Raw genomic sequence first — 441,347 nt, forward strand, 5'->3', positions numbered from 1 at the left:
ATGAGAATTAAAAAGTCCACTAGTCCCAGCCAGGGAGTTCACCCACACGTCTTCTGTTCTTCTTTGTGTGTAGCATGGTTTGATGCTGTGCTTTATAGAAAGGTGATTGTGATGGTTTACAAAGTAAATACATTAATAAGTTGTTTACAGGTGAATGGAAAATTAGTTTCAGTTTCTATTACATTGTGCTTTTGGAGTCTGCTCTTGCCACCGAATTGAAAACTGAGCTCAGATTGCTATTGTTTTGTTTATGGACTTCTACTTGTATATGAAAATTAGCTTTTTAAGTTCATGGAGATAGAGTTCTACTAATTAGTTCCAGCTAAAACAGAAATTTGTTCAGACTTGATGGAATTTGAATGAAAGAATTCTTTACTTAGAATATGCTCAAGTGTGGCTGCTAGTTAGGCTTACAGCTGCTGATAAGCAGAGTAGGGATAGGAATGTTTGTGCTGGTGTTACTTACTGGGTGATATTGTTACCACAGAACTGGACTGGTTGAGATTGGAGGGGACCTTTGGAGGTCACCTGGTCCAAGCCACCTGCTCAAGCAGGGCCACGTAGAACTGATTGCCCAAGACACTGTCCAGGCAGCTTTTGAGTATCTCCAAGGATGGAGAGTCCACAGCCTCTCTGGGTAACCTCTGCCAGTAAACAAGTGTTTCCTGATCTTGGTAGGGAACCTCCTGTGCTCTAATTTGTGCCCATCTGCACTCTGCCCCATTATCCAGATCACTGCCAAAGTTGTTAAACAGGACTGGGCCCAGTCTTGATGCCTGGGGCACACCACTAGTTGCTGCCCTCCAATTAGGCTTCATACCAGTTTTCAGTCCACCTCAAGGTTTCCTCATCCAGCCTGTACATCAACACCTCCTCTCTGAGGACCTTATGGAAGACAGTGTCAAATACCTTACCCAAGACTAGGTGGACAATATCCACTGCTCTCCCCTCATCTACTAAAGCAGTAACTTCATCATAGAAGGTTGTCAGGTTGGTCAAGCATGACTTCCTCTTGGTGAATCTGAGGGGATGCTTACACATTGTAGCTCTTTGAACAAGTGTTGGTAAGATAAATTGTGATGTTACTGTTGGGAGGAGAGCAGGAACAGCGATTGCTTTCAGCCTGAGTCTGGAGTCTGATCCTGACTGACATTCCCATGTGGGAAACAGGCATTTTTGTAGGCTGGGTTTTCTGAAAGAGGATAGTTCAGGTGTCTGTGTGAGGCATGAACTATATACATTGGTAAAATAGATTAAACTTTCCGTTTATGTCATGCCTTTGTCACCATTTTCTGTCCAAAATAACAAGCCAGTCTCTGAAACTTCTACAGCTTCTCATGCTGGTATCACTGGTGCCAAAAAGGGGTTGTGGTCTCTAAAGAAAAAGGGGATTTTTATGGCTGTTGCATCAAAATGAGGAAACAGACTCAAATTACTTAGAAACCTGTGGGAATCATAGGGTCCTTGCCTGGCTTTCCACCGGAGGCAGCGTTTTTCTCCTCCCAGGGCAGCAACAGGAGAAATGTTTTGTGTCTTTAGCTTTTGTTTGTGAGCAATCACCGCTGCCCCTCAGTGCCACCTGCACAGCCACCGCACACTCCTTCACCCTGCTCTCTTCATCTTCCACTTCCCCTTTCCTCACTACTCGCTCATAACATCAGAGAGCTCTGCTGCGGTCAAATATTAATAAGAAGACCACATTTCTATTAAAACCATTGTTGGTTTTTAAGAAGTGCTTGAAGGAACCATAGAAAATTCTGATTGCTTCTCGGAAATGAGGCTGAATTGCAGAAATGCCTTCAATGGAACTGTAAACTGGTGTGCTGCAGCGTCAGTGCAGCCACCGTGGCCGTGCAGGGGATGTAAGGACAGAGCGCTGCGTAGCTGTGGGAACACCACATGGTGTTGAGTTGCACCACACAAAACAAGCCCTTGCATTTTACGAGGCTTCTTGCTGTGGTTTACTTTATAGCAGCTCAAATGTGTAACCTGAAACATTTATTTTATGAATTACACTTTCTGAGGGAAAGGATGAGAATTCACTGCAGAATATTTTTGTCATCCTACTCCCAAAAGCCAGTAAGTTCTCTGCATCTAAACTTAGGTTATACAGCAATGTGTACAGAGAAACATGAGGCATGGTGAAACAATACTCTCTGAAACTAAATAATTTAGCTGGAAAGCAACCTCAGAAGGTTTTTCAGCACAGCAGTGGATTATACACTGGAAAGTGTTCTACAATACCATGCTTCTGTGCAAGGGCTTCACCTGAAAAGAACTTGCCTTGCAGCTGCAAATTAAAGCAGCATGGCTTCAAAGAGACAGGGGAAGGTAACCGGAGGGAGGTCAGCTGCAGAGAAGGCTGCAGATGCTAAAGATAACAGAAGGGTGGTGTTAAAGACAACTGAACATACAGGCCCTTCGGTTTCTGTTACAGCCCTAACCACTGACACTGGCTTTTGGAAGGTTCACTTTGTTTCTTAGTGTCTTGCCTACCTGGCCAGAAGTGTTGAGCTTCACAGGGGCCTCTTCAGGCACAAACCAGCAGTTACCTGAAGCAATGCACTGGTGGGTCAGCAAAATTATGCCTTGCGTGAGCATGAGTGTGTCTGTTTGTGCAAGAGAGGTGGGGACCTTCCCTGCCTTCTAAAGGGAGAAGCAATGGTGGCCGTGAGCAGACCTGGCTGCGAGGAGGATGGTGAGAGTCAGACCAAGGATTTTTGCCTCACTTTCTCTCAAGCTGTGGGATGGTGCTGCACCAAGCATGTGGTTGGTACTGGGAAGGGGAAGGACAGACACAGGCGAGGCTGAGCACGCAGGCCGGGGGGACTGCTCCAGGGGTGGGAAACTGGCTCTGTGCCCGTGCCCTCAGTTTCCAGGGAAGGCTGAGCCTCTGAAGTGCTGCCAGATCCCTGCCTGTGATCAGATGTGGTACTTCATGGGATTATTAGAGGATTTAATTAGCAGGTAGTAAGGAGTTTAGTTCCAATGCTGAAGAGAGATACATTAGTTCAAAACATAAAATACTTATTTGGATTTTATTTGTATTTACATGGCACTTTTCCAAGACATTTAGTGACTAGACATCTGCAGACTGACATCTGCAGTGACTAGTGGTTTATTGTGGTATGTGTAGGATGAGCCATGATGTCTGTGTGTCAGTATCAGAACTTACTGATGGCCTATGACTGAGCCTTCCACCCCCAAAAACAAGGGATATATGACAGTTTAATTAAGAAATTAAACATTCTGGTAGAGATGAAATTGTGGGAACATGTGAGCAGAGGCTCTGAATCAAAAGGCTGAACCAAGGACAAACGTGGGGCTTTAACTGTGAGTTCCCTCTGTGATTGGTAGAGTGAAGAGACTTGAGGAACTAAAGTCTGATGGTTCATGAAATTACTGACTGGCCTGGAGTGTCTTTGGCTTGCAACGTAACAGTAACTTGGGATGTATTAAGAACCAGTGCATTAATCCCATCCCTACTGACCTCCCTCCTGCAGAAAACAAAAGCCTACAATGTCAGTTGCCTTATGAGAAGGTGCAGAGCACAAGTGACAGTTTAAACAAAGATTACATGGTGGCTCCTTTGATTTTTGTGCTGCTTCTCTCAAAATGTAACTGCAGATGGAGGTCAGAGCAAAAGATGACTTGGTGCTGAAGAGCCCAGCTGCCCGAGGGCTGCAGCCCCGTGGTGTGACAGGGGCAGCCCTGACTCTGTCCTTCCTGGGAGCTGAGGTTGTTTGTGAGGAGAACTGTGTCAAGCAGCGCCTGGCCTGGCTGTTCCAATCTGAAAACCTCATCCAAGCACAAATGCTGGAGCTATATTGGTCTTCCAGGCCACTGAGTGAGATTTATGCTGCTCTGGTCTGCCTGAATTTGCTGGAGTTATTCAAGGACTAGCGTGACAGCGGTGTACCCAGCAGAGCTGAACATCAGGTTTGAGGATGAGATAGTAGGCAGGTGTGGAAGGAAGAATGGAAGGTTGGGAAGGAGCCTCTCTCCTCTGTATCATCAGGCAGATAGTGATCCCTTCCCCATACACAGGGAATCAAGACTGTTTGGATTAACAAGGCTTCTCTTCCTCTACACAAGTTAAAGCTTTCATTTTGAGAGGTGTACACATAACACTATGAGTCATTTTCCCTCATCCTACTAACTGTTAGGAACTTATGACTCTAACATACCACCAGTGCACTCTGTATTCTTCTCACTGGTTCAAAGCTTTGATCCTTCCTGGCACCTCTTCTGAGCAAGGGCCACGCTGGCCCCGGCTGCCCGGCACACGATTCCTGCCGAGCCCGGTGCCTGGAGCTGGGCACAGGGATGGCCCTGGTTTCACTGTGTTGGCTGCAGTCAGCGTGGAATGGGTTCATTTGTGCCAGAAACAGAAAAGGGCAAAAACTCCCTCCTCCTGTTTCAGATTAAAAATCCAGCTCCATTTTTTTTTCTGCATTCAAGCCCAGCAAATGAAGCGCTCTGGCCAAGATGCTGATTTTACCCACTGACCACGCATAAGAGTAGGAACAATGCACAAGTGCTTGTCTGTGATTCTGAGTCCCAAAAGACTGTGGCCTCTTCCTTATTTTTAACAAGCGTATTTTTGTGCTCCAGACCTCATCCACAGGAATGAAAACAGCATCAGCTTAAATTCAAGTGGTGTAAGCATGAATGACTTGTGTGAAAAACCGAAATTTACTTAGATTTCTAAGCATGCCTTTCCAGTCAGCTAAATAAACCTTTCTTGCAGGGGAGAGGGGGGGCTTTGACACTCCCTGCCCCTCAACACAAGCACAGATCTGTCACGGGCATGAAATAGGCTTGATGCCCTAGTGACAGAGATCCCAGCTGTGTCAAGATTGGGTGGGAAGGGACTTGCAAAGCAGTCATGTTTGTGCGGGGATGTGCTATGTCAGGAGCAGGGAGAAGAACTCTGTCCTGGCATAACAATGACTTGGCATGGGCTCTGTTCTGGTCAGCAGCTTCGTTCCTGGGGCCAGCCTCTAAGCTCAGGAGGAAAATATCCAATCAGCTGGTCCAACTGCTGTAGGGCAGTTTCTTTTTAAAAACTGCCAGCAAGTTATAACATGTGATTTATCTTCTGAGGAAATAACATCCCCACCCTTAAATCATAAATTAAAGACACAGAGACTCTGATGAGCCTTCATAAATAACATTCATCGAATCATTTCCATGTGTCACACAACTGTGCTGGAGGTTTAGAAGGGATTACCCTTCTCTTGGGAGGACGAGGCTGAGGCAGGGTCTGAGCAGGTGAGGTGTGATGCATAAGGGCGTTGATCTGCAGGACGTTTCTTGCCTTCCAGTCACCTGAGCTGGAACAGTTACAAATCTCCATAGAGTTCACGCACACCAGTTTCAAGGGCTGTCCATGCAGCACTCTTTTTCACTTATTTCCTTTTCCAATTAAACTAAAAAAGTAGATGTTAAGAGAGGCAAACACTATTATTATTATTATTGTTGTTATTATTATTATTGTTATTATTATCAATAATGGTGTTTGCAGGAGTGCCAGGGCTGCAGAGTTAGAGAGCAGGATACAACAGAGCAAACAAGTTTGAAAAGGAGTCAAGGAACAGGTTTGCAACATCCTCTCCCAGTCTTGCTCAAGCCTGCACGTGGGCAGTGAAGGTAACGTGTGACTGAGCAGCCACCCACAGCAGTGTGCTAGAGGGCAATCACAAAATTGCTTTCAGCTAATTAGCAAAATGGTGTCCTTTCCTGACAGCGTGCCAGCAGCGGGAGGCCCCTGCATCACTCGTGCCATGTTTTGCTGCCTGTGTTCCAGCAGTGCTGAGGGAAGGTTTCCCTGCAGAGCACTGACAGCTGTGCTGCTGTATCTGTTGTGCTGCTCCCCGCTCATTCGCGGCTTATTTGTAGGCCTCCTCTTGGGGCCCAACGTCATCAAAACTGATTCACAACTAAGACCCCGGGGTTTAAGAAAAAGGGATCTCAATTTCTCGTTCCACACTTCAGTTTTAATCCCTGTAGAAACAAAATATTCTTCTGTCCTCCCCAAAATACGAAACCTCGCCGCTGAGGATCTGTCAGGTAATCCGTCAAGCCGGGAGCTGATCAAATCACCTGAAGGGATGTTTGTGTGTACCAGCTGCAGCAGAGAGCAGGTGGCTCTGTGTATACCTGTTAGTGGCTTTCCAGTGAAAAAAAGGGATCATCAATATCTGGAGGGGCCCACCTAAGGAGCAGAATTCTGGCACATCTTTGCCAATAGCTTGGAAAACTTCTCAGAAGACAGGGAGTGTTAGGAATAGCAGTTTGCCTTGAAAGGATATTCAAATTCCTATAAATCACATGTTCTAACACAAAACCTGAAGTAAACCATATACCTCTCCTATCTCTTCCTCCTGGTCCGTTTTTTTTCAGAGGCCGAGTTTTCCTCAGGCTACTTTTTCTTTGCCTTTTCCTTCAGTTTAATTGATTCTTTGTTTTCTTCTTGGAAACTGACTCCCTCTTCCAACCCCCATATTTTTTTTACCCCTTTTCTCCTTTCCTTCTGGAAAGTACAGCTGCAAAAGCTGGCACCACCACACAGTGCTTGCTGCTGGGGCTGGAGAGACCGCTGGACACTGAGGTACAGGAGAGCAGAGGTGGGATTCTCCTTATAGCTCCCTTGGTAGGCAGTGGAGACAAATAAGCGTTCTGAGGGAACAAATACCCCAAAGTGTGTTAGATTATGCTTTAGGTTGAGCTTAAACACACCTAGACTTCTTAGTGTCCAGAGCAGTAAGGGTTGTGACTATATTTAATCAATACCTCACTCTTTGATTTTATTACTGGCCTAGTGGATGACGTGGGCAAGTCACCAATCTGTAAAGTGGAATGATGATGTGATTTTACTGAAGACTAGAGTTTGGTTAAGTTTCACTTTAACTACCGCAGGATTTGGCTTTGTGCAGTGCTGTTATCCTGTGTTACTTTTGCCTTCTTTTTTAACCTTTGGACTCTTTTGCAATAGGAAGTTGTGTCATTTCTTTAATTGGCAAGGGTTGGTCCAACATCTGCAGCCACAGGGATCAGAGCTGGAGTTTGGGACCTCTCTCTTTACAGGTCACAGCTTCTTTTGTCCAGAGAGCAGCTCACCCCTTTCTTCCCAGAGGGCTGCTGTTCTTTTGGGAAAGAGTGACAGAGCATGTCGAGTGCTCTTCTCTTTGCTTAGCAGGAGTTCCCTGTCCTCACTAGTGGAGGACACCAGTAGGGTTCACTGCATCCAATCAACCCTCTGAGCCACAGCAGGTAGGAGAGGTGGTGGGCACTAAACTGATCAGGAATTACGGTTTGGTTCTTGTCTCCTTGAGGGAAGGTGAGGGTAGATCAGCTGGAGCATCGACATGTCACATAGTGCCCAGAGCACAAGTACCTGCCCTGGGCACAGCAGAAGGTGTGTGTGAAGGGCTGAGCAGAAAACCTGCCCGATGCAGCGGCTTTGGTGGTGCTACCAGATATCTCAGCTTCATTACGGATTCAGAATATTTAGTGATATAAAATTCTCAGTCTGTTCTCAAAAACAAACAACAAATCCCCTAAACAAAACCAAGTTTTTGTCAAGGAGAAAAAGCTGGTAAATACAAACCATAAACTCTGAGACTCTAGACCAAAAAAACTGTTTGCCAGCTGGATCCAAAGTTAACTGTAAAGCTTCACAGTTTTATTCAACCCTATCAATTTCTAGGGTCCAGTTCAGAGATTTTGAGCATTCCTGAGCCTCCTCTGTTTTGTTGAGTGTCAAGACACATCAAGATCACTCCATGATAGTTTCTCTCTCCTTGCTTTATCCCATTTTTCAATTGCATCTCAAATCTGAGGTCACCCGATGCAGCTGTGCTTGCATTTGCACAGTTAATGAACTGCAGATTAGCACAATTGAAAACATTCTGCTATTTTCATCCATGCTGAATTTTACCCAGCAATATTTACATTCTTCATTTTTTCATTCCACAGCTTTACTAAATTCCTCTTTTGCCATGCAGTTCTCTCCTAGGTTGGATTCTACTATGCATGATTTGCCCACAGGAACATCCTGCCTTGCAAAGGGACGACTCTTTCTTCATCTTCCGCTTCAGCGATTGATTGAGTTTACAGCCTCTGTCAGTTGAGGTGCCAGTAATGTCCTTGAAAAAAACCTCACATGTTTAGTACCATGCACGCCAGAAGAAATAACAGGATATCTGGTTATTAGTTTTCTCATACACTTCTGGCTATTGCTGCAGGATGTACCCAAGGGAAAGATCCTGCTTAGTAATCATTATGGTGACAGCTTCACACATCTGCTCAATGGGGAGGCTCTTTCTGCTCTTCCTGGAAGGCAAGAGAGCTGCACAGTCCCAAGTGCCTGCAGCTGGCTGGCACTGCGCTGTTCTAGCAGGGTGCAATCTAGCTCGTGTATGTTAGACCACAGGCATGAAAACAGCCTGTACATGTCAGAGCATCAGCATTTAAAGAAGACATGATGGCTCTGATGTTGTATAGTGTACCCTGGGATATTGTTTCTAAGATTTACAGCTTTCAAAATGCACTACATCCGCTGCTGTGACGGTGTGAAAAACAAAAAAAGGCATGGGAAAGAGCAGCTTCTCAATGCAAACACCTTGGTTACATCTTCTCTCCTTTCACTTCTTTCCCACCACCTGAGCAAAAAGCAAACTCAGAGCAGCCAGGACCACAAAAGCAATTGTAGTGCAGAGAAGCTGCTTATAGTTCTAGCTCAGCTGACAGTTTTTCCTACTGGTGCATCCAAGCTAAATGAGAAGCTGGTGCAGAAGATGTTTTCCATATCATCATAATTTTGGCAGCTGCACACACTAAAAATATGTATGAGAGAAGAGGACATAGTCTGAAACCAGTAAGGACTGCCTAAAGTTGAGATTGCAAAGTGACTGAGTTTCCCTTGTATCATTTGGGAGTGGGCACCAGGACAGGCTGTCTGTTGGAGAGCCTTCTCCAGTTACATTTGAGCTTGTGGGTTCAGTTTTTAGTCCTAATAGGCCTGCTTGCAGAATTTACTCTGCTCCTACTTACAGATGCCTTTCCTCTATAGAGTTCTTTAATTATGTGGAAACACACTCTAAATATGAATATAAGTCAACTCCTACTCTCTTGGCTACTAGCAAAGCTGCAGCTGGCATAGGGAGGCAGCCTTCAAGCGTTCTGTTGTGAATTGCCGGCTGTTTTTCCTGGGAAACATTCCTGGAAGAGAATACATCAACAATTTCTTGCAAGACATTTGACTAAATCATTTAGCACACAGCACATGTGATGTGATATCTTTAACCTTATCTCTTAAGAGTGCTGTAACATCTAGGAAGCTGCTGCTGCCTGCACGGAGTGTACTGAGGTTCTTGTTAGTACCAGCCGAGCTCTACGTAAGTTGGGAACAGTCTGTGTCTCCTGTAGGTCAGATGCTGCTGTGTGTGTACAAAGACACTTATGTCCTGGAAGATCCATCCCACTAGGACAGCTGGTAGATACCCAGTGCTTTTTTAGTTTCTGGAATTTTCTGGATCACCTTGAAAGACGACATATGGAACGCTGTTGTAAAAAGGATAGGCAAACACCTTTGAATTGGTACCGTAAGGCTCCAAGAGAAAGATCAGTTCCACGCTGATGCAGATACGCAGCCCTGCAGGCAGTGAAGAAAATGTTCTCTGAATGAGAGTCTCTGCCACACTTAGGAGTGGGACACAAGAGTGAGAAACATTGAGAAACATTTCGGGTTGATGCTATTAAAACAAGGTATTGTCCCAGAATGATGGAGTCTGAAAGTGAAGTATATAAAAAGGTCATTAATAACATGGAAAAGATCTTGCCGCTGCCCAGGATGTAGGAAAATAAATGGGGGTTGTTGTTTTTTTTTCTTTCCAAAGATCATGTCTCATCTTTAATTCTGCATTTATAATTGCTTTGTAATTTAAATAAATTGCCACCAAAACTTAAAAGGAAAAAGCTGTTCTCTCACAGAAGCATACTTGCATAAAAGGAGGTATTTATAACAAGTATGAAGCTGTTACCCCTTTTAGTTTCTACATCTTGTTCTAGAATAGAGACCAGTGTTTGTCTAAAGGCAAAAGTCCTTGTTGATGTTTGTGGGGTTATAATGAAGGGGGTCCAGCAGCATCAGATGATCAGAGATGCACCGAGCTGGCGATGCCTTAGGCTGGAACAGTTCATTCCAGCCGGAGTGGAGACTGGACTCCATATTGGGGCATATACTGGTGTAGCTGTTTTGGCCAAATAATTATAGAAGTGTAAAACCAGGCTCGATTAGGCCAAAAGGAAATTCATTAGTAGTGGCTGACTGTGTCGAACAGTTCGTGCTTCAACTCCCGGTTCCTGCAGCCTTATCTTTCTGAGTTGTTACCTCGTGAGGTTCACAAGGCCGAAAGGCAGAGACTTAGCGGACAGGAAGAACTCAATATATTTTTGATGTGGAGAGACTTTTGATATCCTCTTATCTTTGAGACAACTAAAATGGTTTAGATATTCACTTGCTATTTTTCCCCCTAAGGCACATGGTGAATTTTGCTTTGTTGCTGTGTTAGGCCCAGGTTAAAGCCATTGGGAAAGGAACCACATATGGAGCTGTTAGGAGACAAGGCTGAGAGCAGTAAGCTGAAGAAAAAGGAGTGTCCCAGCTGGAAGTCAAGTTTGTGCTGAAGTCTTTTTCTTTTCACCCACAACCAAATCTCTGACTTGCCCTTGGCTAGTTGGCAGTCTTGTGATTAAAAGAGCAGTTTGGCTTGAGGAGAACACTTCAGCTCCTAGGGCAGATGAAGCCTTTCCTAACACGTTTGATCTCACTCTGGGAGGGCTGATGCCTGCTCTCCACACCTAATAACAACAAAATATTATAAGCTTTCTAAACAGCGGATTGTTTGCTAGTGTAGTTTTAGCCTAAAAACGATAGCCCTTAGCACGTCAGTTCTGAAGATCTGTGGCTGCTGTCAGTTAAAAGCTTCTCTTCATCGGCACACAAAGCTCTGTGTCCCTGGAACAAAGGGCTGCTGCTGGGAGCTCCTCGCTGCCATTTCTCGCCTCAGCTGATGGGGCTGCAGTCAGTCTGTGCCAGTCAAACTCAGGTGGAGCAGGTGACTCCCAGGAGGGGTGGACACTGTGGTGAAGCCAAGGACTGTGCAAACCTGCAGCCGCTCTGGAAACCTCGTGGGTTTTGCACTTGCACACAAGCTCCGCAGGGTTCTGCTCTCCCCAGCAGCCATCTAGGAACTGGATTGGGAGCATATGGTCAAAAAAGGAGAAGAAAATGTTTTGCTGCCTGTATGACTCTTGGCAACCTCTTTCTTGTTTAATTGCAGAGCGTGTTCAACAGATGTCACTGAGTTAACCTCAGCAGGCTATTGTGAAATTGTGTTTTAAACCCTGCTAGGTGTGTACATGTTGTCTTCTGATATAGTTTAGAGCAACTGAACATAGCATTCCAGATATCCATTTAATTTCACTCTGATATTCAGTAACAGTTTCTCCACCAGAATCTTTTAAATGTCACCCAATACTCAGCCCAAGTTTAGGGCTGTTCAAGTGCCTGTGCCCTTTTCAGTTTGGGCCCCAGTGACAGAAACATTCTATTATGTTAACTGTCTTCCAGGAGCCTGCAGCATACATTCTTCTTTTATACTAAAACAAATAAAGAACATTTTTAGAATAATAAAATGAGAAAATGTTTATCTTCAAATAAATGCAGGAGAATGGGAGTCCTTGAAGGGTTCATGGATAGGACATCTTACTGAATATTTTCAAATTAATATCAGATTGCTTCTCATCTCAGTCCAAACTGTATCTGTTAAAATGCCAAAGTAAACTAGGGATAAGAGCTTTACAAGAGCTATGTTCCTGCAAGCCACTTCTTCCTTACCACTGTACTTTAAATTGTTCTGCACCTTCTTTTTTATTTCCTTCTCATCCCTATTTTGACCATATCTGGATGATGTTCTCTTTTAGCTCCCTGTAGCTTTTTGCTCTGGGGTTGACTACAGATGCTCCAAACTCAGATCTTCCATTTTTCGTATTATTAGTCTCTTCAGACATTTATTTTTTGCTTTTCTGGACCTATGTGCATTTCCCCTGCTCTTAAAATATTAAAGCAGTGTCATTTTAGATATAAATTAGCTAAAAGTACTGTATATTAGTTTCATTGACTACATTCTATAAAAAACCATTATAAATACAGTTTTTTCCAAATAAAGTATAAGCAAGCTAAGAAATTCAGATCTGTCAGATATAAGTATAAATACCCACCTCTATTAAACATACTCGGGAAGCTGTGAATAGGTGTATTCACCATGTGAGTCATTTCAGTTTGTGATTCAGGCTTTGTGCAGGTTTTCTGCTGAATGTGATACTAACTGAAAGTGTGTGTGTTTTTGTCAGTAGGAGTGAGTGGCACAGAGTGCAACCTGGAGTGAAAACAGAATTGATGTTCAGCCTGCCCGTGGCATAGCAGCAGGGTTTCCCCTTCTTTCCAGTATGCTTCCTGCTGCTTTTTCCAATAGTTTTACTTACCAGATAAGGGTTATTCTTCTGGGACATTTTCGCAAGCTAGTTAAGCTCAATGTTATTGTATTGTTTTTTCTTTTGGTGATGATGAATTCTTCTTTGCTTACTCTTGTATTACTCTTTAATCTCTCCTCCAGACCATTCGTCCTGATTATTGGTTAGTATTTACTGCATGAGGAGGATTTGTTCAGGAGAGGAAGGGCCTCTGAAGTCAAGAGGAGTTTCAACCCACAACTGGTAGACACACGTCTGAACGAGCAGCCAGCTAGAAGCGGCACCACTCAGTGCTCCCTGGGGACCGTGCCAACAAGCTGGTTTGGCTGAGTGGTTGCTGGCTGGTTTAAGTGTCCATCTGGCTGAAGAACCTGTGTGGCAGACAGGACGTGTGCATTAGGTATAATCTGAGGTAAATAAATTCCTCTTGCAGAAGAGGTGAGTGGCATGAGTCTGATGGGCGCAGTACTGAGGCATTGCAGCAACACATTTCTGAATAATCCTGGTGACAGGGATTGAATGAAATACTCTTTCCTGTAACAAGGAATAAATTATTTCCTTCTTCCCATTCTGAATCAAAGTATGAGTGTGTAAACCACCCTTGAACCCTTTTATCTGTTACTGAGATGTGGGTCATGTCTCCAGCTGTTGCCATTTCCTGTTATTTGTGTTGCAGCATTGAAGTAGCCTGGCAGGGAACAAGGTGAGAAGAACAATACTATCTTGTGCCACTTTTCCTCACACTGAGTCAGTACCACACAAGATGTATTTTTCCCGGTGTAGCTTTTTTTGGTGATAAAACAAAACCTGGTTCCATTACTGACTAGTTCTGGTGCTTAAATTCAGAGTTTTCTCTCTCCAACTAGTGAACATGCAGATTTCCAGAAATGGGTAAGGGTTAACTCGAAATGGCAATTAGAACAGGGAATTTGAATATAGGAAGAAAGTGAAATATAAGTCAAATGTAAACTGCTTTTGAACATTAGTGGAGGTGGCACTTAGTCAAAATGCTTGGACTTTGGAGCACACTGGATAAAATCAATCCAATGAGGTATGAATTTTGGATGTGGGCTGAAAATACCTGAGCCTGAAGAAAGCTGGACTCATGTCCTGGTTAAAGACTTCAGCTTAGAATCTATATCTTAAAAGTTTCCATCAAAAAGCATTTCAGCTCTTGTCCCAGTCAGACTAGGCTACAGAATACTGGGTTACATTTTGTTACTTTCTGTGTTCCACTTATCTCCTGAATGGGGGGCAACTCTTGGCATGTCAGAAGTTTGCAATGAGATTATTGCTTAAAGAAAAGTTTCCTATGTTTGGATACACTTCAAAATGCCCCTGGGTTTTAAGGAAAAACAGTATTTGTATAAATCAGTGCTCTCAATGTTCATCACAGTTCTAGAAAGCTGCTGGCTGAGGTGGCTTGAGAGTCCTGTGTTTTGCAGAAATCGACACTGAGGGATATGCTCACTCAGTTTACTGAGGTTTAATGGAGCTATTTTGGGACCTGGAACTCCTGTTCATCAACCACATATTTCTGGGTTAAATCATTCCCTCACCAGCTTGTTTTCAATTAAGCTGTTCTGTCCCTGATTGATTGTGGGCATTGTGGAGTAATTCTGGTTTGAATGAACAGGCACCCAACTAAGTGACTGATTGCTACATACATCTCTGGCTTTATGTGTATTTCTGTTATTGGATCATGCAATCATCCTACACATACGGTAAAGAAAACTTTATTTTTTCTCTTGTCTCAAGCCTTTTGCCTGAAATCTCTCCCATCTGCTTGGCAAAGATGAGCTGAAGTGGCTACACTGTCCATGGACACCGTATCTGGAATACAGTCTTGCTTCTCTAGACTTACAGAAATATCACTACCATAGTAAAGGCACTGGTAAGTCACATTTAGCCTGCAACACCCTTTCTTCTGGTCTGTCGTTTCTTCCCATAGAAGACATTAAAAGCCCAATAAAATAGCAGGTATTACCAAGGCAGCCAAGCAGCACCATAACAGGAGAAAAACAAAGACACAGAGTGCTTGTGGCTGCCAAAGGAAGGATGGAGAGAAGGAAGGAAATGTAGTCCAGGTGGTGTAGTGACAGCTGGTGCTGTTTGAGAGCTGGGATCTCCCCGTGGCAGTGCCAACGGGATGAGGGCGTCTGTGTGCGCAGGAAGGAGCTGGAACCAAGCCAGTTGTAGTTCTTTGGAATGGGGGGAGACCAGGCTGGAGGTGTGTGGAGAAGGAAATCTTAAAATCCAAGCTGACTGACACAGCTGCCGACTGATCCTTCATGTAGGCAATAAAGAGGGTTATAAGGAGGACACTATGGAGCTGCAGCAAAGCTTTCATGCGCCCTCGGTTGGACCATTCCTATAGAACATGACTGGGACCTGAAGGGAAAAGAAAGCCCATGTGCCACATCCCTGACCAAGATCAATATGTGTTTTCCCTTGCTTATCAACCCTGTGGACCTGACAGAGAGACAGCTGTATCTAAAACCTGCCACCAAGCTCTCACCAGGCCTTGGCTTTGTTGGCGTGACGTGAATCTGTTTGTGCAGTCCCGAAATGTCCCAATAAGGGCAAATTTCACTGTGGTTTGGGAACCTATTTGTATGCAAAGTTGTCTTCAGGACTCTTTCCAGTACAGGCTCTTGAACGAGAGCATTCTTTAGCCTGGAAATGATGGTGAGGATTTTGGGGTGTCTTGTCAGTGTGGAAGGTGGCCTCTTGCCCAGCTGCACACTTGTAAATTTTGACTGGTTTTGCTCTTTATTTTTTTAGCTCTCTGCTTATAAACCTGGGGTTTCTCTGCACTGAGGCTCTGAGGGAAAAGGAAAGTTACAACAATTTCCTATTAGAAATGTTTTAAGATTAACAAAAATAGCTTAATCACAAACTGTGTTGTGGCAGCGTTGAAATTTGATTATTTTTCTAAAAGATATGAGTCTTTTGAAAGCAAGCTTTGGATCTTTTACATTTCTAATCTGATTAAAACTCCCATTTTCAACTGCTATTTCTACTCTTGATAGTTAACTCTGTAATTACAAGAGATGAGGCAAGTAAAACTTAAGGAAACAGTCCACGTTTGTTGATGGTGAGGAAAAGGAAATATTTAGCAGGGTGACTTTTGTTGTATTGACAGGGCAGGGGGGCAGTTATGCCCATGTGTCTTATGTGGACAGAGCAGGGACGCAACTAGTTGCATTTGTGTTATGGTGCCACAATATACCACAAAGCTGTCCGCTAATTTGTAGCATAAATATAAATATACATGTAACATTTTGAAAAGCAGATGAGGTAAATTTACTTTTTTTTTTAAAAAAAAAGACCCAATACAAAGCAAAGGCAGCATTTTGCCCCAACCCTCCCCCCAGCCCTGTCACTGTATTTCTAAGAACATGGCACTTTCAGCTTTTCCATTTGTCAATTATACTGTGAACTTCTTAGAAGTTTTATACATAAACTTCTCTGCAGTACTGGCAGAAACCCGGCTGGTCTCTGAGGTCATCTGATATTTCAGATAATCTGGATTATGAGAACTGTCAGCTGTAGATATTCGCTTTCAGTGCTGAGCTCTTCGAGTCCGCGCTGTGTGTTCTTAGGGAAGGATCTGCCGCCCGTCTGTGCGGCTCCAGTTGCATCAGGGAGACTGTGCTGGATCTTCAGTGGGTGAGGCTGCCCCATCTACTGAGAAAATGTGCTAAATTATGTCCAGACTTTTGCAATGCCAGCTCTTCCTCGCAAACCTGACACTTCTGGGGGAAGAGGGAGGGGGTTTCCTGAGGCCTTTCATGTATCCGTCATGATGACAACTTTCTTAAAAAAGAAGTAGGATTACTCTAACCAATTTACAAGCCTGTTAATAGCAAAACAGAAACTGAAACTACGCATGAAGTTCTGCTGAGGAGAGGTTTGAGGTTATTTTGTTCTAATTCAATGGCCATTTGACAGGAATGAAATCCACTGACTCATAAGATCTTTATTTATTTAGAATGTCTAATGTGAAGTATTTAAAAAAAATAACAAAAACTTTCTGAGTTGTTTCAGCCATGCCACTAACATATCACTTGAATCACTTGATAAAAACCCAATGTTGATCTAAACCAGGGTTACAACTAAACAGTGAAATGCTAGAAAAAGGCAGCTGCTTTACTGGAAACTCTTTATTCAAGGGCTGTTTCTGCTGCCTGGGCTCCAAGCAGCTCTTGCACAATATGATGTGATTATCTGAAAGGCTGTACCTGGGACTAAAAGGAAAACTATTGATTTTCATTTTGAACAGCTACTGAAACCTAGGAGGAAAGAGAGTGAGGGATTGCTAAGTTCCAGGTAAAGTAAAGCAGAGATAACGACAACTGCAAGGAAGGCAGGTGGACGGGCAGCCCAAACGGCTGGCTGCCTTCAAAGCGGCATAATTCTGTACCAGCAAACTTCGGGGAAACAGTCAGGTTTGTTTTCCAGGAAGAGATAATAATGTAGAAACCTCTTTCTTGTGGCTTTCTTTAATCACATGGAGGGGTGGTGTTAAAAGCCAGGCGCGCACAGAGAGACGCTCGCTTTGAACTACAAAAGCACAACACGTCCCGGGCTCGCTTCACTAAACGGCTGCTTTACTGAAAGTTACAGTCATCTCTCGTGTTGAGCTGACCTCCTGTACCTCTTTTAAAAACAACAATTTGAGCAGCCTTTGCTGTAACAGTATTGTCAGGACAATTCAGGCATGCAGAGACTGTGTCACTGGAACTGACATCAAGGTGCATGTGCCATGTTGCATGTTTCTCTTCAAACATTTTTGAGCATATTTGACAACAGCTGTGCAAATCCAGTTCAAATATTTTCACTAGCTGAGTAGTCATTTCTCCAGAACTGTGCCTGGGAACATTTTGCTGATGTTCCATAGTATTCTATTTCATTTCAGATTCATAGGTCACCACTTGCTTGTAGTACAGACTGATTTGTCATTTTTTGCAAATGTGTGGGCACAAATAAATCCTTGTCTTGTATCCTTTTGGCGTTTCCTAGGAGGGCTGTTGGTCCTACATTTGGAGCACCTATAGAACGCCCAGGTATATCAAGTTCTGCTACAAACAGAGAGGCAGAGGCACATCTGTGATCTTAGCAGGGATTTCTGTGTCACAGAAGTGACAAAGTTAATTTGCCCTTCCCTGGCCCTACAAGGCCTGATTCAGCTGCATTGAGATGAGGTACAGCTCTATTGTGCCAGAGCCGTTGCTTTGCTCAGAGCTAACAGGGGAGCGGGTTACAGCCCCTTTTGTTCCCCTTTGGCCCTCATTAAATCTATTAAATCTACTATCTTCTTCAACCAGGAGGTGTAGCAAAGCACAGCAGAGTCAGGCACCCAGCCTCAGCCCACACCTCCCCACTGCTTCCCTACCTGGGGAAGAACGTCCTCCAGTGAGATAGTAACTACTGCCTGGAGGGATTCCTCTCACCGATGCTACTCTCTTACCTCTGGTATGTTCCAAACACGGAGAAAGCTAAAGTTTAAAAAAAAGTATCCTGCAGCAAGATGAAAGGAATTGACGACTCCTGTGCAAGAAAAATAAGAGCATACTGGCCTAAAGCCTGTTCTTTCTTTTCAGGGAATTGCCAACAGGCAGATTACGACGATCTTTTTTCCAAATTATAGTAACAAACTGCATTTTCTGTGAAGATGATCTTGGATTCCAGTAAGTAAAAAAAAAATATACTGTTGTTTTTTCCTCCTGCTTTTTTCTTCCTTCCCATTTTTCCAGGAACCTAGTATTGTCTGGCATGCCTGCTTTGACCCAGCAGTGGTCTGTATGTACGAGTCACCCAAACAAAGTCTTGTGCTTGTCCCTGCGTGTGCCTGCTGCTGGCCAAAAGGCTTCAGTTCTTTGCACACTCAGAGAAGGTTCTGCTGTTTCCTTCTGTTCTGAGGTCTAAATCTCCACAGATGATTGGAAAATTTCTCTCCATTGCCAGTGGCTTTGGATCAGATGCTCAGGCTTTTGTTCAGCGATAGCCCTTCCCCTGAGGAGAACTTCGTTTCTGGACAGCTAACATTTGATAGCCCTATCTGTGAAATCACAAGTTAAATCTTACCAGATGCAGAAGAGGTAACTAGGCAAATAAAATAGGGTGTTTTCCTTCAACCCCTCGATTACGTTTTGTGCAAAAGGGATTTCTCATGTTTTAGCAAAAACTCAAATCCTTTTGAGATCTCTTTTTAATTCAGTTTTGCAATCACTGTCAACTTTCTGCAGCAACTTCAACTGGAATCTTGCCTAAAAAGTCTGAGGAAAACTGAGACACTAATTCTGAATTGCTTGCTAATGCAGTTCACTGTAAATCTGAAATGTTCTTGTTAGTCAGCAGCATGTTTTTTTCTCTTGGTCAGTCTTTTATTTTACTCCTTAATTACAGCTATTTTGGTTTGGGTTTTGGTTGTTTTTTTTTTTCCCAAAGAAATCTAAATTTAGCATTTAAATTTTTAACTTATTCTTCCTGTAGAATTAATGGAGAGAAAGTTTGGCATCAGCTCGCTCTTCAGCAGGCTTTTCGTAATCAGTCAGGCCATTCCCCTTTTGTGACAGGCTTAGCCAAGTCAGTCACTTTACATGCTTGTTTGCATCCTACCTGCCACATTATTAATAGACTCTGAATTATTTGTCTCAGCTATTTGGTACATGTTTTCAGTTCAGCATTTCATTTCCAGTATGATCCTGCCAAACTCAACAGCAGGCTTCTGCAGTAGCTCTTCAGTGACTCTGGCCTACATTGAGAAGTTTTTCTTATATTGACGTTCCGCACGACTGATTTGCCAGATCTGGTAAGCAAACAGGTGCACCCTAGGAGCCCTCCTTGTTCTGTAATCCACAGGGGTGTTTCTTACTTACAACAGTGTAGAGGTCAACACAAATAACAGACAACTGGCAATCCTAAACTCCAAATAATTCTAATCTCTCCTATTTTGCACAGGTTCTGCCATTTCTAGGATGCTTTTTTTAGCCATTTTGGCTAGTTAATGTGACATGACTGGATTATTTATTTTTTTTCCTAAGAGAGCAAGTTGTCTTGGCTCTGGAAGGGTTTGAGAGCCAAAATAAAGGATGAGGTGGGATTCCAGAGCACAGGAGCAGGGCTGGAGAAAGAGAAAGGCCAAGTTGTGGGGGAAGTTGCTGGCTTGTCCCAGATGTCTGTGACACCACACTTTGAGCTGATTAAAGAACACCCTCCCTACAGTGGTTCTATCACATGAAATATACAGTTGGCAGCCTTCTAGTTACTGGCTCACAAGAAAAAACTAAAATTATTGAGAAGAACCTCAATTTCAGGAATGCAAAATGTCGATTGGGACTGGTTTTACTTACCAGGCTTGGCCAATGTGCTAAGAGAAGACACGCTTTGGTTTAGAGAAACCCAGAGAAAGGTTATGCTGGCCATGCTGCTGAGGGTCAAGGTAGTTGGACTAAGTCCTTCAGGTTCCCTTTAACACTTCAATGTGGGGGTCAGGTGAACAGGATGGCTGAGCCTGCTTTTTCAGAGCATCTTTTACCTGCTTATCAGTTTCAGTTTGGAGGATCAACCACTCGGCACACTGTATGTGTTACAGGAATGTACTGAAGGCACCGCAGTGTTTACGTAACTCCAGGAAGGAAGTGGGAAGAATTGTCTAGTACAGGTAGAAAGAGGAGCAGGATCTGCTGTGTATGAATGGTTAAAGGAATTACCTTATAGCTCCTTGAATGAAATGACCCTTCTCCACTTCCTGTGAGTACATTTGCCCTACCAGGTAAGGACTTCAAAGTGTGTCAAATCACTATTTTAAGGAAAATTGCGGAAATTTCACGTAGCAGCATCATCATGGATGAATGGGCACCACTTTCTCAAGGCTAAATGTTTCCATTGTTACTTTCAAACAGCTCCAGCAGTCTCTGCTTTGGCTCTCACTTACCTGACTATATTCCCATTGTCTCAGCAGCCCATGACGTGTCCGTGTGTTCCTACCCACACCCCACCCTCGTCCTCTCTTCTGCTGCCTCCCAGTCGCTGGCAGCGTACGCTCCGTCTGATCTGGGTGCCTGGGACTCCTGCTCTCAGCAGCCGCATCCATGGCAGGTGGATTCAAGCTTGCCAGCCAGTAGCTGGGTGGCTGGATTTAGACCATTATCAAGCCAAAATGAGTCATGCCTGCTGAGAGCCAGAGCAGGCTGGCTCAGAGCCCACACCTCCTGTACTACACTTCTTACAGGTGCCAGTATAGACACAGGGAAGAAGTTGAAGCTACCTCTGTTCTTTGCTGTCCTCCAGCTCCAGCAAGTCTGTACTTGCCCCCTCCGAAAGGACAGGACAGATTTCACAACTTGTGTAACAACACTTTCAGAAATCCCACAGGAGGAGACACACAGATAAGGAAACTATTGGGGCATTTCCCTATAGATTTCTCCTCAGGAAGAGCAGGAAATCCCCCACTCCTTACTTACAGGTGAGAGCATGGCCCCCTTCACCTCCGGATTGTCCAGGTTTTTGAGGGTGAGGGATCCAGGGTGGTCACCCGTGTCACTCTGTCCTTCCTCTGCCTTGCTTACTTGCAGCCTGGCTGCAATGCAGCAGTTTTACAAGACTTCTGAAGCCAGCAGAGGTTTTTTTAAAGGGGGTTCTCATCCAGGATTACAATGATGTAAGAGCCTTCTGTGAAATGGAGGAACAGAAGAAGGGAAGGAAGAACCCCCAATAACAGTAACAAAGCACATTCAAACAATACTATTCCCAGGCAAATCATCTTTCCGGGAGAATTAATAATCAGATGTGAAAATCCTGACCAGATATGACTATGTCCTTCAGCATTTTCAAAATAAAACAAAGGAAAAAGCAAAATCCTGGAATGAAATCTCAGTGATGCTCATATCCCATGCTAAAAAGCACTACAGAGCCTCTGAACATCTGAGCGCTGGCAAGCTGCTGTGTGAGCCATCAAATTCAGGTTTATCATTGATGAGGTGGCAAATAGAAGACTAATATCCTGATCTGCAGTCTGATTCTCATAAATTAGTTCATACACCTTCTATCTGTGCAAACCCAAGAGTTGCCAGGGAAGCACTTCTGACTGCCTCCTACTCCCAACACCTGAATTTCTTGTCACTGTCCTGTTCCTGCTGCTGTTACTGTCACAGCTCCACATGCACTTCACAGGCAGATCTGATTAGTACAGGCCAGGTGGTGTTATTTGTTGGGTCATTACACAGTGAGTAAGCTTTTCTACTGAAATCAAGTCATTGACTAGCCCTAGGAGGGACAATTTCTGTTGTATCAGCCTGATACATGCACAGCCTAGTCCTGCTTTTACTGCCTCTACGATCAGTAATGAAACTCCTCCAACTTCAGCAGAGATTCATGGAAATCTTCAGTTCTTGAAAAGTTCTGCTTCTCATACTTTTGTTCTTGGGAGATCGTTGTCTTGGGTATACGGATGGTCTTGCCCTTTCACAGCATTCCACCATCAAATGTGAGAGCCCTGAGGTGTTGTTTTTGCCAAGAAACTTTTTTTTCTCTCCCCCAACAGTCTAGCAGCCAGAGCACTGGCTTCCAAACAGATGCAGTGTTGGGAGAGGATTTGTTTCAAGTCCTTGTTGCTTCTCTCTGAGGCAAAGGTCCTGCACTCCAGAGGCTTGTGTGGAGCAGGGGAAGGCAGTGTGGTCAGTGGAGGCTGGACGAACAGTGGAGCGTCTCTCTGGGCAGCGCAGGGGAGAGCAGGGCAGGTCTGCAACCTGCTGCTTTCGTCGCTCCCTGCACCTCAGGAATCCCATCATTCAGTCATCGCTCCAGAATGATTTCTGGATTTTAGTTATTCATGATTAAATCCTTGTTCCTTCTCCTATGTGCACTTACATCTCCAGATGCTTAATTCCTTTTCCTGGACTTTCTCCTGGGTTATCAGCTCCATTTCCTAAAGTGGCTGAAGCGGAGGTCGCAGGCTGGAGTATTTCCAAAGCAGGACTAGTGTTTGCAAGTCTGAGCTCCAACTTGATTGTATCAAGATATTTCTTTTATTTAAGCTTACAGTAAAATTAATAAGCTGGACCAGATTTGGAATATTGACTAGCTCTTCCTCCTCAAACCTCTTAGTATTGAATTATACAGAACAGAAAACTGGAACTGATTTGTAACGTAGAAACTGAGTTCAGTAAAAAGCTGGTTGTTCCCCTCCTCCATCATCAATAGTAAGTATCATTTGATGAGGCTCTTTTCTTCCTCTCAGCCTTTAATTTCCTGGAGGATCGTATTTGACCAGCAAATTTAGAGAACCGTGACTGTGAGATATGTTTTTTAACTGCAGTGGTTCTGGTGTCATTGTTTTACAGTAAAATGTGGCGTTTGTTGTATACTCTGCATGGAATGGGCCACTGGCTGTTCTGTTTAGATTTGTAAGCATTATGCCTCTTTAAAATGATGTCAATAGCATAAAATGACATTGATAACAAACAGCATTGCCACTTGCAGTTTAGCTGTTCAGTAGTTACCACGAGAAGATAATATTTATGCCAGCTTTTTCATGGTAGGTCAATTACTTTGTTAGCACAGGCAACAGTATATTTGTATTGTGCAACTTTTCCTAGGAACTGAACTGCACTGGAGGACAGGAAATAATGGGAAGCAGGATGGACTTGAATTAAAAGGAAAGGATCTGTTTTTCTTGTGTTCGTCTGCCAGTGCCTGTTGAGCTGGATTGACATACTGTACAATCTGTGCTTCTCATTATACAACCAAGCAAAAGGACGACCCGCAAAAGATTAAAGTAAAAGTGAGTGGGCTGTAGTTATTTTTCCTTAATCCGTTTTGACGTGATGACACGTGGTCTGCACAGGTCAAACCTCTAGATTCCAGAACAATTTTGTAAGGTGCTATTTTACAGAGCTTCCTGGGCTGCACCTTGGCCGAAGCTATCCCAGTCTAACGGTAGAAATGACCCCCTAACTCAATAGAGAGTAATTAAAATTCAGCCACTTCTGTATGTTTTGTAACTGATGAGGCCAAGCCACTTTCATAACCTGCCTGCTACATAAAGACTTTATGACTCAGACTGGGGGAGTTTCATAAATACTTCGCTCATGGTTATTTAAAAAGACACTGTCTCATGAAGGTGTTTAATAGGTGTCCTTTTCCTCTAGTCTTTTTTTTCTTTGCTATCACCACATTATTTTAATTGCAAGATTGTGCACTTAGTATGGATTAAGCTTGAATAAAAGAGAATGTGTTCATTTCAGCTCAAGCACTAGAGGCTGTTACGACTGATCTGCAGTAAGTTCAAGCTTTAAAAATTGGGACCAACAGTAGCATCATTTGTATGGGAATTAATTAAGTGGCTTCTTCAAGTCCTCGAGAGCTCAGGCGTTCACTGTCACCAGTGGAAACTGAGCAACTCCAGGACTATGCTGGATTCTGTAACATGTCTGAATGTTGGAGCAAAAGGCTCTAAACCAGTTGTATAATGGTTCTGCACTTGGGACTCCTTTTTTATAACAGAGGTTACAGCTGGCAAGAGACCTTGTGAGAGCCACCTGGATCCCCTTGCAGCTGTTACTCCCTCTCTGCACTTATTTCAAATCCAAGCTAATATTTGGTTCTATCGAATGCATTAACTGCTTCCAAAATTTCACAGCCTTCCAGGATGCTTTCCAGTCTCCTCTGACACGCTGCAGCCTTCCCAGGTTTCACATAGAATTTTCCTTTAGAGAGAAAACATTTTCTCTCAGGGTTAGTTTTGAGCTCGGTTTCTGTTGACTTCACTAGAAATTGAATTAGGCCCTGTAAGAAACACTGAAGACCACGGGCCTGAAGCTGGCTCTGCAGTGATTTTTTTTGTTCCACCAATGGCCAGCATTCAAGCTAGTGGAATTACACTTGCACTCATAAATTCACTCAAAGCCTATTTATACCATGTTGGAGTATGCCTGTGGGTTGTGTCTGGCATTTATATGCAGTTGCCTTTGGGCTTCAGCTGGGTTTGTGTACAATATTAGCTTATAATGGTTTGTATACAATTTAACTCCAGCAGCCAGCTTTTCCTTCCACTTGGATCAAAAGTTCAGATTTGGCAGATGAACTGTGGAATTTTAAACTTTAAGGAGTCAGAAGAGATAATTCTTGCCCGGTAGAAATGTCACTGCTGAAACTATCCATCTGGGCTTCCAGTCCCAAAACTTCACATACCAATGTGAAATGTGCTGGCATTTTAAAATCACCATCTTCTTAAAACAGTATTGAAATTACAAAGGAAATGAGATATGTAGGAGAGCAAAGAGAAAATAATAGGGATTGCTGAGAACGGCATACCTGGACTGTGCAGTCCTTAGTTTATACTTAGTACACAGACACAGCCTTCCCTGTGCTCTTCACTTGTGGCTTTTAAAGCAAATTTGGAAGTCCTAAGCTATTTCAATATCTGTGATTGAAATTGTTACCTTGCCAATGAGCTTGTGTATGGTTTTGCATACAGTGCATAAATTACACTTATAAGGAAGAAAGGTTACCTAGGTTTTATTAGTTCCAAAGCATAATAAAATGATACACATTACAAGTTATGCAATTCACATGGACAACTTCTTCCTGATTAGGCATATTTGTTTTTAAAGTAGATATATAAAATATTACTTAGACTTCTGAGAAAATAATCAGCAAATACTTCTTGATACCTAGGGCTTTGTACTTTTATTCCTGAGAACTGTAGGCTCTTCCCAAATACATACGTGTATTACAGTAAATCTTCCAGGACTAGAATATGATACCCATTGCCCAGGTAAGGGAATGAAGGCATAGGTACTCAGAGTTTGAATCAAGAGACTTTTATCCTACTGTCGGAAAGATGTGGAATTTGTTGTGGTTTCAGCAGGGCAGCTGTGAAAGTACTAGAAAGAGAATAGGCCATAATGAACTAAAAAAAGCAACCCTTGCAGTGTTGCCTAATGGTCAAAAAAACATTATACACAGTCTCTTATGTGCTGTGAAAAATCAGTCTAAATTACCCATACAGTTAAAAGCTGGAAGGAGATTACAAGGTAAAGTAGTTTGATATATAGAATAATTCGTTGGCAGAGTCTCGAATGAAACTAAGAGTTCCTGATGCCTCGGAAAGGGCTCTGTCCATGAGTCTGAGCTATAATGCTTCACTCAAGCTATATGCAAGTAGATATTTTTTACAAACTATATAATGCAAGATTCCAGAATCACAGGGTGGGAGATAAGTTTCCTTGTTTGGAGTTGAGAGTCCTAAGCCTCATTTCAGCAGCAATTCATCCAAAGGCTGCATTTTGGTTCTTTCCTGTTTTCTTTTTCTATCCCGAGTACTTCTGTGGCTAACTGGAGCATCATTTGTGCCCTACAGCTTCGGTTGGTGCTACTGTTTCACAGTCCTTCTCGCTCTCTGCTCCTAAAACAAAAGCTGTCCTGCTTTATTTACATTTAAACGCCAGAGAAAATCCCTCTGACCAGCATGTGAGTGGGTTGTATTCATAAAAGTCAAGGTGGAAGTGGAATGTGGGCCACTCATTTGACTTTGTGTATTAGAAGATGCCAAGTGTTCCCGGTGTGTTCTGTACTAAGCTTAAAACTGTATGTCCCCGGCAGAAAATTGCAGACATTTAAAGTCTCAGCAGTGCTTGAGACCTTCACAACCGCAACACACAAATTAGGTGAGATATTTTTATTTAGTTCCCAAGAATAAATGACACTGCAGCCTGTTGAAAAAGCCATCCCTTAACAATGTCCCTTAGTTGCCAATCTGACCTGGCCACCCATCCTGACAGTCTGGCTGTACAGACAGACGGGCTGGCTGTCTCTGGCTTCCAGCCTTTAGAGAAACCCCGGAATCACCATCCCTGTGTGCAAACACTCCTGTCGTCTCTGAGCCACCTTCTAGGCTCCTGCTGCTTCAGCTGTCCACTCCAGGAAGCAGCTGACTGCTTTTTACAGTGTGCTGATGAAGATCAGCAGCAGATAACAAACGTATGGGTTGTTGGAAGTATGTACAACAGCATATGGAATGCAGTAAAACAGTTTGTGCATAAGGCGTGAGATGGTTTAGGCAGCTCTGCCTTCTTGGCCAGTAATGAATGCCCTGCAAGGTCTAAGATTTCTCTCATTGCAGCCACCTTCTTTTTCTTTTTTTTCCACTTAGACAGAGGAATCATTTGCCATAACTGTTAAATTGTATCAGCAGTATTTGTCGTAAGTGCCATTATACACCTGGACCTTTGTAACTGATGTCCATAGAGAAAAAAACAACCACTATAGCAAATTTACACTGAACAGCAGGTTGATCATATGCTCTATTAACAGCGCTCAGCCAGTCATTAGCTTTTGCTGTGCAGCAACAGTAATGAGGAAATTTACAGCCGCCAGAAACTCTTGTATGAAAATGGAAATTACAATACCAAATATGCTGGGCTGAGAATAATGGAACTGAAATTATTATGTTTAAGAAAGGCACCATCTACTTTGCATACAAATGCGATACATGCCAAATACATATAAGTGATAGCTGTGTGATATGCTGCAGAGCTGTGGCCTACAAGAGCGTAGCTTGTGGCCTGCTGTGCTGTGTTGTCTTGTCTGGGAACAGCTTCTGTTGGCTTCCAGTTTTACAGACACTCTGACTCCTCTTCCTACAAAACCGTAATTCTTTCTGCTTTTCTTCCTGGTTTTCCAAAACAAAAAGACATGCATTTGCATAAGGTTGTAATTTACACATGGTTTAGTCCCAGGACAGTGATGGATTTACCATTAATCACATAATTATTGAGTAACTGTGCAAGATTAGATAAAGAAGATCCCTCTGCTTGGAAAGGGAAGTTCCTACCTCATGGCTGAAAAGGGATTGAGGTACTGAACTCTAGTTTCAGCTTGTTTTAAACAGAAACAAATTGCTATGTAGTACTTGTAAAGCCTTCACAGCTCTCTTCTTTTTTACTTTGTATAGCTGGCCCTGCTGGGAACCAGGGAGAAGCGTGGGGAAGCGTTCAGGCACTGGACTAACAGATCCAGCGGCCCCTGGCAGTTCAGCACCTGCCTCTGGGAGCTTTTGGTTTGCACCTCAGTCAGCTGGTTAAAGGAGCTGGTGTGAACAGCTTACCTGGTGAGAGCAAATGGGAGTGCAAAGGGGACAGAAAACCTAAAACAATCTCGCAAGCCTTTGTCAAAACTATTTCCGAACAGGTTGTGTTTGCAGAATACATGCCAGAAGAGTCTGGCAAGAAGGTTTACTGGTTTTTATCTGGGGAGAGCTAAGAGAGTAGCTAGTAGCCTTACCCCTTGTGTAGCATATATCTCCCAAATTCATCCTAGTGATAATGTTAGAGATCATACCTGTCCTGCTTTGGTGTCAAGAGTCTGTAGCATACACCAGCTCCACCTCCAGATCTCTCTAGGTTTCCTGAGCAGCAGTGGCATACAGGCAGGCCAAGGAATAACCAAAGGAGGCTGTTTCACACAGTGTTACAAAATCTCTAAGCCTTGCTCAAGTCTGTTGTAACATTTTTGGGAGAATATTTTATGTTCACTTTTGTTTTCAGTGCTGTATCTGGGAACCAGAAGTGTTCAAATCCCAGAGAGGATACCTAAAATCTCAGCCTGAAAGTTCAATCTGACTCAAATTCCAGTAATAATCAGTTTCTGCTGTAGGGAAAGTTTGGTTAGGGTGAAAATGTAACACAGTTATCAGTTTCAGTTTGAAGGGCACAGGGGAGACTTGCAAACACTCAGCAGAGCTGCAAGGGCGAGGGCCAGGAAATTGCACACCATCGGATACACACACTTTCAGTATCTAAACTGAAGAGCAGAGATAGGGTTTCACATCACCCTCAACCTGTGAGTTAGCTGGGGCTCTATCAAGTAAGAAATCTTTGTGATGCAACCATAGCTCTCAGATTTAATTGTAAAAAGATGCTTACTGTTATTTAATAATATTATCTACAGAAAAGTTGATCTTCCCTGGAAATTTATTTCACTGAAGCCAAGATTTCACTCCAGACGTTTGTATGTTCTGATATAATAAACCTCCAATTGATTATGGCTATAATTTTTATTTTTCCCACAGTATGTGTAAATGTTGTGACTAGCGTAGATTTACCAAGGGAAATAATGGGTCCCCGGTATCCTCCCAATCTCTTCACCTTCACACCATGTCTTGCAAAGTGTCCTTCTGTGGGAACAGGACAGTGCTGGGGACTCCTCCGCACTCCCTGACTCCATGAGCTGCTGGGTGTCCTGTGCTGATGCTGTCTTTAGGGTGCCTGTTGAGTAAAGCACCTCACTTTCAATTAAACTTTGTGAAAGATGGAAAGAATTGGTGAAATTACCCAAGATCTTCAGTCTACAACAAAGGTAGCTGAATTCAGAGGCTTAGTTTACAGTGACAACGTGTTCATCTGCCAGTGCATTGATCACTTTTCTGTCTGTCCTGACTTAACCTGGGAGCTATGTAACCAAATTAAAGGGTGGCTTTATAGCTACATGGAAAGTATAGACATTGAGATTTGATCCCACTTGTGTCTTTCTTCTTAAGTTATCTCCCTATTCCCTGGTCTGTGCTGATACCAGCACTAAATATCCCAGTATTCTTCTGAAAATTTGCTAATTATTTTTCCTATTTGCTACTAAGTTCATTCTTCTCCTTCTGCATAATCAACATGTTCAGCTGTGGATGTGTTATGTGTCTTGACTAGTGAAACCACTGATCTCTTTTCTGCTGCTCAAAGTCCGCAGTAGAGTATCAGGAGGCCGGTTAGTGGTAGAATAAGGAAGGGCCAAATAGTTGTCTGCTTTTTCAACAGAGCTGGGATGTCCATTTGCACTATGAAAAGCAACTAAAACAGAGCACAGAAATTCCAAGAGATTTGACAGCATCTAAGTAAAGGCCTAAACTACTTATCATACTTACCTGTCCAACTGGGTGCATCTCTCCAGGTCTTTTGCCTGGGTGCCTGCACATCTCATTTTAGTACAGTAGTTGTAGTTTCCTCACCGTCTGCATTTCAGTTGCCTGAGAGAGGGAAGAATTTGGTGTATAACAACTTCAGATTCCTTTCCCAATGTGCTGCACTATGACTGATGATCAAGACTTTCCTCTTTCCTCTCTTGTTACCAAGCTCAGTTAGTCCTGGGTGGCAACCACCTCAACTTACACAGAAGATGCCAGCCTTGTGCCCAGTCCTGTTCTGTCAGGTAAAGAGAAAAAATGTCCTGCCATCTCCTTTAGGGCTTCATTCCTTCTCCACCTGCAGTCATGCCATGCTGCTGTTGTAATGCCAGATGGAAACAGAACTGTGACTGGCTGGACATGTTGATGAGCAGAAAAGATAAGTTGCATTGCAATGCAGCCAGTGTGTTAACTGATGGAAGTGCACATGGAAGTACATAGTAAATTCTTTAGTGCTTGACATCATTCAGCTGAGATTGGATGTCTGCCTAAAAACTCTAAGTTTAGTTACACATAGCTGGCCTTGACAGTGTTCACTTACACAGCAGGCATAACTGCACTGCAGAAAATTGCTGGTGAAACTTCTGAGGCCTTTTTTCATATAAAGAAAGTCAAGCTAGATTAATCCATTGGTATCTTCTAGCCTTCAAATCTTTATGGCATATAAAGGTGCTGTAAAATAAAAGTAAAGGGGCTTTGTGGAACTAGTGTCCTACCAATGGTCACTGATCTGATCCACAAATTGCATTAAGCTGACACCACTCTACAAACAACCTGAGCCCACGTAATACTGAGAGTGCACGGGCACTGGGGTCAGTGTCCTCTTGGGCATCCTGGCACTGCCCATGGAATATCTCACCATAACCCTGAGCATGTTTTGGCCCACTGTCTTCACTATAGACAACCACAGGCCTTCACTACTATCGTGTAAAAAAAGGGTCATTTAATGAGTATTTCTATGAAAGAAGTGATTAAGTGTTTGGCAATAGATAAGTGTGTAGGAAGGCTCTGATTAAAACCATACTAATCATGTAAAGAAAGTTCCCCATCTTAACCACTCAGTCAGAACTTTCCTTCCACAGCCATGGCTGGAGGGGTGTGCACACCTACAAGCACAGCACGGTGGCCAGTGGATCTTACTCAGCAAAAAATGACCAAATCTTCACAGTTGCTTTTTTTCAGTTAGTAGCAGAGAACAGAAAAACCCCAAATTCTCTGTTAGTGAAGATGAACCTTCATGCTCACAAGCAGAAGCAGGCCAGGCAGTAGTGACTCACAGGAGACAACTCTTTAAGGTGACTGGATTTGTCATTCTTCTACATAGCCGGGAGCTACAAAAAATATACCTATAACAGAGATTCAAATGGCAATGAAAGGTGATCCCACTTTGCCTTGCTAGTTAAACTAAAAGGAACAGAATTAAGGAAGCTGAGCAAACGTGGCTTGTGGCACAGTTAGCTATTTGCTTTACTCTGCTTGACTGCTATTCCATCTTCACAGTATCTGCTGTTCTCGTAGCTTAAGAATATAGGGTAATTGCTTTGCTATGCACAAGCATTATTTCTATCGTTGTCTTCAGTAACCACATCCAAAGCATGTCACTGAGGTCCAGACGAAGGGAAATACTTTTGGCATGTGGCTAACTGTCAGTCAGGAGTTTATATTCTGGCTCTTTGGGCTTTGCTGCTTTACCATACTTGAGCAGTGGTTGCATGTTGGGACGAGTGGGAGAAGTTGGGCTTTTCTTTAGGCTCCCTGCTTGCCTGTGTTTCTGTTATTCCGTGGTGGCACAAAGAGCAAATTGGACCCAGGTGTAGCAAATTTGGCTGCTGTGTTGGGGAATGGCTGTGGAGGAAAAAGTCCTACAGTGACAGGATCTGAGTACTGTGCAGAAATATGACAACAGGCAAGTCAGTGGCAATGGAAAGTCTTAAATGGCACTTCTGTGCAATTGGGAGAAACATCCTGGAAACCTACTGCACATGTAGTTGTTACCGTACACTTCGCACAGAAAGCAATGTAGAATCCAAATTAAGTCGCCTTTATCTTGAAGCTGGAATTAATGAATAAATGCATTGCTCACACAGCTGTCAGCACCATGAATGGAGGGGTGGAAGGAGAGCCAGGGACTGAATGAGAGCCCAGCATAACAGAAGAGGCTGACACAGGATCCGAAGGAGAGCTGGGTGAAGAGTATTGATGACTAGATACGGTCAGCGTGTTGCCCTAGGGGACGGTTTTTTTTCTTGGCTGTTGAAAATAGCATCAGTGCTGACTGCAGCTGAAGCCTCACTTCTTGTAAATGACTTCAATCATAATAGAATTAGCGTGACCACAGCTTCACAGTGGGTACGGTTATGCTTGTCATTCAAGAGGCTCATATTGAGCATTCCGTAGCTCTTCACAGCTAAATTAACCCGGTTCTCTGAATGCCTACAGTTCTATTAATTAGCTCTGTTCATTAGCAAGTGTTTTACAGCTGCAGCATGGTATGTAAATTAACCTACTCTGAAAGCAAATGTGTGTTTCAGTCTTTAAAAAGCAAGGGAGTCTCATTCCTGCTGCCTGTGCAGTCTTGGGGTATTGTGGGGAGCAGGGCTGGGGGGGTCCCACTGGGGCCTGCTGCAGGGACAGAGACCCCCAGGGTCCTCATGGTGGCACAGCCGTGATGCACGCGGTGTCCTTCTGAAGCTGACCCTTCCCGCTAACTGTAAATAGTGCAGTCTCTTCAGGAAATGTGGCTTTGCTCTGCTTCTGAATGTGGCTCGAATTCTTCCCCAGTCCTTTACCAGATTGACTGTTTACTTGACTTTCCAGCCACAGCCAGGAGTGAAAAGGTCAGAGGAAAGAGCTGGGCCAGAGGGGGAGGGACTGGAAATACTGCTGTTCACCTACTCTTAAAATCATTGCACTGTTATGTGTTTCCATTGTTTTAGGTGCAGAATACAGCAAATTCCCTATTTGACTTTGCCGGTACTTTATTAAACAGAGGATGAGAGATTTGACAGCTGGAATTATTACAGGAATCTTCAGGAGACTCCTAAAATGCCCCTTAGATGTCACAGAGTCCTTAAATCTGTGCACACAGGTAAGCAGACATGTTAGAGAGCCCTTCATTAGCTCTTAGAGAGGGCAAGTCAGAGTGACATTGTGAACACACAAACTGTTCTTAGGTGCTTTGGAGCAACCTATGTATACCTGTTAGAAGGAGGATCTCACTGTATTGTGTGCTGGGGAGAAGGAGGAAGACAACAGGAAAGGAAGGAAGGGGAATAACAGTAAGGAAGATGCAAAGATATATAGTTTAAAAATACAAGCCTGCTCCGTCTCTTCTTTCTTTAAGAGACCTTTTATACAATTCTGACCTCGTCCTTATTTGCAGTTTTGATTATAATTTTTCCTGAGCTATCCCACATTTGCATTTCATATTAAAGGTAAAATGAAGGTACTTCATGTAGGAGGATATGGATAATTTCTGCTAAACTTACTCTAAAGCAATAAAAGGTAGAGAGAAAGAAAGTAGCTTTGTTTCTACCAGGAAGAAAACAAAATGGGCTCAATCCTTTTGCTTTTCACTCCATGCCTCTCAGTGGGAAGCCCCTTACCATATGTCTAGGTCTAGCTTTGTTTGGTTTCATCTGGGGTAGCAGAGAACCTTCTAAGCTATATTGTGCTTGTTGTAGCACTAACCCTGTCATGTTGGCACTCATTTGTATGGCAGGGCAAGTCTAATGTGTGGGGCCTGAAGGGTTAAGAGATACTACAGCATGGGGCTGGGAGGACAGGGAAAGAGATAACGATATCTGCTGACAGCAAACCAGTTTGGCAGCCTTCACCCTACAAAGGCTTTTTTTTTTCCCCAATTTAAATTCTTAAAGCTATTCACATTCAGGCATTTGCTCTGCTCTCCTATCTGTTGCATAGCACAGTATTCACTGCTTCCCCAATGTCTATCCTTGCAGCTGCTGGGGAAAAATGCATCATTCGGCAACTAATTCCAGCGTTAGAATTAAACAGAAATGCGTCTGCTAATCTCAGCCGGGGATGGCTGACAAGGGAATGAGAGACTGCCAGGCAGGACTGATCCAAAGAACATTTTTAGGGAAGCAGCACAGTAAAGGGTCACATGCTACTGCCTGTATGTTCTTCCTTTTTCCCTTTTTCATAATGTCCAATGCATTGTGATTCTTAGTCATGTTTGAGGAGGAAACCTATTTATTCCAAAGAAACATCAACGACCTAAGAGCTGATTTTGTAAATGATATTAAACTATTCAGTAAAGAACACTATATAACTCATACTCAAGTGTTTCCTAGAAGTGGCTTTAGCTTTAAAAGGAATGTGAATGACAATAGACTTTTTATCTTCCAAACTCTAAAGTACTTCATTTACTGCTTCCAGTTACTGTAAGCACCACAAATCTGTGCTGATAAAGAACATTTCTGTGAAAGACTCTGCCTTGTTTGAAGTGATTTGGTCCAGCTGCTTTTACTAAGTCAGCTTTTCATGGATTTCAGGAAACGGTTGGGGGAAGGGAAGAATCCTTTTGTCATCATGCAGGTGACATTTTGCCAGATTAGGCATCTCAAGTCATTCACAGCTACATCTCTACGGGGCACTGATTTTGCATTTTAGGAGCAGATGGAAACCCCAGTGGTGCTTTCACCAATTTCCTACAAATGGAAAGCAGTCTAATGTATTTTAACTTCATCCGAATGCAGTTTAGCCACTAAGAGTTACAGCTGCAAATCTTACAGGTTTATAGTCTCTGGATCCTGTCATGGAGCTAAGTCATAAATTCTTTTAAAATATCAAGTTTGTACTCTGTACATCACTAGGAATTTAAGACCAAAAAAAAACCTTTTAGAAGTCTAAAGATGTCTGCACCTTTGCTGGTTTGCTTATGCCAATTTAAAGAGAGAACTAAGATATTCTCCCCCCAACGCATCATAATGATACAGTTTTCACAGCCTTTTAGTGTATGAATGGCATTTCTGGGCAGTTTGATTTTTCCCCACCAATGTTCACGTGGTGTGGTTATGTCAGACAGCAACCTCTTCTTGCTTAGAGCCTTGTAGCTTTTAATAGAAGTGAAGCCAGAGCTGGTGCAATAAGCACAGCTAAGGGTTCAATTCACTCTTTCAAAAACTATGCACCACTGTAGTCTTTAACACACTGTTCCTGCTCTCATGGATTTAGCGGAGAGCTAGATTCCTGGGCAGATTCATCCCACATACATTTTCTGCTTGCTTGTTTCTTTCTATTTTAGGTTTTTTGTGGCAGGAATCTTCTGTCAGCTGAACTAGCACTAAAACAGGCTAGTCCAGTAGGGTAGAGAGCAGGACCATGTGGAGGCCTGTCGTCTGCACTTACACACTCAGTTGTAATAGCAGTTAAAACTGGTCAGCAGGATATGTACCAGAGCCTTTAAAACTAAAACCAGAGATACTATTTTTTTAAAAACTTCCACAATAAAGTTTATTATGTTAATATCATTAAAAATATTATAAAATAATAAAATATTCTGCTTGGCAGAAAAATTATGCCAGGGTTTTAAAACCCCAGGTTTGTGCAAACAGTTTCTGTAAACATAAGAAGTCAAGTGTTCAAGCTCTATCCCAAAATACAGTAAATTGCTACAAAAATAAGTTTGCTCACTGTCAAACATGTTTAAAAACCCAGAAAGCTGGATTTCTTTACACATCTCTTACATGTCCCTCTACAGTTAATGCTGTACTTATATCTGAAACGGGAAGGATTTCAGATAGTCCTTTAAAACAGGATTGAGTGGGATCTGGTTTAAGTTCTCCCTTCCAAAAGTCTTCACGATGCTCTTCCTGCAGAGCTCCTGCAGGGGCTGCACGCGGACCTTGCGCAGGGGGGTAACCAGGACCTTCCTCGGGGACCTCAGGTAATGTTCCAGGAGCTTGAAAAGACAGTCGAAAGTCTCTTTGCTGCCATCCAGGCTGAAACGCCCTGTCTGAAAGTTTATCCGGATGCTGGTGGGCCCAGTCGCAGTCTTAACACTGATGGCAAAGAAGCAATTCTTTTGTGTGCTGTCCCTGATGAGGAAGGTGCCCTCGGGCTCAGACTTCAGCTTCTCATGGGCAGCACTGACAGTCAGAGGTCCCCAGTAGAAGCCACAGGCATCCAGCAGGCTGCTTGCTCGAGTGATGCTACTGAAATCCGCTTGCGAGCGAAAGGTTCGGAAGTGCGTGTTGCTCTGTGCCTGCACAGTGCTGGGCCGGCCGGAGCCGTGGTAGCCTCGAGCCTGCGAACGATCCCGTGCTGGAGGGTCAAGTAGACATCTCGGGTCTGCTGCAACTGCATTATCTGCTGACACCTTGCTGTGCGCTACCATCCTACAGCCTAGACCAGCGGATGCGGTCTTCCATAGCGTCAGTGGCTACGGCAGGGCAGCTTTCCAGCAGCTATTCTGAAATGCCAAAGAGAGACACAATGTGAGATCCCCAGAGAAAAGCAGCTGCGGTCTCTGAATGACCAAGTTTTCTACTCACATGCCTCCCACCCATTATAAAATAATAAAATATTCATTTGCCAGTTTACACTGGGCAAATGACTGCTTGCTTTCTGACAAGATTACCAGTCTATCACTATAGCAAAGTCCAAAAGCTCCAAAAATATTTAGCTAGGATCATGGAAAAGGTTGTGAAGCAGTGGAACAGACTTCCCAGGGAAGTGGTTGAGTCACTGTCCCTGGAGGTGTTCAAAAGACATAGATGAGGTTCTCAGGGACGTGGGTTAGTGCCAGAGTTAGGTTATGGTTGGACTCTATGATCTTGAGGGTCTCTTCCAACCAAAGTGATTCTATGATTAACAGCTAAGGAGGATAACGTGGTTTCCCTGCTATGAGCCCACAGACAGGTATCAGGACACAGAGTGAAGTGCCAGGACCCGCTCAGTGAGAAGTTGTCTTGTGCACACTCCATCAGATTCTCAAGTTCCAGAGAACAAAGCAACAAGGTTTTACAACTGAGTGACCAATTTCTCTGCATCTCCCTCTTTCCCCTCCCCGATGGCAACATCATTATTTGATGCATCGTGTGAAAAAGGGAAAGCAGGGGAAGGAAATGTAAACTCGGCAGCTGGGTATGTCTCCAGATAATTGAGGAAGAGGGTGAGGCGAATAGGTGCCACTGTATGACTGAAGTGTAACCTGGAAGGGCTGCCTGTAGCACTGCCAGTTTACACAGTAATCCTAAAACTACTTCATCTCTCCTGTTAACCCGAGGCTCAGCCATAAATCCCATTCCCCCAACTTTCCCTTGGGGCAGCAATGCTACAGCCTCAGTAGCTTACACAAATCAACCTCTGTGAACCCTTCAAGCATTACTCCTCAGTCTGTCTCTCTCTCTCTTTTTTGTATTACATGCACTTTAAGTAGCCCAATCTAAATTGCTTCCTATTGATATATCTTTCAGCGTGAGGGACTAAATTCATCCCTCGTGTTACTTCAAAGGAATTAGTAGCGCTGCACCAGGAATGAGTTTGGCCTGAAATGTCTCCCTCTGACAGTGTGGTTCGATACATCTCCGCTGGCTGCCTTGACCTTACTGGCAACCATAGATTTTAGGGTTTATCCCTATAGTCATAGATAGATTTGCAGCAGCAGCTTGTTGAGAAACCTTGAAGTATTCTCAGAAATGAATCCCTCAGCTATCTTAAAGTTCAGGGTAACATGCTAATGAGGAATTCAAAGAAAGGATGCAGCTGTATTCCTGTCTGTGCTCATTTAAAAACTTGATGTTTGGTTTTAGGGAAACAATTTTTTTTTATTTTATTTTATTTTTTTTTTTTACAATGAGGGTGGTGAGAGCCTGGCCCAGGTTACCCAGAGAGGTGGTGGATGCCCCATCCCTGGAGACATCCCAGGCCAGGCTGGACGGGGCTCTGAGCAACCTGAGCTGGTGAAGATGTCCCTGTCATGGCAGGAGGGGCACTGGGGGAGCTTGGAAGGTCCCTTCAACACAAACTGTTCTATGATTCTGTGATTCATTTTGGTGGTCATGCTACCTCCTCAAACAGCAAAGAGGGTTATAAAATCCTTATGCTGCCAACAAACTGAAAGTAGCATTGGGCTTTCTTTGTACAGAAAAAGGAAACTGATGTCAGTTTTTCCAATTAGCGGGCCAGGATTTTCGCTCAGTATTTAACAAAAATTAAATTCCACGGCACGCTGGTGAGAAATAACCACTAAGCCCGACTTTAAAAACGGCAGCGCTCCCTTGTAGAAGCCACGCACCGCCAAGAGAGAGTTTGCGACGCCTTTCCAGAGGGCACGGAGCAAACACGGGGCACGCCAGCCTTCAGAGCCCGAAAGCCAGAGCTGGCGCCGGTACAAGAGTTGCCTGGGCTCGGCCGGAGCAAACCCTTCGGCGGGGCCCGGCCCGCCTGGGCCGCCGCGCTCCAGCCCGGGGGCTGCTCCCGTCCCCACCGCGTGGCGAGGGCGCGGGGTCCCTGCAGACGAGCGGTGCCGGGCAAAAAACACGGCATATTCACTTTATTATTATTTTTTTTTTCCCCCTGTCCTGCTACAGCTGGCACCAGAGCTCCGCCTTGAGCACAGACACGGAGCCAAAACGGGAGGAAAAAAACCAAACAAACCACCAAAATACCAAAAAATCAACAACAAAAAAGGCAACCTCGCCCCCCACCCCCCAGCCAGCACGCTCTTGCCCAGCAGGCAAGGCTCTCTTGATGCCTCCGAAATCTGACCTCTCCGAACCGCGGCTCAGGAGCGTTTCGGTGCACGTCGCGATTCGCGAGGCCGCCGCGGTCGCGGTAACGAGCCCCCTCTTACCTCGGCCCGGGGCTCCGCGGGTGGGCGCCGTCCCCGGAGCGCGCAGCGGGCTGCGGGCAGAGGCGCGCCGGGCCCGGCGCAGCGGCGGCGGTTAGTGCTGGCCGGGGCGGGCGGCCGAGCATCCTCCGCGCGGGGGCCCTGCCTGGCGGCGCAGCGAGCCGGGGCTCCCGCGGGGCGCGCGGGCGGGCGGCAGCTCCAGCGCTCTGGGCCCGCTCATCGCCTCTGCTTTCTATTTAACGCGGCGGCGCTTCCCTGCGGCTCTTCCCCGCCTTCTCGGAAAACACGTGGCCTTCGCTTCACTTTCGCTTTCCAAATGAGTCAACGCCGAGCAGTGCCCGGGCTGCCTGGGCTGCGAGCCGAGCGCCCGGAGCTGCCGGAGCGCCACGGGCAGCGCCGGTCCCGGGCAGGAGCTGCCCCCGCTGCGGAGCCGCGGCGGTGGGGCCGCGGCTGCGCCCCGCGGGCTCTCCGCCGCGCTGCCGCTGGTGGTCTCCGGCCTCGGGTGACCCCGTTCCTTCTGTCCAACTACATCTGGTTTTACTTTTCCTCTTTGTGTTTTTATGGACAGCCCGGGCGAGGCGGCGGTGCCGACGGCTGGTGCCCGTGGGTGGCGGCGGGCGCGGGGCCAGGCTGGCCTGCAGGAGGCGCTGCTGCGGCGCCGAGCACACGAGGGCTCGGGGAACACCGGAGGTAGGTGATGGATGAGGCTCCTACCTGGCGGCTGCTCGAAACGTGCGGAAAACATGGCGAGAAAAGCAAGCACACAATGTGGGGAGTTGTAAGGTGAAGATAGCGGCTCTCCTCAAAGCTAGCAGGTCAGCATGGACAGAACGGGGGAGAGGGCCTAATATGTACCGTTAGTGTCCAAGGCAGGAAGCAGATTTAGACCAATAATAATTTTTTAAGTGAGAAAAACATTCAGGGAAGTCTGTGATCATTCCACTGAGAGGATTGTGCAGATGCTACACTGGGTTTTGAGTTCTCAAAACAGAATTTCCCTGGGGTTTTCTACAGAGTAATCAGATTTAAAAGTAACTGTTCAAATCCCCAGCTGTATTTATAACCTTGCCAAGAGCCAGTGCAGGAGGCTTGGGATGCTATTCTGCTCACCCAGAGGGAGATTTGAAACCTCAAGTACCAAACCAGTGTCTTATGTGCTCTCTTAAGCAAGCCCCAGTAAAGCATGTTTTCTTCCAAAGAGGATGTTTCTTAAAGTGGTAACCAGCATCTCTCTAAAAAGCCAGTAAGTCTTTCTTTTGATTATTCCTTGTCTTTTTGGAAACCAAGTGTCCTAATATGCACCTTGCACAGTAATTAATTTGGTAGATGTGCAAAAATACAGAAACTTTGTGAAGAATTCCACTGCCTCTTGAATCTGGAATCAGTACATGAAGGTACTGTACTACTTCCAGAGCACATGTGATTTGAGACATGCAGTACGACATATGGGCTTTGCAGTCAGAATGCTTCTTTACATCAGGAGCAGAAGGAGGACGTTTATCCTCTTGCAGTTGTTGTGGTTTAATCTTAGCCAGCAACTTAGCACCACACAGCCACTCACTCATCCCCCCCATTGTTTGGAGAGAATTGGAAGGGTAAAAGTGAGAAAACTTGTGAGCTAAAGACAGTTTAATAGGTAAAGCAGAAGCCCTGTGCATAAACAGAGCAAAACAAGGAATTCATTCCCCACTTCCCAGCGCAGGCAGGTGTTCAGCATCTCCAGGAGAGCCGGGCTCCATCACGCCTGACAGTAACTTGGGAAGACAAAATGCCTTAACTGAGAACATCCCCCTGCTTTCTCCGTCTTCCCCAGCTGTTGGTGCTGAGCATGATGCCATGTGGTCTGGAATATCCCTTTGGTCATTGGGATCAGATGTCCCAGATGTGCCCCTTCACAGCTTCTTGTGCACCTGGCACAGCATGAGAAGCTGAAAAGTCCTTGTGTGCTTGACAACAACTAACACATCAGTGTATTATTAATGTTATTCTAATTCTAAAGCCAAAACACAGCACTGTACCAGCTACTAGGAAGAAAATTAACTCTATCCCAGCTGAAACCAGGACAGTAGTCAACATGATATTTTGTAAGGATGAAAAGGAAATGTTTCTGTCAGGTGATTGAGGGGACAGGGGCTGGCCAGGACTTGGGATGAAGCTGAGGGAGTGCATTTCCTGCTTTGGGACTGAATATTCTTTTTAAAGATCAGTGTGATCACAGACTGAATTTACCTTATGGCAGTACAGCACCTCACGGTGGGTGAACCTGGAAATCTCTAACTGCTTTGGCCACAAAAGTTTACTGCTTATGCTCTGTCATGTGAGAGTAGTTGTCATGAATTTGGAGAAACAGAGCTCATCATTACCTTAAAGACCTGCTACAGAGCTTCACTTTGTGTTCAGAATCCTCTTTCAAACTATTTTTGAGCAACTGAGCTCAAGCTAAGGTTTGGTGTGAGCAGCTGGGGGAGGGAAGCTCAGCTGCTTTTCTGTGTAAAACAAAAGCATGAAGGAATGGTGGAACTGAAACTTACTTTAGAAGTTGAACATGCAATATTGAGAAATGTTTTGCCACTATTTGCTTTGGTGTAGTGTGCTCCATGTGGTGAGTAGATTCAAGGGCTCTTTTATATAAGTTCGTGTCCAGACAGGTAGTGCAACCATCCCTTGCCCTTAAAAGCTTAAAATCTACTTAGGCAACACAAAGTTCCCTTCATCCCTGCCACCCCTCCAAAGAAAAGAGATTTGAAGTGCTTAACGGTGTCACAACAAGGTACATAGAGCCAAAAGTACAGCGGTGCGATTGTTCCTCAGATGAGATGGGGGTTGGCTGCAGGTTGCTGTAGGTGTGCCAGGAAAACTCATTCACTTTTAATTTTGTAAGATCACAGGGAAAAGAAGGATCCTCCAGGTGCACGTGCAGCCTGTCTGCTGTGTACTGAGTGGCGTAGCTGACAAAGCGTCTGTTGAAAAAGTCTTCCTCATTGAGCAGGAATGTGGTAATAATATGGAGTTGCAAAGCTTCGGAGCTTGGCATGGCTCGAATGGGCAATGCAGTGAGCCTGCCAGCTCGGACACCAAAAGCCAAGTGTGCCGGGCTGCTGCTCACAGCCTGATACCACCTCTACGTGAATCACGATGACAGTGGTCCAAGGTGCTCCATAAGGTGCCGTAAAATGTGGGCGTCAGCGTGAAGGAGACTTGTACAGTGAATGAAGAGTTTGTGATAGGAAGAGCTGGGGTTTTAGACTTGAGGGTTCCACAAGTTGCGATTTCTTGGGATATCTTCAGTTTTACCCACTCATTTTTCCTTTTGCAACCCGCATTCCCATCCTTCTGTTTCCTTGCTTATCTTCGCTCCCTCTACTTAAAGCTCCCGTAATCTGGGCCTTGGGAAGAGCTCCTTGCCAGCAGGACAGGCTCAGGGGAGGTGACCCTACCCAGGAGAGGGCAGGGTGTAAAGCTGGAGCTGGCGCAGAGCTGCTGGGCAGAGCACGGAGAGAAAGAAGGTCTCTAGAAATGACTGAAGTTGAAAGCATTGCTGCCAGTTCAGGTGATTCTGATCTGTGCTCTGTCAGCTTAATGAGTGCTTATTGCAAGGTGAATTAGATTCTGCTTGGTAAGTAAGCCATCCTTGTGAAATGCCTTATTTTTTCGCCTTCACAAAGTACCATTTCATGTGGAAGAAAAAATTATGTTCCCTTTCTTTCCTGCTGATTGTCTCAGAAAAGAAAGGCAAAGCCTGGGGAGAAATAATATGATTGGGAGACATTATCCCACACCCCTTCCCCCCTTGTTTCTTGGGGCAGGAAAGTAAACAATTTTGATCTGAAGGGTCATATCAGTAAAGGTCCAAAGGCTAGGATAAAGAACAAACTCTGCTTGTGTCAAAAGTGAAAGTCCTTACCCCTATTTCGTAAGCATTGCCTTGGAAAATGACAGAAAATTCAGAGGAGCCGCTAGGCATTTGTGCAGGAGGAGCACAGCTCACTGTCTAGAAACAGCAAACGCTAAAGGCACTCTGGATGCCAGGAGGCAGCAAGGAAAAAACATGGTTCTCAAGAAGGTTTTCAAGGTAGGAGAGTAATGTATATGTTGAGGATACATGAGACATTTGCCTGGTATGTTAGTTTGTTTTTCAGAACCCACACTCTTAGCCCTACTAGCAGCAGTGTAATGCAGGCAGAGCTGCTTTTATTTATGCTCCAAACCTTTCCTCACCCTCTGAAACCACTAAGAGGGAGGAGGTTGTGATACCATGTATGGTATTCCCCAGTATAAATTCCCTCAGGGGGCACTCCACCCGCTGAATCCATCCCCCTGCAGGGACAGTCCTCTGCAGAAAAAGAAATAAGAATAAAAAACCTGAAAGGCTTGGAAAATCAGCAGGCACTCCCCTTTGCAGCTTTGTTCCTAATTTTTGAGAATAGAAGCAGGCACTTATTCTGTTACAAAGCTGGATTAATTAACAGGCCAATGTGTCTGTGGAAGAGCATATTGTTTAGAATTTGGTATGGTAAGAGCATGATCAGTGTGGGAATTAATATAGGAACGTTAAATCAGCTCAGTTATTGTTATAAAGACACTTGCCAATGAGTAATCAAAGTATTTTTCCAAGTCTAATAAATTGCTGCTTTCTTGTAAGAACAGCTCAGTTAAATAGGGTTACACGTTTTACTGTTAGTGTTTTGAGGTTAGAGCCTCTCTTGTGCTGATTTTGTAAATGGTAGCTCTTACATGAAAGCACTTGTTATCTACACTGACCAAATCAGCAACATCATCTTTAGAAAAGGGAACTAAAGCACCAAGAGATTGATTGATTTGCTTCAAGTCACAGAGCGAGACAGTCTGCAGAAGGGCCAGGAATGGAACATAATTCAGGTCTTCAGAGCCCCATATTAGAAACTTAACCACAATACCATCCTTCCTGTTTTAGTGGGTTTTGTTTTCTTCTCCAGAATCTGAATTTTCATTGAAATGAAACCCCTGAAATTGTAATTCTTTGATTTTGCAAGTAAATTAGACACCGCACTGTTTTTGAGTCTGCTTTCAGATGCGCTGAAACCAGCAGCACTGCGAGAAGTGTGAACCTCTGTCACCCACTTCAACGGGGTATTAAGGTCAGAGTTTGATGTAATTAAATGGGACATGCCCAAAAGATGTAAAAATTGTGACTAGACATTTCCTTACACATCGCCATTTCCATACTGTCCATACTATCATTTTCTAAGTTAAAAGACAGTAAAGTGGGCCTGATGAATATGGCTCATCCTCTTGTCCTTTTAAGTCATTTACTTCCAGGTAAAAAGGTTATAAAAATGACTTGCTTTACACTGATATTAATGATCATGCTCAATATCACCGAAGGCAATGTGTGTGTGACACAGTTGTCACAGCATACACAAGTCTTTATGCCAAGAACAAAATACATTTTGAGACCTCGCCAGTGCATTTTTAAGCCTTGATAAGCAGCATGGCCGTACCTAGACAAGGGGTACAGTTGGTCCAGAATTAGTGATTTCTGTTTGAACTGGAACTGGTGCTGTTCTGCAGACAATCTGTAACTCAGATCCCATTCAGCCAGGATGGGTGATAGAAACATGTGGCTTTGTCTTCTGAAAAGGATCCTTGTGAGTATTGGTTGTGAGAAAGTCCACATGTCTACTGGCTGGGATGAAAAGCTGTGGTTTTTGGAAGTTAAGCAAGTTTAAGTGTGCTCTAAAACTGAGTAAGAGTTGAGCCTCTCCCTCCCAGAAATTCCTTTCCATAGTCCAAATTGTCTGAAATATATCTTTCTAAGAGATACAAACCGTTATACTTCAAGTAATAAATTAACTGTCTGAGGCTATGATGAAAGTTTCTAAGATGCCTATTCTGGAATTGTTTCTTTTAAATTATGTTAGTTCCTCCTTCTGGGGCACTTAATGCTGGTTTCCTTGAGCCCAGACTAAATGGACCCTGTCTGATGTTCTTTTGTTGATATTAACAAAGTCAAATCAAGATTTGCATTAGTCTCATTAATTCAAAGGCTGAACAATTAACCAAACAAAACCACCCTTTTTGGTAATTAGTTGAGTGAAGAAAAAAGCAAAAAACTCCAAAAAAAGGGAAAGCCTCGGCTTGTTGGTGAAAGCGTTGTGAAAGGGCAGCCTGTGCTCTGGTGTTTTTTTCATATGAATGAGAGATTTGTGTTGCTTGGTTCTGTGTGTATGTGCATACCTCACAACTGATGGAGGAATTTTGCATCCCTAGAAATGATGCTGGTGCTAATTGCAGAGGCAGCAGGCTGCCATTCTTACAGGGCAACTGCTGCTATGAATACCGAACTGGGTATTTTAAAGCAGAACCATGTGAAGGTGGTTTGGCTTCCAGATGCACTTACTGGATTACAGAGGGTTCAGTGCTGGTGGAGGAACACAGACCTGGAATTTCTGAGCCAGCTGCTAATTTTGCTTCAGTTCGACTGCCCATTCTTACAGGCGTTTTCTACCACTTCTCTTTGTATTCAATGCCTGTTTAGGTCGTGTCTTGCGTGATTTACATGATTATGAATTTGCATTTGCTGCCAAAGGTGAACAGTGTCGATGCCCTTTCTGGTGCTCCCATGATTCTGTCTGTTCAAACCACATGCAAATGTTGAGCTTCTGCTGAAGTAATTCAAAGGCTGTGGAGTCACTTTCTGTGCATTTCATTCATGAGCATAATACACATATGAGGAGATTTTTATGGTTGGGGTGAGGTGGAGCAAATGACTCAAACGTTCCCTCACCTTTGGTTTTCAGTCCACAGAAACTGATTAAAATTTATTCTTAATACGATCAAGTGGACCCAAATCTCAGTTCAGTTTTCTTGAATGTACAGAGATTCAACAGTCCAAATTAAAAGGAAAAATGGTCTTGTTCTTAAAGTGAATGAAGACCGATAGAGTTATTGGAGACAGAAGCTGCCCACAGAGAAATCGAAGGTGATGGCAAAGCAGCATCTTGCAGATCCGGGTGGACAATCCTGTTCCTTTCATAGTGCACTGAGACACTTGCAGATGACTTGGTTGGATTTTTGAAGTCATCAAGCCTGGATCTGAATAAATCACTATTAATACTCAGCCTCAAGAAAACACCTTTTCTGGGCTTTTGTACTGCATAATATGTTTACCTCCATATTCCCACTGTCATTACTGTAATCTGCCTTAATTGACAGATCTTTTTTACAGTTGCAGTCTAATCTCAAAGTCATAAACCACCCAAATTCTTATGATGATGGAATATTAGGGTCCTGCAGTATCTAATAACTCCTATACCAAGCAAAGAGAAACTAGTGAATATACATTTTTCTTTTACTGTATGGATAGATCCTATATAGATTTTATGATTGTCTTATGGCCTTAGCTAGTTATGTAACATACATCTGCAAAGCTCTAGGCAAGAAATAGCTAATATGAATTTTACTTTCTCACTTTTCAAGGTACTGAGAAATTAGCCAGATTTCTGTTCCTCACCTGTCCCTGGTCCTGATAGGTGGCTCAACAGTCTGCTTCACAATCCAAATGTTAATTCCTCACTTGCCAAAGAAAGGAAACCAAACCAAACCAAAAAAACCACCATAATTGCTCTTGTGGAAAAAGAATTGGACTTTTTTCTTCAGACGTTCTCCCTCTCCAGATTCATTGCAAACCTGGGCCAGCTGCACATGTGAATGCAACAAGCTGTGTTCAGAATAGGTTAGTTTCACCATATTCCAACTCCAGCAGAATTTCTAGGAATCGGCAGAATAAGCTGGCAATTTCTGACGCAAGACAGAAGTCTTTTAAATGTAGCATTTTTGGCATCTGGTGTTAAAGTGGTAAATTAGAAACATCATCTAAAGATATTAATTGAGCATTCTCTAATTTTAGAAAGATCTATATTGGTCAGATACAGACCTCACCACATGTGTTTCTGGATTAATTAAGAAGAACTATTATATTATGTAAAATTAGTGTAGCTTAGCATGCTTGTTGTCTCTGATCAGTGAATTAGATAACGGAGGATGCGAAAGCAGGAAGAGAGCCCAGCCTGGAGGATTTCCTGCTGGAGTCTGGAGACATCTCACTGAATTGCTCGTTGGGAGGTTTGACTGTGATGACTCATTTTTTAAGGGTAGCTTTGTCCTCTGACACTGTGAGAAGTCCTGTTATCAGTTATCTTAAAGTGGAAAGAGATGCTTTGTTGTATTTCAATTGCAGATCTATTTCAGTTCATAATAACGTCAAAATACTGGCAAAGTGTCTGATAATGAGTCTGGGGGGAAGTGTTAGGCTTACTCAAATACACAAATTGAGCTTGCCAAGGTGACCTTCAAAAACTTACTGAACGTATGAGTAGCGACAAATGATCTCAAACCACAAGTCATTCTAATACAACTTTATTCAGAGAAAACCCGTTTGGTAAGGTGGCTGGAACTATTCTTATGGGCAAACAGTTCAAATTTGTACTTCTCTGTAGCTGTTTGCTCCAGCCGTCCTGTTCTGGCTCTGTCTCATATCAGGACATGCAGTATGGCCTGAGTAACCTCTCAGTTTCTGCAGCAGCACCAAACTATGTCCATGACGTTCTGAGTGTACTTCTATTAATAAACAGAATGATCTGTATATTCCCAATATTACAGCCCCATTCAACACAAATTAATGCAGCCTTCAGGTGATGTGAAACCTGGGGCTCCATAATTAGATTTCTCTAATCACCACTTCAAAAATTCAGATTAGCTATGTGTTAACTTCTCAAGAAAAAGCAGATACAGTTCTTTAAATGTCAAGTGTTGGGGCTTTTTCCCTCAAGAACTTTTATAGGGAAAACATGCAATTAAGCACCTACTGCAAGAATGCCAAGAAATACCAATAAACTGATGAAAGTGAATTTAAATCCTTTGGTTTCTCTAATGACTTCCCAGGTAAATAGGTTTACATCGTCTCTCCCTGAGTCTATAAGGTAAGGTTAAAATACTGACCAGAGGTAGGGATTTTGCAGCAGGTCAGTGAGATCTGTGTCCCTGTCTAACGCTCCCACAGCGCTGTGACACGTGGGGAGGTGCAGCTCTTGCTTCCAGACAAGGTCCTGCACACCCCGAGAGGTTTGCCCGCCCTTGGAGGCTGCCAGAGACCCAAATTTCATTAAAAATGCCCCAGTATCTTCTGGATACACTAAAAATGCTCCACTATCTTCCCAAGTCCATGCTCACAGTATATGCTTGGGTCTGGAGATCTTTTGTGAGTTTAGATTTCTTTGCTGAAGGCTTGGCAGGAGCTTTGCTAGAGCCCTTCAGAGGATTTCCAGTTATATGTCTGTGATCTTAGGATGTTTCTCAGGAATATTTTTCTTTGTGGAGCAAGGTGAACATTTTGTTCTGCAGTATGTGTTCTTTAATAGGAATGTGATGGATAAGCTGCAGCTATGGGAGGATGGAAACTGGACTTCACGTTAGACTTGACGTCTGCATCCAAAATGCTGCTAGCGGCAGTTGGGCAAAGATCTCCAAGTAGATGTATTTAGCAAAATGAAAAAGCAGACTTGCACCCAGAGTAGAGCAGTGGGATCCAGCCCTCTGCTGTACTGCTACAAATAGCTTATTTTTGAAGAGGTGAAAAACAAAGACATTCAAAGCTCACTTCTAGGTACATTTGTGTTACAAATTTTGGATTAGCTCAAAGGATACCACCTAACTGCCTCCATTTTCCTTCTCCATTCTGGTGTTTTATTCCTTGCCTACTTTACCGTTACGTTCTCTGTGTCCCGTTGTCCCCGCACAGTCACTGGTGGTTGGGGCGCAGGGCCAGGCTGAGCCCCCTCCCGGGGGTCCCTGTGCTGGGGGCTGGAAAAAGCAGCTTCCCCTATTCAAGCACTGGGGAAAAACCACGTCCTCACTCCTTGCTTGCTTGTGGGCTATACTGAAAATAGCTCTCCACTGGTAAGTCTGCAATACATAGCAATGTGGTGTTCCAGCAGTGAGTTGCGTAGCATTCTACACTTTTCCTCCTCTGTTTCTGTATGAAACTCAATAAAAAACTTAGTCCAATAGACATACACACACATAAGAATACATTTACTCTTAGTGGCTGCGTTTACTATCAAAGTTCATAGTGTTTCCTGAAATTGGTTTCTGATCCCCCTGAAAGACTGTGGGTTTTTCTCTCTCTTTTTTTTTTTTTTTCTTTAAAAGGTTAATTTCAGGGAAACTGAACAACATACATGAAACTTCAAAATATCAACTGTGCAGATAAATTGCGGTATCAAGGGTGTAATGCATGTGACCTGCCTCCAGTTCCCTGAATTCCAGTGAATTCCTGGTTTCCATTAGCGGGTGGCAGGCAGAGCAGAGTGTGGTTATTTTCTGTTCATTTTGTGCCAACGTGTGGTTGTGGCGGGGGTAGGAGGGGTGTGATTTTTGGGGGGGAGAGGGAAACACTCAGCTTGAGACTGGGGAGGTGAACCCATGGGTTCTTACGGTGTTGCGCCCATTGAGTTGTTTCAGATCATGTATGAATCCTCTTCATGTGACAGACCCGCTGCATAAAATACCGAGAATGGTACAGCCTGCAAACGTTTGGCAAATAATAGATCATCTCTTGTGATTCATTCAGCATCCTTTCTCTGCTCAGCGTACGATGATCTCTCAAATGTGTACTTGAAAGACAGAGCTAAAGCTGATTCTGGTTTTAAAAAATGAGCTACAAGGAGAGTTTTGTGCAGCATAAAAAAAGAAAAAAATGATCGCAAGTGTCCAGAGCTGCTGACACAGGTTGCAAAAGCTGCTTGACAGAACTGGATGTTTTTACTGCCCATTTAGAAACAGCTTTAGGAGACTTCCCTCTCTGTGTTTCACTCATACCTTAACTTTGAGACAGTGTCACTGGCAGCTTCCCAGAAGTCCTGTGGTTGATTCTGATTTGCATAAACTTTTCTGTATACTGGTATAAGCAGAGAGAAATGGGTCCAACTGAAGTATTTTCTTGTCTTTGTATCACTTCTCTTATCTCCTCCTGGCCCCCTTTCTCAGGGCTGGGAAATGTGACGGCATGCTTGCGCAGGAGGAAGCCGATCTGGGAGGGTCTGTGTCGCGGCGTTGTTATCTGCTGGGTTTGCTACGCCAAGGATGGAGACAAGTCCTCATCACCGGGGATTCAGCAGCCATTCCCCTCTGAAAACGGGATTTTGGTGCTGTCATGAGGCTGTGCAGTGACCCCATCGCTGTTCCAGAGAATCGTTACCCCATTTCCTCTTCTCCTAATTAGCAGTTTGCACTTCAGTACAGCACATACCACAGTCTTCCTCCTGTCTTGCACACTGATGTGCACACTGCGCTGGTGCCATCTGGTTCGCAAAACCAAGAACTGAAAAACTGGGCAACATCAGATGTACATTTGCACATGCAACCTGAAATCTGCCCACCCATGCGTCTGTGCACTGAGTGATGCAGGGGTGCCGGTGAATTGCATGATCTCTTTCACAAAACCAGGACAATTTGCAGGAAAAGACAAGGAAGGCCCTGCCTTAAAGAGCTGGAATTTGCAAACATTTACATTTTTTTAACATAGTTTTCTATAGATAATTCTGCATTTTGCAAAGAAGAAAGGTATACAAAGAAACTTTGCTAGCATTCCGGAATGGCATTTTGATGCAAACTTATTGTTGTTTTAATTATGTTAATTGCCAGAAAGATGCTGTGCTGTTCGTGGGAGAACAGGATTCTGTCTCCAGGTGCTGCATGTAGAGACACTGTTGAGGTGGGGTAGGCTGGCAGAACTGTGGTTCCCCTCAGCTTTGCTGGATCTTTGAGCTGCTGCCTTGCTTAAGACTAATGGTGAGACACCAGAATTGTCCAGATTTTGAAGATAAGTGCTTTTGTGCTACTGTAGCTGCCTGCGCTTGTAAGGTGTACAATGCCAGCGTGCGAATTTCTAAACCGACACTGTTCAGCATGGCAAAGCATGCAGGTCAGGTATGACTCAAATCAGAGTGGATGGAGAAAAGGTGCCTTTGTACTGGAGGTAGAAGGCTGGAAGAGGCAGCATTTTTTTCCATCTGAAGTGAACACAAAAAGCAACGCTAAACATATGTGGCCTTTTGGAAAGCATCTCTGTGCAAATGCATCCACAACATCTAGAGCGATAAAAATCACCTACTGAGCTGAGTCGAATGGCATAGTTGAAGTGGAGCTGTAAATAAAGTGGTAGGCGGTTTCCTGCTAAAACTCCCCTGCATGTCCAAGAACCCGCTGTGACTCAGTGGTGCAGTCACTGGGAACTCGGCACAGACACCCTCTTCAAGTTGGGTATTTTTACTTCTCTTTTTGTACCATTATCAAGAGGGGCTCCATTCATCCGTGGAAGAATCAAATTGACAATATGACCCATTATTTTTTGTTGTCTTAAGGTAATGAAAGGCCAACAAGACTGTTTGGACTTCTTGTTGAGTTGTCTGATTATCAGTGACCCGTGCCTGCTAAGTGGTCTTTCTGCTTGGATCTTTCTTAGACCTTCATGTGAAAGTTCTTGGGACTTACAATCTTTAATTGGGCTCTTACCTGCTTCTCTTGATGGCCTAAAAACTGAATTTCCGGTGCTTTCATTTAGTGTGCAAGAAGACTCAGGAATGACTGGGGTTTGTTTAGTTTAAGGAGTATGTGTAAATATGCTGAATGAAAGGGAAGCAATTACATATTTACTTATAATACATTTTCCAATGGACCTACTGTTCCTTGAAAAATCAGCACCTTTGGAAAGGTGAACTGAGATGGAAGAAGCTGTGTTAAAATAACAGCAGTAGCAATGTCTAGTGATTATTAGAGTCTCACTTGCTGTAGAATATTTTATGTTTGGAGCTGTCAGATGTCATCTTACTCCTCTGCGCTCTAGATTTGGTACATCTTCTGTCATTAAGATAGTTTTTTCCCTGGACCATTTTGAACCTGAACAGATAGCTGCCTCTCCATGTGAAAAGTTCTGTATCCACAAGGCTTTAAACTGGGCACTGGCAATTAATAAAGCAGATTTGGGAGATCTGCAGGTTCCCATGAGCTGAGCTAGAATGGGCTCTTCTGTTCTTCTCCCCTCTTTATGCAATGTTTATTCTGTTGCTTCTTTCTTTCCTCTTTCATTAATAGCCTGTCTCCTCTCCTCCAGTTCACAGTCCTTTTCCTTTTTTTTTTTTATTAATTATATGATAAATACTGCTGGAAGTTTGTCCTCATCAGACCTTTCTCTATGTGAACAAATCCCAGTGTTCCAGGTTTAAAATGTACTCCACTCTTGGCTTTTTTTTTTCTTTCTTTCCAGCCTGATGTTTTCTAATTGCTTCCTGTAATTCCTGTTTAATAGCTCTTTTAGTTTCAAGATGCTCTCTGTCTTTTGCTTTCTTTCTGATATCAAGGATACTTCATACAGCTGTTGTGGGTTTTTTTTCTGAGAATTAAGTCTACCTTCTCCTCCAGAGTTTCAGTTTAGCATCTGAAGGTTACATGTGGTTCCTTGTTAGTGAACTTCCTTTCTCGGAAGTTCAGTCTCCTTGTATTTTGACTCAGGTCGTTAACATCAAAGTAGATTATTTTTTTCTTGCAAATTCCCATAACTGCCCACTTTTCTTCTCTTTTCTCTTCCTCAGGCCTCTCCAGTGCCGCAAACAGTAGTGCTGTGTTATATGGAAGCTGACATGGGGTTGCTTCCCCTCCGACAAGTCCTCTTCTGCTGCTCTCACAGCTGTGAATGGTGGAGGATTTGGTAGGTTTTGAAATCATAGAATCATTCTGGTTGTAAGAGACCCTCAAGATTGAGTCCAACCATAACCCAACTCCAGCACTAACCCATGTCCCTGAGAACCTTGTCTAAATGCCTTTTAAACCCCTCTAGGGATGGTGACTCCACCACCACTGCCCTGGGCAGCCTGTTCCAATGCCGAGCAGCCCTTTTGGGCTGAAAGGCAGGAGTCAGGGTTTTCACAAAGTGCACCCCAGGAGGGGGATACCCAGGGAGCTGGTGCCAGGAAGGAGCTCAGATGATTCAGAGGCACAGGGAGCAGGGGGTGGGTAGGCTGGGGACCTGGCCAGGGGCAGCACTGGAGGCCAAGGAGGCATCTTGGAGACCCTTCCAGGTGGACAGAAAGGGAAGGTCCAGGCAGGACGGGGAGCCCAGGGTTGATGGGTCAGGGAGGGGATGCTCTGGTGTGGAAGGCTGTATACTTTTTTTTCTCAGAAGAAATGCAGCTCTATAGGGAAGGGAAAGGTTTTGAGATGGTTTTGGAGAAAAGGGATAAAGGATGTGGGATAAAGGACACTGGGTCCAAGGAACGGGGGAACTGAGAGCAATGAGTGAAAGCATTGCAGATGCGGTATGGGTGAGGGATGGCCCCTGTGCCATTACCTGGAATCCTGCTGGTTTGGGGACTGAGGACACACAGGGACCTGCCGCATCCCCCTTCCTTCCAGTGGCCTGCTGGAACCCCCACAGCCCTTCTTCTTCTTCTGTCAGAAATATGGTGGTGTATATATGTCAGTACTTAGTACATCCATTTCCAAAGAGAAAGTTTAACAGACAATTTGATATCCACGCTAAATGATAGTTTTATTTCACCAGGTGACCAGAATTCTCCTCCTCCTCCCCCTTTTTGATGTACATTAGTACTTAAGGAAAACGAGTGGGCTACGTGGGTGGTGATCGTTGTATCCCACAAACACAGGGCAGCTGCTGAGATCCTGCCTTCTGAGAAGAGCTCACCAGAGTGACTGGCGAGGCCGGTGTGGAGGCAGAGCCCAGGCTGCTACAGAGCACGGCACCTACAGCATCCCCGCCAGGCGACCGCGGCTGCGCGGCTGACCAGACCGCTCACGTCGGCGAGGGAAAGTGTTGCACCCATTGGTCGTGGTGAGTCATTTGCACCTTCTGCTACATCTGGCGTGAATTTCATTTTAAGTTACTCTAGTGCATCATTATTTTCAATATTTCCTTCACCAGAAGCTGGAGCCACAGAGGTGAAAATAATTACATTTACCAGAAACTGTCTTTAAAATTGGCAGCTAGTTCTCACTAGAAATAAAAGAGCCAGATTTTGAACAGCACTGAACAGTGCCATTCTAGTGCTCACATGTGCAGTAAAGCTCTATTCATCAGAAGTAATAAAGTGAATATAATTCCCAGTTATTCAAATGCACCTGCCTGTACTTTTCTGTGAGTGGAAACAGAGCAAGGAAACAGTATTTGGGGAATGAATCTAATTAACTATGAAAAAGAGGAATTTTACCAGAAGACTAGCCAGCTTGTTTTGATTTCGAGAGAAATTTATGTCATTCTTTTGTCTTGACATAACACTGCATGCAAGTTAACACTAAGCATTAGCTTTAAATGCGCTTCTGTACGCCACCACCTTGGATTACATCCCTGGTTTTGGTCTCACCCATATTGTGAGGTTGTCAGTGACTGTTGTGGCCACCCAAAGTGATGTCTATTGTTTAAAACGTCAAAGTGGCCTCAAATAATTAGATAACTGTGCTGTAAACTCCTGGACCACCAGGATGACATGTCCTGCCTTCAGATACACAGCTCTGTGGTAGCTTGGAAAACTTTCCACCAGGACTTTACCTCAATGTCTTCCCTGGGTTTTTTTGTACATGTATTGAAGTAGTTTGCAGGGACAGGTTTAACAGGAAATTTGACTCAGCTTTTCAAAGGAATTGGGAGCAAAAGCTTTTTCACTTGCTCACTGTGCCTGCCAGGTATAACTGCAAGGGCTTTCTGCTGAAATAGAAAAGCCACACTGAGAACTAAGGGAAACAAAGCTAACCTGAACAACACTCAGTTTGAATTGTGTCTCTTTATAGTTGAATCTTTTGTTTATGGGAAGTTCTTTTTTTATCTGTAATACTATGCAAGTTCCTATAAAAGTCAGTTTAATTTTAGTATTACTCAATTTCCAAAGAAATAGTTTGGTTTTGTGTTTAGAAAACTTACTGCCAAGCCCCCTCTGCTGGAGGGAAAATTCATGTTTTTATCCCTGCGTGCTGAAGACATCTAGTTAAAGCACTCCAGCTTATTACTGTTCAAGTAATTACAGGCTTAGCATTCACAAGATCATTACTATCTATTCTTATCTCTCATTGTCTGTCATGAGTTGAGCTTTAGAGAAGAGTCAGGATGATGGCTGCAAATGTGTTCAAATCCCTCCATATGAATGAGTACTCTGTCTGTTGAAAATCCATCCTGTCATTTGGTTATTTTATCATCTAAGTTACTTTCAGTAGTGTCCACTCATTTCACCACCCCCTATATCTCATATGCATTATTTACATCTTTTGTCAGTGATCTCATTGCACACATTTAGAGTGTATTTGCATCATATGTCTGTACAGGAAACAATAAAAATCTGAATCCAAGAAGCACACGTGCTTTCCAAGGGCAATTCAAACTGCAGAGACCTGCTTTGCTTGTCCTTGAAGTGTGACAAGGGAAGTTCACCAGGTGAAAGACAATGCTCCGTGCTGTTTAAACCATGCTTGTCATTTCTGTATGATAAAACCTTTTGCAAGGACAGGCTTTATATTTACAGATCAGGAAGCAGGCCCATCAAGGGCAGACAGTCCATTAGCTTGGGCACTGAATCAGGACATGGATTTAAGGCTGCCTGGTGACCTTGCACTAATTAATGAGGCTAAAAGCCAAAAAGGAAGTGTGCCACATTGAGCATTGCCCAACAAAATTTTGAAGTTTCTGCGACGAAGTGTTGGACCCGTGTTGTGATCCTCTGTGCTGCACACTGAGAGCTGAGCTGCTTTCCAAGGAGATCCAGAGCAGCCAGAAAGGGACCGTTGCCCACAGAGGTGTGGCTGAAGCTTTTCCTGCTCTTGAACTTGTTCAAAAATGGGTCTTTGAAGCATGGCAGTCCTTTAAAGAAAGAGCAAGCCCAGGGAGTGTTGCTGAGGCAGCTAATTAGTACTTGGAATACCTCTTCAGTATGCGGAAAAGTGAGGTTTGTGTCCCAAAAAAAACCCAAAACTTGCTTGCCAAGAGGGCAGTCAAGCTTTAGTTCCTCCCTCTGCTGGAATGTGTCCTAAAGTAGAGGTCTCTTCTCACTGAAGGGAGGAGGAGTATTTGTCAGCTGAGACACTTGGAGCGAAACAGCTGGAGCTCTCACCTGTAAGTGGGAAACGCTGGATTCTTGTGCCGCCTCTGAGTGCTGGTCCATGTTGCACATTAAGTAGTTATTAGATAAGCTACATGTGAGTGGTGTTTGATCTGGACCAGAATTCAGTGGCTCACCTCTCAAATCAGTGCCCCAAGCTGCAGGTTTAAAGGCCAGTCCCATTCTTTCTGTAGGTCAATGGATCTTAAATGCCTTTCCGTGAACTAAAGCCAGTTCATGGGAAGAGCAGGGAATGTTTCCTTCTACAGGGTTGTGGTGAGGTCATCATTTCAAAATGAGCTTGACAAGCATGTCCTTGAGTCCCTCTATGCTGGGAAGAGATTTCAGCCTGAATTTCCCATGTTTAAGCCTGAAACACCCACATTCCCACAAATGATCTTACTGGTTAACTGTTGGATTCAACCGGAGGTGGAAAAGATGATGGTACCCCTTTAAAGAAAATGTCGCTAGTGAAGTCTCTGAAATGAGAACTATTTCAACACTCTATTATTTCATTCAGTTTGAAAACACAGTGACAATGGTCTCATCAAAATCAAAAAACTGAGGGAAGAAAAAAACATACTGAATTGGTGGTTTATGTTAAAAAAAAAACAACAAAACTTTCTATGTAAGTGTATTTCAGATGAAAATGTGAACTAATTAAAGTTTCCTAGAATATATTGTAAGTACAGCATGGATCCGCAGGAGGTTAGATGAGTATTCAGTCTGAGCTGTAGCAGGCAATTAACGCTAAAATTGACAACAGGTTTGGACCAGAAAGACGTCTAAATAGCCCTGAGCTCTAGGGAAGTTAGAAAACTCAGCCTGTGTTTGGAATTTATGCCCAACCTCTTCACTCACAAGGCAGAGGGTTAAATACATGTAGTCTCAGTTTTTATCTCTGCAACATTTCCTGTCTGCTGAAATGCAGCTGCATTGCTTCCCAGGTTTAAGTCATCTATTGCTTTATAATTGCAGCGTAATTAGGAGTCCCCTTTCCTTCTGAATGAGGTGATTTTATTGCAGGGTCTGTGCACACTGAAGGAAGAAGAGAGGAATAAAATAAAATTAAAACAAGGAAGCAGGAAGCACTTCAGGCCCAAGCAGTGGGTAATCAGAGGCAGCTCTGCAACCTGGGGAGCACTTCTTCCTCCTGGGGCATTTGACCAAGCTTTAGATAAACCTCAGGGTTTTCTGGGTCTGCTATCTAGACGTCACATCGCACCTTCACAGGAGTCTTGTGCTTTTGTCATCAGAGCTAACCTGCTTCCACAGAAGCCAAACTGTGGCCAGCCACACTGTAGCACTTGGTAATATCTGGGAACAGGAGGCAGAAGCTCCTTCGTACCTGCGTGGGACAGGGGACCAGGACTGACCGAGGATATGACTTGCCACTTTGCAGAGGCCTTTTCATGCAGAGCCTGTTCATTTCTCACCTGCTGAAATGCACAGTTTGCCCTTTTATACAGTGCTGCAACATGAAAATACAGCTTCAGAGCTTTAAAGTTTGAGGTGTTATATATTCAGACATTTACAGATAATATAAAAGTGTGAATGAAAACCAGGGAAATGAAAGCCATGATGGAAACTTGTTCTTCAGGAAGTGCCTGCATGGGAAATGGCTACCAGGAAAGACAAAAGCTTTGCTTCTAAAGCATCTGTCTGTAACTTTACTGATGAAACAACAAAGCAAAACCCTTTCCTGCTCATGTGCTGGGAATTCAGTGGCGCTTAATGCAAGATTACAGATCATAAACTAATTTGAGATCATTGCCAAAGTGCTTTGAACTCAGTAACAGAAACTTTCCCCACAGTCTAAGAACTTCATGGCATTGCTTTTTTATGACTTTATGAGTACTCTTTACAAACATTACCAGCTTGCAACACTCCACAGCTGTATGAGGAAGATTGCGGAAGTTCTGGTAGACAGAGCTCTGTTGTTTTACAGCTGGGAAATGCAGCCTTTAGAAGGAAACACATCTATCTGGTTTACAGATCAGAGGGCGAGAGAAAAAAATTCTCGAATTACTTTCAGTTCTGTTTCCTTTGGCTGGATTATCTGTCTTCCCCAGCCGATCGTGCGTCCAGCCAGAATCAAGGGTGGTGCAATGACATTTATAGGAAATAAAAGGGAAAGTAGCCATAAGCAAAAGGGACATTCACTGAATACTGCCAGCTGTGAGTAAAATGTGGTACTATTTAAATGAACAGTTCTGTGACTGTGAACTTTAGGGATTTTTTTAATAAGGACTGTTCGTCTCAGCCTTGATTTCACAAGTCACAACCATTATTTGGGCTGATACCAAAGAGGGTGTAAAATATGTAGAAGTACATGGTATGTGTCTCAGAAGGAACCACGTACCTTTCGGAACAGGGCCCAAGTCAGAAGAATCAGTAGATTGATACCAAGCACTGCTGGTTTTAGACGTAGCACATACTATGATTTAACTGGGCCAGCTAAAGCATTTTATTAACTCTATCCGCATTATATATGCTGAATCTCACCTATATACCTGAATGCTTAATTTTCCCAGGCAGGGTGGAGCAGTGGAACTGGGGAGTGATTTGGGCCAGCCCAGTGGCACTTGACAAATGTCTGCCCTAAGTGCGGAATTCCTTCATCAATATGGTTATGCATTGTTAACAGTCTAGATGGAGGAAAAATGGGGCCTGGAGAATATTTACCATTGCCCAGATGTTCACCCGAGTGTTTGATTTGGCAGAACTGAGTGTAAAAGGGTTTGCATCAGATGACAGCATGAATGCGAACTGCCCGTGCTGCAGGCTCCTGAGCTCCACTGGTGAGTGCCGGGGGCTCCTGGGGACCCAAACACCGCTGACTTCCCAGCAGAGCACCAGCTGGAGCTACCGGGATGCAAATAAATCAGTGGTCTCTGTCAAACAGGAGGTCCAGTTATTTGATTCTCCTTCTGCCTTAAAATCTACTAAAACAATGAAAGCGAAAACATATAACCCACATCTGTTAGTTAGCAATCATTGTATTATCTTTTAGGGGTCTAGATAAGGTATAGTCAGAGTAGCAAGATCTGTAGATAATAAAAAGAAACTCCTTGTGCCTTTCACTTTCACCTTGCACGGTTTCTCGTAAATGCAGCTGTAACCGGCAACGGAGCCCGAGTACTCTGATAAGCTTTGCTTTGCAAATCTGAGACTGTGTGTCGTCCTTTTGGCTCAAATTGTAGCAGAGCTACAGATCTTCAAATGCTCCTGCACAACATTTGAAATTATCTGAATATAAGTGCTTGATGTTTGGAATGTCAAAACTCCAAAGTGCAAGTAAAAACGTGCACACATTGTCACGCCTGCTCTGCACAGCCACCTTCTGCCTCGTGGCATTTGCATGAGTCTTAGACACCAGCCACACAGAACTGGTGTCTTCTAGTTGGTTCTTGCATTGACCGTTTCTATTTTGAATAAACAAGCACCGTTGGTTTTTGCAGTACAGTGCACTACTGCAAGGCTTTGAAAATAAGGTGTACTGGTATTGCATTTACCATTTATCATTGCTTTTCATGACAAGGTGAAAGCTTGCTAAGTTTTTGAATCCCAGTATTTTGGAATCCCTGAAGAGTTGCTTTTCGATTGTATTTGAATTTCAAGTCCAAGTTTTATTCTATATTTTGGAGGGCTGCACTATATAGAACTACATTTAGAAACAAGCATTATGTTGCACAACTCTGTACATATTAGCCACTGACAAAAATTCAAAAATATATTTTGAATATAATTCATGAATAATTATTTAAATTCATGAAGATAATTAAATGTTTGTATAGTTGCCTCACTGCAGTCTTCATCACAACCATTAGTTTAATAGAAAGGTCAGGTTACCTGTACATAAGAAATTATTTTAATATTTTCCCTTGAAGAGGGTCCTTTTCACAATTTCTTTGTATGTTCCTCTGGTTCATTTTGTTTTCCTGTTTAGTTCATAACACAAAGTTTAGAGTCTTACTGGAACGAGCTGATGAAAATTATTTCCCTTAACAGAAACGGAATATGGATCACTTGTCAGTGAGGATCGTTCAAGACTTCAGATGCCAGCAAGAAAAGTCAGACCTTCATTCCATTAAATTCATATTTGACCCTGCATTTTCTGGGCTTAGTGGAAAGAGATGTTTCAATATCGTGTTGAATATAAGGTGCTGTGTGGACTACAAACTAGAACCTGTGATTAAAATCACTTAAATCAAGAGGTGGAGACAGTTTGTGGCATTTTAATGTCAAATTATATTTTAAAATGCGACCATTCCATATGAATCTTAGAGGTCTTTTAAAGCTGAACTGATGAGGTGCCTCCCAGTTGGCTCATGCAATCTTGTGCCTTTTGATTTTGTAATAATTAAAGAAGCCTAAGACTATGAAAACATATTTCAGCAATTAAACATCGGATCTCCTAATTCTGTGATTTTACTTACCATTTATATCTTGTTTTGAACCTTCTAAGAGATAAACAGACCTTGTATAGCTCATACACTGACTTCCATCCAAAATTGACGCTATTGTACACACCAACGTTCATTCATTCATGCCGGTACTTGGGGAGTGAGCTGCTAATTGGAGGTGGTATGGTAATAAATACATTCTAAGCCTGGGCTCGTAACTACTTCAATTTTTGAAACTTTCTTTACAAAACACACAACATAATGTAAGAAATCAAAAAATCAAGCTTATTTAGGCCCCAGTTCATCTAAGTATATAAAAACATATAAGTTCTATTATTGAGCAGCTTTAAACAAAAGTTTCACTGCTGTTAATTTCCTCTTTGTATTATTTTTGCTTTTGCAGTCATTCAGCTGTTTGTTCTGAATTCACGCTCTGCTTCCCCGCTGCAGAGGAGCACAAGGCCAGCTCTTCCTTCAGCTATGATTTTAGCTTTTGCTTTCAGATGTACCAAAACCAGAGCCTTCCCGCTCAGCACTCAGCAGCATTCTGCCCGTTCAAGGCCATTTGTGCAGTTTCTGAAGAGGATGCTGATACTGCTCGTGCCCAGGGTCCGGTCCAGGATCCTTTTCATCCAGCATCCCCAGGTAATCACGCGGGTAAAGCCTTAGTCACAGCTTCACAGAAAATAAATGCAGCCATTTTACATGGAGATTTTCTGATCCCAGAGTATAATTTGGTTAGTTAAGGACAGTCACGACATCTGTGTCCTAGGTGATACGCCATGGGAAAACAAGTAAAAAACATTAGCTAAAGCATAGGGAATAGTGAGGAGTGTTCACTTTTCAGACAAATTTTCAGTGACTGGAAAAGAGCTGGCTGGTCAGCCTGGCTGTGTGACTATTAGTAAAAGCCTCTCCCTACTAAGTACCAGAAATTTATTTTTGAATCTTTGAACAGGCCTTGAATATTGCAGAACCCTGCCAATGTATGCTCTGAATGGCTGTAACTTCTCAGCCTTACTGGCCTCTCTGTATATTTCTAATATTTGAAATGTCAGATTTTAATTTTTAAAAACAAAATGCCACTCTTCTGGTTACTTTTCTTCAGGAAAATTATTCTGCTCTCACTCCACTGGATGAACTGGATGCTGAGGATGCTAATCAGAGTATATTTATGCAAAGCCAGCAGCTGTCAAGGGAAAACATTATGGTCTTTGTTCCCCCACATTGGTTACATAGGCTCTCCAGTCCTGTTAAGCTTCCCCTAAACATCCAGCTCTTTTATGAAGTGAAACGGTGTCAGAAAGGCTGAATGACTCAAGTCTCCTAGCTACTGGCTTCACTTCAGTCAGGATGAAGATGTAACGCTTTGGATGCCATTTGTATTTCCTGTTTAAAGAGTGCATCTTTTCTTGGTGCAGGAGTTTGAATAAGCTCACCTGGAAACCAGCTTCACACACTGTTTGCAGAGCAGCAAGCAATACTGGTAAGTAAAGACTATGACTAGTAGGAAAGTCTATGATTAGTAGTAAAGGATGGGCTGGATGAGGCTTCGAGCAGCCTGGGCTGGTGGACGGTGTCCCTGCCCATGGCAGGGGTGGGACTAGATGACCTTTAAGATTCCTTCTGGCCCAAACCATTCTATGATTCTGTGATTTTTTTTTTCATCATGACATAGCCCTATTCCATAGAATGCTGCTTTATTTCAGTTATATACCAGCATATTTATAGCATGGAAAGGAATAAACAGGTGACACCCACTTCTGCAGAACGCGACTGGAGCTCTCTAAGCATTTCCTCTAAGTATTCTCTGTAAATGAGATGAGTCATCTAAGCTCAAGAGCATCTCACTGTTTTCATAGCCTGTAGGCTGCCATCAGTAGGGATGTGTGTGGTGAGTGACAGGAACTGGTTAAGTTTGCGTGACAGTGACAGCAATTAATGATTTCTCATGTTAAGGCTGGCGGTGCAAGCTGAGGTTTCCACTCTCTCTGGGGGGATGCCTGAGCCAGATGTTGGTTTTCCTGTGCCACACACTGGGTGCAGCTCTCAGCTCCTGGCAGCTGCAGGGAGACTCTTGCCATAATCCTCTGATGATTCCACTCAGCATATGCAACGTACAGCACCTGAGTGAGGCCCTCAAGAGAAAAGAGGGTGCCTTGCTAATGCTTTATTTGATAGCATTTGCCACAAAAGATAATTCACCTTATCTTAGTGACTCCTATGCAATTTTGGCAGGACAGCCCTACAGGAGAGGTCAGACTCTTCTTGTTAGTATGATGGTGATGATGATGATGATGAAGATGTCTGTTACTCACATTTACCTGTCTTGTCCATATCACTTCTAAAATGTCACTGATTCAGAGCTACCTGCTAACTAAAACTTTGGCAGGTGGCACCTGGAGTTTTCCTGTTTCAGCAGATGACTTGCCTTGCTCCAGGTCTTTTAAAATTGCTGGTCCAACATAATTTAGCGTCCATATACCAGACTGATCAGTCCCAAAGCATAAAGTACAGGCAGGTGAAGTTCAAGTGAGGGATGCAAATATGACTGACTTCCAACCCATTAATTCCAACACATTGACTCATTAATTTCAAATCATTAATTAAATTCAGTGATGATGAGATAGCCTAATAAAACCCTGAGGGATGAGGATGGTTTTGCAGACTTCATCCAGCATGTCAGCATGTCCACATTGCATCTTATACGCAGTACAAAACAAACAGCAGGAAACAACTGAATTTTGTATTCATGTGATTCTTGCATGTAGTTCTGTGTGCAGTACAAGAAAATAAGCACAAACTAGTGTGGATCTCTTTAAGGAGAAACCTGAGAGTTTGTCAAGTTGTCCTTCAGTGAAGTTTCATACGAATACCAGGGAAAGGAAGACAGTTTGTTTCAGATCCCTCTTCTCACTTAAGGAGTGATGCATTTTTACAAAGTATTGTTTTCTTATCTCTTTTCTGTCATGTTTAGCTCCTGTATGCTGCTTCCTTTTACTGATGGAGGATATCAGAGACACAATCGTATCACTTTGCAGTTTACCCTCTGGTTGTGCGCGGTGGCTGCAAGAGCTGCCCCCATCACACTGGAATCCCCTGAGCTTCTGGGCTGCCATGGACAAGTTGCTCAATGGTATCTGTTTTATGGACACTTGTGGGCCATGCAGACATTACCAATTATGATCCATATATTTATAAGCTCCACACTTCATGACTTTTCTTCCATTCATCTGTGGAGCTTCCAGGTAGCCCTGTTTCTAAAGCAAGTATTTACAAACTACTAGAAATGATTTTTTTTTTTTAATGGTGATTGCTTGGATTCCAAATCTTAAAACAATGAAACCAAAACAAAACTTCTTTTGAAATCAAGGTAGTGATTTCTCAGTACTAGGAAAGAGAAACTGAGAAGTAAATCTGAACCCTTTCTGTACACATGAACCAATGGACTAGGGGTGGAAATATTTTTTAAAACTCTTTTGAGTATGATGGAAGGCTGTAAAATATCAGAATTTCTGGCCAAGGAAAATAATTATTTTTTCTGGTTGTGTAATGTCAGCCTTTTACCAAAATTTGAGAGGGGAGCAGAGAATTGCTTCCATTTTAAGTAGTACTGTCAGCAACAGTGTGAAAAGGTCTGAGCTGGACAGAAAGTTGCAAGTTGCTGCTGCTTTGGAAATACCTTCTCATGGAGATTTAAGGTCAAATTCTTTTCAAAGTTCTCTCGACACCATAGCAACAAAACAGTGCCAGAGTAATTGAGGGAGATGTGGCTCCTGAACTATCTTACCTATGTGTAGCCTGGATTTTTTTTACCCATCCTGTGACAGCATCTCACATGTGTGTCAGCGTGAGGAGTCATGTTCTTTAAGAGTGCTTTGCAGAAAGGCGCGTATTGTACTAACAGCCAGAAGAAGGCAGGTTCTTTCTTTTTAATCCACACAAACCAAACCTCTGTCCCATTCAGCGTGCTCTCAGAAAAATGTCCTCAGGTTTAGTCCAGTGTAATTTGCAGCCCCTCAGCCTTTTCCAGCTGAGTGCTGAGCTTCCTCTGCTACCCCAAATCTGAGGCTGATCGCTGTGGGATCATCTCCAGAGAACAGGCTGTTGAGGAGTCAGAGGTTTTTCCTGAAGCTGCAGAACGTGTCTCTGTGCTGAGCTGAGCCTGTTCTTTGACAAGACCTTTGCAGGTAGCTCAGTGTAACTTTGCGTTTTACTGAAAGAGAAGGATTTTCTGGAATAGGAAAACAAATCCATTTATTGGTGCAGGTTGCCACTGTTTCTGCCCTTCTCATAACATAGTTTCTTCAAGGAAAATCTTTTAAGAGAGACCTTTTAGTCTCTCCGGGAGATTTCACTCTTGTAGGGGTCTTGCCTTCATCTGTAGATTTAAGGGCTTAATAAGCATTAGACCTTCCTATTATACAGTAACAAATAGGAATACAATACTTTTATCAATATTTGGCACATTTATTCTTTTTTATGTGAAACTAAATATTGATGCTGTCAAGAGACTGCAGTTTAGGGGCATAAATTACGAATATTCTTCTCCTGTGAGCCTCACTCAAATTTTGCATTCATATACAGTAACGATCTAATGTCTTTCTATTCCTGTAAACCATATTATTTGATTGCCAGATTACATGATTCCGTATTGTGCTTAGATGTCAGTGTTTTTCTTGTCATTACCAATATTATATTTTATTCTTACTGTAAATGGTAACAAAAAGTTAACTGCTTCCTTACACTATAAAAGGAACAAAGTCCCATTTACAGAATGTCTCTAAACAGAAAATATATCTGGGAAAAAATATGCTGAATAAATAATTCATAACATGATGGGCGAGTAGGAAAAAAAAAGGTCTTTTAATGTATTTTTCTACTCAGAACAAAACCAGACTTTAAAAAAAAATAAAGTAACTGGCTATTTTCACGGAGAACAAAATCAGCTTTAAAGAAGAATGATTGCAGGAAGGTCACTTCTCTGTGCATTTTTACCCAGATATCAACAGAACTTATGAAATTGAAGAATCCATCCCCTTGTTTTTCCCGATTCTTTTCTTTTTCTTTGTTCCACCCTCCTGTTTTTCCATTAGCTTACTTCTTGACTTATTTTCTAAATGAAATGCCAACCCACCCTGCCAAAGGAAACCACAACATTTCAAGGATTTCAGATTGTGGCAAAGCGAGTTAGCCCATCTGTAATATAAACAGACAGCAAATAAATTCTTAAAGCCCTTGGAACCAAAGTCCCCCAGCTTGGGAGATATGATAATGCCTTTCAGTGCATTATGCTCCAGATTTCCACACAAGTATATACAATAAAAAGATATCCTGAAAGCATCCCTGAGATGATTCTATGTGCATTTTCTCATGAAACCGGAGGATCTTAATCAACTAAACTGTTAACATTAAGTGATAATTTCTTGCTAAGTAGTGAAGAAATGCTGTGGAAAAATATCTGGGATGGCTCCAGCAGCCTGGGAGATGGGGGTGGCTGTGACCCTGGGCGGGGGGCGAAGAGCAGGAACCTGTCTGCAGGGTTGAAGTTGGGACACAGCAAGAAGCATTTGCTGCTCCAACCAAACCATCGAATCAGATTTTACACTAGTTTTTCCATGTAAAGGCATCAATCCTGAATTGAATTCAGGTGAAATGAGACCCAGCAGGTCTGAAACTCTGGTGAGGCTCTTCCTGAGTTACCAGGGGCAGAGGGGAGGGCCGGCCCTGGGCTGGCCCAATTGCCCTTTCCTGTCATTCACTCATTACAGCCGCCGGAGCAGCTGCGCACCGGGGGCGTTGGGATCAGATGAACCACCTGGGAGAAACGTGTTTGCATCAAAGCCAGCACACCTGTGCCAAGTACTTTATTTTTCCATGTGAGCCACTTTTGTCTTTAACTCAGGAGACTCGGCAGTAGATGTGCTGGTTGTATGCGGCGGTGTGTCCGGTTCTGGAGATCGGGGTGTTTGCGCCCTTCAGCCCCCGGAGGTGAGCGGTTCGTCGGAGGCGGGAACAGCGCGGGTGCTGCTCCGCGGGTGGGTCCCACACAACGGCGCTGGGCTCCGGCTCTACGGTACCGCAGCCGCCTGTGGCCGGGCTGGCCCCGGCCCAGCCCCCCGCTCCTCTCAGCGGCGGCGCCGGGGCCGCCGCACGCGCGGCTGCCGCTGAGGCGCCGTCAACCTGTGGGGCGGAGCGGCCCGCGCGCCGCTTCCCGCCCTTCCCCTCGGCGGCTGCGCCGGCCGCCCCTCAGCCGGCTCCGGGTTGGACATGGCCGGCAACGCGCCGGGGCCGCCGGTGAAGGTGCTGGCCGCCCAGCTGCGGAGGGCGGTGCGGGACGCCGGCGGGACGTGGCAGTTGAGCCGGGCGGAGGCGGGCCGGGCGCCGCTGGGGCTGCGGGCCGTGTGGATGCAGGGCACCGTGCTGGAGGTGGAGCGCGGCGGCGCCCGCGGCGGCTCGGCCCGGCTGCAGGACGGCAGCGGCGCCTTCACCGTGCTGGGGGTGGAGGCCGTGCCCAAGGGGCGGCCCTGCCTCAGCGCAGGTACCGGCCGGGGGCGGGCGCTGGGGGGTGGGGGCTCCCCCGCGTGTTTATTCTGAAGTAGCTGAGCAGGTTCCCGCCCAGGGCCCGCGTCACCCTGGCTGGGGCGGGGGGGCAGCGGCCCCTCCCGGGGCACGATCGCTTGTGCCGCGGCCGTGGCGGCCAGCCCGCGGGCACTTCATGTCCGCTAATGGACGTGCTGCTGCACATCTGGAGGCTCTCACCGGCCTGTGCCGGAGCGTTGGGGATGGTTCTTGCCTGTGTCAACAGCCTGTGCAGCGGGCACTTTGTCACGTACCCCATCGCTCACAGGAGAAACATCCTGCAGAGCTGTGCTGCTGTAGCAGGCACAGAGGGAGCAGCGTGTGCTGCCGCAGGGCAGCGTGTCTGTGGCTGACAGTGTGAAGACTTATGCTGCCTTCCCATATGAGTTCCAGTAAGGATAGGGCCTGTTTTCAGTTCTTTATGGCTACAGGAAACATTCTATCAAACTAGGGTGCTGCAGAGAAGAGCTGTGAGTCTAAGAACTCATCAGTACTGTTAATTCGACTGGAGAAGTGCTGGACTGCAGGGTTGCAGTGATGGTGGTACAAAATAGTCGCATCACTTCATTTTCAGTCTTCTGAATTATTCTTCCTCCACCTGCATGGCAGGATGAATTGTGTGCTGGTTTCGAATCTTGCTGTTTGAAAATCTAGTAAAGTCTACTGTAAAAATGGCTGTATGGATAATCAAGCCTTTTTCTGAAGCGCAGTTCTAGGCAATCTTAGTTTATTGAGTTTTCTTGCAAGTATTGGCAGCTTTAATTCCAACTGTTTGATGACCTGGTTTTAAATATTTTGCTTTCTGAATTGAAGATGAAAATATAAAGGTTAATTAAATGTCCTGCTTGCTTGTTTTTTATAGGGAAGTATGTAATGGTGATGGGTGTGGTGCGGTCCTGCAGTCCTGAACCTGTTCTTCGAGCAATAAAGATGACAGATCTTTCTGAAAACCCCGTGCATAAGAATATGTGGAGCCTTGAAGTGGAGGATTTGCACAGAGTCATCCCCTAGATGCATTTTCTTCTGCCTAAAATAACTGGAAATGTACTTCTTTTTTTTTTTTTTTTTTTTTCTTCTATTGGTGTAGAGCATTGGACCATTCTGTGTATTTGTGGTTTCAAAAACCACTGCTCTTGGAGTAGAGCAAAGAGAGAAGTCAGGGTCAGAGTTAAGTGGAGGGATCGTTGCATATTTGATAATTAGCACAACGTTAATCTATGTCACAGTCTCTTTTTATACCAGCAGATTTGAGAAACACTTATTTGATTATTTCTGAGTAACGTGTCTGTGCTCTTGAGAATGCTACATGTTTGTACATATGTTAGTTGCTGTTTCTAGGAACACGTGTTTAGATGGTCATTCCTATAGCCGTGTGTTCTTGACAGCAGGGGCTGCACAGAATTCGTGTTCCCAGGGTGAGCTGGATATGTGGAATGAAGGCAAAATGTGCTTCAGTCCAGTTAGATTGTGGTTGGAAATAACATCTCTGCCTGTGTTTTTCAGTAATAACCACGTAAGTAAACTTGTAAGACAGATGTGTCTTTCTAACTGTAAGCAGAGTCTTGTACTTAAGTACTTCTCTGGTTTCTGTGTTTCTGAAATACTGGAAGTGTGGTGCAGCAATAACCCCTCTGTTCCAGTGAAGTGAAATTAACTTTCTCAGTGTGATGCGGGATTCCTTGGAAAAGGTTCTCCAGCTTCACAATGCAAATACCACCTCATGCAACAAGCTTACTGTGCCTAAGTGCATTTTTCTTTTGGAAGCTTTCGTTTCTTGTTCCAATGTATGCTATTTTTAGTTGTTTAAAAAATTCTTAAATACATTTTTATCTTTCTTCTGTCATCCTTTGAAAAAAAACCCCATGAAATCAAATCAAAAAGCCTTTAGAAAGCAGAACTATTACTACTCTTTATTTCCCCTCTTGTCTAAAGAGAATTTGAGTCATAAAGAAAGCATTGTGCTATCCATGTGTCATGGCTTTGTAGTTTGGGATTATATTGTCCAGCAATACAGTTATGTTAATCAGGAAGGCATATGGGAAGGGAAGATACTCTCTAGTCAGATTTTAATTAAAGACATGAATTACGTGGTGGTAACTAAATTTTTAAAATTGTGAGATTATGTTTCCAAAGCATGTGGAAATAAATACTGTATTTTAAGTAGATCTTTAAATGAGATCTTTACAGATTAAGGACTGGATTTCAGAGCGCAATTTCAGCCTTGAGTTTAGTATTCCAAACCAGACCACATAAGAGGCCTTTGTACAGTGGAAGTCATGTGCTCCGAGACCTTCCTGATGAAATGCCAAAACAAACATACATACAGATTTTTGGCAGTCTGGGTTTATTTATTGTTTTTAATGCTGGGAAAAAATTCACTTGTGGAATGCTGTAGCCTGTCAGAAATGATCCACAGGGTCAGCAAGTGTTTTCATCTGGTGATAGATACTCTTCCATCTGAATGCTTTTTATGCTAAGGTGGCAGTAAAACCCTGGAAATAGAGAGCTAGAAGGTTTGCTGCATCATTGCTTGTGTCAGTAAATTTACGGAAAAAATAAATATGGCTTGTAGCCCCTGTCATACGGAGTTGGTGGGTGCAGAGTGTAGTGGCTGTTGGGAGTGAGAGTACCGTTAATCTACCTGGCAGTGATGCATATTTACTGAATGCATCTGAAAAGCTGTATTTATATAGAACTGGATTTATGGATTCATGTAGGGTTTTAAAGCCAAGACTGGATGCTTTTAGGACAGTTCACAATAAAAAGTACTTTCCTGGGAATTCAAAACTTGCTCTCAGTAAAGTTGAATGTCAGGCTACTAAACAAATATTTCTAGTGTTTGCTTTGACTTGGAGCTGAGCCGTGCTTTACCTGGTGAGTGGCTGATGCTGCTCATGGCTGGTGGTGGCTTCTCTCCCACTGAGGTTTAAAGGCCAGACTGAAGTGCCTCATCTCTGCATTTCCAGTTCAACACTGTAGGGCTCTGCTGGGTGGTGGGAATTCTCCCTTTTCCATGTCTTAACTCGTGTCTCAAGTTCTGCAGTAGGATGTGGGTTTGTCTGATTTTGGATTTTGTTGTTGTTGTTGCTGTTGCACAGCAGAGCAAGTAACTGAGAATTACAGGGTCGGGGCTTCTGTAGCCCTGTCTTGGGGAGGGGGAGCTCAAAGCTGGGATGTTGTTCTTGCTGTTTGCATCTTAGGGAGTAGGAGAGTGGCTGCAGATTGCGGGAAGGCTTCTGTGCAGTGTTGGCTCTGCCATCACTGGAACAAATCTGGATTTATAGCAGAGCACATAGCAGTAGCTGAGGAGCTTTGTAGATGTGCAGTTTCTATATATGACGTATAGAAAGGACATGTTGAAGGTGAGTTGTAGGCACTAAAAATACACTTGGAACAATGACTTAACCTCTTTGTGCAGGGACAGCTGGGTGTGTTCAGAGTGCTCTGATCAGCAGGAGTTAGATGCAGAAGTTCCTCGTCTCCTGCAAGGCAGGCAGTAACATCAGAGCCATTTGTATTGTGTGATGTGTAGATCCATGAGGTATTCAATGGATTTTATGCGTTTTCCATAAAACAGCATAGTTTGTGTACTGCATTACCTTCTTCTGAAGTGTGAACATTTCAGATGACCAGTCAAGGTGTTCTAAAATGTGCAGTATTATCAGTAGTTCTATACTAAAAGTTTAGTCCTGATGAAGCCAGGGAGTGCAGAGAAGACACCAGTTTTGAAATACCGAAGTTCTGATGTGCAAAATTATTCAGCAAAATCCTGCCAAGGGGAAATCCTTCCTGCAGGATCACGTTTGTGAGGAATCCCAAAGCTATTTTAGTTTGTTTGAGGGATGCTGATTCATCACCTCACCTTGACACGCTCCCCTGCGAGAGCGGCAGCTCACAGCAGGCGGGGAGGCTGCTGCCAGCCAGGGGGGACGGCTGGAGTGAGCTGTCCCCACCACATCCTCTGCCACCTTCCTACTGAACAGCCCTACCGTGTACCTGATGTCTCACTTCTGTTAGGCAGGGCGGGTGTTGTATTATTTCCATCTTTTAATTCCCAAGACGAGACGTTACCGTGCAGTGGTTAAGACATACTTAAAAATCATTTTGATGGGTGATTCCCTTGTTTCATTAAAGGTTTTATAGAATTCATTTCAAGACTATCTTTACCTGTAACAAACTACTCCATATTTGTGGCTAATTTATGAACAGGCATGGAGAAGAGATTGCCTTTCCACTAATACCAGTAGTCCATCCTGGTGCATGGGAAAGGCATAGCTGCCACTACAACAAAATGGCGATGTGACTGTATTCATGAAAGCTATAAATAGTTGCTAAACTCAAATTATGAAAATGAAGTGCGATTTGGGGTGAGTGGGTGGGGTTTCCTCATCTACCCCTTCTCCAGATAGTGGTTCTTTTGGTCCTGTTCTGTATGAATGGACTTGGTCAGATGCAGTATTTGTGTTTGGGGACAGCCCTGGGGACACGGGGCACTGGAGGTCTCTGGGACCTGGGTGCTGGCTCCATCCGAGGGTGACTGACCCTGCGCGTGCAGCAACCCCTGCTCCTGCTGAGCTTCGTGGCTTCAGGTGTGGCTGGAGGGACTCCTGGGGGTCGTGCCTCTCTTGAGTATCTAGACAAACCCAGCCTCTGTGGAACCTGGGAACAGCTTTATCAACATGCTGAGCACAATGGCTGCAGTTTGAAGTGTTTATTGGTGTTAAAATGGTATCGTTATCACCTGTGATATATTATATGCAGCTTCTAGGAGACACAGGATCTGCATTCATCTCAGTGTTGCTGTCTACAGTGAGCACATAGTTAAATTATTCTCTGTATTTCTGGAGCCCTAATTGCATTGCAATTAGCTGAGAACTAAAGCAGCTGTAGTGAATGTTTTGCTCGATGTGCTGACATTTTACTTTGTTCTTGTAACTGTCACCTCAGTATTTTTTTCCAAGTTTGGTGTGTTTGGCATGCATTAAGTGACCAAGGAGAAGGTTTTGTGTTTTGTTTTTGTTTTTTAATCAATAACGTGTAAATACTCTTTAGATTTCAGAAATATTTCATACCATTTTGGCTTTGTTATGAAATACTTCTGTGTAAGTAAGCAGTTATAAAATTGTTACACAGGAAGACTTTATTTCTGCCATGTTTTATATACCAGCATCTCCTGTGTGGGAATCCGAACAATTGTAGGAATTTTTCCTGACCAGTGTGAGAACCGTGTTTTACTTAGAATTTGTACAAAGCTAGAGTGTATGTGTTCAGAAAGCAAACGTGGGCTGAGGCAGCACACACAAGATAACCGAGACCAGCTGCTGTTTCTGTCTCCATAACTAAGGAGCCATTTAAACCCAGCCAGTTCCAACTCTGGAGATCAGTGCAACTTTAGTCTTGTGAATAATAGTACAAATGTACTCCAGCATAAAAAAGGAAGTAAAATGTTTATTAAGATTATTCCATAGTTCAGAACACCATTATTTCCATATTATGCAAAGACACATAAAACATTTTGCAGTGTTGTTACCTTTTACTGAGGAATAATTCCATTCCTGGTAACTGTGTGGAGAAACATATTGCATTGTTTTAATCAACAGACCTACAATATAGAAAGTAATTTAAGAGATGAGGCACTTCCACACAACCTTAAGACGACTTCGTGGATAGGATGGGTATCAGTCACCTTTTCCCAACATGTAAACTGATTTCTGCGAAGAGGGTTCTAGAGCCACAAAGGGAGAATCTGAAACCAGTAAACAGAGAAGGCTGTTTCTCATTTAACAATGTAAACAGTAAGGGAATAATGAACCAGCATAAAAAGATAAAATTATTAAACGCTTCCAGTTATTTAACCATCTTATTTCTACTGTCTTAGGCTTCTTGCGTGTTGGGGCCCTTCCCTGGAAAAAGGTCACTTTCTCCAGAATTTACTGAGCAGCTGAGTTTCAGTTCTGGAGAAAAAAGAAGTTGGTATCTGCGCAGGTTCCAAGCTGATAACGCTGCTTTGACAAAGTAGCCCACTTGTACTGACCTTGGCTGGAACAGAGCTTTGTCATCTCTTAAATGTATGTGTGCTACAGTTCAGGGCTTGTGAAGAGGCAACTTTGCCACTGAATGGGAGATGATATATGTTTTTTTTGAAGTAACTGATACTCTTATGTCCAGTTTCTTCTGGTTGATTATAGTTTCTTGTCACTGTACTGAAATAATTCCTCTTACTCTTAGGTGAAAAGCTTTTTTTTACTAAATATGCTTCATTATATTCGTAGTCCTAATGCTAATTAGTTCACATTTTTACTGTTCTCTCTACTATTGCTTCTAGCTTGTCCATCTAACACAGCTGTTTGTTTTGAGTGCTGAAAGGGTTCTTCCATCTTCACGGCCAGTACCTGCCATTCAGAACTGGCTCAAGCTGAAATGAAGAAGAGATTAAATCCAGTTAAGTGGTTAGAAAGTAATGAAACAATAGAAGGTAACAAGTGACATGTAATACAAGCTGTTAGATGCTTAATTACAATGAAGGGGAAAAAGCATCACATATATTTATGACATTATCAAAAAGCTGTGGGAAAAAGTATTTTAGCATTTTCGATACAGTTTTATCTTAGATACGCTGAACTGAAATAAAGATGTAAGGTTCTTTATGTTTGACAAATTCACACTTAGGAGGAAATGAGCAGCATTATTATTAAAGTTTATGGGCTCTGGCTAGTTCAACTATCTGGTAGAAGATCCTTCATGAGAATGAATTTTGAGAAGATAGTGCAGAGGTTGCTCTTACTGACTGTTTTCTCTCTTGTTCTCATGACCTCAGCAGCCTGTCGGCTCCGATGCCTGACTGGCCTGGCTGTTACATGCTCTTTCACAACATCAGACGTAATTCTCCTTACTGCAGTTTGGTCTGGCACACTTCCTTCGTTTTAGTGGCTTTACTTATTTAAACACTTGACTCATGTCTTTCCTCAGCCCTTCAATTTTTTTTCCCCACGTAGAAACCTTTGGACTTTTCTCAGCTGGTTCGCAACTTAAATGAAACATGGTGTCCAAAGCTGGATGCATAAAATAAGCTGAGGTTATAAGAATTATTTCTTGTCTTCAATATGTTTGTTCCTGTGTACATCCGCAGTATACTTTGCTTGTCTTATAGTGTGCTTTAATAATGTTATTGTTGTTAGCTAAGCCTGTGAGCCACTGTAATTCCAGTCCCTTTCCTCAGAAGTGGGATAACATAAGTTAGCAGCACTAGTGACTTCAATCTTCTGGCCACAGAGCCATTCTAAAACTCCTGTTTCGAACTGATTATTCAGGCTCAGATTTAACAAAATTTGTCTCTATAGTTCATATTCATTATGTTGAAGAGTTTAGATAAGTTATTGGAGCTAAAACCACTTGCTGCCTACACCCTGGAGGTGTTTAAAAGGCGTTTAGATGAGGTTCTTAGGGAGATGGTTTAGTGCTAGTTCGATTAGGTTATGGTTGGACTCAATGATCCTGAGGGTCTCTTCCAGATGAAATGATTCTATGATTCTAAGATACTATCCAGCAATTTCATGGCATTATGCTGCCTACACACACGGTAAACTGAATACATAAGGCAGAAAAATAACACGAGGCATTAGTACCACACATGGGAATGTATACTTGTGATGCACCTAAAGATATATTGAGTGTTCTTTTTTCTAGGTTTTTATTTTATGGCTAACACAATCATCTACAAATGCTTGATATTTATTCCATTCCTTATCGGGTGAGAATTCAGCAAATACTTGTAAATATATTTCTTAAGCATACCACAAATGTTTGTAGTCACAAAATCAACCTCTTGAGGGGGTAGTGAGTTTAGAAATGAGAATGAATAATATTTAATTGCATATATTAAATCACCCTGCTTTCTTGTTACTAAGCTGTAGCAAAGGATGGAGCATAAACGGTAGGAGTGTAAACCGAAGTGCTTCATTTCAAGTAAAAGCGTAATTGGCTGTTCTTAGAGTAAATGTTGCTATTGCAGTCTTGTAAAAATATAGTTACATCCTAAGTTATTACCTGGGTGAGTGTATCAGTAATTAGTTCTCATTCAATGGAAAGATACAAGCATAGAGAAAATTTCAGAGGAGCTTTTGTCCCCTTATTGTTTTATTCATCTGTATTATGTTATTTCTTAGTTTAGACCAAAAAAAGTAGTTTTGGGGATGTTCTTGGTCATCTTCATCTCTCTTAAGACAGCAATATGTGAACAGCCACTATTAAGTGGTAAACTTACTGTTTATATATCACTTATGTAGCAGTTTGTAGTCAATAAATATAGTTCAAAGAAGACACTGTATGCAGCATATCGTGTAGAAAAGATGTGAGTATACCTATACAGAAAATGCCAAAATATACAGCTGCTATAATCCTTAGATGGTCATGCGTTCAGATCACTGCAGTGCTTTTGGGTTTTAGGTACTTCTGCTGCCCAACAGCTAAGTGGGACTGGAGTGAGGTAACGCACACAGGGAATGGCAGCTGTACAGCCGAAATGTGCAGGAACTGCAGTAATAATGCCCTTACTCTGAAGATAATAAATGAGGGGACTAAATTTTATCACTAGTTAGTGTTCTTTGGCTGTGGACTTACACAGGTTTTTTCTTTATATGAGAAGAATTATTTCCTAAAAATTCTGCACTTCCCAAGCAATGCAGATGGAGTTAGCAGAACACAACTCCAGTCCCTTTTAGAGCAGGAACTGTCCTGATCTAGTTTCTGCAGCAATGTGCAATGCAGCACTGTGTGCACCTCCAGCAAAAAAGGTGAGAATTCATAACCAATTTACACAATAACAACAGCAATGGGCAAGGATTGTAATGTCAGCACTACTGCTCTTCTCAGGCTTTTCAGCTTGCTTTCCGTTTTTAAGCAGATTCCCGGCATAGAGCTATCTGGATGACAGCTGCATTGAAGTACAGGTATTGATAATCTTGAAATTCTAGGTTGTTTAAAGAAGATCGATAGATTTCATTAAAAGAGACTGAAAAGTATAAAAATAGGTCACTGAGTCGGTTTACTGTCCATATAATAGGACTTACTGTTAATATGTATCCAAATGCATTAGTCAGACCAAAAAAAAAGATTGAAACAAAAATAATATCTGAGAATTGGAACTCTTAGGGACGATCACACCAAACTCTGCAAGTATCCTTCTGTGTTAATCTGCATAGCAAATGAGGAGGAAACGAGAAAGCCATTAGAGTGAATGGGATGGGTTACTGTGTGCTGCCAAGGGAACAGCTGAGAGTATAAGATAGACAAGGAGCAAGAAGAATAATTCCAGCAACAGAATCATTTTTTGCTCATCCCCATGATCATATTTATTAGTTTTATTTTCTCCTGTGCTCTTGAATAAGACACGCAAGTACTGCAGCGATGCAGTCAGAGTGTTCAGGATGAAACGAAAGGCAACTCACCACTGAGGAGGCATCTCCACAGGGACAAAGTTGCGGTGGCACAGATGCACAAAGGCGGCAGCCGCGCGGCAGGCGGCCCGCAGCTCCGGCGCCCCGCAGCTGTCCGAGCTGCACATGGCCTGGAAGGGCTGGGGGTCCACCTGTAACACAGGGGTGTGGGGGGGCAGGGGCAGCACACAGCTCCTGGCAATAACCCGCAGGGAACTTGAGCAGTTCCGTCATCTGTGTCTCCCTCCCCCCCCGTCTTGTTAGCACCATTCACAAACCTTTATTCTCTTCCCTATACTGAGGGGTTTACTTGTAGTTCCAAATTCTAGACCTGCATGTTAAACAGCAGTGCAAAGGCATGCCACTAGTTTGTGGATGTCAGGGATCTTAACTTATATTTATGGTGATATAACACCTATTTTTTTCTGTCTGGATTGTTGCTCTGATTACTTCTGAAGTGATCCGCAACTAAACTTCTCTATCCTTGCAACAGGTACATGTAGTCCTTTGAAATCTGACATCTGGGTATCCCAACAGTCCTTTTGTCACTGAGGTTATACTTACAACTCTGAAGCAGTTTCTAAGAAGTGAATGTGGCTCTTCAAAAAACACTTTGCAGATGTTTTGCTTGGCTGTAATTGGACATGGCTTCACTTTCTTCTGTACAGGACTGCACTTGTTCACCTGGGTAAACAGAATTACTCAAGCTGGTGGGGTTTTTGTTTTAGTTTTTGTGGGTTTTTCTGCTGTTTGTTTTGGGGTTTTGTAATGGTGGGGTTTTTTTGTTTTGGTGTTTTTTTGTTTGGTTGTTTTTTTTTAATCAGTGTAGCGTGAATTCTCCGCACTTCAGTGTGGGATGGTTTGAAGGAAGATACAGGCAGCTTGTACACTGCTCTAACATTTATTTTCCATTAATATTGAGAAGTACCTTGCACTCTTCATAAGCAAAAATGTATGCCTCGTAAATATTACAGATTACAGGCATTATTTCCTTTTCCCATTGATTTTGTTATTCACTGCTAACGCAGTCAGTAGTTGGCGAGTTGTCTTAACTTTTATTCTGTATGGCGCCTCCTGGTAGGGAGTTGCCGGGCTGAGTTTATAGTTTGATCCAGAGCAACTGACTGCTTTTAGTTCAGGTTTCAATACCTGGCCAGATTTAACCTGATTGTGTTTTTGCTTTCTGTATTACGTATAGTTGTGTTAAGTCTGTTGCTATGTACACCTGCATGTTTTCGTGTTTAGATTATTTTCAGCTGATGGTAAATTAATTAAGGTTCTCTTTGAAGCAAAGAGATATGATGTTACCGGTATAGAAGAGTTAAAACACTTATTTATGACAGCTATAGGAAGACCTTTTATGCAAGTTAATAACTGAATCAGTAGCAGCTAATCCTCAAAAGTCTGAGCAGTTGGTGGTATGGGGATGGAGAGCAACTTTACTGCTTACCAGGTACCACCTGGCTCTGCATTCCAAAAGGATGGGCTCTAAGCAGGAAAACATCCAATGCACTTGGTTCCAACTGAAGTTCCTGTTGCAGAAGCAGCCTCTCTGTTTTACCTTACTACTTAGGCTCAACGCCCATTTACAGGGAATTTTGTATGTTTTTTAGCAAATTTACCAACACCTATTCCCTGGTTAAACACTGGAAAACAAATGATATACAGTATGCTGCTGTTTTCACTGTCTGACTTTAGTTCAGCTAAGCCAGACCACTATGTCAGGTGCTCCCTGTTGTGCTCCAGCAGCACTGGTGATTGCACAGAAAGCGGCAACAGCTCGTTACCTGCCAGCTCTGCGTGAACTCCTGCACGTCGTCCGTGAGGGAGCCATTAGGAAGGGTCCACTCGTTTCCAGCTTCATTGTCATTGGTACCAAAAAGCCCAGCTGAAATACCTGGAATGAGATTAGAGTAAAATAGTAGTTGTCATGAGTAGAGAGAGGAAAATTTGAGAAGCTGTCTGTGTGCTCTGATTGTTCATACAGCAGAGCTCGGCTGGCCTGCGGCAGAGGAAAGGAACACCCAGGCACCCATGTAGATTTTTCTTGGGGTGCATTGCCACCTTGTTTGTTGGCTGCTCATTTGCTTCTCCTGACCAGATCAGGACACCGTATCCATTCTCTGCTAATCACTAGAACAGTGTGGGGCACAGGGAGAGGAACATATTCCAAGCACACCAAAGACCCTGGAAGCTTTTCTGTCTCCTCTTTTGTGCTCTGGCAGGTCTGACAAGCTCAGCCTGCTGTTGAGCAGTTATTCTCAGACAGGATTTGGGGCTGGGCAGACGGCATCACACCTACCCGCTATTTCTGTCTGCTTCATTGCATTAAACCAACAGAAACTGAGGTAAACACTTGCTGTTCTTTCTGGAATGATACCTACTGTGCTTTATTTGGCAGTAACTGGGAATGCCTGGGGCTGTTTCCAGGGTGTGGGTAAATGAAGTGGGAAAAAGCAAGTGCAAGACAAGCCCCAGGTGAGCACTGCAGGTGATGATAACTTAGAGATACAGAAAAAAGGACAAACAGCTGACAACAGCTGTGTGAGTGATACTGACCATGGTGCCAGCCAGCCAGAGTGACCGTACAGAGATCAAACCGAAAGTCACAGGAGACAGAAACTCCTTCCTGATTAGACACTTCTATTGTGTTGGCGTCGCTCCTTGAATTAGTGCTGTTCTTTTCAAGGGACTGATCCAGTACTTGGCAGTTCTTGTCCATGAAGGAGAAGTTATACATCTTGGCTATCTGTTTTAAAATGAAAATGCGATTTCAAATATGTCACAGTGAAGGTACATGACAGGCAAGCTCAGTCTGTGTCTGCAGGTGGGATTGGGTCAATTTTGCTCAGTCCAGACTTAGGGAATAGGAACACGGCTGTGTTAAACTTCTGGAAGAGCAGAAAAGCACAAAGCCTCCCAAGTACACTGAGGCTATGGGGCCAATTTGTTCTCCAGACCTCTCTTAGACTGTGTGAAAGGAAACCTGAAAAGTTCATTGAGCCTCTCTTATTTTATCTACCCAGAGAGCAGAGAAGCAGCCCTTGGGTTAAAAATGTTGTTTTTTGTTTTGGAGAGTTATTCCCTGATTAAAAAGTGGTTACTTCCTAACACATCTGAGAGCTGTTCCAGTCTGGTTTGAGCATTTATATATATATTTATATATTTATATATATAGGTTTGGTTTTGTTTTGATTGGTAAGTTCTGGTCTGGAAAGGAAGAATGTTTGACTTCCTGTCCTACCTTCAGTCGTGGGTAGATATCGATCACAGTCTGGTTCATCTCCACATACAGTGATCTTGAGTTATTAGCTTCCTCATTTAGTATTACAGTGAAAGTATTGTGAACAAAATCCTTGGCAAGAAGTACGCTGCACTTTGATGCCAAATCATAAATTCTTCCATCAAAAGTCATAAGATGCTTGGTCCCCATTAACATAGCATGATCTAGAGAACAATATTTCAGAAGAAACATCCATGAGTTTTCCACATAGCAGTAAGTGCTGTGCCATTACTTGCATACTGAACATAAACAGCTTCTGGCTGGCATAATCTTAAAATAATTTCTCTTGCTATTATTTCCAGAAAGGAAACAATCAAGTAAGTTGTTTTTCATTATAGATCCACTTGAGTCTCCTGAAACTTTGAGAAACATGAATTAGGATTCAAAGCTCATCTTGATGTATAGCCATGCTACCTGGTAGGCATACTTGTAAGTGTATGTACCCCCCGATATACACATTATACATTTTATGCACAAAATAGCAATAATATTAACTGTCTAAAAAAAAGAAAATACCCTGCCAAAGCAGATCATCAAACAGTCGCAGTCCAGGAACCTGCTGATGTGTCACTCAGACTGCTTGGGCACCAGGACTGACCTCCAGCACCCTCCTTTGTGCTGCCTACTGGGAGGAAACCATGAAAATGGCTCTTTCTAGAAAAGCTGTTATCCATAAGGGACAGCTGGGCCCACTAACAGTCTTCTAGCATTTGCATTTAGCAATGCTTTTGCAGGTAATGCTGTGCCTGAAGATTTGGTGGGGCTGAGCTTTTTCATCCTAGAGTCAACAGAGGCGGTGTCACTGGTTTCAAAGGACGGACAAGACCCAGGGCCAACAGGTACAACTGGCACTGAACCACAGTGTTGCCTCCCAGGAGCACACAGATGAGATGGATAAATGCCTCCTGCTGATTTCTACTCTCAACACAAAAAAGTGTCAAGAGTTGGAAAATGCGCATGAATATTAAGTAGAGGAGTGTTTATTGCATGTCAGCTTCACACAAAATGTTGCCACTGTACAGGGAATTATTGTTTTACAAGAAAGACTATAAAGTTTGTAGGAAAATTATTAATTAGCGATCATCTCTATTTAAACTACTATTCCAAATCTGTTTTGTAAAATTCAGAAGTAAGTGGAAACAGACCCAGTTACAAACCAAAGCAGCACTCCGAAAGGGCTTACATTCAAAGGGACTCTCCATCATCCGCCGTTTGAATCTGTAATACTCTGCAACTACATTGATGTTGTAGAGGTCTTGGAAAGGCCTCATTAGCTTTTCTTCAATGAGATAATTGGTGACATTTGCCAGATCCAGGGAGCGGTCAGCTTTAGGAAGCACTGGCAGTTTGATGGCCACTGAACAGTTCCTGTAGAATACAAACAAAAGAGCATGTGCCATCTGCTCAGCTGATAAAAGGCGGTTGCTTTATTATGAGAAATGGGGAATTGAAATATTCATAAGAACTGCAGTGTGGTTAGAGTGGCAAAACAAAGATACACAGCAGCTAAGGCCTGCAGTAACCCGTGAGGGCCATATATGGCCTGTTATTGTCACTGCTGGTCTCTGTGCTGCCAAGTAGCTTTTTGATGTGCAGGCTGTCCTGGTCGCCATCAAAAATGAACATTATGGCATTATGTGATGTGCCCCAAGCAAAGACTGGTCAGGTGGTTGTTCAAACCCCTCAGCACACAAGCTGAAATGAAGACTAACAATGCACTACCTGGTAGCAGGGATCCTGCAAAACCCCACCACTTACCTGGCTGAAAAACTGTAAAGATTGAGTAAGGGCTTCCGGATCTTGCTCACGGCTCTAGAAACCATGGCCTCTGCCCACCTGAGCATCTGCTGTGTCACCTGTTGGAGAGCCAGAGAAGGAGATTACAGACTGCGTTCAGCACAGGACTTCAGGGCAGGGTCAGTATTTGGTTATGAGATCTAAATCAACAGTCAGTGAAATACCACTTCAGGCCCTCTTGCATTTGTCACTTGCCTGACAGCGTCTTGTCATTTAGAGGTTAAAAGATGAGTCACTATAGCAACAAATAATGGACAGAAATGCATCCTTCCTAAAATAAGATTACTGAAATTATAGCAATACTTCACTGAGTTAGCATGCGGCAGTAGCTTGCAAAGGATTGATCTCTTTGTTAATATATATTGGTGTAATGATATATCCTTTATGCTTTGCTTTTCTACTAGAAGAGCCCAAACCTATTTGTACGTTATTTATTGGCATCACAATCCTGTCTCTATGGAAGAAAAGCAAAAGCTACATGAATGACAAATTACTGCTGCTGTGATTTCAACCCAAACTGGTAAAAACAACCTTTCCTCCAGCTGGAAAAGTCCTGCTTTCAAAGCAGGACAAATAATTCAAGAACAGTAAATTAGCTGTGCACAAACTTGTTACATGGAAAAATAATCAAACTAATTCCCTAAACAAAAATATTTAACAGTTTTTGTGTATCCATAGTTCAAAGCTGAGACTTAAATTTGTAAGCCTTATTTTCAAACCATTAAAAATGGAAAATCGAGTTATACCGACCATATCCAAGCCTGCTTTGACACCCTTTAATGCCATCCGCATTGGCTCCATCAGCCACACATCTTTCACAACCGTGGGTAAAAACGCCTGGATTTTCCTCATGTACTCTTCTGTCTTCTCTTGCCAAACTTCATCCAGTGGCTTTGAGGTTACATCGTAGTAGGCGTCCTTCAAGGTTGTTAATGGCTCTGAAGCAAACACATCCCATGAAACAAACCTCAGCCAGCGTGTTAGGAAGTGGCTGGCTGGCTGTTTATTTGGTTGTTTCCCCACAGCTCCCAGCAGGAGGGAAGGACAGACACACAGAACAGAACCACAGCTTAGTTTTCATGGCATCAGGTGCATTTCACAGCTGTGTGCATGGGCACCGTCTTACAGAAACCTGAAAGAGGCATTTAGCTACAGCCCTGATCCACTCGTGTGCCTTATTATAAATACATTGCTGCTTTCCAAAATAGACACAAGGAATGCTCTGCGGTGTGCCACCAACAGAGCTCCTCAGCTCAACCTGCTCAAGGAATAACAGGACAGCTTGGTCACAACTGATTTCAAACACAGTATATCAAATCTCATTTTTGAATGGGAAGAATCTAGAGGTAAGTGGCCTAAAGTGAGGTTTTAATCTTGGGAGAGCTGAAGGTTCTCTCAGCTAATTGCAGCTGACCACATTTCTCAGTGGTTTCAATACAGGCCATAGGCCACTGAATTAGTGACTACTGGACAGACTTGGGAGAAACAGATGAAGTGAAATCCGATTAGTATAAGCCTTCAAAACTCAAGGATGGCTTTGAACAGCCCTTGGGGAGGAAATGCTTGCCAGGGAACTGTGAGCAGAAACACTTCAGCTCAGCAATTTGGGCTGTTCTCATGCGCTGGACCCCAGGCTCCCGTGTCCAAGGGAATGCCTCTCCAGTAATCCCATGAGAAAGGTGGTTACACCGAGGTTACTTAGAGCTTATTGCATCATGGCTCTCACTCTGTAAACTAAAAGCCAAAGTCAGCAACTTTTGTTAGATCAAAATAGAAACATTTGTGCTATTCAGCATCTATTATACTCCATTTTCTTTTGCCCTGCACTGACATTGTCCTTATTCTCCTTGCATTGCGTGATTTTGCTTACTTTGCAATTCATTCTGCATTTGCTGGACAGTGTCTTGAACTTTATGGAGGTAAAGCGGGAGCTTGCTTCTCAGGATCTGCCTGGTTCCGCTTTGCTTCCACACCTGGGCGACAGCTCTGGCCGCGCTGCGGAGGGATCCTGCAGCCTTGTGCAAGGCTGTCGAAGGCCAGGCAGCTGCTTCAGCCAGAAAATCAACTTGCTGCACCTACAGTGGTTCCCAAAAAAACAAATACCAAAATACATAGTGATCACAGCCAAAGCTTTGACTCCATTCCAAGGCAATTCCGAACTCCTCAGTGTTGGTGCAGATATAGGAGCTTTACCAGGAAATGTGCTTTTTGCCAGTGTATGAATTGCAGGTTAGCACAGGATTAAGCATTTAAAGGTCTGAGCAAAACAAAATGACTGCATGCAATATAATGAGTTTTAATTAATGATGTACAGATACTTACTGATCTCTTCAGTCTCCACATATATCCGTCAAACTTCTTCATCTTCTCCAGCAGTTTGGTTTTCAGAAGGCTCCCAATTTCATTAAGTTTGTGCTGTGAGAAGATGAATAAAACCCTTGAATTTATGAGTTAGAATTGCTTGTGCTGGGTCCAAATCGCTCAAAGTTTGTACTAGTTTAAATGCCAGCAAAGATCCGCAGTGGCCTCCCATTGCTACAGGGAAATGACGTCAGTGTTATTCAGTGGTTCGAAATGGGAACAGAAGAGTCTAAGGATGAAACACCAAAAGGCCTCCAAGTATGTGAAACCCTTTTAGAAGCAAAAGCACATTCAGGGATTCTAATTACAGTTTTGTAACCGATGTGCTGAGCTGCCCTGGCCCACCACTGCTGCTCTTGCTTTACCCACCCTCTTCAGAAGATCTACCCTTTAGGAGAGGGTCCCGTAATTTCTATGATTTCTAGGTATGGATGAACCTTTTAATTCTCACCATGGCATCTTTTCACACCAAAGTGAAAAACAACATTTAAAAACTGCATAATTCCCCCTTTTGCCTGGTTACTCACCAAAAGTCACACATGAAGTCTACCTGAGAGGTGCTCCAGCAAACTGAAAAGATTAAACAATATGCTGGAAAAATCACACTGCAATTAACTATAGCTGAAGGGTCTCACCTCAGTCTTAAGAACTGGATCTCCACATCCATGGGCCAGAAAACTCAGGCTTCCATTAACAGCTGCGAGGGTCATTTGTCCCATGTTTTCTTGCCTTTCACCATTGATGCTGAGGTAGGTATTGATGGTTGCCATCTGTTGCCCATCCGTACAAGCACTGAATTCCATTCCTTCTTCCAAATCCCCTTAGAGAATGAAAAGAGAGAGCTTGGCTTACAGGAACAACACTGAGAGACATCGTTTCAAAGCCAGCTCTTCAATTAGGTGATGAGTCAGTGGCTGAGTGTGTTAGGTGTTTGTGAAAAAAAAAACGAAAAACAAACACAAAAAACCTAGAGGAGATAAACAGGAGAAAATGAGATCAATGTCAGTGTGTGATTCTTCTCTTGTGTGGCTTGAGAATGATTGACAAATACTGATATGCCACTCGAAGCACTAGATTAATCTAAATAATTCACTCAGTCATAGTGATTTACAGGCTTTTTTGTGCTTTAGTCTTTCACTGTCCCTTGTTGCTGATGTTTCAGAACTGCTTAGACCATAAATGAAGGTGTCAGTCACACGTTCACCCATCGCACATAAGCTGTTTCTGCCCAAGTACTGATCAGCATAAGCAGAAATGGTTGGCAAAGTGCACACAGAATCTGGGTTGAGAGAGTTGAGCTGAATCATTTCTACAGACTTCTGACTTCAGTAATTCAGAAGCTAATGGTCTTAATCTCAAATGCATCACAGCACGTACAAGTGAGGCCATGGACCTGAGAGAACCTCCCCTGCAGAAGTGTAGGGCTGTAACTGCGAGTAGGGCTGGGGTTGCCACAACACGAGTTTCAGACAACCGTCACGCCACCAAATCTACCTGGTTTGCACAGAAATGTAGCCAAAAGGTGGATGAGTCACAACAGAAAGTGCTTGCAGCGGGTCTCATTCCATCAAACTTCAGCCATCTAAAAGTTTGGCACAGTCCTGTTCCCTCTGTTGTCAGTCAGAACTGAGAGAATCCCCTGCAGAGAGTGATTCCCCACATCCTATATTTCATATACAGGTTTCAGCATGGGGCTGTCAGCCTCCTTCCCTTCATTGGAATTGGAATGTAACAATTCTCTTAAATGAGGCACAAAACTTTAGGATGGCTAAATCAAAATGAATCCTACGTTTGATCACTATCTATTATAATCATCCCCTGGCTAGTAATCATTCAAATGTCTCCCAAGCTGACGTTTGTATAACAAGCTTTGACCTTCAGCTTTTCATTATTTGAAAGATCACGGCTGGAATTGCCATGAAACTGAGCTAGCTTGGCACCAGAGACACAAACCCTTTCTGCCCACCTCTTCACACCAGTGACAGCTGTGACTCATGGAATCTGTCCAACGTACCTCAAGTTGGACAGGACCCACAGGATCACCAAGTCCAACTCCCTGCTCCTTACAGGACCAGCTAAAACCAAATCATACGACTGTCAGAGTTGTCTGGGAAGGTACATACCTTTCAAATACCCCATGTAGCACTGAAAACACTCCTTTCCTTTCGAAGCAGCTACTTTTACTTTCTCTTTCTGATCCATAATCCCCTCCACCAGGATCTGGCTCTGAACGGATGAGGAAGCAGCAGTTCCTGTCAGGCCCAGCCAAATATCTTCAAAGGCTCTGAACTGCAGCCATAAAGGAAAAACATTTATTCAAAGCGACCGCACAGAATTAATAAATGTTCAGAGATGATGCTCAAATGTCAGTGCTCCCCAGGGAAAGGTAAGTGGGGAGGAAAATGTTTCCCAACACTTGTGCACGACACAGGAGTTACGCTCTCCAGAGAGGCACAAGCATCGGGAGGATTGGTCATGAGCCGAAGGACCGGAGAGCACGAGGCTGTGGACAAAATGTCAATGGTAGCAGGGAGAGAAACAGACTCTGCGTTCCCTGTGGGGCTGCTTGTTTGTGCCATGTATTCCAAAACAAAGAACAGAGACAGCCGATACTTCTTTCATCTCCTTTCTAAAAAGGGATGGAAAAATAATTTAGTATTTGTCTTAGCCTGTTACTAATTAAATCATCACTTTGGTAAGGGGTGGCCTGCTGTCTCATTTAACTATGACTGACCACCCACATTGCTCCTAATTAAGAGTTTGGATGGTGCTGACCATACTAGTTTTCTGTCTCACTCTGTTTGCCACTATCAGCTTCTCCACCTTATTCATTTCACAGAAATTTAAGAGCAAATGGCAAATAGAGGGGGAGAGAAAAAGGAGGAGATTTGCATCAGGATGAGCATCGTATTAGCTGTTCTGTGCCTTTCTTAAGGCCATTTTTTTTCCTGGAAAATGATGCTTTGTGTGAGTCCCACATTCTGTTTCCTTTTTTTGTCCTTTGTTATGGTGTAAAAACACATGCCTCACCAAACAGAGCAGTCGTGCTGAAGATGGTGAGCTATAATAACACACAGCCTCCTAAAACTTATATACTCCAGCTGATACACAGTTACGGTATTTGTCCCTGAGCTCTGCAGATAACTAATGTTGGTGTCTTCCTTTCTCTCCTATCACACTGCGTGTGCATTGCATAACCGCTCCTTTAAAAACACAACTACACAAACCAGGAGTATTTTGTGTTGCCTGGCTGCACCTGATCAGTTTGCAGGACAGATGGCATCAGGCCTTAGAAACAAAACCCCAAAACCCAGTGCCACGAAAATAAAATAAAAACTCACTTCAATTTCCAAAGAATAGTTCTTCACAGCAGCTGTACTCTGATTTTTTAAGGATACTCCAATCAACCCCTCATCTCTCCCATGGCCAGCAAGGTGGAATCTGCTCTCCGATTGCAAAATGATGTCATCTTTGTTGAGCTGGTGTTTTCCAGAAAAAACAATTACCTAAGTATGAACAAAAAAGGTATTAAAGCTTAATTCTTCCAAAGAAATAGGCTCTGCATAAAGCAGTGAGAGGTTGTACAATGTTAGCATTCTCATGAAATTACACAATGAAGCGATGAACAAAACTTGTACTTTCAGAAACCAGCACATCCTCCTTCTCACAGCATGGTCTTCATTACACCTTCATGTTCTGGGGTATAACAAAGTGTCTTCAGTGACAACAGCTGCAATATATTTTATTCAAACACGTGCATTTTTCTTTGTTCTTACACTCCCCACCTACTCCAGCCAGGCATTTGGAAGGATGCCTTTGAAGAAAAGGATCCAAAAGGATAAAGAGGCACCTGAGTTTGAAGTGACCTCATGTATATTTTAGCATTATAAACAGCCTCTAACACATCTTGGTCCTGCAAAAAGTTTTCACTGGCATCGAACTCTGGCTGCTGTTGCCCATCGCTAACGAGGTGTGTGGAAGCAAACGAGGAATCCAGCTGAGATGCGTAATAGCCACAGAGGACTGGGAAGAGACCACATTTATTGCAAGTTCCATGCTTTATGTTTGTTGTGAATATTAATGGGCAACTCGGGGGTCCAATATGCACCTAAGGAAGATCATGGATGGGTCTTTGGTTTCTGTGTGTAATATAAAAATAAATGACAACTAGAAGGTTATGCTAAGGTCCAAAAATTTATCACTAACAGCAGAGCAGCCATAAAAACCAGTAAACTTTTACCTACAGGGGAAAGAAAGCACTCCTATTCTTCTCTAGTTTCCTTTTTGATCCCTCATGAGCCTGTTTTCATGTTCTTCAGGAAGAGGAAATTAAAAGACCTTTGAGAGAAGAGTAGGAAAGCAAGAACACGGAGGAAGGGGGAATGTTTATGGTTGTAACAGGACCTATAGAATATCCTACAGTGGCAAACACAACCTTTCTGCCTCAGCCAAGTAAATGACACTGTTTTTTTACAGTACATTAAGTTACAGAGTATGGCAATTCTTGTGAAAAGTTGCAGCTGAGGAAAACTGCATCTCCAAATCAGTAACTACATTTAAAGTGAAGTAGGTTCAATGTGTTTATGTGAGACTTACATTTGGAAGGTCACAGAACTCCAAGCTCACGTAGTAGTCCAGGAAAGATGAGTAGTTTGTTTCTGTTTTACCCAGAATCTTCTGTTTGGTGCATGAGGTCAGGAAAATATTTTCCAGAACAGCTTCTAACTGAAATTTATCAGGATACAAGAAGTGATTTCTCTGCAATGAACCAAGAAAACAAAGTTAAAACATGACAACAGAATCTCAGACACTCCTCTGTGTCCCATCCCAGCTCTCAGCCCCATCCTGTCCCCATTCTGTCTTTTTTTTATTCTGGTAGCTTTAGGGTTTTAATGTAACATTTCCAAAATGTAGCACTTCCACTCACAATGTTTTGGCTTATCAGCAGAGTTTCTGGTCCCTGTCCTACAGAATTAAGTCAACAGTTTTCCAAATTAAAGGGCATAAGTGAGGCCTCTAGCTTGTAAAAATTAATTTTTTCTTAATTATGCTACATTTAGCTTTCTTCCTGTGCAGAGAGATATGTAAAAGGCAAAATGAAATAATGGTATTTCACAGAAAGTGGCACTCTACAGGAGCTTTCTTAAAATCCACTCAAACTTCCATATAAAACTAAATAAAATCCCATCTATTGAGAACATCTCCCATAAAAATGGTGAGTTACCAGATACAACCACCTTCTCTTACCTCATATGTTAGATTGTGTTTGAATTTTTTGTCATCCCAGTTCAGATCTAGATATTCGTTAAACGATGCTGATCTTTGCTCTAGAGACCCACATGCGTGCATGTGTTCTACACTCAACACTCTCTGAAGCTGGAAGAGAGAAAAATTAAGGCATTAAGTAATTTTCTAAAAACTGTGTTTGGCATATGCCAGAGAAGTATGTTTTCTGGGTGAAACTACATGTCTGTGAGAAGCCCTGAAAGGTCTATATATCCATAAGAGACTGCTTCAGTCTCTACTGAGAAACCCGAGGGGTTGCCGATTCTGTCCTGAGGAAAAGCTGCATCCCAAATACAACCAGATCTGGCAACATGAAACAGAATTCTTCACAGCTTGTATTTTTCTTCCTCTGAGACATGAGAAGGTTGACTTGAAGTAAAAGGTTTTTATATCACAACAAGTGCAGAAAAAAAATCATTCTGTGAGACTCAAACCCAGAAATCTCTCTACACCCATCCCTTCTTAGACTCCAAGACTCATACCTGACCCGAAGCGAGCGTCACACAGCCAGCCCAGGCGGTGACGTCCCTCTTGGACTTGTCCTGCAGGGTCAGTTGGATGTCTGCAGGCTGCCCGCCATTCCCTGCCAGCTGCAGCTGCAACCACAAGAGAAGGATTTGGCCAGGGAAGCAAGACTAGAACCAGCAGAAGAGCCCGCAGGGTGATGGAGCAGAATGATCCCCACCCAGTGGAGAAAAAAAGAATTAAACCTGGGACAGAACCATGTTATAACGCCATGGAACTCCAGGCGGCCTGGAAGCTCAAGGCCTCAGGCAAACATGCAGGGAAACCGCACTTTCACAACCAAGGCAACAGAAGTCCTGATATCTCCTCTGGAAGCTGCACTGGGTCTATCATGCACAGCAATTAACGACACCAGTGGAATAATGACGCTACAAGAGAACTCCTCTGAATACAACACTTGAGACACATTGACTACGTAGTGAAACACCCTGAGAGCACTCTGTGGCACCACTAAGTACCAAAAAGGCTCCGGATGAACAAACAGAACACGGCGGAGTTTGCACAGCTTATTACTGAGCAGAACCTCTCCAGCCCCAGCAGCTGGAGTGCCTGGGGCAGGCAGTGCACTTTCAGACAGAAAATATTCTGTAGTCTTTGATCTTGAAGGATGATTTGTGGAATTCTTCCTCTTTTTCTCATACGTGCTTTGCAAGTGCACCTCACAATGGTATTTTAAAGCCTTTCTAGTCTCATGTATTTTCACAATTGTGTTGCAATTTCCTATATACTCCAAAAATTGAGAATTTTTGCGGAATGGGAGTTTGTTCATCACTTTGTGGAATACATTTGCCACATTTTTAACATTCTCATTGCTAGGCTGGCTCATGCACTTATGGCTTCTTACCATGCAAAACAGGTCAGTGCTAAAATGTGCAGACAGATACTGCCAGCTAGCGACAGTTATGCTTAGAAAGGGAAACAACACTGGTGGTTTGGACACAAGGAGCCCTTGGTGCTCTTTATGTTCTTCAGGACAGTACCTAGTTCTGCAGTCCTTTGAGATGAAAGGTACGCTAACAGTAAATACAGTACTACAGCTTTGGATTTTGCAGCCTCTTCACGATCTCACCTGCTGGTTGTACTTCCTGCCTCTCTGTTCTGACAGGGCACGGACCTCCAGTTGCTTCAGGGTGTAGTTAAAGGGGTGGGCAACAGTGGCTCTGAACCTTGTGACCTCTCTTCCAAACTTCAGAGAAGATGACGCTGATATCTGATACATATCAACAGATGCAAAAGGAAGTTCTAAAGTAAATGTTGGAATTTTAGCACTTTTCAAAGAAATTAAGAAATTCTAATTATTTTTGCAGGTACATTGCTGTTTCTGCATGGTAACATATTTTATACATTGTCTTTTGTCTTTATTCAGAGAAAAATGTAATACTCAGCCAAGGTGCTGCATTTCAGACACACAAAGATGGCAGAGTTAGTTCAAGTCGGATAGCTTCGGTATTTAACCACATTTGGAAGTCAATTTAACCAAAGTTCTCCTAGTTCTTTTTTGCTATTTTTAAAAAATAATGCTGACTTAAAGAAAAACAAAAACTGGTTTAAACTGTGCCAAAGCTGTCATTCTCACTCATAAAGAGGATAATGAAAGAATGAAATACAAAAGATCTTCAATGGAATCAGTAATGCTGAAAATGTGAAGCACAGGTATGTGTCACTTCTGCGCGGGTAAACACAGCACATCCGTGCAACAGAGAGGCTCTTCATCCTGCTCAAAATCTAAGAGAGATAAATAAGTGTGAGGTTATTTCTTCCTTTGCTTTATTCTTCCCATCTGCTCTCAAAAGCTGCCTTAAGAGTCTGAGAGTGTTGGGAATGGCCTTTATCCGGTGCTTTGAGCCACAGGCCATTGCCTCTGGTTATGCAGCAACATGTGGGGTCACTGCAAACAAAACAAATCATATGGCCTGAAAATACTTCAAACAAGAATACTGGCTGCTCATCTTTCATAATCATAACATTTTGTATATCCAAAGAGAACAGTTTACCTCCTACTTGAATTCCCCTGCTTGCTTAATGCCTTTTTTTTAAAGAAAACAAGCAAAAATCCCCACTTGATATTCTTGTGATTCTCCTGACATGCTCCGGGCTGCTGTACCTACCTGCTCCTTCTCATTCCAGATGACAGTAAGATCATCCCGGTGACTGCGTGCTGAATGTTTCACATGTAAGTTGACCCTGGAATGCCACGGGAAAGGGATGGAGAGAGGGTGGAATAGTTCCACTGTAAGAAAAAAAAAAGCAAGTGAGTCTTCCCCACCACAAATCGTGACTGTTCATTTTCTGATGCAGGCACAGGACATGTTCTTCCACAGGCAGCAGGGCAACCGCTGCTTCCCGGAGGAAACATGGTCTTTGCTCACACACACCACCCCCCACAACAACCACAATGACTTCAGTGGGATGATTTCTGCCAAACATGACGAAATGTAAGGGAAAACAGGAGTCCTTTATTTCCCAGCAAAACAGTAATTACCTGCAAAGATCAAAAGACTGATATCTACACCCAAAGAAACTTCCAGCAAGACATCCAGGAAAAAAAAAAAATCTTTCTGAAGCTGAGATAACCCTGCACTAGAAGAGGAACAGCTTACAACTCTCCTATAAGTGTGGGCAGTTATTTTCAGATAATGCAGCCTTAAAATAAGGGTTTAGCACCTCAAGGTGGCAGCTGGCATGACCAGAGCTCCCTGCAGTACCCAGTGCAGCAGAGTAACAGAATTTACTACGATTTTTTAAAAAACCTCAGAAATGGGTAACAAAAAAAAAAAAAAATTAAATCCATGAGGGACAAAAACACACAAAGGAAGAAGAAAACAGAAAAATAAACAAAAATGAACTTCAACTGAAATGTTTTTATACTCCAAATTGAAAGGGACACTTGGGCAACATTCAGAAAAAATGTTATTTGTGGGATGTGTCTGTTTATATGTCTAGTGCAGTGACTGAAGGACAAATCTGTGCGTGGGTCACCTCAAAACCCGTTCCTTCTATCAACTGGGAGAGGTTTGCATTTATTATGAGCCACCCTGACCACTGGGTTACTGGGTGTTTGAGGCTGAATCCCTCCCAGCCAGGATCCCAGCGCTGTGCCTAGAAAGTAGCTGCAATACTTGAGCTCTCTGTTTACCAGTGGTGTCTAGTCCAAAACTAGGTTTGGACTTTGCTCTTCATTAAATACTCAAAAGCAAATATAAAAATAAACCCAAATGTTTCATATAATCCAGAACACTTCTGAAATTTGTTGTAAAATAACACTGGACATTTTAAATTGTTGATGACTTCACTCTGGCCAAACTTTTCCCTGGCACTACTGAAGTTTATTTAAGCTTTACATTCCATGTCCAGAAAGCAGAAACAGTGTTCTGAAATGGATGTTTCTAACAGCCAGAGTCATCATGATTTTAAAGCAAATAAGATCTTAGAAGTTTTATGTGGTTTAGTTTATTTTCTAGTCTGCTATCAACACTGGGAAAAGAGTTGAGAAACCCACCCTGAACATCGTGAGCTCCGAGCAGCCTTGGGAAGAGCCCCGTGTAAGTGCCTGTGACCTTCAGCTCTCTGCCGTCCCACAGAGCGATGTGCCTCAGCAAACGGGTTCTGTTGCCTCTCTGGTAAACAGTCAGGAACACAAGCTGCCTTGGAAGAATTTTTAACTAAAAACAAAAGAGGGCGAACATATTAAATTCCAAGTTGTCTGAAAAGTTTAAAACCTAAGTGTGTAATTTTGATAACGTAAAGTCCTATGGGATCTAGCTTTAGAAATGCATTTATAAAAGGTAGAGTACAATGACACCCTAAAGCCCACTGCTTTTGTACAAGCAGCAATTTGTTTCTACTTGACTTCATTTCTACAGTAAGTCATTACACATAATGGAACATAGATACAAAAATTAGTATCCCCTTTACACTAGTCTTTCCTTATTATATATTTTGATTTTCTGTTTTTCTATGTCATTGAATAATTCTTACAACATCAAGAGCCCCACTATAACAGAATAAATCCAGCAGGTAGCACAAACGATAGTATCTATTTGTGACATCTTTTCTTCCTGATTTAGAAAAACCATTATGTGTGGTACCTGCATAATAAAAATTGGCAATTGGTCAGTTTGTAACATATTATTTATTTCCTATATATCCTATATATGTGTTTTGTCTATAGGAGCAAACCAAGCAGTTTATACCACTGGACACCCAACTAATGTACAGTCAAATGTTTGCTCACGCTACTGGAGAAATCGAGGGCAAAGCACCTCACAGTGACTGAGGCTGCATTTGACCTTCACTGTCCGGCAGCCACCACCCTCAACGCCGCGCTCTAGAAACGTCACAGCCATGCTCTAGAAATGTCACAGCTTTTGCCGTCTGAGCTGGTGATACCAACCTGGGACATGGTCTGGATTATTTCAATGACGTTAGTGTAGCTGGTTCCAGTGAGAGTTAGCTTGGCTGTCACATTGAAATCCCTCTTTTCCATCCTGAGGAAGAGTTTGCCTTTTGCTTCACTCATATCATAATTTACCTTTTCAAGTTCCCATAAAATAAAATTATTTTTTTAAAAAAGAAGAAGAAATAAGAGAGAAAGATAAAATAATTATTGTGGTCACATTCTTCGTACAGTATGTTAAATTATGGTCCTGAGGACCTAAGAGAGATCTGATTTTCCCTTACATTCACATTATAGAAGGCATGGCTACAAAACAGCATAAACTGAATAACATGCATAAGAAATTAGTTTTTACATGAGCAGGAGTAACTGTGCTGCATTTAACTGACAAATAACCCCCTTCATCTTCCTTGCATATCCTTGCTGTTGGGTATTTCTGCACTGCAAACGGCCAATATCCAGAACCTATTTCTGCCCGGTCTCTCTTTTCTTAGTAGCCAGAATAATAAAAACCATTCCTGAGAGGCATCTACTACAAGTCACAATTAATGCAGAGTCAAACGGAATAAATCCTTTCCAGTAGGTTGAGACTGTTAGCATCTTTGAAAACCTGAACATCCTCAATAACAACAAGGTCAGAGATACTAGTACTAGAAATAATGCAGCTTGATTCCTAAAATACTAAACAAGTCCAATTTGCAATGATGTATGTGATGATAACTTGCAGACAGTTACCTTAGAAGAGAGTTCTGCTGCACTGGGGAAGTGCTGTAGGAAGGGATGAGTCTGGAGTGCTTTTATATTCAGCTCTTCACTAGAGGGAAGAAATACACTTTTGTTCAACAGTATTTCAAGTCCACTCTCGGTGAGGGCACAAGTTATCCGAGAAACCCCGGAGTCTGCCACAGCTTTTAGAGCTACAAACTGCAGTAACTCCCACTGCACACGCACCCAGCCCACATTATTTGATGCATTCACACAAAGGTAAAGGAGGACAAACGGAAAAGCCACCTCTGACCTCCATGGAAAGCCTGTGCATGCACCCTGGGATGAATGTGGCCCAGTGGATCAGAGATTACTTCGGCTAGTCATTTAGTAGCCACACGAAGTGCGTTAGCTTTTAAAAAAATGTAATAGGTATTTTGGAATCTGACTTTGCAAGCAGTGTCATGGCTTCCAGACTTAGAATTTACAATTCATAGTGAGTTCAACCTACAAGACTTTTCAGTGCAAAGGTCTTTTGCTGGAAACTTAAGAAATATCTGAATACCCCAAGACTGAAAATATTACGCCTCTTAAACACCCTCAAAAGGCTACAGTTTTGTTTGTAAGGTATACCAAATATTTCTGTTCAGACACTTTTGAAGTAAAGAATTACTCTATTCATTCTTTGTTTCTTCGAAGAACTTTGAAAATTTTTAGAAGGCAGAAGAAAAATAGAGAAAACAGCACAGAAGATACAGCCATACTGATATCAGCTTAGAAAACAGAGTGAGTCTGCATCATTTTACAAGGTTCAGCTGTGCCAAAACGCTGTACTAAGATTTAAACAGTTATGTCATGTTAAGGTATATTTTTAAGTACTTGTCTTGCTAGAGTTTTATGGATTATTTCACTGTCTGCTGCTTCGGTGCTGTGGGGTCAGGCAAAAAGCCAAGCATGCCCAAGCTGGGAGGAGGGGAATCTCTCCGCAGCCCTTCGCGAACTTCCCAAGGTGTATGGACTGTTTGGTGTGACTATTCACTTCATCAAAAATTTGTTATCCATTTCACCAGTGCTTTGGTGACTAAACCCGTAATGTTTTCCACAGAATCAGAGTGGCCTCGTGACAATTTTGAAGTGCTCAGAATGACCCTTTTACCCCTGATGATCTTTTTTCCTGCTGATGACAAAGGAGAAGTTCGTGTTCCGTTCCCAGGTCAGCCTCAGAGCTCCTTCAAGTTCACTTTCAGTCAGCACTTCTTGAACTGTCATCTGGGGGGGAGGAAATAAACAAATCACGTGCCATAGCTGCTACTCAGCATTTCACTTAAACTAAGCAGTCTCTTGACTGACTTAAAACCAGCGTCTTGACTGAAGTTTATCGTCCATACAGCCTTCTAGATACTTTCTAGACCTAAATCAAAAGCATCAAGAGATGGCTTTGTTTTTTTTTTTTCCTGTGAGTTTCCATAGTCACTTGCATTATTGACAAACATTAGCCTTACTTTCAATGTATCCTTATCTGGTTTAAGCCTAGAGCCACAGGTTCTTGTTTGTCTCCTTCACTCTTCTTTTTCATATACTGTAAAGATACTGCCTTTCCTTCCTTGTTTTGATGAAACGGAGCTCCACAAATCTTTTACTCCAGGGTATTTTCTTCCTCCCACAGCTGGGAGCTCATCTACAGGTTTATCCTGAAACTGCTAAAGAATCCCTCTGGGGAAGATAAGCACCACACTTAAATATCAACACGTGGTGTGTTTGGCAAAGTCTGTGGGAACAGTGATTTCTGATGTCCCATGACTACACACATACCTTACACATGAGACAAGGCACCAAAAGAATGACTAGCTCTGTTTTTCTTTGTTTTTCACTCAAACATTTAGAGGATGAAAGACATTTCACAAAAGATTGAGGGGGAAGAAGCAGGGGATATATCTAATATATTTCAATAAAATGTTGGCATTGAATATTCCCTTGAAACACACTTAATATGCAGGTTGAATATTAATCTAATGTTTGTTTTCAGAAAAGTCTTTAATCTTGTATCCTAGCTACTTAGCCTCTTATCTGAAGAGAAGGCCATGGATGAGTCGGATGTGCTGTACTACCCTCCAAAAGGGAGGGAGACATTTCAACTGATACTTTTTTCTCCCAAGGGATGAGCAGGTACAGCTTTTGCTGATCCTATCAAGCAGTTTGGAATACAAATCTATTTCTGCTTATTCAACACCAAAACTTTTTAGGTATCTATGATACAAATGGGTTAACGAAGCCAAGGAATTCCCTAGGTATAAAGGATAGCTGTTTTCTACCAAAAGTCTTAGTAAGGCATATCAGCCAGGAAGTGACAGTAAATCTATTGTTCTGAAGTGATTAATCCTGAAATACCCGCTCAGTTTCCTTGGAAACAGAGCATTAGCTGCATATTTAAGTTAAACAAGGATTCAGTTAAACTGCACCAAATCACCTCTCATCTGCACCTGTATGAACCTGGAGTAATTTCAGTGAGGCTGCTGGAAGCACTCTGGATATACACTAGTGTAATTCAGATAAAAGCTCTAATCAAAGCACAACGAAAGATCTGTGGTTTATTACCTACCTTAAGAAAGAAGGGAAGTCCCAGATGATGGAGCAGTGATACTGAGTGCTTCACCTCCGCCACAAATTCAAATATACCGTTGAGTTGAAAGTCTGTGTCAACATCCATAGTCACAGTTATATCTTTGTCATCATATTGGATTTCACAGGTAGTCTTGGATTTGTTTTCTAAATAACAAAAACAAAATAATGCCATTTTGAGGGGCCCATTTTCAAGGTATTTCAGTACTGCCTACATCAAATCAATCCAGCCAGATTTGGTTTGAAACATTCATTGTGACAAAGTCATCTATTCAGAATGACAAGCGCTTCGGCCTGTGGATGGTGGAATCCTTGAACATATGAAGTCTTAAGTTAACAGAGCTTGTGTACCCACGTACAAGTGACAAGTGAGCTCCCAACAGTAATGTGGTTTTGCAGCTAGAGCGGATGAGCTTGTACAGCCAACTGCAGCACTTGGCAAGAGTAGCCACGTCTTCTAGAGAAGAGCTCTAAGCTGTTCTGACCTCTCGTGACTCCTTCTGTTCCAGCTCCAGCAGACCAACACCGCTCAAACATGACGTGGAAGCCTTTCCCCCACTTTCCTACCAGCTTTTCATATTAAAAAAAAAAAATAAATACAGACTGCTAAGAGATAAAAATGAGATGAGAGATGTGAAACCCCAAAATTCTCTACAGAGAAGACAAAATTCCAGACATGTCTGCAACCACACTGTGACCACTGTCATTGAAAGCCTGAAAAGGGCAACAAAGATGATTAAGGGAGTGGAGCACCTCCCTTATGAAGAAAGGCTGAGGGAGCTGGGTCTCTTTAGTTTGGAGAAGAGGAGACTGAGGGGTGACCTTATTAATGTTTATAAATATATAAAGGGTGAGTGCCACGAGGATGGAGCCAGGCTCTTCTCGGTGGCAAACAATGATAGGACAAGGGGTAATGGGATGAAGCTGGAACACAAGAGGTTCCACTTAAATTTGAGAAGAACCTTCTTCTCAGTAAGGGTGACAGACACTGGAACAGGCTGCCCAGGGGGGTTGTGGAGTCTCCTTCTCTGGAGACATTCAAACCCACCTGGACATGTTCCTGTGCGACCTCACCTGGGCGATCCTGCTCCAGCAGGGGGATTGGACTAGATGATCTTTTGAGGTCCCTTCCAATCCCAAACATACTGTGATACTGTGAAAAGCCACCTGTTGTCCTGTTGCTTTTTTCAGAATGGGTGAAAAGAGATGGTGCCACTAACATTATTATTGATTCAGTGCCTGCCCACCTCAGTAATTCCTACTCTTTGGTGCTCTCACAATTGATGGGCTTTTTTCAACAAGAATATACTCCTGTGTGGGCACAATGTAAATCTGCAGTTGAGGGACGTGCAGGTAGGACTTACGTCAGGGCAAGCTTGGAGGACAGACTGGCTTATGCAGGATGGGTCTGTCTCCTCTCCACACTTTAAACAACAAAAGCCATTTAGAATTAATTTCAAAGCCCACTTTAAACTAAACAGGAATTCACATTTTTTGTGCTCTGTAACAAGGTCTTTTGTGTGATATTGGAATCTTATTTTCTTATGATCTTTTCTTATGATCTTGGGGATCATTTGTTTTACCAGGTGTTACCACATGAGATCTTTCCTGGAATTAAAAAAAGAAATGTAACATAACTAATAACAGATGCAGTTTAAGAATGACAATTTTACTTACATAAAAGAAAAAGCCCCTTTTTAGTTACTGTCAGCAAATCTTAGTCAGTTTGAAGCTGTTGAAAGAAGAGCTGAAACATCCTCAAAGAGTTATTATATAGCAAGAACCTGGCAAGGAACGGCAGGTACACACCTGATTTCTGTAAACGGAGAAGCAAGGTGATCGCCTTGGGGTAGCCAGACGCCTGCAGTGCCTCGCTGCTGTGGACACTTTGGCAAAAGATATCCACTTGGTGACCAACATCATAGGAGTTGATTACGTACGTGATTGATGTTTCTCCAGCTGCAATGTGCATGTATCTTTCTTGAGTAGTAGTGTTTCTCCCTTGAAAAACCACATTAATCTAAAAAATGACATGTAAATAGAGGTTCTTGAAACGACATTTGAATACTACTTAACTTTAAAACAGAAGAAAAATGGAAGTGGAAGTTCTCTCTAGTCTATACTTACAGCAAAAATCTATCCATTAACAAAAAAATCTTAGCCTTTCATTAATCATCTATGACTTTTCCAGTACGAAGTCCATTCAATTGAATGAATTTCAAACCACAGCAGCCTCATTGATTTCTGTCAAATTCTCATTAGGTTCTCTTTTATCCCACAAAAACATGACTCCCTTTATATAAAGGATCCTTGACCCATGCATACTGCCCAATATTTACCACATAGTAGGTACTCCAACGCTTCCCTGAAAAAGCACTTAAAGAAGTACTTCTTTAAGCATAGAATTCTCACTGAAGAACATAGGAGCAATATTCCAGTTCCTGATACAACATGCTGAAACTATTCTCCTGTAGAGTTACAATATCAATGCACACTGTACTAACACTGATCAGCATGCAATAATCTGGTCCAGAAAGCAGTCAAAAAGAAATTTCCTATTTCACTAGTTCAGGTTTTAGCCATCCATAGTTTTGATATATCAAAAAAATCTCAGCTTCCATTCTGTACCTCAGAAAACAGTAGTTTTCATTCAAGCCATGGGCTATTACATTGTAATAAAGGACAATAATTTTAATTAAAAAAAAAAAAAAAAAAAAAAAAAGAAAGAAACTACCTGTAAAGATGATGGGACTCTGGCTTGTAGCAGCCATGGCCAAGTGTGATGGAAATTCCCAGTTATGTTGGTGCTTGTTTCAAACTCCTGGATTTGTCCTTCAAGAACTGTTAGGTGAGCACCATAATGCACTTTCATACTAAAGCTCTTGATCACTTTCAGGTTCAAGATGGCCTGCGTGCAACAAAGGTAAATTGTGAAAATGCAGCTTTGTAAAAGGTAAAGCTCCTGTTAGGGTTCTTTCATTGCTTCAGGCAGTACCATCTCAAAGATGTGTCAAAAAAATTAATCTTGTATAATTTTATAACACAACATAGTTACAGATGTCTTATTTTTAAATGCAACATTTAACACGTATTCTCCAGTACAACCATACCTTAATCCTATTCCAGCAGCTATATGATTAATAAAGAGTAGGTGGTGTGCTGTAGGCTTGTGTATCTCAGATTAAAAAAATAGGACAGTTAGTCAGAGTCTGGGATGAAAATACCATTTGGAATGTAAACAGTGAAATGGTATCAGTACTCAGCTGTGTCTGGTCTGCACAGGGTAAACTGCAGATCTATCAGACTGTGCACGTGGGCTAAAAGGCCCTGCCCTCCTCCTGCAGCGCACGCTGGAAGCTCGGCTCTTGCTCCTATGGAAAGCTGTGATCCAGCAAGCTTCTCTCCCCACCCCTCACGAACAAACTGAGCTTCTGCACTGCCATCAGGAACAAAGCGAGCATCCGCACTGCCCTCCACCCTGAGCTTTAGGGGACAAAATAAAAAGACAGAGAGAAAGAGAGCAGGAAGGAGAGGGTGGAGGGAGAAAAAGAACACATAAACGGCTTTAAAACAGCAGCAGGCAGCACAAGCCATGTATGTTGGGACAACAACCAAATTCAGGAAAATCTTATTGCACCAGGAGCATAAGCAGCAATGTGCTTTTCCAACTCCACATTCCACCTAGACAGACAGCACCTTCCCCAACTTCCTTTCACTTCTGATGGGTTACAGAACTCAGGAGTACAATCTGTACAGCAAGGAAGTGACCTGTTCATTGTTACCTCTTCATTATAGAGTGACACTTCATTTTACCACCATCACACTTCTCTGCCCATCTTATCCCAGCTCTTTCCAAGATAGTCCTTGTATGCACGGGTACAAAATTCAAATGTCCCAGGCCATTGATTTTGCACAAAAAATTACAGCTTGCATATCCTGCAATGCACTTTCATGATGAACACTCCACCATTCTTCCAATTATATATTGAAGGACAGAAGACACTGCTGCTCTCTCTGGCAACTGAATCAAATGCAAGGAAGGGCCAACTTCAGTAGAGTTTAGGTAAAGAAGAGCACTTCATTATAAGAAATAATTATAAATGAGAATGAAAGCTGAGGTGGTGTGACAACACAGACACCTTAATTCAGAAGGGTACTTCACTGAAGGTTAGATTGTATTTTAAAACATTGAAAACAATCTTTCCTGTTTGCACCTGCTACATTGGGCTATATTTTGTAGCAACAAGCTTTTTCTCCTGTATAATTCTTGGCTTTTAAGCAAAGCAGTATTATGAAGCAACTCTGAAAGCTATGCTATGATCTTATGCATGATGGCATCACAGAAAGAATGATAAAGATGCCAAAGTTAACAACTGAATGAATAAAATTCTACCCTCCTTGACAGTGAGGCAAAAATTCCACCTAAATAGCAAACGCATGAAGTCACATCTACACTTTATTTTCTTTGCCATCTGACTTCTACAGCTTCTGCTTCCATCATGGTGTGATTCCAGGCAGGATTCATGTCTCCCTGTTTGTCTGATAACTTACCTGCAAGTCAATCCTGTCTTTTATTTGCAAAGTCTTCAGTGCCTCTATGTTATGAGTAAGTTTGTAGTTAAGAGACACAACATCCAACTTGTGGACAAAGCTCAGTTCTTCTGTAATCTGTTCAGTCCAAATAAAATAAGACAAAAGTTAACTGTGGCACATCTCTGATACTGAGACTTCTCTGATTAACTGTAATTATTGTACTAACAACACATTAGAGTAAGACTATGAAAACTATGAAAAATTTATGGTGAAGAATTGTCTAACTTTTATAAGTCACAACTTTGTATTGTAATAGGGAATATGCTGCTCCAAATGAAGATACGTGCTAAGAAAGGTTTAATACAGTTTGCAAACAGGAGTCATGGATCATTGCTGACGTCACATTTATTTCTAGAAGCAACTGCACAGGAGAGGCTGAAAGATACCGCCTTCATTTAGTCAAGACTTTTAAAACCAAACGAGCTGCTGCAGAGTATTCCTGTAAGGCCTCATGCACGGCTGTTTCAACTGAAGAAACAGTATTTACCAAATCATTCAGCTCACATCTCCCTAACATGGAGGAGACACTTACTTGCTTGCTGTTCACACAGAAGTGAATAAGCCTCTTATAGAAGTCGCTGTTTTTTTCTGATACAACATCAACTAACAACCTCATGGGAATGCCAATGTCAGCAGCTCCTTGAATATTATGGGTTAGCACCACATCCAGCTCTTGTCTTTCCTGTTAATATTTCACAGCATATTTAGCAAAGTGTGTGTAGAACCCAAAGCTTGCCACAATACACAGCTCAAACCAGACATTTAGCAAACCTGCCTATCCTACATTTAATACTAATAAAAAACAATCACAATGAACTTAAGGAAGTTACACCAGGAAAGAGATAAAAAAATCAAGCGTAACAGATCAGATTAAAAATATATATATTTCAGCTAAGAGGGAAAAGAGTGTAAATGTTTCTCTCTGGTGGAAAAAAAAAAAAAAAAAACACTAGTTTTCTGTTCCTTGACAAAACAGAAATACACAGAAATTACTGGTTATGGCAAGAAAGTCAATGATCACAAGGAAGAAGATACTTGTGTGTGTACTCTACTCTCCCCCACTGACAACCAGAGAAGCCAAACTTGCAATTGTCAACAGGCAAGCAAGAGATTCACAGCCCTTCCTGTGCTGTTGTTTTACTGCAGGAACAAACAGCAGCGTCCCAATTAATCGCTGCCTATTATTTTGGAATGTAAATCACAGTGATGACTCTACAAATCACATCTTCTTTCTTCTTGTGCGTTGCTGTATGCTTTCACGATGAATGAAGAGTGTTATATTGGAGTACCTGGAGTGAGATCAGCATTTCTGGGTTTGCTTGTCTTGTCACGTTTGCCACATAGGGACCATCAAATAGTACAATATAAATAAAAATAAATATGTACACAGAAAGAGCACAACAAGGAAATGATTCAGGAAGCATCTGTATTCTATTAACCTATATATCTGCTTTACTGCACATTACAGGTGCCAGATTTTCCAAGACTTTATTCTGGCATTTACTACTAAAGCTTGTCTATTTGTTTCCAATAAGACAGTTCAGAGTATGTCACTCAGTACTTTTACGTGCAGTCTAACAGTCTGCAGGATACTTACCTCAGTAACTTTTAGTAGAAGGAGTCCTTGTAATTTACTTTCATCAACAGTGATCAATGTCTGGGAATCCAGGTTCATTTTCTCCATCAAAACATAGCCTGAACCAGCAACTTTCACTGGTGCTCCAAGATCCTGTCCAAGAAAAAAAAATAATTCACCACTTATACACTTACCCACAGATCAAATAAACTATACATCTGGAACTTCATTATTCCTAATAAGTAGCTCTAACAGCACCTAGGTGTACATCTAGTACATCAGGCAGTGTATCCTATAGGATGCTTCAGAAATCTTGACAGCTTTTTATTACATTTTATACATCTTGTCTTTTTTATTTTGATTATGCCTGGCATATTTTTGATAAGTGAGCCAGCATAAACAGAACATAGGACAACATGGCAGCTCTTTCTGCCTAAGTGAAAACTCAATTATTAATAATTTTTGATGCTTGGCATTGCTCCAGTGGCCCAAAGCATCCATAAATCCAGTGAAAGCAGACAGCATACATAGGTTCATAATGGCAGCTCTGTTTCTGGAAGAAGGCAGGTGAATCTTGTCTTTGTGTATTCAGATTTACCCTGACTTGCACACTGAACACACAGATCATTCTGTGATAACATCTCTCTCAAGCTTTCCGTACACTTCTGCTGTCCCTTCCATTCCTGTCTATACAGGAAATGCAGAAATGAGACCAGACTGCAAACGATGACACGTTCACTTGAATACTAATTATTTCTGAATATTAAAACCCTGCAGATTTCTCAGCCCTGCTTTTAAAAAAATACATTACAGCTAGTGCAAGCAAGTCCACTAACTGTAGGTACTGATTCATAGAAAATTTGGGTTATACCGTACAAAAATACACTGAATGACTGACTGCAAAAATACAACGTAACATTAAAAGGAGAATGTTTTTCTTCATTAAAGTCATTAGACTATTTTCTTTTGACTTTAGCAGGTGTAAAGATCCTGGCTTAGATGTATAAATTCAAGAGTAAAGCAAAAAAATACTCCTTCCAGTACCTGAATGGTTTGGCATTTGTTTTCAATTAACATTTTCCACTGAAGCTTCTTTTCAGGGTCAAAGTCCCCGTTCATTTGAAGCTCACAAGCACCTGATTTCATTCCTATTCCGAGATGATATTTTAACTGGTTTTGTGCAGTGATGGACAGCTCGTTTTCCCTTGGGATGTCCTTCAGCTGAGGGAGCTCATGCCTGAATTGCATTTCCAGTGTGATCTTTGGCTTGCACTCCGCTCTCCATTCAAGACGGGCAGTCTTGCCTTCTGTTTCAAGGACACAGACAATTTCTGCTCGGCAACTGTCTTTCTGAAAAGATCCTGTGAGCCGTGACTGAGTTGGAATACTGAGATCCTACCAAGATTTAAAAGAAAACAAACCCTTTGGATTATGCATACACTTTAAGATAAGTCAGTATTGAGTCTTTTTTCTTCTTCCTTTAGCATACAAGAAAGAGGATTCTACATTACAATATCAGAGACAAAACCTATGATATCTGCACTGCCATTTTTCTCCTTCCCAATGGTAAGATGGCAATTCTGCTTGAAGGAGGTCTGAGGGAAGATCTTAGGATTGCCCCGCAAAATTTACAACTTCTGTACCTATGTGAAGTTTTACGTTTACAAAAATACAACATGCCTATTTCTTTAGAGTGGCAAAGTTTACTGAATATCCTCTGCTTCATTCAGACCAGACCAATCTCAATTTTCAAACAAACTAACCCACAAAAAAGAATAGGCCTAACAGATATTCTTCCACCTGGTGTTGTTAGGATTATTTTTTTTAATATTAAAATTTCAAGCTTGTCTTGTGCAACATCCCAAATGAAATGTACCATCTCATTCTTTTAAAGTATTTGTAAAAATACTGAAAAATCTACTATTTTAAATACTTTAAGTGGCTTTCATTCCCTCTTCACTATGGATAACACACTTTCCTGTCATTTTTGTTTTTCTGTTGCTGCTTTTTTAGCTGAAGAAGTTAAAGCTGAGGAGTTGAAAGCAAAACATAAATGCCTATGAACATCTGGAAATAATCCCTAAATCCACAACAATCATTCTTTTAAATGTAGTCGGTGAGGCTGGATGGAAAAAAAAAAAAAAAAAGAGACATTTCAAAAGTTCTACTTGATAAAAAAGACAGACCAGAGAATATATATTTTGACAAATAGTTCAGACTAAAACCACTGTTCAGCTTTAGAGGGCAGTCTTGGTCTGTGAAGGCAACAAGCAGCAATGACTGAACTAATCCCAGCCTACACATATATGAGACACTTTCTTTGCCAATGCTGTACAGCAGGTGTGTCTTTAGAGCGGCTTTCCAACACTCAAACATTGTTACTTTAGTTAAAACCCTCTATGGCCTGCATTTGATGCCAAATATCTCTTTAAAAGCCCGCAAGAGCTACCTGCAGAAGCTGACATTCTGTTTCTGTTTCCAGTGTCCACTCAGCTTTATTCTGAATATACAGATCTCCTCTTGCCTTGAGTTTGCATTTGCCAGCCTGCAGCAACAAGACACTCTGAGTGGTGGAGTCTGTGGCTGCAGAGAACAGGACAGAGTTTTCCAAAGGCAGCCCAAGCTGACTCAGCCAGGGAACCGAGTGCCTGAGCGTCCCTTGGAGTGTATACTTGTGTTCGCAGGCAGCCTCTATCTGCGCATCAACTGTGCTGCCATCACACTGGAGGTTCATCAACAAGCCAACATTGCAGATGTTCTGCTGAAATGAGCCGCCAAAGGCTGCATATTGAGGCAATCCCATCCTCTGCAACAGAAAAGATGATACTATTTAAAGTATGCAAGGTAAAGCAGCTCTCTAATTTTTTTCTAATTAATGAGAAAGCATTTCTTCTTTCCGAACTAAAATGCTTTTGGAAAGGACCATACAAAACAGCTTGTTTCACAGAGGAATCATAAATAGAAACTGATCATAAAAAGAAACCAAAAATGGGGGGGAAAAAAAAAAAAATCTTACAAGAGCCTTTTTTTCAGTACTGTAGAAGAAAAAAATTGTAACCCCAAAGAAAACATCCACAATTTCTAATAGAAATAACATTCTTTTCACTAGGTTCTAGGACTAAAGTTTATTTTCATTAAAAAGCTATAGTTAAGCAACTATTTAATGGAAATGGCGGTAACATCTACCATCACATTATTCCAAATTTTCATCTTCAAACACACTCCCTCTGCCAGTGGTCTCGCTCATTCCTCCATCAGAACAACTTCAATGGCCAAACCTGTCCTTTACTAATGATCTGAAACACACAGACTATGATGCTGTACAGAAAACAAGCCAGGCTTACCTCTAGACTGACACACTTGTTCCTAACAGTAAGTACCCATTCTGCAGCTGTTTCATTCCATGCCAGGCTCACTTCTCCATCAGCTTTCAAACTGCAAGGCCCAAGGACAATACCCAGCACGCCCTTATACTTGTCACTTGTCACGGCTGACACCTTCACCTGGTTCTCTCTGGCAATTCCCAGAGTCTGAAGCCAAGGCCAGGAATGCTGGAAATCAAGTTCTAAATGAGGCTGGATGTTAGCGGTGGCATGGAGCTGCAGGCAGGCAAACATGTCGTGAAAAGAAACGTGTCCAAAGAAGGTGGCAGTAAAGTTGCCAGTAAATATTGAACCATTCAGTGAAACTCTTGCTGGAGTCTGAAAAAATTAAGGAAAAACTGTTGTCAAGGTGTGGTTTTTTTTTTCCTATCGGGCCATATACTGTCTTTAAATGCTCATGTTACTAAAAGAGAACTAGTTCCCTGCTACCCTGACACCTTTTGTATTTGTTCTACATACTTGTCAATGTCTAAACAAAAGGAGAGATGGCCTAAAATATTTTTTTCGGAGTTCCATAATAAAAATGGCAGGAGAAAGCCTCAACTTCACAACTCCATTAGAACAATTACTAATACCACAAAAATCAACTGCTATTGCTTCTGCTATCATCACTTCTGGTTTTAGTATATCAAGCTCTAGCACTGTGAGAATGTGTTCAGTTCCCCTCAGACCTCATATTGTAGCCATATTACATGAGGGAAAAACCGGAATGCATTTTGTCTGGTGTCGTTATTGGAACATACGTGGGAATCAGAGTCACCGTGATTACTGTCTTTCTAGAGACAAATGACATCTTCTGTAATGTCACTCACAGAAGATGTTTATAACGCGTTCTTAAGAATACATCAGACTATAAGGTTTACCTTCTCAAACAGTTCAATAGCCACAGGGACTTTCACAAATTGTTAGCTAGAAAGAGTAGAAAACAGAGTAGGAAGTAAACCATTAAATTCTCAGCTTGTGCCTCCCATGCTCCCTTGTCCAGTTCATATCAGGCTGGCTGTATAATAACAGAACCAGACCATTTATACAGAGTTCTCACTGGCAGAAAATAACAGTTTGGAGACTTCAGCTAGAAAAATGAATGTGACTCTTGCCTTCTGCCTGGTGCACACCTCTTTCCTCCTGATGTTGCACCTGTTGGCTCAGAAACATCCCCTACCTCTGCTTTGTATTCTGCACTTGGTGCACAGCTGTGCACTGAAGATGTAAATCTGTAGCACTTGAATGCAAGTTTGTTGATAATTCTGATTCAGAATAAGCAATCCCTGCATGATGGTGAACCTGAGTGCAACCTTCCCCATGGACTTGTACAGTTTTTGGTGGAGAACTAAACCGACCTGTTTGAATCTGTGACTATTAAGGGGGTGAAAATATCTGAAAGTGTGTGCAAAACATCCAGCTACCTCAAATCCATTTCTACATCTCTGACAATGCTCAGTACTCAGATTCCCTTAGTAGTAGTTGAGACAGTGTGTTGACAGCAGAGTTTACAAATTAAGTCAGTACCTCAAAATGATGAAATGTAATTGCTCCATTGCAAAGGCCAGAAAGTTGTTCGTTAGCAGATTCTCCACTGCAAGCAACCTGTTGGCATTATCAACAAAGCACATTCAGAGCATGAAGAAAATCACAGAGGACTAAAATACAAAGGAGTGAGCTAAAAGGCTGCTTTCAGGAAAAAAGCATGATGATACCAAAATGTAGCTTTAAGATTCAAGGTTAGAGAACAGTATAAAAAGCTGAACAGTTTAGTGGATCTGAGGCTAAATCATGTCTCTATTATTGAATTTTCACACCAAAATATTATCAGACAGAAAACTACCTTCAAATAGTAGGAAACTGTTACTTGCTAGACAGAACTATTTTTCATACTCTGGCTTTTGATTTTGACAGGACACAGTGGCATTTCTTACGTTTAGCACAAAAAATACCACTGTCACAAGTAGACATTTAGTCTTTCAGCTGCCACCAGCTGTGTCCCCCGCTGCAGAAAGTGAAGTCCTTGGGGAGTGCTGTTGGTGGTATGAAAACTGCTGCCATTATTATTCACGTTGCCGTCAACACCCACAAACAGCCACATGATGGACCTGCAAACGCGGCTTTAGCAAGATGGGAAAGCTGGGACCGCGTGTTATTGTGCCTGAGCAAGCACCCACTCCAGCTTCATGACAAAAATGTTTTGTTACCCACCACACCTTGAAAATCTGCTCTTTGTTGTTAAGCAAATGATTTCTAGGCTTCCTGTAGTGGCCTTGTTTGACAAATATCTCTCTCCCTTCTGGCCTGCCAGCTAGCTCTCAAGCAGTAAATCTGAACAGTTGAGAATGCACAGCAGAAAGCGACATCAAACACACTATATAGCAGTATTTCTGCTCACCTCTAGCACACGTGGAACAATGTCCATCAGTCCTCCCACATCATGGTGAAGTGAAAGAGAAATTTCCATAGCACTGCCAGTGGTTTTCTTCTCTATTGCAATTCTGAGCTGTTCCATCTCCACTGTGGTTGTTATCCCTGCAGCAATCTTTTTGGTGAAATTCTATGCACAAAAGAAACCAAATCATTGAAAGTAACAAAAAACAACATCCCAGCAAAAGCAGAGTCTGTTTCAACACACTTAAACAACACAGCCTGGATCATGGGAGCAGCACTGGTAAAATAAAAGTGCAAATTAATCCAAGGGGCATCATTTCAAATAGAGATTTTTCTGTTATGCTAGACCTTTTGAATGCTGTGTACCAAGAATTCCTTCTGGCTCCAAAACACGTTGAGGGCGTTCAGTACCCTGGAGGATTTGAATCCTAAGGCACACATGATTAAAGCAGTGAAACTACTCGTAAGCAGGGCAGGGGAACTGTACAGAGTTCTCCTCTGCACACCCTTGTGTCTCACTGTGCCACAGGGGCTGAACCCAGTACAGATGGGAGCGTGTTAGTGACTTGAGCCTTCCAGCATGTGTTTAAACAAGCAAAATATATGAAACCTTCTTTTATGGAAAAATAATTTGAGATGCAGAAGAGCACTGTTCACAGATCTAGAGCAGAAATGCAGAAAACAACAGAAAGCAACATTTTACCAGGAAACACGATCCATGATGGGTCTGTGGGTGGAGGTTTCCAAGTGAAAGCCATGCTAAACACTCTTCTACTCTTTAGTGGACATCGAAAGGATGACATCAGAACTAGTTAACTCCAGTTCCAGACACAATGCAGTACTCAGGCTCACTGACACCTCATGACCTGATGGCTACCTACATGAGGCCTGCCTGTCCAGTCATCATTTATAGAGGAAAAATAAAATTGGACAAGACTCCTGTTTCTATGCAGCAACACACTTCACTCGAATGCAAACTGAATGTAGCACGTCAGTCTAGATTCAGGTCCAAGACTTCAGATGACAGGTACACAGTGCGACAAGAAACGAGAAAACATCTGTCTTTTGCACAGTATTCAGCACATCTCAAAAATGCAGATGCTTTTGGAATTAGGTGCACAGGAATAACCTACAGTTATTAGAAATGGTTCTGATAAAAATTAAATAATCATAAGCAGAACTCTTCTTACCTCATAATATCCAGCAGCTTCTAAAATAAAAGGGATCCCATGTTTCTTTATCTTTGAGATGTTGTGCTTTAAACTCACAGACAGCTGGGATTTAGGAGGTTCTGCGGACAGTCTGTGAGCTTCCAACACAGCGGCAATCCTTTCACTGCCACTCCGGAGGGCTACAGTAACTGTGCCATTTCTTGGGCCCTGGTCACACATGGCAGTAAGAATGCCGTCCGAGGGCAAACCTATCGACAGGGAAGGAAGCCAAATCAACACAATACTTCTGGGTTCTCATTAAGAGAAGCCTTCTGTAGTTCTTCATAAAAAAAGACAGACCTTTTTTAAAAAGTGATCATTCAGCTAGCTGCACTGACTGATATTTATAGTAAGAAATTACATTACCTACCATATATGAAAACCACATTAAAAAAGGATTGTCAAATTAAAATGTGGCATGCACTTTGGAAGTCAATGACTTTTCTTAATAAAGGATATCTATCAGTGAGTATTGCGTCCAACTCCAGTAGTCAGCTGCTAGAAAGTTTCAAAACAGATTTCTTCATTCCAAAGAGACAAAGGCAATTTAACCATTCAAAATTATTGATAACTTCAGTTCATGAAAACCCTTGGGTTTGCTTAGGATACAACACTTGGTCTATTTTAGTTTTCAGTGTAATTTATTCAATGACTTTCAAAGTTTCAATTCTGGCCCAAATCAAAACAAGCATTAAAATATGCTTAGAGGAATGGATCAGCATGCAGGAATACAGATGTACAAGAGAGAAATAATTCACTCTGAACTAATTCAAAGAGCTTTTAAGTAGTTTTGTATCCATTTTATTGTATTTTCTCAACAATATTAAAAGGAATGTTGCTAAGACTGGACATTTTGTTCCAGTGTGAGCAAATGCAACTCATGTACTTCTACTGGTCTGCACTTATTTAGATAAATTCACCTTGACACCTTGTTACACCACACCATCAAGTCAGAATTTTCTTCATACCTGCATTTGTTAAAAAGCTGATATTATGTGTTAAAGTCCCACTGATTCTGCTGTGTCCATGACTCATGATATTGGAAAAATCTATAGAAAGGGCTTTGTCATCCATCTGGAAGCTAGCTAGCCCCCTTTTCATCTCTTTACTCAGCTCCAGGTGTCCTTTCAGTTTTGCCTCCATTGGGATTGCCTGACTGCCATTCTGAAACACAGCAAAAGTGACATTGTGTACGGTGGTGTTCCCAAACACGTTTCTGTTCCTCAGATGAAGTCCATATAGTGTTTTGTTGACCATCACATTGATGTTACCTGTAACAGGCAGAAATTATTACTGTGGAGAGAGTCCTTTGGGACAGAAGTAACCAGAATTTTATAAGTAACATACAAATTAACCATTAAGTTAATACCAGGAGGAAGTAAAAAATATTCCATTTATTATAATAGATAATTTAACCTAATCTAGAGAGCAAATCAGTTTATGGTTGAGAGAGCTTTTCTACTAGTAGAAGTGTCTGTGTTTAAAACAAATTACATAATAGCATTTCTGGCAGCTGTTTCTTTTTATTCACCAAGCTGCTTGTGCCTTTAGGCCACAAACCACAGTGTGTTCCTTCTGAAGGAACATTTATGGAGAGACTATGACCTATTACTTGTGTAACTTCAGGCTAAACAATCCCTGTGGAGTTCCGCAGTGACCTGCTCCACCTATGGAGCCACTCAGAAGAGCAAGGGCCTCAAGTCACATGTCCCCCCCATTTCAGAAGAGCTGCATAGGAAAGACGTCACCCACTAATTCCTTCAATCAAGGAAAAGACGAAAATTACTAAACTACGTTAGTTCACTAAAAGTAGTTTCAGCCCAATGACCAATGGTCCATTTTGCATGATAAATACTCTTCTGCATTCTGCGCATTTCAGCAAGGAACACATTTAAATTAAGAAGCTTTCTTAGATAGCTGCAGACTTAGCAGCAAAACACAAAGTAAAAAGGTACCATCATGAATGTTGGTTTTGCACTTCAGTAATCCATCCAGAGAAAGGAGACGAGGTATGGCCTTTAATCCAGCAAATGTGTGTTGGACTCTTCCATTTAGGGACAAAACAAGACCAACTTTCTGCTCTCTGGTTCCCATGAAATCTATGTGAAGCCTATTTTCATTAAGCTTCATCTCGGAAGACATCAAAAGTCTAAAAAGAGAAATATACAAATTGCTATTAAGTTCTTATTATTATGCTTCATTCATGATTGTCAGGACAGCATGGGGTCAAGATTTTGAGTATCTCTAAGTGTGGAGAGTCCACAGACTCCCTGGGCACATGTTCCAGTGCTGTGAAGCAGTCAATCAGACGCCTTGCAATAAGTATGTGCTATTCACCAGATGTTTATAAAACTACTCAGTAAAGTCTCACAGATGGGCAGACTGATTTTTCTTCAAATCTTGGATGCTTTTGATACTATCCCTAATAAAAGAAAGAGATAGATTTGGACAGAGTTAGAGTTGGAAACGAACTCCTCTCTGTCACAATATAAAATCTCTATTCAGCGCTGATTTAAAAGCTTAAACAATAATTTTAAATGCCACCACCATTTGAGTTCGGTAAACAAGCTAATAACTATTTCTTCGTATCTTGGGCCTGAGTTGAATGGTGCTGGAGAAACACAGCACAGCTTCTTAAGGAACCTGCTGGAGAAAACAAGAAGCTCAACTTCCAGTCTTTCAAATATAAGACTGAGACACAATTTTCACGTTGCCTTCAATAAACTGCCCATTGAAATCTCTGGCTTTCTAGACTCAGGTATACTACACAAAATAGCTAAAAGTAAAGCAATAATATTTTCATAATGTTAGACATCCCTCCTAGAAATTGGAACCCTCTTGAAACACTGATGACAGGTAAAACTTCAGTGAAAATCCACTTGATGGGAACAGTTGAACTACATAATTCAGGGAAGAAAGATTCATTTGATCAGTGAGCGACTGAAGTCTGTACAGACTGCATCTTTTCTGCAGTTCCCCAGAAACAGTCCATTTTTTATTCTTCTCTCTTTTCTCCCTGTAAAATAAATCCCAAATAAATCATCATTCCAGAAATTTTGAGCATTCTGTTTTACTTCCTGTGAAGTGAGCTGCAATAAATTGCTCTGTTACAGCCTACCCTGGTATTTAAGCAACTGAATGTACTATTGGAAGGCCAGAACTGCAAGTAAGCTGCAGAAACACATTGAATATCTTTCTTGAATCTTTTATCTTATTTTTTCTTTTATTACTAAATCTAATGAGCTCCAGCTAACTTGTAATAATTTCCAATTTCTTTAACTCTGCCAAATACTTACGTATTTGTGAAATTTGAAAAATCAGCTGGAGGAGCCAGCTGAAACTTGAGAGGGTCAAATTTCTATTTCTGACCCTGCCACCTCAGAGCTTTCCACAATGCTTAATAAAACTTTATCATAAACACTGGGAAGTGCCCTCTTCCACTGGCATAGCTTGTAAATATTAGTTCCCTACTTCTGAGAGGATAAACAATGGGGGGAAAAGGCTGATCCAAAACCAGTCTAACAGCACCACCTGTTCAATCAAGTTATCCCTATAAAAAGTCCTAGGAAAGCTACTAGAACACATTAACATAACTTACTATACCAACTTATGAAAGGTAAAGAGCAAAAGTATTTCAGTAACAGGGATAACACATGAAATGGCATTTGCTCAGTGGCTTCTGTGCCAGCTATATGAAAGTAGTTACATTTAACTATGTATCACAGAACACTCTTCAGCTCCTCTAGTAACCAACATTCTGATTTCTCTACCTTGATGGAAATATTTTGCCCATGAGCTGGAACTGTATCAATTCTGGATCTGACAGGATTGTCTGATGGAGGAAAGCCCTCAACTCGACAGCTCTGGCATTCTTCCTGTTTTCATTGTTCATTTCTACCTCCAGCATCAGCATGTCCCTTCCATTGGAATGAAGGTACAGAGAACCATTGAGGTTGCTCTCACCGTAACTCTTCAGCACTGCCTGGGCCTACACATAGAAAAAAGAACAAGACATTAAGGATACTGAAACACCAGTTTGAAAAATAAGACTGCAGACAAGTTGGGTCTGGGAAAAAGAAGAGAGGGGAGCAGAGGGGTGAAAGGTGCTTTTAGTTTTCATCTTCTTTCTCACCATCTAACTCTATTTTTCTTTGGCAAGAAATTAATTCTGCCCAAGTTGAGTCTGTTTTGTCCATGAAGGTAATGGGTAAGTGATCTCCCCATCTTTTACCTCAACCTACCATATAGGATAAAGCTAATCCTAGAGAAACAGCCTTTTGAATTGGTAATAAAGCTACAGATGACACCTGATTTTGCATATAAGCCTGTCACCATGCTAGAGCTTTCACCAAAAAAATATGAACTATCTTGAATTTTAAATACAATTTATCTTGACTTTCAGAGTTTTCTGAATTTCAACCAAAACACAAGCCACCTATTCCAACTGCATGTAGCCATCTAGCCAGAACAAATTCTACTCATAAAAAGTTAACTGCTTTCCCAACAAGTTACACCTCTCCACTACACTCATTGAATTCCACACAAGTTGTCCAAATTTGTAGTATACACATATATTTGTGTTCCCATGCTTGAAAGCAGTTGCAAAGCAAGTTATAGCACAGCTCCCAGGCTGACGTGCGTTCCTAATGCATGTGACAAGCAAGCGACTCAACACAAGTCTGAGTGTATGAACTGCAAAAGCCACAAGTCCGAGCAACAAAACTGCAATGGTCAGGCAACTGACCTGTGAAGACGTGTTCTTGTTGATGATGGCTTTTATGCTCACACCGTAGTCAAAGTGCTCCACTTTAGTATGCCTGGAAAACAGCTCCCCACTTAGGTCCATTGCTTGTGGAAACTCCAGCTATTTGACAAAGTAAAATGTAAACATCACTGCATTCCCATCAGTTGCCTCATGTATTATTAATAATAATAATATCATTTGATGTCTGAAATTTTAGAAGGATGCATATATCCAAGTGTGTGTACAAAATTTTAGCAATTTGACTCAAAGACAACAGAAAATAAATTAAATGCAGTAAAAATGTATGAAAATGAAAGGTCAGTGCATTTCTTAGAAGACATTGATACAGATTATGATTTCATCTGCTGGGATACCTAGAGTCTCTGTCAGGGCCAAGACTTTATTGAACTAGGAAGTTTTTAAGCATAAAACAGTTACAATTCTAAAGACTATACAGTAAAACAGCCACCAAGACATAAAAAATAAAATGTCACAAATGAAAACCATCAATACCTGGAATGAATGTGTCACATTGATGTATAAAAGGTATCTTAAATATGCCTCACTGGATTTGTCCTGATGTCTCCCTAGACATCTGAGAACATCTTCCTTATCAACCTTCATGGTAATCTCAAGCTCATGCGTCACCTGTGTGTTAAGAATGTGAATAAGCGAATTGCATTGAATATTAACCCTGTATATTACGAAAGATGAGAGAAGTCATCCCTACATATTATGAAAAATGAAAGAGTTGTGAGCTATTACACTGTGGCTCAGAATGAAAAATGAGCAAAGCAGGAAAAAAATAACTGCATTTGGTAAGAAAGATGAATAGATACATCTAGGTGAGAACCCGGAATACATTCCTTCCTGGTACTTATTATTATTATTAATAATATTCATGCATGGTAGTATTTTGAAAATACTATACTAAGTGTTACTATAATATTTTACTATACAACAAATTATTATATATTATTATACAAAACATTGTATTAGGGAGGCCCCAACCATATAATTGCTTTCTGAACTTTTTAGTTGCAGCATTTACATGGTAAGGAACTAAAGACCTATAGCAAGTTAGGTCTGAAAAGCCAACAAACTGTAAAAAATGAATCTTTCCTTCTAACTGAATTTAATGGGAAATTTACTCACATTTTGGTGACTTGGAGTTAAAAAGCATATTTCAAGATCTTTAGGGAACAACCTGTAGTTATAAGGATGAGTTAAGCCAGCACAAATCTAAAAAAAAGTGGGAGAGGAAATGCAAGGAACATAAGATATATGCAGTAAATCATTCATATGCTGTCTTTTTTAGTATGCCAGACTAAAGGAAATTCTTGTATAACTCACATAGGGGTTTTCAGGTTGGTAACCAAGGGTAAGAGTTTGAACTGTTTCCTCCACTCCGTTTATCAAAACTTTAGTTTCCAATAAATACAGCTTTAGCTTTTTATCAATGGTAAAGGTCTCCTGCAGAAGGAAGCTCTGCAGAATGGGCACTTTAAAAGGATGCCTGGAACAAAACAAGGAATAAGCAAAGTGTAAAAGATCCTAATACACAACTACAAAAAGAAATCTTGCAGAGTTCAACTTGAACTCCAAAATCTTCAGTTGCAGATGTCATCAGGGCGTCAGGTACAGAAGCAAAACACATAGGGCCAGGAACTCCAAGAAATGACTAGAGTGTGATTATAAGTTCATACAAACTATACACATTTACTGGAATTTCTAATAAGGAATTTCCATCCTGGATTCAGGAAAGGCTTGGAAGAGCATGAGAGAGCGTGACACTCTAAAATTCTGACATGCACAACCAGTACATACACTTCATATACCTGCATAGCCAAGATTTCATTTCAAATAGGGACAGCGTCCGAAAGCTTAGGGCAGCTTTGAAAAATCTCACCTATGCCATATTCTATGCTTTCTGTAGAAACAATATCTGCATGCCAAGAATCCTATGCAACAGATGTTCAGCTATGTTCTTGGAGTAGTTTGCTACTTTCAGTGTAATGTTTTATGAAGTTTATTAAATATTTCTGCACATTCACGTAGCTGGATGTCTTCGAAAAATGAATTAACTTTTATAAGCAGACTCTGGACTGCCTTTATACACATTAGGATATCTGGTACAGCTCTTTGTTCTTCATTTATGTATTTTTTCCATTACCGAAAAGGCACCTCATATTTTTTTAGCTCCTAAGGGAGCCTGTGCACTCCTGCTGACCCTCGTATGCCTTGAGAAAGCTGAGATGTCCCCAGAGATGATCCAGATGTCTTCAGTCTGAGCATATATTTTTACCAAGGCCTCCAAGCTGTGTTTTCATAATGCGTAATGAAGAGCGAAATGTCAGAGATAGCCAGTATCTAGAAGGAATGCAACTCGTTCTCATCAGGAAGTGGAAACATGTTCCAAAATGTAAACAAGACCATTTGTTCTGTGTTTTAAGAGGGAATACCTCTGGCTTTAGAATGGCTACATTATTCCTTAGGACTAGGAAAAAAGGCATCTGGATGGCACAGAGGATCAGATGTGGCTTTTGGAACTTCTCACCACTTCCAAGATTGGACAGACCATAAATTCTGGTGTTTTCATGAAAGGTGCAACACCCCAATAGAGTTGCCAACAAATGTGTTGCTGCAGCATACGTGGCCTGTTGCCTTTGACAGCTTTGTTCACAGTAAAGACAGAAAAAGCTAACGGATGCAAATAAGCAGCCTATAAAGTCGGAGCGCTTGAGCAAGTTCAGGGAGGCAGAGGGGAGGAGGCACAGGCTTTGTGCATGTGGCACTTCCACTTTGTATAAAGCCCAGAATGTTTCACAAGAGCAGCAAGATGCACGTTGAATTTAGGCCTAAACATTCTTCAGAGACAAAAATGATAAGACTACTGAACCTGAAATGGAGGGTTCCACGTTTTTGATAGAGCATCTGCTCCTTCTTCAGCTCTTCTATCTGACCTTCAAACTGCAGCACGATAGGCAGGCTTTTATAATCTCTCCATATAGTCTTCACAGAAAAGTTTGTCTTCTTAGGCTGCACTCAAATAATGAGAGCAGAGGAGGAAAGGACAGTTGTATCAGATTGCTGCGTTAATATTCAGAAACATCAATACAGAAACCATGTTGTTCACCAGGCTCCAGGGAGGCTATTGTTTCACAGATGCTTCAGTTTAAATCCTGATCTCTGTTTACATAGGATTAGTAGAAAACTGAGTTCAGCAGAAAACAAATGCCCTATAATGTTATCACTTGAATGTAACTTACTTGCAACAGGAGCAAGTCCTCTTTGGAGGACAAACTGCTGATTACCTCTTCCTGTGGTACAAACACCAAGTGAAGCAAAAATTATTTTAAGACTGGAAGGGATGTAGAAGCTAAAAAAGCATAGAAACCTAGACTGCTACTGTGCTCACTAGCAGGCAAGATATTTTGATTCTCCAAGACAGCAGAATCTTCCACACCTGCCATACATTTGCATCAAAATATAAGTAATTATACCTACAGCTCTTTCTAGCCATGCAGTCTGTTTTTGTCCGCCCTGACTTTGTCTATAGTCTCCCAAACAGGTGAGAAGTACTCAAAACTACACTGCACAAGTTTCTGTTTGTTTTCTTTGTGAACCTAGTTTTACACTGCAAGTTGTCAAAACAGACAGAAATGGAAGCAGCACTAGAAGTGTTTAAATTTCAACACTAGCAGTAACATCTCTTGGGAAGGTGGCAGACCTGAGAAACAGTGCTGAGTCAAAGAAATTGCATCTGTATTTCTTTCTTACCATTGCCAGATTCTGATAGCTGGCTGTGACATTAAATTCCTGTTTTGTACTCTTTATCTTAAAGCACAGTAATTTGGATCCTTCATTATTCTCAAAATGAATCTCACTCTTCACAAGCTGATTCCACAGAGATTTCAGTTCACTATAGCTATGCAGAACATTCCTCCCAAGATGATTAAACGTGGATGCCTGAAAAAAACCCAAATATGAACACATTAGCCTGGCTGAGTTAGGACAGACAAAATCCTATAGTGCCAGCAGCACAGCACAGAGGTGAAAAGATTGCATTTTCTTGGAGAGTATAATTACAAGAACTCTTAGAAATAGTGTGCCAGCTTTTCCATTATCAAAATATTCTGAATTGCCATAAAGATGTAAAAATTTATTTTATCCTCTCCAAGCAACTGAGAGAAAAATATTGAAAAGACAATAGTCAATGAACATTTTTTTCTCATGCAAGAATGTTTCTCACAATCCCCCACACTGTGCCTGAGACAGCAGTGATCTAATGAGGGAAAGCTGCAGTTCAGAATAAAGGCACATCCTAAACATAAACCTGAGTTAAAGATGTAGACCATTGCAGTGGATTCTAAAAGAAAGGCAAGCATTCCAGGCTCTCTTTTATACAGAGGCAGATAAGAAGTTAAGCTTCTCTAAGACAAATCTACACTTTGCATAATGACAGAGGCTTATCATGTCACAACAACTGTGATGAAATCAATTTTAAATCTCTATTGCATAGCACATTCTAAAATAAATTAGGAGGAAGCTTAGAACCCATAGACCAGGGGCACACTGATTCTACCCAGTGGATATTTAATCATTTTACAGAAAGTGAAAGATTTCCAACAGAAAAGACAGAAGACTGCACATTGAGAACCTGCTACTGAAGGTTCTCTCAGGTTTGTGGGAGACAAGTAACGCTCCAAGTCGTAACAAAAGAAATAACCTTTCACTTCTCAGGATTGATCTGAACCACTGAACTATCCAGTACACCACTTCTCCTACTGAATCTGCTGATATTGCAGAGCTACCTGTAGATTTAGTTGTTTATTTTGTAGAGATATAGTGGGATAAAGAGTTTCAGCAAAAACACCTCAGTGGCAAAAGGTCTTCTGCAAGATCAGCACTCTAATATTAACGAAGCTCAAAATACTCAAGCAGAATTTTTACAAACCATATCAAGAGGCAGCAAGTGCCACGAACTACATGACAGCCTGTTGAGCAGGACACTCTCCAGGAAGAGGAGAGTTACATTCTTCTCAGGCAGAGGATGCCTTGAAATCTAATATGTCAAACTTCAGTGAATGCTGTAATCACTGGGCTCTTAACTTACAAGTTCGGCTATTGTTCTTCCTACTTTTAAAATGAAAAACACTCTCAGCTGTTTCATATCACTAAGGAACAAGTTTTAAACATTTCTTACATGATTATCCAATTTTCCCACTTCCTGAAACTGTCAGGTCATTGGGGTGGTGACAAGAATAGAAAGCTTTAAAGTAGTAATGATTATTCGTACACTCCCAGGCAGAACCCTGCCATCGTGTATTCGGGCTTTGCGCAGGGAGCGATGGACTCCCCTTCCAAACAGACGCAGAGGTGGTGGCCCTAACACCTTTTCAAAGCTAATAAAGAGAACCTGGCTGTGCTGATTTGGCTGCCCCACAAAAAGAACAGCTTGTCAATCAAGCACAGAAAACAGACAGTTCTGTTGGGTATCTATCACAGAGCTCTATCAAAGCCATGCGCTAGAGGAAGCATCACCTTACTGACCTGCAGGTATGTTGTAGCTGGTGTGTAAATGTGAACTTTTCCTTCCTTTTCATTGTCTTGATCTCTATAGAATAGTTCCACTATGAGATTCTTAATGGAAAGAGCTTTTCCAGTTGTCAGCTCCACAGTTGATAAATAAGCAGAATGCTGAGGCTGATGCAGTTTGTGAGCTGCATACACATATAGCCATGGGGTGTCTATATTCAATCCACCTGGAAGGAACATACATTAAAGCTGGCAGAAAAGTGAGATTTCAAGCTACCTAGATTCTGACCCTGCAAGAAAGCTGATAACATGCTGGGGTTTTGGAATGAGGCTAAAATGCTACTATCAATCTATTACCTTCCATTGCCAAAATCTCTGGATGGTATATAGTGAAATGAATGTCTTCCACTAGCATAACATATTACAGAGTCTAACACATAGGGAGTTTTGCTAATAAATGGAAATTTATGAAGCCCAGTATCTAAATGGCACCAGGAAAGGGTTCTACTGCAGGGTCTGCAACAAAATGTGAAACCTTTACCTGAACTGTAAATCTGTAACCACTATTCACATAATTACAATAATGGCCTTAATCAAAGCTGTTCTGACATATGCCAACACAGAAATTCAACTCTGCAATACTTACGCTTTGAAAAAGACTTGTAGGTTATTTTGGAAATCAGTTTATAGACAGCTCAGAATATTTGTTTCTGACAAGCTGCTGACATGTTACTAGCAGACTCTTGAAATTTTGCTAGTTATTTATCAAATGGCACCATTCACTCATTGCGATACAGTTCAGTAATTCATGATTATTTTATGACAGGCACAAAGTAATCTCCAAATTTTTAAAACTTCAGAATTAATCTAACCTTAGTTTGGTTCACCTTAACAAGCAGAAAAGCATCCATTAATTCAGTTCACTGTATCAAGCCAGTTGTTTTGCATTAATAAAGATCCAAGTTTTTGCACATATGGTGTATACTAGATTTGAAAAAAATACATCTCAACAGCAAATCTACACACTGAGCCAATCATTGCAATGATTTATATTGCTTCATCCACCGAAGCAAAAATGGTAGTGGCATTCAATCCATCTCAAGGTCTAAATGTCAGAAAACTGATTTTTGGCATACCACTGGTAACTTAACTCCTATTTTAGAAAAAAAACTCTAACAATGTAAAATACAGCTTCTTCTTATAAAGGCCTGCTCCCTGTAGGCATATTAAAAAAAAAATCCATACTTATACACAGTTGTTTAATGTATAGCTTAAAATACACCATTAAAGTTCTGCTCAGTGTCCCATTTTCTAATGTTCCTCTAACAAACTTGATCACTTTCTACAGTAAAGAATTTTTTAAAAACATGGTTCACTTCTTGGTCAGTTCTCTCGGTTAAAAGCTAACTGGACATTACTGCTCTACATGAGGATCATGGCCATCAGACAAAGTTATCCCCCTCTGCAGCACAGGAGAGGTTATGTCTGCGACACTGGATCTGGTTTTGGACCCCCCAGATCAAGGTGGATGGTGAGAAACCAGAAAGGCCACAGCAGAAGGGCCAGGACAACAAGATCTGTGGCGAGGTGGGAGGGAGTCGGGCTTGTTTAGTCTGGCAAAGGAACAGGGGAACCTAACAGCTGCCTACAGCTACCCTGAAAGTAAATAGCAAAAATGAGGAACACAAACCCTCCAAAAAAGGCAGAGAATACAAGGGACAATGGCCACCAACTGCACTTTGAGAGGCCAAGGAACTGCTGGAAGAAGCTAGCTGGCTAAGCTGTGGAATGTTGGAGATTTTGAAAACTCAGCTAAGCCAAGCCACAGCAGATGTGATCTAGTGTTAGGAACAGTCCTGATTCAAGCAGGAGGCTGAGCTAGAAAACCTCCAGGGTCTGCCTCTTCCAAACAATATTTCTATGATTCTGCTACACACACACAAAACTACCTCACAGAATTCCAGCAGCAACTTTCAGTGCCTGCTTTTCTAATCAAAGACTGGAAATGGTTTGTGGTACTTCACCTTCCCACTTCTTCAGGCCGCTTCTGGATGCGTCTCTCCACTGCAGTCCAGCCACAAATGGCACATGGTCATTATACTGCACCTCAAAGCTGGTGCTGCTCTGCAAATAAACCTGAGAGCTGTGCAAGTGCTGCAGCTGGGTTCTATAATTCACCTCTTTTTCCAGGACTTGCATGGTAAACTGGAAGACAAGCAAATTTAAATAACACCAGGATCTAACACACACACAAAGAGCAGCAGGAAGGTCACAGCTTGTGCTGCTGCTCTGTGCGTTTGCTGCTCACTTTACAGCTTTTCATGCATGCCGAGCAGTTACAGACTGGGATTTCTTTAATATGCATTTCTTACATCTATCGGAAATTCAAAAAGGAAAATTTCCAATAATTTTAAATGAATTTACTTTGTTGGAAAAAGAAATCATAATTCTAGGTCAGTCTACGCTGGGATCACAGATCAATTCTATGCTTACAGGTAGTCCCTATGGAAATACAACAATGACAACCAACCTCAGAAAACTGTTACGTGTTCTACGATAATAACAAAGACGACCTGCAACTTCTAAGAAATAACACAAATATTGACAGGAATAGTTTCTGTAGCTTCTGTAAGAACTTCCTACGAATAAAACAAAAGATCACAGGGTATACCAATATAAATAATTATTTTCTTTCTTTTTGTAGCCCACAGAATGTGCTTCAAAAGAAGGATAAACCCACTCTGAGGCTTTTGATTATACTTTGCTACATGAGAAAACTTTTTACTGATCCAGGATAGAAATCAATTAGTAATTAAAAACATACGAAAAATAAGAACAGGTCTGACCTTAGTTCAGCTACTGCATTCCATACCAACTTCCATCTAAGTGCTGTAATATTCTGAGTAACCCCCACCCTTTTTCCACGTTGTTCAAGCAAAGCAACCTTTTTATATCTCTGTGATCATTTTATGTGCACAAACTCCGCAAAAAACTCAGACCACATTACACCCAAATTTTTTTAGTATTTTAAAAACCCATTTACTGTCTTCCTCTCATTCATTTTAAATGTCAGTGATCTACACATGCCTGGGCTAAGACCTTACCTAACGCAAATTTACTAGGTCTGGATATCTGACTTGTATTATGAATACATAACACAGAAAAAAAACTCTTAATAAATAAATTCATCCAAACTTTTTTCTGTTTTTTTCTGTTAAATATTTGAAGTGAGGTTCTTACTCTTCAACAATCATGATTACCTCCATGAAATAGCTGACTAGAGATGAACTGGAACTGTTCTTGAATGCTTGGCTGATGACCAATTTCTTCTTGTTGTTGACTTCATCCCAGTGTTTCCCATAGCTCACTTCCACCTGGGAGGAAAGCCAAGACGCACTCGCTTCATGTTTCAGGTGAACCTAAAGAACAGAAACCACCTTGTTCCTGTAAAGCATGCTTTCTCATTTATTCACTGCTGTTAACTGCCTCTAGAAATACTCCCAAGTAGCAAGCAAGACTAAAGCAGAAAGGGCTGCAAATTTTCCAAAGAGAATTGTTCCTTCAGAAGATAGAAATTCAGTGTACAAAGCCCAAAACTTGTAGTCTGCGTGCTGCCAGTCAAATTGCTTTTCTCAACAGCTACGGTAACTGGACTCATGTACTCTGATGGGCTGGCCCACATGGATTCACCGTGCAGCTGCAAAGCCAGGTGAGATCTTGCTTCATGGGCAATCCTAACGTTTCCTGGCTTCTGTCCAACTTGAACCAAATGCCAATCTGAAGGGACGCAACGTTTCCCTTTAATTCAGAAGCTTATTTTTCAACCAGCTCTCTGTTCTGCAGCAAATACCCAGTAGTGGTGATTTGCCTTTAAATTAACCTTTGTGCTGTCTGTAAATGAAGACATTTTAAAGAGATCTGCCTTTGTGCATGAGAGGGTCATCCAATTTCTAAAAAAGTATACCAATCTGAACCAGAAAATTAATACAAAACATTGTAAAATGCCGCCTTCTACAGAAATACATCTTCTGATGAATAAGCAAAGAGTTCCTGACTTTAAGTTACAAGAAGGATAAAACAAGATAGGTCATAAACTTATTAATACTATTTATATATAACAAAAAATCTCATTCTGCAGAAGTTTTGTGAATTAATAGATTGAAAATTACACCACTGGAGAGTTCCATCACTTACAGCTATAATGGACCACACCAATTAGCAATTAACTAGATATCTTTGTCTATACAGAAAGCAAAGAGAAACAAGAAGAAAAAGACTGTTTAAGCCCCTCAGCACACGAGTGACACAAAGGGACTCAGTGCACGAGTCCATAAGTGCTTTGCTCAGTATCTCTACCTTGTGATTATAGGTGGGAGTCTGCATACAGTGGAATTCGTGCCCAATATCAAGTTTGTACATGCCGTGTGCCCCTGTCTCCACTTTAATCTTCTGCTGGGTACTGCACTCATGATGAAGATTTTTTGCCTCTCCTGTTCAAGTTAAATCACAAAGTTACCTATTCAAATAAATTAGAAGTAAGCTTTCAAAATTTGATAGTATAAATCTAGTGCTGGCTTCAAGGTTGCTATTTTTCAAAAATATTAAAGTGAGATTTGTCTATTTCTATAGGTATATACTTGTTGATTTATCCTAGAAATACAAAGGAAAGCCACATTTAATGATCCTGAATTTAATAACTGTGAGTTTGTATTTGCTGTGTAAGTGATTTACAACTATTAACACGAAAACACTACCACAGTAAAAAGAAAAGGTAAGTAGATATTTAATTAAAGTACAAGGTCTGGCAGTATGTTCTGTAGTCTAAAGGTACTGACCAAAGGTTGTGAAGATTGCTACCAATACTGGTATAACTGCATGCCCATCAAGTTCAGCTCAAGGATTATCTTTACTATCTGCTTGACATCTAGACACATTTTAGAGACTACAATGTTGTTGTCAAAACACAGTTTCTGACACTTCTTTTCCTGCTACACATATGCCCAAGCTATCAGCAATCAATAGCTTTGCACTTCTGACTACAGACATGCTGTATATGCAAAACTATTTGTAAAACTTTGGATAAAGTGCATTAGGCATTGCAACTTTTTTTTCACAAGCTATACTACAAATGAAAATCCTAGGAACAGCCATGTTACAGGCTTTACACGTAAGAGTTTGGGCCTTCGTTTACTTCATACTTTATTAATATTTAAGATGTTTCTAAGTTCAGACAATTGGACACAGCTGGTTTGTATTAACAATGGAATAGAAATGATGCAATGATTCAGGCCAATTTTGTTTAAGAAAAGCAAAGGCTCTCCTTAGTTGTTTACCATATTTCCATGTTGTTTCATTCCTTTCTTCAGAAGCAATAAATAAATAAATAAAAGCAGTCATGAAATTTATTACTTAAATGGAGTTTTACTTGGGTGAAGTAAAAGCACTACAAACTAAGCATGATCAACCTTTGCAGCTTTCTTGGGTCTCACAATATTTGATGATTTTCTGTTATCACTCAGCTCTCAACACCTTGACATTACATCTTCATTTTTTAATCCCAGTACTTCTGCAAGGAATCACTAGCTGACCACGTCAGGAGGAACATTTGCCAAACTTAAGTTCTAGGTACATAACTTCATAATTACAGAGCTATAGCTAGACATCTTCTAACACTGTTTAAGTGTTTGGGTATGTTTCTGTTTGTGTATATAAAACATCATCAGCAAGCCATTTTTAGCAAAATCATGGGGTCATACCTGTGTAGGTTTAAGGAAACTTTACTACTCATATTGCTACATACTCTGAATATGCAACATCCTTCACATGTACATCACCCTATAATGCTTATCATGAATAGCTACTCCAAGTATTCAGTATCTCAATACAATTGTGCTGATGTTCACCTGCTTTGTTCGGTAAAATTAATGCACAGTTCATACACTGCAGCCAGGAGAACACAGCCAACTGCTTCCTGTAAATAGTCCCTCATGCTTTGAGGTGTACGTATGCAAGCATTCATTTTGTATAAACATCTGAGAACACAAATTAATTAAGAGCAATTTCCATTGAAAAAGTGATTTTTAATCAAATGTTAGACATCCTTGTGAAAAGCACATTAAAAAAAAATTAATTGTTGTTTATATGTAGACTCACAGTAAAGTTTATCCAACCGAAAAGAGAAACTCATCACACGACTCAGACCACAGTTTAAAAATCAACTGAAATCTTTCTTATTAAGTGTCCTAACCATACAGGTAAATAATTTGCAGAAAAATGAGACAAAGAGAATGCTTTTACTTGCCCGCTTTTTCACTGTACCTAGGAGTCCATATTTTATCCTCAAACCATGAGACCACAAGCCCTCACGCTGCTGGAGAAGGCCAAGGACATGAACTCCAAGCACACCTGGCAGGTAAGTCTCCCCCTCCAATGAGTATTGCCTCAGTTTATTATCAACCTTTTTCTCCAGAAGTGCTACAAAAAGAGTAGAAGTGATCATGCAGTAGTAGAACATGAAATGACTTCAGCTAGTAAATGGAATACAACAGCGGGAAAAACACAAATGTATTGTCTGATCCTGCCTAACTGAGGAATCCCAGGATGTACGGCACATACTGCGGCTGGTCAACACAAAGACAGAACTGGATGTTCATTCTCTTTCCCCAATTACATATACAGGCTGTAGATACTGCTTGAAGTTTAGTGAAATGCATCCAGCCAAAGGTGCTTCTAAAAGGATTAAATTCTAACAGACAAATCTTTTAATTAACTAACGCCTAACACGAGGATATTTACTTGGATATTAAGTCAAAGCAAAGCTGTGGGTTTGCAACAGAAGAACTGGTGCAGCCTAATTCTCAGGGGATAAGAGTTTGAAATCAGACCAGAACCGTTTTGACATGCAGGCAGTGACAAGCCATGTGAAAGCTAAGGATGGTGATTCCACCAAAAGATGATCTCCCAAAACCCAAACTGACATTCTGCATTCCTTAAAAGTTAGTTTTATTTGAAAATGTTGCGTAATCGTATGGCATTTCCATGTCTTTGCCCCATGGAGACTACAGTGAGAAACGCTACAAAAAAAATAAGAGCCTTAGCCTTAATTACTGGTTTATTCCACTGTATTAATTTACCTTGTAATGAATTGATGTTATACAAATAGTAGAACCCTCTTTCTGATACTTTCACTTACATCTTCCTCTTAGTGTATTTCAAGATTTTTAGGACAACAGGTCTTAAGAGACAGTTAGATACATATGTATTTCTGCACTATTTTGTACTAACAAAGTGAAAAACAGAAAATCTTCTAAGAGCTGTTATTGTTTTGGTGTTGTTTTTGTTAAGTGATTCCTTACATCTTATTTCTTTCACCCTCTTCAACAGGAATTAAAAACAGACTTAAAACCCAATTTATTTTATAATTCCTTTTATTCTGGAACACATATTACTGCTAATTTATCAAGGCTAATCATTTTGAAAAGCAGTCTTACTGATTTGAAAGGAACTTTAGAACTACGTGTCCAAAACCAGGCAACCCTAATATATATGGGCTCCAGAACTTACATTTATATGGCAAATATTTATTGTCCTCTAACCTGAAAGAAATGCAGCATCCTTCAATAAATTACTCAGGGATACTGAAAAAGCTATCTTCTTGCCAAGCTGTTTAGTGATGTTTCCTGACAGAATGACAGGACTGCTTTGCTTTATCAGCTTTACCTCCAGTTGGGTCACGTATCTCTGCTCTCCACTCAGCATCTGCAAATCTGTCATTCCCTACAATAAACAAACAAATAAAAAACCAAAACGCAAGCCACTTAACCCTGCAAACTGATAAAGTTTTGAGAAAGCAATAGTATAGACTTGAGCATTTCAGAAATGAGAAGAGATGAGGGAGAGATATTTTTTTTTCCATACACCAAACAACCTCCCAAGCGCCCCCGCAAACCATAAAACTTGCTGTTAGTAAATAATGGGGAGGAAGGATGGATTTGTTTTGCCAGCTATACAAAAATCACAGTGGTCTGAGATGCTATTTCCTTCACCTCCTGCTGGCTTCAGCAGTGACTGAAATCACTAAGAATGTTTGAATATTGGGCCAAAAAATAATATGGTGTTACTAAAAATATTGGCAGTCTCACAGAGGTAACTAGGTTTAGGTTGGACTGGATGCAAATACAACAATCTGCAATGCCAGTTAATGTTTGGGTTCGTGAGAAATCTCCAAAATGTCCTTGTTGAAATATTACTCTAGAAAAAAAAAAACACAACCCTGTTAAATAACATGCGCTCTGTAGGAAAATGCAAAGTGTTTGAAGCCGACTGACTCTGGAAGCCAACATACGACATCCTGCTATGGGTATCAATTGCATATTGAAAAAATTGTTCAGGTCCTGGAATATAAACAAAAATGTCAGTAGAGTTTCAGTGACAAAGCAAACAAAATTGCAAGTGGGAGTTTTTTATTTCAGAGTTCAAATATTGGCATTTCTTGCTTTCTCCCCAGTGCTTTTTAAAAAGAAACAATTTTTGTGATACAAAGACCAGTATCTTAAGAGATTCTTACATATATAAAGTCCACAGAAGTGATGAAATCAGTCTGGGCTTAACTCAAGAGTCTTTAGGCATGGTCAGAACACAGACCTGAAAAACTGTGTGACTACATACGCACATAATGAGTCAAAGCCTACAGGAGTCAATTTGATCTTCTCTACCGACTTAACACTGGCAGCAACCCAAAGGTTTGAGTACATCCGGATGGGAAAAAAATTGCTTTAGATTATTGGCAGAAGCCATGCCTTAAAAGCTTTTGAAACGCAGCAATTTAGCACTGAGTCTATCTCAAAAATATGTAATAAAGAGAACTGGTAATTTCTCTGATGGATTGCTCACAAAACTATTTTTCAATATATGTGTTTTTCATTGTCTTTCTTTTCTGTGCTTTTAAGTATTCATTCTAGTATAAGAGCTCATGACCTGAAAACATACCTTAATGTAATACACATCTCGGTCATCTACTATCAGCTCCAGGTGTCCAATTTGTGAATTTTTGGAAAACTCAATTCTCCCTTGGAGAAAAAGAAAACTGTTTACTTTTTCTAGACATACAGTGTTCAGCAATGCTTCATAAAACCGTACCCAAAATGATCACTGCCATTGTTGTAAACAATATATTTACAGAGTAAAAACATAATAAATACCAGAGCAAAGGAAAAAAGTTAGGAACAGAGTTTGCAAAGGCATTGAAGTATCCTCAGAATAGACATCTAATTTTGAAGGGACATTCTGAGAATACTAATTGAGAAGAGGTAATGAAACTGTCTTCAACAAAGCAGCTTAGTTCTGGAAGAGATTTCTGCACTTTAGGCCTCTGCTAAAGCTTGTAAGCGGTGCTGTGCTGTAAAGGTGTTTCAGATCACCATGCATGCAAAGCTTTGCACAGTGTTAAGTAAATTTGCTTTTTGAAAATAACCAGGATCAAAAAAAAATCTGGAGGGACAAATTCTAAGTATGTGATATAGCAGAATACATTAAAACAAAGCATCCCTTAACCAGCATGTCAAAGAAACTGAAATATGTTGCCTATATTATTACCATATATTTATCAGTCTATTTCATCTATGCGTTTGTTAATTTTGTTTTCTATGTTACACTGTGACTGAAATGTTACTTTTTAATATAATGCACAGCAATACCATAGTCATACTTAAACCAATTTGCCAACAAGTAATATTGTATCATAAGTAACAGAATACAGAAAGCTAAAATTCAGGAATAGTAAGGTGAGTTCAGTGTATGTAAAAGATTACAGAACAATCCACTGTGTTCCCTAGCCTTAACTATATACTGGTAAGCGTTTTCCTCTTTAATGTGGGTTTGGAAACCAGGTACTGAGCCCTCTCTGACTGTGCAAAAATAGCCTTAGCCAGGATGCAAAACCCACTGGGAATGGATGTTACCTAAAGACGCAAACGGAATGGCTACCATACAGTAATGTAGTGTTAGCATTAGATTACCGACTGAAACATATTGATGTTTCTCTGTTAATTCTAATGAAGTTCTCCTAACTGGCATTATATGATGATCTGGCTCTTGGTTGAAAAACCCACCATCAATCTCGACTTTTTTCTTAGGTTGTATAAATTGGATTCTGAATTTCTTCTGCGGGACACTAAAATTTAGGTCAACACCAAGATCCCTTTTCAAGTCTGACTTCGGAGTCCCAATGAAGAAGTGAAAGACAGCTTCATTTGGGATCCATGAATCCTCCTGAAAGAAAGGTAGAAAGGATAACCCCATTTGCAATTGGCACAGCATTTACAAATCCATCTATCACACTGAGTTACAGCCCATGACCACAGCCACCTTCCCTGCTACAATAATTTTTGACCTATCTGTTTTTCAAGATTTTTAGGACAAAATCTCTGTTTTTCCCACGCTGTATTTTTCCATTCCCTACTCAGTGCTCATCTTGGGAAACAGTGTCTGAACACCTTGAATTTCACAGCATACTGACCTCCTGAAATGATGTGGAATCCTGCCAAAATGTATGGAAAATCAGACCACACTTACAGTTATAAATTTAAGCTCTACAGCTCAAGCCTAAGTGACTCAGATTTGGCTGAAGGATATGGCACACAGCACCATGACCCTGCAGTGGGTGCCTTGGTTGAGAGTTTTGGCCTTGCCCTGCATAGAGACGTCAGATTCTCTGGCAGAGGAAAATGCCTGTTCCTTTTCCTGCTTTTGTTAAAGTCAGAAAAATAAAATCATGATGGGGAAGCTACTCTGCTTATTGCTCTTATCTCACTTAGAGATACAGAGCACTGTGTGAGTACAGCCAAAGCCCAAATTGTCTCCTGGTAAAAAGAATTAGCCCAAGCCCAGCAGCGCACTTGGGCTGTGATGGCAGATAAGACCCCAGCCACTGCCCGCATTGAACACCTATATTATCATTTTAGAAAAAGCCATAAATTCTTACTGTCCCCTGAAGAAGCTGAAAATCATTCCTTCCCCAGGTTTGCCCAAATGAACGTATTAAAACAACTGACAGCCTTCTGCAGTGGATTCGCTGGAGCCTAACTTCTACTTTTAAACCAGGTGTTTAACGTAAATGAATGATTTGGAGGTTGAAGTTGTTTGTCACAAAGAGAAACAAGTCATCAAAGTGAGGCCAGGTTGTTTAGCACTGGGTACCAATTAAAAAACCCTGGTCTTTACTTCCAGCTCTATCAGTCTTATGTAACCAAACGACTTAATGTTCGTGTGTGCTGTTTTGTATACAGAAGTAGTATGTACCTACTATCAGTATCAGGTATCTGTTTTCACCATATTTTCCAACTATAATGCAAATAGAAATAATAATAAATAAATAAATAAATAAATAAATAATAATAATAATAATAATAATAATAATAATAATAATAATAATAATTTAGATCTTGAAAGTCAGTTAGGTTGAATATACAGTACTGAGATATACCATTCTTTCATCAGCACAATAAATGAAAACTAAAGCCAAAGTAAAGAGTGCCATAAGGGTACCTGAGGAATATAGTGATATGCAGCTTCCAGAACATACTGCTGCAGGCCTCTGTCTTGCTTAGTTAATGTGACAGCCACTCTCAAAGGTCCAGTAAGTGGGAAAACCAAACCGCTGGCTGGGTCAGGATATGACATTTCAGAACACAGCTGCCAGCCAACAACCTGAGACACTGGTGGAAGACAACAATTGAACATTCGGTTAGAGTGACAAACAGAGAAAACATGCAAGTGAACACTGCACTGAAGGCTTTTTAGAACTAATAAGTAAAAAAAGGTATTTTACTGAATAAAATGATCTGTTGTGGACACTTCAGAATAATCAACCTTTCTAAAACAAACATAATAGCTAGACTCACCTTCCTCCCTAGTACAAGATCTGGTTTCTGTGTGGTTTTGGAAAACATCTTCTGTCTCATCCACTGTTGTGAAGTAGAGTTTAGAGCTACAACCAAAAATTTCAAACAGTCATTTAAAAACCATTATGCTAAAGTTACAGCAATATTTAAACAAAATTCTCAGTTATATGCCATCTTCTCCCACATGGAAAAAACAAGAAAGATTAAGTTCTGCTAAGGTCAGTCTACATTTCCACTAATTCACATGGATTTTTCTCCACAGTTTCCATGTTTAATCTGTCACTATCTTGACATTCTTCTGCAGTTCTTCACAGTTAGTATTAGATTCCTCTGTTCTGAGTAACTTGGTATGGTCAGCTTATTGCAACCCCACTCACTTCCTGGCTTCCACATATTTTTTTTCCCCCTTCAGCTATGTATGGCTATCAGTTTCATTCTTGTCTTGCAGTTCTTCCAGAACTTCACTAAAGTAAGTATGTTCTCTGAACTTGATGAGAGCAAGAGAGTTAATGCAACACCTAATCAACTCTACAGTTAGGCTTTTGTTCAAATACAGCACAATACAGGTTTGTATACAGGGGAGTATGAAAAATTCATTTACACCTTTTATCATAAGGCTTTGATTTGAATGTATGTTTTCATGGTAAAACAAAGTAAAATGCACAGAATAATCTCCCCTTCCTTTTCTTGTGAATGGCAGATTTGGACTGTAAGTCAGACTGAAACAAGTTGTTTTCTGACAAAATATATTTCTGCCCTTAGTGAGTCAGCTAGTTAAGTTCTGGTTCAAGAAAGTTACCATGGTTACTATTTTAGGAAGATGTTCTTGCTTATCTTACCTGAAATTTATTATCTCCATAGATTCTTCTGGAGTGTTCAAGAAGACTTTGAGCTCTTTCCCTTTTTTTACCTGGATTCCTCCATCAAGACTAGTAGATGTCCTCATTCCCGTTAACCACCTTAGGCCAGCATGTCCCAGAGTCCCCACAGTTCCCATTTGGACAGAAAGCTGGACAAATGCACTGTTGAAAGATTCAGATACATAGTCTCCTATGAAAAGCACTTTCTTTTTAAAACACTTAATTTAAACCACAGATTGCTTATCCTCTTCAATAAATACAGAGTGTTTGATGATGTAACACGTATTCTAACACTAGAATCACGACAACTAATTTGTTTCAGGAAATAAGTGAACATGTATATGTACGCAGACATACACTTTCTAGTTCAAGTATAGTTTTGCTATATCTCCTAAGTAAGGGATTTGAACCCAGACTTCAGCATGAAACATCTGGAAAGGGAAAGCGATCAGGACTGAGTATCATGGTGTAAGTTTATCTGTCTATACAGTACTTATGAAGTTCAGTAAATGTATTCAGTATGTATAGAAAGCTACAATAGCCAGGTAAGGAAATACAAAGTTAAATCATCCATTGGTTTGTAGATCCAAAACCTGTAACTGCATGTCTGATGCTGAGAAAAACCTAAGATGCCATCCTTGTAACCTGTAAAGCATTCAAAAGATCATCTGCATGCAAGCATTTGGGAAGTTTACTTGGAGATAAGAAGGAGCGGCCAGCTTAAATCAGTACTGGAGAAGCACAGCAATAGAGCTGAAAATCAGACAGAAGGGATAGGAAACCACTGCTGGCCATATAGCATAGTGACTGTTGAGCAATATAGTGCTGATGACTGCTTGAATTCTTCAGGAATCTCCTAATTGATTACAAAGGACACTCACACAAACCTTTCACACCAGGAATTGCTACTTGAACACGAGGAATACGTGAAAGTGATACATTTGAAGCAGTTATTACCTTGGCTTGATATATCCATTTAGAAAAAAATCTGACTGTTGTTTGAAATCCGCATTCCCTTTGATTTTTATGTTGATAGCTGCTGAGGCATTGACTGCCAGTTGAACAGGAAAGCCTGAAATTGCTGGAAACTGCAGTTCTTCAGTGGCCAAACTCAGCCTTTTATTAAACTGGACCTCTTGCCCCTATGGCGAAAAAACCCAAACAAGCAAAAATGGATTTTTTTTCCATAATAAAAGTCAGCATTCAATTATTTTTCCAGATATAGCTACCCATTTCATTTGTCTGCTGTGAAAGTGTTTTTAACAAAGCTGATTTGAGAAACAAGGTAGAAAGCAGTCCAAAGCCCGCATGTGGCCTGGGCATAAGTTAGACACTAGTCTTACCCCAGTTAAAGAATTAGTTTTCATTTAAGCATGGCTGGATTTGAATGAGAAAAGAAAGAGATAAGAATCATCAGACAACAGAACAAGTCCTTGTCTAATGCTGTTTAAACCCGATATATACCAGTGTCTTTTAGAGTTCAATTTAGAGAAACACTAAGTAACATTTTTTACCTTTTATGTATCTGTCAGAAAGTAGTTTCTCAAGGCATTTACTTTCAAGGAGAAAAAACAGTTGCTTTTACCTTCAGAAGTCTGACAGCCAACTCAGCCAGATTTAAAGAATAATGTTTCATTTGTTTTCTTAAATCTTCACAATCCAAGAAGCTAAGTTCATTTCCAAAGATTTTCACGCTTAGCTCACATTTCAGCACCTCCTTTCTCACCGTCCTCTCAGTGAACTGACATGTGATAAAGAAATAAATCAGAAAGAGAATTACGTTTATATTAATTTCCTTTCTAACTCATAATAAACAATTCCTCAGTGTAGGCACTGTTACTAGTAAACAGACATGAGGCTCCCTTTTATAAATATTTCAAGATCACTTAAGACCCTGGATTAGCACTTGCTCTTTCCAGCTCAACTTCAGCTCCATACCACACAGACTGTCACTATGAACACAGATCATGTCTAGTCCTTAGATGACTGGGCAAAAAGAGAAGTATTGCAATACATACCCACCAAGAGATGAAGCTTTGAAAAATACAATCTCAATTAATACAACATTATGGGTGCCATGATTGCTAAATAAACTGCTAAGAAGAAAAAAGTTTATGTTTTCCCTCTTTATGAATCAATACAACAGCAACACAACATGAACATGAGCTTACACTATAAAAAGTAACTCTGAGACAATAAGTCCCAAGAAGAGAGATGGTCTAAGACAAACTAAATAAATCATGGTCCTCAAGTTTTCCAGATAATACATCGACACCTGAAGTCAATTCCCAAAGCTTTCCTGTTATATACATAGAACACAGCTCTCTCCAAACATAGGTAAACACACAAAAGGTCAATGTAAAATCTGACAAGGAACTGGGAAGTCAGATTGCAAACAGCATGACTCAGGAACTTAACATCGAGCAGCTGTTTACAGTGCTGCAGAAGTTAATAGACAAAACTACATCAGTATAAAGAGGATCAGAGCTCAAAATAATGAGAAGCCCAAAACACTGGCAACATACTCCCCTGGCTAAGAGCCACTGTCCTGAGACAACAAAACTATCTGAAAAGCTGAAGATCAGGCTCTTCGTTGCTTAGCACTTTATGCAGCTGTTAAGTTCTCTGCAAGTGAGTGGAAGGAGTTACATATGCTTTATGCACCGGAGTCACAGTACTGCAGAGTGAAGTAGTAGGCCCATCTAGTGAAGACGGGCCCTAAGTTTAAGGGGAATGTCATTAACTCTTCCAAGATCTACAGAGCCAATTACCTTTTTGACTAGATCACTCATCTTACTGTACTTTCTACCAGGACAGCTCTGGTTAGCTTTTCTCAACTTCGATTTGCCAGACGTGGTCACAAGCTGATCAGCGGGGCTGTATCGCTTCCAAGTCAGCTTCTTCTGCTTGACTTTTCCTGTTGTTTCCACGGGGTTTTCTGACTTGTGGTTTCTTTCATTAGTGTTTGAAAAAAAACTCTCACTGAAAGTAGCAGACTTCTGCCCAAAAATCTTCTGCACAAGGGCTTCAGCGTTCTCAAATCGTATACCAACCTAGGGGAAAGCATACGGCATTGGAAAGCCTGACACTGAGATGCATAAGCCATGTCCGGTTCTATAAGCAGAAATAAAAAAAATACATCCAGACACAAGCTTTAGGCTTTTCTACAAGGAAAGATTTGCCATGCAAAATCACAGTGGTCTACAAAGTTTAGTGTCCTGCTTCATGCAGTATCCAATATTGGATATTTCAGTATTAGATCTTTCCAGCAAAAACTCTTAAGTTTATTGATAATGTGAAGCTCAGCACAAGATAAAAAAATCCTTTTTTATTCAGGTACTGGTTCATTTACAACATGATGGGACAGTTTGAGCTACTGCTACTTTAGCATGTTAAAAACAGTATTTTGGTTGGAAAACAATAATACTCCTGAAATAAGATTCTGTTTGGAAGTCTGACTAAAACAGTATTACTAACACATATAAACCCAGGGTATTTGGCACAAAAAAAAATTTGTTCCCTTGCAAGCTTAAACTTGAGATCTGAAGCCTACATTAAACTCCTTCTTTCACACACACATTTTACCTCCAATAGAGTCCATATGCCAAACATTGCTTTCTCTTGGAGGCACAGTAGAGGCACAATTAAAGACAATGAGGTTGCAGGCAGGCCATTCAAATATCCGAGGCACTGGATGCTCAATGGGACTATAACAGTGACTTTAGTTAGGTATATATGACTATCTCCTGTGTTAAAGGAATGGTGTGCCTAAGCCAATTTTCTATGGTAAGTCAACTGAAGGAATCTCACTATCCTAAAGAGGAGCTAGACCAGCCTCTCAGAAAGCAGTGACTTTTATCTTTCATTTGAATCAACAAAAAGAGCTGAATGTAAGTCACTGGGCTAGTGCATGGTACTATCAGCGTGACAGTGGCTTTATGATGATTAAGTCCATTACACAAAGGAGTCACCAGTCTGAAACAACTTTGCCATAGCAGTGAAAAGCCAACCTTGCTAAAGGAACTGTAATGGGAAAACAGAAAATACTCCTTTTTACTGCAATGCCTCAAGTATTGAGGAGGGGGATTAAAAAAAAAAATCCATAAACTTGCCTCTAGAAGGTTTATAGCCTGCCCCATAAGGTGGACAGTCAAATTTGTCATGACTGATCGTGGCAGAAAAGACGCAGGAGAAAAGACCACTGAGGCTTCCATATTTGCACCTGCACCAGCTGCAACAGAAAATATCAGAAGTCTGTCATTCTCATACACTTTGTCTCACCATTCTTTGGGAAACTGCAACTCTGCTTGTTAAGAAGATGGTGAATAAAACATTAAGTCAACAGGTAAAATTATTTACTTTTTAGTACAGCAAAGACTTAAATAGACATTACTGAAAGCCTATTATCTGACTAACACTGAAAGAAGAGCATTCACAATATATATCACACACAATTGCACTGGAAAAGATGGACAGAAAATCAAAATGTTACTCTGAAGAATATTAGCTAGCATTTTTGGTAAAAACAAATCATGAGCAGATAGTAAAACAGGAAGGAATTAGTCTGAATCTTTTCTTATACCAAAGAAAGCACATGTATCAAAAGGAAAAATATACATTCTAATCCCTTGTTGCTGCAAAGGACGCTCACTAAGGAAGGAATCAAAAGTTAAAGTTCACAAAAATAATCTAAAAGTTAATTGGTTCTTATTCTCCTGTCTTACAAAAGGCAAGGTTGCATGGTATCTGGCTTGCTGGAATTACATTTGATATAGTCCAATTAAGGTTATAGCAGAATTAAGCCTATATTTGCATATCTGGGTACTATTAAGTCATAAAAATTCTCTGGAGCAAGATGTAAAGGACCAGAAAATCCATTTGAGATTTTAATAATCCATATGCTACAAAGCATTAAGTTCTAAAACTCCACATACCAGAGCGGAATGTGACATCAGAATATGAAGAGTATTTCCACGTTTCCCGGTCAAAATCTCTGCTAAGGATTTCATCAGGAATAGAATCCCGAAGGTGCTCCTTCAGTGGATCATCCGTCTCCAGGAGCTGAGAGAGATGACTCCAGACAAAGGAGCCCACTTAAATTAAACAAAGAAAAGCATTTGGAAATTAGAGAAAAATTAAAACAGTTTTTTAAATTGATACATGGAACCTTTTTATTTATTTCTACCAGAATTAATACTAAATCATTCCCCTTACCACAACAGAATTCATTCATTTTCAGCATCATTAAAATCAGTCTGATGCACCTATCTTTACCACAGTAAACTTGTTTAAATACTGTCTTATTCTTTCCAATATGGTATGTGAGGCGTCATTCATTTCTTAGTTTCATTTAATGCCTCTCAGCTAACCTAGGCAGGCAAGGAGTTAAGGTTAAGCTACATATTTACTGTTTGCAAAGGATCTTCTATACTATAGTAAATTCAAAGGAATGCTGAAAAAAAAAAAAGATACAACTCTAATACAGATGTTGGAGGCAGGCTGTGCAGCCCAAATAATATTGGTTTCTGTTCCTTCTTCAAAGAACAGATGCAACAGAATTATTTCAAGGATGGTTTTAAACTTTAACTTAGGCAGCATCACTCACTTTGTTCTTGTAAAATCACTGACCCAGTGTACTGAAACATTAAAAAAAAGTCTGGGATAGACAGCAAGCACATGAAAATCTTAAAATAACAATTCAAAACTATAAGCAGGAGCAAAGCCTTTTAAAGGCAAGCATTAAACAAATGTAAATTTAGGAACACCTATTAATCAGATATCCTGCATGAACACTGGAAACAACATTGGTAGACTTATAAGACAAAATGGACAATAAAGTTTCTTTATAGACAAGGAAACAAATAATGCCAATCCAAAGAATCTTTCTATGCTGTGCAATGTACAACATTTCCAAAAGCATTTAAAACAAACCAAACCAACAAAAAACCACCATTCATGACACTGTGCTGATCCATGGTTTGGCCATGTATGAGCTGTGGTGTGGGGGGCAAACATATGCCATGTATTCCATGGTTCTTAAATAGAGGCTTTTTTTCTCCTGAAGATAAAAGATACTAGACTCAGTGCTAGGTCAATGCACAGACACTGAATACTGATACAACTGCATTTTTCACAATACAACATTTTTTCAAATTGCTTTTTCTGAATGTGGCAACTAAAAACTAACATGTGCTCTATGCCTTCAAAAGCACTTGTTACTCTAAAGCCTATTAATTAATTATTATACTTAGGTGTTACATGAACCAAATGAAGGAAATAAACAAAATTAATGAGTATGGCATTAAATTGTTTAAAACATAAAACATTTTGGATGTTGTAGGGCTCCTTCATAAATCAGACAATTTATTTTTTCCTCACGGAGCCACGGGGAAGATACACCTTGACAGTATTTTGCAGGCTGACACAACTTCTCTCTGTCTGAATCCTAAAGAGGGAACGAGTCCCGTCCAAACCACAAGCCACATCAGCAAGTGAACACAACGCTGAGCCCAAACTCAGAATCGCTGCAGGGTTTGCTAGTCCGGACATAACATCCTGATCAAATGGATACACGGCTTCGAGTTGGGAGCTGGCCAGGATCCAGACACCCCAGCGTGCAGACAGAGCCGCTTTCATCTGCCTCCAGCAGCCCCACCGACACCCCTTTCATGTTGGCCCCTTCATGACAGATTTAAAAGCAAAGGATTAGTCTAGAGCTATTCTGTGTTGAATGTGGTGAAACCATTTAGACAAATGCCTCCTTCACCCAAAATATGGGATCAGCTTAAACATCTGTGTGCTTTGGTAATAAAGAGCTGATAGGATTCTGTACTTTTATAGAACCTACAGTTTCATTTCATACGAGGCCAAAAAGCTTCTCCTTCAGATAAGTTACTTAAACAAAATGACTATTTTTAAACATCGTATAAAAGATTCTCTATGTGGCATCAGTTCTCAATTCAGTCTCATGTCAGTAATCTGGGTCAGATCAGACAATAGTTGATCACGGGACCACAGAAGTAGGAAGCATAAATCAGAACAAACTACCAGTAATTAAAACACTACACTTATGCTAACCATTTTCCCAAATGACTGCTACACTGTTGGCCAGCCATTACACATTTGGATATATGATAAACACCCTTCACAAAGTCCTTTTCACGGCATTCCTAATACCACATGTCCCAGTTCCCAAATTTTCCTTTTTCTGTGTGTTATAAATGGTTTCTTGATGTCATTTTATCCACATCTCTCAAACTGTGATCCTTAGAGGACTTTCAGTTGACCCAAAGAATCGGCTCTGGCAGAGATGAAGCACCTCCCGCTATGCCTTGATGCTAACTGCAGGCAGTCTTAACGTTCCCAGGCATTTTAAATCATCTAAATGAAAATCATCAGGCTGTTCTTTGCAGTCTTCTGATCTGCTTAGTTTCCATCTGCCACTATCTTTACAACACTCTGATCAATATTAAAACCATATCAAAACCCATGTAACATAACTGCAAAAGAGGACAATACCAAAGAAAGACCACGGTAGCAAGTCCTTATAATAAATATTTGTATCACATCAAGTAAATGAATAGTAAACATGGAATTTAGGAGCATTAAAAAGGTAATCAAGAAATAGTTTATACCTACAGCTTGCAATTTTCTTTCACTTGCTTCTTTCTCAACTTAACAAAATGTAATTCGCAGTTATCCATCTGTATTTCTAAGGCACTAAATAAAGGTGTTCCAAGCACCTCTTTCTCAAGAGCATTCAAATAATGAAATGTTGCCAATAGAGGGAACTAATTCTGGGAAGAGTCACCGTTTCCTGACCATTGCTAAAATAACAGTATCACAAATCCAATACAAAATGTCACAATGACACAAACAATCTTTTAAAAATAAACTACAAACTATTAAGGTTAAATACAAATTTAGATAGATTGTTACCATTACACCTGTAACGAAAATGCTATATTGAAGTATCATTTAGGAAGGTGTAGGACTTCAGTAGCTGCTTGGCTGACCTTGACTGGAAGTTTCTTTCAGCAAAGTCTTTTGTACTTGTTTAAATAATTCTTCATGTGGACATTTCATTGCTATGTAATAAGCAGCAATCCTTATTTCCACATCTTCACTGGTTGTTTGATACAGCTGAACTAATATAGCATTCTAAGAGATAAAAAGAGAATCAAAAAGAAAAGGACAATTGTGATTTACTCCCCTAAAACACCTCATGTATGCACTTTCAGGTACAGTTGGGTTTTTCTTTCTGAAAGAGATAGCTCTTGCTTTATACCTACAAAGTCACAGACTCACAGAAGCATTTTGGTTGGAAGAGACCCTGAAGATCATCTAGTCCAACCATTAACCTAACATTGACATTAAATCATGTCCCTAAGAACCTCATCTACACTATAATAAAATGCATGTACATATTCACTATACTACCTTATTCACAAGTTTCCAGAAAAAATGGTCATTATGACCTGAATCCTGTACCAACTAATTTATACAGGACTGTCTGCAACACAGAGCCTTACTTGCTAGCAATACTGTTAATGGTTTTTTTCTACCACAGGGGAGAGTTGTTCTACTATATTTCACAAATGTGGCACAGCTAATACAGATGACAATGGCTGCGTCTTTGTTAACAGGCTAGGATCACTACCTCTGCTCTCAGTTTAAGGGTAGGACTTTAACAAATTTATTCTGTTCAATATTTCCCAGGTATCAACAAATGACAACCTATAGACTGTATAAATTCACGGGTCTAAGGAGCACCATCAAGCTTCGTAACTACAAAACAAGCAGATTACGCCAATCCATGCTGTGATTTTTAAAAACCCATGGAAAATGTTTCTCTGAGTGCAAGTCCATGTGGAACCTCTTGTTCCCTGGAGCAGGACTGCCAGCTTTGCCCGTGCCAGGACTCCTGGGTTTGCCATTTTTTTTAGGATCAAGTTATTTGAGATAAACAAGTTTTGTGTCTTCTTCTACTAAGTCATTAACAAAATATTCTAACTATGACACTGTATTGCCCATCACAAAAAGCTTCTCATACAACACTTAGCAATTCAGATAATGGAACAGTGGAACAGACTATAGGAAAAATCCAGTATTGTGGGTTTGTAGCCATAACCCACACAGACATAAGCTACCCAGCTGAAGTAACTTTTAAAGAAATAATAAACATTACCTCAGTCGCTGGATGTGTTACCTCAGCTATAGCAAAGCATATGACAGATCTGTTCATCAGCGTGGTCCTACCAACCTCTCCAACAGCAGAGCAGCTCTGCTGGACAACACATTTACAATTGTTCCTTATGCTTGCGTGTTCTGTAACTATTCCAGAAAGCCAAGACTCTGGGACAGCGCCAGGAAGCCATCAGTCACTTGCTGGCAATAAATCACTTACCCTGACAGAACAGGGAATGCGCCTGAAGGCCTGGATAGCAGCTAGACGGATTTCAATCGGATTATTTTGCAGGGAAGCACACAAGCTCAGAACAGGAGTTAGCGAAGCTGCTGCCAGTCCCGCATTTCCAATGGCTTTTAACACCAGTTGCATCTGTAAATACAAAGCAAGGCAGAATAAAAAGTTCTTCTCATGTTGTCAGCTGTACATGACATTTTAATGCATTAACATTTTCTGTGCAAAATTCTTTGTTTAAAATGATCACTGATTAAAAAAACTGCATTGCAATAGAAAAGAAGAAGTCATGGATTTGAAGTACAGTACAAGTTTTTCAAGTACTTTGATATTTTGTCCATTTTGATCACAGACACTTCAACGTCCGATTCAACACAGAGTTCTGGACACAATAAATAACTCAAAATAATAATTTGTCAACAGCTGCCATAATGTTACCTCTTTTCTTCACTAAACATACAGGAAACCTGTGCAGCTTCAGAACCCAGAAAGAAGTTACTGCTGGCAATCACTGAACTCTTAACAACAAGCTCTGTATTGAAGTTCAGAGCCCAGGCTCTTCAGTGCAATATGGTGCCTGACTTTCCTTTTACTGAACAGTCCCCTAGGAACTACTACATTGAAGCCAGCACACTTTAAATGTTCAAAAACCTTCCACGACTGTTTGGGTCAAAGCCTCCCCTTCACTGTTAGTTTGAGACATCAGGTGGGAGGTGTCTCTTATTCTGCTTTGCATATTCACTAAATTTGTCATGGTCAAAGATACCTCTCCCACACCTCTGTTCATGGCTTCATGCTGCTGAGTTTCAAGAGGCTGCTCTGCATTCATCAGAGAACTGTGTTTCAGTGATAATTTACAGAACTGTTTTCAAGAAACTAATGAGACTTAGGCAGTCTTTCTCATGGTGCTCCTCTTCATCAGTTCCCTGTTCTGATTTACTAATCTCTTGCCTAATTTTAATCACATTTGTTGGAAGACAAAAAGAGTTAAAAAAAGCAAAGTCTTCACGAAAGCCAGGTTGGTGTACTGATTTTGGCTGGGATGGAGTTAATTTTACTCATAGTAGCCTGTATGGTGCTGTGTTTTAGATCTGGGAGAAAAACACTGTTGATAATACATCAAAGTTTCAGCTATGGCTGAGCAGTGCTTGCACAGCGTCAAGGCTTTCTCTGTTTCGTGCTCTGTCTGCCCTGCAAGGACCCTGGGTGTGGGTAAGAGGCTGAGGGGACACAGCCACAACTGCTGACCTGAATTTACCAAAGAAATATTCCAAACCATATGGCATCATTCTCAGCAATACAGGTGTGTGTGGAGGGAGTAGGGGTTGTTCTAAGGTATCCACTGCTCAGGAACTAGCTGGGCATCATTCTACTGGTGGTGAGTGATGGCTTTTGCATCACTTTTGGGGTTTCTTTTGGTGGGTTTGGGGGTTTGTGGTTGATTGTTTTTTTTTTCCTTCACTTACTAAACTGTCTTTATCTCAAACAATGAGTTTTCTTGGTTTTGACCTTTCAATTCTCTCACCCATCCCAGTGCAGGGGGAGTAAGCACTGTATCGTATGTTTCTATATAACTGATACCTCGCGGAGTTGTTCTGAATCTTGCACACTACAGTTTCCTCCCAGAAATTTCCCAAGAGTCCTCATCACACTCTGCACAGCCGGGAAACCATCACAGGAGTCGTGAGCTGAACAAAACCTATGTAAGAGAGCGGTTACACCTAAGAAGCAGCTCTGGCTTGTTCCTGGTGACTTCAGCAAAGTCTGTAAACAAGCACAAAAAGAACAGGGTGTTTCAGAAAAGTCATTCTTACGGTTACTGTAACATGCCGTAGAAAATAAATGTATCCAAATATTTACATGCTAAAAGTCAATCTCAACAATGCATATTTTCAAACAGTCCTTAAAGGATTTAAACAAACAAAAAAGGACAAGCCTGTAGAGATACAGTGGAGAATTCTTTCACCTTCACATGTAAACACATGGGCTACATTAGTGTCAAGGAGTTATAGACCTCAGTTCTTTCCACCAGAAATCATGCCCTGCATGCTTACGAAGGAGTGTGAAAACAAATCTAAACTATTTTCCAGGACACTCAAAATAGTAAAGCCCTCACCAGTACGAAGTTTCTTTAAGTCCTACCTCACTGTTTATCACTAAGAACTGACAGCTCAGTCAATCAGGGGCAGTTTACCCATATTTAGATTGAAAATCAGTTTTTCTGTCCCATAAACCTGCAAATCCCAAGTTTCTGTATTCTCTGAAGCAAGCCTGTTACTGTTGAAAGTCCCACCACTTCAACTGATGTTTGCGAAGCCCAAATGAACTCAAGATGAATAATTTCATGCAGATGGTGTGGAAAGCCTGCTGAAACTGAGAGCTGGTTTTGTAATCCTGGTTGGAACCTGTATGTATCACAGCAGGCTGGATATACTCTGCAAGATTCTCCATGGATGGCCAGTGGTACACCAGCACACAAGCCAAGCATGCATAACATTTTACTTAATTTAATAAAATATTCTTATTGGCTTATTTACAATACAAGACTATCTATGTTTCTACTGCCTGGAACACTGCAGATTCACAAAACAACACAACAGGTCTAACTTCAGACTCTATGAGCATGACAGATGACACTGAACAAACCCAGCAGAGAAACAGATCTTTAAAGGAAAAATAGACTACAAAATGAAGCCAATATTATGCCGCATACAATTAACTTAGTTAAGGAAAAATGTGAAAAGCTGCACACACAAAGGACTGAAATGTCTCCAGGTACTAAATACAAAGCTTGTAACAGACCAAACTGGACAAAAAGCTCTCTATCCAAAGTAGGGAGAAGCTGCAACAGCATCATTCTCCTCACACTGACCTTACCTTGAACCTCAAAGCTAATTAGCCCAAGACAGTCTCTGGCATCCACAGGGTAGTTCACACTTTGTTTTTTTAAAAGTCTCTAGGCTATAAATGCAAATCAAGCTCCACAGACCAAACATGACTGCATCCTCTTTTTGGATCAAGAGTAAAATAGCCAGTAGTTCACCACCAGAATTACCTGGACAGACATAGTTTTGTATAAATCTGTGAAAAAGACTCTTACTGTAAAATACAAAAACGATGAGCCAGCTAGACTGATGATAAACTAAAAAAAAAGAAAAAACAACATCCACTCACGGCAAGAGATTCAATCATGCCCAAGGTGGGTTTAGGAATGAATGAAAATGACCAGAAGAAATATTCCACTTTGTCTTCCTCGACTTGTCCAGAAGCTATAATTTCTTTCATTAGGACAACACATGCCTCTGTAGCACAAGATGGGAGAGCATCTATTAGTGGCTCCCTGTAACACAAGAAAAAAGTACAGCAAATCTAAAATTACCAGAATATTCAAGAATCAAATAACAAACGCATTAAGGTTGGGCTTCTTTCAAAGTAAATAAAAGTCCACTGGCTTAGCAAATGCCAGATTTCATAGAAATCAATATTATCCTTTGGTTTAGTGACCTTAGGGAAATACGCCTCAGCCACGATGTGATAAAGGGTATTGGTGTTAAAAAGAACTGTATGTGACCAGGCTTTTAAGAAAATATTCAGTTGGTTTCTCTGAAAATGAGGCCAAAATAGATCCCAAGTTTGACTTCTAAGGACTGAGGTACCTTAAAACACTGACTTTTTTATTAAGGTGGGTTTTCTCTTTCATTTCACCAACAACATATGAAAATATTAAAACTTAATTGACTAGCTTTTATAATACTTCCTGCGCTTTTTCAGACTTCATCTAAGTGGAAAGGTAACACTAGCTTGATAGAAAATACACATTTCAGCTCTTAAGAGTCCCTCTGTAAATATTTTGTACCTACATCCTATACTGGTGGACAGACACTTTAGCATTGACTAGGCAGCAGTTAAATTAAACTGGGTTAAAGCACTTGCACCAGAGTAAGAGAGTAGCCTGCATGGGATGTTTTTTGGTTCCTAAAGTTAATAACCTTGTCCTGAGTAAAATTACTCTAAAATTAATATAGAAAGACGCAGTGTAGTTTAGATTACTTTCTAATATTTAAGAATATTACGATGAATATTTGTCAAAAGATGAGAACAAACATAAGCCAAAACAAAATTTGCCCCTTTTGCATGAAGTAAAGTTTAAGATATTGTTACAAACATTAAAGAATGGCCTTAAATTATATTGAATATTGATTTTGGAGGGAGAAAAAAAATCTCATTCATTTTAGTAATAGTGGATTAGTATTTCTGAAAGTCTCAAACCATTGGATCAGAACTATTCCTGACTCCAGAGGAGTGGGGGCCTTGGTCTTTAAAGCTGCAGTTCAGTGATCGGTATAAACCCTCCTGAGATCAGGCTGCTGCTGAAAGATGTGGCTCCACCACGTCTGTACTCCCAGCCCAACATTTATCTCCTCTCCCCCATCCTACCAGGGGCATGAAGGTACAGATGCCAGTAAGGTTTTCCATAACAAATGGCAGCAGATGCTTAAAACCAGCAGCATTGCTTTCCATCTAAGCCATGACCTGAGTTTCCTGTTCACATTGTTCCTGAAGCAGGAAGTCAGTCTGTGGGAACAGGCACGGGACAGGAAAGTCTGTTTTGTACACAATGTTCAGTAAGGAGAGAACGTCAGCCTTCTGTCACATAAACAAGATCCACAATACACATTCTTCCTTTAAAGTGCTTCAAATTTAAATCCAACATTTGGGCATGGATTTAAAACATGAATCTATTTTAAATATTTACACAACATTTATTTCCTCTCTCTATATATATTTTTAATGCTATTACTCAAGGGGCCTTACCAGTTGTCTCTGCATTTAAATGAAGATCTTTGCCATAATGCTTTTAAGGCTTCAAGAGAAAGATGTCGAAGCTCAAACACAAGAGTCATGAAAAGGTCTGCAGTCTGTAAGAGAGCACAACACAAACGTAATATTACAGCTGTACAGAAACCAGCCTTAGAGAACAGAGCACAAGAGACTTTGGCTTACACCAGCATTGCCATTGAATTACAATGTAACCTGAGAGTAAAACCTCCTTCCCTTCTTCCTTCCCTCCCTTGCTTTTCTCTTCAGGCTGACAAACACAAAAGGAGAAGGGCCTTCACTTAGGATGTCAGCCAGTCCCCTCAAGCCACAGTGCTCAGCGACCACTATGCACACCACTAGCATGCAAATGAATAATCAACCAAAAGGCAGCACTGCGGTTACAATCCAGAAGAGAAGGCCATAATCTTCTCTGAGTATGCACAGCAAGGTCCTGATTTATGACCAGAACTGCTGACATAGCCTTAACACAAAATGAAACATAGTCGAGCTAACTTTACATTAGTCTCAGGTTTATGAGAAAGATCATTTAACTGATGTTTGGACAACACTTAAAATTGTTGCTCGAGTACCTCTGGTGCTCTTACTGGGGTAACTGCTCTTGCCTCTGCAGGCAGCGCGGATCAGTTAGAAGCGTGGTGGCAGAGGAGCTGTTCTCCCTGGCTAAGCCAATTTGCTACAGCATACGGCAGCTATTTTACCTACAGCACATTATCAAATGCACTTTTTAGTATAAATAAATTCTAGCCCTTGATTCACAAGCTGCTCCTTGCTTTTGTAGGCAAAACTGAAAAACCTGCTTCAGGGTCACTTCATTTAAAAAAAAGTATTTCAACCTAGCTGTACAGTTGAAGAAGAATAGTTCTGTTCAATCATTTATTTGCATGTGCATGGCTAAAAGCAATTAAGAGCAACTCAGAGCTGACCCACACTTTTCTCTTAAGCAGCTACCACTCCCACTCCTCACTTAACTTACATGGCAGTATGAGTTTCCTATTAGCTGAAACAAATACTTTTCAGAAACTGCTCTCTTGAGGTGTTTTGGATGTGTATTACCATCACCAGCAATAATTTTTATTTTCTAAAATGTGATGCTGGAAATGAAATTAGTCAAATGTTGAACTGAATACATTATGAAGACAACAGAAGCCTTTCTATTTTTAATGGAGTACAAACCTTGCAGTGTCATCCTGACCCAAACCAGGCTTTGTATTAGCTACCCAGTCTAGCACTGTCTGAGGAAGGATGACCTTTTCTCCTTATTTCAGATTATTTTTATTTGCACAGACACTATTTGTGTTATTTTGGCCTCAGTAGAAGCTTTTTGGAAAACAGCATTTTAAATACTAAATAGCACGTGACTGTGTTCCTCTGAGACTGACCCAAAGTTCAAGAAGGGAGACAGGTCTTATTACTTGAAAAAATTACCAGAATGTTAAATACAGTATCTTGCATGTTCATTTCAACCTAACTTTATAACGTACAAGCTCTAATCACAGTCCATGTTACACAGATTCACTTCAGTTCTTCATTCACTTGAGATGTGAAAGGCTTAGACATAGGACTCCTGCTCTGGTTCCAAAGAAAACATTTTTCTTCATGTAAAAATGATACAAACAGAGTCAATTCCACTAAGCCACATTTCCAAAGGTCTGGGGAGAGACCTACCTTGACATCCCGACCTTTCTTCCAGGAGCTGCTTCCAAAAGCAATGAAAAACCCTGTGCCAGTGTTCTATTTTAATTTAAGACTGCCTAAGCATTTTCAGGAAAAAGAAGCTGCCTTTCAGTAAGACAGAATAATTTCTTATTGTGTTGTTTGATAAGCTGAGGGAATAATTTGTCAGATCCAATACAAACATTATTTGCATTTTTGTTCTTTTGGGACTTCTTTTTAGCAACAGTGTATTAATTTCATCACATTGAAATTTATTCTCCTACATGAAGGTGTGCCTTGATATTAATTCCAATAGCTTTTAATTCCATAGCTAAAACTGAGTTAGATACATACATATTCCATCCCATCCAATCTCATCCCATCATTACCTTTAAAGTCTATTTTTAAAAGATATTACCAAACCCCAAATGCTATGGAGCTAGTGAAACACATTACATTTCATGGTCTATAAAATATTCAGAGAACTGTATTTAATAAAGTTCTCCAAAAGCATTTGTAAAACACAGGCTTTATGTGCATTTTACACATGCAAATCCACTACGGGCAGCACGAGCAGGGAGCGGAGGAGCCCCACAGGTGTGTGTGCAGCTGCTGCGGAGCTCAGGTGCCTCCTCAGCTGGGGCCACAGCACAGCTCAAGAGAAAACTTCCAGACAGATAGATTTTCAGGTGAAATAATTTTAAACTGTACGTCTGACTTCATTCTACTTCACACCTGCTGACTAGACAAGCTCCCACCTAATAACTCGGTGCAAAATTTTGCAGAGAAACAGCTATTTTTACTTCCTAAAAATAAAGCTGCAGAATGAAGTGTCTGGTCAGGTGGGCTGTTGTTATTTTTTAAGGTAGGTTGTCTTGAAATGGAGATGTCAGATAAACAAGAACCTCCTTGTAGATTCCTCTGTTTGTAGTATTGTAATAACAAACTACATGCAAGTTTGGCTCTCATTCCCATTAGGAAACCTGGCCTTTATGCTGTTCTTCTAATACACAGGAGCTGGCTTTTCCTTCCATGTGCAAACTTAGTGTAGCTCTAATTAAAAAAAAAAAATCCTCTGAAATGATAAACATGGTAAAGTTTAGATTGGAAGGTAAAGTAGTAAAATGCTTCCCAATGAAAGTGTTTCCATTTATGATATACACGAACACCCTTTGAACGCCTGACACTCTATCTGCTGCCAAGTATAAGCCCATATAATCACAAGGGAGGTTCCTTTGAAAATGTGTTCAATGAACATCTTTGGTTTTGCCTACTAATTTATGTTCTCAATGGAAGTGTGAGGCCTTCTCTCCAGTCAATTTAGTACATCCCTTTGGAATTACACAGCTGTCTCTTCTGTATGGAACTTCTGGTTTTCAGCTGTCTGACTTCTTTTTTCAGCTATACATATGTTAAAGAACAAGTGACCTCCTTGAATTGATGACCAAGTGTGAAATCAGATGGAGGTGACATACTCTTCTCCCTGAAGTCTACTGGTGGAACAGCTATGGTTATTCTCTCCCTGTCATGGCATTACTTACCTTCCTTCCTTCTGATCCTCATCAGTTCTTTTTTATCTGGTTTCTTACCTTGCCAGTTAACCTAATTTCACCCTCAATTTCGGGAAGGATGTAATTGTGCCTGGTCATAGACCAGGTTTAAGAGACCTAACAGACTGTTCCAAACACTGTCTTCTAAGGCTTTCCAATTCAAAGCAAAGACTTCTGTTCCTGGTGAAGTTGCATGGAAAAAGAACAGTCAAATTTCAAAAAGTACCTTAACTCATCTTGATCACCAGATCATCTTTCTTACCTGGGAAATATTCTGTCATACTCCCTACACCCACAAGTTAAAAACATGCAAATTCTAACAACCCAACTAGGTAATAACTAGCAATTAGAATGCTTTATGAGAAAAACAAATGGTGAGACTGTGCCTTAAAGGTAAACTCTTTTGGGTGAGGCTGGGATACAGAGCTTGGGCAGCCTGAATCTGACATACTCTTGCCCACGCTGCACAGCCACATTGAGCAGAGCTACCGATCCAGCATCAATCCCCAGCCACCAAACGTGAGCGCAGTCCCAGCAGCAGCTGTGTGACAGGTTCCTTCAAGCCTCTCTCAAGCGAGGGTCCCCTCTCCCCATCCCTCTGACCATTCTTCGTCAGTGTGCAGCTTGTTCACTTGATGGTCCATTAGCTACTTTACATCCACATTGAAATTCAATCTTGTCTCATAATAGCATTAAAAAATTCAACAACAACTTTGCTTCCTTGGAAATAACACAGTCTCCACCCCCATTTTCTCATCCCTTCACTATTTTCCCTGGAGTTGGGGATTTTCCCTTCCATTTATTCTTGGTTTTGTGTCCTGAAAGAAATGCATAATCTCGCCTTATTCAGAGTCACACAATAAGGGGACAAACAAGCTATACATGCATAACAGTGGAGCTGTCTCCCAAGCAACGCTGTGGGCATTCCTGTAACTTCTTCCCTGGCCCAAAAGGGCATTTTATCAGTCAGAACGAGGGATAATAAAGATCCCCTTTGAAATGTCTTGCTACACAGAAGGAACACCCTGAAACAGTGAAAATGGCTGACAAGCAGACCAACCCTGTGCTGGGACAGGCATATGATGAATAATTCACCTCTTTTTTTAGGCAGTGGCACAGACAGCAGCCACTTGTGCTAATCTTACTAATTTACAAAACAAATTTCCCACACATGAAGGCAGTGGGCCTCTTTGGAGACAGAAGTGACATCCCACTGTTACTGGGAAAAATCATCTACCATTCTTTCAAAGACACTGAATTATGGGTGTTCAAAAGAAGGCAGGATTTAGAGAAAGTTTCTGAGGTCTACAGCAGCAATTTATTTTTTCAACGTTTTCCAAGCAATATATAGCCCTCTAGTCTGTTCCTAAACTGCAATACACACTGCTGTTACAATGAAAGCCACATAGAATTAAGCATTATCGTACCCAAAGAGGCTGCTTTCATTCTACCTTAGCAAGAATTATTAAGTTCATGACTGTTAGCATTCTATAGCCCAGATTTCCCTAGCATGCAGCTAAAAAAGCTGCCAGACTTGCTTACAACTCAGAGAGAGAAACCTGTCCCATATATAACCACCCAGAAAGGCCACCTGCTGCCTCCTCTGAGGTCTTTGTCAGGCTGCGATACCAGGTCAGACTGTGATCACCATTTAATAGGCCAAGAGTAACTGCTGGGGTTGTAATTTATCACAGCTGACTGCGGTTGCCTGCTTCAGCTGTTGTGACCAGGATCCCTCTTCACCCTGTGCTTTTGCCTAAAGTCTCATATCACACTACACAAACATCTACCTGTGCTCATTAATCACAGCTAAAGCTAAGAAAAAGGTGAATATACACAGTATATTAATTTCTAAGCCGGCACCACTGGCCTGCAGAGCACAGCAGTGCACTCTTCTCCATCCCCACAAAGCCTGTATCTGTGTATCCCAGCCTGTATCCCAGTATCTGTGTGTGTCCCCAGGGAGGAGACAGGCAGAGCTTTTGTTCTTTGACATGGGACTTAACCTACACAAAGGAAGGTGAAGTGCCTTCTCCTAGGCTAGGTCTGAAGCTTTTTGTTAGCATTACCTGTGCCTCTGTGCATTTATAGGAGAGATCCCAGCCCCACCGCACAAAAAATAACTTTGCTCCAAAGTATGAGCAATCTAACACGACAACAACATCAGAGGACAGGGAACAGATCAGGAATGAGCTGACTAAACTCATCAGTGTCAAATTCACAGAGGCACCAAGGTCCAGTACAGTGCTTTATCCATTAGACCACACTTGTTTTTTAGTAAAATCCTGACCATGAATGACTTAAGACAAGAAGTGCGTCCTTCAATTTTCAATTTGTATTTTTTTCACATTTTTCTATACAGGAACTTCATCATTACCAAGAACCACTACATCTGAAGGATAATGGGATACAAAGTGCCTCCTCTTTCAAGGTCATTGCCCTCAGCTTATTTCAGGTCAGCAATGATTAAGCACTATCATCTGTTCATCCTTCTGCAGGTGTTCTTGATCATCTCTGAATTTCACAAAGATAGCAATCTTCATTTCAAAGGCAGTGACAAACACTAACTGACCCAGCTGCTGCCAGGATCAACAAAAATTACAAGACCTGATCAAGCTAAGGAATCAGGCAGACCTCATTTAGAATGATGGTCATCGTTGAAAAAAATTAAGCCACTGCATGTTCCACATCACCACATTTTAGCAGCATTCACCAATGAAAATGGTTTAGGTGAGAAGAGATTCCTTCTGGACCCAAGCAGCATCCCCAGAAAATACGGTGGTTATTACTAGAATTCATCAGAAGCACAAGGAACCAAATAGCCAAGATCCAGAGGAACGGATTTCATGTGCAAACAGTTTTGAGGGGATGAGGTAACAGGAGAAGAACCAAAGAACTCAAACATGGAAACAACAGCACTAACATGGGTAGCATACCATACTAAACCTGTAGAAGAGGGTTTTTACAATTAAGCATCAAAACTGCCAGTGATAACCCAAACCAGGCCCCTTTTTCTATGCTTTTCCACAGCAAAACAAAAATTCAGACCATTTTCTTTCACATTAATTTAGAATACAGTTCTTAATTAGTTTTGCCCAATATTCAGGAGCCACATGACTTTCCAACTCTTCAGTTTGATTTATTGTTTATATAGGAAAATGGCACTTCAAAGCATTTAATCTTTCTATAATACCACATTAAAAAAATCCCAAAACAATGAAAGGCCAATTTCAAAATTGCTGGTCTCATAGTCACCTCTCATTTGCGTAGGAGAACTGTCAGACCACAAGGGGCCTTACAAGGCAATGGAGGTTATGTGTAAAAGCTTACCTCAAAACTCGCACTGTGTGCCAGGCAGAGCTTCCACACCAGGTCAGACACCTCCCCTCCAGTGACCTCCCTCTCAGCTTCTTCCCTTTCGTAGAGCATGCTGGTCACATACAGATCCTCAGAGTCCACTGAGAAGACAAAGAAAAATCAGATCTGGTGGTTGCTGGTCATTTGCTATGGTTAACCCTAAATGCTAGGGAAAAGTGTCTCTCTGAGCCTTTACTTCTACAGGGAAGAAACTCTCTAGTCTCCTAACACCAAGGGAAGAATATGAATGCCTGCAGTCAGGCTAAATCTAAGAACACAACAGAATAAAGGCCTAAACACAGGTGGGACCTGAAAAAAATAGAGAAACTAGACAAAGAAGATATAAACGGAAAAAAGTCCACTTTCCATCAGTTTGCCTCTTACAATGGCCGTGTTACTTCACATTCATCATTTTTTCCAATTTTATCTAATCACTCCTCCTGTCGCTTCAACTTCCCAAACACTCAACAGGAGATCTAGGTGCCAAGAAAAATAGATAGCTTGCCTCTTAACATCTTCCTGAGGAAGAATCTTGGCATCTTATGTTGGCATAATGAGAAATAAAATTGTCCCGGAAATTTTGATTTTTCTTTTAGAAAAAAAAAAAAGACAATAAAAAAATACAAAATGTTTCTCAACATTTAGAGCTCAACTTTGAAGTCCTTCCTCAGGCAAGCTTCCCCTTAACTTCAGTAAAATCATCCTTCTAAAGAGAAGCACACAGAGCAAAGAAGGAGCGAAAACTGAAATGGCTCTCAGACGTGGCATGTCCTTAGTTTCATTAGGACTTGCAATTATTTAAGCTTCATTTGTATTCAAACTGCCCACAGGAACTGCCCACAGACACAGGAAGGCTGATGTTCTGCGTAGAATGGGGCTACGTATGTAAAGCAGGTAAAAAGGAGTTGGCCATTACGGAAATCTCTCACTTTTGGAGATCCATCCTGCATTGCTATCGCACACCCCAACTCCCAAAGGGACAGCTCGCAGCAGCCCAGCCTGTAAAAACATCCACCTGCACACAGCTGAACACATTAAAGGAAATACCAGGTGCAAAGAGCTCTCACAGGCAAGATTCAGACCCAAGATTTTTCTAGGAAATAAATGTACTTTATTTTAGCGGAAACATTACATTACCTTTTTCGTACAGCATCTCTGTTTCCACTTGAAGAAGTTTCAACGAAGACTGTGTCTGCGTCTTTGGCCCGCTGCCCTTCTGAGAGAGCAGAGTAACGAGGCTGGACTCCATGCATTTGGCCTCTGCCAGGACTCCATCTGAAACGCTCTGAACACATTCCAGTTTGGAGGACAGGATCTGCTGCTCAGACTGAGAAGAAGAGATACCTCAGGTAAAGTCTTGACAGCTTATGTCAGTCTGCCAAGTCCTTTCTCTCCCAGCTTCACAGAAGATCCCAGGTCTACGATACAGCATGAAGTCTCTTACCTAGACCTTTGACAGAGCCCAGCTTGCGGAGGTTAATATGCTCTTTATTTTCAGTCTCATTTTTCCATCACTGAAATGAAACTGCTACTAACTTTCTGTGTCAAAAGGTCTCAATTCATTTCAGTTGACAAAGCATCAGTGTTAAGCAGATCTTTTTAGTCAGCAGAGTTGAGAAAAGCAAAAGGCTGGTAAATTATGACTAGCTAGTACGATACAAGAAACAAGTAATATTAACCTGATAAAAACAACACAAGATACAAACACTGACTGTATTTGCCGTGAACAGTGGAAAGCTGTGAGTATGGCTTTTAGAAAAGTTTCTATCTTTCCAAAGTTTTCTGCAAATAACAACTTGCTTTGTTACATAGTGTATTTTTCTTATCCATATCTCTCTATTCCTCTCTTTCACGCTCTTTCAGTTTACCACTGTAAGTATAACATATTTTAGTGACAGAATTCAATCCAGGCACCTAACAACCTCTTGCATTTATACTACAATGTTCATCAACCACAATGCAAATTTCCATTAGAAACAATTTCTGTGAACAACAGGCATTACAGGGACAATAATATTCATCATTTCTTTGCTAAGGATTCAAGTTTGGACAGACACACACAAATTTTATGGACCATAAATGACTATTGAAACATGTTTTCATTCATACTATGACTCTTCAAAGAAATTAAAAGGCCCTGTGGAAGGATCAGTGTCATTCCCCAACACTTACCGACACATGAGGAAGAACAACAGACTGCACAGAGGTAAAACCAGAATACCGATGAGAGCAGAGGTTTAAGTCCCTTGTCTTGACAAGAACAGGACCTTTTCGCTGATACCTGGTTGGGCATATTCCCAGAACATCCACCTAGTAACAAATGTACAGTGTTGAATCGCACATGCACACATACAAGTAGGTATTATGGGCTACTACAATTAATTTTAATAACTGCTTTGTTTTAATAACAATGCAAGAGAGACCTAAATTCTGCCTTGCAGGACACTGGCTTTACCACAAAAGCTATGGAAAGACAAATAATTTTAAAGACCTTGATCAGACTTCAAAATGGTCAGGGTTTGTCTATTCGTTTAACTTCACTGTGTTACTCGGAATCAGATAATTGATAAATGTATGCTTTTTCATTTAAGGTTTTGTGGGTTTGCAGGGAAGCATTAATTCAGAAGAGCATTCCTACTAAGAAAAAGTGTAATTATATATGGGTATCCCAAGCTTTATTGTAGAACATCTGTTTTAAGTACTGATACGTAGCAATAGCATGAGAATGAGGTAGCACACATCATGCTGAAGGTCAGTTCAGAGACTGCTCTTCACAACAGAAGTGCAGCTTTTCCTCAGGTAACCAAGTAGTAGTTTCAAACCCTCAACAGGAACGCAAATTGTAGATAATTTCATAACATTCACTACAAAAAACAACCAGACAACCACAGCTGGCTGCTGACCAGTCGCCAAGTGGGCAAAACCTTTAGTTATTTACAAAGGGAATATAGATTCAACATGTACAAAGGCTAACAGCCACTCTAGAGCACAACTCTACCAGCCTCACCTCTTCAACAGCCGCACTAGGAGGGGATGCTTGTGACGTCTGCAGGACACTGAGAATGCCTCGCTTTATGTTCAGTGCCCAGGTCTGTTCACTCCTCACAGGACAGAGCTTCAGAACTTTCCCATCATGGAAAGAAAAATGAAGAGGATGCTGTTCTAGTATTTCCCTGAAATAAAAGAGTTTATAGTTTCTTGCTTCAAACAGTGGCTGCAAGTCAGTTTATTAAATTGGACTCAGATTTTCTGAACAGAGCTGTTCCTTCACAATGGATCTGTCTTATTCTGCATATCCATTCTTTATAGGAAGTCCCTGTTCTTCATGAATTCACCCTGACCCCAAGAGCCCTTAAAAAAAAACCCATACAACAATAATAAAAACCAAACACCTCAAGATAATCACGGCATCTTCGACATAACTGTAACACCTAATAAAGCAAATTTCTGGTAAATTCATTACAAGTAATTATACTTGATGGCAATGATTCTTGTTTAAAGAAAGAAAGAAATTCCATTTTATGATTCAGGGCACCGTTAGCATTGGTAAGCATGTCAATTGCAAAGTAACTGCAGGTACTCTTTATCATTCCTCTTCAGCTGTGACACACACACACAAGATCAACTGCTTTCCAATCAAACCAAATCTTTCCTGCTCTGGAAGGTGTACATACTTGGGCTCTGTCCCGAAGTCATCCCCCTGATTGTTTTTGCTATCCCAGATTGAGAGTACAGTGTTTTCTATTTTTGCAAGAGATAATTTTTTAACATTGATTTTCACTCCTAATATAATGAACTTTAATCACATATTTCCCCTCAAAATGGAGAAAAACAAGCCATCCAAAGGAAGAATTCTACAGCAGCCCTCTGGTCCGCTCCCACACAGTGAGCAACACAGCTCACCTGCACATTAACTGCAGAACTCACTGTTCATCTCATTAACTTGGTCACAAAGACAACATCAGAGAAAACCTTCAAACCGACACCTGGATAAAGTCTTCCCAGGAACAGACACTGTGCACACGGGATTAGGGTTTCTGAACTCCTAGGCAACTGTGGTTGCTTTTGCTACTATCTGGAAATTACATGCACATTCAGAGGACAAGCTAGAGCACTGTATATTCACAACAGGCGGAGGCAAATGCTAATAAGGTTCACTCATCTGAATAATTACTTTCAATAGCCAACCTTCACTCAATATTTTCTTTGCTACCTCTAATTTTTTTGGCTTCTCTGCAAAGAACAAGACACAACTGCTCTTACCTCTATGAAAACCCTACAAATAACTTCACAGAAGATGTGCCTGTACTCTGATTTGAACTCTGAAACCACTACTCGTTCTGTGGAACACAAAGCTCTTCCTGATGAATACAAGAAGCACAAACTTGCTCTTTTTGACCCTTTGAATTGAGTCAGTTACCTCAGTTCTCAGTGTTGTTTAAAGGCTGAGAATCCAAGTGGCAGGACAAAGAGGAAGATTACAAGGCTGAGCTTAATCAGACAACAGAACTGCTTTTTTTTTGATGACACAAGAAGCACCGGTTCTCTGGGAAAATACCAGGCCTCCACAGTGTGAAGAGGCCTTTTTGTATAGGCATCGTCAATAGAGTCTATACCTTTGCAAGTCAGAGAGAAACACACTGGCATATGTTATGAATGAGCTACTAAAAACAGAAACATAAAAGGAAGAAAATTACATTCCACAAATAAATGCAGTTTAAATATATCGGAAGAAAAAAATCCAACGTTTTGCATCATAAGAATCCCCCAAATCAAGAACTTCTGAAATGTATTTCAAAATTCAAGAGTCTCTACAAGTAACAACTGCAACTCAGAGAACGAGCAAGCAATCCAAACATGCCACTAGACAGCTAGAGGCCTGATAATTTGTACCCAGAATAATTTTAACTGTCCACTCTCCAAATGCTTTTACATACAAAGGGATGATAATTAGGTTCAGAAAAATCTTTTTGGACCAAATACCTGTGATTTTGCTGATCATGCTCAGATCTCGATCCTTGCTTTAAAAACAAACCAACCAAGCAAAACAAACAACAACCAAAAAAAACCCTAAAACTAAATGGTGTAGGAAAGAGAATGAACAATGTGTAGTCAAGTTGCTGCTAAGCCATATAGCTTAAAAAAATAAAATAAAAAAGACTAGAATTGAAGTTTTTCTACCTTAGACTCTCCATTTCCTTCAGAGGCTCCTCATGGGATGCAAGACTTTTCTTAATCTGTACATCATGCACCTAGGAGCAAAGATTATAAAGCAATAAATATAATTGTCAATAGAAACTTGAGGACTTTGCCACATAAGGGCATCTACACAGAATGTCCCAGACTATGAAAAAAGGCTCAGTGTTACAGGAAACACAACCACGATGGCCATATCTTCAGGTTGCATAACTGAGATGGTTTCCAGAAATTTCTTCTACAAAGAAGTTTCACTCACTATTAAACACATTTTATATGGCACTACTACATCCCTTTCATTTTCAAGGCAGAAGCAATCACCTCCTGTGGCATAAAGCAGGAGTCTGGATAAAGTCTTTCTACTCAAGTTGAAAAGCAAAATTACTGCCCATCTCAGTTGACTCTTGAGACTATACCTGGTAAAGTTCTCAGTATTCAGCAGCCTTTTCATAGCTTACTTTTACTGAATTCAGAAGAGAAAATGCAGACTTAAGTTCATTATAGAATTTCCTAAAGTACTTGCAATTTGGCTGGTTGTGGTAAGGAAGAACCGTTCTCAAATGGTAGATCAAAAATAGTGGCTACTTGCCCCATTGGAAGTACAGCATAGACTGCAACTATTAGTAATTTTCTTTCTTAATATCTTCTACTTTTTTTATTCTTTATAAAGACAAGCATCCTACTCTATATTGTTTTGCTTATCTTAGGAAGCCTCAAATTAAGATAAAGAGCTAGAAGCTGGAGAATCCAGCCATTGATATTGCAAGGCAGAAGAGAGTGATTCAATCTGAAGACAGTAACCAAATTGTCATTTTTCATGTAAAAATCACAGGACCACTGACCAGTTAATTTTAACCATATGGCCATGTTAGGACAGGGATAACTACCCTATTCTTCATTGGCCTCATATATTTGAGTATATAGTACACATATGACAACTCCCTGCAGAACCCATTAATTATTCACTCCGTTAACCTGAAGGAAAGTCAAGGCAGACGAGAGAAGTTTATTTTCCGTTCTCCCCCTGCTAAGGCCCTGTAATTCTCAAACTGGCCTACCGCAGGGCTCACCCCAGGAAAAGGTCAGAAATCTGAAACTGGTCTGTTGCTCTTGTCACAGAGAGAGAGATCTCCTGTTGAGATCAATGGAGTGTTACAAGGCTGAATTTTACAGTGGGGTAGGAATGGCATCAATCCAGAAGATCATACAAGTTTTTCAAGTTTTCTTTAAAACACTTGTTATTTTTAAATTACTGCTACAGATATGAAAGTGCTTAAAAATAAACCAAGTTCCTTTCAAAGGGACTAGCTTCATCTCTAGTTCTGCACTTCATGTGCAACTGTGAAACTGTCACACCACTTAGGAAAAAAAAAACAACAACAACAATTATTTGTTTAATCTGTCCTTTAAAACTGGCAAATACTTAATTTGAAGCCATGTCACATCAAAGCAATTCTGCAACTCTAATTATGACATCTAGAAATGAGTTGGTTTTTAATCACAAGAAAAAATTAATGTTTTAAATGTACGAGTAATCCCAAAGAAAGATACAGTTCCACATCAGCTCAACCCAATCACTCAGTTGGTTATGACAATACTCACTTTCAAAACCATGTGGCAATTCCCCAACACCTCAATGATCACCATGCTCTCCAGAGAGATGCCACTGCTTTTGTAAATACCTCCCTGCAGGAAAGTGTTGGTGACTGCTGAATACCTGTAGCTGTATCTAGCTCTTTTGGGAAAGTACGATGCACTGTGTCCTAGGAAACAAACAAAAAAAATGTTTTTTTTAAATCTTTTGGCCACTGAAATCAGCTAAACAAGAGGCTGGATATTCAGAATGTTCCATTCCCACTTGGATTCACAGTTGAAAGAACTGGGTTTCTAAAAGCACCCTGCATGCTAGCAATGGCTCCTGTATGGAAGGTGAAAAGAATTCTCCTCTCTCCTATGCACATAAACTTACAATTTCCATCAAGGCAGGAATCTAATTTCCAAAAGCAGGAAAGGAATGCAATACATTTAGGGTATGATGTTCTTTTGACACCTTTCAGAGAGCAGCAAAACAGGACCTTTGCAACAGCAAGATGAAAAAGATCTGCTGATGCATTCAAGGCTTTTCATGCCACTCTGTGAGCTACACATATGCAGACAAACTAAATGAGGTGTTTTTTAAGTACAGAACTTTGGGTCTGAAAGCCTGCCCCAAAAGATCCAGGCTGAGGAAAAGAAAGAATGGGAAGACAAGGATTATTTGTATTTTTATGAAGACACTGTAATGACCTGGCAAGTGTCCATGGGTAGCACTGTCTTCTAGTGAATACCATGTCAGACATCGTCCTGTGTGTTAAATGGTCTTTGCATTCCTCTAATCAAAGGAGATTCTCTTCTAGATTGGGTGATAAGAATTAACCCTGAAAGGATGAGATTAGAGTCATAACACCTTCAATGCCGTATTTTTTGGTGGCTGTGGTGTGTGAAACTGTAACAAATACAGTGTCCCTAAAAGGTAAGACATCATGGTACGACCTTAACTGGGACCACTGACATGCAGAAGATGGAAAATTCAAGTGATAGACTCTCTCTTTCCTCAGATGAGGATGACAACATCTAGGAAAAATGACCACTGTGACTCCCATAACACAGAGCTGCTGCTTCTCTGCTTCACAGCAGCACTGCAACAGTGGAGCACTTGCAATGACAAAGCCCCAGAGAAGAAGTAATGTTGAAAAAATGAGGGGTCTCTGAGCCACATGGTCTGAGTAGGGTGCTAAGAGGCCAGGTCAAGATCTCCTTGGGAGCAAAACATCCACACGCTCCCCTTGCTGTTACAACGAAAAGCACTTCTGCACATTCAAGTACCTGCTGGGAATGCAAATGAGAAGCGCAAGTTACCAACTGCACCTCAAGCCATTCAACCAAACCTTCCCAGGTCAGTTCAATATCCTGTCTTCCAGCCCGCTCCTCCTTTACAGAATGTAAGTTTTGTGTCTGCTTACTGAAGGTGAAGTCTTTCCTCACGCCTGTTTCAGTATGAAAGTAGCTAACAGTGGGCACTGGAAAAAAACACACACATGGCCGGGTTTTGTCCTGCCCTGGTTTAGTAGTTTGCTTAGCTCTAGTGTCTATAAATACAAACTTCAGGCAGGTCTGGGCTTGGTAAAGCTTAGTGGAACTTCTCCACTACTTCTGTGAATGTCAGTCAGACAAAAGTATCACTCTGCTAAGAACACAACAACCCTGCTGAAGGGAAGGAATTTTTCAAATCCCTCCTTCCTTATCACATACAAGGCTTCAATACAGTCTTGTTTTACTCACCTGCACACTCTGCAGAACAGGAAGCTCCATAACTCAAACTCTCAGAGGATCCTGCAATGACAGGTAAGATAATAGAAAAGCACCAAAAATTTGTGTGCAGCTCAGGAGAGACCTTCCACTTTTCAATTACAATGAAAGAACTGAAACCCAAGCATGACCCTCAAAAACACACAAACAAAAAACCAAAACCCAACCAACAAACAAAAAAACCCAAACAAACAAAACCAAAACACGCTAAACAGAAATCCAAGAGAGTTTTGCTACCAAGTATACAGGGAAAGACTCTGCTCTTGCCCCTTTCTACACATCTATACCACACAAACACACACACAAAGGAATTACATGCCTTAGTGTATTTATTGAGGGAAGTATGGAAATGCAACAATATCGTGGATTACCAAGAAAATTTTAAAAAGGGGTTCTTAATTCAAGAAAGAAATACACATTTTATACACCAGTAAGCACCACACTTCTTCACATCCATAGGCCTCTAACTTTATTGCAGTTAGGGAAAATTTCTACTTAGCTAAGATTTTTATTGCACATAGCCATTCAAAAAATCAAAAGTATCATTTAGAGCAGAACAAGAGCAAGCTTTACTGCCCAAGAAAAACCTCTCTATCGCCAACACATTGAGGAACATATAAACATCACAACTCAAGGGTGCAGTTGGTTAAGAATTCCTTTAACACTGGAGAGCCTGTTCTCCAGCCTGACTTTCATTCAGACTTTGACTGGGAGGGCAGAACACACACCATACCACCAGAATTGCTTCAGACTTGCATTGGCGTCAACAGGGGAAGCGGATGGGGCTGCTGCGAACAGAGACTTCGTGCCTCCTCGTCACTCTGTGCACACACATTGTACGCTAAACTAGCAAGACTTCAGTTATTGCAAGCACTGCTAGACAACATAAATGTCTATAATGAACTGGAAGAAAAATTATGTTTTCATAGGGAAGTTAAGCAACAGTGAAATTTTTAGGGTGTCCATTTCCTGTGCATCACTGTGTCTGCCTCTACAAATACGTTTATATATTTATACAGTCCTAAAATTACATTCGGCCTTTTGAAGGCAACTGCAAGGTTGATGTGGCACCCGCTGAAAAGGAGGTTGACAGCCCTGCTCTACAAGCATGACCGGGCACACAAAGGGCTCAACTGATATAAAACAAAATCACTGCAGATTGCTTTCACCTCTGGCAAACACACAGGTACTATGCTGAAGACTGGCCTGCTGGTCCCAATCTTGTGAGAACTTCTGTGATAAACTTCAGCTGAATTACAGGAATTTTGAGAGAGGAGCCCCATGATGGACACCTGTGAGATACAGGTTCCAGGACCTGATCCTGCACTGCTGACACTCCCAGGTGATCAGCTCAGCAAGTCACCCCAAGTCCTAGATATTGAAAGGAATGTGTATGTGGAAAGATCAGTCAGATCCCAGCTGCTCACATGCAGTGCCATGTGAGGAACAGCCAAAATCAAGTATGTGGATCCTGCTGTACTTCAACACATGGCACTTGTACGTACCATAGTAAAAGAAAATGCTACTTGATTATTAAATAATGTATTATATGGTTTAATTAGGATTAAAAGCATGCAGCCCTAACTTGCCATTATTGATAAATCTTTCTTAAAATAATTCCCACAAGAAGTTCAACAGTAAGTATAATCACCCCAAACCTCTATGATACACTATGTGCTGATGAACCTCCCTGTGAAGTGGTAACGAACATCCCTGTATTGCTCAGCTCTGTCTCCCACTGGAGACAGAGGTTAAGAGAGTCTCTTTATTCTAGTTCTGTGCTTTTGTATGTTTTACATATGCTACATATCTTAAAGAAATGTCCTTGTCCAACTACAACATCTAAAAATCAACACTTATTTATTGGAACCGTATTTTCCCTCCTCTTAATCCCTTTTTCTGAAATGTCAAAATCATTGGCAGGAGGAAAGAAGGGAATTCACTGGTTTTGGAACAAAAATAAGAAAGTGTTTGTTTCTTCAGCACCCACTCAAGATTATATACATTTTTATTCCCAAGATAAAATTTGAATGCCTGGAGAGTAAAATTACATTTTTCTTCAAAAGGTCTTAACCCCACACTTTTATTTTTCTCCCAACAAATACTCCTTTTTATTTTGCAGAATTAATTTTCTGTATGGAACTGCAGATTTTACCTTTAAAAAGTAGGAACAACATGTTCTTTTCAAGCAAACTTGGTCAAGTGCTACAGATGTCTGCAAAACTAGAAAACATTCTACCACAGAGAGATCAGGTCACGTAATATATGAGAATTACCACTCAACTATTAATTTTTATAAATATACCTATCTATACATAAAACATATGGATTAACTTCTAACATTCCAAACACACTACATTTGGAGATAAAGTAGTACACTTCTCAGTTTTCTTGAGGGAAAGAAGTAATCCCTAAGTACCTAGTGGGTCAGGTAAGAAAAGGGCTCTCTAGCTCACTCGTTTAAACAGTGGGAAAAGGTAGTGTTAAGTTAATAGCTTTTAATGAAGAAATCAGTACGACTTATTCAAGTACCTTAAAATAAACACGGTAAGACAAACTTGGAAAATTCACCTCTGTTACGTAGCATCACACTTCTCAGATGTTGAGCATGCCTCTCCGGGACCAGCTTTAAGAGCTCTCTTAGCTCCTGTGTGGATACCTGAACGCTGTACTCAGGATTTATAAACTTACTGTGGTAGGCTGAGCTCTCTGGACAATCAGGCACTTTGTCAACTTTGTTAAGGTATCTACATTTAGTTTCTGCTCTTTGCTTAGTTCTTTTTAAATTTTAAATTTTCTCCTATAATTTATTTTGGTTCTAGAAACATCATGAACTTATCTCTTTTCAGTTGACAAGGGACCACACCATGGACATTCCATGATCCAGTCACACTTTTCAGAATCCTTCATCTACCAAATACCAAAGTGAGCTCAACTTTAGAACGGATACTAACATGTTATTTCCACGTGAGATCATGAATTGCCTGGCACAATCGCGGTGTTTCTGTTGCTTTCCCTAGGAGTGCTGAAGGAAGATGCACTGTTTAACCACACTCCTTTATAGGTGGGGTGCCCTCCCACCTGCCCAGCACCACCCAGCGACCTCAGTAAAGCAAAATGCTACACTACACCCAAAATCAAGACAAAGCTGCTACAAGAGCTACTGCAAACCTATAAATTCTAACATAATTTACAGCATCTCCGAAGTTTTGCTAGCAAGATCATTCCTTAGTAGAAGTATTTTGCATTGAGAGAAACCAATCTTAGCAGAGGAAAAAGTTTCTTCTACTTACTCCCTGAAGCTCCTGCCACAACAGCACAGAGTAAAATGATGGCGTGCAGCCCCATGGCCATCAAAATCACCTCCTCAGCACAGAAGTTAACAAAACCACATCAGTTCTCCTCTCAAAGACACCTCTGAGCAAGGCAGTGGAAGAAAATTTCCTTCACAAAGCAGGAGCTCACTATTCAACTCCCCTCTTGCAGGCAGAGGAGGGGCTCTGGCAGGGCAGCCTGCAGAAGGGAGGGTGTGCGTGTGTAGTAAGGGGGGGAGAGACACACACAAACCTTTATCCAATCTCCAACAGCACTTCAGCCTTGTTGCAAAAAAAAGGGAGCAAAGTTAACCTGTTAGAAATTCCACAGAACTGCAAGGAGAAGGAAATAAGCATAAGGCATCACAACTTAGCAAATGCTCAGGACAATCCCATGCAATAAATTTAAAATAAATACATAAATTAAAAAATAACCTAGCAATCACTTCCTGAGGATTAATCAATCAAAAAGTGCACAGGATGAAAGCAAAAGCTTTGGGACAGAAGCAAGTTCATAGGAGGCAGCTCATCCCCCTTCAACCAAAGTCCCAAACCTAAGATAGATGAAACTGTGCGTCAATAACACACAAACCCACTACACTACAGTCTTTCTGGTAGCACCTAGGTTTTCAGAATGTGTCACACACAGGTTTCCCAGGGTTCACTGATAAAGACCTTCCACTCCTGCTTGAGTGAGATTCACCACCTACCTCCTGTTCTCCTGCCTCATTCTTCTAGAAGGGGGGTTCTCATCCCACACCTGCCCTGGCAGCCTGTGACCATCTTCACTCCTCACACATTACAGGATCAGTGATCACTTACACCACAGAGGCACTGTCAAAACCCAAACGCCAAGGCCTTCTGAAGGAAGCTGCTGTGGACAGGCAAAGATTTATTGTTTCCTGCTGCCATGCCTCCATCTGCTGTAAGTCTCTCTGGTTTACCCTGAGCTACTGTTTGCTTCAAACCAGATTCACAAGTAGAAATCACAGGTAACAATCCCAGTCACCAGCACTACTCTCCCCGACTAAGCTCATGTTGTCACAGCCTCTGCCCAAACTTACTTTCTCCATCAGGTAACATTTGCTGAGTATAAAATGCCTACGAATTTTAGTCAAAGGGACAGCAACTTCTCCCATATGCTTTACATAGATCAATGACCAAAGATGAGAGAGTGCAAGACAAGTCTAAGGAGTTAATGAAATTTTCCATGATGAAAGATGGGCCCCTTTATCTAAATCCCAGATCTACCAAATGCCAAACTCAGGGACAGCTCAGGTCTGAAACTGAATTTAAAAAAAACCAACCACCAATCAACAACAACAACAAACACAAACACCACCACACACAGCCGCCCCAAACCACCAAAAAAAACCCCAGACCAACACAAATGTAGAGAGTTCATACAGCAGCTTGGATTTCCTATGATCAACTCAAAGCGGTAACTGAGAGCGCCTTCATTCTCCACCACTGCAGTTCTTCAGAATATTCTAATTTTGACACTGCTTCAGAGATTTCATTGTGGAGATCTTTGCCATTTTTACTCTGCTGAGTTACTCCATTTTGTCTTTGTTCTAATTTTTTATTTTAAGATTCCAGCTCATCCGGGCACAGTACATGCTCCATACATTATTCTGCAGTCATTCAGCTCTTGGTCTACTATGAGCAATATGGATGGATGCAGGTAAGTTACTAGCTGGGCATGAACACAAAAACACAATGAATTTACCAGAAGATTGCTATATTGTGACAATTCTTTTCTTGAATTGCTCCTATTGCCTGTTCTCCACAGTAGTCTGATTTTTACCTGTTTATATAGTAAGATTTTTCGACAAATTTCACATAGCTAATGCAAACTAACTTAAAAGCAAAAAACTTATACTGAATTCAGTGGGAATATCAGAATTGGAAGTAGAGCTAATTTCTGCCTTATCACGACTCTCCTAAGAACCACATAGCCCAACAGCAACAAGTGACAAGCAGTGTTTGTGTGCTGAGCATCTGTGGCCCACCCCTCAGATTAAGGACAACGTTTGTAATCCATTGGAGAGACCAACGTACGTTCCTTTTCAATGAATTGGACACTTCATACTAAGTTTTCCACTTAGTTTATGTTAATCTTACGTATGGCACCTTACGTCTGGAGTCAGCAGAGTCCATAAATAGGTGCTTAATTTTAAGCATAACCACACTCCAAAAATTAAGTATGTGCTCAAATCTAAATGCTTTCTTGGAACAAAACCGTTTTATTAGTCATTTCGTCCCCTAGTTAAACGCCAGAAGCTCTTTCAGAAACCCTTTTGTCTCTAAAAGGACTTTCCTTAGAGCGCTGCTGAGTCAAACTAAGAAAATCAGACCATTCTAATGAGTTTTTAATGAGGTGCCATAGGGTTTAATAAGAGTAATGTTTTATAGCTTTAAGACAAATACTTAGCTACATTAGCATTTCAATCACAAATTTAGAGTAACAACATTTTCATGCAAAAATAGCTGGCATGTCATAGAAGAAGACTTCTCTTTAAGGATTAAGAAATAAACTTTTTCAAAAGATTGAAGAGGGAGCAACAGTTTTCATTTGTAAACACCGGACATTAATGCAGTTATATTTACGTTTCTTTTTAAGCGCAAGAAATCCTGTTAAATGTAAAGGACCAAATAAATACAGGCACACCAAACATGCTTGAGCAGAGCTAAGAGAAACTCCAATGTCTGTAAGAATAGAGCAGCAGCTATTCGAAAGTTTCCATCAGAAGTCACCAGTGACTCCAGCCTCTAAGAACTGGACAGACCCACTGTCAGGCACCAGCATAACCAGAGTGCAGCCTAGTGTGTCCCTTTCTGATACCAAACTGAGGATCAACAGCCACAGATTGGATATTGACATAGAACGCCCATGCAAAATAACAGATAAGGTGGATTTCTATGTAAAGACATTAATTTCAGAATGGGTTACATGTCAACAGATTGAGACACTCATGGGTCAGGCTCACATTCAAACTCGGATTGAGGCTGTGATCCCGACGTATTTTATATATGGAAAGGACTGATTGAACAGAGAACCAAGGATTTGGGCTTTGGCTTGGAGAAAGAAAATAGATTTCAATGTCACCTGGTAACTGCATCTAATTTTCTATTTTGTTCAAACTGTCTTGCTCTGCTTTTTCAGTTACAGCTGTAAATCACGCCTTCCAAAATAATCAAATTTGCATTTTAACTTCAAGTTTTAGCTTTGCGGCTTCCCGTTTCTTAAGGAAGAAACTATATTAATAAAAAAAAGAAGAAAAATATCTTACCGTAGGTGTATGAGCACACTCAAGAAATGTATAAATCTGAGCTTGCTTGAAGCTTCACAATTGCATACACCAAAGAACAAAGAAATTCAAAAACAAAACTCCAGGGCTTTTTTTGTCAACCATACTTCAAAGAGTTTTTTCAGTGCATCACAGATTTTGGGCCCTTTGTATTGAAACTTTTAAGTTAGGAAGTAAATGTCTGATTTGCAGTAGACTCTTAAATGCACGTTGAATCCATCCTTTAAGATACAACACAGCATAACATTATGTCCTGGATACTTTACTAACTTCACTCATTTGAGTGGGTTGGTAAGTGCAGGATGCCATTCAAGACTGAAAAACAACATCTTTTAAGCATTTTTCTTTCCTACTTTCCCCCAAATGAGGTTTTTCTAAAAAAATCAAAACACAACACCCGAAACAAAGAGAAATTTCCACCATGGTTCTGCCCCAGATAAAATACTGAAGAAAATGAGGCACATGTACTTCAAACACACTAGTTTAATGACACACAGGAGAATGACAATGGACGAAAGCCTAAGAAAAAATATTAATCTGTTTTAATGGAGTTTGCAAAATGAATTTCATCAAAAATACCACACAACAGAGTGAGGCTGTCTGTGGACACCTGAAAAGCCTATGTAAGTGTTGCCAAGGTCACCCGAGCTTAACAAAGTGGCAAAGTCTGTTCTGTGAAGGCCCCACGAGTTCTTTTAAATTAATTTTATCGTTATGAAACTCAGATTTCGCCCTAACAAAGCAGGAAGGCGGCGCCCCGGGCCGCGGCTCCACCTGCGGCCGGTGATGGCGGCAGCGCCGCCCCTGCCCGGACCCGCCCGGGGCGGCCGAGCGGCCACCGCTCCCAGCGGCTGCTCCTCACAACCATTCGGTGTCTCGACAGATTTTACTCGTTCTGGGCTCTATAACGAGACCTGAAGAGAACCCGCCACCGCTCCCAGCGGCTGCTCCTCACAACCATTCGGTGTCTCGACAGATTTTACTCGTTCTGGGCTCTGTGACGAGACCTGCAGAGAAACCCGTCGCCGCCACGCGAGCCCTCACAGGACCTTCCAGGGGGAGCTCCTGGGAAAGTGTTCCAAGCGCAGTATTTCCCTGGGGAATTAAAAAACATTTAAAAAATTAAAAGCCCCAAACCCGAGAAGCGCAGTGAGACGTGCATTTTTCAGGCTTACCAAGAGCCGATTAAGCGATGAAGGGACGAAGGGATTGACCGCCCCCCGGCTGTGGCAGCGCGGCCGCTGCGCCCACACAACGCGCCGAGGGACAGACCCCACACGCCGCCCTCATCCGGCGCCGGCCGCTGCCCCCGGGCGCGGAGAGGAAGCCGAGGAACACGGCGGAGGAGAGAAAACGCCGCGGAGAGGAGGAGGGAGGAGCGGGCCGAGGCTGAGGCCACAGCTGAGGCGGCCCGGCCGGGTCGGGCAGAGCCCCCAAACCCCCCAGACCCGCCGCCCTCCCCGCGGGAGCGCCCCCTGGCGCCGCCCCCGCGCAGCGGCGCGAGCAGCGCGGCCGGGTCAGGTGCTCTGCAGCTCCTATAGGTGTGTGTACGTATATATACACACATACACATATATATACACTCAGCGTTCCGGAGCGTTCTCCTTCTTGAAGGAGAAATCCTTCAAGCGCTATTCACTTTCAGTCGTCCCTGTTTTGCCTTGAGGAGGCTGAGGGGAGACCTCCTCTCTCTCTGCAACTGCCTGCAAGGAGGTTGGAGAATGGAGGGGGTTGGTCTCTTCTCCCAACAAGTGATAGAACGAGAGGAAACAGCCTCAAGTTGCACCAGGGGAGGTTTAGACTGTATATTGGGAAAAAATTCTTCATGGAAAGAGCTGCCGGGCATTGGAAGAGGCTGCCCAGGGCAGTGGTGGAGTCACCATCCCTAGAGGGGTTTAAAAGGCATTCAGACAAGGCTCTCAGGGACATGGGGTAGTGCTGGAGTTGGGTTATGGTGAGACTCGACCCTGAAATGACTGTGATTCCACCACCACTCAGGACAGCATGCCAGGAGAAAGCACTCCAGGGCCTTTGTGGAGCAGGAGATGGAAACTACTCAGGGTATTTTTTTTTTCCTCCCCCACACTGTTGTGAAATCCCTGTTGTCACATCCAAATGCACCTCAGTTTAGATCCTGGAGCAGTGCCCGTCATATACCCTGCTAATGCAATAGGCCTCTGGACATCACTGAAGGTGCTTTTTTTTGTTCCAAGATGGTGCATGAAGTGAAACGTGCAACCACCAAAGGACTTTCAGGAAGCCGCCTACTCACTTCTTGGTTTCTTCTAGACTTGAGCATGACTACTTTTAGCACCTCCAAACCACACAGGCACCTGTTTCAACAGACAACAGAGTTTCGGATACCTAAAAAGAAAAAAATGTATTTGTAACAAAAATTAATTGTAAGTGGTAATAAGAAGCACTTCTATTAAAATCAGTAGGTTTCAACACAGACTTTTTAGTGTCCTAGTTTGAAACAGTAATAAGACACTTATTGGAGAATTTATTTTTAAGCTGGATTCATGTCCAGCACATCATGCATGAGGGTATTCACCTCACAAATCCATTGGCTTTAGGATGACTTTTAATGCATTTATATATCACATTGTAGGATCTTACAAAGAAAATAGGAACACAAGGGTGAACTTGCTAAAAAATACAGTTCACTTGAACTACAAACACTTCACACCTTTGTCACAGTAAACTACAAACACTTCACACCTTTGTCACAGTACTTGCACTTCTTAGTTTTTATTCCTAGGATGACAGTGTATACTCCATTATCTACCTTTTGCTGCTCAGTTATGAAGAGCAATTAACTAAGTTTGAGTTCACAAATCACAACTCACTTCTTCAAAAATGAACTTTTGGTGAGACTGCCAGAAGTGCTTTCAAACACTGCAACAAACAGCAGCCTTCTGAAGCCACTCTGCTCTTCCTTAACAATGCCCACCTGTAAGGCTATCAGCTGCTTTCTACTTGTTTCAACAGCTTTTATTTTGGATCCAATTTCCACGACCCCAAAAAAATAGAAGTCTAATGGAAATAACACTGCCAAAAGCATGCTGCTTCTGTTTCTGTCAAGAAGAAAAATTCTTTGTTCACAACTCAATTTGCTTATTAGTTTATCAACCAATACATTGCTTAACAAAAATAATACATCTCAATGCATTAAAACAAAATTGTTTGAGGTATTAATCTTGCCTTCCTGTATTTTCTGCCCCTCAGAAGAAAAAAGTGCTTCAGACAACAAAAAAGCAGAGTATTCTCATGTTGATGAATAGGGATTCTTTCTGACTGAACATAATGGCATTTGATAGCTATTTTCTCCCTCCTGGTCACCAGTATGTAAAAGTGTAGTCATACCTGTATGTGTTTGTTCAGTTGTACTGCAAGAGAAAGTTTTACCCAAAGGAGTTTTAACTGAAAAACTATTTAAAGGGCCTGAGTTGCAGGAAAAACAAAACAAACCATTTTCAAATATGGCTCCGTGTGTAAACAGTTGGTCTGCAGGCCAGAGGATTCTATTTATCAGAGACTTGGCCCCAGTGAGACTCTGAAAAATTTCACCCTATAATCACATTTCTTGACTTACCATTTCAGCCACTCATGTGTTTGGAAACACTCCAAGTGTTACAATTTTCCGATTACAAGCACTAGATACCAAAGACAAAGTGTTTATTTTAAATATAATCAGTTTTAAAAACAAACAGTAACTTTAACCTAATGAAACACAAAGCAAGTTACATCCTGCATTTGTCCATCTAAAGTTTAACAAAGCAAGTTGCTTTGGCACATTCTGTAGATAATTCCATACACAAGGAAACAAACGCAGACCTTAAATTTAAGGAAATTTAAGTATAGAAAGGGCAGCAGAAAGTTTTGCTGAATGCTTAATTAGATGGAAAAGCTGCCAACATTGTGTCCTCTTCTCAACCCATATGAGGAATTTAAAGAGATGGCAATGGACTGTGCCCATAAAACAAAACAAACTCCACATAATTACTTTTTGGTCAGTGTTCTTCTGCATTCTGGTGCCACCACCTCAGATTTTTCAACCACCACTTTGTAGAGAAAAGGGAAGCTAAAGGAGTAACAATTTGAAGACTTACTCACCAAATTCTATACAGCAGGATTAACCAGACCAGACTGACTTGAGTACTAGAAGAACTAAAAATCCTCCCCACCATGCAAGCAAACATCAAGTTTGGAAACACTGTGTGCTTCATTGCTTCTTCCTGTCTCGCTCTGATGATAAACTGATGACTACATTTTCTGTAAAATACTGCTTTACAGTAACATATGCAACTTGTGTGAGAGAATCACTGCCTGTGCAATCAGAACAGAAAATTCAATGGAGCATCACCTGGGCCCTTAAATAACACGGAAAGTGTTACAGAAGTGCAACAGGAGACAAAACCCACCAGCTGGTACTGCACCAAAGCTACAAAACCACCAGCTGTTCTCTCCATCATTCTCTTGGCAGTTCATAGCTACTGATGTAAAATCTTATGGTACTGGGAGACACATGACCAGAAACCTTTTCCAAATGCACAAGGAAGCTCTTAAACCACTTGCAGAGTGACCCACAAGCAGCAGCAATTTACAAAAACTTATTAACGCAAGGCCTAGAGATCATAGTTGTGATCCACAAAACTGGATTTCAAATGTGAAGTGCTGAAAGACTGTTGAAAACTTACATTATACCAAATACTTATAGAAGGCACATTTGGCAAGAACAGTAAATGCAACATTTTTTATTTGTATTTGTTTTAGCTTTTTACTTTTACAGATATTAATACAGTGTTGGCATCATATCCTTGTTTAAATACCCGTCAGCCTTTTCTAGACAGGTATCATCATTTAACTGCTTATGACATGGTAAAATACTTCAGCCTGCAGAGCGCCATTTCCTAATTTTATTGTGATCATCATCTTAAATAAGCATATCCAGCTTAAGTTTCTGAAAACAGAAATTCTCTTTCTTTTATAAAAATCAGAGTACACATTAAATAAGCATCAGAGAAATTCCTTAAACATGTTATCTTCTTAATGAGGAAACAGTAATTAACAAACAGATCAACAATTAAAAGCCAAGGTCCTGTACCTGTGTTTTGCAGGCAGAACTCAAGCCTTAAGATTAGACCGAGGTTTATGATCTACCAGCTGACTTGTGTAAATGTACAAGGAAGTTTTCCAACGCTATAACCAAGGCTCTGTGGGCATTTTCACCGGGGTGGAGAGAAGGAAACACTTCACAGACTTATCAATCAGCAGTAAAAAATCCCAACCAAATAAAAACCACCAAATATCTGTTACAAATTCCTGTAGGAACACGTTTACTGCAGAACAGAGATATGATTAGACTTGAAAATAGCTAGGAAATTCACGTACTAGATTGAATCACCATAGATGCACAATAACCTGAGTTGTCCATTTGGTAAAGCAGCCTCCCAGAAGGAAGAAGCCTTTAGGTTCGGTTGTCTTTCAACTAAGAAGGTTTTAAAGTGAATTTTAGTGCTCATGAAAAGATGCCAACAAATCAGGTCTTTTGCCAAAGAGAGGCACCTGTCTCAGCAAAAAGAAAGTGCTGTTGCAAAAGCATCAACACCAAGCGTGAGACACTATAGGTCTCCAGAGATGTCACCCTCTCAGTCTGTGAGCTGTAGCAAGCAGGGCAGCCTGCAACATGATGGAGAAAAGATTAACTGAAGAACATCACTGACCGGTTTTGCATAAAGCAGAGAGGGAGAACATTTAGTTGCTATCAACTGGGGCTGGACTGAGCAGCCCATAAAGATCATGTTTACTTTTTACAGACCTAAGTCAGAAGCCTCTCAAGCGAATTCTTATTCAAACAATCTAGCAATAAACATTACATTTTACTGATTTCCAGTGACAGGATGCTCAGAAACGACCTCAAGTCTCCTTGAAGCTTCAGAAAGGGCTTGTAGAGGTGCTAACCAACTTCATCAATCAATAATCAATGTTTGAACACTGCCTATAAACGTTTGTAAGAACCAAGAAGAGCACTGCAGTTTGGACAGGTGTGATCCACATCCTTTAGAGCATCAATGCAGAAGGGAATTAAGCAGCAGCCAGCTACACACCTGGAAACAAAAAACAAACAAAACTGTTTTACATACACAGGAAGGTAAAATATATTTCCTGCAAAAGCCACCAGTAAAACCAGTGCCATGAAGCTTTAGGAAGGACACACATTGCTATGGAACCTTTCACTCTAGTGTTCTAGAGCTGCTTTGAGATCCTATAGGACTTAAATGCAGACGTAGGCTACTCAAACCACAAAGGGTCAGGTTCCAGATAGAATGAGAAATCAACAAAGCTGAGAACTTTGTTACTCCTTAGAGCTATAAAAGGTCATGTAAGAAGAGAAAAATAAAGTGCAAATTGGAATCAACCTACCCCAGCAGGAAAAGGCCACCACACGACAGCCAGGTCAAAGCTCCTGAGTCATATGAGAGACGTGTCACTATCATCTGGTTACAGGAGGGGCAGCGCATCTGAACGGGGCGGTCATAAAACATGACTGGTTGCTGCACATACACTGTCTGAACTGTAACTGAGCACAAAAACACACTGTTGACTCAACAGGTAAATAGGGAAAAAAGGATAGTTAATCAACTTCCTCCGAGCTAACACCAGCTATTACTGAAATATCTGAGGCTCAGAGCAATGAAATGCACAATGACAGAGAAGTCACCACGGCATCTCCTAATGTAGAAACAAGAATAAGGCTGCATTAAAGACTGCAGAAAGCCAAATGATGGTATTTATATCAGTGCACACTGAAGGATTCACAAGAATTGATTCACCTTATTCCTTTCAAAAATATTTAATGGAAGATGGGGAACACCTGCGAACCACAGTCTTTCATTTTCTGCACAGTATCTATTACACAGTCGCTTGACGCCTCCTTAACCTGAGTTAGAGAAGAGATTTTGGGGCTTACCGGGGTTATGTGTTGGTGCGGGCTGGCCCATGTATGGGGGCTTCTGCTCAGGCCCTGGCACTGGGTACGGGTGAGGGTAGTTCACATGGATTCCTGTTGTTTCCTCATAAGAAGGTGGCGCAGACGGGACAGGGATGGCACCTGGCACAGACATTGTACCTAAAACATAATAGAGAAAAAATTATAACAAAAGACATCTATTGTAGGCAAGTAACAACTAATTAGGCTCTATTCAGATAGAAAGCAAGAAGACAACTAGATTTAAATGCACCTTTAATAGCCTAAAATTTATTGATTTATTTGACAGCATTAGGTGTTAATCTTGATTTCATTGTTGTTGTTACCTCCTTCCCTCTTTCTTTTCATAGGGTAGTTTTTACATTTTTTCTTACCAAAAATTCTTCCTTTAAAAATTAAAAATGCTAAAACAGGGACATGAGGCAGCTTTATCAGTATACTAAACTATCTGGTAGTTTCTCTCAATTCTCCAAGAACAGTATTTCAGATCCCTCTTGTTCTCCTGAAAAAATCAAACAGTGTTGAGAGGCCACATGGTAGTTACTAACATGAGCCTTGTTTGTGGTGAAGCACAAATATTTTAAAAAGACTATTTATCTCTGCTGTGATTTAAAATTTAAAAATATTTTTATTGAAGGAAAAAGAAGCCCCAAACAATTAAATATATCCAACTCAACTCGAAGCTTTCACAACTTTCATTTATTTCTAAGGTTGACATTTTTGCTGCTTACCAAAGTTTCAATGAGTTTGCTAATGTGACTTTCCTGCATCAACTGTTATTTAATCCCAGAGTATAAGAATGCTAATCATCGCCTTCTCCCAAAGTGGAAAGAAATGATTGTGATTTCAACACAGACTTCCTCTCTTTCTCCCCATCTACCCGCTTCCTATATTCTGCCCACCAACTTCTTTGTTGAGCCATGTCTCACAGCATCAATGCTGATTAAGCATCTCGTCTTCTCTTCCTCCTAAGGACCATCAGACAGCTCTGAGAACCACATTCCATTCCCTGTTGTTGCACAGCCGATCCCTCAGAATACACACAAGTCTTTTCACTCAGTTCTACCTGGGAGAGACAACCTGCATTTGGAATATAAATACTACATTCTTATAGTAATACAGAAGCTATAATTAACCACGGCACTAGTATGAATAAAAGGAATAAGCGAAATTGCACTGATGAGGAGGAAAAAACTTTAAAAAGTATGTTAAGAAATATAAATACCTGCAACAATATAGCATTATTTTAAAAGCTTGTTGCTATAAAACAGCAGCTTGCTGCATACATGTAGTGTCTTCTGGTGCGATACACCAAGCTTTCTGAGCTCAACAATTCTCCCCATTGTTCATACCCCATCTTGGGGCATCACTGGACTGCATGGCAATAACAGGACCTCAACCTACACAACTGAGCTAACTTGGTAGCCACATGCTTCAGGACATTTCAGGTTCACAGCCCAGCTTCCTTTTCTACCTCATACAGAAATGACACCTCCTTGCAAAATAAACCGAAGAGGAATGTGGTAAGTGCAGACACAAGCTGATTCGAAGCTGAGCACTAAAGATCAAAGTTCGGACCTGGTTAAACTCTCAAGGCCAACCAGCGAACAATCCTTGCTGTGAATTTTTACAATCCAGGAACTATGCTGTAACCTGGCTGCCCAATATGCGGAGTCACTACACAAGGACAAGGAAAAGAAGAGTGAAGAACCAAAGGGAGTACCGTTGTCCATTAAGACCTTGCTGGCTTCCTGGTCCAGAAGACAAGAGGAGGGGAAAAGAAAAATCTAACCCTTCAACTGTAAAACTGCCTTTGGGCAATTTAGCTCCTGAGAAAACAGAAGATCTCAATTTCTTTCAGGCTGAAATCAACACACAGTCACATCAGAGAGTGGAGGAACAACAGCCAGGGGAGAACCAACCTACAGCTCTTGTGCAATGACCTATTGCACAACTGTTTCCAACACAAGGTCTTGAAGAATCCTTTTACTTTTGAGCTAGAATGATTACTTTATCACAGAACTTGTAACTCCAAAGTGGAGATAACCACTGTGAAACTATGCATCTACAGCCACCTTCTCCCAGATTACCTCATTCCATTCTGCTTATGTACACAGATGAACTCCAGAATTTGTTTGCAGTTTTCAGTCAGCTGTAATGCTTAAAAGCACCAGTTTAACAACCAACAGCATCAACAGATTCATCCCAGGAAGCAATGCAGCTACCTTGTACGCAGGTCTGGAACTTTTCCGCTACATGTTCTGAAAAAGGATCTTCTCACCAACACTTCAAGACATCTGCGTAACAGCCACCCTGAGGCTGAAGCATCCTGGACTTCTGAATTAACACGAGTCCTGCTATTAGTGAGCTATGAAAGAATTGCCTAATGAACCTCCTTTCTCCTTTGGCCTCCTAAAATCTGGCTTTTTGTATTGTTTAAAATGCAATTCTTTCCACATATCACCAGCAAACACCATGCAGGGATGTGTGAGCAAAACTGGTATCTGTGTGATTCTGGAAAACCACTGGTGCTCTGGGAAAGCCCGCAGGGGAGTCCAGTATCTCAGAAACAAAGAGGTGAACAGATTCCAAAGAAAAGCGCCAAGAACAATCATAAAGGTTAGAAAAGATGACTGCTGAGAAAAAGGCAAAGAAATTGAGTTTCCTTAGTTTCAAAAGACCAGATAGAATAATGAAGACATACAGGTAGCAATGAAGAAGAACTAACCAAACCCCTCAGTGTAAACCTTAAAGAAAACTGTAAGAAACACTTTAAAATAATAAGCTTTTCCCCACATCTACTAATAAGACTGTTTAAACACTAGATAAATTGGGAATAGAGTTGTGTAGCCTTCCTTCCTTAAAGTTTTAAGAACAGTTACACATCAAATATTCTATGTCATTCATCACTAAGTGGATTAGAGAACCTCTTCACATTGCTTCTAACTGTATTTTCCATTACTTTAACACTTGATTTTGAAAATAAATGCAACACCTGTTGATTTTAAACCCCTACTTTTATGTACACCGTTTCAGAAGTCAGATGCTATATCTTCCAAAGAAAGTAAGGCCCAAACCTGAACAAACTGCTTGCAAACCAACCCCCGCCCCTGGAGCTCATGGCCAGGCTGGGTCTAGAACTACCTGGAAACCAGCTGCTTCTATACCAACAAAATCCCCAAACAAACAAAGAAACCTACACAGAGCTCCTGAGTATCAAACTTATTCAAGTATCAGATAAGATAATAACTGCAGTATATTGCTACAGCAATAATCATTACCCCAAGGATTAGACGGTAATGAAAAGAACAGCAAGAGGGACATTCTAGAAAGTGTTCTCAGCATTTTTGTTTAGCTTAGGCAAGACTTACGGTCTGGGTTAGTAAATAAACTGCATGCTACACTTCCCTACACAATCTCATAAAGCACTAATAGACTTTACACAGTTTCCATTTGCACTTTGCTCCCTAAAACTAGGTACAGAGCAGCTTATAGCTTTAATAATAATATGTTTTATAGAGACATTCTTATGTAAAATACCACTGATACAGACATGTCAGGGAAGAGCAACTAATGCATAATGCCTGATAACAAAGAGGACAAAAAATAAATACTACAAACCAACCCCAGATCATATAAAAAGTAATACACAATCTTAAGCATTCATATAGCATATGGAAGACTTGAATTTCTAACATCTTAACAAACTGCACCCAGCTACTTAAGAAATACTAGCAATTTACTAATTAGAAGATAAACAGGCACAAAACCAAGCTGATGGCAGAAGCAGAAACTGAACCAGCAAGCTTTATCTTTTTAAAGCAGATGCTCAAACACTGCTCCCAAATAATTCAGAAGGGAAGACTGGTGATAGGTACCTGACTGCAAGACAAAGGATAAGATGGGTAACAGTGAAGTCAAATACATTAAAAAGTTATCTGGAGGTAGCATATATTCAAACCACCAGGCAACATTAAAGCTATCTCAAACCAGAATATGCAAACTTTGAAAGACTACCAAGCACACTAAACGCAAGACAGGGCCTTTTCACACTGATACACACAAGAAGTCTCCATTTACATGTGGAAGTTTCAGATCCAAACACTACTAAGCACAGAGAACTGAGCAGCTCCAGCTTCTCTTTCCAGACTCTCACTACTCTTTTGCTTTGAGTCTTTAGAAATCCCTGTGGTGAGACAAAGACCAGTGGCTGCAGCTACCACCCACGTCATTCTGCTCTTCATAAGAACCCTCTTGCACTCCGGGCGCACAATGGTAAGGTGGACACTGACTCACGGTGCCCAGCTGCACTAACTTTGGGCAGACAAGTCACTAGGCTCCAAAGAAGAATTAAAAAAAAACAGCAAAAGCACCAGCTCCCTCCTCCAGATTTTTCTTTTTGTGTTCATTTGCTCAAGAGGAAGAATCACAAGTACTTGGAGCTGTGAGCATTTTTCTCAGCCCAAATCATTTCCTTGTTAAGCACGCACTGGAACAACATGGGCATGGGGCAAAACACCCTTCCAGTTCGTGCCTTTCTGCAGAGGTATGCAGCTCTGCATACCGAACAGGGTTGGCATAAAGGCAGGGAAAAGGCTGGGAAAAGCCACTGCATTCACAAATCACTCCATTCAAACAAAACCAGATTAGTTACTTATACTGGAGACCAGGAAGACAAGTAACAAACCGTACCGACAGATCGATGCATGGATACTCTTCTCTCCAATGGAGAGTGCAGCACAGCTCTATCATCGCTTTCACAACGGTGCTAAAACCACAGGAATTTGGGGGAATGGAAGCTTTTTTAAACCGCTGAACGCTCAGTAACACTGAGTGGCGTGCAGCAGTTTTCACAGGGGTTTGCCTTTTGCAAAGTCGTATCTCGGCTGATTCAAACACTCCCCTCCATTTTAACTCCTGAACTCCAACTCCATGCAGCCAGCTGAAACCAGAAGCAGCATCTGCGTTTGCTCCCTACCCAGAACTGATGAGCAAATTTGCAGGCTGTACCTGGAAAAAAAAGCACACCACCTGTGGGAACAGCAGTTCCAGCTAAAGGGCCTTGGACAGATTATACAGAAGTATGTTTTTTATGAGCGTAAGAAGTGATAGCCCAGGCCAGGAGAATGATATCTCGGGTCAGAAATCCGCCCCCATATGTATGATGTGTGAATGTCCTTGGGCCTGGTCTGTCAATGAGTGGGAATGTACCTGAAACAAACATAACATGAGTGTGGTGTGTTTTTAATAACAATTATTGGAAAAACATCTTATGTAACATCTTAGTCCAGGCCTGTATCTGTAAATCCTAAAAACTGTCAATAACTAGTAAAGAAGGTCTCAGCCTAGCTTGGCTCAGCACTCTTCCCGAACAAGATCTCTGTGTGTGCATCTGTCTGCGTCCTGGTGTGCGTCGTTTCCAATCACCACACCACCTGTCTAAACTCTTATCTCGCTATTGGAGAAAGTGAATCAGAACTTCTAAGGTAACTTATCTGAAGAACTTATTAACCAAGCACTCATTATAAAAGCCAAGATTCTTACAGTCTTTATCATGGGCTTCAGGGCTTGTATCTGACTAAAATCATACAAGGTAAAACTTTGACTTGAAACTAGAAGTATGCTTAGAGGCAGCTACACATTGCAGAAGGATTCAGCAGGGTTATATCTCATCAGACAACTGCCCACTAATGTTTATGTAATTAACTAAAATATAGGCTATGACCTACATGGTTTTTTTTAGACAGCTGCATAGCGTTCCTCTGCACACCCTCACATAACATGGGTTTGTAAAGAGCTGGGTACTTTCTTTGGAATGCTGACTGGAGTACCAAACTGTAAAACCTAGTACAGATGAGGAAGACTCTGACCTTCATCAAGATGAATACAGGTATTATAGGGAAAATAAGAATGGAAGTATATTTATCACAGTTCAGAAGCTATACAGGTCTTCCTTAACATGCCTAAAACAGTAGGTTTCCCTGCTATAACCTATACCTGCTACATCTGCCAGGTAATACACATTCACACATTCACTTATGCCATTCTCTGTTCCACAAAGGGAAATGTATTCAAGATTACCTTCCTCCCACAGGACAGATTTACTGCAAGAACTTTAGAGCACCATTATCTATGTCACCCTCCCAAACACAGAGACGCAGACCAGGCAGGGTCAGAGTCTGCTCACGAGCCTTTCATGCATCTTCACCTACTGATAATCACCGTAACTACAAACTGTCCTCTCCACACCCAAAACTGAACACGTAATTACTACCATTTTCTCACCACAGGATGCACGCCCCATCTTATGAGATCTTTTTATATTGCCTAGATTGGTATGTTAACAGTAAAACTGCAGTCTTTCTGAAGATAGGATACAAATGTGTATTCTAAGAATGCACAGAAATACCTTTTGCCCAAGGACAAACAGAAAAACAAACAAACACACACAGGAAGAAGTCAGATGAGGAAAGGTAGGTCAAGTCATTCACACCTTACCCAATAATTACAGATGAATCATTAGGCAACAATTTTTAAATCCCAGCTGGTTTCCTGACCTGCACAAGAGAATAGTAGAAACAGGTTCCTCAGCAGCACAGGGGGCACAGCAACAGCACCTCCAGGATACCCGTGGGTAGATGATCTCTCCGTCCCTCATCAGGCGGGGAGAAAACAATGTCTGCACAGTCCTCACACTAACACCCAAGGAGAAACTTATGTGCACAAGTGCTGCTCCTGAGAGGCTGGAGAAGAAACTGTGGAGTCATCCCTGTCCAACCAAACCCGAGCCTGGCATCTGCTTCTAATCCAACAGCGTGTACTGCTTTTCTAAGAATGGAAGAGCAAATACATTTACCACCTCACTGAACAATTTTCCTTATCTGAAATCATCCTTAGTCACTCAGGTACAGACTCTGTACAATGCTCTGCTTGCTTTTAAATAGGCTCCTCTTAAACTAAATAATTACGTCTGTAATTGACTGAAGTCCTCCCAAAACAAACTTTAGTATAAAGAAATTATAATTTTTAGTTTAAATCAGAGTGCATGTCTGTCATAAGAGTTTTTTTTACAAAAGATAGGCATAGTTAGCTATTTGAAAGTTTGAACTGAACGTTTTCATTGTTTAGCATGGATTTACAACTTTCCTATTTTTATCAAAATAACTTTACAGTCTTAAAATAGTGCAACAGCAAATGTCCTAAATCAAAGACTATTTCTGCCAAAAGAAAGATCCAACTCACCACTTTGTCTGCCTACCCCTACGGAGTGAGTTCTCAGCTGTATCAGTTCCCTAGTCTCACCAGCCACACAACAGCATCAACGCTTGTGGTAGAAGAAGAGATGACAACATTTATGCAAGGAAACATAAGCAGATTGTGAAAACACACCCAACATGCCAGACCATCTGTTTTTACTCTCAAAAAGCATCATTCCAAAACTCAGAATCAATGCATGTGAGCTCTCAGCAAAAGGAGGGACATTTTTCCGTCACACACATTTATTAGGATGACTAAGAAAATAAGTACATGGTTTATTTTTATCTTCCACTGTAAGAAGTGTTGCTGAATGTGAATTTATCTGAACGCATTACATCAAACTGCTTTCTAGAGAATTTTTACTGGGAGTTACAACACACTAGCAAAGATGCCATGCAAGACAAGGACACAAAAAAAGCAAGCATGTATCTGGCTATCCAAGTGATGAACAATGTGGCAATATCATCAAGAAAGCATGATTTTTATAAGAACGTAAGAAGCATTTTCTTAGACTTTTTAGCAGTTTTCACTTTTGGAGGAACTTTTACTGAATGATAGATACATTAGATGAAAAGAAACAAGACATATGTGAATTCAGTCATTCACATTCAGGTGCAAGGCAGCAGATTTCAAGCAGGGATGCAGTAGCTTGTGCCCAGGCTGAAGCCACAGTGCTGGGCACCGGCTGTTGGGAGCACAGCAGAGGAGCTGGCAGCAGAAAAGGGGCCCGAGAAAGGCTGCGGAGCAGCACACGTGTGAGGGGCTTCCCTGAGCACTGCACATTGAGAACAAAACCAGAAGATGTGCACGGTTGCCAGGAGCACAGAAGCCAAGCCACCATCTCCCTGCCGTTGCCACCCAACCTTGAAAGCTTGTAGCTTGTCTCAGAAACCACTGCTGCTCTATTCCCAGCCCAACCATCTTCTCCTGGATATAATGCCCTCCACATACCCCCACTGCCCAAGCTTATTCCAACAAGCTATGGACCTCAATTTGAGACATCACCTAAGGAGGCCTAAAAGCACAGAACACAGCACAGCCTGCACTGGGCGGGGAGAGAAACATGGGGGAAAAGTCTCATGTACTATTAAAAAAAAAAAAATTAGAAGAGAGAGATTTGACTTACTTGGATTCTTGTACGTTTGTTACACACGGCAGAAAGTTTCTGGCTATAGAACACTGTGGAATCTGATCTTTTAAATCCAGGAAAACGTTCACTGGGAATACCAGCAGAATCTGTAGGCAACACACACAAAGGCAAAAGAACACGTTAGTTGGAAGGAAACAGAAGCTATGACTGGACGGTTTTTCCTAGAAGCAAACAAAAGGTACAGTGAACAAGCCAGATAATAATGCAGAATCTCCCCATCAGGACCGTAGCTGGCTGCATGCAAATAATTCTGTAACAATAACAGAAGGAGGAAACACGCTTCAGAATAGAAAGCCGTAACAGAATACAAAGTCAAAGGGCCTTGAACGACCTCACCTAAGGTGCTCCTAAGCAGGTGGCTGATCTAAACAACCTCTAGGGATCCCTTGTCCAACCCAAATTACTCTGTAGTAACCTAGAAAACAGAAGTCAGGTTACAGTCCTAGAAAAAGATTACAAAGGTCCAGTTCTAATTTCACCCATACACTAAAGACTAAATATTAAGTTATGACAAAACTGATGCAAAATATATCAGTCATGACGTAAACAAAACAAATTAATTTGCTTTAATGACTTCTTCATGAAGGACAATTATCCAGAAAACTGCCTTAATTGCTGGGCTGTCTCCATTGCTGCCAGCTTGATTCAGGTCAGAGGAGCACTAATTCATCCCAGGAACAGAGACTGGCAGCAACAATAGGGACTGCATGGCTGTTAAATACTCCTCTGTGCCAAGGACCGCTGTACACCTAGTGCAACGCAGATTCTGCATCAGTATCCTGGTATCGAAATGAAGCTGGTTTTATTAGTGGACCTGCCTTTTTTTCTCCTTATTTCAGAATATATTAAATATATCTAGTCGAGAACACAGGAATTTCAGACCATTTTAAGACAAGCTTGATTTTCTTGCTTTTTTTGAGAGATGCTCTAGAAATTCCAGTCTATCATGGTTCTAAACTTCGTAATAAGTTTTAGCCTTAACTCACAGCTAGTTTCTCTCGTGTCTGCATCATCCTTTGAGCAGTTATATATCCTAATGTTTATCTCATGTACTTCTACTACGGTAAGTTCTCACCTAGAGTTCTCAACCAGTGCCTCCTGTCTGGTAAACCCGCCTCTGTGAGTCTTGCAATGTCCATGTTGCCTCCTCTTCGCTCACGCCTGTGTCTGTCCATGCCAACACCGCTGCCCTCCAGGTTCACCCATCTTGTCCTTTCCACACCTTACCCAGGAACAATCAACCACCACCACGCACCATTGAGCAGCCAAGCACCCTCAGTGCCTCTGCAGCCACGTGGGCCAACTCCTCAGCTCAGTCTGCAGCCAGTACTCACTCTCCTTATCATCTATCCCACCTACACACCTGTCTGCATACCAAAAGGAAAAAAAGTAATCTGAAATTGCCATTGGTTCCCACTTTGGTAAGCTATTTATCTAGCCTTTCCCTCCCTTAGCATCCAAAAATCTCTCCCTTAAACCTTAAGTTACAAGGATAAGGCTCTGTGGACACACATCTCCAGACGGTAAACCTCAAAGCAACATAAACAAGTTCATTTGTAATCCATGACTGCTCTTCTCCAACCAAGCCAAGCCCTGTGCCTGTCTCCACGGTCATTCTTTAAAGTGTTAAAATAGGCCTCAGGTAGCATCTCTTGATTTTACACTTTTTCTGACCATGTCTCTCAAGTCAAAAAGCCCTTTCAACACTTGAAGATACCTACAGAGAACTTTGCAAGTACAGAAGACAACATGCAAAGAGGAAGAATTGCAGGTGTAAGTATCCGATTAGGGCTGCACTCAGTCCATCCACACAAAGTACAGCCAAGACCCAGTGCACAAGCCTCCCAGAAACGACACGAGCCTCTTTGCTTTCTTGGAGTGCAGAAGTCTCTGAAATATCACTGATTGCCTTCCTTACACGGCACAGCTTTCATCAGGACTTCACTGAAGTCCATAAAGATTTCTATAAAGAACCTATCACAAGTTTGTTCCCTCCTCCAGGTTACACAAGACTAATCTGCTGCATGGGAGGCACAGTAATACATCAGTAAACACCATTAATATTTATACATTTCAGTAGTCCCATGGTCCTCGCAGTAGACTAAGCAGAAATTGGGGAAGGTTCATTAGAAAGGGAACTGTTTACTCAATCCATTGTGGGTTTTACAGTAGCCACGTAGCTGGGACAAACAGAGGAGCTGGTACAGAAGGACAGACGTGGCCACAGGCACAGTGTGCACGCAGGAGCAGTTACTGTGGTCACTCATCACTTCCTTGAGGAAGGGAATTGTTCTTTCACACCACTCTTGTACTCATGCCACAGCTTTGGCAGACTGAAGAGGGAACAAGGCAGCAAAGATGACTAAATTCATTAGGTTTTTGTGACGATATTTGTAGTATCAAATATTCCACAGCTATATTTTTAAAAACCACTGACGTCCTGTTTTCTTTAGAAAGAGAAGTTTCGCCTTATGCCTAAACCGATCAACTGCCCCCAGTCACACTGTGCGACCAGACCATCCTCACCTTGGCTTTGCTGAAGTGTGAGTTCCAAGAAATCAACACCCTTTCATCAATTTCAAAATGGTCGTGATCAAAACTTCCAGCATGAACACATCTAGTTTTGCTATTTAACACTCAGTACTTATTTTTAAATTACGTTGCATTTTTCATTTCTTATCGCTGACTGGTTTTGGAGAGCTGGTTCAGTTTAAAAACGACTGCTATAGGTTTTATGCTTTTTTGCTTTTCAACTTAATTTTGCTCATGTCCCTTCTGCTTTAAATGTCAACTTTGAAGAGATATTTACATTATTACTTCATATAGCCAGTGCAAACATGCATCTTGCAATCCTGGGCACTGCTTGAAGACTAGCCTGGGGACAAGAGAAAAAGAAGGCAATAACCCATCCCTCTGCTTGGTATTTGAAAAGAAAAAAAATGAAAAAAAAAAAAAAAAAAAGAAAAAGAAAAAGAACTGCTTACAAATACAGCTTTCCTAACCCAGGTTTGCCAAGCAAATACGTCCTTGCCCTTCCCTTGCTCTTTATCTAAAATTTGACATGATTTAATCCCTTAAATGAAACAATTCCTACTCAGTTGTCTTCACTAGAAATCCCAAGTTGTCTCCAACACCACAGGTAACTAAAGGGTTTCCCACACCACAGAGGTTAAGACAGCTGCTAATCAGCAGCACCTGGAATGAAACACAGGTTGAAAGCTAAATTTTGGTTTTTTAAAGAAGCAGGCAGGACACACAGGTTTGCCGGAGCACTGGGGGTTTCTGCATTGCACAGCGGCAAGGCTTAACACAGCACTTGCTTGGGCCATCATCTTGGGTATCTGAACTCCAGACACTAAATTCCTAGTTTACCAACCTGTTGAGAAATATTTAAGTTGTGTAAATTTCTCAGGCATTCGTAAGAGAATAAAATTCAGTAATAATTACATAGAAGACTTTGATACGTTATTATTATTACTACAGTAAGATAACCAATGCCATTTGCGTCACAATTTTACACTGACAAAAGAGAAACGGTACTGCACAGTGTGCTCTCCTCAGCAGGAGAGGTTACAGACGTTTAGCATGCTACTTTTACCGAGTAATCAACAATCTCAGAATACTACTGGAAGTAACAACAGCTGGGTTTCGCTTCTCCTACAGCTTCAGCTCCGGCCCCGCAGCCGAGCGGGCAGAGGCCGCCGCCCACGGCCTCTCCCGGGCCGCCTCCTGCCCGGCCCGCCGGTGCCGGTGCCGGGACCGCCGCTCGGGGCGAAGCTCCAGCCTCCCCCAGGGCCCCGGGACGGGCCCGCAGAGCCGAGGCCGCTCCCGCAGCCGGGCCGGGGGCTCCAGCCCTGCCTATGCGCCGCGGGAGGGCGGGGAGCGACCCCGGGAAGAGGGCCCGGGAGCGGCGGCCGGCACTGGGCTCTCGGGCAGCGGCCCCGGCAGCGGAGCAAACCCCCCCCGCCCTGCCCGCCGCCCCCCGCAACCCTTACCGCTCCGCACCGCCTGCCCGCCCTCCTCTTCGCTCGGGTGAAGCCGCCTTCCCGCGGGGCTCGTCCCGTCCCTGGCTCTCCTCCTCCCTTTCTCCCGAAAACCGCGAGCGGGCGCCCGCGGGGGTTTCCCCGGTCGGACAGTCCAGCGCCCACAGCCCCGGCCCGGGACAGGCCCCGCCCGCGGCCCCGCTGGTCAGACCGGCCGCCTCCTCCCGCTGCCCCGCACCTACCGACAGCGCCCCGTCCGCTCCCCGCCGAGCTGGGACCCCGTGCCCCGGCTGCGAGCGGAGCCAGCGAGCGTCCGGAGCCGTGCGCGGTTGAGTAGTGACGGGAGGAAAAGGAACGAGGAAAAAGTCCGTGGAAGTGCGAACGCGAGTGACACACACAGCGGGAACTCCCCCACAGATCGCTCGGCCCGAGCATCGGGGGACTTGGCGGTAAGCCAAGAGGCTTACTCATCGATTGACATTAGAACAAGTGGCTTTCCTGTAACCAGCATAGCCAGGCTCAGCATGGGAGGAAAAATCCCTCCCATGACTCTACAACAGCCCTTAAGTCACAAAGATCTACAGCTAACACCGCATGCAAGAAAACAAAATTATCACAGAAACCTTCAACAAATGTAGTTATTTTAACTAGTGCCCTCGCAAGCAATTAAATCAGATCAGTCTTTGGAAAATACAGAGTATGTCACTCCATCTATCCAACCCAACAGCTCAAAGATAAGACAGAAAATTATTTAATGGCCAGATCCCCAAAAACGATTCACCAAGGACTGTGTTACCCACTATACTTCAGGTGAGCCAGTTGGCAAGATCTGGTATTCAGGTGCTTTAATCTACCCCTGAGGGCCCAACAGGGATCATGTTTAGGCCTTTGGCTGAAAGCATCTAAAATTCACTAAAGTCATGTTTTTGTGTTTAAATCCTTTCTTGGACCTTGGTCTATGTAACACATATAAAGCTTCAATTCAAACCCATCCCAGAGGCAGGATTCAGGTTTCATAGGACAAAAGAGGCTTTTACTCCAGTGACAATAAGCCCGCAGTGAGCTCTGCGGCCACAGTCACCTCCTGAAGCGCCTGCAGGTACCGGTAACCCGGGGTCTCATCAGGTGTGGGACTGTGAGGGCTCTGGCAGTGTGAACACTCCCAGTCCCCTGATTTGGGGGTGATGAGGGGTGGGTGTTGATTCCTTCGTACAAGTTCGTATTTGAACCTGAGAGCAGAACTAGAGTTGCAGGTAAATAAATTTTCATTATTATCAAGAAATCACACTATATATTTCATTTTTCTCCAGAGTAAAATATAAGTAATTTGGGCCATGGTGCCCTAGCTTAACTAAAATTGGAATAATTGTTCTTTTTGTAACTAAATCCCCTTCCCAAGGTGGTTATGAGCAGCCTAGAAGCCAGAAGAGAGACAAGCCATGACTCTCTCCCAAGGCGAGATAAGGCACAACCTTCAACTGAAAGCCTTCTTACTCTAAGTGCTGCACTCTCCCATGGCTTTTTGCTTACATTTATCAGAGGCTGGCTCGTGCTACGGCTTTTCCTCCTCCCTGGGGATCCCAATAACATTGCTCCCTTTTGCCCTACTCCCGTTTCCACCAAATATCCAAACACAGCATCCATTTAGCAGTGCACGAGCTTATTTTTTCCTTCCCACCTATCTCACCATTCACTAGTTCCTCCCTTGCCAGGCCTTACTGGCTGGCACTGGGTGGACAAAGCATCAGTTTTAGCCTGTGCGGTGGGACCCACACGAGTTCTCTTCCTGCAACACACCAAGTGATGGGTGGGGACATGGGCAGTGCCAACCCAAGGCGTGCTGGAGGAAACACAGCTAGAAATTAAGACAAATCTTTATTATCTCTCCCTCTCGATCAACCCTCTGGGGCACCATGTGCTGAGGCAGTCCCACCTGCTATAGGTGGTTCCACCCCACTATAGGTGGCTGTCATGCTTTCATCCTCGCTACCGAGTCACGGCAGAGCTGCCGACAGCCTCCCAGAAGTGGCAGCATACACGGAATATCCGTGTATGTGTTGTCATCACACTAGTTGCACATATTTTATTAGGGAACACCAGCAGATGTCAGTTTTGCCCCAAACATGAATGCATTTGGGATTTATTAGTTTTGCTTTCACAATAACAAGTTTCCGCTAAAGAAACTAAACAACATTTAGAAGTTGATGTACATTTAAAAGCCTGTTAGCCATATTTTACACATTGTAATATGCCCTCAATGTATAAATTAAGTAAACCTTAATGTCACCTTATTTTTCTCCTGCCTGAAAATTACAGGACTTGCACACATACTTTTTTGTTGTTGTTGTTGGTTTGGTGTTTTTGGTTTGGTTTGTTTATTTTGGGTTTGTTTGTTTGTTGGGGGGGAGTCATTATTTTGCATACACTGATTTGTTGAGGCTAGAAAAGAACTTGAGTTTTGATCATTTCAATAACACTAGATACTCAAGGAGAGTTGTGCCAGAATGCACTTTGAGAGCAGCAATCAACGTACACATATGGATTTACAGAGGAAGCGTGGTAGATGTATTAGGTCAAATAACTTGAAAGAATGTAAGAATATTTGGTTTTGTCCCCACAGTTGCAATGGCTGATTCAAGTTGCAAAGCAAACGGAACAAGAACTGTGGCACAATTTGAACAGTTAGTAGAGGCAAACTACAGCCAGTTGTTTTGGTACTGCAATTGCCAGCCAATATCCTGAGCTACAGGAACAGCTAACATGTAAGTCACCCATAGCATTTCTTTTCACAATATGAAGAAAACCTACTTCAAAGTCCCAAGGGCATGAACTTCCAGATGGGATCAATATTGATGAAAAACAAATTACTTAGACTTGCAAGGGCAGGTGGTACTCAATCAAAATTCAACTTCTGCCCATGGGAGCGTTGACTGCCTGAGAAAGCAGAGCTTGAATTTTAATTAAAGTGGTAGAGCTTAGCACTGATTTTGCTAATTCTACATCTTTTCTCTGAGCCTCACAGCCAATTTAGCTCATCTACTGACAAAAAGTTAACAAAACTGGAGAGGATTTATAATTAATTATTTAAGTGAGCCAAAATAATCTCTTCTGCTCTTGTCCCTTTACCCTCAATTATCAGATACTGTTTTCTAGGTTCTTATTGCTAAAGAATTTGGATAAAAACTTTTATAGGAAGTAAAATAAACAAATTTAATTGTACCTCTTTAACAAAACAGTACGTAGAATGCACAGGTTTTTCTTATGTTTTCCTTACTTAAATAATACTGATATAAAGATAAGTATTTAGACTGAGTATTGAACCTCTTTAATTATGGAATGATGCAATTACTTCGAATTTAGAAAACTATTGTCCTAAATCATTCACTGGGTTATAGGGGGAAAGTATCAGATGGTAAACAGCTTTTTAATGAAAGAGAGAAAAGCACAGTAAAAACCCATGTTCAGAGGACAAAGCTACGAAAATGAAGATTAATGTCTTATTTTTCCATTTCAATAGTTAGGTGATAAGCAAGTGGAAAGAACTGACTGAAGAAGTAAGAGATTCTACATCTTTTGATTACTTCCAGACAAACTGGGCTGACTTTCTGGAAAATATATCTAAGACAGGGCTAGATCATTACAAATCACATCTGTCACCCACATTGTGTAACGCATCCAGCTGGCGAGCTAATAGCCCCATGAGAAATAATGCATCAGTTAATAATCATCATCATCATCATCCAAATACAGACAGAACAAACAAACACAAACACCACCACAAAGCAGCTGACTTTGGTCAAACTTTGCCTCTTTAAAATTGACCTGCATTTTAAGCAATAATAAAAGACACATACCGTCAGTCCCACGAGTGTAAATCAATATTGTGTCCCACAGGCCCAAGGTACAAAGAAGATGTCCTGCTGCCTCTCCAGCTGATCTTATGGGGAGATTATCTCTCTCTGACAAGCGCGGCCACCATGTGACAGGAGCTCTGAGGTTCACACTTCAGGCCTCAAAGCTGCAAACAAGAAACACATCCCACATCTCAGTGTAAAGCGCATGTTGATGTTGCCAAGATGTCCTTGATGCACTGGCAATAGCTGTCATGAGCTGGGCACACAGTTTGGCCAGATGAGATGCAGTTCCCAAAACCGCTCCCCCGTAGTACGCAGGAACAAGAAAACATGAATTTTGGCTGTCTGAGAAAAGCCCCTGTTGGAGGTGTTATCTGCACTGAGACACGGGATTGCTATGGGAAGATCTGAGCCTCTGAGACTACTGATGAACAGGAAAAAACACATTTTAGCCACAGCGGCAAACTCACCCTTTGAGAGGCACTTCGGCTTTATAAAGGTGATATTTGCTCTCAATGCAATAACTAACAGCTCACAGAGACAGGCCTAGATAACATTGCTGTGCTGTTTCTGCTTGGGTGAGCACTGGCCCTGTTCAGTATAAACAACTATACCAATATGTGCAGTTATCAAAAAGTCTGACATTTTCGGTGCCAAATTCATTTGAAAGTGTGGTGCAGTTTGCTTGTGTGACACACGAGCAGAGCCTGGGTTTCAAGGCTAAGAAAGCGGGTTCCCCTGAACGCTGGTTTCCAACACCTGCCTTTAGAAAAGCTGTGATAGGGGCCTGAGCAACGTTCATTTGGGAGCTAATAACTTCACTTTAAATTATCCCTGAATAAATTCTGTGCATGGCAGAAAAAAAAAAAATAGAGAACAGAGCGCCCACAAACACACCCTTCCTTTCAGAAACTTTTGTGAAGATAAATACCGCGTGACTGACAGTATCATTGCTTAGGTTCATGTATCAAAACGAAAGTATTGCTCCACACCAGCATGAAACTGGTATGGGGGAAAAGAAAAAAACAAAACAGAACAAACCCTCATAATAGACAAATCGTGACTTCGAGTCAGCTGTTGGACACATGCTGCCTGACATAAAACCATCTTCTTTCACAGTTCCTGTTTTCTTCCAGTGTCTTTTACACTTCCCCCAGTGATCCAATCCCCCTCGTGCTGGGAAACTATGGGAGGAAAAGGGTGAACTCCCCCAAAGTTTGGAGCTTTTAAACTGCTCCCAGGTCTCTTCACCCCACACGGCACTGTCAGAGCTGCCACTCGGCAGGTCTGCCCGGTGCTCTCCCATGGGGCAGGTTTAAGGCTGAGCTTTTCCTGGCTGCTTAAGTGATTGCAACAACTCCTCCTGATACCAAACATCTGCCACCCTCTTTCCCAAGCATGCACCCTCCTCACTGCATGTACCTTGCTTACCGTGACTGTTAAGGAAAAAAAAAGGACTTATTTCTTTCATCTGCAAGTTGATAGTATGTGGGGTAATCTGCTTGTGGAAAATCAGAATACTAATGGATTTATGACATGAAAAAGAAGTAGCATATCGAATCTGAAACTGTTCCCCAGGATTGCAGCTGGTTGACAGAACTGCTAAATTAATCCAAACCTAAATATTAATGCTTTGCTGTCCTTCAGTTATTATTGCTTCCTTCTTAACTATCAACTCACATAGTGTTATTTGATCATCATAACAGCTAATAACAGCCACCAGATTGTGAAACACTATCACACTACAGCAAAATATTTAAGGATGTAAATCATATCATCTGCCCTAGAGAGCGACACAGCAGTGTGGTGTCAAAAGAGGTAACGATAGATTTATTTTTCCCAGAACACTTGGCCCTTCATGTAAAGAATTACAAGAAGAATAACCATTCACCGCCAGTAATGGTTCCCCTAGTATAAACAACCAAAAAGTAACGGTTATGATAGAAAAGCTTCACATTGAAAAATGGCAGAACTGTCCTGGTTAAGTCATCCGTTATTTGATGGATTCTATACTATCTAAAAACAGAGAGGAAAGTTACGATTCTCCAATCATTTACCCTTCAAATTCATTTTCCTACTCCCTTGACAGGGTACAGGAAAGATGCAATTTTAAAAATAAAGCTGCTTCTCCCCCTTCCTCCAGAATGACGCCCGAGCTGCTGTTTGGCCAAGCTGTGCTATGGTCTCGGCTGTCAGTCAGCTTTGCTGCCTCATGTTGCATCTGACCACTGAAACCACTGCTCTAAATCCTGCATTTAAGCTTGCTGTTGTTTTACTTAAGGCAGCAGCCACACTTATTCTAATGAATGGCTTAGATGCAACTCTGTGGCCCTAAAGTAAGGAATGATACAGTGGTTTCTTGTGCATAATTCTGACATAATGATCTTTCACACAGCTGTCATCTGGACACCAGAATTATTACAACCTAGTTGAGATGCAGGCAAGAAATACAGAAGTATATACAGAGAGATTAAGACCTTAGCACTAAAAATTCATAGTTATCCATAGTTTCCTCAAGTATCCATGTCTCTGAAACTCTGTTCCCACCATCACTCATGTATGACGTGCAAAGCTGGAGGCCACTAAATATTCGTTTTCTTACGCTCCTCTCACTTCATGCTACAAACATTTGAACTTTGCAGTAATGCTTGCTGCGGTTCTGGCAATTGCAAAGTTATTGCTATTGAACTCTGCCTTGATTTATAATCTCTAGTTGTTTTAACTAATGTTACATGATTTAAGAATAGCTTTGTGCTAATGTTTAATATTTCAGTTCCCAACCTCTGGCAGGACTGCCTTTATTAAAGGCACTTCAGTGTATCTCTCCAGTTCACACATCAATTAAACAGCCAACAGTCTCAGCTGGGAAGGTGTCAGTTCCTGTTCCAGAAACTCAGATAGTACATATGTCACTTGATATTGCTTGTCTGCAGGAAGAAGCAAACCAGGAAGCCTAAAATCTGGGGACAAAATCAGGACAGAGCTAAAACAGCAATAACAATGTGAGGATTAACACCCATTTACCAAAACAGTGACTAATTATGGTGAAACGCAATCTTGTCATCCATTGCCCCACATTAAGAAAGCACTTCACTGAATTTGCTGGCAGCCTCAGGTGCCTTGTCACGTATTGACACCAGATGCTCAGGACACTCCTCAGTTGAAATGAATCCTCTTGTTTTTTCAGGCTAATCCTTTATAACAGGGAAGGCAATCTGTAAACATTTGACTACCCTTACAGACAACACCAGTAATAAAAATAAGTGAGCTAGAAATCCTCACGTGCTGGTTGAAAGTGCCGGGGGATTCAGAGAGCTGGCTGATCTGCTGTACACATAGTAAGTCCAGATTGTATGCGCAGCTCCTCCTACATTTGCCCTGCAGCAAATGTGATCTGTGCCACAACCAGAACTGAATCCACGGTAACTAAAAATAAACTGCTTCCCCCCAAATTCATGGCTCCATTTAGTCCAGCTCATAAATAACTTGTTGGCATTGGGCAACGCACGCAGATCCTTGTGCTTATCACAATGTGCCAGATGGGTGGGTGCTGTTAGTAGCTTCCAAAAATTGCAACACTTGGTTTAGTCCCAGATGGTTGTTTAGTAAGTCAGGAGTTCTCTTACGAGCCCACATTACCCCACATTTGTGTCTCTCAGCAGCACAACCACCTGCCCCCAGATGCTTTGCCACTCACTCAAGTTTTCAGTACTCCAGAGGGCCCTGGCAATGTGGGGGGACAAGCCCCAACCAGAGGCTGTTCTGTCAAACGTGCCCAGTGGGAAGGCTTATTCATCAGCCAATAAACCAGAACATCTGCCCTAAAGCTGGAAATGGCTCTGCTGACCTGCAGGACACACAGAGCTTACCAGCACAACGCATGTGGAAGCTGCTTTAATCAGCATGCGATTGACACTAGTTTATTTGTTCAGCAATTTTTATTCATTAAATCAAGTTTGAATTACCATCTTTTTTTAACCATAAAATTGCTTCTGCGTTCAAACTGGATTTTAAGCTAGACCAACTTATTTGAGGCTTTTTCCTATTAAAATAATTTTCAAGCTAACAGCAAAAACTTTACCTTCATAACCATCCGTTTTACTTTTTATATACTTGTTTCTGGAAAAATTTACCATAAGCTTGCTTTATTTTAAATTTTAGAAGAAACAGGCAGTGGACTATCTCTAAAGGACTTTTATTAGACAAGATCTCTTGATCTCTGATCTCTGCATGAAAAGGGAAGTGATCTCATTCAGCAAGCATAATATCTGAACAAATGCTGGGGGGTTTAGAGCCTTCCCTGTAAAACAAATCCTTATGGCTTTTGTGAAGGACTTTTAAGTCACTAAAGAAGGTCTTAAGAGTTGTCATTTGCTTTCTACCAAGAAAGAATCAAACTATAAAGAATAATAAAGAATATAGATATGTTAATTTCAAATAAAAATATTTGTAAAACTTGCTTATTTCTCAAATAATAAGAATATTTTTGCTTTCATTCTTGAAGCAAGGAAATTTCTAAAATTATTTTGGTTTTTTATTATTGGCATGGAGCAACTATGGTCCTTGGACAGATGTTTCTCAGAATTATTTCTCATTTGCTCCCAGATGAGCATAATTATCAGACATTCATTTAAACTTTAATTAAGAAGAAAACTGCAAAGAATTTTATGTTTGATAGTTTTAGAAGTGGTAACAAGTGATTTATGTCCTAGCAAAAGAAATTCAGCTTCCTCAAAAGTAAGGGAACGAAGCAAACCCACGTAACTTCACTTACAAAATCAGCATCCAAGAGGGATTCTTTGCACTGAGCTACAAACACGTAGGATTTTACATGTTGCACAACTAAGCAATTTTGTCACACAATGTCATCTTTAAATATTTGTCTCAAGCATTCAGACATAGCGGGACTTGTCCACAAGATGGCATGCACTGTGTCCAAAAGGAACTGTGCAACAACTACAGGGCAAAAATGCTTCGGTGTAATTATCCTTCTTCATTTCATTATCTTTCTAGACAAGCGCACAAGCAAACCTGCCTGTGCCTATTTTCATTATTTGCTTATACAATCAAAAACTCTGCTTGCCTCAGAGGTAACAGACTTCAGTTCATGTGGAAAACAGAAAATGGCATCAGGGGAACCAGTTTTTGAGGCCTCAAGTGGCAGTAACCAAGTTAAGTCATACACAAGAGGCAAAGGCGTTGTAGGGAGAAGGATTACAACCTTAGCGAACATCTGGTTTTAGCAGGGTCCACCTCACTGCCTGGGAAAACAGAGTGGGAAGAAAAAAGCTCTGGGTTTTGAAAGGACTGACCAACCCCTGAAAACTCAGAATGAAGATGGCTGCACTTCAATGGGAAGATGAAACTAAGCATAGTCTAGAAAAATTTATCCCTGCATACCTGATAACCAAAAAGGCATCAAATTCTCAAAGCTGTCAGTAGGTCTGTTCAGATTAAAACAAAATACAGCTTCCCACCCTGCATCCTGCCACAGATGCTGCCAGAAATAGAAACATTAAATGAAAACAACTGACCAATCTGTCTCCTTTGGATCCCACACTTACATTGTACTGTGCTTTTTGAGATAAAGTTTGCACAGAGAGGTAAGATTCTTCCATTGGACTCACCCATGAAGCTCGTTTTCAAGTCTACGTGCTTGCCTTCAGCTGAGGTGCTATATGCCCTAAAGTCATTTTATGTCAGCCTGATACAAGGAATTACTACTTGGCAAACTTGACCTTGTTTCCATCTGTCATAACTTTAGCATTACTAATACTATAGAGACAGCATCACTTTTATTTATTTATTTATTTTTAATGAATCCACTACCATTTAGAACAGTTTCCAAGCCACAACTAAGGCTGAAATGATCACAGGCTATGACCATGTCCTTTTGACACCAAACTGAAGAGCCAGAAGGACCTGGAGCTCGCACCGATTCCCAGCTAAGCTCAGAAACACTGGCACCAAGTGGCCACCGCATAAATGTTCCAATAGATACACTTACTGAGTTGCTAAAGTCTTGCAGGTTTGTTGTTACTACAACGTAAGTATTTTGCACTTTTTTCTTACGGTGATCAAATAAAAATCAAACCCCCTTATCATCCAGCCTCCCACCTTCCTCGGTTTGTGAGAAAAGAATTTAAAGCAATCAAAGAGCTGGGATTCTGAAATTAGTAATGCAATTCCTCCATTTCTGCAAAGCCACTAAAAGTCTTTTGTTGTCATAAAAGTAATGAACATATCCCGTTCAATTACATGCATATTTGTGGAGTACTGCAAGGCAATACTAAAGGCAACTATACGCAAAGTAAAGCCTGAAAACAGCAGCACAGAGCTATTCTGAAGAAAGAATTCAGAATAGGATGCTTGTTCTATTCCAAATGCTCTGACATTATTTATGTATGTTTCTGAATAAACTCTCTATTTGGCATTTTCCTCACCGGGGATGTTCAGAGTGATGGTGTTTGTCTTCCCAAGTCACTGCTGGGTGTGATGAAGCCCGGCTGTCCTGGAGCTGCTGAATACCCACCTGCGATGGGAAGTGGAGAGTGAAATAATTCCTTGGTTTGTTTTGCTTTGCTTATGCGCAGAGCTTTTGCTTCAACTGTTAAACTCTCTGCATCTCAGCCCACGAGTTTTCTCACTTTTACCCTTCTGATTCTCTCCCCCATCCCACGGAGGTGTGGGCAGTGAGCAAGTGGCTGCTGGCTGGGGTTACACCACAGCAACACTCAAGTAGCTTAAGGCCCATAAACCCCTAAAATACATGAAATGTTAATCCAAAGAGCAGGATTCATTTTCTGATGATAAAGTCCTGACATCCAAGTTCATGCAAACCCTAATTTTATTGAAGCCATTTTTGAAGGTAGAAATAATGACTCTGCTAGCCACACATTCCATATGAAACACACATTGTATCTTGTGTGAAAAAAACATGCACTCATCCTTTACTCTGTCTCCCACAACCCGTTCGAGTACCCACAAGTAAAGCAGCTATCCAAGTCCTTTAGTGAAGGACGGCACCGTATGGTCACGCTTTTTCAGCAAAAAGGCCAGATTTGGATTACAGCCCTGGTGGTTCCAATTCAGCAAAAGCCCATCAATGCCCTTCCCCCCCCACCCTCTAGATTGACACTGTTGTCACTGCAAACTGGCATTAGCCTAAACCAAGACGCTTGGACAGGTTTTTCTAACCAGCTGCTTTCAAGCAGCGCTAAGAAAACTGGTCTAATTAATTATCATTGGTGGCTCCTCAGAAAGTTTATATGTATTTGGTTTCTGTCCTGTAAGCAAACTTTCAAGGGAGTAAGAAATTCCTGCTAGAATGGGCAACTCTATCAGAAGTCTTGGAGGCCAACAGGAATTGGATGTGTTACCCATGAGATGGTTTCAGCTACATACATGTGAAGTGGCTAAACCCCACAGCTTTATAAATGCAGCAATTAGAACAGGTGTGATAAGTACAACACCACTCCCAGAAGACAAGGTCCTTTTCTAATGCTGACATTACATTTCTGTTCACTCTTGATCATTTCATTGAAAAGAGCAAGAATCGCCAATGTGTTGACACAGGTTGGAGGGCAAGGGTTATTCTGTATCAATGTTTCCTCCTCCACCGGCTGCAGCTGAAGGTTTGAAAATAAATCCACTGGGCGGTCAGACTGTCCAGAGTGACAGGAGAAAGTTTCAGCGACACCAACACAGGCAACTTGGCACGGTGACACTCGGAAGTTACAACGGACAATGTACAGTCGAAGCTGTGAGCTACCTAATAGCGAGTCTGAAGCAGAAATGACACTTAGAAGAGGCTTACTTTAAGGTTAACAGCTCCGCAGAACTTGCAAAAGAGCCCAGCAGTGCTAGAAGAGAAACATATGCACTGAAGGCTTTTTTTTTTTTTTTTACATTTAAACTAGAGACTATGGAAACTTGGGGCTAAATTTCATCTTACACAAGGTTAGGGCTCTTTGTGAGAGGTAGATAATAATATTGCTTACAATTATCACTCACTCCAATTCCTATTTCACACCCCTATGCTCTACTCGGGCTGGTAGGTTCTCTCAAGCATACATCAGATTAGCGTACAGGCTTGGGGGAAATAGGAACAACCAAAAACCCCCAGGAACACATCCTTGAAAATAAGAAAGCTATGTGAAGGGACAGCTAATAGGTAGAATAAAGCATTGGTAGTCAGAATATCCAAGTTTAGCTTCCAGCTTCCTTTACTGAATTGCTCTATAACACAGCAAGTAATTTCACCCCACAGTACTACTGCTGACAAAATGAGATTAATTGCCTTTACTCGGAGAGCCCCCAAGGCTGACCGCCAGCAAACGACATGGGGAAGCCAAGTCCACATTGCAAGACGAGGTGAATCAATAAGAAAAGAACATGGAAGTTCTCTGTTGCAGATGATTATTATGGGCCTGTGCTTTGAACGGCTGTAATGGACAGTCCATTATTTATTGGTGTGCTTCATGACAAACAAGAGGGAAAGAAGATCAATTTAAGAGTGGCCTGGATGCAGAGACAGAAGTTAAATCAGTTGTTCCTTAAAAATAAATAAAACCACAAGCACCCTGCCCCCAAGCAATCCAACAACCTTATATCACACACACATATATATAAAATATAAACCTGCATGAGTTATTCCAGCTCTAATGTGGGAGCTACATGTCCATGTAATGTCAAATCCCTGTTTCAAATGCAGACAGATTTACACAGTGTGCAATGGAAAACCCCCACCAGAAAAATCTTGTACTCAAGCCCACAAAATTCCCTCTAGTATTCCATCTTATTTGAAGCTATACTGCTCTTCGAGGTTACCGCTGACTGCTGGCAACAATACCAGATGAAGAGTTGCTCTAGCAAACCAGGCATTTCATTTTCTCTTCAATAAATCAGCTCGTGTGGACCTACAGCTGTATATTATACTAATAACACATTCTCTATTAATTTATTTCTGGGTTTGGATATGCCTGCTTTGTTCCAGAATGCCCAAACCGTTCAATGTTTAGCCATTCTTGATGAGTTCAGACACTGGGTTTGTATACCCAGAGGAAAGGCAGAAATGTCAGTTACAGGAGCAGACTGGAAGAGCAATGTTAAATCAGGGTGAAATCAGCAGCTCATTTATCCGTGTAAAGGAATAATGGCAATGCTACATAGTTTTTAATTAAATGGCAGCCTGTCCATATTTTCCAGATTAGTTATGAATAAGAAAAATTTCTAAGAAAACTGAATTAAAATGTAGAAATTGGTGGAACTCCTGCAAACACATTTCATAGCTATTCTCAGTGTCCTACTGTGAGCGTTTTAAGAAACTACAGCATATCTTTTTACTATAGGAATGAATCAACTTACAAATTCTTCATGCAAGGCATAGCACAAAATAATATATTTATTCCAACTCTCTCAAGCCTATTCCCACAGAACATCTTTTGCAGGACTATATAATAAGGTGTGGGTTTAGGTCAGACTTTATTACAGATTCAATTCTTAATTGTTCTTGGCACTAATGGAATGGGTCTCATTTAATGTGGATGAATTAGTTATGGTGGAGAAAAATGGAAAAACAAAAATTAAGTGTCTTTTAAACTAAATTAGTGGGAATTATATTTTCTTACCACTATGCCTTATGCCTTCCCTGAAGAAAGGGCTCTGAACAGCAGATTTGGATCAGAAATTTGTTTCTACCTTCAGCAGCTCTTACTGTTGCTACAAGCATAGAAAAGTTCAGGCTTTTCCCTTTTTTTTCCTCTCCAATTTGACAGCCTGAATGCAAGAACTCAGTGTATTTGGAGTCATTGTTTCAGAAATTACACAAGATACGTACTTTGGAGATTATCATCAAGAACCTCCAAGCACTTTGTACACGTACAGCTCACTTACAGACATCTCTGAAAGCGGTCAGGTTGGTCACTGCACCAGAACACAACATGCAACAGCCCTCTGATGGTCAGCTATTCTAGTATGGTCAAGAAGAGAGGACGAAAGGAAAATTCAGGGTAGATATAATGAAATCCTTACTTTCCTCTCCATACCAGTGTGTAATTTTAGTAGTCCTAACAGCACATTGAAACTTTCAAAGGAAGCAGACTGAAAACTATGCTGCAAGTCACAGTTTAAAAAAATCACAGGGGGAAAAAAGTGTACACTTTCACTGATTTAATAACAGGAGTTTACTCCAAAAACCCTTACTGATTTCCCAAACTCAGACTAATAAGATCAAGGCTGATTTCGAGATGCCCACCAAGGCAAGTTCCACCGCATTTGGGGGTTTCCAGGATAAGTGTGTCAGAGGGAGCAATGTTACAGAGCAGGGGACAGCTGGCATGGATCATAAAGAATCTATTCACCTGGTATCATTTACTTCCCCCCATGCTGTAGGTAGAAAATTGATGCAGATATGAAATATCACCCAGATTCATTTTTTTTCCATTTTTTTAAGAAGCACTGACTGCTTTTCTATTAGAGCATAAGAGGCTGAATTTACTTATTAATAAACACATTACTGCCAAATTAAAATAGTCCTGCAGCTGCCTGTTAACAGATCAACAACCCTGCGTTGAGGCCAGAATTTATAGTGCCCCTAGTGTTAAACATTTAAGTTGCGATATCAACCTTCTGGAAATGAGGCTGTGTGTTCAACCATACATCATTATTCTGGGAACCACTGACCTGAAAATAAAGAAAATCCCCCTCACTTGTCTTTGCTGCAGTACAAGCACACTAGATGCTTTTAGCTGTGGTTATGTGAGGTGCTTAGGAAAGCTCAGTGCAACTCAAAAAAGTTCTTCAGCCAGAGCTGCGTTGAATTCTCAATTATACAGCAAAACCTGCATGGGTGATAACAACCCTGCCCTATAGCTGACAACACTGGAGTTGCAATTCTGTTCTTTCAGCAGCCACATGAAAGAAAACTTGGAAATATAAACAATTCATCGAAAACTGCAGGGTATATTAGTTAAAGCTGCCCTATTTGCGTTTCCAGGATAACGCAAACAGGCTTCACAGGTAACAACTGGAAATTATCACACCACCTTTTTTTTTTTCACTTGAGTTAGACCAAAATTATCACCTGAGAAATATGATAGTGCAAAAAATACAGCTCCAGCACTTCATCAGGACATTCTGTATTGGAATCCTACCAAAAGACTCAAGCCTCAGCTTTTAGGTCTTTCAGGCATTTATTTGCAACACAGGGTTAGATGTTCTCCTTTCAAGTGAAAGGCCAGAGTGCTGCTGGCAGCTGAACTCCTGGAAGATTACTAAAGCTCCCAACAAAAGTATGAGATCAGCACTTAAAGAAACAGGTGAAAGATTCCTGAGAAAGCATATTACTTGGGGAGGAAGGTAGAATGCCCCTGCTTTTCTCATTCTTCAGAGATGGACTTCTGTGAGCAGCTCCCGGTTGGGAAGCACAGGAGGCTCCCCATAGCAGGATCTCCATGTGCCTCCAGCACATGGCACCCAGCTGGAGAACCAACAAGGGGTGCTTCACCACCTGTGCTGCAGTAGCCTTTGACAAGCCTTAGACAGCAAGAGAAATGCTAAAGGTCTGCTCTTCTCCTGCAAAAACACCGATTGCTCAAGTCAGCAAGATATCTGTGGTCTCCTTTCTCACCATGCGCGTCTACCTTTTATATCAGGGAAATGGAGTGGTGGTGGCCACTTGCTTCCGTCCCAGAGAGGCTGTACAAACGAGGTTAAGGCATTCTGGTTGAGGGTTACGTTAAGTAAAATAGCTCCCTGTTACTCTTCTGCCCCTTGATATTCCTTCTGAGTTCTCATGAAACAGGACTTCCCCCATCTCTCAAAGAGAGACCCAGAAATAGCTTTCTAGATGTCTGGTGTCTTTCTGGTCATTTCTTCTCTGCTATGACACAGACCATGCACCATTTGTTATCTTCTGTGGCATATGTCAGAGCACATTTCTGCTGCAATGAGCTGTTGTTGAAGGTTTAGTTACTGTGGTGCCAGCCCATGGGATAAGTGACAGAAGGAGCCGTGTCTGTAAGAAAGCCAAGTGACCGTATTGCTGCCAGAAAGCACAACCGTGGTAAAGTTGCCTGGCTGCTTGTTTCACAACAGAAAGCAAACTCTGCTCAACACCCAAGGCTGGATTACTTGCTCCTGTCCTCTCACTAGACCGTAACAAGCACAGCAGTAAGGACGTTGTGTTCCTGACCACCAGCCAGGGTCTGTAAAGTTCTGCTATGCTGCTGCAAGGTCACGCAGCACAGAGGAGCTGGGGTGTCTGGCCCTTGTCCATGCAGCAATAAATATTGTTAACTCTGTGCAAGGTTGCAAACAAGACAGATGCACCTACAGCACGGGTTGGAAAGCTAACTAAGTATTGTTTTTCTTTTGGGGAAGAAGGTAACAAACAAAAACCCCAGCGCCTTCAATCTGTTACATTAAATGGGATTAGGTAACATAATTTAAAGAGATTTCCTGTCTCTGTTGAAGAGAAGCGGACCAGCAGCACCTACACAGCTGTACGTTCTCTTGCCTATTTTATTTTGTATGAATTGCCAAATAATGGCAGTGTCACATGCAGTACACGCAGCTCCTTGACAGCTTATTGCCCTGTTTTAAACTTAGCTCCACTTTCTAGCAAAGACTTTTCTTAGAACTGATGCTTCTGCTTAGGTGGAAAATGAGATTCCTTTACCCAAGATCAAGTTTTTCAGGCTCATAAGAAAAGCACCAAGAAAAGGGAAAACTCCATTTTATAGCATCAACTTGCAGAGTTATCTTTGCATTTGAAACGTAATTTCCTAAAGAAAAGACATGCAAAATACTAGCTATAGACAGCAAAGAATATTAGGACAAACTATTTAAATAGATTCCTGCAACTATTTCCTTCCTGCACATATTACTTTTAAAATGGATTTCTACATCCTTTCCAAGTTGTGTGGCATCTGATTTTTCCCTAGCTGCAAGAACTCTTGGTAGCTACCCACATCTACCAGCTTGCTACAAAACAGTATTCTTTTCCACATCACCTGTGCTCCTTTTCAATTATTTTAGTTTTAAACTTTTACAAATAGATTCTTTCCAGATGACACAAACTATTCCCTATATGTGAGCTCAGTTATCTTTTTCTTCCTATCACCTCCATCAGGATGGCAAAACTACCATCACCCTCTTTCCCTTTATTGACGAGACACAACAAGATTCAGGCCGGACATGAGGAAGGAATTGTTGGTCCTGAGGGTGGTGAGAGCCTGGCCCAGGTTGGGCAGAGAGGTGGTGGATGAACCATCCCTGGAGACATCCCAGGCCAGGCTGGACGGGGCTCTGAGCAACCTGAGCTGGTGAAGATGTCCCTGTCATGGCGGGGGGGGCACTGGGGGAGCTGGGAAGGGCCATTCAACACAAACTGTTCTGTGACTCTATGAACAACACCTACTAGTAATTAGAGTATGATGATAAAACTTAATTCCACTTCATCCTTTGCTTTCATCATACACAAGACATTATTCCCACTCCCGACAAGACCTTTCATCAACTCCTGATCCTTCAGTGATCTTCTCCCTCCAGCTGGTGCTCCCAGGCCACCCACCTCTGAACCGCGGCAGCTCCTCAGTGCCCCCTGGTGGGATGGGCTCTGCCCCCACCACCTTCTCCTGCTTCCCTCACAGCACCACTCACATGTTCCCGTGATGCAGAGCCCGCCTGAAACTCCCCAAGGTGCTTCTGTTTCTGCAAACCATTGAACGTGTGTTCAGAGCTGAATTTATAATCTCAAGGATCCCTGCTGGCAGCAGGATTTTCAAGGGTTGCGAGTTAAAGAACCTATTTGCAGAAAATTACTGTGCAGCCCCTGTAGAGTAATTACTCTGACAGCTCCTCAGTCATCTCTCACAAAGTGACACGAAATGCATCAAAGCTCAATACCTGTTTTAAGACCGTGAAAGAATATATGTAACAACAGCACTTGAAGGCATTCTAGCTCATCAGTAACACAGAATGTTACCGTCCTAGGCAATGAAAGCGGCTGAAACTCTTCAGCTGCCTCTAAATAATTCAGAATGCTGTTTGACCACATCTAAGCTCAATGTTAATTTGTACTCCTCCTTTCCTCTTGAGTTATGTATAACTGAACATTGATTAATTCAGTGATCAATCTCAAGTAGAAATAAAGTAAATCATTTGAAAGGGGATGTAACATAGTCACAAGTGGGTTTAAGCATGGCAGCACTCATTTACCAGTGACATTCAATTGCAGTTTATCAAGCCTTTACTTAGATTCACCCCAGATTGTGCACAGAAATCTTCCTCCTCCTTCCCCTCTAGAAATCCATAGGGTAATCTGGACACCGCATCCACAGATACAGCCATTTGGAGAAGCTTCATTGTAAAGGGATATTACAAATGTATGCTCTCGTAAATTAAGCTTTTTTCAAAAAAAAAAAAAAGGTTTGTCAGCAATTTGAACCTTAAAATTATTACGGATGTACCAAACAACAATAGTAGATGAAAGAGAATTCACCACTTAAAATCAGGATGATCAAAGATGTTAATAAAAAAACATTATCCAAGTAGATACAAGAATGGGGTAAGAAAATTCAGGGTCAAAAATACTTAACTTTGCCTGTACAGAACACAGACTATCTTGCAATTTAGGAAAGAATTTGCTTACTGTGCACAGATGGATGCTTATTAAAGCCATGCCACAGTGAACAAAGTGGATGAAGCCCATGTATCAAAAGTAGTGGAAGTGGCATTTCATCACACATCTTAATACGGGCAAGCTCTACACTCCACTTGCAAGTCCTCAAACAAACGACTGCAGCAGACATATTCTAAGTCATGAAAAGAGAACACAGCATTCTATGAGAATTGAGTCATACAAAGAATGGCAGCATAAAAACATCTTCCTAGGTTCTTAAAGGATGGGATGTAAACCATTTTTTCATAGCACCCTGTCACCTTTCCAGTGTCACTGAGAAGTCTTCCCAATCACAATTCTTCTATAAACACAATACACACCCCAGTTCTCACCTCCAGCTCCTGTGCACGTAACACTCACCGTGTATCCCAAGCCGTAGCAGAATATGGGGGGTCTGTTCAGCCACCCCCAGGACAAACACCCTGAGCTCTCCCCGAGCTGCTGGGCTGGGTCACTCTTCAGAGGGGATGACATAATGGTTTGCAGCTGAGAGGATCCCTTTGAAACCAGCTGGTTTTCTCAGAGCCCTGGACAGCCTCTTTACTCTGCTCCAGCTCATCTGGCAAAGAAGAGATCATACAGAAGCCCCCACTACTCTTCCATGAATTGCTTGAGTTACTGAAGTCCTAGACATAACAAAAAGAAAATGGATTACATAATTTTAGGTGGCAGGATTGCATATCTTTTCTTTTTAATCACAGAAAGAATCATGGAGAAAATTTGAGACTTGAAAGCAGATGTCTTTATTAATTTTCTTTCTAGGTCATGTAATTCCCCATCAAACATGCCTAGATAGTGCCTTGCAGCCAGTAGCACCAAGAAACAAAGTGAGCTTTGTAGTTCATGTCAGCAGAGAACAGGGCAGTTTGTCTCTAGGACATAATTGCATAGCAATGTTTTAAATAACATTCCAAAACCTTCAAGAAAGTGAAAACTAGGCTTTAGGTATTAAAAGCCTGCTTAGACTTAGAGCTTCCAGAGAGCCACAGGCTCTTTTAAATTTAACAAAACAATTGCAAAGATCCTTCCTCTGAATACCTTATATTATAGTAGGTACATAAAATTTCAGGCCCTCCATTGCTTTTCCCCACAAGGAGAATCCACTGGATGGAATGAGTGGTGCCCCAAGTCCCAGGGCAGCCCCCCAATGCCCAGGAGTGTGGGGCTGGGTCACCCCACAGCACACAGCACCGCTACTGTGTCCTGTCCTTGTCACCACCCCACTGACGGCAACGCAGCCTGAGGAACCTCAGCAGGAGTGGCAGAAATGTACACTGGCTAAAAATTCGACTAGAAAAGCACCATCTGGTACATAGGTTTGCTTAGTATTAGGAAAACTTGACAAAATTATTTAAAAGAGCTTCAAAGCCCTGAAGAATTGTCCCTCCTCATATCCATAGCTGACACATTCAAATACAAAACCAAACCACTACAGACAGATCTTGTCTACCTCTCTATTACATTCCATGCAACTAGACTGACTGTATACATGTAAATACTTTACTGTTTCCAGATTTTTAAACATAAAATGAAAGTTTTCATACGCAGTTTCTGAATAGAAGAGTTAGTGATTAATAACACTCCATGAAACAGTCCAACGAAACATTTAAAGACAAAAGGAAGAGCTACACTTCCAAACACAGTACTCAAGCCTAAATAGCTAAATTAAGCTCTCCCTATTATCCGTTCTAAATGCCTAGTGACTGTAGGAAATTATGAGCATGGCTTTTTCAGTGATGCCCCTAATAAAAACAGAAGAGAAATAATTTTAAGCCTCACAGGGATTATAAATTTTAAAAAAGAATCGGGTTACTTGTGTAAGTACACTTCTTAGTTATGGCCTGAAATCATTCTTTGTTCCAACTAAAATAGCTAGGCAGTATGGCATGTGATAAAATCACCAAGCTACATTATGGGCTGAGTGCATTATTTAGATTAGAGAAATTACTCAAGCTTTTCATAAACCAGGCTGAAGCCTTTCTAATGTCATTCTCCATTGTTAAGTTACAAAAAACATCCCTGTATAAAGTTCTGATATAAGTGCAGGCACTTGTATAAAGTACTAGTCATTATTTATCTACTAACAAAAATCCCACGGTAATGGCACATCTCTGCTTCCCCTTCCCAGTCGGTTTGAGCACCTGCTCAGTCAGAACCGACTGTTCCATTCCCCTGCCAGGGACACGAGCCCTGACAGAGCAGAACTTGCTGCAGCGCTCACACCGCCCCGGCACCTGCACCTCCAGCAACCATCCAGCACGCCCTGCAAATCGTAGTGACTGTGCCTGACCTTAAACATCGGTAGATTTGTGCGTTTAAGTTGGCTGCAGACTTTGTCTTTGCTACAGCTATTTTTAAATACTGTTAGCTGCAGAAGCCCTAGCAAATCAGGTAATTAACTTGAACTGGTTTAGACCTCTGTTCATCCCACCCAATTTCAGGCATCTAAGGCATCTGAGGTGTTAATACTGTCACCCGCACTGCACAAAACAGATGCCCAAAGACAACCTTAATCCAAGCATTCTTTAGCAAGTGCTCAGCTTTGTAATTTATGTTGGTTTTTTTTTAACACACTCTCTCTGTACTTAAATGTTTTGGTTAATAAAGGATGGAAGGTATTCTTTTCTACAGCAATCTCATCATTTGCAGTTAGAACTTACCCCATCACTGAAACTGCCGTGTTTGGGAAGTACGTGGAGTCTGTACTCCAACAAAATACAGGAGCAAAGCGCCCTAAAGAGAGCACACTCACGCCTTAGACCCAGGCTGCGATCTGCTTCACTTCCAAGAAACTTCTGGTAAAAATGTGAGTGTGTCTGTGAAGGAACAAAAGAAAACAGATGACTTCACATTGATTCACCTGCTAGAATCAGACTGCCAGTCTCATTGCTGCCAGACCACAGGGATGACTTCGCCACAGGCTGTGTGTTTGACTTGGCACTTCTCTAGCACCTCCTCATCCTGCTAGAAAAAAAGATGCCATTTGAAAACAAGTGATGCTGAATGTGCTGGGCTGAGTTACATTCTGCATTCCGGTGTACACTTCATTCTGAGGCTTTGCTTACACAAGTAAGTTACGGAGCTTAAATTGCAGTTTAAATAAAAATAAAATGAGTCATATCCAATCTAGCGAATCAATGGAAATCACTTCAAGGATACTAATTTCATTACTACAGATTGTCTCCTTGCAGCTCAGCTATTACAGATACTCATGGTTAAACATTAAAAGCTGCTTGAGACTCTTTCCAAAAATGAATTTCAGCATGATTTGGGCCATGTGAAAATTCTGTTTATTCTAAGCTACTGATGTGCGTGTACCTTCTTGTACTGTAAATGCTCAAAAATTGCAAGCTGAACAAGTGTGAAGAGCTTGTTCCTGGTAATGACTAAAATGGTTAATGGTGCTTTTTCGTTAAAAGATCTTCCAGACTTTCTGACAACACTGGCTTATACACATCTAGTAAGGCTGTGTCACTTGACTTACAGACATTCAGTATTTCCATTTACTGTGAAAGCAGAACTTTGCACGTGTAAGTATGGATGGCACGAGTACAGAGACCTACGTACAACACAGCTGACAGAAGAATCCCTGTTAAAATAGGATGTGATGAAAGTATCACAGAAATGGACACAGTTAATATGAAATTAAAATCTACATATAGATCACAAAAAGATATCTGCAGCTTGAAGTGCTGGGATAAAGCTTCCTATCTATCCTGCTTCTGCCACACAGGAATGCAAAGCCTTAGACCTCCAAACCACACAGGTTCTTTCTTCTGAAGAAACAAAGTCCCAAAGGCTTTCTGCAATTTTCTCCACAGTTTCTTGCCTTTTTCTCAGTAATATCCCTTCACCTTGTTAGTTTTCACCATGTTTCTTGGTTCTTATTTGGTTCTGATTTTTTTTCTTTTTATTATTTTCAAACTCAATGTACTGGACCCAACAGAGGCTAAAAGGGGTAGCGAGTACGTCCTTCCTTACCCCACTGCCATCGCAATGGCCATAGCGTATTGCATCAGGATTCTTTACTCTCCTCATTCATTCACTCTGGGAGTGAAGAGACAAATTCTGCCTGATCACGTCACTGCAAATCACACTCTGCCAGTGCTAATGGTATTACTGCAGACTTACATCAACACCAAAGAACTTGGCTTTAGATTCTTCCACACAGTTCCCAGATTCCTCTTCTTTGTTGACAGCAACGGTATCATTCACGGTCTTCCCTCAAGAGTATTACAAGGCATATCTGGACTTCTATTAAAGTTAAAAAAGCTTTAGGTATGTGGTGTATTGCCTATTGTAAGAAACTCAGAATCCCTTAGTCTTTTAAATTGTTCCTGTTTGCATGTTTGCCTTATCGACGTGGAGCCCAAATCTACTTTTGGTGCTTATGTAGGGCTCCTACACGTGTCCAACTGAATTGTTTACAAAGGTGGGTCTCTCTCTGGAAGTACAAAACCATGTTTAGATGCTACCCAAGTTGTGCCCAAAGCTTTCAAGACCAAAGGAACACCAAAAAAGACATGCCTCTTTTTCCTTTCCTTGTGTACTCGGCCTTGCAGGGCTGCTGCAGGACAGCAGCTGCCTGTCCCCACCATGGGAATGGTTAGAGAACGAGGGCCAGAGCGTCCTGGAGCTCAGCACTGATTAAGGGAGGAACTTCACACTTGTATCATAAGCATCTTCTGCCACTAACAAATAATTTACCCAAGTGCAGTCTTCTGAGACAGCATTCATCAAAAAAAGGCACTACATAGGACATAACAAAGCATTTTCCCCAACTGCAGAATTTATACAGAGGATTTGTGCTTTACAAAAGGTGGCAAGAAAGAAGCAGCACAGTAGCAGCTCTGGCTGAAGGAGTGGGCGTGACAGTGGGTCTGACATCAGATAGAGGTGTGAAAAAGGCCTGAAACAGTAACATGGAATGATTCAAGATCAAAGGAATTCAACAGGAACATACTAGACAGGGAAGTGAGCAAATTGTGTCTTTCTCCGGTATTAGACAGAATTGTGCACAGTCCTTAAGCCTCAAAGAATTTCTTCTCAGAATTGGCAGGAAGGGTGGAATCCCTTATGTGGTCTCCAAAGCACCTGGAGACACTTTGGGAATTGAAGGGAAATACATAAATGTAAATTATTGCCCCTGCTAAGAGAGTTGCCATTTATTAGCTCTCACATCATATCCATTGCACTTAATTTCCTTAAGCACCTTTACATCCTCTGGCAGAAAGACAGCATGGAAAGCTGGAAATCTAGCAGAAATGGGATCACTTTCAAAACACTTAAGTGAGGGCTTTAAACTCTTTATATCAAAAAGCAAAGTAAAATGGCGGGGTGGGGAAGGTGTCTAAATATATAGTGTAGTCATTTTGTTCCCTATCTGACAAATCATCTTCTGTTGGGCCGTAATGAAATCTGCAGTTAAATGACAACCTTGGTTCATGCTGCCAAGATCCTAATGAGCTGTATTCCCAGCTTGCTGAATGGGGAACGAGATTCCTTTCCCATGGAAAATGCTGAGGGGCGGCAGAGAGGACCCGGCAGCAGCAGAAGGACTCCGAACTGCAGCACTGGCCAGGGAATTCAGAAGGCAGCGGAAAAGGAACATTGTTTCCCTGACAAAAGAGGCGGTTATAATGACAGAAGACTCACAAGTGAGGATTAGACATTGCGGACTAAATGTACAATACTCCATTCATTCCTCTTGAAGAAATGAACTACTTTCACCCAAACACAAAACAAAAAACTTGGTTCCCTCTGAGAAAAGTTTAATGTGTGTCAAAGCCTATGTCACTGCACTGCTGATAACAAGCCTGGAAGTATCAGAAGGGACATGCTTTTTATTTTGTGGATGGATTGCAGAAACATTTAACTCCCCATACAAAATGGTAAACAGGACTTTGTTTCCCCACACTCCTACACACACAGAGACTGGTATGTTGTGTTACCTGAACTCCACCAAAAACTGGCCAAATGCTACAGAAAATGTTAGATCTGTCACTTTCATGGGAAAATTTCTTCTTTGTAGAGCTCTCCTTCAACTTTGTAAAATATGGCTCTAGAGAGCTGAAGAATAACATCCCTAGAAATTACAAATGAAGGAGGTCTCTTGTGTTACTGATTTTGGATACATGGACTCTTCATTAAGCTAGACCATGGTCTTCCCATGACCCATGCTGACAATCTCTGCTTCCAGAAAACTGAGTGTGGTGGTTTCAGATCCACGGGGATACTTATGTGAGAGCCTGACTCGGGGTATGTCATCAGCTGCGTGCATGTCATGTTCTTTGGAGAAGCCTAATATACAGGCTGAACAGATAAAAGCAATGACTGTACCAGGCATCAGCGAAGATATTCTGTCTTAGTTTATCACACCGTAGCTGGATAGTTCTGAATGTACAAACAGCTTAAAAACAGACAAGCAAGGAATTCATGGAAGAGTTTTGTACATATTCTCACAATTTTTTACAGCATTCAAACAGAGATAGTCTTACTTTAACTCTACTAGGCAACTTGGAATGAAAAATACTGGAAACAAACTGCGGATGTTTTGTAATAGCACTGCAGAGAGCGGGAGGCAGCAATATCTATTGCTACACCTGCCCTAGAAGTTCCTAAAGCCCATCAGTGGGAAGGAGCTTCCCTCTTTCCTAATGTTCTGTAAGTCATTTCCAACAGAGCCTACCGGCCAGCAGCAACAAATCCTCCAGGAATTATTCTGAAGATGGACATCTCTGGTTTATACAAAGCTTTCTATACCACATCATTTACACAGAGAAATGAATTAACTCATATCTGCATTCAATTATAGGCTGTCTTGTAACTCCTGCTGGGAAATCTGCATTGTGCAGTTCACTTGCTAATCAGATCTTCAGTTTAATAAAACCATTTCCATTTAATGTTAATCACATTTGCAGTTTGCAAATTTGTGACAGAGCTTCTAATTGCTGTTAGTAAGAACTTTCAGGACACTGGGCGACTGCACATTCAGTTCTTGATCTGATCCTACTTTGTGCTCCATCATACAATGGACTGCTTAAGTAATTATTTTTAAATCACTCTGTGACTATTCAGCTGGAGTTCTGTATCACGGGCTATAGGGAAGATGGACACCCTCTGAATACTGATGCAAGACCAAGAACTCTGCTTATGAGCAAAAACATTTATAGAATGTCAAAGCAAGTGCAGCATGCTGACAATCTGTGTGATCATTTAAATCACTGAAGTACCACTACAAGATTCTCAGTTAAGCACGACTAACTAAATGTAGAGATTGTCATTGAAAAATTGGAGAAATAGCTTGGAGCTATTTCAAGATTGCAGAAGTTTTGAATATAAGCAAATTCATAAAAGTAATTAAACATTAAATCTGTGCAAAAAGTCACTACATTGGGAATAGCTTTCTCCAATCTTTGTGTTTGTAACTCTGCAAAACTGTGGCTTGAGTTTTCCCCTCACTCAAGAATTGCATGCTGGATAGAACAAACAACTCTCCTGATAAGGGTGCATTTGAATTCAGAAGTATTTCTTATACCTTGTGCTTGAAAATGGATGACAAAAGCAGAAATATGTCATGGAATGCTGCTAAGGGTTTGCTCAAAACACCAAGCTTATCTATGCGTTCCTTACTAAACCTGATGGTAGTTGATGCACTCACAGAAAATCTGTGTTTAGGCTTTGGATATAAAATTAGCCCTCTGTCAGTAATTACGTAATCTTCTACCTTATTTTCCCAGTTCAGCCTTCAATAGTGGTTTATCACAAACACATAAGTGTACATGACCAATCCTTTGAAATCAGTGAGAATGCAAAGATTTCTACAGGATTGTTAGCTCAGCCTATTTACTTCTGTCTTGTATACAAATTTCTGAACAAATTAGACTTTACTTATGCTAGAGTCTTAAATTTTTCTATTAAGACATCGAATGTCCTGTGACTAACTCAAAATATTTTTGTTCCTCAAAACTGCAAATGTACCACTCTCTCCCTCTCTCCAAATACTGGAATTAATTTTGCCCTCAGCTGTATCTATTAAGTTTCCACACATTATTGCCTCGCAGTTAGAGCTGCGAGGGCCTTGTTTTGCTCCACTGAAATCAATGCTAAAGCAGCAATTGAGTTCAATGACAATGTGCACTAAAATAGGCCGACAATCTTTGGTACCTACTGAAGAGCGAGGTGAGGAAATGGGGTCTTGCAGCTCCTGGGTAACTGTCCCTGTATGAGCCCCTGCATGACAGCTTGTGTCTTCAGCTTGATGCTATAATGGCAAGAGCATTAGCAGAGAGATGGTATTAAAGACAGCCTGCCTCAGAAAGTCTTCAAAATGCTTTGAAAAAATTACTACAGAACCCATATTCCCTGCATTTTACTGTTCGGCATACTTAGATTTCATCCTATCCTTACATTTGTGGGGGTTTTTTTCTTAATTTCTTCATATGCAAGAAGCTTTAGAAGCCTCTTACTAACTATAGGTGAAGCTGACAAAGCTTCCTCTCTCTCCTTTAATTCTGTTTTATTCTGACAAAGCACTTTCCGTCACTGTCAGGAGAAAAGTCCTCACACGCTGAAACCCATCAAAATATGTAGAACAGAATGCTAATGCAATCTTGAAGAGATAAACACAATCTTGTGAGCACAGATGTCATTACACTGCAGTAGCTGCTGGTTTCTCGTGCTTTAGAAGTTCCTTCATTGCCAGAGAACTACTCAGGATTCCTTCTCTTGAGAAACAAGCCAAATGTACAGCTACAGCCAGTGCCAGACTCACGACGGAATGATGCGGCTGACCATGTTGTTCTGGCTTTAGCAGCCCTGAAACAGCACAGAGCCCCGTGGTGCCTCGGGATGGGGCTGCAGTGACAGTGCCACCAGAACTGACATGTTCCCCAGTGGTCCCCTCAGTGGCTGCAAATCGTAGCCTGGATTCCGGAGCGGGCTGCTGCTGTTCTGAGGCACGGCTTACTGCAGGTTTGAGTGCACGGCTTACTGTGGGTTTGAGTGACCACCATTTCTTTAAACAAAGATAAAGGAAGAGGAAATAAAATTAATTCATTTTGATGTTTATTAGAATTATTACGTGAAAAACTCCCAAGTCATTGAAGTAAGAACTCCATTTTAATATGTTGTGTAGAGAAACTAATATCAGACAGGAAAATACTGGATAAAGTTACAACTGGAGGATAAGAGATAAGAATAAAACCATGGAAGTGGAAGCATTTAAAAAAATTCTTTGATTTTATTGCATAAGGTCCTCTGCCATCTACTAGTTAAATAGAGCTGACACTGTCTTTCACTTCAGTAAGTTTATGCTGTAAAGTAACAGGAGTTATTACAGAAGAATCTTCTGTGAAGTCCTGAAGTATGTAGACAGACAACAGTTGACAGGGACTGATCCAGGGCAAGAGCACTATTTTCATCTGCCTGTACAGTATAAGGTGAATCCATTCCCTTATCTCCATTGCCCTTTCTCTATCATGAAAGAGTTAAAGAAAGTGATCGCTTAAGGACACTTTTCAAAGCAAGTAACTTCATCATTTGCAGAGCCAAAGTTAAACTACCACACATAGGACCTTAAAAGCTCAAGAAAAATAAAATAAAAGGAAAAAGAAGAAAAGGCAAATTAACTCCTCTTTGGATTTGTGCCATTTTCTTACAAAGCAGTAATGTGGCATACTGATAAGAGACGGCAGAAAAAAGTACAGCTGACATTCTGCTAGAAACTATGGGGCTGGATCTCGGTAACTTTGGGCACTGCTCTCATGCTCGTGTGGCCACGCTGCTTTAACCATTCCCACGTGAAAGTGAACCTGCTGACGGGCTTGTTGAGTCAAACTCCTGCAAGGCTTTTGGCAGGACAATTCGAGAGGAATATCTCTTCTTGGCTGCTGTGTGCACAGACCTTTACTGTAACAATAGTCCAGCTTCAGTTAGAGAAGCAGAGAGGGGAAATCCCCGTTCAGAGCTCAGTCAACCCAAACCTTGCCAAAACCACAAAGGTCAAAAACCTCTGAAAACCCTCTGGTTTGGATTTTCCTCCCTTCTCCCTTACCACTGGCTGAAGGTACCAAAAAGAGAAGAGCCCCAGTTTAGTACCAACAGCCACGCACCACACAGCAGTCTCAGTATGAAGGTACTAACTGTGCAGCTCTGCTGTTCCCATCCCCTGCCTGCCAAGACAATTTTTGACAGAGTAAGGAATAGTTGGCCAATCTTTCAGCCTTCAGTCCCTTCCCCCACCCACTCACCCAGTATCTGCTTTCACAGTAACCAAAATAAGCAGAGACATTCTTATGCTCTATCCATCCAGCTATCACTAAACCACTTCCCTTAAGCATCTGTAGAGATTTCAGCAGCACTGTGCATTTCTACTACATGCTGTTTATTTTTCATTTACTCTTGTGCCTTTATTTTGCCTACAGCTGTCTGATGACAACACAGATGGCATTAAATTTGAGTATGCAGAAAAGCTTCTTTCCTCTGGGGTGATGAAAGCCTCATTTCCAGTGCAGGTTTAACGCTCCCTGTGCATTTCCTTGTGTTTCCTCTGGAAAGGCTGCAGCCAAGAGGCTGAACTCAAAATCCAGAACGTTGACCAAGGAGGTTTACCTTGCTGTCTCCCACTTGGGTTCTGTGCTTTAGAAATGAGCGATAACGGTACATTAATGGCATACATTGGCTCTGTTTGCAGCCAATACTTGCTTTCCTAGGAGGTGAATAGTATCTTGTGGGCGTTTTCTGTGTATGGCCCTATGGCTCATATCATATTGCCATACTGGCACCAAATCTTTTGAAATGTACCCAAAATCACCACATCAAAATGCTTCTAATATTCCACATGACAACAACTACTAACCAGTCCCTTCGCCATCACAGATGCACACAGACACTACTGAGCACATGCCAGAGACATCAGTGAAACCACAAACAGCCATCTGCTACGACTGACATTACATTCCTGAGCATGACTGAGTAAATGAGACTGATAGAGGTGTCACCACTGGAGAAAAGTATCACTTGAGCTCTGGTTACAATAGTGTCTCTTACTGAAGTTTCAGGTAGCATGGCTGAAAGTGTTTCCTTGTGCAAAGGAACTTGTTTCAAAATCAGGATTTGGATTTCTGGAGGATTTGGCACAGTTTTGGTCTACTCTGATAGTTACCCAGTTACAACTTCTCAATGTTTGATATTCACGGTATATCCTTCAGTATTTCATACATACTCCAAAACATTTCTTCCTGAGGCACTGATACAAAGGCTAAAAAAGAAGCCTTGCTGTTGTTGGCTTTCTGCTAGAAGGTCATTTTGATGATTTTCTTTTTCTTTTTTTGTCCTCCATAAAGGAGACAGATATCCGTGGGCCCTATAATCTTGAAAGTGCTGAGAACTAACATCAGAACTTCGCTGGTTTGATTTTGGACACTGTGACGATACACTGCTCATGGCATTGGTGCAAGTGCCAGGCAGCAAAAATATGCAGGACAGAGAATAAAAAAAAGAATCTGTCTTTTAGTTGAACAGACAATCCTGGTGCTTCAGCCAGCCCCTGCGCCATTCACTATTTATCTTCAAGAATCAGATTGCAACTATAGTTGTTTTAAGACGCATTGACTTCAGAAAATCTCTCCCTGCAAGAGGAACAAGGCCACTGGAAAAGGATGAGGAAAAGCAATTACAGTTTAAATTAACATTTATTGCAATCAGTTTGAGATCTTTAGGAAGAAACGAAGACAATTGTTTTACCCGGTCTGAAATGCATGTTCCAAAACACAAAGGAAGCATAAGAAAGGCAGATGCTAAGTTGTGATGGGTTTGGTTGGTTGGTTGGTTGGTTGGTTTTGTTTTCTGGCTTTACATTTTTCTCCACAGAACAGTGGATTAAAAAAAAAAAAAAAACACAAGTGAAAAATATTCTCCTCCACAGTACAAGATGACCCAAGTGGCATGGGCAGTATACGGATGCTGTATAACGTGGCTGTACCAAATTTCAGCTTAGCTTTTGGTGGAGATGGAGGACAGACCAGAAAAGTAAAGAATATCCTTTGAGCAACTGGGCATTTGCGATGTTATATGTAATTATCCCACGAGAATGTGTGCACACGCACTTTATAAAAAGATTCAAACACTGGGCAGCAGAGCTGCTGGAATTAGAGTCTTTCAACGTGATTTGATCTGCTGCATTCCTACAAAGGTTTGTTCACTGATGTAAAGCAATGCCAAAAAGTTGGTTATTTTAAGCTGTGTCAAGGTCGTCCTGTTCAAAAGGGGAAGCGAACTTTCATATCCTTTGCAAGATATCACTATCTGCTTTACATCATCTGAAATTAGCTGCCACTTGGGAGCCATAAAGATCTATCAATTACTTTTTCTCTCTTACATTAAATGAGCTGTGTTTCTTCACAGTAGCTGAGAAGTAAGTTAATATCAATGCACCTGTTTCAAGATGGTTCATATTTATAGCTTATGAACAATTACCCGGCTATGACAGTTTGGATGCAAAGATCGTGCAAGTCTCAAACAATTTGATGCCATAGTGCAGCACTACTTTTGATATCTACTCATAATTAATAAAAGTTTTGTCTGATATGTGCAGTTTAGCATCGCTTCACTGATCTTGGACAGAGAGATGGGAGATTAAAGCTCTTCAAACGCAGGGTGTGTATTTACCTGTTCTCCAGGCCTGCTGGTTACACCATGTCCCAAAACAGCCTCCACATACTTCAGCTGGTTTTCCACAGGGATTCAAAGCCGAGGCCCATTCTGCACCTCCCTTGGCAAGTGTCCGGTTGGGGAGCATTTGGACTAGAAGCACCATGACAGGTGTCATGATCTGTCAAGTTAACAGAGACCTCATTTCAATGAAGATATACTTTAAAAATTTTCTTAATGGAAAAATGCTGAAAATCTACACAAAAGTGCTTTTGCTGTATATATAACACAGTGAACTTAATTTTTAATTTTCCTCCCACATCTGGAAAAATTAGACCGCATAAATGAAGCTTCAACAAGCTGAGCAGATCTTTTGTGACCCTTAGGAAGAAACTGGCAAGTTGTTTAAAAGCATTAATAATCCTGGATCACACCATAAATAGAAAGGCACAGATGAAGACACTGTCCCTCCAGGCACTGACTGGAAAGCACAGTGCTGGGCTGATGGGATTTTCCACAGAAAGGCAACTACACAGTGAGAGTACCCAAAATACATTTCAAACTTTTTCCTTGGTTTAAGAGACTCTAGACTTCTTTGTAGCATGGCAAAAATAGAACAAATATACTGATTCTACTGCCTAATCCCCTCTGGTGCTAAACTTGTGACTCCTGCACAAAGCAGGGCCAGGCAAGTTCTGGGCACCTTCCGCAGCCTGAACACGTTCTTATCTAGTTCTATGGAGCAGAAAATGCAAATTCATTCTGCTGGCTGGGATATTTTAAGCAATGGATGAGGAGAGGGAGAAGAGTAAAAATAGCTTTATTATCATAGCCCTTGAAAGGCTAAAGTGACATATAGCAGGCTCAAAAATGTTCTATAGATAAATTAAGAAAATTAAATCTTTTACTCCTTCACACCTACCTTTTAGGTGGATTTTTCATTTGTTTCAGTGGATATTTTAAGGTTGGCCTGGCAAGCAACGCATCCCGCAGCAAAGCTAATTCCTTTACACTTGCAGAGCCCAAATTCACAGCAACCTGGGGGCTTTTGCAGTAATCCCATGGCAAAGGCAGAATTCTTCGCATGTCATGTGGGCATGTCTGCAGTGGATTCCATGTCGATCCTTCCCCTCCCTCTCTCCCCTCCGTCAGGTTTAAAGGCAGCACTGACTGTCTTCAGTCACACTCATCAATCACATTTCAGATCTGCTCCTGCCCCACATTAATGCCGATTACACTTACAGTTCTGATCTGATATGAATAATTGAGAGCTATACTTTGCAACTGATTTGTCAGCTCTAGTACAGTATTTTAGATACTTATCATCAAGAGAGAGTCTTCCTTCCAAAGGTGTAAAATTAGATATTAAACCTAGATGTAGATGCAAATGAATAATTTTATGTGAAAATATCAACATCTGTCAAGGCTGCAAAGCCTTGTCCAGGCAAAATCAATCTTTAGAACTGAAGGCTAACATGACAGCAGAGGTAAAGCTCAGCATTAGGAACCAAGTAGTTCTTTTTCTGGAGATTACAGAATTTTAGATCTAATAGAAGTTCTTATTCGGCTGGACTTCTCAATACAATATCAACATTTGGAATTAAACATGATATGGAAAAGATAGAAAAGGAAAAAAATAGCTCATCTTTCACATATGGTGTTCAAAAAGGTAAAGTCATTATTATATCATCTAAAAGACAGAATTGAAAAACACTTGACAAAAATCTAGCAGAACTAGAGAAATTTGCACTTTATTTTACTAGTTTATCTTTAATTATGTATGAACTTTCAGGGGCCAGCAAGTCACTATAGAGTGTTTTAATTAAAAATCTCTCTATTGATGAGTGCATTGAGTGCATGAAGCTCTATGTAACACAATATCTACTGGTGGAGCCAATATAGTTTGACCTACCATCTCAGTATAGGGTAGATGGAACACAACCAAAAAGCACACGAGAACAACACAGCTCAATAAGTATTGGATTCCAAGTCCCATCTAGTTCCCTTCTTCCAGCAAGCAGCCTAACAAAACTGAGATTCCATTTGCTTAAAAACAAATAAAACAATGCATTCGAAAGTGGAATACTTTACAAATATAAATCCACTCCACTGAGGATGGAACAATTTTCACAACTATTTGGATGGCATTTTTCCTCCAGTCACCTGTTTTTTAATTCCTGCAGGCAGGATTATAAAAACAAAGAGCTAACCAATATAATGCATTTATTCAGACCTGCTGGTCGTTAAGGAATAAGAGTGTTTTGGAGGTCAGAATAATTTTGATTATTCACATCTTACATTACGTGATCATGACAGTATGTCTCCTCATGATGCCTATGAAGTCAGCACTTGAGTTTCAAGATGTTTGTAACATAGAGAAGGAACATCAGCCACGTGTTTATTGAAATTACTTATGAAGCAGTAGGAATACGCCTTTCACGTTTCATGCTTGTGTTACATCAGTGGACTAAAAGACAAAACCAGCAAACTTCTGGTTTGTGCTTTTCACCTAAAAGTTTGAAAATAAACATGCTAGTATATTTAATAGAGCACTTTGCACGTTTCTAATTGCTGTGTAAACAAACACACGGGTTTATTAACACCTCATGATGACTCCAGGAAGGGGACCAGCGATGGACAACCTGATTTAAACTAAACCTGTGGATGGGCACACACAGGTTGTGCTGGGGACAGGCTCAGCAAACCCGTTCTGTGCTTCCGCAGCACCCACCGGGTGTCCCTGCCATTCGAGTCACCTCTGAGGGAGTTAAAACATCCCATTGATGCATCAGAAGTCATTTTTTTGGCTGATGTCTGTGAACAAGTCCCATTTAGGTCATACGTTATGGAAATATTGAATAAGAGAATAATTTGATCGGATAACGTACAAACTAGTAGCCATCCAAATGAAGAGAAGTGACTTACTTTCACTTTTATTTCAGGCCCCAAGGAAGGATTACAATGTTCTAGCAACAACACGCTATAAGCACCTACCTTTCCCCTCTGCTAATACAGCTTGCTTTTTTTTTTTTTTGGTGAATTGAATGCTTTCAAAGGTCATGGCTTAGATTCCAGAAGCGAACTTTATTGCCTATTATTTTTTTAATTCCTGAGGAAATCTCCCACTCTCCAAATAACCTCTGTTCTTTCTCTCCAGCGTACTTCACTATTTGTCCTAACTGGCCACTCCTGCAGTGCCATGGCTCAGACTCCCTGTGCAGTCGGAACATCACCAGCTCCTTGTAGAGAAATAAAGAACATTACTTCTTCTATCTCCTGTCCTATCTCCTCCTAGCTACTCATACCTACCATCGATTATATCAGTATGTTCATAAAGACTCAGCCATCGCCTGGTTAAGATTCACTCCAGACAGGTTGTCTTAGCAGATCCAGACAGATTATTCTTTGAGGGCTTCTAAGTGCAGCCAGATTCCCCCTGGGCACTGTTGCACCAGCGTTGCTGAAGCCACAACGGGGTTACAGTTTAGCTGAACTGAAAAGCATGGAACTAACAAGTGCTAAAGTAAACTGTCTGTAGTTAATACTGGCACACACATGACACAAAGGTTTGCTTTAGGAGGAAAATCTGTATCTCCTGTTTGCTTTGGTACAAGAGTCATAGTATTTTCAAATAAATGTCAATTATCTGTCTTGTCACTTTTCTTTTTGTCTGTTACACGGATGCCACTGTAAAAACAGGGGAGTAAAGTTATCTAGGGTTCACCAAAAATTCTGAACTTCAAGAGTACTTGTGCTTAGCAAAAGTTTTTCTAGTGGATTTAAATAGGATCTAATCTAGTTAATCCAGCCTCAAATCTTCTTGATAATATTTTGCTTTTGTGGAATTTTGTGAAAATAATTGATACAGCAAATGCAGCCCTAAACCTCTCATTATCATACTTTGACGTAGAAACGTGTCCAGAGAAATCCTAATTTCTTAGAAGACTCAGACCAGAAATAACACCAAGATACTCTGAGACCTATTGTATTTTTCTAGCCAAGACTTTCCTGGTCTTAATTTCATACCTATATGAATTTCTGCCTTTCTGATGACAGTGCACACATTGCAAAGCTTCTGCTTTTCCTAGGGCAAATCAGCAACCAGCTCCACCTGCAGACTTCTTAAAAAACAAAACAAAAAAACAAAACCAAAACCAACCAAACAAAAAACTTTTGCTGTTATTTTAATAGAGACAGAAAAGTCTTTCACTATAAAAAGTCTACATAGGGGAATGAAAAAAGCATATAAGCATTTTTGAAGGATACACTAAACAACAGATGCATAGAGCAGTTCTGTGGAAAGAAAAAGTGTTTGTTTGCTTTTCTGTGTTAATTTTGCATTCTCTTGTACACCAGAGAGCTTTGATCATGACAAACTGAATCCAGTTGGCTCAGCAAAAAGAAATAAGGCATCGATGAATCTCAAATCCAGAGGAAATTCTTCTGGCTTTAAAGAGAATATTGTATTCGTTGGTAGTGAATGCTTTCGTATCAGTCATCCTTTCTTTTTTGCTAGAAGTAACTCATGTGGGTACTTGTTAAATCAGCCAGATCACTGGCTACCATTCAGCAGATTACCAAGGCACCCCCAGCCCTGTGTTGGACTGGCTGGCACTGGCCACGGAGGACAAAGGTCAAGCTTAAATTGATTTACCTCCCAGGGAAAAAAAAAGGTAATGGAAAGGGAGATGAAATGCTGGTAAACAAGTTTTTCTCCACACTCCCTATCCACCACCAGTACCGCTTGGACATTGAAGCCCAGATGCTGCCTGATTCCCTTCAGTAACACTGTTACAGCCCCAGAGGAAACTGCAGAATATTTTATATGTATCGATAAAAGAATGAAACTGATTAATGAGGTCTAGAGTAATGTGTAGATTTTTCCCTCTAACAACTCAGCCATTTTGGGGACTGACTTGTGCACATTGATTTTTTTCTGTGCAATCGATTTCATTTTAAATTGCTCCTAGCAGTTCTGTTGTTGCTACAGGAGCTTCCACAGTTTCTCTGCATTATACTGATGTGCAGCTCATCTGACTATTTATTCAGCTTCTCCTGCTAAGGCCAGGACATTGAAATCACCTCAGTTCAAGTGTTTTCATTTTTCCTACTTTCTTTGCTGGGCTCCTTGCAGACAAGGACTACAAAAACTTCCCATGCACAGTGATCTTAATACATTCTAGACTTTTCCTGGTTTATTTACTGAGCTTTATTTTACTGCTGTTTTCCCCTTAATACATTAGGAGTATAATTGAAACTGCTACTTCAGCCTCTTCATACTACTGACTTCCTTCAACAACACTTTTTACTCTGGTAGTTTTTAATCTCTTCAGTCAAAAACTGCTCCAAATATCCTTTTCTGGTCTGCAACTTCTACCATGTGATTCCCTCCACCGGTTCTGCTTCCTGCATTGGATCTTCATTCTCCAAAACCTTTGCTCATCTACCCCGCCCTTACTTTCAACTCATATTCTCAGACTATACGATCCTACCTCTGATCTGCCGATGGTTCATATTCAGTTGTTCAGCAAGCTTCTCTGGTCACCTCTGCAGCCCTGTGGTTTCCTTTTCTTTGTCCATCATGAGCAGGAAGGATTCACACAAAATTCTGCAATGGAATATCATCAAACATTTACTTAAAATTCTACCATGTCTTTAAAAAGTAGCCAATTGATCTATTTAGTTGCTGCTGTTGCATTCAGATCGCTGCCTATGATGCTGATCTTTCTTTCCTCTGCTGTCTTCTGCCTTCAAGAAGAAGTTGGGGGCAGCCATGAGTGTGTCTGTACAGCACCCAGGGCTCCTGTCTGCACCTTCTGAAGCCACCAGAAAACCAGTAAATCCCCAGCACTGGTACTGTTGGTTGGTGAGTGCGCACCAGCTGGAGACAGTCACAATCTCTCTCCAAAAAACAGACTTGTTCATTTTCAGAAACAGTTTCTTGATACGCATTATCTGTTTTTAAAAATAATCTTTTTTCCTCCTAAACAAAATCTACCTTTTTGATTCAAACCCCATTTTTTTTTCCTCAACATCTTCACAGAAACAATTCGACCAGTTCCAATAATCCTGTATGTAATTAAAGCCTTACGTACATAACATAGAGGTAATTTTGAAACAAAAGACATTGTTGTAATAAGACCAGCTGAAGCACTTGTCGAGTGCAAACAAAAGCATAAAATCCATTTCATGCAACTTAAAACTTTCGCAGTCTTCATAACACTGTAAGTGTTTTCTCATTATTTTCCCCATTCATAAGGTCTTTCTCTAAACGAAGAAAATTAGTAAACCTCAGACTATTGAGAAAGAGTATATTGAAAAAAAGCCGTATGTGCAACTTCTGATACACTATTCAGTGGGACAGAGTAACCCCATTATTACCTCTTTGTACAGAAGAAATCAATATTAGGTTAAACAAGATCTGATTTTGAACAGAATCTCAAACTAGTTTCTCCTCCTGCCTTTGGGACTAAGTCTAGAAACAGCTGATGGTGTTTGAACCTATAAATTATGCACATAAATGTATATTTCAGTTCCAAAGAGGGAGCCAAAACAGTTAAATGCTTAGTAATAAATACAGAGTTATTGAAAACATGAGTGTTTGTATACACGTGGCTTGCTGGGGCCTTTTACACAAGCATGCAAAAGAGGCAGAGTAATAGGCAGCAATATTTACAGACAGAACATGTGCCGTATTGAACTGCCTGTAGTTCAACCTTGACTCATTTCCTGCACAAAAGAAAAGAAAGCACGATGCTTGCTTCCTCCCTTGAGCTTGTCAGCACGCTATTAACTTGAGGATCTTTTAAAATCAGCAATCAAATGGTTAGTCTAGGACAAAACAAGGAAACATCTGTCAAAACAATAACTGCAATACCCACTCTGAAAATAATTAGCAGACTTCTGGAAACCTATTGAATCCATTATTCCTTGCTGTTCTGCATTCTTCTGAAGGAACGTACAGAAGAATAATTAAAATGTAAGGGTTTGCAGTGGATATACTAACTGGAGATAGGCTGCTTTCTTGCACAGGGCCAAGTATGGAGCTCTGACATTCAGCTGAGGTCAACACTTCATGCAGCTGTGACAGTGCCTGAAAACAACAGATACACAAGAATCAACAGTCACAAGTTGCAGCAAGGAAAATTCTTCACAGTGAGGGTGAAACACTGGAGCAGATTGCTAACTGAGGCTGCGCAATCTCCAGCCTGGAAGATATTGAAAACTCAACTGGACAAGGCCTTGAACAATCTGCTCGCATCTTGAAATAAGCCTGGCTTTCAGAGGTGGGTGAGACTAGAGACCTTCCAAGCTGCCTTACAACCTGTGTGATTCTGGTTGTGTGTCTGTTATGGAGCAAAGGAACCAACTCCTCTGTTTGATTTATGATGCTCTTTTATATGCTTCTTATTGTTTATTCACTTGGCCAGTGACAGACCATAGACTACAGACACATCTTCCTTTGCTGCAGCTCTGTTGCCTCTTAGATGCTTTCCATTTGCACGTGTTTATAAGCAAAGTTCTTCAACTGCTGTGACAGATGTCTTGATTTCTACCATTTACACAAGTGAACTGAAGCCAAATTCTTTTTACTGGAAAAACAGAGATAAGGTGATGACACAGAAGGTAGATTTACAGTGACAGTCCTATGCACACACCGCTCAGGCACACAAGCATTGCACAGGGACTGTCTCAACTGTCTCTGGTTAGACCAGCCTCAGGAGTGTAGTTTAGTCTCTTTGTCTATTTAGCCTTTACATCCTTTGCTGACATTATTGACAAGTATGGGAATTAATGCCCACTGTAATGCAGTGCTGCTTTTCTGGTTATAATTTAGTTACCTTCAATATCCTCCTAAGTGAAGGAGTTGCATCTTGCACACTCACAGGATGCTGCATGGGCGGCCACTTCATTAGCTGTGGAAGTTCCTGACTAGAAGGCACTAATTTGGATTGTTCGTTTGATTTCAACTTGAAGCATTTTCCTTTATACCAGTTCCAAATAAACCATATGACTCTGAAGGTAGCTGCATGAGAAGTCCTCACACCTTGTGCTCTCAATAATCATTCTGAAAATGTCACTATGTGCACAGTGACCCAAGTGAATGATGCCACCTTCCCCTCCCTTGGCTTAGAGAGGAGGTGGTTATTGCTAATAAATTTCTCTCCCTTTTCCAGCTTTTGATGACATTTTTTATTTTGTTTTTCTGCAAGACTAAGCACTTGACATTGCAAGGGTTTGGATGACCACTTACTTCTGGTCAGTGAAAGATGGAAGCTGAAGTAGGGCTATAGCACAGTGACCATGTGAATGTCTCACTCATATAGACTGGCCAGCGATTGTCAAGAAATTCTGCCTTGCCTTTCATACTCAGAATGCCCGAGTACCACAAAATTATTAGAAGGTGGCAACTGCAGGTGTTTATGTGCCAGGGAAACAAGAATAGAAAGAATTCTTCTCATGAATATGTTACTAGATGGGTATTGGAGATTAAAGCAGGAAGATGTGGAAGGTTGGCCCATCAGAAGGGTTTGGACAGGGTTTGTTAGTCCCCATTTACCACTTGAAAATAATGAACACTACACAGCTTTATACCGAGTACTTCCCTTCAGAGACATGTTCAATTTTTCAACCATTACCTTTGCACTGAAGAAGCAGGAGCTGAAATGCTCCGTTCTTGCCCATCTGTACAAAGTGCTGTCACATTATTCAGAATTCCACCTCAATACACAAAACCACCAAGACTTCCCCTCACATAGCTCTCCTCATGCTCCCCATGGAACTGAGAGCTCCTGCAGGGCAGAGAGCACTAAAAATCAGCTCCATGTGAGACAGGACGTTAAACCATCACTAGAAACAGTGGTGAGAAACCATAGCTCATCTTGGCCCAAAAGAAAAGCAGCAGTGCAACCAGCAACGATTGCCGCTGGCCTCCCGCACAGCCACTATAACCTGACCGGGGGAGTCAGCGGGGTTGCTGCTCAGCAGCCTGCAGCGAAAAATGTGTCATCAACCCAGCCAATGAGCCGAGTCACTGTCTGTCTGGTGAATTTAACAATGAAGACGTTTGGTTTTCACTTTTTTAAATGCTTAGCTTTCATATCCCAGGCTAGCAAGCCTTTTTGGCCTTTACAACTTATTACAATATATAAAGGATGGAAATGCCTCTCCTTGAACTGTCCCTTAGTCAGATTGTCAGCCCAGTCATTTGAAACTCTTGCAGTTTACATTACCTTAGTGAGCTTAATCATTTTGGCATAGCTAATTTCTCTGTGAATAGGAAATGAGATCTGACAGGCATCAAAACCACCAGGATATCTGCATCACCAATAAAGGACTGAAACCCCCAGCTCTGTTCATTGTGGAAGGCTCTGACATTCTGGCGTACGGTGCCACGCAGCCCCACAGCCCCTTGTCTGGCTGAATTGCGCAGCCATTCACTGAATTATCATCCTTCAACTACCATATCCCACTTCAGAGCCTTGGGAAGAATTTAATCACTGTTTCTGCCCACTGAGGGCTCAACATCAATGAAAATGCAAAAGCAAATACTAAAGAATAAAAGGGCAAGCCAGCGAAGGCTGACTCACAGATGCAGGAAAGGGAATGCTAATCCTTCCTTAGGAACTGCCAGGGTACCTCCCTCTCTGCCAGCGGCAATATTTCAGGCCCTTCTTCAAAAAGGAGCTCTGAGTATGACGATCCTCATGCTGTTATCAATTTATTTGACATTAACTGAATGCCTGTTTGAGCAGTTTCTTCCAAGTGCAGAATGAGGCGCTGGACTATGCTCCCAGGGGCAGCAGATCATCTGCTCACTGCACACTGTTGATCAAACACAGAACTGGCATCTTACACCTCTCTGGAAACATCAGCAGACAACTACTATTTTTAACCTAGTTACATCCACTACTCTATGTAATTACCCGTGCAGGTAATAAGAGTAGAAGATGAGGGCCTTGGTATTTCCTTAAAATAAATAGCCTATTTAAGTGTAATTATAACTTGAATTTATGAAGCTGTACAAGCAGCTTCTGGACAACCTTGGGATAAAAGCGAAACCAGTTAGTCTGATTAGTGCCAAAATACAGAGATGAATGGTTAGGGCTGCCAGGCCATCCTCAGAAGGTACCAGCTGCCAAAAGATGCAGGGAGAGGTAGGTGGGTACGTCCTCTCTTCAGAGAAGCTGGCAGATCCCCATTTTTCTTTTCTGTTCCTATGTGTGAATTTCTTCACTTGATAGAAAATAGAACTGCTTACTTTAATTTAAGAAGCAGCAACTTGTGTGCTGAATTTAATGCCATGCAGTCTCTTCCCAGTGCCGTTTAGGGCCGCGGTTATCCAAGGCAGCTGTGGGTCATCGCAGGCAGTCAGGGGTTAAGAGATTTGTAGAGCTGAGCACAGAACAGTCTAGAGAAAATCAAGTAAATCCAGCTGCTCAACTTCTAACATTTACAATGAAAATACCAGTATTGTGTTATGGTAGCAATGCTTAAACTCTTTATTTTCAGAGAACTTTAGGTTTGGTTCCTTCCAGTCAGGTCATTCCAGTAACATTTATGTCAGCATTTCTATTCTAACAGCCTCCTATTTTAGAGGTTTTATAACTCACCTGCCTAAAAAAATATACCTCAGACTTAGGAAGTACAGTCTCATTTTCTTGGTATTACTTATGAATATAGCACAAATTTTATTTTAACCCAATTCCACTTTAGTTCACAGGTGAGTTACAAAAGCAGAAGTCTTCAAGATGGCATTGAAACAGTATCGGTTGCGTAGGGAGGGAAAAACAAGCCATGGAAAAGAGGAATTAAAAGGAAAGTAATATCAAATTAGCATGAAACAGACTTAAAAATAAGTGGAAAGGAAAAAGCTACTAAATGAAATGCGGTTCTCTACTTCTTCAAAAGCTGGATTTTTAAAAAATCATTAACTAGTCTCCCCAGTATCCCCATGCACCAGATCATTAATTCCCAAGGCAGAAGAGAGGGACGACTTTCTGTGTGGCAGGAACGCCGTGAAACACTCTGCATTGCATTGGTAAAGCGGCTGGTTCTGAGCCCTCGTGAGCATTAAAGGGAGCACACACAGAGCTCAGGCCAAACTGCAAAAGCGTTCCACAAAGAGCCCAATTGCATCCTGCTGCCTAAAGGGCAAATAGTCTTGGCTTTATATCTGGCAAAGAGTTCAACTCACTCATTGTCTGTTACATTTACAGGTAGCTGAGGACTCTCTAATAATAATAAATCATTTTATGCAACCCAAAATGTGTAGAGAAAAGTCTGTGTATCAACATGTTTTACTAGCAGTCTAGAAAAGAAGAAAAGACCTTGCAAATTCCATGAATTACAGAAACTTGACTAAATGAGGGCACTTGAAACTTCCAAGTGCACTTGCCCAGTATTGAGAAGAAAGAGAAATCCAGGCCTAGTATCAAGGCACCAAAAAATCTGAAGTGAGAATAAAATAAAATGAAGTGCTATTCCAACCATTGGGGTTTTTTTGCTGACCTATTCAGAAAACAGAAAGCAACATAATTTCATGCTGCTATGGCCAGCTGGACACCTTCTGGGAACAGATGTATTAAAAGGACCAAAATGTATCAACACAAACCCTTTCCTATTGTTTCTGGGCACTGGCGTCCTCCATGATATTTTTAGGGACTAACTTCTGTAGGATGGTCCATATAAAATTCTCACCTCTATCAGCTTTGGCTACACTCCAGAGACCATCTGGAATGCAGGATCTGTATCCCCATTCTGTCCAGCTCTAACATGCCATTTTCCTCTTGCTCTGTTTTTACTTTCCATGGTGCAGCTCAGCCAGGCAAAACTGGGTGCTGTTCTTGTTTTCTTCCAGCAGCCAGAGTGCAAATTTAAAATCTAAAAACCATAACCCTCATAAACACCGCAGAAACAAACTATGTTTTCAGCCTTTGCTCTGCTTTTCTCATGTTTCATCTCCAGAAAAGCAGTCCACCTCAAGAAAGTTCTTTTCTCCCATGTAAGAGGACAATTATTATCTTGTTTAATTGCATCTGAAAACATGTCAGAGAGTAGGTTTTACTTAGAAAACATGTATTTTATTTTTTTCTTCTAGCTGAATAAAAACATTGTTAAAGTGGGATATTATGAGGTCATTAAGAAAGATGTTGCTAACATGAAAAACTCACTTCATACGTCCCATTTCAAACTTCTCACCCGTTGTTACTTTCTCTGCATTTATAGGACAAGGTTTAAAATATTAGTTACAGTGTTGTGGTTTTTTTCATTCTGAAACTAAATAGGTAGACATTTCTGTACTTGAAGCACCAAATCTGCCAATGAATGAAGTTTACAGTAACGTGATAATGACAATACGTGTCTCTGACCTGTCACCAATATGAACACAAACCATTCTTTGGACCGTCAATTCAAACTAAACCCTCTTGAGTTTTGGAGTCGCCGAGCTCCCCCAGCTTCCCAGGCAGCCACTGAGATCTCCAGGTGCTCAGATCTCCTAGAAATCCACCCCACTGCAGGATCACTCTAAACCACAACACATTCCTGTTCTACACATTAGACACAGATTCCGCTTACTTGACCTCAATTACAAAAGCACACATAAAATCATCCCAGCCATTGCCGCTTTTTTTACCTCTTGAAAGCACGCTATTTTTCTTCTCTGTTTCTAACACAGAGCATAAAAATAACACTGAACCCTCTTACATGCTACTAAAAAGACTGAAAGAGCATGATTAAATTTAAGGAAAGTACTTGGGTCCATAGGAAATTTATGCCTTGATTTCTGCAATGTGACAGGCCTGAGTGCTTGCAGGATTAGGAAAGCAAATGTTGACACAAACAGGAAAGAAACTCAAAAAATCAGTATTTTGTGGAAAGAAAGGATATACAACTTATCATTGTATTTTCTCCATAGTTGTTCAAACAAAATGGAAATGCAAATAAGCTGTGAAATTTGTATAGTTCTAAAATGTGCCATAGGATTCCAAATGAGTAGTGTCAGATTGCTACCGCAGGGAATGAACTTGCGTGCTGCTGTGCCTCACAGATACGGCAGGCTGCCGACATCAAAAGCAGCACAGTAAAAACACAGCACTCATGTGCTGCATGAAAAATGATTAATTTATGACTCTGCAGCTTTGAACCTCCTGACTCTCTTTGAACTGTTGGGTTTCAAAACGCTTTCCAGAGCGCTGTCTTTATGGAGTATGCAGGGGTACCAGGGCTTTGGCTTTTCTCTGAAATGCCTCTGCCGGGAGACGCGGGGACACAACAACTGCGCTAAGGGCTCGGGACCAACCGCGGAAACGCCAAAAGGCCACTGCAAGCAGTTCCGCAACCTTTTCATCTTCCCCAGCCCAAGAAGAAAAGCCAGTTCAGGAGCCTTAAATTCAAACTTTTCTGCCTGTCCTTCTCTTCACGTGAATAATTGGGTTTTTCTCACTGCTACTCACTAGTTGCCTGTGCAGCCAGTCCAAACTAAGTGTTCATGTTTAACCACCTTCTTTTCTCAGATTTAGCCATGCTGTAGTATATAAATTCTTTGGAGCAGGGACTGTAGTTACAGCGTAATTTGTGCAATGCTTAGCATGCTGCAGTACCGATCTGGTGAATGCCGATTCATAGTAACTTTTTACACACATTATACCTTTATACTTGAGATATCAAATTTAACTCCCTTTGAACCCCAAAGTAATTTTTTTTCACTTCAATAGCTAAAATGACTTCTTGAAATGGAAATTTCGAAAACATTTAACTTAAAAACTGAGTATCATTTCCACAAAAACAATGGATTTCCCTGTATTTTGCGTTTGTAAGGTAGCTTACCAATTGCTCATTTATGACTGCTTTTACAACTATTAAGTTATATTATTTTTAGGGGAAATCTGGGACAATCTAAGTGTGGACTAATACCCTGTTTGGCTCCAGATACATACCCAGTTCATTTCACTAGTAGTAACTCCCCTGAGTAGTTGTGCTGAATTTCAAGGACATTCATCTTCTTTAAAATTATATATTTTACATGTTGAAAATAATTAGCTGTCATTTTTTAAAAACAAGTTGGTGCTTATATTTTTTTCTATCTACAACTTGCCTGGAAATTTCACAGAAACAGTATAAAGTTCTTAGACTTTACACTTCCTACGAGAAAGGTACAGTGTAATTTCTCCTTTGGGTGACTGTTATGACACGTATGTTTTAAATTTAACATAAGTTATGAGGTCCAAAATTTACATGCAGTTCCCCCAGGAAAGTCTTAGACCATGGTAAGTTTTGCAAATGCAGTGAATTTGCATTTCCTCAGTGATGATGTGCACTGAAAAGACTATTTACAGAGAGTCACATACTGGTGCCTCCCATATATGTACCAGACAAAGGAGGATCCGCTTTCAGTGCGACACACTTGAAGAGAGACATTATAAAAAGGGATATTTCAGACCATGACATTCATTCACACTTCAGTTTCCTTTTATAAAATCCCTCATTTTGGATTTATAACCGTGTTTATCTCCAGACTCCTTTAGCAAAATCTAGGAAGTTTCTCCCTGCTGCTTTCCTGAAGGAAGTAAAAGAAATAGAGTTACTCTCCTATTGTAATAATCACTTTGAAAAGGGAAGAAGCCAGCTAGTGCTAGTAGCTCTTTGTTGAATTGTACCTCTGGTCACACAGCTCTGCTGTGCTGTACTTAATAAAACTGTAATGAGAACCAGTGCCAAGCAGCTTTGCTCGTTTGGCACTTCCTGCCATCATTTTGCTGCCTCCTCCCCAGAGAACAGGGGATTGAATGATGAACAAAGGCTTTTGATGAATATAACACACTTTAATCTAATCTCTTGAAACAGTAATATTAATTACTAATGCATTTCATGCTTACATGCAGATGGTATTAGAAATATACTATTTTGTAAAGCTACAAAAATTATCTTCCCAAATGAATAATTCATTAATTTTATGTGTTCTAGTAGTGAAAAATTGTTGAGAAGTCTGACTTCATTGTCACATAGTTCTAGTTCACTCTTCACACATCAGACAACCATGACATCACTCTCATTCTTATTCCAAACACAAACACGCGCATATTTCTCATTATTTAAGCCACTGCTTTTGAACCTCTTCATGTTTAGTCACATAAAGCAGTCGTTAACTTGCTTGCTTAATTCAGCAAAATTAAAGTCTGAACAATCTAGCACATGGTATATGTATATAGAGATATTCATTATGCATTTTAAACACTTCCTATAGCAAAGAATATAATGCAGCTACAGCCTCATTTCCCAGAAAAATCAGTCTAGAGATCCTATAGCAATTACCTTTTCTGTGTAGACAGATTAGCAATTCATTAGAACAAAATAGTTTGATTAAAATGTACTTAAACTCTTGTTAAAAGCCAAGTTGCCATTTAACTAAAACTACTTTAAGTTTAGCACATTAACACATTTTTTAAAAAATGGGAAAGTGTTCTGGTAGTCTGTGTTTACAAGTGATTAAAAGTACCCCCACAGATTATACTTCTGCAAGATATTTTTAGGTAGAAATGTAAGACTTAGAACACTCAAAAAAAAGCAGAAAGACTGTGAGTCATTTCCATGTATAATGAACCTTGCCTGCCCATAGAGAGGTCAGCAGCAATGCACCCCCAACCTTTAACACGGCAATTGCAGGATTCTCTCATTAAGGTTAAACTGAAGTGCATGTTGTTACTGGCACTACAGCCAGACTATAGAAGGAGACATAGGATTGCTGACGGACCACAGCGGATCTAAAATCAGGAGCTTTTAAATGCAAGATGATGGAATTTTAAAAGTTATAATCTATTTAACTTTTTTATTAATCTATGTGTACCAACAGCATTCCTGTCTTCCCTTCAGTCTTTTTTTGAAAAACATGGCATCCAACAACTAGCTTTGCATTTATTATCTGAGTTTTAAAGATATACTAACTGTTGTAAGAGTGGCGATCATCAGCAAGGAATTGGTATCGGTCTCTTTTTACATCCAAGTAGAGTCTGACTAATTTTGGTATAAATCCAAAAACATTCCTAAGCCAGGGTGCAGCACATACAAATGCAGGTATTTTTCTGGTGACACACAAAAAAATGAACTGCTAAATGTACTCTTGCCCTCTAGACCCAGTCATGCCAAATGAGTAACAAAATTGTCCTCAGAGCAAATCCTTCACCTGGCTTTATTTAATTTGTTCTGTTCACTGGAGTTTGAATCTCCTGCTACCTGTAAGCAATTCACATCCTCAGCTTTTTTGTGTCTTTGTTTTCTGAAAAGGGATCCAAGCAAACCTCCAAGCAAGTATGGGCAATAATTGGAAAGAGGGGCTAGAAAGGAAGTCAAAAAAGAATTGAAGCCATAGATAAGGACAGCAACAACTTGCTAGTTTTCCACTATACACGAAGGGTCATGAAGAATGCTCACATATCCTGTAGCTTAATTCCACCTAAAGATTAAAACCAAGACCTTGTCACTGTTGCAGAGATTACTTGATTTGTTTGGAAAACAGATTCACAAAAGCAGCAGATGTATCACAAGTGATGAGTGATGTGGGAGCTCCTCTTACAGTTCCCAGACCGTGCTACTGCTGGATCCCAAAGGGAACTCCACTACGCTTGGTCCTATGACAGCTTCTCCTGTTGAACCTCTTCATTCCTGGATGTGTCACCACTTCAAACACTGGTGAAATGCAGAGGGAGCTGGAAATAGCTGAGTTATTTCAAGTTCCTGCAGCAGCACAGAGCGAAGCTTGGACACCTCTAACACCCAGCACAAAGCAGAGGCAAGCTCGCTGCTAAAGGAGGTGGCAGCTGGGAACCTCGTGTTAAGCTGTATTATGTAAAAAAACCCTGTCATCATCTATATTTGCAATGGTCATGTCGTACACAGTCTTCCACGCAGTGAGGAGCAATTATTAGTTTCATTTTGCAGACTAAGGCACAGAAGCAAAACCCCCATGGGACTCTGTGGTAGTTTGGCACCTCAAATGTCTTTGGGGTAATGAAATATTTCAGGGTTGTGCACGGTCGCACGGAGGCCGAGCAGGGAAACGTGTGTCCGTGCCCTGACCCCCATTTCTGAAGTTAATGGCATACTCTGTGTTTCTGCAGGTTCATGTTCCAGTGAAGTACCCTTCATAAAAGACTCATTGATAGTAAAGATTATTATGACCATATGAAATGGTACTTCAGGATACATCTTTTGTCCTGTAATATACACAGTTCTTCTGTTTATATCCATCATTTATCCCCCCTTAACCTTTCTGAATTACAAACTGAACCACGTATAAAATGGGACTTTCAGATATGAAAACCTGTAAGTCAGTAAATCCAAATCAAGACTGTGGTGTTACCGCACTAAGGAAATCGCAGACTGTCCACATCTGCAGCTAAACACAATCTGTCATCATACTTGCCTCTGCCATGTCCACATTTTTCAGGACTCTTACTCCAATGTCAGTGACATTATATAATTATATTATACCATGACCATTTCTCTGCCTACTTCACAGGCTTGTGTATGTATTTAATACTATTTCTATGCAGATAATGAAACACTTTCTTCTAAAAATCCTTCTCACAGTTTTGCTTCTAAGTCACACTTAAAGGAAAAGCATCTTAACAGTCATACTGTTATTGTAGTAATCTTTCAACTGGGTAAATTAAAACATTTAACTAACTTATATTTTATAGTAAATTCTGTGTTTCTGCTTCAAGAACTAAAGTGAATCACACAGCAGCTGGCCTCTTGCAACAGAAACTACAAAAATACTAATATATTAAATGCCTAATCTCAGACAGTGATGTTTACAGGTTCTAATCCACTATTTATTGCTCTTCAGCATCTCTCTATGTGTAAGTTTAAAAGCCAATACTCATTCCTTTTCAGTATATTAACATATGGCATCTCCATTTCTGTAAGTGACAGTGCATAAATAATTCATCTGGCATTAAAATGTAAGCTCTCCCAAAAGAACACTGTATTTTATTTAGACTTTATAAACAAAAAAGAAATGCAGCAGCAGAGAAAGACATCTCGTTCTAACTCAAAGGTTGGAAAAATATCCAGAGTCACCAGACACACATGGTGAATTATTGTTTGGCTACAGGTACCTTCAAGGGTTTTTCAGTGTATGGGAGAGACAGCATTTTATCTAATCATAAACATTATGAGCTTCTCCTAGAAACAAGGTAAATAAATAAAAATGTGAATTTTCCTAACAAAGACACAAAGTCTGTCCCTGAACAAAATCTGAATATAATGAATAAAGGAGCCGGTAACTTTTTTATAGTTACAATTTCATAGCTTGAAAAAAGTTTGGGTTATCTTCATTTACACAACACCCAAACATGATGAAGAGATGTTTACCATAACTGCAAATTGATTTGTCCTAGAAAGTGTTGTGCTCTGTAGAGCAGTGATAGAATAGAGCAGGAAACAGTACTATAATTAAGCGTGCAGCAACTCCTGTGTCTTTTCAGTACAGATCAGACAATTTGTGAACATGGAACACTAAGTACAGGAAACAGAAGACAATTTTATAGCTCTATAGGTGATATTGCCTCACTAGCTTGCATAGAAGTGACAAATACAAAAAATACCACTGTGTAAAAAATTCCACTATTTTGCCCAAAGGTCTTCTTGCTGTTTGTCGCAGGCTCTGCCCAGCCCAAAAAAGTCACTCTAGTCATATTAACCTTCCCCACAGCTATTTGTTACTGCAGGGAGTAGATCCCATTTCGAAGCCTTGATAATATCGCTAGTAATTTAACTTTCCGAAAGCCTCCTAAATATGCCTCATTTCCAGACCCATGTTCTCCGGTCTGCCTTGAAAATACCACTAAAAGGATATGCTTTGGAACTCTCGCACTTTTGCATGCATTTTATTGAGTAATTTGGACTGCTACAAAAATAATCTGTGCAGTTTGTCCTGCCGTCCGAAGCTGCAGGTGGAACAGGAGAATCAAAGGCAGCCTCAGGTGGCAAATTTCTCTTCCTCCGAAGACCAAATTCTACATGAATTGCACTGAAACAGCTTCTGTGGCTGCAACCACAACTTCCCAAAGCAAATGCTGGCAACACTCTTCAAATGCTAAGTATAGTTTTGAATAAAAACATTTTCCAAAAGGAAATGTTGATAGAATTTCTGTCAATGCATCAGTTCTAACATTCACCCAACAGAATGGAATCATCTTGTGCACTTAGGAAGTTCCTAATCTAGCCTAGCAAACATGCCTTGACTTTGCCATTCAAAGAAGGATAAGCTATTTTTATTCATTCTCCATAATAGCATTTTCAACACTTAAATATTTCATTCTTCTAGGCCAATTAATTGGTCAGATCAACAGCTCTACACATAATGTGGCTGGGGGCTAGAGAGTTTCTTCTCTGAATCTATCACATCCTGACTAGCAAGGCAGGATCCCTGCAGGATTAGAGCTCATGAGCTCTCTCAATGGAATAGCCAGAGAATAGCGGCAGAGAACACAAAGATCCTTCCCCTGAGACAGCAGACGCCAGATTTGTCAGCAAACTCTGAAGCTGCTTTGAAGAACATGATGCTGGAACAGTGTTTCTGCACCCTCACCATTTGGCATTGTGTTGTTACCTCTTTGTAGTCTCTCTTTTCACTGATTCTTTGGCCGTGGTTCACCCATTGCATACGTGTACTAATTTCCACACTGGTAAGGTTCATGTGATTCCTTTAGCTTACATACTAAACTGATCATAAGGAACACATCAACAGCAGAAAATGGAGGTAACGTACAAGGTATTTTTCAGAAGAGGTGGGGTCTTTGTGGGAGACTCTCAACTAAAGTGCCTAACAAAAGTTTCCATTTATAATAATAGGGCTGCTGATCCAATTTTAAAACTGTGCCCTAAGCTGATACAGCATCAACCAAAAAAGCTGAGCCAAGATGGACTTAAAGTGCCAAGTTCTTGATCTCTGATTCTTCTGTTCAGTGTATCTAGTAATTTGGTGTCCTAATTACAGCTCTTTTTTATGGCTTCTCTGCCTATTAAAAGGGAAAGGTGAGGCAAACAGTAGGAGGAGGGGGAAATGTAGTACCTACAAAGAACAAAAACTGCTTAGGTTCATTGGCATGATTAAGTCACTTCAGAACTCACTGGGAAATTTAAAAGGGCAAAAAAACACATTCAGTACAGGAATACATTTAGAGATCAATTGTACCATATGGTAAATGTGCTTTAAAGAAATATAAATAAGTGATAATTGTCACTGAAACTGTCCAGCACCTATTTAATGGCTTTGCAAACTATAATAGTATATAATCATACTATGATTCCTATTTTGTTTCCTTCCTGACTTCCACTATGAAAAATGAAACTATGAAGTGACAGTACTTCGGGGAGTACACCAAGTGTGGTAAAACTACATATTAACCCAAATACAACAGCCTCACAACCCACTTGTGCCCTGCAGAGCGTTTCTCCTGTGCCCATCTGCCCCGGCTCTGCTCCACAGCCAGCGCAGGCAACAGCTGGAGAAGCAATCCGGCAAAGTATCTTTACCTGAACAAAGATGTGCTGAATGGCACCTGGAACATGCAAAACCGGGCAAGTTAAAACACACTGCTCCTCAGTTAAACGAGCTTTGAATCTTTTCTATTGTTTGCGTGGGCACCATCACCTCATAAAGTCATAGCAAAGGTTCTGGCTAAGGAAAGGGAAAAAAAAAAAAAAAAGAAAGAGAAAAAAAAAGAAAGAAAAAACAGGTTTATATTAACTAACTTTAAATGTGGTCTTCACTGGAAGACCCTCACATGACTTCCATTTACCAATTTGTCTTTTCAGTACAGTAAAGTAGCTGGCAGAAGAGTGCTGGCCACCATTCTGTCCCTGGCTGCTGCTGTGTAGCCAGAGACAGTAGGTGGGATTTATTTTTACCAGGCTATGTATTATGTAATCAAAATACAAATGCAGATTCGATTTTCCTTAAGTGAAAGGACAGGTTTGGAGGAAAGGAGAAGGAAAAATTCAACTCCTTGCAACTACATACAAAGGCAATTCTAAAAAAATAGCCCATCCATAGGTTTGCGTCCATCGATTTGGCTACAAAACCAGGATTCTGTCTAATTCTAGGGTTGACTAATTATGGTAGAACTGCATGCTGATGCATGTGGGAAAAGGAGCTTGAATGCAGAGCCCAAGTATTGTCCAGCTGGTGCCCAACTCACTGCTCTGCCAGTCTTTAATGTGAAGGCAGGATGCCCACTGCACTGCTAGCAGGGAAGAAGTGAGTGTGTTCAGTTTTAACACAGCCTGAGTGTGACTGTGAACCCTTTGTGTTTTGTGGCAGCAACCAAACACTGTGTAGCTGCTGGACACAACTGCAGGAACTGCACGGAGCCCGGCCGCACACAGCTAATGGCAGGCAGGAGGTGCTGCTTCCACTCTAAATCCATCTGTATTTACACATTTTAAAAAACAGACTAGCAAATTTCATCTTGACAGCTACCAGGACATGTGAAGAGCTTTTGCAATCTTGCTGTTAATCTCCTGAAAGTGTGACAATCACTGTTTTATTTAAAAACAGTGCAGGCAAGGATTCCACTTTTCTTACTTTTCTGACACATCCAGAATTGTTTGCAAGGAAAAAAGTCAGCTATTCTAGGGAATACAACCAGCCTGCACTGGAACAAAAGTGTTTCTGCCACAACATACAGAGACAGGAACTAATGCAAAGAAATGGAACAGCCTAAGAAACAAATGAAGTGCCTTTCTAGAAGTTACCAGACCATGCCAACAGACCCCTGCATAGATTGGGGTGAGATTTTTATCACAATACAAGAAGATGTGACCAGAACAGACGAGCAACGGAACCAGCATCATCACCTATTAGGCTGGCAGTGACACAGAGCTGCTACCTCACCTGCAGCCACTCATTTGGGTCAAACACCTTCCCAACCGAGGCCCGTATCACCAGAGCAGCCCGTTCACTCCCTGGCCACAAAAAGGACCAAGCACTATCTATCGATTCATTGCAATTATCTTTTTGCTTCAGGAAGGTTAACTTCCAACTATGGTCTAGGCCCAAATCTGCATGAAGTTAACTATTCACGTTACAGAATGAGCAGCCTGTAAATAGTGCTGCCAGATCTGGTGAAGAGGCAGGTTTAACTGTGAGTCTGATCTGCTGTTCTGCTGTTTCCTTAACTCTGTTTTTGACAGTTTTTCTAACAGGTCCTAATACAGGCTTGTTCTCCAAGGGGAAAAACCTTAAAGTTGCCTGAGACTTAACTCCAGGGTTTTTAGACACTGCTAGAAAAGGTTTTCTGAATTCCCTATGCAAGAGTATGCTTAATAAAATATTATCCTGAACAGAAATCCATTGAGCCTTGAAATTCCTTGTAGCAGTTAGATATCAATGTCTGATATGGAAAGTGAGAACAACTTGGTCACATTTGATTGAAGACTAGAATCTTTGGGAAAATTGAGTTTAGCAGCTCAATTTAGAATTGTGGTCTCTTGCTACTGGCTCGAGCTTTCTGATATATAGTCCTTTCTTCAAGCCCAAGCCTTTGGAGAGACAAGAATCGCAGTTTTCATTATTTTTAATGTACTCTTCCAATCTTCCTGGTTACAAAGGAGATTTTGAAAATGTATTCAAGCTAGCTCTTTAAATGGAAGGAAATAACCCAATATTATTAATTCTTTTTTTCTGGCATTTTAATCCCCTCTCTAGGGGCATTTGGCAAGAACGCGTTGACTCCTGGGTTTCTGAGGTTGGCAGTACAGACTGAAATACGTTCCTGTGGGAATACATGCAAGAAAGCTTGAGATGGATTTTCTAGTTCCTGGCAGCTTTTGAAGTAATTTGCAACAGTATTGGTCAAGCAAATCATTAGTTTTCTACAAAAGAAACTAGAGGAAAAGTCACAGTAAATGGCCTAGATACACATAATAGTGATGGAAGGAAAAGTCAGAGGCTCTGAACAAACTATGTCAACTGTTATATGCTGCAGTTTATCAGCCAAAACAGTTATGTACAGGGTTTTTTGTCGTCTTTGAATCTAAGAATAGTTTACAGACTCTTGACTCACCTTGACATTGTGATTCCAGCTTCTTCCAGCCTGCAGGTGCCCCAGCTGGCCCCTCAGCAGTGCCTGCAGCGGAGGAGGGCTGTGCCTCACAGCACTGAGCAGCCAGCATTTCTATTTGTTCAGTTGCTTGGGTTTGGTTTATCTGTGCGCTTCTGTCCATCAAACAAAGGTGCCAAGGCAATCCAATAGACAGTACCGGTAAGGGACACACAGACACTACCAGAAAAAGTAAGACTCAAATAGTTCTCTCTGCAGTTTATTCTGTAACCCTTGTTCTGCTTAGTGCCACCCATACTAGAAGTAACAGAGTTCACAAGACTGATTGCGTTATTACAAGACCTAAAATGCTTACTAATGCAGAGTGTGAGACTAACTGTCCAAAATGTTTCCAAAAATGATGAGAAGAACTGACAGTCACTGAGAAAAGCATCACTGCAAGCATTTCAATCTTCATTTCTGGGTAGATAAAGCTGTTTGGAGAAGGCACTTAACCAAAACCAGAAGAAAATTGCTGCCAAGGTGTTTATTGCTTTTCCTGAACCAAGCCATCATCTTCTTTTGCTCTTAATGGGATTTTACAAATCCTTATCTGAGAGTGCAGAATTAAGATGGGGCAAATGCTGAGGCTGAATTCTTCATTTTAAATGTAAATTAAAAAGCTTGTTGCTCTTACAGGAATACCTTATCTAGGCTAAGAACATTTACAACAGAAGATTTTGAGCATATTTTCTTTATGGACAATTTGCTATCATTACCACATTTCTTACGTTGCTCATGTCCTACAACTCAACATTTTGTAGTATGCACAGTTCTAAAGCATAAAAGAATCATAACTAAAGTTCAAATAATAAAGGAGAAATAATACTCTGCATATTTATGGGAAAATGGGAATCACGAGATTTGGGTTCTGTTGCTAGATCTGGCACAGATTTCCCATGTGTCCTGGGACAATTTGCTTATATAAAAATATTCAAGTACTGCAAGGGAAATTGGAAATATACAACAGGCCTGGCTTCTAGAGCCAAACCCCTTCATACCATGTACTATTTTCAGAAGCATCTCTGGCACATAGTCCTACACACCAAGCTGGGCCCACAATCAGCAGAACTTCAAAACTGAGCTCATACCAACCTGGGTTTTATCATCTGTAGCAACTTTGCCTCACCCAAGAGAGAGAAAACAATATTAATCTACTTAACATTGGCAGCAGAAGATTAACTATTGATGATTACAAGCATTGATAACTTTGAATAGTTCTACATAAACAGTGTTGATACACCAACACGGACAGCAGCTATTCATAATGTGGTTCAGCAATTTAAAACTAAGTAATTGCCAAATGTACTCTGCACATATGCCTAGATAATGTATTCAATCATACTTTTATAAACGGATTTTCAAAGCAAATAGGTACAGGAAACTGTAGCTACCAGGAAAGGAATGTATAAAGAAGCTGAGGTTTTGTATATTCACAGAACTTACAGGAACATCAACTAAAACCAAGTAGCTAAGGTAAATAAACATGCAGCTGAGTGGAGAGCACTGTAACAAATGATATTTCCAGTCAGTATGCAAAAGAAACAAGAAGTCCAGAAGACTGGCTTGCATGCTGATATTACTAAGGTCTACAGTAACATATTGGAAGACTTTGATTTCATTAATTTATCAGGGAAAATGTGCTGAAGGACACAGAGAAAAGCTGGTGGCTTAGGAGTTCTTAGTATAAAGTTACTCCTCGAATTTTAAGCAATAAAGTGGAATATGGCTGAATGTGACATGAGATGCAGAAGAGGTTGCAATGCATATGTATCAATATACACTGAGCTGTAGTCCCTGCTCAAGAGCAATGAGTGTTAAGGTTAAGGAGGAGTCATCAGGGTTGGGAACTTCAGCAGGAAAACGCTGTTAAGTGAACATTGTATTAATAGCTCTGAGAAAATATGGCAAGGTCAGAGAACTTAATTTTGCTGTTGGTGCAAGTGAATGATTCCTCCTCTGCAAGTCAGGCCATCTGGAAGGTTGGCTCTTGTTCTCCCTCACTTGCCACTCTGTTCCCTCTTTTCCTCTAGCTGACACCCAGCTTGACAGGACAGAAGAACAGACATGTCCTACTTCAACCTTTGAGGCAGTTAAATTGCTTGACCCTATTGTACAGACAAGCTGTGAGTTTTAGCTAAGGATATACCTTTGATAGAAGAGTGAGCTGAAACAAATCAATGACCACTAAATTTGCACATTTAATTTTCCTTGCATCTCCTAGACAAGCTGATTCCAGCTTCAAGAGACAGTACTTGAAAGCACTTGATACTACTGACTGTACATAACAGGACTAGGGCTGGGACTGCTGCACTCCCAAAGCCCCACAAGCACATCAGATGAGATGATGTAGTTAATTACAGAAGACAAGGAACCTTGAGGAGTCTGAGCATACAGGAGAGTAATAGAAAATGGAGATTCAGGAGACCTGGGTGTCTGGGACATCTCACTAACTGCCTTGTCTGACATCTTCCTATCACAGAAAAAACCCCACCTTGCTATTCTTGGCACATCTACGCTATGGATGTCTACAGGTGACACTCTGGATGTCACATTTCCATTTACAAGGCTTTTTTTTGTATTAACTCAGCAGTAAGAAACAGGTTTCTCTAGAATGATTTGTTTACGTTTCTGCCCAGCTCCGTAAAAGGGAAGGTATCAGTTGTGTCTAGGAGCCTTTCCAAGTGTCTTGAAATTACCTGGAAACTTGGTCTAAGTGCTGTGTTGGGCCTGTGATAATCTTTCGTGTCACTTCCAATTTGATTCTTTTTAGAACTGGCTGTTGGAGTCTGCTCTGCCACAAGCTAAAGGTAAAACCACAGGATTCCCTTGTGTCTCTAGGTAATATACTGATTTATCTTCCAAATAGTTCTTGGCTTTGTTTGTTTTAAATAAACCTAAATAGCATTTGAGTGGCTCAAGAGCTGTGTAATGCAGATTTCCCCAATAGTTTATTTTAAGCTTTTCAACCCTCTGAACTGTAACGTCTGCTGGTCTGGAGATCACACTCCTATTCTCAGTGTTCGGACCTGCTATCTACCTTTAATTCCAATCAGCCATCTGACCACATTGTAGGTCTCTCAGCTACAGCTGTTGATCTGCATTTAGTAAATAACGTCCCCTAAAACAATTGGAAAATCCATTACTTGGTCATATATCAGAGGAACCACAGAAAGCACATTTCATGCCTGCCTGCATCATATGAGACTGGAATACCAGGTCCATCAAAGCTGTTAATTTAAATTTTTCCTCTCTACTATTCAAAATTCATAGCCAGGTTAAATGCATTTTTGAAACATACACATGAGCACCAATGGGATGCAGGTGCTCTGCACTACTATACAGACTTGAATAACAACTAGTAATCTGGATAAAACACTAAAAAGTACTTGGTGCTAATACAATCTGAACCATATATGTAGACATGCCACTTATCTGGCTACACATTGATACTCCAGCAAACAGAAGTAACTTGTTACTACTTAAAATGGAAATATAAGGTACAGATAATCACTCTGGTCACAGCCTCACCCAGACATCTGATGAGTAAGCCCCGAGAGAAAACATACACTATATAAAACAGTTACAACTGTTCACAGATGTAAATTGTACCTTCGTGATACCTTTTATGTTTGAATACCTACAATTTTGTTGCTTTTTCTGTTAAAAAAGTGTACCTAATGCCAGAAGATTGTTTCCAAAATCACTTCATATCTGAAATCCTATATCCCACCTGCAGCTACTTTCTGCCTCTTTCCGTAGTTATGATGCCCCAACAAGTAAAATGGAAAGGGGCTATCAGGTTTGGGACAATCTGCACAAGGTACTGTCACCGTCTCGCAGTGCTCTGCATTCTCCTTTAGCTTTTAAGCATTTTTCTTGTCCTTCAGATTGCCTATTTTCTGTTTTTCCTGCTAATATTCTCATAATAGAGTTCTTGATTCTTCTCAAGCCCTGTAAGTAAGTAACTGCTCACCCCCACAGCACCTTTCACTGTCTGTTCTGTTATCCAGTTTGCAATACCCTACAAGGCCCAGTACCGCGTGTTTTCTTTGCCAGCATTTGGGCAGTGCCAGGGCCAGCTGCTGGCACAGGAACAGCCACGGTGTTTGACTTGGGAGAGGTCTTGGCTACCCTGACCATTCACTGTCAGTGCAGCTGCAATAACCAGTAATAGCAGAGAAACGTCACAGGAAAGTCTAGTAGAGATGAGACTCTTCAAGAGACACAGAGGTCTCTAAAATGGAAAGCAGGTATTCAGGCAGGGTGTGAGAGCATCTAGGCAATAGACAGGAATAAAAATCTTAATTGTATTTAAAGGATAACAGGCTTTTCAGTGTAGTAAAGTTATCTGATTTCTTACAGTAATTAATATCAGCTTCAAAGAATATGCAATTTCAGTTTTAGAATTCTCAAATACAGCAGGAGGAAAAAAGTTCAAATACATCCTACAAACGTTGCCTTCTGCAACTGCTGACTGGAGACCTCGTCATAAGGAATACCGTATAGGTTTTCTTTCAGAGAAAAATGCAATGCTGTTTTGAAGTCTAGTGCATTCACCCTGGGGAATCTGCAGGGCACTTTGTCTTGTAAGAAAGATATCTTGTCATTAATGACTCCTGACTGGTGGGTAATCCTGCAGCACAGTCCCTTGATGTGACAGGACCGCACACATGGGTGACTTGCAGCAAGATTACCCTGGCATGGTTGCTGGGTGGCAAATATAGTGCCTAGAAAACATTTGATGCTGACAGCTACTGTAAACTGTTCTGTAGGGAACAGCTTTACCAGTGTGCTAATTCTGCTGCAATAAAGGTTTTTCTAAACTAGAGCTATTCAAAACAAAAACATCATAAAAATCAAATTTACACTGAACTTTTGACATGCATAACTTAACCCACATTTCTCAAAAGAAAGATTTGTAATACCAGAATGCTCTAAAAGCTGAGTCGACAAGAGGGCTAAGTCACTAGAGAAAAGGCCGTTCTGGCCCTTGCCCACAGATTATAGGCCTGGATCACAGCAACTAACGGCTCTGCCCTCTCTGAACTTTAGAAGCAGTTGGCACTGCTCAAATATGCATCTTAGCCAATGAAATGAGAATGTAAAATTTTACATGCAAAATAGCCAAGCACAAATGTACACTTCTTGTGCACCACTCACCATGCAGGGTCAACACATTGAATTCCTTTGTCATCAAACCCCCTCTCCCCATGCTGATTTGCATGTATTAGTGTAATAACTACAGTCCAGCACCTCTCTCTCCCTAGACTGACACGTTGAACTCTGGCAGCCTTGCAGCTCTCTGGCATAAAGCAATTACTGCAGAGCAGAATCAGTTCAAATTACATCCAGCTGCAGATGGAAGTAAAAGGAAGAGAGAAGAGTTACAGATAGATTAAGCTGGAGGAATGTGAAGGAGAATGAAGACCTTTGCACAAACAGCAACAGAACAGCTTATGGCTCAGCTTCTAGTATAGTGAGTAATTGCTGGCATTCAGGAAATTATTCTGAAGATCTTAATTGCAACTAAAACAATTACTCGTAACCACACTACTGTATTTAATAGTTTTTCCTACTAAGAGATAAAATACATATTTCATGTATTAAATCTTGCCTATGTTAAATGTTCTGCTTGTCCTGTCCTGGGTTTCATAGGTTGTGGGTTGCTTTCCAGGATCCCAGAGGAGTGAACAACGTCCAGGCAAAATTTACCAGGAAAGTTGCAGAAAAAAACGGTGATGAGAGCTATCAAGGGACTAGAAGGAGCTGTCCGAATTGATCTGTCAATCTGAGTTTAGATTTCCAGTTAATTTCCACCTTCCCTGTTTGCATCACTCAAAAAAACAGTTTGTCTCTAAATCACCTCTAGCTCCTCTACTAACATCGGGCTGTTGTAATCATTAAGTGCAATAGCAAATGTTTTCGTTATATTTCTATTCTTTGTAGGTATCAGCCAAATAGTGTTTTCTGTATTTTTGTAATGGCTGACACTTCCAGTTTGAACTGTTTACTGTGATTCAGTTTCAGGAATGCTCCTAAAATTCAAAGCAAAATAAGGCAAGTTGGCACAAATGCTGAGATAACAAGGGATTTCTTTTTCTCTTGGCTACAGTAGAGAAGGTTCAGCCCAGGCTTCATCTGGAGAGATGTTCCACTGCAAGGCAATCTGTCACAATAAATGCAATACACTGGGGTAAACTATGATTTGCATTAGTGCACTTATACTGTTTCAGGAACGCTTGCTGTAAAAAGCAGAACTATGGTGATAAAATGTAGTAAGGCTGTCAGGAAGTTACTAAACATTTGACTACCCAGTCTCAAAACAATATCGCTCTAATCTGAATATCGAGATCTGTGTCAATGTAACTCAAGTACACCATGAAGTATATGGACCAAATAGCGTATACTGCTCTGTATGCTGAAAAGGTAAAAAATGTCTTTTAAACATGCAAATTAGCAATTAAACAGACTTTCCTTGGGTTTCCCCAGGTAGCATGTTCCATATGTGTCTTGTAGACCAAAGAAAAAATATTGCACAAGTAGGGGAAGCAGTAAAAAATGACATGGCTAAAAACCTGGTAGATGTTAAAAAAACATCTTTTGTTTATTTGATCAAATGCACTTATAGTGGTAAACTCGAGAGAGAAAAGCTTCAGCTCCAGTGTACAGGATGGGGTGTTTGCCTGTCTGCACCTCCAAAACTGCCCAAGGACTTATTATTAACAAGAGCCATAAATATACACTAGGACTTCTTTACAATTGGATTTTTTAATACCTGGAAGAAAGATGAAGATACCCAGTAAAATTTAGAGGTCTGTAGTCTAGAGGCCTTGGACTCTTTAGGAGCAAATGTTTTCTCAGCACTGCTCTCCCTCTGCTGCCTCCCTCTCCTGGATTCCCTTATGAATGTGAAGCTGTTGTTCCCTTTCCTCTTTTCACCCACAAAAGAAAAATCGCACCTTCCTAATGTGAAGGTGAAAAGGTGGAAAAATTTGACAGCAGCTTGGGTTTTTTGTGGGTTGTTTTTTGGTTGGTTGTTTGGTTTTGTGTTGTGTTTTTGTGTGTGTTGGTTTTGGTGGTTTTTTTGGTTGTTGTTTTTAAATACAGGTAATTTTCTTTGTGGTTTGGGTTTGGGGTTTTTTCGGTTGGTTGGTTGTGGGTTTTTTTTGTATAAGACATTCTGGTATTACTCACAAAATTTTCCTAGGGGAGTCTGTAGTGATCTGGAGAACTGGAAGAGGTGTAACATCAGAGGGAAATCAATAAAATAAAACGAAGCAAGAAGGACGAAAGTAAAAGAGATTTACATCCAAACCATTTTAGTTGTGTTAATACTCTAATTATTTGATATGAACAGATGAGTATTTTTTTAAACCTATCCACCTGCTTCTCTTCTGGAACAGGTAGGGAAAGGAAGGGCATAACAAGGAATTCCTTTAAGAAGACTCACAGGGAACTCTCCGTAAGGGAAAGGAGGAAGAGAAAGCCTGAAGTTCGTAAGTTCTGCAAGCTTTGAAGAGAAAGGAATTAATAGATTAAAGTTAGGCCCAAATTACTGAGAAGCAAAACAAGAAAAAAATGTATTTTCATTTCTGGGTGGGCATAGCATCACATTTACTGGTTTTATTATCCTGATAAATCCGCCATGATGTTAATAATATCTAGTAAAAGGAGGGTAATGTACTCTCTCTTTGCATATTTGTTTACTATTCTATAGTGATTCACGCAGCCAGCTCTTCCAGAAAGTAGCTTAATCGCCCTGTTTATCCGGAAACTTTTCTATGAAGAAATGAAAAATGAAAAACCCCACCTAATCACACACTTAATGGTTAGCAATGACATTTTAAAGACAATTTTTAAATGTTGGTCCCTGCTCCTCTGGAGCACCTGCAGGCTATGGAGGAGGCTAAGCTCTCACTGATTTATTCATACCCATTTTTGCAGTCACCCAGTTTTATGCCAAGCAACTAGTCAGGAGCTGATTGCAGACTGTCCTACAAAAAACAGGTTGCTTTGCCAAAGTAAAAGGGTATTCTGGGCCACACTACTGAAGACAAAAGGAAATAGGAGTGCACTAAATTAATCAAGAAGGGGAAAAGGCAGCTACATACAGGAACATAAGATATGTGGTCTTTTTCCACGCATGAGGGAAAGAACTAAAAAACTTTTTGGCTCTGCCTCCAGTCTTGGAACAGGGAATGGCTTTGTTGTGTATGTCTGTGGTAAAGTTAAATTGAAGGAAATGCTGAACAACTCTATCAAATGTGGTTTCCAAATATATATCAAGGAATCAATTTTTCAGCACAACACAGATACCTGTAGTGCCAAGCAAACACTGTTCCTGCAAAGTGAAGTTTGTTACATCTTTCCGCTAGGAAACCGTCACCTCTCCTGTCTACTACAGACAGTTCTTGCAGCTTAATTACAAAGCAACATTTGATTTCACTAAAACCTGTGTCATGTTTAAAATAACATGTTTTAAAATAACTGTTGGCTTCAAAGAAATAACCTGGAAGGATGGGAAACTGTCTGTATACACCAAGATACAGAGTGAGCCTGAGATGGTGGCACTTTGTCAAGCACCTTTTCTCAGTAGCTCCCTAAAGCTTTACAAATAACTGCTGCAGAAAGGAAATGCCTTGTACCTTGCTCATCAGCCTTCAAGTACAAAACCAGCCTCCAAAACATGGGACAAAGACATTTCAACACAGCAAAAGACAAGAAATTTCTCTTTTTGCATATTTTGAAGCAGTAGAAGTGAATAGGAGATAGCTATGTTGCACCAATATAAAGATGAGACTTTTCTGTGTCAGTATGACATATAGGACCTTTCACCTTTCTAATTATCATCTGTGTAATTACATATACATCTGCTCTTTCATGACAAAAGACAAGGCAAGCAAGCAGAAACACCTCTAGTCCCAAGTTAGGTTCTGTGCCAAAAAGGGCTTCAGCCTTCAAAAGCCTGAAGCTTCTGCTCAAATGGGTTTGAAACAATCTTTTTTTTTTCCCTGGCCTGGATTCACCATCTGTCATCATGAAGTACCACTTGCAACACTAATCAGAGTAAGAGAATTCATCATTGCCATCTCTGCCATCACATAAGAACTACGTTTTGAGGTTTTCTTTTAAATAGGCAAGTATTCCTGAAGGTGGAATTAAAGCGGAAGTGAATTGATTCTACTACTCAGATATACAGTGAGCACTAAAAGTGCTTTTACCTTTTATGAGTCATAGCAAAATGAGAGTAAGGTGCAGCATGGACACAGGAAGATATAATTACAAATGAATATTCAGAACTGCACAGGATAACCAATGATGTTACTTTGGAATGACTGACGAACACTTGCAGATACGATGACATGCTCATTCCCATGTTCTCTCCATGTGCAGAGCTGGATTAATAATTTCTCATCCCCTTATTTCAGGTGAAATAAGAAAATATATAACTTACCTGCCCAAGCTGCTGGAGAGATTCAGCTTGGTCCCCCTTTCTCTGTGATACGCGCTCTCCAGTGGGCCTGTAAGTAAAGGTGCAAGTTGTCACTTATATTAGTGACATTTAGCCTTTGACTCAAGATACTGGCATTTGCCCTCTTTAACAATCCCTCCATAGACTTGCAAAACAATTATTTCTTAGGAACAGTTAAAACACACATAAGAAAATGTTCTGTATGGACCAGTCTGTTTTCTCAATACATTTTCTAGGCTGTAAAGATGATTACTGAACACATTTTGCAGCAAGGAGAGCTACAAAACGACAGCAAATTGAACAAGAATTATAGGTGTAACATATATCTGTCACATATTTGTTGTATTTCCAAGTGGTAGTGGAGGACGGTTTTATTTTACTAGTTGCCATTTCAGAACAAAACATATGGCCATAAGTAAAGGAACGAATATTGCCAGTAACCATTCAAAATTTGAAGTTAGGAATATACGTAGAGGACTGTAACTGGGTGTAACTGACAGAAGGGAACTCCAAAAAGAGCTACATTTAAAATAGCCACACTAACTATCCGAAAACTGTTGAAAGACAAGGAGACCATGATGTGAATTTGCAAGAATGGAAATAATTTATCCCTAACAAAATAAAATACAGTCAAGTCTTAATCTGATAATGAATTTCTCTGACAGCAGTACAGTCCCTGAAGAGAAACCAAAGAATCTCTATAATTAGTAACTCTTATAATCAACATTGCTGGAAACTACGCTAAGGGTCAGAGTAGCTCCAGCAGAGATTGGGACGATTGTGACAACAATTACAACTGAGCTCAGAATCCTTCTGCAGAACATTCCCAGTGAATTCAATAATGCTTTAAAATGATGAGTGCTGTATTATGAAAGCATCAAACCAAGAGAATCATAGAATCATTTAGGCTGGAAAAGACCCTTAAGATCATGGAGTCCAATTGTAAACATCACACTGCTGAGTCCACCAAAGACAATATTATAAATGCCATTTATAAATTTCATAGGGGGAAAAAATCTTATTGATAAACTTTTTTTATTCTAGAGGGGGAAAGTACCTCCTGTACTAGCATGTTGCACACTCACAGTTGTACATTACTTGTGCACAGCTGAGGAGCAATAGCAAATAAATGGGAGGAAACCCTCAGTTTTCCATCCCTCACATAGCTGAGGAGCATGTTACTCGATGGCTTTAACTGAATCTGTCAGTTTGCGTCACAAGCTCCTGGGAATGTATAAAGTGGTTCTTTCTGCTCCCCAGCTGCAGGGACTGGAGGTCACCAGAGCCTTTTCCCCACTATAGCCTTAGGCAGTAACTGGAGACAGGTGAAAGTGGCAAAATAAGAGAAGTTTTTAAGCAATTCTGAAGGATTAACTATCTCCAAGGAAGACTGGAAATTTCCCATGCTATAAGCCTGCTCAGATCCAGCAGCCCATTTGCAAAGATAAGAAACCGATGTGAATGAACCTGCTTTGTTCCCTGTGCAATTTACTATTAATAAATATGAGTTACAAAATCACTGTAGAAAGTTTCTCAAAGGCAAAAAAGATTTCAAATTATGCCAAAAGAGATTGCTGGTCTTCTCTTAAGGCTGTACTTTTATTGGATGGCTTTTACCAGCCAGCTCTGTCGTAATTGCATTCATGCTTTTTGTACAAAAGGGCATGACCCTTCTCACTGAAGTGGATGAGGACGCTTGCATACAGCAGAGTCTACATCCACAGTTACGAAAGTACAACAGGCATCTCTGTAGAGATTTAAATATCTAAATGGGATTTAGGTCTCTTATTATTATAAAGTGTTAGCCCAAAGGCTACACCTGTATCTGCTCACTTGACAGAAAGGTAAGTTACTGCCATGGCTAATACTTTTTGCCAGATGAACCAGACTATTAGTAACTAATAGTGAAAGTAACCCAGTGTCAGTGCTTGGTCTTCCACTTCCTCTCAAAAAGGGTTCTGAACTTTTAAATATGTGTTTACTGTCTCTGCTGTAGTGGCTGATGCATAAAGACAATAGAAACTGATGCTGTGCTACACTCGCTAGACCCAAAGCTTAAATAAAACATTAATCTTACACTAAGCAATGACTTTTCTAAAATGTTCTTAATTCGCTGTGGTAGCTCAGGTACTCCATGCCACTGTGCATTTTTGAGTAAGCAAAACTACAAGATGGTGTGCTTAGGGCAGTCTGTACTACGAGCCAGCTCTATGCTAATGCTGCAGGCTGGCTGGGTAGGATTTGGGAGCAGTTCAGTTACCTGTCACCTTGAGAAGGGCTCCTGAGACACCGAGATGTGCGGGTGCAACTGTACGGCTTCCAGGCAGAAGACGGCTCTTGTCTGCATGGCTTCAAGAGCAAGGAGGGGAGGGCAGGCACCTCTCTGGGTACTGGGCCTTATTTAGTTTTTCACGGACTGAGAATGGAAAGGGACAATGCACTTAGGATTGTCACATACTCATGGTGGACACCGGGCAAGAAAAAATTACTTTTACTCCTTAGAAAACCGTGCATTATATAAATCAGCATCTATATAATGCAACAGGTGTTTGTATAACTCATGGTAACTTCTGAACTTTGCTAGAGTTGTGGAGTTGCCTTCTCTGCAGACATTCAAAACCTACCTGGACACATTCCTGTGTGATCTGCTCTGGTGAACCTGCTTTAGCAGGTGGGTTGGACTGGATGATCTCCAGAGGTCCCTTCCAAGCCCAACCAGTCTGTGATTCTGTGATCTTCTGTCAAAGTCCTTTTGCCAGAAACCTCTTAAGACTTTAGATGAGCCACAAACAAGTTGGGATATGTTTTGCCAGCAAGTATACCATGTCAGAAGAATTGCAATACTCATCTTTTCACTCTCTGTCTTCAGTAAGGCCCAACTTCAGTGGAGGGGTGAAGAAACCCGGTATTGGGCAAATTCCTAACGCATTTACATTGTCACTGCACCACCACGGGATGAATTACAACATATAATGAGATCATCCTAGGCCGGTTTGAGACAGACGAGCGAGGCGAGGCGAGGGAGGCCTGTGCTGTCCGCACCGCGGCCCGGCAGGCAGGCCCGGCCTGCCCGTCAGCTCACCGGCACCGGGCTGCTCCGGGGTGGCCGTGGCGGTGGCGGCGCCCTCGCCATAATCCTGCACGGAGAGTCGAGAAGGGGCCTCTGCGGGTCCAGACGGGAGCTGGGGGTTTTCACCCCGCAGAGGGTGGCGAGGGCAGCACTGGGGCCGGGGCAGAACCGTGCGGCACCCTCAGTCCTCGAGCGGGGGCTGCGGGGCTGCCCGCCTTCCCGCTGCGCCCTCACGGCCTCTGTCAGCGCCGCGCAAGGCTGAGGCGGCCGAGAGCGGCGGCGGGAGCAGCGCGGTCCCTCAAGGGAGGGCTTTTACCTCAGCTTCGCCCTCCTCGGGCGCTCCAGCCCCGCTCCCCCACACCCGCCAGCCCCTCGCGGGGCTGACGGCCGCCCACGGCCGCTGTCACGGGAGGGGAGCGGAGAGGAGCGCCCAGCCGGAGCCGCCGCCCCGCCCGTCAGCTGCCGCCGGCCGGGCCCTGCGCGCCGGACGCCGATTGGCCGCCGCGCGGCGCCGCCCGGCCCCCGATATAAGGCGGCGCGGGCGGGGAGGGAGCTGTGGCGCCCCGGGGGCGGTGGGTGTGCTGGGGGCTGGAGCGCGGCGGGGCCGTGACAGCCGGTGAGCGCCTGCGGCGGGGAGCGCGGCGGGGTCGATCCCGGCGCGGGGAGGCGGGAGGCTCGGCCGGGCGCGGTGCAGGGCCCGAGAGCTCGGGTGGGGGCGGGCCCGCCGTGCCGGGAGCCAGGGCGCTGAGCGCGGGTCGCGCCTCGGGCAGGATCCCGCGCTGGGGCAGGGCCGGAGCCGCGGGAGCAGCGCAGGGTCCCCGGGTGCTTCCCCTCCACCCCGGGCTGGGGCCGCCCCTTCCTGGGCGCCGCCGCGGCGGAGCGGCTCTTTGTGTCTGCGGCGGGAGGGTCCGCGCCCGGGCGGCGGCGGCTCCGCTCCGGCCCTGCCTCGCTCCCGGGCGGAGCCGGGGCTCCCCGCAGGCCCCGGGGGGTGACTCGGGGCGGTGCCGGGGCCGGCCGGCGGCTCTGCCCCGTCCTCCCGAGCGGCCCGTGCCGCCCGCCCGGGGGCTCGGCCCCGGCTCCCGCCGCAGTCACACAGTCGGTCGCACACTCAGTCACACGGCGGGGCCTCCTGGCTCCGCAGCTGCGGGTCGGGTGCGCACGGGCCGCGCCGCCACCGCCGCGCTCCCCTCGGCCCGGGGCTCGTCCCGCCCGCCCAGCGCCGCGGAGCTCAGTGCGGGCAGCTGGGGATGTGCTGCGGAGTGAGACCAAGGTGACCATGATATGGACAGTCTTGGGAGTTCACAGGAACGTGAGTTGTGGAGAATGAATTGTGTTCCTTCCTCCGAGCACCTGCAGCGTACCCTGCTGTCTCGTGCTGTTCCTTTTCCTGACGTGAATGCAGGTGCGGACATCTGTCAGGTGTTGCTTTTGAATAGACCTGAACAACTTGTACGACTGTTGCCTTGGTTAGCAGGTAGGTGAGCTGGTATCAGATCTGCCTTCCCCAGCTGCCTGTACCAGGAGCTAATGGTCAGACAGTGTTGTGTAACTCTGGGGAGCCAAGAGCAAAAGGGACTCGGGATGTGGAGCATCTAGAGACCAGAGTCATCCCTCTCCACAGGGGAGGAGCGAGGAGGAAGACTTGCCAGACAAGATCCAAAGCCGGTGTGACCTTCATTTTTCTCATAAGCTGGTTCTGGAACTTAGAGCAGACAACTCTTAGCCTGAGCTCCTAAGCTACTCAGTGCAGGTATGTAATAGACTTTGAGTATTTGCGGTTTGAAGATTTGAGCTGAGTATAAAAACTGCTTGAGTATCAGAAATGCATGGGTGCTATCTAGCTGCTGTTAGACAAAGCCATTAAAAAACCCCAAACCACACCTCAGAGAATTACCTCCAATGTGTAAATAGGAAAAGGATTTTTTTTATCAGCAAACTTAATGTTGCCATCTCAGCAATTTTTCTAATATATCAAGAGTTAAGCTCTGCTATGGGATATACACAGCATGTTACTTCTGATGACTCAATGTCAGAAGTGCCCCTGTTACCTTGTCAGGACAGACCTCTCATTAGAGCTCCATGTGGATGTGACATGGATGAATATAAAGGTAGAGTGTGGCAGATGCTTTGCCAGCCATGCAGTTATGTCTGAAGCAAATATGCTCTTAACTCTACAAACCTGCTTCTAGTTCTACATAAACTGGCTGGCTTGCCTGACTGGCAGTTACAGCATAAACCTATTCCACTTGCTGTGCTGCTGAGAACGTCTGTCAGCTCTTGAAATCACATTGTTAATAAGAACACCAGTGTCCCCACTTATTTTGGAAGTGGTGAAGTCTGAGCACTCCTGTATTATGAAGGCAGTGGGGGTGGGGTATGTGCTTGTGTGCCAGTGGCAGAATTACAGCTCTGATTCCCCAGAGGGTTTTCCCCTCATCTTCCATCAGCAATAAGGATGCTCTTGTGATGAGGATGCAGCATTCCTCACAAGTAATCTTACTGGCATATACAGGAAAAAGCATTTTTTCACAATTAGTAGCATGTAGTACAAGCTGCTTTTACTTTGTCTCTTAAAGATCTTAACATGGAGGCTTTTTAACTGAGCTGTTACTACTAAATCATTTTTATTTTTTAAGCTGAAGGTCACTCTGGCAGTTTTATTCTCATTTCCTTTGACCTGCCCCATTCAACTTACTTTAGGTGAAATACTGCAATAGAAAGTATACCTCCCACCTTCCCCCCAAACTCAAAAAAACCCCAAACCTGAAGATTTAATACTTGCACCTTAAATGTAACTGCTTGAGGACTTTGGTATATTTGGGTGAGCTATGCTAGACTTGCTTTTGAAGCCTCTTTCTATAGCTTTGGTGTCTATGGTAGCAGTATTTCTTTTCAGAAACGTGTCTGCAGGCATTAATGATAGCAAACTTAGCAGCAGAATGCCTATAATCATGGAAAACTTGGTTTAGAAACGAACACCAGCCTTGCATTGAATTTGTCCGCTAGCAGCCTTCTGCAATTTCAACGGCCTTTCTCTTTCTCTGTTACTTACAGCTTCTGAATTGGATAATAAAACTTCACAAATGAAGTTCTGAGTAAAAGCTGGTATTAGGCAAAAAAAGAGAAAAGAAGCAGTTATTTATGGAAAAGTGGTTTATAGCTGATGTTTTCACTGCTTGATTGCTGTAAGAACTGAGATTGGCTATTTGCAGTTCCCACCAGTGAATCTGACTAATCTTGCTAATGAGTAAATAAGCTTAGATGCTTTGATAGCAAGCGTGTTAGGAAGGGATATAGCACTTCAAGTGCCACCAAGTATTTATGGATGGTGTTAGCAATCCCTTTGAAGATCAGGAATTTACAGCTTTTAGTATCTGACAGTAAAAGTGATAAATGCACTCAGTGCTGCACCTGATGTAGGAGGGAAAAGCGAGTCTGAAAGCCAGTTGTAATCCCCTTTAGATCAATTTAAGGGGATCTACAGAATGCAGTATTTCTCCCATCAAGAAGTGGACTCTGGAGACAACTTAATCTTGATTTCAGTCAGTTGCTGGTGGAAAGAGTGGTGAGGTTGCAGTTCTGCATCGAGAAAACACAGAAACCAAAGGCCTCTAGTAGTTGTTACTAGTATAGTTACAACATGCAAATGTACCGTGCTAAGGGTGGAATTAAGGCTGCAGGAGCACTTTAGCTCTAGGTATACAGTGACCTAAAGGCAGACAAATAGCAGCATGAGCTAGCAAGAACACTAAGGCTTTCAGCACCAGAATGCTGCAGGTGTTTGAAACAAAACTATCCGGAGCTAATAAAATAAGTGCTGCCACCCCAGTTATTATCCCACACCATTAACTAGCTGTTCGTACCACTGCCAGTCTGTACAGTAGCTTAATACCTGACTTTATGTAGGGTGCTGGCTCCATGTTCCTGGAGGGGAAGGAGAAGTGAGTCTGTCTGCAGAAGGAATGACTTTATCTCATTGAGAATTGAAGTGCTTTGAGAAACTGACCTTGAATTTTATTGTCCTTATTCTAGAAGGTGCATGTTCATGGAATAACCTTTCCAAAGATAAGTAGACTTCTTTTCTCCTACATCTCTTAGCATTGACTATGGTCTGGTGCAAAGATGTGATGAGATTTCCAAACAGAAGCTAGAAAGGGCTTCTGGATGCAACCTGATTATCTTGATAGTATTGAAGTGAGATCACACTCATTTCTGTGCCTAAAGAAAGGGAATTTACTGGGCAGTGCATCCAAAGGATGTTGCATATTTTTTTTCCTGTCCCAGAGTTCAAACTGAGGCAGATCCTTTGAATTTGTAATCGAGTCAAAAAGCATTCAGAATTTGAAAGGTGAAAACCTCTGCGTTTGGCCAAGAAAGTTCTTTAAGAGGAATCTGTAAGTGGCTGTGTTGCACTCCAATTTGGACTGGAAATTGTTTAATAAGGGTAAATCAGTCTCCTGCATCCTGGAGGTCCCAGTATTCAATCTCTGACACTTTCTACCTTGCCATATCAAAGCACAATCACTTGAGAGACAGGAGAACCTAGCCCAGCTAAACTAACTTTCTAGTGTAAACAGAGTGAGCATACATGTATAATGTCCTGCAACTTTCTGCTCTGTTTATAAACATCTCAGTTATCTTGGAACTATTTTAGTTGGTGACAATAAATACAAATGACCTCTTAGACTGGAAGGATGAGTCTGATATATTCTTCATAGTGTGTGAAGTTAGGAGCAAGAGTTCTACAAGAAGAGTTGATCTCCCAGTTGTTAAATCTGTCCTTTTGTAAAGGACTCGTGCATTTATTCCAGGAGGAGCTGTCATGACTAAGCTGAGTTGACTGGCTAGAGCAGAGGATTAAGAAACAAAGCTGTCATACCCAAAGGAATCAGCATGTTCTTCCTAGCCAGCTCTGCACTTTGACACTCTCTACTTATGCCCCTGACTGGCATCTGCTGTAAAATTTCATATCTTCCAGAAGCACTGGCTGTGTGGGAGTTGCCAGTGACTGAAGTCACCCACTCATGGAATGCAAGTGGGCCTGCAAGGTGTCTGTTGAGAAATGAGCCTGATGGAGACTTGGGTCTGATCTTTGGATGGTTTATCATCAGGATATTTCCAAAAGGTGGAAGTAGGTGGTAAATTGCCTCACAACTTCAGGCAAGCAGTAGCAGTGTTATTAATTGTCATTGTGGTGTTAAACAGAAGTGTCCAAGGACAGTAAATAAGAATTAAGTACTATGCAGCTCTTCACACAAGGATGGCAATAAATTCCTACCTCTTGCAACTCTGCTGAACTGCTGCTGTGTGTGCTTTGCTCAGAAGCACCTTCCCAAACAGTGGACTTCCTGGTCCAGCTGTATTCCTTGGGATCCCAAGAGAAAAGGAATGGCAAGAGCCCAGCGTGGAACCTGATAAGACAGAACTTTGTCTCAGGACAGAGGACTGCAGCCTTAGAGAGCCCGGTTTCTCCCTCAAATAGGAACTTACAGACCTGCCTGTATTTTCCAGGTCAAAATGAGACCATTGCAGTCTGCAGCTGTTAAAAAGGGGGAAGGAGAAATTATTTTCTTACAGTCCAGATAGATGTAGGCCCTCTGTTAGCCAGACCTAACATCTAGCTCTTGCTTTCAGACTTCTTTCTCAAGACTGCTTGGAAAGGTCTGCGCCTTGTTAGATGTTATGCTGAGCTCTAAAACCAGCTTGCCCAAAGATCCTGCTGATACAGAGGATGGCGATGTGCACAGTTTCATACCTTTCCAGTGCGTAGACAGCATCAGCTATAAAGTCTGGCCAGGGGTAGCATTTGCAATGCTAGTGTCCAGTACTGAAAGCTGTTTTCTAGGTGACAGTAACTGTTTAGCTCTAATGTAAGGTTATGTGCCGCATCAAACTGCTGCACAGCAACAGTGCTAGTAGGTTGCCATTGCTGCTAGCAATTGTGCAAGCTGCGGAAGGCTTACCGTGGACACGCAGTGCCTGCGTGAGAAGCAGGGTAGCCCATCTCTTGTGCTGATGCTGTACTGTTGTGGCTGGATCAAATGGCCCTGCAGTTCAGACATGCCCTGAGGAAAACAAACTACATGAAAGTCACTTGTAATCACCCACAGCTGATCACCCTGTGTTGAGTAAGCACTGCAGAACCAAGCTGATCACGGCAAAATTCATACACCTCTTCAGCTGCAGTGGGCACACAGCTCTGCTGAAGGTTTGTGGTGTGGCTTGGCCTGTTTTCTTGGGCAAAACTGGGTCTGCAGGACTTGGTTATATCAGGTATGCTACAAGCTGTTGGTTGCTGTCATTTACAGGGCTGGGAATGTAGCCAGAGTGTGTGCAAGTTAGTTTTGTGACACTCGTGCTGGACTTCTCTTTAGGGGATGTGTCCTTGCTGACATGTGGCAGTGTGTGTGGGTCTGCCATTCCACAAGAAGTTAAGGAACAAACTTTAGTCTCCAGCTTGAGCTCTGTTGGGAAAGACAGTGCATTGTAATTGCCTTGACTCTCTTACATGTTGAAATACTGGTGAGAATTCAAGTGCAGTGGATAATGCTCACAATAACCTAATGGTTCTGACTCGAGGTTAGTTAAGACTGACTTCTCCTGAGGGGTTTGAATGAAGATGTTGCTGTTAGAGCTGAGACACTGCAACAAGGATGGGGAGGAAGAGCCTTTCCAACACAGGTATGGGGCTGTCAACAGACTGGCAGAGTGGCCAGAAGATCCTCCTGTCACTGCACTGCCACTCCGTGGCACCTGCCAGGGGAAATGCAGACATTGTTCTGCACTTGCAGCTGCCCTTAGAACAGTTGGGAACCATATGGACTGCACCTGAAACCAGAGTATTGACCTGATCCCCAGAGCAGTAGAGAGATAAGGGGTGTTCCCAGGTGGGAACCAGCTCTGGTCTCTACTGAAGCCTTCCATGAGTTTCTGTCCTGTTGAAGACCTAGGGCAGTAGGAAAGAATGGGTAATTTCTGACTTTTGTCTTACATCCCAGTTGAAGTGGAGGAACATAAAGCTACCAGCTTTGTAAATAGTAACTGAAATATAAGGCAAGGCTCACATGACCCTTTCAATAGTGTTGTCAATTTGGAAGTGAAAGTAGCAAGAGACATTATGTATACTTATTTTTTTTACCTGCCAGAACTCAGCAGCAGACTCAAGAAGTCTTGGAGCTCCTCCTCTCTCCCATTTTCCTGCCTGCTGCCTCTGTTCTAATTTTGGCTGCAGTCCCAGCACATTACCTTGCTCTTGTGGTCTGAAAGCCACTAAGAGGAGCAGAAGCTTAAAATAATGAACTTGCCCTTGTGTTTTGTTAGTCTTCAATAAATCTAGCTCTACCTGCTTCTTTTGAAAAATGTGTATAAAGCAACATGTGTTTTTTATCAGGTCAATGAAGAACCAATTAATTACCATGTAGTCAACATCAGTGTTATGGACAAGTTTATAGTAATGCATTACCATTGCAATTACCTTTGCAATAAGCTTACCAGTCCTGGAACTGTTAGTATGTAAGATGGATGATTGTAAACTAAATTTTAAAAAGGGCCAGACTTCTGACCCAAATGTACTGTTTCCATAGGATTCCTTTTGGAAGACTAAAGGTAGCTGAATTGCTACTTTGTCATGGATTTGAGAGCTCACCCATGGTTTAGTATTTGTATTGAATAGTCTTAAATGTCTATACTGAACTGTACTGCTGCTATATAGTCTATGTGTCTGTGTCTTGTCTCATCCTCTAGCTCCTAGGAAAAAGTGTTACCCCTGAGCAGGCTGACCATGTGCTATCCTGAGAAGCATGTCAGGAGTTGAAATAAGTGTAGCTTTCATTTGCATCTTCAAAGGCAGTTTGAATAAATAGCTTAAAATAAGTAAGAACTGTAGGAGTGTGAGAAGCTGAAAGCACTGAGTGCAAGAGGGTCACGCGCCATTGCGAAGGTTACCAACCATGAATAGAATGTTGCTGAATGTGGTAGAAGTGCACAACTTCATGAAGTGTCTGTTTTTTCCACTGCAGGAGTCTGAAGATGCAGCAAGCCTGATAGTGAGGACAGAAGAATCTACTTTAAGAAGTCTCACGGTTGGAAACGTTGACCATGTCTATTACAGATCACAGCCCAACCACTGGCGTGGTGACTGTTATTGTTATTTTGATTGCTATTGCGGCTCTCGGTGCCTTGATACTGGGCTGCTGGTGTTACCTGCGTCTGCAGAGGATCAGCCAGTCTGAAGACGAGGAAAGCATTGTGGGCGAAGGAGAAACCAAAGAGCCCTTTCTTCTGGTGCAGTACTCTGCTAAAGGACCTTGCGTAGAGAGGAAAGCGAAGCTAACTCCAAATGGCACAGAAGTACACAGCTAACTTGGAGCAACATGTGTATATGGACCATGTGTATAATGTGTGTAACCAGCAGAAGAATCTATACTGTGAAGAACCTGGTCACATGCACACTACTCATCAGAAAATGCCCCAATGAGGCTTAAATAAGCTTTGGTTGCAACTGCATGCACTGAGAAGTTGCACTTTGCATCAACTGTGTACCCTAATTCCTCTGTGATAGGATCTGATTCACCTGGCTTAATGTCCATTGCCGGCAATGGACACAGGGATATATTGGTGTCAAGAGACTACTAGCATTTTTTTGTTACTTGAATGTTTAGCTGAGCCTATTTTGATGGAGCTCCTACTGTAATGTGAACTACTTTACAACTGTGAACTGTAAATAGGCTGCCAGAAGCTTTTTGCTTTGTGTTCCACAGCATATGGAAATAACATCATGCAACTGTACATAACTCACAAGGGGTCTCCTGAAGCACAACTGTAGATGGGATTCCAGACCCTCAAAACCAAATCTGCAGTGAAAGCTTGCTTCTGCTACTAACTCGAGTGCACAGCCATAGAAAAGTTAGAACTCCTGCTCTTAGCAGTTCATTGGACTGATGCGGAATACTTCCTTTGAAAAGAAGGTATAAGCCTTCAGTAACACATGGACGGAGAAGCTAGGAGCTACAAAAAGGAAATTATTTCCTTCTAGTTGCAGCTAGGTAGATGAAGCTTTTGGCTGCTAGAACTGAGTTCTCTAAGTATGTAGCTACTGCAAGGAAACTGCGGCTTGGATGGATTCCAACCTGGGAACTAATGATGGATACTGAACCCTCAGGGATGGTCCAGAAGGTTTCCAGGGCTTTGACAGGGCAGTAGAGCAGGCTCTTCTCTTCTGTAGGTCTGCATGCTGGAACTGCAGAAGTGGTTACTTCATAAAACTGGCATAAGTGCCACTAATATGATTTTTTTTTTTTCCTAGAACACTTGTTTGTGTATATAACAGTTAGGGTGTATGTTAACAGCCTGTTGTAAAAAGGCATTTTAGTCTACAAACAGCCAGCTAGAGAATTCAGTTAATGTATCTTGTAGCTAAGTTTCAGTCTTTCCTACCAAAACAAATGTTGGTATGGGGAAGGGAGACTGGTCAGTTTGTAGAAGTTTTTTAACCAGCAATGGCGAAGGCCTTCCAGATACAGACATCCCTTCATTTCCTGCGATGGGAACTGTAGGAAGATGTGTTAAATGGGGAGTTTGGGATCTCAAAGTTTTGGGGAGGAGGAACAAGAAGACTGAGCCACCCATGGCAGCTTACATATTTTAAAACTCTTAGGGTAGGCACACATGCTTTGAGGCCACTCACCTGTTTTCTGTAACTTTAGCCATAGCTTCCTCATGCCTACTGACATTTTTAAATACTTAGTTGCCTAGGAGAAAAAAAAAAAAAGCTACTGTAGATCTGGTCCCTGAAATAAGTGACAAATAATAAGTCCAAGTTCTTCAGCTCTATAGGAAGCAATAGACTTGCTTCTTGTCCCTGTACATATGGAATTACTGAGTAACACAGGCCTAGCAAACTTGCTTGAGAATTGTAAATATATGCAAGACAATAATGGCCTAGTCAGTGAAGTCTTGTCACTTTCTGCTACAGTAAGATGTTGAATTGCGTTTTTAGTGCTATATTGGTCTTTTTAATTGAAGACTATATAATGTGAAGCAAAAATTAATGCTGCCAGTAGCAAAAAGCTCTTGCTGTTGCCTGTTGAGTACACTATGGGTACAGCTGACTGCTGGCTGTTTTTCCCCTGGCACTAGTCCCCTGAGACTTGCATGAACAGCCAGACCCATGCACTTAAACTGCTGTATTCTAGGCCTCTTACAAAGCAAGGAGAAAAGGATTATTTCAGTAAGACTTTCTTTAGTTTTCAGTAGAGAACGGTTCACACATGGCTCTTGTAAGTTTCAAGACAGTCATAAGATATATACAAAAGTGATACCAAGTGCTGAAGGTCTGGAACAGAACAGCTGTAGCAAGACGACTTTGTCCATTCAAGTTTACTGATTACATAGATGAAATATCTCTATTTTAAAATAAATTCAGCAAGAAAATGCAGTGTAAAGGGCAGACTTCTGAAATTATGGAAAAGTATAAATCAAAGGTCTGATTGCTCTTCTAGCAACCGTAAGAGAAAGCCAGTGAAAAAGAACTGGTCCTTAGTCAGAGGTGCTGCCCTTAAAAATCAGCATCTTTCACTTAAATGGATAGGTGTTTGCAAGTTAGCACAATAGTAAAATGCAGAAAGTGCTTTCTGTATTCCTCTTCTCTGTAGATGTGGGTATCTCATAAGTTGTTCAAGTATACAAAAATATTCCATTTGATTTTCTTTTTCTAGCTCATGTGGGGGAAGAAGTCTTTATTTACAATGAATTTCAATAAAATTTGCATAAATACCTACCCAACACTGCATCATTTGATTTTGTGTAAGCAATCATTCTGTCCTGTTTCCACTACTGTGCTCTGTCTCTGTGGTACTGATATTATCAATCCTTTTTTCCTCTGATGTGGCAGTAGCTGTTGAAACTGATACAGCATTATCTTCAGAAAGTGTTTGCTCTGACTGAAGCGATTCTTTAATTTCATCTTTGCTCTGTAGCTTCCCTTCCCTCGATGCCACCAGGATTCTCAGTAAAGTGTTCTCTTTGAGGAGGTTTTCTGATGCATCAGCTACTTCTTGAAGCTTTTCAGCCATTTCTAATAATTCCTGATTCTTGTGGCCGTTTGTGGCCTGGAGCTGCTCGCTGGGGAGCTGCAGAGTCTTGTGCTGCTTTTCCAGTGTGTGTTTTTGCTGCTGTAGCTTCTGCTGCTCTGTCCTGGCTTCAGAAAGCTGTGCTTCCAGCTCCTGGGCCTGAGGAGGGGCACAGATTTCTGATCTCAGCTTCTGGATTTCTCTCTCTAAGTGGGAGATGCATCATTGCTGTAGAACTGTCTCTTTGTGTGGGCATTCTTGGTACAGTGCTCGGATGAAGACAAACTTGAGTGATGCAAAATACTTAAGGAGATTAGGAAGGTTAATTGAAAAGTCTTCAGGGAACTTCACACTTTGTTCCTTCCTAGAAAGACACAACAAGTTGCTATTGAAACATTCAGATAGGTAAGCAAAGATAATTTTATCCAAGCATCTGCTGTTCAATTCCAACTCAATACCTTGGGGGTTTTTACCATAATGGTTAATATAGAAGCTAAGAGAAACCTGAACTCACACAACAAAGATAAACAAGACATTATTTTCTCTTGGTGAACCCTTTAAGCTGTATTTCAGTCTGGCTACTGTAAGCATCTCTGCACTGGACTGGTATTTGAGAGCAGAGTTTTCTGTCAGATTTCAAGAAACACATTTTACTAAGTATCCTAATTATGGGTTAGGAGCTTGAAGTACATACAGTAGCATCATTGTTGGGCAGGTGTGATCAGAGCATACTAATGTTAATAAATGTTAAAAGCTGAAGGAGAGCATTTGAGTGTTCCTTATTCTACATACATTATTAGAAGTTAAATCCAGATCTATAAAGCTGATGGGAAGTGACTATTTTGAGCCTATATATGTTATCCTAGAAGAAGCAACTTAATGTGTGCCAACATCAGAAGGGTGCTGTGAGGGGTAAAAAAGTACAACAGGCTGTTATACAGTAAAGAGCTGTTTTAGTCAGTAGCAAGGCCCTTTTGCTGTCAAAAAACCCAAATATTTTTACTTATTTCTTTTACCGCTTTGTCCTCATGTCACTGGGGTGATCAAGGAAGCAAAACAAACAAGATTTTGGTGGTGGGTTTTTTTTTTTTTTGTTTTCTTTTCCTGACTCATTATATGACTGTGAATTCAAGCTGCGCATATGAAGAGCTCGGCCTGTTACCTTTGCAGCAGCAGCAGCTGATAGTCTGAACCTGACAGGAGCCCAAGCTGCTGGAAAACCAACAAGTACCAAGTTTCTTCCTCAAGACTACCAACCACCAATAGACACCCACAACCTGCAGCTGTGTCAAATATTAACATTATTGCCCTTTTTGGACCATGTGCATCCTTCTGTCACAAAACATAGGAGGCTACAGTGTCCTCTAAGGACCAGACAGGAACTGACTCTTAACCTTGTCTTTCTGAACCAGATACATCTTCAACCTTTCACTTTCCAGTATAACATGAGTTTGCTGCCTCTTGCAGTAGAGCTACTTACACTTCAGTACATTTAACTGGGAAGCCCACTAATAGTTTATCACTTGGTGTCATCTTTAGTCTTCAGCAGTGAGAAGCATCATTCTCTTTCTTTAGGGAGCCAGCAAAATAGAGCAGAAAAGCTTTGTTTTCTCCCCTCTGATTGCCACATTCATAACCAGATTAATGCCGTGTTACATATATCCAGACGCAGGTAAGTTACACAAGTCAGAAAAAGGATATGGGATAAACCCAAACCAAAATCACTCCAAAGCAAGAAAGCCAGATTCAAGTATAAGACCTCCATGTTGACCGCTGCTGTTCCTGCACAACACACACCGTGGACAGACAGTCCTCTGTCCCCACACGTGTGGCACTGTTCCTGAATTGCTCACACGGTGCGTCTGGAACAGGGGAGTTGTTCAGTTACCACTCACAGTTGCCTCAAAAATCCTTTATGTGAAATCCAGCTCATCAGCATATGGAATATAAACATATGCTGATTTAATTTATTGAGAACTATTTATTGTATTGCAGGTAGAAAACACATACCATATTTTATCAATAATTCAAGAGCTTCAGCCAGATGAGGCTCCTGTTCATCAAAATTAAGCTATTTTTGGAAGTGTAAGCAACATGATTTTTCTCCCCCTGCAGACTTCTGGTGATCAACCAAGTTACTCCTGCAATTACAGTTTCTCAGCTGACTGTCAGCTCACATCCAAGTTTAATGAATCATGACATGATTTTGGCAAAAAATAGTCTGACTCATTATACAATGGTAATATTTTACTACATCATCATCCATTCTTTTTGATCAAAAACACAGTAGGTATCTGAAAACCTAAAAGACTATTTAAACCAAACAAAAAAAAATAACAGTGTGGTGGAAAGACATTTGGAATAGAGTTAATTTGCAAAAATTGTCTCATAAGGCAAATGCATATGGAGCTGCACAGAAAGCCTTCATATGAAACACCTTTGTAGCCAAAACTAATATACAACTGCTCTACTGGTACTACGAGTTCAGTCAGAATAAAACAAGGATGCAGTCAGAGCAGATCTTGTAAGCATTGATGTATTATCAAATACATGAATAAGAAAATGTAGGTTGCACTGAAACATTAAAAACCCTGGACATGTCAAACCAAACATGTCTTTTATATATTTATAAGATATATATATTAGGCACTTGTATATATATATATAAAAATATATATATCTCCATAAACTTGTTTTGGCTGGGGTAGTTTTCTTCATAGTAGCTTCTGTGGTGCTACGTCTAAGATTTGTGATGACAATAGTGTTGATAAGGCAGGAACGCTTTGGTTATTGGTTATTTGGTTATTGCTGGAAGTGTTTCCACAGCATCGGGGCCGCCTGTTTGTCCCTGTGCTGCGTGGGGCTCAGCTGCCCCCCGGGGTTAACCCACAACAACAAACAGCTTCTCAAATACTCTACTACAGGATGGAATTATTCGCTACATCCAGAGATAGGGGTAAAAATTATTTCCTGCTGCTGTTGCATCGATTCGCTTCCGGAAATTGGGAAGCTTCAAGGTTAAAGGCACTGTTTAAAAATTCATTTGAATTAAACTGCATAACTACTGCAGTGAGATTGAAAACCACCAATTTATACGGAGGAAAACTAACACATTCAAAGAAAAATGAAGACGATGACATTCACATCTACTATTGCAAGATTAGAGAGAAAATAAAATAGTAATTATTTTCCAGGCGGATGACCTCAATGAACTTACACTATTCTCAAAGGATGAAATTAGAATCTTTTTTACCTTGTCACAGTGAAATTATCTGGATGCAAAAGCTGAGCAAGCTGAATGAAGATGTGCTTAAGAGAAGCACAGAATCCACACCACTGTGCGTAACAGAGCAGCAAGACATCCTAGAAAATGAAATGGAGAAGAGTTCGATTATCTATTGTAGTTAATCTGCAGTAAAGGACCAGTCTTCATGACAACTAAAACTTAGATGCCTTAAAATGGGAAAGCAAACTATATCCTAATGTTAATAAACTTTATTATAAGCTACATTCTGATGCCGTTTGTCTACTGAGTTAACATACAAAAACTCTTCGAAGCAAAACTTTTCCAGAAGTTCAAATGACTTGGAATAGAAATATTCTGAGCATTACTCAGTAAAGAAACCCTCATCATGCGCAGGAAATCCTGTGACCTGGAAACAGTTTGAGACAGAACGTACTGGGAGCAGAAAGGGGAAGGAAATGTTTATCTCCTCACTCTGATCTTAATTTTTCCTGAGCATCCAGAGTGTTTATCTGAGGGGTTGGGCCGGCGACAGGACACTGGGCTGGATGGGATCCTTAATACGAATGTAGCTCTCTGTTCTTATGTTATACATACCTCTGTACTTACAGATCTATGGCAAAATAGAAATGTAACTAATGCTATAAGAATTATATTGATATACCTTCTTGAACAATTTAATACTATGTTCACCTGAATTTACTTTCACATTTACTTACACTGCTAACATTAGAAAACCCCGCATGTTCTGAAGGTAGACTCACTTTTGCACATCCTCAGGACAGGTTCTATGTGGTTAGGTATACTGTGTCTTATTCAATATCTTGCAAATAAATCGCGTATGGATATGCATTTAAGATTACAAAAGGATCTTGAGAAGTGTACTAAGGTTTAGTGCATTTTCACTTAAATTTCCTAAACTAAATAATCCAAATAATCCTCTTCATTTTGTCCTTCTCTTTACGGAAAGAGAATTCCTGAAGAGTTTGTGTGTGCTAACTCAGTAGAAAAATGGCATCAGGAACTATCTGTGTCTTATTCAATAACTTGCAAATAAATCGCAACTGTGATCGTTGTTTTGGTTTTTGTTTATTTGTTTGTTTTTCCCTGCTCCAATTCAGCCAGGAAACCGCGTATTGACAGACTTGGCTAAACCCACTTCAGGGGTCTACCTTGAAAACACATAGATTTCTCAAAATAAATATAAAACAATGTATAGGTTGGGTTCAGAGGACAGGAGGAAGGGCTAGTCTCTGCTGATATTTTGGTATACAGAAGAGCTGAGCAAACACCAACACCACCATTAATATACAAATGTCTTCTGCAATATAAAATACGTTAGATGCATCATAACCTTTTCCCACAGGCAAATTAGTTTAGATTTTACTAATTCCTTCAATGCATCAGGCAGTCACGTATCACAAAGTTTGAGGTTCACTTATTTTAAAGCAAATCATTCCATCTGGATGAGGGGATTGAGTGCACCCTCAGGGTTCAGAGAAGGGAACGGAGCTGGTGAGGGGCTGGAGCACAAGTGTGATGGGAGCGGCTGAGGGACCTGGGGGGTTCAGCTGGAGAACAGGAGCTGAGGGGAGACCTTCTGATCTCTGAACTGCCTGAAAGGAGCTTGGAGCCAGGGGGGGTCGGGCTCTGCTCCCCAGGAACAAGCGCCAGGAGCAGAGGAAACGGCCTCAAGTTGCGCCAGGGGAGGTTGAGGTTGGATGTGGGGAACAATTTCTTCCCCAAATGGCTGTGGGGCATTGGAACAGGCTGCCCAGGGCTGGACAGAGATGAGGTTCTCAGGGACATGGGGTAGGGGTGGACTTGGCAGTGTTGGGTTAACTGCCGGACTTGATGGTCTTAAAGGTCTTTTTCCAACCAAAATGATTCTATGACTTCTGGTATATGGAAAATTATTTCTAATGTCATCTAGAACACAATTCTTCTGCTTGGTTAACTACTAAATAAACTGCAATACAGGAAATTATGATTCATACTGTTGACTATAGTCTCACTTTAAAAGCAGTCATTTTCAAAATGGCATTACGTTTTCCATTCATAAGCTTACCTGCAAACTTAATTTTCTTATTTCAAGCACTTGTATAGTGGCTACCATACCCAGTGTAGACCCAACAAGTGACTGATTTGGATCCAGGACATAGTGCACTTCTTCTTTTGGGTCAACAATGGCAGCAAATTCCTTAAGGTGAGCAGATCTTGAGGCTCCTAGTCTCTCTGCGTATATCCAAAAAAAACATTTGAATCCAGTAGACAGAGATTCAAGGTTCTGTTGGTCCTGCAGTTCAGACCAGTAACATTAGTGCCACTGATGTTAAAAGTCAGGAGTAAAACAATTCCTGTCCTCAGTGTGAGGAATAGAATGTTGGGTGTTACCTTTCTTCCCATGGGAAGAAAACGCTACTTTGGGGGTCTGAAAGATGTCTTCTCAGAACTTATGAAACTTAAAAAATGCCTGTTTACCATCCTGCAACATGCAGTGTAACAGCTAAAGGGACTATAGAAACTGAAGAAATTGCTGCATTCTATGGTACTTGATACAACTTGAAAAAAGGTCACACAAGAACACTTTGACATGAAGCATTATAATTATCACGGGGTGTCAAAGCATCATATCTAGGAGGTGCGCTGTATTAAGATGTGGTCTATAGCAACAGTTTGTTACAGTCTTCAAGAATTCACTGTTAGATGTTTCCAACCTGAAAATGCTCAGTTAAATACTTGACCCCTCATACTACAATCTAACCTGAAGATTTTGACTACATACATAGAGAAACACATGAAGAAATTATGAACAGAAAAGAGCTTTGTGATAAGAAATCTCATTTCAGTGAGCTACTATCAGAAAGGAAATTCTGCTCTTGACAGCCTCATTCTTTGCAACTGCCTTACAGTCAAGTGGTTTCGTTGCTCAATGAAACCTGCAGCAAACATCTCCAGGGTAAACAAGTTGCATAATATCTCTCTATCAGAGTGAAGCTACACCAGACCAACTGGAATATTTAGTATCTCATTTCACATTTTGATAGAGATAAATACTCTCATTTAGTAGAATGAAATCTGGAACTGAACACCTTACATTGCACTGATTTGATCTAAATAAGTGGTACCTGTTACTAGAATGTTGGATCTGTGACAAGCATCCCTGAATTAAGTCTGCCAAAGCCAAGACAGGTTAGTACAAGAATAACTGCAGCTCTTTTCCAGTCTTTCCACAAAGCTTTCCCCAACCCTGTCCTGTAGCAGTCTGGCTTTTATTGTATCTATTTCTAGCTTGGCTAAATATTGTATCATAACTTATTTTTGTTTTTTTCCTCATTGCTTCAGACACCTCAATATAAATTAGGCCTCCTGAACTCAGCCCTGCTGTTCATCTGCCACAGCTGCTGGTTTCTTGTTCCACATTGCCCTCAGTGCTACCTGATCACCACGGCGATGTGTTCAACGGAACAATGGGGTCCAGGTGAAAAATAACCCAGGGAAATATTTTTCAGCCACATTAGTTTCCCTGTCTCATTTACTGCACTCCTACACAACCCCCTGTCCTAGGCAGCTCCGAAATGGAAATAAAGTCAGAGAAAGAGAAAACTGGAAGGTGCCTAAGGGATGCACAGGATGCAAAAGTCAGATCAGTTCTGAGTAGTTTTTCAGTTGGTTTATATTTCAAATAAGAGTGTCTGCTTTACTGAAAGGTCCTTTCTTCCTTGTGTAACCACCTCTGGAAAGATGTGAGGAGAAATATTAATAGAATGAGGTGGATTCTGATTCTGACTGCCAGTCCTGTTGTATACTCACAGCAGCTTAAGACTTCCAGACCATGAAGAATAAGATGTTTCCATGAGACATTTTTAGAAAGTGCTTTTTCAGTAAGAGGAAAATGTAGTGGGAAGAATATATACTAATGCTATATGCCTGATCATTAACCTGGTTAATTAATGTCCTTTTAATGACCATAGTTAAAATTTCCTCCCTGTTACAGTCTGCAATTATACATGAGAAGAATGTCTAAAATGCTGTATTTCTTTTCTCAAGTACCACGCAATTTTTCCTGTTCTTCTGTCAGAATGAAGAGATCCATTTGCTAATACCAACCACTCTGCTCGTTTTAACAAAACTGAATACTTCCAGGTGCCAGCAACTCACAAGGAATCTTGCTCCAGCAAGCGATATTCAAGTCTTACAGAAGAGACCTTTTGATGTAAGAGGTTCCCAGTTTTGAACACAAGTGCGCTGAGAGGAGCTCGACGGCAGCGACTCCCACTCCATTGCATGTAAGAACCTCCAAATGACCAGTAACTGCAGCACCAGCACCTGCATATGGCTGATGTGGCACCTACATCCAAGTTGTTAAGGACCTACAGCTGCTTCCATGCAACCATCTGCATGGGGTTATGGTTAATTACCTTCACACAGGCAGTTAGGAATAATCAGCTGAACAGGATTTGCCTTGCTGCTGTGTGAAGTGGGAGGATAAAGTATCAGAATGTGACACGGGGATAGTTTAAAGACACATTAGGAGTGTTGGTGTTGCTAGACTGGAGTTCTCTCCATGAAACAATTTTCAGGATCTAACTCAAAGCCAGCGTCTGTAGGAAAAGTTCTGGAACAAACCTAAGGATGTCAGTAGTGAAGGGTCATGAGTACCATCTCCTAATGAAACTCATATCTAGAAATACAAAAATCTTTAATTGTAGCATAGCCTATCTTCTGCTTGGTCTCTACATCAGCGGAATGGAAAGTGATGTGTGATGTCAGTTAAATCAAACAAATAACAGACCTGCCAAGAATCTCAACAATGACAGATCAGTAAGTTCACAGACACTTTAAGAATGAATAGAGATCTTTTTATTGGAGAGCAGCCAGCATGGATTTATTACTGAACCATCATCCCTCAAGTCTATCATGGTTCTCTGAAGGAAGGAGCAAGCGTGCAGATGACTGATCTGCTCAATGCAGCATACAGAATTCCCCCAAAGCCCACAAGAATTTACCAAGCACACTGGAAGAAACTAAAGTTATAAGGAATAACATGGAAGGTCCTTTTCTAGATTAGCAGAAATGAGAAAACTATGGGTAGAAATTATTGGTTTTCCACAAAGACAGCCAGCCAGGATGTGTACTGGTGCTCATATAGTTCAACATTTCTATAAATGCTTTAGAAAAGGGAGCAAAAGGTGAAGAACAACATTTGCAAGGGTTATTGGGAATCACTGAAACTACGTCTGACTCAGAAGAGTTGTAGAAAGACACTACTAAATGACTATGTGATGAAAGAGCTCTGAAATTTCAAAGCCAACAAACGTGAAGTAATGGGGACAGAGAACTGAAAAAAACCCACAGCTACTGATTAGTTTTTACAATTAGATAAATGCTTTTGCTACTCAGTTATTTCTATCCCGATTTGTATTTATTTATGTTTTGGCTATATCGCATTGAGATAAGGGAGACTTTTTTTTTTCCAGAATATCAGGCGTGTGCTGGCAGGCAATTCCTGCCTCATTTTATCTGTGAACCCAGGAAAGAAAACAGCAAGAGGAAAGGAACTTGTTATCTCTGGGGACCAGAAGAACCAGTATTACATATCACTAATTCTATACCATAGAAATGCAAAGAAGCTGGTTAACGCTCAGGCAGTGTTTCCACCAGCAGAGCAGAGCCGGGTGCTGACACCACACCAGGCACACACCAGCTCCTGCCCAGAGACAGAACCTGCTCTCCTGAAGCAAAGAAATTATGAGGTCCCTGGACACATTCTGTATTTTTGTAAGTGAATGATGCTTTTTGTCTAACTAGAGAAGCCGCCTGTTTTCTTCCTCTGTGCCTCAGAAGGATGAGGCTGTTTTGAGTAGCTGGGCTAGTCAGATGAGACGTGAGACACACCAGTTTGGATTAAAACGGAACTATTACATCTCTGCAGTTACAAAAATAGAAGGAGGCTGATTATAGGTACTTACAGGTACCTGGAGTTATGGTAGGAACTGCATGTCTTTCTTTTGATCTAATCTTCTTACAAATTTCAAGACTTTAACTGCTTTCCAAAGGGGATTTTTCCCCTTGCCCTCAAAACTTTAATTTTTATCCGGTTCTAGTTTTGCACTTCTATCCTCACACACATACACACAAACACCCACCCACAAACAAACAAACCGAACCACAGAACCCACTCTTAAAAAAATGCAGAATCCGAATCGTCACGTCTTAACTTCAGTCGTCAAGCAGTGTTGTTTTCACGGGGTTTGAGCGCCCTCTTGTGAGGTCAATACATCATCTCACGATAGTCACGATGTGGTTGAGGAATGGACATACCACCACAGAACTAACACCAAGTGCTCTTACATTTAGCTGGATTCTGTTCATCAGTATTTCTTAGAAATAAAAACGTGCTAATTAACATTTGAATACAAGAGAAAATGCTGCTAGATTTCAGTATCTCTTGGTGCGGTTCAACTAAAAAAAAGCTTTGACTGTTTATCTTGGTACGTTCACAGTACTCCTTAGTTCGGGCACGCTAACGCATTTAATGCATTTCAGTATTGCATTGAGTGTGAGCAGAGCTCCTGGTTTCTTTGCTTGATACTTTTTTCTGCCAAAAGCTGGCTATGGGAATTTGAAAACAAGATTAAAACATCAAAAGCTTCAACAGATTGGATGGAAAAGGATAACTATGGGCTTGAAGCCCTGGCAATCAGTAGATTGACAGGCAACAACAAAATACCATGGACACAAGAAAAGAAGGGCACAGGAGTTCTTTTAAGTGTGGAAACATGCGCTGAGTAAACTTCAATTCTACACGATGCCCTGCAAATGAACCACTCACCTATTAACAGCCCTCCAACCTGTTGCACACTCCGGATTATACATAGTGTCATCCTTGCACAGAGAACGAGACAACGAGGACAAAAAGTGAGTGACAAGCAACTCCTCTGCAACCTACTGCTTCCTCAATATGGGAGGCCCTGACACACAGTAGAATGAACCAGCCAGGGAACAGAACCGCACTGCCCCAGTGCAGCCTGCGGATCAGCTGCAAAGAGGTTCTGTCATGCTTTGTCGGGCTCTGTCAGGCACTGTCAGGATCTGTAGGGCAAGAGTTCACATTGTCTCCCCACTTGACTTGACGCGCAAAGTAACAGTTTCAGAACAAAGCATCTAGGTCATTCTTCGTATCAACAAAACGCTAAGAGCAGGGCTGATTTTCAGCATTGCTGAGCACTCACAAACTCATGTCAAGAAAATACACAGGAACATCTTGCAATAAGCAGTCATTTTGTTTTCCTGCATACCCAGGTTCAGAAAACCAATGGTTCTGCAGTGCTTCTCACCGCCCTCGGTCAGGAAAGCCATACCTTCTGTTACCTTTTCTAAGCGCAAACATCTCTGTTTTAATACACACCAACCTGATTCGTGTCAAAGCCATAACAACATCTTTAGGCGATGACATTTGATGGAGGGCACAGACTGAAACTACGGAATTACACAGAGAAAGCACAGTCCTGACATTCGCAAGGGTTCGGATGCTTTTATGTCAAGGGTGTTTTTTGCAGGTTATATTCATTTTGTGAGAACAAGTGACAATGACACACAAGCTTTGCTTTGGAGATACATCTCAGTGCACATCAGTTCCAGATGAGAACAGGTCTGTCCATTAAAAAAAGATTCTTACAAATACCAGTCCTGTCTCAGACCATCCAGATAAAAGCTGCAGACCGATGTGGGCTGAACATGTGTGTGCACGAGGAGTCAAAGGGAAATTCACATACCTAAAAGGCCACCTTGCAGCACTGGCCTCGGTAACTGCAAATCGCTGGTGACTTCCCATGTGTTCTCCTTCGCCCTTTCCATTTCACAGAGAAGCTGTCAGGTACTCAGCAAGGAAACACGGACATCACTGGCAGGGAGTTACTGTGGAGACATCAGTATTTCAGAGATAGCAGGGAGAGAACAGATAAGGCTTCAGCAAGAAATTATTGCTGTGCCACTGAATAAAGCTCAACAAGCAACAAGATGTTAGGCCTGAGGCAAAAAAATTTGGTAGTGGATATGACTTTGTTTTTCTTGTTTCCAAAAGGAAAGTCAAATTACAACAGAATATGTTCTCGGAGCAAGTGAAGACTCTCTAATCTGTTGGCAACATAACTTACACACTCTAAACCAGAGACGGGTAACATAAGTTACTGAAACCCATTCCACATCGCTATGGAGAGGCCACAGAGACCTCTCAAAATCCACTTGCAGAGATCAGAGATGGGAAATACAAAAAGGCAGCTATATATTTTTTTAGTTACTACTTACACTAGATGGCATTGTTGAGATAATATAGGCATAAAAGAATTACAACCAAATTACACTCCTTGTGGGGTGAAATGGGATTTTTAACTATAGGTTAAGATTCTTGCATCCTAGTGATATAAGGGTAGAAAATTATAATAATGATAATAATGATGATGATGATGATGATGATGATGATAACTCCCAGAATATTCCCAAATGGCAAAAGCTGTCTTTTTCAGAATAACCAAAGCATCAAATAGTCAGCGTTAAATTCACTCTCTGTCACGAAAAGTTTCCCAATTACATAGATGCAGCTGAAGAGAGCACGGTTTTCAGAGTCTAGTTACTGCTGTCCTTGTAAAGCTGTGACAGAGATGAGCTGATATACCTGCATTACAGCTTCTCATTACCTCTCTGCATCTGATTGAGTTCCTCCCCCACTATCTGCCAGGTAACAGACAGTCCTCTCAAGTTATGCCGGTTTTAAAAAAAGTCTCTCAAGATTTTGATTTTAACACAAAATTCCAGCAATAAAATACATACACATATACCAGTATACAGTCAGACAAGACAACAGAGATCAGGGTGTTAGCATGATTTTAGCAACTGGACTAATAATTTTGATCTGAGACAAAAATCAATAAACCAATGAGTAACTCTGAATGTTGAATGTTATTTCTTCTGTAGTAAAGATCAATTTACAAGCTTTCCCCAAAGACTTTTGCCTTTTCACAGCCCTCCGGAGGTTCACACTTGAACTTGTAGCTGTTGTTGGGTTTCGGTGAGGCAGCATATTTTGGCAAGGGAGAATTATTCCCATTCTCTTCAGGAAGAGTATCTCATTACTTCAGTGTGTCACACTATTAAAAAAAACAATAGCTATCTTTACATGTCCCCCACATTGAAACCCACATCGTTACCAATGTTATAAAATTAAGGAGCATTTTCATTCACCTCGAAGTCTTCATTTGCAAATAAGCTTTCTTATCTCAACCCCTTTCCTCCTTTCTATTTCCCCTCATATCACTTTCAGGCTCCTCTGCAACCTCTGTTCATTCCTGGCCACTTTCTGTTTGTGACTGCAAACCTGAATCTATGGTCCTGTGCCACCACCACCTAGCCAAAAGAAACTGACAGAAACCATATTCCTTAAAAACCAGAACAAGTTTATGTGGAATTATGAAATTCTTCTACTATATCTCAGAAGATTTCTAGTAAAAACGAATAATTTTAAAAACACAGTTAAACTTTCATGGGTGCATGTATGAAATGCTGGAAGGTTGCCCATGCTGTCTGAAATCATAAAAAAATACCTGACACAAGCAACAGGATGACCCTATTTTTGCTGTTCCACATGTCCCTGTACACTCTTGATTCTTCAACTTGCTTAGAGTACTTGAAGAATCTATTATTTAAAAACAAAAACTTGTCTGGGAAGCACATTCCTCAGTCACATCTATCCAGCTCCAATTACAGAGCACTATCTATGTGTGCACACAGTATTTGGAATAAATTCAGAAAAAAAAAATCACTTACAAAGAAAAAAACATTCTACCATTTGTCCATGGATGGGGGAAACAAAGCCCCTATTTTACTACATGTTCACGCACATAGAAAAGGGTTAAAGTTTAGCACTGTTAAACTCTTAGAGTTATACAGTACCTTCATCTCTGGAATATGCAAAAAGATCATCTGCAGATGAAATGGGTGAAGTTATGCTTCAAGTGGGATGGGGACAGTTTGGCATGGGCAAAGGGAAGAAAAACTTACTACAAAAAGTCTCAAAACAGACCTTTTGTCTTTTCCCGTTTTACTGAGATTTCCTGTTTTATTGGAAAATGAATTAAATCACAGTAATCACAGAGGAAAATGTTCAGATTCAAGCTTTTCCTGTTTCCTTCTTTTTGCTTTCCAAGGGACTTCTCAAATACCTTTATGAAAGAATTACTTAGACTTCAGCAAAGCCTTTGACACGGTATCCAACAGCATTCTCCTGGAGAAGCTGCAGCCCATGGATCTGGCGGACAATTTCTTCCCCAAAGGGCTGTGGGGCGTTGGAACAGACTGCCCAGGGCAGTGCTGGAGTCACCATCCCTGGAGGGCTGGACAGACGGACATGAGGTTCTCAGGACATGGGGCAGTGCCAGGGGTGGGTTGTGGTTGGACTCGATGATCTTGAGGGTCTCCTCCAGCCAAAATGATTCTATAATTCTCCTGACAAGCTCCAGCTGTTTCCAACAGTCTGGGCATTTGACAAGGTTGTAAACCAATTGCTGTGAAAAACTGAGTATTGGGATTAAACATAATATTTGTACATTGTATAAATATTACTGAGTTTGTATGATTAATTAGTTAACAACTATTCTAAGCAGTATAAGCTTCTGCTTTTGTTTCCCAAACCAGCTCACTTAGTGTCCATTTCTGAGCCTATACCCCAGCTGCTGAGCCTGTTCTCCAGTCCCCAAAATGCAGGATTTGACTTCTATTTCTGAGCCTAAAGCCACACAACTCAATCTGTTTCTGAGCCCCAAATCAGCTGCATGAGCCTGTTTTCAAGCCCAAGAACAGAAACTCTGTCTTTCTGGCCCCAAACCAGCTGCTTTCTGGCCCCTTTGCATCCGCGTGTGTGATGCTGAGTGCTGGGGGAGCTCAGCAGAGACTCTCCACAACCAGAAGAGTGAAGTTGGATGGCAGGAAGTCATTATACCAAAAAAAACCCTTTTTATTTTTTCCTCTCTCCTGGTCAGCAGGTCCTTCCTACATTTTCATCCATGAAACAAATGGAAATCTTAAGTAGCCAAAAAGTTACCAGAAAACCAATTTTTTAGGTTAAAACATACTTTTTGTATTGCCAAAGAACTCATTTAAAAAAAAAATAATATTTACAATTATATAAACAGTCCAAGCTGACTCATGTTAGCCACAAAACAGAGCCCAACAAAGCCTGACAGGGCCCAACGAGGCCTGGCAGAGCACAACAGATCCCAAGAAAGCCCGACAGGGCCTGACAGGGCCTGACAAATCCCAACAGAGCTTGACAGGGCCCGAAAGAGCCAACAAGGCCTGACAAGGCCTGACATGGCCCGACAGAGCCCAACGCGGCCCGGCAGAGCCTGACAGAAACTGACAAAGCCCGACAGAGTCCAACAGAGCCCAACGGGGCCGATAGGGCCCGACAAAGCCCAACAGAGCACAACAGAGCCTGACAGAGCCCGACAAAGCCCGACAGAGACCAACGGGGCTCAACAGAGCCCGAGAGGGCACTGCAGGGCTTGAGAGAGCCCGAGAAGGCCCGACAGATCGTTACTATGCCTGATAGAGCCCAACAGGGTCTGATAGAGCCCGACAGACTCTGACAGGGCCCAACAGAACACAGCAGAGCCCGAAAGGCATTGACAAGGCTCGACAGGGCCCAACAGAGCCCAGAAAGGCCCGCCAGAGCCCGCCAGCGCCCGCCAGCTGCTGTGGGCAGGCGCTGTCCGCAGTGCTGCAGCAGACACAGGCGCTGCCGTGCCCCGCGGTGAGCGATGTCACTAACTCCGGCTCGCCCGAGCGGCTCCGCGGCGCACGGGGAGCTCCCACGCGGGTGCGGGGATGGGCAGACAAACCCACCCGGCGATGAGCTCCGCGCCGCTCGGCCGCATCCCCGCAGGGCTCAGTCCCCGGCGCAGCGGGAGGGGAGGGCGGGCGGGGCGGCAGCGGGTGCGGGTGCCGGCCCCGCGGGGTGACCGCTCGCATTGTGTCCCTGCCTCCCCCGCCCCAGCCCCGCACTGAGCATGTGCGCTGCGCCCCTTCCGCCCCCCGGCGCCCCGGCCCCGCTCCGCGCACAGGAGCGCTGAGCCCGCCCCGGCCCCGCTCCGCGCACAGGAGCGCTGAGCCCCGCGCACAGGAGCGCTGAGCCCGCGCACGGGAGCGCTGAGCCCCGCGCACAGGAGCGCTGAGCCCCGCGCCGGCTCCGCGCCCGCGCGGTGATGGTGTGAGGTGCGAACCCCGCGCCGGCCGGCCCGCCCATGGAGCTCAGAAGGTCCATCTCGGCCAGCGCGGAGGCCGAGAGACCCATGAGGCGCTACGGGGCAGTGGAGGAGACGGAGTGGAAGGCGGAGGCGCTGGGGAGAAGTGAGTGGGGGCGCGGGTGCGGGTCCGGCTGCCCAGGCCGCCCCGGGGGCACCGGCTGCGGCGGGTCGGTGCGGTCCGGTCCTCCCGGCCAGCGCTCGCCGGGCGCTCCCGTTCGCAGGAAGAAGCTGCCGTGTGCTGCTCGGGGAGGAAGGTTCGTGTGACCATTTTGCCCTCTGAGGCTGCTGCCGGAGGAGGCTGTGCCGGAGCCAAGCGGGCTGGCGCTGGCAGGACCGGCAGCGCAGGGCTGGAGCCGCCGCTGCAGCTCCGGCTGCCTCGGCCGTTCCCTGCGAGGGGGTTCGCTCGCTGGCTCCGCGGAGCGAAGCGGTGGGAGGGCGGCTGAGGAGGGACGGCTGGGACCTTGACTCTCCCTCGGTGTTCATTAGGTCGGATTGAATATATAGCTTTTCATAAATATCGGTAGCTTGGAATGTGTTTCACGCTAGAATGGCACAGGTGACAGCCCTGTTATTCCTGCTTGGATCTCAGGCAAAGGGTGCGGGAATATGGCACTTTGTTCACTTCCTCAGTGGCTGCACTGTATTGATGAGCTCAACACACGCTCCATAGCGGAAGAGCTTTCTTGAAATCATAATTTTCAAGAAAGCAACTATTTCCAAAGTGCCAATGGAAAGAGTAGTTAAAAAGATAAGTAGTTGCCAGTTCAGGTTATCCAGGCTATACCCTGTGTTCTCTAAGATTTCCAGTTACTATTCTTTCATTGGCAGAACTATCTTCTTTACAACCTAATAAGCCTGTGAACCCCTTCTAATTTTCCAGGTAACCACTAAGGCAAGAAATCTTGAAAATACTGTTGCAAAAAGCTCCGTACTAGTATAAAGAAAAATATTTTCTAAGTTTCATCAAGTGTTTGATTAAGCCACAGGAAAAAAGCTTTGTGTGTATCTGTTGTGACACCTTCATCTTGGCTGAGACTGGGGTTGCTGATCTTCTTAATTCACCATCCGTCTTTTGATGTGCATCCTGAAGTCTCACCTGGATGCCTGTGACATCCCGTGGCTTTGCAGCATCCTGGCAACAGATTTTAGCCAGTGCTTTTGCTATCTTTAGACTTCCCAGATACTGCTGTGTTCTGGAGTCACACCTCGCCCCTGGCTTCAGTTTTTCATGCATCTGTTATTGTCTGCCCTGTGCTGATGGCAGGGGTGTAACTCCCACTCGGGTGCTTCAGTCGCAGCGTTGGTTTTGTTGCAGTGCCTGGCAGGGGTTCAGGACTGAGTAACTCCACACTTTCTAAAATGGAATTGAAGACTGTGATCACTGTTGACTGAGTTGGTTGACTCAGACATATGCAACAGTTTTGCAGGTTCTCTGGTGTGATACAGATGTATCCTTTTCTTATTCTGATAAATACCACGGGGTTTGTTCCAGACTCAGGAACTGAGTGCAGTGTAGCACTTAAAATAACTGGTAGCTTGAGGTGACAGAAGGATTGCGTCTTGCACGCTTTGGGCAAAAGATCATGTGTTTGGCAGGGGGCTGAGTGGGAGACCCGATCTGCTCAAAAATCTGTGCTCGGCATTGAGCTTCCACCCAAATCACAGCTTGACCAGGGACAAGAATGGGCTGTTGGCAGGACTAGAGCCAAGTGCCCAGGTGTCTGCACCCTGGCACTGCTGCCAAGCTGCCCTTTTACACACTAGATTCTGCTTAATGAGAACATTTCTCTGTGTATAACAATTTAGATCTAGAATTGGAAGTTATCTCGATGCCATTGTCTGTTTTGAAAAGCAGAAACTTATTATGTTAAGACTTCACTATTTTAATAATTGATCTGTTTGTTTATAGACTCCAACTTTGTTAAAATAATGTAGAAAATCCTATTTATGGTAGCTGTTTTAGATGATCCCTGCATGTCTTTCCTATTTTAATACTAACATTGACTTCTGGTCACACTTTTGCTTTGATTAAAAATAAATAGATTTTACTATTTGCTTTAAAGTTCCTTTACAGCATAGGTCCTAAATTGCTTGGCATAATTACAGTAGTCTCCAGAAGGTCTGGAAACAAGCTGAAAAAGCATCATCCCCTTTTTTACTAATGTCAACAGCTCGCCTTTGGTATTTGCATATTGTTTTAAATATGAAATGCTAAGTAATAGTATTAGCAAAAGCAGAAGCCTCATGCTGCAATATGCGTCTGCCCTTTTTACTCTGGTGATTCGTTGTGTCTTAAATCAGAGGGTGGAACTCGTGTATCTGTACAACACTCTGCATGACCGAGTGCTGTTTCTGGTCAGGGCCTTTTGACGTGGGTGTTGTCACAACAGAACGTCCATCCTGATGATGTCCATTACAGAAAGAATGTCATGGAAGTTGCGTAGTTTCTATTTAATTGGTTAAATGGAAAGGGAGCTAGTGCTAAATTCTCTCTCCGTGGTACAGAAAGCATTGCTGGGTATTGGCTATAACCAAAGGTGAGTTACTTCATAGCAATGAACTGTAGCGTCATACACATTTCTGCTCTACGACGGCCTCTCTCAGTCAGGTGATCAGTGGAGTTAGTCTGGTTCACAGCAGCTGAGGATCTGATGCCCAACAACCTGAGGGTGTCATGATCTCCAGTGGATTTGCGTGCAAAACATGAAGCAGATTGTTTAAAGGTGTCTCTTTAACAAGACACTGAAGCCTTTATCTTCACACACAGGAGAGACTTTCCAAGGAGTAGACAACAGAAAAAATGATGGTTTACCATGTACAGAACAACTCCTGCATTTTCTAGTGCATGCATGTTAAACACAGTCAGGCTTATAAATTGTCTGCTTGTATAATAGCAATGTGGTTACAGCCTTCTCAGTGAAGGTCTTGGAGAGCTTGCTCTGAAGCAGAGCACTCGAGCATTTTGGTCAGTCGTCATTACCGACCGCACAGCTTCATTTAGATTCATCTGTCTTGCTGCCGACAGGGACTCCTAATGCCCTGATTAGATCCCTGCGTGCCACACCGGGGAAATAGCCACAGAGAGACAAAGCAGTTTTCCATCGTCCTTCTGAATGTTGCACTTCTCAGATGATACATTTCTGCTGTTCTTTTCCTTCCTCTTTCAGTTTGTATGAGGTGTGGAACTAAATTCAAAATTTATGGTGAATGCGTCAGCTTCAGTCGGTATAAGGAAGCAGAAATGCCAGAAAACTGGATGTTTTTTGGTGTGATTCAGTGTATGAAGTTGAGGTTTGGGGAAAGGCACTCTATTACAGGCCAGCACTGAAGAGGATGCTGGAGATCCCCAACACGAGTCTCGGTAGCAGCACGAAGCCTTCGTGAGCAGCTTTACCTGCTCGCCCTTCCTGCCATGAATGTTGTATCACAGGTTAAGTCCAGGCGAAGTGCTGGGAGATGGTGCACGCCAGAACAGCACCAGAGGAGTCATTTGGTCAAGTTCTGAGATTGCTCTGGTTTGTTCCAACAGCAGAAGGATGGTACCATTCCCAGGCTCCCAGGGATCCTGGGCTGACACATGGGAAAGCTTATTTCATCATATTCAGTTAGTCAGGCAGAGGGTTAATGGGTTCCAGAATCTCTGTGCCCAACTGTGCCTACCACACAGGAAACAATCACTTAATGCGTAATGCAGTGCTTATGTTTAAGCCAGTGCCAACCAATAATTGTTGCAGAAATTACAGATGAGGCTGAAGTGTCACATTTGAGACTGCTGCTCATGAATTTTCTGATTTCCTTTAAAGATCTTTTACAGAAAAAATGCATTAGACCAGGAAAGTAGGATACTTTGAACTGCACAAATCATCCCCACTGCTGGTAGCCTGTGGGATCATCGACTCAGTCTGCGTAATTTTTTTTTACTATGTTTGATAATCGATCCCTTCATTGCATAGCATTTTTTCATCAGAGTAACCACTTGTGAGAATGTCCGTGTGTTTTTTTTCTCAAGGGTGCATTATAAAACAGGATTAAAAACTTACATTCAGGACTGGGCATGCGCTGCAACGTACTGTGTGTCATCCATGGAGTTTATAGTTTTCTTGTAGTTTACTGAGCACAAAAAAGGTTGGAACTCGGCACTCTGTAATCCTGAATCCCAAAGTGCTTTTCCTCTGTAGCTGAATTTGTTCCATTTTCATAGAAGTCTTAGGTAGTAAAATAGTTCCGGAGTCTCAGTAAGTAAATAACACTGATTTATTTCCATGAAACATATTCTGCTGTCTGACATAGAAGGTATAGTAAAAATGCATTCAAAATTCAAAGATGAAAAATGTATGCTTGGAGGGCAAACTGTGAGGAATCAGCAGGAGCACCCTTGGATAATTATGTTAGTTGCCCTTCAGGATCAGCAATGAATCATTAATTATTAACGTTTTGTCAGCTCATAAAGGGCAAAATATTTGAGAAAATAATTTTAAGAGAATTTGTCATTTAATGAGGATAAATGACTTTCAGTGAGACGAGTGGCTTATTGCACAAGCCTAATGATTGCAAACAATTCCAAATGCAAGAGGTAATTTTTTATTGTAAGAACATCAGCAGTGTTTAAGGATCTTTCTATTGCCCTGAGCCATTCCCCTACTCAAACCCTTATTGATTAGAGATTTAAGGGATTTTGTACAGACACATTTGTTTTTTTACATACTGATAAAATCGGAACAAAAGATTCTCGGTATGAAGTGGCTTAATGGTTTTGTTCTCTTGGAGAGAAGAACTCCAAAATCAGAAAAGGAATCTACAATCAGTTCTACCCCTAATGTTCTTTCAGTACATGAGGCCAAAGTCCGTTTTAGAATAATGGCATTGAAGCCAAATGAGCAAGACAGTGACCTGACCTCCGTGGGAAGTGACAGAGAAGCCCGACTGACGCTTTCTTAGTTAAAAACACAAAATGCAGTTGTGATTTCATTGCCATCAGTGGAAGTTTCCTCCCCGATTTCAATCAAAGCGAAGCTGGGCTCTGTGTGTTTGTCTCCTGGAGCTGTGTTCACCTTGATTCTCTATAGAAAACTCGGGTGGGGAGTCTTGGGGTGTGTCAGTTCCACGAGGATTCCCCTGGGGGTCTGTGGTGCCCCTGCCTGTTTGGGCTCTGCCCTCCCTTCTCACAGGGCATGTCCCTGATGTCCTGCAGAGCCCTGGCGAGCAGTGCTGAGCGTGCGCTTGCTGGGGAACCGTTTGCACTGGCAGGGGTGATGCCATTTTAATCTTCTTGTCTCTGAGCAGTGAATCATTAGCTAATATGTGGAGCCCCTACGGCGAGTGGCTGTTCCTCAAACTGTCCTGTTTCACAGGAGAAGAAGGCATAGAAATTCCATTATGCTTTTGTGCCCCTGCTCTCCTTGTCCAGTCTGTAGTTTCTCGCCACTCATCTTCCACCGTGGGTTCCCATACGGGTTCCTCTGGGCGCTGTGCCTGCGAGGGCACTGAACTTGCTGCGGTTTGGCAGACTCTGAGACAGAGGCATTTTCCTTTGGGCTGATGCTTGTCTGTAGCACAGACAGTCTGTGGGATGTGATAATGAAGGGCACAGCCATGGAGTTTCGAAAGGCAGTAAAATGAAGATCCATTTGTCTCTGCCTCGGTAAGGTGTGAAACGTCCTGTGATTACTGAATTTCTTCCTTCTCTCATACAAAGAGAAGGTGCCAGCCAGGTAGCTGTTTGTCTCGATGATATAGATAAAGACTCTGCCAAACTGCCTGCGCTTCCTCACTTGTGAGACCTCTGGGGACGCAGTCAGCTCAGCCTCACGTCAGCACAATGCCAGTTGTGAGGAAGAAATTATTAGCTTATTTAAGGAAAACTGAATCAAATAAGCATGCAAAAGCAATTAACCTGGTGAAAACAGAGGTTTCTAGAGAGTGACTCCATATGCACGGATATAAGGCAAGTGCAAAACAAATTTCTTTGCCAACTGTCATTATTTTGTGTGAGTTGAAAGATGGAGCCCTGTGCTGTTCCACCTGAGTGTCCACTGAGAAAGAACAAGCGGATTTGGGCTCTACTGACCCTGGCAATTTAATCTTTAAGGAAGGGCACAGCTTTTGCTGGGGGCTCCCTGGAAGCACCAGGTGCCCCATACATTGGACAACAAGATCCCAGTATGATTCCCCAGTGCCCGGCGGGGAATGCATTGTGAGCCCACGGCCTGAGGAATGGCAACATCCATCCACCGGATGGTCTTTCCTCCTATGAAATGTGAAATTCCCTTTTTCTTGGCTTCTGAGGAGCATCTTCTCAATCTTTAATTACTTGCTGGAGTGGGAATCTATTATGTGAACCAGTTTCTTTACTGTCTGAAGCGATTCTCCATACCGGTATCACTTTGGCCTTTACCGGATTGGACTTATATGTCTATAATTTTTATCCAGTCGTTTTAAGGCTGCCTACAAGTATCTACCAGCTGATGGGAAGATGTTTAGAGCACTGTTAGAAAACTGTTATCAGAAAATCACATCACAGAGCGGGGAGAGAAAGGCAGAAAGAAACGAGGTTTCTGATGTGTGATGGTTTCAAAGGACAGTATTGCAAAGGTGCGAAATTTAGAAAAGTGAGTGGCTGATTTACTATTACTTCACTTGTAACATATGCTGCTTTTCATCAATTGATGCTCATAGGAGAAGCCATAAAGCCATATAGCTAAAGAGGTTTTGCAAGACTTTTTTTTTGTTGACTAGTGCCACTGAATAAAGCTGATTGTGAGGATTTTGGGGTCAGACATTCAAAAGCAATTTTCCCTCATTTTTTGTGTCTAATTTGGGGTCCATTTTCCCATAGGAATAGCTGTTAGATCATATATACCATGCAAACTTTCCCACCAGGCTGCGTATAGCTGCATATTCTCCTGATCCTCTGAAGGACAAACTCCTGTTTAAAGTGCATAAGGTTGTGTTTTCAATTCATAACATGATGGGAAAAGGTGAAAAGAATATGCAAAAAAACCAATGGTAATTATATTGTCAGCATTGTGATTTATTTGAATGCGAACCAAGTTTTCATCTCACACAGATTTATTTTGAAAAATAAAATATTATTTGAAGCAGTCAGTCCTACACCCCCTGGTGTGGAGGCATTAAAGACCAGAAACCAAGAGCTGGTACTTTAGGTACTAGCAACTGCTGCTCTTTTGCACTAGCTTTAAGATAATCAGAGAGATACTAGAAAAGATAACCCCTGTTCTCAGAAATCAGAGCTCTAGAAATAGGTAGCTAATGCAGTGTGATTTCAGGATTTTTTTTCTCTGTCTCTGGGACAGTGGAGGTCACGAGACAGGACAAAGGGGCTGGTGCGTGTGGTGTGAGAAGCACTGAGGTACCTGGTCCTGTTTATTTCTGTATTCCTAAAGTGAACCAAGTATTCAAAAGAGATGTAACTAATAGTGGTACTATTATAGGATGATAACTGGGGGAGGAGAGGAATATTAAGGCCTATTTCAAGGCTTGGCTACATTTAATGGAATTATTTCCATCTACTGCTATGGGGTTCTGATAAAGACAGGTGTCAGAGCTCTTGTACTGGCTCCAGTAACATTTTTCCACTACGTTCAGTTCTTGTATTTGGTTTACAGACCTGGTGTGCTACAATGAGTGATTGACCTTAATTCATCCACTCTCCTTGATTCCTCCTCTCTTTACTGCAGCTTTCTTTGCCTCATCTCTTAAGTATGTTCATTCAAAGAGAAAAAAACCCACAACTATGACTCAAACCACTGCACTCCTGCTCTAGGGTTTGCATATGCAGAACTGCAGTGATTTGAGGACTGGACAGACCACAGCTAATGCATCTAAAGCTTGTGTAATCCAAGTTGTGTCTGTATAGCAAAGGTATAATGCAAGGATGCTTAAATTGCAGGATAATTCCCGATCAAAAATAAAGAACATGTATGAGAGCTCTTCCAACAGGAATCTCAGCCAGTCAAAGCATTTTTTTAAGCATTTTCCTTGTTTTATTTTGTTGCAGTGATTTCATAATTGTTGATGTGAGTTTTTTCCTCAGTAACTGTTACGAAACTTTACCTGTTACGTAAAATAGTTTTGATATAGAATACCCTGGTAATAATTTCTTACAGAGAAGAAAATCATAGCACTTAATTTCATTGTTTTAAAATTATGTGGTGAGTCACAGCAGAGTCATGTAACTATTTCATGCTGGGAAGGTGTTACACCACTATTGCAAGCAAGAAAAAACTGTCTCCTTCTGTGAGTCCTCCGCATTTATAGGTATTTACACCAAATCAGACATTGTCCTTGTAGTGTGTTTTCATTCACTCTGCATAAGGGAGATGTTACTTAGAAATCCAATAATTTGCATGTTTATAAGGAGGCCATCCACTGCCCTTCACAGGAGGAAAACATACAAGGAGCAGGAAACAGGAGCTGTTCTCATAGAATATCCTTTTAATAATTTCCCCAGACTTCCTTATTCTGGAGCTGTAGAAAGGCAAAATAGCCCAGCTAGAAACCATTCCTTATCTATTAGAACAGATGATCTCATTAGTCTCTCAGTATGCTGGCAACAGTTTTAATACTTTTAATACTTTTCTACAAACAGCAAGGCAAGTTTGCTGAACGCTCTCCAGGAAGACTGGATAGCAATGCCAGTTCTGTGGGCAAAACCCCAGGGTGTTAGCAGATGGGTTTGCTGGTGGGGCAGAGAAACAACCAGGCAGCCCAGGAGATGGGCAGTGTGAGATGTGGGTCTTTCTAAATGAATCAATATTGCAAATGAGCTGAAAATGGTTCAAACAGATGCAAATAGAATAGCATGACCTGTTTACAACAATACTTGAGTATTAGTTTATACCACAGTCTGCACCAACACAAATGGGGTCAGAGGTAATAAATTCAGAAGGAAGGTCAGTAAAATGAGACTCATCACCAAAGGTTCACTTAATCCAGGAGGTGATTAACTTTGCATAGTGATTTCTAAGGAAATAATTAAATGTATCCTCTTTTTGTACAAATAAATTCCCATTAAAAATGAGAATTCGTAAACAGAACTTAAAATTGCAAACAACGGGTAACTTCATTACTTATTCCTGTAGAATTTACTTAAATCATACTTCTGTAAGATCTATTACTATTCTGCTAATAGCAACATATCTGAACAATGGTCTTACAGGTTATAGTGTGTTTTGTCTGTTCAGTCTACCTGATAACACTTCCTAAATAGAGTCAATATTATTTTCTTTGCTGGTTGCAAGAAGTTTTCATATAGCAACTGGGAAGATATAAACACCTAATGAAATAGGAAAATCTCATTGTAAAGCCAAAGAATTGAATAGGAAAGATTACCTGAGGGGAAAGAGGAAGAAAAAATGAAGCAATTTAGCTTAATTCATTTTTTAACAGATTTCTTGCTGGTGGCATCCCAGTATTTTATGGAATGACATACCTGTTTCTAGCTCTTTTTGAGCTGATGTTTAATTCATATAGGGAATTTCCACTTAAGGAACACAAGAGTCTGGTCTGTTGGTTCTGTGGTGGCTGCTTCCCAGAAATGTGTGTGTGTGTGTGTGTGTGTGTGTGTGTGTGTGTGTGTGTGTGTGTGTGTGTGTGTGTGTGTTCAAAGATCCAGACCTGAAGCTTTGTAATGTGGAGATTTACTGAGATCAGATTCTGGGCTCAGACGAAAAAAAGAAAATCTATTAATATTTTTAAAACCTCCCTCATAAGAAAGCTGGTATCTCATATAAGACACCTCCAACCAAGTATTTGTATCACACACATTGATTTTTGCAAAACAAGGAGAATAATCTTTCATTTCCTGGAGTGAGGGGATGAGGTCACTTGTTACCTCAGTACTGAGAATTTATCTGAGTAGCATTTTAAATAGGACATATTCCCAGGCTGGGTATATATATAAGACCATCTTCTCTAAGGCTGTGGTATGCGATATAGCCAAGACTGTGGTAAGAGACAGCTGTTTGTTCAAGAAAGTGAGCAGCTCCCTTTCCATCCCAAAGCTGCTCAAATCTCGGGTCTAAGGTGCTTATGGATAAGGCACAGCAAATTAGAGGCCTCTATCTTCCCTGAAACAGGCAGGTTCCCCTGGCACAGCCCTTCCTTTGTCCCTTTGTCCCTGAGCCCGGAGGAAGCAGAGGGCACAGCTGGGGAGCCCCTAGGCTGCCGGCCCTGTTCTCCAGCTCAGCAAAAACCAAGCTCTGCTCCAGAGCCACCTGCCAGCCCTCACAAACCTGCGGCAGGCTCAGGCAGGCTGGACAGGAACACTAATGACTTCTTATTCACAAACAAACGAGCTAAATCGCTGTGTTTTCTGCAAGCAACATGCACTTGAGTGCTAAAACAATATAGTGCAAGATCAGCTAATTTGTGTCATCTGCAGAGATATATTTATTTACTTATCTATGTGCAGGGGGAAAGAGAACAGAGAGAAACCAGAAGAACAGAATATTAAGAGAAGCTTCTGGTTTTAAACCTACTGGGGTATTAGGGCACTCTTTCATCAGTTTAGGTCAGTAGGAGAATCACTGATATGAGATACACGGTGGTACATCTAGAAAGAGGTGGAAAAATGCCACTCCACTATTTCAGTTCCAGCAAGGGAAAGTAGGTTGCTTAGTTTCAGAGTGACATGTAACGTGGTCTGGGGGAAATTGCTTTCACACCTCACCTAAAGTCACTAGCGAAATGTGTGAAAAATTCTGTTGTCACAGCATCTGGCAACAAGGAATGTGGCACCAGTACCCAAATTAGAATTTATTTAAAATTGGAAATAACAGTAGGAAGTCTGGAAGACGTTCTTGCACAATTCAATTACAGTACTCTTAAGTCTGTCATAATTCTCTGCAGACCTAATTATATGGACAGCTTTTGTTCAAATCACACTCAAACCCACTTAATCCTTCCTTCTACACAACAGAAATGGCTGGATGAGACACTACAGGCTGTTTTGCACATGGACTGTTCCGGTCTTGGAGAGTTTGTGGCTCCTTTCAGGCACTGGGGATGCTGGAGCTGAAGTCTGAAATGGTCACGCCAATCATGACGATGCCCTTCCCGTGTGCTGTAATTGCTCTGAAAAATTTCTGTCTGTGAGCAAGTCCTTTTTCCACTCTATTAGTATATCTGCGATGCCTGTGAAGATACTCTGTCGTGATAGATTTTTACGTCTGATGTGAGATAGGAACTGTACTGAGATGATACTGAGCTGGCTACTGAGCAATTGCTTGCAGACCAGCTCGCGTCTGAAGGTGTGAGCTGCAGTGACCTTGTCACAGCCACCATAAGAAACAAGAAAAGTTAAACCTGCCCAATTTAGAATTTGGGTATTTGAAAACTGTCTCAACTCAGAGATGCAATTTATATTAAAACAGAGGATTCGGTTTCAGCTGAGTGGAGAATGGCATGTGAATCCACAAATTATGTCTCTGGGGTTTCTTAATTCAATGGGACTTGAGTTTAAAAAGGATTTTATAAAAATACATTAATTCCAAACTCCTTTTGCTGTTTTCATGATTCTGTTTTCCTCATTTTTATGCATTTGTCCTCTAAGAAGATGAAGAGATGTGTGCAACCTTGTTATCATTGACTATAATGGAAATTGGCTTGGGCATGCAAATTGCCTAGACAGCCTTGGAATCAGCTTCAAAGGAGCGAGGTTGAGCCCTGTAATTGGAGTGTCAAAGCCCTGAAGGGTTTTCAAGACCCAATCTGTGAGTGTCATTAGGGCAATTTGTGTTAGTGGACATACTTCTGCATACCCTGAATTTATTTATGTCAGAAGCACTTTCTGCAAATTTCAATCACATTAAAAAAAAAAAAGTCCTGGGTCTTCTTTTATTGTTTGTGGGAAGACTTTCGTAGAAGTTATATTTATCTTATATTCTTGAAGAAGCATTTTGTTCAATATTAAGTTCTGCCTCCTTAGGCATTTATTGCTGTGAGTGCAGCAAATCTGTTTCCTGATCTGTAAATATGGTTTGTATGAGCTTTTAAACTGCTGCCAAAGGGGGGATTGCTGAGGAAAAGTTCTCCCTCTCCCTCTAAAATTGACTCTTTAGGGAACTGTCCCAGCCTATTGTGAGTCACAGATCAAAGACATGATATAAAAATACAGAAAGCTAGTAGAACTCTGAGTAGTAGAAAAACCCTACACGTAAATCATAATGATAGTCCTATAAACCAGCACCAAATCATATATAGATTTACAGCTAGAAAAGAAATTATTCTAGTGGCAGATAATTAGGTAGCAAATTGTCCTATTGTACCAAGCTGGTTCCTTGCATAAGCAAACACGCATGGATCCAGATGGGAGAATACAGAAGCAGAGACAGTGCCCTACCTTGAAGTGGTGGTTTCATTGGACAGGATGGATCCTTATGACTCTGTACACGGAGAAGGAGTCTGGAAGCTTTGTGTGGCAATGGCTGGCTGCAGAGGACACCAGACCTCAGAAAGCTAAACCCTACCTGGAGAAGTAAAGCCCCAGATACTGGTCAAATTAATCTTTTCTGCTTCCTGAGTCCAGTCTCCTGCAATCACAGACCACCATGCAATACCTGAGCTTATTCACAGGACCTGGCTGATTTTTTTCCCCAGAAAGTGAGGCCAGACCCTTTAAAGATCTGTATGTTCTGATCTTAGTTTAAACCACCTTTGGTTCCTTTCCTCTAATATCCTACTTGAAAGACTGCTTCAGAATGTTATTGCTTTGGATGGTTACTAGCTCCCAGTCTAAGCTTATTCTTTACCTCTACTTAATTTTACATCAGCCATTATCATTTAACATAAACAATCCTTTCCCCTGACCATGATCCTTTCCTCTTAGTTAACCAAAAGCGCCATCTTCACAAGTCAGTGAGTACCACAATTCTGACAGCATCAAAAGTCAAGAGAATGCTGAAATCTGAAAAGCTTAAGTGCAAGATACAACAAATGGAATTTATCATCCGAATACAGGATGGTAGTATAGATTTTAAGATGCATTAAGTCTAAATATCACCATTAAGTCCTTTGTATCACATTCTACAAAAACTTCAGCCTGGTGCAGATTCACAGGATCCTCATGACCAAAAAAAAGGATGATCAGCTGTTGAGAGATGAGCTGCTTTTTCAGGGTATCATTACAATCAAAATGAAGTCTTCTATGCACAGAGCAGTTTCTTAAGACTAGAAAGATCTTTTTCCCGGGGGAAGTGTAAGATTAAAGGGTTGCATAATTACCCACTTAGGAAATTGGAACTGTCATAAATTGACAAAAGACAAAGCCAAGAATAATTACTGCTTATAAATTTCTCAGGATAACAAACAAGACAATTTAATTGATGGGGTTTTTTTTTGAGAGTCAAGATCTTTATAGATCTTATCATTATGGACTTGTGCTGATATATATCTTTAAATAGGAAACAATGGCAGAAAATGGTCCCTAAATTAGAAAGTTGGAACCATCATTTAATTGTAAACCTTCTAGTTAGCAAAGTACTGAAGACCATCTTTAATTAGCAATCACTTTTACTGCCTGAATGTCTGTTTCTGCTTGGGAATACGTAGTTGAATTAGAAAACTCACAGCAGGATCTCTTTCAGGTTCAGTTTTTAAGCAGCCTGTTGTCAGTGCAATATCACTCCATCTGGAGAATTACAGCAGAAAAGGTGCAAAGCAGCGGAGTATGTCAGTGGGGCGCTGGGCAGGTACAGGTACTTTGTTCCATCAGACGCGAGGGGAGTCGTCGTGTGCAATGCTGTGAGTGCGGTACCACAGAAACCAGAAGGACTTGGAGAGTTAGAGGAAGGAGTTAATATTCAACATGGTGAATCTGGCGTTTATGTTTCAAGAGAAATCCCAGTGCACAGGAGCCTGGAATGGAAAAGAATAGACTGCTACCAACAGGCTTTTTGTGAAGGTAAATAATGAAAAATCAAAGGTCAAAGCTTGAATATAAGAACAAGAAAGTACAGGATGAGCAACTAAAAGGATCTTTTTATAACAAGAGGCTCTTAGATATGGAACAGACAGGGCAGTAATTCTGGCAGTGCAGTGGGTAATTGCACACAGTGCTTTTATATTCCCTGCTTATCTAATTTTAAAATTGGGTCATATGGTAGAGTGTGAGCAAGACACTTTTGCAGTGGAAACTCAAGTTGTAATATGTCTAGCCTGTAAATAGAACTGTGATAATTAAAAAAAAAAAGTATTCATGAGCTGGACAAATTACATCCCAATATTATAATTGTGCTTTTGCACTCAGACCGCAGCTGCTTGTCTGAACAGAGCCATCTCCAGTCATATCAGATGATTTAATATACCTTGGAAAGAAATGATATGGCAAACAGAATGATCTCTGGTGGTTTTTAGCAACAGGGGATTTTTGTTACCATGTGGTGGTTCAAAGACTCATTCAAATGCTGTTGAATTCAAGAAAATTTTGAATGTCAGTCCTGTGTTAGTATTTTGCTTTTTCCTTGCATTCTTTTTTTCCCTCAGCATTAAGCAAAGACTGGCATATCACAGTCCCGCTCCACAAAATACGTCAGGCTGTGAGTCAGTTGGAGAGAATATCAAGAGATTTCTACAGATTCCTGAAAAGCCAAGTGTGATCTTCCAAACGTATGCTTTTCCTTCAAAGGCAAAAATAGCTGCACGCCTGGAAGGGCAAGTTATATATGACACACGCCAAAAAATGAAAAAGGAAAGGAAAAAAAGGCTGAAGTGAAAGACTCCTGTTGACTTCAGTGAGCTCTGGATGAGGAGAAGGAACCTGCGGAACTCATCATTTCCTCAAGACAAATCCACACTTTCTGTCCCTCAAGCCAGCTGCTTTTTCTCCTCCAGAGTCTGTATGTTGTAGGGCTTACTGCAAAGATCTCTGCATAAAAGACAACTCCAGTTTTGTTTGATCACGTTGAAGTTATTTACATTGTGCTTAGTGAATGCTGATCTGACTATTTAAGGATGGCAGAAAGTACATGTAAGTTACAACAGATACAAGCTGTGCATAAAACTGCACATAGTCATTATAAGCCATGGTAGCTTATTATTATTAGAAAGAAGTAATTTCATATATTACAGAAACATTATCCCTGCTATTCAGTGTTGAATACTAAACAAGGCTTGAGCAAAAGAAATAACCATAGTATCCATATATGACTTCTTCCAAAGGCTGATTAATTCAACAAATCAGTTCAGCAAAATTTGAAACAAAACCTTCCAAAGTTGGTGTATTTACTGTATGATAAATAAGTCTTTTTAGGTTGCTTGTGCCTTTCCTAGCCTTTACTAATGCTGTTAGTATGTCCTGCAATCAGATTTTTGTTTGGATTACTAAAAAGATGAATGTATTTCCATAAGCAAGGTGTGCAAAAGCAGCTGTCGTCCTAAAGGATAGGAGAAAGTATTTTTTTTCTCTCCACTTGCAAGATAAAAATATTTTCCCTGCAGCTGATGCTACAACAGTGCTTTTCGCAGTGATTCTATCCCTCACTATGAAAGCAAGATTTCCTCTCCTCCCACAAATGGCAAGTTTAAATGTATGATAATTCATTTTGATTGTGTGGGAGAAAAGTAATTTTTCTCTACAGGTTGTACCACAGTGTCTCTCTACAGACATGAATTTCTGATCTCTTGACTGAGGAGCTGCTGAGTAAACCGCAGATGTGAAGGGCTTGCTCTAGTCTAGCAGTTTATCTCAGAACATAAATGATCTTTACACAGCACAGAACAGAGTACTTTAGCCAGTACTTTGTATTTCGGTTTTACTGGAAGCGTAGCTGCATCACAATTCCCCATGGGTCAGAAAGCACACCCCCCCCGTCCCCGCCATCATAATTTTCTCCTTCCCCAAATGACTGTTCAGAAGCAAGGCTATTTGGTGACTGTGATATTCCCCAAGATCCTGGCATTTAATCAGCTTTCAATATCCATCTCTGGCTCCTTCCTGCCAAAGAGGTTCCCTAGAGCTGCCAGATTTCACCGCAGCCGGTAGCAAAGCCAAGCTGTAAGGGGAGTGGACCAACCCAGAGCTTAACCCTGAGACATGGAGCATGTGAAAAACCCACTTTGGGATTTCTAGGTGCCCTGGTGTCTGCCTAAAATATTGGAAGCTTTGACGCCTAGTTTAAGCCAGTATTTAAGGGCTCCAAGTTTGCGCCCTGTGCACCAGGGAGCTGCACTGCCATTGAAACTTCTGCTATAGGGTTTTATGGAGAATTTAATATCTCCAGAACTGCAAGGCAGCTCTGAATCCTGATGCACTGATAAGAAACCAGGCTCTTTCACAGAGGCATTCCTTCTGACTTCATAGTAAACAAACTGAATCCAAGATTTTATCTTCCAAATACTCCGAATGCCATTTCTATGGCATTTCCTGGCACACTCAGTTTTGTCAGGAAGTTTCTGGCCACTGTTACTTGCAGGGCCAAAGCACATCTACCCACCTGTGAAGGATACGAGCTCAGTTTGCGTGAGCTCAGAGTGAATTTCATGGCTCTACACACCAGTGATTCCAAAATAAATGTGTTGCTTAATTTATGGAGAAGTATTAATAGGGATTTAAAAGCTGTAATAGGTACAGTAAGAGAAGAAAATTTCAGCTTCCTGCTAGAAGGAAAATTCAGCTGTGCCAACTCCAGTATTCAGTGCTATTGATGGCAGTGGAAGCAACGTGATTCTGACAACTTCAGCACCCCGAAGGAGAGTAGAACATGGGTTTTTTGCTCCTCCAGTAATGGCCTCTGCACACTGCTATTGTCTTTAGAGATTACTTTTTTCCCAGTATTAAAACTCATCAGGTATGTGTGCTCCTCTAGCCTCAGTGTAGCTTATTAGCTGGTTACTGAGGCTTGATAAAACCAGCAGCATGATTCAACTAAACCGGCTGTCATCACCAGTCTGTTCCCAGTGCAGGAGATGGAACAGGAGGGCCCATTGGCAAGCAGAGGGAAGAGATTGCCTTGGGGGAGAAGAGGAGGATACAACATTTTCTAAAATAAAGCAATATGCCCATGTACTGCTGTTTGAAACAGATATGCAGTGATCCGGCACCAGTTCCCACAGTCTATATATGTGTATTCCTTTGAAATTTATCCAGAAATCATCGAAAGTAAGAAAGTGAAAGCCCAGTCAAGGGAGCTTTGTCCAAGGTTCACTGCAGTCATGAGGGGTGTTGCCATTAATAACTAGGTGGAGGAGCAGTGCAGGGTACAAGAAGGGCTGGGAGTTCTGAAGGGGTAGGCAAGGGGCAGGGACAGAGTCCTCAGCGGTACCTGAGCAAGGAAAGCAGAGCAGGTCTGGTGACAACAAGCAGAGTCAGCCGCAGTCCAGATCTTCAGGCATATCCCTAGTACAAGGCAGGTCCAAGGTCAAGTGGAAAGTCCCCCACTCCCCAGGGGCGGGGGGATCAAGGACCAAGGCCAGAGTCTCACCTTGAAATCTGCTTCTGCGTGAAAGGAGAGAGGAAGGAGGGGGAGCCTCTGCTGAGGCTTCTCGAGGCCAGAGACCTGCACCGTGTCCAACCCAGGCCTGAGCCCAGGCACTCGGAGCAGCAGGAGTGGTGGGATGTGCCCAGCGCCAGGGCAGGCGGGTCACCTCCACACTGGTACCACCCTATGCCACCCTTTCCCCTGCTCTGCCCATTTTAAATTGCACACTGTTGCCTGCCTGTTAGGAAAGGCAGGAACAAAACATACTGCAGCTGTTTGCATTGTGTTTAACTATTAGCTATATTTATATGGTAATTCCAGCATAAAACATTGAATAAATACCATTTCACACACATGCCAAATGTAATCATTGTTAAGATTCACCATAGTAGAATGCTGCAGCAGGCTAGATCAGGAATAAGCAATTAGATGTAGGTTTATTTCTGCACAGGTTAGCTATTGGCTGCTGCATCCTGCTCCAGATGGGTTAAATCAAAGAGAAAAAAACACCTTGGAGCCTCTGAAGACATTTGAGGCAACAGTAAAAGGTGCAGTAAAAGGCCTGGCTACAAGACCAGTCATTCACGCCTCCAGGTGCCGAGCTAGTGACAAACTACAGGAATCATCTTTTCACATGAACATTTTTTTATCTGGAATATTTTGTACTATAACAATTTGTTTTTCTGCATTATGCAGCTATTTTCATTTTCTACCAAATGTGCTGTTCTCGAGTTGCACCATCTGGTTCATCCGTTTCTAACCTGTGCCTCCTGCTCACTTCTGCTTTGGCTCATCAACTAATAGTGGCTTCGAAAGTCTTGACTTTGGTACCTGAAACAGCAATGAGTGCACTTGCTGCACTGTGCTCTGTTAGCATTTAATATACTTCAGTGAATAAGGATCGTTTGAGAATTTCACGCAATTCTTGAGAAATTCCCAAAAGTGCTGACCCGGATTTGGAACAAAACTTAGCCCTTGGCAGTATTTCAACACAGATTATCTTATTATTGGACAATTCAAGAGAGTGGGAATAGGCCTCAAGTTGCTTAGTTTAAATCCAATCCGGGACAACAATGACTTAAACTAATTTTCAGCTGAAGCACCGTGAGTGGGTGGAGCAGGCAGGTTTGTTGCTGAGCGGTGTCTGCATCAGAGACGCCATGCAGCTGATTTGTACTGCAGCCCTTTAAAGAGCTCTCAGAGGCATGAGTTGATGGTTCATATGTGATGGGTTTAAGATGGTTCATATGTGTCAAAGATGAAAAAAATGGCAGAGTAGCTGGGCCATTACCCTCACCTGTGCTGGAGCTCTCCTGTTGCTAAATGAGATGAATCTTCAAGTGACTGATTCTTTCCAATAGCAACAGATTGACAAGCAAGAAAAAGGATAAACAAGGTCCTGAAGAGACCCCACGATGCAGCAGACCTCGTGCTGGCTCTGCCGCACACTTGCTGTGTATCCGGCAGCAGCTCATCACTCAGCTCTTCCTGACTGCGCGTTGCCTGCGTGCTGCTTTAGGTGTGCACAGCCACAGGTCTGATTGCTGTCCAGTCCGTAGATACCATGAGAATAACTGCTACTCCTCACCTTCTCCACGCCTCTGTCTTTTAGAGATTATGATAACAAAACCCCCACATTAGAATTAAACCAGCTAATGGTTGGAGATCACAATAGGTTTCTCAGTGTACAACATGCTCACATCAAGTGACAGTAGCAGGACTTCTGCTGATAATCACAGTTTCCTTACAGCATCCCTTACCGATTTGTCTGAAACAATTGACACCAGGTATAATGCATTCTATCATTTCTGCTTGGATCACTTCAGGCTTCTTTTAAAGTTTTCTTTGCACTTATTGTCTTAATAGGCTTTTTTTAGTTGTTTTTGATTTTCATGACGGGTGGCTAATGTTCCATTTCTGGCTGGCAGAGAGGATGAAATGTGATCATTAAGTTAATATCCAGTTTAACTATACCAATCCGCATTTAAATCGAAGCAAAAACATGCATAAATAGCTTCGGGTTTACATTTTCAGTCCCTCTCATTATATATAATAATTTGATAATTTTATTTCTATATAGTAATTATTTTCATGCTAGTATCTTTTTGTGCATAGAGTAATAATATTTTACTTGTTTCTTTGTCACTGAAAATTATCCTGGAGATTACAGAGCAGACAAAATAGTTTCATCCTGTCACCGGCTGTGACTAATTTCAGCGTTGTCTCTACTTTTGCTTTGTGAATTCTGGCTCATTACCAGCAACAGGGCTTAATAACAATATATGCCAAAAAACAGTTGTCTAATGAATGCCTGCTTTAGATAAAATGAAATGGTTCTTCTTTCTTTTAGGAAAAGGTAAGAGATTTCTGTGTGAAGCTGTTCAGAATCATGTCTCAAAGCACTAAAGGTGTCATTCATTGCTGGCACAGAGCTAGAACTTTACTCCAAGGCTTAATAATGTTAACACGTTCTTTCCCAAGTGGTTTACATCCCAGGAGTTCAAACCATTTTATGAAACATAATTAATTATCCTTCAGCATAGCTGCTGCCAGGTAGGCCAAACAGTTATCCACAACATGAAGACAGAAATTCAGACACAAACAGGTTGGTGATTGGTGAGGATCGTGATGGTGAAGGTGTGAAGTGGGAATCCTGACCCATGGCCTCTTTAGGGGCTTGTATTTCCAGTGTCCTCACACCTGTGCTCTACTCTTTCAAGTTTTCTGGGAAATTTGGTGTTCTAATTGTGCCTTTTCCCACAAAGCCTGCCTTAAACATGCATGTCCTTCAGAGAGAGCTGAAGTGTGTGGTATACTGCAGCTCTGTTGTGTTTATGAGACCTATGGACTCACCTATAGAAGGGAATTGGCAGCTGTTACAGGAGCTTACCTGTTAGGAAGGGAGGTTTACAAAAGCTGGAGATTTGATGCAAACAATGATATTGTTCCTTAATAGTGCACAGCGGAATACACATAAAGCATGGACTGACTTGTATCCCTTCTCCTCGGAAGACCATGCCTACCCCTCTAGAGCTGGCTCCTAATCTCTCCCCACACCAGCGTCTCCATGCTCAGTTCTCTGTCCTCACCCTCCAGGTTCTTCCCATTTCAACTGTCTGCTCTGGTTTTTCCTCTCAAAGTTCCCTTAATCCAGCTCTTGCCAATCCTCCTTCCAGTTTGAGATCTCCATGAGAATTAATGATCTTGCAGTAGGTTCACAGCACATATACTGCTATGAAGAGAAACTAAACCACTCCTTGTATCTCTGTATTATTATAACTACATCTCTAAGTTTGCAGACAAGTTGCAAACTAATATCTTTAGGTTTCTATATTTATTTCCCTCCACTTTCAGACTTGTGGTGCCTGGCTTACATTTTTGAGATTCTTTTGAAAACATTGCCTAATTTTGGATAGCTTTCAAAAAGTATTTTCTCTGGTTTAAGCACACACTGAGTGGGATGTGAAGGAGAATCTGTGACTGTTCTGCAAGAGGTCAGGCTAGACTACTGCTTGTCACGCTAATCCTTGTGTTGGCTCTAAGCACATAGTCAGGGTGGAACACTTGTTCATGATTCCCCTCCAGAATTATTGAGATCACAGTATAATAGTTGATCTGATGCGAGCGGTAACACTGGGGCATTTATAGCTAGAGTTGCAGAGTGGAAATAAGATAGGTGCTGCTTTTGTTATTTCTGTTTTCTGAGCTCTTGAGAACTAATTTAAAAATATGTGTGTATGTGTAATATATCTGTGACTTATCTTTCTAATTACCAGTATTATTTGCTTTAATTCATGGTAGCATCAGAATAACTTCCTATCATCTCCTGCTTAATATTTTTGGAAAATAAATTTGCACCAAAGCAAATAATGCTGCAAGCAGTTAAAAATAACTCCGCAACCCCAAAGAGCAACAAGAAGCAAAAGTATACTTAGAGAATCCTTGTTCTAGCTTCTTTGGATTGCTGTCTGAGAAACAGGTAGTGAATGTTGACCTGGAATTGTGCCCATCCGTTTAGTAATCGCACAGCAGGTCAGGTGCTCTGCTGCCGAGTTCAAGCTTTGCTGCGGTTCCTCGTTCGCACAGACCCGGGTGAGGTATGAGGGGAGGAACGGCCAGGGCTGGGCACAGTCCCTGAGGCGTTTTCCGTGGGGTTCAACCTTCTCTCTGTTTGCAGAGTTCCCAAGGTTTTTAGGTTCTGTTTCAACACCTGAGTTAGTGGCCAGGATTTCAAAAGACTCATGCTTTGTGCTGATGGCAGAGCTGGATCAACGCTTCCTAGGACATCTAGGCTAAACCTCAATTCAATATACCCCAACAAACAGTTTCTGATAGGCAAATCCATCTTCCAGCAGCAGTTGTGTGTTCAGACACACAAGATGGCCTTGCTTTACCAACCAGTTTTGCATTTTGAGTTTTAAAAACAACTACTGAGAAACAGGTGTTCTCTCATGTGTCACTTCTTTCCTCAAGATTCTGTTATCTTGAAAAAAAATAGTGCTTTTAATATTTATTTGCCCAGTTTCTTCATTATGAAGCGAAGCCAGAACTTGCAGACAATACTAGTAGGATAACTTTAAAACATACATACATATACAAATGTTTTTATGTATAAAGAAAATATATTTCTATCCTATAGAATTTCTTTGCTTCCTTTTTGGGAGAACATGTCTTTGTGAACCAAGCTCATGCAGGGGCTCAGTGTTTGTTGAGATTTTGTGGTTTCATTCCTACTCCAAGTTTCTGTCAAAAATTCTTCTCAGCTGTTTGTGCTTAGTCTGTCATGAAGGACTTTGGAATTCATCTCATAATTAATTGAACAGCTTTATTCTGATGCTTTTTGTCTCCTGGTTTCTGCATAATCATGCTGAGTACATTTTGACCTATCCATTTTACTTTTCAAAGCCAGGACAGCTGAAGCAGGCCTGCTTTCAGGAATATGTCTCCATTTAGGTACCAAAACATGCAGGCGCTCTATTCTTTAGTCTGTAAATTCTTGTTCAAAATGAAGGCTGAGTATGGTGAGCTCTTGGAATAATGTTTTCCAGAGGCCAAGTTGCTCCTTCCCAAATCCACCTCCTACAATTCAGTTCCTTCCACCTTCAATGAACACAGTCCACAGCCCTGTTAATCTACAGAGTAGAAAAGGTAATATATCAGTTAGAGAAATCATCATGGAAGGACCCTGGCCTTACGAGTTGCCAAGTAATTACTACAAAGTGCTGTTTGTCTCCTCCAGTGATCTCAATGCCCCCTTGAAGGATTAGCCCTACATTATTTCAGTCACATCCCTGGCTCCTCACGACAGGGTCTGTTGGTCGAGCTGAGCTGGTGGAATGGCGTGAAGAGTTCTACAATGATGGGAAACCTGCATCATTTTGCATTGCCTGCACTTGTGCCAAGATAGAACTCTTCCAAGCTGCAACTAATTGCATTGAGTGAATTTTATAGTGATTTATGGCTATTCTTTCAAAGGTTGTAGCAGTATCAATTAAGGAACAGTAGCTTTAGTTATGTCCGGGCTGGGGATTCCTTAGAGGTATGATAGATTCTGACTAACAAAACTTTGGCTGGAGGATTCTTTCCCCTCAAAATGGTTACATTGAAAGTAATAAGCAAAACAATAGAGAAACCAGTCAATGTAGCATTCAGCTAGAATACTCTTTACTACTTGCATTAATTACCTCATAGTCAGATAGCTCTCTGATTAAATTTGCATTCCTAAAAAACCCCGTTAAGACTGCTTGACTAGCTTAATTTGTTTTCTCTGCTTTCACACACAGATCAACTTGACATCATTTCAATGGCTGAAACAACGATGATGCCTGAGGAAATTGAGCTTGAGATGGCAAAAATCCAGAGACTTCGGGAAGTCTTAGTCAGAAGAGAATCAGAGCTCAGGTTTATGTAAGTATCAATGCTTCTGGGAAAACACTATGCAAAATTAATCGAAATAGGAAAGAATGCTATTTAGAAGACTTTTATCTACTTGACATTTTAAAAGGATGAAAGATAAAGAGCATCTTAGTTAGGTGAATGCTTGCAAAATGCCACTGGGAAATTATTTTTCTAGTTGCAAAGGAAATTACCTTTTTTATTCAGCATGATTTGCAGAAAACACAAAAGGGATCTTTTACTTACAAAAGGAAACTTTAGCAAAGTACACGTCTACAGAACATATTTTTATGTCTGATTTCAGTCCTTTGTGGGAAGGATATTTGTCTGAAGAAAAAATCAACAGGTAGGGGATTTGCAGCTTCCAGATTCTAACCTAATTCAGGCTTTATTCCTCACTTCATTAGTGGTCTTGGACAGTTCGTGTCACAAGAGAGCACTGTGTTCTGATCTAATAGCAGCAAAGACTGGACGTTTGTTAAATAGAAGCCATTAAGTTATGAACACAAAACACATTTTGATGTATCAAATTAAATAGCAATACTCCAAGAGAAATTTTCAAAACTGCAGAAAGGGTCAGGTGTAGGAGCCTCATTGAAGGTTAATGAATATTAATCCCATTCTGATGATGAAGTCAATAAGGTTTATATTCCTAAATCACTGAATTTAGAAGACCAGGACTTATTAATAAGGAGTAGATTATTTTGAAGTCCCATCAAGCTGAGAACCTCAGTAGATCTAAAACCTGCTGAACCCAGATTCTTGGCATTAATGAATCTACAGCAGCCTGAAAAAAAACCTCATTTGCTCTATTCTCCCTTCAAAGTACAAGGATAGGACTGGTATTTTAACCCTTACAGCTGGAGGTTAATGTCAGTGCCCTGGCTTGCAGTACCAGAAGTTGAAAGCCTTACACTCAAACAGCACAGAATCTGTCTTTTGAGTATTATCCCAGAAGACTTCAGCCCAGAATCACTGCTTAGACACCTTTAGAAAGATGGACTGGTAACCATGACACTGAGCTTTCTTAGTGCTGTAGTGGTACAAGTAAACAGGAAAGGTTTTGTCACACCTTCTCCTCGTAGTGAAATAACTACTCGATTAGTGGCTTCCACATACGTTTAATCCAGAATCCAGAAGAAGCCTCACCACTGAACCCTGCACTTCTCTTGACATCTGTGTCAAACAAAGCACTGAAATAAACTGTGCCAGTGAATGAGAGCCCTGGTGGCCATCTGCTTCTTATCCTTTTGCGTGTTGTTCACTTGTTCAGTTTGCTCTTGTGTGCAGTCTGTTCTTTTCATTTCCCCCATGCTCACACCCATGCACTCCTGACTCTGCATTGCCTGGCAGGTGTTTTGAGTAAGGAACCAAACACAGAGGAGTTTGCTTATTGGAAAGGGAATATAACTGACATGGGAGCTGTGCAGCAGCGGTCTTCCTACGTTAGATATCGTCCAAACACACCCCAGAGCTACCCAAGAGCTGTTGACCGGCTGAGTGAGGAGACCCCTTCTGAGCATCCAGGTCCCCCTGAGGTGTGGCAGAGCAGGTGGGGGACAGAGGCAGCAACTGCTAGAGATGACCTCACTTTTTTTGTCTTTTTGAAGTCATGGAAAGCCAACCTTGTTGCTGCTGTCTTCAGCAAGCGGGACTGAGGTGTGTGCCGCCACCACAGACCCTCTCATTCCTTTAGCAGCTGCACACCGAGATGACCACTTTTGCAGGGCCATTCACACTCCTCTCCAGCCCAGCTGCTCCCTTCTCTGCAGCAGAATGTCCTGACTCTGCCCATTGATCTTTGAGGCAGTTCAATTCAGTTTGTTAACACCACCAAATGGAATGGTCTCTGCACTGGGACTCTACTTGCAAACCAGCCAGCAGACAGCATTGATGGTGATTTTTCAAGCCTTCCCACCTTTTAAGCTCATTTACACCAGGAAAGTTCTTCACATTGGCTCACTCAAGCGCCTCCAGAAGGTTCCCTTAATAGCTTTTAGGAGTCCAAGCAATTGTCTATTTGACTTTGTCGCATTCAAAAATGGTTTTTACATTTTAGTCCTGCTAAGTGAGAAGCATGTTGCTAGTGATGCCCCAGTAATATCGCAGCAGCTATTCCTGAGTGCCTGGTATCCTGGGTAGTTTACACTGACAGAGGGCTCGGTTGCGTTGGTCTTTGATGACAAACAGCTTTTAATGACCTCTTGTCGAGCTTAACAGCACAACTACAGTTACCTCAGCGCTCTAAGTTTTCTACCTGTTTAACTAAGCAAATTACATAAACTCTAATTCATAGACGAATCGTGGAACACTTTATATGTGGCCACATTTCCTATTTTTCAGTAGTTTCCCGAAGTAATGCATTGCCAGTGGCGCAACACCAGAAGTCTGGACGTAGGTCGTGATTTTTAGTAATTGTTTTCTTCTGACAGGACTCGATTCCCCTCTGAATGACCCATACAACCCGCTGCATGAAACCGAGCCGGCTCAGACAGGTTTAAGGCAGAATCGACTTTGAACATGTGGCTGTTAACTGGCAGCACTACGCCTGTGCTCAGACCACTGAGCTCAAGACCAGCTTTAATGAAAGCCAGATCTCTTTAATTCTTGTGCCTGCTTTAACTTTTTGTTCTGTTGTAACAAAAAGATAAAACATATACACATAGCAATGGAGAAAATGTGTGGTATGTTTGTATTTTTTCCCCCTCATGCTGTTGGCAGCAGAGTAGAAATTCTTGAGTTAAACTGGGCTTTTTTTAGTTCTTAATAAAGCATGAACACACTGAAATAATTCCATATCACTTAGACATTCAGCCACAGCTTACATCTTTAGCTACATTTTTTAAAGTAATGGTGCATTCTTCTCACTGTCTCCCTGTATGACTAAGTTTTTTATTCACATGTTGCTTGATCCTAAAACTAGGACAGAGTACATTGTGGCTGTGCTTTAAAATAAATAATAATAAAAATAAAAGAAATAGGCTAGAGGGCTTGTGCTCTGAGTGTACCATCAGCCCTAATGGTGGCCATGGCTCCCTCCTGTTAAGGGCAGCAGCCCATCAGCTTTACTTACATACACCAGCAACTACCACAACTCTTCACAGCACAGACACTGTATTTTAACAATATTCACACTCAACAATAAGAATAAGAAAACAAAACCCTGCAAGCTAGACCTGTTGCTGATTAAAATCAGAGCAAGCTCTTCCCCTGTCAGAGCAGCACAGGTTTAATCCATGGAAGGAAGTTGCTCTAAGATTGCTAATTGAAATGACTGTTTTCCTTGAAGAAAGTGCACAAAGATTGAGATGGGATGATAATAAAACTTACCGTTACAGATGTTTCAAACAGCTCTGCAACAACATGTGTTGTCTTTAACTGTTAGGTCAACATTTCCCCCCCAAAAATGCAGTAGCCATAAAATAAGGGCATCTGGCAGAGAACTGCTCCAGGTTAGCATATCAGCCAGTAAAAGAAACCAAAAGAACCCACAACACAAAAATACCCACCAAACAAACAAACAAAAAACCAAAACCGAACAAAGCAAAAAACCAAACCCATGATTTTTTTTACCACAGTAATACTACAAGGCTCATATTCCATCTCCTCATTGAACAAAATCACACCAATGACTAATGAAGGCTGTAGGACAGCAAAAGGGATAAAATGAAGTATGTTGCTCTGACGCCACTACACAAATGTTACATGACAGTACTCGCAGTTGGTAACACTTCAGGATCTAAATAAAATGTTTACTGAGCAGCTGATCACTAAAAGCTTTAGAAGTGTCACCCCGTAGGGGTGAAAGGAGGAGTGGGATGGTGAAGAAATAAAAGCCACAGACTTAATCATCAGTATGATTTTAAAGCAAGTCCTGAAGTATTTGAGAATCAGGCAGTGGGATTAAACTGAAAAATTAAAGGATTTGATAGTATTAGACTTAAGAAGTAGTAGGGAGGATTGTTCAAAAAACATACAAAACTATATGTGGTTTGTTTTTCATACCTATCCAAGCAGGCTCTGTATCTCATCAGTTAGCCTGTGTCTATCAAACATACTATTCATTCAACAGTCCTGCACTTTCAGTTTTCAAAATTAAAAGTGAGGAAAATTTCAATTATATTTGAACAAATTTCACATACATTTCTGTGATTGAGTTAAAACATCAAAGCTTGTTTGTTTTTTTTTTTAATTTATTAATTTCCCCCCATCTCTTTGCAACAGTCACACCATGAATAAGCAAGTTGCTTTGTGCTGTACTGGATATTAAAATTACTCACGATCTTCACTCTGTGCTACTGAAGAAAGGTTAATCTCCTCATGAAGAAATATTCCACCTTTAGAAAAAGATTTGGATGCCAAATCAGCAACAGTAATTCACATGATACTGAAAGTCATTCACCAGATAAGAGACCTCACCTGCCTGTAGCTTTATGATTCTGATTAAAGAGAGGGCAGCAAAGAATTCCTTTAATAAGGGGCACAGTGTATTTTTAAAGTTTAGAGGGAGTCCTTCATAGGGGCCCTTCCCCTGCAGAGCCGCAGGACACAAAATGGCCGCCATGCTGGAGCAGCTCAACTACACAACACAAAATGGCTGCTCTGTCTGTGGGGCCGCAGCAGCGACCCTGCCCCTGACACTCACAGTCCTCTTGTGACAGTTTGGAGGAATTCATTTCCTTCCCAACAAACCCTGTGTGCTCCTCTAATTGTCTGCTGGGCTGCGTGACATAGAGGGCTGTGAGCTACCAGCTAAGGCCTCAAAAAACACTTTTTCCCGCAACCACCTCCAACACCCCTGGCTGCAGTGGGAGGTAACGGAGCTCTGGCTCCATCCCAGGAGGTCTTCTTGAAAACCGGGAGACATCTCAATGCAGGGCTCTTAAATGCATGTGTCCTCCACCAGTCCTTCAATAAAAATAAACCCACTCGCTGCTCAGGTCACCCAAGCGCAGCACCCAGGAGGCCGCGTGCTCCAGCCCAGACCCAAGTCAGTGCAGTTTATGGGGCGCAGCTCTGAAAATTAAACCGCCTGACAGACACCTTCCAGAAACTGCACAATTCCCAAGAGGTGGACAAGTCAGGTGTGTGCTTACACACATGAAAATTATTTCAAAATTCAGAAGATGCATCTTTAAGAAGGTGGAGTAGTTTATCCACATCTCTGTAGCAGGCCCACAAATCAGGTACTGTCCACAGCCCCACAGAGCAACACATACCGGTTTTCAGTGACAGACTAAAATTTACTATTGAAGGCCAATACCTGGGTTTGCTCTTAGACAAATATCAATATTTCTCTAGTCTATCATTGTGTTAAAGAAAATCTTCCCAAACATAGAGAAAAACTGAACATTCAGTGAGAAGAGTGGAAACAGGATTTAGCCTGTTTAAGGATGAAATACTAAAAATTTTTAAGTGAAGACCACAAATATTTGTACAGTTTCAATACCTGTGATTTCTCTCTCTTTTGTACTGCTTTGTAGTCCACTGTACGTTCTTTTGTCTCTGCTTTCCAGATAAAAGTGGAAATTCCTTACTGGTATACTAAACATAATGTGAGACCTCATTTCAGTAATTAAAAACTAAAGCACTTAAAGATACATTTAAACAGTATAACTTGGTGGAACTCTGAAGTGACGCAAAGACATACAGTACGGGAAACTCCAGTTGACATGTCTGATTTTCAAATTTGTGAAGCTTCTTTATTGCAAAACACAGCTTCTTAATTTTGCTGAATGAAGGTCAATAAAATTAGATGTGTGGCAGCACGTTCTTAGCCTGTCTCCTGAAGTGTTTTGTTTTGAAAAGCAAAGGAAGCAGCTGAACTCTTCTATCTGTTAAGCAGATTACATGCTATGTGCCACGGTGAAATAGTTCATCTTGTGTGTACTTTAAAAGAGGCCAGCTTTCTGATAATTCTTGGTTTTATTTTTATCCAATCAAGGAAATAAAGCAAAATCAGCTGAAGCAACCAAATAACAGGTCATGACGTTTCTCAGACCTTTGTGCAAAGTGCAAGTCTTAGCATTTGTAAGCCTGTCCTTTGCTCCATGCTGCTATTTCCTCCTTTAAAAAGAAAAGGAGGGCAGCTGAAGACATCTGTACTCTTCATATCCGGGAAGTCTGTACTATTTCCAGCTGAATACCTGCTTGCTATGAAGAATTACCTAAAGTTTACATGCACACAATTTTCAGATTATAAAATCAAGCCTTCCTCAATTAGGTAATACCATGATTTATGTTGTGCAATCACATTTTAGCTCGGGCAACCACAGTCACAGCAGAGCAGATGCATGCTTTGTAATGACATTATCGAATCCTGTTTTTGTCTCAAGACCCTGCCTCGGTGCCCACGGTGGGCCTTCTCATTATGCAGCAATTGTGGCTGCTTGTAGCATCTCTTCTTCTATGCTCCCAACATTGTGAGATGTCATTAAACTATGCCAGGAGCTGTTGTGACCATCTCCAGCCAGCCCAGGAAAGGAAAATATAGCTTAAAGTCATCATATGCTGTCTCCAGCTCTTCTGGGTTTATTTTCAGAAAGGCTGAGGACTCAGCATGTATTGATACGAAGGAGACAGTATGTACAGAAAAGCCTCTGCTTATAGCTAGCTAGAATTCCCCCTCATTCGCTTCTCAGGCTTCTCTTGGCTCATTTCTTAAAATGTTCTCTATAAAAGGAGTTTTGGGTCAAACTGTGAGTTTTCAATCTGTCTCTGCTGTTAAGGAAAGCAAACATACCACTTCAGAACGTGCACGCTCTCTAATTCTCCTGTCCCACTTCTGTTTTTTCTTTCCTGGTGAGATAACAGACCCAGGAGCCGAGGGAGCTGCTCAGGCAGCATCCTTTTCATTGCACGTTTAATGTGCTATTGCTATGGATACTTGTGTGTGGCTTCAGAAGCAGTTTAGGATTCCTGTCAGTGTGGGGCATGGAAATCTACCGTAAAAATGGGTAATGCATGTGTTAGCTCAATTTAGCTGACAGGAGACAGGCAGCAAAACCTCAGACCTCTGTATGATACAGAAACAGATCAAAACTGAAGCTCAGAATCATTTATAGTGCAAAAATCTTGCATTTAAAAATGTATTAGCACATTCTGACGCAGTAAATATTAATTGTATAGGTAAGATCTTATCACCCACAGTTGCTGCCTAAGCCTATGAACAGAAAAGACGTGGAGTTCCTATAAAGCAGCATTTGCCGTCATCATGAAACATATTCCCTGTGCCTGATACTGCTGGCTTTCCAGGTGGAAAGCAAAACTTGAAGCCTGTTATATTGGAAAACCTTGAACTAAAACTGTGGAAAAACCTCTGATAGCTGTCTCAGGAGTGGTTATTTCTGCCATGCAATTTTTTAATGTATGGGAATATAGGATATTAAATAGACCCCTTAAGTTGTCTTAGGCAGTTATTGAAAACAACTTTACTTACCTCATTAAACATGGTTTATCTGTAAAAATATTATCAATATAATGCACACAGTATTTGCTTAATGTCTGTGTGGTTATTACGTTGCTAAACTAATACTGTGAAAAAGCCAAATTCTCCTCCATATTGACTTAGCAGAATTAAAATTGGTCATTGTGCACTCTCAGTACACACTCTTAGATGACTCCCTCTTCTCCAGAGTGCTCATAATATCTACACCATCCAAATTCTCCACAGATCCATTCCGGTTTTTAGACCATTTTACACTATTATGTTTGATTACTTGTAATCCCAGGAACAATTACCATTTACGTAGATAAGTTTGTTGCAGCTTGGCTTTACCATGGTAATAAACTCATGCTAGGAGTCCCACAGCTTCATTAGCTGCCCAGAGTGCATAATTAATCCCTGGGTTTTGTTGTTGTTGGGTTTTTTGTGAGGATTTGGGGTTTTTTTTGGGGGGGTGTGAGTTTCTTGCTTCCTATCAGGCTTCCTATTTCTTTATGTGCCTTTTTAACCTTTACCTTTTTCCCACTTTGCATAAAAACCTCATAAATCTCTCTTTCGCTGCTGTGACATTGATGTACCCATTGCTAGAAGTGGTAGAGGTGGGTGAGTCAGTAGTAGTTATTTTATAGGGGGTTGGACATAATGGTAGGATCTCAAATTTAGGGCAAATTCATGAGGGAGAAACATTTATAGTCCATATTCCTTCTAAGGCCAATGACACATCATCAGAGGTCAGACAGGATCCTCACCTTTATGACTTTTGCAGTCTGCACAGCACATTGGTATTTTCAAGTACAAAATGGTGCGTCTGCTAATTGCTTCATGCGACCGCTGCTGAGTGAAGCAGCATCCAGCTACATAAGAACTGTAGAAGTGAGAGGTTAATTCCTTTGGTGATGAAAACGTTCAGTAAACCAGCTTAGAAACCTTATGTTTTAATTTAGAATGATGGCAGTAAATCTAGTAGATTTACACAAAGTGGGAACATGAAACAGTCGCTGGCTAAACTGGGAAGGTAACACTGCACTACAAAGCTTATTACTTGGAGTGTTTCTGTTCTCAAGAGAGAAAAGGCAGCTGTGATTGCTTTGTTTGAACAAAATTCAATTTTTAATTACTTTTTCAACCAAATTTGTTTATCCGTTTTTCAGGACTCACTCATATAGCGTCACCTGTGACTTCTCGGTGGCTCAGTGCCACATGTGGCCACGATGACACACAGCAAGAGTCACCCCGGGCATGGGTGAGAGGGAGGGAGGGTGAAGAACCAGGCTGTGAAAGCTGTGGCTAACGGTGTTTACTCATGGGTTACTATATATTGCCAAGCAGGTGTCCTGGCTTTTCCTTTCTTCACTAGTTTTAATTCTTTCTCTGCTACTTTTTGTTGTTGTGCTGTATGTTATTGATTTTCTCACCTCTAAGGAATTCTCTCAAGGCTGTTTATTTATATATACAGCATTTAGTACTTTTCTGGGAGTTTGGCACCCAGCTGTTACCAGATTTTTTTTCACTAATAGAGTTATTGTCAGTGTCTTCTGATAAGATTTATCTTCTTATGGAAAGGAGTAATAATTTTTTTCTCCTTCACAGCTCTATAGCCTTAACAGTACAATATAACTTCCTGTGAATTCTTGCCTTTTTTGTCCTGATTGTATCTTGCTCTAAGGACATAGGAGGCACTCTGAGATGTTGTAGAGGAGCGAGATGACGTTTATCTTTCAATAAATACACGTGTTGGGTTGTTGGCTTCGTGAGATAAGGTATGTTAGGGACTGATGAGGGTTACCCTAGCTGTCCCACTGATCCGTACTGGGGTGGGAGCCTAAGGAACACGAGTTCAGGACAGAATTGCAAAACTCCAGCCTGTGCACTTTAAGCTGGGAGTATAAATACGATTCAGCTCTCAAAGAGGAAAGAAAGCTGCCTGTGTTCAGTTTGATGTCTCTGCAGACCCGTCTCCTTTGCCCTGTTTGACAGCGAGCAATCAGCCCCAGAGGAAAAGATGACATTAAGCTTCCAGCTGCGTGGCAGTCAAAAGGCTACATTAAAATGCTCAGAAAGGAAAAATGTTTTTTTAGTGGTGTGTCATGATAAACATATCATTAGCAAAGTTCTTAATGAATTGTAGACTTGGTACCTGTTAGTTGAGATGTTTGTGTCTTAAAAAAGAAAGAAAAATGCAGAAGGAGGAATTCTCATTATTATCTCTGTTGGACAGCTAGGAAAATAATGATTTAACAGAAAATGTTTTTTTTAATAGCATTTCCTACATTGAATATATGCTATGGTTGTCAGAATTTGCTGTCAATAGAAGAGGGAGCAGCCCTGTGTATCTTTAATCTTTTGAATTAGTCATTTTTAGGTCAGTAATTTAGCAAGGTAGATCCAAATGTAACCTTTAATCCCACACTGTTTATGTTTTCTGAGTTCTTAGCTACCTGCGGTCTGCTTTGCATGAGTGGACGGTAGAATTAATTGTCTCCCATGAGACCACGTATCCAAGCTGAAGTATTCCTGATATATAATGCATATATAGCACTCACAGTTACTGTGCCTCACGTTTCACGCAGCTGATCTTCCCACAGGCGAGGATGCTCTATAAGAAGGGGTAACTCCTGACCTGTGGGGTTTCAGTGCTCCCTCTCACTTGCCTCCTGCTATAAAGAGGAGAATATAGATTAGTGGTGACTCAACAGTGAACTGACAAGTCCTGAAGTGGACTCTCAGTGTTTAGTTTTATACCAGGTGCCTTTTCTATTCTTTTCAGCTTTGATGCAAAACTTTTGCTCTTCTGGTTTCAAAAATAAGAAAAGGTCAAATATGGAGGCAAATTAAGAAGGAAAGTCATCATCAATTCTGCTAGAGACAATACATAGCCAAACCTAGGGCTTCCTACTTCTGCTGCCTAATAACAGAAATTAAAACTACCAGACCAGTTTAAACGAACCACAGGCATAAACTGGCCCTGTGTTCTTACATTCAGTCTTCTGGATGGCACTGCGATGGGGTTACATACTTCTGAATTTAAATTGAACTTCTTTACTGTATGCTTTTAGACAAATGAACTTCATGAATTTTTGCCATGTAGAAAAATATTCCTCTCCATACTGGGGTGTTTCCAGGTAAGCTCCTCCTGTTACTATTGAAATTGACAGTAAAACTTGATCAGTTATCAGAGGAGATGGCCAAGCTCAAGAGGATTCAACAATGTCAGTGAGAATGAAATACAGACAGCTTCTTTAGATGCTATTCTGTATTTCTGTGAAATATGCCTTAAATATGATCTGCAGGGACAGAGATTCTAAAGTCCTGCCATCTTCAGTTGTCCGAAATGACAGCTGAATTACAGCCGCACTTGGCGAGTTGAGGTCCAGCGCTTCTATCCACTGTCCTTCCATCAGACACATTTATTTTAATAGTTAATTGTAGGACTTTTGATTTATAACTTGACGTGCCAAGCAGGCGGGTCAGCAATCTGTTCTCTTCATTGCCAGTTCTGAGTCTTTCAGCCCGAGTAGCACCAGGTGCTGAGCTAAATAACAAGGTGATAAACACACCCCCTAATGACTCAGATAATGTGCACTATATTCATTACACGTTGCCTGTGATTTCACAGATTTATAATTAGAAGCTTTAAAAAATGAAGGTGAATTGACAGGGACAAAATGGAGTCAAGTGGAGAAGAGGGACATACATGAACTTCTTGTGTTCCCAGAATACTTTCACCGTTCCACATTCCCCACAGTTTTGGCAGGTCCTTGAACCCCCACAGTTCCCAAAGACAGCCCCTACTGATATCCCTCCTCAAGCTGGATTTTTACAGATCCTCAGCTTGACAACACATTACCCCCTTTGGCTATAGTAATTCTCTTTTATTTCTGCACAGCTCTTCAATCACCCAAATTTCTCCATCACTACTGGCTGTTCCTGGCTGGTGTTCAGCAGGTTCAGTGGTGACACCACCAAGATCATCTTCTTACCCCCGCATTGAGATCAGATACAGGTAATCATGTCAACTCACAGCTTCCCATGACATCTGATTCTTGGCCCATCTCCTAGACCTGCGCTACCAGAGGCTTCAGAAACTCTAACAATTACAAACGTTTTACTTCTGGGACAGGAATATATTAAAACAGAACTAAAAATAACCTAAGTGCTTGCAAACCCTCTTGAAAGAGAGGGTAGAGAAGCAACAAAACCACTCTACATTCTTTTTTTGATTTCAAGCACTTTAATGCAATAACAGAAAACAAAAGCATCTCCGACCTCCTCTGACAGACGTGCCGGAGGGAGCACAGATCTATTTCTGGCTTTGGAAGCCATCGGCAGAGGCAGCAGCTCACTAGACACGCTGAACCGCTCTGCAGGCCCTGAAATCAATGAAAAAGGTATTTGATGCTTTTGTACCTGTTACTAATAGATGTTACTCTCAGATCTTAAGCATCCAACAGATTTGTTGGCCATCTCTTTTTCCTTGGCTGACCCTTAACGTGAGAGTTTAGTGATTTCCCTACTGCCTTTTACTTTTTGCTTTTTTTTTCCATCCGTGCTCTAGATGGTACCTGGCTATTACCCTAGGGAATTTAGCTTTCTTCCTCAGCTGAAAACAGAAAAAATTAACTGTTACAGAATAATTCCTATGGAAACAAAGCACAGCACTTCTGTGTCCAGTGCAGAGCGTTTCTTTTCCAAGCCCTGCCTGCCGTTATCCCCGCAGCCACCAGCCCAGCAGCAGCTCTGCTCCCGTTTCCCCGCTCCCCCTCGCTCCAGATGGTGCTCGGTCGAGGTGACTCACGCTGTCACCTCACTGGTGGCTCTCACGGGGATGACGGTGCTCAGAGCGTCCTCCTCCCGGTAACCGGACTGCAGAAACACGCACTCGGGCTGAGTCACTGAGCCACATCACCGCCGGCTCTTCCGACCCACTTATTTTCCTGTCATTTTGTGACATGTTTAGAAAATCTTCTGCTCACGCTGTTTATTCATTATGAGCTATTTTATCTTTTTTGGGGGGCAAACAGAGAGTCTGCTTTTAGGTTTTGATGATATAGCTTGAAATTCCAAGAGAGAACGGAATAATACATGCTTATGTGATATCTCCAAGCACACAGAAGGTTTCCTGCAATAAGCCATCAAAAAGCAGCAAAGCAGAATTGCAGACTGCATCAGGAACACATGAAAACACACTGCGAATTCATCTCTAGCTCAATACTATTGTAATTACTCCAGGAATGGATTTGGACTCTTAATAAGAGGAATGTTTTATCATACTCATAACTCATGTGTTTAAGATTGCTGGGCAGACATTTAAAGCTCAGCTTGGGGGAAAAAAACTGACATATTGTAGCTGCTCTTTGCTTTACTAATGTTTTTTCTACAACATCAAAAATTATTTTGCAGGGACTGGAAAGAATGTGCTATCTATTCCAGAGAATGGGGAGGTTAGCGAAGGTTGGTTGTGTATCACAGATGTTAAGCAGATGCCTGGAGCAGCTTTGCAGGTAACAAAGAGGCCAGGAGGGCAGCATCTCAGCGCCCTATGCCATAGATACAGGGAAAAGCCACTGCATTCCACCCAGACCTGGCTGTGCTGCTCCCCTTCGAGAAGAGCACTGGCTGCCCAGAGAACATCACAGTGCTCTTAAATAAGCTGGAGAACACTCTGTGTAACTTCTCCTCTTGTGTTCTGATAGATTTGACTCGTAACATAGAACGTGCTGCTGAATCGGGCTCAGCATGTTTCTCCAGCTTCTCTGCAGAAGGTTAGGGGACCCAAAGGAGTTTTGTTTTCTCCACTCTGCAGATTCCTGCTCTCTTTAAGATTACCAAGAGCTCTTTTTACTTCCTGAAGAGGTCTGATGGTAACACAAGCTATCCAGCTTCCAAATGAGAAATCCACTAGGATGTGCTTTTCTTTCGGAAGCAGCATGGACTTCTCCAGGGCCTCCTGGAGCTGCTTGCGCCCAAGAACCAAACCACAAGGGAAGGAAGGTTCATGGTACCAGTACAGATTGAATGGCCTTCCAAGAGCTGCTTTCCCAGGAGTTCCTCCTCTTCCCTTTGCTTTGAGGGCAACATGGTAACTCTTGCCCAGGGCAGCAGTTGTTTGCCCTACATTCAGTATTATTTGCTGGCAGATGTGTAATGTGCTTTATCATTACAAGCAATTCTACCTAGTGCTTTCGTTACGTCAGACAGATGAAGCCTTCACATGGTTTTTATGACTATGTCCCATAGCCCTTTTTTAGTCATTTAACCATCTTTTTTGAATTTTTTTTTTTCCTAATCAGCACCATGGAGTGGATGAAACACAAAGGCTGTTTGACACAGATGGGAGGAAAGATGTTCCATGTGCCTAAGGGGATTGTTACAGATGGTGGGATTAGTCTTTGTCCGTCATCAAAACACACCAGCATACAGAGCTGGGACTTCAGGGGGTTCAGCTGACTTATGACTTTGGGAATTCAGATTGTCACAGAACTGTTACAGCCCTTAAGTGCTTGGCCACATATTTACTTCTCTCCTGTGAGTTACAAGCAGTACCTTTGCCACAAATGGAGCATAGGGGCCATAGGGACTACTGAACATCAGTGATCTTGCTCACTTGGAACATACTGCCAATGATACTTTAAATTCCTGAAAATCCTGAGAAGAGCAGTGAGCTGAGCTTTTGGGAGTTCCCTGAGGAGGGATACAGTGAAGTGTTTTAATTAGGATACCTTTGAGATCTTCCCAGAATGAAGCCAGACCTTCCCAATACAGAAGAATAGAATATCCTCTCTCCCTATGCCATGGACATCACTTATTTTCACTATTTGAGAGTCTGGCATCTAGATATCATTTGAATAGAGCAGTTAAATACTGAACACTTCTCACCAAGAAACTGTCATCTTCCTTAACCATGGTCATTTTCCTCAAATATATTAATTCTCATATTAACATGACACCCAAACTGCATGAACATTGAATGGATAAGGAGTTCTGAGGCTTGCTGACATCCCAGCACATTTTGAATATTGATTCTCTTGAGGGAGCTGTGTTTAAGACTGTTAATTGGTAAAAGTAATTTCAGTACCATTTAGCATGATGGATCTCCAGAGTAAAACAGGCTTTGCTTGTGATCAGCATGAATAATATGGGGAGCCCAAGTAAGAATAATCATCAATATAAATGTGTCTGCCTCCAAATGTCCTGAACACACAGCACAGAACCAGGGCCAGCCCCAAGGGCAGCACACTGAGCTTCCCAATAAATGTCTTACACAACAGATGGATGGAGAGCAGATCCCCGCAGAGGTGACAGTGGCACCTAAACTAGAAATCAGCAATAAGGATCATTATCAGAGGTATTTCACTGTCGTATTTTGGGAAGAGAGAAGTAAAAAGGCAGCAGGAATAGCTGTCATAACATGATTAAAGTAGGGAAACAGGCAAGATGGAGTTAACCAAAGCAGCAAATAATAAAGGGATCGACATGTTTTAATAACATGAGCAAAGCAGGAAGGGCAGCTCCCTGTGGAGACCCACATTCCCTGCAGAGGCAGCAGGGAGAATAAAAGCTCTTCGGTTGTGATTAAAATAATACTTGTGTGAGAAACACCTGCTTTTTCTACTCCTCACCTATTGATGACTGCATCATCCTTTGTGCTCTCACACACCCAAATCTCTTGTGTTTCTTCTCTGGAAATACCCCTGCGACAAGCCCTGTTCTGACAGCATTTGAGGTGCTTGGGCAACAGGCAATCGACCCTCAGGCACAGGGCTATGAAACAAGGACTCTCAGATCTGGGGGCAAGGGTCCTGTTAGTGACATCCAAGCTGAACAATGTACAAATGATCACAAAGGCTGAATTTTGTATTCTTCAGGGTGTGATTTCAAAATGCTGCAGCCCTCAGAACCAACACCTGAGTCATGGCAGCCAATACATCTGAGACACTAAAATAAAACTTTTGCCAGGAAGCTAATACTAAAGTTTGCTCCCCTCCAGGGCAATAATCCAGCATGGCAGCGTGCAGGATAGGCAGCAGTTTCTATGAGAACTGAAGGTGCGGTTTCTGCTAATGTTACAGAATTTTTTTAGCTCTCTTCTGTGTCTTAACATTAATGGGCTTTCTGCACACATCAAGGATTTTAAGCACTCACATCAACGATGGAAGACACTGACCCAGGCACAAGACCCCAAAATGGTTTGATGCCAAATTATTACAGTTTCGAGATCTTTGGTATCAGGGCTAAGCTATCAGTAAAGTCAAAGATAATTAGGAGTGGAATATAAACCTTGTCTTGGCTGTGCCAAATAATGTATTGTCTTCTGCTGTGCCTTCTCAGGGTCAGTTATTCTCACCTTTGCTCTTTCCCCAAGCAGAACCTGTTGCTGCAGTATCTGCAATACAGCACACCTGCTTTTTAATGACTAAGTACACAGATGCTCATTACTGAATGTCACCAAACATTCTGGAAAGCAAAAGGCAGTGACTGATGTGACCTATACACAAATCAGATCCCAGTCAGATAAGTAATCAAGGGCTCAGACATTTAGTGTTAAATACCTTTTGCTATCTGTTAAAAATTGGTTAATGAACACCATCAGTATCCAGGTTTAAAGCTCAGCATCTCAAGCTGCCGCACAGGCTGCCAGCCCATGACACAGTTGCGTCATCAGATGAGATCTGGCCGATCCCATCAATGTGGGATGGAGTTTGTGCATCTCTGACCGGGCATTTTCTGTTTCCGCAGGATGGATGACATCCAGCTGTGCAAAGACATCATGAACCTTAAGAAAGAGCTGCAGAGTTTGGTAGCAATCCCAGGTAACGGCTCACTCCAACCCAATATTAGGAAAATGGTGGGGATGGGGTCAGGAACACACCTCTGCCCTAATAGTCAGAAATCTCCCCCCAAGGCAGAGTTTCATCTCTTTCTTCTAGTCCTTTTTCTTTCTGTTTTCCTTCCCATCTTTAATCTCCTGGTCTCTAAATTTCTTTTCATGTTGTATTTCCCTGCTCCCTGGGCAGCAACCTGCAAATATCACTGAAACAAGGTGCACGTTCCTTAGTTCTTGTACTCCCTTGAAAATCTCAGGGGAACCAGGTGGCACAGAGACTGTCAGGTAAAAAAGAGAGAGCTGAGATACCCAAGATAGAGGGGAGAACGGAGAGGGATTTACAGCCATCCTTGTGAATGTGATTGGTCTTTTCCTAGACATACAATTCATTATCGTAGTTATATCTGCCTTCTAGACTAAAGTAAAATGGGTTTCTACAAGAAGCAAGGGACAAGTCTGCTTTGTGTTTTTGCCTTAATTCTCTGCAGTTCACCGCTCTAACGAGGAATGGAGTTGTGGGCAGTTTTGCAGTCCTTAACTCCAAACTCCGGCTGGAAACAAGGTGGAAATTTGCTTCATTACAGCTTTGCTGGTTTGGGTCACCCACAGCAGCCCTGCTCTGGTCAGGAAAAGAGTACAGACAGATCCTGCAAACACTCAGCAACTGCTCTGGGCCATTTACACCAAATATTACTGCACAGCCTCTAGCACCCTTCAGAAATAATTTGCTGCTGCCTAATTATTAAGGACAAGTCTTTCTTCTCCTTTGGTTATCCTCATTTCCACCCCCCATTCCCCTATTTTATCATGCAACTTGCTCCCCAGAAAGGAGAGAGCAGGTCACTCATGAACTAGGAATCCCATCTACTCTGAGGCCACATATTCTTGTACAAGAGCTTTTCCACTTTTCTTCACACCCAACAAAAGTGGATTCAATCTTTTTTCTTTCTTTGCACTTCTTAGTTACTTAGAGGTTGCATTTTTAGTTTCTAATAACACTATTGGTACATTATTGGTTTAAGTGGTATTGGAAAGGATTATGAATCATAGAAAATACATGGGAATGATCCCACTTGCTTCGCCTCCCCTAGTCTGCAGCTTTCCTACCCAGACTTGCAACTTAGAGTTAGGGTTGAGCAGTTTTCACTTTTTTGGTGGTTTTTTTTTTTTTTTTTTTTTTTTTTTTTTTTTTTTTTTTTTTAGCATTTTAGAAACTCTTTTGCAATCACAAAGATTTGAGCAGAGATACACAGGCAGCAGTTCCCCCTCAGCACTTTGCAAATCTCAGACTTCAGAACTGTAAGTTTGTACAGTTCCAGCAGCACCACCTTTTGGCAAACTCAGAATCACACAGAACCCCAGAATGTCAGGGGGTGGAAGGGACCTGGAAAGCTCATCCAGTGCAATCCCCCCATGGAGCAGGAACACCCAGATGAGGTTACACAGGAAGGTGTCCAGGTGGGTTGCAATGTCTGCACAGAAGGAGACTCCACAACCTCCCTGGGCAGCCTGGGCCAGGCTCTGACACCCTCACCGCGAACAAGTTTCTTCTCATATTTTAGTGGAACCTCCTGTGTTCCAGTTTGAACCCATTACCTACCACTGGTTGTCACCCAGAAGAGCCTGGCTCCATCCTCCTGACACTCCCCCTTTCCATATTCACCCCCATGAATGAGTCCCCCCTCAGTCTCCTCTTCCCCAGCTCCCTCAGCCTTTCCTCACAGGGGAGATGCTCCACTCCCTTCAGCATCTTTGTTGCCCTGACTCACAAGAAGACAAAGGAGCTGCTGCGTTGACACAGAACTAAGTGTGAACCCAGAAAAACAGCTTCCAGAACTGGTTTCATTCATAACATATTTATCATTTCCCTGTTAGCATATGGATTTGTATAGGTACCTGCTCCTTGGTTTCAGTATTTTCTAAGCATTCTTTTTTCTATGCTGCATATTCAGCGTTAATCACAGGAATTCTCCATAGGTAATGATGTAGAAGTCATGAAGTCTTCATAGCAGTCAATAACCACCTTTATCATTTCTAAAAGATATAACACAGAAAATACATCCCAGACAAAGCAGCCTTATGTTATATTACAAATTATTTCCTCTGCCAAACCATAATTTTAAATTCTCCAAGGAGTATGACTTTGTGATTGACTTACAGAATTTCATTGTCTCAAATATTTTCAAGGTGCTTTTACCTCACCAAGAAATGGATTCATTGCAGAAATTCCCAGCAGTAAGTGTCCTGAAGCCTATAACTCAAAATTAAGCTGTATTAAGTAGTTGTTTTCAAACATCTGATTTATTTAGCTGTTTAAAATGTAAGTTCAATCAGCAGGCATCACATAGCTCAGATGCATCAGACTGCAGGCAGCTTGCCCTTCTTGCAACTCATTGTATTTGATTTTATGGCTCTCTAAATGCAGTTCTACTGCTCAAAACCAAAATTCTTGATTTAATGCAATATGTCTTCTCAGCTACTCAAAATTTCAGCTTCTTGAGGAAATACAGGGGCTGGGATTTGCCTCTGGCTCTCTCCTCTCTGCTCCACTTGCTATGTTTAAGGTTTGTCTTAACTACATTTGCTTTATAACCTTGAGCTACAGCTCTGTAACACCTCACATTCTGCAGTTTTATAGTTTGTGATGGGCACATCTTTCATGTCGCAAAAATGGTTGTTTACAGACAACCTCGTCATTACAGAACAGCCAATTATATCATATGTTAATTATTCAGATTATTGAAGAACAAGGAAAATAAACCTTTTCATTTATTTTTGATACAGGTCTGAAGAACCATTGACATCAATCAGCAATTCATTCTTAGACATGTGCAGTGTCCCCCCAGCCCCACCCCACTTCCTAAAATCCACAGTAATGGTTTCTCTTTGTTTTTTGACCAGAAAAAGAAAAAACAAAGATGGAGAAACAAAGAGAGGACGAACTGATCCAGAAGATCCATAGACTGGTACAAAAGAGAGATTTTCTTGTAGATGATGCAGAGGTGGAGAGGTTACGGTAAGAACTAAAAGCAGCTGAACTTATTAGTGAGATTTCACAAGTCTGAATGTCACAATGGAGTAAGTGACAAAATTTACATCGACAGGAGAGAGAATTGGTCCTTTAAAATGCCTTAGTTAAAAGCCTCCTTCCAGTTCCATAGGCAAAACATTAGATTACTGCTATGGCTGTTTAACCCATTAGTGATTCTTGACTACAGCGAAGTTTGGTCTCTTACTTTCCTACCAGAAAACATCTGGGCATTTACCATTAAAAAGAGAAGGATTTTTGCTGGTGCCAGAAGACCCTCTTGGCATGAGAAGTACACACAAAATGGAATTCTGCAATGGGCATTTTTATAGACATCCCTAACCTGCCTTTTAAAAATAAAATATTAACATGGTTGGTTTTATTATTACTATTCTCACCCTGCCATAGCAAAAAAAAAGTGAGAATGCAATCACTAACAGGTCTACCTCACCTAAAGCACAAACGAGCTTAGAATGGTTTCATGTCTGTATCTTAGCTCAGAGCTGCTGAGAAACCTTCCTCAAAAGTTCATTTCCAGCTGTTGCACCGAGATCCTAACGCTCACAAGTAGTCAGAGTTCTGCTGGTACTTCCCTTGGCTCTTCTAACGGGAAAGATTGGAGGCTCATCAGCCTGTTCATCCTAAATGACAATATCTCTTCCAACACATTGAAGTTGTCAGCAAGCGAGGGACGGAGCTCAGAGCCCTCACCAGAGTCAGCAGCTGACAGGGAGCCTGAGCTGCTCTCAGTCCTGAGCTCTCCAATGCTGATTTGATGTGCAAATCACAGAAACCTCGTCAGCAGCCAGACGATAATTGTAAGCTACTGAGAACGTGCTGCTGTGCACCACACAGATGGGAATATATTAGTGTCAACTCACATTGGCAGGAAAACCTGAGGCTTTTCTTTCAAACTCTTGATAACAAAATCTGCTTTTCCTCTCAACCGAGAGAGTCAGTGTGCTCATTGTTAATGGTTAAATAACAAAACAGCAGAGAAACTAACTGGAAATATCATTAAAAGATACAATCAAGGTTCGCAACACCATCTTTTCATTTTGGGCCTAATGCTCTTATGTTCAGGCAAAGAAAAAGGTACTTGGTTCAATAAATACTAACAGCAGAAAACCATGAGATCCGGTCTTTTGGCTGAGCAGGCCTTTAAAAATAAGGGGCACAATAACACCCATTTGTATCCTCTGCTTTCCTTTGCAGACGAACCATGGCAAAGCACTTGTGAGACCAGCTTCAAATAGGGGACACATTATTGTTTAAATTCACCGATGAGTCAAGATAACGAACCCAACACTATCAGAGACAAGTAAAGAACCTTGGGGAAAAATATCTCTAAATTCTACAAGTTTGTTTTCATTTAGGCAAAACTTTGCTCTCTAATAAGCAGGAAAATTAAGTGTTTTTAACAAGAACAAAGTGAATTGTTTACTAGTGACTTGATCCTAGCTGCTCTAGCTTTGTTGTCCTGTTTATAGAGCAAGCATTGTTATTTCTGTAACAGATTTATTTTCCTTTTTCCCCACCAGCGAGAAAGAAGAAGACAAAGAGATGGCTGAATTCCTTCGCACCAAGTTAAAACCCTTAGACAAAGCACCACAGTCTCCTACCAGTGAGTTCCTAAACTTTCAGAGAAAACAAAACAAAACACACACCACAAAAAGGAAAAACTCCAAAGACAACCAAATGAAAGAGCATTTTCCAAGGCCACGCTGGGTTAATCTCGCTGGATCACCCTGAAACAAGAGAGTGCGTCAGCAATTGCTGGGCACTTGAATTCAAGTGCCCTGTTGCACCTTAAAACTGAATCCAATTAATCTATGGGCACTTGAAGCTTGCTTTGTACGTTTTAAATATTTGAAGTACATCTGAATATACATATTGCCACAACCTGCTTTTGTAAGCAACTGGATTTATTTTTGCCTATATTTTCCTACCTGATCCTGCAAAAATAACCAGGAAAAACCTCTTAACATGTATGCTAGGATATCTGGAGCTAAGTTGGCCTGTTTTACTGCAGGGAAGATGGAGACTAGAGAAAACACTGTAAGCTTCAACAGCCACCCCAAATTTCTTACATGTTACCAACATAAATAGGTTTTTTCTATCACCTCAACTCACGGACAGAACCGCACACACACTGATTTCTCAGAAACTAAGCAGGTTACATGATCCCTTGGAAGCTTTTAGCTGTGGCTTTCAAACTAAACAGTCACAGCATGAGCTCTAAAAGTTACCAGGCTGGTTGTGACCTGTCACTGAGCTCTGAGGCAGGGACACGATCCCATGAGAGCAGTGCCCTTCTTACAAATTGAATTTGATCCACCAGCTCAAGAGGTTTGTATCCAAACTCACCACCATTTTGCACAGATCTTGCTAAAGAGTTTCCAGATGGATGTGAAATGACTGAAGTTAGAGCTTGACAGAGACATTTTAAGATGCATCAGGAATTATTTATACCCTTTTAGTCACAGCGAGCACGACTCATCATCTCCCTTGTTAGTTTACTTCCTATGTCATTGTTTTAAACACAATGTTAAAGATAAATTAAAACCTACCTTTATGTTGTTCTCCTAATTATGACATCCAAGTTGATAAGAGAATAAATTCTAGTGATACTGTTGTTCTTCAGCTCCTTAGCAGCTGGGGTGTCAATGCAGTAAGATGACTTTCTGTAAAAGGACCTGTTATCTGACCCCATGGCTGTGACCAGGGACTCCTAGATTGAACAAGATGGGATCAGTTTACCCTCCCATTGAGATGTCTGGATTCTTCAGCCCCTCCTAACCCCCTTCCCTGAAGAGAGAAGTTTGAATGCACATACCAGCTTGGTTACTAACAAAGTGGTAGATGCGTTATTCAAACAAGAGTTTAAAAATTCCGGGGGAGGAAGGTGGGGAAAACTTGCATTCTTTAAGCCACAAGTAGGAAGAAAGAGTTTGAGCGGCTCTTGGTTTTAATGGTGTCCTGTTTTGAACGTTGCAGGCAGCCCAGCAGAAAAGAAGGCAGAACCTCCTCCAAGCAAGCCCACCATCGCCAAGGCAGGATTGGCCATTATCAAGGATTGTTGTGGGGCCACACAATGCAACATCATGTAGCCCAGGGCTACTGCATTTGTCTTTTAAAATGTTTTCATTGAATGGAACTGGAGGGTGAGGGGAACTAACAGCATCCTGCTGACAGAATCCAGGGCAACTGGTACCACAGTAATGGGTGGAACGTACAACGGCAGGTTCTTCACTGTTGCATGGATCACTCAACACGCATGCCTAAAAACAAAAGAAACCTATATAGTGGCTGTCCAGTGACCAGAAAAGATCTGTAGTAGAGGCAACAAAAACACCCCAGTGATAAACATGAAACGAGGATATATTTCATCCAGTAAGGTGTGAAAAGAGCAATCCAAATAGGTCACCACTTTGTAAGAAGTTTTTGTACACTTTTCCCCCTTGACAAACAGCACTCAGCAATTGCTGGAATGTCCCATTTTGGCTACTTTTCAAAACGAAAGCTACAAATAGCAATGCCGTAGATAGCGCAACTGATAGACGAAGCAACTTTAGAATAACTAATGTTGCATACAAAATACTTCCCAAACTCCTGTGATGTTCAACTACTTTGATGTGCAGTTTGACTCCTAATTCTTCCTAAGAATGAGGATCAGTGACAAGGATGCTGCAAGTAAATAGATTTTTATATCCCATATGATTTCTGAATTAAGTCAAACAAATACTATTTGCACTAGGGAAAATAAATCTCTGGTGAAGCTTCAGCAAGCACAGCTCCAGCAATTGGCAAATAGATGGTGTAGCACAAAGGGGCATCGTTTCTTTTGTAGATCTCCACCTCACATGGAGTCCGAGAAATAATCGCTCAGTTTTGTCCACTCTCAGAAGTTACATGCAGTAAGAAATTACGTATCGCTGGGAGGAAGAGTAGAAGACAAAACTTAATATTTAAAGAATGCTTCAAACAACTATTAAAGGCATATTTTGTGGCCATAAGAAATACAAACTAGCAAGCATAGGAAGACACCAGCCACCCAAGACAAATTGAGTACAAGATAAATGTACAATACAGAAGTAGGTATTTGTGGTAAGAAGATCACATTCTACACAAATGGGTTTAAAATTGAGGGAAATACAGAAAGACTTACCTGTGTTTCACCATTAAACGTGTTTCTGGTCTCTATGCAGATTAAACCTTGTGGAATCTAATATCTTTATATTAGCTGTCAGTAGCTGGCTTGTCTGTGTGATGGTATTCCATAAGTGTACTGTGATAGGTGTAAATAGTAAAATAAACTTACATGGATCTAATGTGAAAATCTCAGGCTTAGAAGTAACAAAAAGATTGCAAAAAGTTCCTGAAATAAAGTTTTTCAAGAGGAACTTCCATGTTGTGAAGGCAGCTAAGTGAAGTGTGCACTTATATACAAAGGAACCACAGTTACAGGAAAGGAGAAAGAAATAAACAGCAGTTAATTAAAAAAGGATAAACAGTAATATTTTTTAGAGGAAGAAAGTATCTTATTAAGGTTCAAGGAGATACTATCTAAAGTAACTCAGACTATTCGTGTACAAATAAAACTTAATCCCCAATGTCAGACTGATTTGATGAATTACTGCATTTCCAGAGTAATTTGTTTCAGAACTTCATGCTCATTTGAGACAAAGAGCCTTCATCACTAAGTTCCTTAATAATCAAGGAGAGAAAACAACACAAAAAGGTTTTGAGTAAGACATGAAGCACTTAAGTTACATCAACCAAAGAAGCAGGAAAGAGGACAAAACATATGCAAAGGCTGAATAATCATATAAAATTATTGCATCTGTGGTGATACAACATCCCATTAAGCTCTGCAGCTGTTAATACCTGCTGTATCTGGTACAGGTTGGACTCTGTAAGGCACCTGTGTACATTAACTGAGGTATGGGGAAAACTGCTTCGCAGGGAGTACACACACTAGAGGGGGAAAAACACCCACTGGCTTCTGGAAAATTTAGCAGCCTCTTGAATTTGCTGGTATCCAATTAAGACATCAGGAATTACCAGTATTGTAAGACAAGAGGTAGGTGTTCAGTGCCATTAACAAAGACAAATGCAAGTTAAGGAAAAAACTCACTAGTGAAGCACCTTTGGAGGATCATCTGTTAAAACTGAATATTGTGAACACCGATACCAAGTCCTGAGGGACTTGGCAAACAGCTGTTGGAAGGCAAGAGGTGACTTACACACATTAACACTTCAGCCAGGCTGTGGTGATGGTTGGGGTGCTCCCTGCGTGCTGCACAGCATCTACAGCCCCTTGGCAAGAAAAGGGAAATCAGTAGAGCGTAGGTTTGTATGAAAAAAAATCCATTAACAGGAAAAGGAGCCAGACATTTCTGGGATGTAACACTCATGACCAGGCCACAGAGCCCCCTCCCTTAATTAAAATGAACACACATTAGGGGTGAATATGTGAATTCACATACAGCACCACTGTAACAAGTGCCCCAAAGGGACTGGAACTACAGGTGTGTTAGTGCGAGAGAACTTAATTTTCAGAAGTTCTGGCTTGGCTGAGCTGAAAAGTTTTTGCGTGAGTTTGTTTTGTTTCAATTATCAAATGCTTCCATTCTGTTGTTTCTTGGGCGGGTTGAGGCGCTTGCCTGCAGTGCCCCAGTGGTTCCTTTGGAAGGGGGTCAGTGATGCTGCTTAGCGATAAAATCCTGGATTGTTTGGGCTGTGAGGTCAGATTCTCCCGTGTTCAATCCTGTGTACAGTGCTGTTCATCAGACACAGCAGAACCCTAATGGCTTCCTTCAAATGTAATGGCTGTAATTAAACAAATTAAGAAAGAATTAAGTGCGTAAAAATCTTGGGCCTTTAAAGATCAGACTAAACCACAGAGTATTCGCAAGTACAAGAGGGGCTTAAACTGCCGTGATGCCATGAACATAACACATTATGTCATCCCCATACATAAAATCAGACATGTATCCTTAGGTGACCATGTTGAGAGCTGATTTTTAGCTGTTACCATCTGCAAAAGAGGGACATTGGTTGACCAAAGCACCCAAAAATCTCTTCTGGAAATCCTGGCTGTTTATCACAAAGAAGGTGTCAGAAAAAGAAGAAAAATAAAGATGGATTTGACATACTGTTTCCTCAATGAACTGCTAAACATGGTTGTATTCAGGAAAGGATCGTGGTCTACTGAGCAAAATAAAAGTGCTGAGGTGCTATTTGTACTCATCTCCAATTCAACCAGCAAACGGTTCTATTGTACCTTCCCCTACACTTACTGAATCTCTTCAAAGTTAAACGTATTTCCAAATAAATTAAGCTGCTGTGTTCAACTAAGTATCTCTTTCTTCTTGTTACTGAAGGAAATTGGTGGAGTGGGATGTACTTACCATGCTGCTATATTTTTCAAAAACAGTAGGATGATTATTCTGCAAGAAAGGACTAATTTGATAAGTTAGTGATGCTACTGAAATAAAGGGGTTTATCTCACTAAAAAACCCATAGATGGGGCGGCTTCTGTCCAGCTTGTCGCTACTGTGCGACCTCACCTGGGCATTCCTGCTCCAGCAGGGGGATTGGACTAGATGATCTTTTGAGGTCCCTTCCAATCCCAAACATACTGTGATACTGTGTGTGATACTTACAGCCCAACTGGGCAAACGCTCAGGGAAACAACCAACCCTGTCACTGGCAATAAGCCAAACAAGGAAAAACAAACAAAATCTTTCTTTGATAGGCATTCTAGAGACAAGGCGGCTGAGGATTAGATAGGGCTAGTGGAACATCTCAAAAAAGCCTGAAAACTGATCTGTCCTAGAGAAGCCTTTTCTGCTCTACAGAAAAGGCTCAAAAATAATACCTTCAAGTGGCATCTCAAATCTCTCGTAGAATGGCATTCTCTGTCAATCTGCTTTCTGTAGCATACGTATAGCACTACTAACCATTTTAATAGTCAGATAAATTAAGATGTTTTCTAATTTTCTCCATCTGCACAATATTAAACAGTCCCTGCAAGAGGGAATAAGTTAAAAGTAACACATGCTGGAAGAGTAGAGATACTGTATCTCATCCTCTGAGCAAATACCAGCCCAATTGTGGGAAAATACCCAAAAGATCTCTAGATATCTCCCTCGTTCCATAGCACTGAACACATTCCAAGTGTCAAAGACAAAACTTTTTTCTTAAATTATGTTTAACAGAAATAAGAGTTAAACCACAGTTCGCCATGCAATTACACTCTGTGCTGTTACATTATGGCAGAAAATAAGCCATATTAATTTTAGGGAGGGGAAAAAAGTTATTCCCATCATGACTTTTAGAAACTTCTTAGTAATTTAAACAGATAACATAAAATGAGAATGAAAGAAGTGGGAGCTTTTGCAGATATCAGAAAACACAACTCACCTTTTGAAGGTGCTCACATACCAGGTGGTAGGAGGGATTTTACTCACACATACTTAGAACATTCACAACTACTTAAAGAATGAAATTAGAACAGTGATTATACCATTTGTTGTGTCACAATGTTGTAGCAGGTTTTTAAACATTGCCTGCCCTGCCTTTTAAAAAGTGGTATTTATTACACTATTTATGGAGAGTTTCCTGCTAATGAACACCCCTCACCTGCAGCAGGCCTGACAGCGGCTCCAGCAGACTGTTCGCTTCAGTTCCATCAAGGAAGAAAATGGAATTAAGAACACCAAAAGAAAAAGATAGTGAGGAGCATCTCATCCAGCTCTTTACTTTTGTCCACAAAGCTGCAAGTTGACAGAACAGACCAATTTAGTTGCAGATTTTTTTTAAATTATTTTGTTATATTCTGAAGTTTAAAGCACCCCAGTGAAGTTGTGAATTAACTTGCTTGTCAGACTCATTGCTTCTGAATAGTAACACTGTTCAGCTGGAAAACAAGGCAGTTGTAACCCCAAAGTGACTTGTTAACTTCATGGCACAGTAACACTCCGTGTGACCATCATTCACATGAATTCTAACACTCCAAAGTGAGACAAGCTCACTTGGAACACCTCCCCTCCACCTCTTGCATTTACACTCCTTGCTCCAGGCTGATAAATATTAGTTTCCTTCTAAAATAAACATTATGTTGCCTGAAGAGCAGCAAGAGATGCTGAGTACATCCACCAACAGCTGAATCAATAAAATTGGGAAAACCTTCCTTCTCCAGAATAGCAGGTTGTGGACTAAGTGTTTCTTTTGTCTTCACCAAACCCCACATTCCAGCTCTCTTCTCTGTCTGGATAATTACATTTAACACAACACAGCGAATTAAGGATTCTAGGACAGGGTTTTTTTCAGGTCTCCAGACAAGGACAAGGGTTATGCTTGCTTGAAAATTTTATTGACACAACTGTTTGGTCCCAACACACAAAACAGCAATTGAGCCACAAAAGAAAGTGTCCAAACAAAGTAGACAGCTAAGAAAAGTCTTTTTTCTCCTCCGTCCCACGCGAAGAAAAAGTGCATCAATTGAGGGCTTCAGTGACATTTCTTTTTAAACAGACATGAACCTGAAGTAGTACATTTAATTGTTAAATTAAAGAATTTCATGGTTGTAATGCTTTTAAATCTGTAAGTCACATCATTCATTTAACCCTTTGGATAAAAAAATATATTGCGATTCCATTAGCTATTTTGTTACACTATGAACACAACTTCTCAAAAGTATTATCCTATTACTTCCAAACAGCAATTTCGTCAGAATCACACGCGAATCCAGAAAAGATCACTGACCTCCATAAATGGTGTAACCACCACACTCAGACAAATACAATATTTTCCTTTGAAGCAAAAACCTGGTTTTCTTTAGGACACCAGATGACTTGTAGCTGCATCTCATGAAAATAGAATTTCAGGTTGTCTTCTGAAACAGATCTAGACTGATCAGTGTTAACCTTATCAAACTTAAGGTAAAACGAGATGTTCTCGCATTCGACTCATTAGAAGCATTCCAAGAAAGCTCACTTCTAATTTTCTCCTTCTAGAGCTGTGTGTCTGTAGTTTCACTAAGGACTGAAAATACTGTGCCACAGTGCTCAGAAAAACTTCCAAGTGTTTCTCTGCATCCCCAATGGCTATAAGTTCACTACTGGTAATACTTGCCTAAGTTTAAAAGATTTTATAACAAAATCTGACCTGTAAAATCCTGTCTATAGCCATTATTCTGTGGTATTTCCTGCTGCTGGCTGAGAAATTAGAGCCCATATTCCATCTCTTGTGTATTACAATAGAATCCACCTAAAAATATTCAGTTGGCCAGTGGAAAACCTCTAGTCTAGGTTCTTTCAGTACTACAAGCAATTTATTTGCTGCCTGGCAAATACAACCCATTGTAAATGCCATGGTTACCCAGAATGGGTATAATTACTCACACACTGGACATTTCTGCTAACTAGAGTTAATTAAGGTCATCCACCGGCTTATCCTCTCTTCCAAAGCCAACACAAGGTACCACACATAGAAGAAAACTTCCAACACTAGGAGTAAGTTTTAAAATAAAAACAGACACAGTTAAAAGACAGCACAAAGAATAAGCTTCCCATTTACTGAACGTGCTTAAAAATAGAAAACAAGGTTAAGCAGAACAACCTTAGCATTTCCACATGTAGTTAGAACTTGCCTTACAGGTGGAAATAGCATCCATACCTTCTGTCAGAAAACATTTTACTAAGACCTGCTCTGTTATCTGTAATTTATGCATTAAATGCATATTTCAGAAATATCAGAATCTTCCTAATTTCATTTCTAGACACAATAAAATGTGTGTGTCTGTATCTTAAACTCACGACACCAAGACAGTCTTTTCCTTAACCAAATCCATACCAGACTGGAACCAAATATAAAAGGGAAGCTTAAAGCATCAAGGTCCTAGAAAGCTCCTAAATGGAACTGAAAGCTACAGAAAACATTTAAAACAAGTTTTAGGAAAAAAAAAAACCACCAAACTTCTACAGACATCTTTAGCCTAAAGAATTTCCAGTGCAGTTACAAGTCATCTGAAAGGTCAGAGAACAAGTTTCTCCTCTGGAGGACAATCAGCTCCCTCACTCTTGACATTTCAGGTCAGCGACTTAAAATTTCTCAACAGGCTTTTGAAAGACAGATCATGCATTTTATTAATACTGTCTGAAACAATACCAGTAAGCAACAGCCTATAGAATATAATATGCTACGTGTATGATTACACCACCAACAATGCTTAAAGAAAATAAAATCTGTTTCGTTTTAGTCGAATTAATATTTTGCTTTTACTGAACACACATTCATGAAAAACTGTAAAATTTAATAATAATTTAACGAATGCCAGAATTGTTTTTTTTCAAAATAATAGAAAAAGTCTGCTCTGCTAACAGCTGTGTTCAGTGTAAAAAGAACAAAATCTTCACAGAATACATTAAATACAAATTAATTCTTCTAGGCCTTTCATTAAAATACGTAAGGGCTAGCAAATAGCTTCATTTTGTGCAGAGTCCATAGGTATCTGTCTTTCACACTAAAAAGAAAGAGTTAAAGCTTGGTTACAGGTGCAAGTGAGAAGTTTGCTGCCAATTTCACCTTGTTTTTGTGTTGTTTTTTGGCTGGGCTGTCCATCGCTTCCTTGCTGGGTTGGGTTTCGGAGGACTGGCAGGGAGGCACCGACGTGTTCTCTGTGCTGGGAGATCCCACGGAACCAGAGGCCAATTTTTCTTGACCTGGGGGAACAATTTGTTGTTTTTCTTCTTCTGTTAAAATCATTATCTCTAAAATAAAGAAGAAAGCTCAATTTATTGATGCTCTTGAAAAAGAAAATGACATTTCTCTGCTAATAAGGCAATAAAGTATTTAAAAAGAACATGTCAGCCTGATTTAAACCAAATGGTGTGTCATGTTCACACCTGTGCAGCCAATGGGATGTTTGCTTCTGGCTCTGTATCATGTACTCTTTAGAAGGTTTAATTTAATTATCACATTAAGTCTCTCAACACTCAGAAGAGCACCATGAAACTACTGTGGTGAAAAGGTTGCCACAGGTTGGCAAAATGCAGTTTTAATGGTAGACAAGGTCCTTCTAAAAGTCACCCCAAGGAAGTGCAGCAGGGTACTTACAGTCAGTACTTTTACAGAAGCCACCTGCATTTCCAACACAACCCAATGTGCAATATGTATGCATATGTCTTTAAATGGAACTCTACATAATCAACCATTTGTTTGATGCCTTTACTTTCCAAATGGTCTGAATTATCCATAAGTAATATAACATAGGCCAGCAAAGTCTTACCAGCAAGAGGTGCCGGGCGTTCCTCAAACTGGATGAGGTCTGCGGACTCCAGAACCACGGGGTCGGGGCGCAGTTGTGGGGACGGGAGGCAGGAAGGAACTGGCTCACACAAGAGGTCAATGGGAGATGTGTTTGTGAGGCAAAGAAGTTCTTGCTCAGTTTGATTAGAAACTACAAAGATAAGGGAACATCTTTCAAAGTATCTGTAAGTATGGAGGTATCGCTATTGCAGAGCTGCTAAATGTGAATCTGCAGATGCAGTGCTGAGGATCCAAGATCTACGCTGTACTTGAAATACTAATATCAAACTGAATTAATGCTAACTACCCTCAGATTCATTAAGAGTTACTTGGCTGGATCAAGAGCATCTAACTGATTACAATACAGCAGACAAAGCAACAGTACGTTCAACCTCTTTCTTGCCTGAGTAAATACACCTCATGGTAAAATCTGGGATTTGCCAAACTTGTGTAATAGAACAAGGGCTGAGGAAACAAAACCTCAAGGAACAGTCTAACATAGAAGTTACCAGACAACTCCCCTGCAGACACACCAATATCCTATCAACTCTGTACCACCACCTCACACAATTACAGGTGAAAATTCAGCTGAAAGTTTCAAAATAAAGTGATCGCCCGTATGAAAAGGGACAAGCCTAAACTTCTGAAATAACTCAAGAAACATTCCACAAGTTCTCCAACTCGCAGGTAATAAAAAATTGCAGAGCACAGCAAGAGATGAACTATAAGGCCACCATTTCCCACTTAATTTTTTTTCTTGACATAGACTTAGACCAACCAGACTGTCATTATTACTTGCAAATAATAATACGAAAGTCAACCTAACACCATCACAAAAAATAAGCACTATATTATCATCAGAACACTGGAGACATTCTTAACAGAAGCAGCTACTGACCATCTTTTCTCTTTAGCTTCATGCTTATAGACCTAAATTTCCACTAAAATCCATGAGAAACAGTACTCTGGCAGCTGAGGACAAAAGGTACTGTTGTCCTTCTCCTAAAGTCTATAGTTCCAACAGCTTTCAAGCCATAAAGCATTTCTACAGAAAGTCAGATGGACTAACTCACACAGCTTTCCCTGTGCTGCCTCAGTTACTCTGCTTATTTCCCCTAAGATAACTGACTTCTTATAAAAATCAATTTTGTGTTACCATTGCTAGGTGTTCCTAGATTTAATTCCATTGATGAAGTGGATCCTGGGGTCTCCATATGTCCATTATTGTCAGCAAGTTGATTTCCATGATCATCCACATGATCAACAGGGGGAAAACTAGGTGAGCTAAAACGAGCTACAAAAAGGCAAGTTTGTTTGGTTACTCAAGTTACCTCTCAAAAGAAAAAAGGAAAGAAAGATACTGCTTAAAATGGAAACAGCTTACTTTTCATATCATTCTTCAGTACCACAATTCTCTTATGGCCATGTCCTTTAATCCAGACCACCTATAGAATAAAAAGCAGAATTTATTAAACATTGATACATACTAACCTCAAAGCCTAAAGCAGCTTATTCACTGCCTTGCTCTGACTGAATCATGCTGCTAATTTGTGCTACACTGCCCAAGTAAAAGTTTTGTCTCAAAATAATTTATGCCAAAGGCAAACTATAGGGCTAGAAAGTATACTAGCTATATATTAACAAAGCTATATGTTTAAACATTGAGCTGCAAAAATCCATTTTGTTACTCTCCAGAAGATTAATTTACTTAAAGCTTATAGCCATGAACTGGGTCACAAAATTACCCCAGAGCACTTAGCATGTGTGGATGACAAGATGCCACAGCAAAATTCCTTTGTGTGGTGTGGCACTTCTGACAAGGTCTCACAACTCTTCAGTCCTACACCTAATAATTCAACCTGATCAAATGAGGCTTCAGTACTGTACAGTCATGCATTCAAACCAGAAATCAATTATCTCACTTGATAACAACGCCAAAGATTTTTGCAGCCTCACCAGGAACAGTTCTTAAGCAAAATTTGACCCAAACATGTGAAAAAGTAAGTATTTTCTTGGTCTTATTACACAATCCAGATTTTTCAGAAGCTATTAAAAATACAACTAGTATAAGCCTCCTTGGAGAAGGACAGTAATTCACAGCAATTAAAACAAAAACTGCAGTTGTGTGACTATTTTTAATACATGCAGAAATCTCAGTATAATTGTGCAAACCAGAATTCTTCATACCTGTGGAATTGCTCCCAAGAGCTCTTCTAAATTGTTGCATCCATACGCTTTAGGCTGCAGCACTTCTCCCGTGTATTTGCTATATGCTACTGGGAACTCATGAAGAAAAATCTGCTGATAATGGTAAGTGTGAAGCAAAGACCTTACATTCTTTGCAAACATATAGAGATTTGTAAGCTTCACATACTCTTCTGCTGCACCATTGGTAAAAACCTGTTAGAACAAAAAAAGAAAGAATTAAAGTGCATACATTCATATCCTCTAGTCACAATGTTTGTTCTAAGTATGAAACACCAGAAAGGAAAAGGAGCTGCTGTACCTCAACCAAGTAAGGCAGGCTCTTCAGGAGTTCAGTTAAGGTCATAAATCCATATTCACAGGGGTTAAGCGAAGCGCTATGGGCTGTTTCATAGTGCTGTCGCAGCTGTTCCACAGAGAGGAAGGACGTTCCGTCCCAGGACATCAACAACACCAGCAACTGGGCAGTCAGGGTCCGCAGAGACTTTCTATTGATCAGCTGAATTTGCTTGCCAGACTCTGTGTCAACAACCTGGAAAAATGAATTGGGAACAAAATTAGGGACAGCAAAGAGATTAATTTATAAGTAATTTGTGCAGCTGGGATTTGTTTGAGTGAAGCTGTATCTGACATTACACACCAGCATCTGATACTCCCCAAGCCAAAAGCACAGAGGATAAAGCAGCTTATTACATGGAAAAATTTACTTTAAATATCCAAAAGCTGTGTAGCAGTTTCTGTCCATGTGGTAGACATGATTATACTCTTTGTTCCAAGCCAGCTGGACCTGACTGAGCTCCACCCTGAGCTCCAGCTGCTGCATTAACAGAACTGGAGCAACTAAATCAGCATATGTCCAAGTTTGTGTAGATGTAACCTGTCTTTTCCACTGACATAAAACCATCCATGCATTTACATTCAGAGTCAAAGCCTCAAACCGCGGATCAAATAATTCCGGAATATAAAACACTGGAAGACTGATAACTACTACGGTTATCAGGAAATGATTGCTTTTACACAGTCAGGTGGGAAAAAAGTCACAATTTGTATTCTTAAAAGTATTAGAGTACAATCTTTTACTTGTTACTTGCTAAACAAGCGTGAGTTTTCCCAGATACAGTGGAAGGTTACAAAAGAGCAAGAACACCATCATAGGAATATAGAAGCTACATTTAAAAATCTCTTTGGAATTCCTTCTCCGCCTCCAACTTATTGAAATACTGTTTCTAGAACACAGTATTAAGCACACTAAACCCTGTCATTTGAAGCAGGAAATTCCTTAACACAACACTGCATACTTTTTAGAGGGATAAAGATAAAAGATTACCTTTACGACATGGCAAAGCTTTTGCATTAAAGCTGGAACCGAGCTGACATCGTAGTCGTGAAGCCGCAGGGTGTACCCAAAGGTTTTGCTGTACTCGCTCAGTACATCAGCCATCATCAGGCTGTTGTCCTTCTGAGAACGCAGTAGCTTCACAAACTGGGCAGCGACTGCTTTCACTTGTTCCACCTCTGTTAGTGTGAGAATTTTCTCCTCCCCACATTCCAATACCTACAAAACAGAAATGACACTTTGTTCAAGTGATTTACATAGTCTGGATGAAAAAAGTGTCCTCTGCAACTAAAATTCAGCACTTGTAGGCAATTGCTATGTAGCAGAGCTCAGCTACCTCAAAAGATAGCTGCATTGTAAGCAAAACTAGGTAATTTCTGAAATAAAACAAAATAGGCAATTATAGTTATTAACCTTTACTAAAACAAGTTTAATACAACTTTAATAAAGCTTAGCTCTGGTTTTGATGCACAGACTTATGTAAATGTAATCCAATTGAGAAAGTTGTAATTTGTTAACAAGCTCAGCCTCAACATGTTACAAACCTTGGACCATTTTACCAAAATAGCTATATCAAAGACTTTCTTAAATACAGCTGGTTAACATTACAGGTGCACAGTTTAACTGGTACAACAGTTAACGAAACACTTGTGCAGATCTCCGAAAAATGCTTTAGTACAGCTTAAGATTTCGGAACTTACAAGTAAGACATCTGGTATGGCTTCAAAGAGTTCAAGTAGTTTTGTAAACCCATAGTAAGCAAGTTTGCACTGACGACCAAAGTGGTGGTGATAGGAAGGAATAAATTTATTGAAGGGCATTCGAAAATGGGGTTGATGGCGCAGTAAGTCTACCACCTCTTTCGAAAATTGTTTGGTTCTTTCTATTTCTTCTTGTGTACGTTCTAAAATTAAAAAACAAGGCAAAAGTGATGTACCAAGGCGCTTATAAAAGGCAACAGAACATGAAAATCAATCACTGTATTTTCTTTAACTTATCACACCAAGTCAGTATTTCCTTCTGCCACTGAAGACTTTTACTATGCTTACATGTTTAAAGTCCAAAATAATCAGGTGATGAGCACTTAAGATATTAAATAGCCAAATCTGTTCATATTTTTGCTATGTAGCAACAACCCACTCGAAGCATTCCACAGAAAACTCAACTGCATGTAGAAGCAGCAGCATTATTTTAGCTGCTCTGCCACCTGCTTTCCTGTCTGTTCCATTACAACTGCTCCTAGAATGACCAATTCTTTACTCACTAGACATTTGTAACTTGGTTATGAAGGTAGAAACACAATTATAAAAAAAATCCAAGTCACTCCCATATACTTTAGTTAGTAGAGTTTAAAAATAGTTAAAAACCAAATTCTTCAGCAACACTAAGAAAAGTACAGGACATACCTCTTTTGGGAATACAAATTACCATTTCATTGTCTTGCTGTGACAAACAGATGGTTGTATCTGGAATTTCTGATATAATATCAGCCAGTTCACAGACTCCATACTCAGTAACATCCCAGTCCTTCGAGAAACACCTGGAAGTTTCAGAACATTGTATCATATGAGTACTAATGCATGCTGTGTAGGGAAAAAAGAGTAAATTGAGAATAAGCCTCAAATACTAAGTAAACAGAGCCCGTAATTCTTGGCTCTTTTTAAGAGAGATAACCTGCTTTTTAGCATGTTAGAACAGAATGTTCTTCCTGGCGACAGCGAGACAGATACTGCTCCTCCTTACTTCAGCTGGATCCAGCAATGGCACAGAAGTAGTGAAAGCATCTGTTGGCAATCAGTCTATTTTATATTCACCTCTAAAGAAAGCCTAACACTAAATTTTTCCTTTATTTGTCATGTTAATGTGTCATGATCTGATTGCTTAAATCCAACCTTGCAGCTCTGGCTTCAGATAGAACAAATGAAATCCATTAACCCATTTCAAACTCTAACAGTGTTAAACTCAGTACTAAAGGAAGCAATAAAAGTCTGGCAGAGAGCTTTTAATTTTTGTTTTGATTAGAAGTTTGAACTTCCACATCATAGACACTAGAGTTGCCGCAGTTTGGTGCCGACTCCTCTTGCACCAGGTTTTAAACCCACCAGCATTAGATGTGCCCTGCACAACTGTTCTTGTTTCATTAAGAACTCACCAGTGATAAGCCTGTAAGAATTCCCTCACAATCACTTGCTTGCTAGCCTGGGATTTGAGAAGCTTCAGTAAGTCTTGCGTAAAGCGCTTCACTTGAGCTCTGTGTGTCAGAGTCAACAAGCGTTTGGAACCCATACCAAGAATCTGAAAGAAAATTATATCTGATTACTCACATCTAGCACCTCACTAAACTCTTCTACAAGATACTTAGAAGCTAGATCTAGTATAGCAAGGCTAGAATTGAAGGATATAATAGAAAGAGCGTTTGGAAAGGCAGCCTCATGAGCCATATGCTTCCTGTGCTAAGGCATCTATCATGAAGAAATTAAGATATGCTTCCTCCATTAGCGCTATTGCAACTGTTGCACATTTGTATTGGTTATTTTAAAATTCTACGATCAGTTGGTGTTCAAAGTACTGAACTAACATGACCATGGTGTTTCTTTTTTGTACCTTAAGGCCATATGACTATTTCACACAGAAATCCGTCAAGACGCAGGTTCACTGAGGAGCACTCAATTTGCTGTGTTTTTATGATAAACAGCACAATTAAAGCCTTTTACCCAAACACCAGCCAAAGGCTTTATTCCACAGGCTTGGATTAAATGAAGAGTTAATTCCCCCAGAAGTTGTTTTGGAAGGGTGAGGACAATAATGACAACAAAGCAAACACCATCTCAAAAAAAAAAGAAAACCACCCACAATTACACTCTAGCATTCACTTAACCACCTATTTCAAGGTAAACCAGGCAATTGCATAGGAGCTATTAGACAAATCCACCCAGTAATTCAGGTAGTTGAACATAAAAGTACAATTCCCCAAATTGAAAAGAAGAGAGCCAAAAACTCACTTGCAATACATGAGGCACTGCTTCCAGTAGCTCCATTAATTTAGAATATCCATAGTCGGACACTCGGCATTGTTTGGCAAAGTGATGATGGTACGTAGGGATGAATTTACTGACAGGTATGACACAGGACGGTTGGCTTTTAAGTAAATCTATCACTTCTCTACTGAACTGAATAAGTTGTGGGTTACCTACAGGGCTCTTAGAACGTAGAAGCCACGGATCTACAAAAAGAAAATTATTAAACCTATATTCTTCCACTAAACACTGCACACTATATGGCACTGGTTAGAGCACAGGTGAAAAAACTGTATATTCAAGCTAAAAGTTTCTCTTTATAAAAATTTTTACAGTTATGCAAGATGTTGACTTTATGCTACTCCCAATTTTAGCAGAAAGATAATATCTGAGAAAATATTTTAAAATAGAAATATTTACCTGTAGTAGGGGGTGGTGGTTTGTTATGGATCCATTTAATCACTTTAATGCCATTTTGGGCAGTGGCAATGTTAACTCCAGGAACACAGGTAATGAGATGTTCTAAGGGAACACCACCCTGGCCTTCTGGCACCATTTCAAGATCATTGAACTCTGACATATAACAATCAGGAAAACTTCAGAAAGAAAAAAAAAAGCTTCCATTATACGCTAAAATACCACTACAGCATTTGTCCTAAAAATAGCATTTTTTGAGACACCTCCTGAACAAAAGGCTTCAACAGCTTACTAGAGCTTACATTAGAGAAATCTTCATAAAAATGCATATTTTAAATAAGCATCTATTTTGCTCAACAAGGATTCAAAAAGGAATCATTTCATAAGGCACTTATTTTCTGTAAAAAAATACAACCTTACATAAGAGCTGGAGTTTTTATACAACAGGTAGTTTCAGAGCACTACAACAGCCAACAATAACCTACCAGCCCTTAAGATAAATACCTAAATTAAACTACCTTACCTTAGTAAAGGCACAGTACCCTCGTGTGTCTGTAGAAGACTGTGAACTTGGGGAGCAAACGTCTTCAGAGACAAAACCACAAAAGGAATTCTGTAGGAATCTGGATCAAACTCGTGTTCACTGTAAAAACAAGAGGTTGAAGTTGATACGCTCGTTCCACACGTCGCTGTAGCGCAGCATGTCTGTGCTCACATACGCACCCAGAGAAAACATCCTACTATACGCTCACAATACATTGCTAGCAGCTGACAATACCACTACATAGTCACAAGGAACTTCCATCTTCTTCAGAAAAATTAACAGAGCTACAAGAAATTTTCCATGAGACGTGCAACATTTAGAAGACCATACTTTCAGTATCATTAGATCAAAGTTTTCAAATTCAACTTTAGCAGCACAGATCAGACAGTTCACAGTGAACACCTAATAACTGCTTTAGCAGCACAACCTGGCTGCTATTGAACAAAACAAAAACTTAATCTCTTCAGGAGATCTTCAACCCAGCATAAATGCAGCTGGAAGACAAAGAAATATCAGTTGCAGCTACAGTTACATAATAAAATTCAAGCCAATAGAAACCTCTACCATGTATAACCTTCCTGTAGAACCAGGGGAAGGCAGTGTACCTTTCTGCTTACTGGTGTTTAATCTTGCTAGAAAACAATCTCACCTGAACAGACTGATCCATAAGAACTGCCTAGAAAATTCACTGTGCCACCTTGCTATTTTCTGTCTGACTTACTCTTGTAAACATAGAAACAGTGACTAGCACACACTAAGTGAACATACATGCCTTAACATTAAGTGTTAAATACTGTTCAAATATTTTGCATGGTTTTATAGTATTTTATACACAGCTTACATAAAGTCTTTATTCAGGCAATGCTGCTTACAAACAGGCTCGTGATATTCCAACTCCTCAAATATGATAGGACTACAGTTTGCGGATGAACCATCGTGCGACTGGGACGAGCCCAGAGGGCTCTGCCGGGCTTGGCTGCTGGGCAAGAGACAAACGAGCCGCCCACTGCCTTGGTCCCGGATTGCCACCGTGTCCGTCAGTTTGTACAAGTCTGATACAATTAACTTGCGGCCAAATCTAAAAGAAAAAAGATAAAAATAAATGCACTTTGTAAACCAAATTAGAGAATGCAGTAATCTGCATTTTTTTAAAGAAATGGGAATATGCTAGAAACTACGTAAATTGTTAAGGTAACTAATCTATTCATCCCAATGCAGAAAAGTAAATACTGGAAATAAAACCCTCTAAGGCAGGCCAGCATTACAGCCATTGCCTCTGGATAGATAATATACTGCAACATCTGACAAAAAAAACTAACCCCACAACACTCCATTCTGCTGCCTTCTATAAATCACTGTAAACAATCACACAAGATCAGCTTCTCTTTAGAAGTACTAGAGAAAAAAAAAAAACTGAGAACTTACTTTTTTTCATAGATTTCTGTGAATTTGAACACAGGAAGACAACAAGCAGGCGCATCCTGCAGAATGGACATAGCTTCTGAGCTATAAAAGAAATGTTGTAACATTGATTAAATGACACTGGTTTGTAAAATCAGTGAGATATTTACAGATGCACTTCCATAAGCTATAAATTTAACAGGACAAATTACATTCCCTTTCATCCCAGTGCTACAACAGTTGACACTTCAGATTGGGGAGTGCAAGCAGTAACATTCCAGCTAATATATCTAGGTACCGTCTCTGAAGGAACGGCATCTTTCATAGGGGGTAGTAAGATTTTGAGCATCTATAAAATGCAGTATTAAAGCTGCAGCATTGGAAGTTATCAGCTTGGACTTTACATCAAGAACTTTGAACAGGCATAAAATAATAGGCAAGAATGAAATCAAGTTGTAAATTATACAACGGCAAGTAATACGTAATTGTAGAACACCCTGCACTCCAAGCACTGTTTTCACTGGAGCTTTCCGTGAAAAAGTGTTGACAACTTCTTTCCTAATGCTCTTTTTCAACATGGAAAAATTGAAACGGGAAATACTTGTACTCTCACTAGCATCAGCACTCTACTTCTACCATCCTCCATGTAGAAAATCAAAGAGATCAAAGCAACACCAACAGCATTGAAACTGTTTCCCATCCTCAAACAGATAATTCATGTGCGCTTTTTCAGAGGAAAGAATAAAGATGTCAAGTGTAATCTCAACTCAGCTTCACAAACTAAGTTCTTGAGGTCTATCAGTATTACAAAAAAGTAGCAGCAGAACTATTAAATGCTACTAAACAGAGAACAAGTCTCTTCAGATGTAACTTAAAATATAAGCAGCATAAAAACATTTAACTGAAAACTAGCCTAGTTGTACTGAGCACATTCATCAGATCATAAGACAGATTGTATTTTATTTCCCTGTCAATTCTTTGCTCAGTATTTTAAATTACCTCTCAACTACTAAATACATGCTATAACAATTAGGAAGATGCCAAAGTGCTTATTACCTAAGGAGAGAGAGTGATTTACTAGCAGTTCCTGTTGCTAATGACACCTGGATCCTTTTACTGCCGATTTTGTATCTGTGAAGGCTGTTGACGGCACTGATTGCTTCTTGCAGGTTTTCCATCTGAACTGAAGCCTTCAACTGGTAGTCTGTATGAGGACTGAGCTCTACAGTTTTTACCTGAAAAGAAGAAAATACTTTACACATTTATCACAAAACATTAGCCAAAAGCAAGCCAAAACAAGAGTATCACAGTCTTATTTTGGCATAGAGCCGAATATAACACAAAACGGAACAGAGTAGGATGAATCGTGGCCAACAAGACACTGCAAACAAGAACCGAGTGCAACGAGCCTTAGCCAAGGCAAGACCATGATATTTCTTTAACACAGGCATCATCTTCCCATGTAGGAGATTATTCTAGAAACAAGTCATCTGCAGATCAGACAGAACCAGGACTGCTGCAGAAATGACCCTGCCTTGTTTTTTCCTGATTCGCACTCCATGTTTGTTTCAAAACAAACTCTGTTTTTACTGTGATCAAGTTGACACTGGGAATACAGCTTTACAGCTTTAAAAGGTCATGCAGTTAAACCTTAAGATCCATTTACTAAGAATTTTATGTACGTAACTTCAGAATAGCAGATCTATAAAGACCACATGCAAATTAAGAACCTAGGGCAAGAGATGGTCTTTTTAAAAGAAAAAAGACCCATAATACCTCCTTTCAACAAAGTTTAAGTCATCTTTGGGTAGCTTTCCATTCCTACTCAAAGCTAGACCACAAAGTTGTCCACAAACACATAAGCAGGAAGTACTTAAACCAGATTTAATAAAGGTATTTTAGCCTTTACCTTGCCATATCTTGAGAAAATTTCTTGTAAATTTTGCTGCAACTCTTTTCTGGACAATCTGTAATCTATATTGCCGATCTGAATGTCTGCACCATTTGCAAAAGGATCAGGGCAGTCTGCACCACTGGTATGATTTACTATGTTAAACGTGAGTGGAGATGATCTATTTGAGAGGTTTGGAGACATACTCCTGGGTACAATAAAAACATTTATGAGCTAAAGTAGCATTGCACAGTTCTGATACATACATGTCAAAATTAATGAGAAAATAAACACATCAAGCGCATAAACATGGCACTTTGAAAGTATTTTCCTAGTACATATGTGCATGGGCAAAACAAATTTCACCATGAGCAATACATCATAACATGACAAATATTTCTTATGAAAAGAAAGGAAATACTTCATATTATGTTCCAAAGTCACTGAATTTATTAATATATTTGGCATCAAGTCTTCTATCTTAGCAACATATTTAAAAAGTCAAACTCATTCATATGAACTTAATAATTTGGAAAGGCCAGATATTTAAGTCTATGATAATTTGATAGGCCTGGATATATTTGTACTGAGAATGTCAAAGGCACTGAAATTAGGAGGAGCAAGACATCTATAATGCCTCTGAAGATTTTTCAGAAGCTCTAAAGACAAAGTCTGCAGGAAACAACTGTCACACAACAAGTTTCTGAAAATGAGTTCACTCCATCTTATATTTACATCCACTTAGTTGTCATGCAGCACCACCACGTTTTCCATGTGCCTCCACATAAACCAGTGTATTAGTCACATGCTCAGGGCACACACTCCATATGCAGCTGTCAATAAATAACATACATTGGTGAAGTCTCGCTTCACCTCCCCAATAAGACACAGACACTTACCGCGATGACCAGCAACTCTGAGACGCAAGCAAAGGACTGAGTTGTCTTGAGGCTGTCAGCTTACTGAAAGCTGAGGGATAGCTGACCTGAAACACGGCTTCATCTTTCTCTTTTCTATCTACAGGGGAATTGGTACTGCTCCTGGAAGCAGACATCTCTTTTCTATTCACAAATATACATAAGAAAAAAGAAAACACATTATGTCGCAGAATTCACGTGAAAAAAATAAACGTAGCTAACAATGATGTCTATTTTTAAACATACTTCTGACTGCTTTTACAGGATGATTCTCCCATTCCAATTTTTTTGATTGCCAGAGACACAGGAATTGCTGCATTAGAGTTACTCTGAGGAGAAGGAATTTGTTCTCTTAAGTGTTCTTGCTGGTTTTCAGTATTTCTGCTGATGGTCTTTGATTCAATGTGGCACAGCTCCTATATGAAACAGAAGAAAGGTCAGCATAAAAACATCAGGCATTCCTTGCAAGAGGCTTTGTGATAGAAACCAGATAACTGACAAATTTTTCTGTAATAGCATTTTAATTGGCACTTCATAACTAGGAATATTTAATTTTCTGTAACTGAAAAAAGTAAACTTTCTACTAGCTAAAATATTTTTGCTGTATTGTAGATCTACTCTGGTCTTCCTTAAACCCAGCACAAGTGGATCAGTCTAGATGTTATACTTGTCACCAATAGGAAAATCAAAACTAGCCTGGGATTCAAGACTCTGTAAGTACCAGCAGTATTTCCAACTGAGGAAAAAGGTAGCAAGGAGGGGGAAAACCCACCCACAAATTCATTGTCTGTTTTCCAAGCAGATGAATACAGCTCTCCTTTGGAAGTGTCGCTATACATTAGTTCTTCATTAACCAGGACTGACAAGTGAAAGATAAAGCTGTAACAGAAGCAATCCTCAAAACATGAGGAAAAGCAAGAACACTAAACAAGGTAGAACAACAATACCTGTAAACTTTTAACATTTGTGGGTTTGCTGATAGGAATCTGGAATCCTCTCCCGGCAGAGCCTTTGGTACCACAAGACTGATCACTTGAGTCTTTGTTGAACAGGCACAGCTTTGTGTTCTTGTTAATTTTTTTGGGAGACTTCACCTTTTCACTTCCCACAACATTGGAGCTTTTTGTTTCATTAATTTCTTTGTTTTTGGGAGTAAAAGACACTATGATCCTGTTACCAAAAACATCTTCATTTTCCATTCGCTTGCGAGCCCGTTCAGCACTTTCTTGATTTAAAAAGCGGAGGATTGCACTGCTTCCAGAAATGCTCAGCACCTTCCCTCCACAGTTGTCCGACAAACGCCTGAGTCTGTTACTGACGCTTTTGCTGTCTCTGTTCGTTGGCAGATTATAAACATATAATAGTGTATGGCATGCCTGTTTAAAGGGAGTAAGATTAATTTGATTATTTCAGAATACTCTCTTGTTCAAAACCAGTATTTTTACACTGATTCTGGTGACACATGATTCTCTGCATCCCCCCCACCCCAAAGTAATTGTTTTTGCAGTGTTCAGTTTGTTTGGAAAACTCATACCAAGGTAGGTCCTTACATTATATTGGAGATGGAAGTTTGAAGTTAGAAGAGACTACAGACTCCATTGAGTCTTCCACTGATCAATGGATCAATACCTGATCACTTCTCCAGATAAGAAAGCACCACTGTTTGCAACCTGAGAATTCTATATATTCAACACACATAACTTTCTGAATTATTTGTCTGTTATTTCAAAAGTAAAGTATATGAGTGCTGTGCAAAGACACACTAATTCCAGAAAGAAACATCAGGAATACAAAATCCAAGCAAACTGTCAACAGTCACTCAAAACTGTTAAGAATGCATCGCAGAGATGTCTTAGTGCATAACTAAGTTCTTACCCTAACTTTCTGCCAGTGAAAGGCATGTAAGATACATTATCTGATAAAATAGTGATAAGAATGTGACCTTGCTACCTGTTTCTTTTTATTATTTCCTTCTTTCAGTCTTAAAGCAGAAAGCATACGTTCATATGGTAGTAACAGAATTACAGACAATGGTCAGACATGCAGCAGACATGCCCCACCACAAAAAACACATGCACTTCAGCCTGCTCTCCCCCTAAATTAGGGGAAAAAAAGGCGGTTGACACTTTGAAATGCCTGTTGCATTAAGAATTAAAAATCTTACCGGCATTTTCAGTGGTAACCTTGGTGGCAAGTCTGAAATAAATTCTTCAAAGCAAACAAGCTCATGAGCATGATGTAAGAGTGCTTCTGAAGCTTGGTTTTTATGTACCAAAATTATACGAAAACCATGTCGATGTCTCAGGTCACTGAGTTCCAAAGCAAAGTTTACATCCGCTGAAAGAAAAAGAAAAATAGAACGAACAAGGAAACACATGAAAAAGCTAAATAAAATCTGATTAAACAAACAAAACCCCAGATCTCACTGAACAAGTTCTATTTATCACTGAACATTTCCAATGAAAAAGCACCAACAGCTACAAGACTGTGCACTCAACATCATTTAAATCAACAGGTAGCACTCAGTCTTCATTTAAAAGCAACTTCTAGCAATTCCTCAGCAAGGTATGTACCTGCACGGCACACTACTGTAACAGCCATTTCTTCAGCTTTAGGGGGAAACCCAAGGCAACACACATCAATTCAACAGCTGAGTGTCTGGCATGTGTAACTGGATAGTATGCTGCTACAACGTAAAAACCAAATCAAATCCACTTTGCTCAAAGCATTCAGAAAGATTCCCATAAGGAGGATTCAATGTTTTACTTTATTAGCTCCTGCTGAAGCCATTTGACTTCATACACATTTCTACACATACCTACTGACCCTCAACAAGACATCAGATTCCAACGCTGACTTAACTAAGCCAAGTTCTCATCTTACTGTCCCTGCTTTTCCCTTGCTGCCACTGACATCATTAAGAATTTTTGAGCAACTCTGTTAAAGCTGATTCCAAACACAACCCTTGGAAAGCAGAACAGCAGCACATGCAAAAGTGCTATTGAAGAAAGGAACCGAATTCTGTGCTGTAGACAAGCCCCACAAACACTCACTTGACACCAGAACCACGGTGGCAGGTGCGGTGTGTGTGTCAGCAAATCTCCTCAGGCTCTGTCGGAGTTTGTCATCAGCAGCGTTCTTTGCCGTAGCATTGATGTGTGCAACAGTCACCTGTGGAAATACAAAGATACACTCTAACGAAAAGCTTGAATGTGAACTACACTTGCTTAAATTCAATTTTTTAAAACATTAACATAAAAACAAGCTTTCACACAGACCTTTTATTTAAATAAATTAACTCACATATGGATTAAATATAACATGTACGAATCCCAAACTGTTCTGATGAGCAACTAACTTCAACCCTGCCAACTTCAACTTCAGCCATGTCTTACAGATAACTTCTGTGTTCTGGGTTACAGATCACAATTTACACACTTTGCTTTCCCTAAGAGTATATGCTGCTACCTTAAAAACATTCCATAAACCCTCACTGGAAATAGAGGGGCGACAAGTAATGCAAACGCTCACTACAAATTTGTTTCACCTTACGTAAGCAGATAAACTGTCAACCTGTTATCATATCTGCAATTTAGGGGGCAGGAAGTGAATTTCTGACTTAGAAACCTGCACAAAAAATGCCAAGAAGCAGAAGGTATTGATGAAAAATATGTAGTGATAAAGGTGCCCCAATCAATATCACTAATTTACAAGTGTACTCACTAATCAGCAGAGTATCCACTAATAAAATAAGTTCACAGAACCACAGTTCTTTTAAATTAATGGTTTAGACACAGATTTGAAGGTTACGACTAGAAATACGACTGCCACTTATTATTGGATGAAATAAAAATCCCCTGTGAACACTAAAACTTAGGCTAAACCAGTAATCTACATATAATGGAATGCAGTTTCGGTTTTAAACATATCACACCAGGAAATTTCAGCATTAACAACCCCAGCCATAAATGAATTACAAGCTCACACACCAGAGCACACAGAAGCTAAGACACAGCTTTATTGAACAGGAATTACCACTGGCACACTCAGAACACACATGTTCTCAAGCAAGAACACCACATAGACGCTGGTTTGATACCTGGCAGTTGTTTAGCTCCTGAATAACTTCTTTATTTTCTTTACTGATGTCACACACGCAGATGAATTCCGCCTCTCTGTGACCTTTAAAAAACTTCTCACGAATCCTCTGTACAACTGCTATGGCTGAACGGCCCGTGGGAACGGAACAGTTTTCAATATCCCAGAAGACTCCAATGGGGGGCAAGTTTTCCAGGACTTGGCCTGTCATTGCAACTTCAGGAGACCCTGAACAGGTTTAACAAGTCAAGTGAAACATGAAAGCTGTTCAAATTTACAGTGCACATTAGATAAAATATAAACCAAAGTAGATGAGATAACCATTATAGTGACAGTGAATATAAAAAAATTACTGGAGTACAGAACAAACAAAGGTATTCTGCACTTCAGGAGAGTGAGGTTGAGAGTTTTTGCTGTTACAGACTAAGAAGTACAAATAAAGCTTTCAGCATTTCAGCACTCAGAATATCTGTTTTATTTTGAATCAACATTATACACCCATTTCATCCCCACAAAATGACTGGAAAAGAAACCATCGCAGGTCAAAAGCCATCACAGGTCAAAAGCAAACTAAGAATTAAAGTCGAAGTGTGTTAACCTCCATACTAACTATGATTTTGTAATTGAAGCAATACTAACACTGCAAAAAGACCATGTAATCCGCACAGTATTCTCCTCTCAAGAACACTGAAAAAAGCTATATTGTAATTATAACTATTACAACTTTATTGCATATGAAGTGACAATAGAAACTACAGACTAAGAAAATGCTTTCCAAATATGACTGAAGATAATTTCTTTATACACCAGCAGAACAAAATAGCTTCTATGTCCTTAGGATTTATTTTCTAGCTCCTAAAATGGTAAAAATCAGAATAGTAAAAAAAAGCTCTACACAAACAATACAGTAAGTTAACTAGGTAGTCCAGGAAAGGTAAATTCAAGTTATGACTTTGCAAAACAGATACAAGTTATTCCTTTACTGTTTAGTGTTTTATGACCTCATAGAAACTTCCAGAGAATAGTGCAATTTAAGAAGACATTTGATGTGCAACAGTATTTACTGAGAACGCCCACTAAGTGCAAGTTCCAAACAGATGCCATTTACCATATTTCTGCGGTGATTTGCCAAGGCTGCTCGCCAGTAGCAAACTCTTCTCGGTCGCTGCTCCTTTGGTTCCACAGCCGTTACATATGGGGATAGGGACAGGCGCAGTCTGGGCACTTGGAGGAGGAATATTTGGCCAGATTTTAGCAGCATCAACAAGGCTGTTTCTGGTTGGCTGTTGGGACAATTTTTCAAAATACACATTTATTTAGTATACAAATTTAACACATACTATTCTACACCAGAAACGCTCAGTTTCCCTTCCACAACAAATGCAAGGTCAGATGTAGTCTACAAGTTAATTAACAGTATCACTGGAGCAAGAAAGCTTCTATCCTAGAATCTTTCCTACCATACTTAGCTCTAGGTTCCCAAATACAAGGGAAGACTCTGTTCAAATCTGCCATCAAGACATGCCATCTTTAAGAATCACTAATATGTATTCTGAAAAAAAAAAAAAAAAAGTGACCCAGCATAGGAAATCAGCACAATTAAGAGCACAAGGCTGAATCACCTTCCTCCCCACAAAAACAGTGGTCATAATTCCAAATATACTGAATTCACAATTTAGTTTATTGGAATTAAGACATTTCACTTTTATATTGGAAACTCAAATTTGGAAGCTTAAGTAACGCATCTTGCAAAGTTGAGTACATTATTTCCCTTGAATTTCCTATTAAAATTCAAGCACAGTTCTATTCAGTTCTAAAATCTACCAAATTGGTATTGAAATATAAATTACAAATTTGAGAAGGCTGAACTAAAAGCAGAACAAAATCATAATATCCTTATAGCATCAGACATTTCACCTGACTTACGAAAGGATCTTTACTGATCAGCTGCCCAAGTATTGTTAGCCTTTTTCCAGAGTCACTACGATTGAACACTTTAAGTGGAGTTGTAAAGAGAACTGTCTTTCAAACCTAGACAAAATTCTGCTTGAGTACATTACAGATCCCTGTAAGCTAAACAGTGCAACAGAGTCTTTTCTCTTCCTATTGAACTATTGCTGTCTACAACTACCTGAGAGGCTGGAGCATTGAGGGGGTTCATCTCTTCTCCCAAGTAGCAAGTGATAGGACAAGAGGAAATGGCCTCAAGTTGCACCAGGGGAGGTTTAGATTGGATATTAGGAAAAAATTCTTCCCAAAAAGGGCTGTCAGGCATTGGAACAGGCTGCCCAGGGCAGTGGTGGAGTCACCATCCCTGGAGGGGTTTAAACGGTGTTTAGACAAGGTTCTCAGGGACATGGGGTAGTGCTAGAGTTAGGTTACGGTTGGACTCAATGATCCTGAGGGTCTCTTCCAACTAAAATGATTCTAAGAATGTTACCTCTGAAAAGAAATCACCCTCAAAATGGATATCTGATACATTTGGACCAACTAGCAGGACACAAGCTGGTGTTTTGTCCAAGCAACATTATTTTAACATTCACCACATACGACACCTAATGAAGGAGAAAGGTGATGTGTACAAACCTTGCTCAAGCAGTCACTGCAGTAGTGAGAGCCCTTCAAGCAAACCGAAGGTGCCATGTTTAGGTGCAAAGGGTTGGCGCACACGTGTGACGGCAGCTCCGACTGTGCAACGTGCTCATCCAAGTGGCCCGTAGCCCCACTCGTGAATTCAGAACATGGGAAATAGCCAGAAGATGCGCAGCTCTGAAGGGCGGGGAACTGATGCAGCTTGTGCACGTTACCATGGCAGGACTGGAAATGGAGTTTTCCACAACAGGGCAGATGTTGACAGGAGGACACACTGTTTTCTAAGCACATGCCAGGGAATTCGCTCACAACACCTGCCAAATTGCTTCTAGCCGGAGGGTTCTTCAGTGAAGACACAGACTGATAAGCAAATCCTGACCCCACTTGACAAGTAATCGTCCCAGTGCTTTTTGAGTCTAGTATCGTGCCAGGGTGAACCAAATTACCACCACCACCACCACAGTGCAGCTGTGGAGCACAAGGAGAGTCAGAGCCATGAGCACAGCAGCTTACTTTTGGGCCAGGTGAAAGCTGAACTTGCTGTTGCTGAAGGGGATGAACATCGGGAAGCGGCACTGCGGGAAACAGTTTAGAGCCAGCATTATGAGGAGATGAAGCATCCTTCAATTCCACAGGAGCCTGCTTGTTCTCCATGTAATCCTTCTGGAAAATGAAAGCTCAGTTACATTCAGATACAAGAATAAACCAACAATTTTGTATTATAATAAAGTATTATCTTTGTCACTACTATTACCTCACTGTCTGAACATGTAAAATATTAAAAGAAACATGCCAGTTATGTGTGTGCCAGCCTGAGGTACATTGGTATCAGTGGATTTTGGAAGCAACAAAACCAAAAAGCTCTAAACCAAACAGCAATAGGTCTGTAAAACAGAATTTGAAAAGCAGAAAACTGTTAAACTAAGGCTGAGAGATAATCTGCATTTGCAAAGCAAAAATATTTATTTTAGGAGCAAACATAGATGGATTAAAAGTAAAGTAAAAAACCCCACAGCCTATAGGTACATAAGTAATCATCTTTTACTTTTAATAAAGACTTTAAAGTTGTATTAAAGTTTTAGAAGTAATACATTAGAAGACTAAAACTTTAAGACTCTATATCAAGAAGGTAAACTAACAGAAGACAGAGAAGACTAAGTTTTCACAACAACTGTGTAAGTGCTTTTTGCCTACTCTTATTTAAGGTATCAAGATGTGCAGACAAAGAAAATCCTATCTAGAAACAGAGGTTTTTTAAATGGTAGCAGTCAAAACTAAGCAAGAAGCACCAGCACAGTCAAGGTCAGCAGAGCCAACCTGCATACAACCCACCACTGCAGAGCTTTAGGCTAGTACTTTGGAACAACTTTCACTTTCCAAATTGAATTTAATGCATTTCCTACTACCCAGTAATGAATAATTGATCAGTCAAGCTCAAAAGCATTCCTTTCTACCCCATCTCATGAAATGAAGATTTACTCTGTCAAAAGCCTGTCTGGAACTGGTTTATATGTTGTTTAATTCCAGAATTTATGGCTGCTCCCTATTAACACCTGACACCAGCAACACAACAGGACACATGCTTGTCTGTTTCCCCCAGGTCCTTTACCAAAAGTCAGACCAAACATGCATGAATGAGTGTTACTTGACAACTGGAGCTTGCTTGCTCAAGCAAGTCATTGTGCTGTGCTATTCCTTCTATTCCTTTGCATTTTGCATCTTAAATGTACAGAATCATACACAGTTACAGAACAGGAACATTTGAAGAAATGGAAACAAGGAAAAACTAGACATTCGTGAAGAACAGTAGCCACAACTGCTCTAACTAGCATTTAATAATAATAATTCAGAATAGGCTAAATTTGCCTCTAAACTAAATTGATAAGATCTGGAAGAGTAAAGGCTACACTTCCCTACTCCACTCCTCAGCAATAACTTCACAGAGCTTTCAAGCAGCTGCCTTATACACTTCTTAAGCAGTCAGTTGTATTATTGCAAACAGCTGTAGTGAGTAAAGCTTCCCTGCTTTCACCAACAAGGCTTAGAGCACTGCAAACAACTAAAGACCTTGAATTCCCATGTAGATTTTTGTACTTCACACTGCAAGTGCCACCTCCTCATTCTTCCCTCTCCACCTGCCCCTTTACCCAGCAGTAACAGTGCACATCATTACAGCACTCTGTACCAGGACGAAAACTATGCTTTCAGTAAAGCAACAAATTACCGTTTTCGCACTACAAGGCAAAGACTTTTCAGCAGCAGAGAAGCAATTAGAAAGTTTCCATAGCCATGGTTTAGCATCATTCTCTTCTCGCTGAAGCCATCTGAACGATCTATTGCAGAGGTTCTCTGTCCTGTTTCCTTCCATCATACAGCCAAACAAAAAGGTTCAACATTCTTTCATTCCCCCTTCCTTTCATTCTTCCCACCTGCTAAAGAGAAAAATTAAAAAAAAAAAGAAAAGCACATTTTAAGTAACTTTTAAGGTAAGGTAAAAATCCACAGTGGTGTTACAAATTCCACTACTGCTAGATCACTGAACCTGCATTATTTATGTTAAACTTAATTATGCATCTGGGACACAGCCTTGACTATTCCTGTTTAGTACAGAATACTCCCCATGACCTGCAGCACAGGTGAGGCAGTCCAAGCAAAACACTGTTTAAGTCTAAGTCACCAGCTACAGAATTCCAGAAATGCATTGCTGCTGACATGAAATAACTCCCTGAGACTTTCAGTGCATTGTCCTGGAAACAGAAGCCAGGAGGTAGATTTTTCAAGAACTGCTCATCAGTAAATACAAAACAGGTGCAACTGAACTCAGCTGAAAGAATAAAACTGCATATTCATTGCTGTTCCATTGGCTAACAAAACTACATACACTTATACTAACTACACAACATCTAGTATTTAAACAGAGCTCTAAATTATCAACATGATTTATAAATACTTATACTAATTCTCAAGCCGCTGCCCCACAGGACACCACATCAACTTCACTTTACAGAAGGACAAAGAAGCCAAGTGACTTGTTTCAGGCCCAGCCACACTCTACTGGAAAAATTACAATTTGCAATAAAGTCTTCTCACCCTCCAACTATGCACCACATTCATTAGACTGCGCTCCTTCAGGAGTTTTTTGCACTTAATGTTAAATGTCATAACTAGGGGAGGCATTACATGACACTGAATTTTCCCCAGAATTATTTTTAAGCAATACTTTGCCTTTTTAAAGAAGATATGTTTAGTCACACAAACCCAAAGTACCCCAAAATAATGCGCATAAAATATAAAGTTAATCAAGTTCTACTCCTCTAGAGTATGTCGCTTTTAAAAACGTCTGGTAACGTCAACTCCTTCAGGAATTAAAACACTAACTGAAAAAGACTAACAGTCCCCTTCACTACCGACGTCCGCGCGTTGCCCTCTGCGGCTCCCGAGCGCTCCCAGCCCGGCCTGCCCGCGGGGCCCGGGCCGCCCCCCGCCCCGAACCGCCCGCGGGGCCGCCCCGCCCGGGCCCGGCTGTGCCGCGAGAGGAGCGGGCCCGGCCCGGGCCGCGCCGCCAGCCAGGGCCTCCCCGCTGCCGCAGGGCGCCAGAGGCAACCCCGGGCCGGCGGGAGACAGCAGGCCCGGCTCTACTCGGCCCCGATCCCGTCCGCCCTCTCACCTGAGCCGCCCCCGGCGCCGCCGCCCCTCACATGCCGCCACGGCCCCTCACACCCCTTTGTTGTCCTCCCTCCTCCCTCTCTGCTCCTTCTGCCGTCAAGCGACACCGAACGCCGGAAACCAGCGCGGCTGCCGCAAAGGCGGCTGTCGTAACGCTTCCCTCCCTCCTGCCCCTCCCGGGCGCGCAGCGGGGCGGCCCGGCAGGCAGCGATGCTTTTAACGGGCCGGTGGGCAGCGATGGCTTCAACGGGCCGCGGCTCCCGCCGTGCGGGACGGGCTGGGGCGGGGCCGGGCGGCACCTGGCCCCGGGGTGGGGGAGCTGCGCGGGTGCGCGCGCCCGGCGGGACGGTGGTGGGGCCGCCCTGAGGGGCTGAGGCGGCTCCTGAGGGGCTGAGGCGGCTCCTGAGGGCGGCCCCGCTCAAGGACAGCCCGGGCCCGCTGCTGAGGAGCAGCCCTGTTCCCCCGCACCCCGGGACCCCCAGCTTGCACCGACAGGCACCGCTGAGCTAGGGCTGCAGGTCGGGGCCGGCCCCGGGGGGTGTCCGGCCCCCGGCAGGTCCCGGGTGCACTCGCTGCTCAGGGCGATGAGGAGATCGCCACGGCTTTCGACTGGGATCTTGTAGGTAACAATAATTTGAAGCCTTGTGTAGAATTTATGCTTTCACTTTTAACTTTTTTTTCACATGCACACCAAATCTTGGTAGGTTGTCAGGAATGGACAGTTTTAACTTTTTAAGAGCCTGAGCCCTAGAAGGCAGTATATACTCATAAGCCCGAGGACAGCAGTTAAATGTCAATACTGTTCAGAAATCTGCTGTTTGCATATTTTAACAGAAACAACTGTAGTGTTCTTCTCTGGGTCACCTTGGGCATCATTGGCTGTGTGTAAAGAGATTCCCCAAGAAAGGCTTAAAAATACAAAGCAATTACTGGCTAACGAATAAGTTTCTATCAAGCCACTGGATTAGGCATTAGTGTGCTCCCACCACCTGATAAAACCTGACATCTGCTGGCCAAACAAGCATTAAGGGTGAGCCCTCACAGCTACCTTAGTTTTAAAAACCAGTCATTCCCTGGAGCTGTTGATGTGGGTGATACTGGCATCCCACTGAAGATAACTGGGTTTTACTCACTTTAGGATTTTTTTAACTTTCCACATTGATATTTTTCCTCTTGAATTCTTGTGCTACTAGCAGTTGTCGTTTCAACAACCCTGTCTCTATTTGTAATTTCACTTTTCTTGTCTTTCTGCAGACATGGCTGTGTCTCACCACTGAACAGTTCCCTCAGGAGCCTGGGCCCAAGTTGTGCAGCAAACCCGCATCATCCAGGCCATGCTGGCTCCGTGGTGCGCAGGTAGCTGAGCCCTTTGGGAGGGAGTTACTGACAGAGCAGGGCAGGGTCCACTTTTTGGTGGCTTAGTGTCTTTTGATCATAATGAGCATTTGACAGTTTCATCAAAAAATTGTCAGTTCGAGGTTTCAAAAGGGCTTTAAAGTAGGGAGAATCTATTTCTCACTTAAGCATATGCAAATCCAATTTTACATATACAGACTGCAGAGAATTATATAACATTTTTAAAGAGACAGAAATAGGCTTCATTTTTGTTGAATTCTTTCTCTTCAGTGATAGCAAGATTTGTGTGTGGTGTTCTAATATACATTTGTCACATCTGTTTATTTGTAACAGTAGTCCATTAAAAAAATTTCAGTAGTTTATAATGACACTTAATGGTCAGTTCCTGTTCCATCCATAGAGCAAGTAGTTCTGTGGCAACTTATTTAATTATTGCAGCAAAGCAATTTTTTTTTTCCTGTAAGAAGTTATTGCCAAAAGATAAAGTCTTGCAACCTTACCAGAACTGGAAGTGTATACATTTTTGCCTGCTTAGCTTTCATGGGAGAATCAGTGTGGCATTCTCCTTAAAATAACCGGGACATTAACCCTAGCACCACAAAAATCTGCCATTTATTAATTATTAATCAGCAAACTAAAAATAAACGCATAAAATCATTTCTTCTTCTCCTCTGCTGATTTTAAAAGATGAATGTTCTCGTTCTACTTGCAAACAAGGTGGTGATAGTAATTATAGTAACCTTTTTTAATATTTATTGCTCGTGTACAGTAGTGTCTCTGGCATTTGTTATGGTGCTGTTAGCACTGTTTCAGAATTGGCTGAGAGGGTAAACAGCTTCCTCTGAAATCTGAGAACTTTTGCTATGTTTTGCAAGTATTTTTAGATGAGAACTATTAAAAATATTCAGGTGTACCTTTGATATCATCTGTGTATTGTAGTTTGAGATCATAGTTCAATGTCATAATGTGAGACACTATCCTCAAACATTTGTTCAGAGAATTGAAGTAAAATGTCTTTTGATCCAAATTAGCAAACAATGTATAGATTTTTTAATAACTGGGGACGTACTACGATAGTTACTGCTTTATTTTTTGTACTTAGACGATAATAAAAACATTCTTGGGTAATGACAGAATCGCAAATTGTGTTAACCCAATTTTTTAAATACCTAATTTAGTTTTCTATTCATAGTCGTATAATAGTTTGTCTCCATTTATTTCTGCTGAACATCTGACCTGAATGTATAGTTGTTTTTTTCACCCTCTCCAGTTAAAGGTATTTTAGCTGTGGACAGATTTCTCTTAGTGGAATATTATTACCGAAAGTGTCCATCCTTTGTTACCATCCCAGCCTGGTTCTGCAAAGCCTTCGGGAGAGGAATTCCTGATTTAGACAGTTAAGTCTTCCCAGGCCCAGACTCTGCTCCAGGCTGTAATTGCATCACAGAAGTTGATGAATCCACGATGGGGGCCCCTGCGTGTGGGTGCCCGTCATCCAGCAGTTTGTAAAACGTGCTGCATGGGTGCGTGGTGACACTGGGTGACGTACGGCCACATCTATGTGGGCTGGAGCATATCTACGCATAGGCGGTAATTAGTGGTTATGGTTTGACTCCGGAAACAAATGCCAGACGCCTAATGACCAAGTGTTTGTGTACGCTGTTGGGTAGGAACACAGCAAGGGCATTTCAGAGTCTCCACAGCCCTGGGTCCCCTTCAGCCTGACCTTGCCTGGGGGGGCATAGCTGGGCCGCAGCTTGGCCCACAGTCTGCAGGAGCTCGTTCCCCTGTGCAGGCTGGCAGCTCGTTTTCTGGAGGGATGACATCATCCCAAGATGTAGATGGATGTAAGTGTCTAATATTTCATCGACCACTTTGTCCTTGCAACACGGGCTTCGGTGATGCAGGAGCCTGGTCCTCAGTCGTGAAAAGGGGACTTTGGTCCAAAAATGTTGCACTGATGTTATTTATGGTCACTGGCTCACCTCTTGATCTTTCAGAAGAGGCATTTGGAATAAAAAAAAAAAATAATAGCTAATGTAAAGCTTTTTGTCTTTTAGAACATTTCAAGAGAAAATGCGTATTTAAGATCACAGCGTGGTGGCAGCTGCCGATTTATACCGTTAACGCCTTACAGGTTGCAGGCGCTTGTGCCCGCTGCGGCCCGGCAAATACTGATTAAAGGATTGAGCGCGGCTCAGGTGTGCCAGGGCTGAGTGTGAGGACGAGCCGTCGCTCCCGGCCCTGGGGGCCATGGCTGAAGGGACGGGATGGGGTGTGAGCGGGGCCGGTGGCACAGGGAGGGGAAGGGAAGGGCCGGGCAGGCCCGGCCGCCCCCGAGCGCCTTTTGAAAGTAACGAAACTTTCCAAACCTCCCAGCCGGCGCGTTCTGGCGGCGCTGATTGGCGGAGTTCTCAGCGGCACGTGATCAGCAGCCAATGGGGAGCGGTCGGGCTGAGCCGGGCCGGGCTGGCTGGGGCGAGCGGCGGCGGCCGGCGCGGGGAGAGCTCGGGAATCGCGGCGGTGAGAGGCGAGCGGCGGTGGGGCTGCCCCGCCGGGGGCGGAGGAGGGAGGGGAAGGGCGGTTTCGGTGCGACGCTGTCCCTCGTCCTGCGGTGGTAACTGGGGTAGTGAGGCAAGGGGACACGGAGCTGGGGCCCCGCCCGTCCCCAGTCCTTCGCTGCAGACGCGCTTCTGGAGTTAGGGCTGCTGCGGGGGGGGGGGGAACGTGGGAACCGCGCCCGCTGCTGAGCTCCCGCCCAGCTCCGTGCTCCGCATGGCCGTGGGCAGCACCGGCGCTGACCCCTCGGCTGGAGGCGGCAAGGTCATGCCTTTCGGGAGGGGAATTCTTTAGCAATCGCTGGGAACACTGGGCTGGGATCGGAGGAGACGAGGGCTCTGCTGAACTGAGCCCTTTGGGAGAGAAAACCCTGAGAAGATGATCGCTCTCTTCAGTGCCGGCTGTGGGATTCTGCACTAATCCTGCCACTCCAGTGACCTCTTGCTTTTCTCTCTCGCGGTGATTTTCTTTTGTATTGCTCAAACAAAAGAAAGCAGGCCCTTATGTTACAGCAATACCCTTGGGAGGGGACTCTTAAGAAAATGTAATTTTCATAGGATGGGAAAGCTTCTCAGGAGCAAAGAGGGCTTTTTGTTTTGGTTTACAGTTAGGAATACGTGTCTGATAGGAGCTTCATCATCTCTGCCATGGATAATTCAGTAGTATTTATGATGCAGTTTTACTCTTGTTTTTTTGTTACAATATGAATTACTCTGACTCAGGCCATCAAGCATTACTGTAAAGATAGGCCAGCATTGTTCACCAAAGTAAAATGTTCTTTCGTTTTTTTTAAAAAAAAAAAACATAAAATATTTGGTGTGCAGGGTTGTCTTGGGTCCTTTATGCTAGGACTGGAACAGAATCTATGTTGAGGTCATCGTGAATTTGGTCAACTCAGGCTGATTCCCAGGCTGAAGTTCCTTCAATAATTTTGTGTGTGGCTTTTTTTTTTTAGTGTTTGTTTTGTTTGTTTGTTTGTTGTTTTTTTCCCCTTAAGAATTTTGCAATTCTGTTCTCACTTGTATGAAATTGTTTCCGCAACATTTCTGCTGAGGTGTTTTTCTCATTGCAGGAGTCCACTCCCCACCCATGAACGCTTCCTTTTCCCGTATGATGTAGAGGTTTTGTAATGCTCTGACCAGCACTTGTGCTGCCTGCATGCAGGAAATCTGGCCAGACGTCTCTTCTGGCTTCATGTGTGCAAAACCAAATAAGATGCAGCCAGCGTGTGCCTGCTGTAGAGTGAGAATTTCTCTCCTTGGTTTTTCCACATTTGCCAATGTTTAACAAAACATTGCTAAAACCTCCTCTACCCTCCTATTGCTTCCCCCCTTTTGTAGTGAGCTTAGACAATGAAAAGTTCCTAATGGGTTTAATTAATTACTTTCCAGGCATTTTTGCGTACTTTCTCCAAGCTGTTAAAAATCAAGGGGGGAAGGCAACAGGGGGAAAAACAAGAAGTCAAAGCCATACCCTTTCTACAGGCAGCTTAGAAATATTTATGAGTGGGGTTTTTGTGCTTTGTTTTGTGGTGGTTTTTTTTTTTTTTTTTTAACCAGTTTCAGAAAACCAAAAAGGCTTTAGCACTTTGTCTAAAACTTGGAATTTTTCTTTTCTGTTTCAGTTTGTATCTTGCATCCTTGTTTAGTTTGAAAATCCCTGTGAGCTATGATGTAGTGCAGGTGTACAGGGAGCCTAATAGGTTTTCCTTGTGTGTTTCAGACAAAAAACATGTACCCATGGTTTGGGACAGGAGTGGAACAGTCTCTGCTGTGTTGTGTCATCTCTGTGGAATAAGTATAGGTCCACAGTCCTTCTGTGTATTTGCAGTTTAACAATTTTAAATTATAAGGACTATTTAGTAATGGTAACTATGAAGCAGAGTGTACTCTTAACGGATAACATCCTTAGTGGGTCCATAATCTTATGTTTGCAAAGACATAATTAGAAACAGAAGGGGATAGCACCTCTCTTCATCTGTGAAAGTTGTCGAGGTTCTGTGAAACTCAGTTAAGGAAAGTTCCTTTGTATGTGACTGTATAATCTTAAAAAATGCAAATTAGTACATTCTTTTAGTCCTTCCAAAGTGCAGTGTGAAAACACAAGTGGGAGCCAGATATGAGCATAGTAAGGCTTTTGAGGCCAATGGGAGCTGTGTCTTTTGGTTCCAGAGGGTTGTTTGGAAGCTTTCGGGAGCAAGATATCTTGCAATCCACCTTTATCTTAGTCTGACTTCTTTTTGGTGACTGTCTGAACACAGATACGGGATTTATTCTAATGCTTGTGTCGGCAGAATTCCTCTTTGGACACTTCTGAAATACATTTTATTTTATGTAGCAAACCCAGGCATACCCTGGGATGGAATCTTTGTTCTTGAAGAAATACAGAAACTTGTCTGAATGGTGAGAAATAACCATCTGAAGGAACTCTAGCTTGCTGTTCTCTGCAGTGCTTTGACCGCAGTGATGGGTGATGGACCTTTTTGGTTTCTCATTGCACCTGCATCACCTCTTTGTGTCTGACCCCTCCTCCCTCTCCCTCATCTGTAAGAGACAATTCTTTTTTTCTTCCCAAATGCACTGCAAGGGTTGGTCTGTGTGTACACAGAGCCTTGGGCATGAGGACATGCTCATTAACTTCAAAGGCACTTTCAGTTCACTTAAAAATGATAGAGTAGATGTGTCGTAAACGATCCTAGGTCAAGCATGTTAATTATGTTTGGTTGTGATGTTTATTTTTAATGGGCAAGGGTGCTGTTTGGAAAATCACTCCTCTTCACGCTCCTTTTCCACTCTTTTTTTCCCCGGTGCATACTTTGGTAAGTACATACAAAGAGCAGCAGCCTTGAGACTTCTTGCTGAAAGTGTCTCAGCACATAGTGGTCTTATTTGTTTGAAAGAAAACACATAGTTTTGTCTAATTGCCATTTTGTGTAATGAAACTGCATTATAAAAACTAAAACTTAGTAACTTTTCCCCTCACCTGCCAGCTCCCCTTCCAAAGAACAGTGTAATTTATGGGGGTGTGTAGCTAACCGTGCGCTGAAGTGTGGGCACAGCCGCTGAGCTGTGACACTGCTCACCATTTGCTCTGTCACCTGAAAATCGCCTGGGCCGTGACAAGGGCATGGACTGTGCAGCATTGCTGGGGGATGTGAGAATTGGGCTTTAGATTGCCAGACTACTGTAAGTATTTGATATTGTGGTCTGTAGTAAAAAACTACTTATGTTTGTCTCAGTAGAGTTATTAGATAGATGGCTCTTAAGCTTGTTTAAACCAGGTGATTTTCTGGAAAGTCTCAACACAGGCGGTGGATAATTTTTTCCATTGAGTTCAGTAGATGTGCAGTGGATGCACATTTTCTTTAGCCATGACATGTTGCTTAGACTCCAGCTTTTCCTGAGTATCATAAATAAAGTAGAAGGCAGGACTGCTGTCTAAATGATCTTTGAAGGCTTTGGCTATTTTCTTCCTCTTTATTCCATCAGGATTACCTCTAGAAAATGTTTTGCTCAGTAGATCTGGAGCTGGAACTTGATAGAAGAACTTTGTTTCCTCAGTCATTAGGTTTCAGCAATACAGTTTTCTGACAACTGCCATTGTCACGAATTGGTAAACTCCGCCTTTATGTACTGTCCTTGATCTGTTTGGGTTTCTATTAAATTGAAAATGTCTGTGTGGAATCTTTGCCTCACCCAGGGTTGGACGTAGGCAGGTTGTCTGGAGCATTAAGTTTTATGTTTCTCCATTGTCAAGACTAACTCATAATATTTGCTAGTGACCTGTTTCTTATAATAGAGTGCATCATGCCCATCAGAGGGCATTTATTCAATTGTGGTCTCTAGATACTTAAGTCTTAAAGCAGGAGTGACCAGCTTGAGGTTCTTGATTCCCCTGTGGCCCTTTCATGTGTCATTCCCAGGTGGGACTGTGTCCTGTGACTGGGTCTGTGCTGGCACAGGGACAACTGGATGGTCTGGATTGCTCACTGGGTTGCTGCAATCTCTCTGCGTACCTGGTCCAGCCAGGTACGATCCCACTGAAACCTCTCTGGAGCTTTCATCCTCACCTCCTTGGGAATTTCTGGAGCTCCCTTCTTCCATGGCTCTCTGAGGTATCCAGGTATATCGTGGCTCTCAGCCATGCACAGTTTATGACATTTCAGGTTTAAAGTCAAGTAGCTTTGTCTGTGTTGACCTAGGGAGAAATGTTTCATGCGTCCACCAGTAATGTTCATAAAAAGCTTAGGTGTTCCTGGAAGTATTAACACAGGAAATTAGTATTTTGAGTACTTTATCTGTGTCTTTTACAAGTTTCTCTTTAATTTCATGGTAAATGTCTTTAGTGTTGTTGAAGCTGACAATTCAGCTCATTTGGAGCTGAAGTTGTGCCTGAGATGTCTTGTCTTTTATTTGTGTTCTGTGTGTGTGAGCACAGCTGGAGCTGAAGTTTGAGGTTTGGTGCTCGGTGCTGTATAGTCAGAGGGTGGGAAGGTGCTGAGTGCTGGGGATGCGGCGTTAAGTGTGGAGCAGCCTTGGGAGAACTGGGAAAGGAAACCTGGTTACTCAGTAGTGGTTCCTTCGCATTTATGGTGTCTGACAGAGCTTCGTCAAACCTTGAGTTTGAACTCCAGGTGTGCAGTGACCTCCTGGAAGGAGGGATCTGCTGCTCTGCACCAAAAAGAACTGAGGTAGCTCAGTCTTAGTTCTTATCCTTTGTCCTTTAATTTTCCAGGGCGGAACAAAAATGCAACAGGGGTTTTAAATTTTGCAAACTCATCATGGAAGACTCAGAAGGACATCACTTCAGCTCAGTGGAAGAGGAGACCAGATACTGGAAAGAGCTGGCTATGAAATACAAGCAGTGGTAAGGCAATGTCTTCCTTTCTTTAAGTTGTTTGATGGGGTGTGTAGCACCACGTTCAAAGGCACAGGGCGTTTCAAAAAGATGCAACCAAAACACCTTGTGTTGTGGGATCACCATCTTGCGAATAACTGAGGCTGGAGCTGTTTGTGTTTGTGAGAGGCATCTAGTCTTAATAATTTGAAATTCTATGCCCTGCCCTTTCAAGTGATAAGAGTTTCATTCATGGGCGGTTCATGGTTGCAGAGATACAATGATTTCAATTTGCATCTTTTTGAAACACCCCTATATTGCTTTGAAATTGGGTCCATCTTTTTGAAAACACCCTGCGCAGGAGAATAAATTCAAAGTGATTCAGCTGTTTTGAGTGGTAGCATTAGCAATGCTTCTGCATGAACTACAGCAGCTGAGTCCTTTATACTGAGTTGAGCAGCAAATCTGTGCTGCTGTGGCACTGCTGGTTGTGGTCCCTGCTCTGGTTTGAGTAGGACTGTGTGTGCTGACATGGTGCTGCTGTCATTCTTTGTATCTCTGAATCAAGAATGGTTTGACATCACGCACATTGGAGGAGGATCCCTGGCTGAGAATGGACACACTTCACTCCTCCCTTTAGCTCATTATTTTGCTGTAAATGCAGTAAAGGGCAAAAAAAAATGCCGACTTTCTAGATGCTGATATTGGTGGGTTTGTCTTAGACCAAGTGTTCAGACTTTTCCATGCTGCTTGTTTAGCTTGCTGGAGGATTATTTCAGTAGAATTGTTCAAGAATACAAGAATATATTTCCTTCCATCTTTTTCTTTCTTTCTCACTTGCTTGGTTCATATTTCCAAGTAAGTAATTGAATTCAATAACAGATAAAATCTGCAGATGGCAGTGGACAACGTACAAGCTGAAGAGACTCCATGTGTCCTCAACACATAGAGTGTGAAGACAGATTTGGGGATTTTTCTATTTATTTGGGCTTTCTAAATTTGTTTACCGTTTTGCTATGGGGTAGCTTTCCATGCTTGTTGGAGAGACATTTGCATATGATCCTCCCTTCCTATGGAATATGTATGTTGGAGAAGGGCGTAGAGCCTTCTGTGTTAAGGAGCGGTATTTTTTTACCTTGAGCGTACAAGAGAGATTTTTGTTCTTTGTTCACGATGATTAATTCTGTTGCTGAAATTGCTCTCTAGTGCTGAGAATACACAGGAGGAACTGCGTGAATTCCAAGAAGGAAGTCGAGAGTATGAAGCTGAACTGGAGACTCAGCTGCAGCAAACAGAGTCCAGAAATAGAGACCTTCTGTCAGAAAACAATCGCCTGCGGATGGAACTGGAGTCAGTTAAGGTAGGAGTGGATGATACACACAGTACCTGCACATCCGAAGTGCAATGGTGAACAAGACAGGCACGTGCAGATTCAGCTTGCCTGTTGGACAGGAACCTTCAGCATTACAAATAAATTGGACAGAAAACTGCAAAAGAGTCTTGAAAAATTAAGAAATACCAATCTGTTGTCTGCTTTGAGGGTGCTGGACGCCTTGGTAACGTTCCCGAACTCCTGTTTGCAGGTTGTGGATATGTGTCAGGATAGGTTTGAGATGAGAGCAACTTGTTTGCACTAGAGTGGACACTAAACATGAACATAACAGAGCTGCTGTTCTCTTCATTCTTCCATCTACTTAGTGCTTTTGTTCACAGCTTTCTTGTCTGCATTGTGCAGACACAGATAATACTGTAGAACAATCAAAATACAAACATTCCAGCTGTATTCTTGCATTACATAAGGATTCTTAGTAGTTCTAAACCCTTTTTACACAGTTGTGTATTTCTTATCTGGCATTCCAGATAAGCTGGGAAGGAGCAGCCAGCAGGTAACACACATAACTGCAAGGAATAAAGCAGCTTCAGTTCTGGTTTCGTTACCGCATCTTTGTGTACTTGGGGAAAAATAATTTGTCCTCTTTGTACTTGGTTAGCCTTCTGTGAAACTAAGAACTGAAAAGCATTAACTTCCATAATTATAAAATGTAAGGAATATTGAGATGGAACTTCTGACTAGAGTGACTTAAGAAATAATGAAGCTATCTAGAGTATGAAGAGAGATGAGTCTACCTCATTTCAGTCTCGTTAAAGATGCTGTTGACAGGTTTCATTGTATTTATGTTGCACTGATCTTCGTTCTCGTATCAGTGCCTTAGCAGTATTAAATGCTCGACATGCTGTATGGAGTATTGATCTGCTGTTCCATGTAGTCACATAAACTGGTGGAAGCTGATGGGCTGGGGGAGAAGGCGTAAGTTCAACAAAAATAAAACCTGCAGTTTATTTAGTTGAGGAGGGTGTGGACTATTTTCTTTCTTTAGAGGAGCCAGGATGAGAGGAGGGGACAATGAACCAGCCAATGCAGTTAAGAATGAAAACAGTAGAAACAACGTAGAACCTCAAAAAGTGGAGGGTAAACATATTTTAGAAAATATTATTCTTTACAGCCGATAACTTTATTAAAACACGTTCTGCTTGAAACAAACCTTTTAACAATTGGCTATTCATGCAGCCTGCAAACTGCAGTAATAGCCTGCAGTGAAGGAACAGAGAGTCCATTGATGGCCAGATCAGCTGATAGTTTATTACAATTGGCTGAAAACAAAGACTCAAACCTTGCAGTTCTGGGCTTTTATCTGAATCAATTCAAGAGCAAAGCATTAAACTTGTGAAGCTATTGAGCAGCAGTGTTAACTGAGCCCATCAAGGGTTGGTGTCTGCATCTGGGTCAACACCGGTGAACTTTGTGAGGCCCACACAGCCAAGGCTTTGAGCTTTACCAGCCTAGCGTGTGTGCCTACTCCTGCTCGGAAACAGAGTTCACACTACCTAAAAATAAACAAAAATAATGCTTTGCAGGATTTGTTCAGAGTTTTCTGTAAAGCTAGTTGAAAGTAATCTGCCTCTTGGAGTTTGAGGGCTCTTAAATTCAGCATGTAACTATGCTTCAGAGATCTGGAATTGTAGCAGTGCCACCGCACTGTAAGCAAACAAGACTTTCATAATTCAGAATGGGTATCCCTTTCCATCCTCCTTGTCTATGCATTTCATATGCTAAAATAGCTGTCTTCAGATTATCAATCATGCTTGACTGCTTGCAGTGGGTTTAAAATTCCAGTGCATGGATTTGTTTTCAGTGACTTCAAGTGTATTGTACTTCAATTCTGAATGGAGAAAGCACTTCAGGAATGCTACTCATACCACAATCTTGGAGTTTCAAAAAAATAATCCCTGGCATGTTGAAGTGATCTGATAGCAAGGTGGTGGAGTGTAAGGCGTTGCAGCAGACAGTGTGCTGTGAAGCTTTCCCTGCCACGCGATGTGGAGCTGACTTTGCATGTAGTGACAGAGCATCTGCCTTTAAAGGGGCTCAGACAACGCCGCAGAAGGGGGACGTGCATTGCTAAGTCACTTATGTGCTGTTTGATTTGCCTTTGATTAGGAGAAGATTGAAATGCAACATTCAGAAGGATACAGGCAAATCTCTGCGCTGGAAGATGACTTGGCACAAACAAAAGCTATTAAAGATCAACTTCAGAAATACATTCGAGAACTCGAGCAAGCAAATGATGACTTGGAAAGAGCAAAAAGGTGACCTACCTTCTGTGTTTTCGTTTTTCACCTCTGTTCTGTCCTGTGAGCATGGTGTCACTGAACTGTTTGTGATGCTGTGCTCGTTGGCACTGCCATTCTCAACTGATCAGGTGATGACTGTGGTCAAGAGGTTTGTGGCAGATGGGAAATGTGATAATTTTTTCCCTTCCCCTGTGCACATTGCACTGTTTCATATCTTACAAGCTACAATAAAAAATAATGGTAAAACAAAGCAAACCAAACAAAAACTCATAATCCCTTGTGAAAGAGGGAGTTCTTCTATGTGCTTGAAGGATCTGGTAGTGACACCTTGTGCACTCTTTTTCAGAGCCACTATAATGTCTCTGGAGGATTTTGAACAGCGTTTAAACCAGGCTATTGAAAGAAATGCTTTTCTGGAGAGTGAGCTGGATGAGAAAGAAAACCTCCTGGAGTCTGTGCAGCGCCTGAAAGATGAAGCGAGGGGTTAGCCAGAAATTCCTTGGATCTTTCCCTTTCTCCCCTCCTGGCTTGTAGCTGTTCACTCCTCTCCATACATCTTAGAGCTTGGCTTTTATGTTTGCACCTTTTCAGTCTGCTATCTGAAATGTAGAAGTAAATGAGAAAGCTTCAAGACTGTTCCTCACTGCTCCTTGAACTTCTGACCTTGTTCCAGAGCAGCTCACAGAAACAGAAGTCTGTTCTGGTCTTCTCCTAATCGGTGGTGAAGCTTCAGGGCCTTAGGGGGTTAAGAAGAGCCAGTCCAGCTGTAGCACTTGCTGCTCTGGCTTCTTGTACTCATGAAGGTCAGTTTTAATAACCATTAACCTTGTTGTTTCCTGGCCTGTGAAAAGTGCAGTCAATTAAACAGTAATGGGGCAGTAAAACTCACTTCTGGTTACCTTTGAACAGCTGCATGTGCTGGCTTCTGGGTATCTGTCAGTAAGGCTGGGTAAGAAGAGAGAGACCATGTAGCTGGAAAAACACCTTCTGTTTTCAGATGTGCTCAGGTTCTGTGCCCTTGAGTGGTTTCCAGAAGCTACAGCCAGGCTGTGGGATGGAAGTGCTCTGTCCCTTGGTTAGACAATGCTGTGGCTTCCACCTCACCTCAGCCTAGGTTTCTTTCATGTGGAAACCAGGGTGGAAGAGAGAAGGGTACAACAGGTAGGATCTCAACCTGGCCAGGAGCCGAATGAAGCCGACATGTGCCAAGTTGCTGAGCCTATCTCTGTGCCTCCACTTACAGCCCATGACATTTGGCAAGGGGTTAACTCCCTGCCTCAAAAGGAGTCTTGTGAAAAGATATGCAAATTAAAGCCAGATATAGCAGCTGAACTAATGCTACAAAAACATCTTGAGCCACAGTCCTAGAAAATCCTTTAGCTAGGTGCTGAATGTATGCCTGGAGTAAGCTTTAACGGGGATAAGTGACTTCACCTCCACAAGGAGAACAATCTTTTGGGCAAAACAAACCTTCTCACCTGTTTGTATCTTGGTGGATACAGACTCTGAAGTCTTGCTTTGTTTTGTTTCCTTCGTAGATCTCAGACAAGAGCTTGCTGTGCAGCAGAAACAGGAGAAACCCAAAACACCGATGCGAACTGCCCAGGAAACGGAAAGAACAGACACGGCAGTTCAAGCGTCCTTATCTGTGCCCTCAACTCCCTCCGTGCACCGGGCACCCAACATCAACACACCCACCCCTGCAACATTTAGGAGAGGTGACTGACAGGGAACCAGCACACAAATGCTGCTTGATGCTCTTGGTTTTACTGTAGTTTCTGGCTAAAGGAGGAGTGACAAGAAGGGAGCAGTGTTGAGTGTTTCAGTTAGATACACCTAAATCTAGTCACCATGGTCTCAGTATTTGTACACTGATTTTTGGGGATTATTCATAGGCTGTTCATTTTCATTTGACTTGAACTGTCCAGTAATAATAATTGTTAGGGACAAGATGAGCTGTTGGGACTTCACTATTAGTTCACAACTGTTCCAGAGATGTTTGGCCAACTTAGGGGAAGGATTTTAAAAACTTCAGTGTGATCTTTAATGCTATGCTCGTGTTACTTGAATTTGCTTTTCTGTGAGAGTATGTGCTCTTTGAGAGAGGCATTTTTTCTACTCTGGAACAGCAGGACACTGACAAGTTATCGCAGCTGTCTGTACTAAATGTATCTCTGCTTTTGTATCGATAATATTAATTACTTTTTGTGAGCTGTGGTTATTTCAATAACACTAATTCCCTGATCTTCTTAAAAAAGCCAGAAATTTGGGTGACTGTGTTCCTGTGTATGTGTAAGTGTAGGGAGTTGTACTGTCGCATTCTGATGAATTAATATTATAGCTCTGAGCACTAACGAGGCTTGATTGGGGACTTCAGTATGCTTAGTGTAAAATTACGTGTTTTGTGTGGAGGAATTAATGCTTCTGTAAAAGTGAGAGGATTTGGATATTTGTAGTAAAATGGGAGACGCTGGTCCTCTCTGAGGACACATCCCACTGCAGCACCTGAGATGCAGAGTAGGCTAGTAGAACGGATCTCTAGAAGCCCGAGCGAGAGCATGTCTGGAGACTTCAGCTTAGGACAGCCTAACTTGAGCTGTGTCAGGGACACAGTGCTTCATATTCCTAATGGATATGAAAGATCTGGAGGTGAGATACAAAAAGGTGAAGATATTGATGCTTCCTCTGCTCTGTATGTCAGGCTGTCTTCTGGCTTCCAGTGTGAAATCTTTTTTTTTGTACAATTTTTGTATTGTTAATGGGTAATGTATCCTTCTTTAACCTGTCCTGCAGGTCTTGAGGACAGCTACGGTGCAACCCCTCTCACACCTGCTGCAAGAATATCTGCACTTAACATCGTGGGAGACTTGCTGCGGAAAGTGGGGGTGAGTGATTCCCTGCTTAGCCAGGGCTCTTGGCAAGGTGGAGCTTTCTGAAACTGCAGCCAGAGCTGTTTGTGCTGCTGCTCACAGGAGGCTTTGCCCCCATGTTAGCTAAGCATGGCCTTGAAATTTGGTCTGGACTTTGTATGTTTCTGACCAGCCCCCAGATAAAGATGGACCCTGCTCTGTTTTCCTCAGACCGTACCCACATGGGGATAGGATCTTCCTCTCCAAATTTCTGAAAGCACATGTGCAGAAAGAATAAATTGGCATGAGTAAATTAAGAAGGGATCTGCTTCCATGAAAGGTAGCAAGGAAAGGCTGGTGCCTGCTGTTCAGTGGGTTTCTGATAAGGTTTGTCTTAAGAGGCCAGTGGCCCTTTGAGCAAGGCCTAATGTCATGTTAAGCTGTAGTTTGACTTTTAAGGTAGTGTTGATGCTGGAAAAGTTGTCCTTTTCTTTTCTCCTTAACACCCCAGTGCTGTTTTGGCACAAGCATTTGTATGACTTTCTGATACAGCTGAAGAGTAACCCAGCATCAAAGCAAGATCTAGGGTGGGAGCGTGTGGGGGAGAAGAGGGGATCAGTTCCCTTAGGTGTACCACCTAGTACATACAACCTAGTGTGTGTCCAGGGAAACAGCTCAAATGAACATTTAGTGATACCTCTAAGAAAGTGATACCTCTGAGAAAGATGTCAAAATCTCCCTGAGGAAGATGAAGATTTTGTGTTCCTGCTGGTGAACAGCAGCAACTCCTTGACCTCCCCTGCAGAAACAGAAATTTGCCTTTAGTGAGATGACTGACTTAATCTTTTCAAAAATTCAGAACTTGTGTGGCCCTGGGGTCTATCAGGTTCCTCTACTGGACACCTCATTCCAAAAGAATCAAAAAAAACCCCAAACACCCTTGTTGCCATTTGGGTGTGCGACAATGCCATCTTGTGAAAGAGAAGGGCGATATCTGACATCTGCTTCGTCTCTGTTTCTCTTAGGCTTTGGAGTCCAAACTTGCGTCTTGCCGAAACTTTGTGTATGACCAGTCTCCAAACAGAACCGCGGTGTCCATGTACATGAACAGAGATGTCCTGGAAACCCGCCTGAGCCCTCAGCCGCTGGGTGACACGGGGTGAGTGTCTGCTCTTCTGTCTCACTGAGAGCTGCTGCTGTTACAACTTAGTGACTGATACGGTTCTATTTAGTATTAAATCTTTGTTTTGGTGGAGGCAGATTTGTTTTCAACGGATATGAAGCTTAGTTATTCAGGATTATGATCTGAATGTTTCAAATCAGTTCATAGTGTGAATTTTGGGGTCGTCCTGTGCAGGGACAGGAGTCGGACTTGACGATCCTTGTGGGTCCATTCCAACTCAGGACATTCTATATTTCTGAGATTAAAATTTGGAATGAGTAGCTGCTGAAATTCAAAGACTAACTGGAATCAAGGTTTGAAAACCACAAATTCAGATAAAATGTAATATATGTATTTTATTATAAACCCAGTGTTTAAATGAGATGAAGTACAACAGAGTAGCTCTTGATTATTGGCTCAATTTGTTTCGTGCTGTATATTCTTATAGAAGTGATATCTCGGGAACATTATGGCACATAGGGGCTTCGCTTGTCACAGTTAAGATTCTCATTTGTGGGAGAACTGGAAAGGCAAATAATGGGGTCACTCAGAATGCTTTATGGTTAAGATGTGTTTCCAGGGAGCAGCTGACAGGAAGTTAAGTAACTGAACTTGTAAATTTGTCTGAACACTTGAACTGGTTGTCTTGTTTTAAACAAACTAAGAAAAATCAGTAAGGTTATCACAAATTGAAGTTCAGCGTCTGCTTAAAATGTGCCAGTCCTGTACAGCACATTATTTAGATATTCTGTAAAATAAGTGCCTGTAGTACAGTTTGTTCCAGACTTAATTATTCAGCTAGGCCCTTGTGCTGGGAATACCAGTTTGTCCTCAAGGGCCACACAAATTCCAACACCTGTCAAAGAGAGCTGCTCACTGCTCGCAGGGAAACAGAGCCCAGTGTTACAGTGGAAACTCAGCTGGTTAGATAATGGGCTCGCTTAGTGCTCAGGGGGATTTTCTTCTATCCGTTGATGTCTCACGCTGAGTGGTGTACTCTGCAAGTGACCAGTGACTCTGAAGATGGTAAAACTGAGCAAGAAATGCACTTGTGTTGTTTTTTATTTGCAGGTTAGTGAAACGCCTGGAGTTTGGAATACGGCCTTCAAATAGTCCAGGACCATTGAGCCATCCATCACAAAGTGTTGTCAAGATGCTGCTATGAAAACCTTGGCTGGCTTTGGAAAAGGAAAAAAAATATATATATTTTAAAAACTTTTTAAAGAAAACATCACTGAGCAATCAGGCAGTGGTCTTGGGTTGGTGAGGACTGAACCAGAAGCTGCAGTTGGCAATGGCCTTTCCCAGCCTGCCCTCTCAGCCGAGTTCTGTGTGCAGCGTGATAAAGCGATGCTGCCTTGCAGTGCTGGACTTAGACTTGCTTCTTATGTTAGTTGCTGTAAATAACTCCCAGAAGTTGCTTTTTGACACTGCCAGGCAAAGCCACTGTCCCTCTAGCTACACCAGAGACGGTGTTCCCTGTGCACCTCCTCGGGCCTTGGCTTTTGCTGTCCATCCATGGTATCCTGGCTTAAACCCTGTTTGCGCTGACTTTCTGTCACGGGTGTTGTGTGCTGCAGTTGCTCCATTAGAGGAGTGCTTATATGTGGGAAAAGGTGTATTTCTGCAGGGAACCTGCTCAGCTCTTTGTGGGATGTTTGCTGGTCAGAATCGTGCTGCACAAAACCTGCCTCTGTGGTGGCAAGATGGTTTGGTAAGCAATGATTTGCCATTAAGAACAGGTCGTGGCTGAGGGTGAGGAATCCCAAGTGCTTGGGAGGGCCCAGACCTAAAGACAAGGTAGGAGACTTAGGACTGGCTTAGCACAGAGCCATCTCTTTCTGCCAGTTGTGGCCCATAAAGCCCAGCTGCTGCAGGAGGCAAGAGACCTGATGAAATTCCTACTTCTAACATTTTAATAGGTGGGTTTTACTGCTTTCCAAACTTCCCTTTATTAATGTGCCTTGGGTATTAGTGGTTTTCTTGTTTTATTTTTTTTTCTATGAGAATATATGCTTTCAGCTGTTACTAATTTAGATTTTGTTTTTAACTTGAAGTCATTTATGTTAGACAAATGCACCTGAGTAGTAATTATTTTAAAATCAGGTTTTTTTCCACCCTTATACAATATTACTGCATTTTAGTTTGTTTTTTTAAGTGGAGTAGGTTCACTCACAGTATTAATGTACCTCATGGAAACCTGTACTTGCAAAAATAATCATGACTAAACAATTTCTATGGGGTTTTTTGCAGAGGGTGGGGAGGGGAGGGGAGAAGTTACTTGACAAACAAATGTGTAATGGGTTGGGTTTTGTTTTTTTTAAGAAAATGCTGTGAAAACAGTCACTGATGCATCTATTTCTCTAGAACATGAAATAACCACAGATAATTCCCATTATTCGGACCATCTACAAAGTTGGCTTAACTGGGGAGCAGAATAAAGCTTATTTTGAACACTAGTTATTGATTCATTTTGAAGTTGTTTTGCAAGTTGTTGCTGTGCTTTATGCACAGATGTTTGCTACCAGTTTCTCATCTGTTTCTGATCAATGAAGCTGAAAGAGACGTTGTTTGTTTTGCTGAATCACATGCAAAGATTTTCCTACATCTCTTGCTCCTCATGGTTTCCTACCTAAGGAATGTAAATCTTGCCATAGCTAAAGATGCCTCTGGGATTTACAGTGCTTAGCATTGGTGTTGCTCTCTTAAAATCTTGAACTCTGGCTGTTTTAATGTGATTCTTGTTCTCTCACACAGGGAGTTGACACTTTTCTTATGAGGAGCAGAAGTGCATGGGCCGCTTTGTTAGTTGTGCTGGCACATGGACTGTGGTTCAGTGGACAGTTAGCCTGGAGGGATTAGTCAAGAACAAGTCGCATTTTCCTTACCCTGCCATAATTTGCCTGCTTGGTGAGCGAGGTGGTCTGCAGTCAGGTTGAGACACAGCATTGAGATAAGGTAGAAAGCTGGAAAATTGGGGCCGTGCTAGCATTATGTATTTTAGAGGTACTATTAATGTAACTACAGATATAATCAGACCGGGGTGGATATGCTGTTGGGAACTGTCAAAATAATTTAGTCTAGAACAGTCACCCCTGTAATGGTACAGAGGAACTTTTTTTGGGAGAGAAGCTTTAGTTTGGCCACTGTTACGGAAAGATGCTTTCTGTGGTGTTACTAAAGGAACTCTGACTCCATATTTTGTCACAAGCTTTGCAGAACAGGGACTGGAACCTGAGTTTCTGAAGTGATAGGGCAGTGCTCTAACCATCAGACCCACCTCTAGCATTGTGCATGCAAGTTTTCCAGATTAATTCCTTTTAGAAGGACACCATGTTCAGTTTGCTGATTCTGCTCCAAGCGTTGGTGCTTGAGACCGTTCTATATAAAGTCTGACTCCTCGGTCTCCTGGTTCCCACACGTCGCCTGTTTAACAGCCAGCTCTGAGCAGAGCCGGGCTGCGCAGCTGATCAAGCAATGAAAAGGTCTCACCTGATAGCTCTTACCCCCCCCCCCCCCGCAGCTTTCCATTTTAATTCTTATTGAAGCTCTTCCTTTACTCTTTCATGAGCAGAGATTTGGGCCCCGATTCTGCTGGTTAAATATCTGAAAAGTCTGAATCTCCAGTTCACGATCTCTGTGCCTTCTGGAACAATGCTCAGATTTAGAAGATGATTGCATTAGCTGTCAGGCTGGATGTTTTTGCATGACTTGCTCTCCCAGTAGTCACACTGCTTAAGGTTCACTTGCTGTACAATCTAAGACATGGAGTAAGAGCTGTGTATTCCATGTAGAGTCATTCTAGCCCTGGCTTTGCTGTGTGTGGCTCTCTGCTGCCCCAGTGTGAGCACAGAGCTGCTGTCTGAGAGTGCTGGAGCTGCATGGATTGGTCCTGGTAGCTCGCAGGGGTGAGCTGCGGTCCTGCTGGAGCGCTCCACAAATAGAAAGCATCTGCGTGCTGATCCCCTGCTGCAGAACAGCTTGGCTTGGATCACTACATTCAGTGTGGGTGGCTGTTTCTCATTGTTTTCAGCCTACTTTAGAGGCTTTAGTTGGAAATATCAGCACACACAGACTTCGAGGAGGGGTTCAGATGCCTACAGACAGACGCTTAGGGCCCTACCTGCTTCCCAGGTGCTGCACGTGTCCTGCAGCACTTGTGTCACAGCTCTCTGCCCTTGGGGACATCCTGGAGCCCCTCAGTGACCACTGTGTGTCCCTGAGGTAACCAAACCTGGCCCAAGTACTTCATTCAGCTCTATGTATGTACTTTGTTGCTCCTTCAAAAGCAATTGCTTGGGAGAAAATCAGGTTTTTGTTCTAATGATTACAGGACAACCTTTTCTAAAAGGTATTTGAGCTGTAAAGAAGCTCTTCTGCATCCCCCATTCCCTTCAAGCGTGTGATATTGCACCCAAGTGACACCTGTACGCAGAATACTGGAGTAGTTTTTATAGCCTTTTATTGGTGTGTAAGCACATCCATGGTGCATATAAAACTGTAACAGTTGACTTAATTTGAACAAATGATTTTTTAATTTTTCTGTAAGTGATTAAAAAGGCATTTCCACTTTGTGAATGGTGCATCAGGGGTGTAGTAACCAGACAAAAAACCTATATTAATCGAATACTCAAGACAAAATGAAAGTTTAAGAAAAGATTAACTGACCAATGCCTTTTTTTTTCTTTTTTTTTTTTTTTTTTTCTCCTGTAACAGTCTCACAAATCCTGTGTAAACTATAGTTCACTGGGATTTAAATAATTTGAGCTACTAAAACTCACTTTCTGGAAGATTCTCAAAGTGAATTACTCTGAGTATTCAAAACCACCCACCTTTTCAGATACACTCCATGGTAAAATAAGTATTGGAGTAGTTTTAACGTCAGTCTATATGTTGGAGACAAGGCAGTTGTGCTTTTATCATTGTCAGAGGAGTGGATGTATGTGACCTTGACACTAAGAATAGACTTATACAGTGCTAAATACCGTCCTCCCTCCCCTTGCTGCAGTGCAATTTTTGTAAGCGTGTTTATTCACTGGCTTTTGTTCCATTGAAATCTCCATCTCTTGCATCCATTTCTTCATCACCTCCTTCTGTTGCGTTCTCAATTACTCTTCTGCCTCCAGATCTACGGGGTGCGGCAAAAGACGCTGGCTCGTTCCCCCTCCTGCAGGAAGAGAGAAAAAGTAATAAATCAGGTGTTAGGTCACTCGCGGTCCTCACAAAGAAGCAGAGAGTTTTGTAAGAGTACCTGTGGGGCTGTGGTTTTTAAATGGAGAATAGCCAAGAGCTGTAAGCCTCTCGTACAACCTTCTGTTCTGTAGTGCTTTGTGGGCAGATGAGGCTCCCGATTGTTCAGAAATGGGGTGAGATTCCTGTTCTTGTGCTTAAAATTCTCTGCTAAACAGTCTCATCTGCTGCAGCCCTCCCTAGTCTTTTTTCGCTGTTTTCCCCTGTGGTGACTGCAACGTTTCCCTCCCATCTCCATGTATTTCCCAGCCACAGCCCCAGTCAGGGACACTTTGGTCCTCAAGGTTAATTTCTGGGGAGGTGTGAGCAAGTGAGAAGACACGTTTGTCTCTTCTTGGCCTCCATTGTGTCTGAGCTACAAAACCCTTAAGTTTCTTAACATGGCCTCTCACTTGCCCCTCGTTAAGCAAACCTTTGTAAAGGCTTGAGACCATAGACGTAAGCAACAGAACAAATACATGATCACTGAACATTGTGCCAAAATTACTAATTTGATGTTAAATACATCCGACTATGCACTTTTAAGTACAGCAATCATGCGTAAATATTTAAAGGCTTGTCTTGTCCTTGCAAAAGACTAAGCTGATGTTGTCCTTTCTGAAGCAGCTGTTTAAATCCAAAGCTCAATCTTCCACACGAGGGAAGTGGGTAGGAACATTGGCTGGACTAACTTATTTCAGGGGCACAAATCTGTGTTTCAGAGGTGGAAATGTGATATAGTCTGTTTTCCACACTTCTGCCCTTAAAGTTCCGTGTGTGTGTGCAATTAGCTGGATAATAAAGCTTCATTTCAGCTCTGCAGTTAGTGAACCCTTGTTCTGGTGCCGATGGCTTATGTTGAACACAAGGATATGTCATTGCTACCCTGGCGTGTGCTTGGCGGAGTCTAACAGCACTGTCTACTGTTTAGTGATAGCAGATATTTGTTATTGCTGTTTAACATGAAAGTTAGGTCAGTAAATTCATCACTTCTTGTCAAGAGAGATCTCGGTCTTCATCAGGAAGAGCTCTTCACCCCCTTGGACTCCTGCTTTCTGGACTCTCACTCTCGAGTCACTTGTCCAGTAACTCTTTATGCTGCAGTAATTCATATAAGAGAACGTGGGGCTGGTGGGGAGTAACAGCCAGAGCCCAACCAAACTGTGCAGGGCAGTTTTGGCTACAGAGGAGTGAACTCTGTCACGCACTGACCACTTACTGACATCAACTGTTGCAACATGCATAAACTTAATACTTGATAAACTCATATAGGCCCTGCGGATAAACGCTTTCTGTTTATATTTGTGCCTCTTAAACAGGTTTATGGATTGGATAATATCCACGTGGTCATTTGCATTAGCACCTTAGAATAAGGCATGTAGTTGAGACAAGCCCTAAGTGTTAGAATTTGCTTAGCATCTCTGTGTTTGGTCTACCTTTGAACAAGTGCTTGAATAACAGTCCCATGGGAACTATTAGGCTGACTAAAAGGTACATGCAAGGACGAGACATCATCTTTAAATATTTGTGTGTTTGCAGCAAAATCCAGCATATGTAAAATAGAAGATATACAAATATTACAAGGCAGTAGCTCTTTAATTGTTTTTTTTAATTCCTATCTCCAGACAATGTGATACAGTATAATGCTGTGCTAGGTGACAGTGTCAATATTAATTTCTGTGGCTGTGCTCTATGTTTTAATAACAGTAGACAAGCAATGTAATGTTTGCTCTAAAAGCCTAAGTAATAGCTCCTTGTAAGTAATACAGGCACAGAGTGCGGGGTAATGAAAGGCAAGATTTTAGCTTTTGTCTGTGATTGTGTGGTCTAAGTGTGATAAATCACATGCAAATAAGATATTCCCAAACCTCAGGTGAGTTAGATGGGATCTTACCTTAGGCTCAGGTTCACAATATGCATTAAAAATACTGTGAAATTCTAATGGCATGCTGTGACACTTCATTAGTCCTTTTAATCAATTTTACTAATCAATGGTGTATTTGATTTGAAAAAAAAAAAAAAATGATCTTTGTGTCTGTGCACGAAGATGAGGTGTAAAAAAAGACAATTTTCATGCAGAAAAAGTCAGAGTACTTTATGAGGTACTCTGTTGGTAGACCTTGTGAGAATTGGTAAGTCTACATCAGTATGTAACCTACTTGTAAGAAAGACGTATCACTGAACAGCTGATGGTAGCTAGATTATTGTAATATTTGTCTCTTTTGATAAAACACATTAATGCCAAGATATCCAAGCCTTCACAGTTTGCAGAAACCTCACATAATTTTTACTTGGACCAAAGAAAATGGAAATTTGTACAGCACAAGCGAGCTGCAAAGTTGAAGGCATGGTACCTGCTTAGTCATGCGAAGGTTCCTGTGTCCCTCTGAAACAGAGATAGAGAGTCCCAGGCAGTTATACTAAGCACATTGTCATGATCAGAGGTAGGTAGATTACTTTTAAATAATTAAACCAAGTACATTACAGCCAATTACATTACATTTAGATAAAACAAAAAATGAGCCTTATGCTATTCTATGTGGAAAGGGCTGGATACAGCCACTGCTTGGTAAAGCAGGCAGGAGCACGCGGCAGCCGAGCTGGTGCTGATGGAAAAGGCCACCGCATCCTTCATTCCTCACTATAGAGTACATCCACATTGGAAGGTTTGTGCACGTTGCTGGTAAACACACTGGCAGAACACACGCTTCAAGAACACAACCAGGCAGGTGCTTTACTTTCATCTAAAATACTGTTGGATTTAGGTAGGAAGCAAAGTTGTACGGTGTGATGATGCAAATAGAGCATTTTCCTTATAATTCAGTTCAGCCTCCTTGTTTCAGTGAGTTGGTGTTTCCAAATGCAGTGTGTGCAGGAGAGCTCACGTGTGTAGTGACTGATCACAGCTTGATCTCTTTCCCAGTCAGCTTTAACAAGAAAGCGCAAAAGGACATTTTGATCTTTTCCTTGGTCTCATGACACTGAATCCCTTTGTGGTGAAGTCCAAGGAGACTTTTGGATAAGAGTCATATAACGTGCTTTGCCTTTTGCTACCTATGATGTTGTCTAAGACTGTTTACAGTCGTCGTGTGCGAGTTTTGAGTGTGGAAGTGTGAAAAGCACAAGCACTTCTACCCTTTTTGTGACTGCTTCTGTACAAATAGATACAGCCATCATATAAATAATGTTTTCAAAAGCCACCAAGCCTAATTCTGTTCCTGTTTAAGCCAACAGAAGTTTTGATTAGAAAAAGAGTAAGGTCTGTGCCATGTTATCACAGTTGTTCACCTCACAGCTGAAATCCTGAGACTGCTGTGGTCTACAAAGCGCTTCTCACCTACTGACTTTGGCCTGTTGCATCTGCCAAGCTCATACAAGGAGTGAGTAACTTTGCAGCATTATCAGTGTCTGTTCTTTACTTGGACATATTTTTTTTTAAATTTCTCTAGTTTTGTGCCAGATTTCCAGGCTGCCAATGAGTGGGAATGTTTGTCCCAAACTAGGGCACTCTACCTGAGCTTGCTCTTCAGTGCTGTGACCTCCCGGCCCAGCGCTTCGTTACTCTCGGTAGCTTCATCCAGCTCTCTCTGCAGCTTCCTGCGGTTCGCGTTGATCCGCTGAGACTCTTCCTCAGCCTCCTCCAGCTGCCTTTTCAGTTGCTTGAGTCGTAGGTTGCCCTTCTCGGCCTAAAGGGAAATTTTAGAGTAATGCTTTAATTCAAAACGGATCTAATAGCTTTATGTTCTTTATTTTACTTTTCTACTTCTCTTGAGAGTTTTCCTGAAACATGGCCTGAATCAAAGGTAGAAGCTTAAAATCTAAAAAATGTAAAAGTAACTTTGCTTTGCGGGAGTTGATTTTGCTGATAGTTAATGTATTCAGGCACCGCCTTGTTGTTTCTTTTGCTTCACGGTCCTACATCCCTGCTTTTCTGGCTTACAGGCTGGTGTGCATGAGGTAACGCTAAAATGATAAAATAAAACATGTTTGTCATCTCTATTTATATACCAATAAGGATGTTGTGCGCAGTCCTATATATGACTGTGCATCAGGCTGTTGCAGCTGGCTGACTGACATAAACTGGTGCTTTGGCACTTGACTGAGCATGGAAGCAGAATAATATTGTTCTGTTTCTTAGCAAAGGGCTGTGTAGATATCCAAGCAGACAGTCTGCTTTCTAGAGAGCTATTTCTTTGAGGCAGAACGTGGAATCTCCCTGAGGCTAAAACCTGAAAATCCCCGTGCCACAGACCAAGACCCTCCTGGCGCAGCCCGATACCTGATCTTTGTACTGCTCCGCTTGCTTTCTCTCGTCCTCCACCTGCAGCAATGCGTCCTTCAGCTTCTTGTCCTTCTGGCGCAACGTCTTGGCTGCAGCCTGCTTCTCTCTGCAAAGGACAGTGCAGCGTTTGGTGGTGTGGAAGGTCTGGTGTCCTCACCTGCCTCAGGCATGGTGCATGAAATGGGCACCAAGGACCCGTGTGTTAAAGGCCTTACTGAGTTTAATAGATGAATTCTAAGCAAAACTGAAAGGTCATGTTCTTCTGATCAAAACAATTGTGTGTTTGCTGCATGCTAGGAGTGCTCCAGGAGATCTGTTCTGAAACACAAGGTGATTTCCTCAAGCAATAATCCTACAAATGGCACAGTGTGTTCTGGCGATTACCCTGGCACAGTCTAGGGCTGTTATTCTGAAGTGTAGGGGAGCAGGTCCTTGCCCTTGATACCAGCAGAACTTTTCAGCAATGAACTTGTTCTGAATCAGAACCTGTAACAACTCATTACTGGCCATATGTCTAAGAAATGTTAAGTAAAGGAGAGTTTACCAAGCCTTAATGGCACTGAGAGCCGGATGACACAAATCCTGTATGCCTTCATTTGCTTTCTGTCTCGTTAACTGGAACAATAAATGGAAGAGCTGTGCCCTCCAGGAACCCCCTACCTGGCTTCCTGTTCCAATTGCTCTTCAAGAGAAGCAATTTTGGCCTCCAGAGCAGCAATGGTAGCTTTGAATTTGTTCTTCACAGCTCCCTCCATCTCCTGCAGCTTACTCTTCAGCTCCTTGTTCTGCCTCTCCAGTTGCTGCCGAGCGTTTTCATTCTTCTGTGCAGCTGCACGCTCTGTTGCCAGCTCGTTGTTCAGCTGCTCTGCCTGCAAGGGGGAGAATATGGACACTGTCAGGAGTGTTGCATGCTTTCTGAGAAATGACAGGTGACAGTTCTTCAAATATTTATTCAGAACCACAAACAGCTTTGGCTGGGGTACAAACAGAGCATGACAGGTACTGAAACGTGCTCTACCTGCTGCACCGCTTTCCTCATGCGATCACCCATTGCGTCTATGTTGCTTTGCTCCTCTTCTAGCTCTTCCTCCAGCTGGGCAATTCTTGCCTCCAGGCGCCGTTTCTCATCCTGAAGGCTTGTCCTGTAAATTTGAATTTAGTAAGCTTGTTGTTATGGCTGTGACCACTTGAATGTGTTTGAAACTATTATAAACTGTGAATAACTTATAAAGAAAAGAGAACTAGATATTTCAATGAGACTAGTCATATGTGTGTGCAACTTATGTTGTCAAGACCAGATGGCTGTTGGGAGAGGAACATATGCAGCATTCAGCAGCATATTTACAGCCTTGTGAGTAATCCAGACTATTCCTACCTTCCAGAAGTAGCGCTTGCCAGTGCCTCTGCCATCTCGTCTTTCTCCAGATCCGCTTGTTTGCGAGCTCTCTCTGCGGCAGCCAGAGCCTAGGAGAAGAGGAAAAGGCAGCATAGTAAAGAAATGAGCAAGTAAGTGTTCAGGCAGTTATAGCATGATATGCAGGATTATGAATTTTCTAAAACTGGTATAAGATGTGACATCGTAAATCCTACAGAAGCACTATGAAATGTACTTTATGCAGCTGTCAGTTGGTTTCTATTTTATTGGTTTTAGTCACAAGATTGCCGTTTAATACACATAGGAATAATAGCGCTAACAAGACTTCAGGAATTTATAGCTATTGCAAACACTTTGTGTTGGATCATGCAGTTCATTTCCTGTTAAGCCTGGTGAACTGTGCCTTCCTCCAAGGTGAATTTATTCAGCTTGATCTGGCTGTGTGCCAATGTAGATCCAACAACTTTAGTGGAGTGCACTGAGCATGTGGAACTTGTCACAAGTGCTGCTTATAGCTTTCTGTCCCTGATGGCTATTCTATTATTTCATTGCAGTTCTGGTTTGCTACTGAAGGTCCTGTGTAGTGTGCTTCATACTGCTCTAAGTTCCCACTTTACCTCTTGAAGCTGGATGAGTTCTGCTTCCAGGCCCTTTGCTTTCTTCTCATTTTCTCTGGCTGTGGCAAATATTTCTTCTCTGGCAGCCCGTGCATCATCCAGGTCTCGTTGGTAGTCCTTCATCTGAGCCTTGTTGGAAAGAATAACAGAGATTTATTTTTGTCTGGCTTCATTACAATTTCAGTAGAAATAAACTTGGACAGAATAGAACAAATACACATTTACATAGTTATGATGCCTGCTTAAATTATTTTCTGGAGAGATGAGCTAGCACATGTTGGACAGGTCTGAAATGCTACCCCAAGAAGAGCAACGCTTCCACTTGCACACTGCGGCTTTTGTAATGCTTATTGTCTTTATTTCCTCTGAATATTTCAGTACATGTGCAGTCTTAATCTTTCCAATACATCCCTTTTTGTTGTTTAGCTGTCAGCATATGACAGAACAGCTGATATGGAGACTTATAGTATAAACTGGAAAATGCTAATGCAGAGACACCATGATTTCTGGACAGAGTTTTATGCTTTTAAGTCAAGTATTAGAACCGGGATTGAAGCCCTGTGATAGATTTTTATCCTGTACTGCTTTCTCTACATGGGAATCTACATTTTCCTTCATGGGGGTAAGTCAAGAGCAGATAAGTGTTGACCAGAGAATTTTGGAATCTCTCTGCAATGATGAAATTAAAGATTTTTGTGGTTTGCCATGTGCAGTTTTCTGTTGTTGTTCAAACAGCATTACACTACACAAACTTGAATCTGGGAGTCTCATTAAAACTCTTCCTTTAACCCATAAAAGGCATCAAGTCCACAGATGTCACCAACTTTCATATTGTAACTGTATGTAAGTCAGTAGCGAGAACTACATATATATATATATATATATATATTTGTGGGGTTACATACCTGTAATTTGCGAAGTTGTTTGATGGCTTCTTCACGAGCTTTACTGGCGGAATCCACTTGGCTTTCTAGATCCTTAACGTCCATCTCCAGCTTCTTTTTGGCTGCAGCTGCCAGGGCACGTTGCTTCCGCTCGTCTTCCAGTTCCGTTTCATGTTCATGGAGCTGATCATTAAAGAAAGCAAATGAAGTTTAGGAAGGTCCTTGAGCACTCTTAAACACTCCGTGTGTGTCTGAATAATGGCTACAGCCCCATATATCTATTAATTGTGATTTCTGTGGCAGCTCAGTTGTTGGACAAAATGGAAATCTATTTTAAGATTCTTAAAAGGTGTCAACAATTCGGGTTCTGTAGTCATGGAAATTTGTGTATTGCAAATGATGCTGGCAGCAGCTGTGCTGTGCAAACAGGCTGTGTCCTGTCAGCTGTAATTTCCAGTGCTTTTGGAGCCATTCAGTGCACAGTGAGAAGGCAGATCTATTAGATTCTGTCTTTTTTTCACTTGCACTGAGAATATAGGCAAGGTCCTTCTGTGGCAGAAATAACAATTCATATGTTTTGTACTATATTAGTTATAATGTTAAATTTCTACATCTCTCAGCAGTTGCGCATCTGCTACTGAAATGGGGAAAAAAAACCTGTTATGCTGTTTTGGGCCTTTTTTAATACAATAACCTAGTCATTTATTTATTTGCAATATAATGTTTTCTTCTCACTATCATAAGGTACTTTAAATAATGGCATGAGGCTGGGGTCTTTCACTTGGTGTGGTTAGGTATTTGCAAAGGCAAAAATAGGGAATAGTACCTGTTTAAGGAGTTGTCTTTTCTTCTCCTCGTTCTGTTCATCTCTGGCCTGTAAATCTCTTTCAAACTGGACTTTCATGGCCTGCATGTTAACCTCCAGCCTGAGCTTGGCGTCTTCCGCAGCCTGGAGCTCATCCTCTAGCTCTTCTAATTGGGTCTTCATCTCTTCTACTTGCTGTTCCAGGGTCCGTTTGGATTTTTCCAATTCGTGGACCTTTCAAGCAATGAGAATTTAGTAGACTTGTTAGAAGAAATACAAATCATTCTCGTTAAACGCAGTCTACCTGCATGATGGGCCATATTTCAGAATATCAGCTGTGAACAATGAGTGAACGAATTTGCACTGAAAATGGTAAATTAGTATTTTTTTTATACACTTGCCAACCTGTTTTAAAATAAGCTGAGATTCTCTTTGTCACAAACTTTCAATTTTAATCTAGTCAAGTATCATAATTTATTTAGTATTAGAAGTAACATTATCATATCACTGTAATAAAATAAGTGAGTGGCAATGTATCAGTGGAAATTTGCTGCAGCTATACAAGTAAATGTTAGGTTGGTGGCAAAGTCAAATACAACTAATAAAATCAGATTTGCAGAATTTTCAACTTCAAAGCTGCTTAATAAACTAGTAAATTATTTAGAATCTCTTTAATGTTTTTTTTCAGTATTAGAAATGAATAAGAATCTTCTTCATGCCTGAAGTTATGTTAAAAATAAAGATGGCTTTCAGTTATTTTGCCAAGTCTCTTGAAAGTTTGAGCCCAAATGGAATAAACTTTGAATTCTGCATGAAATATCTGATCTCACTGGATGACTTTGTGTGCTACAGAGAATTTCCCACACTGAAAACAATGATCTGTTTGTTAGCTGCTATTTTAAGATATTTTTGTGGAAATCGTTCTAAGCCCAAAACTTACGTTCTTGCCAACATCATCTTTGGAGCTGACAAGATCTTCCATTTCAGCTTTCAACATTTTGTTCATTCTCTCCAGTTCTTCTTTGGCTTCCAAAGCCTCTTCAAGTGCTCGGGCCAGCGACAAAGCCTTTGTCTCTTTTTCTCTAGCTTCAGCTTCTGCTCTGTCCCTTTCATCTGCGTATTTGGAAGAGATGTTTTTCTCCTCAGCTAGCATCTGTGAAAAGACAGTGTTAATGCAGAAAGTCATTGATAACAGGGTTTTTCTGTTGCAACTGTCTTGTCAGTTGTTAATGGCAGAGAAAAATGTCTGTGTTTTTGATAGATGCGTATAAATACAAAATTAACCAGTATATATCTAGTTAAATCTTACTTAATCTTTTGAGCCTGCTTTGTCTTTTACTGAAGCAGTGGAGTGTGTGTGAGTTCTGGAGCAGTTAGGTGATAACACAGCAAGGGAGAACCTGATCCATACCTGATCAAACTTCTTCTGTTTCTTCTCCAGGTTGGAGACCAGCTGACGCTGGTTGTCCAAGTCCACCACCAGGTCATCCAGCTCCTGCTGGAGCCTGTTCTTGGTTTTTTCCAGTTTGTCATAAGAAGCAGCCTTTTCCTCAAACTGTTGTGTGAGACTTTCGATTTCCTTCTGAAGTTTCTTTTTGCCTTCTTCCATGATTTCTACTGTGCTGGTAAATTCCTGTATCTTCTTCTTGGAGTCAGAGAGCTGAAATTTGAATACAGAGGACAAATCTTTATAGCAGTGACAACAAAGCTGGGCGGAGAAGACGGCTAGGAGACAGCCACGACCCAGAAATCTTACCTAATTTGACCCATGTGAAGCTAGTAATTGGTTACCCATCACCCAGCCTTCAGAAAATGAGGCAGACCCAGTATGGACATACAGGCCTAGTGTGCAAGGCTGTCTTGGGAGCCACCTTGCATTCGTACCCATCCTAGAGATGGTGATTTAAAGAAAGGGAGACTGCTGGCTCCATTGTGGAGCTTCACTGATGCCATCTGGGCCACCAGCACTGGTTCCCTGAATGTCTGGGTCCACATGCTGTGCCAGGATGGTTCTACAGATCTGAAACCTCTGGCATTACTGACAAAACTGAGTGATGGAGCTCGTGATTTAGCCGTGGCACTGATACCTGTATTGTCAGTGTTGAAATATGTCTCTCCAGATTTTGTTTTGCTTCTACTTCTTCATCCAACTGCTCCTGCAAGCTGTTCTTCTCATCCTCCAGCTGCCGAAGCTTGGTAGACACATTGAGCTTCTGCCGTGTTTCTTCCTGAAGCAGCTCCTGCAGTCACCACATCAATCAGCAATACAGTCATTAGCTCAGGTCTTTTTATAGTGCATTCATAAATATCGTAGATGAGCTGTTACTGCGTGAAAATTTACCTGTGTATCTTGTAGCTGAGATCCTAAGGTTGCAACGTCTTTGGTCAATTTGATTGTCTTGCTTTCTGCTTCATTGAGCAAACCAGTAACGTTTTCAACTTCAACCTGTGAGACACCACAGTGAATAAACTCAGTTATTTTGCACAACTTCAAAATCTTCCCCCAAACTTTATTTTGCTGTAGATTGAAATCTTAACACTGAATAGGATGTGAATCTTCTCCTATGCTTCTGGGTCACCTTAAGCACCAGCAGTGTTTCTAGCTTAATTCACAATTTTGTCATAATTTTTCTGGACAGTATGTGGGATTTAAGTCTTGTGGAACAAAATCCTACACACAAACTCTGCATTGTCTGCACGTGTCATCTTTGTGATTGGTCATATTAAGACCACTAAGGTCTAATGCCATTTATGTCTACCTTAGTATTTTTTGACTATATAACAAAATCTGATCATATTTGTAAGGCAATACTGGTATACTCTTTTCAATGAATTGCAAAGGAGAACAGGGATTTCTGTGGGTTTTGCTTCCTTTTCCCAAGTTTGACAGAAATTGATGCCTTTTTATTGTATCACCTTATTTATCCACTAACTTAAAATAATAAAGGGAAGCTCACTGCTGCTATGAAGAAAGTTGTAACAATAATCTTGATTAGTATTGCTGGATATTGAACATCTACCAGAGAACTGTTTTAAATCATCTTTAGTTATTTCTTATTAGACCCTAACTCATAGATGAGTGAGCGTTCTCATTTTGTTGTTATTTTTCTGACCACCTTATGTGTTTAATAGCTATCTAATCCATTTCCAGAAGTCACTTTCCTATCAATGTTCCCCTCTATCCAAAAATGAATTAACAGAAAAAACCTCTGTAAAAGGTGCAGCACAATGACTGAAGCAGCGGTGGCATTACGGCATCACAGACTGCAATGTGTACAGAGGGACAATGAGACTAAGAGCACTCGTTTCTATGACACAGAGTGGTTGTCATTGTTGAATCGTGTGATAACTGAAGTAGGGGCTCAAGGTAGGAACGCTACAGATGATAAAAAAAATGGGCATTTCAGCTGAAGCTGACAGGGCCGGGATTCCTCCTGACTTACCCTTACAGAACAGTTTAACCTGGTCTCCTCAAGCCTGAGGTGACACAGCAAAAAGTCAAACTCCTTCCTACCTGTAACTTATGAACTTTTTCATTGAGTTCTGTCCGAACACGCTCCCCATCCGTGTATTTGGACTGTAACTCCTGCAGCTGCACTTCCAGCTTCTTCTTTTTGTGCTCCACATCTTGTTTGGCCTGGTTCAGGCTCCTGACTTCATTAGCCAGATCAGAGTTTTCTTTCTCCAGTGTCTGTTTGGTCTTATCCAAGTTTGCTTTAGCCTACGAGCATGAAGAGGAGAAAGATGGTCTATAAAATGAAGCCGTGTCGTCTGGTGGATAGTTTGCAATAAAAGGGATTTCTGTTTACCCGTTTGAATTGCTCCAGCTGCTCTGTTAGCTCTTCCACAGCCTGAGTGTGCTTTTGCCTCATCTCCTGGACCTGGGCTTCATGAGTGCGAGTCTCCTCCTCCAGAGCTCTCTTCAGCACTGTGACCTCCTGTTCACGCTTTGCTCTGGAAGGGAACACACAGAAATGGAGCAGAAGCAGAGAAGGGTGTTCCAGTCACTGCGAAAACAGCACTACTGCACATTTATAACACTCGACAGTATTGTACTGAGATTAGTGATATTTATTTTTGGCCCATGTGCTATGTCTCCATACCTGAGCTCCTGCTGGGTGGCTGTAGTATCCAGAGTATCCTCAAGCTCTGTCTTCAGAGCCTCAAGCTCTTCACCTAGGTCTCTCTTTTGTTTTTCTGCTTTGTTTCTTGCAGCTCTCTCAGACTCCAAGTCTTCCTGGAGATCAGAGATGTGAGCTTCCAATTCACGGATCTTCTTGAGGGCATTGTTCTTCTGACTAGTTTCATCTTCAAGCCTGAAAAGAGAGTATTTCATCTGATAGGTTAAAAAAAAAAAAAGAATCATTTCACTTTGAGGAAATTGGTATACAGAGAACAAAGGTTTCTAGGATCTGTGCAAGAAGAGCACCAAAGAAAGAGGGAGGACTGACACCAAATGGATCTAGCAGCTGTACTTTATCAGGACACAATGATGGCGATGCTGATCAGCCAATTCAGGAAAAGGTTTGGATGAGTGTTGTCCCCCTTGAATTTACAGAGAAAATCTACTCAGACTCTGAATGGATCAATGTCAGACTCTGAAACAATTTCTGCATTTTGCCTATGAAGTCTGTTGTCACACTTCATTCTTCACTTGACAGCACTGCTAGTGCCACTGGGAAGTGGAGTTCTCATTGATATGTGGAGGTAAGATTATGCGTCTATGGGCAAAAAACTATAACTTTTCTCAAAAGGAAATTCAGAAAATGGGGAAAGCACGCAGGGAGGGTGTAACCGAGAGATGAGATTCATGGCTGCAGAATCTCAGTGGCTGGGAAGGGCACATGGGATCATAGAATCATTTGGGTTGAAAGAGACCCTTAAAATCATAGAGTCCGACCATAACCTGACTCTAGCACATGTTCCAGCCTGGGGTTTTAGCCCATGCACAGATTCAGGAGAGAATACCTGGCCAGAGCAGCCTGCAGCTCTTCCTCCTTCTTGGCCAGTTGCGCCTTCAGCTCCGCAATTTGTGCCTGGAGCTCGGCGATTTGCTCGTGTAAATCACTCGACTCCCCTTCCAACTTCCTCTTCACTTTCTCCAGTTCTTGTCTGCTCTTCTCTTCCTTCTTCAGCCGCACTGAAAAAGTCAGGATTTTGGTCATGGGAGTGTGTTAGTGCACGGAGTCCTTAATCTGACCTTGAGTTTATGCAAAAAAAATGTGCTGGCCTCCAGTGAGGCCATACATTTAACTGTAAGTCGTTGCGCTTCTGAAGCAACACGCAATACCTTACATCATCACGTATCTCTAGCCACCTCAGAGAATCATTTATCTATCTTCCTCCAGAGTAAGTATTAATTTTTTTTCCCCAATTTTCTCTACTCTTTTATATATATATATATATCTTCTTTCTTTCTTTAAAAAAGGTATCTATAGTTTGTGCACCCTGGGATTTTGGTGATTCTCACACGCTAAATGGTTTCACCATAACAAATTTGGAAAATTCCCCACAAAGTTCTCTCCAGATTATGTTTTGTTGTGCGCCAGGGCAAAAAACTGACATAAACCACTTTTGTTTGTGTTACCTTCAAGTTCTGAAATCATGGATTCATGTTTGTTTTTCAGCTTTGTAAGATTTTTGGCTTTTTCTTCTTCTTCTGCGAGATTTGTTGTTAGATCGCTTATTCTTTCCTCAAGAAGTTTTCTTTCCTTAAGAAAAATAAAATACTTTGCTGTTAACAAATGTGTCTGTCATTGGTGATCATGGAGCCAACTGTTTGCCAACTAAAAATGTCCAAGATACTGTCTTTTTATCCTGTATTTCTTGAGGTTGTAGTGATAGGTTTCATGTGTTACAGAGGAGCTGAGGAGTGGTGTATGAATTCCATATTCTCTAACCTGCTGCTATTAGAATCTTGTACTTGCTCTAGTGGCTGGTAAGTTCAGAGGAGCATCCCTGTCACTAAGTGCTGGAATATGTGCTTACTTCCAGTTTTAATCATGAAGTTTGGTTGAAACTAGTTGAAAACCAAGAGAATTATTTACTCTGCTTCAGGCCAAGATGATGTGTCTACCACTGATTGTGCTTGACTGCTGTGGGTATTTTGCTTGAAGGTATTGTTAACACAACTGACCTCAAAACCATTAGTTTTACACAGTTTTGAATTGTTTAAATGAGCATGGAAAATTTATCAGAAACTTGGTTGATAGTTTGGACTGATAGTCTGGTGAATCTGTACACCCATGAGACTATATAGTCAAGAGTATTCCTGGTGTTCTAGCAGAAGAAAAGGTTTTCTCTCATTTTGCACTATTTCCACAAAGAAAATAGCTCCCCAATGCTTACCTTGGTGAGCTTGTTATTCTGATCTTCCATTATGAGAATATCATCTTCCATTTTCTTTATCTTGCCATCTGCTGTTACTTTTTCAAGCTGCAGTTTCTGCCTTGCAGCCTCCTCCTCTTCCAGCTGTTCCTCAAGATCCTTTGAGGGGAAAAAGGAACCCACAAAACATGAGTTTTGGAAATAAAAGACTGCTTAGATTATAGGAAAAGCTTAATGTCTGTCACTGTATGTGGGGTATGTTGTAGGCTTTGTTGGTTTTATTAAGAACTAGACAATCTGTAATGGTTGGTGATTTAGAAAGATTTGTTAATAACTTTTTAGAGAAAAGCTTTTTCAAAACTGAGATGGAGGAGAGAAGAGCTATGGAGGAAAGAGCATCATTTGATTGTTCTGACTTGAGGGGCACATACACCTCTTGTAAGCCGGGCTGTGCAGCAAGCCCTGTCATACAAGCTGAGGTTTGCCACTCTCCATTTTTCCTCTGTGAGATACACATTATTGTCTGTGTTTGTCACTTCTGCCTCCTTACCAGCATTTGTTGTTGCATCTTTTTCTTTTCTGCTTGCAGCTGCTGGCTGCGCTCCTCCTCTTCCTCAATTCTGGCTTCCATCTCATGCAGAATCTCTTCCAGCTCTTGTTTCTTAGCGGCTAAACGGACTCTCATCTCCTCCGCTTCAGCATACAGTTCCGTTTCGGCCTGAAGTTGTTCCTGAAGTTGGTTCTTCTCTTCACAAAGCTGTGCAAATACAACGGGTAGGAAGTTAAGACCTGGATTGTGAATTGTCCCCAGTTCCAGTGCCCTGGCAGGCAGCTCTGGTGTGAACATGGGGCCTCTGCTGAAGTAACTGTGTGTTTGTCTGCACTGAACTTTGGTTCTGGACCATTATACTGAGTCAAATAGAAAAAGACACATCTATTGTAATAGCTTCTAGAAGTGGTGAAGGAAAGGCTAGCATTTCCCCGTGGCTTAGAGCTGGAAATCACCTGTGCGTGTTTCTGTTCCAGCTCCTTCAATTCACTCTCTGCTTTTTGTTGTCTTTCCTTGGTTTTTTGTAGTTCTTCATCCTTGGCCTGCATTTCTTCCTCTTGGCGGGTGACTTGCAGCAGTGGTTTCACCTGAAAAGAAGAAGGTTGTTTAAGAGTGTTTCCAGTCATGATTTATGTTACTGAGCGTGGTATTTTGAGGTGCCAGGCTGCCTGGCACAGACAGCAGCGCTTCTGTCACTCAGGTACTGCGCAAATCCTGTCCAGCCAAACTGGATTTAACAGTTTTAACCCAGCAAACCTCAGCAGCCTTGCTCTTGGCCAACCCTGTGTTAATTCTCAGAGCCTTGTGAGCACCTCTGCCTCCAAAAGTGCCACTTTTTGAACGGCTCCAAGCCTGGTTTTGTCCATTGGTGATGTACAAAAGCTACATGTGCTGCATGGGGATGCGATGTGCACAGCAGGTGTGTGGTGCTGCCTGTTGCTGATTGCAGAGGAGGTTGTTTTCTACACAAGTAGGAACAGTTTTCTGAATCCAAACTGAAGGCTGTTCTTGAAAAAAGAGCCAGGCCTCTTCAATAGGAAAATAATTTGCTTGAGTGCCCAGCTGGAAGATGTTTAGTGTCCCAGTTAGAGAGCTCCTGAGCTACGCAGTGCCCCATAGATACATAACTCTGTATGTTCACCAAATTCTGTTCTACTCTGTCTTCTCATTATCCACCCCTGTGAATTTTTTTCATTTTTTGGCAATTAAAGACAGTCTGAAAACATGCAAAATCTTTTATGAATCTCTGCTTGTTTTCTTCTCAAGCTAGAAGTAACTTTAATGTTAATGGCATCATATACCTATCCAGAGCATCTCTAACACAAAATTTTGGGAAGCTAATGAGCCTCTTGCCATTAGCGGCAATGGACTTTGGAAGAAGGCATGTGCCTGACATGATGTGCCGCAGTGTCTTGTGCATTTAATTCCTTTTGGAAGCTGAGGAGGGATTCACCGAGAGCAGTCACTCACTTTAGTGAACAGTCTCCACCATTGCCAGTTCCTCAGCTTCAGGTAAGCAGCACAATTTCTTTGGATAACCTTCATTGCAGTCAGCTGTTGCTGTCTCTTGGCAAAGGCTCTGTGATTAAAAACATAAAGCAAATGGGTTCAGTCTGAGAATACAAAGGTGTCTGCAAGACGCACACATTAAGCAAAGAAACTCTGGCATGAGAGTCTGATTAACTACCTGATTTGAGAAGTCTGGAACAAATTCTTTTGTCACTTAAACAGTGCCTGTGCTTTCTAGAGGAAAAGTCATAACTGTTTAGCTTTCTGGTATATTATTTAGTCTTGGTTTTTGGCTGTTTGCACGCCATACTTAGGTGCAAACCACAAAGCATAGGTCCAGTTCTGGATCTGAACATCTTTCCAGAGTACGTGGGCACTTGGAACTTGCATTGATCATATTTCTTGAAACCTATTATATTTACATTTCTTTGCTTGGCACTTTGAAAGCCTTGGTAGTGTGCAGAAAAAGGGAATTATTAATAGTTCCGTGCACATTAAGGGAGATCACACTAGGTGATCAGGGCTTCATGCCCAAACTGTGTAAGAAATTATTTTCTGTTTTACAAATGCCAGTGGTGCTACTTGTAACAGCGCACAAGACTGCAGTTGTAGGCTTGAATGTGCATTCTCCCGCTCGTACAAACACGTTTAAATGAGGGGTCATTGCCTCAGATAACTTGCTGTATAGAGGGTGTAAGGAGCTTCACAATGTAAATGCTTCCCTGTACTTATACTAATAACACTCTTCTGGGCAGGAAGTGAGCCCTTCATTGGACACAAGTTCAGTTCTAATGCAGTACAAAGATAATAATAAAATGTCTTAATATCTTCAGTTTGTTATACAGAGAATGGAAGGCTGCAGAAGGCATTCTCGTTAGTACATATTCTTACTTTCTTGCTAGGTAGCCTCGGCACTGAGCCTGGAAGGCAATGATAATGTCTGTGATCTTCAGGTCTCTCTCTTCTTCCAGGTGAGCCAGAACACCAGTTCTGAAGAAGATTTTACTCTGTCCAATTCTGTACAAGTTTGGATCAAGTTCTAATGCTTTGATCTGGAGGAAAACAGGGATATTTGTTAACTCCAGTGCTGAGGTTCAGGTTTATAAAAATTACTTCTCATTTGTGCTTATTCTCAACTGATTTTGTATAAGAAGTATAGACCTAATTATCAAGAGGATCAAAAATGCTTTCCTCACCATCAGTATGCAAGCCTGCTTCCCATCCATGAATCCTTTAGGAATAGCATTTGCAGCAAGAATTTCATATCTGTGGAAAGACGTGGATGTTATGGAGGTTGAAACACATCAGATTATTTTGTGCAGACAAATGTGTCTTACACCATGAGTAAACCCAGAGTTAGGACCAAGTTGAGGGATTCCTACCTCTGACGGAACTCCTGGAAGACAATCCTGTTGGGGAATCCCTGTCGGCAGATACGAATACCTTCCAAGACACCATTGCAGCGCAGCTGCTCCAGCACTAAGTGGGCATCAAGTTTGCCAGCCTGAAAAGGGAACAGAAAGTAACTTTAGCACAGTAGGAATGTACAAAAATGTTACCGGCTGCATATCTATGTTTGAAGACATAATTCAGCTCTGCGATGTGCTGCAGCTCAACATGAATGATATGCCAGGAGTCAGAAAAGTGAGCATTTTAAATTTACCCTTTTTTCATGATTTGGAATGATGCAGCGGACAAAGTTGGGGTTGGTATTCCTCAAGGTGGTCATCAGTTTGGTCAGCTGCTCCTTATAGAGTTGTCCGACAGTACGGAACATGCCTTTCTTGGTTTTTGAAGCACTAGGGAGTGAGCTTTCAGTCATCTTGGCCATCTGGTCCAGCCCAACTATACGGTCCACTGAAATAGAAAAGTATGAATGGAACTGCTTAGATAAACTGTCCTCGCCTCACATGACACTTGTCACCGGCATTGTTAAACTGCAGCCTCCCAGACAGCACCAATATCTTTTTGATGCAGTAGAAGCAAAAAGTACTAGAAGAGCCTTCTGGGTAAATAGTCTACTTCTGTCAAACATGAAAATAAGGATCTTTGTTAACTAGTGATTGAATACACTGAATGTTTTATGTTTGCTCTAAAAAGGACAGTCCTGCAAAATATCCAGCTGGTAGGCTGGTGCCAGAACCAGGAACAACACCGCCTCTTGACTCCCATCTGTTACCAGTGGTTCTCAAAGTCTAGCTAGTAATGTCCCTTGGTTATCTGATAATTCGGATGCACCTTGCTGGTGTTTGCATGCGCATTTATATCTGTGTATTAAATATTTATAGTCTATCATATGTGTTACAGATCCATATAAACTTTTTAAAAACAAAGTGGTTTATATGCATACAGATATTCTTCTGTTGGAGTTTAGTTGAGATTATACATCACTAGAGGGAACTGTGCAGGACTTCTGGGAGAGGAGTGTGTGAGGTAAGTCATTTGTAAGCCCCAGCAATAACCTGTATTAAATGAGGTTTACAGTATCACATTTTCAGCAACTATATAACAGTGTAATGAATATTTTCTATTCTGTTGTTGAATAATATTACGGAAATTTTTTGATCGTGCTTTAAACTATCTAATGACGGTTTCCATGAATATGTCTTTAGAACACATTATTATTGTTTCTTAGTTCGGTGCTTATCATTTTCACAAGGGACAGCAAGGGACAGCTGTGAGACAGTTCTGGTAGAAGTGTCTCCCTTTAAACCACGTTACTGGTTTAGGGTTGGGATTCATACCATCTTTCCAAAGGTCTGCTACGAATTTGTCTGAAGACTGGTTCAGCAGAGAAGTCACGTTGTCGTTTAGCGGATCCATGTTCTTCGTTAGCCAGGCAGATGCGTTGTAGGTAACCTGCAGGAAACAGTGTTGCGTCAAAAATCTGTTCTTGATTAAGGTATCTGGAGTGTTCAAGAACATAGGGCACTGTATTAACACAAAATCGTACAAATAATAATAATAATGTGAAAGAGTTTCTGTTGATGAGAGCTGACTTGAGTATTTGTTCTTACATGTACTAGCGGCTGAAAAACTTTTTGCAGACATATCCATGGCAAGGCACCTGCCCTGCCTTTAAAAGTCTGCTTGTTAGAAAGGAATCTGAATTACTTGGACTTATTCAGTGACCCTGGTGCTGGTTAATTGTGTTTTCACGTGAGCTTAGCACAGCCATGAATGTCTTACAAATCTTTTTTCATACGTAATTAAAACACTTAATGTATATATTATATGGTTAAAGCCATTCCGGACAGTTTCTTTTTTACCCTGTAGGCATCAAAGAATCAAAGTTCTCTAAGTCAGAATAGTTTAATCTGTTCAGTACCTTTCCTGCATAGTGCATTATACAGAATTCAGTTTTATCCTTGAGTTGCTTGCTCTTCTGGAATTTGGGATGGTTGCCTTGTTCTTGAATGAGTTTCTCCACAAAGGATGTGTCAGTAGCTTTGGGGAACCAGCACTCTTCATCCAGCAGAGCCAGGACACCGGGAGGGTTGGTCTGCAATGGAACCGACATTGGATCAGTATCATCACAGGCAGAACTCGAGGAAGAGCAGCATCTTCTTTATCCCTGACGTTACAAATCCTCCCAGGCAACAAAGGAGCTGAAATCACTTTAACACCTCTCTTGTACTGATACATAACTGACCCTGATGCAACTGATGTCGTATCCCACCTATAGAGACAGAATCTTACTGGTCTTTCAATCAGCTCAATGCAGGGTTGCAGGTCAAGGCCAAAGTCAATGAAGTTCCATTCAATGCCCTCTCGCTGGTATTCCTCTTGCTCCAGTATAAACATGGTGTGGTTGAAAAGCTGCTGAAGTTTCTCATTAGTGTAATTGATGCACAGCTGCTCAAAGGAGTTGATCTGTGAAGAGAAAAAAAAGTGAATTCCTAACATGAGAGACCTTCCAAAGGGAACTTCCATGACAAAATGAAATTAGCTATCATCTATTTCTTTTTACATGTTACAATAATTCAGATAGAAGGATCCATATCTTTCTAATAGAAAGTCTTGAAAACTTACAGTCAGTTCTCAAGTGGTAAATCTTTCTCTGGGGTTCACAACATAACCATAACAAGCATACCATACCATAACAACCAAACATAGCCATAACAAGCAGAGCCTGGCTCTGAACACGGAGCCCTGCAGGACCCCCTGCCCCAGCAAACGGGGTAGTCGCCCTGGGGCCATGCTGGCCAGCTCGAAAGAACCAAATTGATTTTGTGACTCTGAACTTAGAAGTTTTTCATCATATCCAAACCACTGGATAATAAGGAGTTGAGCCAACTTGTGTCCCAGAGTACATACCTCAAAAATCTCGAATCCAGCAATATCGAGGATCCCCAAGAAGGAGGCGCCTTGTCGTTTTGTTTTATCAAGAGCCTTGTTCACACGAGCCAGAATCCAGCGGAAAAGACGTTCGAATTTTGCCTTGGCCAAAGCCTCTATGGCAAAGTCCGCCTGAAAAACAGAAGATAAAATTGTAAGTGAAAGAAGAAACCCAATTAGATACTAATTTCTGATGAGATAATGAGACAGAAAACTGGCATTTCCCTTTAGACAAGATTTAAGAAAAAATTAAAAAAAGAAGAAAGAATAGTTTCAGGAGAAGTGAGCAGACTGCAAGTAGATACCTGTTCTTTGGTCTGAGCTTTCTGAACGACGTCTCGTCCTACTTTGATCCTTGGGGTTAGAATCGCTCTTGTGAAATCTGTCACATTAATCCCCATCAGGTGACACACTTTTTGTGCAGCTAGAATAAAAAGAGATGTTATTTCACATTGATTTTTCTCTTTGCAGCTGAATATAAGCAGCTCAGCAAGGATGTGAAGTTATTTATCTTCCTTAAAAGCTCTTCTATTATATGTACAAGAGATACAGCTTGAAATAGAAGTAGTATTCATGCTCTAAGCAGCAAATTCACTGTTCATCAATTATGGATTCAAGATTACTGGAAAAGGTAATGGTAATTGAGCTGATTTTAAGTATGGCATATCTTTTAAAGCCTGTTAAGTATATCTGTAATAACAATTGCATAAAAAATACCGAAACAGAGTGCTTACTCAGCTGCTATTTTATGAGTTTCTTACTGTTAACTGAATTTTTAAAGTGGCAAATCATACCAGTATTGTCTGGCATAGAAGCTTGATCAGTGTTTCTCTCCTTCTTGAAGACAATATTACCCAGCTGTAGGACAGATGAAACGACCCTCAGTATAGCTGTAAGAGAAACAATAGAAATGAGGAACCATAATATGAGGAACAGTATAGACGCTTTTTCAAAGCTCTACTCTCTGCAATAACGAAGATTCATTCTGTTGCCTCTGGTGCTCTGTACCTCTGTAGAAAGAGCTGGGTTTGCTTTAACAGACTTGGCCATAAACTGCAGAGTGTGAGAGCTGCTGGAGCAGCATCTCTGTGATCTATGCAGTAAACGGGCCTGTCTGGGAACACCAACACCTCCAAACCAAGTTCAGTGCTTCCCAGGCAGACCCCAGGTCTCAGGAGCTCATCTCCCCTTCAGTGTAGCATTTTCTCTCCACAGTCACTTGGCAACCTGTATCTGCCTTTAAAATTAAAAAAAAAAAAAATCTACCAGCAGCTTCAAAAATGTGTAGCAATTCTAAAGCTCCAGTTATGCAGGAACATGTGGATATTTAGTTGTGCAACTAAAATGAAATGTATACAAATCTTCGAAGCATTATTGTCAAAGCACAGAAAAATAATTGATTAATGTTTGATTAGTAAAGTATGTGTAAATGTGATGTTGCCTAAATTCAGGTGGTAAAATCCGCTGATGAGAGTGCATGAATATAGGGAGTTCTAGTTATCTGTTAAACTTATACAGGAGAAGAACACTATGATAAACAGCTTATACTTCAGAGCATGAAATCAAAAGGGTTCCCAGGCTCGAGTGATGGGGTGAGGCTGGCGCTGCCACCAGGTGTCACTTGGTCCTGCCCGCTGCAGGGACAGAGCCGTACAAGCCACACAGATGTCCTGACAGGCCACATTTTCCAGACAGTTTAGCTGTTGGTTCCTGCTCGATGCTTTTTTTTCTTTTGTCTCCAAATCATTGACTACACATCTGAGCTATTTGAGCTTGTTCCATTTCTTTCAAAATTAAATCGGAATATTTTGCAACTTTTTCGTGGTCTTAGTTGGAAAGTTCTGGAGAAAAATGGCTTTAAATGGTCATTACTGTTGTTATAGCTGGCTTGAATTCAGTACTCTGTTCTGGGTATGTATGTAGTTCTTCTAGTGAGAAATGTTCCCCTTCATAAACACAAATTACCTTTAAAAACACCATGCGTGATAGTACTTTTGCATGCTGACAACTGTGGAATTCAAATGGGTCAGGAGTGCATGTCATGTTCCTCCTACAAGCAGATCGCTGGAATTTATCAGACTTATAAGAAAAAGCCTTGCAATTTTTCATTCAGATGGACAGCAAAATATTGTGACAATTATTTGATATGACCCATGTTTAAATTACTGTATAGAGCCACCCATGTGTTCTGTGCATCACAGAGATAATTTCTCTTTGCTGATGTATTCTCTCTTTTCCAATACAGGTGCCAGTTCTTCAAAACATCTTGCATTCTGTTTCCAGCAAGTGCTGCCTGTTTAATCCTTTGAAGGTTTGCAAAGAGTTTTCATTACTGGCTTCAGCTGCTACCACTGGTTCCCACTGCAGCAATGGGACAAGGTAGGCTACTGATGTAATTTTTTAAGTAGAACTTTCCTAACAACAACCTAAAAGCAGTTGATGGTAATTAGATCTCTTTGCAAGGCCGTAACTGTTACCCTCACCCTCCCGTGACTTCCTGAGCATCCCCACGTGCTTCTAGTATGTGAACTGCAACCTGTGTTTAGGTCTTGTGTCTCTCCTGATCATACAGAACTAAGTTTTCATGTTATTTTTAAGGTGAGGTAGAAACAAATATGTGCTCGACAAGTTTGGTCTTATGAGAGAACCTTCATTCTCTTTGTGTGAGATATCTGTAGTTTAATTAATCTGGTACCTCCTGGGAAGGAGGGAAATCTATGGGCACAACTCCAAGTGCACTTAGAAACAGGAGCTACGTGACGGTTGGAAAGAGTTTTACACAAAGGAAATAAAGAGGCAAAGAGATTAAATAACGTGGGTACATTTAGCATTCTCCAGCTGGTGATTCGTGCAAGATCACGCTTCTTCAGAGAAACATGGACATCAAATCTAAAGAATCTTAATTTTCTTACATGAATGTGGAATCTTACTTCATATGCATATTTTGCAAAGTGATTATTCTGGACAGAATTAACCTCTGTGTGCTTGCATCTCTATGTAGCATCACTTGCAGATGCATACCCTGAATACAATCATGCTAACAGTTCTCACCTGTCTGTTCCTCATCAGTAAAGCCCATAATTTTCATGGCTTCCAAGGTCTCCAGGAACATCTCATCATCTTGTTGAGAAGGAATAGGTACATGGCCATTAGATAGAAAGGTATAATTGTTGAAGGCTTCCAGCAACAGATCATCTAAAAAGCAAAGAAGAAAAGCTTTATTTAAGTGTATCAACTTAATGCTCTTCATTCATGAGTTCTCCCAATGAACAATAGGAAAAAAAAAGCGCACAGTGTTTTCACTAAAGGAAGACACTGCTTGTATGAGGAGTCTGGGGTTTTGTGGTGCACTAATATTTTCAAAATAACTCTTCATTTAGCAAGCTTGCTTGTGTTGTTTCCAGTTTTCAGTAGTAACTGGGCAATGTCTCTGCCCCTCGGTGAAATTTTGCACCCTATGGACTCAAATCTGAGACATTCCTCCCAAAAGTCTTTCCTTTAACACCATGTGTAATGTACTCAGGATTACACCTGTCACTGTGGGGATTCATATCACGTAACCGTAAGAATGGAACCCGGTAACAACTGTAGTGGGCCAGACCAAAAGACTGTTCAGCCCTATGCTGTGGCCACCAACAGATTCTTAGGAAAGGAGTGTAAATAAACAGGGAAAAAACAGAGTTATTCATTACTTTATACATTCTTTAGCAACCCATGATTTAGGGAAAGCTGTCATACTTGAGACACGATGTTCCAATATAAATTACGGCTGATCCTTTTTTTGGATCCACTTATACTTTTTACCTTTTCAACATTCTGAAGCTGTGGGTTTCACTGTCTTTCCACAGCACATTATTATACTTTCTCTTAATTTATTTTAAAACCACGGGCCAATATTTTTATTGGGAGCCGCAATGTCTTTTGTGTATTAAAAACAAACAAAAAGTTGAATCACTCTTCCCTATTCATCTTCAAGATAGGATCTGAATGGGTTTGCATCTCCTGTAAATTGAAACATCCTGTAAACTGCAAACAACTTGGCTCAAACAGGTGGACATCAATTGAAGCTTTCTTCTAATTCATTAGAGAGAATTATTTTCTATAGCTAAAGAGCTGTTTTTTTATAGAAAGGATTGAATGACATACAATTAAAGAAGTAAAGATAAATTACTTAAGTAAGACAGTTCAATGAAATCTAAGAATCATCAACAATTAACTTACTTCTCATTTGTTCAGAAGCTCCGGCAATCAAATAGTAAAAGATATGAAATGTTCGCTCATCTTTAGCCTGACGAATACAACGGGATTTTTCAAGCAAATCTGTTTGTCAAGTGTTAAAAAAAACCCAAACCAATAACATATTTCAGTCCTTCCTTAATTATGTCATTAGCCTCAGAACCATCAGTAACGTTGGAATATTTGCCACGAGTTTGTCTAACATGAACGTGCATCTAATTCTGTGGCAAGAGCTGCAGTACTGGTATAATTCTGCTTTTCCCTCAGGTACAGTGCTTCCATTTTCGGAAGCTGTATATGGGGAACAGCACGCTTTCCTATAGCTGAGAGAACAGACCTGAAAATGTAAGCATGAGAGTAAGACAGAGAAGCTGGTGTCAGCATAAATGGAGCCACTTCCCTCCATCTCTGTTTATTCCAGCCTCAGCAATATTCGTCTTTCTTAGGCAGGCAATGGAGCTTGTTTATCTTATTTCCCTCTGCTCACCCCAGGAGCTTCTTGGGAAGCTGACAGAAAAGGATACAGGTCTCGATGTTCGCTCCGACGATGTAGCCTGTCACATCAAAGTTGATGCGGATGAATTTGCCCTGTGAAGGAAAAGAATATCTAGATTGGGCTGTTCTTTCAGGTTAGGCCAGGTTTTCCAGCATTAGTATTTAATAAGAAATGTACATCATCCTCTTAAGGATAATGTGCTTGGTTCCCTCCTGCCAGGACAACCCATGGAAAAGCCTTGGAGGGAAATGAACTTCTCTGATATCTGTCTGCGGAGATTTGCCCCCACATTTCGTTCGGGCACTTAGAGGGAAAGGAATCCTCCCTGCTGGACCAGGGATACGACAACAACTATTTTCTACTTTGATTTGCGCAAGCACAATGGGGGGATATCATCGGATCTGCATAACTCCCTCTGCTGAGGTTTGTATGTGTGGATCCTGGAGAGCAGAGGCAGGTCTGCAGGGAAAACGAGTGTCTGCCAGCACTCCCAGACTAAAGCATCATCAAATGGTGACAGCCCTCAGCTCACATCATCCTAACTTGAATCTGTATGACTATTTCTTCTTTTTCTCCAGTAGTTTTTAATTTATTAATGACTCTTGCTAACTAACAATCACACTTGGAGCAGGAACTGACTCTGGAAGGCCACACATAGACCGCTAAATTGTGAGAGGACAAGGGTCCTGTCACGTTCGAGCTTGGTCTTTAATCTTCCATAAGGCCAAATTCAGAGAGGAATTCTAAACTGTTTTTAAGAGATTAGTTTTAAGACCCTCTTTAGAGAGAAGCGCTGATGAGAGCCACTGTCAGTACGTTATGTTTTTAAAAGCTGCTGAACCTCCCCCCACATAGACCCAACTGGACTTGTCCTACTTACGAATCTGGAGGAGTTGTCATTCTTCACAGTTTTGGCATTTCCAAAAGCTTCAAGAATAGGGTTTGCCTGGAGAAGCTGTTTTTCCAGCTCACCCTAAAATTCATTCAGATACAGTTAACCCTAAACTTCATAATTACTTAATTAAATCCAACACATGTGCACTGGAGAAGAATGTGAAAGATAATTTAAGCCTCTAACTTTTTTTTTTTTTTCTGAATACTGCACTTCATGTGGATTTGTTTTCATTCTCTGTTAATCTTTGTGTTTATATATTTGTGCAGTTGACTGCTGTCCTGTACACATGACCCTTTTCCAGCCCTGTTGCCTGTGACAGATCACAATTTATTTAGTTGTTTAGCATCATGACTGGCCTTTCTTAAGAAAAAGGGTCATTCAGTGTCATTTTTTTTTTCCAAGTTAATATAATTTTTTAGAAGGGATATTCTTAAAGGAACCTCTAGCATGTCTTTTTAAAGTTAGTTTATTGAGATCCTTTGCTAGCAAATGATGATGTAATTAGAATAACTTGCTGAGAATCATTTTAATGTAATGCAGCACAAAGCTACAAAGCAGATTTCATCAGGTCTATTAATAATGATCCATGCAAGGCTACTTAGGTTAAATATGGAAATGCATTGATTTATTTCAAACTAGGATCATGAGTTCTCATGCAAACATGCAAACTTCATATTATATTGTTAATTGTGATTGGTAATTGCTAATGAAACAAATCATGCAGTGAAACAAGCATGCATTTAATACTCCTATTTCTAAGGAAATCAATGAAGTTGAAACAATCCTTTGCTTATGAATAAAGTTTTTTGGAGCTTTTCAGCTCTGTCCTATGAGGTCGCTCACTTTCACGTTTTCTTCTTGTCACCCTATTCTTTGAGTACGGCTTCTTCTTCCAAAGAAGCTAATACAGGAGTCCTAGAATAAGTAACAAATTCCTAAAAGTCCCTGAATTTCCTCTGTACTGAGCAACTCTTTCCAGTTACACTCTGTAGACATACGAACTCCACTATAAGCACAGGGTGTCACTGAAATCAGGTGGTGGCGGCTAAAATAGAGCCTTGTCTGCTTAACTGATACAGAATCCACCTGCTTCTAGTGAGAACTGAACTATGCCACAAACCTGGGGGATAAAATTGTGGCTCCAAATCAACAGCACCGTATGCAGCTGCCAGGCCCCTGAGCACCACAGCGCTGCCTACACCAGCAATGAATTGGTCTTTTTGCAGAGACCTTATCAAATAAAATACTAAATTGACTAAACGGCAACATGTCACCCTTTGTCATAGGCAAGTCTGAGAGGCAGCAGTTAGAATGGGGAAAAAAGACCCCAATAAAAAACCCCTCCTGTTTGCCTGGCACAGCACCAGAAGGGATAAGGCAGCAAACTTGCCTGTATTCCCAAAGCCTTGGTATGCTGGTGTGGCACACTGCAATCATAGAATCACAGAAGGGTTTGTGTTGAAGGGCCCTTCCCAGCTCCCCAGTGCCCCCCCTGCCATGACAGGGACATCTTCACCAGCTCAGGTTGCTCAGCCCCGTCCAGCCTGGCCTGGGATGTCTCCAGGGATGGTTCATCCACCGCCTCTCTGGCCAACCTGGGCCAGGCTCTCACCACCCTCAGGGGTGACAATTTCTTCCTCACGTCTGGCCTGAATCTCTCTCCTTGAGTTTAAAACCATCACCACTTGTCCTATCACAACAGGCACTGATCAAAAGTCTGTCCTCATCTTTCTTATCAGCCCCTTTGAAGTACAGAAAGGTGCAATGATGTCTCCCTGGGGCCTGCGAGGGCCTGTCAGAACCTGCTGTCACACACCTGCAGGCAGATGCTGCAGTGAGAATCGCTCTGTTACACATCATAGCAGCAAGCTAAGAACATGCTGACTTTTGTGGATGTCAACAATCCTCAACAGTTACATGAAGATGTAAAATTGAAAGCAATACCAAATGGAAAGCATGCAGCCATACAAATAATCAAACGCTGTGAGGTTTAGGAATTATTTCACGACAGTCCTAAAAAGTTCAACCTGGAGCACAGAAAGCATTTGGGTATTTTCATTTAGAAATCACATTGCTCGATTTCAGGCTGAGTGGCTCTTTCAGGATCGTGGGAAATTTCATTCAGACCCCGGCGATTTGAACACACACACAGAGAAGAGGGTGATGTTTGAAAGATGACCCTGCCTGTGTCAGACCTCATTCTTTGCCATGGAGCCTGACACAGTTAGGGTTGATTTGTGAGAGCATTTGGTGCTATTGTTGCTTTTTATCGTATCATACAACATATTTCTCAAAATCTCTCTGAAATTTTCAAGGTGCAACAATAGCATGCAGATCTACACTCAGTGCCTTAAACACACATCAAACAGTCTAAGTTACTCACGTAAGAAAAAGATGGACCTTGCTGTATTGAATAACGTGGTATAAAACAAATGTCAGTATCATTTCCATTACACAAACATTTTTATTGTTTTTCCTGTATTAAAATAACCAACACACAGTTTCCGTGCAAATAAACCAGGAATACAAATAAAGACAATCTATTGCGGACATACCAAGAGTACAAATACCATTAACATATACAGAGCAATTTAACTGAAGAAAATGAAAAACCTTGAAGCACAGGGATGAGATTTGGATCCAGTCCCAGGGTAGTCTCCCAGGACCGGAGAAGGACAGATATTTTCACGTTAAATCCCCAGTTTCTCTCTGGTGCAACTGAGGCATTTTGCTATTCGTTATTTTTTAATGACTGAAATTGCAGTGTCAGTAGTCCCAGTCACTGAATTACTATTTGTCAGCACGTTATAGAACAACTTAGGCTTTTGCTCAGCTCCCATCTGGTGGGTATTTGCCTTCAGGTCTGTCTCAGGGCCAGTTTAATCCCCAGACTCATGTAATTCCTGAGAGGCATCAGCAGCAACCGCAGTTCCATGCCGATTAGGAATGGCCTGGAAACCACAAGTTCATTTCCCCCAACCACTGAGCAGTGACCCAGTAGGAAGAAATATGTTTTTTTACATAAACATTCAACAAAGGAAAATGCTTTTAGTCTTGGACTGTTTCCACTAAATTTAATCCCAGATTTCTAGAAAATACTACCCAAAGGGACATGTACTCCCTCCCCTGCCCAAAAGCAGAATCTCCTTTAGACAAACAGCAATTATTTAAGGTGAAGGAGGCCAGGCTGCACACCCTGTGCTCCGGAGTCCTCTACCTGTGGGCACACAGGGTGTGTGACCTGCGCATTTTGACTTTTGTTTCCCACTGTCCTACTAATTACTTATTTTGAGCCGGTCGTGCATTTGGGACACACTGAAATGTCTTCCTGAATTAAGCCTGTTTTGTCATTAAAGTGAATTGCTATATTTTCATTACAGAAGCTTGATTAACATCAAAAAGCTGGAAATGACGTAGGACCTGGAGTGGTACCATTGAGAACAGCAAAGGCAGCTGTGAGCCTCAGCCACCCTAATGATCTCCAGGAACCGCGCAGGTATAACTCATGTTGTGGTTCAGAGCAAGTAGACAAACCTTAGTCACTAAGGCAAGGCGAATTTTGAAGGAACAAATTGCTTTAAAAAATTGTGCCTTTCCAAATTGTTCTCTCTGACAGGGGAGTAAAAATAAAATACAAGTTTTATACTGTGACTCTTTGCTAGTTAGTAAGAAAACTTGCTAACAAAGTCAGTCAAAACTTTGGAAGTTTAAATGCTGGTATATATTTTTGTGATGTGTTTGGACAATGTGTTAGTTAAAGGCTTTCCCAAACTTCTTAGTTGCCAGGGACCAAGGGTGAAATAAGGACCTGAGCCCTTGCAGATTTCGAGGCCTTCATGCCAGGATATAAATAGGTGCTATGCATATGGAAAGCTATGAATATTTCTCTTCTGGTGAAGTCCATTCTGATTTGATGCCTAAGGGGGTGTCAAACTGAAGGTTTTTTTCCATAAACATAGAGCTGTGACTTAACTGTGTACTCTTAACATGTCGACTGTTTGGCAAGCTGCAGCGTGGACTTGCTGTTAGCACAGTCTGCTCAGAACAGTCCTAACGGGCTGCAAGAGGAAAAGTTGAATATGGAAGAGCTCACTTACAGTGATGGTGGTGTCCTTTTTGCCCTTATGGGATGAAGCAACAACAGCCAGGTACTGAATGACCTTTTTGGTGTTTTCTGTCTTGCCAGCACCAGATTCACCTCTGAGGGGAAAGAAAATAACGCAAAAGAAGGTCAGTGAGTAGTGGACTCCTTCTGCCATGTGATGTATTTAGTATAAAAACAGGACTGGAAGCTGCCTGGCTCAGTTAGTATTTACCCCAAAACACCACCTCTCCAAATCCACCCGAGTGCAGCACACAAAGAACATGTTATCAGAGCTGTATTTCTGCCCGTGAGTATTTTCACTGGATGTTGGGCCATTTAAGGCAATTCTAAAGCATGATGCATTTTTGAACAGCGGTTCATCTTGCTTTGGCAGCATCAGAACATTTATGAGAAACGGAGCTGGCAAGGAGTCTGCTTGTATTTTAAGGGCAAAAAAATACAATGTTAAGTATGATGTTGTGCAGCAGTAAAAAAAAACCTCAGCAGTAATACAACAGATTTCTCTTCTGAAACACTGATATTAGACTAATGGCTTATATTGGTGCTGGAGAACAAGTGAATGATCCTGCCTCATCTCAACTCCATGGTCAAACACTCCTTGAGCTCAGATCTGAGATGGGTGCTGAGGGACACGGCAGGACCGGTGTCCCGGCTGTGCTCCCCACGGTGTCCCTGGGGACGCAGGATGGTGGCAGTGACCCCTCACCCCTGGGACAACTTCCAGACTTAAGTTTATTTACAGTTCTTGAGCTATCTCTTAAAGTAAAACACTGGTTTTCAAAGCACTGGTGCAAGGTCCAGATTTACCCAGTCTTTTCTCAGGAGAATGTTTCCAGCCTACTTTTCCTTCTCTCAGTGTCACGTTACATCATCTCACATCTTTTAGATACCTTTGGCTCTGATGATTATATAGACAGAAATGTTTTTGTGCCTGCTGCCCTGTTGCAGCAATCAAAAAGGACATTAAAGTGAGTGTGGATGTAATGAACTATTTCTTTCAACCGTACCAAGCTAGTGCTCTGAGGAGGGCAACAGTCTGAATGGAAGTCAGACCTCTTTGGCTTTGGCTTTAAATTAAAATGGATTTAAAAATAAAAAGAACAATACGTTCAAAAATCCCATGGATATTTGTCAGGTCTTTTGAAGCTGAAGCTATTTAGCTGGATCCATTGCAGTTCTGCTTCTTTCCCTAATTAGGAAATATAGGAGTTAATTTTCCCTACCAAGGGACCAGTGATAAATTAACATAAAAAGTATGAGTAAGTGCTGGACAGAACTTTCAAGATGGGATGACATTGATGTAAACCTTAGAAAACCAGAAACAAATCCTGCTTGAGGTACAACACGATTAGAAGTGTTTCTTCTGGCTTTTAGAGTTTTAACCCCAGAAATAATTGAGATGAATACATTCCTTTTCACAAGACCTGGGTTAATTTGCACAGTTTAGAGGCTGAATTCATCTTTGCCTGGGCTTCAGTGCTAAAACATTTCCATGTTTTATTGATAAGAATTAAGTGTCCTGGGAACAATTCCAAACCAAGCACACCAATTTGAAGACATATGCATACAAAGTTTTCAAATAAATCTACCTTACAACTTTGTTTCTCTGGAAAAAAACAAAACAAAACAACCCTCTCTTCAAACAAACCCCCGGCTTTGAACTATTCAGTTTTATTAAAGGTTATTTGTAGTTCATCACTACATGAGTTGCATTTCCTTTCTCCCAGGGCAACAGTGCCCATCATTTGGCTTTCCCCTGAATCCCTGCGAGTATTACCATATATGGCATCATTTTACTTGTAATTATCCTACCATACTGTAATGCTTCAGTTACTTCACATTTTGTTCTGTGCTTTCATCCTTAACTCTTTGCTCCTGCACAGGCTGAGGGGTTTTGCATTTTCTGCAGATAGATTTTGAGGCTTTAACTTCCTTTTGAAGTGGACAGTAAAAAGTTCTTCAGCATGAAATGGAAAAGCTTCAACATGAAATGGAAAACAGACAGGATCTCAACAGCTACAAGTAGGAAAAAAATCTCTAAGGTCAATGAGTAACAAAGAATAATGTCTATACCTGATGAATACATCTAATTTTTCAACACATCAGATCATTTTTAGATGTCCACGACAACAGGCAGGCCTCATAAACAAGTGTCCATTAACCAACATCAGTAGCCCTCATACTCTGCAGGATGCACCACAGCTGTGTGACAGCATCTCAAATACATCTGGCTAATAAAATACCAAGTGCTTGCAAACTAATGAGCAGGAATGGCTAGATCAGGGTCAGTGCCTCTAAGCATGAAGCAGCTTCCAAGGGGAAAGATCCAGGGGGAAGACAGAATGTGGGTCTCTTACTTCGCTTCACAGGTGAATAAAATTCTTCTGAGAACTATTGAGCCACAACGGAATTGGGTGTGCTGTTTTTTTTCCTCTGCCTTGGCTTTGAAGTCCCATCATTTCTGGGGCAGCAGAAACAGCTTTCCTTGTGAGCTGGTATGAGGAATCCCACCTGATTTTAAATCTACATGCTGTTGAGCTCAGTGACTGAATTTTTCAAGATGGGTCTTTTTCTTGCGAGCATCTTTCAGCAGATTTGGCATGGACCGCCGGCAACAGGGCTCCTCTCTTTGGGGTGCCCGTTATCCTCAGTCTGTACCCCTAAATTATCTTCCAAAGTGGGAGTTAACCGTACAAACACTGTTACCACTGTCCTAACCGTGATCTTTTGGGAGGAGACTGAGCATTTGTTTAACTGAAACATCTCAAATAATTCTTCTTGCCTGCCATAGGCAGAGGCAGCACATTCACCGCCAGTGCCATTCTTTGCACCCAGCTCAGATGGGCAACACAAAAACCAGATCCAAAGCAGGTCCCAGTGCACAGCTCTGATCAGCCCAGCAGCACAACTTCATCTACTCCCCAAACATGTTTTCCTCCTCAGAAACTCCTTGGCATTCCCAGAGCAAACGGGTCCCCAGGCTTACAGGCTTGCTTGTTTAAAATGCCACTCTCACATTGTGTGGCACAGTTTACATTTGGCACTCCCTCCTTTCTTGCCAGGCATTGTTTTAGGAACTCAGTACAGGACTTAAAGCACATAAGCTCACATAAGCTATAATAGAGTTTTTGCACAGCGTGAGCTACTAAATCCTCTGTGACTGCATTCCCTCCACCTCAAATTAAAATTATCCTGTTTAGAATAGGTTTTCAAAGTGGAACAAGGTGAGATGAACATGTTGGCCCCACTGTTGTGGGCTGAGCCTGTGGTGTAGCTAGGATTCTCGTATGTTTGGGTAGAAATGGGAAAAGAAAGTTTTGAAAGGGTATTTTTTTGTTGAAATTTTGAAAGCTTTTTGTATTAATATTATAAGACTTAGCTTAATTCCACTTTTGGAAACATCTAAAAAGCAACAGCAGAATTTATTTTCAGCATTTGTTTCAGTAACCGATGAACCACAAAGATGGACCGTTCGCACATCTCTTAATGCGGCCGTGCTGGCGCTGCGGGAAGGCTCCACGCAGGAGCGGGCAGAGAGCTGCTTAAATCCCATCAGGGCTTGGCAGATCTTTGTCCTGACCCAACTGTACCCCCTGGGGACCCATCTCAGAAGCCAGCCTGCTGAGCCGACTAGTTTACTGCTAAAAACCCTCCCCGATTCAACGGAGCTGGCTCAGCACCAAGTTCCACCACGGACTGGAGCTGCCCCAGACGTGCGGGCAGGAGCAGGGCCGTGCTGAGCGAGATTTACTGAGCTGGGAAAGAACAGAGCTTCACGCTTTCTGGAGGAGTCTTTTGAGTAATGGGACTGTGCGGTTTGGAGGATGCTCTGGATTACGGGGAGGAAGCAGATCGAGGTCCCGTGGATGGAGAGTTTGCCCAAAAAGAGAGAGGGGACGAAGGGGAAAAGGGCAGGATGGTCACCGCCTCACCCCAAATTTTGTCTGTCACTGTACTGAATTAAGTGGAAAAAGTACTGTGCTACTATGTTTTAATAGAAGCTATTCAAACTAAATGCACGTATAAAAAAAGTAAAAGGTAACAAAAAGCTATTTGATTATAAATTATTTAACAAGTTTTCACAGTCTTCACATTACCCCAAACATTCAGAATTTTGATCAGTTTTCTTTTTCTCATTTATTTAAGGTTCTTTCTTCTTTAGCTGAAGCTTGTGCACAGTCCTCTTAGCTATGTCTGCTTTGTAGAAAATATTGTGCCCACTCTTTTCAGAAAGTGGCCAAAATGTGATTACCCCAGGATGAAGCAGGTTTAAGGGGAGATCTCTAAAACACTCCTGTGCTTCGCCATGCAAATAACACCTGGGGAATTTTTAGTAAAACACCTTTTGAAAACTCAGTAGAATCCACTTGCGTCTGTAGAAACTGAACAACTTAAAGTCCAGGAGTCTCCTTTGAGGGCTGGTGCCTCTCCTTACATTGGAAGAAGCTTGAAAGGGGCCAAGCCTGGTCACTGGCCATGGCTTAGTCCGATTCACGCTTAGTTGCTGATGCACCAAGGTTGCTCAGGTGTCTGAGCAACTGGAGGGATTTCTGGGGATTTTTCCTTCAGCAATATCTAGTGTGCTGGTCAACACAGACCAGCCTTGTCTTTGCAAGAGCAAATATAGATTATTGTGTGGCAAAGTCCAGTGTCAATGTCAAAAGAGTACAGTGGCAACCAGGAATTTCAGGGAATCCCAGTAGGCAGGCAGAGCAGTGGGAGCTGCCCAGAACAGGGACCAAAACACAAGGATGGAAAAGTCTTAACAGCCTTAATTCTCAGACACATAAAATAATAAGATTTCATACCCTCAGTGCAGTGTTAGATATTGTATATTTATTATATATGTTATACTATGTTATGTTACAACACAAAAATGCAGCCACACATGTATTAGTAAGCACAGCCATGGTATAAAGTTTCTTATGTTCCAGAGAGGCAGGTTCTACATGTACGTGTTAGGATGTGGGGCTTTATGGCTGGTTGTAAAGCGGCAGAGAACTGGGAATGACATGAGAGGACGGTCCGTGATGCTGCCCATGGGAAAGGGCTGACAGCGAGAAGGATGTGAGCACAGGGGAGAGCACATCAAAGGCACTGTGCATGTAGTTATTAACAAAATGTAGAGGAAATAGTGAAATCTAGGAAAGACGGGAATTCTGAGGAAGCATTCGAACCCATTAAAGACAGATGGAGCATTTTAAACATGCCGCAGTTAATCACACAAAGGGTAGGGATTGCAAAAGAATGCAAACAATACTTAACCACATGAGGGGAGGCTCAATGAGCTGAGTGTGAAGTCCTGAGGATGGGTATATTTATACTCAGAAACCCAGAATCACTCTTAGTTCTCGGATCTATGCCCCAGCTGAGTCCCAGGCGCTGAGGCCTTTGCTGCTAGGGGAGCTCTGCTAAAAATGGGATCGTTTTGCAGAAGCGCTACAAAGCACACAGCACGGTGTATTTAAAAATAAAGTGCACTGTTTCTGCTTGCAGCTTGTCACCGGTGTTTTGGCTATCCCACTGGGTTCCCATCAGGTAAACAGCAAAAAGTGGGAGGTAGGTAGCAATAAGTGGAAGAATGCAAGAGTCTGCACTGCAGCCTCACTACACATAAGTGAATTTTTGGCAGCATCCACAACTACTTAAGTATGAAATCTTACAGCTGCACTTTTTACAATCTAGGTACCAGGCTTTGGAAAGTTTGAGTCTGTAGCTATTTAAAGAAAAGATCCCCGCTGATCAATGCCACGAAGTCTTCAGTTATTGTTACATAGTTTAAGCAGAAAGACAATTTCTTGGAATTTTTAGCAATTCTATAAAATAGCGCAAATTGCTTCTGCTTGAAATCTGCCCAGCTGAAAGTCAAGTGAAGCTTCTTCTTTCTGTACATCCAAATAAGGCCAACAAGGATGATAAACTAGTTGTGTACATTGGTTTTAGCTTGACTAATCTTTTTGGTTTGAAAGACGCGTGAGGACTGTTTTAGGCTGTGGGTCACGGTGCCCATCCAACATACAGCAGTCATTCTAAACATCTGGATTAATCACTTACTGCAGCTGTTTTCAAAATAGGAAAGACATTTAATTCTCTCTATTCTATGTGTTACTGGTGTGAATCACCTTATGTTTCCAGCTGAGCTGGCCAGGTGGAAGAAAAACAGTATTTTGAATGTATGGTGGATATCAGAAATGGAGCCTTTAGTGGATTTTCATGAATAAAAAGACATAGATTTGAAAAAAAAAAAAGCGCCCTTTTTTAGAAATCCTAATAGTCCAAATCTTAAAGATCTGAAGATTTACTAATGGAAAAATAAACTAAAGTACAGGAATAGAAGGAGGAAATGCATATTATAAATTAATCTTCATAACCATGACATGTTTCATCCTGGGAAGAATATGATGGTCAATTTTTATTTCATCATTGCTGCAAGTTTAGGTTGGTTTGTTTGGGGGTTTTTGTTTGTTTGTTTGTGTTTCTGTTTGTTTGGCTATTAATGTATTTTTAGATGGATTCTTGACTGGTATACTTGCATGCAATGAAATCTTGTTACAACAGAGGTCAGAGCTATGCTGGCCCTTATGCTACTGGTTACAGTATATATATGATTTCCACTTTTTCTTAGATGATGAATGTTTTCCAGTCAACAGTGGCACTCAAAAGTAGCTGCCTGGCTGGTGGCCAGTAGCAATGCTTTTAAAAAACTGTAGTATCAATATATATTCAGCCAGTCAGTAGCCACATTTTCACTGATAAGCTAAAACGAGTTCATTTTGGGACTGTGTGTATTTACAGTACTTGACAAACTACAGCACCACTGAATGAACCTTTAAGTGATACGCATGCCCTCTTCTGCAAACAATAATTAGTCTTTACACAAAATCAACTCCTGCCTTTGACCGGGAAAACTGGAAGATGCCTAATACAACAAACACAACTTTTTGTCAGAAGCATCCTTGATGGCATTCAAGTAAATAAAACTGACTAACTGGCTACAGAGGAACGGAGAAAAGGCCAAAACTGAAGGTCAAGGAGGAGATCCCTGGCCAATTCAATAGAGTGTTTTGCAAAATAGGTAGGAATGCTAAAGCAATGGTATTTTGTACAGCAGTAAGTTACGGCCAGCAAAGCTTATTGCGATAAAATCACTTTCCGACCCACGGCACAACAGCTGAGCCCCCAGGCTGCTGCAGTCCCAGCTCTGGCAGCTCAAAACTCAGGGAGGCTTCAGCAAGCGGGACACGGGGAAATCAGAGAATCCACAGCAGGCCTGGCTTAGCTGGTCTTTCACTCTGGCCTAAAGCAATTGCACAGAGACCGCAGGAGGGTCCAGCTCGTGTGGAGCGGCTGAGCCCTGAGCCAAACCCCAGGAACCACACTGCCTGTCCGGCTACAACACACACCAACAGCACGGAACTACAGCACTGACAAAATATCTACAGTGGGAACTGACTGGGGAAGCGATGGCGAGTTACCAACAGCTAAAGATGAAAAGCGGTTCAGCGAGTAGCCGGGATGCTCTGTGCTCCTCACTTTTCTCCGTTTCTCAGCTTCCTCTAGGAAACTCTTAAAATCCCTTGTTTTTACAACCACACTCCCCAGTTGTTCGCTGTAAGCTCTTAAATCTCTGAATTCAGAAAGTCAATGTAAATAAATACGTTTGTGTGTTAAAGACTTCCTATGGCACTGATACCTGCTTTTTATTTTATCAACAGGTAAATGGACTGGGACTGGAGTTCAGCTTACTGAAGGTGTGGAAAATATATCAGTTCCATGAGAAATGTAATACATTTTGAATAAAGAAACACACTGTAATATTGATATATACTAAAATAGATCAGTTTACTTACGTGCACAGGATTGACTGGTCTTCTCGATCTGTGAATAAAGAAAAAAATCTGTTAATTAGGGAAAATGGCTATGTCCTGACAAAAGCACTTATAAGGATTTACATTGAACAGCCTAGACTTTCCAAAATCCATGATTAGTCCAAGGTACTGGGTTCACATCTTACTTAATTTGCCCTTCCATTTAAACTCGCATCTCTAATGGAAATATTTTGTACAAAAGATGAACAAAAGGTTAAGAGTTCAAAAATATTTTTTTTCAAATTCCATTAGAGATGAACTGTAATGAGGACAGCAGAAAGATCAGGCTCTCTCTAAGAAGATTAGAGCTGAAAATTTCAAACCTGAACCTCAAGTCTTTACTACACTTATGAAGTATGGCTGGCATCCCACTTGAGACAAAGTCTGGACAGATAAGGCATCAAAACCTAAAATGTTTTAAGCTGGCCATGTAAAGCTTTAATTTTTTAAAGCAGAGCAGTTCAAAGACCCAAATGATGTACTCCATTTCAGACCAAGAGGCAACTTTTATCAAGAGGACAAGCAATTTCTCTGAGATATCTCCCAAAGAATAAGAAAAACAAGATACTTCACAAAATTTGCCAACAAGTAGGTTAGTATTTGTCACGCTTTTTACTATGAACAGGACCATGCAACACATTGTGATCAAACTTTACGGAAAGATGGACTGAGGCTGAGATCTTGAGACTGTGAGGGACAATGAACAACCCCTGAGGTTTCATAATGTGCCCCGCAATGCTGAACTAGTTTGTAAAGCTCCATCAAAGGAAGATTGCAGAAAAGTCTGTGGCAACAGGAGCTTTTACACCTTGCCCTCCATGTGAAGACGCGTGACCAGCGTGTGTGCTGGGATCAGTTCTGGAGTAAAATCTGGGACGTGAGGCAGATAACGAAGGCAGAGCAAGTGTTGCTGTGTGGTTTGGCATCATTGATCAGACGTGTTGGCCCAGTGGAGCCTCTGGTCAGGGGTTCAGACATGGACCCCGTCCTCCCTTTGTTCAGCCTGTGGGTACCTGTCTGATTGTCCCTATCACTGACCCTGTGTCTCATAAATACCGCCAGATAAACAAGTTTTCTGTACTCTGTAAAGATAATGGAGATAAATTCGTTAAGCTTGCAAGTGTAATTGCTGCCTGGAGCACAGCCAGTCTAGGAAAAGCAGCAGAGGATTCTGCTGTGGCTTGGATTGATATTAAACAACTGTTTTACTCCCTGTTCCTCAATAGCTATAACATTAACTGCTTTATTGATCACTAACACGGCAAATGGTGCCATTTAACTGCTATTTTTTGTAAAATGGTACAAAATGGCTCATTACATTTTGATTGGAGGTGTTTGTCAGCAATCAGCACAGCAGGACTCTTCCACATAAACATTTGGGAAGAGAGGAGCTGTGAGCCATGTTTAGTTTTCACTGCAGGATATGAGCTAGGCTTTCTTTTAAATTAAAAAATGTGAGAACATGGTAGAATTTTTGCTAAAAATACACTGTTGTGTAAATAGAAACCATGGGCATATATTGATATTGCATCACAAACCCATAAATACCATTAAGAAAATAACAGTGACTCCTTGATACGGAGTTGCCAGTGGAATTTCTGAGCTCGGGAAACATTAGGAGAAGTTGGTCTCCTCCAAGCCAAGTATTTTCTCACTGCTCTTTGCTGCCCATTGGTGCCCCAGTAGGTGAAACCCCCCAGCTGAAGGTCTCTCATGAACTGGTCCACACAAGGGTTTGCATGGGCACAGGTGTCTGGGCAGCTTTGCCGAAATGTGAGAGCAGAAGGAGGATGAGGAAGGTCAGCAGTTGCACCAGGTGCCCTCTGGGATAGGAAGGGCCTGTGCAAGCCAAGCCTGTTACTCAATTTCTCCGGGAAAAGTCAGGTCATGTAGCAGCAGTAATAGATATACCATTTTCACGTGGATGATTAAGATTTATTAATTTCTCTGGGCTCGATCAGCGCAGCCTGCATGCAGTGGCAATGAAGAGGAAATGGGGGGAGCAGTGGGTCTCTCCACCTGGGAGGACTCGGCCTGGAGGCTGGGACAGACTAATCCTATTCTGTTACAACGTGAGCTGCAGACACCGGTCTCATTTACTTTCAAGGGGTCTCCCATTCCATTGCTCCTATTTACATTCTTAAATATTTCATTCTATATAGAAAGGACCGTGCCCTGTTCTTGCACCTTTGTGTGGGTAGATCTACCAGAACACTATGACTTGCATGCATAGAATTCCTTAAACATAGTTCCTGGGGTTTAAAAAGTAACAAAACATGACTTCCAGCTTCCAATAGGAAGCTTTTTCAAAAAATTGATGCCACCTGGAAGACTATAATGTTACCTCCTGTATATCTACGGTAGATGTTTGGGACATTTTCGAATTTTCTTCTCGATTTTTAATAGCATGGAGATCCACATTTACATTCTGAACCCCACCAGCTTTCCTAAACATGCACTTTTTTTTCTGGAATCTGCTTAGCTTTTTCACCAGACACCTTGAGATTGCTTGTAAGAATCATATGTCCCTCTGTTCTCAATAGACCAGCTAGCTCTGCTTAATCACAAACAAAATCAGATGGTTTATCACAATGAAGCAGCAAGTTGGCAGCTTTACCATAAAAGGAAAAAAACAGACTGAAACCATGTTCCAACACTCGCTTACTGCTTCTTTACATTTGTTAATAACTACACTGCCTAAAGGGGACATTTCTGTACAGTCCTGCTGAGGACACAGTAAACAGATGGCTTTCCACAGCAGCCTCCTTTTCTAAAATCTTGGGAACTGTGTTTCTCTCTCATACCTCCCAGTAACCACTAGCTTGTTTGTTTTTCCATCTTTAACTCAAGCTTGAATAAAAATGGCTTTGCAGAAAATAGTTAACCTTCTTGAATCTGCAGAAAACCATAATATATCTTCTCCACGAGGATTTATTGCCGGAGCACTTAATAAATCCTAATCATCAAGATGAAAATGGTGTATCTGTTACTACTGCTACCTATCCTGGCTTTTCCCATTTGTATTGTTCATCACCTCTTTGCTGTGCGCGGGGGGCTGGCAGAAGGCGGCGGAATTACTCATCCCCGCTGGGCGACAGTCTCAGCTCCGTCGCCGCTGGCGGAGCTGCAGGAGGATCCTCCACCTCCATCTCCTCTCCTGCTCTGCCCTCTCCTCGCTGCTGCCACCAACATTGTTCGTGCGCCCACAGGTGACCCCCCTCAGCAATAATTCAGCAGAAAGCAAAGGGGGGTGTTCACCCGGAGCAGTTTTGCCTCATGACTGCATGCTGGCGGTGCAAGAGCTTGAATGAGAGGGCTGAGACCTCAGCGACTTCCCCCACAACACAGGAGAGAGAGGTAGGGGCGGAAGCAGGGGTGATATTTTATGATTGCAATCTCTACTTGTAGTAGTGGTCAGCTGGCTTCTCTGTACAGACAACCAGTTCAGTGCGGTAGCTCCTGATGCACAAAATAGTCTCATGGAATATTGTATTCTCTTAGTCTTCTGGATTAAAGAAAACTAAAGTGGATAAAGTTTATTCTTGTTCTGGCTGGAAATGAGCAACAGAGACCGTGCCTGGGCAATCATCATTTGCATTAGTGACGCGGCAATCAGCAGATCCAACCAGACATCCAGCACCCCAGTCGGTCTGAGCAGGAGACAGTATGACTGTGATCTGCCTAAAAACAGGACTTTTAGGTGCTCAGAACCGCTTGAAACGAGTGGAAATTTTATCTCTGCCTAGCTTTTCTGCATATTTGGAAAAAAGTCCAATTATCTGATTTCTGTTAACCATAGCTAAGTGTTATTACGAGAGCAACTTTGATGGGACTTAAACATCAGCCCTAATGAATACATTAACTAAACAAGTCTGTAAAGCAGAGGGAAGTGCAGTGTGCACGGCTCATGGATTTTGCTGGATGTTTGTGCCAACAGAGGAGAGGATGAGACTGTGAAGGGCTGTGATTCCCAGGGGACGAGCCTGCAATAGGACCAGCAATCTGCAGACACTGAGGCTGGATTCACCGAGGGATGAAGTTTCCCTGAGACATCTGAACAAGCCGACTGCTCTTGGCCAAGTGGCCCTGGTCACGAAGTACCAGAATGTAAGTCTTCAGTCTCATGAAGCTAAGATATATTTTACTTTGGCAAGAAGAAACTATGCAAGTTTCCCAGATAAGCAGCAATACTGAAATGTCACCAGGAAAACATTCAGTGCCCTGGTCCATGTTTATGAGTAAAAATTTTTGTTTGTATTCCATTTGCAATTATGCTTACAAAAAGCTATAAACTCTCTATGTCTATACATGTTCCGTGCACACACACACAACCGTGTTGACGCCCACTTTCACCACTCCAATGTGAATACAATCTGGAGTTATTTTGAGGTTTGGTTTAGTTTTATGCACAAAACATGAGCATGCTTTTACGAACAAACGCACAGCTTTAAAACTGGCAGGGGCCCTCTTCAGAGATGGAGAGACTCCAAAATGGCATGTGCAAGTCAACAAGCAAGTAAAGCGTGGGTGTCCTGGGCTTGTGATGCAAGACCTTGTGGGATTGCTCGCGGCTGCCGTGCCAGCTGTGCGTGGTTGGGACGGGAGGCGGTGGAAGATCATTCTCTTAAAGGTTCAACTCATGAGCTATTCCCTCCTCCTTTCTTTCTACTTGCTCTCCCTCTCCTCTCTGCTGTCAAGTAGAGTTCCTTGCAAAGGAGGCATATGAATAATGAGGTGTAAAGCTTCCCCAGGAGCTGGTGGGGCCAGGAAATTATTATGAGCACCACAAAAGTGATGGGAAGAAGCGTGTCCTCTTGCTGCCTCCCTGTCCCAGCACCAGCCTGGAGTGGGAGATCAGCTCAGGCTGTTCCAGGCGCCGGTGAGGACGGCAGCGAAGAGCAAACCAGCCCCAGGATGGGAGACAGAGAGAGGTCCTGATGCTGCTGGATCAGGCTGATCTGTGCTGATACTAGTCTCACATTAAGCAGAAAACCCGTATATTGTCGGGCCAAAACACTTCTCCTGTTTCGGCATAGGCTGTGATATTATAGTTTGTTCTCTTTCCTGCAAATAGCTTCTAGCCCTTTCCTAGTTGTTTTCCTGCATCCATTTTTAGGGACAAGTAGCAGTTTTGTGCCCAGCTGAAGGAGAACACTGCGAAGGACCTGCAGGAGCCAGAAGCTCCTCGCAGAGCTCCCTGCGAGGTTCAAATACAGCTGCTCCTGCTCGGAGCCCTGGCCGGGGCCGGATGCAGAGCACAGGAGATGATCTGGAACATGCGTGGCTGTGGCTTAGTGGGATGAGCTCATGTCAAGTAAGTTTCTTATAACTGTAGTTACTTCAAAAATGATATTTACTGCATCATGTTATTCTAAAGGCACCTGCCCCCTCAGTCCTAAACATATTTGACATGCCTATCTTTGTGAATAACTCTGCTGTTACAGTAAGGAGGAAAGTCTTTTTTCAGAATATCTTCCATTTTTGATTTATTGGTCCTTCTCTGCTGCACTGTAGCTCTGCCTTCTGGGATGCACTCAAATAAAGGAACAGAAATAGCTCCAGAACATAAATGTCATATAAGCCATAGGAAGAAAAAATGTTGATATTGTGAAGTATTGTAAAGATACCTAGTGCTCTGGGTTTGGAGGTGAATTAACTGTATTTTGAACACTCACATATCTGAAAATGTAAGATTCTAAAGTTAGGAACCTAAGATATAATCAGGGAATCACATAAGTAGCTTATCTTAAGGAGTTTAATCTTCAGAAGTTCTAAGGATTTTGTTATTTGGATTATTTTTTTAGCATTCTGATTAGTACATATAGGTACTCGGGACTTTATTTTTTTGGAAAGCCTTGTTTTGATGCCTTTGATATCAGTCACCATTGATGTGTTGGGGGGTGTGTGTGTGTGTTTATATAGTGCTTGCACCAAAATTACAAGGATTTGAATGGTATTTGCAGTCAGTAGAAGCCTGCCTGGGGTAGGGCAATTTAGGCTGCCCAGAAGCCTATCACACGTAAGATGATATTTTTTCATTGTGGGGAAGAACTTTGTGTAGTCCAAGTCTTGGTTTAGAAAATAGCAATTAACTCCAATATGCCAAATTGACTACTTTACGTCTAGTGAACTCCCCAGGTTCATATGTCAAGCAGCACAACCACAGGAGTGCTGCAGTCCTTGTGATGACAGGGTGCTGTGCACCTGGAGAAATGTTGTGTAGCTTCGTTTGTGTAGTCAGGTGAAGTGCAAAGGGGTTTTGAATGGATTAATTTATTGGTAACAATCACCATTCTGTGTACATATGTAATTATTACAAAGAAATCAATGCTGGGTACTAATCTAGCTGCTAAACTGAAACTTCTAGATGCCGCTTATCGTTTTTCCGCAGTCAGATCTCAAACCCATAAGCCCTAAAGCCTTACATCCTCACGCTGCAAACTGGGAAGCCCTAAGCATTAGGGCTGAGCCTACGAACCTTGCTGAGCCTGATTTTCTGCAGGATCAGGCCCCCAATGAGGACATTTAAATTTCCAAGTGTTTTGCAGAGTCTTGGTTTCCTGGAGCACCGAGGTCACTGTGAGACAGTAACTGGTCACGTCCCTATAGTCTGTAGGTGTTGCAGCCTCGTATGTTAATCACTATAGATTTTCATCCCTAAATTTATGATTTTTCCCTATGGCAAAAACCTCTGGGTGTGCGACTGCAGCAGGAGTTTTTGTTTGCACTGTTTGGGGCCTGGCTGCTCTCGCACCACTGCTCCTTGCTGTTATTGTCAGAAACCAGCACATCTCAACCTAGGGCTTCACCGCATTAGACCGTAATGAATGTAGCCCCAAAACGTTATTTGAATTTGCTTTGCTGGGAGAGAGAGGGAGAGAAGAACAAGTTCAGCAGCGCAAGCAGCTAACTTTGGAATAGTCCCCGCTGCTGCAGAGGGAGCGTTTTCCATGCCCGTATTTGCCAAAACTATTTGCTCGACTTTGAAACCTTCCCACATGCCTCGACACAGATGGGTAAAAGGATTGTTTTTCCTTTTTGAGTCACAGTGTTCGTGGACTGCCGCTCCTGCCAAAGAATTCCTCTGAAACTTCTAGAAAGCCCGTGTCACCCTCCGTAACAGATCTGTTCTGGCCGTGCTCCTTGCAGGAGCACATGTGGGGTTATAAGGTGTTTTTTCCCATGTTATTGTGCGGCGATTTCTACGAATTGCAGCATGAAAGTCGCCTACCTTGCAGCATGCTCCTGTAGGCTGTGTCCGCAATGGCATAGATGTGGGGTGGCATCTCGTGCCTCTTCTTTCCCTTGTACATCTCGATAATCTTCTCCGAATAAATGGGCAGCTGTTTGTAGGGATTTACCACCACGCAGAAGAGACCTGAATAAGTCTGCAAGGAAATTCAAATAAAAGCCGGGCTTAATATCGTGTGCCATGTCTAGCCTGGGAACACAGGCATCAGCTGCATTGAACTAACAGGGTCTGAGCAAATAACACTCTTTTGTATTCTGCTTAGCGTGACAAATGAAGCAGCAATTTCTGAATGTACGTGTATGAGTAATTTTCCAAGCGCACAAATAGTTATTTCTAGTAAGCAAACTGCTAGAAAGTACGGGAATTTAGCAACCTGTAGAAAAGCCATGCTTTGATCTGATGTTAGAGCTTCTGGACTTCAGTTACTTCCAACACATGCAAATAAAAAATACTCAAGTACTCATGGAAAAATAATACTCAAGTTTCAAACAAATGTCTTAACAGAATAGTTATGCCTTCACTACTTGACTGTTTCTGTAAGAAATTTAAGGGAAAATGTGGTTTCTGTTTACAGTTTAATTAAGGTATTCATATAAAATATATACATAAAAAAATAAGAACATTAGGTACTAGCTAATAGCTGTTCATCCAGCTTTTGTTAGGTTTTTTTTTCAATTCTCCTTTGTTTTGGAAAGCTCCAGATATTGAACTGGGAGTAGAAATAACAGCATATGATAATAGATGGGGAATCATATATCACAGTTACTAAAAGTAATCAACTTGCAGGGGTTTCCCATTAAAAAAATTTACAAATTTATGAGACTATAATTGCAGAGGTACTGGGATATTCAAGCTGGCCTATGGCTGTTAGATTTAGAACTGTGAGAGTTTAAAAAACTGAAATAATGAAATAATGGATTTTCCAGCTTGGGTATAAGTGAATTTGGGTGTTTTGGTTGCTTTGTGCTCTGCAGTGTGTGCCGTGGTGCCGGCACCGTGCGCGGATGCTCCGGCTGCCTCGGTTCCCCGCAGGACACAGCGCAGGGCTGTGAAATGGTGTCGGGGACATTTGGCTCCGGGCACAGGGATTTCCCTGTCCTGACCATAATAGGAAACGGCACAACACGGCCCCGGCACAGCCCGAGCGCTTTATATGGTGCTCAGCAAACAGCGCTGGCGTCGGTCGGCAGCGAGGAGCCTGCTGGGTGCTCCAGGTGGGAGAACCTCGGGGTGCCCTGGGTGCTGCTGGGGACCAGCCCCACCGAAACAGGCTGGGATGGCACTTCCACAGCCTTGGGTCTGATAAAATGAAAATCAAGGTCTTCACCAGATCTCAATAAAACCCCTTGATCTGGAAGGGAGATAATTACTGTGTTGGGGTTTTGTTGAGTTTGGAGTGAAACTCTGTTAATTACGTCAAAATGAGCTTTAGTGCTGCAGGGAGAATGCACTTGAAAAGTGACAGATTTTTGTCCTACAGTGACCACCAAGCCCTTACAGAAAAGAAAGTAAAGCCTTTTTCAGTAGAACTAGATTTACTGCATGCACTCAACTAATCATTCCCAAGCAAGTAAAATAATTCCAATCCAGGAAATTCTTTAGGTCTCCCTTCCCTGGGGTTTGCAGGCGTCTACCTGCCGTGCTGCTGCAGGGATGTTTGCACCCCAGGCAGGCAGGGACATCCCTCTGGAGAGCTGACATAGAGGCACCCGGAGCTGGGTATCAAGGCAGGATAAAAGCCTGAGCTGGTGAGGTTCAGGAATCCCCATTTCTAACCCAGCGGTGACTGACGCCATCTCTCACCTCAGGGAAGGTGACAAAGACCTTTTGGTTTCACCATGGGTAGTTCCAGGTATCTGCTTTGCAAGGGTTTGGGGAAACAGATGAATGTGTGTGACGGTTTGAAGGTAAGCAAGCTGGCTAATGACTGAAAGTGGGAGGTTTGCAGTTTCTGTGCCTTAAATTATTCTCTTTAGGGGGGTCTGCTCAGAGAGGGGACCCCCCGCCATACGTCTCCTGGGGGGCTGGAGGCAGAACATGGTTTGAAGTCTCTTAAGGGATCATGGCTTGTGGAGCCCTTGGACAGCCGGTGATGATGGCTATGTAAGAGAGACTGGCCCAAATACACACGTCTATGTTGTGAATGCCTAGATCTGGGCAGAAGAATCCCACCTCTGGTTCCAGTGTGCATCTATAGCTGGGGCTGTTGAGCTGGAGAAGAGAAGCTAAGCGGGATCTGATCAATGGGATCAATATCTCAGGGTGGGTGTCAGAGGATGGACCAGATGCTGTTCAGTGGTGCCCAACGCCAGGGTGAGGGGCAACGGGCACAGACTGAAACACAGGAGGCTCCATCTGAACATGAGCAGAAACTTGTTTGCTGGGAGGTGCCAGAGCCTGGCCCAGGCTGCCCAGAGCGGGTGTGGAGTCTCCTTCTCTGAGACATTCAAACCGCCCGGACCCACCTGTGTGATCTGCTCTGTGACCCTGCGTGAGCAGCGCTGGGCTGGGGATCTACAGAGCTCCTGCAACCCAACCAGTCTGGAGTGCTGGGATTTAAGGAAGCATTTTGCACTGTTAGACACAGATCGAGTTAGTAGTGCCCATGAACACAGGCACAAGAAACTTCATCCTACTCTCAAATCCACTGAAGTTGCATTGCTATTTTATTGATGGTAATATAATTTTTGGTCTAATTTGTGTGTGGACAAGGCAGATTCTGTTTCTTCTGAGCAATGTGAAACAGGAGTTAGTGGCAACATGCTTCTTGACCTTCTTAATCATCTTCGATGAAGAAAAAGGCCAGTATGTTTTTCCAGTGTACAGTCACTCTGAATTTCTGCACGGAATCTTTTTATTTCATAGTAATAAATATAAATGCAGAGGGCAGACGATTTTTTTTTTCCAGCCAGGTTGACATTTGTTTGGGTTTTGTTTTCTTTTGTTTTTAGCAGAATTGGGAATCCCCACTTGCATCAGTGATGCTCTAAAGGGAAAAATGTCAAGGTTGTGTTTTGAGGGGGGGGTGGGGGACTCTAAGGGAGGCAGCGCAGGCACAGCAGCGCAAAGCCAGGAGATGCTTGTTTAGAGTTAGTTTTGCAAGTGGATGAGACTCAAATTCTGTTTAGATGCCCCATATGTTTTTTTAAAGGGTATGACAGTATCTAGTAGGGCAACACTGTGTAAGGCTGGACAGTTTTAAGCAGGTTTCAGTTACTGAAAATACTAATAATTTGTTGCAATACAAGTCAAAATAATTTCAACTGTTAATTTATCATCTTAATATCTAGGCTCTTGAGAAAGAAAACTTAATTTCAGATGCACATCCATTTTTGTCTCCATGAAAAACATATTTGATTTCTAATCGCTTTATCTACTTTTGGAAATCAATTTCCTCTTCCTGTAGAAAGTAAAAATTCCCCCCAAAAAACATGAAGTAAACATATTGGAAACCCTGGAACGTGTATGCAGAGCGTTGCTCAGAACAACAGTAACAAAGAAATAAACCCCACACGTTTTATCCCACTATTCTTCCACTAATTCTTTTTAGATCTTGCAACAATGCAGAACATCTCCAGAAAAATTCTGGTTTAGTAATTAATGCAGCGTGTTCTGATATAATAACACATAGGCCCATATGTTCACTTGCAAACTTAAAAACCAATAAAATGAAATACTAAGAAGGTGGAAAATCTAGCTGCTTTCAGGAATCATCGTGATGTGCATTTTAGTACATTCCTGAAGAAAAGATTTGGAGCTTCGCTCTTTTATGTTACACATAACAATTCCTTGTTGCACTATATATAACTATCTTCTGTTCTGCTGCATTTCCTACTTTCCAATGTAGCATTCCTCATGTTAATAATGAAGGATCTACGCCTGCTTCTCAAACCTTGTTACTTTTTGTACTTTCACTCATCAGTGCTCTGTGACGCAACTCGAATTTCAGATTGAAGCTGCGTGTTACTTCTCTGCAGCACAGCACAAGGACCCTCCCTGTGAAATCAAACTGACAGCAAAGAGCCAGAGAACCTTTCTGAGCTTTCTTACTGTGCACTTTGTAACTCTTGATGCAGTCAGGTTACAGGGTTACTGATGTCAATATATGCTTGTGGTAATATAATATGGACTGGAAGACAGAATAATCATGGCCCTAATTCACATGAAGATTATGATTTGTTCAGGCTTGTCTGATCTGTAAGTTGACCAACACAGGGGGAAAACCAAGTTTTAGTGGGTGCGTGACTTTGGTTCAGTAACACACTGGAGCATGTGAATACTCTCACTTGAATTCCAGGGGGCTTATTCATTTATTCAAACATAAGTTTTTACTCAAGCACCCACCAAACCAGCACTTGTAAACTGCCTTTCAGTGGGAGTTTTGCCTGAGAAAAGACTGCATGATTTGGCTTTTCCATATGTTCTTCTTGCAAGTTACTGGGAACTTGTTCGGATTTATATTGAAGCCATTCAAAAGTCCCTATTGGATTATATTTTTTTTCCCCAAAGAGCAGGACTGAGGTGTTGCTCAGTGCCCAGAGAGTACTTTCAGAATTAGCAAGATTTGGGGAAGAAACTTCCATATGGCTTAGTTTAGTTAAGAAGCAGTTATTAAAGAAGCAGGAAAGTCTTGGGGGATAAAGTGGACTAAATATCTCTGGGTTTGGGATGCAGTGCGGAGGGTTGTGTGCTGGACCGTATCTCTGACAGGGCGCGGGATCCTCCTCGTTCGTGACGGGATGTGGTAGCATGCAATAAGAAACACCACGTGCGTGTTCGATTCTACTTACATAAATTAAACCTGAGAAGTATCTCTCCCTTAGGTTGTGCAGCACTGAAGCTTCATTGAGGCAAGTCAGCTCTGCCATGTCCTCCACTTTGGAGAACTTCGGCGGGTTCATCTTCTGGATGTCATCCTTGCTCAGTGTCACTTTCTTTCCATTTTCTGTCAGTTCAACTGTCACCTCATCCCCTTTCTCTTCCTTGATACTTGCTGCTTCAAATCCATGTTTCTCTGATGGAATCCACACCAGTTTCTTCGCTGACCAGTCAGCCTGGGCGAGTGGGTTGTTAACGAAGTTTTTGTCCACATAGAGGAATTTTTCATCGTCGCTGAGAGGTTTTTGAGACATTTTGACTCGGTAGACACCTGCTGAGGAAGCAAAATATTCTGCTTCAAAGGGAGGCAAATGTGGAGACATTGCAGGCAAAACACTTTCGTCAAATCTGCCATGCGGCAGATGCAAAGCACTATAGGTCCTGAGTCATATCTCACACTTCCATGCAGATACTTTCGGGTCCCAGCTTAGAGAAATAGCTTAAAATATCTGTGTTTGGATTCCCATCCTTTGTTACTGCATCTGAAACTGCCTACATCAAAAGCTTCATGGCACCAAAACCAATGAGGACACCTGGGCTTATTTAGTTTGTTTATGATGAAGAGCAGAGAGGAAAGCAAAGCACAGCCAACGTCTGTGCCATGGGACTGTTGGGATGGCACCAAGACAACCCACTGAACAGCTTCCTGCAGCCTCATCTCCTGCCCATCACAGGGTTAACTGAATTCAGATACATACAGAATGTCTCATCACCCCAATACTGTTGGGTGTGTACTGAAATACCAGTGCAATAATGAAATAATTAGGGGAAGAACAGTTCCCGGGCTGTGTTCCAGAAAGGACAGAAATGAACTTTTCTTGTAAAGGACTATTTTCTATCAATCTAATGCCATTTCATTTGGAGAAGAATAAGATTAAGAAAAGGTCAAAAGAAAAAAACAGGGAAAAAACAATTGTTATCAGTACTGCTGGTGAAGGAGAAGGAATTTAGAGTTATCCCCTTTCCGTGCTTCGGACAGTGGGATCTGATTGTTTATGAAGAGTAAATGTCTACCACATGAGAGACAGAAGAAATAAGCCTGGGAGTTGCATCAGCTGTTAGATACTCTGCACCACGACACTCAAATGGGCAGGATGATGCGTCTGTGTCGTGCAGCTGCACGTGGATAAAACCGCATGGTGCAGTCGCAGCTGGAGAAAGCAGCTGGAGGTCTCTGCTCCGTGGGTGGGAGCGATGGGGGTTTGGCTGCAGCTCCTCTCCTCTGCCCATTGAGGGTAGGATGGGGCTGCCAGAGCTTTGCTGATGATGCTGGAGCTTTCACATTTTGCATTTCTCTCCTATGAGACACACGGCCCTCACTGAGGAGGGCGGTAAGGAGAGGACTTGTGGGGTAACACAGGGCAGGAAAAGAGCGGTGTTGACCGGGAAACCCGCCGTGCAGGGCAGCAGAGGGGAGCTGGGGAGGAGCTGCAGGAGCAGGGAAGAGCGTGTGCCCAAGAAAAACATCTCCGGGAGACAGAGGCTGTTCCATTTCCTTATTGAGAATTAATGTAGTATTTACAGCACTCAAACAAACATGAATCTTGAGGGAGTCTGGAGAACTGACAGCTAAAGATGTCAGCAGTCAACCCATAAGCAGAATGATCTTTGTAAGGACCAAGCTCTGCAGTACGTAGCCAAATGGACACCCTGTGCTCTGGGAGTATCAGAGGTTGGTTTCCAAGTATTTGTTGCTGAAGTCTTCCCACAGATTACTGGGCTTTTTTTCAAGGCTGGACTGTGTGAGGGGTCTGAGAGAGAAGCATGGATCATGCAGAAGGTGACATGACGCTTAAAAACAAAACTAGGATTTTAGAGAGTTAGATGATATCCCACTAAAATTCAGTGAAAATGAGATACCCCAGCTCCTTAAACTCCCTTGACAATACTGTCATCTAAAAAACCCACAAACAGAACAGCTTTGCGCTAAAGGGCTCGTTCTGTAGCCACCAGCCTTGCCTGGAGATCCACGACACGACAGCTTCCCCGGCCATCGGTGCACACGTGGGGCGGCAGGGACCCCAGCCCCCGGCTCTGGGCATGGCCCCCGCAGTGTCACCCCTCGGGTCCCCACGAGGAGCTCTGCAGCCCACAGCCCTTCGCTGGCTCCCGGGGGATTCTCAGAGGAGCTGCAAGAGGAAACTATGTGACCTCTGAGCAGATTAAGGCAGAAAATGTTCCCCGGCTGCCAAGAGGGCTGGTGGAGCTGCTCAGCTCCAATAATGGAGATGGTATTCTCCAGGGCCGAGCGTTCCAGCTGGCGGCCGAAGGGGTGAAGGGACGGCGGAGCGCTGCCCCGGGGCCGGGCGGTGGAGCGGGCGGCAGGGCCCGGCACGGCCGCTCTCCCATCGTGGCAGTGATGGCCGAGGCTCATCCTCCACCCCTGTGGAGGGGAACTCCTGTGGTGATGGAGTGGGGGGATTTCAGCCCATCCTAGGCCAAGAAGATAGAGCTCTCTGGCCATCCTGAAGCATCAGAAAGGTTGGATGGTGCTGCTATGGCCAAGTGACAACACATTCAAATCAATAGGAATTTGGTATTGCTGTCAGAAACGCCAAAAATTCAACTGAGCTGCAGAGGTGAGATTCACAGAGCCAAATCCTGCTACTTCGAGGCTGGGCACAAATGACGATGGTGGGAATCAAGCTGCCAAATCATCTTGACCATCTACCTCAAAAAGCCAACTGAAGATAAAAATGTTGGCCTGCAACAAAGCAAGTGGGATGACCCAGAAGTTCTTTGCTGTTTTGTTCCCCAAGGGCCAAGGGAAGATTCTGTTCCTTGGTACATGATAAACCAAAACCATCTTCTACAGATGACAGCATGAAACAGAGCTGCTGTCTGTATTCTGCTACGTTCTCCTACTTCTTCCTGCGCATAGAGCTTTCTGCACCTTGTTACTTAAATTGTCTTTTTGAAAGTGAGACGAGGTTGGAATGTGTGAGAGGTGGCATGAACTGCAGGGCTTGGAAATACAAACTTTATCCTCTAGACCCTAAGCACTATGTTTGACTAGTTTAAACACAGCAAGAATAGACCCTCTTACAAGAAACAGGGAATAGACAATCTGAGCTGGATCTCATAAGTCCTCTGGAACACAATGAGGAGAAAACATGGATTTGGGTAAAAAGAACTTGTGACTGATCCTCTGGAATATGAGGATAAATTTTGAGTAGCAGCTGAGTACCACTGCAATAAGAAAGGAAATGTAGTTATGAGGTATGGATTGATGAATATTAATAGTTGAATAGATCAGTGAATATTAATTAAAATATATTAATATTAAAAGAGGGTTTCTGAATGGAAGGGGTAGAAGCTGAGCTCCACAAACTCAACTAGATTTGTCCTAGTGAGGTTCTGTGCACCGAACTAATGAGCTGCTGAAGCTTTCTGATGAGTAAACCTGGTCCATCTCTGATCAAGACTGAACTGCACTGGGCCAGTGTACGCCAGATATTGGGGAAATGGGCCAAGGGTAAAGATTCGTTACTGCCTATTGAGAACAGTCCCTGCGAAGGCAAAATTTACCCCTTAGCCAGCTCCTGGGTTTCATCTGTAGGGCTGGCTGAGAGACATGGAGACCAATACCTGTGCCAAGAGCTGCTCACCCATTCCTTGAGGTAGGTGATATCCCAAATCACATAAAAGACTAAATACTTTTGTACTCAGAGGGGGAGCTGTGCTGAGGAAGGGAGGAGGAGAAGGGAGGGAAAGCAATCACAAAAATTCTACTGACGTGAAGTTTCTTGCCTTAGAAATGTGCCAAATTACACCGAACTGGGTCCTTCATACTCATCTAAACCCCAAACGTGCGTGTCCACGTGGGCATGGCCACCTCCACAGCTGCTCCCCGCTGCTCCTGCCGTCCCGCTGCAGAGACAGCCGCCTGCTCTCCGCTGCCTTTTCAGGGCGGTGACACAAGTCAAATGCTGTCTTTACAATGAGTTTATCCTGAGTATGTTGTTCCAAGGACACAGTATAAATATGTCCAGGAAGCGCACTTTAATTAAAAGGTTATTGGCCAAGCAGAATTGCCTCCTGGGTCAGAGCTTGGAGAGACTGCATTGCTCTAATGAGGAGATAAAGGATGCTCTCCCTTCCTCTGCAGGATGTGCATGTCAGTATGAACGCTTATCACAGTCGCATAGGGAATAATTACTAGAACAGAGAAACATATAAGCAAGCATGTGAATTATTTTCCGAAGCCAAGTCCTGCTCTCAGAAGCGGCTTGTGCTGGAAGAGTGGAGCAGTAACCTGCTGCCTGGCTCCAACTGCCTTTCCTGGGCTTCGGGACTTCTTCACTATGGTCTTTACAGGTTGCTTGTGTTTTACTTTCCCAGCTGAATTACCCAGCTGAGCATTGCTTGGAAAAAAAAATATCATAAAAATAAAATCTAGGGGGCGAATCCTAATCTTGCCATCGTTGTTCAGGACCTGGTTCCCCAGCACAGTCAGCTGTGTCACCAGCACTGTCACCCATCCCTCCTGGCCTGTCACCTGTCCCCACGGGGCACCAGGACCCCCCCTCAAACGCTTGCTCTCATCATGGACCTTTTCATCTGCACACGGAGGTATCAGCAGTGCTAGTTTCTGGTTGTTCAACCACAGAAGAGGGAAAGTCTGTATTTTAAGAAAGAACATTTTCAGTTATTTCACAGGGCTTGTATTTTTTTTTTAATGCATTCTCCATACTTCGGTCAAATTGTCTCTAAGTGCCTTGGTCTTCTATCAGGTCTTCTCACCTATCTTAGTGTAAGTTACTACATAACTCTGATTAAGCACTTGATAGCTCTTTTAATACTCCAGAGAAATTTGCCCCGGTTACTACCTGTGTTATGAACCATAAAAATGAGAAAAGAAGGAAAAAATACTTAAATTGCATCACGAGAATCCCCTTCATCTGGAAAATACCAGTTATATCAGATACCCTCAGATGTCATTCTATTGAGTAAATCAGATTCTGCATGTTCATAAATAATCCATATTCTAGCTGGACTTTGCACAAGTTGGAAAGCTATCTCTAGCTCTTGTGTCTTCTAAAATTAACATACTTAAAAGAAAAGCCAACAGATTTGCCACTAGCAAGTCTCAGTGAGTTATAGAGCCGGGCTCCTCCGCGTACGTCCATGCACGCTACCATATATGGCGATGTTCTCCTCAATACTAGCTGTTCCGCAAAAATGTAATGATAACAAATTCAAAACAAATACCTTTTAGGGACTAGCACGTCCATTGCAAATGAGATAATAAAAATCATTGTTTACATCTAAGCGAATGCAGCCAGAGGAGTAAAGTGACTGCTTCATCGAGCGCTTTGCTCCCGGGGTTCATCGTTTTACCCCCCGTGTTGGTGGCTGGAGGGTCCCGCGAGCTTTGGGGGTTCGGCGTCTCGCTGCAAAGCTTGGGGTGAAAGCAAAGGTGGGCTTGGGTTGAAACAAGTGCGTTTTAGAAAAGATCTTCTTGAGATGTATCTATTAGATAAAAATGACAAACCTTTCGATTTTCCCTGTATTTAAAATCTCTCTTATTGCTTCTTAATTATGCACGGACATACGCCTCTTGCATACAAATCAATGCTGATACATGTGAGCATGCACACACACACACATAATACAAATATGTGTGTGAAAGAAGCGAGTAAACTGGGCTGAGGCTGAAGCTGCTTTCTATGCTGCCACCTACTGCCGCCTTCATTTCTCACACTATTCTGGTAAAGTTAGAAGCTGCTTGTTCTCTTTTCCCTTTAAAAAAAAGGCATGTCACATTTGAAATTACCCAAATTAGTGTAGTTCAGTGAATTATCAGATTAGTTTCTTTATTCCTAGCATACTAAACTTTATTCCCAGCGTATTAAAACCACACATATGTAATGCTAAGGTGTTTTTGTAAAAATGTTTCCATCTCTTCTTCTAATTTTTAAGCATCTTTCCTGTTTAAAGTGCAAGTGGCTGACAAGCTAATTATTTTCTTTGGCTATATTTTCTTTAAGCAGCATGGGAAGTGCACTAAGTTCCTTTATTAGCACTGAAAAAGTAGAAAATTTTAAAGCAGATCAGCTGCTCAGGATACCAGCTTTCCGGGTTCCCGAAAGCCCATGTTCTGGGTATTTGCGGCAGGTTCCTGCATCCCCGGCAGCACCTGGCCCGCAGCTGCTGCTCCGCAGCGTCTTTAAGGCTTGTTGAGCAAGAGCAGCGTTACAAAGAACAGGGTAGCACATCTGTACATGCTTACAAACGTGCCTGGTCTCTAGTGCACTTTAAGCAGAACCTGATCAGCAATACACAAATCAGGATAAACCGTTTGAGGGCATCTGTTCCCATTTCCAATTCGGACCCTATCTGCAGCTTAATTCACTGAATGCATTTGCAAAGTAGTGCAACAGCTCGCCAAACTCCTCCGTCCCAAAGCGCAGCAGCCCCCAGCCCCGTCCCAGAGGGACCCCGCGGTACTCACAGGTGTCGGGTTTGGGGAGCAGAGGGTGAGTTGGAGAGTCGGGAACCTGTGCAGCACCAGCCGGGACAGCCCGAGTCCTCCTGCCTCCCAGCCGCTCTATATAGAGGAGGAGAATCCTGCCAGTGGGGAGGGGCCCTGGAAACCACGTCCCGCTGGAAAATCCTCTGGGTACCTGGGTTAGAGCTGACAGCCCGAGCCAAGGACCTCAGCCCCAGCGGGGCCTGACCCCGGCTGCTGCCCCTGCCCCAGCACCCCGCAGGGACATGGGCTGGTTCTGGCTTTTGGAGAGGGATGAAAGGGGAGCCCCAAACTCGCAATGGGTGCCCTGAACTCAAAAGTACAGGGGTTTTGCTTTTTCCTAGGGTGAAACTGTTCGTCCAAGCAAATGGATTTTTAACTCCTTCCTGCCTTGGCAGCATCTTTGCCCCTTGTGGCCCCTGCCCGGGGGAAGGACACAGGGCACAGTCCCGCGTGGAGAGGGAGGTTTTCCCACCCACCATCAGTGCGTGTTCTGGGAGAATTCCCTGGTTTCAGGGGCTGTTTGGGAGAGGAGGGTCATTCCTGACACAGCGGGGATGCTCTGGGTCTCCATGTGTTTAGGTGACATTTGGAGCCTGGGGCTGGTTTGAGCCTCCTTTGCCCCTGGGGAACACAAGGGTGGTTTCCCACCTCCCCAGCAGATTTACCAAAGTTTCCCTTGCCGTCCAGTGCACAGCTCAGTTCCTGCCAAAGGACCATAAATACTGGTTTTCGTATATAAAAAATACTTCCCTCTGTCTCTATAAGAAGAGAAGTGATAAACAGCTGATGGGGAGCAGCCCCCGGGATGCAGTGGAAAGAACCGCGGCAGCACTGCGTGCTGGGGGCGAGGAGGAGCGCAGGGCACCGGGACCAGAGCTGCCGGGGTCAGGGAGTGCTCTGCTCCTCGTCAAACCCCCTCACACCCCCCAAACCTGCAGTCCCGCCTGGCCTGGCCCCCCTTCCGCCCCCGCTGGGAGCCAACAGCCTTGTGCAGTGGGACCTGTGGATGGAGACATCCCAAAAAGGGAAAGCTAGGATGCTCCAGGAATTCCCATCGACGTGCCAAATACAAAATACCGAAACAACCCCCTCTCAGCAACAGACTAAATATGGTGTATACCCAAAGGATCAGAACGCGGTCCTGGGCGAAATAATTTCTCTTGACATCAACAGCCCTGTCTTCTCTGGAAAATAAACCCTCCTGGGGAAGATGGATGAGGCTCATATTGGTCTCAGCATCCTAATAAAATACCGATGAGGGGAAACGGGGCAGAAAAACTCTGCTGTCACTCAAAGTACCAGCATTTGCAGGTGTGATGGGCTTGTAGCCCCTTCTCTGGCTCTGGTAGCAGTGAGCAAATCTGGGTAAACAGGAGTGAGGGAGAGCATTGGGGCTTCTTCCCTGCAGCATTTCGGTCACGTCAGGTCTGGACTCGCGCTCAGGCCTCAGCTGGAGCAGCCCAGCTCTGCCGGGGCCGCACGGTGCCGGCGGCCAGAGCCTGTTCCACGCCGAGGGCCGGTGTCCATGCGGCTGCGGCGCGGCCATGCAAGGGACCCAAAAGGCAGTGGGGTCATATCAGAGTCGTGCACATGTGACTGTGTTGGAGCAAAGCCAGGGGAAATTATCACCAGCACCTAAATCCAAGAAACTCGCCCTTGTTAAGCAGAAAGTTTCTCACAGGGTAGTCCACCCTAATTTTTTTTGCAGTTTCTCAGTTGCAACTTTAGCTTTTAAATAAGAATATAGTGGATATAAGATAATTAAACGCAAGGGGAGCCTATAAAAAATATGATAATTTCAACATTCATCAAAGCTATCCTAAGAAGTTCCTTTTAAACCCGTGCAGCTGTTTCACAAAACCAGGCACATTTTAATAGTAGCTTAAAAAGGAGTGGAAATTATCGCGGCCGGTTTGCAAAGCGCTGCATGTGCACAGGCAGGCGTGCTGCCCGGGCCGGGTGTTCCACGGCGGCGGAGGGTGATGGATGACGTGACATTAAACGGGGCTGCAAAGTCTAAAAAGTGTTAGTGCTGGGACGGGAGCAGTTGCGCTCTGGAGCCATGTGGGGTAGGAACTGATAAGTGTCAATGTGGCTTCCAACCTCCACTGAACGCTTAACGTAAGAATATACTCATGTAATAGCCTGGTTGGACTTTCCTAAGTGTCGGGGTGTTTCTTTAAACCAAAGTTGCCTCCCAATGAAGGCTGTGGGTTCCCAGTGGACAATGTCTTTGGGACAACAAATAAGCTTTATTTAAAAACTCCTGATTTGTTTATTTGTTTTAATTATTTTCTGGAAAAAATAAAGTCTTGAGCAGCCTGCCCTTGAAGTTACTCCTTGCTGAATTTGCACTGTAAATATTGTACTTGAAAAACAAAACAAAACAAGAGGTCTCAAGAAGGAAAGAAATGAACTTTCAGCTGCCTTACCACACTGTAACCTGAATACAATGGAGGGAAAAAAGAAAAGCATGGATGGTGACGTTAGTTTGTTAAGTAATGTGTGTCAGGTAAGCAATTTTTTTTGTTTAAAGATGTTTTTAGCTAAGCTTACCAACCATGTTTCTCTAAGCTGCCGTGTGCACCTGCAGCTGCCTGGCGTAGCAGGCGTCACCACCTGTGCTCCTGCGGCAGGAGGGACACTGCGCCCAAACCAGAGCCATCCACTCATCTGACGAGGGGAAAGAGTCACCAAGTGCTTGATGTTGAGGGTTGTGCTGCTGGGTACAGGTCAGAGAAGTGCATGAAGCACACGGGGCAGTTCTGACCCAGCCGGACACCAGTGGCTGCTGACAACGCGGCTTTGCAAGCGTCAACCAAGAGTTGGGGGTTTCTTTTCCTAAACATAATCACCCCATGATAATCACCCCTCCGGAAACCCGAGCAACGGACACTGAGATTCGGCTCGATACAAAGGGTGTGCAGGAAGGAAACGTAACCGACTCCTTGGAGCGTGTTGATAAAGCTCAGAAAAAAATGTCCCCAGTGCGCGACAGAACCCAACACCTCTGGAACGGTGCTGGGGAGCCTGTGAACAGCATTTCTTCTGATGCCAGGGGAGAGAAAATATTCGGGTTTTTTTGTTGTTTGTTTTTTTTTTTAAACTTGTGGGTTAAGTTCTTCCAAAGTGCTTTCCAGATCTGATATCCACACCAAACTTCACTGGCTCCTTGTCACCTTCACTTGTGATACCAAGCTTAGACAAAGAACAGCCTCTTTGAACATAGGGCTCTCTGCAGCAGTCTCACTTACAGTGTTCTGTCTCCAATAAAATTCAGAAATGCATTTTGCTCTTTAAAATCCCCAAACTTCTATATGCTTGTATCTCTTTTTTTTTTTTCAGTTTTGTGGTATCAGTAGAAAGAATAAGGGCATTTAATGCAAGACATGCCAGTCTGTAATTAGGCTGGACAGACTTCTTAAATTCTTTGGGAAAATAAGTTTTGTGCATGCTTACCTCGGTGGCGATTTTGTCTATAACCTGAACGTGTGACTCTCGATTGTGAATTATTTTTACCTAAATACTGATCTTGCTCCTTTAGGGATGATTTTTTGGGAAGTGCAGGCACAGTGTCCAGGCTTTGCGATCCCTCTTCAGCTGTTCCCGAGCGAGGCCGCCTGGTGTTCACAGGACTCCACGTCTGCATCTTGAAAGATGCTCTTATATTTCATGTACCCTCAGGGTAAATGCCAGATTATTAATGTGTGATTACAGCAGTATATTTTCATAGACCTGTTTCCAAGTTTTATTGTACAAATAAATAACACTGGTAATAATTTGATTTTAATTTGCTTGTCCAATGGCAACACTTTGAAACAAGGTTGTTCCAGCAGCCCAAATCCGCACTGTGGTGCTGGAGAATGGGATGAAATGCCTGTTGCACTGAGAGCAAATGGGGCAGCTCCCGCGCAACCCCAAATAAAACAGCCCCGAGATTCCCTCTGACTGAAACAGATCTCCGCTCTCATTTCAGACTCAAACCTTTCCCTCTGAGCTCGGTGGAACGCCCTTGGAACAGCCTCTGCTTTCCAGCTGTGGAGAGCACCAGCCCATTGAACCGTGTGCTTGGGAAAGAGCCTTTGCTGTCTTCAACCAGAACAACAATCATATTTGATTTCTACCACTAAAAACCCACTTCCCATGGAGCTCCGTGGCACCTGGGCAGTGCTGTGTGAGGCGTGGTGGGCAGACGGAAAGCAGGGGCGATGGCTTGGGTGACACGGGAACATCTGCACAGCATGGAAGGTCAGAGCTTGTTTCCCACAGCCTTTTGCCTTGCCCTTGAAAAGACAATTCAGATTCCAGACAGAACAATTTGACCCTCTGGTTTACAAAGAAACAGGGGTTTAGAATTTAACCCCTGGAAAACCCAAGTTAAAAACACAAGCACTTCTGTGGTCAATCATATCTGCATTGTTCAAAAGTTGATTTGCGCAACTTTCCACGGATACACTTTCAGCTCACTCCAAAATTTGGAACGTAATTTGCAAATAACAGCTTAGAATACCCTTTTTCTACTATATTTTTAGAGAGAGATCAGTGATCGTGAGTATTTGCACTACTAAGGAGGCAGAATCCCCGCTGGTAGTTTTGACAGGGATTGCTCTTCAGCAGAGTCGTTGAATGCACCGGCGCTGTCAGCACAGAGCAAACAGCGAGGGCACACGAGATAAACATGTTTCATTCACCTCACGGTCAATTATAATTGATGCAAAGCTACAAAAACCATCAAGATGGATTTGATGGAGGTGCATTTGCAAACGTGTCCTCCCCTCCTGGAAACAGTCCCGAGATACTTATAAATCAGCAGCCAGTCAGACGAAGGGGATGAACTCATTGCTCAGGCTTCAAACGGAGAAACGCAGCTTCCCCAGGCAGCCCAGAACCGCTCCCCACAAATCCACACTGGAGCAGAGGCAGCTCATCCAAATAAAATATACCTGGA

General features: G+C 41.8%; 11 protein-coding genes and 1 long non-coding RNA gene across 34 annotated transcripts; 5 read left to right on the forward strand and 7 right to left on the reverse strand.

The window, feature by feature from the left end:
• Positions 1–34,951: 34,951 nt before the first annotated feature.
• On the reverse strand, positions 34,952–38,533 carry SOCS1 (suppressor of cytokine signaling 1). Its single transcript, XM_082064752.1, has 2 exons — positions 38,322–38,533; positions 34,952–35,936 (listed from the first exon to the last, which is right to left on the reverse strand). Exon 2 carries the CDS (start codon positions 35,859–35,861, stop codon positions 35,238–35,240), a length of 624 nt encoding a protein of 207 aa, XP_081920878.1. The 5' UTR covers positions 35,862–35,936; positions 38,322–38,533; the 3' UTR covers positions 34,952–35,237.
• Positions 38,534–38,750: 217 nt separating this feature from the next.
• Positions 38,751–376,737, forward strand: NDE1 (nudE neurodevelopment protein 1). 8 transcript variants are annotated; one of them, XM_082064742.1, is made up of 10 exons: positions 358,358–358,506; positions 359,138–359,239; positions 366,533–366,664; positions 367,841–367,994; positions 370,134–370,282; positions 370,614–370,750; positions 371,806–371,985; positions 373,061–373,152; positions 374,142–374,275; positions 375,350–376,737. In XM_082064742.1, exons 3-10 carry the CDS (start codon positions 366,579–366,581, stop codon positions 375,441–375,443), a joined length of 1,026 nt encoding a protein of 341 aa, XP_081920868.1. In that variant the 5' UTR covers positions 358,358–358,506; positions 359,138–359,239; positions 366,533–366,578; the 3' UTR covers positions 375,444–376,737. The 8 variants fall into 8 exon arrangements, with proteins under 8 accessions (XP_081920874.1, XP_081920868.1, XP_081920867.1 ...); XM_082064748.1 differs by lacking the exons at positions 358,358–358,506; positions 359,138–359,239 and adding an exon at positions 38,751–38,756; XM_082064741.1 differs by lacking the exons at positions 358,358–358,506; positions 359,138–359,239 and adding an exon at positions 361,698–361,762.
• On the forward strand, positions 66,026–68,606 carry RMI2 (RecQ mediated genome instability 2). The gene is made up of 2 exons (XM_082064753.1): positions 66,026–66,400; positions 67,304–68,606. The coding sequence occupies exons 1-2, from the start codon at positions 66,130–66,132 to the stop codon at positions 67,450–67,452; spliced, it is 420 nt and encodes a 139-aa protein (XP_081920879.1). The 5' UTR covers positions 66,026–66,129; the 3' UTR covers positions 67,453–68,606.
• LOC309445560 (uncharacterized protein) lies at positions 71,871–124,735 on the reverse strand. 3 transcript variants are annotated; one of them, XM_082064500.1, is made up of 48 exons: positions 124,625–124,735; positions 123,529–123,687; positions 122,293–122,473; positions 120,284–120,495; positions 118,511–118,699; positions 117,630–117,769; positions 116,084–116,246; positions 115,886–115,972; positions 115,244–115,378; positions 114,731–114,850; positions 113,757–113,974; positions 111,942–112,135; positions 110,955–111,257; positions 109,966–110,195; positions 108,780–108,941; positions 107,909–107,986; positions 106,361–106,717; positions 105,466–105,822; positions 104,061–104,411; positions 103,038–103,169; positions 101,973–102,122; positions 101,399–101,515; positions 99,582–99,755; positions 98,657–98,867; positions 96,828–96,994; positions 95,385–95,497; positions 94,259–94,337; positions 93,521–93,658; positions 92,627–92,789; positions 91,236–91,357; positions 90,197–90,337; positions 89,085–89,198; positions 88,564–88,692; positions 87,913–88,074; positions 86,658–86,822; positions 85,440–85,605; positions 83,952–84,136; positions 83,278–83,370; positions 82,826–83,030; positions 81,706–81,893; positions 80,917–81,014; positions 80,342–80,526; positions 79,120–79,322; positions 78,435–78,624; positions 77,663–77,772; positions 76,440–76,559; positions 75,888–76,027; positions 71,871–72,856 (listed from the first exon to the last, which is right to left on the reverse strand). In XM_082064500.1, exons 1-48 carry the CDS (start codon positions 124,685–124,687, stop codon positions 72,841–72,843), a joined length of 7,875 nt encoding a protein of 2,624 aa, XP_081920626.1. In that variant the 5' UTR covers positions 124,688–124,735; the 3' UTR covers positions 71,871–72,840. The 3 variants fall into 3 exon arrangements, with proteins under 3 accessions (XP_081920626.1, XP_081920628.1, XP_081920627.1); XM_082064502.1 differs by lacking the exons at positions 116,084–116,246; positions 117,630–117,769; XM_082064501.1 differs by lacking the exons at positions 94,259–94,337; positions 95,385–95,497.
• LOC309445561 (apolipophorins-like) lies at positions 127,822–135,879 on the reverse strand. The gene is made up of 9 exons (XM_082064503.1): positions 135,800–135,879; positions 134,614–134,769; positions 133,986–134,170; positions 133,008–133,190; positions 132,169–132,254; positions 131,813–131,982; positions 130,378–130,537; positions 129,257–129,336; positions 127,822–128,044 (listed from the first exon to the last, which is right to left on the reverse strand). The coding sequence occupies exons 1-9, from the start codon at positions 135,818–135,820 to the stop codon at positions 127,859–127,861; spliced, it is 1,227 nt and encodes a 408-aa protein (XP_081920629.1). The 5' UTR covers positions 135,821–135,879; the 3' UTR covers positions 127,822–127,858.
• Positions 136,996–165,743, reverse strand: LOC309445697 (vitellogenin-like; the record flags this gene model as incomplete). The annotated part of the gene is made up of 13 exons (XM_082064701.1): positions 136,996–137,051; positions 137,963–138,121; positions 141,044–141,188; positions 142,435–142,587; positions 144,031–144,213; positions 145,624–145,789; positions 147,265–147,368; positions 153,825–153,952; positions 154,989–155,178; positions 156,024–156,161; positions 160,650–160,810; positions 162,369–162,419; positions 165,689–165,743. 13 exons carry the CDS (start codon positions 165,741–165,743, stop codon positions 136,996–136,998), a joined length of 1,689 nt encoding a protein of 562 aa, XP_081920827.1.
• Positions 173,762–192,405, reverse strand: LITAF (lipopolysaccharide induced TNF factor). Of its 7 annotated transcripts, none has more exons than XM_082064589.1 (6): positions 188,644–188,835; positions 184,395–184,504; positions 183,254–183,335; positions 175,994–176,152; positions 175,447–175,603; positions 173,762–175,130 (listed from the first exon to the last, which is right to left on the reverse strand). In XM_082064589.1, exons 4-6 carry the CDS (start codon positions 176,145–176,147, stop codon positions 175,022–175,024), a joined length of 420 nt encoding a protein of 139 aa, XP_081920715.1. In that variant the 5' UTR covers positions 176,148–176,152; positions 183,254–183,335; positions 184,395–184,504; positions 188,644–188,835; the 3' UTR covers positions 173,762–175,021. The 7 variants fall into 7 exon arrangements, 6 of the variants coding, with proteins under 6 accessions (XP_081920715.1, XP_081920716.1, XP_081920714.1 ...); XM_082064590.1 differs by lacking the exon at positions 188,644–188,835 and adding an exon at positions 188,414–188,597; XM_082064588.1 differs by lacking the exons at positions 183,254–183,335; positions 188,644–188,835 and adding an exon at positions 192,256–192,405.
• Positions 255,761–266,024, forward strand: SNN (stannin). Of its 3 annotated transcripts, none has more exons than XM_082064593.1 (3): positions 255,807–255,858; positions 256,864–256,992; positions 263,261–266,024. In XM_082064593.1, the coding sequence occupies exon 3, from the start codon at positions 263,340–263,342 to the stop codon at positions 263,601–263,603; it is 264 nt and encodes an 87-aa protein (XP_081920719.1). In that variant the 5' UTR covers positions 255,807–255,858; positions 256,864–256,992; positions 263,261–263,339; the 3' UTR covers positions 263,604–266,024. The 3 variants fall into 3 exon arrangements, with proteins under 3 accessions (XP_081920720.1, XP_081920719.1, XP_081920718.1); XM_082064592.1 differs by lacking the exon at positions 255,807–255,858 and adding an exon at positions 255,916–256,716; XM_082064594.1 differs by lacking the exon at positions 256,864–256,992 and having other exon boundaries at positions 255,761–255,858.
• BMERB1 (bMERB domain containing 1) lies at positions 281,800–330,826 on the forward strand. 2 transcript variants are annotated; one of them, XM_082064545.1, is made up of 6 exons: positions 281,800–281,960; positions 305,076–305,199; positions 321,368–321,441; positions 324,357–324,471; positions 326,025–326,107; positions 327,481–330,826. In XM_082064545.1, the coding sequence occupies exons 1-6, from the start codon at positions 281,855–281,857 to the stop codon at positions 327,591–327,593; spliced, it is 615 nt and encodes a 204-aa protein (XP_081920671.1). In that variant the 5' UTR covers positions 281,800–281,854; the 3' UTR covers positions 327,594–330,826. The 2 variants fall into 2 exon arrangements, with proteins under 2 accessions (XP_081920671.1, XP_081920670.1); XM_082064544.1 differs by lacking the exon at positions 327,481–330,826 and having other exon boundaries at positions 326,025–327,467.
• Positions 332,842–357,984, reverse strand: MARF1 (meiosis regulator and mRNA stability factor 1). Of its 3 annotated transcripts, none has more exons than XM_082065027.1 (27): positions 357,885–357,984; positions 356,442–356,649; positions 354,212–354,880; positions 352,734–352,908; positions 351,627–351,853; positions 350,581–350,698; positions 349,692–349,864; positions 348,475–348,903; positions 347,774–347,943; positions 347,510–347,671; positions 346,629–346,818; positions 345,776–345,954; positions 344,744–344,824; positions 344,160–344,396; positions 343,298–343,417; positions 342,778–342,953; positions 342,343–342,563; positions 341,493–341,635; positions 340,747–340,880; positions 340,042–340,244; positions 339,332–339,559; positions 338,306–338,536; positions 337,987–338,199; positions 337,184–337,244; positions 336,956–337,093; positions 335,780–335,878; positions 332,842–335,261 (listed from the first exon to the last, which is right to left on the reverse strand). In XM_082065027.1, exons 2-27 carry the CDS (start codon positions 356,586–356,588, stop codon positions 335,029–335,031), a joined length of 5,157 nt encoding a protein of 1,718 aa, XP_081921153.1. In that variant the 5' UTR covers positions 356,589–356,649; positions 357,885–357,984; the 3' UTR covers positions 332,842–335,028. The 3 variants fall into 3 exon arrangements, with proteins under 3 accessions (XP_081921153.1, XP_081921152.1, XP_081921151.1); XM_082065026.1 differs by having other exon boundaries at positions 332,842–335,213; positions 335,780–335,950; XM_082065025.1 differs by having other exon boundaries at positions 335,780–335,950.
• Positions 376,738–378,723: 1,986 nt separating the features above from the next.
• On the reverse strand, positions 378,724–436,467 carry MYH11 (myosin heavy chain 11). 3 transcript variants are annotated; one of them, XM_082064735.1, is made up of 43 exons: positions 436,379–436,467; positions 429,837–430,198; positions 425,026–425,182; positions 417,777–417,804; positions 409,919–410,021; positions 408,205–408,225; positions 405,807–405,899; positions 404,955–405,018; positions 404,416–404,514; positions 403,246–403,389; positions 400,989–401,084; positions 400,500–400,618; positions 400,174–400,326; positions 399,556–399,729; positions 399,185–399,358; positions 398,601–398,715; positions 397,520–397,713; positions 397,239–397,360; positions 397,053–397,122; positions 396,748–396,908; positions 395,818–395,926; positions 394,803–394,934; positions 394,348–394,554; positions 393,819–393,956; positions 393,058–393,181; positions 392,439–392,610; positions 391,574–391,786; positions 391,280–391,424; positions 390,985–391,191; positions 389,812–389,916; positions 389,558–389,710; positions 388,882–389,130; positions 388,411–388,623; positions 387,492–387,704; positions 386,687–386,848; positions 385,782–385,910; positions 385,165–385,253; positions 384,808–384,931; positions 384,450–384,658; positions 383,787–383,895; positions 383,021–383,193; positions 381,862–381,893; positions 379,319–379,445 (listed from the first exon to the last, which is right to left on the reverse strand). In XM_082064735.1, exons 2-42 carry the CDS (start codon positions 430,176–430,178, stop codon positions 381,866–381,868), a joined length of 5,832 nt encoding a protein of 1,943 aa, XP_081920861.1. In that variant the 5' UTR covers positions 430,179–430,198; positions 436,379–436,467; the 3' UTR covers positions 379,319–379,445; positions 381,862–381,865. The 3 variants fall into 3 exon arrangements, with proteins under 3 accessions (XP_081920859.1, XP_081920860.1, XP_081920861.1); XM_082064733.1 differs by lacking the exon at positions 381,862–381,893 and having other exon boundaries at positions 378,724–379,445; XM_082064734.1 differs by lacking the exons at positions 381,862–381,893; positions 408,205–408,225 and having other exon boundaries at positions 378,724–379,445.
• Positions 409,211–417,734, forward strand: LOC309445729. Its single transcript, XR_014185324.1, has 3 exons — positions 409,211–409,317; positions 410,008–410,051; positions 417,642–417,734. It is a non-coding gene; the product is annotated as an uncharacterized lncRNA (long non-coding RNA).
• Positions 436,468–441,347: the final 4,880 nt, after the last annotated feature.

Source organism: Streptopelia decaocto, assembly GCF_964273445.1.
Source record: "Streptopelia decaocto genome assembly, chromosome: 13".
Taxonomy (NCBI): Eukaryota; Metazoa; Chordata; class Aves; order Columbiformes; family Columbidae; genus Streptopelia; species Streptopelia decaocto.

What these genes read in the sequence shown, in the direction of transcription:
- SOCS1 (XM_082064752.1), bottom strand. Translation starts at nt 35,861, where the DNA reads ATGGTAGCGCACAGCAAGGTGTCAGCAGATAATGCAGTTGCAGCAGAC.
- RMI2 (XM_082064753.1), top strand. Translation starts at nt 66,130, where the DNA reads ATGGCCGGCAACGCGCCGGGGCCGCCGGTGAAGGTGCTGGCCGCCCAG. An exon ending in GCGGCCCTGCCTCAGCGCAG is followed by an intron (nt 66,401 to 67,303) that starts GTACCGGCCGGG and finishes TGTTTTTTATAG; the next exon opens with GGAAGTATGTAATGGTGATG.
- LOC309445560 (XM_082064500.1), bottom strand. Translation starts at nt 124,687, where the DNA reads ATGTACAAACTTGATATTGGGCACGAATTCCACTGTATGCAGACTCCC. An exon ending in ATGTGACACATTCATTCCAG is followed by an intron (nt 114,851 to 115,243) that starts GTATTGATGGTT and finishes TTTGTCAAATAG; the next exon opens with CTGGAGTTTCCACAAGCAAT. An exon ending in ACAAGTGTGTCAGTCTAGAG is followed by an intron (nt 105,823 to 106,360) that starts GTAAGCCTGGCT and finishes TTTCTGTTGCAG; the next exon opens with AGGATGGGATTGCCTCAATA.
- LOC309445561 (XM_082064503.1), bottom strand. Translation starts at nt 135,820, where the DNA reads ATGAGTGATCTAGTCAAAAAG. An exon ending in TGGCTGTCAGACTTCTGAAG is followed by an intron (nt 134,171 to 134,613) that starts GTAAAAGCAACT and finishes TTTTCGCCATAG; the next exon opens with GGGCAAGAGGTCCAGTTTAA. An exon ending in GAGATGTGTATTACATTAAG is followed by an intron (nt 128,045 to 129,256) that starts GTATGTTTTCAG and finishes TGTTTATTGTAG; the next exon opens with GGAATGACAGATTTGCAGAT.
- LITAF (XM_082064588.1), bottom strand. Translation starts at nt 176,147, where the DNA reads ATGTCTGTGCCAGGTGCCATCCCTGTCCCGTCTGCGCCACCTTCTTAT. An exon ending in CGCACCAACACATAACCCCG is followed by an intron (nt 175,604 to 175,993) that starts GTAAGCCCCAAA and finishes TTTTGTGCTCAG; the next exon opens with TTACAGTTCAGACAGTGTAT. An exon ending in GGTGGCCTTTTCCTGCTGGG is followed by an intron (nt 175,131 to 175,446) that starts GTAGGTTGATTC and finishes TTTTGTTTCCAG; the next exon opens with GTGTGTAGCTGGCTGCTGCT.
- SNN (XM_082064594.1), top strand. Translation starts at nt 263,340, where the DNA reads ATGTCTATTACAGATCACAGCCCAACCACTGGCGTGGTGACTGTTATT.
- BMERB1 (XM_082064544.1), top strand. Translation starts at nt 281,855, where the DNA reads ATGGAGCTCAGAAGGTCCATCTCGGCCAGCGCGGAGGCCGAGAGACCC. An exon ending in GGCGGAGGCGCTGGGGAGAA is followed by an intron (nt 281,961 to 305,075) that starts GTGAGTGGGGGC and finishes TTTCACACACAG; the next exon opens with ATCAACTTGACATCATTTCA. An exon ending in GAGTTTGGTAGCAATCCCAG is followed by an intron (nt 321,442 to 324,356) that starts GTAACGGCTCAC and finishes TTTTTTGACCAG; the next exon opens with AAAAAGAAAAAACAAAGATG.
- MARF1 (XM_082065025.1), bottom strand. Translation starts at nt 356,588, where the DNA reads ATGATGGAAGGAAACAGGACAGAGAACCTCTGCAATAGATCGTTCAGA. An exon ending in TGCCTTGTAGTGCGAAAACG is followed by an intron (nt 354,881 to 356,441) that starts GTAATTTGTTGC and finishes TTCATTTTCCAG; the next exon opens with AAGGATTACATGGAGAACAA. An exon ending in AAATCACTCTCTCTCCTTAG is followed by an intron (nt 344,825 to 345,775) that starts GTAATAAGCACT and finishes TTTCTTTTATAG; the next exon opens with CTCAGAAGCTATGTCCATTC.
- NDE1 (XM_082064748.1), top strand. Translation starts at nt 366,579, where the DNA reads ATGGAAGACTCAGAAGGACATCACTTCAGCTCAGTGGAAGAGGAGACC. An exon ending in CCTGAAAGATGAAGCGAGGG is followed by an intron (nt 370,751 to 371,805) that starts GTTAGCCAGAAA and finishes TTTCCTTCGTAG; the next exon opens with ATCTCAGACAAGAGCTTGCT. An exon ending in CCCTGCAACATTTAGGAGAG is followed by an intron (nt 371,986 to 373,060) that starts GTGACTGACAGG and finishes CCTGTCCTGCAG; the next exon opens with GTCTTGAGGACAGCTACGGT.
- MYH11 (XM_082064733.1), bottom strand. Translation starts at nt 430,178, where the DNA reads ATGTCTCAAAAACCTCTCAGCGACGATGAAAAATTCCTCTATGTGGAC. An exon ending in CTACAGGAGCATGCTGCAAG is followed by an intron (nt 417,805 to 425,025) that starts GTAGGCGACTTT and finishes CTTTATTCACAG; the next exon opens with ATCGAGAAGACCAGTCAATC. An exon ending in TTGAGCTGATTGAAAGACCA is followed by an intron (nt 399,359 to 399,555) that starts GTAAGATTCTGT and finishes GTTCCATTGCAG; the next exon opens with ACCAACCCTCCCGGTGTCCT.